This window comes from Hesperophylax consimilis, chromosome 12 (genome assembly GCF_061612785.1).
Source record: "Hesperophylax consimilis isolate HC1 chromosome 12, BYU_Hcon_1.0, whole genome shotgun sequence".
NCBI classification, from domain to species: domain Eukaryota; kingdom Metazoa; phylum Arthropoda; class Insecta; order Trichoptera; family Limnephilidae; genus Hesperophylax; species Hesperophylax consimilis.
This window is the reverse complement of record NC_142847.1, coordinates 2617068-3132016: the sequence shown is the minus strand read 5'-3', so window position 1 is coordinate 3132016 and position 514949 is coordinate 2617068. Positions and strand designations below refer to the sequence as shown.

At 34.1% G+C, this 514949-nt stretch overlaps 11 protein-coding genes across 15 annotated transcripts; 9 read left to right on the top strand and 2 right to left on the bottom strand.

Annotated features, from left to right (window-relative positions):
- Nucleotides 1–41420: 41420 nt before the first annotated feature.
- On the top strand, nucleotides 41421–322626 carry LOC149419013 (voltage-dependent T-type calcium channel subunit alpha-1G-like). Its single transcript, XM_089637919.1, has 8 exons — nucleotides 41421–41665; nucleotides 239902–240013; nucleotides 241389–241522; nucleotides 243230–243327; nucleotides 252364–252535; nucleotides 297429–297705; nucleotides 308262–308354; nucleotides 322390–322626. Exons 1-8 carry the CDS (start codon nucleotides 41421–41423, stop codon nucleotides 322624–322626), a joined length of 1368 nt encoding a protein of 455 aa, XP_089494045.1.
- Nucleotides 322627–332885: 10259 nt separating this feature from the next.
- On the top strand, nucleotides 332886–389880 carry LOC149419012 (uncharacterized). The gene is made up of 22 exons (XM_089637918.1): nucleotides 332886–332975; nucleotides 341414–341500; nucleotides 342911–343118; nucleotides 344046–344709; nucleotides 346204–346413; nucleotides 353253–353373; nucleotides 362969–363124; nucleotides 365891–366025; nucleotides 367103–367483; nucleotides 368038–368557; nucleotides 369094–369293; nucleotides 369372–369516; nucleotides 371146–371515; nucleotides 372545–372737; nucleotides 372897–373046; nucleotides 374668–374829; nucleotides 375340–375558; nucleotides 376502–376694; nucleotides 379111–379680; nucleotides 380300–380529; nucleotides 385200–385373; nucleotides 387385–389880. The coding sequence occupies exons 1-22, from the start codon at nucleotides 332886–332888 to the stop codon at nucleotides 388951–388953; spliced, it is 6747 nt and encodes a 2248-aa protein (XP_089494044.1). The 3' UTR covers nucleotides 388954–389880.
- A 2649-nt stretch (nucleotides 389881–392529) lies between these two features.
- LOC149419011 (luc7-like protein 3) lies at nucleotides 392530–408030 on the bottom strand. 2 transcript variants are annotated; one of them, XM_089638030.1, is made up of 8 exons: nucleotides 407801–408030; nucleotides 407461–407656; nucleotides 404716–404965; nucleotides 401266–401403; nucleotides 399265–399486; nucleotides 398642–398937; nucleotides 395836–395946; nucleotides 392543–393427 (listed from the first exon to the last, which is right to left on the bottom strand). In XM_089638030.1, exons 1-7 carry the CDS (start codon nucleotides 407903–407905, stop codon nucleotides 395876–395878), a joined length of 1278 nt encoding a protein of 425 aa, XP_089494156.1. In that variant the 5' UTR covers nucleotides 407906–408030; the 3' UTR covers nucleotides 392543–393427; nucleotides 395836–395875. The 2 variants fall into 2 exon arrangements, with proteins under 2 accessions (XP_089494155.1, XP_089494156.1); XM_089638029.1 differs by having other exon boundaries at nucleotides 392530–395946.
- A 5977-nt stretch (nucleotides 408031–414007) lies between these two features.
- LOC149419009 (phosphatidylethanolamine-binding protein homolog F40A3.3-like) lies at nucleotides 414008–430647 on the top strand. Of its 2 annotated transcripts, none has more exons than XM_089638032.1 (5): nucleotides 414008–414129; nucleotides 415436–415520; nucleotides 420438–420561; nucleotides 428367–428580; nucleotides 430395–430647. In XM_089638032.1, exons 2-5 carry the CDS (start codon nucleotides 415440–415442, stop codon nucleotides 430531–430533), a joined length of 558 nt encoding a protein of 185 aa, XP_089494158.1. In that variant the 5' UTR covers nucleotides 414008–414129; nucleotides 415436–415439; the 3' UTR covers nucleotides 430534–430647. The 2 variants fall into 2 exon arrangements, with proteins under 2 accessions (XP_089494158.1, XP_089494159.1); XM_089638033.1 differs by having other exon boundaries at nucleotides 414105–414129; nucleotides 415403–415520.
- On the bottom strand, nucleotides 423492–426865 carry LOC149419010 (uncharacterized). The gene is made up of 6 exons (XM_089638031.1): nucleotides 426819–426865; nucleotides 426131–426247; nucleotides 425887–426048; nucleotides 425400–425668; nucleotides 424771–424839; nucleotides 423492–423929 (listed from the first exon to the last, which is right to left on the bottom strand). The coding sequence occupies exons 1-6, from the start codon at nucleotides 426821–426823 to the stop codon at nucleotides 423799–423801; spliced, it is 753 nt and encodes a 250-aa protein (XP_089494157.1). The 5' UTR covers nucleotides 426824–426865; the 3' UTR covers nucleotides 423492–423798.
- A 12315-nt stretch (nucleotides 430648–442962) lies between the features above and the next one.
- LOC149419008 (protein D2-like) lies at nucleotides 442963–446396 on the top strand. The gene is made up of 4 exons (XM_089637917.1): nucleotides 442963–443061; nucleotides 443256–443379; nucleotides 443858–444071; nucleotides 446240–446396. Exons 1-4 carry the CDS (start codon nucleotides 442963–442965, stop codon nucleotides 446394–446396), a joined length of 594 nt encoding a protein of 197 aa, XP_089494043.1.
- Nucleotides 446397–451664: 5268 nt separating this feature from the next.
- On the top strand, nucleotides 451665–462687 carry LOC149419007 (protein D2-like). 2 transcript variants are annotated; one of them, XM_089638027.1, is made up of 5 exons: nucleotides 451665–451797; nucleotides 453836–453945; nucleotides 459783–459906; nucleotides 460683–460896; nucleotides 462491–462687. In XM_089638027.1, the coding sequence occupies exons 1-5, from the start codon at nucleotides 451761–451763 to the stop codon at nucleotides 462627–462629; spliced, it is 624 nt and encodes a 207-aa protein (XP_089494153.1). In that variant the 5' UTR covers nucleotides 451665–451760; the 3' UTR covers nucleotides 462630–462687. The 2 variants fall into 2 exon arrangements, with proteins under 2 accessions (XP_089494153.1, XP_089494154.1); XM_089638028.1 differs by lacking the exons at nucleotides 451665–451797; nucleotides 453836–453945 and adding an exon at nucleotides 455951–458941.
- Nucleotides 462688–471947: 9260 nt separating this feature from the next.
- On the top strand, nucleotides 471948–479009 carry LOC149419006 (protein D3-like). Of its 2 annotated transcripts, none has more exons than XM_089637646.1 (5): nucleotides 471948–471991; nucleotides 473388–473500; nucleotides 475940–476063; nucleotides 476805–477021; nucleotides 478808–479009. In XM_089637646.1, the coding sequence occupies exons 2-5, from the start codon at nucleotides 473417–473419 to the stop codon at nucleotides 478944–478946; spliced, it is 564 nt and encodes a 187-aa protein (XP_089493772.1). In that variant the 5' UTR covers nucleotides 471948–471991; nucleotides 473388–473416; the 3' UTR covers nucleotides 478947–479009. The 2 variants fall into 2 exon arrangements, with proteins under 2 accessions (XP_089493772.1, XP_089493771.1); XM_089637645.1 differs by lacking the exon at nucleotides 471948–471991 and adding an exon at nucleotides 472333–472426.
- Nucleotides 479010–480062: 1053 nt separating this feature from the next.
- LOC149419005 (protein D2-like) lies at nucleotides 480063–489346 on the top strand. The gene is made up of 5 exons (XM_089637644.1): nucleotides 480063–480163; nucleotides 481093–481166; nucleotides 486106–486229; nucleotides 486323–486527; nucleotides 488869–489346. Exons 1-5 carry the CDS (start codon nucleotides 480130–480132, stop codon nucleotides 488987–488989), a joined length of 558 nt encoding a protein of 185 aa, XP_089493770.1. The 5' UTR covers nucleotides 480063–480129; the 3' UTR covers nucleotides 488990–489346.
- Nucleotides 489347–493456: 4110 nt separating this feature from the next.
- LOC149419004 (protein D3-like) lies at nucleotides 493457–499834 on the top strand. Its single transcript, XM_089637643.1, has 5 exons — nucleotides 493457–493510; nucleotides 494982–495091; nucleotides 496125–496248; nucleotides 496882–497098; nucleotides 499703–499834. The coding sequence occupies exons 1-5, from the start codon at nucleotides 493474–493476 to the stop codon at nucleotides 499812–499814; spliced, it is 600 nt and encodes a 199-aa protein (XP_089493769.1). The 5' UTR covers nucleotides 493457–493473; the 3' UTR covers nucleotides 499815–499834.
- Nucleotides 499835–504175: 4341 nt separating this feature from the next.
- LOC149419003 (protein D2-like) lies at nucleotides 504176–509585 on the top strand. Its single transcript, XM_089637642.1, has 5 exons — nucleotides 504176–504308; nucleotides 504877–504980; nucleotides 505368–505491; nucleotides 506470–506686; nucleotides 509468–509585. Exons 1-5 carry the CDS (start codon nucleotides 504272–504274, stop codon nucleotides 509577–509579), a joined length of 594 nt encoding a protein of 197 aa, XP_089493768.1. The 5' UTR covers nucleotides 504176–504271; the 3' UTR covers nucleotides 509580–509585.
- The last annotated feature ends 5364 nt before the right edge of the window (nucleotides 509586–514949 follow it).

The window sequence follows — 514949 nt, the reverse complement described above, 5'->3', positions numbered from 1 at the left end:
TTTGTCTTGACGAAGAACATGATAAGTTTAGCAAAACGAATGAACTAAATACACAGCTTTTAGATTTATTCATCTCTAAATAATTCTGAAAGATGCTCAAACCTAAAAGTGCTCGTTTTTCCTTATCAATATTTGTCTTTTAGATAAAATAAAACCAATTGTTCAAAGATATGTTCGACAAAAGAGAGACTTATATAATTTGCTTGTGAAGTTAGTAAAATTCAGGAACGTCGTGTACCACAAGTGTGTTAAAACGATAAACCTCTGAAATTCAGAAGAAAACAGTTTAAAATCATCAAAACCGAAATTCACGTTGAAACATCTTTCACAGAAAACGTGTTTGTATAAGTTTCACCTTCAAGCAAGGCTTGTTTGAACCAAAGCAATTCTGCAGCGGAACGGAAAATGAAGGAAAACATTGTTTTGAAAAGAGATTTCTTACATTAACAACAATTTCATTCGTATTAGTATGTACTCAACTAGCCACGTTGATATATGATTTTAACTGACCGAATTTACCATTTTGCATTTCGTTCCGTATCCGTTTCAAGTTGGTGGCCATTTTATTCGTACAGCAAAGATTTTTTTACGAAAGTGTAAAATCGTCGTGTTTATTTGAACTTTTGTATTTTTTCAATATTATGGTAGGTACCTACCTTCCAGAACAATGTAAGAGATAGTGACGTTTCTTTGGACAGATTGTATAATTCCTCATTTGAAATTTAAAAAATGATACCTACATTAAATCTGTTTGGTTTATAATTAAACAGATATATGTTTGTACTTACTTACAAAACTTGATTGAAAACTTGACAATGATTTCAGAGGAAATTTTGGTTTTCAATTTATAATGAATTTTTCTATGTTTGTGCCTTATGGACTTTAAAACTACTTGACTTATTTCACTGAAAATTGTTATAAAGTGTGTTTTTATTAGTGCTAGGAGTGTTCGGATAGTGTTTTTATTAGTGCTAGGAGTGTTCGGATAGTGTTTTTATTAGTGCTAGGAGTGTTCGGATAGTGTTTTGAGTGGTCGAAGAAGTTGGTGATGCCAGAGAAAGACTTGCATCATCTCAGCACTGGAATGAGATACGGAGTCAAATTAGAGTCAACTTTATGTCAATTTTTAACAGCAACAATGTTGGTTTTATGACAATGCATGAAACAAAAGGTTGATGAAATCGGAGATGCCTAATGAAGACATCGCACGATCAAGAGAAACAAATATTAAAAAAGTAATCCTTTTTAATTTTTTACAACAATATTTATTTCCACCTCAAAAATGTACACTGATTTCATGTTATATGCTAGAATTCAAACCTCAAAACTTTACTCTAAACCATTCATAATCCCGAGCAACACAGGGTACACATCAGCTCAAAGATATAAGACATCAGCTAGTGATTTCTAAATAAGAGAAAATTAGATAATTAATTCTTTGGACGCTAGGTTTACTATTCATAGAACTACTAGTTTTAAATATGTTCATTACAGTAATGTGAAAAACGCTACAAAGACTTAGAAGCTTTGGTTTATTGATTTAGATCGTAAAATTCGATTAACCTTGCAAAAATAGCTTTAGATCGCTGATAAAGAAGAATTTCTTATTGAAGACTTAAATAGCATCCTTCAATAATAACCCTCATTGGTGCTTTGCGTGATTCTTGTCGTGTTTTTTTATCATATCTATTTTATGCATATATAATTTTTTTATTGCGGCGAAGCGTAAATTGCGTGGTTCTATTTCTGTTTTCATATATATTGTAGATTGCTAGCTTGTTTTCTTGCTATCAAAACCCGTAGGGAACGAGTGAAACTTTTCAACAAATCTTTTTATGATTGCTTCAAAAATGTTGAATAAGAAACAAACTTTTTCTTGACTCAAAGTTTTGGTGAATTCCAGAATTCGACGCAAAACGGTTCACGTTCCACGTAAGAGTTAATGCTATTCTAATATCTCTGGGTGATGAAATATATTATTTGCGTGAAATGTACATGATCTTTCACTGAGGATGTTTTTATGCTTTAACAGTCGATATTCATAAAGTAAACAACCCAGTTCTTCAATTCTGTATTGGAATAACACTGCTAAAGTCATGATTTATTTCGGGCTCTGTATGAAACACAGACGCCCTACACTCACGCCTTCTAAAAAGAGTTTTTTTACATTTTTATTACTGAAGATTGCACGATTAAAATAAAAACTGTCAAAAGCAAGCCATGGCTTTTAACCCTTGAAAGGTAGGCTGCGTAAAATTGACAACTGGGCGAGCGAAATATAGCTCTCTCTTTATCTCTAAATATTAAGAATCGTTCTCCGTGCGTTCATGACATCCCGGTAGTACCTCATGCTTTCCGAAGACGAAGGTACTCGTTATTGCGGGAAGTCACACCATTTTGAAAAACCATGTGAGTCAAAATTACGAAAGATTATCTTTAATGTGACTTGTGAAAAAATGTGGGGACCGCCGCTCCGGGAACCATTTTATTGGATAACCAACACCTCTTCCATCGGTCACCCCAAGTGGTTCGTTACATTTGGTGCCTTAGCTGGGGCGTCCGGGTTCATGGAGTGAGGTTTGTCTAGATCTTGGCGGTGAATGTGTCTGCCCAGCGACCGCATGGCGGGCCGGATCGGGAATCGGGAGAGACAGGTTGAGGAAGGCTTGTAAACTTGATCGCCTTTCACCGCAGCGAGAGGGATACATTCATACGTCCTTCACTCCTGGACACGCTGATCCCCAGTTTCCTACCCTTTTCCTTCCCAGAATATCCTCTCTTTACTTTCATTTAAAAAGACCCTTCACACAGCTTCACCAAAGATGACAAGAAATTATTTTCTTCAAGGCCTCCTGCGTATTTTTATTTTTTTACAATACTAAAAGACGTCTCTTACTCCCGTGAAGACATTCTATAAGAGATTTTACCTGAAAATCTTACTTAATTTACACATTGCCCACCAAAATCAGAAGAAAGGCAAGTGCATCGTAAAATAATTGCAAAATCTTAAATGTAGACAGTATATCATTGACTAATTTCCAAACTGTTAGTGAAAGATTTAAAAAAAAAGTTTGGTTTGTATATATGATATATTTTATTTATTATCTATTATTAAGTTTAAATGAAGTTAAAATGACCGATTAACATTAAAATTATTTAATATGTGAAGCTTTTAATGATTATTTGATTTTTTGATAAGTTTAGAAATTTCGTTATATTTTAAAAATAATTAATAACAGAAAAACAAAATAATTTTAATCACATATGGTTTTGTATTTAGTATTTATTTATTAAGTTAAACAAATAATGTTTTTTTCATTTAATTATAAGTACAACTAGACTTGTTTTACATTATTATAGTTAATGCATCAATTTTAATCGAGATGTGTATTCGAAAAATGATTATCTTTCTAGGGATAAGCAATTATCACAATTTCCTAGAACATATATGGAAAAAACTTACTGATAAAAAATATTGATAATTTATTAAGAATCTCTTCAAGTTATTGGTAATCCGGTTAAAACGGGATTGCATACCCTTGACGAATGAATTGATAGGTTAACTGATAAACTCTGATGAACTCATATTCATAAAAATCCTAATATTTTCGCATTTTGTCATTTTATATTATTAAGACAAACGCAGATGCATGGACACGTATTTTTGATATTATTCCGATTTTACTCAAAGTTTATCACGAAGCGGCCGGCAATCCCGTGTTTAACCCGATTACCAATTATTTGAAGATATTTTCAATAAATCAGTTGTACACGTTTTTCTCCGCCTAAACTTCATTTTTTATACTCTAAATATATGCTTTCCCTATTTCCAACCAATTTTAAAATTTATCTGTAATAATATTTAAACTTTTTTCTGTAAAAACATGAGATCTCTCTTCGACTCGTTATCATACAAAAATTGTTTGCCATTGGGACCTGATTTTGTTGTAAAAATATATATTTTTTTGATTAATCAAGTTTGTATGCCTTCTTCAGTATTACTCACTGAATATGCTTTGTTTTCAACCAAAACTGTTTACAAACCATAACTGAAGCAGTGTTTTGTTGAGAGTTATATATATGTACTTACAATGTTATAATTAATACGTTAGTGTGCAAACATTCTATTGAAAGTAAGTTATGTAAACAATAAGCAAGTGTTGTACAGTTAACTTCCGGTTTTGTGTAAACTAAAACTGTAATAATTCTTAATAATGTAAACCAGAAGAATGGTGAAGCGCGATGATAAACCACATGTGATTTTGTTTAATTTACTAAATTCTAGATGCGAGTTTAAAAAAAAGGTTTCCAGATATATTTTTTGTGTGCTTTGTGAAACCATTGTAACTGTTACTAGAATATATTGCAATCACTGCACACAGGAGACCCTAAGGAAAAAATCTTTCAGACCCAATGTCATCTTTGGGGATGCTGTGTGGAGGGTATTTTTAGGGAAAAGAAGGAGAGGAAGTTATGGGAAGGAAAAAGGTATGAGAGGTGGGTAGGAATCTGGGGGTCAATATGTCCAGGAGTGACGTACGTATGAATCCATTCCTCCCACTGCGGTGCAAGGCGATGAGTCGAGAGAGTCCGGCTGAAGAAATAAAAAGATCTCCCTCAACCAGTCACTCCCGATCTGGCCAGCCACGTAGTAGATGGGCAAACGCATCTGCCACCAAGACTTAGACAAACCTCATCCCATGAACAATGCTACCCCTGCTAAGTCACCAAACGTAGTGAACCACTCGGGGTGACCTGTGGCAGGGGTGTTGGTTATCCAATAAATGGTTTCCGGGACGGTGGTACCCATACTCGCCTGCCAAATTGCATATTTCACAGAAACTTTTCAACTTGGACGAAGGACTTGCTTTTTCCTTGTGTGTGATGGACAGCAGTACAAAAACCTCTGTGTTTAAAATTAAAACGCTATTTAATTAAAAGCGTAGGGAATTTACAAATAACGTACAATTAACAAAAAACCTACATTCATTAAATTCGTTAAACTAATGTTTTTAACTGAACCCGAATCACCGATCCACGAGTCTGGTTTTGTCGTAATTTCAACTGTATTTTATGAATGTTTTTAATTTCCTTCTATACATACTTAAATTATAATATAAACATCCTTTGAAACCGAAAGCATCACTCCTCGCTCGAGCTCAGTTATATGCCCGGCTCCCTTACGACCTTTCAAATAAAACATTTTTATTTCATAAATACTGAAAGTGGATTTCTAAGCACCACTTGTCGTTTTCGTTTAATTAAAAACGGCCCGGAAATTGAATAAATAAACATTGAGTCCATAATATATTGTCTTCATAACATCCCAATTGATGATATATTTTTTAGAAGATATCTACTTTTTAGCAGTTTGATCGCTAACCGCTGAAGTAAGTGCGCGTCTTTTGAGAAAAATTGTATTTTTTGTTTGGGTATTTTGCTCCTTTACCTAACGTTTCAGAGAACCTCGCAGTTGCCCATCATCGGGACAGTGTAGTGATATATGTAGTGGAGTAGCAAATATCGTATGTGAATCAGTTTATGGTTTTATTGTGGACTGTAATCAATATTTGATACAACCAATGTGATAACAGTTAACAGTTTGAATTGAAAGGATTCTGATTTACCCTTGGTATTTTGGAACGATATATTGACCTTGAGGGACACTGCTGGTTATAATTGCACAAGCTTCCGTAATAGACTCGAATTACACGCACTAAAGGAACTTGTTCACTGCACCGTTATTTTAAACAGACTGGTTTAGTATAATAAATTGTTGCAATGTCCCTCTTGTAGGTACCACACTGTCAGACAAGGACATGTATTTGGGTAAAAGGTAATTAAGTGGAATAATGCAGGAATATATGTTAAATTGAGATGAAAATAGCTGCGTCAACATGTAGATTGCGGTAAATTGTGTAGTATTTGGTACTTATTTGCTTAGAAGTGTTGCCCGAGTGCATCCTCTATCTGATATTGTTAGTAAAATGTTTGACTTTATCAAGTTAAAAATAATCCGAATGTTGCAATTGTTGAAAAGCAGTTACAGAGTAACCTAACTGTGCTACCCAGACTTTCCATTATCCGATGAACATCATATGCTTGTCGTGTTTTCATTTAATGCTGTCGCTTATATAGTGCCGCGTGGGTATTGTAAAGCCAGAAATGTTCCAGCAGTCTTAGGTAGACTGGTGCGCCTTCATTACTATTCTACCAGGTTTAAGGTGCAATGTGCGCTGCACATGCTGGAGATCTGGATCGTTCTCGGTTGCGCAACGAATTATTTTGGCATGGTGGGTCCGGCGGGCGCGGTGTGCCAGAAGGGACAGTGAAAGGGAAATTGTCTAGGATGGGAGTGTACGAAATATATATTTTTTTACTAATAATGGACTCATTATTGTTAAGGGATTTATTTATTATAAGGCTTAGATATAAGAAGTCTTAGAAACAAATAAATCCCTTAGTAAAAATTACTATATAATTAATATATAAATTATATAAACAAAAGATATTATCTTATAGTCCTGTCTTAGGCATGTTCCCTTTAATCATCCCTTGCTTCCCCTCCTTCACTAATCCCAGTCACAGCTCTTCCCCATTTTAACACTATATAATTACGTTCACCCATTATTTCGTCATGTTAGTATATTTTGCCCCGAGGAAAGAACGGTTGTTCCGAAACCGGTCGGCGTATTTAAAAACAAATGTTGTTCAACAAAGCAACATTGTTTTATGAATTCGTTTTTCTTTAGCGAAACCTTAAAATAAAATAGAATAGTTCTTTTCATTGATTTAACAATCAACTTTTATAGAAAAAGCCTAAATGTTTGAAGGTTAAGTTAAATTTATTCGTTTAATACAATATTTTACGAAAGAAATATCTCATCAAAATAATGAAGCAGTAAGAAATCAGAGTTATAAAGAAAATTAAAAACTTGAACGAAGCTTCTGTAATGGAAAAGCATTCTATTGGTTTCCTTTGTGGAAGGTTTTTTCTTCACTTCAGCATAAAACCTATTTCTGTGTTCCACATTGCCAATTTCCCATTAAGTGGCAACCTATTTTGAGCTATAAAAAAGCAATATCTTATTGACTCTCAACAAAAACAGAATCGTTGGAACCGAATCAATGGAATACTCAATATTTGCTACACAATATAAAGTCGGGTTATTTTTATTGACCATGTTTTTTATTATGGGGACTTGATCCTTTATAAGGGTTAAAGATAACGAGTATTTTCACTTAACTACCATACGTTGGCAAAGGGGTGTCGTGAAATTGTAATGGGGGCTTAAATCTCCATATGCATAACTTCCTTATCTTAATAATGCCAGGCAAGAAAATTGTAACAATATGTAAGTATACTCACGGGCATCAGTACTTCACTTACAAAAGTCTTAAATCTGAAGCTGTATTTTTCTTAAAATATTTTTCACAACTAGAATTTAATTTTTATTTTGAGTTTATAACTGGCATGAACATTTGCAATTAGGGAGACGGGTATGGGCGTCTCTGCCCCGGGAACCGCTTATTGGATAACCAACACCATGCCATAGGTCACCCCAAGTGGTTTGCTACGTTTGGTGTCTTAGCAGGAGTACTGGGGTTCAGGGGAGGAGGTTTGTCCAAATCTTGTCAGCATATGCGTGGCTGACCGAGACTGGTTGAGGGAGACCTTTTGGCTTCTTCAGTCGGGCTCTCTCGATAAATCGCCTTGCTCCTTGCACCGCAGTGGGAGGGACAGATTCATACGTCCGTCACTCCTGGACAAATTGACCCCCAGCCTCCCCAACCCTCATACCCTTTTTTACAGAACTTCCTCTACATCCTTTCCCTAAAAAGACCTTCCACACAGCATCCCAAAAAATGACTTTTTCCCTGAGAGATTTTTTTTCACAGTGTCTCCTGTAAAAAAAAATGCCCAAAATTTACGTAGGTACCTGAATTTTTACTAATTAATTATATTTAATTAAAGAATAAACAACTAGCTAACAAAGTAACTAACGAACTAGACCGGTAAAGAGTAAAATACAAAGTGCCTACATAACATAACCCCCCAAACCAATACTAAATTAATGCAGACGCATAGCAGTTTCATTGGTCCTTGTACATTTAACCTTCTACCAGTACAAACTCAAATGATAAATAAAAAGATAGAATATATTAAAGAGGTAAAATTATGGCTGATTGACGCAGATATTGAAACGCTTTTACTATAAATTTATTTATCCTTTCTACAACTCACTTGCTGAAACTTTATAAATTATTGTACATAATGTTTTTCTCTTTACTTTTTATAATAACTATAAACAAAAAAAAACTTTTTCTACTAATGTATATTATACTTTAGGTACTTGAAATATAGTAATCGTTTTATATTACCCACACTCAGGCAGTCAGTGCCTTAGTGGGTTTTCATTTCTTTTGTAAACTATTTGGTATTATATATTATGTTATTTTATACTATCTATTAATATGTATAATATGTGTAAAGAAATGAAAATAAATAAAGTAAAAAAAAAAAAAAAAAAAAAAAAAACATCGTGTTATTGGTCCCTATGCTAATGATCACACAATCGAATCGAACCACTTTTTAAAGTATTTAATTGGGTCAATAAATATGTCTTATTCATTGTTCGAGCTACATACGTCCAAATGAATAGACGAGCCAATCGGGGAAAGGGGAACAAACCAAGTTGCGCAAAGCGCGGGAGGCGGCATGCTCGCACTTTCGGTGATTTGTCAATAACTGAATCTGACAGTATAAATGCAAATCGTATTTTTATCGAAATTGAACTAATTCTAAACCTCTCTCCTTTGGAAGTCCGTCGGGAAAGAAATAACCTCATTTGCTTCTTTAAAATTATAAATGGTATTATTGATTCACCTACTCTACTGCAACTCATTCCCTTCAATATCCCCTCGCATTTTTGTTACAGATTTTTGCTTAGGATTCGCTAATATTGTCTTCAATAATTAAATAAAAAATAATTACTCAATTAAATAATAAATTGAAGAAATATAATTAGTAAAATGTTAATATTTACTAGTAAAAAATGTATTTTTTCCATAGAAATGTATGAATGCAAGACTAAAAAAAATACATTTTTATGGCTAAGATTATCTGTGACAGTTTTTCTCGATTAACTTTTTTTCTTTTTTATAAAATTGTTTACAAAATAAATAAAAACCACCTTTGCGCTTGAAATTGAGCGTTTCTAGGCTCCGTTCGCCAATAGATTTTAGTGCCTCTTACTTATATTCGTAACGATATAAGGCATAACAGAATATACACATTTTTGGCTTGTAGCTTCCTCTTCAATCAACGTGTTTACTATTATTAAACTACCAATGAAGTATTTAAATTCTCTAAATAGCTGTTTTTATTTCAAATCCAACCTCGATTGCGATCTCACTAAAATGCCAGGTGTCGGGAGACTAGAATAGTCAAAGAGGTTTTAATAATGTTATGAACCAATTTAAACTGCCGTTACAGGAAGGGCGTCCACAATCTGTGTTATTTGTCAAACACAATTACGGCATAATTAGATTGCGAAGGTAATCTCAGTTATGCGGTGGAATTTTACTAATTGAATTAAATGTATGGAGCCTTGAGACAGGCACCTTGTTGCTTCACAATCTGCACGAGATGAAAGAGACCTATTGTTTCAGAGAATTTGAACAATTCATCATATTTCACGGTTAATTTTCAAGTTCTATTAAAGATCTGTTATTATATCATTATGGGCCAGTTGCGTCACAGAACTGAAATAATAACAGAACTTTCACAGAGCTTAAAAATCAACTTTTAAATTTGATGAATTGTTCAAAATCTGTATAATAACCAGTACTTAACAAATAATTATAAGCAATAATTAGTCGCCTGAAACATCAATACAAATTGAAAATATCTCCCGAGTAAAAATAAATGCCGCCAACGGGAATTGAAACGTGCCTTCTGATGTCCGGTCAGGTGCTATGAAACCACTGAGCTATGTCGGCTTATTTCCAACCCGCCAAATGATTCAATATGAACTAGCACCTCAATCAACAATTACTGTTTACCTGTAAACAACCAACTTTATTACTACTTTACTAATTATTTGTTATCTTTTATGCTATGCAAAAAACTTTCTTCTTTTAAACATTAGTTTATCATTAAAAATAACAGTACTCAATGTTTTGGCATGAGATACATTTATTTTTTCTTATTATTTCTGTAATGTGTAATAAATATATTATATTCACTTCTTTTTATAATCGCAAATACACTTTGTGGCGTCGTTTTAATTATCAGAAAATAAAACGCCGTAGACATCATGATTAAATCAAAATATAATATCTATACAAAAAAATAACTGATGTAAATCATTGCCAAATACTACATTCAAATATTAATAAGTTTAAAGATTGGTGCGTACAAAATAATCTGTTTTTAAATGTAGACAAATGCAAAAACCTGACCTTCGGCAGAAATAAAAATCCTGTTTTATTTGAATATTCCATTAACAATACAGCTTTAGAAAGAGTCACTGAAATGAGAGATCTCGGAATTATTTTGGATGAAAAACTTAGTTTCGTCAATCATATCCGCCAAATTGTAAACAAAGGCATGAAAATACTAGGCTTCGTATTAAGAACAACTAAAAAATTTAACTCCATACAAGCCATTAAACTGTTATACATATCTCTAGTTAGAAGCATAATTGAATACAACTCAGTAGTTTGGTCTCCCTCTTACAAAATTCACAATAATAACATTGAGCGAATACAAAAAAAAATTCTATGTTTTATAAATTTTAAATTAAATATCCCACTAGAAGACTTAAAATATCATTTTTTATTAAATACTTTAAAATACACACATTGGAAGACAGGCGTAAAATAAACGACTTTACTTTTTTATTCAAGATTCTAAACTCTAAATTCGACTGTTGCGAACTTCTGCAACTCATAAACTTACGAATACCTACAATAACAACACGACAAAATACACTATTCCAATGCATCACACATAAGCGCAATTACATTGCGAACTCCCCAATACAACGGTTTCACACTATGGGAAACCAATACTTAGGTGATGTCGATATATTTAATATTAACTTTGCGAATTTTGTGGATTACGTACGTAAGACTTAATTAAAGACTATTCCTAAATGGAAGTTATATTTTTGTAAGGCATTCAAATCGCTGTATTTTTTCATTTATGTTCTTTTATTTTTAATATTTCTTTCTCATGTTTCAAAACTGTAATTAAAATTGTATCACCTACATGTAAAAGCTCTCTGGGCGTTAAATAAATGAATAAATAAATAAATAAAAATAATCGACGTTTTCTGAAACCAATAGTTTCTTTATTAGGATAATAGAGTATATATATTTATCATGACTAAGAAACCATTCCATGGATCTTGGATAGTGGGATATATCAGGACTTTATCCTTGCCGGGACTTTGCTCTACCACTGAGCTAATTCAACAAGCCCCTCCGGCCATACTTAAATGTATCTTTCTTCGACAACGAGCTATCAAACTTATCTCAATTTTCTTAACGCAATATTTTTTATTGACTTCTATCTTTATGTATGATTGAAAGATTCTACCTAAGCTAAATTCAAAGAGAAAGCTAACGAGCAAAGTCCCAGCAAGACTGAGGACCTGGGTTTAACTCCTATACGCAATCCAATCTTTTGTGAATTTTCTGTTTTACGTCTTTCATTTGAGAGTCGTCAATATTGTCTTCAAATATTAAACATCACAGTCTGATGTATTACCCATTAAGTTCTTCCAAAATTAAAAATAAATATAATTTCCTGTTTAAGGGATGGGGGTAGTTTTTCGAAAACTCTTGTAGACAGTGATCTTTCTCCCGTTTAGACTCGGAATAATACTGTAGATTTGTATAAAAATTAAGCCACGCAGCAGCCATAGATACTCTTCTTTATTTACAATAGTTAAATTACTATTTAAATTACTAACCTTTCCTCTGATCAGAACGACTGTCTGCCAATTCAATTAATTTGCCCAATCTTTTTAGGGTAGCGATGTCCGGAATGGAGTTTAAGGCAAGTTTTTGAATATATCTGGGAAGCATATTGCACTGGAGAATTTCCAAAATTTCCTCATCAGGCAATTTCTTGTTTAATCTTTTATTTAAGATGAGAACATTAGTGATAAAGGTACCAAGTGAATCATTTGGCGCTTGCATAGTTGACCTCAACTGTGCAAGTAGTGTACGGTCGTAATCGAGAATTTCATATTCTTCCTTGAGGCCTACCACAAGGTCATCCCAGGATTCGAAAAGAGAGCGATTGACCCTCAGCCAATCAAGGTCAATACCATCAAAAAGTTCAAACGCGCCTAAAAAAAGATTGTGCTTACTTACAGAGCGAGACAGGGCGAGTTCTTCAACACGTTCAAGAAACTTCCTAATACAAGTAGTGCCATCGTACTTGATATTCCATAAATGCAGTGGAACCAACGGAGATGTGGGAACAATGATGTCTGAGACCTTGACGGAAGACATGGCGGATTCTTTTACTTGACTCCTTGTATCAAGCATTGTGACTAGATGTACCTAAAGGATTAATTGGAAAAAGAAAACAACAAGGCAACATTAATCACGTCCGAAGACGGCAATAGTAAAAAGTAAAATTCCCAAAAGAGGAAAAATGGATGCAAAAATTATTTGTACCTACACATCTAATGGAAAAAAGTTCAGAAATGGACACAAACCAATACTATAAATCAGATGTGAGAATCTGGAACAACATTACAACAATATTAAAAAAATAAAATATACGGGAAACCCACCAGTCCCGCAGAGTATTCACGGCCAAAAGTATCTTAAAAATAATTATAGTAATTATCTTAAAATAAATATTAAGAAAGCAATTTTTAGAATAGAAACACGGCCGGAACGTTGCAAAACAGAAAAAACCCACACGAGCCGACATAAAATAAAACCTTTATCAAGCCAGTTAAAAATGTCACCCACCAAAAATTACTGCCAACCCTCAATGTCAACGAGATCGAAAAATTATATTAAACACCAACCGGGACTAGACACGTTGGTGCGCCAATTATAACGGTTATGACTACGTAAGCCACGTTGCCGTCATTTATAACGGGATATTAAGGTTGCAAGGCACTTTGTCGCCTTTGTAACTAGTTATGTGGTAACATAGTGTAGAAATAAAAGAAGGAAGGAAATGATTCCAAGATACAATATTTATTTCTACAACATTAGATAACATAAGAACTCTTTAAATCAATAGTAAATATCTCAGGGGTGTGCATCATCCGAAGGATTGAATGCACGGTTGGAAAATTTAAAATTACATTGAGAGATTGACAATAAGATTGGTGACATTAGAATTCAACTGACATGATAAACGTGAAAGGGCGCCAAAGCAGTTCCATCCGGCAAAGCTAAAATTTTAATGTGTAGAGCGTTGGATGACCAAGGTAAAAATAGCTAATCTGCGTCGTCATCGTAGCTCGTAATAATATGTCGGCTCATGAGGTGGCTCGTGTCTTAACTGCGTCACAACGCTCCGGTACCGCAGCCTGTTGAATACTGACGCCTGGAAGTGGCCGTCCTGACCGCCCGCCCGTCTCTCGTTCTCCCGATGTTGCCCTCCTTAAAACAGCCGTAAATCAGTGATGGGAACTGATTGTTGCTATGACTCTGTAGCGGACTAGATATAACTGCTACAATTTAACCAAAATTTATCTTGAAAATTAGTCAAAATTTTACAATGCTAGAGAAAAATAAGTAACTTTTTCAAACAAAATATATTACTAATTTATTGCACACGTTTGCATAAATAATTACGTTATTTGAATATTTGTGGTTTTGTTACTTGTTATATGTATTTACTACAATAATTAAATACAAATATTTTGACTTATAAATAGGGGAACAATATATACATAAGAGTATTATTGAAAGAAATGAGCAATATCCTTATAAGAATTTACAAATTATTTTTGAAAAAATTTAGAGGGTAAAACAAATATATAAATAGATAAACAATGTTAAAAAGAAATTTAAAAAATATATATTTATACGAAGTATGTCTTAGTTGTTTACTTTGAACTTTGTAGGAAAACAGTCTTCATTTTTCTACTAAAAGTAGTGCGTGTATCAAAAAATAAGTCAGAATCCTTGAGGTTTTGATTCTGATTAAGTGATTCGCAAATTCTTCTGATTGGATCCCTGACACCAGCATTTGTACTCGTCCTGCTAATGTGAAATAAGTCGTTAAGCCTTGTTACTCTGGGTGGTACTTTGAGGTTTATTAATATCAGTAAGTTGGGACAGTCAATAACGTTGTTACAGATTTTATACAGAGTCATGAGATCAAGGTATGTTCGCCGGTTAGATAGAGTGGAGACGTTATGCTTGGTGATTTAGCAATGGTGCCTGGGTTCGTCGGGTGAGATGTTTACAGGATGCGCCTGCCCCCGAGCTGTGTGGCGAGTCAGATTGTGAGAGGCTAGTTTGGGGAGACCATTTGACCTCTCCAACTAGTCTCTCTAGAGGGATATATTCATATATCCGTCATCCATGGACACACTGATTACTGGATCCCTACCCAACCCTCATATATTTTAACTTCCCAGAACTTTCTTTAAAAAGAACATTTCCTTTAAAAAGACCTTCCACACAGCATCTCCAAAGATGACATAGACCTTGGGGGAAATTATTTACCTCGGCGCCTCCTGAGAAGGCTCAATGTAAAAAGGAAGAAAATCTATGTAGAAGATTGATAAAAATTGTAATATTTATTATTATTGGTACAACACTGTCGATTGAAATATAGATAGCAAGAAAATAAATAAAACTGATAATTTTTTATTGTATAGAGTGACATCAATATATCAACCAAGTTTATATATTTTTAAGACGGGGTTGCGCAAGAACATCTAAAAATATAATTTGTGAGCTTTGACGCCTTGGAAAGTTGAGAAACTACGTCGAATAAAATGTACGTGTAATCTCTAGAAGCTGTTACTTCAAGAATACTGTATGTGTCTGTGTGTGTACGCATTAACTTCTTCTGAGATTAGATTTTATGGTAAGTTAAGATAAACAAAAAATGAATCTAAATTATTTTCTTAACACAAATTAACTTTATCTCTCAATTTAAATAGACAGATATTAGATATTTAACCAAAATTTATCTTGAAAATAAGTCAAAATTTTACGATGCTAGAGAAAAATAAGTAACTTTTTCAAACAAAATATATTACTAATTTATTGCACCCGTTTGCATAAATAATAACGTTATTTGAAAATTTGTAGTTTTGTTACTTGTTATGTGTATTTACTACAATAATTAAAGTACGTCATATTTCTGAATCTTGAAAGAAGAAAAGCTAAGCAATGTTAACGAAATAAAATTAACACCAACTAAATAGATAGAGGATGGAATGCCCTGCACTTTTAAATCAATGAAGGGTCCCTTTTAGAACTAAGTTTTAAACTAAACTGAGTTTTACTATAATAAGTTAATTAAATAATATTATTTTGTTTGAACCACTATATTGAAGTGAAACTTCTTTACGCGCGTCATGCATTTTCGAGGACCGGAGTAAAACCGACTCATGACCGTCACGAAAAACAGTGATCATTTGGTGGTGGGGGTACGGGACCCCCACCAACGCTCACCGTTCACTGTCGCTCTCTCACCGTAGTCGCTTACTGAGGTGAGGGAGCCACTGACGAACGTTCTCTCTCTCTCTTCTCTCTTTTCCTCTCTCTCTAGCCAACGACGCCACGCCAGGCATCAGCTGCTTGCTTCGTGTACTGCGCGGTGAGTGTAATACGAGTGAAATACGTAATTGATTGTGGTTTATTCGATTTGGAACAGAGTTTTAGTGTCAAAAATGAGTAGTGATGAGATAGAAGTGAGAAAAACATTCGTGGCACAAGAATAATGAAATTAAAAGAGAGAGAGAAGAATACTTAAAGTTTCACTTCCGTCGTGCGTAGGCTCGCCACACACTGTATTTTTTTTTATCGATCACCGCCGATCGGTTTCGGAACAACCGTTACTTCCTCAGAGTAATATATACACTAACATAAAATAATGTGTGAACATATAATATTAAGTGTTGAAGTGGGGGTGGAGGTGTGACAGGAGATTAGTTAAGATTGGTTATATCCTATATATACATTCTCTCCGCCCACTCGTACCTAACCCCTAGTCACGCCTCCACCCCACTTAAAAACCTAATAATATTTATTCGCCAGTTATTTTGTAATGTTATGTTAGTGTATATTTTGTCCTGGGAAAGACCGGTTGTTTTTAAACCGGTCGGCTTTGATACGAAAAAATAAAGTGTTTCAAAAGAAGTAATATTGTTAAATTTCTTTATAATTTTTAACTGCACAGTTATAGTTACATTGAAAAGTGTTGAAAATAATAATTTGACATAAAAAATGTACAGTTCATTATGTGATAACAAATACATTAATAGCTCAGGACGAAAAAAGAACGTTATATTTCATCAGTCTTGAATTTGTTTCAGATATTCTCAATCATAAATGCAATATGCATTGTCTTAGAGTAAATATGTTTTTGGCAAACTCATTAATTCTGCATTACCTCTACTTGTCTTTTTTTTACTATCGGCTACTGTCTCGTAGAGGTAGATGGTAGACAGAAAAATCTTTAATGCATTGCCGAACAGATATTTCGCAAATATTTTTATATTAAGATAAATGCGTTTTGTTATTAGTCAGCAGAGAAAAATATGAAAAGTATCATCCGGGAACACATGGCCGACCTTGCCTAGGAAAATGGCCGACAAATGTTTACAGAAACAGTTTGTTTGGAATCTTCCGAGATTATTGGCTCGCTCCGATTTAATTATCTTAACCATTATAGATTCGGGGAGTCCATCAAAATATTTCAGCTCGCTCGGGCTCAATAAGAACGATATTTGCGAGAAAGAGATGAAAGGATTTAAAAAAAAAACTTAATAACGGTTGAAATTTCAGTTTAAAACTCCTTCGAACAAACATAATATTGTTCAATATTTAATTATTTTCGTAGAATCTTTTCAACCTCTGAACATATCCTAATATCCACAATATAATATCTTCCTGGAAACGGGCAGTCACAATGCGTGATTTTTCCTCAATCTATGTCAGGATTATTTTAATAAAAAAATTATCTGTAATGTAACGGTATGTTGTATAATTATAGTCTTGGAATGAAATACACTTTAGATCAGGAGTATTTAATAAGGGCTTTGGTTCGTCCATGATTACTAGTACTTTATTATCGTAGGATAATTACAATTAATCTCTAGCAGGACACACGTCCGTTATATCAGAGGCTCTGAGTTATTTTGACGTGGGAAGCAGCATAAAGTGAACTTCCTAACTATGAATTGGCTAGATTCGGCTGCACTCGGAACCATTCGGGTACAAACGACATGCTATCTCTGTCAGATGGTGCAAGTACCGCCATCTAAGAAAAACCTTTAAAAGTAAATTAAATGTAGTATTGACTCAAATCTACACACTCTACTGACATCTGCTGTGCGGTATCAAAACTACAACACTACATTATCGCTCGATTTAAAAGTATTAGGCAAAAAAGTCTAGCAATTATAGTTGACCTAACTTCACAAACTTATGACTGTATGTATTGGTGCCAAAATTATACACTCCATGTAGTGATGTCGTTGCCAAACGTAACTGAGAAAAACCTTTTATTCTTACTAACATAATTTTATTAAAAAAAGGACAGCAAGTTACATAATCATCATCGAATATTTATATTCGAATCGTTTTTACAGAAGTTATTCGAAAAAGTTTACAGTATATTATTCTTTTCATATTGAAAACTCTTTATTTCATCTTCAAGGGAATACTCTTTTCTGAAAACTAATAATATTTGAAACATTCTGTGTGCCAGTAAAGCACTTGTACTACAGTGTTTGTATATTTATTGGTAAAACAAAATTCTTTAATTGAAATTAATATTTTTTTACGTTAGCTTCACATAGGAGGCCCTAAGAAAAAAAAATCCTCGAGGCCTATGGCATCTTTGGGGATGCTGAGTGGTGGGTCTTTATATGGAAAGGAAGGAGAAAAATTTCTGAGAAGGAAAAAGTTATGGGGGTTGGGTTAGGTTAGGTTAGGTTGACTGAAAACTCTTTTAAATGATATGAACTTGATTAAATTGTAAGACGGAAGGATTTTCACTGATTTGGTATTTCCATATTAAATTATAAATGATGCATTTGATAGCCCAGAATCGCTTGCGTTGATAAACTTTCGGATTCCACTACATAATACTATAAGTTGGGATTTATTTCAGTTCAGAAATTCTGGGACTAACTACCATATGTATACTTCTCAGTTCAGAATACTTATGGAAGGAAATAATTATACCGAGACAACTTCAATTTATCACTAAAGAAGTATAACATATTGTAACTGAAGCATTTTAGTTATGTATAGTAAATACTGTATATTTTTATTTATTATAAGTAAAAAAGTTATAATTTAAAAAAAAAGTAAATAAATCTGCTAAAAAAACAATGACTTTAAGATAATAGACCTTTTTCAATTTATCAATAAACAAATACAAAATGTTGTTACCGCGGCAGTTCAGTTGTATAACTATGTATGAATATTAAATATATATGATAACCATGTATACTTATTAACTATGTATGAGTATTAACTATATATAATAACCATGTATACTTATTAACTATGCATGAGTATTAACTATATATAATAACCACGTATACTTATCAACTATGTGTTAGTATTAACTATATATAATTACTATGCGAAACGTATAATTAATATTCATCTGTAAAAGTTCCTAATAAGGGCGTTAAAAAATAAATTCTCAGGTGAAAATAAAAACTTAGTATTCACCACTATTTAGTGAAAAAGGTAATCGATATGGTATAGTGCGTGCTCATGTTTGTAGATGTGATACCGCGTTGCCAACTCCAACAAACAAACTTGATTTTCGATTACACATCTGCCCTGATGATGGACACTGTAATGCTGTCCGAAACGTTGGATAAAGAAGGAGGTAGTTAACACCCCAAAAAAAAAAAAAAAAAAATTACTTTAGCCGTGCAAATCTTAAATCATATCAGACAGGTTCCTGTTTGAAATAATTTCAACGCCGTTAGATTTAGGGGGTATTTCACTATGTCAGGCTAAATATCTGACTAACTATCCGTTGGCTGGCTTTAAAGATCAGAATAACTTCGTTATTCAACGGTGACCGTTTCACCATTGTTTCGAGCTTCCGGATAGATAACACTCGAAATAGTCTGGCAACATCGCAAAATGTTTGCAGTTACTCCATCTACTGCCACGGCTGTCATGCGTCACAGTCCGCACACCGCGAAGTGTGAATTTTTTTGGTTATGTTATGTTGATTATCAGGTCATTTTAGATAGATTCGTGTCGAATTAATACATTGTTTCTTATTTTGAACACAATCAAATAATTCAGGATGGATCATACAAGCATTCAAATTCATTCAACAAAATTCGACTCACTTCTCAGCTGTCAAACTCGGAATGTTTTGACGCCATCTTTGATTCGAGGAATAGCGCCTAACGTGAAGTTCGAGCACTGATTAGTCAAATCGAACTTTAACCCGAGCGTTAGCGTTATTCAGATATAGTGAAAACGAAAAAATGACTAATCCGCGGATTCGTGCTGAGTCAGAACATAATCAGAGATAGTGAAATACCCCCTTAATAATCAACGGTGTTAAAAAAATAAGGTTTAAAAATGCGAAACGTAATTTGATAAATAGCGCGCAAATAGTTGACATTATTTGTTAAGCGTAATACGGTTTTATTTACCCCTAGACAGCAACCAACTAATTTCAAATCATTTCAGGAATTAAAGGTTATAGAAGTAATAAAGTTCAATCAACGGGATCTTAACTCTTTTTGTGGGGGGTAGTCACCCAACCTCGGTAGTGTGCAGTCGTGTTTACTTCCAGTGCTCTGTGTTTGAAGGCTGACTGACGGCAGCGCGGCGTACAAATAAGATTTATTTATTGTTACATTTTCGTATTCATTATTTTTGTTTCTATTATTAGTTTGCGACGCAGTTGCGTGTATTATTTCTACCATTTATTATTTCTTAAATAGTATTTATTGTTTCATTTTTTTTTAATTTGTTGAAATGGAGGAGGATGAAAATCGACCTCCTGACCCTGAGTCCATTTCTAAGATTGCAGACGTCTACGATTCTGATGATTCCCAAACTTCTGTAACCATTCCTTCCCGAAAACGACGACCTCCGCTTTGTCTTAATGTACCTCCTAAAATTAAATCTCTTTCACAAACAAACGAATCTCCAATCTCTCATGGAAGTTATAATGATACCATTCCTACAGAAGCAAAAGCCATTGAGCTTATGTATTCTATTTCATCTTCAGCTCCATTTATTGTTAATGTCCAAAGGACTGAACAGGGGAAAATAATTCATCCCCTGGATTTCGGTAAATTTATTTTTAGCTCAAAACTCAATAACCTCGGTTTTATAAATGGATCAATAAAACCGGAAGGTCGATACAAACTATCCATAGAATTTAAATCCGCCACATTAGCTAATGATTTTGTTAAAAAAATAGGTTCTCTTTCAAATAATAAATTTAAATCTTTCATACCTACTTTCAATTTAACCAGAATGGGCAGAGTAAGAGGTATCCCAACCGATCTATCAGAAACAGAAATAGTAGACGCTCTTAATGACTCTCAATTAACTCCAAAAGTTTTAAAAGCACGTCGTTTGAATTTCAAGGATACTTCCACCGGCACCACTATATGGAAACCTTCCCAATCCGTTGTTATCACTTTTGAAGGTCAAACATTACCATCCCGTGTATTTATTTATTATAACGCTCTTCCCGTTGAAGTATACAGATTCCCGACGATCCAATGTTTCAACTGTTGCCGTTTTGGCCATTCAAAACCTATTTGTCGTTCCCCTCCTCGTTGTTTCCATTGCGGAGAGGATCATCTCTTTGAACAGTGTCAAAATACAACGAATAACCCTATTTGTATTAATTGTAAGGGCAACCATACTGCTGTTAGTGTGGCCTGTCCAGAGTTATCTAGACAGAGAAATATCAAACAGTCAATGGCTGCACACAACATTTCCTACTTTCAGGCTTCTAAATTATTCTCTCCTACGAAAAAATCTTTTGCAGAGATAACGTCTAACGCTTCTATCTTTCATTTTTCTTCCCCTAAATCTCCTCTATCATCTTCCCACAAAGAAACAATTTTCAAACCGATAAAATCTAATCCAAAATTTATTCCTTCTTTCGATAAAAAACTACATAATGATCTTTTACTTAACCCGAATGGGAATAATAAATCCCAGGCTCCCAATGGGACTGCCTTAAAAAACTGTTCCACTTCCGATATCTTACCTAAAGTCATGATTGAAAATTCTTCTTTTATTCAAACTTTAATTACCCTATTAATTACGATCCTTTCAAATAACAATAAAGTACCGTCCAACGCTGCCGATTATATGAAATCTTTACTCTCTAGCCTTCCCGATGTATCCGCAACTGAGCAAAATACTTCAATGGAATAGTAGAAGTCTATTCGCCAACAAAATTGATCTTGTACAGTTACTTGATGAACATAATATTTCAGTTGCTGCCATCTCCGAAACGTGGTTAAAACCCTCATACCAATTTAAGATTCCTGGATATCATTGTCTAAGACATGATAGACTGGATGGCAAAGGTGGCACTGCTCTTATTATACATAATTCTATCCCTTTTAAACAAATTATTTTCAACACTCTCCCCAATAATTTTCAGATAGTAGCAGCTGTTGTATCTGATATTACATTACTATCAATATATATCCCTCCCTCTACAATTTTTGTTGAAAACGAATGGTCAACATTTATATCCCAGATTCGTCCCCCGTATATGATACTTGGGGACTTCAATGCTCATTCTCCTTCTTGGGGCAGTGAGTTAACAAACCGTTCTGGCCATAATCTATTAGAATTTATGGATACCTATAATTTATGTATTCTAAATGATGGATCTCCAACTCGTTTCACTGCCCCTCAACATCGGAAAAGTGCAGTCGATTTATCTCTTTGCTCATCTTCGGTGATTCCCATATGTTCTTGGAACATTCTTAAAGATCCACTTTCCAGTGACCATTTTCCTATAATAATTACCTTCCACCATCTATCTTCCACACATTCCTTTTCGATAAACAATAGTTTTAAATTTAAAACGAAAGACGCGAATTGGAGAAATTTTTCTTCAGAATTAGACTCCATTGTTCAAGCATCTAAGTCTTCCCTTGTCAACACTAGTTTACAATGTGAATTATTTCCTAACATGATAATAAAAGCTGCAGAAAAAACACTTAAAAAACGTAATGTAAACATTAAGATAAAACATTCCACCCCATGGTGGGATGACGAATGCACTAGTGTCGTCAAATCCAGAAGAGAAGCAATTTCCACTTTCCGTAAATGTATGTCTTTCGAAAATTACCTTTCTGTGAAACGCGCCCAGGCAGAAGCGAAACGCGTTTTGAAAAACAAAAAGCGGTCTGGATGGCGAAAATTCTGTGAACGCTTGTCTCCTGAATCTCCCCAGTCATCCGTATGGTCCAATTTAAAAAAATTCGGTTCGTCATATACTCCCCAGCGTTCCAAACATATTCCAGAAGAAATTATTATAGGTTTTGCTGATAAGATAGCTCCTCCGTCAGTTGCCAGATGTGAGGAAATGCCTTCCTTTATTTCTTATCCATCTCACTCTAGCTGGCTGGACTCTCCTTTCTCAGTAAGTGAATTAAATCGAGTAATCAATTCCCTTCCAGACTCTTCTCCTGGCCCTGATGGAATCTTATATAGTTTCATTAAAGCATTCTCAGACATGTCGGTTGAATATTTTTTTATCCCTAATTAATTACATGTTCGAAACGGGATTTATTCCTGAAGTCTGGAAAGTTCAAAAAATTCTTCCGATTTTAAAACCTGGCAAAAATCCATCTGAAATCTCATCCTATCGTCCTATTGCTCTTTCGTCGTGTTTAATGAAAGTAGCAGAACACTTGATAAATAACAGATTGGAATGGTTTGTTGAAAATAACAGAATTATCTCTCCTAATCAATATGGCTTCCGGAAAAAGAAATCAACCATAGATAATTTAAGTGTATTAACAACAGACATCCGTATATCTCAGTCCCTTAATTCTTGCACTCTGGCCACATTTCTTGATCTTTCGTCAGCTTACGACGATGTATTAATTAACATTTTGAAAGAAAAATTAATTAAAATAAAAATTCCCTTAAAACTAGTTCAATTTATTATTAATTTACTAACAGACAGATCCATTATTATCCACTTTTCCTCAAAAACAATAAATCGCAAACTATGGAAGGGGTTACCTCAGGGGTCCGTAATCAGTCCATTATTATTTAATATATATATAAGTGATTTAGACAATGTAATTCCTTCATCTATCAAGCGACTTTATTTTGCTGATGATTTCCTTATATATTTATCACACAAAAATCTATCGCGCGCTGCGAAGGAATTGAATTTGGCTTTACATAATATTAAAGTTTGGTTGTTGACAAATGGGATGAATTTAGCTACGTCTAAAACCAAAGTAGTGGCTTTTACGCGCAAAAGAAAAATACCCCCCTTTTCTGTCTGCTTTGATAATGTCCCTCTTCAAATCGTTAAGCAAATTAAATTTCTTGGACTACTTTTGGATCATAAACTTTCCTGGCTCCCGCATATTGAGAACATTTCGGCTAAGTGTGAAAAGGGGCTAAATATTATGCGAGCTGTTTCCAGACTGTGGTGGGGATCTCATCCTACTACTCTTAAATTGATGTATGGTGCTCTAGTGCGAAGCCATTTGGATTATGGAACATTTCTTTTCGATCCTCTTCCTAAATATTTGGACAAAAAACTTGAAAGAATTCAGTCGAAAGCGCTCAGAATAATTATTGGAGCGATGAAATCTTCTCCAATTAATTCTCTCCAGGTAGAATGTGTTGATCCCCCCTTAATTCTGAGGAGACAATTCCTGGCTGATAAATATATTTTTAAATCTTTTTCTGTATCGCGTCACCCTTTAGAACAAAGCCTTGATTATTTGTTCAATAACTTAAATAACGAAAAAAGATCGACAGATAAAAATCGACTTCCTCTCCTTCTAAAAAGTTTTCTTTCATTCAAATCTCTGTCCTCTTCCCTCCAAAATCTACAAAAAGATCCTATCCTTCCTATTTTCACTATCCCATTTGATTCTATCAATTATATCCCCAATGTTATAACTTCAGACTTCCGAACTGATATTTTAAGCTCATCTAATCAAAATGTTGAGGAAAAATTTAAAAACATTACATGTTCTAAGTTTCCAGAATTTTCACTCATTTACACAGATGGTTCTAAGTCTGATAACAAAGATTGTGGAGCTGCGGTACACATTCCCGAATTCGATTTAGATTTGTCTTATAAATTGCCTAAAGAAATTTCTATATTTACTGCAGAATGCTTCGCAATTGAACAAGCTTTGAGCCAAATCCAGCTTTTCAATATTCGACGAGCCTTACTGTGCACTGACTCACTAAGCGCAGTGTTGAAAATTTCCTCAAATATCCATAAACCAGAAGACTATATTATTTATAATATCAGAAACACCCTTAAATCTTTAAATGAATTAAATTTCGAGACAATATTGGTTTGGGTCCCTGGCCATTTGGGAATTGAGGGTAACGAGAAAGCCGATTCTCTAGCTAAACTTGGAACAATTTCTGGCTCTAATCCTTTAGATTTTAGAATTCCTATCTCTGACGTCATCCCAATTCTTAAATCCAATATGATTCGCTCCTGGGATGAAAATTGGTCTAATACGAAAACCCAAACTGGTGCTTTTTATGCTGGAATACAAAATCATATACCAAGTAAACCTTGGTTCCACGGCAAGAAAAAATCCAAAAGATTTATTTCCTGTATCTCGAGAATGAGAATTGGTCATTGCTCCATTGCATCCCATTTGTTTAAAATCCGGGTCCTAGATAGTCCACTCTGCCAGTGCGGCATGGAAAATGAGACTCTTGATCATGTTTTCTTTAATTGTAAAAATCATTCATCTTTCAAAGGCATTTATCGTTTACTTATAAAAATCACCCACCAATCTCCCCTTAGTATTCCTTATTTACTTTCTCTTAACAATTCTCGCATTTTCTCAGTTCTATACAAGTTCATAGACTTGAATGACTTCAATATTTGAGATTTCCTATTCCCGTATAGATTTCCCATAAAATTATAACCATCTCCCCTAACTTTAACGGCACATAGCACTCTTTTTAGGGTGAATTGCCTAATACAAAAAAAAAAAAAAAAACTCTTTTTGTGTTTGTTTCATACTTAAGTATTTAAAAGGTCGTACTTTTACGCGGAAAAACCTAAAAACATTTTCCTTTCTTAAAATGATTAGTTTCATCATTAAATGACTAGTTAGCCGTAATTACAACGATCAAGATGGTAATATACAGACCTTCGTAAATTTACGATTATTTTTAATCACGTTGAATTCTGTTTGATTTATTTGTCTCGTCGTTATTTTATCTGGTATGCGGGTACTGTTCTCTAAAGAAAGATTTTAATAGGCGCAATTCAAGGTTTATTGTATCGATCCAAAATTATGACATCACTCGTCCAAAAGAAGATTTAATCATATGTAAGAAAATATGTTTCGTCTACTGAACTGCTAAACAGATTTCCAATGATTTTTTTAACGTTCTTTGCAAAAACGTTCATTTATTTATCCACCATTATTATTTCGAGCATTAGCTAACTAGTTCGTATTTTCTCTAATAAGTATATGGCTAAAGGAACATCAAAATCCCTCAGCCAATCTAGACAAAATCTCTCTTGGTTTTGGTCTAGGATCTCGGATGTCATCATGTGAACCCCATCGGTTCCGTCGAGGAATATACCTATGTGTCATCTATTTTTGTCGTATATTTCTCTACTACTTGTCATTTATTCATTTTAGTTATCTTCAAGTCACCACCTTTTATCATATTGTCACAATTGATTCTTCTTATATTGACGGAGGACTAGAATTTAGGGGAAGGGTTCTAGGCAGTCCTACAGGCTGCGCCAAAGTGGTTAACACTTATTTTCCTATGATTCGTTATACACTTCGATGATCTAGCGATTTCTATATCACTTCGGTTCGTTCTGAGATTAAAACTAAAAAACTAACTAACTGACCATCACGCCGTTTCCCCGCAGGGGTAGGCAGAGAGGACAGACTGCCAAACAACTCGGTCTTGGCACACACTCCTTGCCTCATTCACATTTATACATCGTCTCATATATAACAATAATCGGCGATTTCAACATAGATGTTTCAAACGAAAATAGTAACAGAATAAAAACTGAATTTATCAATTATATGACGGAAATGAATTTCATATTGTGTATAAATAAATATACTAGAGAAATTACGGGTCAACGTCCATCTTGTATCGACCACATATGGAGTAACACTAAAGATACCGACAAATTACACACGATAATATTAAAAAATAATATTACTGATCATCACACTTGCATCTATATACAAAAACTTAATATTAATAATTATATTGATTCAAAATGCAATACTTTTACAAAAAATTCACTAAACCATCATAAATTAAGCCTAAAAATAAAAACAGAAACATGGCGTTCCGTATTAGAATCAACATGTGCTGAAACATGCGCAAATATTTTTGATAATATACTATGCAATTATATTACAGCATCAACAGATATTAAAACCATAAAAATTAAATCAAAATTCAAAAAAATAAAACCATGGATTTCACATGGCTTAATCGTGTCTATTAGAAAAAAAGAAGAGTTATATCGCTTGACAAAGAAATTTCCCTTAGATAAAAAAATATACACAGATTATAAAAAATTTAGGAACAAATTAACCTGTTTACTAAAAACAACTAAAGAAAACTTTTACAAAAATGAAATTGATGTGGCTAAACAAAATGTAAAACATATATGGAAAACAATAAATGAAATACATAGTAGAAAAAACAAAAAAACTCAAATTAAAAAAATTAATATCGGAAAAAATTCTATTAATGCCCTAATGGAACCGACAAAATGTGCTAATGCCTTCAATAAATATTTCGCTAACGTCGGACAAAATTTAGCTACACGGATTGATGAAAATTATAAAATAGATAATTTCGAAAAGGACTGTCACAAACAAAATAATCTGTCAGTTTTCAAACCGGTAACAACAGATGACATAAAAAATATTATAAGTGAATTAAAAGGTGCATCTGCACCAGGGTTTGATGGAGTCACAGTAGAAATGTTGAAAAATTATAATGAATTATTAATTCCAATTACACACATTATAAATATTAGTTTAAATAGTGGAATATTCCCCTCCGTTTATAAAAAATCTATTGTAACACCCGTTTTTAAATCTGGCAGCCCTGAAGAAATATCAAACTATCGACCCATATCTGTTGTCTCAAACATTGCAAAAATTTTCGAAAAGATCGTAAAAAAGCAACTTTTATACTATATTGAAAATAATAAAATAATTAGTCCTAGCCAATTTGGATTTAGAGAGAAACTAGGCACTCATGATGCCATTGCAGAACTAACTTCAACTATATACCGTGCATTAGATAAAAAAAATAAATGCCTTGGCATTTTCATTGATTTACGTAAGGCTTTTGATAGTATCTCCCATACAAAACTAATTAATAAATTAAATGATATCGGGATTATTGGTAAGGTAAGGTATTGGCTGCAAAGCTATCTAACTCAAAGAAACCAAAAAGTAAAACTTAATAACTCACTTAGCGTAGATGAAACTTTAGAATTTGGAATTCCCCAAGGGACTGTTATTGGACCAATTTTATTTATAATTTACGTTAACCATATGTTTAAATTATCACTTAATGGTAAACTTATATCCTTTGCTGACGACACTGCAATAATTATCGAAAAAAAGACATGGAACGAAATTACCAATGCAGCGAATCAGGATATGAAGGTTATAAAAAATTGGTTCGATGGCAATTTATTATCACTTAACACAGAAAAAACATATTGTATTCCTTTCACTCTACAAGAAGATGTGCCAAATAACCTAATTAACATAACAATTCATTCTAAAAACTGTGTAAATGACGGTACATGTAATACGGACTGCGCGAAACTAAATCATAAATCCAATATAAAATATCTTGGTATCTTAATAGATAAAAATGTTAAATGGAAAGACCATATTAATCTCACTGTTGAAAGAATAAGAAAACTTATCTATATTTTCTATAATATACGAAATATTTTAAATAAGAAAACTATCAAAATTGTCTATTATGCATTAATTCAGTCCTTATTGCAGTACGGGATTATTGGGTGGGGAGGGGCTTTTAAGGCTTCTTTACAGCCCATAATTACAATTCAAAGAATAATTATAAAAATCATCCTTAGAAAACCATATGACTCCCCTACTTTAGAGATATTTCAGGAATTTAATGTACCATCTATAACAGAATTGTATAAGAGAATCGCCTTATATCAAATTTATAAAGAATATTTTATTTATAAAATTCACCCCTCAGATAGCATAAGCAATAGATTCAAAACAAATGGCTTAATAGCCATTCCTATGCTTAGAACGACCACGGCTCAGCACCACTATTCGTATTTAGGTGTGAGATGGTACAATATATTATTGTCCAAAAATAAAATTAGTGTAACCGAAACTGTGAATTATGAACAATTCAAAAAGTTAATTAAGTCCCTAAAATTGGATAATGATATATTGTACCCCTAATTTTCTTACACTTACTCAATCTGTAAAAAATATATATTAATTTGATTGTCTTTAAAAAAAACTACTTTTCTAAATTTTTCTTGATATATTGTACCCTTAATTTCCTCACGCTTCTTTTTACTTAATCTGTAAAAAGATGAATTATTTTAATTATCTTTAAAAAAACAATTTTCTAATTTGTGTACCTATGTTAATATTATGTTTGTATTTATTTCAAAAGTTTTTGATTATTGTTAAATCATTAGAACTAAATGTAAAGACTCCTCCCATAAACACGAGCTCCTGGAGCTCAACTTATGGAGAAATAGAATAATAATGAACAAATTATTTATAAGTCTGCATATTGTTATCATTTATAATGTTAAATAATAAAAAAATAAAAAAATAAAAAAAAAATATACTCTTCTATTGTTCTGACTCTTGACATGGCCCGACTCAAGTATCTGATTCACTTGGTCGTGCCATGTCTTCCTCGGGCGTCCCCGACTTCTGCTTCAATTCACATTTGCATCGTATATTCTCATTACACTCTTTTCTTCGCTCATTCGCTCTACATGCCCAGAACAATCTAAATGTCCCTTTCTTGATCTTACTCATTACGCTTATATCAGCCTTGCACTCTTTACGGATCTCCACATTCCTCACACGATCATGCATGGTTTTACCACACATACGCCTCAGGGATTTCATGTCAACAGCATTCAATCTACTTTCATACTTTCTTTGCCAGTTCCATGCCTCACTTCCATACATCAGGGTAGGTACCAGCACTCCATTGTGGGCTGCTAACTTCGCTTCTTTGGACAATTTTTTGTTTGCGCCAACTGCGTTCAGTCCTCCATTAATGGAGTTACCTGCATTTACTCTTCTTTTAATATCTTTGTCAGCCTTTCCGTAAACATGCTTCCTAAATATACAAACTCATCCACCTGCTCCAAGTATTCTTCATTCACAGCTATATTGCACACTGTTTTCGTACTCTCTCTTTCAAACACCATTACTTTAGACTTACTTACATTCATCATTAATTCATTCTTCATGCATACTTCGTTCATCCTAGACACGAGAGACTGCAGATCATCCATACTATTAGAAATCAGCACCGCATCATCAGCATACAACAGGCAACATACTTTCAGATTACTTAAATTCGCGCCCAATCCCACCTCTTTCAAATCTTGCATACAATTATCCATGTATAGATTTAATAACCACGGTGACATTACGCAGCCTTGTTTAACACCTTTTGTAATATCAAACCACCCCGTAAAACCACCCCGTAAAACCACCGTTAACCCTAACACATGCAACGCTTCCCTCATACAGAGACGCAATTGCCTGAGTCAGATTCGTATTCACTCCATACTTGGACAACACCTTCCATAGATTTTTTCTGTCGACTCGGTCGTATGATTTTTGTAGATCTACAAAGGCTCAGAAAAGTTTCTGGTTATTATCAAACGTATTTAAAATGAACATCTAATAGGAGCCACGTCCGTTCTATGTTACTATAAGTTATTATGAACCGGGAAAAAAGCTCACTGAAGCTGCTCGCCTGTAGATCGGCTAACATCGGCTATCTTCGTAATCATTCTGGTATTAGACACTAACGTCTGACAATTGACAAACTATGAATCCTACCGAAATCTGAGAGACATTGAAACTACATATATGTTTATAAACACAACACTTAAGAGATGGACATTTCTTATGTTCGCCCACTGGCACTTGAGATTCTACTCATCTTACGAAGTGAGGTTAAGCCGTAGGAGTCTCTCTCCTTCCGGATTTTCAGGATATCAAACAGCTTACGGGGTGATAAATGGAACCATTATGTAAATGTATTACGCTATTTTGCAGCACCTTCTTGTATTTCCCCAGTGTTTCCATATCTCGCCTGATGTTTGGAAGGATTATACTTGTAAGTGAGAAGTCCCCGTGCTGGTCTGGGTTGAGATATCAAGATAAACACGAATCATGAAAGTGATAACGCTTCTATAACTAACTGATGTAATGTGTACAGTGATCAGAAGTTCAAACATCCTCATTTTTTCTGAACGTATGTTACCCTTACAAAAAAGGCTTGTAACTTATAATAGCACCTCTCTTTTGTATACCTCTATAAAATATAATAGTTCTTCAACACTTTAAATGATTCTAAATAAAATATAACTAATGAATTGCATTCGGATTGTGAACGGCAGTTTATCAAATTGATCAAGGGATCGCGTTTTTGGCTGTCTATTCGTATTTGGCTGCCATCTTTGCAGTTAAATAAGATCTTTTAATTAAGTTACTAACTAACTAACCATCACGACGCTTCTCCGAATGGGGTAGGCAGAGAGGACGGACCGCCAAACAACTTGAACTTGGCACACACGCCTTGCGTCGTTCACATGCGCTCTTCTATTATTCTGACCTTTGACTTGGTCCCACTCAAGTATCTGATTCACTTGATCAAGCCATGTCTTCCTCGGGCATCCCCAACTTCTTCTACCATTCACATTTGCGTCATATATTCTCTTTACACTCCTTTCTTCATTCATTTGGTCTTCAGTCTACATGCCCTAACTATCTGGGTGTCCCTTTTTTAGTCTTACTCATTACAGCTTCCACAATCCTTGCATTTTTTGTGTATCTCCACATTTCTCACACGATTGTACATGGTTTTATCACACATACGGCTCGGGAATCTCATTTCTACAGCATTCAGTCTACTTTCATTCTTCCTCTGCCAATGTCAGGCCGCACTGCTATACATCAGGGAAATAAACACTGTTCTAACAAATATTGTGTAAAAATGGACGGAGAAAAATGATCCTGTTAAAAAGGTGTCAATGATGCCAATAAATATCATCACGGAATGCGACAATATCAATATATGTATGAACAAGTGTTCCACCATCCTCATAAAACATTTGCTTTTAACTTGCCTTCATTCCAGTTTTTAACAGGAAACGAATAATTAAACCAATTTTTTAAATAAATTAACAGTATTTTATATCAGTAAGTTTTCTCCGCGTGATTTTTGACATTTTTGTCAGTCTTTTATATACGGACGGTATTGGCTGGCTTACACATGACCCATGTTATTTTGCTAACCCATGTATTTTTACCTTCATCACAGAATGGATATTATAAAATAACAAGGCAATATTGTTGATGGAATAAACAAAACCACGAATCTACACAGTTCTACGAAAGAATGGTTTGTAAGTTCTCCCAAACATAGGTACTTACTTTAACCGTTCAGGCTAATTTGTTCGCTTTTGGAAACAGATCTGTCACTGTCATGGTGAGAAATATGATCTTAACGGTGTTAGAAAGAGAAAACATCACGCTTTATATTCATATCTAAAACTAAACCAAAAATAATTAAAATTTACACTTCTATGAAACCAAAGGTTCCGAACGCATTTTGAGAAAAAATTATGAAACTTCGTGAAATTTATAATAAATATTTTCATTTGAAACGAAAAAATAAAGCTTAAAAAAGTGACAGTAAAGTTTATAATATCTACATTTGTCTAAAAAATGTATGCTTTTTCGCTGTCAATAATTTTAGTTCAATGTTTAGACAAAAAAAGAGTGTGGGCCACTTTTAAAACTCTTTTAAAGTAGCTATAAGAAAATATGTATTTCAAAAATTATGTGTAAGTTCTCTCAAACATAGGTACTTACTTTAACCGCTCAGGCTAATTTGTTCGCTTTTGGAAACAGCTCTGTCACTAATAAAATTTGAAATCGCCAGAAGGGTTAATGCATCCAGCCGTTCATATGTGAAACAAGAACGCGCAGGCACTTAGCGCGATTAGTTTTCTCAGAAAGCTGGCACAAGACGTTTGTACCTGTACAAGTGTACCGAGTTCACGTTTACATAGGAACTTTTACATTTTCTCGAGTAATTCTGCTGCTTACTCAAGTGTTTGAGAAATTTACCAGGAACAGGTATTTTGGTAATGTTACTCAGGCATTTGAGGAATTGCGGTTTCCCCTGGCATCTTGTAATAATGTCGATATTGCGAGGTTAATTTAATTATATTCTATGACAAAGTGAAATTTGTAAGTTAATTAGTTGGTTAATATATTGTTATGTGAAAATCACGATGAAATTAATTTTATTACAGATGTTGTTTGATTCGAAATTCTTAAACGAGTAACAAGGGAAAAAGTTATTTCCCACGATGTTAATTCTCGTCATTCTAGGATTTATTTGACGGCAAAGTGAACTGCAGTTTGTATCTGTATATGATGGCAAGTGTAATGTTTACTGTTTTGTTTGAAGGCATATTGGTAAATTAATATAAGGACTCCGATTATGTACGAAATGAAATATGGAATGATGCATTTAATCAGAATTCCATATAAAATAAAATATTACATTTTAGTAATAACTTATTTTGAAGGTTATACCCTTAATGTAATGTAATTAATTATTATTATTATCATCTTCTTCAATGATATATTACATATAAAATAATTTAATAAAATTGATCGATTTAAGTGTAAATGTTTGTAATAAACGTGATTCAGAGATTGTATAATAAACATTGCATTATAAGAGGTACTAAGCGTGTTCTGAACCTTTTCCAGAACAATTTTTCCATTCGAGTTTTACTTTAAGTATATTCCGCCTTACTAATAAACGTGTTTTAAATTTTACACAACTTTACCTTACCCACATTTACTCACATTTACCTTACATTAATGGTTGTTCATCAGTTATTTACAGTTTAAAGCACATTTTTTAGTAAGGTGCATTATATTTTATATTAATTTACCAGCATACCTACAAAAAAACACTAAACGTTCCACTAACCATCATGCCATTTCTCCACTGGGGTAGGCAGAGAGAATTGGCCACCACAGAACTCCTCGGCGCACACTTCTTCCTTCAGATATACTGCATCTCGTGTGGTCTTAATTTTGGTCGAATCTTTACACCTATTCGTAGGACTAGCAACCTAGCACGGTCGATTGTTGAAACCAAATAAACATCGCCAATTAGCGATATTTGCGAGCACGGTCAGAAAATGATTCCGACTGTCGGTAGACAAATGCTACCGCTTTTAGCGCGACATCCAGAGCCAGATAAACTATGGTTAGCTGTCAATATGTACAAATTTTTGAATAACGTCGTTAGATATGCAAAATAACTGGCTAAATAATAAACGGAGGTGAATTAACGAAGCTCTTAGAATTGAAAGAAATCATAAACGCAATCCGAAGATTTAATTAATTCTTCTACGACGCGATAAATTGATTCCGTACCATCTTGAAGAAATGAAGGTTGTTCAAGAATAAGTAGTCATAACTAAAGACCGTACTAACTACGTAACTTTCTTTTTGGTGTCAATGCCATTGTATATTAAAGTTAGTTTTTCAGTTCGAAATTGATTCTTTAGTATTTGTAATTTTTACTAAGCCGTTTGACATTTAGGAATGTCAATTCATAAACGGGTCCGCCTGTTTTGCCATCGTACAACAATTTCGTATTTATTTCGTATCAATATCGGTTCGTCTATCTACAGCGCAACCGTGCAAGGGATATCGATATAAAATCGTCAGTAGTTGAACATATCGATCCGATACTATTATGGTATTAATTTGATTGTTTAAGCAATTGATCTTACAAAGTCCCGAACTCGTCCTCAATTATAAAAACTCTGCTATTAAATCTCTCCCAAAAACATAAATAATACGAACAAACTTTTGTTTGTTCCATTTTATATCTTATCTCACTCCAACGGAAGGTAAACTAATTTCTAATTACATTTTTGCTGACAAACTCTTCTCCAACTCCGAGCAACATAATATTGTTTCTGTTTAACTTTGACCTTTCGCCATCAAACAAACAGTGGAAAGTTCCCCAGACATCGCCACAATTCGAACTTCCACAGAACCTGCCCAGAACAGAATGAGAAAATGGATGGTAACTTGACAGTGAGAGAATTAAGGTTAAGACAGGAGGAGAAAGTAAAGTTTATAAATGAAATTATTCAGAAGTTTTTTACGTTAGCGCAAAGACGCATTTTCAAGAAATCTATTTTTACCTTGACAACTAAATCACGTGTCAAATTGTACTTATTTTATTGTTATGTGAAACCGCAATAAAGTCCTAACAGCTCCCAACCGTTTGGAGCCAGCGAGACTATGGCATCTCCAATTGGAATATGTGACGAGGCTGAAGGTTTAAATGATTGGAAAAAATGGGGAAGAGTAAGGAGGCGAAGTACCTAGCTATCCAGATCTGGTCACCAAGCATGGCCAAAGCCATTTCAAAATATAAATACTATATTTAATAAACGAACTATTTCATAAATATTAATAATTTTAAAAATACCCACATTGTGTATCCAGTAAAATGTTAAGTTGTTTGCCACTCGTTTTCTGCTGAAAATTCTTGAAAAATGTTGAGTTGAAATTGTATTTTATATCAATATCTTGCCCATATTCGTTTCCTAGACCAAGTAGTCCAAACATTGTGGAGTGGGAATAACAATTCGTTGAAGCATTTATTGAGTGAAATGTGGAAGTTGAGTTGTTATGTAATTTGGTAATTTTTAAAAAATCATTACACGGTATTGTGTCACATAAAAAAACTAATCCGATCGCACTGTTAACACAAAAAAATTCTACAATTATTTTATAAGCTATAATTATTAGCCTGAAACACTCATCCACATTGATAAATCTCCTGATAAAAGATACATGACGCCAACGGGACATGAACCCGTATCCTTTCGATTTCCGGTCGACAGCTCTGACCACTGAGCTATGGCGGCTTATCTCTTATCCGCAAAATAATTCAATATATACTAGTGTTTCATTCAACAATTACTGATTATTACATTTTTTCACCTGAAAACAACCAACTTTATTTTATATGAGAAAGGCATTGTAAGTGCTAACTCTCTCACTAGATGGCGTCGAGACAAATTGTCTACATTTTTTGGTGAAAAATACTAGAACTTGTCAAATATTTATTATTATTTTTTTGGTAAACTAATGTTTAAGACAAGATTTTTTATGCATAGCACAAAGGGTAACAATTATTTTATAAACAATAATTATTAGCCTGAAACACTCATCCACATTGAAAAATCTCTTGATAAAAGTTACATGACGCAAAGGGACGAAAAAACGGAAAAAAAATCTGAACGTATTCTTGCAGATTGAGCCTGACATTTAAATGTTTGCAAAAATTTCAGAAAACTCAAATTTGGAAAAGTCAGATGCAAATTATGTTTTAGTGATGAATTAATTCTGTCTACCATCAATTTAATAAACTGTCTGCTTTCCCAAAGCCGAAGCATGATTGGTAAGTGCAAGTTAATGCATTGCTCATAAATAATTTATTACGTTATTTAATACTTCAGCGATTTTACTTCACCATTCCGTACATAGTACGGTACGTAGAAAGATATTTTTGCAATGAAAATTCCCGTCTGGTCTCGAGTTGTTCGTTAACCATTTCTGAGTACCTAAGGCGCACTGCAGAATTTTCCTGGTAAAATTTAATAATTAAGTGCCCCTACTTTGGTTTGTTTTTTATTGAGAAAATTGAGGAGAACTCAAGTTACCGGATAAACCTAATAAAGAAGAAATATGTTTTATTATACTGCCGAGACTGTAGCACGGTTTGCATATTGTAGTTTAATAATGCCATCAAGTTAATTTGTCTCATCTGCCCACTTTTAAACATTTCCGATGGTTTTCACTAATCTCAATTCGACAGTTTTCAAGTCTTTTTTGTTATTTGTTTTTGGGGTGTTATGCCGTGTTGCGCTAACTCCTTCTTTAGCCAACGTTTCGGACAGCATTGTAGTGTCCATCATCAGGGCAGATGTGTTATTTTGAATTCAAATCAAAATTCATCAAATAACACATCTGCCCTGATGATGGACACTGCAATGCTGTCCGAAACGTTGGCTAAAGAAGGAGTTAGCGCAACACGGCATAACACTCCAAAAACAAATAACAAAAATACTTTTGGCCGTGAAAATCTTAAATCATAGTTTTCAAGTCATTGCACTTTTATTTGTATTTGACTACCCTTCGCCAAAAAGGAAAACATAAGATAATCATTAATTTTTGATTTTTACCTGTCATTCTACATTCTTACCATTTGACCAGCAAAGCCTTTTTATTTTTATATTATTTTTCTTTCCAACGTCTCTGTTTTATCAAGTCACTTTGTTGTTATGACTGTAACTTCTTTAAAGGCGACTTAGTATTTTATACCTACTTTGTATTTCACTTACGCAACAAATATTACACCTGAACCCTTGACACTGGAATACATGCAATGCTCTCTCATCGTATCATTATAGTGGGATCCTGATTTTTGTTCGCTATCTACCACCAGTACTTATATTGCTACTTCCAACACTTATTGGATACGCCTATGTGTTTCGGAAAATTTGATTTAAAATTATTACTCCGCAAGGTTAATTGTTATTTATTTTATGTACGATATTTATAGGGAGTTTTGATTCTCTCAACTCATACGTATTGAATCTCTTCCAATTTACAATAATTGTTCTATAAAACTAAACCAATATGAACCATTCTATGCATAAACAGAAATGAAAATATTGGATCTGTTTAAGCCCATTTACCTATAAAATAACCATTAATTTATGAGATATTACAAGTTTCCATTTTTTTTTAATTTTCACATTTTTTAAAAGCCCGATATTTTTCAATACCCAAATGCCAGTAAGATTGACTGTAAATAGCTGGCTTCCTTATGAGGGAACTTTGGCTTAGAATTTAAAAATGAAATACAGAGATTCCGAAAGTCAGAGACAACTGAATGATTGCGCCAGTTGCTTCCCTACTTATTGGACAAAAGATGTACAGTACACGCGTTGATAGGCTTAATTATTCTTACATAAAATTGAAATATATTTTTTTCAGAACATGAAGTACAAGAAGTACAAAGGTCCGAATGGGTGAAGAATAGGGCGACATAAATGTGAAACAAAAACAAAGTTAGAGAACACGCAGTAGAGCCACGGTAGCAAGGACGGGCATCGGTAATCAGAACGGCCGCAGAAAATGTTCGCGAGTCATGCTGGTTCTTAAATCGGTCAATCATAGGTTTTGTCACATTTTATGTCTTGTCGGGACATCGGAACAGAAGGCTCGATAACGGTGACAGTCCTGGTGTATCGGGACGGATCGTAACCCCGTACATGACGCGTGTACGGTGGTAAGAATCTTATTAAATACGAGCCATCTTAGAAATATGTGAGAACAGATGAAAAGCAATTATTTAAATTATAACATTTTAAGTAAAATTAAAAAGCCTTTGGTTTCCGATATACTTGGTTACCCAAACCCAACCCAATATTCAACAAAACGTATACAAATGTGTTGAAACTAGACCTGCCCGAATTTCCCTAGCATTATTGATGTATCAGGAGTCCAAAACGCGGGCACAGGTAAATACTAGGTATTGCTGGCCCTGTTCTCTGTTTAGCATCGGATCGCAATAGCTGCTACGAATGTTTAGAGGGGAATATCAGAATTTTATGAGCATGTGTACTATTTTTGACCGCGCGGAACGAACCAGAGTAAACAGAATATTAATGCTATACAAATGGTTGGGATGAATTTTAATGGACATTTTACTGGCACCGCATTTTTATGGTTTCGCCATTTATTTGATGCCATCCAATCGATTTGGCTCGTGCAGGATGAAGTTATCAGCTATGGTTTGGATGCCTGGCTTCCAAAACTGAAAGTACAACTGGGAAGTGGTGGAACTTTAAAAGACGTTTAAATAATTAAAATTGTGGTTTCTTCTCATCGTATGTTATTATGGCACTTATAAGTATCACCTTGGTGAAGAACACAATTTTGAATCGACATTTAAAGTGTTATTAGCCTTGTTTAGTAACCAGATATTTTGTTCCCAACCTACCTCTTTTCTATATCCACATCTTTTAGCCCCACTACATATTACAAATCAATCGTGTAATTCTAAGAGTATGAGGAGTATTATCTGTTTGGTCGAAAACCAACTAGCTAGTAGGATGCTGACTCTGAGGAGTTTTAAGCTTTAAAGTTTTTTTTTTATATAAGCCTTATATAAGAATTATAATATTAGAACTTAAGAACCTTTATGGAGAAAAATGAGTATTGCTAATTTATTCAGAATATCTTTAAATTATTGGTAATCATCTTAAAAATGGGAGTGTAGGCCTTAGCGAATGAATTATCAGGTTTTCTGATAAACTTTTAGTAAATTACGAATACGTTATCACGATATCAGAACACATGTTCAAGAAAATCCGAATATTTTCGCATTTCGTCACGATATTTCATAAAGGAAAATGTACGTGTTTCAATTTCGGAATACGTGCATTTGCTATTATACATATTACATTCACAGAAAAGTGAAAAATATTTTATGTACTGTTTCAACACATCAAGTTTTAGAGCGCGTAATTAATAAAAAATAAAATAACAAATTGCTGAATTCGCCCTCCATACTTAGAGGGATTTTCAGCACTCTATTATCCGCAAATTATGTACAGTACTTTTTCTTCAGTTGTCCATAGTAAAAAACATACCCACACCAGAAAATTCTATATATAATATGATGGATTTGAATTAATGTGAACCAAAATTGTTATATAAGTTTTGTGAAAGTTACATGATGATGAGATTTTTTTTCTCGTATAATTGTGACAGATTTTCTATGATGAATTATTATTCATTTTAAAATTCAACTTCCAAGCACAAAACTTCTGCATTCTTTTTCTTCAACATTAATATTGTTTAGTACCTATTTACGTCTCTCAAAATATAAAAAAAAACTTTACGTATTGCTTTCTTGATTGATTAGAAATAGCAATACAATTTTCAGATTAATAAAATATGGTAGCATTCCTTTTCGATGTATTCCGTCTTTGATGGATTACAAATATCGATTAGAATCGACATTTGGCAATATTTTCTTTCAATTTCTTCATTTTGTATTGGTCCAATAAATCATTCAACAAATTCACCAGCATGAAGGAACCAGGCTTTAGTTAAGCCTACAATTTGAAAATAAATAAAATATTGGTTGAGGGAGCTAAAGATTGGCTGAGAGAGATTTTTACCTCTGCAGCAGGACTCTCTCGACCCATCGCAGACCCATCGCTGACCCTTGCAATGCAGTGGAAGGGATGAATCAAAACGTTCGTCACTCATAGACACAATGACCCCCAGATGCCTATCCATCCCTAACACTTTTTTCCTTTTCAAATCTTCCCCTTCTTTTCTTTTTTTCCTTAAAAAACCCTCCACACAGCATATCCAAAGATGAAATAGGTCCCGAGGAAAAATATTTTCCGCAGGCTGTCGTGTGTGGTGCTACTGTCAAAAAAGACCTTGCGTAATTATAATTATTCCGATTTGATATCTAATAACGTTCACGCGAACTCTGGCAGAGTAAAAAGATACTATCCAACATGAATAATATCTTGACAATATTAACCGGTTACCAAACACGCAAACAAATTTACAGAAAGACAAAATGCACAGCACTCGAGTTAAAACAGGACTTCGCTTTGCTCAGCAAATAAATTTTCTTGTATGTGTGCATGTTGTTTTGGTTCGCATACACGGAGAAAACTTACTGATATGAAATATTGCTAAATTATTAAGAATCTCTTTAAATTATCCGTAATCCGGTTAAAAACAGGATTGCAGGCCCTTAACGAATGGATCGATTGGTTTCCTAATTAACTTTTCGTAAAATACGAACGTATTATCACGATGTCGGAACACGTGTTCATAAAAATCCTAATATTTCCGCATTTCGTCATTATATATTATCATGGCAAGTACAGGAGCATGAATACGTGTTCCAATTTATTAAGAATTTTCTAATATTTTATCTAAAAGAAAGCGGCCTGCAGTCCCGTTCTTATAATTTGAAGATATTTAAAAAAAAATAGTAATACTCATTTTTCTTCATGTTCAATCTCATAATTACGACGAACGTCCAGACAAAAGACAATTTGTTTTGTCTTAAAAAAAGTCTGACCTTTTCAGCATTGAGTGGTCGGATTTAAAAAAAAGATGTTACTAATATTAATTTATTCATTAAAATTTACTTTCAATGTTCGACCGTATTTTTGAAACTTACAATAATAATGATAAATGGATAACTTGTATGATATACTTACTTTATTTTCTTTCTCTTTCCAGAAATGCTGACTTTCAACAGAAAAATCGAAATCGATGGCACAAGAAAATTAAGGAAGTGTAATTAAAGCGGTGTTACTAACGTTTATTCTTAAATCTATTTATATATTCAACGTAGGATATTAATGAAACTGCGCAATGTTGAATGTGGCAAGTTAAAAATAATGTTTAAATAAAGTGTTAATATCATTTTTTTTTAAATTTCGTCTATAATTTATGGTATGGATGAAAATCTAAAAATGAAATTCTGACCCTGCGAAAAAAGTGTTGAACAAATCGCGATGTTCAACGTTCAACTCTGTGTCTGAGTGCGATTCAACAATGTCGTACTACGGGTACAGGGAACGGGCGGGGAGGGGTTCGGTCCACGGTTCGACCTCTGGTTCCGGATCTCGTTCCGGGGTTGGAACCGACTCAGATGGCCAGGATACGGAGACAGGGAGCTCTGGAACCAGTTCATCATCAGGTCCGGTGCTGCCCTTCCCGGGGTTTACGGAGGTGGCGCTGAAATACTTGACTCAGGACACGAAGCCGAGGAACTGGTGCTTGAAGCTGATCACCAATCCATATCCTTTTTAAATACTCATCAATCTAATGATAAATCATACCTATTAAACTCAACCAAGCATTTGCAGGTTTTTCAGCTTTCTTGCAACACTGGGTAAGTGCTGACAACTTAATTAATTACTGATTATTTGACTTTATTTTCTATGTCCATGGTAACACTGAAATTAACAGCAAATATTTTCTGAAATTTATTTAGTACTTTATTTACACTGCTTCTTACAAGAGCTGAAATAGTACAAATATTGTTGTGCATTGTTGTTAAGTGTGTGGTAAGCGTACAAGTAAATTACTAAATATAGTCACGTCACTACGAGAAAAGGAGCTTAAATTCTAGTAAAAACCATTTGTGAAAATAATTTTTCATGCCTTTCATGAAACTTTTTTTTAACATTCACTCCCCTACATTATTTAAACTCTCAATTAGAGACGCTATTGCATACTAATCTCGAAGAAACGTTGTCCACTATTAGAACGTGAAAATCAGTGAGGTTAGACCGGATTTGTAGTTTTCGGTCGTTCTGCTTTAAATCGTTGGAGTCCACATCAGACTAATTGGACAAACAAAAGTGGAACCTACTTATCGCTGCATGTCTCATCTAAACATAATACATAAATGTATGAACCAGATAATGTAAATATTAAGTTGCTAAAATGAAACAATTCAATTTATTTGTATGAATTGAATATGTATTTTGAGTCCATGTAAGTTATCTTGTTAATTTGCTTGTACTCAAAGTTCTTGAATCGACTGACAGTACTGCCACAAAAAAAACCTTAAGTAATTTTCTCGCTTTTTATATCTTTATAAGACACTTCATTGCTATTCAAACCATGCAGGTAATGTGATTTATGTCTCACCGTATTCCGCACGTAGTTTTATCGTTTCAACCTCAAATCCTTAATGTCAAATTCGGAGAGTTCTTATTTAATACACTGAAAACCCTTGAAGTCGATATTTTGAAAAAAAATCATGACCAAATAGGAAAATAATTTATTTAAAAATCTGACCTTTACGAAAACTGTGATTCCATGAAATAATATTAAAAATATATTTTGTAGATTTACCTAGTAATATGCAAGTTGATAAAATCAATCGATCGCAACCATTACTTGAATCAAATTTAGAAATTTCCCAAAAAAAGTTCAAGTATTTGTATAAGTTAAGACAGAGATCTTAGGTACCGGTGTGTAAGAAGTTATGAAGTTGTTTTTTATGATAGTGTAAGAAATGATTGTCGAAGGACCTTGGATGATTGAGCAATGACCACTGCACATAAGACAATATTTGTTGTACGGATAAAGGAAGGACTCACCATTAGGAAAGGGCACTTGTTTCTTCCCGTCTTTTCTCCTCACAACAATTTTTATCACTTAACACGGAGCGGCTTGCACGATATCGGATGATAATTATAATGTCTTAGAGGTAAGGGAGATGAAATCTCGCGGATGCGGTTTTATTGTGAGCGGTTCGGGTTATTGCAACATACTGATCGATTCCCAAAGGGCACATAAAATTAGCAGGAATGAAGAGATGAGAAGGAAGAAGGTAGGACAAAGGACAATAATACTATCTCAGTACAGTGGTCGCAGGTATGTGTGTACGTGTGTATGAGATGTATGTATAAATTAATGTCTATTGCGCATTGGCGCAACCAGTTGAGATCGTTAACATTTTTTATTTTTCTGTTTATTGTTCTGTTTCACGTTTTGTTTAGACTAATTATTGTTATCTTCTTCTTCAATAATACAGGGTGTCCGGAAACTTGAGCTTTCGTTATCGAGTAAATCGAGTTTGAAGTTGATTTTTTTTTTTTTTTTTTTTAATCAAATTCTTATAAATTATTACTGAAGATCAAAGTACCCAACTAATTAAAACTATTTGAAAGTAAAACAAATGAAGAAACTCGGATTTGAAGCATTATTTTGAAATCACCCTTCATTTAACCCGGTGTAATCATAAAATATTTCTGCTCTGCAGGGTTAAAACATCTGTTATTCAACCCTAAACACCAGAAAAAACTTTAACCCTAAAATAGCCGAAAAATATTTTTTTTTGGTTTTTTTTTTTTTTGAAAATGCTCAAATCAAAATTTTTTATGTTTTTTTGGGTTTCCCATGTGGTGTAGATTCTCCAGTTTCCCGCTTGTACTACGAGTTTCCGGACACCGTGTATATTACATTGACTGATGTAACCTTCAAAAGCTATTAAAAGAAAAATTATTCCAATAAAATTAAATATTCATTTAGACTTTTAGAAAACTCAATAGGTGTCCAATATAAATAAAAATTATATTTGTTTATCTGAGACACTACCTACAAACAAATTCTTTAAAATTCTTAATAATTCAAAAAGATAGCAAACCAAAAATATGGGAAAATTAGCTGAATAATATTGTTAATTCTGAATTTGAAATATGAGATCGATAAAAATGAAATAAAATAGTTTGGTCTCAATGTTTGAGTATTTAGAGGCGTTTTTCCGGTAACACAGAGATCCTGGAGTCGATTCTAAGTCCATTACCTTTTCATTTTTCTGTGTCTTGGTCTGTTTCACGTTTCGCTTAGATTTATTATGGTTATCTTATATTTTAATGATATTTTGTATAAGTGCTTTCCATAAACGTGTACAGAATAAGGGGCTGTATAGTATTTTATGTAAAAATAGAATAAGGAAAACTGCAAAAAATACATATTTTTCGTTCGATGTTTAGTGTACAAATAAGATGATTTTTCTAATTTTCTTTTTACAATTTAAGACGAATAAACAATCCATCATAAATGATCTGTAATTTAAGTATTTTTATCCTCTATCTCACATAAAGCAAAAAGGATTTTCGTGTTTTCAAAGTTTTCTCTCGTATTACTATTAAATATGTGTATAATTCATGTACATCCAAATGAGGCATTTATTATATAATATATAATTTTTTAACATTAACTCCGCACAGTACACCAGAGGAAAATAATTTTCCTCGACGCCTATGTCATCCTTGGGGATGATGAGTAGAATGTCTTTTAAGGGATATTTTTGGAGTTAAAAGGTACGAAGGGAGGGTCTGAATAAATCCGAGAGTCGGTGTGTCTAGGGGTGACGAATGTATGAATCCATTTCTCCGACTGCAATGGAAGGTGATGCCGATGTTCGAGATAGTCCGGCTGGAGAGGTCAAAGGGTCTCCCTAAACCGGCCTCTCCCGCTCCGACTCTCCGACGCATCGACCAAAACATAAGCAGACCTTATCCCACGAACGTGGCAACCCCTGCTAAGACACCAAACGTAACGAATCTTCCTTGGTTCCCGTGACAGCGTTACATATACCACCTCTCAAATTAATGTAATTGGAAAAAGATCCGTCTATGCTCGCTGAAATTCTAATAATTAATATTATGTAGGTACATTATTTATCAAGGGGAACTAAAAACAAAAACTGTTACAAATAAATTTCATTATTACAGAAATCCACAATGAATTATTAATGGTTTCAAAACCAAAATCAATTTACAAAATACGCTGTAATTGTAGGTTGTATAGGATTTATTTGACATCCTTCGTAACCTACCTTGTTGATATTTTTGTGAATCGTGAATATAAAAATTAATCATTTGATAATAAATATATAGAACGGATAGCTTGAGAACACAAAAGTGGATCTGAAAAAATAGTTATTTTTGTTGCAGTGGTAGACAAAAAGGACCAAGCGCCAAAAAACTCGGTATTGGCACACACTCCTTGCTACATTCATATTCATACATCGTCTCATACATACTCTTCTATTATTCTGACTCTCCACATGGCCCAACTCAATTATCTGGTGTTGCGTGTAAATTAAGATAAAAGGTTTTTCTAGTTTCATGGTCTTTTAGTCGAGTAATTATAAAAAAGTTGGCTCAATATGGCTAGTAAAAAATAGCAAAACGTATTTTAATAATCAGGAAAGGAAACGGTGAGAAATCTAAAAATGGATTATTTTTCCTTCCCCTCCCTTCAAATAATGTAAGTCAATAGGTTTTTCCTTCCATTCCTTTCAAAGAATGTTATTTAATATATTTTCCTTCCACTCCCTTCAAAGAATGTAAGTCAATATATTTTTCCTTCCAACCCCTTCAAAGAATGAAAGTCAATTGATTTTTCCTTCCACTCCCTTCAAATAATGCTATTCAAAATATTTTTCCTTCCACTCCCTTCAAAGAATGTAAGTCAATATATTTTTCCTTCCAACCCCTTCAAAGAATGTAAGCCAATATATTTTTCCTTCCACTCTCTTCAAAGAATGTAAGTCAATATATTATTCCTTCCACTCCCTTCAAAGAATGTAAGTCAATATATTTATGCAAACGCACACGTAAAAGGTATTTCCCGCAAATAAATGTCCGATTTAGTTTGCGTGAAATTTTTTTACGATTTTCATCACCCTTGACTACCTTTTATCATAAATTCAGTGAAACTTTACTGTTTGCAGCCTGCGGCATACGAACATGTTTACCCTATTTTCACTTTATTTTGTAACATCTAGTAATTTATAATAAAAGCTGTACTTTAACGTTATATTACATTATTGATTATTGTTTAAAAAAATGTTAGTCGTACGTTATTCCTGTTGCTATCTTCATGATAAAAAAATATTAACAAATTTATTAACAAATCTCTTCAAATTAGTTGTATTCCCGTTAAAAAAAAAATTCCCGGCTTCCTAAAAAAAAGTAAAATACCAATGTTTTGTCACGATGTCAAAACACGTGTTCTTAAAAGTCCTTACATTTTTGCATTGCGTCTCGATATTCATATCAACGCAGGTGGATGACCTAGTGTTCCGATATTTTTAAGAATTTACCTACACTCTATCAGGAACCGGCTTGCAGTCCCGTTTTAACGGGAAGACTTATGAATTGAAGAGATTTTTAATAAATCAACATTACTCACATTTCTCCGTGTAATAATAACCTTTTTTCATCCCTGTCTAATTCGTTTTAATTATAAATAATTTTGATGGTTAGTTTCGATTCGATACCAAAAATAGCAATGTATTTCTATCATTATCTAGCAAACGACCCACGAGAACGCATAACACTTCTCCTTCAAAGGTCCCTTAACCCTCCAGCCTCCCCATGACCTCTCTTAAAGGGCCCTACACCCACTCGACCAACAATAACGTTGTAAAGAGTTGAGTATCCTCGTTGACTACCCTCAGGCGCCGGGGTTGCACGGGACCGGCCTTGTTGACCCGCTACCAATGTGACAAATGAGACCACTTGGCGACTACGGAGAATGAAACGTGTAATGTAATGTATACCGAAACAGCGGAGCAGATTAATCCCTTTTGAAGGTTGTTATGATGCATAAGGGTGATTTTATGTTGTGAGGAAAAGCGCATCACACTGAAAAATGAGTATCGCCGATTTATTAAAAATCTCTTTAAATTATCAAACGGGACTACAGGCCGCTGCGTGATAAACTTTCTTAGTAAAATTCGTTGCACTCGTAATAATATCGGAACCTGCGTTTGTCTTAATAATATATAATGACCGCGAAAAAAACGTATTCCGACATCGGGACAATACTTGGTATTTTGCAAAAAGTTTGTCAGGAAACTTATCAATTCATTCGTTGAAGGCCTGCAATCCCCTTTTAACCGGAATACGAATAATTTGAAGAGATTCTTGATAAATAAGCATTTTTTTATCAAGTTTTCTACGCGTAATACAGAAGTTTTAATGTGAAATTCGATGGATTTGATGTTTTTTTTATAATTATTAACTATTTATGTTTGGTTTTTAATGAAAAATAAGTTAGGCTTATACGAACTGATTATTGTACCTTTTTGAAATGATCGAGTTCACTTGTTTCCTGGGTTAAATATGAATAATATATTTTTATTATGTTTACGGAGAAACAATTGGATTTGATGACAGTGACAAAAATATAGATTTTGGTTAAAATAACGCCACCAAGTTAATTTTAGAGTATTGTTGAAGAAGATTCACCACCAGTTTATTGTTTGTACTACGAGTTTCCGAACATTTTAAAATATTCAAAATATTGTTTTTAAACATTTGCTAAAACTGCTTATCAGAAGGTTATATACAGTAACTGTTGGAAAACTTAGACCGAGATATGACTTACTTTAGAAAACTCCTTTAATAAATAAGAAAACTAGAAGTGCCTTCAGTATAAATTTGAATGGAAACAAATGTGCCACTTTTGGTTCACCTTTTGGTTCAAAGCCATTTTGTACGTGGTGTGTCTGGCTTACACTTGCCTGTATCGCCATCCCATTTGAATTTTGTAATTATGGTGAAATACAGTTTAATATGGAAAAAGGCCTAAACTGGGCTGGATTGTTCTTTATTCTATGTTTAAAAGGTTCATCCGTATTTGTTTGTTATAATTTAAAATGTTCCAGAATGAACTAGAATGTTCTATAATGTATTTGAATATTCTAGAATGTTCCGAAATATCTTTCGCCGAGTCGAAGGACAATGAATCAGCTGCCTTTGTTTCGGGAGGTATTCATACTCGTATTATGTGACTGATTGAAATGAATGGCTAAGTTTATTTTGTGACGAAAATAATTGTGTGAGAGCAGTTAATTGTTTTTAATAGGTAACTACTTAGCAGGTAGGCACTTAATAATAATTTTTATTTTTGGAATGACTTAATGAGTAAAACCTATAATCGCAATATTTAATCGTTAAAGACAGCATTAACGACTCTCAAACGACACATTTTAAGCAGAAAATGATTCAGTTGCATCTAGGAATTAAATCCAGGATCTCTTCCCTGCCGGGGAAATGCTCTTACCACAAAGCTAATTCGACCATATCAACTTATCAACTTACGTCATTTTGAACTTTTTCATACTTCGACTGAAAGTTATCGACATTATCTTCATATTTACTTAAGATTGCAAGACTCTATCCTAACTAAGTGAAATCTTGATAAAGTCTTGGATAAATTTATTTTCAACCCTGAACCCTCTTATCATTAAATATAACACTACCTATTTAATAATGCACCAAATAAGTAGTTTTTACTAAAAAGGTACTTACTGAGAAGTTACGAATACTAAATGGATATTTAATACAGAGGCTAAATAGAAATACGGTAATTAAATTACACACACATATATATATACATGGTCGGAAACATCTTAAATATTAAATAAAAAATCAAAAGTTAGTGTATATATATTTTTTTTATATAAAAAAGGTGATTGTCAAAAATATGGGAAAAAAATTGTTGCAAGATTGCAATGATTAATTCTGGATTTGAAATATGAGATCGACAAGTTTGACGTTTGATAATTAGGTCTCAATGGTCGAGTGGTTGAGATGCTATCCCAGTAAGACAAGAGATCCTGGGTTCGATTCCTAGTTGTGACCATTATATTTTAATTTTCTGTGTCTTGTTCTGTTTCATGTTTCGTTTAGATTTGTTAGTATTATTTTCTTCTTCAAAGTATGATTTTCGTTTACCTCGTTAATTTTCAAGAGAGCAATAAAAATTGCAATTACGTGGTATTAATTTATTAAAATTCACTCCATTTTACTGTAAATTCTTAAAGCCATTCAGGAGATTAGTCCGCCAGCTCTCTCTGTAAGCTTCACCGCCTCAATTTAAATTGGTAAAGTTATCCCCATTAACCACTTAAATTTATAAATAAAAACATCATTCTTGTGACTTGTAATATTCTAGATTAAATTTAGTGACGATAAATAATTTAGGACGTGTTGTTTCGGAGAATTTGAACAATTCATCAAATTTCATCATTTACGGGTTCTCTGAAAGTCCTATTGAAGTTCTGTTATTATATCATTTAGTTAGGTTAGTTGCTTGACAAAACTGAAATAATAACAGAACTTGAAAAAATCTTTGAAAGTTTTTGAAATTTGAAGAATTGTTCAAATTCTCTGAAACAACCCGTCCTTTCAGTTGGATATGATTTTAAATTTTCTCGGCCAAAATTATGATCATGATTAATTTTTGGGATATAATGCCGTCGTTGGGATTCCTTTTTCTTTAGTCAGCGTTTTGCCTTCATCACATCTGCCTTGATGATGGACACTGTAATGCTGTCCGAAACGTAACTAAAGAAGGATGAAGCACAACGCGGCATAATACCCCAAAAATAATCACGATGATAAGAGTGGTTTTAGGATATGTCTATTAAGTATGTTATTTAGTAAATTTTGTAAAATAGGAAAGCAGCTCATTTATATTGGTGCCATCCTATTGCTAACATTACAAATTCTTGCGAGGAATCTATTTTAATAATAAAGTTGCTAAAATTGACATTACTTCTTCTTCAGGTCAATATCACTCTGGATTTATCCATACTATCGTAAAAGGATCTTGTTGTTTGGTTAGTCTTACGTCTTTAAACCAAATCTTCTTTCCTCTGTCTGTTCGAGCAGTTCAAACGTCCGGTTCCCACCCTGGCATCACAGGTTCGGTTTACTGCCTAGATAAGTCCTTCATCATTAATGACTCAAGCAACATTTCATGATTATTATAATGGTAGTATAATGTAATAAAATATTGGTATGTTATTCGTAACTAACAAAATTAAAATAAATACCGGAAAGTCCAATTATGTCCTGTGCGTGCGAACCGTATTTAAATTTCGCTAATAAACAATAAACAGTGTTAATCTCATGTGACCTACCAGGTAAGTATGGTACTGTATATTATCTCCATATTTAGTTAGTAATAACACAAATCATTGTAGAAATGTATTATATATTTGTACATCGCCCTTGAAGTGACTTTGCAAAAAAAACGGCGGTATAAAAATCATCCAAATAATATTATTTATTTTTAAGGAATATTTGTTTTCGAAAAAACCTAATAAAAATACGAGAACCTCAGGAATATTTTAAATAAACACGGATAGTGCGAGTGTCAGTAAATAATATCGTTTATAGTGTCAGTAAATACTATCGTTTATAGCGCGAGTGTCGGTAAATAATATCGAAAACCCTATTTAAATAAATGTACTTGATAAATTACAAAGGAAACCATTATAAATGTCCGGACATTGACGTTAATGATGCTTTCCTTCGCCCTAATTTCCCTTGAAAGCAACTTGCAGCAAACAAAACTCTTCGCGGGAGATTTAATATTAATTTATAAAGAGGAGAGAGTACATATTTCTTCCTTCCGTATCTACGAACGCCCGAGGGAAGGAATGTGTTTTACCTCGGGGGAAAACCATTATAGTTTCCAAGTAGAGCGACAATTTAAGTCGAGAAAAGCTCTCAAATGAGAGCATCTCAAAGTCTAAGCGCTTCTGTTTTGGAACAAATAGTGAAATAGCGCTTAAGTGCATCCAAATAACTTTATCAAACTTTCAATACAATGTTTCAATGAAATTGAGGCTAGTAATTAAAGTAAATCTTCTTAGATATATATATGTAGCTGATTTAACAATGACATTGACCGTACCAAACTTCTGGCACTAATTATGTTTAACATACTTTTGAGACCTGCGTGACACACAGTCCTATTCAACACGCTTTAACTACAAAAAAAATGCAGCATACAATTCTCCAATTAACCTTGGTCTTTATACCTTCAATAATATTGGTTTTATCTTCTAACGTCGTTTTTTTGCGGATTCACTGCTCTTATTTAAAAGGAGCATCATTTCAATGATATAAACTGTTCAATGCGTATACACACACATACACACCCTCATATATGTAAACTATACACGTCACCCTGTAATTACTAGATCCACACAACATGTACGACATTACCAACTACGAAATATTTAATATCTGTAAATTGTTTCATCATTGTAACCAGTTACAGATATTTAATACAGAATTTTCCAATAAGAGATTAGTTTGTGTTAGTTTGAATAGCCCGCTATTTCGGTAGATGTTACTTTTGAAGCTGTCATTTTTTGACATTTGGCAAGTAAAAACTACGCCATTAATAAAAATGGAACAATACACGCTTCAACAACGCATTGAAATTATTAAAATTCACTTGAGTGAATCATATGCAAATCATCTTGAGTGATGAGGCCCATTTCCACCTCGGTGACTTCGTCAACAAGCAAAATTGTCGCATCTGGGGCTCGGACAACCCAAGAGTTATTATTGAAAAGCCTCTCTATTATCAACGTGTGACTGTTTTGTGCGGTTTATGGTCCGGCGGAGTCGTTGGACCTTACTTTTTCGAAAATGAGGCTGGAGCAACAGTTACGGTGAATGGATTGCGGTATCGAGAGCTAATTAATGATTTTTTATGGCCGGAATTGGATGGTATTGATTTGGACAATGATTACTTTCAACAAAACGGCGCTACGTGCTACACAAGCAACGAAACCATTGATCATTTACAATCGAATATCAAAATAACACCTCTTATTGGAAAACCCTATATTTCGTTGTTGGTAATGTCGTACAAAATATTTAATATCTAATATAATATTTAATAATTAGAAGCTTTGCTGTGTAAAAAACTTAAGAAAATTCAAGAGGATTTGTGGGTTTAAAATTTTAACTTATCCATTGGGCAAGTTTGCCTGAATATTTTTCATACATATTAAGTTGAGCCAAATAGTTATTTAAGAAAATGACCCTTAACGTAACAAATTGAGACAACCTTGAATTGAAAATTTTGAATTAAAAAATGTATTCGTAAATGACATATTTTCGCGTAAATGTCAAGTCTCTCTGACGAAGAAATGTTAATAACAAGTAATCAAAAACATTTAATGGACAAACTGAGATCAAGTAAACGATGTTGAGAGTTCCAAGAATTTAATAATATTCATTAAAAATAAAATACAAATTTATAAAGTTACGGTCGTTAATTCAAAATTTCAACTAGACGTCTTCAATCCAGTCTTCAAGTCTTGAAACCATGTTTTTGTGAAATGGAAGGTGCTTTCAGCTATCCTGTGATTTTTCATTAACCTTAACTAGATGCCTACGTTCGTTTAAGCCTTGTTAGGTAAGTAGGAACTTAATTTTTAAAAATATCATTATTTTATAATACACATTAAGACGCAAAAAAGACTTCCAACACTGCAATCTTTCTATTTTAGGGGTTTTATGAAATAAAGTAGAAAATAATTTAAAAAAAAACTTCTTAATTTGTTTTGTAAGAACCTAATTATCATAGTTCAAACAAATTCATGAAGGATTTTCATTTTTATTATATTAAAAAGCAAGTTCAATTGTCAGTTATAAATTGTACATCGATAGCATAGCACGTATTCAAAACAAATTTATAAAATATCTTACTTCCAAATTCAATAATAATTTTAAATGTACATTTAAATCTTTGCAGCAAAGGCGAATAGTAGCTGACTTAACATTTATTCACAGAATTTTAAACAATTACATCGATTCTACCGAAGTTCTGTTTCTAATTAATTTTAACATACCTGATGTATACGACATACAGCGCAATTCCGCCATTTAATTAAAAAATAAATGCAGCATCTAATTTCCCAATTAACAGTGCTCTTCACACTTTTTTTTTGTTATTTGTTTTTGGGGTGTTATGCCGTGTTGCGCTAACTCCTTCTTTAGCCAACGTTTCGGACAGCATTGCAGTGTCCATCATCAGGGCAGATGTGTTATTTGAGGTTGTTTTTTTTTTTTTTTCATTTTCTAGATTCTTATATTCCATGAAGTGGTGAATCATTTAAATTTACTGAATTTAAAGTTAATGTTCTTTATACAAATAGAACGGCGTCATATGCGCCTCACAATTTTTACCTCATATGGGTTTATTCAAATATTACCTGGCTTTTATAGACTTAGAGGCCTTGTATTTTCTCGGTAGGGAAAAAATTTGTTACCTAAAAACCCTACTAAAATTGCATGTATCATCATCCAGCATCAGCACCAGCGGCGACCTACAGCGGCCATATACTACATACGTGTCTGTTTGTGTTGTGTTGGGAATGGGGAGGAAATTTTGGCTGCGCCCTTTTGTTGGAGTCCTTCCGCATTTGCCGTTGGGAGTAAGGAAAATCGCAGAAAACCTTACCCAGGAAGGAGCGGCCGAACGTCAACTTGAAACGTTTGCGGCCTTCAGTAACATCGGTATATGATGTCCTGCATTTTTGAGATGTGTGTGTGTGTGTCTGTTTTTATGTTAATATATACTTATGGGAAGATAGAAAATAAACATACATATACATACAAATTATAAAATATTATATAAATATATAAATAGATATATAAACATTATATATTTGGGAAGAAGGTCGGGAGTTTAGGAAATACCTACTGCTCGCTATTCGTCCGCGTCTAGTTCTGGTATGTGCCATATGTGGTCATGGTCCATGAGGATGTGTTTTGGTAGTCTATGTGTGTATCTGAATGTCAAGTCGCTCGGAGCATTGTATTGTCCTATGTCTCGTATTAGTTGATTTTTACTAAGTGTGAGTGATTTGTAAAAGCGTTCAGTCAGTCTGTGTGTGAATTCGTATAGAGTTGGAATTTGTTCTCGTTCGTGTAATCTCTTCAAGTTTGTTCTGAGTCTCGTGTTGTATGTGATTTTAATGCAGAGATTTTGAAGTGTCTGTAGATTCTTGTGGTCTGAGTGTGAGATGCTGCTCCATACGGGAATCGCATACGAGAGTACTGGACGAATGAGCGAGTAGTAGACGAGGAGTTTGGTTTTGGGAAGTAGCGGACTCCGTCTATTGAAAATTGGCTTCATCATGCCGATCGCTTGTCGCGTGCGCGTGTGCATCTTCGCTTGGTGAGATTTCCAGTTGAGGCGGGAGTCCATGGTCAGGCCCAGATATGTCACTTCATCTTTCCATTCTATGCTGTGTCCTTCCATTTCGATGTTAAAGTCAGGTGTTCTGTTTACACGTTTTCTCGTGAACATGATGGCTTCAGTTTTCGCCTCATTCAGTTTCAGGCGCCATTTTTTGTAGTATTCTACGAGCGCGTCGAGCGCCCTCTGTAGGTAAATAGCGGCCATATTCGCTTTCAGCGAGGAAACGTATAGTTTGACGTCATCTGCGTAGATAGACAGATTGCATCTCTCGTCTCGGGGGATGTCGAAGGTAAACAGAATGAAGAGAAATGGTCCAAGTAAACTTCCTTGCGGCACGCCTTTTGGAATCTCACGCATTGAGGATAGCACGTTCCTTATGAACACTCTGAACGATCTATTCTTTAGGTATTCCTGTATCAGTCTCGTCAGGTATATGGGCGTGTTAGTGCGGTGCAGTTTATGCACGAGCCCGTCTATCCATACGGTGTCGAATGCCTTCTCTAGGTCGATGAGCGCAGCGGCGGTGAAGCGATGTTCGTTAAATTTTCTTGCGATGTATTCCGCTACTCTGGTGAGTTGATGGGTCGTGGAGTGCCTCTTTCTGAAGCCGAACTGCTCGTCTGGCAACGTTTTGTTGTCGTCGTGGTGTGGTACAAGCCTGTTGAGTATAATTTGTTCAAATACCTTGCTCAGCGTAGATAATAGGCTAATCGGCCGGTAACTTGTCGGCTGCGTTCTATCTTTATTCGGCTTTGCGAAAGGCAGCACGGTCGCCGATTTCCAAATCTGGGGGAAATGCCCGGTCATGAGGCAGGCATTGAACAATTTTGTTGTGTAGATGATGGCTTTTTGAGGGAGATGTTTGAGTAAAATGTTGTGAATTTGATCGCTTCCCGGCGCCTTGTTTGTTCTCAATCGCCTGATTGTGACAGCAATCTCGCTTGGCGTAGCAAAGTGAATATCTTCAGCGTTTGTCTGCTCCGCTTCCCTCAAGTCTCGTAGAGAGTCTGCTACGATCCGGTCCGTAGCCGGGTCGGAAAGGCCGTCTGTAGCGGCGTAGGCTCTCTCGAATCCGTCGGCGAGTGTTTCAGCTTTTTCTTGTAGCGAAAGCGCCGTCCCGGGGCCGTTCAATTTCTGTAGCGGGGGGATTGTGAAGTCTTTATGTCGCAGCGCGCTTGCCATTTTCCATAGGGAATTATCCTTCGGCGTGAGTGATGCGACTTTTTTGTCCCAAAGTTCGCGCTTGAGTTCTGCGATTTCGGTCTTGATTTCCCTCTGCAGGCAGTTATACGCTGTCTTGAAATATTCGTCGCGTGTGCGGTGAAACATGCGTCGCAGGCGATTTTTCTCCTTGATGAGCGATAGAACGTACTCGGGAAGCTTGATCGTGTATGGGTGTATTTCTTTGAGAGGAATGTGTGTATCTTGTGCTGTTTGAAGAATCTCTGTGAGAGTGCTTGTAGCTGCGTCGATTTCTTGTGGCGTGCGCAGAGTTCCCGAAGTGAGATGAATTCGTTCGTTGACTTCTTTTTTGAATCCTTCCCAGTTCGCATCCTTGTAATTGCGCTGTTTTCTGGGGGTCCTTGAAGTTGTGCCGCCTATAGTAAAGCTCACGGGCAGGTGGTCCGAAGACAGTTCGTCTAATGTGCGCAGTGGAGATATTGTCTTAACATTTTTCTCGAGTACTATATCCAATGTACTCGGATATCTAGATAGTCGCGAGTAGTACGTAGGTCTGTCGGGCGCCATTATCGAATAGGTATTTGTCTGCATGTGTGTAAAGAGCGTATTTCCGTTCGCATTACCTCTGTAGTTATTCCAGTAGTTGTGTTTGGCGTTCAAATCGCCTCCCATCACAACAATTGGTCCCAGATTGAGCAATTTATTGAGATCTTCTCTCACTAGGTTACTATGGGTGCAGTATACGGAGATGATGGTATGCGCTCTACCCTCTATGGTGACTTCGATAATCGTGGCTTCAGCGTGCTTCAACTTCGGAGTAGGTATTCTTGTGGACGTCATAGATTGTCGAACGAATATTGCGGTTCCTCCGCCTGATCTTCCTTGTCGATCGTCACGATAAATCTCGAAACCTTGCACTCTCAGCGGTACGCTTGGATTCAAATGAGATTCTGATAGGAGAATAATGTCGGTGTGTAATTCGTTTGCCAAAGCGAGCAGTTCGTCTGTCTTGTTGCGCACGCTAAATGCGTTCCATACGAGGACTTTCACCGTCTCGGTATTAGGCATCGAGGGTGTCTAGGAGCTCAATCAGGATGACGAGCTTGTCTGCTCTTGTTGCGCAGCGGGCGAGCTGTGATCGCATCCTCAGGAGGCCTTGGAGCAGGGCCATCAGGTCCAGGTTGTCATCTGAAGAGGTGGGCGCGCGCACGGGCTCCTGCTGTGGGCGTGGCTGTGGGGGCGGCGCGGTCTCGCGCTGCTCTTGGGCGGGGGCGGTGCCTCCGGCTACGTTGGCCCATGTGCGTCCATCCGTCCTTGGCTGAGGAGGTGGCCTGCTCGGGTTCTGTTCTGCCGGCGGGCGTTGGGCCCTTCTGGCAGGTCGCTGCTGTATTGAGGCGACGTACGCTACCCGCTTGGGGCAGCCTCGGTAATTGGCGGGATGCGGGCCTGAGCAGTTGCAGCATGCGGCGGGCTCATCTCTCGTCTTCTTGGGGCATTCTGCCGAAGCATGCTCCAGTAAGCATTTTACGCACCTTGCTGTGTGCGAGCAGTTTCGGGACCCATGCCCGAAGTCTTGACATCTGTAGCACTGAGTGCCGTGCTGAAGGTGGTTGCTCCTGTGCTTCTGGAGTCGAATTCGGCAGTGGCACAGGTATTTGACGGCCGCGCGCAGCTGTCCCATGTTGACTTCCTTATTGAAGTGCGCTAAGTATATGGGATATTCTATTGAGGCGGTCATCTTGACCACCTTCACTGCTGGTAATCCCTGCGATTCCAGGTCTGCCTTGATATCTTCCACTTCTACGAGCGGCAGGCCCTTGATGACGGCCTTTTTCATCTTTTCTGCTTCGGCCGTGAATGTATGGAAGCCGCGAGCCTCCGCTCGCAGCCCGTTGGTAAGGGCGCGGTGGTCCTCCATCGTGCGCACGAAAATGTTAGCCGTGCCGCCCCTGTTGTATCTGAAAGTGAAGGGCTTACCAGCTCCCAGATGTCCTTGCACCGCAGCTGTGATCTGCGCGTGCGTCATGTTCCCCAGGGTCATCACAACCGGGGGAACGCGGTCTCTCCTGCCGGTACCTGCGGGAGAGAAATTATTATTAGTATTGGCACGCTTTATACGCGGCGCGCCGGCGCCTTCGCTTACCTCGGGCAACTCATCAAATCGGTTGCCACACTGGAGCGGTTGTGGTCCCCGTGGGGACATGGGCCTCTTCACGGGGTTGGACGGCCTCGTCCAGCCTCCATCCTGGGGGGCAGCCGTCTCCATCGGCTGCTGCGGTCTCGGGGGCGCCACGTAGGCCGACGCTGGGCCTATCGGGGGGCGCGTGGGGGCAGGACTGGGTCCTGCTGCCCAGGAGGGGCCTGCTACGGGCTCCGTCATCTCGGTGGCGTCGGGCGTCGTGGGAGCCGTGGTGGTGGATGGTCTCCGGGTCCTTGGGTCCTCGGGGCGGGGCTGTAGTGCGGGGACCGTATAGCGCACGGTCCCGGTCTTCTTACGCAGCGCGATTTGATGAGCGCCGGGCGGTACCACGACCGGGGAGTCCTCGTGGTCTTCAGGTAGCATCCTCGTCGGGAACATCTTGACATGCGGAAGTCTGTGTCTCCTCTTAAAAAGAGAGCACGTCTCGGGTGCTTGCGGGCGGTTTGTAGGGGCCAGCGTGGATTTTTATGTTGAGTAATACTTTGCGTGAAAAGTGTTGCCTTGAGAAAGGCAGTTGGGGGGCGCGAGCGCCTGCTCAGTGGGCCGGCGGGATTCCTCCGGCCGGCAAAAGTAGCGGGGCCTGGCTGAGAACACAAGCCAGACAAAAACGCTTGTGTGGTTGTGTCACAAACCACAAAAACGATCTCTCAATCTCTCTCTATCATCTCAATCCTCCATCTATCTCTCTCTCTCTATCTATTTGAGGTTGTGTAAAAATGTGAGCTTATGTATGAGGTTGTGATACCGTGTTGCCAGCTCCAACCCTCTGAGCTAACATTAACGAATTATTTTTTTATTTATTTAAAGTGGTTTTCTTCGTTTAGCTCTGGTGTAGCCGTCAATTACCGGATACCAAGAACTATTGAGCTTAGCTCCATCGTCTCTATTAATGTTTACGGGATTTTTATGTATTTCAATGGCCTCCGTAATCAGCCGTGCTCTGTAAGTTTTGGGTCTCCCCAGGATTTCAGGAACAAATCCAAAGTAATGCCCGGTGTCAATCAAATGCTCGGCAATTGCCGATTTGTCAGGGTGGCCGAGTTTACAGGCTCTGAAGTGTTCTGAAATCCTTTTGGAGATAGTCCGCTCTGTCTGGCCTACATAGACCTTGTCACATCCGGAACAGCTGAGTTTATATACTCCATCTGTTTCCAGAGGAAACTTAGTCTTTGCAGACCTCAGTAAGTCCTGTATCTTTGTTGTTGTTCCGAAGACAGTCTTGATATTATCTTTTCTCAATAGCCTGGCAATTCTGTCTGTCACATTGTGCACATAAGGCAGGAAGGCACAGCCTTTCGACTCTTGTTCAATTCTGTCTTCGTTTGGTGCAGATTTGGCTCTTATGATTTGCCTTGTCTGACTTGCTGGGTAGCCGTTACGCTCCAGTGCATCGGTCAGCTTCGTAAGTTCCGCTCCGATTTTATGTTCTTCACATATTCTGGTCGCTCGGGTCACCAATGTATGGATAAGTCCTCTCTTATGCGCTGGGTGGTGGTGCGAATCAGCGTGTAAGTACCGTTGTTTTAAGAAACGTTGGCTAAAGAAGGAGTTAGCGCAACACGGCATAACACCCCAAAAACAAATAACAAAAATACTTTTGGCCATGAAAATCTCAAATCATATTTGTGCTCTTCACACATTCAAAAATATTTGTATAAACTACTTACATCGACATTTTTTCGGATTCACTGCCTAAATTTAAAAGTAGCATCATGTCAATAATATAAACTGTTCAATGCGCATACATATAAACACAAACTCACACATAAACAAACACACACACCTTCATATACCTACGAGGTTATACTACACACGTCACCTGGTAATTACTGAAAATACATACAACATACAAGACATTAGAAGAATACGTATCATACGTACTTTACATGAAATATTTAATATCTGTAAAATATTCCTTCACTGTAACCAATGCACTGTTTTTTTTTATAGTCTATCTACATACGAGTAAATAAAAATGTAAATTTTCGTTTGTTCAAAATCTTAAATCTCTGAAAGTTCTTCAGCGATTGCTTTGAAATTTCGACACAACGTTACATTTGAAAAAGCGTTTTTATATACCTATATTATATAAATGTCATCGGTGACAGGTAAAAACATGTTTTTTTATATATAAAAAAACAGCGTTATATGTTGGACGTAAAAGCAACACGCTCTGTTGTTTCTCTATCTGCACAGAAAGACTGAGCCACAGGAAGGCGTGGCGGGGTAAAGCTAGTATCAAATAAATAAAATAAAAATCGAAATCACGGACTACTTTATGCCTCTAACCTGAAATATGCATTTCTTTTCCAAATAAAATATTATTATTATTTGAACGTTTGCCAATAACCGGTTCTCATACTCACTGTATTTCTTTTAATTATTTTGAAATTCTGACATATGTTTCCAGTAAAAAAAAAGATTTCTCAATAACTACATATTACAAAATATTCTTAAAATAAAATAATAATAATTCTATCTCGATGCCAAAATATGTTCATGTGATACCGCACAAGATTTCCAGCAGCCTGGAGCTAGTGGGATTTTAGCATCCCCATTTGGGAAACGTTGTAAAAGAGTGAAATGAGAAGAGTAAAGTTTTGAAGTACCTATTTATAAGTTACTCCGTACTTCAGTATGATAATAAATAGAATCTGAAGTAAAATTGAGAAAGCCTTAAGTATTAAAGAAAGCCACCGATTAAAGAACAGATTGTCTTGAACTTATCCCATTTTGCACCGCGGGTGTTTAATATTTTTATAATTTAATTAGATCTGATGCCTTTGAAAATCTAATGCCTCTTTTGAAAAATAATGGCCACCGGGATTATTTAGACTCTCGGCTCTGACACCTCTGAGTAATTATGATTTCCTGGGATATAGAAGACAAATAATGCAAACATCACAATGTTAAACAGAGAAGTAAATAAATGGCTTTAACCGTGTTAACTAGGAAACCTTTCTTAACCTAACCTTCCTCTTAAAATCTCCTTCCCCTCTCCTGTCAATTCAACCTGAAAACATAAACCATTTGGGGGTGTCACAGTTTGAATGAGAGTTGTTGCTTTTATGCTGTATTCACATAAAATAAAAATTTTAATACATATCCATGTGGTACACAAATTAATAAACACTTGTCTCTCTCCATGTGGTACATAAATTCTAAAAAACGTCTCTTTAAAAACATTACGAATTTGTAAAAAGGTTGAACCGTATTAGTATAGTTGGTATCCTCGCTTGAATGAATTCTAAATCTAGCTTAAAATCACGATAAAAGTAGTTGAAAGTATGTTTATAATCCTCAATATTTCCTGGGCATGACAAATATCTACAGTATGTAGTATATATATATATATAAACTCAGTATGTTTCCATTTCTTTCCTAAGAATGTATGAACAATAGTTTATGCGAACTATGCGGACATCATTGCAAACACACAGATATGTTTATAAGATTATTTCATTTATAAAGAATAAATGTCCTTACCAAACAAATGTGCCTCAAGAGTCTGGTTCATCAGATGCACTGATTAGAAAAATCCTAGAAATCTAATTTAAACCGATTTGAAAGAAAACCGACTTCAATCACATAAGGTCACTCGCCTTCTGGATCCATCCAAGTGGTTTGATCACAATTTAACAAAGGTAAAGGAGATCGATTTTTTATTTTAATAGACTCCATAAGACTATCAAATATCTAAAGCTAACGGCACCATGTCACCTATTATGGTATGATGTGGGGCTGAATGGAGTGAGGAATGCAAGCAGATGGGGAAAGGGACATATTATGTAAAATATTCGGCTATTCAATTTAATTGGATTATTTTATTTTATTTTATTAAAATTGTTCATTGTAAGGCCTTTTTAAATAGCCTGCATTAATAAAACAATTAAAAAGCAAAATTATACACTTATATAAAGCAGAAGTATAAAATAAAACATAAAAGTAGGTTCCTGCATACCAAACTAGCAGCAACAAAGCTAGCTATTAAAAAGCAGGTTCATTGATGCTAAATGTCAACAACACTCGTATATTCGAATTAATTCTGTTCAACAATTAGATTGCCCTCATAACCGATTATCCTGCAAGCTAGAAGATAAAACAATATATTCTAAATGGTGATGAAGATATAACTAACGTGAATGTTGAAATGAATAATCTACAATTTAGTGTCTACATGATAGCCATGTTTTCAAATCATTCACAAATCAATCTGAAGAAATGTGTAGCAATGTGCATATACACATGCTTCTGACTTTTAGATGAGTCATTCTGAGTATACCAGAACAGAAAGTCCGGAGGATAGAGCCACTACTACCTCTTGTAGAGAAATCTCAGAAATTTCTTTTGAACTTTCTCGAACATGAGGGTAAGTGGTTAGCAAATATGACTGAAGCCAGCTCAAGCGACGTTTGGATGAGTATTCACCACTTATCTTAATGTTATATATTATATCTCCATAACACACTTCTATCGGTGTATATCTTCAACGACTGATATGTGTTAAGCCAATCATCGCCCGGTGCCACATCTCTAGTATATTTAATTGTGTTCCATTCTCTCCACTCTAATTCTAACGTATCTGCTCCTCTGGGGATAATCTTTACTGTGGTACATAAGCCTTTCACATCGAGTAATTGAAATGTTTCAGTTTGGTAAATAGCCCTAATGAAATCGCGCCATTGTTCAAACGGCCTTCCCCTTTTCATTTGGTATTTCAATTACTAATAATACTAACAGATCCAATTGTTTCCGATAATTATTACCAAGCCGTGGTTTTAGTTCCTATCGCTCTTTTGTGGAATGTTTCCCGAAAATTTGTCCTTTGGGGGTGACAAATTTACTAAATTCAAATATTTTCATTTCAGGAACAAACAGTAATAAAATAAATATAACGGTGACCTTTAAAATGATAATTCGACAGAAATCGGTGTTTTTTTACAATAGTGGATAAAATGTTGAAAATAAAAAACAAAATAATATTACTAAATCTAAACGAAGATGAAGCAGAAAAAAGCACGCAATAAAAACGTAATAACTGGGGATCGAAACCAGGACTTCTGTCTTTCCGGATAACACTTTATCACTGAATTATTGATATCTGTCTGTCATATTTCAATTTAAAAATTACTAAATTATTTTCATTTGTTTATCTTTTGAAAAAGATGGGAGCCAAAAAGTTAAATATTTGAGGATACTTTTTTGATAAATTTTCATTTCAAATTGCAAATGGGTAAACAAAGGTAGATACTTTAGTTCCAGATTACAATCAGACACACAACATAATCCAATTGGGGATGATGATGAGTTGGGAGGCTTGTACGCTTTATTCAGATAAAAAAAAGTTTAATTAAAAAATGGAAAAAAGATTTACATATATAATCTTGTTAATTTATTTTTGTTATTTGTTTTTGGGGTATTATGCCGTGTTGCGCTAACTCCTTCTTTAGCCAACGTTTCGGACAGCATTGCAGTGTCCATCATCAGGGCAGATGTCTTATTTGAGGTTGTGTTAAAATGTGAGCTTAAGTATGAGGTTGTGATACCGTGTTGCCAGCTCCAACCCTCTGAGCTAACATTAACGTATCATTTTTTTATTTGTGGTTTTCTTCGTTTAGCTCTGGTGTATCCGTCAATTACCGGATACCAAGAACTATTAAGCTTAGCTCCATCGTCTCTATTAATGTTTACGGGATTTTTATGAATTTCAATGGCCTCCGTAATCAGCCGTGCTCTATAAGTTTTCGGTCTCCCCAGGATTTCAGGAACAAATCCAAAGTAATGCCCGGTGTCAATCAAATGCTCGGCAATTGCCGATTTGTCAGGGTGGCCGAGTTTACAAGCTCTGAAGTGTTCCGAAATTCTTTTGGAGATAGTCCGCTCTGTCTGGCCTACATAGACCTTGTCACATCCGGAACAGCTGAGTTTATACACTCCATCTGTTTCCAGAGGAAACTTAGTCTTTGCAGACCTCAGTAAGTCCTGTATCTTTGTTGTTGTTCCGAAGACAGCAACAACAACAAAGATACAGGACTTACTGAGGTCTGCAAAGACTAAGTTTCCTCTGGAAACAGATGGAGTGTATAAACTCAGCTGTTCCGGATGTGACAAGGTCTATGTAGGCCAGACAGAGCGGACTATCTCCAAAAGAATTTCGGAACACTTCAGAGCTTGTAAACTCGGCCACCCTGACAAATCGGCAATTGCCGAGCATTTGATTGACACCGGGCATTACTTTGGATTTGTTCCTGAAATCCTGGGGAGACCGAAAACTTATAGAGCACGGCTGATTACGGAGGCCATTGAAATTCATAAAAATCCCGTAAACATTAATAGAGACGATGGAGCTAAGCTTAATAGTTCTTGGTATCCGGTAATTGACGGATACACCAGAGCTAAACGAAGAAAACCACAAATAAAAAAATGATACGTTAATGTTAGCTCAGAGGGTTGGAGCTGGCAACACGGTATCACAACCTCATACTTAAGCTCACATTTTAACACAACCTCAAATAAGACATCTGCCCTGATGATGGACACTGCAATGCTGTCCGAAACGTTGGCTAAAGAAGGAGTTAGCGCAACACGGCATAATACCCCAAAAACAAATAACAAAAATACTTTTGGCCGTGAAAATCTTAAATCATACTTGTTAATTTATAATGCAAAATCATTAGATAGTGTGACAGCCGAAAGGTGAATTTAGTTTGAAGCTTTTCTTAAGATTTTCGTAACATTTAAAGGAAAATGATTCATTCTCTCAGAAAACTTGAGAAATCTGGAAATTTACAAGCTCGCACTTGCACGGACAAACGCAAGAAGTAATTAATCAATTCCCCTCCACATTCCTCGTTCCTATTTGCGTCCCATACATTATTAAATAGTACCTTAGAAAAGATGGCTGACCGTATGGTGTGGTTTGCTCAGCTACAGTGTGACCCGTTACCACTAATATAAATATGTTATGTCCCCAATTTAAGTATATTTAAAAACAAAAACAAAAAATATTTATTAAAAATAAAAATTATTATTTAACATATTTTACATAAAACAATATGAGTAAATAAATGTTTCTAGGTGTTAATTATTATTACCACACGAATAGAGAATAACTCGTGTTTAGTGAGAGAAATGTTTTACACATTTTCATGTCATTCAAACTTATATCAATTAAAATCAATAATTTTCTAAGGACGGATAGTTTCACTAATTTTGAACGTTTCATCATATTTCAAAATTAAAATTCAAGTTTTGTGAATGTTTTATCCTAGTTTTGTAATTATTTAATCGTAGGCCGTTTGCATCATAGTACTTAAATAATAACAGAACTTGAATTGAACTTTCACAAAATTTGTATATCAACTTTGAAATTTAATTAATTGTTCAAATTTTGTGACATTAGCGTTATTGAACTGGTTTGATTTCAATACGTAGGTACTTTTAGTTATTTACTACGCAACACTCTGTATGTCGAAAAACGAACATATTATTATAATACTCTTCGAATCTACATGTAGTTGAAGGTAGAAAGTTTTCCCGTCGGAATAGAACTTTCCCGAGGTGAGGTCTGAAAAAGTTGGAAGTAAGTAATGAATATCGACATACTTGTTAAACATAACTTTGCGGTCTCCGACATCGTCAGCTTTTTCAATTTGAATAATAAACACTCAACTTTCAGGATAAAATATTAAGTTTTTTCATATATTTGCGTGGACTTATTTCATAGGAAAATATTTTCTTTCGATTGAGGTGATCAGGACCAGTAGGTCTTATGATACCATTTTTGTCTTAGTATTATTATTGATGGTAGAATGATTTAATCATAGTTCATACCACACGAATCATGATTACAACAACCTAAGAAATTGATTTTTCTGATGGAATGTGTTGTTCGCTAGTATTGAATTTTTAGTGACAAAGATTCTTACAATTCTGATTATTTAATATATTATTAACTGATTGTTGTATAATCAAACATACTAATTTCAATTGTGCGGTTGTTAGACCTACGTTAAATCTGTTTTAATGAACTCAAATTTGATTTGAAATTAAAGTTTCAAAATTGTGCTTATTTGAAGAATTCAGAGAAGCGATACAATACCTGAAGAATATAATATTTTTAACAGAAAATTGTTTTCAATGCTAAACGGAAAACAATGAGTAATGCTAATATATTAAAAATCTCTTCAAATTATTATCCGGTTAAAAACGGGATTGCAGACCGTTTCCTGATAAACTTTTATTAAGTTCATAATATATTGGATTGCGTGTTCAAGCATCTGCATTTGCCTTGATAATACATAATTATTAAATTCGAAAATATAAGATTTTTGTGAAATCTTGATAATATATTTGCCTGTCAATCCCGTTTTTAACCGGATTACGAATAATTTGAAAAGATTCTTAATATATAAGCAACAATTTTTCTTAATGCATTACCAAAATTAGAGCTGTTTTCTCAAGAATTTAGAATATCCTCTGGTATTTCACAGGTCGGCGATAGTTGTTTAGTAATATAAATAGACGTGATCAACTAATTACCCTTTTTTAAATACTACAAAAAATTTAAAATAGAAATGAACAGTGTTGTTACAACAGTAACTGTACACATCTGTTAAAAATGTAAAAGTTTTTGGTAACTGAAAAAGTTGTCATTATGATATTGAAGAAATGTTGATAAATTCTTTACAAACTTTTATGAAACATCAGAAATTTTGAAAATATATCTGATGGCTTTTCCAAAAAACGAATGACATTAAGCTACAGCAAAGACAATGCAAAAACAACAATACACATGACGAAGTACAGATAGGTACTAGCCATTTTTATTTCCCTCTTTGCTTACAATATACGAATGCTTGACATTGACACAACGCAAGCAAGCCGAAAAATGTTAAAATGGAAACATTACAACAAGTTGATATTCAGAAGTATTCATAATCATCATGCCAATTAATTACTAGGAATCATGCTTTTTTTATTTTTGTTTCATAGAGGCGAACATCCGCTGATCAAAACACACCTATAAATATTTTTGTTATTTGTTTTTGGGGTATTATGCCGTGTTGCGCTAACTCCTTCTTTAGCCTAAAGAAGGAGTTAGCGCAACACGGCATAATACCCCAAAAACAAATAACAAAAATACTTTTGGCCGTGAAAATCTTAAATCACCTATAAATAATTCAACTGCTCTCTGAAGCTGCGTCTACCTGAGATAAGGTGTGAATATAAACAGTTTTATCTCTTGATACAAGTTAACGCCTAAAGCTTCTGTTATTTTGGGAGAAATGTCAGGATACAGGTTCCGCGGAAATATATCTTCGCATTTCAGTTTATTCTAGAAAAAATCGCTGTTTTTGAACGTATTTTAAAATGAAATACTGTTATTAAAAGAATCTGAAAGACTCTTTCACATTGTAATACCTTTAATTGACTTATTTAATTAAATATATTAAAATTTATCTACAACAATGATAAATTTTGTTTTTATCGTGTACCTTAAACTTAACACGAAACTAAAAAACACATTTAATTAGATAAATCTCAATAGATAAAAATCAGCCTGCGTATGTTTGCGCTTACACAACTCGAAAAGCAGTTCACCGATATCGCTGAAAATTTCATTGTTTGTTCTTATTAATGCCAGAAATGCTTAGAGTAGATTTCGGGGATGTCCGAGGAATACTTAACAGAATATGTATATATTTATAAGACTTAGAAATATTCTTAGACTAGAAAACCTAAAAAGAGTGTACTATGCGATTGTTCAATCTATATTACAATATGGTATTATTGGTTGGGGAGGAACATATAATAAAATTTTGAACCCACTTAAAGTAGTTCAAAGATTGGTAATCAAAGTAATTTTGAAAAAACCGTCAAAATTTTCTACCGAAATTCTTTTTACAATTTTCAAAGTACCTACAGTAGACAAAATGTATCAAAAATATTCAATACTTCAAATTTACAAAGAAATACAGTCAAATACTCATAACTTGCAATTCAATACATCAGCAAGATACCAGAAAACTATTAAAATCCCAAAATTTAACACTAAGCTGATTCAAAATACCTATCTTTATCTAGGCATAATTTATTTTAATAACCTTCCATTAAATTTAAAAAATATCGAAAACATTCAGAATTTCACCTTAAATTAAAAAATTACCTTAAACTATTATAAGTCCAAAATACGTTCACTACTTACATCTAGAAGTAATATTGTTTAAATCTTATGTTGTTTCTAAATAATTTATTTACTTTAATACTAACATGTACATAATTGAACTAGAATTCCCTCACCAAACACAAGAGCATTGTCTCTTTATGGTGAGGAAAGGCTATAATTTCTATTGTTTTATATCTCGTTAATATCCTGTATTTATCTATGTAAAAAAATATTTTTTCTAATATTAAAAATAAATAAATAAAAAAAATAAATAAAAAAATGTTTGCACTGGAATGAGATACGGAGTCGAATTAAATCGATGGAATGTGTTTTTTTCACAGTAACATTGTGGTGTATATAGAAGAAGTAGAAGAGTAGGAAGAAGTCGATGACGCCCGAGAAAGGATTTAGCAATAACGAAGAATTGCGGGGTTTACTAGTAATATATAAATACTCATAGATCAATAACACATAACAATACTCCGATGGTAATTATTAAAGGAACTAGCACAACCCGTGAAAAATCACGAAATCTGACTTTTCTGGAATATTATAAATTTATTGTATCTTCAATTTTTTCGTTTAACATAAAAAGTGTTCTATTTTCCTTATAATTAGTGTAACTCGCTCACCAAGCACATGAACCAGTTTCTTCTTTGGTGAGATTGCGATTATGAATATATTTTGTACCGATAAATTAATCAATTACATCCATTAATTATATCAGCCTCATGTTGAAAAAGACTTATCTTGAATATTGAACTCACGGAGGTTTGACTAAATATGTCCATCTCAGAAAAAATGTGGTTTAATAGCGTAGTCATTTTCCTCAAAGGCATGATCATGTAGGTTGTTCCTGCCTCTTGGAAAAATAAAAAACCTTTGCTGCCTAACTCTGGTGAAGTTTTTAAAAACATGGACAATACAAAAATACATTCCAGAACATCAAAAATACAAATTTGTCCATTGAGCAACTTATGTGTGTTGGTTTCACCAATTGGTCTCCTAACGTCTAGCGATCTAGTCCTAGCATACCATCGAGAAAGTCAGATCAATATGACAGCTTCTTTTGCCTCTCCTACTAGTTACTTATTATCGTAATTAAGTAGAAACGAATCGTTTTCTCAATAATTTGTGCGATTTAAGAATGAAGAGAAATAATACGCATTTTTGTTTTTAAATGTGTCAGAAAATATTATATTTCAATACCTGCTGCAGTGCAAAAACTTGAAGCGTTTTTTTATACGAGTGTCGGGGATTGTGGTAAATATGCAAGTTCGGATGGTATTGCTGAAATATTACGCACGGAAACAGAAATAATCCGCAAACATTTTATTTGAAACGTCGAAAAAAACATGCTCATGGAAGGCAATGCAGTTATTTTTGTGCAACCAGTTGAAATTTTATATTGGAAGCATATTTTAAAATATAATGAGTTTGCCGATAGCCCAGTGGGTAGGACACTTGATTAGCAATCTGAAAAACGAGCTCAAAGCTAATAAATAATATAATTTTTAATTACCCGTGGTCTAGGCGAAAGGCTCCACACTACACCTCCCGGTGGTCTCGGGTTCAAATCCCGGCGAGGGCGTGTAAATTTTATTTGATTGATTTGTGTTATTTCATAATTTAATCATATAAGGCTGGCCGCATATATACGTTTTTCGTATACGATTTCCGAATTCGTTTTCCGTATTCGGACATCCGAATGCACGGAATCAATAGAAAATACATTAACTGTCGCACACGTTCGTTTTAGTTCCGAACGGAACAAATTCCTTACGCACGTTCCGAATGCGAGCCGGCGCGTTCGGAGAAACCGAATGGAAAAAACCTAATGACGTCATGTGGAACGCAGCTATTGCATACAGTTTGTTTGTGCCGACGCAAACGTACGGAAATTTCCGTTCGTAATTCAGTGTTGCCAACGGATCTTGACCTAATATCGCGCCGATTCTCGCTCTGAGTAGCCTGAATGGCGATATATCGCCCTTGTTGGCAACACTGGTACTGACGTTTATACATTCCGAATGAAGAAAAACGAACGTTTGCGCTAGTCTCACGGAATTCCGAATACGGAGAACGAATTCGGAAATCGAATACGGAAAACGTATGTATGCGGCCAGCCTAAAAGAATATGATGTATATTTGCGGAACGTTCCAAAGCGGAAAATACTCTCAGTGTCACCCTGGTGTAAGACAACCATTATTAGAAATTTAATGTAATAAGAAATTTAGTGTAAAATTCTAGAATTTTCTTCAGCTGGGAAAAATTGAGTGGAACTGCACTCGTACCAGCCACATAGGTTTTAAAGGCATTTAGAGCAGCGCAGCTACTTTATTAACCACATCTTTTGTCACTTCTCATGATTTTTTTATGTGAACACCACACAATTCTCCTAACTGCTTCCAAATGTCCAGAGCCAGTGGGACTATTACATCCCCGAGTGGTATATATTGTAGAGCTGAATAGAAGGTGATGGGAAGAGCATGGTTGGGAATTACCTGACTATTCAGATCTGATCACAAAACACGGCTAGATCGATTTCAAGCAACGCAACGACTCTGAGTGGTGATCACCATGGTGATACATAAATAATGTATACTAAATGCCACCTTTAATAAAAACTTTTCAGCCATTAAAACATACTAAAAATTTTAACCCGATTATTCTGTCGTTTGATATGATAATCCGCTCTCAAAACTTTATATTTTATTGGCTACCGCGGAATATCATATTCACTACAAAGTTATTTCATATTTCGAACACACTTCAATTAGTCTAAATTACAAATGCTTCCAATTTCGAAACATGGACCGAATTCCTGTTCGCAAAATCACATATTTCATACATTGGAATTTGGAACGCCACGTGAAATTATTTCAGACACTCCGGAATATGAAATTTGGAATGGCGTTCATTAAAGATTATTGTTATTACGGCCATTCAAAATGTGATATTTTCGATTTGATTATGAATTTTCGTGGTCTGCCAAGTAAATGCGATACGTTATAAATTTTTTGACCATATATTGTGGGTCAATGATGGTTGTGGGATTTATCTCAAATGTTTTTAAATGGATTTTAATAAATAATTCATTTATTTGAATTGCCAACTCAAACATCGAGGATAAAATCTGTTTGTATGAAGAAGAAAAAATCACAAAATGTTAAGTTATTCTCACTGTATTTTCTCTCTGGAATTTATAGGTAAACGCAACTTTTTTGCTGATTTTTCCATCACGAGCGACGGAGCTTTGACATTTATTTATTTATTCATGTTGCAGAAGTAGGCAGAAGTCCTCGCTTTCGGAGTATAAAAAAGTGCATGGGATCTTCAACGAGTACACTTTTTAGGGTAGTATAACATCTCTTTTAATATAAGTGGATTAAGTGTAGTTGCAGATTTTAATTTAAAAAAAAGTTTCCCTCAAGTTATTTTTCGGCGTGCTTCTAATGGGTTGAAATCTAGCATTCCTGTTAAGAACAAGAATGGATAGTAAGTATATTCTCTTATGTGTAGATAAAGCATAAAGTCTTTTGTACTTTTACTTTTTTTAAGAAATGGTTTTGTTCAGAAAGTGCTCGAGTAATCAAGCTATATTTTAGGATACTGCGAACAAGGGCTTCATATGTTGTTCTTTCTTAAATATACATATAATCGTAAAAGGGTAAGACAAGATACCTGTAGTTATTTTTATAAGACAAAAGCCAGAAAGTAGTTCATCTATAGATTTGCATTGACAGAAATGCCCCACAAATTTCATGTTGCCAGAGATCATCGTTTTTGGTGCTGAGACCAAAATCTTGATGAAATTCATGCAAGCTAAAAGGTCTTTCAAAGGTGTTTCTTGAATTCAATAGATTCACGGTAAAATTGTGGTAAATATTATTTTTCAATTTATATATTTATTTTCTACCACGCACATAAATTTCATCACGAAAACAGCGATATGTTCTGGAATTATTAACAAAAATATGACTCGAGGTCAGAGCATTAAAGCTATATTTACCCGACGTTAATTCGACTAAAGAATCTATGCCTGTCTGAACCACTAACAACAGTTTAATCCCATGTTCTGTGAAATGGAGCGGAAAACTGATAGTACAGTATCTATTGATCGTGAATTATGATCAATCAGTCAAACGCCATATGGGCAAAATTGGCTTGAACGACTTGCAGCTTTTGATGTGGCTTGATTTACTAAACATGTAGAGTTATATCTCTATTGTAATCGGAATTTAAAACACACGATGATTTAAATGATTTCGTAACGACACGCGACGTGTAAACACAGCTTTATTTATACCTGTATAGAACGGCATTAGAATGGGATTTTTCTTTTTATGTTTACATTATTTATTGATAGCCACATCTGTTAAGTTATTTGTGTGAATCATTAAGTTAAAGAATGTGCATTTTGTGAACAATTCACTCAAGAATTAAAACTATTTTTGCTTCTGTAAATAGATTGTTTGTTGATTCAAGTTAAAATGTGGGTTCTTTTCTTTATTCAGATAGAAACTATTGATTTTATCGAAAAAGTGAAGTTTGTAAATAACTGGCTAAATATATAGAAGGGAGTCTTAAAATTTTTTAAATAATATGTCTTAAAATTGTGCACAGTTACCTATTAATGACACACCTAGTAATTAATTAACACCCATAATTTATTTGGCATTTTCACGAGCATTTAGTTCCTTAGAACAGGCTATCTGCCTAGCTAGGATTTAATATTGACAAGACATAATAACGCTTGAAAACATTTAATTAAAATAAAATAAAACGCATTGTGCACGATATTGAAAAGTTGTTGCCGTTGATTGGGAAATTAGAAAGATTAATATATAACTACTGCTGCATATATGACGGCCGGCGTGGTCTAGTGGTATACGCTTTTGACTACAGATCCGAAGGTCGCGGGTTCGAACCCGGCGTGCGCAAATAAATTTTATTTGATTAATTTGTGTTATTTCACAATTAATTAATTTAAAATAATATATAGTATATTTGCGGCACGTTCCAGAGTGGAAGATACTCTCAGTATCGTCCTGGTGTAAGACCACCATTCAGAATTGAAACGTTGCTTGAAATGGCTTTAGCCGTGTTTGGTGACCAGATCTGAATAGCCAGGTACTTCCCCACCTTCCTCTTCCCCATCTCCCTCCCCTCCCCAATACCCTCAGCCTCACAACATACCCCAATTGGGGATGCCATAGTCTCACTGGCTCCAGACGGGAGCAGTTGGGACTCTTGTGCGGTATTACTGTAAAAAAAAAAAAAAAAAATATGGCCTCAAATTCATCAGGTCTGTACAAAACTTATGATATTGCATGCATCATGTATTTCATCAATAATTATAATATAACTAATGTATGTTTTTGTGCAATCTGTCATGGCTTTAAGGGGGTGACAGATTACGCCATAAGTTCAGAGCTTTACATCAGAGCTTTAAAAGATGATCTGCTATAAATGTAAGCGTGCCGACGATCCCTTCTCTTGCCGTAGAACAATTTACGGGGCGCCGTAATTACGCGGCTGTCATCTGTCAAAGTGACACATTACATACAAAGAAATGATATTCGACCGCAGTTTCCCAATTGATCTGAGCCACCTCTCCGAAGTAAGATTATATCGTAGTGTATCACCCCAACATATAATAGGTTTATGCTACGCCCAAATTATGCGCGCCTAATATAGTATGTGTCGAAGCTTTTAGTCAGGAGAAGCTAATTTGAAGGTACCTAACAGTCCCTTCGTTCATCGCTACAGTTTTTCAGTTCATATTGTATGCCTTGTACTGTGTTAATAATAATCCATTATAGATCTGCATTGATTAAGTGGGAATCTTAAGACAAGCCAAAGAATTAAAAGAATGGAAGAATCAATAATGAATGAAAGAAGAATTTAAAAAAATAATCGAATAAAGGTTTTAAAAATCACATAAGGACATACAGATAGAAATGTGTTGTGGGCATGTCCGTGTGCCTGAAGTAAGCTGAACTTTTACTGAAATCGTTTACTCACTTTTAAATATAGAAATTCTTTCTTGATCAGAAAACAATTAAGTTTAATTCGTGAGTTATTCGGTGTAAACTTAACCCAATTGTCTTGTCAAGTAATGATTACAGCCCACAATAAAAGCAAAAAATGATTCTCGTAAAATTTGAGTAGTATAAGCTTTGTAATACGTGTAATATAAATTTATATAACATTTAACAAACATATTATATAAATATATATCACATTTAAAGAACATGTAATATAATTATTGTTTATTTTTTCACTGCAATGTACTTTTTACATGTCAAAATAAATGTATCGACCATATTAATTATTACTTATTAATTAACTAAAATAATGTACCGTACACTCTTTTTCTAACCACAAGCGAACTCTTCAACGGAAGAGTTGTATTCAAATCTCACAATATGCACAAACACAATGCAAATACTATTTAATATATACTTAAGTATTTTTTTAATAAATCTTACTTATGTAATAAGTCTTTGTCTATACTGGCTAACATGAACATTTCTAAACTTTTCTAGAAAATGGCAACTTGAAGTACAAAACTGTAGCAAACACCGTCAGGCATCAATATTTTCAGCACTCGAGAAACTTTATCTCTATTTCTTGAACTAGGAACGCTTTATGCCTTGAGGAACACATTTTAAAAAGTTTTGCAGTAGCGATGAAATATATCTCCCCTTTGTTCATAGTGTTAATGTAAGAGAATTTCGTACGAGCACTTAAAAATGATTGCATTTACTCTGTAGATTTTTTAAAATTAAAACCACACAAAACTCCCAGTGCTCCCAACCGTCTGGAACCAGTGAAACTAGGGCATCCTAAATTGGGGTATATTGAGAGGCTGAAGGTATTGGGGAGGAAGAGTATATGGGTATGAAGAATGTTGGGTAGTACTCGGCTATACAAATCTTGTCACCATACACGGCAAAAGCATTTCAAGCAACGTTCAAATATCACCAGGTTCTGAATATCACCAGGTTCTGAATATCACCAGGTTCAGAATATCACCAGGATATATCAAAATTACCAGGGCGATATTGAGAGCATCTTCCACGTATGAATAGAGTGCCACATATGGCTCGATATTTATTATTGTTACTAATGCGTAGAGTTCCACGTAGACCGAGGAGGACAGTCAATTAAGTAGAATATGATTTACTGCCGTTATAATTTTTTTATTAACAGAAGATAGCAAATAATACGTATTGATAGAAGTAATTAAGAACATCAGTAAGTGTACAGCAGATAGAAGGTTAATATTAAGAAAATTGCAAAGTATAAATTCTAACCGTCCAATGACGGTGTACAAAAGTATATAATTTCAAATGATCTGCATAAAGTTAGGTATATAGTATATGTTCCAAACTGTTAATTGATACCTCCTTAATTGAGAATAATTCGTGTTTAGGGAGGGGTATACTATACCATTATTTTCTGCGCTAAAGCTAGTTCTATAAATTGATTTATTAAGATTTTATATTTATTAAGATAAAGAAATGTCCAATCAAATTTAAACCTTTTGAAAAAATATTTGGAAACTAAATCAAATGGCCATAAAGTAATATAATTATAAAAATGTCTTTTTATATTAAAAAAATCATCTATATGACAGAAAACGTTATTTCTATATCAACAAAAACTCTTAAAGCTCCTTTGACATGACTAGGTAATTGGTAATGATCTTTTTAACTTACGAATCTAATGCCTGAATTACACCTAAGTACTCGGCCGAGTAGCGGGCGAGTGGTTCAGGTGAGACATTGAATAGAAGGCCCAATTACTCGGTCAATTCTATTCCCCGGAAAAATTCTATTCACTGATTATCCTGTATTTTTTCATTATTTTCAGAGAAATCCTTTGTTCCAAATATGTTGACTTTTATTTTGCTTGGTCATGTGACCATAATGGCCCTTCCCGATGTTTTCCGAATTCCTGATATCTAAAATCCGAACCATTGAACTCAAATTATTTACATCTATCTGGTAAAGCCACCCTAAAAACTATGTTTTTTTGTTATTTCATCTTCGTGAGTTTATTCTTTATTCCTCGTAAATTTGAGGAAAAACTGGCTTCGGTAAGCAGAATCGTAACTCTTCAATCTACTCCAAGTGTCTTATCTTCATTTCTGAATGAGTCACTCTTTTGTCAAGATGTTTCAATGTAGCAAATTTTAAAAAAAAAACGCCTTTTGAGGAATTTATTGTACTGTAAGTAACGATTGAAGGATTTTAGAGGACAATATTTAAATGTTTTATGCTGGATATTCTTGTCGTCGAGGACTATGAATAATACATCAAGGTGCGGATGAATTCTTTCAGCTGTCTGTTGATGAGAAAAGATTTGACGGATTTGCTAGGAATATTATTTTAAGAGCTCGTATGTCTAAAGAAACAACAAAAGATCCGAAATATATTATTTTCTCTGTAAACTTCCTTAAAATTGTCAATGATAAACAAGTGCTTAGTTTTTTCCCGCGTACACGGAGAAAAATGAGTACCTACTTGTAATTTATTAAAAATCTATTCAAATTATTGGTAATCCGGTCAAAAACAGGAATGAAGGCCGTTTCCCTATAAATTATTAGTAAATTCCCTAACATATCGGAACACGTGTAAGTACATCCATACTTACCTGTGCAATGACGAAATGCGGAAATATTACGATTTTTATGAACACGTGTTCCGACATCGTTCTAATCTAATGCGTTTGTATCTTACTATAAGTTTATTAGAAAACCAATCAATTTTTTTGTTAAGGGCCTGCCATCTCATTTTTAACCGGATTACGAAAAATTTCTTAACAAATTGGGAAAACTCATTTTTTCACGTGTAAAAAAAAACTGCTTGAGATTTTTCATGTTATTAAAAAGGCACTTAAATAATTTGTAAAGCACCATTTTCGTTAAACATGTATCACCTCAAATTTTAGGTAACTATTGATAGAAATTATTTTAAATAATACAGTCTCAATCATTTTCGTAGAAGACAACTCGTCGCCTTACTTCTTAATTGTGCAAACTACCAATTAGCAAATTGTTCAATCTGGGTTTTAAAACTAAAAATAAAGTACCAAAAACGATAATTCGACACTTTAAAAAGAAATAATTACACTAATGTGACCTTTTTAAATTACCTTTAAGAAAATGGCTTCATCTTAAATACCTGTTTTAATTTTTCATTTGAAATGAAGAATACCTCCTCCTGTAAATTTTTCTAATTGGTCGTTTGGACAAATAAGAACTAGGGTGACAATATGTAAATTGTTCTAATTGGTCGTTTGGACAAATAAGAACTAGGGTCCCTGTATATGTCATTAGTAAAATTATAATAGTATTCACTACTGTCTGTTGAATTGGCTATGTGAATTTGTGATTAGCATATTGTATCAGATACCGTATAACACGGATACTAAATTTAATTGCTAGTTCAAAAGTAAAAGAAATTTTATCAAATTAAATTATTTTTGGAATCGTGCCAAATGCGATAAAATTACACCATACAACTCCGTGACTTTGATATTGCCATGTCTACAGGAACAATAATATTTTTTACAGCTTCCTTTATCTGACAGGCTGGAAACATGACTTGTTTGTCTTATTATCCGTCGGAATTTACCTCGGAGTTCCGAGAGCGTAGAAAGAAAGATTTATCTCAAACATTTGGACCTTTGCCAATAACAAAGTATACAAACCAAATACAGATGTGTAATCTTAGGATCGCTCCATTTCGGGGTATCTGGCACGTTCCATCGATAAAGGTTTTATCGATAAGGTCGGTAACATTTCATCAATGTAATAACAATGTATGTAATACATTTTGAAATTTCTAGATGGTGGTAGTAATCCTACGATGACTGAAATGAAATGATATTTTCTAAGGAATGGTTCTACCGTAATAACGCTACTGCACATCTTCAATGCTCCCTGAAAGCTTTAAATCTTATGGATTCGAATTGATCTTATGAAGATGATCTCTGTACAAAATGAAACCTAATTTAATTATTGTGAGTACACCCTTTTAAACCTAACGTAATGTAAGCCATGCTAGCCTCTCTCAAAAAAGTTGTTACCACAGACCACGACCGCCCAACATTAAACTATTAGCCTACTCTAGTTATATAGAAACTGAGACATCTAAAGAAAGTTTCATCTCATTTGAACCAAAACTTTTGTTTGTTTCACCATTTGACGTTTTGCGCAAATAATGGTTGTTCAAAGAAAACCCTTGTCAAATTCGAAATGTATACAAACAATTTAACTAATGTACCCCGAATAATTCGCATACAAAAAGATATTTTCAGATGTACGACTATCAAGAGTTGTTCCTTTCTACCGACCCGTTTTGCTTCAACAGCAATCATTAAATAACTCGAGAGGGTATGTTACATGGTTACATATGACGTTTGTGAGCAACTTATCACAGTCGAAAATAACACTTTGCTACATGACGGTGGAATTTTATGCAACTTACTAATGTTGAAATTACTATTATGTTACATGACATTCGCATTTTTGTGCAATCTTACCGGCTGCGCCACTGTTAAAAGACTGTTATATGGTTATTTATATGTTGTGTGGTATGATGACAACTAATACATTTTTGTTGAAAATATAATTAGGAAATGGTCCGGCGATGCTTTTTTTAATCTATGGATATCTGAAAGAATTGTGTAATACAAATCAAAATAAGTTCATGATTTAATAACATCCTTATAACAGCACTGTTAGCAATATCTACCAAAATGTAATTATGCAAGTTAATAATTGTGATAAATTTAATTCATTGCCGAATTCTGGCAACGAAGATTGTGATTGAACTGATGTTGACGCCAAACACGTCACATGGTAAATAAACGAAAATACTTTAATTTCTAGAAAGATCATAAATATCACTGCATTAATTTTAGCGATGACACACGCTAATAAAATAATTGAAACATTCCAATCCCAATCATTCATTTTCTAACATTGTAGTTTAATAATATAATTTAAAAAAATGCTATAAGTGTATACGTCGGTCACATAAAATAATTTATGTTTATGGAATACTTCTTATTTGCTATCTCCCGCAAGGACACAGTAAGGATTGGTGGCATACAAGTACAAGTGATAGTCTTGAATTCAAATCGCAGTTGGTGTCTACTACAATAGTAACCTTTTCGTGAAAGGGGGTTCTTTCATTGCTCGGTCTTATTTTGTGGTAGCACTTAATACTAATAGGCAATTTGACCCTATCCGAAATGGCAATTGATACTTTACAAAATGTATAGAAATTCGCACAACGATGGAGGTTTGTCGTCTTTCACGGAATCCCTGGAATCGTCACCGAAAGTCCACATTTTGAATGTAACCAACGAGATACTCGTTGGACAGGATAAGAGCAGTTATCAGTTGATTTTGGCATACTTTATGAAGGGATTTATGATAATTGTGCATTTCATGTGTAAATTGGAGTATATTTATGGATTTATAAAGGGCAAGGGAAAGAGGCAGACGGGAAAGTGCCTGGCTATTCAGACCTGTTCACCATTTCATGGCCAATTTCAAGCCATTTCAGGCAACGTTTCAATTCTGAATGGTTGTCTTGCACAAGGATGATACTGAGAGTATCTTCCACTCTGGAACGTGCCGCAAATACCCTTTATATTATTTTCAATTAGTAATTTGTAAAGTAAGACAAATTAATTTAAAAAATATTTACTTGCGCAAGCCGGAATTTGAACCCGCGACCTCCAGCTTGCTAGTCTAGAGCCTTACCCCTCGACCACGGAGATCTAAAACGCGATATTTTGATTTAAAAAATACGGCCCCTATCAGGTTTACATGATCTAATAGAAATGGCTTTACAGCTGTGGATCTTTGGCTAGATTTTGATTGCTCTTATTTATCCATTACTTCAAACTAATTACGACAAATTCATGAAATGTGTTAACATGACTTAATTTTTCAAATAGAATAGGGATAGTCTTTTCTTGTCTCTAGTCGGGAAAGGTTTTTTAAAAATAAATCAACACAGCTAATATCAGCCTTCCTAGGTATGATAACTGAAAGATTTCTGCGGTCAGCGCAGCGCGGTTTTAAAAATGCATATTAAAACGATCTTAACTTTCGGTGTAACAAATTAATAAAGCTTACCATTGTTCAAAATTTACCAAAAAAAACTTTCCGAAATTTAAAGAATTTCGATAATATTTTCTTCACATTTCAATAACCAAGCACAGGGCCGTTTGAAGGACTTGCCCGGAGCAGCAGGTGTTACCTCCCGCCGTAACACAAACCTTTTAACGATATCCTTTACATCTGCGGCAAAGTTTAGGATGTCGAGGACACATTAGGGCGTGCGTCGCACCTGCCCCCGCCCGGGCACCCGACCGCCCTCAAAGACCGTCCAACACTTTGCGTTAAAGACGAATTTTCATTGATGAAATCACAAAGTGATTTTCCAATTTTTTTTTGGAAAATATTGTACAGTGCTTCAGCTTTTCTTTGAAAGGAAAAGTGAATGTTTTGGGCCCACCACTTATCATAAATAAATACATATAAATATGAATTTTTAAGCAGAACACGAATCACTATTACGCTTATCTCAAATTCTGTCTGTTCGGTCAGAGTTATACTGTCTTTAAAGTGATCTTAATCTGACATTCCAATTTATATTATTTCAATATAACTTTCAAGGCGGTATACTATTCGGAACGGATAGACATTTGACCTTAGTTGTAATAGTTAATATGTTTTACATAAAAAATACACTTCCAGTGGAATATTAGCTTTAAGTAGAGACACCCAGTCATAGCTTTAACAATATTTTCGCGAATTAAAGATAAATGGTGTATTTAGCGATAATAAAAAAGATTTGTTAATCGCTATAATCTTGTATTGACATCGTAGAACGACATTACACACTCTACTATAGAAACATGTGCCATGTTGAGTTTCAATCAATAATACAATAAACATGTTTCTAGTGATTTTGCTAATTTATTTTTTCCCTTCTTGCCGACTCCCATTCCTCGACGTTATCCTATTTAGCTATAAACGCTATGAAAACGCAAATTTAAACCTATAAAAATCAATTTTTTCAATAATTAATGTTACATTTCTTAAAAATTAAAGCTATGAATGGGTGTCTCTAGCTATATGTATTGATATAATAGTATCGAGTTCCCTAAATTTTCACCCATTTCTCTATAGTAGATAGTAAATTAATCTTGAATAAGAGCCTACAACACATTTCCAAAGATGATTTAATTTTTTTATGGAAATGAAAATCTGCGTACTAAAGTGACAAAAACACTCAAACCTGACCCTCTGAAATATTGAAATTTACTCACTTGTTTTCTATCGGTATTTTATTAGCTAATGAAACAACATCGAACACTTTACTTAATTTTCATCATGAGCTATGGAACTTTTAAGTATCATTTAAACTATCTAACCTTAAGCTTAACCCCAGAGGCATGATATTAAGTCAGCTTTTTTCGTTTGGACTTTCTAGGTCAATACAATTATTTTTAGATTGTTACTTCATTTTCACCATGAGCTAAGGAGCTTAAAATTTTCTGTTACACTGTCAAAAATAAACAAATACCTTATAGTTTTCTTCCATTTTTCTAATTGTTTATAAAAAGACTGAATTTGAAAAATTAGTTGCTATTAGTTTACGTATTAAGGAAAATATTTGTAAGCCTACCAGAATGGTAAACAGTTAATTAATATCTTCGTTAAGAATCGAATCGTTGGTTGCGAAAAATTATATTAGTCGTGTTTGGTGACCAGATCTGAATAAAAAGGTATAATGAACACCAAACTTCCTCGTCATCATCTTCTTAGTTTGTGATGCACCCTATAATATGGCATTGATGGTGATGGAACTGACTGAGGAAGAGTAATGTGTGTACAAATGAAATCCCTGAGGTATATGTGTAGCAAAACCATATATAATTGTAAGATATCTAGAAAGAAGAGTAAGTGTAATGATTAAGATTAAGGAGATTAGAGAGGAATCTGAGAGAGGGGATTGTAACCGTTTGAAAATGAGGAAGAATTGTTGCGCGTTCACATTTGATCTATTCTAAGGCCGATTCTGTATAGAATAGAACGAAAGTTGAAGTCGATTCAACATTGGGATTCTATTTCTATCGGGCGCTCTATGGCATAAAAGTCCTGTTCACACTGATCTATTTTATAAAGGTCATAGAATAGATTAGGTGGGAACGCGCCACTAGTTAGGGTGGAATGTGGGAATTTTTGTATAATTTAATTTCCTCAGGGTCCTTGACATCTTTGAGGATGCTGTGTGGAGGGTATTTTAGGTAAAGAAATAGAAAAAGTACTGGGAAGGAATCTGGGGGTGTGGATGTGTGCAGGAGTAACGGACTTATGAATCCATCCCGCTGCAGTGAAAAGTGATGTGTCGAGAGAGAGTTCGGATGGAGAGCTCAAAAGGTCTTCCTCAAACATCCGATCTGACCCACCATGCATTAGGTGGGAATAGGCATCTGCCGCCCAGACCTAGACAAACCTCGCTCAATGTTTCCGGGCACCCCTGCTAAGTCACCAAATGTAGCGAACCATTTGTTTGGGGTGACTGACGGCATAATAATTGGTTACCGGACGGCGGTACCCATACCCGCCTCCTAAATTGAGAAAGAAACAACTTTTATTCAAAATATAAACATCTTTCACCTCGTTTCCACCTTGATTCACACATTGTTGGAATAATGCAATTTCCTCAACACTGTGCCACGTAGCATTTCACAGAAGGGCGAACTGCCTCGTCTGATTCCCTTTGTATATTATTATAATAGAATAATGGATGTCACACCAATAAATGTTACCAACACATCGGAATACGAAGATTTATTGTTAGGGAGGATATATCGGTTTATTTATCACAACAATATTATCACTAGTAAAATATCAGAAACGACTTTTTATTCTTCCTAAAACTCGATGATTTGGTAAGACGCTCAATGGTAGGTAAGCACTTAAGTTATATACATAAAATAAAGAATAACATTAAAAGTGCCCAAGCGCCTAACATAGTAGATCTTCATCCAATTTGAATTTCGTAAACACAGTTTTGTATTGGACATTAAGCTACGATTAGGCAAATATTTGGATCACAAAACACACACACACAAGGTTTCCCTTTTCTTGTGTTATTTTTTATTACATGGTTATATAATATGACAGAGTTTAGGATGCAGGTGAGCTTTAGTTTGATGTTACGTCTATTTTGATCACTGCCTGTATCCTGTACCAAAAGTCCTATCCTGTACCATCTACCTTTTATTTTCACTAAAAAAATCATTATCGGGGTGTCACGGGACGTGAGTACCTGACTTAATCAGTGATTCTTGACATAATATAGAGTAACTCATTAATAATAATAATCATAATAATACTACTTGGATGACTTGTATAGTGCCGTTTTTGTGCAAAAACACCTCAAGGGCGCTGTACAAACTTATAATACATTTCTACAGTGATCTATGTTATTACTTAACTATTTATGGAGAAAATATACAGTACAATACTTACCTGGTAAGTCACTTGAGATTAACACTTAATTAAGATTTTCTAATTGTTTATTGGCGAAATTTAGATGCAAGATTTAGGACTCAATTGAAAAATTGAATATAACTGGACTTTCTCTTAGAAATGGTATATTTAATTTAGGGTACGACAGCTTAAAAAGGTAAGTTTTTAATTTAAAATTAAACAGTAACTTTGTAAACATCACTTATGGGTAAATACTTAATGCCGACCGGGTTTCGCTACAACCGTAGCCTCATCAGGGCAGTATAATACTAAAAATCTAAATATTAAATTTACATGTGTAGATATCACGGTAGGTGGACAGTCTGAGCTACAGTGGAAGAGGTAGGGATAAGTGGGAGATTGGGAGGCGAGTGTTCTTTGTCAATAGGGAACAATCTGAGTATAGGGCTTTTATTTAGGTTTATTTGGTTGTTGATGACTTTGCTATTGACGTTTATGGCTTTCCTTAACTCTAACGCTTCTAAGTTATCCAACCTAAGACCTATTCCGTTTTTATGTAATAGGCTGACGCCAGTATTTTTGTCGAACGTATGGTTGGTTGCTATGAGGTGATTTGCAAATTCGGAAATTCTTAAGTTTTTAGTTTAGACCTGAATTTTGTTTGACTTGTTATGGATCTTAGTTCCGGAAGGAGTTTATTTCAAGCCTTCGGCCCAGATACTCCGAAAGCGCGATCACCAAACTTAGTATTTGGCTTGCGCTTAGGTTTTATCAGTCATTATTACAGATCAGGTTATTTGGCATAAAGTGTAATTGAGAGGAACTATCACAAAACTACTCTATACATGGAGAAAAAATAGTTTTTTTACATTACCTCATTCAAGAAGCCCTTAGGAAAATAATTTCCCTTAGGGCCTATGTCATCGTTTGGGATGCTTTGAGGAGTTTTTTTAAGGAAAGGAGGGACAGTTTTGGGAAGGTAAAAGTTATGAGGGTTGTAACGGATATATGAGCGTATCCCTCCCACTGCAGTGCAAGGGTATGGGGCGATAGACTAGTAGAGAGGTCACGAGGTCTTCCTAAACCAGTCTCTACCGATCTGGCACGTCACGCAGCTAGTGGACTGGCGCATCCTGAACACATCTCACCTGATGAACCCGGGCACCCCTACTTAATCACCTAACATAGTTAACCACTTGGGGTGACCTATGGCAGAGTTGTTAGTTATTTATTTATTATTCATTAACGCTCTATCGTGCTTTTACAGAGGAAATTGACAATTTATGTATGTAAGTGTAACATAATACATGGAAAATAGCATAACTATATCCAAAAAAATCAAATGCTAATACTAAAATCAAATCCAAATAATAACACCTAATATTTTATCCAATAAATGGTTCCCAGGGCAGCGGTACCCAAACCCGCCTACTAAATTGAAATTTTTTAATTTATTCAAAACCTCTTCAAATTATTGATGATCTGGTTAAAAACGGGATTGCAGGCCGTTTCCCTATAAACTTTTAGTAAATTCGTAATAATATCGGAACCTGTGTTCATGCACCTGCGTTTGTCTTGATAATATATAATGACGAAATTTGAAATTTTTAGAATTTTTATGAACACGTGTTCCGACATGAGTATTTTACTAAAAGTTTACCATGAAACCCCAATTCCGTATCCGAGGGGATTCTTAGTAATTTTTTTAAGTAATTTTTCTCCGTGTATAATTTTACCGTTATTATGAATTATTTTTTAACTTTGTATTGACCATTTTTGATTCCATGTATATAAATTGAAGTTTTTTATAAAATAAATTCTGAGATGCCAAACTTAAGTTAATGGAAGGGAGATATTAAATTCTAACTTTGATATAAAAAAGAAGAGTCTAAAGTTTTAGGAGTTTGTTCAGTCAATAAGATTAAGAAAATACATTATCTTTCAGTAATTCAATAAGAACTTTCTTAACTTTGAAATTTTTCTACGAATTCTATGTGTTAAGAAGGGTGTTTATTTAAATTATTCAAGTCCGAGAGGATCTGAGGGGACAAATAATTTCGCCACAAAACTCTCCGTGAATTCTGGACCAAAAAGGAAATATACATAAATTTCTGCCAAAAATATCGCTATCTACCTACAGAAATATAGAACTCAATTCAACTTTGATCCTTGCATCAAAGGATCTACTTTGAATAGAAAAATTCAAAAATATCCGATTGATATGAAGTAGTTATGGATTGGTAATTGGGATTATCATCGAAGTATATAGAAAATAGAAGTGTAAAAGTTTCTACAATTATGTTTTGGACTTGCTATGCATTGTGATATTTATTTAGTTACCTTTATATAAATTATTTTCACTCACAATTTTTTTTTTTAAATTTCCTTTGTTATTTATTTGTACAATTAAATTACCAATTTAATAAAAATGGTGTTTGTTTAAATGATGTTACGGAATAAGAAGAGAAACTTATAATAACTGAGCTATTTAAAAAAATAACAGCCCAACCATTTGGAACCAGTGAGACTCTGGGTTCCCTAATTGGAGTATGTTGTGAGGCGGAAGGTAATGGAGAGGGGAAGGAGATGGGGAAAAGGAATGTGCGTTCCAATTCTGAATGGTGGTATTACATCAAAGCGATACTGAGAGTAAACTCCACTCTGGAACGTACCGCAAATATACTATATATTATTTGAAATGGGTAAATTGGGAAATAACACACCACATTCTTCGAATGAAATTTGCTTGCGCACGTCAGAATTTGAATCCGTGTATTCGGATTGCAAGTCGAGAGCCTTACCTCGTGACCATGGAGGACGTCAGAATGTGTTAGCAAGGTGAGCTAGAAAGTGACAAACATTATTTTTTGACCCTCATTATTATTAAAATTCGTGTGTAGTAACCGAAAACTAAAGTTGAACCATATTACAATGGAATTTAGTATTTAGATTTTTTTATATTTTGTGTGTGCCTATCATTAATTTCAGGAGTTCAGTCGTAGACAGGACCATGAAAAATAAGAACAGTGACCAAACAGAACAATTTTGAATAGAGACACCCCTAAAAATTTAACCTTACGTAGTTAAACCAGATGGTTTTTTTTATCACTTTTCAAAAGAGTTCTTATTTTTCCGGTTACCATCGTGTACAGAGGTACAGAGACAATAAAATATATTTATACGATTTCAATTCTAATTGTATCAACCTTCTTTTTCAAAATCGACAAAAACAAAGATATTTAAATAATGTTTTTTTAAAGCCAGTAACTTGTATATAACCGATAGCGACAGTTCTAGGATAATAATTTTTCTTCTCCACAAATATAATACAAATTATTTATGAGCACTAACCAACATCTCTTAGTATTATTAAAGTTAATTGCTATTGAAAACGACTTGTTTTATAGTTTACACCCAGGAGAAATATGTTTACACATTACAAAGTCGGTAAATCGCATCGTTTAAATTTTTTCACTTTTAAGTTCGAGTATAAAATATACCCACTTCAGGAATTTGATACGACAATAAATCAACATCTCTAGCAATTAATAAAATTAGTATTTAGGCATTTTGTTGTGCACATCTTTTAATGTTATATTTTTTTCAATTAGCACAAGTGTCTTAAAGAAAAAAAAACAATCACTTAGCTAAAATGATATATTTCACAGATATCAAAAAAGGAACAAGGGGAAATAAAATTTATCATCTTGAGATTTAACGACTTGTGGATGACGAATTGTATAAAGGATTCAAAATATGCCCTTTTGCTTTGATAGCATAAATGTTTCAAATTTTATAGACTAATGATAAAAAATACTTATGGTTTTAGGGTGTTCCTAATCTCTGAAAGACATTATCTTAAGGCCAATTTTAAAGAGTATTTCAATATCAGGTGGTCCACGAAAAATCATAGCAAAATAAATTTTATTGACTGAGCTTAGCAAAGTTCTGTTTTAACTCAATCGTTTGGCATTTTCTTTGTATTTTTACTTGTTTGTGTGTACTGTTTCCGGTTCAAGATGGTGACTGTGTTGGATACTACTTTTTATCCCGCCAGAAGATTAAGGTTCTGTCCCGCGGTAGGTTCCTAACTACGGTTTCCATATTTAAAAAAAGCTAAAGATCTGGAGGCATTGGGATCTACTCCAAGACTTACAGGGGTTTGATGTTAACAAAGCTAGCCTGATGCCTGATATCAGTCCTGGTTTTGCAGAGATGCGCTACATAAATAGCTCCAATTTTAGTTTTTTTAACAAAGTTTTGCTTATTAAAAAGTTTTACTCTGTACCGTTTCGTTGGAAAAAAGCGATCATATTTCAAAGAAGGGTGACTGCTCTAACCCGGCCAAATACCGTCCCATAGCGATTACATCTGTTACATCAAAGGTGATGGAATGTGTAGATCAACGCAAACCGCTCACATACCTCGAAAAGAACAAAGGTGAACCGCTCGTGCGGTGATCTTCTCGCGTATGTGACGCATGTTTGGGGGCGGTGTCCGAAACGTTATCAGCACACTGCATTCTTACTGACTTCCCGAATTCTTGTGTGTGTGTGGATTATCTACTTTTTAAGGGAGAGGTCAATTCAGAAGATTGCTGATGGTTTCACCTCTTCCTCCATTCAATAAATGCTAGCACAGGGATCGTTTCTGTCTCCGACTTCGTTTTTGTTGCACATCAATGACCTTTTGTCGTGTGCATTAATTCACAGTAGTTCCGCGGATGACTGTATAGTCCATGATAGCTTTTTGTTTGACTGGCCACCGAATTTTACGCAAACTCCAACAACTCGTAAGGCTTTGAAGCAGAGAATGGACGGTTACCTCGACGGTTACCTTGGGGTAAGAATAACCTTTAGTGTTTCGTAATAACCTTTGTTAAAATTTTGTGTTTCAAATACCCAATCATACTTGATTACGTCTAAACGGGATCAAAATAACAATATAGCCTCCTTCAATGGAAACAATCTTCACAACATGCCATCTATTGATATGCTTGCTAGGGCCTGCACATACTTTAAAAGTACAAAACTTTTGAATTTTGGCAGCCACAAAACAAAAAAGCCTACCTTACGACCACAAAATCAGTCAATATGTCAACATTTAAAATACGGTTATTTTTGGTAGAGTCGAGATAGCAAAAATAAACACTTTTTATTTTTTGTATTTATTTGTGTTTTAAAGGTACATACGATTACTCATTTATGGTACACACTGAATGGTGTTCCTTGAAAAGGTTTTCCACAAATTATTCACATTTCGATTTTCAAACATCCCTTGCCTTTAAAACCTTTATGCTTTTTTACCAACCCACACTTGGCACTGGCAATAAAATGTTGGGTCCCTTTAAGGCATCTATATAAAATGTACTAGCTAAAAGATGCAACACTTCCATAATCATTTTAAATAAATCATTAGACAAGAGTGACTCGAAGTTTTTTATTATTAACAGTATACATAATAAAAAAATGTTTTACATACAAACATTATCTCCACACAGGAAGCTTATACTATTATTTAGGGAAGTGTCGATAGTAATAAAAAAATGGAATTATTTAACTTAGGTTTTGAAATTAACATTGGCTTTGTGTCGGTAAACACTCTTCCGTAAAAAAATCTTGGGCACAGGTTTAGGTGTCTCCCGGCTAAACACCGGTGGCAAATATATTAAAAAAATAAGGGGAAGGTGGCGGGCGAGCACGCGGGCTTTCGGTGTGGCTTTGATTATCACATTAATCTAGTTTTATTCCGATATTGATGAAATTTTGCAAACTTGACCTTCAATAATAATAATCAAAAATATAATTTGGAAATAAAATCCCAAAAAACACAGCAGCTCCTTTTCCCACCCTTCAAAGCAGAAATTTGATACTTGGATTTGTGCACACTTCACGTTCAAAGTAAGAGAAACATTATTGTACGAACACAAAGGACGCGGGTTTCTGCTTTCTGATTAGTCGGCGCGTAGGTGGCCGACTTGCGCAGAAGCGCCAACGAGAATGTTTGTATGTAAACGTATGAAACCGCACATAGTGAAGGCAGATTCAGATTTGTGTACGCCCGTGTCGGCGCCAATAAGCTTTACCGGATTGAATTCTTAATTTCTACTCGCCGGTGACGCTGGTTAGTGGTGCTTATTTTATTGAGCAGGAAGATAGTGTCAATATGAGCGACCTGTAAATTGCCGCTGTTCTCAACACATTGCTAGTCTGGGATAAAAGAAACACTCTACACACTGTACATAAGTTTTATTTCTTAATTTCAAGAAAGTATTCTCCATAAGTAAAAAAATCTTCGTCTGACGAGCTCGACATTTTTTTTAAACTGACAGCTGCTGTCAGGCTACCGCACAGGTGGCGCAGATTTTACCCGCGTTGTTTGTGTCCACAAGTCGGCGCCAACTGCCGCCGACGAACTTAGGCAATGAGCACCGATAATCTGAAAGCCGAAACACGCGTCCTTTGTGTTCGTACACTTACTGTTTACATCTGATTTCAAAATACTCTGCGTGAAGCCCGAACAACGTCGAGGTTTTCAGTTGGTAGGTAATATTCTTTGAAAAACTTTTAAGATAGTGACAGATTACGCTATAAGTTCAAAGCGTTTTATTTAACTCTATTTTGCTTGCCATAATCTATATCTCTCCTGCCTTTGGCAGGTCAGAGGGTCAGAAATTAATATCTATCAATTAATTCGCCGTTATTACGCGGCTGTCATCTGTCAAAGTGACAGATTCCACGATATGCCACGCCCAAATTACACGCCTTAATTAAAACAACGATAATACTGGCACAAAATTGGCAGTTTAAATTTCCAAGATCCAAAAAATCTTTTTTCTATTACTGGCGAGTGTGATAAAACCACCTTACAAAAAATAACAAAGTAAACCTCTTGTTTTTTGTTACACACTGTAGTTTGTACAAACCATAATATTTAATAGTTATATTGGATCTTCCAACTTCACCCCGTTGTTTTCTTTGTCAAAGGTTCTAGTATAGTACACCTTGTAACTGAACCGGAACATTTAGAGGAAATCAATAACAAAAAGGACACACATTTTACCTGAGTTTACCTACATTTTTCACTAAGGGGTCTATTATGGGTCGGGTTATGTTGTGGACCGTTGAATTTTCAGGAAAAGATTTTTTATGGCAAAGAAAATTATTTTTGAGGTAATGTTTTTTTTAACAGATTGTGAAAAATACTGTTAGACATAATTGGAATATAAAAAAAACAACACATAATATTAAGCGTAAGGCTCCACTTGTGGTTAGACATCTAGTACTATTTTATGGGATGTTTTAGACTTTTGTTTTCAAAAAAACCTCTTTGAACTGGTTAAATTTTTTTTTGTTATTTGTTTTTGGGGTGTTATGCCGTGTTTCGCTAACTCCTTCTTTAGCCAACGTTTCGGACAGCATTGCAGTGTCCATCATCAGTGTCCAACCTCATACATAAGCTCACATTTCACCACGACCTCAAATAACACATCTGCCCTGATGATGGACACTGCAATGCTGTCCAAAACGTTGGCTAAAAAAGGAGTTAGCGAAACACGGCATAACACCCCAAAAACAAATAACAAAAATACTTTTGGCCGTGAAAATCTTAAATCATATTTGGTTAAAATTTGTTTAATTGTAATTTGTAACATAAATGTGTTCCCTAAAATTGAATAAATAATAAAATTATCTGCTATGTAAAATGGAAAAGAGGTTGAATACAAAGGTTTAAATAAGGTCTTTACCGTTAGAAAGACAAAAATGTAGTAAAGAAAAGCTCTAAAATTATATGATGACGTTCCAAATAAAATTTATAATACCCCAGAAAACAAGTTTATAAATAAATATGGCAGAGTAAACATAAAGATCAGAAAACCAACAAACACGAAGATGAGTAAATCAACTGTCATAGTCAACAAACATCAATAAGAGAAAATCAACAATCATAGTCAATAAACATGAAAATGAGGAAATCAACAAAAATGAAGAAGAGGAAATCAACAAAATTGAAGAAGAGGAAATCAACAATCATTGTGAACAAATATGAAGATGAGCAAATCGACAATCATAGTCAACAAACATAAAGATGAGGAAATCAACAAACATAGTCAACGAACATAAATATGAAGAAACCAACATAAATGAAGATGATGAAATTATGATGTTACTCCAACATAACTACCTACAGTCCGCCTCGGAACAGAAATCCCTAGCGAGGAGGACTGTAAACAAACTAATAAATTTTGTGTTTAGAATGTAATTAATAAAAAATAAAAATGATATAAAAAGAATTCCTCCACACAGCTCCCCCAAAAGATGACATTGACCTATTATCTTGAGTTGACCTATTATTGACCTCCTATGTGGAGTTGATATTATAATCTATTAGAATGGAGTCACTATTGTATTTTTAACCTCTACTGTGCTTTGATTCGATTCAATTACGATTCATTCCTACTAAAATAATTTCATTTCAATAAGAAATACATTCCGCCTTGTTTTTACTTATTTTGTTCAATTATTTCATTCTTGATTTTAAACCAATTCGATATAAAAAAAATATTATTTCTACCTCGTTTTCCCACTGTTGGCTCTCAATTAATACTGGACTACCCAATATTCCTTTGTTCTCAAACCTTACCTTTGTGTTGTTTCCACTGTTTGCTTTGGCGTTTAGCAAAGGAAGTGCAGTAATTAAATTTAATTCCACTGCATTACGGAGCGGGCAGCCTCACGGAACGCCACTGCCCTGGGTTATTCGATAATAATCGTAAACTAAGACCGTACTGAGATATTTCTAAGAAGTTGGAATTTTAGTGAGTTTTAGTATGGTTTGGAGTTAAAAAACACATTGTATTATATGAATCTATAGTAAATATATTAAAAGAGGTTCTAAAAACGTTCACCGCCATCAATTATTCACCGCAAACAATTAAAAAAATAATCTGTCTGAAGGATTGTTAGCATTAAATTAAAAGTAACAATCTTTAAATCTTTCTTCAAAATTTTTTGTGAAAAACATGGAATCCGATAACATTTTACAAAAAACACATCATCAAAATATTACATTAATAATATCAGTCAAGAATCTTGGACCTAACCTAACCTATCTTACCTTGTAGAACTGTTAAGTATTTAATCCATTTCCTTTTGACCCCTCCAGCGTTTGAGGGTCATATATGATCGACCATCCATATTTTATAAAAGTATTTTTATCTTTTTTTCCATCATGCAAAAATGCATAATTTTTTGAAGTTATAAAGAAAAATAACAATTCTTTCCAGTTTGCCTCAAATATACTGGAATCCATCAATAAAATCCTAAAAATAGCCAAAATGAATAATTCACATTTCACGCCGCTATCGTAACAATCGGTTTAACTTTAAAAATTATATTTTTTATTATATGAACAAGATAAAAGTGAAGGTACAGTTTTCTTACAAATTTCCTAAACAAAACGAATGTATTTTTGAAATATCGAGTTCTCTATGATTGGAGTAAAAAATTAAATACATATGTAGTTACCGTTTTTGAAAAAAATTATCACGTTTGAAATTAAAATGTTATTATTTAGAAACAGTCATGTTTATTTTAAATGCATAAACCTAAAAGATAATTTTATCAAATTTCTAAAACAGGGTTTGTTTTTACGGAAAATTAGAAAATAAGGTGTTTATAGCGTAGGTATTTGAAATACACAGAAAACATTGCAAACTGAACAAATGTGATAAATGTACTGAAGGGTTAATAAATTTCACTGAGTTATTTCAGTAAAATAACACACTCCGCCCCATGCAACTTATATAAAGTCTTACAAAAAAATTAACGGACTTTTTAAATTCTAACTTTTAGTCGTGGTGTATTTTTTTACGGAGCATACACGAAAAAAATACTGATATTGAGTATTGCTAATTTATTAAGAAATTATTTTCGTAAATATATAATTGATATGTTTCTTAATAAACTTTTAGTAAAATACGAATGTATTATCACGATGTTGGAACACGTGATCAAAAAATTCTAATATTTTCGCATTTCGTCATTGTATTTTATCAAGGCAATTCCGATATATAAGGAATCAAATAAAAAAAATTTAGGAAACGGCCTGCAATCCCGTTTTTAACCGGATTACCAATAATTTGATGTGATGACAATATAAGCGATTCCCAACCGAAATCATATGAATGTATTAATAAGTTAGCACTACTCAATTTTCTCTGTGTAAGAATCTAATGATTTCCTAAAAACACACAGCAGTAGTGAACATTTCAGTATTTTATAATATCTTTCTTACCAAATATTAAAAAAAATTCAGCGTAAATAAAAAAATAAAAAAAATCGTTAATCTGTAATCTCGATAAAAAAAAATCTAAATTTTTTATGTAAAGAAAAATTGATGGAATCTGGTACGTAATTCACCAAAAGACTTCTTGGATATTATCCACGTTCAAACTCCGAGATTTATGCCTTTTAAAGAGAGGCAACATCATTTTTGTATAGACTTTCTCTGCTTCTCCCCTCTACTTTATGGTAGCTTTGTCGGTTTTAGATTCAATCGTCTGGAAACAGGCAAGGTAAGGGCGAAGGGGGTGGAATGGGCGAAAAGGGGTCGGAAGAAGGGGGTGGGAACGGTGATCGTGTTTTTCTTCCATTACACCCAAAACCCCTACAATCCCTGGAAACGAATTTGTAACGCAAAACTCCTTCAAAATGTAATAACATTAAAAGCATGGTAATTTGTTAGAAGAGAAAATATTATTTTTATAATTTAGTTAACTTTTTTTTAAAACAAAAGCTGGCCTTGTTATGATGAAAGAAAATCATTGAGTCATTTTTAAACGATTTTGAGGATTTTAAACACAACCGTGTAAGTTTATAAGGGTTATTTTTCAATTATTTCTAAAACCTACCGAGAAATTAATAAAAAAATGCCTAATGTACCCATATTAAAGTAATAAATTATATATTTCATCATGTGATGGCAGAATAAACAGTTTTTTTCCTGCTTATAGATAATGTCACTTTAATTTTTCTTGTTTATTTCATACAAACATTATTTCTTATTTTTTAAAAGAATTCCCCTCTTTTACTTATTTAAGAAAATTTATCAAATCTAAGTAGTCTAATCAAAAGGTATATTATAGTGTTAAAATGACTTGACAATATCCTTGGTCGAGGGCCACGATTCTGGAGTTCTCGTGTTCAAATCCGGGCGTGTCCAAGAATATTTTATTTTAATAATTTGTTATGAAAATAATGTGTGGTATACTTGTGACACGTTCCAGAGTAGAAGCTACTCTCAGTATAGCACTGTTGAAAAACCACCATTCAAATTTGAAATGTTGCTAGAAATAGCTTTATCCGTGATTGGTGAACAGATCTGAATAACCAGGCACTTCCTTTATCTTACTCATCTGCTTCTCCTCCCAACTACTTTAATCCTTAAAATATTATATATACACACCAATAGTTAAGGGTTCAATAGTCTCTCTGGCTCCAGACTGTTGGGTGCTTTTGGGACTCTTGTGCGGTATTTACCACATGAAAAAACAACTTTAGTTGAGGTGTTTCAAACTCCAAACACAAGTGGTGACCATCATATCGATGATCAGCAAAATTTTAATTTTTTTTAAATTTGTAATGTCCCTGTTAAACACTGACTCTTGGTCCGTTTCAGCTTTTGATCGAAATTAGCTGTCAAGCATAACGGTTATGTTATTATACTTTTTTCATCCAAATAACTTTTACCAAAAGTATTATAGTGCATAAAACCGTTCAAGTTCTACACCATACAATATAAAAACTCCAGTCGATATGTCTATAATAACTGTAAGAAATTATTGAAAGCAATAATTATTCACCTGAAATAACCATACAAATTTTCTCTTTGACCAATCAGAAGGCTCGGGTTCAATTCCCGTCGGCTGCATTTATTCTTTTTGTATGGGTAATTCAAGTGAAAAAATAATTGCTCATAGTAATTTGTTATCCTTTGTGATATACATATAAAAACTTGTCTCATAAACATTAGTTTATCATTAAAAAAATGTTTAAAAATTATCATGGATGAGTACGAATTAACACTCGCAGGTCACAGGTGTTTAGGAAGGATATAAAGGAGCGTAGATTCTAGCTTTTTAAACCCCAGAGTAATGCTTTACCCACATTTAACCTTCAAAATAATGACCATAGTGGGGAATTTCAACAGTATTTTGAGAAGATCGAATTTCAGATTTATAAATAGAATACCAATTATTTTCATTCTACAGATCTTTAAAACAGTGCGTTCTTATTTTCACTTTCTGCCACCGCGTTTTTGCTTTAAATTGCTTTTATATAATCTGGTGAGAGAATTTACGCAATGAAAATTAAAATGGCAATTTTATTTTATTGATTTTATTCCCAGCTGTGCTTTTGCATAGATTAACAAAACAGAATATACCTAATGAGCTACAGAAAATAACGTAAAAAAATTGAAGCATGCATGGAGAAAAATAAAAATATTAAGAATCTCTTCAAATTATCAAATGTTAAATTCGTTCGTTAAGGCCTACAAACCCACTTTTAATCGAATTACCAATAATTTGAAGAGATTCTTTATAAATTAGCAATACTCTTTTTCTCCATGTGGAGTAATGTAAACTAAATATGAAAAAGTATTTTTAAAACATGTAACAGTAATGTAAAATAAAAGCGAAACTAAAACAATACTATAAGACAAATCATTACAGCTACATTACCAACTTTACAAATAATATTTAGATAACATTCGATTACTTACCGATTTCTTGAGAACATCTCGAAGTCTAGACCTTCGAAACCTAACTGGCTATGTTTTGTAATATTATATAATACACCCCTAATTAAATAAATAAGTTAATTAAATTATTTTCTCAACTTCACCGATAATTCATCGAAATTGATGAATATAATTGACTTTTCTAAAGTTGTCATTAATACCGTGAAATTTCGTACTAATTGGGGATAATGATTTTTTAGGTATTGGTGGTAATAAGTTCCCGTAAGGTGAACTGTATTTTGAGTGATCATTTGTCTGCTGTAGAGTAGTTCTACGTCTTTGGAAGGCGGCAAATGATATTCGGAATCCAGACACGACTTTTTATGAGCAATAATTATTAGCATACAAATTGAAAAAATCTCCCGAGATAAAATAAATGCCGCCGACGAAAATTGAACCAAAAGCCTTCCGATTTCCGGTCAGCTGCTTTACCAATTAAGCTACGTCGGTTTAATCAAAACTCGCCAAATATTTCAATAAACCTTAACTTTATTCTTGTAGCAAAGGCTTTGTTAGTGCTGAATCTCCCACTAGATCTGCCGGGTATCTAAAAACACTGAGTTTTATTTACAACGGCAAAGATGGGATCGAGACGTATTATATCTTAATTTATTGGTGAAATATTTTTGGCTCGTCAAATATTATTATTATTAAAGACATTTTTTCTTGGAAGATTTTTTTCAATGTGCTTGGGTTTAGCATTCTAATAATTGTTGCATTTAATATTATGTTGTTATCTATTGTACTATGCATACGAACCTTGTTTTATAAACATCAGATACACATAATTTAATTATACCCTTAGTAAAATGTTGTTATGTATTAAAACTCCAGCCATCATAATATTATATTTCATCACCATATCAAAATCACTTAAAAGCCTATTTTAATAATTTTTCATCCTGAAATTCACTGACTTACTTTAAGCTAAAACTTTTTTCTAAACGTTCAAATATATTATATTCCACTCTATTCGAGCTTCATTGTACAGATGTTACAAACGAGAAACCGTTGAAATGCTTTTCGATTTCGAAAATCGGCTCAATTTTTTAGGCTAAAGAATAAATGTTGGCAAAACGTGTATATTTTTATGTGAATAAAAGTGGTTTACAGATTCCTTCCAGTTACGTGAAAGGAAATCTAATCATCGGATTTGTTAAAAGATTTTATAAACGAACTCAATTCATATGTTTATAAAGCTACAAATGAATTCATTTTTCAAACACTACGCATTTTATTCATTAAAAATTATGATTTATTTTCTCTACCAAAATGTCTATTTTTGACATAATGTCTATTGTCTATTGTTGACATTTGTAAAAACCACTATTTAATCAAAAAGGTTCGACATGTTTCTAAACCAATGGATTCTTAATCGAGATACAAGTGTAATGAAAGTTAACAAATTTAAGAGTAGTCAAACAAGTATAGATAGCAATATTACAAGAAGAATAATTATAAAAAAAAAAACAATCTTATAAAATATTGCATTAATGTATACACAAATTCTTTTATTCATTTAAATTAATCACCACTCATTGTAATATTTTTGTCCATAGGTACTTTTTGGTCAATACTTATTTGTCTATTCTTATATTTATTAATTTTCATAACACGTTTATCCTTACGAAAAAAACATTGGTTTTGAAAAACGTTGATTCTTTTTGATTAAATAGTGCTTTATCGGAAGTCCTTTATTTTATTTTAATCAAAAATACAGCACAAATTAAATTTGCAATTATGAACACAGAATTATTTTCGATTTTATTTGCCGGTTTAAAATGTATCTCTTTTTGTAATGTTGCGTATTTGAAACATATAATTTTGGTACCGAAATACCAATGTAAAATTGTACCTGAGTATTGTAAGTTCCTCCCGTCTTACAATGAGTTTTGAAACTCATCGGGATTGCTCCAGAAGAAAAAAAAAGTTGAATCTCCCTAAATTCCTATATTTTATTTTGTTCCATGCTCCTGGCAGGACAGTTAGAAGACAGTACCAGCGATATTATTGTAACAATTCTTCTTTAACGTCGCAATAGTATACGCCAATGGGATATATCCGAAATTTGGGAAACATATAAATTTTAGACATATTTAGTTCAATAAAATTGCATTATAATTTGACTTTGATACGTTTTTTGGCTTCAAATAGAGCTGATTAATAACATGAAATTATTTAACTCTGGACTAGCAAAATAAAGAAAATTTATAAAAAGTCTGATAAAAATCAAAGTCTAAAAAAAAAAGTCAAAAAAATGAATCTTTCCTTTTTTTCGTTAATGTATAAGAACATATTATATAATATATATGTATATACATAAACGTCTTTTTTTTTAATTAGTTACTTTTTTAAATAATTAGGTACATTTTTGTATGGCACATGAAAAAAAAAAACAGATCATTGAAGTCCTCCTCACTAGGAGATCCTTTGCTGAGGGGGACTATATATTTCAGTATACGTTTTCAGCGACGAAGATGGTATATATATTTTTTTTTGTATTAGGCAATTCACCCTAAAGGATGATGTTTTTAATATATTAGCTAGTTCTTCTTCCGATATTTCGCTAAGCCAAGATTTGATGTCCTTAATGTAGTTATTTTTCGTTTTCCTTTGTTTGATGTTGAGAGGTTATTTAACGTGTAAAAATAAACATATATAATATTATAGACATGTTGAACTCCTTTATGCAAATTCTACTATAATGTAACAAAAAAGAAGCATGAAAAGTATTTATTGCATCTACAATATTTATTATACGTATTTATTTATATTATATTTCCACATTCTGTACAATTTCGTGTTGTATTATATCTGTAAAAGCCCTACGGGCGTTCAATCTCTGAATAGTATAAAACAAAATCACTATCCGCGTATGTCTGTGCGCTTAGTTTTTCTAAACTATGCAACGGAGTTTGATAGGGTTTTCACTATCATTTGGAAATTTTCTTACGGAAGGTTTATATATATATAAAAGATGGATATTATTTTTTTTGAAAGTACAGAAAAGTCGAGCAACTCCAGGTAAATCACTTTGTTTAGTTAAGAAAATTGCTACAGCTAAGTTAAAAACTCATAAAGCTGTTTACATTCTTACAGGAGAAAGCACAACATAATTTAATTAAACCTGTACAGTTTTTGAGAATAAATATTCCACAACAAAGTCATGGGACCTTTACAATTTCCCAAACCGAGTTAAATAAAAATTCACACAACAATCGGGAGCTTTGGTGTGAGATCTGCGTCTGTTGCTTTTGGTCCAAAGTTTGGAGGTTCTGCTGCGCGGTCATTATTTAAACAGAAGGACACAAAGACACGGCTAACATCTCTCTTCAAGGCGAGAAAGCCTTTCATAGAATTTTCACAGGCCTACAGCGAGGAGACAAGTGTGCCAGAAGAAGGGTCTTCCCTTTCTAAGACTCTTGAAAAAATCTCTTTGGTACTTTTGGGAAGTTTGCGTTAAATCTTATTTTGAACGTTTTTGGCATGTTTCTCAATCTTGGGACCGTGAATCCTTGATATATATCTTTATTATAACTTTTATCTATTACACATTAAGTGAACTGTAAACCAATTAAAAAACGATAGTTAGGAACTCATTCAATTGGTTCTGAATATCACGGGAATAAGTGGAAAGAAGGAAACAGCCTACCTGAACTCCCATGAATCCGGGCAATACGGGCTCTCGATGCACTTGCACTGGGTGAATTTTCCTCCACAACGAGACGAACGAGAAACGAGTAAATTCTGGTATTTGCATGTGAACGACGACGACGAAATTAAAGTGGCACCTTCTTGTTGTACGACACGAATTCGACTGGTATTTGCGACAATTAGTGCAACATAAAATGTTCATAATGTCCAATGTGGGTAGGGCTGTTTTTTGGGAAGGAGATGGATAGTAGGAAAAATGGTAGGTAATGCAAAAAAACTGATTCAATACTAAACATTTGCTATAAGGAAAACAATTTCCCTCGGGGCCTATGTCATCTTTGGATATGCTATGTGGTGAGTCTTTTTAAGGAAATGAAGGATGGGACGTTCTGGCGGGGATAGGATATGAGGTGTCAGTATGCCCAGGAGGGATGTATGAATGCATCACTCTTACTGCGATACAAGGCGATGTGACGAGAGAGTCCGAATGAAGACGTAAGAAAGTGTCTTCCTCAACCGGCCCGCAGTTGGTTAGCAGATGCATCCGCCGTCAAGGACCTGGACCCGGGCACTCTTGCCATACACCAAACGTAGCGAACCACTTAGGGCAACCTATGGTGGAGATGTTGGTTATCCAAGAAATGGTCCCAGTTGCGACCGTTTCCTATTTTTTCTGCTTCTTTATGTCTTTCTTATTTTCATTGCGTGTTTTTGATATGGTCTCCTTTAATTATTAATAAAATCTGATTTCTGAGACATGAACGAAAAATTAATTAAAATTTTGAAAACAATATTAGTGATTTTTAAACGAAAATCTGAAACAGAAAAATCAGAAAAGGAAACGGTCACATCTGGGACTCTTTTTCTTTTCTTTTTCCTTTTCTGATTTTTCTGTTTCAGATTTTCGTTTAAAAATCACTAATATTGTCTTCAATATTTAAATATTACAATTTGAGGTTTTACTCAATAAAGTTATTCCGAAAAATAAAAAAGAAAAATAAATTATCGTTTGGATTTACTTTGTTGGTCTGGGCAACCTTTAACCTGAAGATAAGCTAAGATCTCAAACCAATTACGTTTAGATGCCATGAGCTTCCTCTAGTCGCTCCCGATAATGCAAACAAAATATTATAATTTCCTTTTTTTTCCTAAATCGGTAAATAAAGGACGTATTCAGCACTCATTACACATTAAATTAATAACGATTCAGTTATTACTTAAATAATTCAACATTACATTTTTAACAAAATCTCCACAGATGTAACTTCCTCAAACTTCTGGCAACACTTCCAGGTTACCTTTTTACAAAATTTCGTGGAAATACATTAATTTTCCTATTTCTGTCTTCCGGTTTTTTTTCGCAAGTTACAACTTCCCAACTTATTTTAGCAAGCGATTTCTTAGGTTATTTGGAATGTTATCTGGGCAAGATGCCCACGATACTTGATAAACCTACTCGATTCTGTTCAAAGGAGGGCTGTCCATCTGATTGACAATCCATTGCTATCTCTAATGCACAGACGAAATATGGACATGCTGAGTCAGTGCCACAGGTATTTTAATGGAGCCTGCTCTAAAGAGCTAACAATATTGATCCCTGGTGCACCGGTGCAACTCGACTCGAAATACAAATCAGGTGACAGGTCGTGCTGGGAGAATTAATGGTTACTCGACTGAGTGGCCAGTATCGACATGTTGAATATATTTTATATGTTTTAAAAATAACAAAAAAAGTCACCGGAGACATAAAAATGAATTGCACATCTTACTACAAATAATATCAGGAAACACTGGTTAAAGTAAGTCACGTACGTCTATTAAAATCTTTTATAATGAATACCTAAACACCAAATTTAAAAGAGCATCCTTTGAATATTTTTTTAGTTAATTAGAAATCTTTTCAGTTTGAGAAGCACCGTCAATCTTACACGAGATGAGTTTTGCGCAAGATCGGCAAAGTAGTGTCGTGACAATTTGAAGAATTCTGACTAACATTGGTGAGAGTAATTAATAAGGTTACAGGTACAAACAGGTACTTCAGTTCAATCCGAACACCACTCAGAAACCTGGAGATATTTTTCCGCTGAGGGGTTACTTCAGGACCGGCTTGAGCTTTTATAATAATCAAAACGTTGTCATCGCCTTTACAGTGGACGCTTCTAATTTTCTTTGTTAACTTGCAAGTAGATGACTTGAAAATAGTGAGGAAAAGGTTGTGCTCCTTTTAAATAAATAAGACAGCGAGAAATTAAAAAAATCGTAATCATTTTCATTTAATTTTTTTCCAGACCAACTGCTTCTCTGTTTACCGGAGCCAGCAAGGCTAAGGTATCCCCAATCGGGGTATGTTGTGAGGCTGAAGCGTATATTGAAAGGAACGAGATGGGGAAGAGGAAGGTGTGGAATTACCTAACTATTCAGATTTTGCCACCAAATACGTCTATAGCCGCAACATTTCAATTCTAAATGGTGGTCTTTGACCAGAGCAATACTGAGAGCATCTACCACTCCTTTTATATGAATTTTAACCATTTTTAAAAAATTTACTTTCGCTCGCTGGGATCGAAACCCGCGAGATCCGGATTCATAGCCGAGAACCAAACCCCTCAAAAACAGAGGCTGTCATATATTTAACGTGCACAGATAAAACAAAAAGAAATCTGCACGTATAGTTAAAGATTTTACTGAAGGTTTTTTTTTCTTGCTATCTTCTCTTATCGGAGGTTGACTTTTATTGGGGTATTTGGTTATCGTACCAGTAACTTAGATTTCGATCTCCCCTTTATACGACTTCCACCAATCTTCTCCAGGATTTTTAATCACAGTTGTAATATCAGATAATAACTTTAATATATTTATACTAGTAGTTCTGTCAACAGTAGACTTTGTGTAACGTTGATTACTCCGACATGACTGCTTGCAACAATTGGAACGCTTACGCGCTCTGGCGGAATAAAAAGGTACCATGTAACACGGCTACCATCTTGACGGGATTGACACGGAATACACAAATACTATTTTAGACAGTCGAAATTTAAACAGGACTTCACAACGCCCAGTTAACAATAATTAAAGATCTGTTATTGTTGTGTTTGATAGTGTCCAACGAGCAGTGATGATTAATTAAGAAGGCTGTTTTAGTATCTAATACATTAAAAATAAATAAATAATTATGTTTAAGGTCTGATAATCATGTATTGTTTCATAGTGCCTTCACACAAAGGAAGTATTGAATTCCGTAAGTCTAAACATAAAAATTAATATCGTTGATGATTTAGATATTTTTGGAAGGTATATTTTGAGTATCTCAAGTAATGTGATCCATTGTGGAAAAGATTTGATTTTCTCGAAGCACTCATAGCAACAAAACACATATTTTAGATGAAATTTGCATTTAATTCAACTGAGACAAATATCAATTTATTATTATTCAAGATTACTACGCAAAAGCGTCATATGAAAACAGGAAGAGAATCGGGGAGAAAATCATATGAATAGATAGTGAAAAAACGATGATATTTTATTTCGATTCGATCATATTTTCCGTCAATGTTTCCAGGAAATATTTTTCGCCTCGGTGGCTTTAGTGTCAATGTAAGATTGTTAAACTGTCAAGGAAACAGCGCGAATTACGAGACTTTGGGTTCAAATATTTTTATTCTAGATGTAGTGAAATTTTTTTTTTCAATAATTGCAAATTTGTTTATTTAAATGTTTATTTAAACTCTTTGTTTATGGTTCAAATAATCCATGATTTTAATTACCATGGTCACTAATAGATAGTTACTACCAGAGATTCAAAACTCTTTGTCATTCTAATACGAATCATAACTATTAACCAACATAATTTTGTTTTTGTTTTTTTTTTTTAACATAAATAGATAGTTCGATACCCTACAACTCATCCATAGCAATACCAACCACGAGAAGATTCATTATGAAATTTTATCAGCACTTATTTTTCAACTTCATAATATTATTTGAAGTACTCATCCACTTATCGCCATTCATTTTAAAATAAAGCCAATTCAATATCAAATTTTCTGAATAATTGTCTTTTACAGAATTGCTGACAGTATTTAAAACCAACTCCAAAAACTTCACATTTTAAAAAGACATAAAAACAGATCAAAAAATCCTCAGTTCACAATTATAAATAATGTCCTCTTCAGTTACTACACAATTCTATTTGAATTTTTCTTCTGTCAAATTATTGACAATATTAATATATCAACAAGTACCAATAAACATTAAATGTTTTATTTTTTTCCTTTTTTGTAACAGATAGAGAAAATGACAGCATCACTGGGATCGCTAAAAATTTAGTTTACAAATTATAATTTAATAGTAAGATGAATATGAAGTAATTATTATTCTATTAATTTAGTGTTTTTTTCTTAAAGAAACTATAATATATTATGTAGTGCTATTTTGTGAAGTTGTGTGGTTCCGGTTTCAGTCAGTGTATTTAGTGTCAGTATTTTTCTGATCTCCCTTAGTTTTGTATCCAGATTTAAATCTTATAATTTTCTTGTGATTTTTGATTAAGAGTGGGATTTTATTGTAGAGTTTACAACCAGAAGAAGTTTTTTTGAACAAAATTGTTAGCTACGCTAAATATTTTCACGACCCTAAGATCTAGTGTCTCTAATATACGTGTTATTTAAATTTTATTTTATGTTGTATTTAAGACTGAAAAGGATTATTGTTTTGGAATAGAGTTATTTAATTCATATGAAGGTTTTTCAAGATTTCGTCAGTTCTAGTACTTACAGGAACTTTCGGTATTATTTTCAATATGGATTTTTGTGTTTAAATTAGTGGATGTAGAATGCTGTCATTTTCACTGCCCCATCTGATAATACTGTATTCTAACGGTGGCAATAAGTTATTAATTTTCCAGCCAAAACAGTCATCCCAAAAAGTATATAGATGTTCTCTGTAGTTCCTCCGTCAGCAATGTGAAGTGGATTGCCAAATATCCCGCATTGTGATGAATACAGTGGTGGTAAGTTCCTCCCCTATTGTGATTCAGAGCAGCTCTCCGTGAAAGCCTCGCTCCCCCTCTCCCTCGCGGTGACAATGGGCCGCTTGAGTACTTCGAAAGAAATCATGACCGAGATGCGATTCAGTATATTTTTTATTTGATCTGATTATTCTTTTGTCTTTTTTTTTGTTTTTTCGTCATATTGTGGTGATAGTTTTCGATACCAACCGTTAGGTATGATTTAAGATTTTCACGGCCAAAAGTGTTATAGTGATTTGTTTTAGGGGTATTATTCCGTATTGAGCTACCTCCTTTTTTTTTTTTATGTGACACCTCACAAGAGTGTCCCTGCCTGTGCAGTGTACAGACAGGGGAACTATGTCACCACCCGGTTGGGCGGCGTTGTGAGTCGGAATAAGGTAGGGGCTGTAGGAAGGGATTTGTTAATGCGGGCCTTGAATAGGCTCGGATTATAGGAGGGAGGAAAAAAAGATGCCGGTAGCTCGTTCCACATACGAGCCGACTTACACAAAAACGAGTCGTAAAAACGGCCCGTTCTCATGAAGCCAACGTCAACCGTGAACGGGTGTTCAGTTTGTGTGTGTCGAGTTTCGCGCACGTGCACCGGTGCATCAGGAATCAATGCTGCTAGCTCCTTGGAGCAGGCTCCATTGAAATACCTGTAGAATAGACACAGCATGCCTACATTGCGTCTATGCATTAGAGAAGGCAATCGGTCTGTTAACAACGGATTGTCAGTCAGACGGATCGCTCTCCTTTGCACAGATTCAAGCAGGTTTATCAAGTATTTTGGGGCACCAGCCCAAAGGTGGCTCCCAAATTCAATAGTTGGGCGGACTTGAGACTTGTACAGGGTCAGCAGCTGGTCACTGTTGAAGAATCTCCTAGCCCTGTACAAGATGCCCAACTTTTTGGAGGCCTGATTTACTCGGGCTTCTATGGATCCCCGATACTTGAGCTGGTCTGATATAGTAATCCAAGCATTTCAATGGAGTCTTTATTGGGGAGAGTGCTCCCATCAAATTGCACCAGACAGTCAAGTCTTTATCAACATTAAAAATTACACATCTGCCCTGATGATGGACACTGCAATGCTGTCCGAAACGTTGGCTAAAGAAGGAGGTAGCGCAACACGGCATAATACCCCCAAAAAAATCACTATAAAATTCTGTGATTTATTTCTGTGTTGATTTAGGAATTTTAGATAGTCAGTAAATAAAGTTCTTTTTTCAACCACATTAATTCGTCCCCCTGTCTTTATGCATTAACGCCTTAAAAGTTATGTAGTAGAGTAGTCCAAAGCATCCCAGGCTTTGTGAGTTCAACCTCTGCAAGCTAAGTTCTCCACCACTACGAAAGCGATAATTTAAGTATTTGTTAATGATGGTAGTATAAAGAATAAAAATAAAATGTTCAGGTTTATCGCAACGGGGAATGTGTAGAAAATATAATTTTAAAACTAAGTAATTTTATTTGCCTTTTTCAGGATTCAAGTTTAGTTCAGATTTATTGATAATATTTTCTTAACCAATTATTAAATAAAACATTGATGTGTCTATTTATATAAATTCAATTCATTAAACCAACTGCTTAATATTGCTTAGACTACTTCTATAATTTAGTTATATTAGCTTGTCGTCCCACGGGTCGGTAAGCACTCGACATAACCGAATGCTGCAAACCCTGCGCAGAAAATTAAGATCATTATAGTATTGTAACGGTCTGCAGCGCAGTTCATCGTTGAACTTTTCTGCGCAGGGTCTCGCAGCATTCGGCTTATGGATTGAATCACTGATACAATATTAAATTTGTATACCTTTCTTGAAATAATTGCATTTTTATACCGATAAAACTATTTATTCATATGCATATTGCGTATGTACGGCGCTAACAAATAATTATACAATATTTTAAAGCATAATTTGCAAAAAGTGTATATTCATAAAGTAATTAAATTAACGCCATCTGTGAATGCGTAGATTATAACGAACGTAACGTCTAACCTTAACCCTACACTACTATTCATGTTGAGACGTACAAAGAAACTACTCATACGTCCGCGAGGCGCATCATATTGACTAATGATTTTATTAAAAAAACTATAAATATGATTGATATGTTTTGACTGTTTCTATAAGTTTCTATATTACTAAAAAAGAACACAATTTTACATTATATTTATATATTTTTTTATTATAAAATCTTTAATCTCAAATGAAACCTAAATAATTTATCAGTCCTCTCTTTAAAAAAGAACCATATACACGGTGTCCGGAAACTCGTAGTACAAGCGGGAAACTGGAGAATCTACACCACATGGGGAACCCAAAAAAACATAAAGTTTTTTGATTTGAGCATTTTCAAAAAAAAAAAAAAACCAAAAAAAAATATTTTTCGGCTATTTTAGGGTTAAAGTTTTTTCTGGTGTTTAGGGTTGAATAACAGATGTTTTAACCCTGCAGAGCAGAAATATTTTATGATTACACCGGGTTAAATGAAGGGTGATTTCAAAATAATGCTTCAAATCCGAGTTTCTTCATTTGTTTTACTTTCAAATAGTTTTAATTAGTTGGGTACTTTGATCTTCAGTAATAATTTATAAGAATTTGATTAAAAAAAAAAATTTAAAAAAATCAACTTCAAACTCGATTTACTCGATAACGGAAGCTCAAATAAATAAAAAAATATACTACAAAATCGACTCCAAATGTGATGTAGATTCACCAGTTTCCCGCTTGTACTACGAGTTTCCGGACACCCTGTATATACTATACATAGTATACACTTAAAAAAACTACTACCAAACTATAAAAAATTGTCAATTATGAAGTAATTAACTAAAAAAAGTAATAAAAAAATATTTTAATGCATTTGGTAATAAAAGCCCAAAACTTACATACAAAATCATAGGTCTTTGGAGCGCCAAGGGTAGTAATTTAAAAAAAACTAGCAAACTTACCGTAACGCAACAACTGTCCTGCGACATGTGCTGCCGATGACTGAGATGTCCTTGAACGTCAAAGGATAAAAAGAGAGAGCTATATAATTTTTAAAAAAGCGGGCGTCTCTGAGACGTAGAGTAGTAATCGAGGGTTAAACATGATTTTGGAACGAGTAGCTCCTGTAGGTTTATGAAATTGAATGGTGTTGAAACTCGGGTGTAGCCGGGTCAAAAATCAAATATGTTATATCATGCACGTAGAATATCTTATTTTTTTGCTTTGACTGTTCGTTTTACATAATATTCACAAACATTTTTGTAATATTAACGTATTACCATTTTCTTAAATTATTCCGTGGTATTTCAAAATATTTATGACTTTGAAATGAATGTGTTGGAATAGGTCCAAGATTCGGCGAACCATAATGTTCTCTGGGGTTTAATCATTTACTTTTTTCCTATACGTTTTAAACTGCCATGAACCTAAATGTTGAAAATATTGGTTACCAGCCGGTTTAACGTCACTTTAGGATTAATTCTCAGTACTGTTAAAATTATTCCATTCGCATTTCCATCAATTTTATGAGTCATCATCGCTATAAATTTCGAATTTTTTGCTGAAAACACCGTTGTGTTAGAAGGAGTAATTATATAATATATTTTAGGAGGAGATGAGATCTATTCTGTACATTTTGATGATAACCCGATGACAGATACCGCCAGTTCTTGCTTTTATAATTTTTTTCACTATGTTTCGTTTCCTATCTTTTCGGTCCTACATTTTTGATATTTCATGAATTTTGATGTTTGAATTGCCCGTCGACCTAAAAAGCCCTGAACCAAACGTTAGTGCAATTTTGGTATGAATGGTATTGAAGCCAAATCTAGGGTGAGAGAAAAGAGCCTGGCAGTCATCTTGTATGACAAACTTTTGAAATATTTTGTTCGTAAAGTGGTGCATAATGATCTATTATTTAAATTTAATTTGTGAGTTGTTGATGCAGGTAGCAGTGTAACGATTTATGGTTTTTTAAGTAGTTGGTGAGACAAGGAATAGGATATGTCATTATCATAGATCTTCCCCCTTACCCCGCGGCTTCTAATTGTGTTTGAATAGCTCCGTCCAGGGTTTTTAGGTTCATGGTATTACATTATAACAATAAAAACAGTTACAAAGGTGACGAAAACATGCTTTATTTATTGCTCATAGGCATCATACTGTGTGTCAAATTATATATGACTAAAGTAAACAAATTACATTATCATAATACTTATTTTGTGAAAAGAAAAGAGAAAAATTAGAATCACCTCATAAATTTGATTTAATTTGGAACGGTGGAAGTCACTGATTAGGAATCTCTTTAGTCTAGTTAATATGTATTTTATTTTCGACAAAATATGTCCTTTATTAAATAAGAACTACAAAAGTGTTTAACGAACCATCATCACAAAATGTTACCACAATTTGATAAGAGATAAAATTCAAATTCGATAAGAAGCTAGAAAAACAGGCATATTCAAAAGGATATGAACTGAATGATAACTGAACTTGATGACAATTCAATACATCTTTAATGCGTTATCAAAAGCTGTGAAACTAAATAATCTAGTTTTTGTTACATCACTTTTCTTGACTTTCTATTAATTTTGAGAGGCGTGTTGAGATGTCATTTTAATGAGTTATCCGGTCACTGTAATATTCATTGCAGCAGAAGGCCAAAAGTAGTAACTTGAATGACCGCTGATTGAAGCAAGTCGCCCTACTGGCACGTTTACCCATGTCCGTACTTCCTATGTGATTACTTCCTACTTTCCCGAGGCGCCATTAGCTCTTCCTGGATACGGGCCAGGTACGAGGCGCCACTGGCCTGGACTTTGAATTTTAAGTATGGAAGAATACTAAATTAGCAAAATTGCAACTTTACTTGAAAACTCCATGAATATTTAACTATTCTACGTATTTTTTTGGGTTTAAAATTAAAAACACAAGGGGCGGATACGGATAGTGCATAATTGCATACGTGCATATTATGCAAATGCAACTTTTGGCATATTTTCTCCTTGGTGCATTTAAAAAAAAAATAAGAATCAAATATTTATATAAATCCAATGCAAGCTTCTTTGAATTAAATTGGTGGCGAAAGTATACATTTAAAATTGCAATCTCTTTTTCAATAAAAATCTCTTTGCTAACATATTTTACAATGTTCGGATATGTTCCGTTCGGATAAATCATCACAATGAAACATGGAAAGTGATGAAACAAAAACCTAACCTAACCTATTTATGGATATTTTTCGACTTTATTCTTGGATATTTTAAAAGTGTTGTGCATATTGTCAAGTTTATTCAACAACATTTTCAAAGTGTTTTGCATAATATCAACTTTTTTTAGCACATTATTTCATCGGTAATCTATACAAATAATTTACGACGTTGCTAATTTATGACAGGGCTTTATTATGATCTCAATGCTTTCTGTCGCCGACTTTCAGAAATAACGCAAACACGTTGCAAATTTACTTTTAGACATGTGGGGGAGAAAGCTATGCATTCCTAACCAAAAATAATCGTCGTATCATAAAATTGATTCTTCGAAATATATTAGCGGACGGGCGGGTTGGATGTATGTTTACAATTTACATAGTTTTATTCCGAGATTGATGAAATTGTGCACACTTGACCTTCAAAACAAGAAGAAAGTCGCTGACTACATTTTTATTTTGAAAAACTCTGCGTAAAGCTCGGGCACCGAGCGGGACTTCAGCCAGTCTGAAATTCAAAAAAAAACCTTGCAATTTTTTTTTTTCACAACTAATTTTTTTTTTACCTATGTAACTCCGACAAATAAAAAAGGTCGTGGAACTCAAAACCGAGGACTTTTATATATCCAGCTATAAAATTATAAAGGAAATCTGGAAAAGTGATCAGTTAATGGGTTATTATAAAACTTGATTGATTACGAATTAATGAACCCTCTCCTGATCAGCCCTCCCCTCCTTCGGGAATACGTAATCGCATAATAAATTCGCGTTGTAATCATTTGATTAAATTTTGGCAAAAGGTTGAAATAACTAAGTCTACAAAATGGTGACGGAGGCGTTCATAACTTCTAGTGATTTAGATTAATTTATGGGAATAAGCTCAGTAATAATCATTAATTATTCTCTCAGTATTAAGTCCACCATAAGGAAACTAAATGTTACTTAAAACGGCTTCGGCTGCTGTTAGGTATTTTCCAATCATCCTTTATAATTTTTATATGCATCTAGTTTTAGAAATTTGTTTCTTTTCGCATGCGAAATGATGACAACTATGTCTCAATGGACCATAAATCCATTGATCAACGCCGAGATATTAGAGACCTAGCAATGCCTATGATTTCTGCGATAGGTCATTCCAAGTGGTTCGTTACGTTTGTTTATTTAGCAGGGGTTCTCGGGTTTATCGGTTGGGGTGTGTCCAAGATGCGCCCGCCCACCAGCTGCGTGGCGTCTGATCAGGAGAGGCTGGTTTTGGGAGACCCTTCGCTTTCTTCAAATGTTCTGTCGATCCATCGCATTGCGTCGCAGCAGAAGGGAAACGTTCGTATATCCTCACAACCTCCTCAAAACGCTGCCCAACCCAGTGGCGATATAGCTCCCCTGCCTGTACTCGGTACAGTCTGGGGCGCTGTTGTGAGGTGTCACATAAAAAAATATACGTCACTCCTGAACACACTGATTCGTAGATTTCTACCCAACTCTCATTCCTTTTGACTTAAGTAAGCAAAGTATCCTTAAAAAGATCTTAGGCAAAGCATCCCAGTAGACGACATAGGCCCCAGGGAAATTACTTTCCTCAGAGCCTTCTGTGCTGGGTTAATGTACTAAAAAATGCTTTGCAATAAGATAATTCATAATTTTAGATGTTCATTTAGAAATACTCGATCGCTCGATAAATTTAGTATTCCTAAGTACAATACTGATTATCTTGGAAATGGATGTATACGAAGAAGCTGTTGCACCTTAAATTATGCACAGACATCCCACTTTAATCTCATTTAATTCAGTAAATTCATAACATTCGATCGAATATGTTTTTAAACTTTTTCAACAGATGCTAATTTGAAATATGAAATAGAATATCTTTTTTAGAAACAAAAACTCTCGAACAGTGTGAACTGGCGTCATGAAATGTGCACAGCTCTTCTAGAAAAGCTTAGCCATGAAAATTAAAACATAAAAAATAGTAAAATACGTCACAAAACTAAGATTTTCCAACAGTTCAGTACGAAATCGAAAAAAGTGTTTGTGCAAAGCCGGGTAATCATAAGATAACTTTATTTTTTATAAGGGCACCACAAAGACATGGTTCGAATCTTATCTCAATAATATAATAATAATCTTGATTCTGTTTTCCTCATTTTAATTGTTGTGTAAAATAATTATTAACCCTCCGAACGTTATATTCACCGGCCGAGGAAACAGCCGGCGAGACTTGCCAATTGATTTGAAAACATACCTTCTTCCAATAGGAGTCGCACAGAGAATAATAATAAAAATATGTACATTGAACATGCAACAATTCAAATCTTAAAAGAAAAAGACGAGTACCAATATTTAACCGAACAACGTACTCCACTTAAATATATTTTTCTTAAATTTAAATTAAATTTTATTTAAAATTAATTACTTCGTTTGCACAAAATTGTTATGCCAAGCAAGCAAGAACTTTTTTCAATCGATTACCGGAAGACATTAGATATATTAATGACAAAATCCAAACTTTGAACAATGTGAAAAAATATTTTAAAGACATGAATTGCTATTGAAAACAACCGAAATCTCATTCATTTCCCATAAATGACAATTTCTTCTCCAAAAAATACAAAATATAATATCTTTATTACTATTTATTTTATTTTAGATACGTTTTAGCTACCTATCCATATCACATTTAACAAACATGTAATACAATTGTTTTTTCTACTTTCGTACTGCAATGTACTTAATACCTCTCAAAATACTTGTAGGTACCTATCACATTATTAATTATTTATATATAATTACAATAATTTACTGTACACTCCTCTTACAACCACAAGCTAACGATTCCATGGAAAAGGAGTATTCAAATCTCACAATATGTGCAAACACATGTTACTTCTATTTGTTATGAACTTACCTTATTTCTTTTAAATCAATTGTTTTGTATTAAAGAAATAAGGATTGGAGTTCTTTTGGTTTCTGGAAGATTCTGTGGTTATTTCACATTGTTTTGTTCACAGTGTAAATCCTACAATCTCTCCACAGTGAGACACTTAAACAAATTCATTTATTTCCGATTCGTGACCCGCGAACATTATTTTACAGTTTTTTCTTCGCGTCAATCGCAATAAGATTTGCATATCAAACGGAAATCAGACAGAAAAATAGCAAACAAAATATCAAACGCAAGCACATTATAATAATTTATTATAACGAAGATTCTGCGCTTTTGGGGAAAAACACATTTGTCGCCGAAATTCAAATTATTCAATCTTTTTCCTTTTTTTACACCGCAATTGTTAAGTTTATTGAGAACCCAAAACTATGCTTCGGCATAGAGAAGATGGCGCCTGTATATATCATTGAATAAGAAGATAATTCTAATAGATAAATCTAAACAAAACATGAAACCGAACGATTGGTTAGAGGCGTTGTCCCGGTTAATGGGTAGAATAGTTGAATTTTTTTTATTTTTCTAAGTATAATCTTCTTCTTCGATGGTTTATTACATTGATGGGTACATATAAATATAAACTTCAAAGTTATTCCAATAAAAAAAACTGTATATGTATTTAAATATACATTAACTCCATTTACATAGGAATCACACTCTATCTATGACAACTGGGAGGAAACACAGAGGCCGACAAATAGTTCGATGAACGAGCAAACAATGAAATCAAGAACGAGTGGTAGAAAATACCCGTTTTCATGTGACGAACCGTGTACAATTGTTGGGCGTGCGTTTGGCGTGTTTCCCGACTAGTCACCTGTGCCAAACAAGAATACCAAACAAGAGTCCTAACTGTTCACAACCGTCTAGAGCCAGTGAGACTACGGCATCCCCGATTATTATGATGGTATGTTGTGAGGTTGAAGGTTGTGTGGAGAGCAAGGAGATATGGAGGAGGAAGGTGGGGAAACACATGGCTATTCACACCTTTTCACCAAACACGGCTAAAGCCAGTTAAAGCAACATTTCAATTCTGGATGGTGGCAATACTTAAAGTGCATAATAATATATTGTATATTATTTTTATGGAATAAATTATGAAGTAACACAATTAACCAAATATATATTTTTTTTTAATTTTTTAATTATTTAAAACCCGTGACCTCCGGCTTGCTAGTCGAGAGCCTTACCTCTCGACCACGGAGACCGTCAATTGATCAACGACGCTAGTTCTATGGGGCATCTTCCATTGAAATACCGGTAGAACAAGAACAGCTTTCCCACCTGACGCCTATGCTCCAAATATTGATTTTTTTTAATGACAGGGGCATCCATCAAGCGTACTGATTTAACATTTAAATTGATTTATTTTATTTTTTCTATAGATTTGCCCACATCAAGATGTCATGGTGAGTTTTCTGCGTTACATAGTTTCACGCAGGTTTATATTCGCGCAAAGGGCGCTAGCCAGTGTCGTTGTCTTTAATACGAATATGACCTCTATAGTATATGTACGCATTTTTGTTTGCTTTAGGAAGCTATAAGTATGGTAACGTTGACAGTATTTATCTAAAAGAAAAAAACAATGTTAAACACTGATTGGAATAGTATCACAATAAAAAATATATTTAAGTGCGTGGTTGCGGAGTGAGAGGTTAGCATGCGAATGAATTACTTTAAATTGTATTATTTGTTTTGCTGTTTCGACAGAACTGTTATTAAGATAACTGTACCGAGATATCGATAGCGTAGAGTTAAAATATTGTATTTCCAATTTTGGTGGTGTACCAAAAATAACCTCTATTTATATGGGTTCAAATATTGCAACTCCAACACCTACCGTCCCAAAGATATAAACAAATTAAAATTTATAGTAAATCCTCAATAGCACAAATATTGTATCTCCTAAACTAATAACACATTTCAAAAAACCTAATGTTTCCAGGTTTAAAAAATGTTAGACTCAATTTTCTCTATATAATGTTTTACGGATATAAAATGTTTCCACTCTAAGCAATCGATATGATAGAACAATATAGTATTCTAGTTATCAGTAAATTATACAAAACCTATTTTTTTTTCTAAAGTGTGAAAAATATCAAAGAAGTATGGGCGTTGGATGTGTGTAAGGGCGCTAAGATAGGCAAGCAATGTATTAAGCGGTAACAAAACGGTGCCTCAGCAACTCGACTGCCTTCTCAAATAGTATAACTAACCATCAAAGCAGGCCTTCAAAAACTCCCCACCTCGCCAGAGGGTGGCGAGTTTTAGCTTGCCCGACAAATGCAAATACTAGCAACCGGTATTTCCACATACGAGCAAATACGTGTAAATATATCTCGTTGTTTACGGCGGGTTTTAGCACTACAACCTCGGTGAACTTTTACTCTATTTAACGGCGGTAGTCGCTTGCTGTTTTGGTAACCGTCCAAACTTTGGAACTTACTGCGAGAGACTCGGAGCATAGTACCATGCTGTTTATTTAGTTTCACCTAGAAAACGTCAACAGATTATTGAAATCACGAAAGCAAACCGTTTAAACTATATATGGTGAATTAATAGAAGTCTGGGTTTGGATTTAAGAGGAAGCTACAAGCCAAAAATGTGTATATTCTTGGTATACCTTATATTGTAGGTAATAGGCATTAAAATCGCTTGACAAACGGAGTCTAGAAACGTTCGATTTCAAGCACAAAACTGGTGTTTATTTATTTAGTAAATAATTTTATAAGAAAGCAAAAAAGTTAATCAAGTGAAACTATCACAGATAATCTTAGCTATAATACTGTATTTTTTAAAGTTGTTTCCTTTACGCGTTCATAAATTTCTCTTGAAAAAAAATATTTTTTAGTAGTTTACATTTATATTTTTATTTGTATTCTACTCAAGCGAAACGATAGGAAAACTTTCAATTTATCTAAAGCATATTTTTTGGTATTCATAATGTGCACCAATTCGTTATAAAGATTAATCAAAATAGTGATTTAGCATTAAGCTTCGCCTTAATGTATTTTGGAATAGCCTTATTGTGAAAATACATATCTTGCAAGCGGCCGCAATGTAAAAATAAAATGAACATGTTGATAAAATATGCACTGATAATTAATTTCAAGTTGAAACCCTAAATTTATCTAGCTTTTTTGATAAAAAGTTTTTCTTTATTATTTTTTACTGAAACCTTACAATAATTCTACACTCATATTTTCATAATTTATTTATTTATTCATTTTCGGGAAATCGACAGTTTACATTTAATCAGTTTGTACATAAGTATTATATGGTAAAATAAAACCAATTTTAGATTTCCTCCTTGTGACTTTAACTGAGACAGCATAATATGGAATAAGTTATTTAAATTAATTATACAAAACAAAGATTATTTTAAAACAAAAATTTACAAAACAATACATTTATAGACATGGAGAGAGGTTGTAGGTATTAATCAAATCATAAAAAAGATATAAACAATAGAGACATAAACATTATTCACAAACCATCAGAGAAATATTCTTTTATGGACCTCTTGTATTCGGTAAGTTCGGAACTGAAAATATCAACGTTGGATAATACGCTATTTTAATTATTGCATAGTCTGTTCAGGCAAGAATTCTGCTTAAAGTTCGTTTTGCTTTGATCAACCCTGAACAGTACACAAGAGCGTGTTGAACGCTCAGGTACATTGAATGGGATTTTGTTTAGCAATTCTGGGCATTGAATATTATTGTTAACTACTTTATACAGAAATAGTGCATCCTTATGATGCCTCCGTACACTCATTCAATCAATTTTAAAGTATGAAGCTGCCTCTGCATAATTATTAAATCTTATAAATGACTTGTAACAAAGATATTTTAGGAATTTGTTTTGAATTGATGAAATTAAATAAAAATTAAATTAAATGACTTCACGTGAGTTAAAAACTAAATCAATAATTTTTTATAGCGTATTTAACATATTAATTAAAAATATTATCACCTCACTTACTCAAGGGCTAAATAACTTACTTAACCTAACCTAACCTAACCTTCAGCATATGACTTCGAACTTATCAATTAATCAGTGGCTTTGTGCAACTGACAGGATTTTATTTTCAGATTAACTCCACACAGGAGGCCCAAAAAAATTCCCCGTGTCACCTCAAGATAATGACATAAAGTTTAAAATGTTTATTAGCTTTAACTTGGATCATCGTCAAAACTAATATTAAGCAGGAATTTAATTAATTCAAAACATCATCACAACGTTTTGTTATCTACAACATGTATGTGATCTGATATTATTTTAATTATCTTAAATCTCTCACAATGTTACATTTTGCCCCTGGCCTGAATTGAACGAAAAGCTTTCTCAGAATCACGATTAAAATTTTAGCTGAAGTCATTGTTTCCTCGTATAAACATTAACACAGGCTAATAGCTTTCGAGTGAATATTCCAATCAATATTCTTTATGGACTTTGCGAACCATATCGCAAAGTTAAACACATTAACGAAATGTTCAGTAATATTTCAAACAATTAAAAGGAAATTTTTTATATCCGTTCTGTTCAAGAACAAATTTTTATTATCTCAAATGATTTTTATCCGTAAATTCTGTTTTTTTTTCTAAAATGTATTCGATCGATTTATTTCTACTTCGTCCTAGAACAAAAACATGGTGAGAATTAACATTTCAATACTTTGTTTTTTTTTTGTATTAACATATTTAGAAGTACTGTGTCTTTTTGTGGAAAGGAAGAAGTGAACCAGGGTCTTGAAAAGACCCATTGTAGGAGGGAGGAGACGCAGAGGCCATTATAATTTTTTTTTATATTAACTCCACACAGGAGGCCCTGAAGAAAATAATTTCCCTTAGGGCCTATGTCATCTTTGGGGATGCTGTGTGGAGGGTCTTTTTGTGGAGAGGAAGGAGTGAACATGGGTCTTGAAGAGTCCCATGTTGTAGGAGGGAGGAAACACAGAGGCCAGCAGTTCGTTCCACAGCCGAGCTGTTGAACTTAAGAACGAATCGTAGAAGCGACCCGTTCTCATGTGACAAATGTCAACTGTGTACAAATGTCGACACTGTGTACATTAATAAAAAATACTAATTTCCGAGGTGGGCCTATCTGCAATTTTAACTCAGATTTATTTTGAATTTAAGTGTCATTTTCAAAATTCGAACAAATTATGTTCAGACTAGCAATAAGGTACCTAAATAATATTTTATACCTATAAAATAATATTTTTTATCAAAAAAATTATAATTATTGAAATGTTTATTTTGTTTAAATTTATTACGGTTAATGTTGACAAGTAAAGTCAGATTTCTTAGTTCTTCGAGGGCCTGTACTTTTTAGATAACGTAATTATCAGTTTTACAATTATGATATCTCGTGATTTTTCACGGATTCATAGGAAAAATGAAAACATGGCAGAGGTTAAAACGCAAATGCTTGAATCGGGTTATTAATAACCAAAAAGAAGTAAAATTGATGCAAGGGATGTACGCTAATACAGAAATGTATTGTTTTCTATCCCCTTCAGATAAAGAGAGAACATAACACGGAAATGCGAGGAAATTGCGTGTTTGTGGGGTTAGCTAGACCTTATTTTGAATTCTGTTCATGAAAATATAAATAAATAAACCACGCAATTTATATTCATTTATAAGAAAAAATATATTCAATTATCTCAAAAATCTTCCTCACGCAACAGCGGACTATAAAAACAATCGTGCAAAACCTTTATAAGTTAGTAACCGTAAAAATAGATACCTTTATTATACCATAAACCCACCCCCAGTAAACCTTCAATCGTGGAAGGGTGTGTTTTATTGCGAACCTTTTATTTGCCACCATTTATTGGAATATAAAACCACAGCGTTTATCTCAGCTTGTGCTTGGAAACTATTTATTTTATTAGATATTTAATACAAAAATAATTATGAAAATAATCAAAGTTAAAATCATGACTTTATTCAATTTATTTTTCTAAATTTTGTATTTTTGAAACGTTGATATAAATACTGTCAGCCTTACTAAAAACGTGGTGAAAATTTTATTCATTTGATAAACTACCGTGTATGTGAAAACTTTATATAGAAACTGACGTAAAATAGTCCATGGAAAGGTGTACATTGCTTATCCAGTAAAAGAGGGTTGTTTATCTCTTATTAAATTATCTAAAAAATTGAAATAATTATTTCTCATCGAATTTCGGAATATTCCCTAGAATGAGACGCCCGAGGAAGACACGGTACGACCAAGTGAATCAGCTACTTGAGTCGGGCCATGTGAAGAGTCAGAATAATATAAGAGTACGTATGTATGAGACGGTATATGAATGTGAATGAGACAAGGAGTGTGTACCAAGACTGAGTTCTTTTGCGGTCCGTCCTCTCTGCCTACCGCTGCGGGGAAACGGCGTGATGGTTAGTTAGTTCTTTAGTTAATGTTATATATATTTCTTCATCTTGAAGATGTTGTAAAATCAAATAACGTTTTAGAAAATAGTTAAAATTACCTTTCAGATTCTTTATTTGAAATGTACAGTAGGTTTGCAAAAAAAAAACATTTCGAATAAAAAAATATGAAAAAAATATAATTTATTTTCCACGAACGTCGGAAAATTGAAGAAAATGTAAAATTTTGAAAACATGTTACTTTTATTTGAGGAATCTGCAAAAAAATCATTGACTTAATTTTTTTATCTCGTTTATGCAATAAAAATATTATAAAAATTACCAGATTATTAATTACTAAATTACAAACAAAAAAAGACACATTGTCAGCGCAATATGAACGTTGATTTCTATGAATTGTATTTTCCTACACATGCATATAAAATTTATGTTATTTAAAAAACATCAGTTTCATGGAACTGAAAATAATTTGTTCGAAATAACCTCACTTTCTCAAGATGTCAATTTCAAGTGTTAGTCTGCTGAAATGCAACGTTGCCAGCTCTTCCGGAGCCCATTAAGACATTTTTAGTACCAAATCGAAACTGAGCTTTTCCAGTCTTTATTAAATGTGTAACAAAAACACTGTTAAACGGTTTTTAATTATTTTTGATCAGTAAGACTGATTGTATTTAAAAAATCATCAAGTCAGTTCACTGGACGGGTCGACAGAGGCTAGAATGTCAAAGAGTACATAGAGTAAAATGATCCTGTTAAAAATTTGATGCCAATTTCCTGATAAAATATAAGTCAAATAAAAAATAACGACCAAACATTTATAGTTTGTGGTTTTACTCTCAAAAAATATATCTATTTAAGGGGACGGTTGATTTTTGCATTCTTTCTAAAATACAGTAATTTTTCCTAGTGGCATAACAGCAATGGTATAGCAGTTCTGCATCTCGGAATAATAGCGTTTCCGCTCTCGTAAATTCATCACAAACATAAAATAAATTTTCAGGAATTCTAACGTACTTGTTCAACAGGTTATACCTATGCCATTATTGGGAAAGCAGTTTTTCACCTGTAAGGCTATTTATAACCAGAAGTCCAGGAAGAAAGGTTGACGGATATAACTAAGGGTGTAACCCCATGACTCTGTAATATAGATATTTAAAAGACTTCTCTACAATTCATAGTGTGCGAAATTCCCCTGCGAGTCTCCTTTGAGGATACTGCGAACTAGGGTGAAGTTCCAAATACTTGAAATCTTTTAGCACACCTCTCAATATTCAAAAAGACTGCTGCTTAATGTTTCTGTGTCAAAGTCGTACATTTTCTATATGGTATTATTATACATTATTTCATTTGAAGATTTAAACAAATTTTAGTTTGCTGAAGCGTTATAAAAAATAAACACGTTGTAAAGCTTGGAATTTCAAACACTTAACTATAGCCCACATGCTCGCTTGTACCATGAACATTTATTTGTTTCCTGGCGCAATTTTGTTTAATCTTTTCGAATCCTTTTCCTGACGTTCTTTAGTGAATCATGCGTCATTATTTTTGTTCAAAAAGATCCTCATTTAGAGAGAAATGCAAAGACCACTCTGAGAATCTAATTATTCGTGTACAAAGGATGTTGGGTAGGAGTAGCGGGGAGAGATGGAACAAGGGTGGGGAGGGGAAGAAAGATCAAGGTAAGCAGGCTGTATGTCAGGCAGTACTCTGTATCCCGACTGAGGCTGCGCATAGTGGCAACAGGGTAGCTACCCTCCTAAATGGGTAATGAGTATTCCACGTCATTTTGAGAAGGTATTTAGTATCCATTATCTTCAATTAACTTTACCCTTTGTATATGTATTTCAGAACATTATTTAAATGGCTTGTCTGCTGACCTTCTCTGGAAAGAAATTACTTGGTATTAATACTGGATCAACCTACATCTTTCAAACAAGAGCATACATAAAAATGAAAATCATATTTTTTCATAATTAAAATACGACTATAAGCCGTATTAAACCTATGAAATAGATAAAGACTTGATTCATGGCGTGTTTTTTTTATTAACGAAATTCATAAACTAATCTATCATACAACACTGAGAAATATTAAGACTGCTAATTTATTAAGAATTGGTCACACCGATTAAAAAAGAGATTGCAGGCCTTACGAAGTAATTAACAGGTTTCCTGATAAACTTTTAGTAAATATCGAATAAATTATCACGATGTCCGGTGATCCGAATATTTTTTGCATTCCTGCGAGAATTCTTTGTATTGTCACGATATCAAGGCAAATATATAAAATAATCTTAAATTATTTAAGTAATACCTCGTATATTGACAACAATTTAAACTTCATGATAGAACTGTCGAAAAAAGAAAAATCAGTATAACGATATTTCAATGGCGTTAACATTAAAATAGTATAATTTGCTACCAAACATTTCTAATTCTTTGTTGCCTTAGAAACCAAAAATGCTAAAATATTATTCACAAACCTATAAGGTTATGAGCCATATGTTTTTTCTATTAAATTTTCGATAAATATTGAGATTGAATGACAGTTAATATTTTCATTGTTTATAAAAAATCCGCAAAACGAACAGTATAAAACTTTTAAAAGCTGTCGCAATGTCATCGAATATTCATCCCCATTTTTCACGTTGAGGTGGAATATAGGACAGACGAAAAGTTCCCCCGACTTGGCGTCAGTTTACGAATGAAGTTGTCCGAGATGTGTGGGAGAGGATGCTGCGTGGACCGCACGTGTACACACCACGAACTCCCGGCACGTGGGCACGTGTGAACGGGGAATAATATGCCGCGTTCGCTCGCATCTTTGTTAACGACCCGGAAAACTACATATCACGGAGGTGTCGGCACTGCCGAGATAGTTCACGTTTACGCAAAGTTTTTAGAAAAAAATATAATATTTGTGGTTAAGTTAGTTGAAGTCCTCGGCCTTGGCCGGACTTTACGCAGTGTTTTTTTAAATTATATACAGACGGTCATTATTTTACGATATTTTTTAACGTAAAGTTGTAAATTTAATCAAAAAGTTTCAAAATTCTGTTCTAAGTTGTGGAAAAAGGGATACGGTTGATTTTTAGAAATCTCATATAGGCAGTAATATCGCTTTTGTTTTGAAGATCAAGTGTGCAAAATTTCATCAACGTTTATCAAAATTCGTATAAAATAGTAGGTAATGGACAGGGGTGTATTTTCGAAGTCTTATACATACAGTGTTCACTTTTGTTTTGAATGTTAAGAGTGAAAAATTTCATCAGCCTCGGATAAAACTTTAGATATAATAATCAATTACACACAGAAGGCTTTGCAGGAAAGCCAACCTGCCACAGTCACTCTTCTTTATATACATGGATTAACGAACTAGTTTATTCAATTGCAACCATTTCTGCGGAAAATGTAAATGTTATTTGATGTTATATTTTGACATGTGGCGAAGATACGCAGAGTCAAAGATATTCAAAAAGTCAAAGATATTCAAAAGTCAATTTATTCGTTTCCTCTATTGTAATACTACACACGAGTAAATCTCTGGAAATATTTTTTTAAGATGTTCAATATTTTTTTAAGGGAACTTTTATTTGTCACTGAGACATTTGTTTCTGAAAGACCCGAGGGAAGAATTGAATGGAGAGTGTATTATTTAATAGAATTGTTTTCTTAGGGCCCGTCCGGTCCACTTGCTTTTATTGGGATGGGCCTAACGAAATAACAATTTACTAGAATTTATTTATGTGAATACCGCACAAGTGTACGATGTATAGAGCCAGTGTGACTACAGTGAGTGGAAGAAGCTGTGAAAAAGGAAGGTGAAGAATTACCTGGCTATTCAGATCTGGTAACCAAACATGGCTAATGCCATTTCAAATCAGGTTTCAATTTTCAATGGTGGTGAAAAACTATTGAATATTGTTTTAAATTGAATTAATCAGAAATACTACAGTCACACTAATGTTTTATGTTTCACATTTTTTATAGAGATTAAATACCGCGTAAGAGTTTCTACTGCTCTGAGCCACTGGATGTATGGAATTCCTCAAATTCATCATTGGGGTATTTTGTGTGGCGAGGGAGGAGGGGGAGTGGAAGAGAAGGATTGGAAATCCTACCTGGATATTCATATCTAGTCACCAAACACAGTTAAAGCCATTTCAATGGTGGTCTTTAACCAGGTGGTACTAAGATAATGTATTCTGTACCCTATATCCTTCTGAGTAATTTGTTTCTTCACAAATGATCTTTGTTGTCTCCTGTTCCTAGCCATTCGCCTATAATCCTCAAGTTTCCCCTATTTTCTTTCTTCCACTCCGTCAGTTCACCTCTTCGTCAATCTGCCTCTGGGTTGCTCGCTTCTACTGGGACACCCAACTGGCTATCAGACGGGCGATTAGAGTTTTACTAAGGAAAGGGAATTGTCCTTAACTTTAAAATTAATGACTTTATTGCCAACATTCAAAAGAATCGGAATTATTTCAGTTATCGAAAAAGTTGTTAATTTTAAGGTTTAGAACAATTCTGCTGTCATTCAAGAGAATTGGGATGGTAGTTAACATAAAAATAATAATTTTACGGCTAAAGATAATTCCTTATCTATAAGAAGAACTGGAATATCCCCCATTTATTGCGGTCTTTAAGACCAAAACAATCTTGCGGCGGTTTCATGATAAATTAGATTTTCGAGTTCGTGGTTCATTCTACACGACCCATCTTGGAAGCATTGTTCTAAAGTTCCAAGATTGCTTATTTGGATTCTTTGTTTTATCTTTTAATGTACATATAGTACAGTAAACTTTGCTATTTCTTTGCATTTTGTAGGTAAATATCACGACAACTGTTAAACCTTCAGTTACGTAGATATAGCACTTTTTAGCACAATAATTAAACTCAATTAATTTCGTTTTAAACAATTTAGTAAAAATCGTTTAATGTTTTTAAATGAATTTTTTGTTATTATTACTTAAAAATACGGTATATACAGTTTACGGAAAATATGCAAATGATGGAACATGTAAGATAGTTATGACGTCATGAAAAAATATTAATATTCTCTTTCGGTGTTTCATAAATTCAGGAGAATGGATCATATTCTCTTTACGCAGAAAAGGATATCATTTTGGAACCCCAGAATATTTAATTGATAAAGGGAAGGAGATAAAGGCCACCCTGGGGCACGTCGGGAGGGTGGCATTTGACATAGAATTCAAGAATAATGATGCGAATCTAAAAATATCTTCGCGGTGGTTTTTATTAAAGTCATTATTTTTGAGACACGAATATTCTTTAAAAAGTACCTACTCCTTGATGTAAGAATTCATCTTCAAGTATTTCGCATTTTATACGTACATATTTATTTTAAATAAAACATTCCCGGGTAACGAAATCCCGAAAATTTCTGTAAGTAAGCGAAAAATGTTGCTTGTGTCTTACACTGTGTGAGTAATTTAGGAACAAGGAATTGAACTGACGACGCCAAGATGCGATGCCAACTTAGCCACTTACCATCATACTAGAGTATAACTCTACGTTAAGGTCCACCATTTACAATATTCATTCCGATAACATTGAAAAGATTCAACATAAGTTCCTGAAGTATATAAACTATAAATTGCATATTCCTGTAGAAAACATTGATTATAACTACTTACTAGATAAATTGTCCCTATTAAAACTTTCTGAAAGAAGAATAAACACAGATTTAATAGTATTACATAAAATACTTCATTTCAAAATTGACTGTCCTGAGTTACTCCAATTAATCAGCATCCACATACCCAAAAGATCTCGCCGAAATTTACTATCCTTTTATTTTTACAACACCAGGACACTGTCTTATCAAAATTCCCCGATTCCAAGACTTCACAGTCTCGGAAATAAATATTCGGATCTGGGAGATATATTTAATCTTAAAAATAATCAATATAAATATTGTTTATTTCAATTCTTTTATATATCGAGACATAAATAGACATCTTTAATTTCCGCAATATATATATATATTTTTTTTTTTTTGAATATCTATTTATGTGAGACTTCTTAACATTTTTACTAATGTATCTTATTTTATTATATGCTTTTGTTGTAACATTTAATATTTTTTTTCTTTTTTCGTTGTATTATGTTTCCTTTATTGTTTTAATTTTGTAGAATTTATAATAACTGTGATACTCAACTAATAAACTTTGTAGTGTGTAAAAGCCCATTAGGGCGTGTAATAAATAAATAAATAAATTACATACTAATATAATATTGTAATTTTAAAACAGATGAGACAAAAATGATATCACACCATGTGAGTCGGAAGCCTCGATAATATACATCACACCAATTAGGTTTTATTTATTTCTGAAGTGGAATAAAACAAAAATTTTAGTGCAACATATTTTTAAAACATTTGTTTACATTAGGACGAAATATTTATCTTTGAAGTAGTAAATTGTTGTAAATCTGTTTCATGACTTGATAAAACCCTGGTGGCATAAAATAATGCACAACTTTCTGTTCAGAATTATTATAGCAACCAAATAACTTCAGTTCCTGAAGTAATTTCCATTGTTATCTATTTAGCTCTAAACAATATTTAACTCTCTATCACAAGCCTTACCGTTGTTCCACATTTTTCTATTCGTATCTCAATCATTAACGCCAGTCTATCACAGAAAGGGTTTTTTATTTACAGTTTACTTAATATTTTCTAAAGAACCCCGTAAAATAAAATTTACACAATAAACCTCATATACGAACAGTATCTGTCAAAATGTACGTTAAAGTCCATAGATGCAGACTACGTTGAAGCGATATGCTCCACTTGATCAATACAGTCAATCTGTTCACTTGTTGAATACGCTACATTGCCCGGGACTACTTCCAACCCTAACCAATTTGTAAAAAGCCTCAAAATATACCAATCCATTTACCCTTTTCATGAGAAATGAATACACCCTTTTCCTCGTAACGTATTTATTTTAATCACCACAATATTTAGATTCTTGAATAGCGCAGATCAAATTTACAAGCGCGACTATATTAAGAAAATAAGTAAAATGGTTGAATGGGTAAAAATACCCAATTATTAACTTTTGTTATTTTTTCGCTTAGGGTTTAAGTTGAAACCTTTTGGCGTGTTGTTGGGATAGGAGGAATTGATGTAATGGTTTTTTAGGGTGCTTTAATACTTAAAGTAAGGTAGAGTCCGTACGTGAGCTTGCACAGTGGGAATAAGGCCTCGATCCATGTAATGTTTATCCTCTTTAAAAGGGATATCTTGTTAAAACTCCATTTGTATTCGGAACCATGTAACCAGAAACAGTACGAACCATTGTATATTACTTCAACCATAGATACCATAATAATTGAAGATAATGTTAGTAATTTTTGGATTGAAATATGTGATCGATTTTTATGACCGAATTTAATGTAGTCTCAGAAGCTCAATTGGAAGAGTGTTGGTCCCGGCAAGATTACTAGATGATATTTGTATGAGTTCTGGATGCAAATGCTATATTTTAATTTTCCGTGTCATGATATTTCCATATTTTTGTTAATAGTTGTTAAAATCATATGGATGTGAGGCGCTGACACTGACGGTAAAGATGGCTAAAATGCTGGATACTTTTGAAAGAAAGGTGCTGAGAAGAATATGTGGACCCGTGAAAGAGGGCGAACAGTGGCGTAACCGGCACAATATAGAATTGTACGATATATATAAGGCCCCTAGCATCTCTGCACACATGAGACTCCTCAGGCTGAGATGGGCTGGGCATGTACAGAGAATGCCGGATACACGCGTCCCAAAAAGAATTCTGACTGGTCACCCAGGTGGAAAGAGAAAAGTGGGAAGACCCAGACTGAGGTGGGAAGATGAGGTAAGAGGGGATGCAGCATAGCTTCTCCAGGTGACAAACTGGAAGTCAGCCGCTGAGGGCAGGAGGAGTTGGAGGCGACTGTTGCAGGAGGCCAAAGCTCGATATGGGATGTAGCTCCATCGAAGAAGAAGAAGAAGAAGTTGTTAAAATCATTTTCATGATTTATTTCTTTCTTTTTTAAAAACAAGACAAGACATGGAAATGTTGCTTAAGATACTTCCTGAAGAAGAGCCAGGTACTTCCTCACCTTCTCCTTCTCATCCCGACTACCTTCAGCCTCACAACATACACCAATTGGGGAGCCATAGTCTCACTGGTTGCAGACGGTAGGGAGTAGCTGGAACTCTTGTGCGGTATTTAATGCAACGTTCGATTCTGAATGGTGGTCTTACATCAAGGCGATACTAAGAGTATATTTCACTCTGAGGCGTACTGCATATATATACACTATATATAGTTTTTAATTAAATCAATTGTGAAATAACACAAAATTATTTCAATGAAATTTACTTGCGCACGCCGTGATTTGAATCCGTGACTTGCCTTACTTCTCGAGTGTCAAAATAATCCGTCTAATTACAAATATGATTGACTTGTAGATGAGGCAGTGGTAGGTGCCTAAAATTGTTTCTAAAATCTAAAGGATATCAAAATCTTACCTTGCCTCATGATGCCTCTTGTCTGAGCGATTCTATTATAAAATAATAAAACCTCCCTCACACAGGCAGGATCAATGGCTTGTTGGTTCTAGAGCCTGCGAGATAACACGATCTATGCTGACACAGCCTTAGAGATTCATCCAGAACATGCAGACGTACGTTCTCTGAAATTGAAGGCTCTCAAAAGCTCTACATTTTGCTTTCAAATACGTTTTATTTTCTATCAAATCAATTTTTGATAAAATGTGTGCAGTGATAGGGATGTGCACGGATTGTGTAGAGTTATATTTACAACTTTTGACTGTATATTGGTGGACTTGTACGTTGAATGAAATAGAGAAATGAAAGTAGAATTTTAAAAGACTCAAATTATTAGCAAGAACGTGTTGCGAAGACCTCAGTGGTCGAGTGTGACCAGCAACTTTCGACTGACAAGCTGAAAGTCGCGGGTTCAAATCCCGACGTTTTCCAGTCATTTTTTTTTGATTAATTTGTGTTATTTTACGATTTACTCTAAAAAAATAATATGTAGTATACTTGCGGCACGTTCCAAACTCATACTCTCAATATCGCTCTGGTGTAAGGCTACCATTCAGAATTGAAACGTTGCTTGAAATGGCTTTAGCCGTGTTTGGTGACCAGATCTGAATAGACTGGTACCCCTCCACCTTCCTCTTCCCCATCTTCTTATCCTCCACACTACCTTCGGCTTCGCAACATTCCTCAAATCGGGCATTCCATAGTCTCACTGGCTCCAGACGGTTGGAAACAGTTGGGAAAAATCATAATAATAATGGTATATTATTCAGCCCGAAAGAAACTGAGTACAGACAAACTGCATAAAGTGTTATATACACTGTGAATGTGCAGAAATTAATTTTTATTAATTTTATATTGAAAGATAACCTGGAATCGTAAGATGATAATTTTTTCTTAAGATAATGAAAATTAACGGATGCATTTTCCCTCATTCTGTAAGGGTTTCATAAGAAAGATCAGAAATTTAAAAAAATATACACATTTTGCACAACATCATTATAAATTGAGTGAGAGCCATTCATATTATAGCCCTAATGGCCACAGAAAACTGATATAAATACCATCGAGCTTAATACTGTAAAAATTCCATGTTACAATACAGCAATATGCATTTCAAAAATATACAACCTTAATATTTTCATGTCTGCCTGTAAATAGTTCATATGACTACGATTAAACGCATTTGATGAGATCTTTTGTTGGAAACTCGTTTTAGAGGAAAATGACGCCAGTGCTTTTCCAGTTATTGCAGCATTAATTTATTATTTATTATTATTATTACACGCCCTAATGGGCTTTTACACTCTACAAAGTTTAATAGTAGAGTATCACAGTTATTATAGATTCTACAAAATTAAAACAATAAAGGAAACATAATACAACGAAAAAAGAAAAAATATTAAATGTTACAACAAAAGCATATAATAAAATAAGATACATTAATAATATAATATAATACATTATAATTGATACATTAATGAAAAATACACAAAACCGCAGTCATTTAAAATGAACAAGCTTTCATTTGCAGTAATAATAAGGTAACCTGAATCTATATTTAATAAATTCATGACGTAGTTTGCAAATTGGTGTAGGTTTAATTCCAGGTAGAAAACATAATTCTGGCTTTCCGACCTTGATCTGGAATTTGAATTCCCACCACCTGACCCGGGATAGGGGAGATGGGTGGATGGGGGATATGGAGGGCTTGCATTATAAATTACCCCGCCGTTTGCCCGAAATGGGGTGCATTTCAACCCCCCTCCGTTAGGCCCGCCTAAAAGCTCAACAAGCCACGGATAACCCTGAACTTACTGAATAAGTAAGTTTTTTTGTAAATTATCTTCCTCTTTGTTTTTTTCTTCATTATCCTTTTTACGATTAACGACCTATCTGTCGAAATGGTAAAATCCTTGTGTCTAGGGTTCACGATATATGAACATGGAGCATTGAAAACAAAAATGTACACCTCGTCATAAATGCAATTTGTGCTGTTTTTTTGCGGTTCGGAGTATGTGTGTAGATTGATTTGGAGTATGTATCAGGATACATCTGGGTGTTCCATCTTTCATGTTTTTTTCTTCTCCTCCGCCACTTCTTTCCGTCATGACGCCATAGTCCCACTGACTCTGGGCAATTCAGATGCTTTCAAATAATTAATATTCTTATATTGGTCGTTTTCAATGGTTATGAGCTACGTAAATATCAATTATGCAATGTGACGTTAAAATTTTGCATCGTTTCTACCGCCCTCTATCGCCCCCTACCGCCCCCTACCGCCAACTGCGATTCTCAAATCGTGACGCAATCTCCCTCTGAGGCTTTAAAACCACTTTGAGAATTACTGGTAAAATATAATATTACGTACATTGTTTATATTATCATATCTGTACGCATGTTAACATCCCTTTAATTTATGCCTGCTTTACTAGGTAAACCAAGCCCTGGGCGAAGGGTAAAACCCTTATTTTTATCTTGGCACAAGCACCCTGTTTTTGTAGGCTCGATTTTCTTCGTCTGAGAGGGAAAATAAACACAAACATGCCCCGACAATTGACTAATTTGTTAAAATAATGTCTGTGTATCTCTTTCTGTTATTAAAATCTTTCCTTAAAGGCGTAAATTGAACGATTCTATTTAAAATCATTAGTTGTAGTAATCATTAGCTTAAATTCATTTACCTAAAGAGGTATTTCCACGGATATAATTATTTTTCAGAGTTTTAAATTCGGAAAAGTACAAAAAGCATGACAGTTGTCCTGCCGCTGAAAATTCTAATGTAACTTCGCTTTTTAATACACGTTATTTAAAAGAAAGAGGAAGAGGTTACAGCTATTCTATCAACAGTATTATTTTTAAAACAGATTTAAAAACATTGCAAGTATTTCTATTTAATTATCGAATGTTAATGTTGATTCAATAATTTATTTATTTATTTATTGACGCCCTATTGGGCTTTTAATACATAAAAATTACAAATTTCAATTTTAGCAACAGTATAAAACAAACAATAGAAAATCGAAATAAAAATATAATGATTTCTCATACATTATTTACATTTAAAAAGTGGTGGACTAATTTGGCTTTAAATGTATTGAAGTTTAAATTAAATATGTCAGCGACATCACTTAGTTCATTGCCCAACCTATGTATTCTTTCTGACACAGAATTCGTAGCGAAGTTATTGTTGTAGAATAAAATATTCCGTCCAGTATATTTTGGAGGTATATGTAAAGATAGCAAGTTTATAGTGTCAGGGCAGTCTAACCTTGAATGAACAATTTTATATAATAAAAGAAGATCAAATATTTTTCGCTTTTCAGATAATTTCGATAAGTTAAGTTTACTGCGTAAATTGACATAATTGATTTCAATAATAGGAATACCAATTTTGAAATTAACAAAACGTAAAAATTTATTTTGAATTTTTTCAATTTGAATTTTATTTCAATTTGAAATTTATTTTGAATTTTTTCAATTTAAACAATGAAAGTTGAAATGAGGACACCAAATGGTTGCATTGTATTCAACCTGACTTCTAACCAGAGACGTGTATAGTAATTTTATAGTTTTTATGTTATTGAAGTCTTTAGCGATTCTGAGAATAAATCCAAGCATTTGTAATCCCTTACTGATAATGCTATTAATGTGATTCAAGAAGCGTAATTTGGAGTCAAAGATAACTCCAAGGTCATTAAATTCAAAAACTCTTTTTAGATTGGCATTGTTAATTGAGTAGTCGAATAATAAAGGGGTTTTAGATCTATGGAAACTGATCGTTTGGCATTTGTTGATATTAAGATGTAATTTGTTTACGATGCACCATTCATAAAGTTTATTTAAGTTAATTTGTAGAGTTAAACCAACAGAAGAATCACCGATCGATTTAAACATTTTTAGACCGTCGGCGAATAGAAGAAAGTGAATATTATCGAAAATTAGTGAAATGTCATTAATAAATAGTAGGAAAAGAATTGGTCCTAGGTGGGAACCTTGGGGGACCCCACTTAAGGCAAAAAAAGTGTAAGAAGTTGTGGAGGTAATTTTTACAGATAATTTTCTGTATGATAAGTAACTTCTAAGCCATTCGAGAAAGTTGCCGCTTATTCCCAAGTGTTCTAATTTTTCCATTAAAATGCGATGAGAAACAGTATCAAAGGCTTTGCTATAGTCAGTATAAATTGTATCAACTTGAAGACCCTTGGACAGTGCATTAGAAATAAAAATTTTGTAAAGCAATAAGTTAGATGACGTAGATCTGTCTGGCATAAAACCATGTTGAAATGTTGATATAATTGGTTTAATTTGATGCATGATTTTACTTAAAATAATCTTTTCTAAAACTTTAGGTAGTGATGACATAATACATATGGGTCTATAATTTTCAATTTGACATTTATCTCCTTTTTTAAAAATAGGTGTTATGAAGCTACTTTTCCAAATTTCAGGAAAAAAACCTGTAGATAAGGATAAATTGAAAATTATAGTAATAGGAAGAGCTAGAACATGAATACAGTTTTTAGGTAATATTGAGGGAATCATATCTGGCCCCGAATTCGACCTGGTATCCAGCTGTTTGATAAAAGTCACAACATCATCTACTACCACATGGATGTTATGCAAGTTGAGTGAGCTTTCGGTAAATTGGGGTTTATCAGATAATATGTTGTCATTGTCTTCAACATATACACTCTTGAAGAAATCTGAAAATAAATTAACAATATCGTTTTTGTCATGACCCACTTTTTTCCCATAAAACATTGTACCGGGAAAGTTAAAGTTATTTTTCCGAAAGGAGTTAGCGTAATTTCAAAATTTATGAATATTTTTTAAAATAGAATTTTCAACATTGTTGGTGTATTTCTTGAAACATACTTTCGATTTCCTAGTACAATCTTTACGCAGAATAGAGAATGCGATATAATTATCTAACGTTCTATTTATTTTATAACGTTTGTGGGCAATTTTTTTTATCGTACGTTTGATTAATTAGTTCAGAATCGAACCATTTAGGGAATTTAGAAGTGTAATATTTTTGTAGGGGTACAAATCTATCGATTGCTTGATAAATTACATTGTAAAGGTATTCTAAGGCCTCATTTAAACATGAGCTTTTACAAGCGAGATCATAAGCCCAATTATAAGTAGATAAAAATTCTATAATCTTTGGGTAATCTGTTTTTTCAAAATTACGCTTGACAATCGTGGGATTAATTACCTTAACATAAGTATTGAGGTAATTGATTATTAGAGGGGGGTGGTATTTATCGAATGGAAGAATCATTTCATCAGAGGCATACACATTAACGCTAGAAGAATTTGTAAAGACAAGATCGAGAAGATGAGAATTGATGTTGTACACATGGTTTTTCTGATGCAGATTTAAAAAGTTCGACATTTCTATAATTTTATGGGAGCCATGATTGATGTTGTCCGGACTCGAGGACGCGATGTTCTCAATGTCCCATACGATATTTGGGAGGTTGTAGTCACCCATCAGAATAAATGTAGCATCAGGAAATTTTCTTCGCATAGTTTCAACTTCAAGGTGGTGCTCCTTATATGTTTACAGGCCGGAGGATGGTGGTATATATGTGCAACCGATTATAAGTTTTTCATTTTTTAAGGAAACCATTACAAACACTTGTTCAAGATGTTTGTGAAGGCATTTCAGTTTCTTCGAATTCAGTTTGGTTGATACTGACAATAGTACGCCGACACCTCTTGTTTTATTGCTGGAACTTTGACATCTGTCGTTTCTGTAAATTAAATGATCTAAAAACCCCAGTTCTTGATCGTTTATGCCAGCATTTAGCCATGTTTCAGTAAGAGCATAAATTTCGTAATTCATCGTTGGTAATGTACATTTTATTTCTTGAAGTTTCGTTCTCAGTCCTCTTACATTTTGATAATATATTATTAGTTTGTGGGTCAGTTTTTTGGATTTAATTTTAAAATTGTTGGGTGATTATTAATGTACTTGATTGTAATGTCTTGCTCACCCGATGATTGCCTATTTTTTAGTTCGATTCGTAAATTATTTAGATAGTTCCTTTAAGCAACTGATTGATCAGGGTACATGCGGATGTTATTCTTCAGCGAGTGTTTTTTGCTGAGTAGGATTTTTGGCCATTTAGACTCAGAGAACTCGACTTTTACACCCCTCGGTTTATTAGTATCCCTTTTCCTGATTCTGTAAACTTTCAGGTCAAGAGAATTGGTAGAGTTGTCCAGGTCGAAAATGATTTTTTTTATGCTGGTAGTGTCGTCTTTCATAATATCAGTCTGGGTTATTGCTTTGCTTTCGGGGAAGTTACATATTATAATATTTTTTTACCTTAAATTTTGATCATTCATCTCAGCAATAATATCGCAGATGTTATTTGTTTGCAAATTAGTAGTGGTAACAGCAGGAGGAATATTTTTGTACACTGATAATTCGCCTTCTAGGGTAGCCATTCTTGCAGCCATTTGGCCTATGGACCCTAGGATATTATTAGTTTTGGGCATTATTTTGGCAATATGCTCCTTGGTAAATTTGTTATTAGGATCCATCATAATATGTGTTAGTGCATTGATGGCATCTTGTGCAAGGGATATGTATGTCTACGCATCCATGATAAGTTCTGATTCAGGTTAGTAAAAATTAAAAATTAATAGTAGGTTGAACTCCCCTGATTACTGTCTGGAATCAAGTTCACTTACAGGTAGTAATGAGTAGGTATCAGTACCTACTACGGTCACAAGGCGTGCGGAAATGCAGGTCACCTGCCTTTGGTGTAACAATAATATTAAATATTGAATTTAAGTAAAGTTATTATTATTTGTTATTAAAACTTCGGGCTTTTATTTTATTGTTGAGGACACAAAGAAATGAACAGATTCACAACTTTTACACTGGAACACAATGGCACAGGAATAGTGTGTTTTAAATATTTTGTGGACAGAAATAATTTGTGACTGGTTTAGTTTACTGTTGTTGAGTGAGTGATCTGTTGTCAATTGAGTGAGTGATGAGTGTACTGTTGTCAATTGAGTTCACCAATATTGCAATATTAGCTATCTTTTGCGTTTTTTTTCCAAATAGTAGAGATGATTTTTTTGAAGAAACTGTTTTATGTGTAAAAGAGCGTTGGTTTGATGAATGAAGGTCTTAAATTGTGTTGATACTTTTATTGACGAAACTGTTTGATGTTAAAAGGAGCGTTTATTTAATGACTGAAGATGTTAAATAGTAGAGCTGATTTATTGACGAAACTGTTTGATGTGAAAAAGAGCATTTGTTTGATGGCTGAAGGTGTTAAATTGTGTTGATAATTTTATATTACTTTCCGCATTGTACCTAAAGAAACTATTTTTCTTTCTTGTACAATGTTTTAAATATGCTTGTCAGGTATACCTACTAACCTATTGCACTGTTTTTGAGTATATTGTGTAAACTATGTAAATCAGAGGTTCCCAAAGTGTTCTATACAGACCCCCAGGGGTCGATATCGGCTTGCTGGGGGTCTATGTCAGCGAGAAAAAAAATTGGGGGTCCACGAGATTCAAATGGGGGTACATACGAGCGGACCTACATTTACCTCAAGTCAACATTTAGGAGTTCCGTAAATGACACAATAGACCTTACACAAGTATAATAGACTGAGAAATTACTTATTTTATATTTGTATTCTTATTCATAGTAAAGTTATTTATTGAGGTATATAAATAGAGTCTACATTCTTTTTCTCGTCAGAATTAATATTTTCAATCAAAACATTGCACATTGGAAGCTGCGAATTTTCCTAGTTCCCCAATTTGTTTTTGAACAACGTCCAAGGTAATAATGACGTTCAACATTTTAATGCACTTTACACAGACTTCAAAACTAAGTTTGAGGACATTTTGACTGTGGAAATGGAATTTTGAAGAATCGTATATCATGTGACAAGAAGAACTGACCGGAATAAGCACTACACAGAACTTAAGGGGCAGTTCTGTAGGGCCAGCTACAGAAAGAAATTCCCGTTGCTTATCCTGCTTCATTTTCATTTGGTGTAATACCTCACAAGGGCGCCCCTGTCTGCACAATGTAAAGACAGAGGAAATATACCGCCACCCGGTTGTTGGACAGGCAAGGGAAGGGAATCTTTTTACAAAAAAAATAAATGATTATCTCATGTTAATAGTTTTAGAAAAATTCAAAATTCGGCAGGCAGGGGGTCTACGGAAAAAAAAAATTGGCAAGTGGTCTACGGGGCAAAAAAGTTTGGGAACCTCTGATGTAAATGGATCTGTAGAAGTCTTAAATAGGCGTTAATAATTTTTTTTAAACATTTCACATCGTGAAATATTTTCAAGACCTTGTTCAGATCGATAAAGCAATTTTCGGCAAATATTGGTACTGTAGCGAGTATGCTTCAACCTTCCCTAATCAATTAATTAATATTCCTAAATTAATAATTAACATTTTGAAAGGGGGAGTTTAAACTCTCACAATGTTTTAACAACAAAATGGATTATATCCTCCAAGGCGTCATGTTTTCAAAGGATTATGTTTTTCTTATTAAATATTTGACAGCCTCCATAGCGTTGTGGTATTATGGGCATTAGATTTTGCGACAGAGATAGAAGGTACGATTGGAAATATGTTAATTAGGTTTTGTTAATTAATATGTGGCGGTTGTCAAGTCTAGGTGATGTTTTTTGCAGTGTAATGTACCAAACACATCTGTTTCTGCTAACGTAAAGATTAGTAATAAAATATTGTTTCTTTCATAATTGGATTGAAATAATGAAATAGAATAATGATCCTCCGTAATATTAGAATATCTACGTTTTGTACGGAAAATCTACGGATCAGAGGGGGACATCTAGGTGTACGAGACAGTCTAGGGCCCCAAGCGTCGTCCTGTGGACTTTATCATCAATCCCTGTGGGGAGTGAGTACAGCGGGCATTCGTTTGTCACATGTTTGGTGGTCTGCACCGCAACGCATTCTCACATCGGTGACTCTTTAAGTATCCACCTGTGCATCATGTTGACACAGCGGCTGTGGTAGCACCTTATCATATTTATGGATGACCAGATTTAAATGGGAACCCAGGGTATCTCTCAGTGGAGTTGTGTACAAGATGGGCATTTTTCACGTCACCCGATTGCCAGGAGTGAGAGGTAATCGGAGTAGCCCTTTGTCTTTCACCCAGAAATGTTTGTATTAATACTTGTGCTGATATTACATACACAATTTATGATTGATATAAAGTTTTAACATTACAAATTTCTAAGCTCTTTCAAATTCCTGATACCACATACTTTGTTCATCACCAATCGATCTAAATTTGAATTTAAAAAAAAACTTGTTTACGTCAATGAAGGGTTGGCAGCACTGCATTGGCTTTACAGCCGCAATATTGGAATATCAAAATACCTGATGCCTGTTTCTAACTAATGCTCTTTTTACCAAAATAGTTCCCGGCATTAAGCTCGATAGGGAAGTTTTCTGCTTACAGCTCGCAACCGTGCAAACAGATTGTTCTCGATGAATTTTCTCTCCTTCTTTTGCGATTTTTTTACAATGAGGAACACAAATTTAACGGGACTTTTATACAAATTGGGAAAAATTAAAATGAATTCAATTCAATTTGATTAATGAATTTTGTCATAAATGGCAAACTTTAATTTATTCATGAACACTTTCATAGATGGCGCTAATTCAATTATTTTAAGGACGGGTTGTTTTGCGGATTTTGAACAATTTGTCCAAATTCAATGCTATATTCTAGTTCTGTGAAAGTTTTATTTAAGCTCTGTTATTATTTGATCATGGGCCGGTTGATTATCAGGAAGCCTGTTAATTCATTCATTAAAAGCCCGAAATCCCGTTTTTAACCAATAATTTGTAGGTTTTCACATAAGTAACTACTTACGAATCTTATAATTTCAGATGAAATTTTTATTTTATTTAGATATTAAATAAGTGAATATTAGAAACAGACGTTTTTGGGCGCGAGATCAAGTCGGGCTTTATAAAACGATTCTTAAGTCCATATATTTATAAATTGTGTTACCCAGTGAAAGTATCACCTGAACGTGTGCAATAATAATAATAATTTTTGTATGATTTATATAGCGCCGTTTTTGCAAAATCAACTCAAAGGCGCTAATATTTAGTAATGGTTAAGAAAACAAAATGTGTTGACTGGAGGTACATTAAAAAAAAGTACGCGGATGAGTTTGTTGATTTATTGTGGACTGAAATCAATATTCGACAAAACTATTGTGTAGCTGTGGTTAACAGTTAGAATTAGGAAAGGATTCTGAATTCCCTTGGTCTTTTCGATCGATATTTTGGTCTTGAGAGATGATGCTGGTCAAACGCACTAAAGAAACATGTTCACTGCACTGGTTTTCTTAACAGACTGTGTAATGTTTTCCCGTCTCCCCTCAGGTTCTTAACGAATTTATATTTCGTTAGGTTTGATCTTTGCAACTTCTCGCGGTTTATCAACCCTTCAATCTTAACGAATTAATATGTCACGTTGTGTCAATTTTTTGTTTCGACAGGGATTAATTCATTGAAGGATCCTTTTAATTGGTTGTGGTAACTTTGGTTCTTTTTAGATGAGGCGTGTTACATTCTGTATGGTTTGAAAATAAGACAATGACCGACTACCCTGATTTTAACTACCTTTTCCTACCTTGTTTGCTCGCCCAAACGTTTCCGGTTGCTGCAGTTGATAATGTGCTAATATAATGAGACAATTAATTACAAATTAAGTACATGAAATTCACTATAGACAATTCAATTCAAGATGCACAAGATTCTAAGTTAATGATTTGTCTATGGATTGTTAGTTTTGTGAGTTATTTCTATGAGTAGGTATTTTCGGGAATAGCTAGAGACAAAACATGTGTTGCTTTCGATTGGTCTCCGTCCAAATCCCATCCATCAACGTGACCAGCTCGAGAGCAGCCAAGTTGATGGTCCAATCCCAACACCTCCAGAAATGAATTGAATATCGCTCAGCGACAGATGAAATAATGACATGTTTTGCCTCCTGCCGGAGGGTGATGAAGGTGGAATGTGGGTCCTTGGTGGTAACTGTTGATGTTGATGTTGATGATGAATGATGAAGATTCATCTTATACCGTTAGGTACAAAGGGCTGCTCCGGTCCGGTGGCATGATAGCCTGGTGTCAGGAACCATTTGGGTCACGTGGGTAGCGCGAGGTTTAGGTCGCGTCAACCTCCCCCAAATCGATGATGAGTTGAGCTTCGCCAGCATGCCGAAAATTAGGAGTCCACTCTACTAACCTCAAACATAAACATATACTGAAGTGGTTTGCATCAGCAACGTCAGGAGTTCGGGAGTCCCGTGAACACCCCTCTGGTTTACGCTCGTAAAAATAATGATGAATTCAGCTTCAGCTTGTTCGACTTCGCCTCTGCAGTCACGCTACTCCAAATAGCTCCTGGCTCCAGTCTATACAGCTTCTCGTTCCAGTAGAGGTAATGACACATATTTATCATATGTACAATACAGAACATACTTCAAGTCTTTCGTCCACACTCAAAATAGTCATGTCAATATTTAATTTGGATGAGGGCGTCCATCCGACATAACGAATGTTTCCTAGACGGGAGATTTTACCCCACTTCAAAGTCATGGTCATTCGCTCTATCGTTGGTTACCCTCCGTTCGCTTCAAATATCAAAGAATGGTAGAAATTGATATCCTCGACTTCCGGCGCTAAGGATCAGGGATACTGGAATCATCAGGTCGTGAATCTGAAATCATCCGATCTCCGTCAGCTCAAACGGTTTCAGTCGGAGTCAATTTCCAACCTAATTCTGGATGACTTCTCCTCCTATAGTGGGGTAAGTACTTATTGAATTTGACAGGAAGGACGTCAGAAAGCGCCGAAACAACTTCATATTCGTCACGATCCCTTCGTTCTGTCAGCGAGAAAATCCTCCTCACACGCCAGCCAAGAATAGCATAGCCCTTATCCGCTTTGTTCCTTCGTCTACCAGCTAACTCAAGTAGGAAAGCCCATTAGCAATTTTCGTTCCCTTCGATCTGAACTCAGTGAAAGCGTCCTCTCACCAGCTGAAAATACTCGAAACAGGGGTCTATTCCGGGTGACTATCTAAGGCTGGTCCGCCAACACCTTCGACAGAAACCGGTGCTTTTACGGGAATAACTCAACCACACCAATAGCAGGGGAAAAAGCCGGCGCTGCTATACTAAAATAGACGTTATCTCGGTATCCAGGGTTATCGACTTTGCTAACACAAAAGTCCCTATTAGGCAAGCCAAATTACAAATTTCGTTCCCTTCGCTTTTGTCGCTTTGGTAAGATAGGACAGCCTACGGAAAATTCGTACACTCCGTCCCCGCCAAACTTATGAAAAATGAAAATCTCACTTCATAGAATAGGAATGCCAGACAGATGAATTCTCCCGGCGGCTAGCTGTAACCCGCTGCGTTATCCCGATTCAAAATTAATGAAAAGAATGATGTTTGAATAAGTTATATTTAATTAAATATATTTTATGAATTCCGTATAACCTAATCGTTAAATATTATTACTGGAGAATTATTAAATCATTTTAAGTTGCAGAAAAAAATTGTCTAGCTCATAAACAATGTCTATTGTTGGATGATCTAAAGCGGTTTCAGGGTAACCGTTCTTCGTCCCTTTTTTAATGGCCAGGTCTCGTAATTTATGGCCTCCTTCGCTAACGGGTACCTATAGTGCTCAAGTTAAATACCCTTACTTCAAAATACAATTGGATTATTTGGTTTACATTAAGGAAATAAGTGTTAATAATTAGATTATAATAGACTTACCAATACATCTTAGTGTCAACAATCCAAATAATTATAAAAAAACAAACACAGTCACATGCAGAAAAAACTCATGCTGTTAGAAAACCGCACCTTCTACACTAAATGATTTTAGCCGTGTTCGCGTCCCGTCGATTAATTCTTGTTGACGCGCTTCCTAGTTTTTACTAACTCGACTATCTTAAAACGCTGACCGATCCTGATTATTCCTGACCGTCTCCCAGACCTTGAAACTCTGACCCCCTTGACTTTATTTCCCGCCTCCCAACGTTTTCAAAACCTGACTCTCTTGAACCGCTTTTTCACCCTCGACTATCGACTTTCTTCTTTCGTTCTTCAACGCTAACTGTCTTGAACCGCTTTTTCTAACCACGACTATCGACTTCCTCCTTCCGATCTTCAACGCTAACTGTCTCGACCGTCTCCCCGCACTTTCAAATCCAGACTCCCAAAAACTGACTACCCGCCCGCGCTCCTTAACCACGACTATCGACTTCCTCCTTCCGATCTTCAACGCTGACTGTCCCGACCGTCTCCCCGCGCTTTCAAATCCAGACTCCCCTTCCCATGTGGCGACCTCTCTCCGTATGCGATATCTAATTTATCTCTTTTGGATTCTCGAAATTTCGTGTACTCAAAACAGAAACGCACTAAAAACCCTCATCAATTATGAGCCCTTAAAACCCGTCACATTAATTTAAATCGTTTGAAAACCAATAAATTGTTACTCCTCGAGTAAAATATCCAATTCTTTGCAAAAGAATGAAACACGACCCCCCTAGATCCAGTTTCCAGCCCAAATTCGCTCTCCACTGAATAAAATCTAAGAATTCAAACCACATCCCGGAGGTCTCTGACGATACAGTGTATGTTCCCATTTTTTTTTCTCTACCCTAATAAATCTAAACACTTGTTTCTAAAACAGCTTTAAGGCCAACATCTGGAAGTCTCCATCTCGTGAGATCAACTGAAAAATTCCTTTCCCACCATAATAAATCAATACTTAAAAAAAAATGTCCCAGGGCAAGTTCATCACAACTGGTAATACATATAATAATACAATTGTCAATAATGTAAGTGCTTCAAACTCTCAGATAGGGACATGTGATTGGGTAACAAGTAATTGCGTGGAGGAATGCAGGAACATGTGTTAAAGGGAGATGAATATACTGTGGAAGTTTCATGTTGCAGGAGTCGTGGTTCGCCAGGATACTTACTCGGTGCTGCGGGGTCATTGATTCTGAGTAATGAAAGAAACTTCCACGTTTAATAATTTATTAATCAGAAGGTTACGAATAACATTTTAGAGCGAAAGTGATTTGAATGGATAACAACGTGTTGGTTATACGACGCTCAAGAACAGAATGGCGCTTCGGTCGCCGGCGTGTCCGCTGGGACCCTCGGTGACTCGAGCGGCCGGTGTTGTCATTTTATAACGGGTGACCATCTTCTGAATAATTAGCAATATATTGGGGTGCTTTACTAGATCACGACAATACTTACGTCAATAGTTTATACTCTTGAAGGTTAGGTAGTAAAGCTAGAGTAATATAAACTTCATAGTCATAGCAAAAATGTACGTTTATCAAATAGAAAATTTAACCGATCTGTGAAGTTAAAATATGAATTTTCCGATGAATACCAAAATTCGTATGATTTTTTCTATTTTTTTATCCTAAACCTAAACAGTTTCCTTCTGTCTTGATCCTTGACTAAGCAAAGATACCCTTTTATCCTTTCAATTTTACATAATCCACGAATGAATTTACCCCGCAAAATATTTCTGGCACAAAGTTGCGCCTTTGCAATTGACGTCATAGATCGGTTCGATATAAATGTATTGTACTCACTTAAGTTCTACCGTATACTTTCTTGTTAGTATGTAGTTAGTTCCATGAAATTTAATCTCAAATATCCACAAAACTATATGTATATATCGGATTCTGTAAATATAATTCTTTGTGAATAGAAGTGATAAACACACAATTAATAAATTACGCATGAAAAGAAAATTTGGGATTGAATTACTTTAAAAAAATTAGTTTATCACCCAGCTTAGTCTGAAGTTTTGAAATATATTTATTTATTAATGTGAAACTGCACTGAAGTCCCAACTGTTCCTTGCCGTCTGGAGACAGTGAGACCATGACATCCCCAATCGGAATATTTTGTGAGACTGAATGTAGTGGAGAGGGGATAGAGATAGATAAGAGGAAGGTGGGGAAGTATATGGCTGTTCAGATCTGGTTACCAAACACGGCAAAAGTAATTTCAAGCAAAGATTCAATTCTGAATAGTGTTTTTACACCAGGGCGATACTGAGATATCCTGTACCTAACGTGCCGCAAATATACTAAATATTATTTTTTATGTGAATTGTAAAATAACCCAAATTAATCAAATAAATTTGACTTGAGCACGCCGGGATTTGAACCCGCAACTTTCAGCTTTCCAGATGAGGTTCTTACCCCTCGACCACGGAGGCAGTTGGTTTGTACCACTAGTTTCACCGTGTATATTCATTTCTTGGAAAAGATGGTTTTGCTTCAGAGGAGGTAAATTACAGTTATACTTGAAAGAAAAACCTATTTATTTTCTCTAAGTAACTCTCTTGTGCTTACGTTCAGTCAGGTGCTCAAAGACATTTCTTAAGAGCATTCCCCGAGACATGTAAATGAGACTTTGGTAGACAAAATAAGATGTTTCATCTGATTTAAATTCTGTTTACATGTATGGTACCAATTTTATACACGTATATTAAATTTTAATTAAACAATGTGTCTTTACAATGAGAAATTCCAAAAGCGGTTTTACGGTTCGCACATATTTATTATTTCGAAGAGTGAACTAGTCAAATTCGAGCTTTGAAGAGTGAACTAGTCAAAGTCGAACTTTGAAAATTGAACTAGTCAAAGTCAAGCATTGAAGATTGAACTAGTCAAAGTTGAGCTTTGAAGAGTGAACTAGTCAAATTCGAGCTTTGAAGAGTGAACTAGTCAAAGTCAAGCTTTGAAGATTGAACTAGTGAAAGTTGAGCTTTGAAGAGTGAACTAGTCAAATTCGAGCTTTGAAAACTGAACTAGTCAAAGCCAAGCTTTGAAGATTGAACTAGTTAAAGTTGAGCTTTGAAGTGTGTACTAGTCAAAGTTGAGCTTTGAAGAGTGACTAGTCAAAGTCTAACTTTGAAGAGTGAACTGGTCCTTTAAGTTTTTAATATTCCCTATAGGTAAGTTGAAATTGCATCTTTTGGGACCAACCGTCTTGAAAATCGATTGGTTGTTTGTTATAATATGTATTTTGCATGTATCCATTTGAAAACAAAGCACTTTGAACCATACTATATGAACGGCTCGTAATTGTAATTAATATAATCATACTCGTTGTTTATCTGGTTCGCAAGTCTCAGAAGCCTTTGTGCAAAATTTGCAATTCCTGCTTATATAATTACAACTTTTTCTATGGAAAAAACGCTGGAGCTAATCTTCTCCCTCAAAGCGTAATCTCCTCGAGATTTTTCTTTTTAAAATATGGCTCTCCAGAATATAGAGGTTTCCCGCATAAAAATATAAACAAAATCATTTATTACCCACAAATATATTTTTTTCAATTATTTAGTGTTAATTTATATTTGAAGCTCCAGGCTCAAAGCTCAAAGCTCCAAGATCCTTGCTCAAAGCTCAAAGATCCAATCTTAAAGCTCTAAGCTCAAAACATCAACTTCAAAGCTTTAAGCTCCAAGCTCAAAACTCCAAACCTTGTTACATCGGCTTGCTATTCTTTTTAAATCCGAATAATAAATGCACATAAAAAGTTTCTTCAGTAAACTTTCTTACTAAGCTGAATGGATTTTTCATTCAATTTACAATAATGCTACAATTCTATTACCCTAAATTAGGTTCACAAATTTATTTATTTGGAAAATCTGAGCACTTAAGGTGCAATCCATTTATTTTATTTCAATTGTAACGATGTTATTTCTCCGTGAAACGGCGTTCCCTCATTGTGTAACGTATAACGGCGCACTCCGTTACCTTTCATTCTAGTGTAACGACAATTGCTAGCTACTGTTAAGCGCAATCCTCACCGTTTAACGGCAATCGTAACATGTCTTTCGACATAACATTATCTTGTATCGACAATACGACTACATGATGTAACGTTTTCTTATGACGTATGACAACGGTCCTTAGCTTAGTTCCGGATATCGAACGAACAAACTGAGTTACTATTATATTGACTACTGATAGGTCCTAGGCAATTCTGCATCGCAAAGCGAACATAGAAAATTTAAATTATTTTTTTTTACTTTTAAGGGTGTTTTAATGGGGTCGTAAATGATTAGAAAATAATAAATATGTTTATATATATATAAAACATCATGATATAAAATTAAATTTAAATTATTTTTTTTTTACTTTTAAGGGTGTTTTAATGGGGTCGTAAATGATTAGAAAATAATAAAACATCATGATATACCTTAAAAATATTCTAAATAATTTTTTTTACCATTTACTAACTATTTTTATTCAGTCTTTGTTTAAATTAAGCTATTAATTAAAATATTATTGGAATAATTTATTTTTAATGCCTTTTAAAGGAGGAATGTAATGTCACTGAAAAAGAAGATAATATTAATAAATCTAACCGAAACATGAAACAGAACAAGACAAATAATAAAAAGGTAATGGTCTTAACTGCGAATCGAATCCAGGATCATTTGCGACTTGAAATCAGGACCCTTTCCTTACCCGGGCGCTACTCCACATATTGAGCTAAGGAGACCCTATCTCACTCGATCATATTTAACTGTATCATATTTCGAATAAGAACTACCAAAATTAGATTAATTTTCCCACCGCATATTTTTATTGACTGCTACCTTTTTATATCTGATCGCAAGATTCTACTCAAACCAAATGCAATCTAGATAGTGTCTTGGAAAAGCATATCTAATTTTTAATTTAATGTGCGACATCTATTGACAACGAACAGCTTTACAACGAAACTGAAATTAATATTTCCTCAGTCACGAAAGAACTTAAAGGAAGGTAACTTTGTAAAGGAAATTCAGATTTTTTTCAGAAAAAACAGAATCACTTTTAGCGTTCCATTAAGATTTAGTTGTACAAGGAAGCAGCATATATAAATAGACTGAGGAAAATTATATGACAAAATGGGGTTCATATTTCATCGTTTGCCGTTTACAGCAGGTGGCGCCTCGCGCCTTCATATTTCTTAACGTTGATAGTTAAACAGTGACGTAGATATAGTGAATTTTGTAGCTATGGGGAAAAGGAAAGGCTTGATGTACAGCAAAAGATACTGTATTATGCATACTTATAATAAATATATACATAAATAAGGAATCCATAGACTCTTATAGTAGTCAATTATACAATTAAGGTTAATCAATTCATGAATATTTTCGATATTTATTATTGTCTCGTCTTAAGCACACACTGAGTGTAAGTATACTCATACAGGAGCATTTGGACAGATAGTTTGAATCATTTATGGATTCTTCATTGTATTGCCTGTGATCGCACATTGCATGCGAAATAATTTTGGTGGTGGACTGTGATCAATGTTTTCTTAACCTTACAAATTGACACAACTACTTGGGAAGCTGGTTAACATTTAGTTAGAATTTGCAACTGACTTAATCGTGGTCTTTCGAAACACGTCTTGTGGGAGCACATGTTAACTTTTATGGTTCTTTGAGTAAACTCAATATTAAACACACTCTGAGGGTCACCTAACGTGTACACTGTGCAGTTGGCTTAATAGCAGTGACAAGATATCGATAAAATCTTGCGATATTCATTCAGCTAGATAATCCAAACTCTCAGATAGGGACATGTAATTAGGTAATTGAATGCAGGGAGAGGTATAACAGGTATGTTAGTGGGAGAGGCATACATAGTTGAGTCAACATGGCCCAAATCCACGAAGTTTTTTTTTCTGAGGTAGAAAATACACGTCCCGGCTTTAAAAATTACGTTTTTAGTACGAGTGCAATTTCATCGATTGTTACAGACTGCTTCTGCAGTCTGAAAATTGCCCTAAAGATAGCCAATCTAGATAGAAAAATGCATGCCGAGTTTGTTCCACTAGACTTGGCTAATAGAAAACATTTTACCGATATACTCGTACCATATAGTTTTCTCAGTCCAGAGCCAGTTGGACTATTGAAACTCGAATTTGTTGTGCGACTTCAGCATCTGTTTCAAAGAAAGCCGTTTCTAGCAAATAGAAATCGTTTCTAAATTATTGTATTTTACCATCTCAGTGAAATCGATAACTTAACAATATACTGGATCGAAAGGCGTTAATAGTTTTTATACAGATTTCCCGAGCACGGTTGCACTGTTGATATCCAGACCGATGTTGATAACACAATAAATTAGAATTCGATTTACGCTGGCAACACTGGCCATTCTCTCTTTGAATTGACATTCCTAAATGTCAGACGGATACGTAAAAGTTAAAAATACTTTTAAATTGACAATTTCGTGTTGAAATATTAACTTAAATATATAGAGGCAGTCAGTTCACATGTACTTTTTGACACTAAAAAGGAGTCAATTAGTTCATGAGGTCATTAATCTAAAACTAACAACTTTAGTTTCTCGATGCTGGAATGAAACAATTGGTCGTGTCTTAGATGAAATAATTAAATGTATGGATCGTGTATAAGATTTCTTTCAATTCAAAGAGCTTGGTTAGTTCACTTCCATTCATTAATAAGCCAGTTATTTTACATAATAAACGACATTATAAAAAAAAATGTGCAAATTAACAGCTTATCCGTCACTCTGAGGGCCGCGCTAAAAGTGGCGACTTTTCTCTACCAGCTGTTGGAATCATATTCTGGCCGTGCTCGCAAATTTCGCTATCTGACCATAGATGACGGATTTTTTCAATATCGTATTGTCATAAGGCTTTATAGACCATCCGTACTAGACCTCTTGGAGGGTACTAAGAGTATCATCACCCTAAATTATATTTGTAAATAAATCCCGTAAATTTTGAGGCAAAAAGATTTATTCTTAACCCACAATGTTATCTCCATTCGGATTTATGTTTCTTTAAAGCTTCAAATGAAAACAACGGCGAGATCATTCATTTTGTTTAGAGAAAGATTTAAAAAATCATACCGACAAGCCCCATAAAAGAATACCTAACAACTGGGAAAAAAACTAGCCAAGCCAGGTACAAGGCCAGTGCTTTTACTGGGGAAATTACCTTACGGATTAAACATAAATGTTTATTTACTCCATTGTGAGTTTCAGGTTAAATTTTATGAAGTAAGCTCATAAAAGCTGTGACGTAACGGTTGCATTTTTATTTGGCGAGCTTTCAGCTATCATTAATAAAACATTTAATCACCACTGTTCAATAAATGCTGCAGGGTTGCTCTATTAAAATATTAATTAACATTGCCTCGGGAAAAACGAGTAGTCGTCGATAAACCATTTTAACGGTATGAATAATGTATGACTACTATGTTTGACTAAGGTACCAAAGAAGTAATTGATATTTTTTTCACAAAATGAAACATGTGGTAAAGTGATGAACAAAGAGAGGGGCGTAAGTAGAATGTATGACGTGAAAGTGAATGGTGAAAGAAGTCGAGGACGCCAATAAACTTTTTAAATTCTTTACAATAATATTATTACCACCTTACTACTAACCATTCACAATCCCGAGTAACGCCGAGTACACTCTCTCGCTAGTAGCTAATAAAATAGAAATGTTATTGCCCACACTATACTCATAGAATTAAGAATAACACAATAAGTGCCTTGTAATTGTGTTTCGTGATCCAAACATCATCCGTCGTGATCCTATAATAACATTTCCAAAAATAAGTAACCGATCAAGATCACGTGGCAACTTAGAAATCCCTAAATTTAAAATGAGCGCTTCTCAACACCATTATACTTATCAAGTTATAAAATTTTTTAATGCACTCCTATATAAAATCAAATCTGAAAAAAATTATAAAGCCTTTAAATTACAAATAAAACAACTTCTTGATCAACCAAATAATAATTATAAGTTTTAATTTGATTTTTTACGTATCTTTTGATTACAGGTACATATTAGTAGTAATTGATCAAATTCAAATTTTAATAGTAGGTACATACTTGGTATAAAATTAACTATTTAATTTCATAAAATTAATTAACAAAAAAAAATCTTCTTTTACCATATCCTCTTGAAATATTGTATCAGCATTCGAACAACCAACAGATTATTGGCGCAATTTATTATGTACCTTCGCTTGCAATACTATCAGCTCCGTTTACTCCAAATGAACAAAATAACTCCATGTACTTATACCACCTACTTATTAATCGAAATGTAATAATATTATTTTTATTTAACTTTTATTCTTAAATTAATGTTAAATGTAAATAAATACATTCTTAAATTTATTTACATTTACTGTGTATCTAATTTAGTAACTGCTATTGTATTCTATTTCCATTATCTATACTTTTGTTATCATGCTTTATACATTTTGTTTATTTCTTACTTTTTAAATAAAAACTTTCTTTCCTTTTCTTTACCTAATATAATATATTGTAATGGCACTACTCCCCAAATCAAACACGAGAAACGTTTTTCTCCATTGAATTGGGTAGTTACGTTAAAAAGAAAACATTCTTATTGTAATTAGTTTTTTTAGTATAACATATTTATGTTTTTATATAAAATAAATAAATTATTAAATAAAAAAATACAAGCCCGATTTGGGCCTATATTTCAATACAAAACTGTAAGTCACGATGATTACGAAATTCAAATGGGATGGTGATATACAATTTCAGGCAAGTGTGAGAGAGATACACCGCGTGCTGTATGGTCTAAAACCAAAAGGCACTATGTCAGTGGCAGATTTAAATTTGTATGGAAAGCATTTCTAGTTTTCTTCTGTATTCTATATCTTTACCTAAATTGTGCCTAGAGCAGCGGCATGAGAAACAACGATTTTGATCTGTATGCCTACATATTAAATCTAACTTGAAATTGCTTTACCTTATTTCCTGTCCTATTTGTAAAGCTGTTCTGGACAAATATTTGGCAACTAGCAAAGTGCTGGCCCTATTTGCCGAAAGGACGTCCCGCATTTGGCACAGCGGTCGCTAACGGGTTAAGTTGGAGTGCGTAAAGCCGCAGTGTTACAATCACACGTTTTGCGTTTTGTGGATACACAGTATGAATATTGATAGTTCACGTGTTGCAGAAGTTAATATTAAAAGATAATATTTGGGTTAGCGGTGATACCGAGAAACTGAATTTGAATTTTGCGGATTATTAAATTTGGGGCTTACCATTCTCTACGGTGCCCGCACTAAGGAACTAACAGTGAAAAAGAGGTGATCAATAACTAGTGTTTAAAAGGTGTCATGGTATGTTTTTAAGGACTCTAAAAATTTTTGTCGAAGGACCTTGAATGTTAGTGTAATTACCACTACCCATAAGACAATAATATGTATTATGGGTAAGGAAGGACTCACCATTAAGAAAAGGGCACTCGTTTTCTTCCTGTCTATCCTCCTCAGGTATCACAGCGGTGGCACTGAACACAAAGCGGTTTTGCACGAGAAAAGCGCCGGTTATTGTATGTAGGCAAAGCAGTTCATGGATATATTTCAGCTAGCGATTTAAGCTATGATAAGATCTCGTGGGAGCGGTTTATAGACGAGCGCTTCGGGTTATTGTAACAGACTGTTTGCCCAATTTGCAGCGAAAGAGTGCGGGAATAGAGAGGAAAGTAGGACAAGGAACAACAATATTATCTCAGTACAGTGGTCGCATGTATGTACAAATGTGTGCATGAGATGTGTGTAAATTAATGTATAAGGCATAATGGCGTAACCAATAAACCTTTGTTAACCCCTCAGGATAATTTGTTCGCTTTTGAGACAACTCATATGGTCTCAAAGAAATCGTTGAATCTCCCTTACTGCCATGATGAGAAATATAATCTAAACGGTGTTAGGAAGAGTAAAAACTACGCTTTATATTCAAATCTAAAAGTAAACCACATCAAAATAAAAATAACCACCTTTATGAAACAAAACGTTCCGTCGAACTTGTTAAAAAATTATGAAACTTCGTTTTATATTAATTATTTTTATATGAAATGATAAAAAAAGTGAGATAATAACATTCGTAATACAATTTTTTTTAAATGCTTGTGTTTAAAAATATTTTGCTTCCAGTTATTTTAGTTGCAAACAACGTAAAGAAAATCATTTTATTTTTTGGCATTAAAGTTGGCATTAAAATTTGAATACTCAATTGTTAATTTCTAATAATAAAATTTGAAAGCTTTTTTAATTACCTTACCGATTCTGTTTTTAGTTTTCGGAAACGTTCAGAAATATTCTATTTATGTGGATTTTTTCACCAAACGAAAATACTCCTTGTGACAGAATATGCCAGCGGCCTGAGTCGTTAAGGTCGCTCAGCTATCAATCGGCTAGATCAAATTCGATACGCAAGATTTACTCTCTTTTCACTTTGAGTAGGGTATTGCCAAGAAAAGCACTGCACTATAAATTAATTTTAAAAAAACATCCGTTTATAGTAGTTCAAGAACGGGTTGTTTATTCAACTTGTTCTAATATTTTTTTTTAAATACTGCATAAAAAAGGCACGCACAGAACGAACCCGCGTCTCTTGGGTACTGCTTCGAAGAACTTCCCCTCCTTCCACGGAGTTCTTTGCTGAATGTTCAGATGTAAAGTAAATTTACTTGCCATCCTGTATCATAGTACAAATGAAAGCAATTTTCTAAATAGAACCTGTCTTGTATGAGAGAGACAGCAAGGTTGTAAAGTATCTCTTCGATTACCTATCATCCGAGATATTGAATATTATTCTGCTTTACTATATTAGTGTATAAGATTTTAAATTTAAATAGCCAATAAGTTTGTACAAAAGGTGACATTACAATTTTCTATATTTTATTATTAACTATGAAAAATCGGATCCGTGATCAGTTCCATTTATGAAATATTCAAATTTATTTAAATATATTATATTTATTAACTTACTAACACCCTTTTTAGGGGCTTTTGCATTGTGAATATTAAACATAATATAGTATTACAGTACATATTGATTATTCATAACATATTCGTAACAATCCTTTGTATTTGTCAAGTGATAAATTAAAGTTATCCCGTTACTCGGTATAATTACTTCTCTCCATATGTATTCTGGGCAATTAGGAATACATGTGGTAGTTAGTCCCAGATTTTACATTTACTGTACACTGGAGGCCCTGAGGAAAATAATTTCCCTTAGGGCCTATGTCATCTCTGGGATACTGTGTGGAGGGTCTTTTTGAGGAGACAAAAGAGTTAACATGTATCTTGAAGAGACCCATGTTGTAGGAGGGTGGAAACACAGAGGCCGGCTAATCGTTTCACAGCCTAGCTGTTGAACTGAAAAACGAGCCATATAAGCGACCCGTTCTCATGTGACAAATGTCATGTACAAATGTTGGGCGCTTGTTTGGTGTGTTTCCCGATTTTGCACCGGTATCGAAGGGATCAATGACGCTAGTTCCTTGGAGCATCTTCCATTGTAATACCGGTAGAACAAGGACAGCATACATACCTGACTATTACATACCTGTTAAGATAGGGAAAGTTATCAAACGAACCAATAGAAATAAACCGAAATTAGTATTTTTGATTCTTTAGGAAAACTCATACTTTTCGGACGAACAAAATTATAGGTTTCAACTCAAGATATTAATTTCCATTTTATATATTAATTACTTTTCTATTACAAGTAATATTACTAAATTTCATATTATTTATGAGGAAATTTTATCATTCGATTACATACGGCAAACAACACGATCCATCACCCACTTTTAACTTTATCGACAGACAGACAGCTGCGCTTGTAGGTGAGTCGGTTGTTATTTCATTTGTAGGTATTGGAAAGCGATTGGTTCAATATTTGCCTGGTCTTTCGTTTATTTGTTCCCGGCATAGAGTGTTAATCGAAAATTCCTTTACGGGGATATTTCGGTACATTGGATGGAAGAGCCCAATGCCCGGGGATATTCTGCCAATGTTAAATAAGCCTCCGAATTCCGCTTATCATCGGGAATTTGTTAGTTCAAAAGCTTTTTTAACAAAGCTAGCCTTCGTATAAAGCTTTTATCTTTAAACTAAAAAAAAAAATATTTTTTGAACATTTTCTATACACATTAATAAAAATTGCGTAGATACCTATGTTATGATAATACTAGAGCAGACCCGTGAAAAATCACGGGGTAGTCGCAGTTCTCAACAAATTAGTTCCAATTTTGAAAATGCCTAATAAAATGGTTTTCTGATAAAAAAATCGTATTGGCACTTTATTACAAGTAGTTTTAAATTTTTAAAATTACATTTATATTCGAAGCAAATCCGAGTTTTAAAGTTCATTCAACCAGATTTACAGATAGACACACAACCGAAATTAGTATTTATCGTGATATTTTTTAGATGACGTTACATTTTAAACTTAAAAACTGTGAAATAATTTTGTACTTCCTGTTTTTTTTAAGTGAACAAAACTGTTTTTTAAGTGAAAAAAATTGACGGTGACATTTCCATCACGATCTATGAAGCTTTGAAACATCCATTTATATGTGTGATTGTAAGATAAGTCGCACATTTCTTGCTTATTAGTTTGGCAGTTTTAGGAAGCTGAAGGAAGTGAGGAGGAGAAGAGGTGAGATTAAGTTTAGGAACTACCATACCTGGTTAATAAACACTGCTAAAGCCATTGCAAACATGTTTTAGTTTGCTGTATCGTGATATCTCAGCAGGGATATTCCAAGGGTATCCAAAGCATTTTTAGGAGCTTTTACATTAAAAATTATAGAGTAAGTACATATTTATTATACATCACTAAACTGCCTCTGTAATTTTGAATTTCTTAAGTAATAAATTAGAGATTACCACTGACACGCTATAATCATTTCCCTTCATAAGTATTCAGGGCAATACATATAGTAGTTAGTACCAGAATTTCTGCACTGAAATAAATCCCGATGCGTAGAAACGCAAGCAATTCTGGACTATCAAAAGCATCATTTAGAATTTTATATAAAATACTTAGGACGGGTTGTTTCGGAGAATTTGAACAATTCATCAAATTTCAACGTTCATTTTCAAGCTCTGTGAAAGATTTTTTCAAGTTCTGTTTTATTTCAGTTTTGTCAAGCAACTAGCCTACAATGATATAAAAACAGAACTTGAATAGGACTTCCACAGAACCCGAAAACGAACGTTGAAATTTGATGAATTGTTCAAATTCTCCGACACAACCCGTCCTTAGTCAGTGAAAATCCTTGTCCGACAATTTAAGCATATTCATTTAATTTAAGAGAAGTTGTAGTTCAACAATATTGGTGGAATTCCTTTTTTAAAACTTAGGAAACGTAAGAAATAATATTTTTAATTCTTCTGCAATACGTGTATACTTAAAACATCACGAGGTTCTGTCAGATTAACTGTGACTGTATACATTAAAACAAATACATTAAATACGCACTTATATATTTCAAAAATAACCACTCTCATTGACTTGGCACTAACGAAAAATCGATTTAGTTTGACCTCGCTGCGCCACCTCGTTGGTCAATAAAACGTATTATTTCTAGTACCCAAACTAATTTGTTTTTCATCGGTATCCATTAAACAGTAAATAAAGAATTCTGCAAATATTATTTCCATCGATTGATTAAAAAACACAAAGTAATTTCATGTTTGTATTTATGAATCTGACATGTTGTCATGTATGTTTGATTACAAATAGTTTGTTTAGATTTGATAACTAAACATGGCTAAAGCCATTTCAATTAATTTTGCGATTCTGAATGATACTTACCTTTCAAGAGAAAAAACAGCTACACGAAATACATTTTTATTTGCCAACGCCGGCATTTGAACCCGAAACTTGATAGATGTGCAAATGAGCTAACACTCTGCCACTAAAATGACTTAAAACACGAAATAAATTAGTAAAGTCTCCAGTAATTAGTCTCTGGCACAATGTCCGTTATTTCTCCACCTTGTTTATTATCTGATAGCGTTACATTTATATTGTCCCTTACTAAACTTCACACTTGACAGATTATTGATTTTCTCACATTATTTTTTTTTTCTTGTTGTCTTTTCTTGAACCATAAAAAATAATTGGTTATTCTGACAACAAACAGATACCCACGTTACTTAATTCAAATATAATTTAATAATAACGGTTATTTATCTGTTTGTACAGATTGGCATCAATGAAAAATAATTTATTATATTTCATTAATACGTCATTTTAAAATGACAATACAAATTTTGAATGCTACGAGTAACATATTTTTTTTGTTAAATGGTTCACCTTACGTTTTTTTGTTAAAACACAACTAAAATTACAGAGAACGGAAGAAAATACAATCAATACTAGACAAATGTATTATAAACATCACCTTTGCCTCACTTTTTTTCGTTCATATAATTTCATAACTTTTTCTCGCCGTTTTTTAAATTGCCGTCGGAACCTTTAGTTACATAGAAGTGTGCAACTTAATTATTTTGTCGTTAATTTCTTGATTTGAATATAAAGCATGATGTTTTCTAACACCGTTTAGATCATATTTATCAATATGACAATAAGGGAGATCAGACGAGTTGTTCCCAAAAAAGACTAAATTGAGCTACGCGTAATAGCTGTTTCTTTCCAAAACCGATCAAATTAGACCGAGGGGTTAAGAATAATATTTAAAATAATATGAATATTTTGTATTTTTGCTTTTAATTTCATTACAAAAAATTTATGACTTTTCTACCTTCTTCAATGTCACAAACTAAGTTTTTAAAACACCCGTAATTTCCGGCAGATAAAAACAATTGAATGTCGATTTTGATAATGGGTTGAGGTGTTACAATATACAAGTTACGAGAGCAAGTTTTCTGTATTTGGCTCAACTTACTTCAGGATCATTAATTTCGCATCTCTGGAATCAGCAATACGCTTCAGTCGGTCCATGTTTTTCGATCTCCCTCTGGAAGTTCTGATATATTTTCAGTGTTAACGATACGTATTATCTGGCAAAAAATATTTTTAGATCAATGTCTGATGGTCGTAGGTTCTAAAATACAGAAAATAGTATGTATACCTAGACACTATACAATGAAGTATAGAAAGTTGTTCCTTACGTCTGGTAAAATTTATTAAATCGGAAAATTTTCTTAACCTCTAATGCCTCTGTATTGTTGGAGGATTTTCGATTTACAATAAAATCCAAATTAATAGACTAATTCTGGACATAACAAAAAACTAAATAAAATGTTTTTGAAAGGTGATCAAATAAGTTTTAAAATTTTATTATTTAAATGAAAACATAATTTTTAAAATATTAAAGTTTTAAAAAACCTTACGTTTTTTCGTCTAAACACTGGACTGAAACGATGAAACGAAAAAACACAAATTTTATTTGACTAATGTTTTATCAACATTATAGTCTACTCATTATTTTTGTCGTTTCATACAGCAATAATATTTTTTTATGAAATTGCAGTCGGAACCTTTGCTTTTATAGAGGTGTGCATTTTAAATCTTCTGTGGTTATATTCTAGATTCGAATATAACCCATGGTGTTTTCTCTTTCTAAAACCGTTTAGATCATATGCCTAACCATGACACTGAGGGAGACATAAAGATTTCTATGAGACAATAATAACTGTTCCTGAAAGCGAAATATTAGAAGGGTAAGACTCTAAAGTTCATTGGTTTGTCTCAATCTGAAGACGTTGTTAAAATGCCTTATTTAATCTGACGATGTATTTAAAGTCGGTGTATATTTAATTTGTATAATATATTTCGCATTTCTTTGGAATTTCAGTGACTTTTAGCAACAAAAATCAAAATTTCATTATTTACTTTACATCATAATTGACTATTCGGAGCGAGCTCTTGTTTTAACTCTAACGTTTTGCATTTTGTCTGTCTGTAAATTTTTTTATACGTTCTGTTACCGTTTCAATTTGGTGGCCGCTTAAATGATTCAGTAAATATTATTTTGATAAACTTATCTACTTCCTCCTCACGTTTAATACACGCTTTATAAATATTATAAATTGCACTCGTTTTCAACTTAATTACTTACAAGCAACAATTATTTATGTGGCGAAGATGGTGAAACATTTATTAAAATTACAAGGTTAGGAAATACGCATAAGTTATTAAAATAGTTTACTAAAACCCCCGACTTAAATAGTTATCTCCATTAGATATTTATGTTTCAAGTTGTTTTTTTAAAGAGCTTTTGCGTGAAGTGGAATTCAACAACTTTACCATTATTTTATCAAATGTCAATTGGCCCTGAAGAATGTTTAAAAAAATAATACTTGTTGCAGAGAGAGTGGCGGTTCTTTGAACAAATTGTATAATTCCATCTTTCTTCTTCCTAGCACTATCCCAACTCATTGCCTAGGTAGGCTGTTGGGGTCGGCTCTTCTCGTTCTCAGGTTATAGCTTCTTCGGTTCTGAGTGTCGCTTTCATCTAGGCCGTTTCTTTGTAGGATTTTGGAGCATTGGGTCATCCAGGAGTTCTTTGGTCTACCTCTGGATGACTGTCTTTGAAGCTCTATAGACATTGCCTGCTTCACAGTGTGGTCTGGTGGTCTCCGTCTTATGTGCCCATACCATCTTAACTGTCGTTCCTCTAGCTTACTGTTTATGTCAGTGACACCCAGGCTACCACGAATGCGTGAGCTTTTAATTTTATCTTTTAATGATACTCCTGCCGTCCATCTAAGCATTCGCATTTCTGCTGATTCGAGTTGCCTAGAGTAGGAGTTGTACATAGTCCAGCATTCGGAGCCATACATTATCGCGGGTCTAACAATAGTCTGGTATGTCTTTCCTTTCTTATCTTTTCAAACCCAGAACGACTGGCTTTCCTCCGCTTCATTTTGCTTGCCCCTGGAGTCCTGCAAGCTGACCCTAACATAATGTCAGTCTCTGGATCACCGAGGAGAGATAGATAAATTGTATAATTCCATATTTGAAATTAAAAAGAAAAAGTTACATAATGCAAATATTGTTATGGTTCGTTATTAAGTAATGAGGTATTTAAGTACCTACTTACGAATCTTATGTTTTCAGCATAAATTTTGGTATTATTTAGTCAATACTAGCTGACATGTACCCGATGTTGCTCGGAGTTATGAAAGTTTTGAGATTTTGAATTCCAGAGTACCTACCTGAAAACTGGGGGCATTTTTAAGATGCAAATAATATTTCTATGACAATTGAAAAAATTTACTTTTTAAAGTATTTTTTGACTTGATATTTTTTGACACTTGATCGTGCTATTTCTGCCTTGGGCGTTTTTGACTTATTTTACCTATGACTTTCACGTCGTACATTCTCCTTACACCACTTACTTTCTTCATCACATACGCTACATTTTCCAACTCTTAATTATTTGATTCAATGGAACGTGCCATGTCTTCCTCGGGTGTCTCCTATTTTGTCTATCATTCACTATACACTATGTGTATATGTATACTCACAATGTACACTATAGTCACTAATGAAAAACAACATTAGGTCGACTCGTATTCGACTCCATAACTAATTCTAGTGCAGTGATAATTTTTATAAGCCTTCCTCTGGCGTCTAAGACTTTACCATTCACTATTATATACTACATTTTAACTATAAAAAAAACATTACATCGACTTTTATTCAACTCTGCATATCATTCCAGTGCAGAAATAATGCGTTAAGTCTTCCTCGGGCGTCCCCGATTTCTTCTACCATCCAAACCACTCTATAAATAATCCTTACACTAATACGAACAAACATTGAAATTTTCAGTGAAATTGGTCCAGTAGTCACAAATAAAAAAGATATTTTTTTACGTATATTTTAATTGGAGAACATTCGAAACACAAATATTCTATACATTTATTGAAATTAGAGAAAATTTGAAACATAAATTTGTACATTTATTGAAATTAGAAAACATTCGAAACATACATATATTGAAATTAGGGAACATTCAAAACACAAATATTTTATACATATATTGAAATTAGAGAACATTCGAAACATAAATTTTTATACATATATTGAAATTAGAAAACATTCGAAACATAAATTTTTATACATATATTGAAATTAGAGAACATTTGAAACAAACATTTTTATACATATATTAAAATTAGAGAACATTCGAAACATTATTTTTTGGACGCGAGGTCTACTGTTCACAGAAATACTATAAAGTATAATGTAAAATAAATATAATATTTAGTCTCCGGCACGTTTCGTATAAAACTAAAGCAATTTGGATATAAAGAGCGATACCAAAATAATGTAAATCCTGAAAAAGTTTGATATTTTTTCCATATTTGTTTTAGCCTAAAGCGTCCCTAGTTCCATCATCAATTCTACACAAATCCGACTCGTGTGACATTTATGTATTCACAAAAGCTTTCTTCCTTCGAAAATAAGTAATGGAGGTACTGATTTTAAAAGTTCCGTATACAGAAATTCAGATTAACAATATCCGCATTTTAAATGTGCTATTATTGTTAATAATATTAATGTTCTGTTTTTTTTATTTATATTACAAATTTTGATTGTTTTATTTTGCGATTATTTTTACTAATGTTTGCGGTTGAAATTTAACACTTTTTACGGAATATTTTATTTTTGTTTTGGTACGTTTTTATTAATTTATTTGCTTTTACAAAAGGAACAGTAACCATGAAGTAAACTATGCTAAATTACTAAATTAATTATTGTGCCAACCTTAATTATTAGTATTATTAAGGTATGTTATTACAGCCTTCTTGTAACTATATTCCGCGCAGTTCTACATGTACTATTTCTGAGAAAGTATTGCCAACTACACGCAATCTAGGTTCAAGCGAATATCTAAACGAGGCATTCCTGATAATGTTGTGCAATTATAAAGAATTTTTGATCGAGTAGTTCTAATGGTGTATGTTGAAGCTGATTAGGCTCAGTAAATCAGGGCTGTCTATAATTTCAGTAACAATTTTAAATATATATTGACCAAAAAAATTGTTAAAAATTAAATGGGTTTTAATAATAATCGGTAATTATTTGATTTCTGACTAATTGTTAGCTCAGTTTTCATAAAAATGTATTAGGCCAAAATTTTGTTTAGAATCTATAAAGGATTATTATTTTGAAATAACATTCAAATTGTATCATCCAATGTAAATTTTCTTTGAAATAAATACAAAAAAAATAAAGAAAAATTTTTAAATGCGTGCCTGAAAATGTGGCATTTGTTCAGTATTGACTAGAAAAACAAAAGGATCTTCAAATAAAAAAATACAAATAAGTACCCAGCTTAATATAAACAACTAGGTCGCTACTACCCGTTATAACATTATTTTTGCGATGGGATATACACTTTTCCGTGAGCGATTTCTAGTTTTTAGTTTCTCCAGTTTCTTTCTAGGGGTAGGCAGAGAGGATGGACCGCCAAACTCTGTCTTAGTACACACTCCTTGCCTCAATCATATTACTACATCGTCCCATACAAACACTTCTGTTATTACTTGACATGGCTCCACTCATGTATCTGGTTCACTTGATCGTGCCATGTCTTTCTCGGGCGTCCCCGACTTATTCTACCATTCACATTTGCGTCATACATTCTCCTTATATTCATTTAGTCGTTCATTCGCTCTGCATACCGAAACCATCTGAGCCCATTCTTATACTAAGGAATAATAATTTTCATAAAAAGATATTCTCATAGAAAAAAATAATAATTTTCATAGAAAGGAATTCTCATAGAAAGAAATAATAATTTTTATAGAAAGAAATTCTCAAAGAAAGAAATAATAATAATTCCTAAATATGTACTATAATAATTCAGCTATTTTTGCGGATCCTTCCGCTTTTCGAAGGAAGTCTTTGTAGTATCTCCTTTGTGCGCGGGTGAGCTATTTGCTAGACTTTTCGCAGAAATTGTTGAAATGCGGGGCATGAAGTTAGGTGACTGAATGGACCGAGAAAAACCTGACAAATGTGAAAGGAATTCAATATTTCCGCACCTGAGGAGAATTTAAGAGTGAAATTCTCCGCCTTCCAAACTTAACCTGTCCCCACAAAGGTTGGGGACTGAATGCTAGCTAATAATCTGCATTGTGTTCGCCATTATATGTCAGGTAACAATGTCCAATTATCTTCATTCTTGAAGACCAAGTGGAGGTTAATTATTCTGTTGAATGGTGTTATTTTGGCGAGAAGCAAACGAAAAACTTTTATTTTGTTTTGGTTCGAGTGTATATCAGATTTTGAAGAACTTTACGTTGTTTTGAAACACTTTTAATGTTTGACACTGGAAAAATTGGCACTGTTCACAATACAATATAAGTTGTTGAGGAATTGATATTAGAAAATTATAGTTTTTGATTGCATATTTAAAATGAGACCGAAAAGGATCGCAAATCTCAACAAATTTTTAAAAAGTCTTAAATTTTTAATAGTCTATTTTTCCTTCGATGCTAATAAAGAAAAGGGTTTTTTTCACATTGAAACTAGAGGGTGAAAAGATTATGCATTAATTGATAAAATTGTTGAAAATTTTTATTTCTGACGAAAACTGTTTATTGTGGATCATCTTTAAATGATATGAGAACTCGTATAAGAAATTAAATTTATTATAAATAAACTTAACAAACTTGGGATGTAATAGTATGTTGTCCCTTCAATTCACTCCAAAGGAATTAACATACACCGCAGCATATTCCTTAGGCAAGCAAACCCAAGAATCCTTTGAATTCGGGCTGAGTATTTTCGATACATCAGCAGTAATCTCGGCCACACTGCGGGACTTTGAGTGATATATCACCACAATCCACCTTATACGAACACATGCTTGTGACATTTACAACTGAAACTATTGACATTTTCACTTTGATGACTATTGGATATGCGTAAAAACATCTGTTTTGTCGCAAATTTGTAAAGTAATTTTACTTACAATAGCTCGTGCTTTGCTTATGAGATGTTTTATGAATGTGAATTAAACAAGGGATACGTTTTATGACAGAGTTATGTGGCATTCTAACCTCACCCCTGCGGAGAGGTGTTGGTTAGTTGGTTAAAATAAATATCAGAAATCATAACAAATACAAAAGAAGCTCTCCAAAATAAACGTTCAAAGTTAACAATGCGTGACCTGTGAACAGTAAGGTTCTATCTGGTATGAAATTGAGATATTGAGGTTCAAATTTTGAATCGTGAATAAAGTGCTAAAACAAATTTGTTGAAAAGTAAATATGCAGAACGAATTGAAATGGAATCTTCTTTATGTTTAAACATTCTAAGCAAAAAATAAGTGGCTAGCCAAACGACTAAGCAAAAACAGAACCTTGTTGCTCTAAAAATCAGCAAAACTCAGATTATTTATCTGATTATTTTAACTAGTTTTTTGGCTACATTATTGAAAAATTACTTTTTTTTTACTTTTTTTGAAACGATCTTAGGCTGGCCGCATACATACGTTTTTCGTATTCGATTTCCGAATTCGTTTTCCGTATTCGGACATCCGAATGCACGGAATCAGTAGAAAATACATTAACTGCCGCACACGTTCGTTTTAGTTCCGAACGGAACAAATTCCTTACGCACGTTCCGAATGCGAGCCGGCGCGTTCGGAGAAACCGAATGGAAAAAACCTAATGACGTCATGTGGAACGCAGCTATTGCATACAGTTTGTTTGTGCCGACGCAAACGTACGGAAATTTTCGTTCGTAATTCAGTGTTGCCAACGGATCTTGACCTAATATCGCCGTTTCTCATACATAAGGTAGCGTAAAGTAGCCGAATTTGCTGTTAGGTGGGACATGTTTAAAATTGATGTTTTTACGTGAAAATAAAAATTTTGTGGGGGGGGGTGGCTAGAGAATTTCAAAAAAATAAAATTTGTCCCCAGAAAATAAAAAAAAATTCATGGGGAGGGTGGCTAGAGAATTTCAAGAAAATATAAAAAAATTTGTCCCCAGAAAAATAAATTTCATGGGGGGGGGGGTGGCTAGAGAATTTCGGGACGTGTTTAAAATTGATGTTTTTGAAGTAGCTTAATTAAGTAGCGCCTTTTAGATTTTTTCGGCGCCGATTCTCGCTCTGAGTAGCCTAAATGGCGATATATCGCCCTTGTTGGCAACACTGGTACTGACGTTTATACATTCCGAATGAAGAAAAACGAACGTTTGCGCTAGTCTCACGGAATTCCGAATACGGAAAACGAATTCGGAAATCGAATACGGAAAACATATGTTTGCGGCCAGCCTTAAACCTAAATATAATTCAACTATAACACGTTTCGCCATACACTTTTTTCATAAATATCATTTTTATTTTCTCAGTTTCACACAATTGGCAGGTGGAACCTTGTTGTCCCAAGCAAACAATGCAATTGGAATCATGTTAATCCAAAAATGTTTTGTCTACGGCAGAACAATTGCCTTTAAAATTTCCAAATGGAATCTTTAAGTTCGAAAAATGAAAATAAAGTTTTTTGTTAATTGGCACTTAATTGCAATTAAATTGCAAATGAATCCTTGTTGTTCTGAAAAAAAAAATTAAATGTATGTAGACATATTTTAGTTAGAACAAATTTCGTACAAAAAAGTCAACTTCAGCCAAAATGTCAGCTAGTTGTCTCAAGGGAACAAACTACTGAATTTTGCACATAATTTTTTTTTTTAATTTTTAGATTCTTTTACATTTATTTTATTTAAAGGAAGTAATGGAGATGTTAGTTAGATATCTGAATTTCTTACGATAAGGTGGAGCACCCTGTATCTTTTCTAATATAGCTGACAGCATCGAGCTACTAATATCTTAATCCCATCTCCCATTTTGTAATGTAACTTGTAACGCAACTCTATCAATTCTAAAGCCTCTCAGCTCTCGGTATGTGCGATAGAAATGTGAAATTCAAATTGGATAATACTCCTATAATAATATCCTATCCACGCTGTCATGGTAACGGCACGTACTCCAATGGCGTTAATCGAACTTTCATCTTATTGTATATGGAGTAAGGCCCATCTTCCACGGGGATTGGCAAGAATCCGATACTCAATGATTCAAGTATCTTGGCGACTGCCGTCATACCAATTTAATACCATTACCGAACACAGGCACCCGTTGCTAACATTTCATCACCTTGGTTAGATGGGGTTTTTACTTCACTTTACCTGGTGTTGAGAGATGAGGTGTTTGCGTAGACGATTTTTTTTTAAATATATTTACCAATCTCTGATCTTAAGGTTTTGTGTAAAAGTATTTTAGTTTGACATACTTTAAAAGAATATATTTAAATAGGACTTATACTTACTATTTTAGAACATGCAGATAGAACCTTGTACAAACAACTAGAATATAATAATTAATATAATAGTTCTTACTACATTTCCCTTATGCCATTCCAATACAGGCTACGTCCTATTTAAACATTTTGCTTTAAAATGTGTTAAATTATAACACTTTACATAAGATTAAACCTTACAATCAAGTGTAGATTTCCAAAGTTCTGGTTGATGACTTTAGACATAGCAAATTTCCCTATCTTTTCAATCATGTGACAAGTAACTTTGCTATTATTAGTTAGAAATTTGACCAATCTAGGTGAAGATTTTGTAAACTTGACGGAGATGCCAGTCTCCAGCGACCAGCCGGGTGAGATTGTTCTCAATTGCGTCATTGAGACTAAAAACATTGTTCACTTGTGTCAGACAATTTGTAACGATGGGTGCGCTTTAGTTTAATGCTAGGAACAAAACAGTCGACAAATAATAATGACATTCAAACTGTTTGGTTGTATGTGAGGTTATGAATGTATTGTAGTGTTGACAATTCTAGAATTCAACAATTCTTGCTGCGACGCTGGTCTGGGGATTTCAGTAGCGACGTGTACGGACTGTGCGCGATAAATTGTTCGCGACGTGAGTTCACAATCTCTCCGATACTCAAATAGAAATATAGGAATCATATAGGAACAGATACAAGGTAACAACTTAGACATACATTTTTGAAATGGGTGACCACCGTGGAGTTTCGCTGCCAGTGGAAATATTACAGGCAAAACTTTTCAGTATTTTCGCCCGAAAAGTTGAAATGGAGGTTATTAAAGTTTAGAGAAAGATTTGGAGGAATCTGTCTCACCGCAATTTCAACTGTTATTAACGATCATTTTTTCCCTAATACTGCTACTGCCTATAGCTGGAATCGAGCCCGCAACGTCCCGTACAAGGTCAAATGCAACGATCGTTTCACCACGAATACTTTTTTATTGAATGTTTATTCTATTGTGCTATTATACTCTAATGAATGACTGAGTAGTACCTACGTAGTTCGTTGTAACGTCCGGCATTTATTTCTTCAGTAGAGAGCTATTATTGTTTCAACTGAGAGACGTTTTTTAAGAAGAATTCAATTTGTCATCTTTCGCAGCTTTCCTGAAGCGTAGCAGCCACTATAATTTGTATTTCCAGATTTAAAGGAAGAAGGATGACTTCCGCTCTCTACCTAGGGTTGTCAGATGGACTCGGGAGAAAAGTTGGCCTGACTCTAGTGGGTATAATCAGTTGGGATGGAACGAAGGGGGTTCGGAACAGGTAAAAAAATATTGTAATTCTAAGATGCGGTTTAGTTAAACTTTAAAAAATATTGTTACTATCGTCTATAAAGTTATATTTTTTTGTATTTTTTGAGCTAGTTCACACTTCTAAAATATCTTCGAGAGTGATATATTTTAAAAAAAAAAAAAACATTTCTACTTATTTTATTTTTACCGTGACCGGTTTCAGCTTATTATAGCCATATTCAGACTAGTACACAAGTATACCTTGTTTACAATTATTTACACGGAGAAAACTTACTGATATAAATTTTTGCTAATTTAAATAATTTTTTAATTATTGAAGACAATATTAGCAATTTCAAAACAAAAATCTGAAACAGAAAAATCAGAAAAGTATACGGTCACATCCAGGACTCGAATACAGGACCCTTGCCTTGCCGGGGCACTGCTCTACCAGCTTGTTGTAGAGCAAGTCAATTTGAAGACAATTTATTTTGGGTAGTGAATTATTAAACGAATGATTTTTTTTAATAACTTAATGAGTTTAACCTCAAATTGTAATATATAATTATTGAAGACAATATCAGCGATTCTCATATCTAAGACTTGAACCCAGAACCCTCAACTTGCCGGAGCGCCCCCGCATGGCAAGGTTTAAGAATCGCGGATTATTTTTATTAGGTCATATTATATTTTATAGGTCACTCGTAGATGAAGCTTGTATATCCTTATAAATTTGTGTTGAGTAGGCTAGAAATTAAGAAAATACAACACGTTTAAATCAGTTCACTTTTATTTTTCATTTTTCACAACAGTGACAAAACATCAAGACGTCAGATTTGTGTTAATCTGCACGGAGAAAAATTAGTAATTCTTATTTATTAAGAGTCTCTTCAAATTATTAATAATCCGATTAAAAACGGGATTGCAGGCCGTTTACTTATAAAAGTTTAAAAATAAATTCCTGATACACATGTATATGCATTCCGCTTGATAATATTTAATGACGAAATGCGAAAATATTATGATTTTTATTAATACGTGTTCTAACATCGCTATAATATATTCGTATTTTACTAAAATTTTATCAGGAAACGTATTAATTTGTTCGTTTATGGCCTTCAATCCCGGTTTTAACTTTATTTACAATAATACAAAAGGATAAAATAAATTAGCAATACTCTTTTTAATTATTGAAGACATTATTAGCGATTACAAACGAAAATCTGAAAAAGAAAAATCAGAAAAGAATACGGAAAGGATTCCCTCACGGCAAGGAAAGGATCCTGGGTTGAAGTCCTAGATGTGACCGTATCCTTTTCTTATTTTTCTGTTTCAGATTTTCGTTTAGGACTCGCTAATAATGTCTTCAGTAATTAAATATTACAATATGAGGTTTTACTCACTAAGTTATTCCAAAAAAATTAATACTCTTTTTCTCCGTGGAATCCTGACACGCTCACCATAGAAACTGACATATTACATATGTTCTTATATTATATTTAAATAAACGGAAAAAAATACGTTTTTAATTTTGAATATGTTTATTTTGTATGTGAAAATACGCATATAAGATAAGGGGCTTGATGAAACATTTATCGTGAAGGGTTTATTTTAGATAAGCATTTCCAGAGATAAAAAAATGTAATTATGAAAAACGTGTTTATCACAGCGCGTTTTCCGTTTATTATAGCAACAAGGCTTTGTGTACAACGCTCTGCCGAGCTGCCTTCAGAATTAGTTCCTCGTGGTCATTAAAGCCTTTTTCATACCCCTAAAACTAATTAATTGCTCCCATATCTACCTCAAAGCAGGTACATGTAGGTCTGCCAACGAGAAAGCGGTGTGTATAAATAGCACAAAACTAACATCACACCGTTTACCTGTATGCAGCTATAGCAGGTAAAATAAAAAGTCACACAGTACCTTAGTGATAAACTAATATTTATTTCAGACATTCATGTTATTCTTTCAGTATTGGTTATGAGATAAATAAAAGTCCGAAGTTAATTTTTTTTATTTAATTATTAAACACAATAGCAGCGGTTCTCAAACGAAAATCTGGAACAGAAAAATCAGAAAAAAAAATGCGTTCGCATTTGGGACTTGATCCCAGTACCTTCAGCTTATCGGGGCCTTGCTCTACTAAGTGAGCTAATACGACCCTTTTTCCTTCCGTGATGTTTATTTTTTATACTTCAAATAAGAACTACCAACATTATCTTTATTTTATTAATGCATATTTGAATTGACTGCTATATTTAAGATGGATCTCGAATTTGTTTTTTCAAGCCCCAGATCAAAAATTTTCAAAACGTTGAAAAAAATTTAAATACTCGAACCGATTTTCTTTTAATTCTCTGTGTGATGTAGATTCACCAGTTTTCCGCTTGTACAACGAGTTTCCTTACGCTTTATGTAAAGTATTGTGTATAAGCAATTATGTATTTTAAATTTTGTTTTAAAATTCATAGTGCCAAAGGTTTATTCTACGGAATTTTCAACTGCGGAATTCATAATTATTAATTAAATCATATAAAATTAGAAAACGTTATGATAATGACACAAAAAAGCATGTTGTTCCAACTTTTTTCATCAATTTTCGATAACAAGTCATTTTCAAACTATTTTAATTGCCAATTTATTTCAATATTGAATTTAGGAAAAATGTAAAACATTCGGATTTTTAAATTTAACAACGACAACCGAAAGAAAAATGCTATTTGTCTTTCGATGTGACCTTAAATATGAAACTTTTCCAATTTGTTTAAATAATATGAAATTAATATACGGTCGGCAACAAAGTTTTTAATTATGGATTTACAATGGAAAGTTCTTTCAAAATAAACGAAATTAAACTGATTTTTTTTAAGATCATCGCATTTTAACATTGAATTTAGTTTCACAGTAAGCAGAAACGGTAGATAATATAATGTAACTTTTGAATTTGAACCATTGGTAAAATTTTGTAACCCGTGAAATATAATCGAAATAATTACAGGCGGGAGTGAGAGGGTTCGATAAAAAATTGTATTTTTATGCCTTTCTCGAAAGAATTGAGTTCTTGTTTGGACAAAACCATATACTCATATTCATGCTGCTTATAAACGGGAGCAAAAAGATTTGCATAAAGTGTAATTAAATTAATGCCATCTATAAACGCGTAGATTATAACGTGCGTTACGTTTACCACTAAGCCAACTTTTCGGATAGCCTTACAATATTCGGATAGTCCATTCTAGAACAGATGTGACATGTGATATCCGTATATACGTCTGAAGATGTACATTGTAATACTGTCCGAAACGTTGGTTGTAAGAGGAAGCGCAGCGCGGCATAATACCCCCAAAACAAATCACGATAGTACTTTTGGCCGTAGAAATCTCAAATCTTATCCATTTTTTAAAAAGCACTGCGATTGTAAAAATATACCGAAGTTTTTTTTATATGAACTCTGGGTCCTGAGGAAAATAATTTCCCTCATGGGCCGTCATCTTCGGGGATGCTGTGTGGAGGGTCTTTTTAAGGAAAGCAAGGAGAGGAAGTTCTGGTATTACAAGAAAAGTGTAATTCTACGGTGAACCCTGATTTTCACAAAAATAATATATGTTTCTATTTTTACTATTTTTTGTATTATTTTGCTTTTGATGTTCTATTACAATGATCCCTTCCAATATATTATATTACTTATTGCTTTTATTTGATTTTTCGATGAATATTTTAATTATTTGTAGTAATCCTACTAAGTGGCATTGTATTGAAGACTCAAAGAGCCTTACCATTAACCTAGCGAAACATACCAACCAAATTACGTGGGTTATATACTTACAAATGATGTCAATTCAAGCGTGTATTCAAACATTTCCCATTTACCACAAATCTACCAGATTACAAGTCCATCTCTCAAATCTCGAATAAAGTGGTTGAGATGAAGCCTAATAAACTAGAGTGTATCATTACTAAAAATGAACTTTAAATGTAGTGGGTACCACGCTGGGAGTACATCGGGAGCCGAGAAGCGATTTATAATTCTTAGTCACCCGTGAAAAGCACTCAATGAAGGCTTCTCTTGAAGGCTGTGTCTTTGAAGAGGAAAGACTCCTTTGCCGACGCTGCCTTTGCCGCACCGCACGTCACACTGATGCGATATGTGATGAATTACCAGAGAAAGGGGCTGGTTTTTCAAACGATTCTCCGCCCGGTATTATATTTTTCATCAGTACGTTTTCTTTTTAAGACCCCACAATCCTAATTTCTACCGATGTATTAATATAGCACACTTGACCAATTTAAGTTTTTGAGCTCTTAAAAAAATAAATGTTATACTTGAAAATATAATCTCTATTCCGATGACGAGTTGAAACGTATTTATAAGAAATTCCTTCGGTAGAAAAGAAAGCTAAGCATACTGCGAAATTAATAATAAATTAGTTCTGTTATTTAACTTGTTGTGAAAAAAATCAGTGATTCTTTAAGTAAGAGATTTTTGCTCAATTTTATAATTCTTATTTTATGAAATATTTTCACACGTTCGTTTATTCCAATTAATGATAATAGTTTAATGTGAAACATTTTTTGGCGCGCCTAGAGGGGTAAAACTGACTCTTGCGTAGCAAGCGTGGCAAGACGGGACGACGCTCTTGCACGGAACGACGTTTATTTCGGCTAGCATTGTGACTCGTAGATTCTTTCCGTCCAGCCGCCAAAATTTTGTGCAGTATATTTTTGCTTCTATTTTCACTAAAATTGACAATGGATCCTTTCTCAGTGGTGATGAATTTTTAATTTGTAATATATTTTAATAATAAAAAAATAATTGTATTATAAAAAATATGAAGACTTGTTTACTTTCATTTTCACTTCCTTCAATTATTTAGATTTTTCACATCAGTCAGGCGTCCGGGATTTTTTGTTCGTTTGTTTGTTCAATTATTTTTTTTTTTTTTGTAAGAAACAAACAGCTTTTATATAATATGCAGTGATAGATATAAATATACAAGTTAATTGTAGTCAAGCCACAGAAGTTTCTTATGTTAAAGTGCATTAGAAATGAAGTTTTAGTTTCTTAAAATTAATTTGGTGTTAAAGGAAGGGGAGAGGAAGAGGAAAATAGGAAGAGGATAGGAGATGCTGCCGATACATTCCACACTCTCATATTAATAATCGATCGTACGCATTACTTCATATCGATATTTCTTTAGGTTATTACCAAAAATGTCAATGCTGTAAATTTTTTTATTATATTGTGCACATATGCGAGGAATTGGGGAATTTTTTCGAATGTTTGTTCTACACAAGGGTAGATAAAATAAATCAGATTGTCGGGTTGATCTAGACGGAATATGAAAATTTATAATATTGGTAAGTTCTGGTGAGTCCAGACCATTATTTAGGATTTTAAATAATAGGATTTGATCAAAAATTAGACGTCGTGTTTGGAGGGAGTTAAAATTATGAAATTTAATGGATTCGGTATAATTTGAGAAGTGTAAGTTTAGTTTATAATTTATCCCTTTATCTTACGTATTTATATATTATCTCATTTCAAACCATCCTCGGTAATCTTCCTCTTCTTTTTAAATGCTTATAACGGTGCTTTGGGTGGTTTTCATTATTATTTAAAGTTTAACTGTCCGGAGTGAGTGGAATTTCAGTATCATTTGGGGAATGTTGCGAGACTGAAGGAAATAAGAAAGAGATACTAATAGCTAAAGCTATTTAATGCCACTTTTTGATTCGGCATTGTGGTCTCTTACGAGGTCAATACTGAAAATACCTTCAACTACTGAAATAAAACATGACATTATCATGAATGATTATATATTTTAGTTGTCATTTAAAACTATTGAAGAAACCGTAAATTTGAAAAAAATACCGAATTTTAAACAAAGTATTTTGCCAATGTCCAGGATGGAAATATTTGAGAATTTAAAGAGATTGGTTTTTTGCGATGACGTATGGCGGGTTTCATTTCTTTTCCTCGTTAGCTTTGTTCCCCAAACTGGTCGATGTGGAAATGCCACAAAAATTACAGAAGGTATTTGAAATGTTTTTTAAGTTTACAAAAATAATAAAAATACCACTTTTTAACAATAATCTGGAAAACATTGGCGGCTCGTGACTTTTGAGTTTTTTGAGTGATAATATTACAAAAATGGCATTAATGATGTTGTTGTAGCTGAAAAGAATTTTGTTTTTTGAAAATTCGTTTTTTTCTATGAAGAATTTCAGGAAATCCGTGCGGCCCGCCACTGATTATGCCCCCTCATAATCAGTGGCGGCTCGTGACTTTTAGGGGTACTAGAGTTCTAATATTACAAAAATGCCATTATTGATGTTGTTGTAGCTGAAAAAGTTTTTTTTTTTCGAAAATTCGATTTTTTGTATGAAGTTTTTAGAAAAACGGGCGGCGCACGGCCAAACTGAAATTTCCTGAAATTCTTCATACAAAAAATCAAATTTTCAAAAAAAAAACTAAAAAATCGTTTTCAGCTACAACATCAATAATGCCATTTTTTGTTATATTAGCATTCTAGTATACCCAAAAGTAATTTTTCTTCTCAATAATTTATCAAAGACACCAACACAACGGTACGAAATAGTGCATTTTTTTAAACTTACGACAACATTAATATCACTATCTTTAAAAACCTAGCTACCGACACCTTACAGATGTCTAAGAAAAAGCTTAATTAAGCGTTCAACTAAGCGAAGACTATAACTAAACTTGTGTCTTCTTATGATACCAACTCTAAGTAAGCGACGAAGACATACGACGAGTCTCCTCAAAGAGACTGGATTCTGTGCTTAACTTATCTCAAACTTCTCTGTACAAGAAGTGTAGGTAATTGTTGTCCGGGTTGCCGCACATTAATTAATTTTAGCTGGTCGGTAAAACATTCATAGGTACATTTGGAACAAATTTATATTAAACTAATCCATGAAAAAATCAATATTTTCTATTTTTATATTCTTTCAAAAAATAAAAAATATTCTTTTTAAGACGGTGCACCACGTCGTGTTTGGAATCGGACCGCTAACAATAACACTCCTTACGACGATAACGATAAGGTTTAAATTCCCGTTCAATACCAGCCGCCTGTTTTTATTTATGTAAGAAAAAACATCGTCATGTGTTTTATTTTATTTTGCAAAAATATTTAAATGTTTTGCGATTATTTTATAAAGAACTTAATTTTTCTTATTGTGCAATAAAACCCTTACCTAAAATGAGTTCGTAAGTAGAGAATTTTGAACTTTAAAGCAGTCTTTATAGGCTTGTTTTTTTTTTCAAATTTTAAAATCTTAATTATTTCAAAACGATCAAATTTTCAAACCAAAACACACGATTTCGCATTACCGCGTAGCCTTAAATACAATTATTTCTTAAGTAGTCCTTGAATCAAACAAATATAATATACTCCATCGTAAATAGCTCATTCGAAAACTTCTATTATTCTTCACAATATTATGCAGATTCAGTAGATTCGATCCAAATAATCAGCATATTTTCATTGAATCTTTCTTTGGCAATAAAAATAAATTTGAATATATCGGGGTTTGGAGATTTCCATTGTTAATTCAATACTCTTCCGCGCGTAATTTTATCGTTGTTCAAACGCGCTTGACACACTTTTTATTGATTCACTGTCCATTTAATGTATTTATTTTACTACCGATTTTAATGGGTCTTCGAGTTTGATGTCATTTTGCCGTCAGATTCAGTCCATCACACGTCGTCACCGGGAACAGCGTAGCGCATCACGTGATACGCACTCTGTCCCATTATAGCAGCACCGTAAAGACGAGATAGAGCGCGTATCAAGAAATCCGTTGCGACGTATACCAATGTGATCAATGGCGACGCGTTCTCTAAAAAAATTGGTTGTTTTTAATTTAAAAATGATATATTTTACTCCAAATGATATTTTTTCTCCAAAAATACTCAGAAATCGGAAGTTAAAATTTTTCGGGTACGTGGTGATCCCGTTTGGTGTAAAGCTTCAATTGGTGCAATCGATGCAAAAAACTTATTAAAAATCGTATATAAAGTTCTGGGCTACTGTCTGACGATAGTTTTGGTCACCAAAGGAAGAACCCAGTTTATATATGAATTATGTACGTACGTAGTTTTGATATTCCTTTCGAATATAATGATGTAGAAATAGACAAACATCAACTTTTATAACACATTATTTTCAGAATCAAAGTGTTGAGTTTTTTGTTTGATTTTTTGTTTGAAGTTTCGATCCAACATTAGGTGGAATACTTACCCAATTACCTGTCCTTGTCTGACTGGTCTGACAGTGTGGAGTACCCACATTTAGTTACATTACAACAATTTTTTAAATAACCATTTTTTTTTAAATCCGGTACGATAAACATGTCCCTTCAGCTCGTTTAATTCGAATCAATTACGGAAGTTTGTGAAGTAATGACCATGCAGTGACCCTCAAGTCCATAATATTGATTGAAAAGTCCAAGGGTGAGTCTAAATTCTTTTCATCACAAACTGTTAACGACAGCTACCCCAATAGTTGTGTCAAATATTGATAACAGTCCACAATAAAACCACAAACCTATTCACATACAATATTGCGACTGCAAAGGGTTAGATAAGAAGTGAATTCGGTTAAAAAGCTTTAGAGAAAAAAATAATACCTGATCAAAGTATTTTAAGCCACTGATTTCAATAAAAGAGAAAAATTATCTTCGTTAGGTTCAGTTAATCGAATCGAGAGTAATTTACTTGAAACTTTGCTTCGTTAAAAATGGCTAATGAGCAGATCCACTCCCGACATTTGTTTACCGATGGCGTAGATAGAGGATTTTGGGGCCAAATAAAATGTCGAATGTTCCACGACTGCCTTGAACAATGCTGGCAATAGAAAGCATCTAGCTGATCAGTGATTACAGTAAACAGACCTTATGCCACCAGATTAGTGATGGAAAACTTGTGTAAATCGGAACATTCGAAACCTTAAAATTTGTTTCGAATAAATAATAAGGTGATCTCCATAGTAGACCTGCTTGATTCTTCGTAATAAATATATGTTATGTCATTGAATCGAATATAATTTCGGTTCAACATAAATGATTTGCTTAAAATATCTTATTCAAGCTGTGTTTAGTTACCAGGACTGCAAGCTATTAATTAATTCACTTACTTTTAGAGCTGTGTCAATCGATCTTTTTACACGACCCGGGTTATTCTTTTTACAAGACCCACTGGCATCATCAGAACGGGTTTTACGGGTCCGTCGCCTGCCGCCATACCAGGATATACACAACCCGAAATTCGACACCCGAAACTCGGTTACCCGTCACCCTGCTACTTTCACTTTCATTTGACGTAGGTAGGTAGTAGGTCCTGTAACTGTTATACCATGCAACAGACGTAAAACTATTCAGACAGGACGTCTCAAGTGACTAAATTCTCATTCTCGGAACACAGAAATAGAGTTGGTTAATCTGAGACTGGAATGAATTGTCATTGCGGTTTCAGTTTTTAGTTACCAGAGTTACTTGCACGTGTATTTTTATGATTATTTTAGATAGATGTAAAGGGGTTCCAGAGGGTGTATAAAATAAATATTGTTTGCAATATTTGCGTAATTTTTATTTTATTTTACGATTTCATCATTTTTATTATTAATAAGCATGATATTTTATGATGTTTACATTTATATTTTGATTTCAGTGTTTGCAAGTAGGTGAAACATCATAAATAAAACATAATTAGAAGAATAAAAATAAACGAATAAGTCGAAGATTACACAGGAAAAAATATAATAAAAGCCAGAAGAGAAGACGGTCTATAAAATACATTTTCTGTGGTCGCTCGCCTCGCTATACTGGCTGCCAACCACGGGTCGTGAGAGCAGGTCACGAGACCCGCCTGCTGACAATCTGTTTGTTCATTCATAAATCTATCTATGATCGCTCGCCTAGCCACACGGGCACCCAGCACCCGTCACCCGGGCCGCGAGATTACATTACGAGAGCGGATCGCGAGACCCGGCTGCTGACGAAAAAATACCCCACTCGCTCTTGGGTGGCTAGTGAGCGGGTTGTAATGAGTGGGTCATTCACGATTGACCCATGACTACTTGCTTTGGGAAGTAGCTCTCTTATGAGTTTACGTATTACAATATTTGCGTACAAGCCTTTTGAAAGAATACATAATAAATTCTAATGCTCTCTAAATTTTAAAATGGGTATTCAAGCAATTTGGTTGAACTACAACACTCTTCTTTTAAATGTTATAAACATGCATAAATTGTCAAACAGAATGATTTCACCGACTTGGTATCTCTACATAAAATTTTCAAAGATGCATTTGATATTTTAGAATTACCTGCATTGGTAAGTTTGTCGAAACGTATTTCAGTGCAGAAATTCTGGAACAAACTACCATATGTGTTCCTAAAATACTAAAGGTGTGAAATAATCATGCCGATTCAGTGAACATCTTAAATTTATCATAAAACAAATATTAAACACTGTTATTTGAGCAGTTCAGTAAAGTATAATCCTTTAAAATTTTTACTATTTCAATACCTAGGACCCAAAAGGGCGTTAATAAATAAATAAAATACATAATTATAATTTTATATAAACAAATTGCAAACATCTCAAAATTCTTGCGTATATTTTAATTCGATTGTGTGGTTAAGCTTTGGACCTTCCTGGGATTGAAACATGTTAAAAATTTGATTTTTTTTAAATTCATTTGTTTCGAATACCATTTATCCCATCACTAGACCTGACCCATCCGCTACCGCTATTTCCCTACCGGGGCATACATTGTCTGCCAGCGGGGGATTACTGGGTGTTGCATGCCTACGTAACAGGGTGAGGAGAAGAAAATAAAATAAAAATATATTTAAATGAATCGTCCTCTATTCTGCAATTTTGGTGAAATGTTTTTTTAATAAACAGGTACTTTAATTATTCATTTACGTTAATAGCTGAAATAAACTACAATTTAAATGCGCTTTAATACTATAGAATCAGATAAACAACCCAAGTTCGTGCAGAGATTCTAAATAATCTATATATCACTAATAGAAAATATAAGTGAATAAAGGGTAATATTATATGTCGTGGCTTCACTACTCACTACAGGCAAAACTTTTCGAGATAACAAGAAAAAGACCTAATATATTATTTTAATAACAATTTGTATGTTTATCTAATAGCAACAATGTTCTTCGAGCAGCTTGAATGTGGGCACCTGCACATGATGATGATCAAATTGACAATTAGCAAAATTTCGAAATAAACTCTGCTCGTTTTAGTGTTTGATTAAATGTCGATCAAACGGACAAATAGTCTAGAAGGAGCATTCAAACGTCAATTATTAAAATGTCATGATTCTGAGGATGACACTTCGTTTTAATGCAACGTTTTAGTTTCTTTTTTCAAATTGGCCCACAAAAATATACATAACGAGTGAGAGAGGTTGAAAAATCTCAATTTAAGTCTTACTGAAAATCTGTCGTTCTGTAGCTTCAAAAGACCATCATTCTTAACCAAGAGTTTCGAATGTGTATCTACTTCCTTGTTTGCTGAGATGAAAGACTTGGAAAATAAAACAAACAAACATTCTTCGCTCAGCCCTGGCTTATCGCCGTTCGTAACGGGAACGCTTGCAAATGTGTATACAAACGCTGGAATGTTTACCGCCATACATTTCCCTTCCGGTGGGTTGGATTCGTGTTTATTAACTGTCGATACGAAGTGGCATGTTTGCCAAAGGTACATATATATCTTCAACGAATGTCATTTACATCGTGATTTGTCTATTGGCACCTCGATCACGAGGATTTTTCCTTTATAAAAACATTTAATACGACACAAATAAAGGCGGAATCTCATAAAATAACGACGTAGGTGAAGAAGCCGCATACAAAAAATATCGACTCGCGGTCCTGGTGTATTGGATAAAAATAAAGTGGGAATCATAACGACATAAGTGAAGAAGTCGTGAAAAAAAAATTGGCGGGCCGCCCGGTGTATTGGACGGACCTACAGTCGAATTTGCCCTAGCAGGCCTAGAAAATTGATCTTTTAGCGGGGTTTACTTTAATTCTGACAAAGTATTACGAAATTCTCAGATATTGTGTATCTTACTATGTATATACTTATTCATAAATGTACATGACGAAAATCAAGCTAGATTGCGTTAATTTTAGTTAGCGGTAGCTCAGTTTATTTAATGATAGTGGCCGTTAAGTTTTTTTTATTGTCTGCGTAAGGCTTTTCAAGATCGGTTTATTTATAAAGCGCGCTAAATATATGCGAGTTATAAAGGTACTTGAAATTGAAGGCAGAAAGTCATTAATTTTCTCTCATCTCAAAGTTTGAGACTTTAGTATCGCCGCTTATTCCCTTCTGCTTTGTGGTACAGAAATGATATATTTGACAGTCATAAACCATAAGTTGTTGGGAAGTAATTTACTTCCAACTTTTCTCAGCAATCTAAAAACGTGTCCCCTGTGTGCTACGATATATATATATATATATTTTAAATAACCTCACACAGTAGGCCATGAGGAAAATAATTTCTCTCAGGAACTATGTCATCTTTGGGGATGTTGTGAGAAGGATCTTTTTAAGGAAAAGAAGGTGAGGAAGTTTTGGGAAGGAAAATATATGAGGGGTGGGTAGGAATCTCAGCGTCAGTGTGTCCAGGAGCGGCGGACATATGACTCCATCCCTTCCGCTGCGTTACAAGGTAATGGGTAGAGAGAGACCAACTGGAGAAGTCAAAGGGTCTACCTAAACCAGCCCGATATGCAGCTGGTTGGCAGGCGCATCCGCTGCCAAGACCTGAACACACCTCACTCGATAAAACCGGGTACCCCTGCTAAGTCATCAACTTGCGAACAACTTGGAGTGACCTATGGCAGAGGTGTTGGTTATCCTATACATAGTTCCCGGGCGGCGGTATCCTTAACCGTCACCCAAATTGAATATTTTTTGTTGACTCGACCTACTTTATACAGTATACCAAATAGGTTCCACACAATTAGAACACTGATCTCATCTTCTTCCTCTTGTCCTTTTCGGGTCGAAGAGCCATTGCATCGAGAAGGCGCTGTCCAAGCGTTTTTGTCCTACGTTACTTCCGCGGCCTCCCATATTATTATTTAAAAAAATATTAAATATAATATATACAGATTTATATATATCTTTATATTATAATATCTATTAAAATACATAGTTCTTTGGTTAATGTCGGTAAATTACCGCTTTATTAATGAACGGAGATTAACCAATGAAGCTCTTAGAATTGAGAGATAAGCGATCAATTGAATATATTCCAACTTGGAGAAACGAAAGTAGTTCTGGCTAAATACCTAATTAATTAAATAACTCCTGTTGTAGTTATATTATGTACATTATATGACCTGCACCTACAATATAACTAAAAGAGATTAATGTACATATACATTACTTGATAGATTGTTCCGTATATATAATATATATTATACGTCTGCTTCGCAAAGCCTCTGGAGTTTTTTCTTGTTTTTGTATGGAATCTCACTCATTATTGGATGAAATTCGGTGTTTTTCTTCAAAACAACGTGTTAAAACTGTGTTAAAAAATCTCTAAAAACGTATGTTTTCTCGGTTTAATTGCGTGAGTCATTAATAACTCATATAAACATTCCAAAGCTTGTAAAGAATAAACATCTGTTTTTTGTATCCCATTAAAGAGAAAGTTCCAGTTCTACTCAGTATGATAACATATTTTTCAATTACACAGAAGCTAATTGCCTCTCCGTTTTTAAGTACTTAACTAAGTTACATATTTTCTTCTTCAGTTGGTTCATTCATCTTACTTATGTATTTTTAGCATTCAAACCAAAAAACCATTAATAAAACTACAGTATAAAATTTTTACAGAAAAACCGTAAAGTAGTACCTTTATATCTCATGTTCAATAACATTTATTTATTTTATTAATACATGATTTAGAGAGTACACGTGGTTTTTGTAATATTTCACCCATCATGCTAGGGATGACCCTGTGTTAAGGCGGGTGAATTTTACAGTTTGCTAACATAGAATCTTTACATTACTATAATATAAAATAGAGAAATAAGAAAAATGATGTATAGCTAGTTTGGGTTGCAAGAAGAGGATGGAGAAGTTAAAGAATTATAAGAAGATGAAAAATTTGAGAAATTATTAGTAAATAGATCACACTAATTAATTATGTACATACTATACCGCTAAGTTAGGGAATAAGGATATATTATGTTTTGTCTGAAAGGTGATTAAATTGATAGAGTGTAAAATAAATGGGCATTGTAGTTGTAATGTATTCCGTGTGTATATATAGACAAATCATGATGTAAATGACATTTCGTAATTTGTTTTTTAAAGGAATTGGGTTGACTCACGGTGTTTAGGTTTTCAGGGATAAGGTTTAAGATTTTAAGAGTTAGAAATAAAAATTGTCTTTGAACTGACGTGGTATGTAGTGAAGGTACTTTGTATTGACCGTTGGTTATTGTTTTGGTGGTGTAGTTGTGTTGTAAGAGAGTTTTGTTTTTATATTTTAACAGGAAATGTAGTAGCGAAAATTTTAGGTGGAGTTGTCGTATGTTTAAGACCTCATACTCTATGAGGAGTCGAATGGAGGGGTATCTTGTCTGTCGGTCGCTTGTTAATGACACGTATTACCATTTTTATGGGCTTACAATCTACCATCGAAGAGGTTCGATGGTAGATTGTACACAGCCACCCCAGATTATAATGCCATAAGCTAGTAGGGATTGGCAGAGAGCGTAGTATACAATTTTAAGAATTGAGGTGGTAAGGATATTTATTAGATTTTGAAAAATATAAGAGAGCGCTTGCGGATGCGTGGGGTTAGACTGGCCAAGTGCTGATCCCAGCGAAGATGTTGATCAATGATCACCCCTAGGTATTTTATGTGGGTGACTTGTTGCAGAATTGGGCATTTAGAGTACATTTTAAATACATCAACTTGTATTACTCTAGATTTGTTATTAATTTTACATGTGAGTGTACACAGGTAATAATTATTATTTACATCGAAAAAATCAAACTTACTCTTATAGGTTAATTAATTTTTATTTTTATCACTTTGAATTGGATGTCAGAGGGTCTAACACGATCTCACGGTTCCCAAATAAGAATCCAATCGAGTTTTAAATCTGTTTATATTATTCAGCAACTTTCGTATCTCCAAGCTCGAACGTATTCAAATGATCGCGTATCTTTCAATTCTAGGAGATTCGTTAGTTTCCCTGTGTTTATTAATATGTCAGTAAATTTGAATAACTTACGACATCATTCAAAATGTTGAGTATATTGATAGTTAACCGAAGCTTATCTGACACAATAAAAGCGGTGAATTTTGTCTACCGACTTTCGGAATCATATATATGCTGACCGTGCTCGCAAATATCGCCAACTGAAGAATTTACTCAATACCGTATTAATATAGGATTTTTATCGATCGACCATGCTAGATACCCTGGACTATATAAATCTTTTTTATATGCTAGGTTTTACATATACAGTGAAAAATGAATCCATCTAAATATTAGTATTAATCACTTTTCCAACCCCCAGTTTTAGGGAAAACTAGTTTTGGTATGTCTAAATAAAATTATAGGATATAAGGTTCTCTTTAGATATTTAAATATAACCTCTATTTAGAGATCTGATATTGGAGCACGCCAAAAAACCCCTAATAAGGTCAACATCCCCAGCTTAATGAATACTGCGGTATAGTTTTTAGATGATTGGGCTCCAGTGAGTTATCCGTTTGAGTGCCAAAAAATTCATACATTTGCTTGTAAAATGCCACCAAAAAAACATTATTTTTGATGAAACTATATATTTTTTTAAAACCCCATAAATTCTTTGAATTTTCAAGGATTTCGATAAATCAAAATATGATATTGGTTTAGAATCACGCGGAGGAGGATCCCAAAGTCCAAGCGTTTCGAAAAAATGAGAATTTTCGGTAGAAAAATTGGTGCCGGGAGGTACATTTGAAAATGAGTAATTTCCGGTGTTACTCTCCATTTCTTGGTCACGATCCGAAGAATTACTGGAAATTCGCATCCTGCGGTTGGGAAACACAGGTATGACATCACTGACATCACTCTCATCAGAGCTACTCTTACTCGAACTTGAATTAGAGGAGTGGAAATCGTCGCTCCCGCTGTCAGACATTTCAGAGGACGCCCTCGACGTTATATTTATTCAATTAATTAAAATAAAAAAATAATAAATGAATCTGAAATTTAAACGGTTTACTACGATCTTACAACTATTAAGATAATATTTACCAACGCCGCAGCACCACACCCGACGTACGCGCGAATCAGAACACGACTGACGGACTGACGCAATCGACGGAAATCGACGATCGGCAATCTTCGTGTGGATGACCGCCGTATATAGATAGTATGTAGGTACTACGGGGAGCTCTCAATTAAAATGTATCGATTATTGGATATATTATGACTTTCAAGAGAAGAGTTTTAAGTTCTTGCCTATCAGTCTTAGTTTACGCTGTTAGTTGACCGAGTGTAGTCCTATTTTAAATTCGACTATTAGTATTTTGAATTTCATAATTCTGTAAATTTGTTTGTTACGCTCCGGTTCCGGTTAAATATGGTTACCGCTTTAGTGGTTGAGTAAAAAATCTTTTTTTTCTAATGCGATCGTATGTCAAATCGCCGTGTTTATATATTAAGTAGGTTGGTTTTTTAGTACCTGCTTACAAATTTTATGATTTCGGAGAAGATTTTGGTTGTGATTTGCTAAATAAGAGAAAATTTGAAAAATGCTTTTTTGGACGCAAAGTTTACTGTTCACAGAACTGCTTTTTTACATTAACTTTACACAGGAAGCCCTGGGGAACATAATTTCCCTTAGGCCTTATGTCGTCTTTGGAGTTGTGCGAAGGGTCTTTTTGATGAGCCAAGTTGTAGGAGGGAGGAAATACAGAGGCCGAAAAGAAGCAGGCCGAGAAGCGACCCATTCTCACAACATTTGTTAGGTTTCTCGACTATGCACCGGTGCCGAATGGATCAATGACGCTAGTTCCTTAAAGCATCTTCCATTGTAATACCGGCATACCTACTGTGCTCGAAGGATTGCAATCCGTTTGTTAATAGAGAACCCATCAAACGGACCGCCCGTTTCTGCACACAATGCTATTTTATTCCCAACTGACTCCGAAAGCCGTACACCACAATAATTTGATGTATTCGATGTATCATACTCTAAAGGTAACGATCAAGAAGGGTACAGAAATAGGTATCAACTCCAAAGAATATTCTTTTCAAGTTGAAGAACTCATTTTTCCAATAAAATAAACTTTTTGTCAATACTCTTTCAAACAAAAAAACACAGAAAAATATCATGGCTGAAACTCGAGCATTTATAAACTCGCTGAAAGAGCTTATGATAATTTTATTATTAGTTACACGATGTTAGAAATATATTCTACCGAAAATATAGTCCAATTTTATCGTTCCTTGTTTAGAAAGGGGGTTTAAGAGGAAACGCTGCGTGGCCTTTTTCATGCAAAACTTACATTTAGATTTGAGGCCAAAATACTTAACCAAACGCAGCTTGTTGTATAATATAATATGTACTGAAAATGTGTTTCAAATCAGTGAAAATAATCATGTTTGCACATAAATTATTACACAGTGTAGATACAACGCTTAAAAAATACAAATTATATAGGTATAATATTGTTAATTTTAATGTAGATTCTCCTATAAGTGTACTATGTATTATAAGTTTACTACTTGTCAACACATAACCTAACATAACTTCCTCTCTTTATGTTGTAAATCTTAATTAATTCCTCCAACATGTTATCAGGTACCTGGTTTACATTGTTCAATACTACTAACGTATCTCATACACTGTAAATCCTTATATATTAAATGCTAACAGGTTATTTTTTCTACATTGTCACAACTACAAACAAAACCACAAAAAAATCTCCATTTCTACTAAATCCCTAACTTATCTCCTATACTGTAAATCCTAATGCAATATACTCGTATGTTGCCATGTTAATCTTTACAAAGCAACTACTACTGTAAAAAAATATATATATATTTTTCTTCATTACAAAACTTAGTTGCAAAGAAAAAATTTTTTGTTATGTAATTGTGTACATTTCTTAAGGAATAATATGAACTACATCTCTAAATTTTCTGTCCTGGAACAGGAAACTTTCCTAGTTGGACAGGCAAAACTTTCTAATTGTAATTTGTACTTTCTTTTGTATCTATTTTTAAATAAATAAACAGATAAAAGAATTCGATTTTTTTTAGATTCTAGAGGCAACTTTGGCGATTAAATTTTTTTGTAATTATTGAGAAAATAATCTTGCCCAACTTAGTGTGTTAAAACGGTAAAAACCCGCTTTTAGGGTCAAAATTTTAAATTTATGTTCAACGAATTTGTGTATAAACCTATCATTTAGATTCTAGTTAAATTAAGCCCATGAAAATACTTTTTTATCAATTTTTATTTTATAATTAATTTTATTTACAAAGAATTATTTTGCCTTAGTTGCCCTTTAGAATCGTGAACAATCGACACTTTAATGAACAGGTTTTTTTAAATTAGAAACAAAAATAAATAAAATAGTACATTTTACTAGATATTTGCCAAAACTTTTCATCAAAACAACTTTTTTTCAGTTTGGTTAAACTTTTTGTCCACAAATCCAAATTTAAGTTTTGTCTGAAAAAGGTCGAACAGTCGTAGCCGTCTCTCTTAAGATAGCGTGAGCTTTTACGGTAATACTCGTAGACTACCCCGAAGGTTTCACGTAGACAGTAGCCACCCCGCACTTAAAGCCAGCCTTGTCACTGCTGTATAAATACTCGATAATATTTGTATAAAATGGCAGTCTATGAAATGACCAAACAACTTTTGTGTCAAATTTCTTGCGTGAAAGTGAATTACGCTGTTCAAACTGAAATCTCTATCGTTTTCTAAGGTTAGTTTTAACGTTGTTTGGTACAAGAGTTCCAACCTATACATAGTATATTATTACAATATCCAAAAATTATTTTAATGCTAGATAGTATAGATTGTATGTTAGTTGGATTTATAAAAATTAAAATTATTATTGTTATAATACTAGTTATAATACTTGTCATAATTATGTTTGTATTTAATTTGAAGATTGAATTAATTATATCGAATTATGTTTGTAGCTAATTTAATGATTCAATTGTGATAATTTGTATGTTGAATTGCATTAGAAGTTTTTTAATAAGACTTTGAATACTGTTTACACATCACCTTTTAAACATTATTATTCTGTATATAGTTACTCCTCCCATAAACACGAGCTCATGGAGTAGTATAATAATTTGGAAAAAAATCTTTATTTTGCATACTGTTATAATGTCAAACCTTATAATAAATAAATTAAAATAAACCCCACGGGAAGATTGATTTTCTAATCCTGCAATGGCAAAATCTGCCGTAGGTCCACCCATTATTTTTACACGACTTATTTCGTTAAGATTCCCACTTTATTTTACAAATTATTTGCTAGGGTAAATTCAACTGTAGGTCTGTTCAATACACCAGGGCTGCGCGTCGCTTATTTTTGTGCACGGCTTCTTCATTTACGTCGTTAATATTTCGAATTCATTTTAGGGTATTGTCTCGTCTTAATTTAACTTCGCTTTAGATATTTTTACGCTTTATTTCAAGAAACATTTCTGTTCTGAATGGTGATACTGAGAGTACAGAGGAATAAGTTTTAATTGTGCTTGTTTAGTTCTTTAGTTCTTACAAAATTATTTGCCCACACAGGGATTGTACTCAGGAAATTGCAGATCCTTGGAGATCATTGAGTTATTTTGTGACACTTTTCAAGAGTTCCACTTGCATTAATATAGTTGAATTACGGCTCTCCCATTACGGATCAGTGAGACTACCTAATTTGGGAAAGAGGTATTAAATAAATGCGCCACTTTTTTAAGGAATTTTCTTTCTTCAATTTGTCTTACTAAAGCGCTGGAATTTTACATTACACGAACCGGATGAATGAATCAATTCTGCCAACCGGAATAACGTTTTAGCATGCCTTGTTTTAAGCAAAAATACACGTACGTTGAATTAATGTAATTAAGGCAGTAAATAAATAAATTCGTTTAAATTGAAACCAGTGAAGCCTCAGGCAGTTAGTACATCCCCATTTTGTGTATTTCAAATCTCCTCTAAATCATCCCTTAAATTGTCTGTGAACAGAAGCATGCTATTCTGGACCCGGGCCTGCGGTGCCTTATCCTTCCAGGGTGGGATTAGATCTGATGAACAGGAGACAGATGTTACTGGGTTCTAATGTTTAAAATAGGAACTATTGATATTAGAACTGTGGAAATTTCAGTAAAATAGTAAAAGACTTACAAAAATTGACCTAAAGTAGTCGCATTTTAAATTTGATGACTCAAACACAAAATATGCAATATTTCATAATTTTAATCGATCAATGGAATGGAATGGTCTTTTATCTAATCTTGTAAACTAACGGTCGGATAAAATAGTTTACTGATCTAATAATTATCCTAGAGCATAATTATTTTGGTTTTATTGAGCTTTATTTTCCAATGTAAATGTGTTACTTATTTTTTTTTAACTTTGCTACCGGTTTCGACAAAACTATGTCATTAACTAGCAATCTTAAAACTAACTTATCAATTGGAAAAAACAAACTCAATAAAACAAAAATGTCTAGAAATTGTTACATAGTTAATGGCCAAGAAGTACAAAAGAGCATAATCTTAGTAACTCATAAATAAAAGTACGAAATGCATTAAGATTATGAAATGTAATAAGGTGGCAATAACTCAATTGGAAGTGACGTCAGTCCCAGTAAGACTAGAGGTATGGGCTTGAGTCTCAGTAAGACTAGAGGTATGGGGTTGAGTTTCAGTAAAACTAGAGGTTGTGGGCTTGAGTCCCAGTAAGACTAGAGGTATGGGCTTGAGTCCCAGTAAGACTAGAAGTATGGGCTTGAGTTCCAGTAAGACTAGAGGTATGGGCTTGAGTCCCAGTAAGACTAGAGGTATGGGCTTGAGTCCCAGTAATACTAGAGGTTGTTGGCTTGAGTTTCAGTAAAACTAGAGGTTGTGGGCTTGAGTCCCAGTAAGACTAGAGGTATGGGCTTGAGTCCCAGTAATACTAGAGGTTGTTGGCTTGAGTTTCAGTAAAACTAGAGGTTGTGGGCTTGAGTCCCAGTAAGACTAGAGGTATGGGGTTGAGTTTCAGTAAAACTAGAGGATGTGGGCTTGAGTCCCAGTAAGACTAGAGGTATGGGCTTGAGTTTCAGTAAAACTAGAGGTTGTGGGCTTGAGTCCCAGTAAGACTAGAGGTATGGGCTTGAGTCCCAGTAAGACTAGAAGTATGGGCTTGAGTTCCAGTAAGACTAGAGGTATGGGCTTGAGTCCCAGTAAGACTAGAGGTATGGGCTTGAGTCCCAGTAATACTAGAGGTTGTTGGCTTGAGTTTCAGTAAAACTAGAGGTTGTGGGCTTGAGTCCCAGTAAGACTAGAGGTATGGGCTTGAGTCCCAGTAATACTAGAGGTTGTTGGCTTGAGTTTCAGTAAAACTAGAGGTTGTGGGCTTGAGTCCCAGTAAGACTAGAGGTATGGGCTTGAGTCCCAGTAAGACTAGAGGTTGTTGGCTTGAGTTTCAGTAAAACAAGAGGTTGTGGGCTTGAGTCCCAGTAAGACTAGAGGTATGGGCTTGAGTCCCAGTAAGACTAGAAGTATGGGCTTGAGTTCCAGTAAGACTAGAGGTATGGGCTTGAGTTCCAGTAAGACTAGAGGTATGGGCTTGAGTCCCAGTAAGACTAGAGGTATGGGCTTGAGTCCCAGTAATACTAGAGGTTGTTGGCTTGAGTTTCAGTAAAACTAGAGGATGTGGGCTTGAGTCCCAGTAAGACTATAGGTTGTGGGCTTGAGTCCCAGTAAGACTATAGGTTGTGGGCTTGAGTCCCAGTAAGACTAGAGGTATGGGCTTGAGTTCCAGTAAGACTAGAGGTATGGGCTTGAGTCCCAGTAAGACTAGAGGTATGGGCTTGAGTCCCAGTAATACAAGAGGTTGTTGGCTTGAGTTTCAGTAAAACTAGAGGATGTGGGCTTGAGTCCCAGTAAGACTAGAGGTATGGGCTTGAGTCCCAGTAAGACTAGAAGTATGGGCTTGAGTTCCAGTAAGACTAGAGGTATGGGCTTGAGTCCCAGTAAGACTAGAGGTATGGGCTTGAGTCCCAGTAATACTAGAGGTTGTTGGCTTGAGTTTCAGTAAAACTAGAGGATGTGGGCTTGAGTCCCAGTAAGACTATAGGTTGTGGGCTTGAGTCCCAGTAAGACTATAGGTTGTGGGCTTGAGTCCCAGTAAGACTAGAGGTATGGGCTTGAGTCCCAGTAATACTAGAGGTTGTTGGTTTGAGTTTCAGTAAAACTAGAGGATGTGGGCTTGAGTCCCAGTAAGACTATAGGTTGTGGGCTTGAGTCCCAGTAAGACTATAGGTTGTGGGCTTGAGTCCCAGTAAGACTAGAAGTATGGGCTTGAGTTCCAGTAAGACTAGAGGTATGGGCTTGAGTCCCAGTAAGACTAGAGGTATGGGCTTGAGTCCCAGTAATACTAGAGGTTGTTGGCTTGAGTTTCAGTAAAACTAGAGGATGTGGGCTTGAGTCCCAGTAAGACTATAGGTTGTGGGCTTGAGTCCCAGTAAGACTATAGGTTGTGGGCTTGAGTCCCAGTAAGACTATAGGTTGTGGGCTTGAGTCCCAGTAAGACTAGAGGTATGGGCTTGAGTTCCAGTAAGACTAGAGGTTGTGGGCTTGAGTCCCAGTTGCGACAGTCTTATCATTGTTTCAAGTTTTCACCGAGACTTGTTGATATAATCTTCTTCAATGTTTTAATATTGAAATGAGGTTTATAAGCTCATATAAGTTATCCCTAATAAGTTGAATATTCAATGAGATTTATCCAATAAATTGAATAGTAAATTCTAAGTCTCTTGAAAGCGCTGACTGAAAACATCACGATTCAAGTTCCAATTTCTGATACTATGAAGAATCCAAGTAACAGATCCTTTTCAATATCTTCCACCGCTGCTCATGTACTGTAACAACTGTAAAGCCTTTGATGAGCGCGCGCTCCGAATTCAATGTCAACGGCTTTTGATTACATCGGGGTACATCAGCTATAGGGTACTTTCTAAAGGACCAGGGTAGTGGGCAGTTGGCAAAGGGTAGGGGGTAAGAGGAAGTGAGTTAATGCTTTAAAGGTCACCAAGAATAAGTATTAAAACAGCTATATTTACACGTAGACCCTTCTAACTGTTGATTTTGATAGATTCCAGATGAGATAATTCGCCGTTGAAATATTGTCACCTCGTTTTTGAACTAATGCAAAGGCTTGTTGATATTTAATCCACATGGATAAAACTTACTTTTATGAAATATTGTTAATTTATTGAAAATCTATTCAAATTATTTTTTTTCTTATTAAAAACAGGAGTACAGGCCTTCAACGAATGAATTCACAGAGGTTTTTACAAAATCAGTCAAAAACGAATGTTTTATTAGCACGATATTTATTAGGAAAAGAACACATGTTGAACAATTTTCTAAATGACCAATATTTTATCAAGAAAGTAGTCAATCAGTTTTTAACCAGATCATTTTTCTTCGTGCACACACATAACATATATAATGTTATATGTAATCATATTATTTCAGGTCCTTATATGTATTCATTTAAAAGTTTTCCTCAATCAACAAATTTGGCCAATATTTCTGTGTTAAAGGAAGACCCTATATTTTTGTTTCCCTATATTATAAACATTTATTCGTTTCACGGATCACAACAATATAAGCTGCCAGTAGTAAAAATAAGAACATAAAATTCAATTTTTCTACCAAGGAAGATTAAACGGGTATAAGCAATACAAAAAAATATAACCTCAACTTAAGCAAGTACCAACATACATAAAAATCAAAAATTATCTCATAAAAAATATGCATAATAAGAGGATTGCAACCATTTCCTTATAATGTATGTTATATAATGCAATTGTAGTTGTTTCGAATTGTGTACAAAGTGAATTGTAAAGCCGTCTGTTATCTGTAGTGGTTTTTTTTCAAAGGATGTTTTTGTTTTAGGTATTTTTAGTTGATTTGCTTGCCTTGTTTTAGTATTGCGAGTTTTATGTGAGATGTTAAATATTATTGTAGAAGAAAATTAGAACATATTTTGAATATAATTTTTGTTTTGTCAGCACTTGGTATTTTTTTAAATATGATTGAAATGGGAGTTAGTATTGTTGTATTGGTACTTATTATTGCACTCTTTTTAAGATTGTTTTTTAGATTTATGCAGAGTGTCATTATATACTTTACATAAAACTCGTTTTAAATCTGTCTATAAATTTTTTGTCTGTTCAGTTTCCTTTTTGAAGTATTGCTGTAGTACTTGAAGTTACATAACAATATTATTTATTTGTAATATATTTTTAAATAATAATATCTCTTAAAGAACTTATGCATAAAATACAAAAAATGTTGTCATAAATTTAATTAATATTATTTTGTGATATTAAGACAAAACATAAAGACTCTCAAATAAATTAAAACGAGTTAAAGCTATTTGTGAAATTCAGCACGTTTTATTTTCTTACATAAATATAAATCGGCACAAATTTAAAGCTAACAAATCGCAATTCAATAAAAATAAAGGGAGAAGAACAACAATAAAGAGAACATTCAACACGTTGTTTCGCTTTAAGGAACCGCCGCAGAACCCCTTTACGTTTATAAGTTGCAGGAAATACTACGTTATTCCGGAAGTCAAACAGCGGGCGTAACAAAAGGGATTTAACTACCGTGACAAAAGGAACCTTTATTTTAGTATAAATTATTATTTTTATGGGTTGCAGTATACGATTATTTATGTAAGAATTTTTTTTTTAACCCTTATTTTAACTTTTCTTGAAACCGCACAAGAGTGCCAACTGCTCCCAACCGTGTGGGGGCAGTCAGAATATGGTATCCCCAATTCTGGTATGTTGTGAGGCTGAAGGTTGTGGAGATGGGAAGAAGATGGGAAGAGGAAGGTGGGGAAGTACCTGAATATTCAGATCTAGTCACCAAACACGGCTAAAGCCATTTCAAGCAACGTTTCAATTCTGAACGGTGGTCTAACACCAGCGCGATACTGAAAGTACCTTCCACCTTGGAAAGGGCGGCAAATATTTTTAATATTTTTTTAATTAGTAGATTGTGATGTAATACAAATTAATCAAAAAAAAATTACTTGCACACGCCGGGATTCGAATCCGTGACCTTTGGCTTACTAGTCGAGAACCTTACCGCTCGACTAGGGAGGCCGTGACCATAATACAATAATTTTAATTCAAAAACACCTAATTTAAAAATTATTACTTTTATAAACATTTTTTTTATACGTTTGAGTTTCATCATTTGTTCGCAAAGATTTAAATAACTTGTTTGGTTAGTTGTTTTCAGTTCATAAATTATCTCGGTACAACAGAAAATTCGTATCTGATTTTCCTGTTCAATTCTACAGCGGAAATTTAAACCCGATTTTCCTGATGACTTTTCGAGGTAAAATAGAATTTAACGTATGTGTACACACATAATGTTCTTAATAACTAATGTTGTAGACTTTTCATTCAGATAACTTTAAATTAGAATCATTCAAGGATCACAGGAGCCTATCGACAAAAACATAGTTTTTAGACAAACGCAAATAAAGATCGGAATTCTCATATTCCCAACGGTAAATCTTAATCGGCTATATGTATGAGACAGAGCTTCGTGTCACTAATAAATATGATTATGGCATTACTGAAACTAAACGTAACTCAAAACACCGGTTTTTGTGGTTAGACCTCTGCGATCCTAAGCCCCCGAATTGGCCTTTGACCTGTAGGATACGGGACCTTACCAATTCGGCATTGAGGTCATACTAATTCAACTTTATTGTACAATATTTTATATTATACCATTAACTTATCATCGATATTGTTTTATACAGGACATATTATAGTGCACATTTTACACAAATAAAAAAAACTGGTTGCAACGTACGTGTGAAGATATATAATTTGGTGAGCGATTTATACAAGAAATAAATATTATCTATGAAAATCATTTTTGGCAGCCTTTATGGAAAACATTATTTAAAATATAAACTAGTAGTTCTGTAAACAGTAGACCTCGCGTCCATAATCTATCTTTCTAAAGTTCTCTTATTTAATAAATGAAATTCAAAATTTCCTCTGAAATCACCTACTTATTTATAAACCACATAGTTTATGTTATTATTTTAAATTTTATATAAGGAATTATACAATATTTTTCTAAAGGTACGTTACTATAGTGGCAACTCTTTTTTCAAGGTTTCATGTAGGTACCATAATACCATTCAGGTAGGTACCATAATATTTAAAAATGCTAATTTTAAAATATAATCTTTTGTGAAACAGAGTCAAAACAGTGGCGACTCGTGACTTTTGGGTTTACTAGAGTGTTAATAATGCTAAATGTCGAATTTTTCAAACTTAGCACACTATTACACTCAAAAATCACGAGCCGACACTGAGTCAAAGTTAGCCATCTGGCAAAAGTAAGGCTTGCTTGAATAATAAAGTAGATGCAGCAGATTATCGAAAACGTAAATTTAACCCACAAACAAATTTACAGACAGATGAAAATTCAAACGGTCGAGTTAAAGAAGGACTTTGCTACGCTCAGTCAACAAGTTATCATGTGGGTACATAGAGATTAACCCTTTGAGGATTTTTATCTTTCAATTTGAATAGTTCAGAAAAAAAATGTTTACAGAGCGGAGAGATATATTATAAAGTATACTTTACGTAAAAGAGAATAAATGATAAAACATCCCTTTTACAACCCTTTATATTTTCTTTTCTTTGTATTCCTGCATTCCTCCGGGAAAATTATTATCGTATGAATTGAATGTATTCTTAATGTGTAAGGAAGCATTGATACTCGTAGCTTTCAAAATATATATTTTTTCATTTTTGTATTTATTTGAACACCCAAAGGGCTTTTACGTAAAACGTACTACATATTTTTTATTGCAATAAAAATGATTAAAAGATAATTCATGTCTCTCTTTGCATACTTCATAGTCTTTCTTTGGATACTTCATAATTCATGTCTTTCTTTGCATACTTCAAAGTTCATGTCTCTCTCAGCATACTTCATAGTTTATGTCTCTTTTTGCTAACTTCCTGGTTCATGTTTTTTTTTGCATACTTCATAGTTCATGTCTCTCTTTTCAAACTTCATAATTCATATCTTTCTTTGCATAGTTCATAGTTCATGTCTCTCTATGCATACTTCATAGTTTATGTCTTTCTTTATATTATGTGTCATTTGAGTGAGTTCTCTATATTTTTGTATTTTATGTAGATATTAAGTATCTTTTTACAGTGTAGAATTTCAAAAAAAAATATGCTTATTGTTTATAATAAATGAGTTTTTAAAAAAATGAGAACGGCTTTAAGCAACCGGTATAAATAAATGATCCATTATTTGAATAGGAAGCAGAACGAAATGTTAAATTATTGTCATTAATTCGTACATTAAATAACAGCAATAAATAAAACAAACCCTTTGGTCTGTTTACTTTGCGATTAGCTTTTTTCTGAAAGTTACAAAATTTCCCCCTTTCAAACAATAAGTCATGAATCTTGGTGTATATTTTGGGCAAATAAGTCAGTGTTTGCTCCGAATCTAAGCTCTTGTTCAATGTTAACTTATGAATTATTTCCGTGCTTTTCCGCAACGCTGGAAACTGACTTATTTATAAGATAAACACCGGTGGCGAATCAACGCGCATTCTTGAAACAATTAGTACACCGGTGCTAACAGAACTTTATATCTGTAAACATTCAGGATTGTTAACAATCAAAATAGATATTATTAATGGGAAAAATGGCGGTCAAAAGTGAAAACCATATCAACAAATGTTGATTGTATAAATTGGTCTTTTTTTGTTCTGTCGACTGTAGATGGGACAACGGTGTCCTCCATACTAAAATCTATGAAAGCTATTTTATCCCTTATGTACAAAAGAACTGCATGAATAATAAGTACTTGCGGTAAGTACTGCTTCAAAATTACATTTTTTATGTATACAGCTTCTCTGATGGCTTTGGAATAAATTATTTACGATTTTTTGGCTTGTCTTTTTTTCTCAGTGTCAACAAAGTTGACCTATTTTTTGTTGCTTTACATGCCGACCTTTAGGACCATGTTTAAATTTTTACATATTTTTTTAATGTAGATATTTAAACACATTATACTAGCGCTTTCCCCTAACTAATAAACTCCCCCCCCCCCCTCCCACGCCCCAAGTTACTTCCTGCGTCAACATCGCACGCACTTAGATAAGGCAGGAACTGTAAACTGGAAATCTCACGTGTGGATGTACCGGCGCCGTACGAGCAACTTTATCATAATAATTACACCTCTGAGCATAAAATCGGGTAACTTTAACACATTAAAGATTTCATGATTTACTCCTTGTTTCCTTGATGTGCTCAGGAAGGAGGCATTAGTTGAGAATGCTGGCAGATGTCACCGCATTACCGCTGAAACTCTCAACAAACTATTGGAGAATTAAAACAATTCACCCCTGCGCTGAGTGATTTTCTCAAATAATGTTTAGAAAAATATACATAAATTTACCATATTATTTCATTAATACAAAATATAATTACTACTTAGTGCGGTTTAAAGCCAACGAATCCACCCAGATTTGTCAATCTATCTCATATTTTTAGGTTCTATAAATTTGGCACATTATGGCAAGTGATTGCTCAAAACCTATTTGCAAAACTTGGCATAATTTGCCGAAAATCGCTTGAGTGAATAACAAAAACATATATCTTATTCTTACATTTACTCTTTTTTTAAACGAATAAAACTTGTGTACACAAAGTATTTAATTTTCATATAATATTAATTGTAACTAGCGAACTAACTAAGCGCCCTTGAGATAATTTTTCACGAAAACGACGCTATATAAATTAGCCAAATATCATTATTATTAATAACCTGCTAAAATGATTTAAATTGTTTAATTCTAATTCGTTTAAATTGTAAAATAAATAAAAATAAAAATAAATATAAAAAATAAAAAACAAAATAAATTAAAAATGATTTATTGTTTTTTTTACCGAGTAGTATACAGTATTGGGTTTAACACTATGTATGAAAAGTCCGAAATATATCGATCAATTCAGAAAAAACAAATTAATTATTTTATCAGGGAATAGAGAAAATTCGCAAAACATATGTAATATAATTTTACTAAATCTAAATTTACACTGTATTAAAAACAGATTTAGGTATTAAAATCCGTAATACAATTTCCACCAGCGGGTAGCATAAAATTTCTCATCACCCGTACCAAAAGTTTACAAGGCTGTTCTGAAATCCGGTCATATACTAGAAACAGGGCGTAGATTCGCCATGCACTGATACGGAACTTTAAATGATTTCCTCCTGCAGAATGAAACAAACTAATTAAAAGCAGGAAGTTGCGAGGAAATTGGCCCCCCTCTTCAACTTCTGTGCTCCGTGGAAATTGACTCCAGAATCGATCAGTTTTTCCATTTTTTCGCAAATTGGACTGATTAATGCGCTGAAATTGCATTACGTCGGGATATTAGAGCATAAAAGTAATTTTTGATGTATTTATCTACACTGAAAAAACAAACAACAAACTTGCTGACATAATATACGTTGATACTTAAAAGTCGTTCGTTAAAGGTTAATCGTTAATTTATTGTTTATTGTGGTATTTTAAGTAGGTACATAGTTATCTATGTCCTAATACAATCCTTATATACATATAATTATGGTAACACATTTAAAATGAATCAATCACATATTTTCTTAATTTAATTTTAAATGTTTTTATGTTTTCTTCTGATTTTATTTCTTCTGGTAGCTCTCCAAATATCTTCAACGCTCCGTACATCAATAACTTTTGACTCTGTGTTTTTTTCCTGAAGGGGAGTCTCAATTCATTTCTTTTCCTTGTCTCATGTGTGTTTTTGTTCTGCAGTTTATCAATTTTTCTTAGGAATTCACTAGACGTATGGCCATTGATTATCTTGTAGATTAAAAATATGGTATTAAAGTAAATAATTTGTTTAAATGACAAGATATTTAACTCCTTCAACATGTTCTTAATTTTTGTGTTTCTATTTTTCTTCAATATGATTCTCATTGCTCTATTTTGTAGAATTGTCATTTGTTTAATTAAACCCTCGTTGGATAAGAATAGAATGCTGCTACAGTAATTTATGTGTGGTACAATAATTTGAGAAGTTAGACAGCCTACATTTGATATTACTATGTGTGGCTGTCTGCAATGATCACATTTTTGGTAAATTTTAGTTTTTTAGAGGGTCTAACTAATTGGTTATGTCTATCTAGCTATCAGTTGAAACTAATAATAGGTGCATAAATGAATATAAATAACATGAAAACTTATAGTGATTTGTTTTTGGGGTATAATGCCGTGTTGCGCTACCTCCTTCTTTAGCCAATATTTCGGACAGCATTGCAGTGTCCATCATCAGGGCAGACGTGTTGATCATAACAGGCATAATACCCCAAAAACAAATCACTATAATACTTTTGGCCGTGAAAATCTCAAATCATCCAATATGAGAACTGATTGATAAGTTTTCCATTCATTAAGGGAAACTGTACACACCACTATTTAAACTACGTATTGCCTTGTAATACTATAATTTATCCTCTCTTACTATTTATATTTCATTTATAAGATTTGTGGCAAAAGAACGGTTTATATTTATTTTCAAAATAGGCCAGTAAAAGCGTGATTACAATAACCAGTATCTACTGTAATTGTGACTCTAACCGATCGGAATCTCGACAAGAAGTCAGTGATACTGTGATCAACCCTATAACTTAATAACTTAACTGGGGGTGATTTATCGAATCTTAAGTTTATTGAGACAGACAAGACGTAATGTAATTGGATTGGTTTCGTTCGAGATGGTTGGTAATGTGATTACAGTTAAATTAAATCAATCGAAAAATGATTCTCAAATTTCTGATTTGGAGAGTTTTCACAGATATTTTGGTTAACACTGTCTTCCAATGAACGTAAATTGTTTTTTACTGTTTTTTTTACGTTTTTGGTACCTACGTACATTTTTTTAATACAGCTTTACCGGATCTTGTCTTATTTGTTTATGCTCAAGAATACTTAAAGGTTTATGGTCGTCCTAAGGAAAAATTTCCTTACTTCAAGCACACTCACAATACTTGTTCTCTTTAAATTATATGGCGTTAAATTGTAACATTGGAAAATTATTAAGAAATAAAGTCAAACGTAATTTTTTTTAAACCTTGACTTGAATTAATCCACTTTACACCAATTTGACATTTTTCTTTATTAATTAAGTAAGTACTTAACTTTTAAATAATATTACGAGTGGATACTTAACGAATTAGTTAAATTTACATGATGTCTAGCAATCAGAATATAAATAAGGTCTGAAATAAAACACTCAGTTTGATTGAAATGTTAAACTGTTAATACGAGTACAGTTAATGAGTTTTCAGCGTTGATATCTAAGGTATATATAAACCAATAGAGCATAAGAGGTGACTTCAATAAAGTGATTGGTTTCTACTAACAGTGGGTAAAATAGATGTATCCATTTAAATAGATTGAATTTTGATTAAAAAAAATTACCTATTGGATACCGATACCTATTGGTTCGATTTTTAGTAATTTGGGAATCAATTAATAAAACTTCTGTAGGTAGGTACATATTTATTTATCCATTTACGGATGTATTAATGGATCCATTTAAATAGATTGAATTTGATTCGGAAAAAAAATCATGCAAGTTCGACTTTTTTATTGGATGTTATCTTCATGTATGTTAAAATGTGCGGTGAGAAAATGAAGACAATGTTGGTAGTTCTTATTGAAAGTATGATGCATGATATGAGTAAAACCTCAAATAGTAATATTTAATTATTCAATAAATATTTAAATTAAAAAATTTTCTCCGTAAACTGTAGATTGATTTGCAGCTCTGAAAAATTCACACATTATCTATGCGAAATTTGCGTCCCAAGTAACGTGGTTATTTCCAACAGATGTAGATTTTTTGACCCGTATTTACTCGAAGTTTAACAGCTTGGGCACCTCTGCCGTCAATATTGCTGACAGACCATTAATTGGCAGACCGCACGGAGAAGTGGGGATAATCTACAGACAAAATTTAAGGTTCATCACAATCCCGATTGAGAACTGTCATTTGGCGTCTTTAGCATCTTTACAATGTATATGCCGACTTGCACAACAGATAATTTCGAAGAGTATTCCTATTGTCTTGTTTCTTTACAAGATTGAAGAAAAAGATTATATCAACACAAATAATCATCGAAGACTTTAATGCACATCCAAATTCGTTATTCGGCTTAGAGTTTAATATTTTTGTCAAGATAATGAATATATTTGTGCTGGCACCGTGACACCATCAAAAGTGATGCACATCACACAACCAGGTGGTTAGACCATTGTATAGCCACAAAAAATATCTTCAAGCCAATTCTAGATATGAAAATATACTACGATTTTGACTGGACAGATCATCGGCCTCTTCAGGTGACCTTACAGATGGAAGGAATGCCAATAACTAAAGTTTATGCAACAGGGACAAACGACCCAGCTAAGTGGAATTCTAAAAATGTACGTGACATCGAAACATGCAAGAAATGTATATATTGATAATCCCAATCACAGACTGCTGGGGTAGGCTGCTACATCGGAGGACGCTGTGATAATAATATAAGTTACGCAGATGCCATGGTGTTTATGACGCCTACGATAAGGGGGCAACGCATACTATTAAATAATTGTGAAGAGTTTGCACTTGAAACCAACATGTTGAACAACCCAAACAAAACAGTACTGTTTTCAGATAAGGTCAGGGTCCGAAAAGCATTCCACCAGTTTTCCTGAACGGCGAGCTTATAAAAGTGGTAACAAAGTATCTAACCACATCTTCAATAAGTTGACGGACGACGATGACATCGACCAGCAAATACGAGCGCTCAGGATAAAGTCGAATCTGCTCAGGAGAAGGTTTCAGTTTTGCATCTCACGTATAAAATTAATGCTATTCCTAACATTACGTCCTTTTATACGTTCCAGCTCTGGGCCAATTTTAAAAACAGCAGCATGGTAAGGCTACGCGTGCAGTATAACAACGTCTATCGCATGATGTTTGACCTTCCCATACACTGCAGTGCTTCCAACATGCTCACGGAAATGCGAGTAGCGCATGTTGCAGCCCTCATAAAAGCACGAGAAGCAGGTTTAAGGGAGAGGACGAACATTTTTATTGGCTGCTACTATAAAATATGTACATTGGTATGATCGCAATATTCAACTCAAACTAAATGCAATCTAGACAATGTCTTGGAGAAGTATTTCCTATTTTTATTTTTAATGTGCGACATCTATTAGTTTTTCTGCAAGTCTAGGATGAATGTTTATTTTTGGAATAACTTAATGAGTAAAACCTCTAATAAAAACCCGTAATATTTAATTATTGAAAATAATATTAAAGATTCTTAAAAGAATTTTTTTTTTATCTTGATTACTGTTTCTTTTTTGACTGCCGCGCCATCACAGGTTAGAAATTATAGAAAAAAAGAAAAATTTTCAAAGAAAAGTAAACCAAAATATCTTAAATTTGTCGCCGTTGTTGGACCATGAAAGCGTTTTACACAAGTCAGGTTGGTATTAATTTATTTGTCACGAAAAGGGGCGCCATTTCGATGCAAATTTGATGAAAGTACAGACCTCAACCTCTGCTCGAATGTTTTGCACAACTCCGCTAAAGAACTTGTTATTACAAATGCTGTGAAATGCCCCTTGTTAATGCTATGTTAATGATTCGTGTTTTGTTTGTTTGTTGTTTCGCGTCTTTGGTAAAAGTTTTTATGCTTTTCTTGGAGCTTCTGTGAAATTTTAATGTGATGCGTAAAATTTCAAACACCTTGAACATTCTTGAAAGGCAATGAAAAGCTGCTTTACATAATAGAGTTAACATAAATAAGAGCTTTATTTTTATAGGAAGGCATTTTTTTAATCACTGAAAATGATATGAAATTTCATAGGAAAAATAACAACATTTTAAAGATGTTTTCAATATTACGCAGCGCGTTGACAAATTTCAAAAAATAACTTTATAAAAATAAAGCAAAAATAAAATTTCATTATTTAATAGTTGTTTTTCGGATCTTGTATTCTATGGAAAATAGCCAACCAATGTTCAAACTTGTGATGTTTTTTTATTAATATAAATATAGAGATATTAAAAGTGAGATCAGCGGACGATAATCAAGAGAATATACTCTTATACAGGAAAATACAATATGGGAGTATTACGGAATACAATGTACTTTATATTAAATACATGTAAGATAGGAAAAAGTCTTTAATTTATGAAATAATATTATTTATTGTATATTTCTTTAACAGTGATATATATATTTTTTTAAATTAAAAAACCATATCGGTCTAACCGGGTCGGTGTAAATCACTCGAATGGGCGGATAAATATTTTTATATCTTACTAGAGCAATCCCGATGAGTAGCAAAATTCATTTTAGGACGGAAGTAACTAACGATACAAAGGTGGGTGTTAATAGCTACAATTTTATATTGGTATTTTTATATCAAAATTATATTTTTCACGTACAAAACAGTACAAAAATAGAATAAGGGATTAAGTAGAAAAAACAAACAAAAAACAAACTTGTGTTTATTCATAAGCATGAAGCCAAGGTAGGAATTTCCAAAAAAGTGCTTATCCATTAATACATTGGGAAAATAGATTACGCTGGTTTAAAAGAGATAGAGAAGTAGAGAAAAAGAAACACGACAAGAAAATTACGTATTTTCGTTTTTGAGTGTACTTAAAAAATATAATTTTAAAGCATAAGTGTGATTTTTTTTACATGCTAGCTGTTTTTATAAATATCTGGAAGTGTTGAAGTGTGTAGGCAATATAGTTCGGAGATTTTATTCCATATTTTGTAGTGTGTGTTAGAGGAATGCGGATTTTATTGTTGTTACAAGTATTGTAGTTGTGGATGTCTTGATTGTAAAGTGGTTTGTTGTTAATATGGGTTGATTATTTTGAAATTTGTAAGACGCTGCTCAGGATTTCGTGTTTGGGAAGGATTGTGATTGGAAGGATACTGGAAACAAAATAGATGGCCTTGCCATGTGTATACCATGGAACATTTCTGAGAGCTCGGTTTTGGACCACGTGCAGATCAGCTATCAGTTTATTTGAGGCAAAGCCCCAGCAGCAGAGATGGGATAGGTGTGAATGTACCATGGCATAATAAATCAAAGTTATTAGATGAAAAGATAGTAAAACTTGAAGCCTATATGTTTCACCAGTTATTGGGGGTAATTTTCTGAGTCGCGTAATTTATGTGGAGATCTCACCATAGCTGGGATTCGACAATCAGGACCAAATATTCTGAGCTCGTTTTCAGTTGTCGTTATTGTTGTAGACAGTTGTCACCAATTTTGATATCGAAATTGAAATTATTTCTTGTAGCTGAAAAGTGTGTAATACGTTTTTTTACGTTTACGGGTCAGTTTGTTTATTCGCAACCAGCTTGTGCGATGGAAAACATCACCATTCATTTCCGTTTCAAGCTCCGCTAGATTTGGTTTGTGATAAAATAAATGCGTCGTCCTCATAAAAGTATAGAGTTCCTTTAATATTCCACTTTATTATGTCATTAACATAGATTGGGAACAGCAACGGTCCAAGAATCGATCCCTGGGGCACATATTTTTTTTAACCTAAGTTACTCGTGACTTCACCCAGTTCTACTGCCGATAAGCGATTCGATAGATAAGATCTAAAAAGTTCCAGGGGAGTACCAACAATATGTTTAACTTTAACCAAATGTTTCAGTTTTTCGCTCAATACGTTATGATCCACTGTGTCAAAAGCTTTCCTTGGATCAATTAATATTGCCGCCGTAAAATCATCACGATCAATATGTGTCTGTAGATTCGATATGAAATCGAAATCTGCACGTTTAGTGTAAGACTGTCTTCTGAAACTGTATTGTTTTGAAGTGAAAATATTGTTGTGTTCGAGATATTTCAATAGTCTTTCTTTAAAGATACATTAAAAACTTCAGAGATTGGACGATAATTTTGATCATTTTTAGATTTAGCGAGTGTAATTTTCGCAAATTTTGGTTTGTCTCGAAAGATACCTTTTAAAAAAGATTTATTAAGAATATATGTCCATCCACCAGTTTATGTTTCCAATTTTTGAAAAGGAGAGAGGTTACACAATCGTAACTAGCTTCCCTTTTTAGACTTAAGGTTAGATATGACCCGTACGATTTCCGTTCTATTTGTCCTGATCATGTTAAAAGATTATTTTGCTCGAGGTTCCGTGTAGATCGTAATTACATCAGTTTCAGACATTTTTATGACAAATTCTAAGTTTTCCCAAACTGATAGAAACAAATGTTAAATACGGTTGCAATCTCCTTTACATATAAAAACATATGATTGTATATACTTCTATGTAATTTTAATGAAAAAAAGCTTCTAGCAATAAATGCGTTAGGTTTTTAAGGCTCTCTTGCATCAAAATAATATTTTGGAGTATTGTTAATTTTTTTTTTTAAATAGGAATTCACTGAATGATCGGGAGTTTATAATAAATTTTTCAATTTGGTAGGCGGGAATGGGTACCGCCGCCCTGGGAACCATTTATTGGATGACCAACACCTCTGCCACAGGTCACCCCAAGTGGTTCGCTACGTTTGGTGACTTAGCAGGGGTGCCCGGGTTCATGGGTTAAGGTTTGCCCAGGTCTTGGTGGCGGGTGCGTCGGCCCACCTTCTGCGTGGCGGGCTGGTTGGGAGATGCTGGTTGAGGGAGACCCTTTACAACCGGTTACCGCTGTCCGGGCCGCTCGATAGTACAGGGGCCCGACCCTCAGGCTCACGACTAAGGGTGGGCTGCCCCATCAGCGAGTGAAAAAACCCCGCCACTGCTGTTGTGCCGGTTCGTGACCGGAGGGGACCCAGCAGCAGCGTTTGGGGCGCATTGGATGCCCTCTCCAGCCGGACTCTCCCAGCCTATCGCCTAGCACCGTAGTGGGTGGGCTGGAACCAAACGCTCATCACTCCTGGACAGCCTGAACCCCATATTCCTACCCACCCCTCATACCTTTCCATTCCAGACCTTCCTTTCACTTCATACCCTTAAAAACAAAAAAAAACAAAAAAAACAAAAAAATTAAAATCATGAATATACATAAAAACAAACTTAACATCTTTACAGCGGCGAGTAGCAGGCGTCCCCGGTGCGGGCCAAAACTGTTGGTAAATTTTGCCAACATTCGCGGCCTGCACACAAATTTAAATTCCGTCCATCACCATCTTTTGTCCCAACCTTCTTTTCCTATCCGAAACTCAGATAGCCGAGCCGCCAGACTCCTCCTATCTGGGCTGCCCGGGCTTTACCCTCGCAAGCAAATTCCGACTGAAAGGAGGAGTCTGCCTCTATAGTCGAGCTGACGTCAACTGTGTGCGACTATTGAGTCTGGAAAACTCCAGATTCGACGTAATGTGGGTGCGCGTCAATCTTGCCAGTACGGCAAAATTCTACGCATGTCTATACCGCTCACCGAACCATAGCGAATCAGACACTTCCGAGCTCTTCAAACATTTGAGCGATACTATTGATGATCTCTTGCCCCGCTACCCTTCGGCCGAGTTTGTTGTTCTGGGGGACTTCAACGTTCATAATGAACCATGGTTGAAGTTCTCAGGCCCAACGGACTCGGCTGGCCGACAGGCGGAATCCTTTGCCATTTGGTTCAGGAGCCTACAAGGGTTCCTGATGTCCAGACTCACCGCTCCAATCTGTTAGACCTATTCTTAACTACTGTGCCACACGGTTATAAGATTGACGTCACAGCGCCTCTGGGATCATCTGACCACTGCCTAGTGACGACATCAATCCCCGTTAGCCTCAGACCAACCAATGAGAGGCTGAGGAGAAAAGTGTGGCACTATAGGTCAGCAGATTGGTTCGGTATGCGGGCCCATTTCAATGCTTTTCCGTGGTCAGCTGTTTGTTTTCGGACTTCGGACCCTTCAAGATGTGCCCAGGAGATTGGTGAAGTCATCAATTCGGCGATGGATGGCTTCATACAATCGACTACTAAAGAAACTGGTGTGGGCTCAAAGCCGTGGTTCAGTCGACAATGCTCCGAAGCAGTTCGACGAAAAAACGCGGCTTACCGAGCCTACAACACATCTCGAACGCCCGAAAGCAGATCAGCATACAACAAATCGGCAAAGGAATGCAAGAGAATCATCAATAGGTCAAAATTCGAACACGACCTGCAGATCAGCAAAAAGCTGGCTGCCTGCCCGCATGGCAGCAGAGCATTCTGGTCGCTTGCGGGCTCAATAGGTCGAAATTTTTGCAAACCCAGTTTGCCACCTCTTACCAGACCTGACGGCTCACTAGCAAACACCGCCACCGAAAAGGCAAACCTTTTAGGGAAAATGTTTGCGGAAAACTCGACCCTCGACGACGGGGGTGCTGTTCCGCCGTCGGTTCCTCACTGCGGCTTCTATATGAAAAAGCTGAGGATCCGGCATCGGGATGTACTCCACGTCATACGGGGGCTCGATGTTAACAAAGCTAGTGGACCTGATGGAATACCTGCCCTGGTATTGCAGAGGTGTGCTGCAGAAATAGTTCCAGTTTTGACAAAGCTCTTCAAAATGTCCCTGAAGTGTGGCACTGTGCCCTCTAGTTGGAAAAAAGCGGTAATTCACCCTATTCCCAAGAAAGGTGACCGCTCCAACCCGGCCAACTACCGCCCCATAGCGATCACATCAGTTCTGTCCAAAGTGATGGAACGTGTGATCAACGACAAACTACTCACATACCTCGAGAAGAACAAAATTATCAACGACCGTCAATACGGATTCCGGCGGAACCGCTCGTGCGGTGATCTTCTCGCGTATGTGACGCATGTTTGGGGGCGGTGCCTGGAACGTCACGGTGAGACCCAAACGGTCGCACTAGACATATCCAAGGCCTTTGACCGGGTCTGGCACCGAGGACTTGTCAACAAATTGCATTCTTACGGACTTCCCGCATCCCTGTGTACGTGGATTGCTGACTTTTTAAGGGATAGGTCGATTCAGGCGGTTGCTGACGGTTTCACCTCTTCCTCGCACTCCATAAATGCTGGCGTCCCACAGGGATCGGTTCTGTCTCCAACTTTGTTTTTGTTGCACATCAATGACCTTTTGACATGTTCACCGATTCATTGTTACGCGGATGACAGTACAGTTCATGATAGCTTTTTGTTTGACAAGCCCCCAAAGGGCACACAAACTCCAACGGCTCGGAGGGCTTTGAAGCAGAGAATGGACGGTTATCTCGAGAGTATTTCCTCCTGGGGTAAAAATAATCTCGTCGAATTTAATGTTTCAAAGAACCAATCCTGTCTGATTACGTCTAAAAGGGATCCAAATGATAATCTAGTCTCCTTCAACGGAAGCAATCTTCCGAACAGGCCTTCCATTGATATGCTTGGTGTAACTATAAGTGATCAGCTCAGGTACGGGGGCTCCATCGAAGCTAGAGTAAAGTTGGCCTCTCAGAAGCTGGGCGTACTGTACAGGGCCCGCAGATACTTTAATAGTACACAACTGCTCACCCTGTACAAATCGCAAGTGCGCCCTACTGTCGAATTTGGCAGCCATCTCTGGTCTGGAGCCCCAAAATACCTGAAAAAAACCCTTGACTCTGTGCAGAAACGGGCGGTCCGTTTGATAGATTCCCCAATCTTAACAAACGGACTGCAATCTTTAGAGCACAGGCGTCAGGTAGGTATGCTGTCCTTGTTCTATCGGTATTACAATGGAAGATGCTCTGAAGAACTAGCGTCATTGATCCCTTCGGCACCGGTGCGTAGTCGAGATACACGCCAAACGCGCGCCCAACATTTGTACACAGTTGACACTTGTCACATGAGAACGGGTCGCTTCTACGATTCGTTCTTAAGTTCAACAGCTCGGCTGTGGAACGAACTGCCGGCCTCTGTGTTTCCTCCCTCCTACAACAAGGGACTCTTCAAGACCCATGTTCACTCCTTCCTCTCCACAAAAAGACCCTCCACACAGCATCCCCAAAGATGACATAGGCCCTGAGGGAAATTATTTTCTTCAGGGCCTCCTGTGTGGAGTAAATATAAAAAAAAAATAAATAAAAAATAATAATTCGGTCCGTCAAATATTACGAATCACTTTATTAACGTGAGATAATTACAATGAATATCTAGCAGGACATACGTCCGTTCTATACGAGAGTTTTTCTGGCGAGGGTAGAAGATCGTATTGAGCTGCCAGCCTGGAGATCGGCTAGTAAGCTCTGTACTCGTAATCTTTCGGGTACAGCCGACAAGTTGTCTCTGTCGTGTTGTGCTACTACTACCACCGATGGAATTATGTTAAAACTACATAAATTAAATAATCTAGCGACATCTTTTGGGCGGTATTAAAACTACAACAATTATCAACACTACAGTTATGACTTAAGAATTTAAGACATTGCAAAATTTATTTTAATTCAGTTGCAATTTTCTTTGATTTCCAGACTGCACACGACAGAAGAAGTTAGAAGTTTTAATAGCTCTTTCAAAACTAGCTTGCAGCGTACACTGTAGATGGCAATTTGTGAAATTTATAGTTACCATCCACTCCGTTAAAATTTTCATTATGTGCTTATTTCTAAGATTTTAACTAACATAGATAAGTGAAAATTTTGGCAAAAGGCCAAAGGTATTGGAACACAGACTTGGCGAGAAAAGAGAAAGTGGAAATAAATCCTAAACAAAAACTGTAATAAAAATAATATGTACATTGTTTCATTTGATTGTTTTTAATTCTTGGCACTGTTCCATCACTTTTATCATTTATCCTTACCCTGTTCTGAAGAAAGAAAATTTCACACTAGAGCAAGAAATCAATTTATTTCCAGCCTACGTCCCTTTTTTCTTGTGCACATTCTGAGAATGCCACTATAAAATGTATAAAATAAATCACATTATATGAATATATATATTATGTCTTAAATACTTTGTAGATTTTCCGTTAACACTTTATATTTCTTCACCACTTTAGTTCGTGTGTTCTTAAAATAAGTTAATACAGATATTATTATAAATATTATGATTTTGCTATTTCACATTACAAAATCTATAACGGATTTGCCGATAAATGATTTATCTTGGGTTTCATTACTTACATTTTAAAACAATATTCAAAAGCATTTCTTGTTTATTAAAACTTCGACTAAAAAAACGCCTTTTCTTGAAAATTACTTCTTTTATTTCATATTTCATCATATTAAAACAGTTGGCTAGTAAAGATTATTTTATAATAATTCCTCATAAAAAAATGACAAATTTACCTCGAAAATCGATATATTTAATGGCCAATACCTATTATTACACATTTAGAAATATAGATATTAATTGAATGTTACCAAGATTACAATAATAATATCTGTGGATACCTGCCTGTCAACTCTAATTGGGTTTAAACCGTTTAATTAAGGTTTTACGGTTTAGTAATAGATTTATCTCAGAAATCGAGGTAATTATGGCTGCTGGTAGTAATCAAATAATTCGAACTTTAGCTGTAAAATACCACATAGCAACGAAGATAAGATATTTCGTATTATTGTGACAAAATTATCGTACATTATTTATGTCAACCCCCGCCCTCTCCCTCAAAAGTCATTTATATAAACCACTGTTTAAGGAATAATTGTACGAGTCTGAAGATGGCTATGATAAGCTGAAACCGGTCACGCAAAAAAATATTAATGGTTAGAAAAAAGTTTAAAATTCTTTCAATTTATCATAATAATTGAACTCCACCACAAATAAACAAACATAAATAAATAAAAGCTAAAAAATATAAACGGTTATTCTTTTAAATAACTGATTTAGGTTAAATTGATTTCACCTTAGATTGTAAAAATAATGTTTTTTTTCTAATGTAAATAAATGTTTATTCACTTTACGGAATTAATTCGTAATCCGAGTATAAAACATGACTGATTTATATGGTCTACAAAATTAAATTTATTGAGAAAAAACGGAGTAAATTTCAAACCAATTATGATTAATTTATTCTCTTTGTACTGACGTAATGTTTATAGGGTGAGAAATTTACAACCGAGCTTATACCGAAATAGACTATTTATTGTTTTTTCTTAGCGTGCCGTTATAAACTACGAAAATCTCGAATGATTATAATTCCATTCTCTCCCAGATTTTCGTTAATATGCAAACAAGCGAAATAGGAAAGCGAATAGAGGGCGAAAGATGGTGGAAAAGAAAATGAAGAAACCCGTTCAATTATGGAAATCAAATTCGCAAGGCTCCTGGAACGTGTTTATGTAACTGAATTAAATATGTCGCAAATTGTTTTTTCTTCTTCGTGTGATTTTTCGCTGTTGAAAGAATTGCAAAAAACTCAAGCCTCTAAATATATATATTTTTTTAAATAGTGCTAAAGAAACACTTTTAAAACTTTCGTTCGTTGCCAATGGGATAATATTATAATTTTAACGGTTTTGTAATCATGCTTCTAACTTTGAAAAATGTATATTTCAATTCTTCTATATGAAAATGAAGCTGTGAAAATTAGCCTTTAAATTCCTGACAGAAAAAAATCGGTAAAATTGCATTACGTTGGGATAACGAATCAGGTTTTTTGCTTGAATCAAATTTATTCCTATCATAGTCAAGATTACGGACTTTTTTGGTTCTTCAACCATTATTTTTTTTAAATGAACCCCACTCAGGAGGCCATGAGGAAAATAATTTCTCTCAGGGCCTATTTCATCTGGATACTGTGTGGAGGGGGTTTTTTAAGGAAAGGAAGGAGACGAAGACAAAGTTCTTGGAAGGTAAAAGGTGTGTGGGTTGGGTAGGAATGTAGGGATCAATGTCTCCAGAAGTGACAGATATATGAATATATTCTCCCACTGCGGCGCAAGGGGATGGTTGTAAAAGCAGTTGGAGAGGTCAAAAAGTCTCTCCAGACCAGTCTCTCCCGATCTGGCACCTCACGCAGCTGGTGGGCAGACGCATTTTGTATGTATATTCATCGAAATTCCCCATTACAGAAATACTGCGCTAATATAGTTCCGTTCCAAATCAATTAGTTCTAATTTATTGCGTGAGTCCTGTATTTCAAAGTCTCATTAAAAAATATGATTCGATATTGACAATTTATTTTTATTTTATTTTCATTTTACATAGAGTCCAAATTATTTATTATTTTAATGTTTTATTCAAAGTTTTATTAGAACTACAAAAAATAGGTTTAACTAATACTTATTGTTCATACGATTTTAATAAGTAAATGTCACCATAAATCCACTTGTGATTTTTTACTAGAATTTTTTTATTTCTTAAGTTTTTTTCAAATGGTAAAGAAAGTTTGAGTATTGATACATATCGGCCTAGTAAAGCCTTTGTGTAGAAAGGTTTTTTCTTGAATAAAAACGTAAAAAATGTGTGAATTTATCACATATAAAAAAGCTATAAAGCTGCGAGGACCTCTTAGCCACACAACGGCCGGCATAGTCCAGTGGTAACGCATTGGACTTCCATTCCGAAGGTCGCGGGTTCGAACCCGGCGTGCGCAAATAAATTTTATTTGATTAATTTGTGTTATTTCACAATTGATTAATAAAAATAATATATAGTATATTTGCGGCACGTTCCAGAGTGGAAGATACTACCAGTATCGCCCTGGTGTAAGACCACCATTCAGAATTGAAACGTTGCTCCAAATGGCTTTAGCCGTGTTTAGTGACTAGATCTGAATAGCCAGGTACTTCCCCACCTTCCTCTTTCCCTTCCCCACTTACCTTCAGCCTCACAACACCCCCAAATTGGAGATGCCATAGTCTCACTGGCTCCAGACGGGAGCAGTTGGGACTCTTGTGAGGTATTCACAATAAAAAAAAATAAAAAAAACAATGTAATTCAACCAACGAATTATAAGAGACTCTCATTGTCATTTACAACTATTATGCATTCAAAGGGCCTCTGCCGATGTGTCCCATTCCGAACTATGTAGTCTGAGGTCTAGGACCTAGGACCTAGGGCCTGGGGCCTTTAGAGTCAAGAAGTACTAGAGTCCAATCGGTTCTCCATTACCAGTCCTTTGCCTTACCTTCAACCCTCATCACGAAGGGAACATAAATAATATACTGAGAAGGGTTTAGCTTGACCCACATGGAAATTTGCTGAGCAAGTAGTAATTTTGTACTGAAACACTCGATTTGGCTTTTTAAAAAGAATATTAATATTGTTTTTGTGTTTTTAAATTCATCTATTTGTTTTCATGAACGAATGCAAATCTTGGAAGTAGAAAATAACCCATTCCTGACATTCAATCGAACTGAAACTATCAACCACGTTAATAATGCATTCTATCAACTGTTGGTAGCAATTAGGGAATGCAATCTCGCAAGAAAATGTCAATCCAGGTATTTGCGGGACTGAACAATCTTAGTCCCGCTGGATCCAGGTATTTGCGGGATCCAGCAGAGTGGACTTAGATATCTAATCAATCGTATAATAAAGACCTCGATCTACCAACCTTGTTTTTAGAGTTTTAAATCTATACCTATAATAAAACAAGTTCTTTGGGACATTTTAAATTATTTATTAATAGATATACCTTTAGTTTGACATAGGTAAAGTTTAAGTTATAAATTGGCAAATAATAAGATAAGACATAAATTTACATAACATACCCGCCTCGGAACAGACTTTGTCTAGTGAGGTGGGTAAAAGAAATCTATGTACACAAATGAAAATAAAATAAACGCCCGGATTGCCGGCACTGAAACTGAAACTGAACTGATACTTAAATTTAAATAATAACGTTCACACTATAAACAATATTCTTGTACAATGAGCATCATAAGTTTAATTAAACATTATTTTGGAAATAGCTTCGTAAAAAAGTTAAAGTATTAATTGTGTCATCTGATAAACGGCTTCTGATATTGGACACCAGGTAGCCAGTGGCTGAAAAAGCTCCTTCAGTTTCCACGCTGGTTGGTACAATAGTCATTATCGCATTGTAAGTGAATTGAAGGTATGTGCTTTTTAATCCATCGGACTCGAAGTAATTCAGAGTAAGTGAGGGTAAATCTGTAGTTGCTCTCTTTCAGCTTTAAAAGATCTTGAATAACCATCATTTTTAGTGTCTTGCCGTAATTCATAACCATTAATTTGATTGAATTAGACGATGTTGGTTAGTTAAAACCCCCGGCTTTAAAAAGATCTCGCAAATCCGACGAGGTACAGAAAACTCGGAATGGTAAACCATCTTTAGACACCATTCGTGATATCCTCTTTTCGACGGTATTGTTTTCGCTTGAAAAATGGTCAGTGATTTTATTTGTTGATGGTTGAGGTTCACAATGAGCCGATGTGGAAGAACTGGACGTCGATGCAGTTGTAGAAGCTTGTCTGTAATCCCGCCAGTCCAGCGGGATCCCGCAAAATTTTCGACCGAGATTAGTCCCGCAAAATGTCTGCGGGATCTCGGTATTTCGGGATCCCGGTATACCGGGATTGCATTCCCTAGTAGCAATCAAGCACACACATGCGGTATATATGCATTACTCTCAAATTTGATGACATTGCAACAATTAATATACGCAATACCTGTTAGTCTTATTCAATCAGGATTCCGGAATATCCATTCCAGGGTAAGAAGGTTCAATCTCAATAAAACCAAAAAAAAAGTTCTAGTTTTTAAAAGACATTTCAAAATAAATGTATTATATTAAAAAACTTTTACGGTTTTTTTTTTTTTAATGTTATTACTAACTATAACATGTTAAATTAAGGATACTCAGTTTATTTCGTATAATCTGTTAAATCTGGTGAATGACAAGTAGACTTTAATAAATGTTTACGACCAATTACTTACGAACAAGTGCACATTACTGTCAAATTATTAAGAATCTTACATTATAAATTTATTCACATACAATATTTTCATTTACTTACTTAACTAATAGTGCGATTTTAGCTCAATCTCGTATGCTATCAGGTAGTTAATAACATTTATTATTATATCAAGCACGTTTAAGCATACGAGTGAATTATTAGACTTATGTCACTTCATTCTAAAAGACTTATTGATCGATCTAAGTAAACAATTAATTACACGGGCTTATTGAATTTCCGAATCTATTATTAAGATGTTATTTTCAAACAAGCATCGAAGTAATTCTCATAGATCTCAATTATTTTTTCCAAAGTTCTTACTTAATAAATGAATTGGAAGAAAATTTATATTTTTATTTATTTTCTAGCTGACGTGTACCCGGCGTTGCTGGGGGTTATCCTTAGGAGACAGACATTTACCATCGCGGACTTTTCTGTAGGCCTTTTTAAGTATACATTTATGTAGAATGTTATTTTGATTTATCTCTGAAGGTATAGCCAGCGTTAGTAATGTATAATGCTAAAATGTGGACTCTAGAAATCAATATGTAAAAATAAATAACACTCTCAGTGAACCGAACACAACTGACTTTGGAATACCACAAGGCACCATTTTGGGCCCTCTTCTATTCATATTATATGTTAATAATATCTTTAAATTACCATTAACAGGAAAACTCATTTTATTTGCAGATGATACTGCAATTATATTTCAAGCAAATTCATTGAATGAACTTGAAATAATTGCCAACAATGATATCAATACGTTAAAAGAATGGTTTGATAAAAACTTGTTAAGATTAAATATTGAAAAAACATGTTATATAATTTAGTATAAACAAAAAAACCCTTATACTACCTCAAATATTAAAATACAGTAAAAAAATTAACATTAAAAAAATTTACTTGCCAAAATAATGAATGTTTATGCATAACAAATAAAAAAATAAATTAAATATTTTGGTTTAATAATAGATAGTACCCTTAAGTGGAAAACTCACCTAAACAATATCATAAATAGACTAAGAAAACTCATTTACATATTTATTGGTCTAATAAATATACCTACTTACTTAAAAATTCTTTAAAATATTTACTGCGTTCTAGCCCATTCAATAATACAGTATGGTATCGTTGCATGAGGGGAGCTTACAAATCATCACTTTTACCGCTGGAAATCACTCAAAGGCTGTTAATAAAAAAAACCATCAGACTACCCAACCTCACAACTTTTCCAAGACTTTCAAGTCCCACCACTAAAAAATACATATACAAAAAATACGCTGCTTCAAATCCACAAAACCATTAATCACACCATGCCATGGTTCGTGTTGAGAGCAATAGGCAAAATACAATGGGTCGCTTATGCACTCCATTAATGCACGCCAGTTTTGCACAACACTATTACACGTCCACTGGAGTGGTGTGGTTTAATCAACTAACGACAGAAATAAGGTTAGGACAGGACTATAATAAATTCAAAAATAAAATAAGTATTTATGAAGAATTGATTTTTGCGACATCCCGATGTTAGATTGGTAGTTACATACATCAGACTCAATCAAACAGATAAACAGATAAAACGCCGGAAACACTGATTGACGTGCAGACACTCATTCCGACAAGAGGTGTTTATTTTGGTATCGTTAACTGACTTTGAAAAATCACGCGAGAAAGACATGTTTCCACTACACTGTTAAATGTATCCACGTGGAAAATTTGCAGCATTAGACAGAACTCGAATCTCTCGGCTATTATGAACATTTTTTTTCTGGTAAAATATTAAAAAGTTATGATTTCATATCGTAGGCGATAATTTCATACAGATGGGCCGCAGGTGTTTAATGACTCTGTATGATCGCAGTGTGCAAAATTGCAAAGGACTTTTTTTTTAATTCTTTAGCGCATATTCAAAATTTGCAGTGAAAGTTAATTTTTAATCCAATACTACTTGTATGTTTATTTTATTTTATTTACTTTTTCAATATGACGCAAGGAGTGTGTGCCAATACCGAGATGTTTGGCGGTCCGTCCACTTTGCCTACCCCTGCGGGAAAGTGCATTTTTTTGTATCATTGATTGTCAAATTTAGTAAAAAAAATAATTACAGTATGTCAAGGAAAATTATATTAAATGATATTACCAATTTAGTTCCCTCCACCATATCAGTTTTTTTTTTATTTGCCTAGAACTAAAGCCAACTAAACTAAAGCCTAAACGTTTGAAACTAAGCTGGGTTTGCTTGGAAGTGATATAATTATAATTTTAATTATACATTCGGATCCATACGGTTACATAGCAAATTACATCGAATTTCAAAGGAAATTGACACTTCATCCAAATGGAATATGTCAGTTTCTGTTGAATTTTGCCAAGTATTAAAACCGTTAGACGTTTTAATTTTGAGTAAGGCCTGTGTTGAAATTTCTGAGAAAATAGCAGGATGTTTGACTACCGTAACACCGTAACATGTGCCTAGTGTGGTAGTCGAAAAGCATGTAAAAATGTTAAACAAAAATTAAAAATTACAAAAAAAAAAAAAAAATTGCGCAGACCCGTGAAAAAATCAAGTACTTAAAAATAAAAACATTTTAAAAGTACATTTTTTTATTAAATTGCCACGGCTGAAATCGAAACCCAACTCTCTTTGAAAGTAACTATGCAAACTATTTTAAGAACGGCGGCATAAATTCGTTACAATAATGTACTAAAATATAAGAATAATAGCGTAGTAATAATGAAAAATCTCATGATATTGTAATTCTAATTATAATTTTCAAACGCCATAATACAAGGTGCTAAGTGACGTACTTGACTTATCACTGATTTACACCATACCGATCCCCATATCGGGACCCAGATGAAAAAAAACGCTTACAGTATCATTATTTTTATGTTACTATTTCATGTAGATAGTTGCCATTAGAAAAGAAATACCATTTTGAGACGGTACTAAATCGTCAAAAATGGCAACACCTTGAACATAACCATAACAATCATGAAATCATCTGTCATTGTCGTTTGCGAGCTTTGCCAAATGCTTTTTCATTACCCAATCGATGTTTTATTCTACCCGTTCGTCTTTTAACCTTTGTCATAATGATTTGAACATGTACCTATCTATGCCTTGGTAAAATTGCCCACGTGATCATCGTAACTTGATCGATACGATATTCGTATAATATATGAGGTGGAACTACCAAAACACAGCAGCGCAGATGCCAAAACAACAGTTCTCACAACCCTGTCTCCATAAATAAACCAATCACTCTGTTTCTATTCATTAATTAAAAAAAGTGTGTTACAATATCTTGATATTAATATATTCTTTATTTTACGGGTTAACTCTACGCATGTAATGTTCTCGTGTATTACTAGTATTTGCTCAAAACAAAATGTCAAATCATCAAACATACACGCAAAATCAGGTATTGTACTGACAGTAATACACATTCACAATCAACAGACGTCAAATAATGTCCGCCATCTTAAAATGTACGACAATCGGTAATACCAACACACGTCTCTCTCGGTACCAACTATCAAAATAGAACACGTCCTTTTTTTTCATCCCGATTAGATAAACTGGATGAAAAAAGGTGTCATGTAAAACGGCCATTACTTTAACCAGTAATTCCTGACATTTTATGGAGTAAAAAATGTAAACGAAATTTGGGTCTCCGGTGACATTATTGATTTTTTTTTTCAACAAAATACTTCAGTGGGAATTTAACAACTAGGTGGATGTAAGGGGTTAGGCGGTTACCTTGCTGAGTGACCAGTGACGTTGTGTAAAACAATTTTTTTAATGGTTTTGGAAAAACAAAATGATCAATCCCTTAACACCCTAGGTAGGTACTTACCTACTTTATCGCTCGTATGAATAATTATTCTTCGTATAACTGATTCCAATTTTGAAAATGACACTTGAGTTCAAAAGCAAATTTCAGTGCTCTTTGAATCAGTTCACGATGAGTTCAAGTATAGAAGGCCCTGAAGTTATACTTCAATAAACATTCCAGGTATGAAGCCTTCATCTCCCAAAGAATATTTGAAATGCAAACTATTCCATTGAAGGGAAAGTCTCTTCAAAGAAATGTCTCTGTTTTGCATGTGATTGTCTCCCTTACACGTTAATATTTAAGTCTGTTTGGAACCGACAGTTTTCATTTTCTTGTCGTATGTAAACTGTCTCAATAGAAAGCCGTTTAGGAATGAATGCAAAACTGTCAACTACTATTTAACTGATTTTATATTGATATTTATTCTCGAATTACTGGATTTCAAAACGGTATATAAAATATTAATAACACAACCAGATGTATTTTATTAATTTTAGAGCATATATTTATACCAATTATTAATTATTTTTGTAATATGAGTATGATCCATAAATGCATTATTTTTATCTAAGATATGTAAGTATTTTTTTTTTTGAAGTATTTTTTATTTTAACATGCTTCATGGGGGGCGAAAACAAAGTTTCTATTCGAGAAAATGTTATACATCTTTAAAAATAATACATATTTTGATTTATTTTTACATTTTCCTCACCACACCCAAACTGTAAAATTATTATATTTTTAAATAAAATACTTTGTTTAGTAACCACTTTTTTATTAATTTTCACATCTACCGGTTTCGCTTCAGTTAAGCTTCATCAGGATGTTAATTAGAAACTTCATCCTGATGAAGCTTGACTCAAACGAAACCGGTAGATGTGAAAATTAATAAAATAATTAAGTGGTTATTAAACAAAGTATTTCATTTAAATATAGAATGTCTAATCACAAAGTAATTACTTCCTACGAAAAAATGTAAAATTATTGTCTGAAATGAAAGCCTTCTTTTGTAGTAGACTCCGTAAACTGAAGTTAAAGTTAGTTTTGAGCCATTTAGTGATGTTTTATTTTTTTTTTAAATACTTTTTTTATTAAATAACACTTTATTTTCGCACAAATCATATAAGATAAGTGTAACGATGTATGTCCTGTTCTACGGATAATAAATAAAGTTTTATTTTGATAAAGTATTCTTTCACGCAAAAAACAAGACCATCAATTTGGTTTAATTTTTTATATATAGTTACGGAGAGATTGACATAAAATATTTATATAAAATTATTGGACAGCAATGACTTTCCCACCATTCAAGTAAGACTGGCATGAAAGGTAAAACTACCCTTTCTACCGGAAAAGTGTTAATAATCTACCTTTCTATGATTAAAGTAAGACAACCCATTCAAAGTTCAAAGTCAATTTATTAGGGTTATTAAATATACAGTTCTTATATTAATTGGATTCAAACTAAAATTATACTTATCCTTATTATAATTTAGTTAGATTGGATCCTTCTAAGAAAAGGTATAACTTCTGTCGATTTCTTGCCTTTGTTGAACGGAGTTGAACTCTAGCCGAATTATGTCATCGATTGTATAAGCTGATGTTATCATGTATGACAACCTACTTATTGATTTCATAAAATATTGAAGGCTTAGAAGGTGGTTACAAACACTCTTCAAAACTTCCTTTAGTAAAAATAATTACTAGGAACATTGGAATAATACTTACTGGATAGTAATAAAACATGAATCCTTAATACATGAAATGAAAACTTAATACATAACTCTGTTCTCTGCTTGAAATCAATCTGCAAACTTTGGATTTGATATTATTCCCTCTAAGGGGAAATGTGATTTTATATTTTCAAGTGTCACACATAACCATGAGAGTTCAAACCCAAGGAGCAAAGATATTATGACAATACTCTCGAGACGGTCTCGAGGTACGCCTTTGTCTGAAATTTACGCTCGTTCTTATGTATGGTGAATTGAAGATGCTATATAGATAGGAAATAGAATTTCTGTAACGGAAATATGACAATGTTTTGAGTTTATTTGAATTGTACGACTAAATATTATAAATTTATAGACGTGAAAAAATAGTTTATTCAAATAAAACAGTGAATTGGTACAATTAATATTTTTGACGGAAACTTATGCTTAGGGCATTAGTGTTGGTATGAGGGATTTTTATTAATTCTTGGTATCAATGGTTGATACGATTATTACATTTTTTTCTTCCTAGATAGTTGCTCAAAATAATAAAGTCACACTAAATTACTCTCAATTCTTCAATTAGAACATTGTTCGTTTATCGGCACTTGTTGTTTCTTCCTTTGACCTTATTCTAGTACTTTGTGTGACTCGTTTTTCCCCTAAACATATATAGTTTATGAGTTCTACGTCTTTTTTTACTATGCGGCTGAAGAAACTCAGTTATTTCCGCACTAAAAACACTTTCGGTCAAAATATCGGGAGTTATTTCTCGGGTTTCGAAATTTGCATCCGTCATTATTCGTTTATGACTCTCAACAGCATGGTTAACGCATAGTGGTCGACAACTAGATGAATCGAGTTCGAATCTACCCGGTTAAATGAAATACACATACCAAAATGCTAGATTACCAACATTTCCTGTGTCACTTCAAGTGGTTTGCTAAGTTTAATCACTTAGCGAAGGTGCCCTGGTTCATGGGGGTGAGATTTGTCTAAGTCTTGGCGAAGTGCTGGATCGGGGAAAACTGGTTGAGGAAGAGCCTTTTGTTCTATCCAACAGGACAATATCGATCTATCCCACTGTACTGCAGTGGGAGAAATGGATTCATACGCATGGACACACTGACCCTCCAGATTAAAAACCAACCCTCATACCTGTTTCCTTCCCATAACATCCTCTTCTTTATTTTCTTAACTCACCAACCCAAAGATGACGTAGGCCATGGGGGAAATTCCCTCCCACTTGCGTTTCTGTATGGAGCCAAAATATATTTTTTTAAATACCTCTAGTCTTTTTTCGTACTAAACGGAAAATAGTTGTTTTCAGATAGACTACATTTGCATTGAAATTTATTCTCAGGGTGCACATTTTGTATTGTAATGTTTCACAGAAGTTACATTTATAAAACGAAATAGTGGTACGGTGTAATTTGCGGAGACTCCTGACACAAATTGAATGTCATCTTACAAATTGCACTTTTGAGAAACGGGAAGCTCCTACGAAATCCACAGTATTAAATGCTCACGTTAAACATAATAACGTGTCCTAAAAATGATTTATATTCCTTGTGATGACATCAAGAGTCTTCGTTATTTATGAAAGTAGTTTATCACAGAGTATTATTGTATGGTATATTATTAAATATACAAGCTGACTGGAACTTTGCGAAATATTTTATTGTAACCAGGCACCGTCGCAGCAAATATCAAATTATAAACATCGGTGCGTGACATCGTATTCTCATCTCATTGTCGCACTTAAAGCGAAGCTTAGTGCCAAATCAACATTATGAATACCGAAAAAAAATACTCTTGAGATAAATTGAAGGTTTTCCTATCGCTTCGCTTGAGTAGAATACAAATAAAAAATAAATTACTCAATAAAAAATATAAATGCCAACTACAAAAAAAAAAAAATCACTAGAAATGTATGAACGCATAAAGGAAACAACTTTAAAAAAATAAAGTATTATAGCCAAGATTATGTGTGACAGTTTAACTTTATTAACTTTTTTGCTTTCTTATAAAATTATGTAGAAAATAAATAAAAAACAGTTTTTTGCTTTAAATCGAACGTTTCTAAAGTCCGTTTGTCAAGCGATTTAAATGCCTATTACCTACGATATAAGTTACACCAAGAATATACACATTTTTGGCTGGTAGCTTCCTCTTAAGAATTGTTTCATACGTAATCATGCAAGCCAAATTAATATATAAAAAACACTACTAACTTACTAAAATATCCAGCCCCCCCACATCATAATCCGCAGCTAAACGGATGATTATTTCAGTATTTAATCGAATATAATATTTTTCCTCTTAAATTTCAACAGTGGTTAAGATTATTGACGCCACATTCAAATTAGCGTTTTTAATAGTAATCGTAGGTTATAATTCAGAAAGAATAACAGATAACAATTTTTCGTTCAAGGAAATGTAGGAACTATTCATAATCTAATTTTAGACACTGGCAACATTTTTTCAATCGCCACACTGGGACGCATGCGCATTCCAGCGAGACAGCCAGTGCGTTTTGAAAGTCCTCGTCGGATTCTGTTTCGAGTGGCTTGAAGGGTGACACGTAATTCCTACATAATAATCTCCAGCATTTTCTGAAATCTTCTGATTTGTAAATTTGAGTATTGAATAATGTTAATCTCTAAAATAATAAAAACGCTTATTTAGCAGTAAGCAGTTAACGACTAACTGTATTGCGATAGAAATATAAATATAATGCTTTTCGATAAATTATTTTCAAAACCTACTTGAGCTTTCGAGACGTTTAACTTAAAGACAGATCATTAAAGTATCTTATTTAATAATACGACCTCAAACAAAATCATAAATTGATAGTTACTTCCGTGACGTTTATCAAATACAATAAACGTTTAATTCATTGAATGCCTAAATAATAAATAATGCCAAGTCTTTCCAAAAATTCCCATTCAATGATAATTATTTATTCCTTTGTTTGTAAAATACTAACCATATTTATTTTAACCATTATATTTATAAGTCGAGTGTTTAGTATTCCGAAGTTTGAAGCTATTATACTGAATATAATGGGACAGTAGCATTATTTCGGAATGGGGTAGTCTGATGATGACAGATTTTAAATTCGGTTTATTTTTTCATATTAAATTTTAAGAATCTTGGTCCCATGAAATACACACGGGTAAAGAGTAAGTACAAATGTCGGGCACTACATATTGTCATTAAAACCTCGTGGGATAAAGACTGGGAATATAAGGGCTGTTTCAAGCAATCCAACTACTACTGAAACTGCTGGTATCGACTGCCTGTATCAGCCCGTGTTTTTCATGCTTAAAACAGACACTATGTTTGAATAATTAGAGAACATGGGAAATTAAAAAAAATACTGTTATTTTAGAAACTGCGATCCAGTATGGAATTCTATTGTTATGATTTATTAAAACTTTTATTCGCTCTTTTATTTATACTGTAACCCGAAGACTGTAACCCGAATTAGTCTATTAGGACCATCTTCAGATTGATAAAAAATGCTGATAAACTTGATACCCCCAAAATTGAAATTTATCTGCAAACAACGATTTTGATAAATTAAAAATATCTTACCCTACAATGTATAAAATCGGGATATAAAACTGACCAATATACCCCGAAAATGGTTCAAATACCATATTTTAAAACAATTTTTTAAACTTACACACTTTTATTTAAGATTATACGTAAGAAACCATCAACGTACAACTTTTTCTAAATTCAATGTTTTATTTATTAATGCACCATTTAGTTGAAACTTGTGTGCTGAAACAACAATAAAGCATTGAATACTTCGAAACTTTTTTTCTCAACTGTGGAACTATATTGTGTCTCCATTATCTTCACAGGGCTTGGAGTTTTACAAATCTTACACCCCGCACTTGATTTTTTTTCCATAATGGACATTGTTAAAGCAACGTATTTTTCTGAATACAGACGATCTGAATTTTTCGAAACTGGTTTTTCAAATTTTAATTTTAAGGCGATGCACTACGTAGTAATGCAAAATCATGTGTTTTTGGTTTGAAAATTTGGTCGCCTAGATGGGTTTCAGATGCTTTAAATAAATACCGCGAGTATAATACATCTTGGCCTTTGAAATAATCGAGTATTTTTTACATAAGTCTTTTTATAAGCCCAGAAAAAAAATTTTACAAGGCCTTTGAAAATTGCTTTAAAGTTCGAAACTTCCTACTTCGAACCCATTTTCGGTTATGGTTTTATTTTATAATGTGGAAAATTAAGTGATTTATAAAATGATCGGAAAACATTTAAATATTTATGCCAGAACATCTACAAAATAAAATAAAAGGCAATTGTCGGCCATGTTTTTTTCTTGCCTTAATCAAAACAGCTGGATGGTGTTAAGCGGGAATTTAAGCCTTATCGCCATCTACGAGTGTTTTTGATGGCGGCTTGATTCAAAATATTACACGACGTAGTGCATTGCCTTACTTAATTAAGTGGTGTGCGCAAAGATATATTCAAAATAATAACATTATTGTTAAATTTAGTAAATTCCGATTCCGAAAAAATGTTCTATGCAGTCATACCTTTTGTCTCATCAAATGTCAGTCTAGATTAAGATGAAAAATCCTCCCATTAAAAGATGCAAATGGGCATAATTACAATGTATTCAGCTCGTACAGAAATGCATCTGCATTTTCTTATTTCTTCCATTCGCCTAGCCGCCCTTGACATATTCCCCCCCCCCTCCCCTGTCTCCATGCCACACCACCCCTCATCACCTTCAAGTACACCGAGACGAGAGAACGTAGTCTCATTGGTCTACATTGATATTTGAATCACGGACCACGTGACCTGAATTGGAGCACAGGGACGTTCGTGACAAAAATTCAAAATGGTTTTAAAAAATACGTTTTGTTCGGTGCGATTTTTTGGTGATGTTTTTTGATATCCATTGCATTGCTTTCCAAAGGAGGTCTATTTTAAAAATAGAACAATGGATTATTTTCAACGTATATTTGATGCGACATGTTCCGTGACAGGATTTTTCCGCGCAGGGATTTTTCACTATTTTATTTTATTCGTTTATTTAGTAACGCCCTTTTTAGGGGCTTTTACATATGAATAGTAAAAATTATTAATCTGCCTCAGTAACATTTTTTTGTATTTGTTAAGCGGTAAATTAAAGATGTCCATACACACGGTAAAATTATTTCCCACCTTCTGGACAGTGAAGAATACATATGGTAGTTATTCCCTGAATTTTTGCACGGAATTAAATCCCGACTAGTATTACGTATCCAAAAGCTTAACAATTCAAGCAATTCCGAACTATCGAATGCATAATTTAGAATTTAATGTAGAAATACCGGGCAAGTCGGTGAAATCTTTCTGTCAAACAAATTAAACAAATTCATTTAATTTAAGAGAGTGTTGTAGTTCAACAAAATTGCTGAAATACCCATTTTAAATATTATAAAACGTTAGAATATATTTTCTATTCTTTTAATAATAGCTTGTACATGAATATTGTAAATTGTTTCCCAGACGGGAGAATTGTATTCAAGTTGACTTCTAGAAAACACAAAATATAACAGTTTAATACTTTTTTTTTTAAATTAGGCCATGTCATGTTCTTCTTCTTCTTATTTTATGATCTTCTATATAAACTAATAAGTATGTTCAACTTTGAAATCATTTCACACCCGTTTGCATTTCTTAAATTTTAACAAACGATGCTAGCAAAAATGGTTACATAAAACGATTCCCAAAAGGTTTTATCATTGCTGAAAATATGGCTTATGTTTCCTTTGCAAAAATTATTGTATTCAGCAATATTTCTGAGACTTGGATCATTTATCATTTACAATACAACAAATAATATCCTCGGACAACGGAACGCTACCAGGAGTACATGAGATGGAAGAAGATAAAGTAATTTTATGCAGACACAATGAGTGCGCTTCGTACGCCGCTGGGCTTTTGTTCGCATTACGCTATACAGATTACATGGAAATATTAAAAAGAATGCCAGAAATTGTTTGGGTAGGATGAAGGGGACACATAAATATTTAATAAAACAGGTGTTTTAGTAACTTGCAAAGCAAATTGAGACATTTAGAGGAAAAGGTGTATTGTTACTATGCTAAGATAATCGCTCCCAAAGCGCTTAACCCCTTCAATACCAGAGTTCTTGAAGTTCAGAGAACATGAAGAAAAAATTAACAGCTCTTGATTTTGTGAACCAAATCGCCTCTTATTGTGCGTGTCGCCTGTGAAAGGTATTCCTCATGGTGTCTATTTTTTCTGCTAGATTGCAATCGTAAATGTAATGACAGATCCCGTTTCGGTTATTTTGCTTGAACTGGGATCCATTATTATTTTTATGTTATCTTTGTATTTATGCATGTTACACTGCAAATTAATATTTTTAATAAAAAAAAAATAATTAATAACCCTTTGAGGGTTATCCTTTGAGACTAAAAAATAATACAAAAATTAGAAAAAATCGAAACTTGAAATGGAAAAAATTTATCCATCAAAAATTGCAAAAAGCATTAACAAAAGTGCGGCACTGAAAGTGTTAAATCTTCGGTTACGCAATAATCTGATTGTATTCAATTTGATAACCAGTACCTCTGCCACAGGTCACCCCAAGTGGTTCGCTACGTTTGGTGAATTAGCAGGAGTGCCCGGGGTCATTGGGTGAGGTGTGTTCAGGATGCGCCTGCCCACGAGCTGCGTGGCGTGCCAGATCGGGAGAGGTTTGGGGAGACCCTTTGACCTGTCCAACTGGTCTCTCGACCCATCACCTTGCGCCGCAGTGGGAGGGATTTGTTCATATGTCCGTCACTCTTGGATACACTGATCCTTAGATTCCTACCCAACCCTCATACCTCTTACATTCCCAGAACTTCTCTTTCCTTTCTTTCTTTCTTTAAAAAAACACCTTCACACAGCACCCAAAAAATGTCAATAGCCCTGAGGGAAATTATTTTCCTCCCAGGGAAGAACAAAAATACTCGAACGAAAGTTCAGGCATACATTTTCTAAATATTTTTAAGTCACATAGTTATATGCGTAATAGGGTATTGTATGGAGCAATGACATTTACATTTAGCTATCAAAAAAAATTACATTACATGGTTTTTTTTTTTGCTCCAGATTTTATAATTGATAATATTAGTAGGTTCAACATAGTACCATAAAAAACAAAAACCGTACAACTCATATTACTCAATATTACAAAAACATTTTAGTAACAAATATATTGACTCTCTTTTAAACAGAAATGTCTAAAAGCTTTCTCAATCACCAGATATATAATTTTATATTTGCAAATTTGGTGTTATAGACAACAAATCATGTTTCTCTGGCAATATTCCAGCAAGTAGCAATTTCTAAAGAGAAATTCCTTATTTTAAAAACGGCAAACGTTGCTATAAATGTCTGTCAAATATACAGAATTTTTTATACCAATTTGATTTATTTTAGCAAATACAGAAATTTTTCATTACGCTGATAACGCCTTTTTCATTCATCTTCGCCAATTTATTGTCTAATCATTATTTACATTGGTTTTATACTTACGAAATATGCCTGATGGACGTTTAGTATGCACAAAAATGTGCTAGTTTAGATATATATTTATTAGTAATACAGGGTTTTCCAATAAGAGGTGTTATTTTGATATTCAATCGTAAAAGATCAATGGTTTAGTTGTTTGTGTGGCACGTAGCACCGTTTTGTTGAAAGTGAACGTTGTCCAGATCAATACCATTCAATTTCGGCCATAAAAAATCATTAATCATCTCTCGATAGCGCAATCCATTCACCGTAACTGTTGTTCTAGCCTCATTTTCGAAAAAGTAAGGTCCACTGACTTCGCCGGACCTTAAACCGCACCAAACAGTCACACGTTGAAGATAGAGAGGCTTTTCAACAATAACTCTTGGGTTTTCCGAGCCCCATTTGCGATAATTTTGCTTGTTGACGAAGCCACCGAGGTGGAAATGGGCCTCATCACTCAAGATGATTTGCATTTGATTCACTCAAGTGAATTTTAATAATTTAAATGCGTTGTTGAATCGTGTATTGTTCCATTTTTATTAATGGCGTAGTTTTTATTTGTCAAATGTCAAAAAAATGACAGCTTATTAAGTAACATCTACCGAAATAGCGGGCTATTCAAAATTACACCTCTTATTGGAAAACCTGTATATATTTTGATGAAACAAATCCAAGCATTTTTATTCTATTAAGGCGACATTAGACCGTAATAACAAGGGTTTGCTCAACACTTATATTTTAATTATTTCTGATAAACATATTACCAAAATTTTAAATGTTTCTTCAGCGATCCCTATGGATGTAAGTTATTTATATTGAAGATTAATAAAAACTAACCTTAACATAAAAATATTTTATGTAAAAATGATTTGTAATTTTTATGAAAGGTATTTCTAATTATTTACTCTAAAATTGGCAGTAAACACCACATTTTATTTTTCTATAAATATTCTAGATAAATTAGTAACTTCCAGAGGTATTCTCCTAGAAACATTTGAGATTTCAGTAATGCGTTCATCAGAAATAATTAAAATAAACCCCACGGAAAGATTTCAATTTTCTAGACTTGTTAGAGCAAAGTCGACAGTTAGAATTTACGCCGGGCCGTGCGCCGAATATTGTTTTTATCACTATTTCGTTTCGATTCTCACTTCATTTTTGAGATTTGATTGGGCAAATTCAACCGTAGGTCTCTCAACATACCAGGGACGCGCGTCGCATATTTTTGTGCTTCACTTACGTCGTTAAGATTCTGGCTTTGTTTTAGAGTATTGACTCGTCGTAATTTAAAATATATTAATTAATAATTTTTATTTTTTTTATGACCTGTTTCAAATAAATTATAAGCTTTGTCGGGGCTTTTATATTAACTTTTTTTTGTTTAAGCTATTTTCTTACTTAGGACGGGTTGTTTCACGGAATTTGACTATTCATCATATTTCAAAGATGATTTTCAAGTTCTGCCATTATATCATTATTGGCCAGAGGGTTTAAAAAACTGAAATAATAACATATTATGAATAGAACCTACACTAAACTTGTTAATTGACTTTGAAATTTTAGGAATTGTTCAAATTCTGTGAAACACCCGTCCTTAGTATTTCAAGTTATTTTTAAAGTTTTCAAATTGTGCATTACTCTGAATTTTATAACTATTCCAATGCAACTATTTTTTTAATCAAAACTATGCATTTTCTACGTTGTCGTTTTCTCACCAATAAAACTTTTTAATGTCCATCAATCATAAGGGGGAGTCTTTATTGACCCAAATTTAACTGGAAATAAACATTACAAAAATTATTCCCCTTTACGCGCGGTCGGAATAGTATAAAACCTGACTTATTACTACGGAGTGTGGTGTAGGTATGGATAAAGCGGTCTTAAACAGAAATTAAGAGTAAGTACGAGTTTCACAGAATTTGAATAAATCATACAAATATTCATCAAATTTCAGAGATAAAATTCAAGTACTGTGAAAGACTTATTTAAGATCTGTTAGTATCTGAGTACTATGAATAAATCGATCCATGATGAGATAATAACAGAACTTGAATATAACTTTGAGAGAACTTTAATTTTAACTTTGAAGTTTGATGAATTGTTCAATTTCTATGAAACGATTCGTCCTGAGAGATTAAGGTTGGGCCGGTTTAAGAATATCGAAACTAAACCGGCGCGAAAGAATAAACCAAACTTTTATACAAGGCTTTACAAAATCATCAGCCATTGTAAATCACTCTTAAAAGTAAGTTTGGATCCCTGCTTCAAAGGTTAATTGAAAGTCAGTGTTCAGAAAGCACGGTTTGCACCTGATGTAAACGACGCACGGTGAGCAGTAAGAACCCCTCTAGGTTTAAAAGGCGTGTAAACTGGATTTCTTTTCAGACAAGAAGGTCTGCTCAATAGCTTAGACTAATCCGATAGTATTTTCCAATCAATTTATTCCGTATTCAGAAAGACTTTCTTATTCGGAATTCGGAAGTGAAAAAAAAATCCGACTAGAATTGAGAATTTAACCTCGTTTTACAAAGCTTTTTTGAAGGATTGGCGTGTTCATTTGTATAAACAGATTGATTAACCTTTTTGTGTACACATTTTTTACGTTTTTAATTTTGTTCACAATATTTCAACGAAAGTTACGATTTCAATAAAAACAGTGTTTTTAATGTACATATTTTGCACGGTAGATAATATCAAACATTATTTCATTTATTCAGTTTGGGTAGACCATGGAATAAATACATCTACCCGTAAAAAACAATTTTTTGTTTACAATATATCTATTTTTAATAACGGATGAATTTAAAAATATATAATTTTTGTTTTTGGTTTGACTGAAGGTTGAACCTACCTCCCCAGGGACTTGCTCTTAAGTGCTGTGAACTTTTAAAATATCTTTTAAAAGTTTAATAAACAAAATGTTATGACTGAGGATTGAACCACCCTCCCCAGGGATTGGAGTCAACCACGTTAACAACTGAGGCAATTCCCGATTGGGTTAAGAGCGACATTTTTAATAATCAAGCGATACACAGCGTTTTTTCTTGATCTGCCAAATTTCAGCTCGATCGAATGTCAAAAATGTAAGTTAATTTCAGCTCGATCGAATGTCAGAAAGTGAGTTAACTTCAGCTCGATCGAATGTCAGAAAGTGAGTTGATTTCAGCTCGATCGAATGTCAGAAAGTGAGTTAATTTCAGCTCGATCGAATGTCAGAAAGTGAGTTAATTTCCACTTTCCAATTTCCAAGATTTGCATTCATTCATTTACAAAAACAAAATCGAAATTCAACTAGATGTAAAAATAACACTGGATGTTTCTTTCACGCTAATTTGAATGGAAACAAATGTTCCACATCCCTGTAGCGCAGCGCTCTGTCTCACTTATACTCGCCAGACATCGTAGATCTCCATCCCATTTGAACACAGTTTTGTATTGGAAATGTAATCCTCGATTACATTTCCTGAGTGAGTTAACTTCAGCTCAATCGAATGTCAGAAAGTGAACTAATTTTAGCTCGATCGAATGTCAGAAAGTGAGTTAATTTCAGCTCGATCAAATGTCAGAAAGTGAGTTAATTTCAGCTCGATCAAATGTCAAAAAGTGAGTTAATTTCAGCACGATCGAATGTCAGAAAGGGAACTAATTTCAGCTCGATCGAATGTCAGAAAGTGAGCTAATTTCAGCTCGATCGAATGTCAGAAAGTGTGCTAATTTCAGCTCGATCGAATGTCAGAAAGTGAGCTAATTTCCACTTTCCAATTTCCAAGATTTGCATTCATTCATTCACAAAAACAAAATCGAAATTCAACTAGATGTAAAAATAACACTGGATGTTTCTTTCACGCTAATTTGAATGGAAACAAATGTTCCACATCCCTGTAGCGCAGCGCTCTGTCTCACTTATACTCGCCAGACATCGTAGATCTCCATCCCATTTGAACACAGTTTTGTATTGGAAATGTAATCCTCGATTACATTTCCTGAGTGAGTTAACTTCAGCTCAATCGAATGTCAGAAAGTGAACTAATTTTAGCTCGATCGAATGTCAGAAAGTGAGTTAATTTCAGCTCGATCAAATGTCAGAAAGTGAGTTAATTTCAGCTCGATCAAATGTCAAAAAGTGAGTTAATTTCAGCACGATCGAATGTCAGAAAGGGAACTAATTTCAGCTCGATCGAATGTCAGAAAGTGAGCTAATTTCAGCTCGATCGAATGTCAGAAAGTGTGCTAATTTCAGCTCGATCGAATGTCAGAAAGTGAGCTAATTTCCACTTTCCAATTTCCAAGATTTGCATTCATTCATTCACAAAAACAAAATCGAAATTCAACTAGATGTAAAAATAACACTGGATGTTTCTTTCACGCTAATTTGAATGGAAACAAATGTTCCACATCCCTGTAGCGCAGCGCTCTGTCTCACTTATACTCGCCAGACATCGTAGATCTCCATCCCATTTGAACACAGTTTTGTATTGGAAATGTAATCCTCGATTAGGCAAATATTTGGATCACGAAACACGCCCGCAAGGCACTTTTGTGATATTCTTTATTTAATGGGGTAGACAAATAAAGCAGTGTCAAGAGAGTATAATACGAGAAAATGAGAACTCGGGGACTCCCAGGAAGAAGTGAAACAATCGAATCATTTCAAGAGTCAAAATAATAGAAAGTATTATACAACGTACGAATGTGGATGAAGCAATGAGCTTGCTAAGTTTGTTATTTTCAATTCTCTTTGTCCATCTTGCAGAGAAATAGCATTATTTTAAACTATTAAGTTACTACCGTGACTGATTTGTCCAGTGTCCATCAACAGAACAGATGGTGAATATTAAAAATTGTAGTGAAAAGTTTGTTTATTTGTGTGGAGTATTTAAGTACTGCCTGCCTTAATCCTCTTAATTTGGTTTACAACGTTCAGTTTGCGTTATGTTCATAATAAACACTACTAGTAGAAAAAGTTACGCAAGTATTTGTTTGTATTTAAAAGTGTCGCAATTACGCAAGTATCAATAGGTTTATCTTTTGCCTAGAATTTCTCCGTAACTCACACTTAAAAATCACATTTTTTAACGTTGACACATCACCTTTGTAACTTTTATCTGGTTTGATCTCCAATAATGATGCAAGGTTCTCATTTTCCGAAGTCTCTTCCTTTATGACAGAAATAGAGCCTTTGTATCGCGAGATGAACGTCAGCCTAAGTATCGCTGTAGGTTTATTGCTGCTTGCGGCCTTCGAAAAATTGATTTTTAAATATTCTCATCAATTTGTGGGCAAACTTTTATTACGTATTCAATTCCTTGGAAGCTTTGTATTTTAAAATAGGAATACAATTAGAAGCCTTTTAAAGACGGTTTTTGGATCTAAATAACTAAATTGCTGATTGATAAAAAGGAGTCGCTCAATGAAACAAAAACGAAAGGACCTAATTGTAAATCATTTGGTTTATAAAAACTATTTATTCTCCTCATTTTCAACACTGTGACATACATTTACATTTTTGAGCGCTCAGCGGAGAGTCTTTCTGGACACGACTGATGGGTGATTCTTCGGACGACACGGAAAGGAGTCATCTAGTCTATTTGATTCTAATTTTATTATAATTTGTGATGTCAATCATTTGACTCACATGGCACCCGAAAATTGTATATCTAGTTTAGTACTTCTAGTTTTATAATGTCACATGTAAAGAAATAAATGCTTTGCGATTGGACCAACTTACAAGCGATTCTATAGGAACCTCGTATACGACCTGAGATATATTCATTCCTTAAATTATAGAGTCTTGGGTTTTGAAGTGTATTTCTATTAATTTTTATAATACACGTGTATCTTCACTTGCAAATAAATGCTAAATTGACATCATCTTTTATTTCATCCCCACAAATGTGTAATAAAATATGATGAATGAGTTTAAATGTTACAATATTGGGAAGTTTACATACAAAATTAATAAATATTTTTTCGATCTATTAAATCAATTTTCCTAGATTGAAATCACGTTTTTATGTACTATTTAGTAACGTTTTTACATAAATTAATACTAAAATATTGTAATTAGATTTTTGTCTAAAATTTCCTAAACAAATATTTGTGGGTACTGCTAAATGCTTAGTTATGTATTGTTTTATATTTTCAACCTTCATAAATAAACCAAATAGCATTGTCCTTAGAACCTTTACTCTGTTACAGAATGGCAGCAAAGGGCCGTTTTTCAAGTCTTATAAATCATGCGAATTCTATGAAATATTCTCGAAACAACTCAAGTGACGAAAATGTTCACAACGCTGTTATGATTAGCAAACAATACTTCCTAAGGCCAAAATTTATCAACTGAACTATGTTATGAACTAGATATGTGAAATGTGCTGGAAATGCGATAAGATTATGCTTCTGAAAAGTCAGTAATTAAAATACAATACTATTAAAATTCCGGTAATCAGATCTCAACAAAATGACCATGATATTTATAGTATTCCTATTAAATAATCGATGACAACTAGGAAAACTTTTGTGAAAAACCGTCGGACATTTTAAGAATTGTTTTGAGCCAGCAACTCTTTCATCATTAATTGGAGTATGTAGTGAGCCTAAAGTAGCGATAACCTATTTTCAATGTGTTGTGATATCATTTTGTAAAATGTAAAAATGTTAAGTTTTCTTGAACATACATTGTAACGTATTGGAACATTAAACCACAGCCATCGTTACAATAATATCGATACTACTGTTATGATGCAGATGCGTAAAGTGCTTAATTGATGTACTGGTAATCAGGTACTTATTTATTTTTCTTTTCCGTGGAATTGTTTATGGTTTTTTGGTGCGACCAAAACTTCCGCGGAAGCAGAAAAAAGCCGGTTCACTCTCGCTAGGAAGTGGCAAGACGGGCCGCTTCGTGGAGACAGTCGCAATCGTTTTATAATGGCGGAAGTCTGAAAACCAAGTTGGTGTTTTATTTTATTCAATGTGGAACCACGGTTGCGATTGGCGAGACTCGCGGTCCATTTGAGACATGTTGAACGCGAGTTCGATTTAAAAGTGTTGAAACTTGATCGCCGCCATGCGGTGCGAAATATATAACGTGTGTTATCAAGTCAATCATAGACTCGGATGCCTAGAAACGTAGACAACCTGTTTTTGCCAACGTAGCCGGATGGCTCAGAACCTTATTTTTATTCTCCACAAGCATCATATCATCACCCCACCTAAGTAGACAAATGTCCATTGGGCCGGACCTCGTCCGCAGGCTGTTCCTGCATCGTTCCTCAACGACTTCTACTCCTACGAATGTCCTTTCAGCCGGACATCGACCGCAGGCTGTTCCTGCATCGTTCCTCAACGACTTCTACTCCTACGAATGTTCTTTGGGCCGGACATCGACCGCAGGCTGTTCCTGCATCGTTCCTCAACGACTTCTACTCCTACGAATGTCCTTTCAGCCGGACATTGACCGCAGGCTGTTCCTGCATCGTTCCTCAACGACTTCTACTCCTACGAATGTTCTTTGGGCTGGACATCGACCGCAGGCTGTTCCTGCATCGTTCCTCGACGACTTCTACTCCTACGAATGTTCTTTGGGCCGGACATCGACCGCAGGCTGTTCCTGCATCGTTCCTCGACGACTTCTACTCCTACGAATGTTCTTTGGGCCGGACATCGACCGCAGGCTGTTCCTGCATCGTTCCTCAACGACTTCTACTCCTACGAATGTTCTTTGGGCCGGACATCGACCGCAGGCTGTTCCTGCATCGTTCCTCAACGACTTCTACTCCTACAAATGTCCTTTCAGCCGGACATCGACCGCAGGCTGTTCCTGCATCGTTCCTCAACGACTTCTACTCCTACGAATGTTCTTTGGGCCGGACATCGACCGCAGGCTGTTCCTGCATCGTTCCTCGATGACTTCTACTCCTACGAATGTTCTTTGGGCCGGACATCGACCGCAGGCTGTTCCTGCATCGTTCTTCAACGACCTCTACTTCTATGCATGTCCCTTGGGCCGGATATACCCGATATGCCCGTTCAGCATCACAGTAGTATAGTTAGCTCCTAGATCGGTCACAATGGGGGGTGAGTCTTGAACTGTTGACAATTTTGTAATAAGTGTGTAAAATGTAATTTGTACCCAGTCAATCGAATACTTTTTTGTTTGGCTACTAAATTCATTTTACAGTTTGATTACTTTACTATAGAACCTAGCCTACCATCTTATCACAGGGATTGCAATTTAACAGTGCTCATGAGCCCTCGAAATAGAAATCATGCTTTTACCTTCAGAGGGTGGCATTCAGGAAGCGCCCATGAACATAATTCCACGTCTTATTGGAATTTTGGCGCATGTAATGTAATTACGTATTGCAATACGTAATAAAGTTCACGGGACCTTTCCAGTTGATGCTGCCTTCGGCTGAGAACGCCACAAATACATATCAGGCCTTGTCGCCGTAATACTACAGCTGTCGGCATTGATGAAAACAGAACGTTATACATGACTTTGATCTTCAACGAGCGGTATCAAAACGTCCCTTAAACGTCCAACGAGCCGTATCAAAGATCACAAGGCCGGGACACTCATTCAAAGCAGCCTACTAATTTGCATGGGATTTTACAAAAAAAATCGTTTTAAATTGTTTTTCAATTTACTTTTATTTGATAAAATAAAAAATGTTTTAGTTAATTTAAAAAAATAAATACAAATACATTTTTGGAGATTCCCACACAAGTTAGGAGGCTGATTTAATTCAGTGTCCCGGCCTTATAATCTAAGAGGTTTTAACGGTATCAAGGAAGGTCGGCGAGTGGGTTCTCTGAGAGTTGGCGGAATGGCTACCTAACGGAAAATGCGAACGAGACTATTAGCTGTTATAGTTCACAATTTTCACTTGATTTATGTTTTGCTTTAATCCTTTAACTTTTGCTATTATGTTTAAAAATGACACGCTGCCCCTTAAAATGTTTTATGTTTATAGATATATTAATTTACCTTCTGAAATGATTATAGTAGTAATCACGCCTGTAAATTTAAAGTTATTTTAATCTGATGAAAACTCTTCGAATTACATCCACACTCTGAAATATTTATATATAACAAAATTTAGAGTAATAATCTAGATTTAAGATCGTTGAATCTTTAAATACTGTTAGCTTCATTATTTTCAAATAAATCTTATCATTATTGTAGAACACAGATCAAAGTTACATTTTGGCGCCCAACGTGGGGCAAGTATGTATCGATGGTATTGTAACGATCACCGGTTTTGATGTTCCAACATATAACAAAACCATATAACTTTTTTGAATTTGGTGGACATTCTTAAATTGTATGTTGATAAATAAATGTTGTATGTAATAATTTATTACTTCTCAATCTCGGAATGTTGGTTTAAGCGCAAGGGATAGTGGAAAAAAATAATGATTTACATGAAGCAATTGACTGTAAACAACATTGTTTATTTTTCTCAAATGTAAGAAGTATGCTAGTACTTAACATTAAAGCATTTCAAAGATTGCAATTATTTTTTCTTTTAGAGCAGTTCAATCATCTTTTATCGAGAAATCTGTCATTGTCCGTTCAAGTGAATTACTTATTGAAGGAGACAAGATAATTTCATTGGATTCTTTAAAATTGCTTACAGCAGTTATAAATAATTGTAAGAATTACCATATTTTCAGTTTTATTTGTTTCATAACTTATTCCCTAAATATATCACATGAAATAATTTCAAACATTCGAATGCGTAATGAATTCTCGGAAACCTGTCTGGAATTTATGAGGAGACCATAATTATTCGTATCCCGAGACATGTAGGGAAATGCTTGAAGGAACGCGAGTTCTGCGTGTCCCTTTGGTAATGAAAATTAAATCACTTACACATGTAAACACAGAATAATACATCAGCTAGTTTCTAGGAAATACACGGTTATTAAATTATCAATTCTCCGGGGGCGTAAAAGACATAAATATTTCTTGCGTATTTAGTATAATTTTCAGTATGTCTTGGATGATATGGAGAATTTAAAGCTCGCTTTGATATTGTTAATATGAAATTTCGCAGGCGTTATATTATTATTCGCATGGACGAAATAATTCTGTAGACACATGAATCTACGCTTTGTTAATTGTTAATTAATGCGTTCAAAGGGTTTTAAGGTCTCATTATTATATTTTATCAGATCGACACTATTTGACTAATTAACTAACCTATTGCTATTTCTCCCCAGACGTGGGCAGAGAATGTCTAAGTAGAACCATCCAATGTATAATGGACCACACTTGCTTCCATACATTCAATACATCTTGGAGTCACAATATTGTATCCAAATAATTTTTGCAGTTTTAATGTGTGGTTAACAGTTAGAATTGGAAAAGGATTCTGGCTTAATCTTTGTCTTTGAGATTGACATTATGGCTTTGAGAGGCAATGCCGGTTATCATTGCACAAGCTTCCGTAAATTATTTGAATTAAACGCACCGATGGGATATGTTCTCTGCGCCGGTTTTTATAAGAGAATGGTAATTTATAAATAAATTGTTGCAATGCCACTAAATGTTGGTACTGCGCACTATCAGACAAGGGCAGGTAATTGAGTAGAGGAATGCAGAAACACGTGTTAAAGGGAAAGGCATACAACTCTTGCCAAGATCCAATTCTATTGTTTGTTTTACTTGTGCGATCCACGTCTTCTTACATCTAATTAGGATTCACATACTCTCCTAATACTTTTTTCTTTTTTTACTTTTTTCCTATTACATTTCCAATTGAAATGTATGGCGAGCGATATGCCGAAATACGCCAAGCCAATTAACTTTTGATCTTTTATAGCTACGTCTGTCGGCAGCATTAGTTTCTTTTTGGTTTTATGTCCATATTACAGCACCTCTGACAACAAATTCTCCGTGGTTTCGCTTACGAGTTTGAACGGTTGTACAAAGAGTTTAAACAGAGTTGGGTTGTTAAGTTCATCTCCATATTTGTGACGTACGCGCTATGTGGGGTCATTTTTAAAATGGATTTAATATAGACAGGGCCAATCTAGTATAATACATCAATGCGTGGAATAGATAAAAAATATTGAAAAAAATCTGCATTTAAAAAAAAAAATTAATTGGGAGGTTTCTCCAATTTATATAATTTATTTTGTGTATTTGTATTCAGAACTAAGCAAACTTATACTTATATAAATTGGAGAAACCTATATATATATTGGTTTTAGTAATGTCTCAAAATAATCTATTCCGTATTGAACAACATTCATTAAGAGCGTTTTTGATAAATTTAATAACTAAAATAAATAGAAACTTAACCATTAACAAAATAAAATGTTCTCTGAAGCGGCAAGAACTATCTAACGGTGAGGGCTGATCTCAAAGGGCTTTTTTTAAATGATCTCATTGTCATCATGCAGAAGCAAAAAAGGTGGTTTTATTTTTAAAGAATTTGACAATGTTAATCGAAAATAAAAGAAATAACACTAATATTGTCTCCTAGATAATAGAAATAAATCCGAGAATTTTGCTTCCTAATTAATACTCTGAGAACCTGCCAAGTTGTTGGGATGAAATACACTTATGAAATATTCGTATGAGAGTAATTTAACCTTGTGGAAGGTTCTATTTTACAGGCATAATGCCACATCACGTCACACTTCAAGACGTTGTCTCGTGGGGTTCAAATTTTGTTCACAAATCCCTGACAATCGGTTTAACGAATTTCACTTTTGACACTTTTATCAAGGCTAGTCAATTTTTTAAACAAGCATAATTATTTATATATTCCCAGAAATGTTTAAATAATAATTATTAAATACATTATTTCATCAACCCGGAATAATAAGCTAATTAGGCAACTATTTATTTATATGAAAATGTAACACTTTGTACAGACCACTTTTAATTAATAATAATCTACATGTTTCAAAGCCAATGGCTTCTTTGACAGGATAGAGAAAATTTAATTTAATTAATTGAAACATTTAGATTATTATTAATTAAAAGTGGTGTATACAAAGTGTTTCATTTTCATATGATTAAATGACGCCACAAAGTAATTTTGCATCTATTAAAGAACTATTTATTTATTTGTGGTTTTTGTTTTTTAATCCAAAAGCCTTTAGAAAGTCACTTTTAAATAACAAACCAGCTGACTTGAACCCGGCGTTGCTGGGGGTTATCCTTAGGACTTAGCACAGACATAGGAATTAATAGACGAGAAGATAATGGCGAGGGGTAAAATCAACTGTTGAAGAACGAAGGGCGTAAGGCTGACTGTGATTCGTCAATAAATCAATCTGACAGTAAATAGGCATCTCGCATTATAATATCACCATTTACTTCTTAAAAGTAAAATCTGCTTTTGAATGAATAGACATTTTTACATGGGAGCGCAAATTACTCGCCACGTTATGAACAAATTTGCGAAGTCCAAATTCGGCAAAAAAATTCGGTTCTATTTTCAGAGTCGAATATTTCGTTTAAGTATTTTGTTAAGACACTTTTATAAATGTTCATAATTTACTTCCCAGCAACCAACCAGCTTTGTGTTTCGCGTCCAGACGTTTCTCGATGTGATAGTAACAACTGATTCATATTATACGATGTGAATATGGTTAAAATAAAGTAAAATAATGCTTATATATGGAATGTAATACGACAATTGGGTTTATTCTCTTTTTCACATCTATTTTTACAAGTTTTCATAGCACAAGTCAACATTTTGCCGTGTTATTTCGTAAAATGAACCGATGATGCCTCGACCATAGTTCGCACAAGAATGATGACGTCACGATTTCAAATTTCACTTGAGGCCATACGCGAGCTCAGCCGGCTCCAATGGAACCGGTATGGGGAGTGGGGATAATACGCTTTTAATCACTTAGGGCAGGTCTACTAATATTCATATGTCTATGGGACTTAGACATATATATCGTGAACTTTTCTGTAGGCCTTTTTAAGATATACATTTTCCGACATAATATTTATGTTCAAAATCGTAAATGGTAGTATAGACAGCCCTAATTTACTTAAACCTAATGAATTTCATGTATTGCGCGAGCTACTCGTTCCAAAATAATGTTTAAATGTATCAATACCAGGGTTGAGTATTGAAAATACTCACTTATACCTAAATTACATGAAGTTAGTAATAGATAAGCAGATGTAGCGGATTTATTTAACTGCAAGAAGGCTACAATATCATATATTTTCAATAAATATTAATTAAACCTAGAAAGTCTACTTAGAAGTTTTGCGTGTACCTGCATCTCTTACTTTAATATCATTATAGAGTTTCTGATCATTTTATACTTCCTGATGTCATTGTATTTGATTTGTTGTTTATGGTATATTTATACCGTTGTTATTAAATAAATAAATAAATATACGATTCCGTAATACATTATTTTGATATATCGCATATGGTTTAGCCATCGTTAGCAATGTAGTACCAGAAATATATATTTTTACGACTTGATTGTAAAACATCGACTTTTCTCCACTTTTTGTAAATGTTATATACATGTATCATATATGTAAACCGTCTGGAAGAAATTCTCTAAATGGTAATGAAAATATTATCAAAATCCGTTCGGCAGTTTAGAAGAACTAAGCACACAAACAGGCAGACGCGGATAGTGACTTTATTTTACACTATTTAGAGATAATATTTTACGCGAAAGGCAATGGTATAAGAATGAAGGGCTCCCGAGGTAAAAATGACACGATCGGTTCCTTGAATTGGATTGTGTCTCAATTGTAGAAGAGTATATTATATTGAAGACGATGTATGAATATGGATGAATCTGGAAGCGTGTGCCAAGAGAAATGAATGAGGTGGTCAACCCACTATGTATACGCCTGCAGGTAAAAGGTATGCTAGTAGGGTAATTAAATAACTCATTTACGTATTTACATGTTGGATTCACAACCAACGCCATTCAGAGTAATCTATCTATATAAATAAAAATGTAAATGTTCGTTTGTTCAAAATCTTAAATCTCGTAAGTTTTCTTCGCCGATTGCAATGAAATTTTGACATAGCGTTGCATTCAAATACATGTGTGTTTTTATATATATTATATAGATTTCACATGTGGCAGGTAAAAATACACTTAAAAAAAAAACAGCGCCATCTGTTGGACAAACATGCTTTAAAAAAAAAAAAACAGCGTTATCTGTTGGACGTAAAAACAGCACGACCCAATGTTTCTCTATCTGCACAGATAGGATGAGCCACAGCAACTTGTTGCAGGGTACAGCTATGTATATTTTAAGACCAATCCCCATGGATATAAGTTATTTATATTTAAGATCAATAAAAACATTACCTTACCATTAAAATATATTATATAACACGGTTTGAAAAATAAGCACAATATTTAATTTTTCCAGACGATGAATTAAGAAATATTTAAGATTTTAGCAATACGTAATAATTAAAATAAACCCCACGGAAAGATAATTTTTCTAGGCTTGCTACGGCAAATTCGAACGTAAGTCTGTCCATTACGCCGGCCGTGCGCTAAATATTGTTTTTACACGACTTCATACCTTATGTTTTTAAGATTCCTACTTTATTGTAAGGAGTTGCTAGGGAAAATTCAACCGTAGGTCTGTCCAATACACAGGGCCGTGCGTCGCATATTTGTGTGCATGGCTTCGTCACTTACGTCGTTAAGATTTTGACTTTCATTGTAATGGTTTAATAACTTTTTTGTAAAACAAAAGTTAAAGAAGGCAGTTCATTTCAGAATGGTGCATCAACAGTGTAAATGAGTTATCTTGAGTGGTGGATCGAAATCTTAATGGTTTCTCACCATTAGGATGATGATAGATCACGTAATCAAAATTATTGTCAAGTCCAAAAATGTGTTTTTAAATAAATGTATATTTTTATATGTAAATGTTATATCGAGTACAATCCTTAACTGCACAAATATACGTGGTTCGAGCGCGTCTCCATGCTTGTGATCCTGCTGAACTGCGTTACCCTGGGAATGTACCAGCCTTGTGTAGATGACCAGTGCGTCACAAACCGCTGCAAGATACTGCAGGTAATTATACTTAAATCATTCTAAACTACGAGTATATTATCTTGTTGAAAAAAAGACTTGACTTTCCAAACTTTGTTTTAAACGTCTATTCCTCACGTATTTCCTTTTACCTCATATAACATTTAAAAGCAGGGAAACTCAGGGCTTATGTCATCTTTGGGGATGCTGTGTGGGTTACTGATAAAAAATATTGCTAATTTATTAAGAACCTCTTTAATTATTCTTAAACCCATTAATAAAGAAATTTCTGGCCCTTAACGAATGAATTGAAAGGTTTACTGATATTTTTTTAGTAAAATACAAATGTTTTCTTACGATGTCGGAACACGTGCTCATAAAAATCCTAGCGTTTTCGCATTCCGTCATCATTCATTATCAAGAGAAACGCAGGTGCGTGAACATGTATTCCGATATTATTACAATTTATAAATTCAATTCATGTTTCCTGATCAATCAATTCTAAAGCCTTCAATCCCGTTTTTAACCGGATTACCAATAATTTGAGGAGATCCATAATACTTATTTTTCTTCGTGTGTGGCTTTTGGTGTTGACTACTTGCAGTAGTACATGTTTTCCAGTCCAAGAGACATGTTAATCATAAATTACAATGTTGCAAAAGTCTGTTCTGGCAAGTTTGTAATTTATTTATTTATTTTATTTATTTATTTATTTATCAAAAGAAAGTACATATTACATATTGGATGCTTTGCCTGTCCAACTAGGAAAGTTTCCCGTTCTAGGACAGACAAATTGACATGTTTAGTTCATATTATTACTGAAATGTACATAATTACATAACAAAAACCAAAAAAAAAAAAGTTTCATTTTTCTCTGAAACTAAGTTGTGTAATAAAGAAAATGTATATAATAAATATAAGTACACATACATTGTTTTGTGAGAAGTAGATAAAATTAATCTGGTAGCATATATTATAATCGGATTTACCGAATTAACCTGGTAACATAAAATATTAAAATTTACAGAGTATGAGGTAAGCGTTGTAACTAGAATGTGTAATAAATTATGTGCATGATTGTTTTCACTGAATTAAAACATGAATTCAGAACAAATTATATTATACGGCAATACGAATATATACCGCGCTCATTTCTTGAACTACTGCTAAAATGTAAAAACAATAACTATATATATAGATAGAAATATAAACTATGAAACATAAACTATGAATATAAATACATAGTACCTGATTTAGTGCTACTTTGGTGAAATTGGTGCATTACTTCGTACGCCATATTGTGTTATGTATTTATTATAAATCATTACCGTAGTAGGTACCAAGTTTCACACAGAGTTAGTGTGCGACGTACAAATGTGATACGCTTTACAGTAATGCAATGTATGTTTGTTTTTAGATGTTCGACGACATCATCTTCGCGTTCTTCTCCCTGGAGATGACCATCAAGATGGTGGCGATGGGAGTGTACGGAAAGTCCACCTACCTGGCCGACTCCTGGAACCGACTGGACTTCTTCATAGTTTTGGCCGGGTAAAAAACTTTTGTCTATTACTTCTTCGGTAGTTTCTCCCCTCCTCTTCAAACTCATTTTCGTGAACTGATTTTCTAAGGGTTTGATTTGTTTGCTACCAGTCCAATAGATAGACGAAGGTATTTTTATTTTATTTTTAAGTTAACGAATTAATTTTCGGTAGCAATTTAAAATGTACCATTTACTCGGTCTAATAATATAACCTTTCATTTACAAACTAGAACTTATCAGCAATGCAATATCAACAACAAAATCAGAACTGAATGATTTAGATAATACAAGAAGGCTATAATAACATACCTCAATGATAGTAATTAATGCTGGCGTAGAATAATTTAAATAGAAAAATTTACTTCATGATTACTGTTCCACAAAATCATTATGTATATCACACATTCGTAATAATAAATAAATAATATTGGTAATTCTTAAATTGAAGTACGAGATGGATAAAAATGACTGAAAATATTTAGGTCTCAATAGCCCTCAGTGGTCAGAGATTTTCCGATCAATAAAGCCCTGTCAATACGATATTGACGAAATACGTCATTTATGATCAGTTATGAGCATGGTCAGAAAATGATTCCGAGAGTCGGTTAACAAAAACTGTCAATGTACACGACTTTTTGGATAATGTCGTTCGTTATGCAAAAAAACTGGCTTATTTATGAATGGGAGTGAACTAATAAAGCTCTTAGAACTGAAAAAAACGTGTACACGATCCACAGACTTAATTATTTCACGTAAGACGCAATCAATTGATTCCGTTCCATCTCTGAGAAACAACAGTTCTTAGTTATGTCTAATGACCTCATAACTAATAAATCCCCTTTTATTGTCAAAAAGTATTTACAAGTAAATATTTCAATTCAACATTGTCAATTTATTAGTATTTTTACTTATACGTAGCCGTACGACGTTAAGGATCATCAAATCACAGAGAGATGTGCCAATATTCCCAGCGTATATCGAATTCTGATTTTTAGGCTTTATACACAACTGTCTAGATAACAGTGGGGCTGTCGTGTTCGGGAAATCGGTATTTTTTTATATTTTTTTTATATATTAACTCCACACAGGAGGCCCTGAAGAAAATAATTTCCCTCAGGGCCTATGTCATCTTTGGGGATGCTGTGTGGAGGGTCTTTTTGTGGAGAGAAAGGAGTGAACATGGGTCTTGAAGAGTCCCATGTTGTAGGAGGGAGGAAACACAGAGGCCGGCAGTTCGTTCCACAGCCGAGCTGTTGAACTCAAGAACGAATCGTAGAAGCGACCCGTTCTCATGTGACAAATGTCAACCGTGTACAAATGTTGGGCGCGCGTTTGGCGTGTATCCCGACTACGCACCGGTGCGGAAGGGATCAATGACGCTAGTTCCTCAGAGCATCTTCCATTGTAATACCGATAGAATAAGGACAGCATACCTACCCGACGCCTGTGCTCTAAAGATTGCAGTCCGTTTGTTAAGACGTTTGTTAAGGGAATCTATCAAACGGACCGCCCGTTTTTGCACAGAGTCAGGGGTTTTTTTCAGGTATTTAGGGGCTCCGGTATAAAATCATTTGATTATTCGGTATTGTAAAGTTATTGATTTCACAGTGGTAGATTCTCTGGGTTCACTTTCGAGTTGCGACCGTAACCTTTGATTTTTCTGTGTTATTGTGTTTCGAGTTTGTTTATAATAATGTGTTTATTTGTCCCTATAGCGCCCTGGAGTACTGTTTGCACGTGGAGAACATGAACTTGTCAGCCATCAGAACAATCCGGGTGCTCAGGCCTCTGCGTGCGATCAACAGGATACCGAGTAAGTTACTTGTTACTATGTCATGTCTTGTGTCATCTACTTCACTGCCACCACTAACACTTCAAACCACATCTAATCCATTTACTCGGCAGAAGAATTTCTCTGCAATTCATTGTACAAAATGATTAAAATATTGGCCAATGAGTAAAAAAGATGATAACTTTTATTTTATTTTTAATCTGCTCTTTTTGTGATTTAACCATGAAAAATTGGAACTATTTACTGAACATCAGTTTACCTATTCAGTGGAAAAAAAACTATTTTCTTTTGTATGTTACTTAAAGTGCCTACGTATGGGAATCTTCGCAAATAAATCAAATAAAAAAGTAACTAATAAATAAATAAAATATTTGTTTAAGTAAGCTTTTCATAAAATTCTCAATCAAGCGAAAACTTCAGCATTTGATAAAACTAGCTCGTTAGAAATTATTTCCTCATAAAGGTTCCCATCTGGTTTTTAATCAAAATTTCAAACGACATATATTACATACCGTACAAGATATGCCATAGTCTCACTGCTTCCAAGCGTCTGGAGCCAGTGAGATTATGGCATCCCCAATCGGGGTGAGGTGGTGAGACTGTGAGACTTGTGAGGCTGAAGGTAGCAGGGAAGGGAAGGATATGGGGAAGAGGAAGGTGGAGGGTATCTGATTATTCAGATCTGGTCACCAAACACGTCTAAAGCCATCCCATGGAACTTTTCAATTCTGAATAGACTAGTTATACACCAGGGCGATACTGAGAGTATCTTCGAATCAAGTATACCAAATATTATTTTGGATGAATAAATTGTGAAATAACACAATTTAATCAAATAAAATTCACTTGCGCACGCCGTTATTTGAACCCGCGACCTTCGTATTGCTAGTCGAGAGCCTTACCCCTTGAATACGAAGGCCGTCGGTAAAGCAACATTTTGTATAAAGCGTTTAACTAAAGCAATAGCGTATGTACATTATCCACAGATACTTTCATAGTACAAAACTAACCCAGTACAAATCGTGATTGCGCCCCACGGTGTTATTTGGCAGCCACCTTTGGTTTGGAGCCCCAAAATACCTTATAAAACCATCGAATCTGGAGCACAGGCATCGGGTGGGAATGCTGTCTTCGATTTACCGGTATTTAAATGGAAGATGCTCTAAGGACAACAAATGCTCGCCCAACATTTCTAGAAAGTTGATATTTGTCACATGAGAACGGGTCGTTTCTACTACTCGTATATAGGTTACTTTTATTCACACAGTTTTTTGCTCGTGGCTCTTTTTTCGTTCAAACATATGCGTCGTCGTAGCCGATGTTATTATAAATATTATCTCATTTAGTTATTTTAAGAATGCAGAATTTTATCAATAATATTTGTAAGTTCACAAATAACTGTTATGAAATACTAAAGGAAATGATGATAAATTAAACAAAACTAGCTGAAGCCAATTTTCAACGTGATCAGAAAAAATGGCTTTTCTTTTTAATACTCAAGTCATTTTCTACAAAAGCAGTTTCAAAATTAAAAGTTTGAAAATCCGAAACCCGCAAAGAACAGTTTACTTGCCTGGGAATCTTTTTGAAGTTGGGACGAGGAACTTGTTGAACCCGAGGTCTTAGTCCCAAAGAGAGACACCAACTTTTTAAACGATGGAAGTACTTAAGCTCTAAGAAACACAGCACTTTATGAGAGATATCGACCTTTTCTGGCGCTGGGAGAATGGACAAACGTTTTTTTGGCAGGCCAAAGAAAGGGTAAACTTTGGGATAAATAGGTAGTTGTGTTGAATCTGTCAGTACAGAGCGAGATAGATAGTTGAAGCTATAAATACGAACGTAGTTGGTAGATCTCTCTCTCTCTCACGCACATCACACCTAGTTAAGTTGTATCCGTACGGTTGTAGGTATTCGGTTTAATAAACGCAATAATCTTACCCGGAGTATTATTGAAATTCACGTTTAACTAGGGTACTAGGTGGGAACTAGGGTACTAGGTACCAGGTACTAGGTGTCTTTGAAAGGATTGTTTCTCAAAATTTGAACAATTTATCAAATTTCAAAGCAAAATCCAAGTTCTGTTATTATTTTATCATGGGTTGGCTGTTTGACTGTACTTGGACATTAACAAAACTTGAAAAGTACCTTCACAGAACTAAAATTTCACCTTTGTTCAAATCTTGTGAATCAACCCGTTCTAAGTATTTATTGATTTAAAACCGATCAATTCGGAACAATCACTCCTTTTCCAATGTTTCAATTAACTTAATCCAAACATCGTGATGTAACGCTAACCCTAGTGAGGATGACTTTGAATATTATACTACTAGCGCAGACCAGTGAAAAATCACGGGATATTACGATTGTATGACTTGTGAAGCTGAAAGTAGTTAAATAATATATATTCCTCTAGAGCATTGCCTTTAAAAAGAAGAAATTTACCGAATGTTGAATAAATTCCAAGTTAGCTTGAAAAATACATCTATCCATAAGACATGTTATGTTCATATTATATTATTATTATTCGAACAAAAAATGTTGCACTTTTTACGAAAAGTATGGCCATTCTAAGAAAATGATTGTACAAATAAAAAAATAGCTTTACGAATGGTCCAATAAAGAATTCCGCGTTCATCTAAGCATCTCTCAAACATCAGAACAAAATAAATGCACATTTCAATGCATAAATAATTATTAATTAATAAAATTATGAAGATACCTACTATATCGCTTGTCGGATATGATTTAATACTGTTCAGTCTGGAATGTCCATTTTTTTAAATTAAAAGTTGTTCTTGAATAATTATATGCATTCCACAGGTATACGTACGAATATTGCACATAATGCATTCACCGACAACCAATTAACTGAGTTTAGTTATAATAGTCATTAATAAAAATAAATAAACAAAACTAATGATTTTAATAATAAAGAGGCTGCCATGACACTCTCAAAGGGCTGGCTTTTGAATAATTATAATTAATGTAATAAATATTTCTGTAAGAGCACACAGTTATGCGATCTAACCTAATATATCAATGAATAAATGAATAAATAATAAATAATTGCTGATTTTTACTTATTATCAACAAAAAATGCATAATTTAGAGCGTATAAAGTAAAAATTATCTAAAAATTGTATTTTCTTAATGGCGATTTAGAGTCCGATACAAGTGGTAGAAGTGAGTTTAAGTGTTTTAAATTGTTTCTAGCATGTTTATGGACCATATCTCAATAACCAGGTACTTCCCAACCTTCCTCTTCCCCATCTACTTCCTCTCCCCACTTATTTTAGCCTCGCAATATACCCCAATCGTAGATGCCATAGCCCCGCTGTCTTCAGTTGGTTACGAGTTGTTTGGACTCTTGTACGGTATACACAAAAATAAGAACAAACTTCCTTATTTATTAAATTATTTAATAACCTGGATTAAGTCAAAATCATCCCGAAAAACTAAATATTTGTCTGTTAAAACTTTAAAAATTATTGAAAAAATTATTAGCTGACGATTGAACCTTCCTTCCCATGCATCGGAGCAACCGCGCTATCGACTTTTTCAAATGCCAATCGCGTAGACCCGAAATTTATTTCGTAAATTGCTGTAATATCGACTAATTTCAGAAAAATGCTTAGATGTCCGTGTGTGTGGACGTTAATGACACCAAAAGATGGTTGATTTAATGCATTATTACTGACAACGAGCCTATCTGCCGAGTTTCAGCTCGATAGAATGTCGGGAAGTGGGTTAAATTTCGTTTCCAAGACTCGCATTCATTCATAATCAAAAATATAATTCAAATTCAAGTACGTGTGTTTAGTATTGAAACAGTTTTGGATACCTACCATTTTTCCCATCATATACTATCATACCTACTATCCATTTCCTTCCTTAAAAACAGCCTTATCCACACTTGGAAAGAAGAAGATGATTTGTTGCTTTGTAAATTGTCACAAGTACAACATTCGTATTCGTGTCGTGTAGCAAAGAAGGTGTAATCGTCGTGTCATCGTCGCATATTCACATGCTTTGTACTCTGTTTGCATATATCAAATTCATATTCAAGATTATCTCGTTTTGGAGGAAATCGGAACAGTGAAAGTTCGTCTACAGCCCTACTGCTGGGATTCATGGGAATTCAAGGTAGGCTCTTTCCATCATTCCACATTTCCCGTGATTTTTCAAACCCAATTGAATGAGATTTACACTGTCTTATTTCTTGTGGATTTGATTTACAGTTCATAGAACACGTTACAACGTGTATTTAACAAACAAAAGGATTTATAAACATTAACAGTATCTATCAACGCAAACCTAACAGTAATTATTTGTAACGTCAAATTTAGACCTAGAAATCTTTATTCAGGCCTACCTCCGTATAAGAGTATTTGCTTAGTCGTTAAATCAACCACTCGCTACTCACCCCTCCTTCTCTCGCAAGTCTAGTAACAATGTGCCCCTCCAATTAAACGTTTATTCTGGTGATTAGGGGATGATCCTTCAAGGTGGGATGCTTCAAATAAGCGGATTTATCAGCGCTAAAACAAACCACTTACTGAGGTGTACAGTGTACATTATTAATTAGGCCTCAATATTAGTTTACGTCGGCGAAGTTTGATACGTTGTTTAACTTAATGCTTGGAAGTTAGGAACTGCAGGTGAGTTCAATCTAAACAGATTTTAGAGTTGATATTTTTAATAAATGACTATAAATTACTTAATTTTAACCCTTTCAGCCTTCTCTTCCTTTATTTTTTCCGCTCGGTTGAAATCCTTATTCCCGCCAAAAAAACGATAAATATTTATTTTTTGAATAACTTTATTGAGTAAAACCTCAAATTTTAATATTAAAATAAATTTTATTATTTACCCAGGACCCTTGCAAGGGTCCAGGGTTCTATTTTAACGCATAAAGATGTGTTCTATAATAATAACAACAGTTCAATTCACTGTTCACAGTCATTTGCCAGAATATCGTAAATGAATTTCAATGTTCATTCAAATTAACACTGGTAGTGACGGACATGTTTTCGACTAGTATGGCAAATTTTTAAAGATTATTACTATCCTAGATTATTTATTTATTTCTGAATTAGTTTTATTTAAAATGTTATTTGTTTCAAACCTCGGAGATTATCACTACTCTGTAAATGTGCATTTTGACATTATGGAGGTTATGGACGTCGGGTATTTAATACTTACCTGTGTTACAAACAACGTCACCATCCAAGTATATTTTGACTCCAATAAACACGATTATATTTCGGAAGGATAATTTTATTTTAACAGATTAAAAAGATCACAATTTTACATTAAACTAGAAAGGCTTTAATGTGGAGAATGACAAACGTATAACAGGACTCGTCAGAACGGCTATTGAACTCGGAATGATCTATGGTTATCTTTAAGCCGTTCAGGTCTCTGCGTTTAGGGATTACACATCTAAAAATTAACTTATAAGGTTGATAAGTGATTCTCCACAACATGAAACCGTTATTTGTATTATGTTTATTTTACCTTGCTATTTATAAAATACCCTCTGTCGTCCAAAGTTAAGTCAAATTAACTTAGAATAATTTCAAAAAAAAATTACTATATACCAAAAATTTACAAATAATTTTTTGAGGTTATTATCAAGTATTACATATTTTATATATGTGGAAACAATAATGCGGGTGTTAAAGGGTTAAGACCCCGCATTCTGAATTTTGACGGACATATAACGTACGTCCCTTAAATATTTCAATCATTAATAATGTCATATTGTGAATATATAGTGTCATATTATCGGAGAAACTAGTTTGTTTCGTAAAACTAAACAATAAAAAATCAACGTTTATATTGTGCCGAATTGAATCCATTATGCCTGATATTTTGGTTATCGTCTGGAAATTATTATTATAATTTTTAATAACGATTAATTGTACAAACCAGATAAAAAGTGAAGTGACAATTTTCTTGAGAATTCCTCATATAAAAGAAATGGTCATTTTGAATTTAAAATCTGTGAAATTTTTTGACTTCCTAAGTTATATTTTGGTAAATTTTTTCAACTTTTATTTGTGTTTCAAATTAAAATACTGTGATTTTTTAGCAATAAAGTATATTTGAAAGGCAAATAGTAGAGTTGATTTTATCTAGTTTCTAAAATATTTTTTTTATTTTTACGACATCTTCAAAATTAAGAAAAATGTTGATCATTTAAAATACCTTAGAAAAATTCCGAAATTATTATTATTTCAAGTTAATACAACAGATAAGCAATGTATATACTGTCCGTGATCTATTTCATGTCAGTTTCTATATTAGTAAGGTTTTCTTGTACACGGTCGTTTATTAATTGAATAAAATTTTAACCGCGTTTTTTAGTATGGCTGTTTGAGATTTTAATCTGTTAAAAAATTATAGATAAAAAATTATATTAAGATAATCTCTATTCAAAGATTAGTTGAAATGTAAATATATAAAATTCTCCTCGATAGAAAATAATCTCAATGTTTGCTCCTAAAATTAAAAAAACAAATTTTTTTTCTGTTATTTACCATGTCAATAGGTATGAAAGAGTTTCTTTAAATGCTGCTTAACCTGAGTTAAGTTATTAGCTTACAATAGCGTGTCGAAAGATTTTTGCTCCATTTTAAATAAGTCAAGTTTAAAAACATATTTTCGCATCTATTAATTATAAACGTTTTTAATATTACCGAGCTCCCTCTATCATTCGTATATACTTTATATTTTTACAAACCATGTTAAGAAATCTTCTTCTTCTGTTTAAATATGTACAATGAAGCTTTGAACACTACTTTTTATGAAATTATCATCTATTTATGTGACTACCGCACAAGAGTTGCAGCTGCTCTCAACCGTCTGTTAGACTATAGCATCCCCAATTGGGGTATGTTGTGAGACTAAAGATAATGGGGAGAGGAAATAGTAGAGGTAAAGAGTAAAGTGGAGGTGTACTGGCTATTCAGATCTGGTCACCAAACACGGCTAGAGCTATTTCAAGCTAAGTTTCAATTCTGAATGGTGGTCTTACACATGGGCTATACTGAGAATACTCTGGGAGTATACTATATATTGTTTTAAATTTGTGAAATAACACAAATTCATGAAATGAATGTTACTTACACACCGAGATTCGAACCCGCAACCTTTGGATTGATAGTTGAGAGCCTTACCCCTCGACCACGGAGGCAGTCATAACTAACAGCTTCTTCGTCAGGATACAAAGTATCTCGTATCAACGTATCTAATCTAATATTCATATTCCAACAAGATCAACACGGCAATCCCATTTGTTTCATTTACCTACATATAGAACTAACTTTAGAAAAAAATCACCAATTCCACGTATATGTGCCAAATATAATACTAAATTTCAAAACATATACATTTTTAGCAATACACTTCACAAATATCGATTAGAAGTAACACGTACGATCGAAAATTAATACAAAAGTATGGATTGTATCCAGAGTATCTCCTATCCTCATCCTAGATTCCTATTCCTCCCCTCCTCACCTACAATATATTTTTTTATGCATTAAAACTCCATCTCCAATCAATTTTAATATAGGAGACTTTTTTGGCTTGACTATAATTAACATGAATATATTCATATTTATTATTTTATGTATAAGCTGTTTGTCTCTACAAAAAAAAAAAATTAAGAAAAACTACTCTGTAAATGTGCATTGACATGAAACCGTTATTTGTATTAGTATCTATTGTTATTAGTATCTTATTATTGTTATAAGTATCTAATCTTGTTAATTGTTGATTGTAAATTGTGTATTGTAAATTACCATCTGCGTGAATTGTAGAATTAGTAATTGTAGAATTTGATCTAATTTAAATTGTTTTATTTGTTTTCACATTTCACACCCAAACATTGCTGCGCATTCTGACATCTTTAAAGGTTCTTTCGGTAAATAAATGCTCAAAGCGTCACATCAAATCCAAAGGGTGTAATGACAGAACGAAAATGTGATTAAGCTTTTCAGTACAAACCCCCTTTTGTACAATTTAATCGGATTTTATTATAATTTAATAGTCCTCAAAGCTACCGAGAACAAATATTTCATTTTAAAGCTTTCAGTTCTCTCGATTTCGGTCGTAAACTAAACGTTTAGAGAGATCGTAAATAATTCGTTTGTCTGAAGTGCTTTGCCATGAAGAGGCGAAGAATGTGCATGATATGCATCCATTGATTGCGTTGCTTTAATGTCAACTTTATAGCACTTTAATGCGACTTTGTTCAAAGACTTATTAAATTAAAAGCGTTAGCTTAGTTGGTAGCTAACTGCAAAGAGATTCCCCCTTGATTACGGGTTTGTATGAAGAAAATTGCTCGCTTTTAATAATTATTTTACAATATCAGCAACTTGCCTCACGTATTTAAAAATACAAGTTAATTAACTTAATAACAACACTGTAAGGCACTGCAAGGCACGCTGGAATATCAAAGTGTAAAAATTTTTCTAATGAGCTTGCTATTGTTAGCTAGTAACTATTATTTTACATTTGTAAATAACTTAATGAGTGTAAACCTGAAATTGTAATATTTAATCATTTAAGACAATATTAGCGATTTTCGAAATATAATATAGGAAAAATGAGAAAAAGATTATTATTTGAAATAAACATATATTTTTTTTAAATATTCAATATATAAATCGCTCACCTTACGTTTTTTCGTCAGAACGCTCAACCAAAATTACAGTTAAAGAAAAAAAAACAAATTTTCTTACAAATAAACATTACTGTCACATCAACTTTTTAAAATAATGAATTAAAAAATTCATTAATTTTTTTCATTCCTGCGGTCAGAACCTTTGGTTTCAAAGAGGTATAAATTTGAATTCTTTTGTGGTCGAGTTCTAGATTTAAATATATAATTTTTTTTGCAACATCTTTTAGATTATGTTTCTCAGAGTAATGGTGAAACAACGATTTCGAGACCATGCGAGCTGTACGCAAAAGTGAACAAATTAGCTGGAGGGGTTAAACTAGAAATATAATGATAAATTGATTTCTTGTTTTTTTTTTCAGGTATGCGCATCCTTGTAATGCTCCTATTAGACACCCTGCCAATGTTAGGAAACGTCTTGCTGCTCTGTTTCTTCGTGTTCTTCATCTTCGGCATAGTCGGGGTCCAACTCTGGGAGGGCATTCTGCGGCAGCGCTGCGAACTGGAGCTACCACCTAACGTGTATCGGCCCAAGTAAGTACTGAACGAACAGATTATATTAAATAACTGCCATTTAATGATTGAGCTTCTTTCGAGAAAATTAATAAGTGCTTCCAATAAAAAAAAGAGCAGAATTGAGGAGCGTTTTCACAAAGAGAAAAATCTACAAAAAAAAATTATAAATTTTAAGTCAATAAACATTCGGTTGAATATTTTATGATAATCATATAATCAATAATAAAAAACTTAATTCATTTGTGAAAACCCATCTTTATTTAAAAAGAAGCGTAAAATGCGAATTTTTACAAAACAGATCAAATATGGGACATCCCAGTGAGGATATCATTATATCTATTTCTTACGAAAAAAATACGATATTTATATATATATTTAAAAAAATCACAAAGCGAAATATCAATACATTTTAGTTCTACAATAAAATTATTGTTTTTAATAAAAACCAAAATTTCCGTTTGCTTTTTCTCTCAAATTTCCTACCTCATTCCACTATAAAAAATATTTTAAAAGTTCTTAAATAATAAATAAAAATAATACACATTCCGTTGATAAGTAAATATTTTAAAAAAATGTATAATTAATACCTACGCCAACATTTTGATAAGAATCGAAAATGTAGTACCTGGGGCCTGCATTGAAATAAAATAATAATGGTTCTTTTATATTAAATACCTACCTAGTTAATTCACATTTACATAGATGTCACGATTTATAATTTTCCATTAGACATAAATCGAGTTAATATATGTATTATTAGAAATCTGAATTAACCGTTACGTAGACACCTATACATTCATAGGAAATAAGAATAAAAATTTAAAAATACGTTTTTGGGTGGATATATCCCTTTTTGAAAACACTCCTCAATTATTGTTGCGTTTTTCTTTTAAAACTGTTAACAAATATACGAAACCAAAACATGTTTGTAATAATATATATGTATAAGAATTTTATTTGTATTTTTTTGAACAGGAAAAGGAGTAGGTTTAATTAATATTTTGCCAGTTATAAATGTGAATATTAAATCATTTTCTCTAGTAATCCTTTTCAGATTGTTTTACTTAGTTTCCGTCGTAGTAATGTAAAGCATTATTATTAATTAACATTAAAAATGCATCTTTTTGTAACATTAATAATTCATAGCATTGAGAGGTTTTCGCTTATAAGTAGAGCGTTGATATTTTAGCCCTCTTGCTGTAATCTAAAGTGTTTTCAGAATATATTTACACGAAAAAATTGCCATGTTCTGCATCAATTCATTCCAATTTTATTACTTATTTATTTTCGTAGTTATTTTTTTATTGATAGTAGTTTAATTTTAATAACAGATTCAAGAAAGATCAGCAGAAAAAAACAAATACAATTCAATATAAACTGTCTCCAATAATGCATTAGTAACAAAAGAGAACAAAAAATATAAATTCCTACGAGAACGCTTCCATAATCCATAAAAAATTGGTCATTTAATCAAATATTTTGAAAAATGCAAGCTTTTTTCAAAATCGTTAACAAAAGTTTTCCATTCATCGATGTAATTATCATCTTCTCAGAATCGATTATAGAATTATTAAACTTTTAAAGTGATCGTCAAACTGGATAATGATGCTAAAATTTCTCTTTGATTGACGCGTCCAATTTTTTAATTTTTTATTACAAGATAGCTTTGAAATTCGGAACTTTAATATACAACAGTTAAAATTATTATTTTGTGACTACGAACAAAAACAATGTCACGGTTTTGTTTTCAAGATGTATTCAATGAATACAAAATCAGTCACAAAAACGTTGGTTTTGCCCGGTTTGCGTTCTCGTAGGGAAACTGTACTGTCCTACAAAAAAATTACACGAAAACCCATCAAAAAACCACGAAATCATCCATCGCCTCAAAGATCTGAGCCTCCGCCACATTGTTTTATGTCTTGGCTGTTCCCAGTTTTATGTTTGTATGTTGCAGAGACCTGTGGGAATGGTACAGAGTTCGTGTTCGAGTCAATTCGTAAGCTTCCCCTATCACACGTTTACCTCCATATATGTCAAACCTCTTCGTATCTATCTGTGTCAGGTATGAGACCCGGCGGCACAGCCTTAGGGTGAAATACGCACTTCTTCTCCTCTTTTCCAGTTTTCTCTGTTGGCCCTTACTCTACTTTACTTTCCTTTAGTGCCCCTAAAGCACACGCGTCCCTGCGTGTTGCTTATATGTCTCTTACTTGTGCTGTTATACGCAAATCATCTGTCAAAGTTTCATCGTTAGGCTGATTAAAATTTTCTTTAAAATATTTTCATGATTTGCTGTCTCAACAAAAGACTTCTAGATTCCCAAATACAACATACAATTAACCAATATTTTTGTCATAAATGTTGACAGCTCATATAAATCTTTAAATATAAGTAAAAACAAAATTTCTTTGAATAAGTGCGTATTTTTCGTGAGTTGTGTCTCTAGGATCGTGCCAGTATTTCCCAATGTTTTGTCTCTTTCTCATAGTTGAGTGTTGAAGTTTTCCAAATATGCCAGCTTCCAGTAAAACTGTTTCCAAGAAAATTTGATACCGCTTTTTAGAAACATTTAAAGGAAACATTTGTTTTTGACGATGTGCATAAAATTAATATAACAGTTCGTACAAATTTTCAAAACAGTTTTCATGAAACTGACGACGTGTGTGAGAGGGATCTTATCGTTTTTAGAATGATGTCAAGTTTGGTTGATATTTTTGGTTTTCCGTTTTTGGGAGTTGCGGTTAGAACTCATAATTGTTTTTAAAACCTCTAACGCTTGCTTTTTCTACTAATCATTTCATATTTGTGTTTCTAACACATATCCGAATAATTCTAATTAACTTTTAGAGATATAAATGTAGTTTCAATATTATTTTGACCATTAAATTGTGAAGTGTGCTGATTTTCTCATTGGTGTCTAACTGGAGAATTAATCAATTGATTTTCAGCGTTTGTACAACGTTTACTTGCTTGCATACTAGGAAAATATTAAGTTTTATTTTCAGAACTTTGACATCATTTCAATGTTTATTATTTTTTGTTTGAATGGATCGATGACTCTTTTATTAACCAACACAATATGAAGCTTGCACAAGATCTTTTTGTAAGTGGATTAATTTATTACAAAATTTTGCCACCGTTCAAAATTTGTAGAGCGATAATACAAATTGGACTATTGCAAACTTTACTGTTCGGTTCTTCTTGTGTAGAATTGTCTACTTCATTGGGTGTTTCTTCTTTAGGAGTTATCTTTCCGGTCAATGTAAGTAGTGTTCTCAGGGTATAATCAATTATTGCAGTTGGATAAATGTGAAAAAGACTGACTGATACAAAACAGCCTCAACTAAACAAGACACAGCCGATTAGTGACAAAATTAAAAGTTTTCGAATTTGTGAATATGCGCGCTTTTAATTACAAGTATATAAATGGTAAAAAAATAGATGGATTAGAATGATATAACTAGAAATTACTTTTTTTTTTTTATAGTGAATACCTCACAAGAGTCCCAACTGCTCCCGTCTGGAGCCAGTGAGACTATGGCATCCCCAATTGGGGGATGTTGTGAGGCTGAAGGTAAGTGGGGAAGGGAAAGAGGAAGGTGGGGAAGTACCTGGCTATTCAGATCTAGTCACTAAACACGGCTAAAGCCATTTGGAGCAACGTTTCAATTCTGAATGGTGGTCTTACACCAGGGCGATACTGGTAGTATCTTCCACTCTGGAACGTGCCAGAGTGGAAGATAGTGTAAAAATAATCAAATCTGCTCTGGTGATAAAGTCTGCAAGGCTGTTCAAAACTCAACTTCAGAATGAGAGTTGTGAGTAAAGCAGCACGACATATGGGAGTATTTAAAGATTTTTTTATGGGTTTCTTAAAAAAAGCTTCTTTAATTTCCATCCTTCTCAAAATAATGGTTTACAGAGGAAAAAACTTGTTCTCCCAGCTATAGTGGTAATTAAACTTCATTCTCAAAATTCAAAAATTGACGGCTTTCCTGTGAAATGTATGTATGATTGATGGAGGCTTAATTGTAATTTCATTCATAGCCCGCTTCAATTCAAATATGACATTTCTATTAAAATTATTATTATGCGTTGATCTGTGTGAATAAAAATGTTAGCAATCGTTTGTTCAAAATCTTAAAATGTAAATCAAAGACACAACGTTGAATTCGAATACGCATGTGTTTTATATATATAAAACACATGCGTATTCGAATTCAACGTTGTCTTTGATTTACATTTTAATATATATTATATATATATTATATAGATGTCACCTATGACAGTGAGTGCCATCTGTTGGTCGTAAAAGCAACACGCACTACTGTACTCTATCTGCACAGACAGACTAAGCCACAGCAACGTATGGTGGGGTACAGCTAGTATTATAAAAACAAATAAAATCTACAGGTTTTGTCTTGTTATTTTTGTTTTTCCGGCTATTTTGTCTCAGGCCGTTTTGTCTGTGTTGTTTTTTTTCTTTTATTTCTGTTGAACGCTGAACGACGAGGATGATTCTCCGAGCAATGTGGCCCTATCTACCACTTTCTACTGTTGTCTACTGCTGTCTGAAACTGTCTACCTGTTTATTATTTCAGTAGAAGTTTAGCTTGTTTCATTTATTATTTTCACTCCTTCATTCATCTGATCAGACATCTTTACACTATCCTCTACAACTGACAATTACTGACACACCACTACTTAAATAAACGTATGTTTTAAATAAATAAATAGTACATTGTTAGCATGTAGGATTAGAAAAATAGATATTTTCTTAGTTTAACACTGTGATAAATTGATCTATTTAGAATTTAGTTCTCGATTCTAGAATATTAACTTGTGAGTAATGTGTATTATCTAAACTATGTTTTAATAAATTTAGGATTTACGTTAATTTAGATGCTGCTGATTTAATAATGTTTTTCTGAACTGTTCTAAATATTATGCAAAGTGCCCACATATGTCATAAATAAATATTTGTTGTAGTAGACTTTTCATAAAATTCTCAATCAAGCAAATACGAGAATTTTTGTGCGCTTTAATTTCAGCATATAATAATATTTTCATGAAATTCTTTAATAATTTTTTATTATTCCTTCGGAAACGTTCCTACCTACTTACAAATAGAAATGAAAAATGACTTGTAAATACCGTACAAGAGTCCCAACCGTCTAGAGCCAGTGAGGCTACGGCATTCTCCAATTGAGGTATGTTGCGTGGCTGAAGGTTGTGGGGAGGAAAGGATGTGGCGAAGTACCTGAATATCCAGGCCTGGTCACCAAAAAATACCAGGGCTGTACTGAGAGTTATATATTGTTCAGGTTTAAGATTTCCGAAAGTATGTTTATGAAATAAAAGTATTTAGTGCGACTCGAAAAAACAGAAACTTTTTTCAAAAATATTGTTGTATGAATTAATTCATAAAAATATTGTTGTATGAATTAATTCATAAAAATACTATTGTATGAATTAATGCAAGCAAAATGAGTGTCGTCAGCTACTTATTTGGTTATATCGGACTTCAATATTATCTTTAATGATTGCCTGATTGATCATTAAAGATAATCAGGCAATCATTAAAGATAATATTGAAGTCCGATTGATCATTAAAGATAATCAGGCAATCATTAAATATAATATTGAAGTCCGATTGATCATTAAAGATAATCAGGCAATCATTAAAGATAATATTGAAGTCCGATTGATCATTAAAGATAATCAGGCAATCATTAAATATAATATTGAAGTCCGATTGATCATTAAAGATAATCAGGCAATCATTAAAGATAATATTGAAGTCCGATTGATCATTAAAGATAATGATAGCCTGATTGATTGTCTGATAATAACAAATAATGTTCTCACAGACAGTGAACGACTTATATACCTAATCTCGTAACTCTTATTCAACTAAACAATTCATAAATGGACTCTTCACCAAACAGATGTATAATAATTTTTTAATTATTTCTGTTTGGTGCTGACACGGCAGCCATTGACAATTGAAATATACCAGAAGATTTCATAAACTTTCATTATTTGCAATTACTATTAAAAATTAAAAATTATTGTTGAAAATAATATATGGTATATTTGCGGCACATTCCAGAGTGGAAGATACTCTCAGTATTGCCGTGGTGTAAGACTATCATTCAGAATTGAAACGTTGCTTGAAATAACCATTAGAGAACCTTACCCCTCGACCACAAATGGGAAGAAATTATAATTATAAAGGTGTGTTTACACGAACGCTTTGTAAACCACACAAAAATAAGAAATTTATCATAACTTTTTTATTTGAAATTAAAGTCGATTTTTCCAAACCTTCCCAGCATTCATAGTCCTATTTGAGTGTCGACATAGTGTCGGTAATTTTGGCAACTTTAATCCTCATCATTATCAACTAGTTAGCTTTTCTACCTGCTTTGTGTGTGATTACGAGTGACCATTTTTATCACAAATTCTATGATAAAAATCTATGTTAACATGTACGTCGAACATGAATAGGAACTCAAAACTCAATTTGTCACACATAAATGAACATGTACAAAATAATGAATTCATGCATTCAATTTAAACTGACGTTCTTGATTCTTCAATAAAAATTCTGCATCAAATCAAACAATCAAACCGATTAACACGTAGATTTAATTGGGTATATTCAAATTTAGAATACCTCTGAATAATCACCAGTTATTATAATTGTGAAGCTGGAGGTATTTATAAAAAATAAAATAAATTGCTTAAGGATATTGTCATTCAAAAGAAGAAATATACCTGTCTAATGTAAGTAAGCTTGAAAAATTACGACAACTATCCAATGAGATTATAAAAATACAAGACACGTTATATTTACTGTCTGACTCTCACCCAATGCATAGTGAGTTCAACTCCTCGGCTGGATAAGTCCTTTTGAACAAGGATCACATAATGTGATGGTAGTAGGAGATTTTTAAATGTTGTCAGGTTATTCGTATCCTGGGAATGTTTGTCTATCTTTTAAAAATAATTTTAAAAAGATGTAGCACCGCTTATGGAAAAATAATATTTAGATGTGTCCACTGGACCTAGTTGAAACCATGTGGGTTGTCTCAGTAACGTACCATCACTCTATTAAATTAAGCATCTGTCAAGCATTAACAAAAGAAATAGACATTTTGAATAGATAATAAATTATTATTCATTGAAGACAATATTAGCAATCCTTAAACGATACGGTCGCATCTAGGAATTGACCCCAGGGCATTAACCTTGCCGGGGCTCTGCTTTACCACTGAGCTAATACGACCATTTTAGCAGTATCATATTTCGACTAAAAACCACCAACATTATCGTAATTTTCTAAAAGCATATTTTTATTGGCTGCTATCTTTATGTATGATCGCAAAATTCTTCCTGAACTATACAATCTGGATATATATACGCATTTTTGTTTTAATTTGCATTAAATCGCTAATATTGCCTTAAAATTAGGGATGCGGTTTTGGGTACCGCCGCCCTGGATCCATTTATTAGATAACCAACAGCACTCACACATTTCATTTAGCAGGGGTGTCCGGGTTCATTGGGGAGGTTATCGGGAAAGGCTGGTTTGGGGAGACCCTTTGACCTCTCTAACCGTATCTCGACCCATCTTCCTGCGCCGCAGGGCGAGGTATAAATTTATACATCATTTCTGGACATTCTGATTCTTACCCACCTCTCATACCTTTTTTCATTCCCAGAATTTCCTCTCCTTAAAAATACCCTCCTCGCAGCATCCTCAAAGATGACGTAAGCCCTGAGGGAAATTGTTTTTCTCAGGACCCCCTGTTTGGGGTTAGTGTAAAAAAATGATTAAATATTACAATTTGTGGTTTTACTCATAAAGTTATTCCAAAAATATAATAAAAAATTATTACTTTGATACCTGCTTTATCGCTTCTCTAATATGATAATTCTCCAATAAGTAGTTACCAATTATTAAAATTAAAAATTTACGCATTACGCATAATATCATTACATCACTCACAACCGAGATCAGTATGTTTAATATTTTTGGAGTGCTCCGTGTGTAGCCCACCGTAGACGTAAGCCATCTCCTCTGGGTGTAACAAGTATTACGTACGTGGGTACCTACCTAAAAAGAGTATAGTTCTCTTTTTCTCGGGAGATAAAAGCTACTCGGGAGTTTCGTGAAGCGTGTTACTTTCTCCGTAGTACTGCATACCGCACAGTGGGTGCCCCGTAGCATAACAAACTGGCTGATTGTCGAGTGCTTCTAGTCGCTGTTGCATTCAGATAAAAGTGCACGCTACCTTGGAGGGCGTGTTCGGCTAACTTTGATTTATTCTTGTGGGTGCAGATGCACTCAATCGGTGAAGAAATTAAGCATTTTTGATGTTGTTTTTTGAAAAGAATTCATTTTTAATCGATTCGAATTCGTGTTTTTGTTACTCTCCATAAATTTTACGATAATGGAGGTATTTTTATGATAAAGAATAATTTTTCTATAATTATAAGCAATAATTAGGCGGCATTTATTTTTACTCGAAAGATATTTTTATTTTTTATTGATATTCCAAGCGACTAATTATTTGTTATCCTTTATGCTATGCATAAAACTTTGTCTTATAAACATTAGTTTATCATTAAAAAAATAATAATATTTGACAAGTCAAAAATATTTCACCATAAATGAAGATATTATATCACTCGACGCCATCTAGTGAGAAATTTAGCACTAACAAAGCCTTTCCTACAAAAATTAATTTGGTTGTTTAATGAAGGCACGAGTTCAATTCCCGTTGGCGGTATTTATTTTTACTCGGGAGATATTTTCAATTTGTATTGATATTTCAGGCGACTAATTATTGCTTATAATTATTTGTTATCTTTTGTGATATGCATAAAACCTTGTCTTATAAAGATTAGTTTATCATTCCTAAATATCAAGCCTAAATATTATTTTCAACCCGCCAAGTGGTTCAGTGTGTACTGGTGCTTCAATCAACGATTACCAACGACTTATCTTTGCTTTTAATAATTTATTATTCTTTAGGCTGCCTTTACACTTGGAAGTTTTTTCCTGTAAGTTGCTCACGTAAGCGACTTACGACAAATTTACCAATGTAAACGACACCATAAGTCACTTACCGTAATTTTTACCAAGTTACGGAAGTTTTTTTTACGTAAGTTTTTGACAGGTCTAATCGCTCACGCGGGAATTTACGGCTCTCTCACAGCTTATCAAAACATATTGATAAGTTGAGACGCTTACAGTAAGTTTTGACGTCACTGTCTGGATGGTAAAACAGAAATCTGCAACACTGACAGGTCTTTCTGCCGTTGTTCCTCGGGACTTGTTTATTTGTCGCCATGAACAGCTTTATGAAATAATACACTGCAATAATCTATGGAGACTAACATAACATTATTTATCATTAACACAATGTCATGTTTAAAAAATGCCTGTGTAAATGTGTGATAATGATTCTAGTATTCGACTTCACGAACTGATGGATCAGCTATCAAACTTCACAACAAATTAATATCTCGAATGAATGCATACAAAAATGCAATACAAGAATACGTAGAAAACATTACGTGACGCCAAAAATCGAAGAGTCACCATTAATTTTTCTAACTAACTAACTAACCATCACGCCGTTTCCCCGCAGGGGTAGGCTGAGAGGACGGACAGCCAAACAACTCGGTCTTGGCACACACTTATTGCCTCATTCACATTCATACATCGTCTAATACATACTCTTCTATTATTATGACTGTTGACATGGCCCGATTCAAGTATCTGATTCACTTGGTCGTGCCTTGTCTTCCTCGGGCGTCCCCGACTTCTGCTACCATTCACATTTGCATCGTATATTCTCCTTACACTCCTTTCTTTGCTCATTCGCTCTACATGCCCAAACCATCTAAGCGTCCCTTTCTTGATCTTACTCATTACGCTTACATCAGCCTTGTACTCTTTGCGGATCTCCGCATTTCTCACACGATCGTACATGGTGTTACACACATACGCCTCAGGAATCTCATTAATTTTTCAGCTGGTGAAATAGCATTCCGAAAACGAGTATCATTCTTTTTAATTAGCGGTCTAACCATTTACATATATTATGTATTGGAAGTCAGTTGCTCTAATTTGGATAAAATTAAGTAATTTTCGTTGATCCTCAATTCTTAATTCTGCCGTTAAACGAACGAAATCCCCATCAGTACTTTTTGTTTGAAGCCAACTCCTAATCCAACACACTCTGCGGACCCTTACGTTTTTGTTTGACAAAATTGTGCATATTATCGCAGCGGCAATCCGTTGTGTGCGGAAATGGGTACTTGTGGGTACTATATGGGGATCCATGATCTAACCGTAAATAAACAAATCCCTTATCAGATATTACTAACTGACAGCTGTCAAAGTCGGCGGCAACGCGTTGTTGTCAGGAAGCCATCTTACCTAAAATAGAATTATTGGTGTAGCGGTCTCTGTGAGAAGTTCGTAAGTTAAACTTCCAAACAACTTCCGTGAGCATTATTTACGATAAGTTGGATGCATATGTAATCGCTCCTGTGAGTAACTTATCAAAAATTTACGAAAGTCGTAAATTTTACTTACAAGTGTAAACCTAGCCTTACGCTATACATAAAACCTCAAGAAAGTAAGTTAACTAACTCATTTGACCGGTCAGTGGTTGAGTGGGCATAGCGCTTGGGTCTCACCCGAGCGTCGCGTGTTCGATTCTTCGGCTGGCTAAGTCCTCCATCACAACACAAGCAACATTTTCGGCTTTCTGTGGTGGTAGTAGGAGATTTTCAAACATTGTTGGGTTATCCGTGACCCGGGAATGTTTGTCTTTCTTTTAAAAAAAAAAAAAAAAAAAAAAAACTCGTTGGTAGAACATTTTTTAATTGAAAAACATATATGTATATTTAAATATATTTTTTTATCAGTTGCAATTACAAAGTATAAAGTGTAATATAAGTATAAATTCAAATTTTTTCACAGTCCTCCTCACAAGGGTTTCTTGTTCCGAGGCGGCCTGTAGTTTTTAAACTTTTGTATTTAGTTTCTAGTTATCTTTACATCGTCTTCATAATATTTGTAAGTTGAATAGAATTTATAATTATTATTGGGTGTAACCAGCTAAATGTTTTTTTTCTCTTCATCATTGTCAATTTTACATAATATCTTTTTTTTAAATGACTACAGAAATTTACCACTATTCAGAACAGGATTGTTTGTAATGGTTTCAGTCATGGTTTTTCTAATCCAGGATGACAACCATAATGAATTGTTATTATCTGTACCTCAGAAGTCAAAGGTCGGTTGTCCAGTTTTTTTTTGTGAAAATGGGTTATGTATGAGACCTTTTTAGTTTTTTCATTATCTACACAGAGGTATAAATATGGTTGACAATGTGAAACTAAATTAGGTCAACATAAAAGGTCTGGTATCCCCACAATGTTTAAAGGAAAAAAATACTATTTCCTATCTCCTGAAAAATTTCAAAAATGCGGCAACCGACCTTTGACTTATGAGGTACAGATATCAAAGTCCCTCTAGCAACGGGAAGTTGATCTACCATAGTATTAAAACAAAAATATCCATAAAGTTATACTTATATTGAATATAAACGAAGTGTGACGGATTTATATGGCAACGTGGTAACAAATTTAAATCTTATGTTACCACGTAAGATAAAATAATATAATAAAACAACATTCCAGGCAAACATGTTTGTTCCTCCGCTAGATGTCACCCGCGTCGCGTCAGCTCGCTTCCGCTCGGCCGGATATCGCGGGCCGTTTCCGTCCCTTTCCCTTCCCGAACAGCCTCCAGCAAGTAAAAGGGAAACCCCGGCCAAGGCTTCGAATCTTCCATATTACAGTATCTACGGTTTTCAATTCCCATTGCTGATTCTACCTTTGTGCTGGATTGAACAATGGCTGGATTTATCGCTATATTGCTACTCGTAATGTCCGCCTGATTTACTTTTGGACACCGTTATTGTTCGACTGGACATGGATTAATTTATTTAAGCAATCTTTATTTTTTTATGTGAAGCAAATTGATGACGAACGAGCGATTTCATCGAATTTCAACGTCTAATATCAAACGAAGAAATCAGATCATATTTTTTACGTGAAACTGTGGTCGCAATTTTGTATGCAAATCCGTTTTTAGAGGACTATAATCAATATTTTTTACTTTTAAAAATTGACACAACTACTTGGGATAGCTGGTTGACAGTTAGATAGAATGGGGAAAGAATTGTCATTCCCCTGGTCTTTTAAAATCTCACCGTGGGTGATAATGACTGCACAAAGTTTCCGTAATAGATTCGATATTATAACGCTCTGGGGGTCACTTAACGTGTACACTGCACAGGTTTTTTTAACAGACTGATGAGGTATCAATAAATTGTGGCAATCGTCACTGATGTAGGTATTCCAAACTGTCAGAGTGGGACATGTAATTTCGTAACAGATTGGATTGGGGATCGTCAGGAACCAGTGAGACTTTGGCATCCCCAATTGGGGTATATTGTGAGGCTGAAGCTAATGGGGAAGGGAAGGAGACGGAGAAGCTGAAGGTGGTGGAGTACATGGCTTTTCAGATCTAGTCACCAACCACAGCTAAAGCCATTTCAAGCAACGTTTCAATTCTGAATGGTGGTCTTACACTGAAAATATCTTCCTATCTGGAAATTGCCACAAGTATAAAATACATTTTTTTTTAATCCAACAAAATCTACTTGCGCACGCCGGGATTTGAACCCCCGACCTTCGGCTTGCTAGATTTACCCCTGTACTTCAGTATAGACCTCTTTGGGAATTACTGAAATAAAGTAATGAGAAACCAATCCATTTAATAGCTATAAGATTAATATTTCCTTGGTCTCAACGTTTAAACATGTATCCTAACTTTTAATATTGGCCTGAGAACGCAAGGTGTAATATGCAATATAAATTCGTGTGACTGTTGACTTCCAATAAGCATAATTCGTCGTCTGAATTTTATCACAGGACAATCTAAAAAGTGGTATATTTATTATGCCGTTCAAAAAGTTTTCACTGCAACTACGAATACTCACACAAAAAAGTTTTTAAAATACATACAACCGGTGTGGGTTTCACTTGTAAGTTTCTGTTCCGTTTCAAGATGGTGGCTGTTTTAATGATTCATTTTCAAAATTGAAATCTTCGTGTTTAGTTTGACTTTCTAATTAGCATTTTTTTCAATATTATAGTAAGTTGTATTACTCTTTATTTGAAATTATATATAAATATATATTATTCGTAGTTTATAATTAAGTAAGTAGGTGTTTACGTACCAGCTTACAAACCTTAAGATTTCATAGGAATTCTTGGTTTTGATTCATTAAGAGTAAATTAGAGAATTTAAAAATTGGCTTGTATTACAACAAATGTTAATTGGCTCAAAAAATATGTCAGAAATTTTACGAAAATTTGCAAATATTTTGAATTCAGAAGTTCTGTGTATTTTTGATTTGTTCTTCTGCCCCGCAATTTTACTGTAATCCTGGAAATAAATAGAATAGAAATAAAAGATTTCCTGCTTATCATTATAATAAAATCAAGGAATAATCAACTGGCAGAATATAAAGTTACAAAAAGTGATTGATCAATCACAAGCTGTCAGAACAAACTCTGATTCAACCTCTCCCTCTATATCCACACATTAACTGTCAGATCAGATTTCATTTCTCATCACACATAGACGTTATAATACATCACGGCACATTACCTCGGAAACGAAGAACAAATAATGAAGAAATTACTAATATATCTACTGAAATTTTGAAAAAAAAATGCTGCCAGCATTATCACACTGTTTGACGAAATCGATTAAAAATTATAAAAATTTAAATCAACCATTTTAAAAAATTGTGATCTTCCAGCTTAGGGTTAGTTGTTTCAAAGAATTTGAACAATTCATTAAATTTCAAAGTTAATTTTCAAGTTCTGTAAAGTTTCTATTCAGGTTGTGTTACTAGACCATTAATGTTTCACATTATTTTTTAACGATAAACTAATGTTTATTTGACACGGTTTTTAATGCATAGCACAAAGGATAACAAATTATTATAAGCAATAATTAGTCGCTTGAAATATCCATACAAATTGAAAATATTCCCGAGGTCCTGTCATGTACTCTGAGACCACTGAGTTTGATTTATTTATGTCTCGACGCCATCTAGTGGGAAATTTAGCACTTACAAAGCCTTTCCTACAAAATAAAGTTGGTTGTTTACAGGTGAAAATATAATAAGCAGTAATTGTTGATTGAAGTACTAGTACATATTTAATTATTTATACTAAGTGTGTTGGAAATAATCCGACGTAGCTCTTCAGAAGGTGCGGGTTCAATTCCCGTCGGCGGCATTTATTTTTACTCGGGAGATATTTTCAATTTATATGGATATTTCAAGCCACAAATTATTGCTTATAATAAGTTGTTATTATTGTTTCACATAGCTGAAATGAACTTAAATAGAATTTTAACACAAGTTGAAGTCTGATAAATTGTTCAAATTCTGTGAAACAACTGGGCCTTGGAGTCAGAAATGTGACAATTTCACTGTAAAGAGATTGGAAAAAATAAGGAGGCGTTAAAAGAAATGTCTATCATTACCTGTCTATTCGGTCTCGGTTACAAAACACGGCTAAAACCATTTCGTACACATTTTTAACTCATTTGGGTGAAAAGCAAATAACATATAAGGCTAATTTCCGGTTAGTAGCTAAGTGTACAAATGCGTTAAGTTCCCACCTAGGCGTCGCGTGTCGTTGATTGATTTTTTCTAGTAACTTTGTTCTACATCATTGTACAAGTAATATTTTCCGCGTATAATGAATGATAACAGTGGAAATGGTTTAAATATTGTGAATTGATTTTTAAAAAATTACTGTTTCTCAAACTAATGATCATGTTATGTGAAGACGATTATAAAAAAAATGTTCTCTTTTTGTAATGTGCTCTCTATACATAGTAGGGTAGATTACCAACTAACGCTAGATGAATTCTGCAACACAGAATACAAAAAACATGTAAACTATAACTATCTACTAGGCATAGAGAAGCACAAATGTTTATTATTAAAATATCGCAAAATGTATACGGAGATAGAACAAGAATACATAAAATTCCGGAATTATTTAACGCATTACTTAAAGACCTTAAAAAATGAGACATCTTATTCAAAAATCAAAACGAAAATTAGATCGTTCTACCTCCGTGAAACATAAAAACAAATAATATTGAGGATAAATACCTAGATCTGTGAAAACCAAATAATATCAAAAACAAAATACCTAGAACTGTTAACCATTGTTAAAAATAAAACAATTACTATCGTACATTATGATCATAAGCATTATAATAATTAGTAAGTATTTTTATATTAGATATATACTATTAAGTAAATATTATGTATTACGCATCAAGATATCAAGTTGAGATTTAAATATATTATTATATACAAATAAATAGGAAAAGCGAGAGATTTCTTACAATCAAACTGATTGATCAGTTTTGTAGGATTTAAGTATGATATAAAAAAAATTTAAAAAAAAATTTAAAAAAAATTAATTTTTATAGTTAATTGACAAAAAAACAAAACTGTTTTCAATTAAATAGAGTAGGTACCTATTTCAGTCCGCACTCGATGCAAATGCCAAATCTTTTAAAGCGACAACCCGTTCGTTTTCCACCCGGAGAGTCCCTCGACTATTCGCTCCACGTAAAAAATATCTAATTAGTATAATTAACGCGACCCACCAACTTTCTGTCCATTCCAACCAGTTTACGAGCGAAATCTTTTCCAACGATGTTGAAATCTCCCGCAGATGTCCTCCCTCGCTAATTCCAACAAATTAATAACATTCATTTGCGAGTTTACAAGATTTATAAATTTTACTGTTTCCTAACAGCGTATAAATAGTCGAGATTTCGTTCATTCTAGGGGCTGTAATTTGATAATGAGTTACAAAAAAGTTTTGTTTTTAATTCATTTATGGTGTAAACGGTTAGGAGAAAAATATTTTTCAGCTAACAAGAGAATAACATTCAATCTGGTGGCACAGGAAATCGTTAATGGTTTTCAATATCGGATCCATAGGCGTAGCCACCGATGATTTTATACAAATTTCCCGAGCACGGTCGCGCTGTTGATGGTCAGACCGATATTGATAATTGATAAATCGAGATACGCTGGCAACACTGCAATCATTTTCTATATTCTATTGATACACCTAAACTTCAGACGGCTACGTAAAATTTAAAAATACTAATAATTTGACAACGTCAAATTGAAATATTAACATTTAAGGGTTTTCCAATAAGAGGTGTTCTTTTGAATAGCCCGCTATTTCAGTAGATGTTACTTTTGAAGCTGTCATTTTTTGACATTTGACAAGTAAAAACTACGCCATTAATAAAAATGGAACGATACACGCTTCAACAACGCATTGAAATTATTAAAATTCACTATAAAAATGGTGAAAATTTGGCAGAGACGGTTCGTAAAACTCGAATATTTTTGGGTCGTCGTGAAGCACCTTGTCAGACCGCAATACAGAAATTGGTGGAAAAATTCGAGCTGTTGGGACAACTTAGTGATGTGAAGAATAAAACCCGTGCACGTCGCTCAAGAACAGCCGAGAATATTGCTGCTGTAGCCGAAATTGTTGAAGAAAACCCAGGTTTGTCCATTCCTCGTCGTTCTTTGGAATTAAACATTCCACAAACGTCATTACACCTTATTTTGCATGAAGATTTGTGATATAAAGTTTATAAAGTTCAGTTAACACAAGAACGCAAGGCGGCCGATCATCAACAACGTCGTGTCTTTGCTGATTGGGTCCTTGAAATGCGTGAAAATGATCCGGAATTCCATCGAAAAATCCTCTCTATCCTCAGCGTGTAACTGTTTGATGCCGTTCATGGTCCGGCGTAGTCATTGGACCTTACTTTTTCGACATTTTTCTTTGAATATTCAAATAACACCTCTTATTGGAAAACCCTGTATATTGACAGTCCGCTTATACTTTTGGACACTAAAAATCAATTAGTTCATGAGGTCTTTAGTCATAACATAAATAATATATTTTGTTGCTTCAGGCTGGAACGGAATCAATTGATCGCGTTTTAGATGAATTAATTAATTCTATGGGTCGTGTGTAAATTTTTTTTTTTAATTCTTAGAGCTTAGTTAGTTCACCTCCGTTCATTAATAAGGCAGTTATTTTGCATAACTAACGACATTATCCAAAAAGTTGTGCATATTAACAGCTTATCCGACACCTTTGAGGCTGCGCCAAATGATGCGGCTTTTGTCTACCGACTGTCGGAATCATATTCTGACTTATGACGGTGCTCGCAAATATCGCTAACTGACCGTAGATGACGGATTTCGTCAAAATCGTATTGACATATGGCTTTATCGATCGTCCGTGCTAGACCTCCTGGTTATACTTTTTCTCATAAGTTTAAGCATTAAGAATGAGAAAGAAACAGGGTGAAGAATAAACACAGGTGTGTTTCTTTTGTGTTATTTGATACGTTATCACTTTCTCCATACGTTATCGGTACATTAATTTTGAGTTGGAAAGTTGCTGGTTTATTTCTCGCAGCTACGTAAAAATATTTTTTTACTTCCTCCATGTTAGATCGGTTAAGAAGTTATTTTTTTATATATTTACTCCACACAGGAGGCCTTGAAGAAAATAATTTCCCTCAGGGCCTATGTCATCTTTGGGGGTACTGTGTGGAGGGTCTTTTTGAGGTGAGGAAGGAGTGAACATGGGTCTTGAAGAGTCCCATGTTGTAGGAGGGAGGAAACACAGAGGCCGGCAGTTCGTTCCACAGCCGAGCTGTTGAACTTAAGAACGAATCGTAGAAGCGACCCGTTCTCATGTGACAAGTGTCAACTGTGTACAAATGTTGGACGTGCGTTTGGCGTGTATCCCGACTACGCACCGGTGCCGAAGGGATCAATGACGCTAGTTCCTCAGACCATCTTCCATTGTAATACCGATAGAACAAGGACAGCATACCTACTTGACGCCTGTGCTCTAAAGATTGCAGTCCGTCTGTTAAGATTGGGGAATCTATCAAACGGACCGCCCGTTTTTGCACAGAGTCTAGGGTTTTTTTCAGGTATTTAGGGGCTCCGGACCAGAGATGGCTGCCAAATTCGACAGTAGGGCGCACTTGCGATTTGTACAGGGTCAGCAGTTGTGTATTATTAAATTATCTGTGGGCCCTGTACAGTATGCCCAGCTTCTGAGAGGCCAACTTTACTCTGGCTTCGGTGGAGCCCCCGTACCTGAGCTGGTCACTTACAATTATACCAAGCATATCAATGGAAGGCCTGTTCGGAAGATTGCTTCCGTTGAAGGAGACTAGATTATCATTTGGATCCCTTTTAGACGTAATCAGACAGGATTGGGTCTTTGAAACATTAAATTCGACGTGATTATTTTTACCCCAGGAAGAAATACTCTCGAGATAACCGTCCATTCTCTGCTTCAAAGCCCTCCGAGCCGTTCGAGTTTGTGTGCCCTTTGGGGGCTTGTCAAACAAAAAACTATCATGAACTGTACTGTCATCCGCGTAACAATGAATCGGTGCACATGTCAAAAGGTCATTGATGTGCAACAAAAAGTCGGAGACAGAACCGATCCCTGTGGGACGCCAGCATTTATGGAGTGCGAGGAAGAGGTGAAACCGTCAGCAACCGCCTGAATCGACCTATCCCCTAAAAAGTCAGCAATCCACGTACACAGGGATGCGGGAAGTCCGTAAGAATGCAATTTGTTGACAAGTCCTCGGTGCCAGACCCGGTCAAAGGCCTTGGATATGTCTAGTGCGACCGTTTGGGTCTCACCGTGACGTTCCAGGCACCGCCCCCAAACATGCGTCACATACGCGAGAAGATCACCGCACGAGCGGTTCCGCCGGAATCCGTATTGACGGTCGTTGATAATTTTGTTCTTCTCGAGGTATGTGAGTAGTTTGTCGTTGATCACACGTTCCATCACTTTGGACAGAACTGATGTGATCGCTATGGGGCGGTAGTTGGCCGGGTTGGAGCGGTCACCTTTCTTGGGAATAGGGTGAATGACCGCTTTTTTCCAACCAGAGGGCACAGTGCCACACTTCAGGGACATTTTGAAGAGCTTTGTCAAAACTGGAACTATTTCCGCAGCACACCTCTGCAATACCAGGGCAGGTATTCCATCAGGTCCACTAGCTTTATTAACATCGAGCCCCCGTATGACGTGGAGTACATCCCGATGCCGGATCCTCAGCTTTTTCATATAGAAGCCGCAGTGAGGAACCGACGGCGGAACAGCACCTCCGTCGTCAAGGGTCGAGTTTTCCGCAAACCTTTTCCCTAATAGGTTAGCCTTTTCAGTGGCGGTGTTTGCTAGTGAGCCGTCAGGTCTGGTAAGAGGTGGCAAACTGGGTTTGCAAATTTTTCTGCTGACCTAAAGTGCCACACTTTTCTCCTCAGCCTCTCATTGGTTGGTCTGTTGGCTTAAAACTATCATCGCTCTATTTATTAATCAAAATAGCGAAAGAGAAATCTATTGACAATTAGTTGAATTATTAGAGAGAAATCTTGATATCATAGTTTCAAGACTTCTTTACCTTAAGGCGATTTAACCAGCGGACGAGAATTCAAATTTCGTTAAAAGACGATCTCGCGATCGGACGTTTTTTTAGACCGAGACAGAAATACCGAATTCATTCCGCTGCGAGCCGTACACTCGCGCGGCAGTGAAAACTACAGCATGGTTCCGATGAAATAACAATTATTGTTGTTTAATTCTTGGTTGTAGCTTTCTTCCTTATAAGTAGTTACATACATATTTGTAAATTATACTTCGGAGTGCATAAACATAAATAAATACAAATGCAGTTTGTTGACATGGTAGATATAAAATATGTAGGTATATAAATATACATTTAAAAATCAATTCAAATATTTGTTTAATTTGTTTTTTTTTTTATATTTTACACGAGTTTTCCAAAGGTGAGTAAAAATCTTTTGTTTTACTTATTTATTCGTTTGTCCGAAAGGTATTACCGGTAAGTTTTATTTCTAATACTTATCTTCAAAGTATTACTTGATTTGATATGTATGACATTGAAAAGAGGGTTTATTCCTTACAACTGAAGTAGTTTATATATTAAAACTAGGTTTTATTTCCAACTATTTTCTACGGTACCTACCTACATATGTAGTTATGCGATTGCATAATATTGTATCGCTTTCATGTATTTGTTTTCATGATTAACGGAGCGACCTGACTCTAATTTTCGAAATGTTATTAAATTCACGAGTAAAAATCATAGGTTTGTATGTCAAAAATAACCTTGTTTTTTTTCCTAAAACAAGAAGCTCAATTCACAATATGACATTATGAAACTGACAAAAAGTAACACAAAAAACATTAAATATGTTGAATTATACCAATGGAATAGTGAATTGGACAATAAAATAGAAATTATGAACAAAAAAATGATTTGAATCGCACATCACGAATCGAAATTCATTTGGTTCGTGTCACTTTTTGACTACCAATCACAAACAGTTTCACGTACTTTGGCATAAGTTTTAACATTTATACATGAAAAAACGATAACAGACATAAACTCCTGTCCATAGTTGATTCTTTTCCCTGGAAATTAAACAACACAAAATTATCGCCAAATGTTATAAAAAATATGTGCTTATTCTGACTGATTCTTTCGAACGACCCTGTAGCATATAAGTACGAACAATGTACACGGATAATTAAATATCACTAACCTTTGTTTTTTCTGAAAATATATCTCCTACGTACGTTTTTGATGTCGTAATTTGTGCTATCTAATAAAACTTTTTTTCGAGGGTATTTTCCTCCTCATTTTTAAGCGAGGAATTTCTTTAAAATGTTATCAAGTAGACTGGCGTGGAATAGACGTCCGCTCGCCGCCCTGTCGCAGCGGGGAATGATAAAATTTCGGCTTGCGCCGGGGCAAGTCACAAACAACAAACGCGAATCGAAATTAATTACTATTATATACTTTAAGAATATATTTTTTGGTCATAAATTATTTCTAATGTTTCAATTATGTCTTGGTAAATTATTTTTCTAAAAAAATCTGAACTATACCAATTTGTAAGACCATAAATAAATAGTCCAATTGAGGGATTTTCGTCACAAAACGCGTGCTCGGATTTATTTATTAGTAATTTTATTTGAAATAAAAACAAAATTCTTATACATACATATGATAGATAATTTATTGATTGTTTATACATTATTATTCAATGATTTGAAATATTTGTTGTATAATACAACTTCACCTTTGAAAATGCAACAAATCTGCGCATCGTCCAACGGTAACACTTTATTATGATATGAAAATAATATTATTTTTCAAAATTTTACATCTTACTTTACAAGATAAAATAACGATCTTTCGAAATCAATTTGTGTTTTTTTCTAGAAAAGTGTCCATACGTCTAAAAGTGGCCTCAAAAATGCCAAATTTCAGGTCAAGTCTACCTATTTCGCCTTAATCAATAGTTTTTTTTTTACATTTTTTCCACATAACTAATGGGCCTTAACAAAAATAATTCCTCTCAGGGCCTATGTCATCTTTGAGGATGCTATGTTGAGGGTCTTTTTAGGGAAAAAATGGATGGGATGTTCTGGGAAAGATATAGGTTTGAGGAGTGGGTAAGAATCTGGGGGTTAGAGAGTACAGGAGTGACGGACGTAAACGTACATCGTTCCCACTGCAGTGCAAGGCGATGTTCCAGTGAGTCCTGTTGGAGAGGTCAAAAGGTCTCCCTCAACTAGTCTCTCCCGATCTAGCCTTCAATGCAGTTGGTGGACAGACACATCCGCCGTCAAAACTCGGATAAACCTTATCCCATGAACCCGGGCACCTTATATCTGCCTTACTTTGCAGATTTAAGTGTTCGGAACTCTTTGTTAAAAAGTAAAAGGTTCTACTTATAATTGTGTTTATTTACGTTACAAATAATAGGTCTGGATTTAGCTACACTGTTCAATACCCGAGGGTTGGTAATTCTCTGGTTCGAGAAGCCGTTTCCTGTTAATCTCATCTCACAAGTAATTGCTACACTCTAGCAACCTCTGTCGGACTCTGGAGTAAGCTTTATGACTAGCGCCATCTATCGCTTAAATACTCAACTTAATATCATACATCACAAACGTACCGAACCACTTGGTGACCAATGTAAGAGGTTTTGGTTACCCAATAAATGATTCCCGAGGCGGCGGTACCCATACCCGCCTCCCAAATTAGTACAGATCTTATAAAATTAAAACCGATTTTTTCACAGAATTTGAACGATTCATCAAATTTCAATGTTAAAATTCAAATTATTATTAAGTTATTGTTCGTCATGTTGCTTCACAGTACACGGAGAAAAATAAGTAATGCTGATTTATTAAAATATTTGGTTAAAAACGGGATTGCAGGCCATTTCCAAATAAACGTTTAGTACATTCATAATATATCGGATGACGTGTTCATTCACCTGCATTTGTCCTGATAATATACAATGACAAAATACGAAAATATTATATTTTTATGAACACGTGTTCCGACACCGTAATAACACATTCGTGTTTATTAGGAAACCTGCCAATTCATTCGTAGCAGGCCTGCAAAGCTTTTTAACAGGATGACGAATAATTTGAAGACGTTCTTAGTAAATTAGCAATATTCTATATAAGTAAGTTTTCTCCGTGCACTTGGATAATAACAGAACTTGGATATTTGCTTTGAGATTTGATGAATTGCAAATTCTGTGATACAACGCGTCTTAAATACATTTTATGCTTTAATTTACCGAAATTGAAGGCCACACATTGTATTAATATTCAAGCGCGTTAGCAATTTAAGGATTTCAGAGTAGATAGAAAAGTGGGTTATGATTGCTCGTACTATTTTAAGAATTTACCGGGAAAGTGTGTCTACGGTTATTTGCATGCTTTAATTGTCAAACACTATCGTTGAAGGGTGGTTATTTTATGTTGTAAAATACCCTTATCTCTTTGAAGTTGAAGTTTCAGATTATAATTAAGTGCAGTGTAAATGTTCTAACCACATTAGAGGTAAATCCGAAAACAGTTAAGCGCTATTAGATCGAATACATACGTGTTTTAAGATTGCAACAAAGTCATAAATGTTGTCCCGGGGTCATAAAAGGCTGGATATAAAAATTCTAATCCCTTGAAATTATCATTTCTCTCTAGGCCATACATAATCACATAGGTACTACTATGCAACAGGGGTGTGCCGTAATATTTTCTCATTTTCTTGGACTGTCAAAAAACTTTTTTTGACGTTCTTTTAAACTTTTTCATTTTGATTTCGTGTTTGAAAAAAGTGGTTCCAGAATAAAAGAGCTTAAAACTTTTTTCAACTCAATCTGAAAAATTCTCACGTCACAAACATGTCACATGACGTAAAAATTTTAATATAATATATTGATAATGCTAATAAATCTAATCGAAACGTGAAATAGAACAAGACCCACTAAACATAATAAATCTTTATATATTAGTGAATTATTTTTACATCAAAATATTTTTATTTTAATGATAAACTAATTACACAAATGAAAGAATATCTTTGTTTTACACCACTTTATTACATTTATATACGTCGACCGGTTTCGGTTGAACTCAACCTTCATCAGGACAGTATATAAATGTAATAAAGTGGTTTAAAACAAAGATATTCTTTCATTTGTGTAATAATGTCAAGCCACGAAGTGTTTGCTTCCTTCGATAAGATAAACTAATTATTATAAGACAAGTCTTTTAAGCGTAGAGCATTAGAGCAGCTGCATTCCATTCATATATGTATACGTTCAAACAGTAATCCTCCCTCCCTCACACATCACTCCCACAGCCTCACATACGTGATTTTCGTAATCTCGATCCAATTTCAGTAAACACTGAAAGCTGTTTGAATAAATTATCTCATTGATTGGCTCGTTTCCTTTAATCCCGCTCGGAGCGGGAGAGCAAAAAGCAATCTGACCAAATATGAACAGAAATAATTAAAATATTGCCCTGATTTGATGAGCTTCGTGATTGAGTGGTAACAGGCCTACTACAGACTTCAAAGGAAGTCATTATTTCAATCCTTATCTAAGCGTTTCGCACTTAGATTACAATCTCAATCAGCAATCCTTGCCCAGCTGTTCGAACCCTTGCTACATTTTACAGTGCCATCAAATTGAACACCAACGCAGTTATTTATTTTATATTATAGAAAAAAAAGTAAAATGGTTACAGTTTTACATGTACGAGGGTTCTCCAAAAATGAAAACAAGGAAAGTTTTATTCGTACATGGCATTGTTCATACATGTCTTTGCTATTTTTCTACGTAATCCCGGCAAGTTCAACGCACTTCTTGAGCCGAAGAACGAGAACCTTGATCCCTTTGTTATAAACATCTCCCGCCGCGGTCCGCAACCAGATTGTCACATCTTCCTGGACTTCCTCGACGGTCGTGAAACATTTTCCGGCCAAATGTTGCTTTAGGTGAAGGGAGAGATGAAAATCACTGGACGCCAGATCAGGGCTATAAGCCGGATGGCTAAGGACATCCCACTTAAAAAATATCAGGAGCGAGGTGGTTACAGCTGATTTATGGGGTGCGGGCATTGTCATGCAACAAACAAACGCCCTTCTTCAACCTCCGTCTTCCCTGTTTTATAGCGTTATTCTAAGTTTTTTAACTTGCATAATAACGATTATCGTTGTTTGGGCTTCCTTTTGGAAAAAAGTTGACGAGAAGAACTCCTTTTCGATCCCAAAACACGTTTGCCATGACCTTCTTGTCAGAGATTGCCTGACGAAATTTTCGGACGTGAGGTGAACTGGGGTGGCGCTATGTCATTGATTGCCTTTTGGACTCAGGAATGTGATGGTAAGCCCATGTTTCTTCACTTATAACGATTAAGTACAAAAATCATCTCCTTCCCTTTCAAAAGCAGGGAGTAAGTAAGGTAGAGTAATTTCCACACGATTTTCCTTGTGAACGTCTGTCAAAATTTTCGGCGCCCAACGCGCAAACCTTCCTAAACACCGATTCGTCCATTTAAATAGTTTGAATCGAGGATTTGATGACTTCTGGAATCGATATTGCGAGGTCCTGGACTGTCAGACGGTGGTCTTTAAGAATTATAGCCTGAATTGTCTCCCGCAATGCGTCATCAATTGAAGACCTCCTTTCCCTATCTTCCTTGTCACGCACATAAGTTCTACCGCAAGAAAACTCACCACACCACTTCCTAGCATTACGCTGGTTAATCGCATCGCCATAAATGGCCGTCAGACGACGATTAATTTCAACGGGGCGGACCATCTCCGCGTTAAGTAAGCGAATAACAGAGCGCCCTACACATTTGTCGGAAGACGGCAGCGGAGTGTTCATCTCTAGAAGCAACCATAGCCCCAGACTTGATAACTACCGAACCGAGTGAAGAGTGAAGTACACGCTACAAGCTAGTGTTGAAAACTAGTGAAATATTTCATTTGTACCCTCATATCATATATTTCAAGATGGGTACCTATGATTCTCAGGGTTCCTTGTAATGTCTTATAAGTAGTATGTATATTTATTAATCACCGAATGACATGTATAGGTGTGTGTGTATATATATGTATGCGGATTGAACCGTTTATATCATTTACATGATGGTTCTTTGGAAAAAAATGTTTGTTTAGATTTTTTGCCATTTATCTCTTCAAATAAATATATTTCAGTAGTTTGATCAGCATGACGGTTACCAAAGTTTAAACAAACGCTGACGGGCCGAGAATTGGTAAATATTCTGTTATTTGAAGTGGTACATATAAAAATAAATCAAAAATGGCGTCGATAGTTGTGTTTTTTGACATTGCCAAAAATGCGACTGCGGTGTTCAACTGGGTTGTACTGGGTAATGACTACCTACATATATGCTTTTACGATGTTAATGAAATGGCAAAATTGGATGATACGTATTCTCATTTTGGAAGCTGTTCCAACGCCGGCTGTCACATAATGACAAGTTTAGCATGCCGGGAGCGTCACTTGATGCGAGTCTTTGAACGTGTAGCAATTAAGTACTCAATAAACGTCTTACAAAGTAAATCGTCTTTCTTTCGCAAATAAACCGCAACTTTATAAAACATAAGGGAATCTGAAAGATTAGCTTTGACCGCATACACATTATTAATAATAGTAGTCGATTAAGACACTAAATGCGGTATAAGAACGATAGGAAATGCCATTTTCGCTTGTAATAATTGAATGGCTAAAGGATATCTGAAACCTTCGCATGGTATGCGTATATTATGTTATTACTATTAAAGAACCACATTATACCAACTAAATGCCGAGCGATATTGTAACAAATCTGAAGGTTTTGCTTGGTGGACCCATATCGTAAACGAAATCGTAACACACGGTTGCTTTTCCCTCGTTAATATTTCTACTGTTTCTTTAATCACCAGGAAAATGCTTACAAAATCCCAAAAGGTCATTTGGCCAATCATCCGTACTGTTGTCATAAAAATTTTTTTTAATATCATTTTCTCAATTTTATTAGTTTTGTCTTTTTTTTAAGATAAACCTTCCGCTTATGCAAAGGGAATCATTCCAGAATTGTTACTTTCAAGACGTTAAATGGTACATTCTATCAATATAGTAGATTATGGTAGATGTGATCAAGTCAGTGCCATCGAGCAAGAATAATTTTTCAAACGCCGGCGATTGTTGTTGATACTCGTTGTTACTGCTGATTTGTGTATTTTTTACGGCAAACACGTCAAATAAACCGAGTGGTTAGGCTATTTTAAACAGTGAAGTTTTCTTAGGGACAGCTTTGATATCGCAATTTGGCGGTCGCCACCCAGCCCTGTACACTAGTCGGCATTGGTTTTCAACCTCGCCCAGAGGCGAGCCGGAGCGCTCAGATTTGCTGGTTATTTAAGCACTTTCCTAGATCGATAATTGTACAAATCGCCATGCAGATACAAAACAAATATAATTTAACAATATTCTCACACTCAAGATTTCCTATTCTATATAAATATATATAGGTATATTTAGAGTTAATGTTTAATTTAGTTATAATATTTTTTTCTTTTTTCTTCTTTCGTATGGTGGAGGGGGGTTAGAGGGGAACATCTAGGTCAGTGAGTCAGTCTATAAGGCCTGAGGCGTTGCCCTGTGGACCTCATCAATCCCGCCGGGGAATGAATGCAGCGGGCATTATTTGGCCTCATGTTTGATGGTCTGCACTGTACCGCATTCACACATCAGAAATACACTGCACCGTATTCACATATTTGTCCCGAATCGGGATTTACGATATTTTTGTTCAGCAAATCTTCAACGCTTAATTAATTATCAATCGTTCCCGTTTATTGTTGACTGTGGCCTTAGCGAACAATCTGCCCCTACAGCCTACAACCTCCACTCCCGATCCTTAATAAGCGTGTACCACTTATTCCGGAGCGGTGAGCTGATCCCCTCTATTACCGTCCAACCAGACGAACGCGACTCTGCATAATTCCAAGTATTTAGTTCCCGTGATGAACATTTACATAGCAAATTCAGCACAACCAGCGTTTAGTTCCGACCATGAGCCCAAACGAGGGGTGTGCGGTCTGCAGTACTATCGGAATTCGGAATCCCGTGAACACGACTCGTTGGGTTTAGAAGATGGCAAACACGCTTTCTATAGAATAGTTTTGTTATATTTTATTGTAAATCTTTACTTCAACGATGTTTATTTATGATAAATATTTATAAATAAGAACACTTTTCAGTTTCTTACAAGTATAATCAAAATTAACACTTGTATTTCAATGCGATATAATAGGATGTTGTGGTATGGAACAAGGTAGTAACTACGCGAGCTGTTGAATCTAAGGAAATCAGGAGGTCTAGCACGGAGAATCGATGAAGCCAATACGATATTGACTTAATATGTCATCTGTCGTCAGTTAGTCATATTTGCGAGCACTTTCAGTCTTGGATAAGCTATCAATAAGCAAGACTTTTTGAATAGTGTCATTTGTTATGCAAAATAACTGGAGAAGCAGTAGACTAAAACTTAGTTAACTTAATATTTTAAATATTGAAGACAATATTAGTGATTTCTAAACGAAAATCTGAAACAGAAAAATCAGAAAAGGAAATGGTCACATCTGGGACTCGAACCCAGGACCCTTGTCTTTCCGGTAGCTCAGTTGGTAGAGCTCTGTCCCGGAAAGACAAGGGTCCTGGGTTCGAGTCTCAGATGTGACCATTTCCTTTTCTGATTTTTCTGTTTCAGATTTTCGTTTAGAAATCACTAATATTGTCTTCAATATTTAAATATTACAATTTGAGGTTTTACTCAATAAAGTTATTCCGAAAAATAAATAAAAAAATAATACTTTAAATTTTAAAAAAGTGATATTATAGACCTCTCTGGGAATTCTCACATAGATTTGGCTCTGCAAGTAAAGTGACAATGAAATTCAGTCATCTGTGCATTTACTCAGCTGGATTCATCTGAATTATATTGTTTGACAAGAGAGAGCACCACTAGTCCTGATTGTCATCTTCTGATTTTAATTATTTTGTCACAAGAAAAGTGACAGTACTTTTAGAATTAAAATGTGTTAATTGAATATTGTTCTAAATTCTACTCTTTTGAGAGCTGGTCGTGACAGATCATTATTTCATGGTGCGAATGCAAGTGTTTTTGTGCTGATTGCCGTCCGCTACCGAATTTGGAGATTAAGGAATCGCTGCCAAACTCAACGCGAGTGATATATTCGGTGAGTTCTCTGTTTTTTGTATTTGGTGGCTGGATGATAATTAGTTACGTTTCCTGCAGAGTGAATTTTCTAACCAACCCATTTTTTCATAGGGAATTAATTATTCCCTAATAGTCTGTGTGGCTTACATCACCATTATTTTCATCACCAATAACTGACTTATTAACGAATGGGGGTGATCCATAGACTTAATTAATTCATCTAAGACGCGATCAACTGATTCCGTTCCAATTTCGAGAAACAAAAGTTGTTAGTTATGACTGATGACCTAATGAACTAATTAACAACATTTTATTGTCAAAAGTACATGCGAACTGCCAATGTATTAAAGTTTAGATTTCAATTGGACATTGTGAATTTACTAGTATTTTTAACTTTTACTAAGTCGTCTGACGTTTAGGAATATAAATGAACAGAGAGATGCGCCATTGTTGCCAGTGTATATCGATTCGAGCTCGTTTATTACAGTGCTGATTGTAGGTTCAAGAATTTTGTTTGTGATTGGTGAAAAGTCTCCAATAGAATTTTCCACAACCTGATCAACCTACAATAAATTGTATAAACTTCAACACGTTAATTCTATTAAATTTAATGTTCATTCTAGACTAAAAAAAGTCAAATCAAGTCCTAAATAAATACAATTGGATAAGTTTATCCAAGACACCATGTGTCGTAAAAATATTCTGGCAGAATGTTGCAAAAACACCAAAACGATGGTACCTAAAAATTATTTAATATATTGGAATTCAAAAAAGCAGTATGAGATTTATCAAAATGACGGTATGTAATTAGATGGAAACAGTCCATTTGGTAGAGACTCCAGACAAGGTAAGACAAGAGGATTTGAGTTCTAGTCTCATTTGTGACCGTTACGTTGAAATAATCTCCATAATTACTTCTCTAATTTACATACAAAAATAAGTAACGTCACTTGATACACAATTTAGGGTTATTCTATGAATAATTATACTATATTTTGGTAGAAAACTTTACATTTGTGGTTTACAAATTGATGTTTTGTTTTCAATAATAATACTTTTTCGTACTTATCTTCATTTAAATCCCTCCTATAATATATTGAACCAATATTTTGGAAACCTCTTAGCCTATCCGCTATGATCTACATTGACCTTGTACAATAAAATACAAATTTTTAAAATCGTCGAGTTTCTGAACAGTATTTAAATTAGTAGTAATCAACAACCAAGCCAGGTTTCGTAGGGTGGGAGGGGTTTTATAAAAAGTTTCCATGACATTATCCCAACAACTAAAAAAAACCGCCAGCTACAGCGTTACTCGTACTATTTAATCTAGACATAGCATTTGCATGGCAACTCCGGCACGGCAGCACACCGCGTTGCCATTAAGTAAATTGCACTCCGCTCTGAACACAGAAAAGAAATAAGTCTAGATTAAGTGTGCTTATGTTTTATTACTACAAAATGTGCGGGTTAATTGGGAGTACCTAATAGGGTGCCCTGAGGTATTCCTTTTTTTCAGTTAGTTTTAACTCTATGTCATGAAAAAAGTGGTTGGGGTTGTATGAAACACTTTTTATGGCGTTGAATTGTGATCATCAGACTTCACCATGTTTTTTACACGAGTTATCTATTTCCCTCGGCAATTATTATTTTTTCCTTGATTTGAACATATTCCGTTCAATGGTGTAAAGGTGTTTCTCTTGATCTTCATCTCTCTAACTCTCCAAGTAAAACATTCTTTTAAGTAAACACCTACAAGAGTTCCACTATCTGAAGGTAGTTAAACATTGACACATCTATTTGAGAATTTTATGAGGTGATATAAAAATTGAAAGGTAATTAGGCGTGATATAGTAAGTTAGTAGGTCATGTAATTATTAACATCGAAGAAGAAAATAATATTTATAAATCTTAACAAAACGTGAAACAGAAAAAAACACAGATAATAAAAAAGGTAACGGTTGCAAATGATGGTCGAACCTAAGAACTCTTACTTACCGAGACAACACTCTAACCACTGAACTACCGAGACGGTCAAAAAATCGAAAATTTACAAAGAAAATATTATCTACAATTAATGCTAATATTTTTTATTCAAGAAAAGGATGTCGTGAAGAAAATGAGGTGAATCGAAAGCATTCAGCTGGTGAACAGTTTTCTATATTTTAATTGTTCTAATTTCATTCAATTTATGGCATAATGTCATTATTTACAAATATTCTTTTTCGGTTCAGATGCAAAAGAAAACAAAATAAATGTTTCCTCTCATATGCTTTTATTTCTACGATGACTTTTGTATCCCCAGTTAAATCTCTGGCACATTTCTACGTCATCGCAATAACACAAGGGCTCTGAGGTCTCGTTTGGAGTAAAAAATTGTATTCTTTTATTTATTTTGTTTAGAATAATAAAAAAAAACACACATGTCGCTTGTTGAGCCGAGGAATACATATTGCTATTTACATCACGTTCACTGAAGAAAGGCTTGAGTTATTCCAATGTTTTAGCGGAAATGTTTCTTTCAAATTGTTGACAGCTACTTTTTTGTGATGTCTAATGAGATTTTGATTAAAATGTTTTTTCCAAGGATTTCTTAACAGTGAATTTTCACCACTCAAAATATTAATTAAATACAATCAAACCACGAGATACAAAACATAATTAGTCTTCACTTGGGATTTTGAAATCATTGAATCCTCCACTAAATTTTAAATCCTTAGAAGCGTTATCCACAATAAGTTTTTCAATACAAATACCGCTCAAGAGTCCCAACTCCCAACTGCTTCCGGCTAACCGGAGACATTGAGATTATGGCATCCCCAAATGGGGTATGTCGTTAGGGCTGAAAGGCATGGAGACTATGGAGAGGGTAAGTAGTATAAGATGACGGGTGATCAGGTCACCAAACATGGCTAAAACCATTTCAGGCAACGTTTTATTTCTGAATTGTGATCTTTCACCAGAGTGATACTGGGATTATCTGCCAATGAAAGAAAACTAATGTATCATTGAAGAAGAAGGTAATACCAATAAATTTAAATGAAACATGAAACAGAACAAGACACAGAAAATAAAAAAGATAACGGTCCCAAGTGGAAATCGAAACCAGGATCTCTGTATTACCGGGACAATGTCTTCATCCACTCGACCATTGGGACCCGATTATTATTATACGTCATTTAAAATTCAGAATTATATTATCTTGCAAGTATTTTTTTTCCATATTCTTGGCATTCTTTTTGAATGATCACAAAGTTCTAAAGAATTAGTTTGTATTCTAGATAGTGTCTTGGATAAACATATCCGATTTTTATTTATACAGGTATATTTTTTTTCTAAACGTCTAATTGAATATTCCATTTTTATTTTTTATAACTCTTCTTTAACTTTTGAAGGTTTTAATCATAAATGTAATATATTATTTAAGAAGAAGTTAATTCTAACAAAGAATATAATACTAACACCTTGGGGTGATTTTTCACAAAAATGGCGGTATACACATCATCCAAATATTATTATTAGTAAATGTAAAAGAAACATGAAACAGAACAAGGAAAAACGATTCCTAGAGACTGTTATCTTTTATTTTCTGTGTCTTGTTCTGTTTCATGCTTCGTTTAGATTTTTTTTTGTTTTTAGGCATTTCACCCTGAAAACAGTGCTTTGTGCCGGTAACAGTTAAAGTGGATAAAAAAATTCGGTTAATCTATTGGGAGAATAATAAAACAAATTAAATATTGGACTCATTTAGATCACTAAAACAAATTAAATGTTGAATTCATTCAGGTTAATAAACTTACATAAAGCTGTATGAACACGAGAATTGTAAAGAGATAAAGGGTATGAAATGTTAAGGGGGGATTGGTGTGTGATTTTAATTAGCCGGCGGTATATGTTCTTGAAAGATGAATGGTTTTTACCAAAGATATTAGAAGAACGAGATATGCTATGTTGGCCGCCGGACCGTAGCCGGAGTACTACCTAATTAGGGTACTTTGAACGGTATCGGGACGTGTACGCACAGAAATCTGTTCTATGTATTAGTGCGGATACCTTAGCGCAAGCGAAGGTGTGCAATAGTATTGGTGAACAAAACCGGCGACACTAGGCAAAACAATTCCACTCAGTACGAAATGCGCATAGCACATCTCGTTCTTCTAATAATAATTTTTAAATAATTTTTTTTTTTTTTTTCTAATTTTTATTAACGATATTACAGAAAACATTCTGCATTCCAGGTCACTTCTTTTTGCTGATGACCTAAAACTATTCTTGGAAATTAAAACTTTAGAAGACTGCATTCGACTCCAATCGGACATTAATAGAATTGTTGACTGGAGTAAACGGAATCGGATCGAATTCAATATTTCTAAATGTTTCATTCTTTCTTTCACAAGGGCACGTCATACTTGGTTTTACCGGTATACCATGAATGCCCGAAGTTTAAAACGTGTCTCCACTATGAAAGATCTTGGCATCATGTTTGATAGTAGGCTGACATTTCGTGCTCATATCGAAATGACGTGTAGTGCTTCACTGAAAATGCTGGGCTTCGTCCTACGCACTGCGATGAATTTTAGAGACACCCGGGTTCTCCAAGTGCTATACATTGCGTTGGTTAGGAGTAGGCTTGAGAGTGGGTCGGTGGTTTGGAGCCCACATCAGGTGAAGTATTCCCTCATGTTGGAGAGAGTGCAGAAGAAATTTCTGAGATTCCTCTACCTGAGGGAGTATGGCTACTACCCGTGGCTCTATCCTACTGACTTTCTCTTGGGCATGCTCGGTATGAACCTTCTACGGGTCAGAAGAGATGTGCATATTGTATCACACTTCTTCAAACTGATTCGTGGATGGTTAGTAAATCCGAATATCATGGAGAGTATTAGTCTCTATGTTCCTGATGGTTATCTCCGTCACCGACAGCATAGACTGTTTTATCTCCCGGCCTGCAGGACTAACTTGCCAATGGTCATGCCGGTGGGGAGAGCAGTCTTGCTGTTGAACAGAATTAATTCGGATATCGACATATTTAGCATCGGTGAAGCTGCCTTTAAAAGGCAAGCTCTATTTATGCTGGTATAGTTTATACACCGCTAACTATTATGTAATACCATTTTACAAATATACTTAAAAACGAAATAAAATGTAATTTTGTAATGTTTTTAAAGGAATAAACAAATTGAATTGAATTGAAAAATTGAATTGAATTGAATATCTTTGGTTTTTACAGTTAAAGAAAACGTGGTCGAGGGTTTCCTCTTCCACACCGCACTGGCAGACCGGATCATCCAAAACTCTAATTCTAGCCAAGTGAGATGCAATTGAACAGTGACCAATTCTCATTCTCGAAATACATGAAATGAATCGTTTTGAAAGTTTTTACCGTGAAACCATGGCTTAGCAGGGATATTGTTTTGAATTCCAGCATAGAAAGATCCAGTTCTTATTTTGGAGACTGCCCAATTTTCTTCCCAGGCACGAGTCATGTTGGATTTAATAATCGGGAAGACATCGGAGATAGGAATTCTAAAATTTAGTGGGATAGTTCCGGAATCTGAACCAGATTTGGCGAGAGAATCGGCCATCTCATTACCCTCGATACCCAAATGGGCAGGGACCCAGGCAAATATCGTCTCAAACCCAGATTCACTTAGAGAATTGAGAAGATTTTTTATTTTACATTTAGTATTGTCTTCCGGATAACATAGAATATTTGACATAATTTTAGTTAGAGCACTTAGCGAATCAGTACATAGTAAGGCTCGATGAATGTTGAGAACCTGGATTTGATTTAGCGCTTGTTCAATTGCAAAGCATTCAGCTGTAAATATGGAAACTTATTTCGGTAATTTATAAGTGAGATTGATGTTGAATTCCGGACTATATATCGATGCTCCACAACTTTTATTTTCAAATTTGGAACCATCTGTGTAAAGGATGGAAAATCCAGGGAATTTTGAAGCCACAATGCTTTTAAAACAGTCATCCAAATTTTGAAATTTATTTGGGGAAGATAAAATATTCTTCCGAAAGTCTGATGTTATTGTGTTCCCATAAAAGTGATTGCCTTAAATGGAATAATGTATATAGGGAGATTGGGAACTCCTTGAAGATATGGGAGGGAAGATGACAGAGAATTATAGAAAACTTTTAATTAGGAGAGGAAAACATTTTTTTCTCTCAATCTTTTGTTAGAATTCAAATTAACACTTAACCGATTAAGACTTTGTTTAATAGGATGATGTGATAACGATAAACCCTTGAAAATATATTTATTAGCAAGGAATTGCCTTCTGAAATATAATGGAGGCTCCCCACATTCCACCTGAAGCGCATTAATTGGAGAAGACTTCATAGCTCCAATAATCATTCTGAGGGCTTTTGATTGAATTCTTTCCATTTTCTTATCTAAATATTAAGGGAGGGGGTCAAAAAGGAATGTGCCATAATCCAAGTGGCTCCGAACTAGGGAATTATACATTAATTTAAGAGTGGTAGGATGAGATCCCCACCATACTCTGGAAACTGCTCGCATCATATTAAGTCCCTTTTCACACTTTGTAGAAATTATCTGAATGTGTGGAAGCCAGGATAATTTATGGTTCAAAAGAAGATCAAGGAATTTGATTTGAGTAGCGGTTTGTAGAGGCACATTATCAAAAGAGATTGAGAAGTGGGAAATTTTTCTTTTACGCGTGAAAGCCACGACCCTTGTTTTAGATGCCGCCAGATTCATCCCATTTATTGACAACCAGCTTTTAATATATTGTAAAGCCAAATTCATTTCCTTAGCTGCAAGAATAATATTTTTATGTAGCAAATATATAAGGATATCCGCAAAGTGAAGTCGCTTGATAGAAAAAGGAATTACTGAGTCTAGGTCGCTTATATAAATATTAAACAACAGAGGACTGATAACAGAACCCTGGGGTAAACCTCTCCATAGTTTGCGCCTTAAGCATTTAGAGGAAGACTCAATAACAATGGACCTATCTGTGAGCAAATTAATAATAAATTGGACTAATTTCGGGGGGATTTGTTTTTTAATTAGCTTTTCTTTCAAAACATTCAGTAAAACATCATCGTAAGCTGATGAAAGGTCAAGGAATGTGGCCAATGTATAAGAATTTAGGGATTGAGAAACTCGGATATCAGTTGTGAACAAACTTAAATTATCCATTGTAGATTTCTTTTTTCCGAAAACCATACTGATTTGGTGAGATAATATCTTGACTTTAGATTTGTTAGTAGTATCTTCTTCTTCAATGACATATTACATTGATGGGTTCAATCTTCAAAAGTTTAATAAAAGTTGTTCCTGACCTTCAAATATTTCCTTTCGGCCCTAAATGCCAATGATTTTTTTACCCGTGCAGGTAAAGAAAAGTTTTGCCTAGATTTTGCTTATTTTGAAAAAGAAGCTTGACCAGTACTACTTTTATCTCCAGAAATCATCAGTTCCAATCTAAGTAGGTCCTTTAATGTGTATAAAATTTGCGATAAATTCCACCTTGCAATAAACCTTTTATATCTAATAAAATCTATTGCTTTACGATTTAGGTCACGATACTAGCGGATTGCCGTTTTATTGTCATGTTTTTTTTTATATTCACCTAAAACCAAAAAGCACTTTTTATGAAACACTAGCTGACGTGTACCCGGTGTTGCTCGGGGATTTAGGATTAGTTTGGGGTAAAGTTTTAGGGTTATGTTTGTTTTAAACGAGCTTTGAAGACGGCGCGGCGTTTTCTTAATCAGACGTGCACCGGTGTAAAAAGGGACAGTGGCGTAAGTTCTTTGGAGCAACATCCCCTAAAATACCGGTAGAACAAACATCGGATGTTCTAAAGATTACCATCCGTTGTTTGAAGGGCTCAAATCTATCAAACGATTTATTTATGTATTATAAGACGGTTACACATCTAATTGAACTCTTTAATTTATACAGGTACATAAGAACACCAGCCTAGAAGTTGCTACCAAAATCAACAGTGTGACCCACTAATTCAATACCACGTTTCTCATAAAAACGTGATTGCAAGAAAGTATTTACATCAAGCTAAAGTTTTTTAGTAACATTTCAAATGTCCTTTGATAAATTATCGAAGAATTCCGTGAAAGATTTTTTCCGGAAACTAGTGAATAAAGTGCCGCCGGCGAATGTCTTCCGGTGGCGCTGACATCTCCTGTGGGCCGCTTCCGGACCACAAAAACCTTCCCGGTTTCACACCTTGTGACACTTGTGCGACAAAACTTATAAACTCAATCAATCTCTTGATTCCTTGAATGCACTCACAAAGATGGATTGATTTTTCTAGCAAGTTTCCATGAAATTTTTCAATAGAATTTCCTTTAAAACCAACGATATTAAAGTAAATTATTCAAAGAGTGTGAAGTTAACCCTTTATTGTGTTTGACTTTTACCCGTCGATGAATTTTTAAAATTTGATTCAAAGAGAAGAGTAATTCACGTAGGTCGAGCGATAGGACTCACGAATTCTATTTAATTAATTTGGGTTATTTCACAATTTTTTAATTAAAAATAATATGTAATACACTTGCGGCACGTTTCAAAGTGAAAGACACTCTCAGTATCACCCTGGGGTTCTTACCCCAATCTTAATTCTGAATTCTGAACGGTGGTCTTCTTAGATTGAAACGTTGCTTGAAATGGCTTTAACCATGTTTGGTAACCAGATTTGATTAGTCAGGTACTTCGCCACCTTCCTCTCCCCTATCTCCTTTCTCTCTCCTCATCACCTTATCATTTGAATTATCACCGAGATCTGAATTTCCTGCTTCATTTAAATTCGGACCTCTTCAACACCCGCAGAAACAAAATCCTTCCAACATCCCCTTCCTTAACTGTATCACGACGTTGTCCAACCTGGTGACGATACATTTCCCCTAAATGTATAGTTACAAATTCTCTGTAGCTTAAAATGGAAATGCACAAAAATGACTTTTGCAATTGCATTAAGAATCTCTTCAAATTATTGATAATTCCGGTTAAAAACGAGATTGCAGCCCGAACAAAAAATTAACAGGTGTCCTGATAAACTTTTAGTAAATTACGAATATATTACCATGATGTGATAATTTATCGTGAGGACAAAAATTGTTTTCTCTCCTAGCGTTTAGTAACTTTACCTATTTAAAGGTACCTACTTAAAACTCAAGATAAAAATTTCTTAACCTAGAAAAATACAGTCATAATATTTTCACAAGAAGGTAGGAGTATTGAGTTTTTCTAGAGTGGAAACGTATTCATATTCTTTCATTTCACGAGTTTGACGCCATTTTTACATAAATAATATTATATGAAAGCGGATCTTATATATAAGAATATTTAAACAAGAAACAATAACACTCCTTCAAACATTTTTCGGAACGAATTTAAATAAAATAAAAATAAGGGTGGAGACGATAAATAATTAAACTAACCACCACGTCGTTTCTCCAAAGTGGTCGGCAGAGAGGACGGACAGCCAAATAACTCGGTCTTAGCACACACTCCTTGCCTCATTCACATGCATACATCGTTTCGTACATAGTCTTCTAATATTCTGATTCTTGACATGGCCCGAGTTAAGTATCTGATTCACTTAATCGTGCCATGTCTTCCTCAGGGGTCTCCAGCTTCTTATATCGAGCGTCCCTTTCTCAGTCTTACTCAAAGTCAATACGCTTACATCAGCCTTGCATTCTTTGCAGAACTCAACATTTTTTAAACGATCATAAATGCTTTTACCACATTTACGTCTCAGGGATCTCATTTCTACAGCATTCAATCTATAATGCTACGTATAAACAGGACAAAATTTCCGCGAGCGGAGCCACGAATTATGAGAAAGGAACGAAGCACCCGCAAACAGCGGGAAACGTCGCTTGCTTTTGCTTTGTTCCTTTCCCTTAAATCGTGACTCGGCTCGCGGAAATTGTATCCTGTTTATACGTATCTTTACGCCCTAGTAAATAACGCTTTGTTTAAAATGGAAAAAGAGCATTCCCTTGAAAAACTCTATTTTTCAAGATTATCAATGGCAGAAATTTTAACAAAAGAAGTACACATTTCAAATATTGTATTTTTTTTCCATACCTAAAAAGTACCTACTGAAGGAATTTTTGCAAAAGAAATCAGGTAAAAAAATTTAAGTAGAAAATTCAACGATTATCGCGTCATCACAATCAGTTTCAATTGTGAAAATGTACTTAAATTCAAAGCAAGTCCGAGAGTTCATTTAGAGTTCATTGAGTTACAGACAGCCAACCGAAATTAGTATGTTTGATTGTTTACATGAAAAGCAAATAAAATAAAAGCTTATATATTTGCGGCACGCTCAATAGTGGTAGATACTCTCAGTAGTGAAATACTATCGAAGTGGCTTTAGCCGTGTTTGAGCCAAGTATTTCCCAATTTCTCTCTCTCTCTCTCTCTCTCTCTCTCTCTCTCTCTCTCTCTCTTCTCCATATCCTTCACTTCCTTTCTCCATAAAGTATTCAAATAAAGATATACATAATATCTACAGCGAGCGGTTTACATTGCTCTAGAGTTAATGGTATAATCCCTTAATCTCTCAGACTTACCTATTTTACAATTTATTTATATTTTTTAAAATACTTTGCTAGACTCCAATTTAAGAAGTCGTTAAGTAAGCTTCGTAAGTTATGGATGGCAATCTCAATTATGGATACGAGAATAAATTGTTTGTGAAAACGCACCAAAAACAAACAAACAGTGAGTTCTGGCGTCGAGAAATTTTGTTCAGTTTTTTATGTCAGGAATTGCATTGCTGCAATATTTTTGAGTTCGTATCGTCATTTCCATCATGAGCTTTGGGGCTTTAAAACTGTATAAGAAAAGGAACCAAATAAAATAGTAGCTCAACACGCTTGCGTTGACCTGTTGAAGTGCCGTCCAGAAATCTGTGCAATTTTCATGACACCAGAGGAGTCGAAAAGTTTTTACTGCGACGAATAAAGAGATTTTCTGCTGAATAGTACAGTTTTATTGAGTATAAAAATGGTTGATTGTTCCCAAAGAATAAAAAATTATAATCATTGAAATAAACATTCTTCTACTGATTTCTATTCTTTGGATTTTTTCTTTGAAGTAAGTAAGCAAAATAGAATAAATATATTACCTGCGAGATATTTTACATAAAACGTACTAAAAATACAATTTTCACAGACTCCGAGAAGAAATTCCTCTCCGCCCGCGCTTCAAATACGAAAAGAGGCAATTTATGCATATTATTGGGAAATGCATTTTCGATTCAATTTTGTGTGAACCAATTTACCCGTTACGGAAGTTTGCCTCCACTCCCCCTGGGAATACCGGATCGATGTAAGCTCTGGAGATTGTGAGTCAATACGTCTTTCAACAATTCAGACTCTACTCGGTGATCGAAAAAATTTCAAGAGTAGTCCTTTGTGGGGGAAGCAGACGAGTTCTGAGAATTTTTTATGCTCGATTTTCTGGTAATGTAAGCTTGTGAGCAAAGCGTGTGTAATGTACATTGTGTTGAAGAGGTTGCTAGACTGATTTTATTTAAAAATCTATACCATCAGCCGTTTTTCTTTAATTTGAAAGAACACACGGCAGCTGCTAGGAGTTATTGGGGCTATGATTTTCCTAAATGTGGTAAAGAATTTTGTGAGACTAAAGAAAAAAGTTAGAAAGTACCTGGAGAGAAGATAGTTAGATAGTACCTGACTAATCAGATTTAGTCACTTAAGATTAACTAGAGTCATTTTTAGCAAAATTTCTTTTTTGTGTTCTAATCAGTGGCCAGCTCTCCGCTACCTACCGAATAAAAAAATATATACGGACGGCATATATAAGCGGACGCACAGCCTTGAACGAGCAGAGATCCTAAGCCCGTCGTAGGCTCAAGGCCGGATACTGGTAGCGCGATGTGTCGTCTCTTCCAGCGAGGTCTTAAAGAAGTTCTAGGCTCAATACCTGATAACTGTTAGCGAGGTGTATTGTCCCTTTCAGTAAGGTTGATGAGTGCCTAGAGGAATTCTTTATCTTTATCTTATAGAGAGAGATAGCGCACTGTATCGCCTGTTCCGTGAAGTTTTTAATATTTGATATAACTGTTAGATACTATTACTCAGTTACTTCAACCATTGTTATAAATTGGCGCCCAACGTGAGGCTACGATAAAAAAATTTTATGCATTATTTTTAAAATACAGATAATATTTTAGTAAAAATTAAAATTTCTTCATAAATTAAAGTCACTTAAAGATTTAATTTTAAATAGGTAAGCATTTCTAAATAAAATAAAATAATTACTCTAATCAGAAATCTAGATACCTACCAACACTTAACGGAAAACATAGTTTTGGTAATGATAAATAGAACAGTATCATATCTAGGGATGGTCCGATGATCTGTAGGGAACCCGCTTATGTAAGTTACGCTGGTGTAAACTGTGCACCCTAAAGTTAATGTTTGAAATACATTTTTTTAAATAAAAAATTTCGACTATGTTCTAAATATCACTTAAGAAATCAATAACATTTCAGAAGATCGTGTGAATTTCAAAATCCCTGTACATTTTTTCTTGTGCTTCTCTCCAACTAAAATAGAACAGAATATCATTATTTACGTCATATTTATTGGAGAAAACACAGATACAGACTGCAGACAGCAGATAAATAAATACAAAACCTCCCCAGATATTTTTTTACGTGGATTAAAAAAATTATAATACTAAGAAAATTTGCTTGTACGGAAAAAAGAGAGAAAGTACACGGAGAGAAATGAGTGTTGCTAAGTTACTAAGAATCTCTTTAAAAATCATTCGTAATCCGGTTAAAAACTAGATTGCAGGCCCTTAACGAATGAATTGATAGGTTTCCTGATAAACTTTTAGTGAAATACGAATGTATATCACGATGTCGGAACACGTGCTCGTAAAAATCCTAATATTTTTACATTTCGTCACTATATATTATATATTATCAAGGAAAATGCGGGTTCGTAAACACATGTTCCGATATATAAGGAATTTACAAAAATTTTATCTGGAAATGGCTTGCTATCCTATTTTTAACCGGACTACCAATAATTTGAAGATTTCCTTAATCAGTTAGCAATACCAATTTTTCTCCGTGTGCACAATTGTTTTTTGATATTTGAAAAAATATTAAAATTAACAGACCAAAACGCCCTGTCATTATTCTGCCTATTCAGATATGGTCACCAAACACGGCCAAAACTATTTCAAGCAACGTTTCAATTGTAAAATATTTATTTAAGTTAATTTTAGTTTATCAATTTGTATTATGTTACAATTTACTCATGAAAAAAAATAGTATATTTGCGGCACATTCCAGGCTGGATGATACTCTCAATATCGCCAAGGTGTAAGACCACCATTCTGAATAGAATCGTTTCTTGAAATAGCTTTGGCCAAGTCTGGTGACCAGAACTAAATGGTCAGGTACTTCCACCACCTTCCTCTACCCCATCTCCTTCGCCACCGACTACCTTAAGCCTTACGACATACCCCAATCGGGGTATGTCGTAATATGCCATAGTCTCACTGGCTCCAGACGGTTGGGAAAAGTTGGGACTCTTTTGAAAAAAACTAATAATGATAAAAATAGTAATTATTCGACATCTCATAGTGACTAATACTAATAAATGTTTACAAATACTTTTTGTAAAATAGAGGGAAAAATTTTATTCTACGTATTTCTCATGCGTACATTTTATTGCCAACCTACTAAATTGTTGATTTATTTTATTCAGGTTATGTCCGAGAATACAAAAGAAACTCAAAATTATTATCATTTGAAAAACATGACTTGAAAATTAAAAAAGAATTACGTTACGCTAAAAAGAACGTAAGATTTTTTCTTTTTACGAGATAGAATACCAAAAAAACATTAATCCTTTACAGGCTGATGAAAACGACCAACTCTCTTAAAAGATTTATTTATTAACTGTTTTAAATATTCCAGTTTTCTGGAAATGTTACAATCTTGTTAAACTGGAGCGCTGTATTCCAATGTAATTATTGCATTAAATTGAAAGCATACATTTAGATTATATATTTAAAAAAAAGTTTTGAAATAGTTGTCCTTCGTTAGCTACAATAATTACATTTGGTTCCTACCATAGAATAAAGAAGAAAACTAAGGACGGGTTGTTTCGGAGTATTTGAACAATTCATCAAATTTCAACGTTCATTTCTGGGATCTGTGAAAGTCCAATTCAAGTTCTGTTATTATATCATTATAGGCTAATTGCTTGACAAAACTGAAATGAAAACAGAACTTGAAAAAATCTTTCACAGAACTTGAAAATGAACGTTGAAATTTGATGAATTGTTCAAATACTCCGAAACAACCCGTCCTAAGGACTGGTTGATTCGCAGAATTTGAACAATTCGTCAAATTTAAGTTGATTTACAAGTTCTGTGAAGGTTCTATTCAAGTTCTAACACTATTTCAGTTTTGTGGAACAGCTGGCCAATAATACAACTTGAAGAACCCTACAGAGAACTTAATAATATATATTTATATAATTTTATGACTTGTTAAAATTCTAAAATTCTTAAATTTCTAAAAGTTATCGTAAAAGTACTTACCTTTACAAATCAGATTAGAATAAAATAACCTACAATGATCGCATTTTGGTTCTAGACCATATAGAACGCGGTCTGTCTCTCTTACACTTGCCTAAAATTGTATATCGCCATCCTATTTGAATTTCGTTATCATGGTGAAACACAGTGGAATGAAAATATAGGCTTGGGCTTATATGTAGTTGGGTCACGAAACACGCCCCAATGTACTTCTTGTATTATTCTTTATTCTATGGTTCCTACTACGTTATTCTACGACACAACCCGACTACATACATATTATATCATTTGCGTAACGAGCGCTTAAAAAGACATTGTATTTCAATTAAAACACTGGTTTGTAAAATTCCTCCACAAAAAGGTGAATTCTTAATGCCTGACAACGAGATAAAAAAAGTTTTTACTAATTTATATACTACCTGGTGAATGTCTAGTGAATAGATTAAATGAAAACCATCTTGAAGATTCCTCGACTAATAAACAGTTCATAATTTAATTAAACTGCAGTTTTAAGTATGTTTTTCTTTCAGCATAATAAGTTATTATATTTTCGATAAGACTGCAAACTCTCGCTCTCTTTGTAGAAAGGTTTTGTTTAATAAAGTAATTTGTGCAAGTTTGCATGCTACAGTAAGGTAAAACTAGTTTCATGCTTTCTTTTCAGACAGTTTCGGTTTCTTTGCAACTTGCAAGTTATCAACTACAAAAGCTTCTTGAAACCAAGCGCGTAGTTGTGTATGTGTTATTTAAGTCTGTGCTTTTAATTAGCGTAAACAATATGTTGCGTTAACTTATAGAAGATATTCTGATTTTTAATTAACTAAACTTTACTTCAGAAAATGTATAATATGACAATTGAAAATTTTAATTGTTTGAGGTTGTTGTAATCCACACAAACAAACTACCTATTTTTGTCTTCAGCGATTGAATTTTCTCTAATGATGGATACTTTGAAGGGTCAAAAGATCATATTCTAGCCTTGGTTAGTTTCATGATGATTTTTGAGGCTACCATATTATAGCGAGGCCGCAAACAAATAATGAAACTGACTGCATTCCTTCAAGTCAGGAGCAGATTTTTGATGCAATAGCGTATCTAACGGGACGTGTTGGAACTCTTCAAATCAATATACAATCTTCCTAACCTATTCCGTTCATCTGCACTCTCCACTAAGGTGTCGCAAACCTGTCAAAATGGTTTAAACCCTACGTAAAAGCCACATCTTGTACATTTTGTATTCTTGTTTTTAATATATTTTTACAAAGCGGGGCCCATCACAATCGAAGCCAAGCCATGTCATTGACAGCATGCAAAATTAGGACTTTAACTGCAAGATGAACAATTCTGCAAAAAACACTAATTTCAAGTATATCTCTAAAAACGATTGCTACCATTTCATTGCTAATTTCCTAACATTCGAGTCCATTTTTCCAGCGTGTCCCGCTACTACGAATTCAGCAAGGATCAGGACTACATCTGCACCACTGCCGAGGACTCTGGGATGCACCTGTGCGGCGACTTCCCCCCCTACCGCTACGGGTCGCTTCCCTGCAACGGGACTCCAGATCCGTTCAGCTTCAACGCGCCCACTGCTACTTCCTGCGTCAACTGGAATCAGTACTACACCAACTGCACGCAGCGAGGACCGAATCCATTTCAAGGCACCATATCGTTTGACAATATTGGGCTGGCGTGGGTGGCTATCTTCCTGGTAAGAACCTCTTAAATAGTTTTCTTTACGCGCAACTGGGCAATTACACTTAGAAAATGCTATGAACTATTTGTAAATCTAGAAACTACTCGAGCTTCAAGCTAGTTTGATAATCGCTAGAATTCAAAAATCTTGTAACTGATATAAAACAAGGAACCATTAAAAATATTTGCATAAGTGTGTATTTCTTCAGATTTATTTTTTATTTTTTATTATTGATACATTATTTTACAGTATTTCATATTTTAATTCAGTAATGTTGGCCTCACTGGGTTGTTTACCCGTGCTAAGGCCCCCATTTTATAATATAAGAATTTATACATTTAAACAAAAAACAACATTAAAATAAAGATAAATTTAAACTAAAAATAAAGATAAGAAATTAAAATCTAATTATCACACTAAAAGAAAAATATTAAAAGAGAATGGAAATCGGCATTTATAATGATTTATGTGTTTGTGCGTGTTGCGTGTTTTATATATATTTTTTTGTGTTGCGTGAATATGTTTTATTCTTTTTTGTTATAGAATTTTGGAAATATTGTCTTTTTTGTTCTTTAATCCATTTTTTTTTATTTTGTGTTTGAATTTATTTTTATTTTCCTCAATTTTTGTTTCAAGTAAAGACTGTTGAATGCTTTAATAGCGTGGTATTTATGGTATCTTTGTCCAAAGGTAGTGTTTACCGTCGGAGTTTTTATGTTTTTTTTTATACGCTTTATTAGTGATATTTTGTGTTTGTTGGGGTTACAAATGAATATGGAGTAATGATAGTAGATATAATGGAGTAATCGTGCATTTCAAATTTTCACGGCCAAAAGTAATAGTGATTTATTTTTGGAGTATTATGCCGTGTTATGTTATGGCTGCGAAAACCTTAAATCACATCTCCATCAACAAGTAAAAAACAGTCCTAATGACCTTTTCCTAATCTATTATATTCTAATCTATTCTACAAAACTATTCAAACATCTGCTCTAATCTTACTAAAACGGTTAAACCAAATTTCTACAGAGCTAAAATAGACTAATCCCATAATAACCCAAAACTTATCTGGCAAATATTTAAAAAAAAATCGCCTACACTAACCAAAAAAAAAACAAATAAATTGGAAGTAATCGACACTGATAACGGAATACTCTTGCTCAAAAAAAATATACATCAACTATGAAACTACACAAAAATTTTTTTTGCAAACATAACCATACCTCAAAACTTTAACCCAGACATTAAAAAACACTCAAATTCTCAAAGGAAAAAATTTGCACTAAAACCAACCACTAAACACTAATTGTATCTAAATTCATACCAACATCTTCTTCTAGTGGTAGCAGTGGTAGTGATGAAATCACAAAGAAAACAATAAAATACTCACAAGTCGAACTTATTGAACCGATATTCTTCCTAATAAACCAATATATTATAATAATAAATAATAATAACATAACATTTATATAGCGCAGTTTTGTGTTGTTTCACTACAAGTGCGCTTAACTATAATAAACTTAAAATAAAATTTCCTATTGTGTTCCTTTAAAAAAAAAATAATTACATAATATGAAATAAAGAATAAACGGTTTACACAAAAGCAGAGAATAAAATTTAACAATAACAGTGCTATTTTAGTAGAGGATAACAATAAAAGACAGTGACAGTGCACGAAAAATAAGAACTTTAAAATTAAAATATTATATAAAACAGGAAAACATTAAAATATTATATAATAGGTGGACATTAAACATAAAAGTACAATAAGGAGGAAACCGAAACCAAACAATTACCGGAAAACTTCAAAACCTGGCTTTTTATAGTATATTAAAAAAGAAGCTTAGATTCATGAGAATATAAATGATTTTAAATTATTAAATATGATTTTTTGAATAATTTTGTTTTTAAAACCCGTTTAAATTCAGCCAAATTTTGTATATTGGTAAGGGCTGGGGGAAGTTTATTCCAAATGAGTGGGCCAGCTACACGAAAAGAGCGATCATAGTAAACAGCTCGATTTGACCGAGAAAGTTCGATTAAACGATTGGTAACATCTAGATCTGCTGACCTCAGAGTAAGCTGTCTATCGCTTAGGTTTTGTCGGACACATAATTCCGATATATAGGCTGGCGCCATTCCCTGCAATGCTTTGAAGGTCATTAGGCAGATCTTGAACTCTATTCTTTCAGGGCATCGAAGCCAATGAAGACGATCCCTTAGAAGCGGGGTTATACGACAATGCTTAGATTCACCAAAAATCATTCTCGCCGCAGCATTGAAAACGGACTGGATTCTGTTGAATTGTTTTTTAGGTAGGCCAGCATATGCACTATTACAATAGTCCATACGTGAGACAACGAACGAATTAATGAGTGATTTTGCTCCATCAAAGGGAAGGCATCTCCTAATTGATTTTATCTGCCTTAGATGGAAAAAGCCAGCACTTACAGTTTTTGAAATTTGCGATTCAAGAGAAAGACAATTGTCTAAAGTGAAACCTAGAAATTTTATTTCCGTAGAAGGGATTATATTTGTATTCTGAATACGGATTGGACTGGAGTCGATGAGGGCTTGTCTTCCAGGAGAAGCTATCCAAATAAATTCCGTCTTTGTAGGATTAAGTTTGAGTTTATTAACAGACATCCAACTTGAAACCGTGTCAATGAAACTAACCACCTCGTTTTTAAGGACGTCTTTTTCATCCGGGGAGCAAAACTTGAAAATCAAACGATCATCCGCGTAGCCTTGTGATTCAAAGCCAGCTGAGTGAATGAGTCGTTCGAGACGATTAGTATATAGAATGAAGAGAATGGGACCCAGTACAGAACCCTGGGGAACTCCAAATTCGATGGGAGTTTCAGGTGATGTATATTTATTGAAAGTTACTGAAGCTACTCGTCCAGACAGGTACGATGACATCCATTGGAGTACATCACCTCGAACGCCAAATTCGGTTTCAAGCACATTTAATAAAATACTATGATCTACAGTGTCAAATGCCGCACTCATATCAAGAACAGATACCAAACCCAACTTACCTGCTTCCATCCCGATGATCAAATCTGAAATTACCCGCAAAAGGACAGTTTCCGTTGAATGAAACTGTCGATAAGCAGATTGATTTTTGGCAAATAGACCGGCCGAGTTCAAGTACCCCACCAATTGTTTGGCAACGATTTTCTCAAGCAGTTTTGACAGAAATGGTAGGTTAGATATTGGCCTGTAATTATCCGTATTGTCTGTATCAAGATTTTGTTTTTTTAGAATCGGAGTTATAATTGATTTTTTGAGTGTTCCCGGTACAAGCGAATTTACTAGTGACTTCTGGATAATTGCGGTAATTATAGGCGTTATATCCGGAAGACATTTCTTTAAGAGCCAGGTAGGTATGGGGTCTTGTGTGCATTGTTTATTAGGACAAGACATCACAGCACGCGTGACATCTTCTTCCGTTACAGCTGCGAAAGTAGTGAAGTCACCAGAGAGCGGACTTGGTGCTGCGACAGGAGGCGATCCTACTACACTGAGGGCCCGAATGTTTTCAACCTTATTTCTGAAGTGTGTTGCGAGGCTGTTTGCTTCAAGGGAGGAATCAACCTTGATGTTGCTCTCTCCAGACAGAGTCTTTATGTTTTGCCAGAGCTTTCGAGGGTCCTTTTCTGACTCAATTTGGTCACACCAAAAGTTTGATTTTTTCTTCGTCACTTCTTCCTTATACACTCTTTGCTTTGCAATCCAAAGCTGCCGATTGCTGAGAGTTGGGTTCCGTCTGTAAGCCCTCTCCAATTTACGCATTTCCCTTTTCCTTTGAAGACATTCTGCATCGAACCATTTACTGCAATTTCTAATGCGGCAGATCTTTTCTGTGAAAGGAGCATTTTTATCAATTAATGCCAGTAGCGTAGAATTATAGAGAGTAACTAACTCTTCTACCTGCATTTCGCAATACTTTTCCTTATCACAGAGAAGCGAGGTTTTTAATTCGATGCAAAATGTCTCGAAGTCGAATTCTCTCCAATTTCTGGAGATAATAGATTTAAACTCCAGTTTTGGAGGATCGAAGGCAAACACGGATGTGACGAGACGATGATCCGATAGTCCAATGTCCGTAACATCTACGATTTTCGGAGGAAAACCGACCCGGGAAATTATTGCGTCAAGTGTGCCTCCTGCATCATGAGTAGGTGAGTTAACCCACTGGTCGCAGCCGAAGTCACGCAGAATTTTATTAAATTTTTTAGTCATGGGATTGGCTTTCTTTTCCAAGTGAATATTTATATCTCCCAGAATAACAACGTCGCAATTGTAATTGGAGGTACACTCCAGGAGAGATCTAAATTCATTGAAAAAAATTGCAGTCGGTGGGCATGACCCGGGACGATAGATGGAAATTATCACGAGGGATGCACCATTAGCTGAAGCCTTGCAGCCGACAAACTCAAAAGTGGTATACACCTGACGTATTCCTATACTGTCTAAGCGAATACCATTTTGCGCTACAATTGCAACCCCCCCGTGATTTGTAAAATTAACGTTGCTTGTGTCCGTTTTGATCGGTCTTGCAGCTTCATACACCGAGAAACCGCTTGACCGAAGTGTTTTGATGGAGTATGAGTCTGCATTCTCATGCCAAGTCTCCGATAGCGCCAAAATATGAATATCTTTGCCCCTTATCAGATCCACAATATCTTCGTGTTTATTAGCAATGGATCTCGCATTCCAAGCCGCAACATTCAGAGACTTAGGTGGACGCAAATTTCTGGTTTGAGCTAACCGCAGATTTTTCACTAATTATGGAAAGCAGAATTCCTTTACAATTCAAAATAGGGACTATCACACAAATTTTCAATAAGGTAATCATAAAGATATCAATAATTATAGACCAATTATAATTCTAAACACTTTATCTAAAATCATAGAAACTGGAATCAACAATCAAAAATCTACTCATCAATTACCTAGAATCAAACGATACGGTACTAAGACAACGCGCTTAATCTTACTGAACTAGGTCCATTGGACATACTTTAGCAGCCCATTCATATATATATTCTTTGAATCCTTTTCATAAGAGGTGCTGCATTTTTTTGTGGGATTAGTATCCTATTCGAATTTAATGTTTCAAAGATCCAATCATGTCTGTTTACGTTCACAAAAGATCTAAATGACAATCTTGTACATTCTTTAAGGAACCTTATTTTCCTTCCCCGACATTTACCACCCGCAATAATTTTAGGAAAATAATATCTGCTTCCCAACTTCCCACCAAGAATCCATCTATCATCATTAAGCAAATTTACTGGCGTATGAGATACGTCTGCCATATGAAGGTACTATGTAGCCACAATTCTCGAGGCATTAGATGGAAATATACTATACAAGTATAGAAATTCTGTCTCTGATCTCACACACGTAGGTACTTAAGGGGAACACCTGCGCGTTTTTTTGTGAGTTAATTATAATTATTAAAAAAAACTGTCTTTCCCAACCTACTAGTAAAATACAATTAAATATATATATTAAAAAATAAAACATCGTAAAAAGGGCGTAATTTGTGTCGGAATTTAAAATTTATGTACGACAAATTTGTGTTTGGAAAATCGGTCGTACGAAAATTAAATTTAAACCCAAAAAAATATATTTTTTTTATAATTCAATTTTTTTCATTTTATATTTTATTATGTTTGACTATTCAAAATGGGTTCTTCTTTAATGTATCAGCCGGTGTATACCAGAACATCCTTCGGACAAAGGAGTTTTTCATATAAAGCTCCGTTGCTATATAATATGCTTGGAGAAAATATAAAAACTATAGGTACGTTAAATTCATTCAAGAAAATGGTCAAAATCTCCGTACTAGCTGAGAATGATGATTTTGGATCACCCATGTTGTCGCTTATATCATAATTCCTTGTGGAAGCTCTGTTTCGATACAATCCTTATTTACTTACTGCGCATGTACTTTCCTTCTAAAATAATTTTTGGTTATTTATTATTATGTTACTTATTATTATTATTATCTACTTAATTATCGTATTAATATTTACTTTAATTATTGTCTAGCTAAATTATTTACTTACTTACTTTTTATTATAATATTATCTACTTACCTATCGGTTATTATTTACCTTTTTTTATTTAGTTATTTTTATTTTTTCTTATAATCTATTATTCATACTATCCATGTTGTAATTGTTAGTATGGTTACCCTATGCTTATGTCTGATAAGCCAGCACAGGTACCTTGTACTTTAGTTAACAGAAGAATATTATTGTTGCCAACTTACTTAATAATGCTTCTTTTGTTGACTTTTTTGTTTTTATTTTTTTCATACATTTGTTACTAAAATTTTGTTTTTTTTTGTCTACCGGTCTCGAAACGTCCGTGTCATAAACTTTTCTTTTTTGGTTTAAATTTAATTTAATGTTGTTATTATTTTAAATTTACATATATGTATTTTTTAAATGATATTATTGTAAAGCTGCACATCTTGATACAGGAATGCCCTAGTGAGATGTGCAGAGTATGTTTTTTATGTAAAAACTGTTTTTTGAATGAAATAAAATAAATAAATAAATTCAAACATAATAAAATATAAAAAGATAATTTTTAGTAACTATTATTAAGTCTCAAATAACTTCCAAGGTTAAGTGTTTTGGCCTCAAATCCAAATTTAAGTTTTGTATGAAAAGGTTGCGCTACCGTTCCTCTTAATTTCTCACTTATACTTTGTTAACATGTGTTACACACGTATAACTTTCACACTACTATTATTTGAAGTTGCGCACATTGTGAATTCCTAGAGCTGTCTCAATTTCAATTCGAAACAATGAATCATGGTTAGCGTCAGGAATATTCGAACGTGTCTGAAGACACTGTAGAAATGTGTAAGACTATTTGTATTGCAATGTACGTATAATTGGATTTTTGGCTGGGTTAATTTTGTTTTTAACTCCACACAGGAGATCTTTAGGGATGATGTATAGAAGGTTTTTTAGGGAAAGGGAGAAGTTGACATTTTGTCACATGAGAACGGGTCGTTTCTTAATAATAGTTTCTCAATTTGGGTATCTATAAGACCTATGTTCACTCCTTCCTCTCTTCAAAAAGATCTTCCATACCGCATCGCCAAGATGAAATAGGCCTTGAGGAAAACTATTATTACAAGAGCGAGTCGTAAATGCTCATTTTCTAATGTAAAATTTTTACGTGTACAAAATTAGGTTACGCGTTTGACACGTCTCTCGGATGTGCAGTTCTTGAGACGACCTATAATTTAAACGAATGTTTAACTTATTTTGAGCAATTTATTCCTGATTTACTGACTGTGAGACCCAATGGATCATATTTGCTACAGAAATCAGATATGACAGGCGGTCAAAAAACCATATTTGATACAGCAGCGTCCACCAGGTTAAAAGTTCTGGTGACCTAGTAATCCCTATGAAAAATTATTATAATGCTTCATATTGAGTACATTGTAATGCGTTGGGGTGCTATTCCCGTCTCATTCGCTTCACGGCTTGCTCGCTGACTGCACTGAGCGCGGGAAAATAGGGGATGGTTTTGCAAGGGGATAAAGCGTGTTAAAAAACCTACACATCATTTTTGCTATAGGTATGTTTGTGGCAATAGAAAATATTTCTTAACTAAACATGAAACAGAACAAGACAAAGAAAATAAAAAATAAGGTAACGGTCGCAACTACGGATCGACCCCAGGATCTGTCTCACCGGTACAGCGCTCTAATCGCTAAGCTATTGACACCCAGTTGAACTGAATGGATAATCATGATTTAATGGCTTAATGGTTGGGGCGATGTCCCGGTAAGATAGGGAACCTTGGTTCGATAAAAAGTTGCGACCACAGGCAACCTTTTGATTTATGGTGTCTTCGACAATAATGACGTAAAATAATTAGGTCCCTTTGGCCGAGTGGTTTGAGACAGAGATCCTGGGTTCGATTTCCAGTTGAGGGCGTTACCTTTTTATTATTCTACGTCTTGTTCTGTTGTGAAAACATGAAAAATTTTCGTTTAGTTTTATTAGTATTATCTTGTTCAGCAAAAAAATAATATTGAAAATTCAAAAGTAAAATGAAGATTTTTTTGTTTTTTGAAACACTGAAGGTCTTCAAGACGAGTGCTACGAGAAAATTGCAATTTTTTGCATAAAATTGAAACTTTTCCGCGAGCTTCGAAGCATTGACGTATTTTCAATAAATTGCAATAACTAATTGGCATACTACAATTACAATAGTATCACTAAATTGCAATATCTCTATTACAATAGTATCCCTACAAAAATTCACCCAATTTAACTGTTTTATGAAAAAAAAAATTAAAATCGTAGATTCTGTAAAACTTTCTCTTTTAAACCTTAATATTATTATAATAATAATAATAATTTTATTCCAGAATGTGGGGAGGTTAGTGGAACCCCACACGTCCTATATAGATGTACATTTTTTTTGTATAATAGATATAATAAATTAACAAATAAGGACCACTATGCAGGGTGTGATCTTGAGTATTATGGTGTAGTCTTGAGTATTATGGTTTCTAAAACATTCCCAATGATATTTTAATGCATTAGCATTAATTAATCAAACGGTCTGAATTATCTTAGTAACAATGGTGATGATAAGTTGGCGTGATAATGCGAGTTATTACCTTCAATCATTTAAAGAGAGAGATGAATTTAAATGATTGTTCTTGAACACGGTGATAGAAAATTATAAGAGGCCATTCTGTACTCAAGACACACAAATAAGCCATTATTATTAATTACCTCATAAATCTAAAACAGTTCATTTTCTTCCAAACTTTGCGTGGCCCCAAACAATTTGTTTTTTTAAACAGGCATCTTATTTAGTTACAAAGGCACAAAAGCAACAAAATGGAAACGCTGGGAAAATATAAATTTTAAGGGTAAACGTAACGTACGTTATAATCTACGTCTTAATAGATGGCGTTAATTTGGTTAGTTTATTTAAATACACTTTATGCAAAAAAAAATTCCATTATTTCTTACTTTCACCCTTCAAGGATGTTCTTGGCCATCATTTAAAATTACGGAGAAATGAAAGGTGAATTTAGATATCAATTTTATTTAAATAGGCAAATTTCAAAATTTTAATGAAAATTGGAGTCCAGTTCAGACTTAGAAGAGATGAGATGTTGAATGGAGGAGGCAATTTTAGATAAGGCTTGATAGAAGAGATTTTTTTTTTTTTTTAAGTGAATACCTCACAAGAGTCCCAACTGCTCCCGTCTGGAGCTAGTGAGACTATGGCATCCCCAATTGGGGGATGTTGTGAGGCTGAAGGTAAGTGGGGAAGGGAAAGAGGAAGGTGGGGAAGTACCTGGCTATTCAGATCTAGTCACGAAACACGGCTAAAGCCATTTGGAGCAACTTTTCAATTCTGAATGGTGGTCTTACACCAGGGCGATACTGGTAGTATCTTCCACTCTGGAACGTGCCGCAAATATACTATATATTATTTTAATTAATTAATTGTGAAATAACACAAATTAATCAAATAAAATTTATTTGCGCACGCCGGGTTCGAACCCGCGACCTTCGGAATGGCAGTCCAATGCGTTACCACTGGACTATGCCGGCCGTCAGATGATATTTGTTTAGAGATGGACAGCCAAAAAATATGTGATCTAAAGTTCTCACTTCTAGACCACAGAATGTACAATCTGGGGAGTCAACGACGTGAATTTTAAAAAGGTGGGAAGGAACCGAACAGTGTCCGATCCTCATTCGAATGATTTAAGAAATTTCTTTTTTAGAAAAATGGGGGAATTGCTGAAACCACGGTTTTGATGGGATTGTCCTTTATATTGGAGGCATAGCAGGCTCCCTTGGATTGACTAGCAATGTACCAATACTCCGACCAAACATTGCGGGATCTATCTTTGATGATGGAAAAAATGTCAGATAGGGGAATGTGGTTTACGAGGGTAACAACAGGGTTGGACGCTCCTTGTTTTGCCAAGGCATCCGCAATATCATTACCCATGATACCAACATGTCCAGGAATCCAAATCAAAAATGCTTTAAAATATTAAGATGAATAATTTTTTTGAAACCGTAAATACGCAATATGAATATAAATAAAGAGTTTTGTTCGTATAAAAAACTGAATTCTTTCATGTTTCTGACAAATTATTTGATTTCAAGTGGAATGGTGATATAAGATTTCAGGCAGAGAAAGGGAGATAGAGTGCACAATTTTGATTTGGCTGTCTCGATCTTACAGTCAAAAGTCGCTGTCATTTGATAATATTGGTTTTCTTTCAAATAGATTTGAAACGCACTTCTATTTATTTATTTGTCATTCGTTTGAGACAATTTCATATAAAATCATGAAAAAATAGACTAGACTAGATGGGTTGTTTCATACAATTTGAACAATTCATAAAATTTCAGAGCTATAATTCAAGTTTGGTTATTATTTTAACATTAGCCGGTTATATCAGAGTACTTACTTACTCCTAAGAGTGTAGTGCAAATAGTATTATTTTTTTTATGATTTATCATATGTTTATTTTTCGGCAGGTAATATCACTGGAAGGGTGGACAGACATCATGTACTACGTACAGGACGCTCACAGCTTTTGGGATTGGATCTACTTCGTCCTTCTTATTGTGGTAAGTTGCTTTCAAAATTGTTCAATAATAATAGGGCAATTAGAATTCTAAATAAGCTGTGAAAATCCTTATACGCGCCTGAAAACTTCAGCCGTGGTCGTCGCCACGACTTTTTTAAGATACCACACTCAAGTTGCTCTAGCACAACACATCATGAGACGAAAATCACATATTTTTTACTTTAATTAGCGAGAATGTGAAAAAAGATAGGACGAAATACATATACCATAATAATTGTTGAAGAACAACAAATACACGAAGATATTCACACGAATTCTAGTTTTGAAATTCCATCCACAACCTTTTGAGTTTGAATCCGACACTCCATTGGAACATTGCAACAAATTGCTTGATAAAAGCTTCCTAGAGTGTCAGGATTCTAGAATGTAGGACCCGCTTGGTATGCTGACACGTCCCTCCGAAAGTGTTATTTACATAGTAATTCTCAAGTAGCAGCACTCATCTGTAATGTGATGTCCTCGCCTCACCTGGGAGTCTCTAGCGTGTATGGGAATATCACACTAAGCTAGAAAGTAGCATTTTTCATCTGGATTTTCTTTGAGATGCCTTGGTTATCTGGGTAACTCAGGATTAAAAACTGCTTTGATTTTTAGAAGCTTCCTCTGAAAAGTTTACTACATACAACGTAGATATACTAGGCAATTATATAAACTACATATAACGTAGATATACTAGGCAATCATATAAACTACATACAACGTAGATATACTAGGCAATTATATAAACTACATACAACGTAGATATACTAGGCAATCATATAAACTACATACAACGTAGATATACTAGGCAATTATATAAACTACATACAACGTAGATATACTAGGCAATCATATAAACTACATACAACGTAGATATACTAGGTAATCAAATAAACTATGTACATACAGCGTAGATATACTTGGTAATCGTATAAACTACACACAACGTAGATTTACTAGGCAATCATATAAACTACATACAGCGTAGATATACTAGGTAATCAAATAAACTATGTACATACATCGTAGATATACTTGGTAATCATATAAACTACACACAACGTAGATATACTAGGCAATCATATAAACTACATAAAACGTAGATATACTAGGTAATCAAATAAACTATGTACATACAGCGTAGATATACTTGGTAATCGTATAAACTACACACAACGTAGGTTTACTAGGCAATCATATAAACTTCATACAGCGTAGATATACTGGGTAATCAAATAAACTATGTACATACAGCGTAGATATACTTGGTAATCGTATAAACTACACACAACGTAGATATAATAGGCAATCATATAAACTACATACAACGTAGATATACTAGGTAATCACATAAACTATGTACATACAGCGTAGATATACTTGGTAATCGTATAAACTACACACAACGTAGATTTACTAGGCAATCATATAAACTACATACAACGTAGATATACTAGGCAATTATATAAACTACATACAATTTAGATATACTAGGCAATCATATAAACTACATACAACGTAGATATACTAGGTAATCACATAAACTATGTACATACAGCGTAGATATACTTGGTAATCGTATAAACTACACACAACGTAGATTTAATAGGCAATCATATAAACTACATACAACGTAGATATACTAGGCAATTATATAAACTACATACAACGTAGATATACTAGGCAATCATATAAACTACATACAACGTAGATATACTTGGTAATCATATAAACTACACACAACATAGATATACTAGGCAATCATATAAACTACATACAACGTAGATATACTAGGTAATCAAATAAACTATGTACATACAGCGTAGATATACTTGGTAATCGTATAAACTACACACAACGTAGATTTACTAGGCAATCATATAAACTACATACAGCGTAGATATACTAGGTAATCAAATAAACTATGTACATACAGCGTAGATATACTTGGTAATCGTATAAACTACACACAACGTAGATTTACTAGGCAATCATATAAACTACATACAGCGTAGATATACTAGGTAATCAAATAAACTATGTACATACAGCGTAGATATACTTGGTAATCGTATAAACTACACACAACGTAGATATACTAGGCAATCATATAAACTACATACAATGCAGATATACTAGGTAATCATATAAACTACATACAACGTAGATATACTAGGTAATCAAATAAACTACATACAGCGTAGATATACTAGGTAATCAAATAAACTACATACAGCGTAGATATACTTGGTAATCGTATAAGCTACATACAAAGTAGGCATACTATGCAATTATATAAACTACGTACAATGCAGATATACTAGGTAATCATATTAACTACATACAAAATAGATAAATAATAAAAACTAAAATACAACTTAGATATACGGGGTAATCATATAAACTACATACAACATAGACATACTAGGTAATCATATAAACTAGATACGAGATCTGAATAGCGAGGTACTTCCCCACTTTTTTCCTACCCATTACCTTCCCCTCCCCACTAACTTTAGCCTCACAACATACCCCAATTGGAGATGCAAGTCTCACTGGCTCCAGATGGTTGGGAGCAGTTGGGACTTTTGTGCGGTATTCACACAAAAATTAATAAATAATACTTTTTTTAACCTTTAATTTGAACAGAAATATTTTTTGGCTACTTCATAAAAATGGGCATATGGTTGATAAAATTTCAAATTCTTATTAAAAGAGATACCTGTGTTAGTGATTTTGAGATTATATTTTTTAGTTTAAATTTTATTGGTTTCATTTGAATTCCAACTATTCCATCTATAAGCAAATGCTTCTAATGTAAGAATAGTATAAATCAGAAGATGCAAAATAATTATTTGTAAAACCTGAATTGTATGTACAAAAGTTTTATTCAATAATAAACGACCTACTTACAAAAAACGTAAAAATAAATTTAAATGTTATATTTTCAATCTGATAAATCTGGTGAGAATTATTGAACAAACATAGCTGGTTAATTCGAACAATTTAGAACACGTGTTACATAGTTCTTTAATCAAAGATAGTCCTTCTTTTTGGATACATTCATGGGCGTACTAATAATTATTGTATATTTAAATTAAATTTCATTTATTGGAATAACTTCTGAAAGTTGTATACACCAATTTAATATTTAATCATTTCAAGAAAAAGATAATATCGATAAATCTTAACATGAAACAGGAAAAGCACAGGTAAAAAAGGTAACGATCACAACTGTGGATCAAACCCGGAATCTCATTTTTCCCGGAACAACGCTTTTAACTTTCACATCACTATTTGCAAGTGTGTCACATCTCTACTGTAGCTTAGTTTAGGTTGGATCAAACCCGGAATCTCAGTTTTCCCGGGACGACGCTTTTAACTGTCACATCACTATTTTCAAGTATGTCACATCTCTACTGTAGGTTAGGTTAGGTTGGATCAAACCCGGAATCTCAATTTTCCCGGGACGACGCTTTTAACTGTCACATCACTATTTTCAAGTATGTCACATCTCTACTGTAGGTTAGGTTAGGTTGGATCAAACCCGGAATCTCAATTTTCCCGGGACGACGCTTTTAACTGTCACATCACTATTTTCAATTATGTCACATCTCTACTGTAGGTTAGGTTAGGTTGGATCAAACCCGGAATCTCAATTTTCTCGTGACGACGCTTTTAACTGTCACATCACTATTTTCAAGTATTTCACATCTCTACTGTAGGTAGTAAGTAGCTAAGAGATGATTATTGTTTGTGATCTCTCTAAAAAAGTATAATGTCGTCTGGATTAATAAAGTCTTACCAAAGCAGTTATCAGTGTTCCCATGAATCATCCTAATAAATAATACTAAAAGAAACATAAGCCTCTGAACTGGGAACTGTTTATTTTCGGGTGCTTAGATTAATCTCATATTATAAATCTCCGTCTAAGATTTAGCAATATCATCCTCAAAATAAATAAAAATTATTGTTTTAACTCTACACAGGAGGCTTTGAAGAAAACAACTTGCCACAGGACCTATATCATCTATGGGGATTCTGTATTGAGGGTATTTTTGAGGAGAGGAAAGAGTGAACATGGGTCTATAAGAGATTCATGTTTGTAGGAGGGAGTAAGCAAATCGTTCCACAGTCGAGCTGTTGAACGCGAGAACGAGTCGTAGAAGTGACCCGTTCTCATGTGACAAATGTCAACAATGGCGCACTCTGTCCTACAATATGGAATCGTGGCTTGGGGGGGTGCATATAAATCATCCCTACTCCCACTGGAAACTATCCAAAAAATACTAATAAAAATCATCTTTAAAAAGCCATATTACTACCCAACTATAAATGTTTTTCAAGATTTCCCGGTTCCCGCACTTACAAAAATTTATGACAAAATTGCACTCCTACAAATACATAAAGATTTCTTTAGTAAAAATAATTTACCACAATTGAATATTAGCAAAAGAATAATATCTGTTGGAGGACTAACCGTGCCACTAGCACGAACCACAACAGCACAGCATCACTATATATTCAAGGGTGTAAAATTATTTAATAAATTACCCCTTGATATACGATCGGAAGAAAACTTTGAAAAATATAAAAAAAAAATTAAATTAAAATACTCTTTGTTACGGTGAAATGTAATGTAGGTACATTCCAATGTTTACAAAAACGGTAGAGCGGAGATCTCATCTCAAGATTGTGGGATTAATTTCCTGTCAAGTAAGTTGGGTGATCATAAATAATAAGAGTGAATTCTCAATGGAAAATATATTGAAACCATCAAAAGTTACAACAAAGGAGTACAGATAATAACTATATAACCATAGGAATAAAAATAGGCACATACCAGATGGACTCCTGAATCAAACTAAACTAACTTTACGTGGTCGAGAAACGAAAGACTAACAACGGATGGCGAACGAAAACTTGTTTTCGGTAGCGGGGAACGGACCCGGGATGAATGCCAGGACATCCTTCTCTTAGTGGAAGCGGGAGGACGCATCTCCTTCAATGGACGCCTGCAGGGACATCAGGTCTGCAGCACGTGGTAGTCAACCAGACTCTTCTTACGGAGCCAGGACAGCAATCCGTTCTCTTAGGGGAAGCGGGAGGACGCAACTCCTTCAATGGACGCCTGCAGGGACATCAGGTCTGCAGCACGTGGTAGTCAACCAGACTCTTCTACGGAGCCAGGACAGCAATCCGTTCTCTCGCGACACGGGGATACTCCGCCAAGAACTACTAGCCACAGCTAAGACCAAACCATTGGCGGTTTCAAGTCCGAAACACGAGTACTACGACATGACCACCGGCCAACTTTCAATAAAAGCGGGATTCCATAATCACCACTGAAAATAATAACTAACACGAACTTTACGTGAAAGGATAAACACCCCGCGCCTTTTTTTAAAGAAAATAATAACTTCTATTCACATGATTAACTCAGATTGAAACCCCTTTAAAGGCGAGTGACTGGATCCACCGACCCACCGGCCGAGCAGGCCGGGGAGGAAGTGACCATAAGCAAAACTGTTCTTCCTTCCTTCAAAATATTGCCAAAGTTCGAAAAAAACACCATAGACAAAATAACCCCAATTAAGCAAGAACTACACTTGTCACAAAATATTTATGTGACATCTTGTACCACCTCATAACTTTACTTATTGTTTAGAAATATGTTTTTGCCTTTTAAATTCTTTGAATCATTTATTAACTAACCAAATTTTTTATTACTTTTATTGTTATTTTTTGTTTTATTACTAATATTTTTTGTTTAATTTAAACAAATGTTAAAATATTTTTGTTGTCCTCTCCTAAACACAAGCAGCTGCTTTATTAGGAGAGTGATTGAAATATTTGTGTTTATATTGTTATAAAATTGTAAATCTTGTTTATATGTTTCAATAAAATAAAAAATAAAAATAAAAATAAAAAATGTACATATGTTGGGCGCGCGTTTGGCGTGTTTTGCGATTATGCACCAGTGCCGAAAGGATCAATGACGCTAGTTCCTCGGAGCGATTACCACTGTAATACCGGTAGAACATGACAGCATTCATATCTGACGTCTATGCTTTAACTTACAATTTAAAAAAAAACATTTTTCTGAAAACTCTTTAGACAAGCATGAATGTAATCTTTCTAAAAATCATTTTAAATTAAACTTCTTGCCATAGTTTGAAGTTTTCGGAGTGAGACGAACAAAGTTTTGGGTAAGACCCGAGACCGGCGGTAAATTAGGTTACTGAAAATGTTTCCAAGTTATGCTTTGGTCGAATTAAGGGAATCAAGTGATGCTTAACACACCGTGGCATACGAAATTAAAAAAATAAATCTTTTGTTCTACCAAAGTAAGCACCTGGTTTATGCCAGTGGATATACCTCATTTTCAGTAGATGAAACTACACTATAATAATTATTTCACATAGCTCGCAATTCATATTTTTTTGTTTTAAATGAAAAACTTGAGAATAGAGCAGACTATTTTTTTAACAGAACAGTATGTTGTCAAATTTTAGGTAAATTCAGTATTGCGAGTTGTGATTAAATGACGTTTCCCTTAGTTACTATTATAATAAATTATAATCAAGATTATATTTATCACTAAAAGATTTATGTTAAGTTTTATTAATTTGGAACAAATTTTATTTTATAACTCTTAAAGGTTAAAATTTAATATATCTGTAGCGGTAGCTACTAGAATATTCGAGAACGTCCATACGACATAGAACATACTAGTGAAACATCGTACGTACGGCGCATCTACCTACTCGCGATTTACTGGTTTGTTCTCGAACGCATTTGCACCTATATAAAGCGGCTACTTCAAGGTACTTCAGTTAGTCAGTAATAAGCAACTACAGAGTCCAAAGATATTAGAAGATAATATCTTTGACAGAGTCTTACAAGTGAATATCCTGTACGAGCGCCGCGGCCGCCCGAATTCAGGCGAGCGCGGCCGCTTTGGACAACCCCCGCGCCGCCCCCCGCTCTTATCACACCGTGCCGCCATGGGCCGCGGACCTACTACGCCCGGCGTCGCCCGTCGCCTGAGCGGCTACGGATATTAATTGACTCTGCGGGATTACAACAGCGCCTTGGCCTTGTAATATCACCCCTGGCCTGCGCCCCCCACGGGCCTATGCCCTGCGACATCTTCGCCGGCATACATCTCTATCTACTTTCGGCTCTCTCACTTCACACTAGAACGTCAACCCCAGTCACGAACACCATCAACAAGTCCGGTCTCTACCAACGCGGTGTCGAGCCACCGACTTCATCGCCTCGACAACTCCACCACCATCATCTCCGTTTACATCTGGTATCGATCTTCGGGAATTCACCGTTGACTACATCCACCAACTGCATGAGCATCGGTCCGGAGTCATCTCTCGCTACTACACTGACTCAATAAACATTTTAACCTCACAACCTCTTGCATTTGTCTCCTTACTACATCCCTAAATAGCATTGAAGAAGACATCAACATGTAATTCGTGGTTAAAGTTTTTAATAAGACAGAGATCTTAGGTTCGATTCTCTGTTGAGACCGTTACCTTTTTATTTTTCTGCGTCTCGTTTTTTTCATGTTTCGTTTAGATTTATTAATATTCTTCTTCTTCAATGATTTGTGTTCAATTTTTACACCCTTAAACCGAATTTAAACCTTTCACCGATACTTATTTTTTCAACGATAATCTTACTTTTGAGATGACCGTTTTACCGTTACGTATTTTTTTAAGCTCACACTTACGGAAAACGTATTTTGCTGATTTATTACCACGAATCTGGGTCGGTTGACAAAAATTACCATTTGGCAAAAGCCATGAAATGTAAAATATACATGTTATCATTTTTCGTACACTTAGTCAAAGCTCCACACAAAGACACTTGTTGATACAGTGAAATATTCGAGTTACTAATTTTGACAATCACATATTTTTTTGCCATTTTTTAATCAACTTATTATTTTAACTTAACTTCAGTTCAGTTCAGTTCAGTTTCAGTGCCGGCAACCCGGGCGTTTATTTAAGGTTGGTTCTGTACAGATGTTTTTTTTTCATTACCCTCCTCACAAGACAAAGTCTGTTCTGAGGCTGGTAATTAACAATTTATACATAAACCAAATGTTTAGTAAAAAATAGTAAAATAAAAATAATAAGAAAAATAGTAGTAAAAAAATGAGTAATATAAAAATATAAAAATAAGTATAGTACTATTTGTGTTGAAAAATTATGTATAAAAATATGAAATGAGTATTTCGTATTATAATTAATTGTAAAATTTTGTTAGAATTTGTGTGCAGTATGGTTTGTACGTTTGTTTGTTTTTATGGTTTTTACTTAATTAACTTAGATATTTATTTTGTCTGGAGCCAATGAAACTATGGTGTCCCCAACTGGGGAGAGGTTGAAGGTAGTGGGGTGGGGATGGGCATTTCAGGCAAAGTTTTAATTCTGGATGGTGGTCTTACACCAGAGCGGTATTGAGAGTATCTTCCACTCTGGAACGTGCTGCAAGCAAACTACATGTTATTTTAAATAAATAAATATTGAAATAACACATCAAATGTAATTTAATTGCGTGACCTTCGGATTCCCTTGAAAACCTTACCCCTCAAACACTGACGCCGTGCTTTTAAAGCTATAAAATATACAAAAAACACACTCTTCCCTGTAAAAGCCAAATGTTAGCTTTTACGATAACTAACCTCGGTTATCTGTTAATAATTTGCTCTAAACAATTTATCCATCAATATTAACTATGACTTACTCCTATAAACAGAGTCAAAACTGTATACAAAACACTTATCTTTTCAGGAGAAAAATAAAATATATAAGTATAAATTCCATCCCCCAAGGGCTTAATATCACTTTTTTGATAATAAAATTCTCAACGTAAAATACTTTCCGTGGCAATCTGATACGTCACTTGGGTAGTTTGTTGGCTACGTAATAGATACAGCGAAACGCAGATACGTTCTACGTTGATACTTCAATAGCCGTAAATAAAATCAACGGTTTTCAGGGGACACATCACGCCATTTTTCACGGTATCTAAATCGGTACGAGCTGGATATAAAGTGGTAGACACGTTGTTTTATGGGACAACTAGCACAATAAAGTCAATACTCCTCTGGGGGTAACTTGGGGTTAAGAGATAAACCACTTGAAGGGATTTGCGAACTTACTTAAGGTTAATATGGGAATAAAGTTGAGTTGGTATAAAAAAATATTTTCAGCCAATCGATTACAAAGTTTCTTTCTTGTTATTTATTTTCATCGCCTTTTATCGTAGACGTTTTAAAGGAGATTTAAAAAAATATCCATTAGGGAGGTAAGTTTCTAGACTCAAGGGTTTTAGGCTCAAAACATAGGGCAACTCAAAGAAGGTTTTCCACATATTTTCAAAATAAAACTTTCATTATATTTAAGTTCTTACGTTTCATTATATTTAAATTTATAGGTTGGGCGAAATTATTTTTTTAATCTCCAATTCAAATTTAATTTCTATTTGGAAAATGCCGCGCAGCAGTTCCTATTAATTTAAAATCGTTTCATCCCTTGAAATATCTTTAGCTGTGTATAAATTATGTTTTCTTTCAACCTTTCTCTTGTTCACTCCTTTGTTTAAGAGTTTCCTGTACCTATTAGATTAATAATACTTACAGCTCTGTACAAGTGAACACTGTAATCTACATAACGGTGACTGAATCCAAGCTTATTTCCGCTGTAACTGTGCACGTCGAAGCTATTACGCAAGTCATCTAAAATGGATTAAAACTAATGACACGTATTCAAATTTTAACCTTTGAGGTAATTTCCATTAGATGCATTAAATGCATTAAACTTATGATGATTACGATTCAGCTTCAACCGAAGAGCAGTCTGTAATAACCTCTTAGATTATGGAAGCATGATCTAATCAATCACCAATAATAAAACCTGCAGAATTATCTATTTCCGCGAAAGTAATGTGTATTTTAGAAAATAGAATACCTGATAACAACTGAATTTTAAAAATGTTTCTTGAGTGATTTTAGGTGTTGAATACTGTAATAACATCTGTTCAATACTGCAATGTCTTTAATTTACTAGTAATATTCAGATTCCGTTCGCAAATTGTTTTATGGGAGACTTCGATAATTTATGGACGGTTCGTCTAGATTATAAGGATATTTATTTACGACTAAAAAATAAAAAGTTTCTAACGTCCCTTCTAGCTGAGTATATTAGTAATTTTGGCGGAACAATTTTAACACTGCGCTGTGCTGCATACAATCGGATAGGTTCGGGAATCTTCTTCGGAACCGTTCGGAACCTGGCGTGCGCGCGCATTACTTTCCGTACAACTAATGCCATCTGTGATTAATTTTCAAAACTAACTTTACCCTATTACCGACACGACGAGTATCTAATGTTTATTAAATGTGAAAAAAAACAGTAATGTTTGGAAGCAGTTTTTATCAATATTGTAGTGATGCTGAGATATGAATATTATACGTATGTACTTCTCATTTCCTATTAATTCCACACCATTGCATGCATTTCATTCCATCTAAAATATTGAATAGATTATTTTTAAAGTGATATCCTCAATTTAAGAATAGTTGTTCCGTCACTAATTTGAGCATATTCGTCAACCTATAAATGTCTGAATGCGATTCATAAGGATATCGATTAGTAGAATTGCTGGTGCAAACGGTGCATATGTGGAATGTCTGCCAACTCGTGGTTGCAACTCTTGGTATGCTTATGATCGCATAAAATTTAAATCCCCTATAAAGATACTCCATAGCAGATATAGGCAACATGCGGCCCGCGAGCCCATTTCATACGACTTTTTTTTAAATTAGCGGTTAAAAATATTAGACGGATTATTTTCCGTTTTGTAAAAACTTTTTTATAACGAGAGGTAAGCTTTCAAATAATGTTTCTGAAAATATGTAAATAACAGAAAAGAGTTTTGATATTTGTTAAAATATCAATATTTTGGATTTGCGGGAGTTACGATAAAATATTTTACTTTTTCAAATCTAAATTACAAAATATGAAAGAGCCTATTTTGAATCAAAATTAAAAGTTGTTTTTGTGTTCTTTAATATAGGGTTTTCCAATAAGAGGTGTTATTTTATTATGTATTTAAATTAAAAAAATATTTATTTTATATACATAAACACACACTTGCCACAAACTACACATCACTTCTAATCACTTATCACTTTCTTATCACTTCTTTTATTTTATTATGTATATAAATTAAAAATGACAGCTTCAAAAGTAACATCTACCGAAATAGCGGACTATTCAAAATAACACCTCTTATTGGAAAACCCTATATTTAAGAATGACATTATCGACCGGATTTCTTTGTTTAACCCTGGAGACAGAAAAAATTCTGGCTTTATGTAACTATTTTACTTAAAATTGCGGTTTTAGAATATATAAATAGATTTCCGACACCACCGACTCCAAAGTTTCCTACCTACGTCAAGCTGTATGTACCCTACCCCCTGTGGCCCACTAATAAATTGAAATCGATAAATTGATTCTCCGGTTAAAAGGGTTGCTCGTAAGTACTCTATGGAATTATCCGCTTGTTTAATGTTTGACCCGGAGGAAAGTTAGCTTTAACTGTGGATCTTTTGAACAATTGCATAGCTTAACCAATAGCTCTAATATCTCTATAAATTGATCGTAGTTATCACTGGCTTGAATACGGTTTAAATAAAAATTCGATCGGTAACTTTATCTTTGTGTTTGTGAATACCGCACAAGAGTCCCAACCGCTTCCAGCTGTCCTGAGCAAACGGGGAAATGGCACCCTCAATTGGGACATTCTGTGAGTCTAAAGGGAGTGGGGAGGGGAAGATGTGTGTAAAGTAAACTATACCTCTGGTACCAAATCATTGATTAAAAAGGTTAAAAAAAATTAAATAATACAAAATAAAGAATCTATTGGAGATTTAAGCTATAAATCGCCTAAAATGATATGCAGCTTTGTTACCAGATGTGAATACATTTCTCTATCGATTAAGCTTAATTAATAGTGTCAAATCATCTATAAGTTATAAGAGAATGGCTTAAAATCTCTGACATATAAAAATTTCTGTATTTTATTTACATCAGAAGAAAAAAAAATTCCTCAAATTTTTTTCGGAATAACATAATGAATTAAATCCCAAACTGTAATATTTAATTATTGAAGATGATTTAAGAAGATTTTCAAACAAAAATTTGAAGAAGAAAAATATGAAAAAAATACGGTCGGATTTGGTACTTGAACCAAGGACTTTCGCCTTGCCGGGGCGCTGTTCTACCAACTGAGCTAATGGGACCCTATTTCCTTCGGTCATATTTAACTACCAATATTATCTTCATTTTATCTAAACGCATAATTTATTGGCTGCTATCTTTATATAATAATGTTCTTATATGTATTAGCGATTATATAATACTGTTGTTTGACATAATACTGTTTCGCTCCTGTGAACCACTGTAAACATAAATCATGTATATTGTAAAAGCCTTTTACGGCGTCTAAATAAATAAATAAATATAATAATATTAGCGAGTGCATAAAAACGTTTTCCCGGTAAGACAGAGATCATGGGTTTGATTCCCAGTCGAGACCGTTATCTTGTCTTTATTTTCTGTGTCTTATTCTATTTTATGTTTTTTAATTTAAATTAATAATATGAATATACTACATGGATATTTTTTATAAATAAAACTTATAACCATATTTTTATTATAATATAATTTTGAATAATCACACCTCAAATCTAGTAATTAAACACAACCCAATTCTATCCAACAAGCTTTTTTTACTAATGACAAATTATTAAATAAATAACAAGGTCAGGAAGGATATTCCAAACAAACCAAGGGTGATCATAGGCTCAACATAGGCTACTCGCTTTAGATTGTATTTATTTTTTATTGACACATATCACTTTTTAAATCCTGATTCCGAGTATTTAAAGGTCTGTACCTCAGAAGTCAAAGGTCGGTTGTCCAGTTTTTTGTGAAAATTAGTTATGTATGAGACGTTTTAGTTTTTTCAGTATCTACACAGATGTATAAAGAAGGTTGTCCTACGACAATGAGAAACTAAGTCAGGTCAACATAAAATGTCTGGTATCCCTACGATGCTCAAAGGAAAAATTTTACTATTTCTTCTCTCCTGAACAATTTAAAAAATGTGACAACATACCATTGACTTCTGAGGTACAGAGTTATACAGACACGAACTGTATATTGTTATAAAGGAACCCTTTTTAGAAGGTCTAAGGAACCCTTTGTAATCAAAAGTGGAAGAAAGATTTTCTAAAAAGAAATTAATATTCATCATCGTACAAAGTACATACCTTGCATTGGGATCGGTAATGAAGTAACTTTACACAATTGGTAGAAATCTGTATCTTTTTAAACTTGTAATTGATTTGAAATCTTGGCGCTTAGTGATTAACAGCTAATCCCTTGTATCTGAAAATATTATAATTAATTTCAACGAGGGAGTCTTTAAATTTATCTTTAACTTGTTTATAACTTGTATGTAACTTAACCAACACAAAAGACGGTCACAAAATCAAATATACTTATCGACATGTACTTACACGACTAAATTTGGAATAAACTCCTTACAATACATTGCACAGAAGCAATACAACGCATTACCTAGTAATCTAAAACTTCCGGCAACAAACAAAAAAACATTGGCAAAAGTTCTTAAAAGCTATTTCCTCGGCAGTTTTATTAATGACTGACACAGTCTTTCTTTGGAACTCCAAAATAACTTCTGCGTTTATTTATTTTAATGTATTTATGTTGTCTTGTGTTTAATCTAATGTTTTCTTTCCCGAAATGAGTTTTGTAAACTCACTGAGAATATTACATTATAAATTTGTTTTCATTTTGTAATGTATTCTCTTGTTATAAATAAATGAAATATATAGGAAAGACTTTTTTGTCAATTTTCATAGACATCGTGTAAATTGAGAGATTCTTTAATAACGTATGTATATTTTACTCATTCAGATCGGCTCCTTCTTCATGATAAACCTCTGCCTAGTCGTGATAGCCACGCAGTTCTCGGAGACGAAGAAGCGCGAGATGGAACGCATGCGGCAGGAACGTGCCCGCTTCACCTCCACTTCCACGCTGGCCTCTTCCACTAACAACAGCGAGCCGGCCACCTGCTATGCGGAGATTGTCAAGTACATCGGACACCTGTGGCGGAGGTTTAACCGGAGGATGGCCAAGAAGTACAGGTAGGCTCCTTCTTCATTATAAACCTCTGCCTGGTCGTGATAGCCATTCAGTTCTCGGAGACGAAGAAGCACGAGATGTAAAATGCGACAGGAGCGGGCCCTACGTTAGCCTCTTCCACTAACAACAGCGATCCGGCCATCTGCCATGCGGAGATTGTCAAATAAAGCAGACCAGAGGATTGCCAAGAAGCACGCATCGATGGCCTAGCGCACACATGTATTAAATGCAAATTTGAAAATTCTATTTATAAGAATACTCCAGGTTAATTATAAGATATAAAGCAAATTAATTAATACGAATATCCGCATTTTACCCATTCGAGATTAAACAAGTAATGTGAATTTCCCAAGAAACATCTATTTACAAAGTAATTAATCTTGCTAAATTAGCCTTAGAGAGGACTTAGGACAAAATCAAGCTCATTGAAGTAAAAATGTATTAATATAAATGGCCTTATACATGGTGTTATTGCTGATCTATCTATGAGAATCTATGATCAATTTATATATTTAAAGTTGAAGCCGATTCAAACCATTTTAGGTTTCTATTCCATAGAAAAGCCTATTTTCACCGATATATTTCACAGATTCTACGAATTGGATCATAGAATCCAACCTGTCTAATTCACTAACCCACGTCAATAATTTTATTAGAATTTGGTCCTAGATACGGGGAGTTAAGGGAGGTACCTGACAAACTTAACCCGTGAGTTCATTTGGAGTAAAAAGTGTACATGGCATTTTTGATGCGGTGACATTTTTGTCGTTATTTCAAAATACAAAAAAAAAACAACAAAAATCTTTCACAAGTCGTCACAACTCCCAACCCCGAACCTGACTGTGCAATGTCTACTAAGGTTTTTATGTTTTTGGATGATAAACAGTCACCTGTTAAATCGGGTATGTCCCTTAATACCCTGTATACTAGAACTAAATCCTAATAAAATGACTTAATAAGATTTAAACAATAAATTTAAAATTCAGTTTAATTGTTATAATTTAATTTTCGATTGCGTTCTGTCTACCGCATTAAATGTTGAATAATTTACTTGTTAGACTTACCAAATTAATTTTAATTTAGTAGCTCATCAAAATGTAGGGCTTTATTGGTAATACTTTAGATAAGAGGAGATATAGTAAAATCATAATTAATTTAGTATGACCCACCGTCTTAAGATAATATTATGAAAATGAGCCTTGCCGACTTGTGAATTTCCGACCTGTTGAACTCAGCTTAAAAAAACTGTAAAACTCAGTTAAAAATTACAGTATTTTTAAAAAAAAATAATGTTTCATCCTTAAAGTATAAAAATAAAAATACTTGAATTATTAATAATTTAAAAAATTACATGAAGGGCACTTCGTCTGGCAAGAAATAACGTCAAATTGTAATTGAGTTCCTTAAAAAATATATCAGTTTTGCACAGCGGGTACTTTTCGGGGCAAAACGAAATTTGGTATTTATAGACGTCAAGTGCTATGAACGGTTGATATTTGTGGAGTAAAATATCAAAAATTCAAGAAAATCGTATTTCGATTTGATGTGAACAGAAATAGTGATTTTATTATAAAAAGCGGTTGAATAAAGGCAAATTTGTGTATTCAGCAAAAATCTAAAAAAATCGCTCGTCTGAAGCAGCAAGAACTCCCAAATGACGAGTTTTCATATAGTGGCATTATTTCAATCATGAGCTATGGATCTTTAAAACTTTATTTTATTAACATGGTAAAAACCTCACATAGTACTTTTTAGCTTCACACAGGAGGCCCTGAGAAAAATAATTCCCCTCATGGCCATGTCATCTTTAGGGATGCTGTGTGGGGGGTATTTTAGGAAAGGAAATATATTAAGTTCTAGGAAGGTAAAGGGTACGAGGGGTGGATAGAAATCTGGGGGTCAGTGTATCAGGAGTGAGGGATGTATGAACCCACTGCGGTGCAACTCGATGTTCCGAGACAGTCCTTTTGGAGAAGTCAAAAGGTCCCTCAACCAGTCTCTCCCTATCCGGCCTACCCCGCAGTAGGTGGGGAGGCGCAAGACCTGGATAAACCTCACCCCGTGAACCCGGGCACCCCTGCTGTCACCAAACGTAGCGAACCACTTAGGGTGACCTATAGCCGATTATTTCTTTATAATGATAAACTTATTTTTATGCTTATTAATTAACTTATTTTAAGACAGGGTTTTTTATGCATAGCACAAAGGCTAACAAATTATGATTAATTATTGCTTAAAATATTTTTTTATCATTTGTGCTATACATAAAAAACCTTGTCTCATATTAGTTTATCATAATAAACAAAATAATAAAATTTGACAAGTCAAAATATTTCACAAACAAATGTAGATATAATATGTCTCGACGCCATCTAGTGGGAAATTTAGCACTAACAAAGCCTTCCCAACAAAAATAAAGTTTGGTTTTTTGCAGGTGAAAAAATATAATAAGAAGTAATTGTAGATTGAAATACTAGTACATATTAATTTATTTGGCGTGTTGGGAATAAGCCGACGTAGCTCAGTGGTTCAGAGCACCTGACCGGACATCAGAAGGCGTCGGCGGCATTTATTTTTACTCGGAAGATATTTTCAATTTGTATGGATATTTCACGCGACTAATTATTCGTTATAATAATTTGTTATAGCAGAGGTCTTGGTTAACTAATAAATGGTTCCCGGAGCGATGGTACCCATACCCGAATCCCAGATTAACTTGTTAAATAATAAGGGAACAAGTTTAGATTTAGAAAGTTAGTTAAGATGTTAGTTTTTTTTTTTTCAGTTAATGGGTTCAAAAATAGTGAACAAATCTTCTATAATCTCTCAATATTTGAAATTAGTGGCATAATCCATAAGAAACAAGAAAAGTTCATAAGATGTATTTTTAGGATTTTTAAGTAAATAATATTGAGCGAGATTCTTTGTCTTGGGATATTGGGGTGATGTTGAGGGGGGGAGAACCCCCCTTCCTTTGTGTGACATAATCCCCCCACACCAGCTGGAGGATCCAGAGGCTTAAAACATCAACTTCTCATTTTCGCACAAGTGTTTTGCTTCAGGGACGTCTCGTCACTTTCGAGCTCGACAAATTATAGGTCGATCAATCAAGCCTCAATCAATTGTAATAAAAATAAACTGCCTTATTAAGGAAGAGCTCTGAAAAATTGGAACCACTTTTATTTAATAACTTTTGGAGGTTATATCCATCAATGTAATAAATCAATGAAAATTAAGATAATACACCCACTCGAGCGATTGGTGTCATATATACAGGGTCTCCGAATAATATGATAATTGTGTATACAGGTGTACATAATAGTAGAAGTCAAAAATGTTTATGACTTTTTTGATATTCCAATGTTTTAGGGTAATTTTTAGGTTAAAAAGTTGAATCGTTTGTATGGAAAAATACAACTTCTCTAGAAAAATATTTTTTTATGGGAAAATAAACATTTATTTCGAAATTTTCTTTTTATTTTTTTATTTCTACCATCATGTAGAATCACCTCCCGAAGTTAACGCACTTTACCCCGGACACCTGTATATACATTTATCACATTATTTAATTAATATCATTCCTCAAAATATTAATATAACATATGAAACATATGAATGCTTATTGCGGCTTAAATAATTAATCCACGTTTATCTTGGCATAATATTTCAAAAACCGCTCAAGTGGATACCAATAAATCTAAAAGAATCATGATACATAACAAGACACAGAAAATATAAGAAAACGGTCTCAGTTAAGAATCGAACCCAGAATCTTTGTTTTACCGGGACAATGCCTTTAACCACTCTACCATTGGGACCTAATTATTGTACGAAATTTTTTTCGATGTCATATTATAAATTCAGAATTAACGATATTATCTTACTACTAATTCATCTCAAATTACAAATTATTACAAATTTCTATAGAATTGGTTTATGTCCTATTTTTATTTATATATAATACCTATTGACTTTAATAATAATACCTATCTAATTTAACTATAAACAACTTTTCTTTTAACTTTAGAATTTTATAATTTTATACATATAAAATTATTAAAATGACGAGTAATAATTAGGTCCCAATAGTCGAGAGGTTAAAGACATTATCCCGGTAAGACAGAGATCCTGGACTCGATTCCCAGTTGAAACCATTATTTTTTTTTTTTCTGTTTCTTTTTCTGTTTCATTTTTCGTTTAGATTATTTACTATTATCTTTTCTTCAATAACAAAAATATTGTTTGAAATTTTGAATCTCTCAGTCAATCAAAGAGAATAGTCAATTTATCGTCAGCGAATTATTGTTAAAGTATTTGAGTTAAGTTGCCCATTAAAATCTAGCTATAAACGTACATGTTTTTGCTGAAAATATAATATTATTTTCTATTACTTTCACTATGAGTATTGTGACGGTAAAGTTTGTGGACTAACACAAATAGAGCTTTAAGAATACTAGTAAAAGTTTTATTTTTTTTGTATCTCCGGAAATAAAAGTCTAGAGTCTACACGCCACGTGATGCCACGCTGAAAGTCAGTAGGGTTTACGTTTTCGAAACATAAATTAAATGAATTTATCAATTACAATTTCAGAGCATATAATTACAATATCGTTTAATACATTTATGTGATTAAATATCATTTGGGATTACCGGATCAAGCTCAGCGCAGAATACCTTTAATGCTAATGGTAGATTGTTCAATCAGTTCAGAAGAAGCACAACGCCGTCAAAATAGAAATTAAAGTGTTATTTCAATTCAGCAACAAATTTTTCTTTTTTACTTATTTTGAAGGATATATCCAACAATGTAATATATCATTGAAGGAAAGTGATTAAGACGCCTGTCCCTGTAAGATAAAAGATCCTGAGTTCGATTCCTAGTTGAGACCGTTTGTGATCTTTTTGTATTTTTGTGTCTTGTTATGGTTCACGTTTTGTTAGATTTATTAGTATTATCTTCTTCTTCAATGTTATTTATTGTTTTTGTGTTTAATTCGTAGAACTCCATTTAATTTTTTTTTTAATTATATAAAATCAAATTTAATAATATAATTATGAATACTTGCAGAACTTAATAATTATATTAATAAATTTGATTTTAATTAAATTAAAAAAAAAATTCTTCAATGTTGTTTAAATGTTTACAGCATTGATGAGCAAATCTCTATGTAAGTATGACTCATTTATTGCTATTATCAGATTATAAACAATACATCCTAGGCTTTTCGTAAATTAAAATGAAGGTAGGTAGGTACTGAAAATGAAAATGCACGGATAAAAATGAGTATGGTTGATTAATTAAAATCTTGTTAAAAACGTGATGGCAATCCATTTCCTGGTAAAATGTGAGTCCATTCAGAATACATCGGAACACGTATTTATGCAGATATGCTTTTCCTGATTTTAGTGACGATATCCGAATAATTTAGTATTTTCATGAACACGTGTTCCATTGTCCCTATAATAAATTGGCGTTTTACTTAAACCTTATTAGGAAATTTGCCATTCATTTTCTTAATAAATTAGCAATATTTTTTAAAAGTTAGTTTTCTCCGTGTGTACATTACATCATTTTTCTAATAGCAGATTATCATCAGGTTGTATGCTTCTATTGTACAATGCTGTCAAATATAATCATATTATACTTTTTGTTAACCTTATGATAAAATATTTATATGTATGTACACAGTTTTATTGATAGCAAGCAGAGTGCAAGAACTTTTTAAAATGCTTAGGTTTTTGAAGCATAATGCTGACTAGTAGAAGCATTTTTTTAAAAATGTAGTACCTATTTCGTAGAGCCTTTAAACAAATTTATTGCAATTTCAAAAAAGGTACAACATCATAAGTGATTATCACTAAATTAACAATTATTATTACCTCATTCCATTTAGCATTTTTCCCGAGTGGCACTGGTCATCCCCCGTAACCTCTCCCCCCTTTACCCCTCTCCCTTTACCACCTCCCCCCCCCCCATTCCTACCCTCCCTATTCCAGCTAACAATGAAGGTCCTTCAATAAACGCCCTAAGCCGAGATAGATCCTGCCTCAACGAGCCCTGAAGTCTCGCGGCAGTGGGACAAACAAATAGCGAATGAGGCTCCTAAAGAGGACAAAAGTGAAAGAATAAGGACGGATTATAAACATTAATTACTAGTCCTGTCATCTTGTTTTTCTAAGACTCCATCGACTTCATTTTTCACCTACCTCTTCACCGTGTAATATATCTATAACAATATAAGGATTGCTAGGGGTGCCTAGGTCAAATGTTGGTCAATTCAGTTAGGCATTAGAAAGTATTGTAAAATATCCCCTATTTGAGTCTTCGTCACCCGCTTTAAATGAAGAGAAATGAAATCTATGTACCGGTCGGTAGCTGAGTTGACATCGCGTTTGGATCCCACCCAGGCGTAGTGTATTCAATTCCTTGGCTGGCTAAGTCCTCCATCGCAACACAGATAACATTTTCCGCTTACTGAGGTGGTAGTAGGAGATTTTCAAATATTGTCAGGTTATTCGTAACCCGGGAATGTTTGTCTTTCTTTAAAAAAAAAATAATATTTCAACCAATTTTTGAACAATTTGCCCATTTGACGTTATGTAATTCTAGATTAAACCCCATATTATAATCTTAATTTCTCGTATTTTTAATCATTTAAAGTCCGGAATTAAATATATTATTTTCTTATTTGATTTATTTTATAATTCATCATTTCAATAAAAAAAGCAAAAAATATGCCTGCACAACAGAAAAGGTTTGTACAAATTATGTCTCATGTAACTACATTTCAAGTATTTTTCCCAAACTTTTTATTTGTAGAATAGTGTGAAAAAAAAACATAAATGCACCTCGTCTTATTTTATAACCGCTAAAAATATATTTAAAAACTTCATAGATCATGCTGGAAATGACGTTACGAGATTAAAATAGTTGCCTTCTAAAAGCTCTACATATTTTTGAGTCAGAAATCAGCTTATTGCTGCTGTGCTTTGCTTCAGACAATACCTGTTTGGTCTATATATATCGTAAATTATTTATTCCGACATAGTTTTACTTTAATGGTTGTTTAGGTACATTTTTGTATATTATGTGACTGAGAGTGGGATTTTAAACGTCGATAAGGCATGATTTTTATGTGTATACCGAACAAGAGTCGCAACTGCTCCCGACTGAATAATTATATTATTGTTTTTATCTAAACACTTAAATAATGCGTACCTACCAAGAAGGATAAAATCAGATAATATTGCCGCAGTAGTTTCCCAAATAAGCTATCTATCGAATATTTACGAAAACAATAGACTTAATTTCCGAGACTATCCGATAACATACCATTAAATTGGATTCCGGCCAAAAATTGGGCAAACTTGCCGATATCGGATATCGATGGTAATGAAATATGACATAGGTAAATGGTCCTAACCGGAAGGTTCTTGAGATTTTTATAGGTTAACATGAAGGGGAGATTTTCTATCTAGTGAAAGAGTTGATGTGTTGATATTAATTTATATATTACATATTTTTAAGTGATAAAAACGGAGTAAGATGATGGTATTGTCTTTCTTGTATTTTTCTAAAAACTTTTTCATGTTATTTTATCAAGAACAGGCATATTTTTTTTTAATTTTACTGGAATAACTTCTGTCAATACCTTTTAAAGTAATTCCCACAAATTTTAATTTTAATGAGTTGGAATATTGAATTTTATTGGGAGAAAGTCTTTGACAGCATTTTCAAATATTTTTTTTTAATTTTGATTAATATGCTAGTTTGTATGCTTTAATCACAATTTTGAATGCTCAAGCAAATAACATTGTCAAATTTTGTACATTCATTCCAGAGTGATAGAACTTTTTAAAGTGGAGATACCGTAGTCCTGCTTGCTCGGGTTGTTTGAGACTCTTGTACGGTATTAATTTAAAAGTAAATATTACAAATTAGATTAATCTTTTTCAATGTTCGTTTCTTGGAAAATTTAAGAAAACAATTACAACTCTTGTACCAAAAATGTACACAGGCTTATTACGTAAGTCATGTCAATACTTTTGACACGCGTCTGACTTTTCGAACTCATATCGATTCGGTGTGCAACTCTGCAATGCGAATGCTGGGTTTTGTTATATGTAATTCGAAATCTTTTACGAATAAGGCAGTCATAAAAATGCTTTATTTTACTCTGGTTCGCAGCATTCTTGAGAGTGGATCGATAATATGGGGACCCGAAGATGCCCTTTACTCAAATGATGTAGAAAAGGTGCAAAAAAAGTTTATGCGATACCTCTACATGCGAGAGTTCGGATATTACCCTTTATTGTATCCCTCTGATTTTCTTGCCGGAATGCTGGGGATAGAACGTCTAGACGTTAGGAGAAATATTGCAATGGTGTTAGTGGCGCACAAGCTGCTAAATGGGCACATTTGCAATCCAGATATTCTGGAACGAATTTTTTTTTTATGTCCCTGATAATTTCATCAGAGCTAGACAGCACAGATTATTTATTTTTCCAAGGGGCAGGACCAACCTACCAATGATCATGCCTTTGGGGAGAATAACTACTTTGTTAAATCACCTTTCTTCTGTGATTGACATTTTCAATTTGAACCAAAGAGAATTTAAGACGGCAATCAGCATACTATTTAACAAATCTGGTTAATCAGATAGTATTGATGTACTTACCCATGCAAATAAATGTATGTACTTACTTATTATAAACTGTAATTTATAAACTGTTATTTGTGAAATGTAAATGGTTTATACTTTTTTTCACAATAAATCAAATAAAAAAAAATAAAAAATAAAAAATATACTCTACTTCCCATTTGTAACAGATCACAATAAATTGTAATATGAAAATGTTTGTAAAATTAATAAATACGGACAGAGATAATAAAAACATGCTTCTGTAAAGAAAGACAGAAAATTTATAATGCTCTAAGGTTTTTTTTGATTATTCAAATGTGTTTTTAAAAATTCACCTTGTAAACAACATCAACAAGAAAAATAACTGAATAAATCTGGCGTAATTAAAGAAATTAAAACCATTGTTTTTCGAGGTCAACTGTGCCGCATGGAGTTGCCTGGAGTCCTTTAATAATGTAATGTGGAGGCACGTGTACACTTTAATATTTAAAGCCAAGGTTAGGGATCTGCCTTGTTTACTTTTACGCACAGGTGAAAATGTCGCATATCTGAAGGGTAAAAATGATGAAAAAAACATGTTTTTGGATTCTGAAAAGAACTTTTAAAAATGTGTGTTTAATATCAGCACATTTTTATTTCAGTTTTTCTTTGATAACCTCCTTATCAAAGAGATAAGCTTCTTGACATAGACCACTGGGCGGGACATTTTTTGCTGGTGCGTTCGCGGGTGTGTTCGCGGGTGTGTTCGCGGGTGTGATTGTACAATTTGATGAAATTTTGTCAGGTTGTTTCTTAATGTTATTCGTAATCATAATTAAAATTTGACTCTGTATATAGTGTTAATATACTGCCGTGATAAGTAAAAGCACATCCTTGAGAGTTGAAACGGAGAAACTGTGTTTTTACTTATCACAGCAGTACAACAAACACTAATTTATTTTAAAAAAACACAATAAATTTGTATTACACCGATATTTATTAATATTTTTACTTGAAATCAAGTTTCGATTTGACTCGAGTATTATCATACGTTATTTATACGATTATAAAAAAATATTCATTACTAGGGCATAAAACAATGTACCTGAATGTTATTTATTTATAGCGTCACACAACAAATATTTTCATAAACATCTGTAAATCCTTATTCATAGCATTACATATGTATAATCAAGGTACATAATCATTTCCACATTTCAACAACCGTTTTACTATAATATCATGTTTACATTTAATTACACATCATAAAATTATTATACTTTTAAATAATTATATTATTACATAGAGTTTAATCAATCTTAGATTTTTAAAAGCTTTTTAAATAGTTACTTTACCTTATTTCTGCTTTTCTTAAGGCTTTCTCTCAATTACAATATATATCAAAGTATTAAAAAGTGTTTTGTACATTATTCAAAGCGATTGTTATTCAAGTTCTTTCTACATATCAATCTACCGTTCATTTTATTTATTTTTTTTTATATTTTTTCTCACTTCTCATCTCGCTCATTTCTCATCTTACTTTCTGCTGTTGTTTTGCTGTTTTCGTTGCTGTTTCTTCTGTTCTGCTCACTGTGCTCTTCTGCCCTGGTTCTAAACAGGCTGTACAAATACAGGCGCGAGCAGATGCGAGAGGCGCGCGGGCTGGGCGGGGAGACTCTCGCGCTGGGCGGCCGCCCAAGACAACATCACCCCTGCTGCCCTCGAATGAAGATGGTAAGGATCAATATACTATGTCTGCTATTGTTTGCTTTAAAATCTATCCATTATGTGTAGGTATTTGATGTTGCAATGTGGTGACCACTGACACATTGAGCATTGCTAATTTATTAAGAATCTCTTCACATTATTCGTAATACGGTTAAAGACGGGATTGCTGGAATTATTAAGGCAAATGCAGGTGTATAACACGTGTTCCGATATATAAAAATTCCTACGTTTTTTTCATTTTTACGCCTCTATGGAATATATCCATATTTATATCCATCGAGATTTATTCTAGGTATGACTAACTACCATTCTCTAGAAACTCGTAGATGTTTTGCGTTGCTAAAATATTTCTTTCAATTAATCAATGGCTTCGTCTCTAACGGTGAGATTCTGGCGCAAATCAATTTATTTGTCCCAGAGTCTCACTCTCGGGCACGTCACCATAACATATTATATTGCCGATTGAGTCGTACAAATCTCTTCCCAAATTCGCCCGTGGGAAGAGCGATACGCTATTTAAATATATTAGATAAAAATTTCGACATATTCTTCGGAAAATTCAATGAGTTTGTAAGGTTTTTGGGGCTACATTCTCACTGTGAAAATTGTACTTTTACAATTAGTTAGATAAAATATCTGTAATGTTGTAAATTTTTGTGTACACAAATAAAATAAATAAAAATAAGGTTTTTTGTAAAAAATAGCAGGAAACGGCATGCAATCTTGTTTCTAACCGGATTACCAATAATTTGAAGTGATTCTTAATATAATATCAATCCTCTCTTTTTTCGGAGTGTTTTATATATAAATTTGGTGTATAGAATGCGTAAACCACTTCTTGATAATATAAAGCAAAGTCAAGTAGAGTTTTACTATCTACTTAGAATAGTGGCACATTAACGATGATTTCAGTTGCGTTAAATAAGTACTAAATAACGATAAATACTATTTATATCAATTCAATGAGTTGCGTTGGTTTAAGTAGTTATTAAGGCGAGACAATACCCTTAAAAAACCCAGAATCTTAACGGCGTAAGTGTGGCAGCCGTGCATAAAATATGCGACGCGTGGCCCTGGTGTATTGGACATACCTGCGGCTGAATTTGCCGTGGAAATCTTAACGATATAAGTGATGAAGTCATATAAAAATAATATTCGGCGCGCGGTCCGGTATAATGGACGGACCTACGGTCGACTTTGCCCGAGCAGGCCTATAAAATCGATCTTTCCGTAGAGATTATTTTATTTTATTTTTAATGACTTTCTAGAAAAATAAAATCTGGTGATTACCGCTAATTTTATAGTTGAAAAACTTTTTATAACATTTTTCAAACCGTTTTACTTAAGATATTTGAATGGTAAGGTCCTGTTTTTATTATTTTTTAATATAAATAACTTACATCCGAAGGGATCCCTCTAGAAACATTTCATATTTTCGTTATACGTTCATTATAAATAATTAAAATGTGAGCCTCGAGCAAACCCACGTTATTAGAGTTTTATGTCGCCGTTGTTTTCGTGGTTAATTCGTAGAACTCCATTTATTTTTTTTATAAAAAATTTATTTAAATAATTTAATAATATTATTATCAAATTCTATCATTATTTTAGTTTTCTTATTATTTTAAATAAGCAGTCAAGTCATTATTAAACAATTAAGAAAATATTTCCATTTAATGTGGGGAAAACAGAGTACCTACCCAATGAATAGAGAATTTATTTTCACGATTACTTTCTCAGTAAATCGGTTTAACCGTTAATAAATCATTTTAGAAATCATAAAAATTTTAATCCAGCGGGGGTAGATAGAATCACATAAAGAAATACTAGCAGAACTTAATAATAACATTATTAAATTTAATTTACATTATTGTTTTATAATAAACACATAAATAGACGCTTAGCAAAAGTTGCACTCAGCCCCTTTGTTTAGAATGTAGTTTTAACTTTACGATCGTAAAGCGACCGTTAATCTTTATTCAACTTAAACCAAAACTGTCATGATATTTTCTGAATTTAATAGAACAAAAACAAACATTTTCTCCTACCAAGCGATTTGCGGAAGTCGATGATCTTTTGGAAGCACTCAACTATAAGTTGTCCTTAATCCTACTTCAACCAGAGTTCAAAAGTTACTTCTATTTAATTAGCACTCTACCTGTGTTTTGGCAAGACAACGACCTCAGAAATATACTTAAATGTATATGAACTGAAGTCAAATATTGTTGGGTATCGATTAGCTGTCGATCATAGAAGCCTTTTTAGAATAAGTCATCAATACCACGCACAGTTACATAACCGTGTATGTGAAATCCTTACTAATAAAAACTGACATTTAACGGTCATAAAATAGTCTATGGAAAGATGTACATTGCTTATCCAGCAAGATAGGGTAGTTCATCTGTTGTATCAAAAAATATGAAATAATAATTTATTTTCGAATTTCGGAATTTTTCCTATGTATTTTAAATGTGTTATATTTCTTCTTTTAGAAACTAGATAAAATTACGTTTTAGATTTTTGTATTTTAAATATACTTTGACATTTATGACCAAGAATATTTTAATTGCAAAAAAGACAAAAGTTGAAAAAAAAACTCTGACGCGTTGTTTCACAGAATTTGAACAATTCATCAAATTTCCAACATGATTTTGAAGTTCTTTAACGATTCTATTCGAGTACTGTTATTATTTTACTTTTCTAACATAACTTGCCAATAATGATATAATAACAGAACTTGAAAATATTCTTTGAAAATATTTCAAATTCTATGAAACAACCCGTCCTAAACTTCGAAAAATTTAAGTGAATACGAAATTTTGAAATTACATTATTTTTATCTAGGGAATCTGCAAGGAGAAGAAGATTTAACTTTTTATCTCGTATATACAATTAAAAATTATAATAGTAATTCCCAGAGAATAACAAAAAATGACATTTTGGATTCATCGTTTGCGCAATATAAACGTTGATTTCTTTGTTTTATATTTACCTAAACATTCATAAGGCATTTATGTTACTAAAAAATATCACTTTCGTGGATTTTTTGTTAAATGTACGCAGTAACAGCCAATTAAAAAATAATATGAGAAAAAAATACTTTTAAAAAGATGAAAATCTCATGTGTCAGTCTGCGAAAATGCGACGTTGCTTTCGCGACAGAATTCTTTCTCAGCCACTTTTTTTATTAGTAATAATACGAAACATTAAATGCATAATATTTATTTGATGTGGAACTAAAACACCTTTTAACGGTTGGGAAGTTTTTTATTGGTAAGGCTGTAAATATATTAAAATAAGACCTTTAATGGGCTGTGGCATATAGGTCTTTCTCCAGTATGTGTCGATTCTGGTAGCAGAACTGAGGCGGGCTTCCATGATGAGAATATTTCAGAAACTATTTATCTTTTCCCACATTCCTACCACCCTGGATCTCAAGGGTTACAACAACGGAAACTCGCCCCGTCGTGAATGTACTGGAAGCGCTGCAGTATCTGGGGAGGCCAAACATTAGGCGGTAGGCGTATATTGGACGCGAAGTCTTTCTGTACTGCTCTTTTTGTAGTTTTCCCAAAGTTTGCACATATACAATGTTGGTAGGTACAATGTCGTTAGATAACATCATATTTAAAACTACTACCAACACACAGTAACAACCTTTAAATATTTCATAAAATGTTCATTGTGAAAATACTATACAATTAACCCAATATATTTTTCAATAATTTGCGAAGTTTTCGCAGAATCGACCATGGAGTAATAATAACCGTAATATGTTAAGAAAAGATTTTAAAGTTTAAATGAATGAAATGCCATTATTAACTACCAAATTTGAAAATAGTGTCATATTTGGAAATATCCTCATTACGTGCAGTTCGATTTACGGTTATCAAAATTCTTAATTAATTCCGCATTGAAATAATATCCATCAAATTCTTCCATTCTTGTTTTGTTTGCATCTTTTAGACATGATTTTGGGTTTCAGTGTTTAACAATCGGAGTTTGCATTACATTTCCAACAGCTGTTATCAAATATTTACTGAGACCTGTCGAGTGTTTGCTATAGAAGATTACAATTGCTCAATTCAATTATTTCACTTGAGCTTGTTGGGGCCATGGGACTAGATACTTGAATACTCGTTCGAACTTAATGCAAATTAATACAAAATAACAGACGGAATATAGTTATACCAAACATAAATACTTATTTTCAGTGAACAGAATATCCGTAGAAGTGAAATCTATACCAGTTTGAAAGAAAGCGGATTTCGCCAATTAAACAAGATCGTTCGACTCCTGACTCATAAATTTCACCAGAAGTAAGATAAAATAGCTTATAACAAGATTTGTAAGTTTACGGCTTCAAAAGTAAAGACTTTATCCATCAGTAACAAAATAATAATAATCAGTAAATATTTATACTTAAAAAATATAACTATACTCGCGGGAAATATACGGTGCGTTATCTCCGATTATATTTGAAAGATAAAGCATTTCTCTTGGTACTATTCAACCTTACTGAAAGGGTCGATAGATATCTATATCAGTATCGGGTATTCAGCGTGGTATTTCTCTAAGACCTCGCTGGAAAGGACGATACATCGCTCTACCAGTATCAGGTCTTGAGCCTACGACCGGTTCAGGATCTCTGCTTGGTTCAAGGCCGTGCACTCGCTTATATAGGCCACCCGTGATACATCATTTGATAAGTAGTGAAAAGGTGAGCCACTATTGGTAAACTGTGACCAATGTGAGATAAGGATGTCATATTAGGAGCGAGAAAGTATTCGGTTTCTCACAGTTTCGTCTTGTTACAAGCTTCATATATGGATAACGTATGTGTGGTACTTACTTCGTGTATGGTAATTTTAACATACTATTTTTTGTACTACCCAAAATATTTGGATGAAAAAAAGTTGAGAAGTAAGAAAAAACTTCTTTCGAGCATAAGGATACGATCATAGCACACTTCTATCAATTTATCATTTCAGTGTTACATTCCAAGAAATTTACTCCAAAAAATGAAATTTCTAGTCCCTAATGTAATCTTGGAACAAAAAAATCACTTTTTATTTGAACTACTTTTCTTTGTAACTTTTAAAGGTCATACCCATAAATTTAATATATCATTGAGGAAGAAGATAATACTAATAAATCTAAACAAAACACGCAACAGAACAAAACACAGAAAAATAAAAAAAGATAACGATCTCAACTGAGAATCGAACCCAGGATCTCTGTCTTACCGGAACGAAATCTTTAACCACTCGTACCTAATTATTATACGTTATTTTTCTCGATCTTATTACAAAAAAATTAATATGTTTTTCCGAGACCCTATCTAGGTTACAAACAAATTCTTTACAACTTTGTCATCATTAAAAAAATATAGCCAAAAATATGAGAAAAATTAATTGGAAGATTAATTTTGAATTAGAAATATGGTCCCAATCGTCAAGTGGTCAAAGAGGTTGTCCCGGTAAGCCAGATATTCTGGGTTCAATTCTCAGTTGCAATTGAACATTATCTTTCTATTTTTCTGTATCCTTTTCTCTTTCATGTTTCGTTTGTATTTATTAGTATTATGTTCTTCTTCAAAGAAAGTATCACAAAAGCAATTCAAATTATCATATTCCAAGCAAATTCAATTAAAGTAAGCTCTCGTATTCCTGGCTTATTAGATGTTTGCCTTCATTTGAATATGTCGTTGTCGGCGAAATTTTAACGAAATTTAATATTCCCATCTAATATCAGCTCTTTCGGGTAGGACCGCGGCGTCACCCGGAAAAAGAACGGTGGAAATGTATAAATTTTAACATGTTCTTTATGCAATTTGTCGCTTTAAACGAGTCCCAAATTATAAAAAAATTGCTGCATACTATTTTTAACCCTACATTAGAAACCTTATTTTATATGCGCTTACTACAAACCTTCGTCAATTCGGCTACGCGTTCAAACTCTCAACTGTTTCCAACCTTCTGGAACCGATGGGACTATGGCATAGAATAACACTAGAAGTGCCTTCCATTTAAATTTAGACCAATAGCCCAGCGTTCTGTCTCACTCATCCACTATAGATCTCCATCCCATTTGAATTTTGTGAACACAGTTTTTGAATTAGGCAAATTAGGCAAATTGTGGATGATCAAGAAACACGCACGCTACACTCGTCTTGCGTTATTGTTTAAACTATGAATTATAGTACACCTAATAAGGGTATGTTGTGTGGCTAAAGGGGTGGAGAGGGGAAGGATATGAAGATGGAGGTAGGAAAGAGGAAGGTTATGAAGTAACTGGCTATTCAGTTCCAGTCATCTAATAAACGTGTCGATTCTGAATGGTGGTCTTTCATCAGAGCGACACTGGGAGTATCTCCCACCCAGCAACGTTACGAGAATGTTCTTTATATCAAACCATTTGCATAAAAACCACTTATTTCATTTTTTATAAACAAATTATTTGCCTCTGTCGAGTTTCCAGCCCGCGACCTATGGATTCGTATTCCTAGTGGATGTCGAATGATGTTTTAAAAAGTTTTACAAGTATTTGACATTAATACCGTTTTAAAATATTGAAAAATTATCTATATTAAAATTGTTGTTCGTGTATTGATGGTTTAGAGTTAAAGTATTATATTTCCATGAAACATATTCCTCAGAAAACTGAGTTAAAAGGTTTGCATTCCTGGAAACATATTTCAGTATTTATGTATCTTATGTAAATACAATATTTTTCCATGGACATTCATTTAGCATAAAGATAAATATATAATTGTTAAAGAGATACAATATTCGAGCTCATAAACACATTGCTTGGAGGATTTACAATATATTTTATTTTGTTTATATCTTTGGGACAGTAGGTTTAGGAGATGCAATATTTGAACCTTCAAGAAATATAAGCCATCTTTAGTACATTCAGTACATTCACTCATTTCCACTAAAATTGGAGATATTATATTTTAACACTAAGCATTATATTATATACCTTCTGACAAACTACAAAAGTGGTTAAGCAAGAATTAAATGTTACCTAATTAATATAAATAAATCATTAAAACTGCGATAATATTATTCATGTTTCAGCGTAGTCGATTCGACGAAGGTTTGTAATCTGGGGTAAAAAGCACTAAAAATACATAACATATTTTCGTTTCTGACTCCTGTTCTGTTTTTCGAGAGTTTTGTTTTACCTCGAACTCGTTTCCTTCACGGCTACATTAACAATATGAAAATGGAAAGGTGGCCGAAATATTAATGACATTCCCAAAAGGTTTTCCTGGTTCCGCCAAAAGGCTTTTTGTGGAATCCTTTCTTAGTATTAAACCACTCATTCATGGCGCTTTTGATGCAAATACATTAACGTTCTTATTTCAAATGAGCAATTATGGTGTGACGAAATTTTGAATGGGGGTGAAGAAGAATATTTTATCTTAAAAAATTGAGGCCTTATAATTTAATACAGGGTTTTCCAATAAGAGGTGTTATTTTGAATAGCACGCTATTTCAGTAGATGTTACTTTTAAAGCTGTCATTTTTTGTCATTTGACTAGTAGAAACTACGCCATTAATAAAAATGGAACGATACACGCTTCAACAACGCATTGAAATTCACTTGAGTGAATCAAATGCAAATCATCTTGAGTGATGAGGCCCATTTCCACCTCGGTGGCTTCGTCAACAAGCAAAATTGCCGCATCTGGGGCTCAGAAAACCCAAGAGTTATTGTTAAAAAGCCTCTCTATCCTCAACGTGTGACTGTTTATGGTCCGGCGGAGTCATTGGACCTTACTTTTTAGAAAATGAGGCTGGAGCAACAGTTACGGTGAATGGATTGCGCTATCGAGAGATGATTAATGATTTTTTTATGGCCGAAATTGGATGGTATTGATCTGGACACACACAAGCAACGAAACCATTGATCTTTTACGATTGAATATCAAAATAACACCCCTTATTGGAAAACCCTGTATTTGGAAATCAATTTTAATTGCATTCATTTGGTATATCATTTATTATTGATATATTGATATATTGATATATTGATATGCAAATCAAAGCTACGCGTAACTTAGGCTTAGTTCTTTCGCAGATCTCTCGTCTATCATTTGTATTTATATATTTCACTTTCAAACTATCTTTAGTAATCTTCTTTTTGAACGCAGATTACGGAGCCTTAAATTCTTGATGGCCGACGGTAAATTTTCGCCGCGCGTCATCTGATTACATTTTCGTGATAACTTACTTGTTTTTTGCTAAATTATGTTTTTCAAAATTTTGCCATCTTACTACCTAATGTGTATTTATATTTATGGAAATAATAAGAAATCTGCCATATGTAGTTTCCCCAGAATAGCTAGATGATTTTTTAACAGTATCCTTAAGGATACGTTGGCGTTCAAGAGGTTAAGTGGATATCGCAAATAAAACTTGGTGTTATTTCAGCTGTGTCAGCCGGAGAACGAGTGTCCTGAGGAGGCCCCGAGCCCCCGTCCCCTGCTCCGAGCAGCCTCCATCTGCGTTCCAGATGATGTAAGAAGGCACTATTTACTTTCATTTTTTACGTTGAATTGATGATATCATTGTATAATTACACTTCTTTGAAGTAGAACGTGTGAACAAAAATGAAAAAAAAAAAACAAAAACAAACAGCAAACCTAACATAACTTCCTAATGATACCTACATTGAAACAATTTAAAACTTTTTTCCATTTTTTTTAAATTTTTTACCGTTTCCAGTTTCAGTTTATTATAATAGTCATCTCCAGACTGATACGCAACTTAAACTATGGTTTACTAACTTTTTTAGTTAGGCAGGTTATTTTTAATGATTTTATTGTAGGTATGTAGAACTTTAACATCTCTGTCTTTGTCAAATGAGTGTTTATTGTCTAGTAGGTGTGACGCAACATTCGACAAGTCACCTTTATCATTTACCTAATTTGTGATGTGTTGTCTTTTGCGGGTTTTGAACCCCCTCCCAGTTTCGGGGTTATGTATACAAACCATAGTTTAAGGAATAATTGTTCCACTCCGAAAATGGCTATAATAAGCTGAAACCGGTCACGGTCAAAAAAGAAAATATGTTGAAATTTTTTTTTATTTTTTAATTATATCATTATACTGGAACTCCACAATGATTTGGCAGTATCAAAAATTGGAATATTAACTTCCTAACCTTACACAACATATCAGGTTGGGCGTATTACTTCGTAGTAGGTATTTTGATGCAAAATTTCATATCTTGTCTCTAAGATAAGAGCTTGGGATAGCTCTTTTTAAACGATATCTAAATTCTATGGCATTTTCTTATTTTCCTCTTAAAAGAAGAGTAAAGGGAGATAAGGGAGGGTAAGAACAGCTCTCAAATCGTCATGTACCTACTTGTAAATGAATATTCATCGCTTACAAATCTTAAATTGTTAATTTCTTCAACTTTATAAAATTCTCTCAAAGCGAGCTATGTATTTGTCATTTGAACTCTCCATTTAAACAAGGAATAATTGGGATATTACCTCGGTCAATATTTAAAATAAACATACTTATTTCAGTTGTCGGTGCATTAGTGCGTGTAATTGTATTCCTGCGTATTGCATAAAACATCATTTTAAATTGGAAATTTTCCCGATTGGCCAGGCTTTTGTATCACGAAACACGTCAAGATAGCATTTTTTATGTTCTTCTTTATTCAAAGTAGGTACCAAAATTACTTTATTAAATAATTTTGAAAAAAAATTGTCATGTTTTTTCTTTTGTTCAAATGTTTAACAGATGCGGATATACTACGTAATTTTTAAGTTTACTGACATTCGAAAGATAAATTTATTCTTTTGAAGGCTGAAGAATATATTATTCTTTTTATAAAAGTTTTCAGTTTCATTAAAAATATTAAATAAATAGATACATTAAATTAACTTTTTTTTAAAACTGTTGAACTTCCAGAACACATCCGGCCTGGCCCTGTTGTCCCCTCCATCCCTGGGCAGGAGACGCTCCTCAGTGATGTTCAGCGACGTGGTGGTGCTACACGGTGCGGAGTGCGGCGGTAGTGGGCCCTCGGGCACGGGCTCGCCGAACCTCTCGCCGCCGCCCGCGGGAGGGGCGCGTGAAGGGGCTAATGTGTGCAGCAGCGAGAAGATGACCCAGACTGGTTAGTGGGTTACTGAAATTTTCATTTTGAGCTTGAATATTTAACTTCTTACTATTTATTTAGGATAAAACACAGATACAGACAGTCATATTAATATATTAGGATTTCTCACGGATTAACACTTTTGAACTTTGAACCTCAAACACTGATCTTTGAACTTTAAATTTGAACTTTGAACTTTGCGCTTTGAACTTTGTTCTTTGAACTTTAAACTTATAATAGAATCAGGTCTTGTCCAAGAATCCGAATAACAGAAGAGTACGTATGAACGTGAATAAGGCAAAGAGTATAAATCAAGACTGAGTTGTTTGGCGGTCCGTCCTCTCTGCCCATCTCTGCGGGAAGCGGCGAGATATTTAACTTTAAACTATGAAGTTGAATTTTTTTTATTTTTGAACTTTGATCCGCGAACTTGTAAATATAAATTATGAAATAAAACTAAAGTGTCAGCTACACTACTCGCTTAGACGCTTCGACGAAGTCCTCGACGAAGTTAGCCGAAGTTCGAAGTGCGTGCCCACACACTCGTGCAACTTCGCGAGTAACGCTTCGAGTCCTTTGACTCGGGCGCATTTACCGACAACAATCGGAAGTCGGGCGAAGCGAAGCGAAGTTGCCCGAAGCGAAGTGAAGTTCGTGCCCACACTATCGTATTCGGTCAACTTCGATCAACTTCGCGAGTAGTGTAGCTGGGCTTTAAGCCTTAAAATCCGTTTTTACATAGGTAGTCGATAAACTCTAATATTACAGAACAGTGCATTCCTGTTCACTTAGTATGACTGTTGGTCAAATAATTCTGTTACCCGCCTTGAGTATTAACCTCGGCCTGTCTGACTCAAGTAAAAATAAGAAAACATATTTTAAAAATGCCCTGTAAACTTTTTCTATCCAAGTAACCTGTTATGACCATGCGTGATATATTTTTAGGGGATGGAAATATCTGGCAGACAAATCCAAATCAACAAGCTGCCAACACTGATCTTGGCTTGACAGATGCAGCCATGACATGTCAAGAACTACTAGCACTTTCAGGAGCATTGTCAGCCGCTCTACCAACGGGCCAGGTGGCTTTGGACTCTTTCTTCGACTCTTTAACTAAAGGCATCACCAAGAGAAATACTTCCACTCTCACTGGACCCAACTCAATACCAAACGAAACACAAAGAATGTCCCCACCAAACCAAATGCTCCTAGATGAAGATTTCTCCTGCTGCGGGGACATGCAACAATTTGAAATAGGTTTTGTCCAAAAGAAAGAAAAGAAAAAGCGATCTAGACTAATGAGGATCATTATCAGAACGTACAGATTCTTTGGAGGAATTTTGGGTGGAACAAGAAGATCGGTTAAGAGATTGGTAGAACACAAATACTTCCAGCAAGGTATCTTGCTAGCAATCCTGATCAACACTCTGTCCATGGGAATCGAATACCACAATCAACCAGAAGGACTGACGGTGATTGTTGAAATCAGCAACGTAGCTTTTTCGGCAATATTTGCAGTGGAGATGCTGCTGAAAGTAATAGCGGAAGGACCGTTTGGATATGTTTCTAATGGGTTCAACGTGTTTGATGGAGTCATCGTTGTATTGAGGTAAGATTCAAATTATCCCGTTCTATTTTCTGGGGACGAAAATTCGTTTGTATTTTGACTGTCACAACTTTCAAACTAGTGATGTTTCGTTCATGAACGAGTGAGCCGTATTTATACGACTCCCGGTAAACCATACCACGGCTCAATGAACGGTTACTCTTTTTTATTATTTATTCTTATAAACGGCGTCTGACAGTCCAACATCTGGACTTGAACATATGTTCCTACATTACACCTGCCAACTACCTAATATCTTATTTTTCTCGTGGTACGAGCGACGTACCGGTACCAAGAGTCGTACGATCATCCAAAAGCTTATGCTGGGAGCTGGGAGCCGTAGCGGAGAAGCCTAATGGGAGAGCCGCACCATGGGAGCCGTATCGGCGAGTTGTATTGGGCGAGCACAGTGTTCTCATTGCTGATACGATCTGAGCTCACGGTTCCCGTTCAATTGAGTCGACTCTTTGAGCAGTACGAAAATATTGAACTGATACCGTGGCTTCCGCTTTTAGAATGAGTCATTACCCATCGCTAGTTCAAACGGTGGAAGAGGCATTTGTCAAAAGAAATCTAAAAAGAAAAAATTTGAGGTCTTCGCAAAGCTCTAAACGTTAGTCATAAAACATATTTTAGTTCAGCCACTCAGAGTTACATTGTAAAATATCTTCCCGTTAAACGTTGTGTCCGGAAACTCATAGTGCAATCAGGAAACCGATGAATCTACATCACATTTGGAGTCGATTTCGTTAGTATTATTTTCTTCTTCAATGATATATTATTAATTTATTCCGGTTTACGTCGATTCCTTACTGGTCCAGGAAGAAGCGGGGTAAGGCTAACAAACTAAAGACTGAAAATTTATTCTTAAAATTTTGTATCGTCTCGGAAGGAAATAAATTGTTTCTGAGGTAAAAAAAACAATGAAACAGTCACGGTAAAAATAGACGGACTTTTATTTATAGTTTTTCTACATAAACATAAAATTAAAACACAAATCAAATAACATGAAGACCTTCGGACTTTAAACAAGGGATAATTCCTAAAGTGTTTGTTAAAAATACTTAACATAATTAACTCAGGGTGAGAACCCTGAGAACTTATCATAAATTATCGGTTATTCTTGTGTACTTTGTGACCCATTCCTTTCTTCGAGATGCGTGCGGAATACAAAAACATGTTTGCATACAATTTTCAACAGATGTGTGGCCACACACCCGCATACCTTAGAGGGGGCAATGGTTAGACCTACAAAAGGTTAACTTAATGAATCCTGTATCGGTCTCAAATTGATAATGACTTAACTTACACTATAACACGTACTTGGGTATACATACTATTAGTGAATCCTATAGTATAATATACCTTTTATGAATAAAAATTTCCTGACAACACTTCTTCATCTCCAAATTCCTGTAGTGATAAAATATAAATTGTCCGACTTTACAGGTAGGTACTAAACTTTTTAATTATATTTCTTAACAATTCCATCACTAGTGCTTTTGAGCTGACCCAGACCTTTATGGGGGATAGAGAGCAACAAGGAAGCTCAGGTCTGTCGGTCCTCAGGACATTCCGGCTGCTGAGGATACTAAAGCTTGTCCGCTTCATGCCCAACTTGAGGCGGCAACTGTTTGTAATGCTGCGGACCATGGACAATGTTGCCATCTTCTTCTCGCTGCTGGTTCTCTTCATATTCATCTTCAGGTTCGTTTCAATTTCAACATTGTTTTTCTTACAATTTTTATGTTAAAATGAGCTGGTTTTCTATGAATTCAAACTCAAAATGCGAGAGATGGAAACATTTTGAAAGGTTTAGGTTAGGTTTAACGACTAAAGCAAATGTAATAAACCCAAATCAACTGAACCTAACTAAGCTTTTCTAAATAGTAAAATAGAATATTACCCTAACAACGTTGTCGTAAGCCATAGAAAAAAAACCTTTAGGTACGCTGTTTTAAAAATTGTTTTTTGTTTTTATGGAAAACCAACTCATTTTTACCAAGTATGCTCATTGTAAAACTATTTTATCAAAATAAAATAAATTATTTACTAGTTTTAATTATGATTAGACATTTAAAAAAATCTAGCTAAGTAATAATGTTTTCTTTGGACTTATTATAAAAAACTTTTCCCTGTTTATATTTAGCATCGACAGTAAAAAAACAGCGTTTTTTTTACTAAACCAAATTATTACATCCAGTTACAGGTAAATCATTTTAAAAGGACCCCCACTTGTCTAGTGGTGAACTGGATGGATTAAAAAAAACCCAATGACTTAAAAATGATAAAAAAAACAACCCATAAAAAACTTTTTTTTACTACATCAGATCTATTTTGAAATGACTTTTTTATCTGGTTTTGCTGAGGATTGAATCTTCCTGCCCATGAATTGGAGTTGACAATTCTACCAATCGAGCCAAATCCCGATTGGATAAGACCGAAATTTATCGCGTATATTAACTGCTGTAGTGTCATCGAATTTCAGAGTAATGCGTATGTGTCCGCGTGATTGTGCATGATTGATAGAATGCATTGTCATCGACAAAAAGACTGTCTACCGAATTTTAACTCCATCGGATTTCGGGTAGTGGGTTAATTTACACTTCCAATATTTGCCTTCACTCACAAAAACAAAGTTAAAATTCAAATAGATCTTTTTTTTTAAATAACGATTAGTTTGAAAGCAAATTCATTTTTTTTTAATAAAGCATAAAGTACAAAGGGTATAGATTATCGGAACATCTTATTTTTAGGTGCAGTTTACCCTATAAACAATAAATCAAAAAAACATGTTTATTCAAATTTGCATTGTGCACATTTTAAAGTGTAAATATGTCAATTTTACATCTTTGTTAAAATGTACGCGTTAGGGTCTCATCACACAGGTCGGTAAAGTATCGACAAAAACCGAGGGCGGTATACCGAGAGCAACCGATCCAATATATCTCTATCGGGGCCTGCAGTGCAAGCGGTCGGGGGGCGAGAGGAAGTGATATGACGTATTTCCCGGATACAACTAGTGGGTAATCTCAGTGGGCGCTCGATATTTATCGCGACACCACCGACTCCACATAACGAACTTATAATTACCATTTTTACCAATAACATTTATTTTAGTTTAAAATGATTTTAAAATATTTCAAAGACTTTGTAATGTAGGCACATTAATAATATCACACATAAAATTACAATCTCGTCCTCACTTGGTGACTAACTTGATTCACAATCGTTTGTTATTGTTTATATGTTTACGCGCCTTTTTCAATCTCTTATCAAATTACAATGAATATATTAATTTACCCATTACAATAGTACACTTATACCCGTACCCGTGAGTCTGGTGATGATCAGCGTAAAGGCGGTAAATCTGCAATGTCGACAGTTTTATAAGATAAAAGCTACATAGCTTATGTTCCGTATGCAGAGATCATGCAACATACACCGCGCAACATACACCGCGCAACATACACCGCGCAACATTTCTCCCGCCTGTAGAGGGTTTTTTGACGATACTTTACCGACCTGTAGGACGAGACACTCATTGTGTCCCGTGAAGTCACACGCTTTCCGGCCGGTCGCAAAGTCAACGATTTGATGGCTTATATCTCCGGTGCTCTGCAACATTTTGTTCTGCTTCTAAAATTCAAAAAGGTCTTTCCTCAGCAAGCTCAAATTAAAATAATACATTTGTAAAAAAAGACATTCGTTGTAGAAGACGACCTCATTATTAAATTGTTAATAAATTGAAGAATAATTGATAAACGGCGTGAACAAATTAATGCAAATGTGTCCCCTTTGAAATGATTTACCTATATATATTATGTCAACCTCTTAATTTTATCTGTATCGTTTCAACATAATTATATCGTTAAAGATACAAATTTAAAAATAAAAATCAACCCCTAGATAACTGATAATCGTTAATGATAATGCATAAAACAACTGAAATTCACTGTTGGAATAACATTTTTATTCCCGCTCAAAGTAGGTTGCATAATTTGACAATATTGTACCTGTGTTTTCCATCTACGCCAATGTTTATCTGTGCACAAATGGTAATGTTCGGCGCCAAAATGTAAGTAGGGCAACGTGCATTTTAGCCCCGCGACAAATTACCCGGTTCACGAGTAAGGCGACGAATGCCAAAATATCAATCATCGCTAACGAGAACCATAACAGTCGAACCGTTCTAATTATAACTAACCTACCTACGATAATTAAGTTAAACAGCGCAGCGGTTAATGGCTGTCGGGTTTAGTCTTCCGTTATTGATAGGACCTCAATTTATAATCCATGGATTTTGCAATAAATAGATGAATGACTATGAATTTTAAAAGTGTCCTGAAATTTAATATTATATGTTTTTTTATGAATATTGATTGTATTGAAAAATTATTTTTAAAGTAATCGAATTAAATAGTCTACTAAACTACTAATAAACAACTAAACGCTCTTTTTTTATGACGAATTCGCTTCCGTTATTGACAGGAACTCAATTTATAATCCATGAATTTTCCAATAAATAGATGGATGACTATGATTATTTTTTAAAGTCTTTTATCTTTTTAGTGATGGTCGTATTGTAAAATCAATTTCGAAATAATGAAATGAAGGTAAAACGCTCTATTTTTTATGACGAATTCGTCTATTAACGACTCAAAAAATAAATCAGTGTGAGCTATTTTAACGGGTTGACTTTTTTTAACATGGTTAATTTTTTTTAATTATCACGTCGTTATTTATATTCAAAGATATTTTATAAATAAGTAAATATATTTTTTAAGTGAACTCAAGGAGTAAGTAAGTTGGTAAAAAGTTAAAAATAAGTACTGCTTTTAAAACATAAAATTGTAATATTCAATCATAGAGAACGATATTACCGACTCACGAAAAATGTGAAAAATAAAAGATTCAGTCGCATCTGGGTATTGAACTCGGGACCTTTGACTTGCTGAGGAAATGTTCTGACCACTGAGCTAATTCGACCAGATCTACCTATGTCTTTTTTTAACTGTATCATATTTTGACTGAGAGCTACCAACATTACCTGCATATTCTTAGGGCTGTTTTTGACTTCCTTTTTAAATAATATTTTGTAGAATGTTGTCTTCAATTAATATTAAAAATATTTTTTAAATTAAAAAAAATGCTACTTTAATCCATTGCGATTAATTTTCCTCAGATGTGTGATCCATTGTAATTATTAGATTAAAATTTACATGCTTTAATCAAGAAATGTTGACATTACGCTATACAAAAGGTAGATTCGCATTCGAAAACAAAAAGTTAAATCAAATTACTTAAGAGCACTGCTAATCTTCATTAGTTTACTGAAAAAACATTACGTCGGAAGGTTTTCTCTTGGCTTTTTACATTCCGAGAAATCAGTCTTAATTTGCTCCCTCAGAGAACGGTCCCAAAACTCTCACAAGTTTAATTAAAGAACCTACTAACTAAAGGTAAAAAGCGCCTTTATGCTTTCAATTTCAGCTAAACGACAAGTACGTATTACTGGATCATTTTCAAACAGAATATTGTTCACTTTATCTTTGTTCTTTTAGGATATTATTTGAACTCTCCCCTTTGAATTGATTTCTTTGAAATTAGATTACTTTTAACTTTCCTTTGTCTATGAATTTCAAATCAATATTTGATTAACTCTAATCGAAGCGTGTAAAACAATTGATTATTCAAATATAATATTATTCTTTTTTTGAATTACTTATTAGTAAAACCTCAAATTGCAACGTACAATCATCAATGAAGACAATATTAGCAACTCTCAAAGGAAAATTTGAAACTTAAAAATCATAAACATAAAGACAGCAGCCTCTATAAATATATAAGCGAAATATGCAAGGCTGAGGTCCTCGTGGCTTGAAACTTTTAATTAAGTATTACAATTTGAGGTTTCACTTATTAAGTTTTTTTTTTAAATATATATTTATAAAATATTAATCCTAGACTTGTAGAAAAGTCAATAGATATCCAACAATAAAATAAAAATTGATATATTTATCCAAGACATTATCGAGATTGCATTTAGTTCGGGAAGAATCTTGAAATCATAAACATAAGATAGCAGCCAACGAAAATATGCGTTAAGAAAATGAAGATGATGTTGGTAGTTTTAAGACGAAGTATGATTCAGTTAAATATGACCGGGTCAGATTAGTTCAGTGATAGAGCAAAGCCCCGGAAAAGCTGAGGTCCTGGGTTTAATTTTTAGATGCGATCAACTCTTTTTCTGATTTTTCTATTTAAAATTTTCGCTTGAGAATTGCTAATACTGTATTCGATGATTAAATATTTTTTTTGTTAATTTTGTAAAAAATTTAATTCTTACATATGTTAGTTATGCGGAAATGTTAAAGTAACAGCTTTTATGCCTTTCTGATGATTCTTAAATTGTGGTTAAGCCACTTACAGGCGTTCTAAGAAGGTAATTATTTATTATTATATCACATAAATTAGGATTTTTAAAAGTTGTTATTAATAATTATAATATAATATTTCACTCAGTGCAGTGGAAATATAATAATTATATTACAATTAAAGAGCTTAGTTTTTTTATAACTGGAGTTTCCCAATAGAAAATAAAATACTAACTTTAAATCACTTAACTATAAAAAAAACTTATAGACCAGCCGTAAATAAATAACGTAAATAGGAAATTTTACTTGAATGTAAAAGTTATGTATTATTTTTGTGTACCTCCATATTCGCTTGAATCCACGGTATCTGTATGCAAAATGCAGCAATCAGACTATAAAATAAATTAAGCAACACATTCAAAATTAACGAACCAAACTTTCTCGGTTCAGGTAAGATTGTGTTCATTGCAGACAAGATTTTTGTTCGATACCAAGATCCGTTAAAACCATTGCACAACTTCGTTCATCCATAAAGACGGTAATGTTTGTCTATGGTTAATGGTGCATAGATAATGAGGGAAGAAAATAAACTTGATGACTTGCTTTTAAAAACAGCGATTTCCCGCCTTTTAATGGCAGTTGTCATTACATCGTGAAATATCAGAGAATGATTATTTCGTGAAAATCTAGTTAAATAAGTCTCGTTGAAACCTTTATATTTCCAAGTCATTGAAAACACATTTGAAGACACTTTTTAATTGAAAACCAGGGATTTATTTACTTTAAAGCACTTTCCTGAATTTATTATTACGCGTCGTGACTAAATCTTGTTACAAAATAAGAAATCTTTTTCTTTAGCAGAAATTTAATGATGGAAAAACAGAACTATTTACGTTAGCCTACAGGTAAAAACAATAAACGCATAGATCTTCCTACAAAAGTAAATTACATCGCCTGACAACCTCTGAAATTTAAAACCTTTTAACGGAACGTTTAGTTTTCTTTCCTCGAACTGAATAGTACCTTCTTGCTTCTGAATTATTTTGCGAATCTTTTTTTGGCAACTCTAAATTATTGAACGTTTCCCAGAACATTATTTATGTATTTATTTTTCCCCTTTTAAGTCTATAATCCTTAGAAAAAGCACAAAGTTAAGTTTATCTTGCTGTATCATATTTTATAAAACGTTTTTTAAAGGGTGATTAAATAATAATAATATTTTTAATCTCGTTTCCATACTGAATCTTACAAAATGTTTTACTTTTGCTGCTGGTTTCACGACAAAGCTTTTTGCGATTTTAAAACCACATATTTTGAGTTCTAGAATGTTTTTCCAGTTCCTTCCTATTTATGAAATATTGTATCAAAGAGATGATTGAACATACTTAGAACTAAATATCAACAGTTTTTCATCTGGTAAATGGTCATACTTGGTTATAACAAGCAAATGAAAAAAATTAAGCAAACTCCCTTTATTCAATCTTATGTATGTTACATAAAAAAATAATTAAACATTTATTTTACTAGATAATAAGCAGGGGATGCAATCCTACATAAACTTTAATATGTATCTCTCATTTGTACACACAATTGTGTGGGTCGCTTTTCCATAAACATGCTCAAGGTAGAATATTTATTTAATTTTTCTCAATTTAGTATAAACACTATAAAAAGAGAAAAATAAGAAAAAAATCTTATTTTCAGGACCTTAACGATATTACGAATGTTTCCATTGATCCACTGCTCATCAAATGTTTGGTTAATTCATGAAGCATGCTTGTTTAAACTATGAGCAATAATGAAAACAAATAAATTAAACCAATTAATCCTTTGGCTCGTTAAAGTAGTGATTTTGTTATAAGCGTGCTCGTTATAACCAACTTTGAATTTACCAAATGCTATTTGATATATTTTGACAAATTTTGAAAATTGCTCTCCACCTGATACGATATTTTGATGAGCCCAGATTTGATTCCCGAACCAAACGTGTTAACCGCAGTATGATCCGATTGAGCCAACTAACAAGTCCCATGTCTCATGTATCATGTCCGTGTTTGTGTGATTTGTGAGAGTCCCACGCCCCGTGCCCGAGTGCCCGGGGCGCCGTGTCCGTGTATAGTATTGTGCCCACATGTTTTAATACTGTTGGATGGTCTGCCCTGCTTGTAGCATCCTCGGAATGAACCTCTTCGGGTGCAAGTTCTGCGATCGGTCACGTGACAGTGAGGATGTCGAGTGTGACCGCAAAAACTTTGATTCGCTCTTGTGGGCTATTGTGACAGTCTTTCAGGTATTCCTTTCACATGTTTATGAGAGCTTTGACAAGACTAACTGGCCTGGGGCCGACATGCGCTGAAAACATCAACACACATCAGAAACATTATAATATAGTCATTAACGTAGGTCCATGGTGAATACCGACTTGCAAGGTAACACTTGCTTGTAACACGCTTGTAATGCTCACTTCATAATCACGACAACTTTGATAATCTGACAGGCCTGGGGCCGATATGCCCTCTAAATACCAACACATATCAAAACATTTTAATTTAGTCATTAACATAGGTCCTCGGTAAATACTGACACTCGCAAGGAAACACTTGCTTGTAACATGCTTGAAATACTCACATGATGTTGATGGGAGTTTTGAAAGAACTAACATGCAATATTGACACCAACACATCGCAGATATTGTAGTAACTCTACTGAAACAATGTAATGATCAATATCAAGATTCGCCTAACGCTTTTTTGTTACAAGTTGCTACAAGTTTGCTCCGTTCACAAGTTCAAGAAAGCTCTGACAAAAGAATTTGTTTGGAACTAACATGCGCAATAAACACCAAAATCAACACACAGCAGAAAAAACAAAACACACTGTGTAGTCATTAACTTGTAAATTTTTGACGCTGACTTTAATCTGATTTATGACAACAAAACTAGTCTGGAGCTAATATGCAATATAAATACCAACACATATCAGCAACATCCCTCTGTAGTCACTAATTGATATAGGTCTACAATATTAATTGCTAACAAATATTAAGCTTGTAATGCTCACATAATTTTCATGAGAGCTTTTTACAAGACTAAGAAGCCTTGGCTGACAAGCATAAAAATCATCTTGAAGCCGAAACTTTCCACACTAGTCATAACATAGGTCCATAGTAACGCCAACACATGTAAGATACCCCTAAAGCTTTTAATGTGTAAAACGCTTGCAACGCTCACATAATATTCATGAGAGCTTTGACAAGACTAACTTGCAACATAAACACCAACACACAGTAGAAACATAAACGATAGTCATTGACGTAATCAGTCCACAATAAATGTTAAACTTGCTCGCCACACGCTTTGCTGAGATGCGATATACAAACAAATACATAGCAGAAACATCTCATTCTAGTCACAAACATAGGTCCACGATGAATGCCGACACATGCAAGATACGTCTAACGCTTCTAACATGCAGATATGTAGATTGAAGTTAACCGAGTTTAACCCTATGTTCTCCTGGATCGAGCAGTCCGGCTGGAACATGAGCAAAGTAGTCACACTCACATTGTATTCATTGTACCTCGAGAGGCTGATCTCTCACTAACCATCACAGAGATTCAATACTAAACAGTAATATGACTAACGGGTCGGAACACCTGCACGAGTCTCCCACAAAACTATTCCACTCCGAGGTAGGTGTGTTGTAAGCCTTTGGATAATAGCATAATGTAAGGTACAGTAAAAGTATTATTGAAAAATAGAGTCAAATTATCGAGTATTTTTACTTTTGTCTAATGAATGCTTTCTTCTTATGCATGATGATTCTTTTGATTCCTATTTATTACTTAATACTTTTTTTTCTAACTTATATTCGTTTCCTTTTGTATATTATATGCCCCGCTTTGATGCATTTTCATGTAGGTACGATTCATTTGTAAAAAAAAATCATTTCAACATTTTTGGAGCTATCCACGCACTTATTGATAATGCTATATCTAGATCGTCCATACTTGTTTCACATGTACTTAGCTCAGGCGATGAGCTTTCCATCGGTTCATGCCCAAATTAAGGTAGACAAAATTATAAGGGGATCTGCATATTTTACAGCCATCGGCTGGTTCCAGAAATACAACAATTAAGGTACTCTAACAAAATGGCATGACACTTTCTGCCACAATCCTTTATCGAGAAAGAAGTACTTTGCTAATTAAATTTTTATATCTAAATACGAAAAACTATTTTTGAAATAATTTTCCAAATTCAATCCAATATCTCATTAAGAAATAATTTTCATTGAATTTGTTTCACATCCCTCACGCAAATAAAACAAGAAACCGAGTATTGGATTAAAATACTCGCAATATATTATTTTTTTCACATTCAGCGCCCTTGAGGCGATTTTTCACGAAAACGGCGCTATATAAATTAGCCAAATATTATCCTTCACGCAAATAAAACAGGAAACCGAGTATTGGATTAAAATACTTGCAATATTTTATAATTTGGTTCACATCCTTCACGCAAATAAAACAGGAAACCGAGTATTGAATTAAAATACTCACAGTATTTTTGCTAAGCATCATTTATCTATAAGATTGAAAGAACGGTTCTTGTACTTTCCCATACCATGAACTTCCCATGCCTTACACTAGCCATCACCGCCGTTAAACTATTTCTAAACACTATCAGCATTTCCATGAAATACTTTATACATTAATCCAGTACTTCTTTACATTCAAACATTTCTTAGAAAGAATTACTACAAAAAGCAAAAACTATCTCTATGCTTCATATCTGTCCTATAATTTGTCTATTTTCCATTTGCTCTAATACCCTTGCTCTATTTTAAAAGCTGAACGTACCTATTGAGTATAATTTAAACCAATTTTAAACTTTATTCCACTTCCCAAAAACCTTTCAAAAAAGAAGAAACCTGCAAGAAACATAACATTAAATACTCAATATCCTTTAATTAAACGAAATATTTCAATTAAATGTTGAATTGGGTATCTAAATCAACATATATAAACAAAGTTATCATCAAACTATTTTAATTGTTACATTGACTGTCATTATACGAACAAATCAATAATTCACAAGCCAAATCAGCACACTTATTATGTAAACGGACGTTACACCTCATTGATCAATGTATCAGGACCTCCGGTTGACCATTCAATATCCTACCCTACCCCCTATTTGTCATCCAAGTGTCAATATACCCAATTGTTTAAACCAGTTCGTGCTACGAGCTACGGCGGCGTAGAGCACCCAGCTAATTGAGTTTCGTAGCGGGCGCTACGGTTTGGCAGTTCGCTACTGCAAGGCTCAATTGTTTCATCTGTTCTAGCTAACTGGGTAGTTCGAATCTATGATAATTTAACCAATAACTTCACATTTCTGATTGTATGAAAACCTTCGAAATATTTAACCAATTTTGTTAGTTGAGTTGGAGCAGTGACGACTCGTGACTTTTGGGTGCACGAGAGTGCTAATATTCAAAAATGGCATTATTGATGTTGTGAAAACTTTTTATTTTGTACGAAAATTTCAAAAAATTGATGCAGCGCACCGCAAAACTGAAAATCTTCATACAAAAACCGAATTTTCGAAAAAACAACATCATTAATGTCGAATTTTTCAAGCTTGGCACTTTGTCCCGCTCAAAAGTCATCAGCCGTCACTGAGTTTGGGTGAAAACTTTCGATTGAATTGTTATCAAATTGACTGTTTTTAACTGAATTTAATTAAATTATCGAAGGTTTTAACGGCTTATTTAGCTTTACCGCGTATTGAACAAATGGCCCTTTAATATCAATACGGATGGAGGTTTAATTATGTATAAAATAATTATTTTACTGTAATATTAACTTTTAAGAAAACCTCGGAAAAAATAATTAAATTATAATATTTTACAAAAAACATTAGTTCATCGGATTCCTCTTCGTGTATCTAAAAAATAAGGTTAAAATTTATCATAGGATTTAATCCATAATGAACTCATTAATTTTCCTCAAGTAGTTGTATCACGTCATCCTTATTATATCACGTATATAACTTTCAATAAATAATTACAATCCACCCATCACGAATTGCAAAATAGTCATATCATTCACAATAACAATTTATCAACTTTTATCAGGTACCTGTGTAATTTAATGATATAAAAAGAAACAATATCTACCAGAAACAAAATATCGTTATAAATTAAAAAATATATATTTTTATAATAGCAATACTCATACTTATTTTTTTAGTTAATTAATAACAGAAAATAATGACATGTGCCTGGTAGCCCCTCATTCCTTAATACAAATGCAAATCGAATGAGTACGAACCTGTCATTCTAGATTCGTAGCACCCCTCACAGGTCACCTTATAGCAAATATAGAAAATATCAATCTAATATGTTTATTATATGTAGGAAATATTGTGTCAATCAATCGTTACCCAAACACAGGCACAGCTTTAAAACATCGACATTCTCACAGAATTAAATATCACACACGTAATAATTATTGCATTACGAATTTGGTGACGAACTTTGAGTTCTATCACGGAATTACAAATAATGATTTCACCACGAATTTGGTGACAAACTTTGAGTTCTATCACGGAATTACAAATTATTACATCACGAATTTGGTGACGAACTTTGAGTTCTATCACGGAATTACAAATTATAACATCACTAATTTGGTGACGAACTTAGAGTTCTATCATGGAATTACAAATTATTACATCACGAATTTGGTGACGAACTTTGAGTTCTATCACGGAATTACAAATTATTGTTATTTTATAATATAAATGGTTGAATGTATATTTTGCTCAAAGGTAGCTGACAAATTAGATACACTAATAAATCATTTGTATTCACAGTATAGAAACATTGCTTGGTTGATCGATAGATTTGAAGCAATGGCCGCATTCACGAATGAAACTGAACGACCGCAATGTTGGTGACACCAATTAAGAGCGCTAAATTTTTAATAAAGCACAAACCACATTTTCTAAAGATTAAACTTGGCTAAGCATCAAAAACAGAACAATTCAAAATGGCGTGCGTTCGCTTAATTTTTGCGGGTCGGCCGCAATAACAGTGGATTCAAAATCATCAGTTAATTTGGTCTATTGGCAATGATCGAATGCTCAGTCAAAATAATATTAGTGTAGGCAATTAAATGGAGTGATTACACTTCAAGATATGGAGTTTAAGCGTACATGGAGATAAATGAGTATTTCTAATTTACGAAGATTCTCTTAAAATTATTGGTAATCCGGTTACAAACTGTCCTAATAAACTTTTAGTAATTTGCGAATATATATTATCACAGTGTTGGAACACGTGTTTATAAAAATCCGAATATTTATTAAGATGTTGGAATATGTTTTCATCGTGAAAACATATTCTTAATTTACAAAAAGTTTATCAGGAAACCTTTAAATTCATTCGTTAAGGCCTGCAATCCCGTATTTCAAAGGATTACCAATAGGATTACAAATAATTTAAAGAGATTTTTTATAAATTAAAAATACTCATTTTTATCCGTGTATACTTTTTTTCTTACATGACTTGGCTTTCGCTCAGTTTTTATTGGTGGAAGCGGTTTTAAAAGTGCAAAGTAAACAAAGTATCAAGCATTGTAAGCATATTTTAGACCTGAGCGCAAAGCATACATTTAACAAAAGATTTAAATTCTTCAATAAAACTTCCGTGACAGCATGGTCGAGTGAACCAACAAAGATAATTTAACAATTTTTCCAAAAAAAACGTTTACACATTATTATAATTCGAGGCTTTGCATTCTCATTAATACAAAAGATTAACAATATAGCATTAGAGCCAACATGTATTCATTTAATTTTCCACCCCACCACCCACTTCCGGCGGCAGCATCCTCGGCATGTACCTGTTTGGGGGTAAGTTTTGCAAGTTTGTGGACGATAGCGGAAACGAGAGGGAGTGTACCTGCCCGGAAATAGTGGCTGCACACCCGCGCTGTGAGTGCGACAGGAAACACTTCAACAACATTCTGTGGGCAACCGTCACCGTGTTTCAGGTATGCCTTAACTCTACACGTCAGCTTGTGTCATTTTTAGGCAGCCCAATCACTGTACTTTGATAGCAGGTTGTTTTAAAAAATACTGATGACACGAGTGGCCCATTAAACATGGAAGTTCACTGAATTTTCAGAGAGGTAAACGATTTACGTGCGTTTCGTAATTTAATCATAACTTTAAAGCGAAGATCTTTTTTAAATATTGAAGACAATATTAGAGATTTTTAAACGAAAATCTGAAACAGAAAAATCAGAAAAGGAAACGGTCACGGGTTCGAGTCCCAGATGTGACCGTTTCCTTTTCTGATTTTTCTGTTTCAGATTTTCGTTTAAAAATCTCTAATATTGTCTTCAATATTTAAATATTATAATTTGAGGTTTTACTCAATAAAAGTTATTCCGAAAAATAAAGATCTTTTTTGTTTACTAAAGCAGCAAAAACACTCGATCTGAGAGCTATAGTGTCATTAAAATAGATAATAAAAAAATGTCTGAAATCTTTAAGTCACTGCAACTAACTTCAGTTCACAACTTCGCGTATCGCTTTGGAATATTAAGTTGAACCACCACGTGTTAATAATAATAATAATGTTTAGAATGAAGCTAGCAGTCCACAATCGAGTGCTGGTACCTACCCTGATGTACGGAAGTGAGGCATGGAACTGGCAGAGAAAGGAAAAAGTAGACTGAATGCTCTATAAATGAGATCCCTGAGGCGTATGTGTGGTAAAACCTTGTGTGAGAAATGTGGAGATCCGCAAAGAGTGCAAGGCTGATGTAAGTTTAATGAGTAAGATCAAGAAAGGGACGCTTAGATAGTTTGGGCATGTAGGGCGAATGAGCGAAGAAAGGAGTGTAAGGAGAATAGACGATACAAATGTGAATGGTAGCAGAGATCGGGGACGCCCGAGGAAGACATGGCACGACCAAGTGAATCAGATACTTGAGTCGGGCCATGTCAAGAGTCAGAATAATAGAAGAGTATGTATGAATGTGAATGAGGCAAGTAGTGTGTGCCAAGACCGAGTTGTTTCGCGGTCCGTCGTGATGGTTAGTTAGTTAGTTATGTTTGTTTATTTCAGCTAAACAGAGCAGTGAGTACAATACTTATCTGCCATATAAATTAATTACATGGTATAAAACTAAATTCACAATAAATTAAATTCTCCGTGTATGTTGTAGCTATATTTAGGGGCGACGGCCTGGACAAGAGTGTTGTCCGATATCCGATAGCGCAACTCATTCTGGCTACTCTGTGGCGCATCAAAGATTATAAAATACGCTTGACGAAGTCGGATAGGAACCACTTATAATCTTTAAACCCTTAGCATTACTTGTTCAAGAAATTTAACTCGATCTATTTAACCACCTCATTATTTATTGATTTATTGATAGTACTTAGTAGCAGTTACCGCTGGCTTCGTCTGAGATAATAATGGCGAAAGAATTTATTTTTCTTATCGAGTAATATGGCAATTTAAAAAAAAATTGTTGCGTTGTAGTACCTACATCCAGAAAGTGGCGCGGTAGTTAACCGATCAATAAATAGTTTTTCCTGCTTTAAAACAAATAGTTTTTCTGCTTTATTGTTATGATTTGTCAGCGATTCAAATTTCGTCCCAAAGGTTATGAATGGGTCGCTTTATCAATTGTTTTTTAAATCAACGAATTCCTAGAATGCTTTTCCAAAATGCACAGTATTTTAAGTAAAATGAAAATCCTTGCATTTTGCATTCGAATGTTTAGCTGTGTTCTTATTATTTACTGGTTTTTACCGCACTTTTCATTTTTTGTTAAAACAAATAAAGATCAAATCTGTAGATAAGTATATGGATTAGTTTGATTGAAGTAAAGAATACAGATTTAAATTGATTTTGTTGATTGAATCCTGATTGTTTACTAAATTGATCAGACATTATATTAACGTTAGTAAATAAGTGTATGTTTTTTCCTTAAATTCTGACACGTTCTTAACTATGTTTAAGCTCATTTAAAGTTACGTATAATTCTTTATCATACAAATACACCATCATTTAAATTTAAACCACTATGAACAGTAGTATCAAAAAGTATGGACGGTATATTTGACAAATGTAATTACTTATTTATTTAATTATTTGACATTATTTAATTCACACTTTATTTACTAGAATAAGCATGGTTTGATAAATGAGTAATATTTTGAAAGCGTTGGAAATAACTGAGATTCTAACAAAATCATTTAACATACAATATATTTTTTTAATTTTCCTGTTACCAGTTTTCGCTTTGACTTCATTAGTGTGACATATTAATTACTCCCAGAATAAACCTCAGTTTAATGAAGACAGGTTGTCATCAATAAAATAGTTATTAAATAGTGGTGTTAAGGAAAATTACGGGAATTTACTCATTCCACGCAGAGAAAAATGAGTATTAAAATAAAATAATGACAAAGTACAAAAATATTATTATTCATAATATATTCGTATTTTTTTAAAGTTTTACAAGAAACCTATTCATTTATTCGTTAAGGCCAGCAATTCATCCAGTCTTTGGCCAGATTATGAATAATTTGAAGAGATTCTTAATAAATTAGCAATACTCATTTCTCTCGGTGTAATTGTTTGCTCTCTATGAAAATATTGAAATAGTTCTTCGAATTATTCAAGTTGAGCATCGGATAACATTTTGCTAAAGAAAATAACCAGTACCTTTTGAAGTTAATTTACGTCTGGCTACCCTCAATAACTAATCGAATAAATGATTCATAATAACACATGAACAGAATAAAACTAAGAACATTGAGGGTTCGTGGTAAATTGCTGTGCCATGCTATGAATGTTTAAACTTACTCTTAACCCGAAACATTACTCTTTTAACAATAAGATAACTACTAGTGTTTGTTTTACTTTATTATTTATGTAAAATAATACTTTACTCGGTACCTATCACTCTTCCTGCTCACGACAATACTGCACTAACTAACAATCAATGCTTTACTCGTTAAAATATAATAAATTTAATAATTTATAATTACAAACATTTACACTGTTAATACTATTCACCTTAAATCTTTTTGATGTACACTTTTCTCCACATATCTACCTACATTATTTACTATATTTACATATTGTCTTGTTACCACGTGTTTATACAATAATTGTGTATTTATAATGTGTTCAAATAAAATTCTTAGGGACAGTTGGTTCACCGAACCTGAATAATTCATCAATTTTCGAAGCTAATTTTCAAATTCTGTGAAAGTTCAATTTTAGTTCTGTTATTATTTCAACTCTGTGAAACAACTCGCCCATAACGGAATAATAGAATAATAACAGATCATAATGGAACTTTCGCAGAACTTGAAAATTATCTTTGAAAATTGATGAATTCTTCAAATTTTATGAAACAATTGGTCCTGAGTTTATAAGATAATTTAAAATATCATTATAAATTTATTTGATATTTTTAAATATAATTCTTAACTTATTTAAAATTTTCTGATATAATTCTAAGCTTATTCAAAATTTTCAAATATCATTCTAAACTTATTTAAAATTTCCAGATATAATTTTAACCTTATTCAAAATTTTCAAATATCATTCTAAACTTATTTAAAATTTTCAAGTATAATTCTAAACTTATTCAAATATCATTCTAAGCTTATAATATTTAAAAATTTGTTACGGTGTTCAAAGCAGTAAACGTTTTATTTAGAATCTTAGATCAAAATGTTTACAATAAATACCAATGTGAAGATTGTTAGTAACTATAGATAACACAGTTAAATTATTTCTTCAACCAATCAGTTCGTCATCTAAATTATGTGTAATGTTTTCAGATTTTAACGCAGGAAGACTGGAACATAGTGTTATTTAATGGCATGGAAAAGACTAGTCACTGGGCAGCACTTTATTTTGTGGCACTTATGACCTTTGGAAACTATGTGCTTTTCAATTTGCTAGTCGCCATTTTGGTCGAAGGATTCAGCTCAGAGGTACAGTATCAGAAATATAACTAGTAAATTGGTGATAGTTTTTTTTCCTTTTTGAGCTTCAAAGTTTGTAATATTACGACAATATTTTTGAAAATCGATGAAAAACTTCCTTATGCCCGCGAGAATAACATGAAAACCTTTATTTGCTGAATATCATGTATAATGTTTTAACTCAACTATATCGTATTTCGTCTTTTTGTAAATTTGTTTCTGTGCTCCGTTTCCCTTACGAGATAGTGTCCGTTTTAATGGATGATAAAGATTATTTTTTCGAAATAGTCGTGTTTATTTAAACTTTCTTATCAGCATTTTTTTCAATATTATGACACCTACCTGCATGAAGAAAGTTTAAAAAAAAATTGTTATTGAGATAGTGACGTTTCTTTGGAAAAACTGTATAGTTCATTATTTGAATTAACAAAAAAATATATATTGTTTATTTTATTTATTTTGTAGGTAGGTATTTAAGTGCCTACTTTTTAAATTATATGATTTCAGAGAAAATCATGGTTTTGATTTATCAAATAAGAGAAAAATAAAATATAATACTAAATACATAACTGCTAATTTATAAGAACAAAATAATATACAGACAGGCCAGACTTAATATCTAATTGGAAATAAATTGTATGTTCCTTTACTCCTACGTACGTACGTTCCTTTACTCTGTACGTAGCTATATTATTTATATGCTATTTTAAAAAGAAAGTATCTCTAATTATTACAACATAATTCTTTTTATATTTTGAAGTCGGAATACGTGTTCATAAAATTCATTATATTTTCGCATTTCGTCATCATATATTGATATGGTAAACGCAGTTGCAAGAACACATATTCCGATATATTCGGAAAGTACTAATATTTTATTAGGAAACGGCCTACTGTCCCGTTTATAATAGGATTTTAATAAATCAGCAATACTATTTTTTCCGTGGTCCGCAATAATAATTGTTAACAGCCATGTTAATTTATCAAAATTTTTGTGAATTTATTTTATTTTAAAGACAAGGACACACTGGGTCCACGTATGCAACGTGTGCATTACTACGTTCCCAGGCCGACGTGCAAATTGTAATCGCTATAAATAATTGTAATGTTAAATGGGTTATACATTATAAATCACTTCGTAACGTCCTACTAAATCTGCTTTCTGTTGATCTCCCATTTTAACAAAACGCGCAATAAATATCAGTAAACGGCAAACGCAAAAACAAACGTACCTTAAGAGGAAGCTACAAGCCAAAAATGTGTATATTCTTGGTAAACCTTATATTGTAGGCAATAAGCATTAAAATCGCTTGGCAAACAGAGTCTAGAAACGATCGATTTCAAGCACAAAACTGGTTTTTCTTTATTTTGTAAATAATTTTATAAGAAAGAAAGAAAAGTTAATCAAATAAAACTGTCACAAGATAATCTCAGCTATAATACTGTTTTTTTAAGTTGTTTCCTTTACGCGTTCATGCATTTCTATTGCAAAACTTTATTTTTTAGTAGTTTACATTTATATTTTTTATTGAGTAATTTATTATTTTATTTGTATTCTACTCAAGCAAAACGATAGCAAAAGCTTCCATTTATCTAAAGCATATTTTTTGATATTCCTAATGTGCACCAATTCGTTATAAAGATTAATCAAAATAGTGATTTAACACTAAGCTTAGCCTTAAACATCAAATCAACTCGTTGGAGGTCGTCCACCACCACCATCTATAGACAGCGCAGATTGGCGTTGCGTGTGGAGCGTAGGATTGCGTTGTGTAAGTGTGTAAAAAGCATCAATTTTAATATTAAATATATGGATTGTAAGTTGCCCAGATGTCTTGATGCGTTGCGTACATTACGTACGTGGGCCCAGTGTGTCTTACAGTCTGTCTATACAGCAATGTGAATGTATACTTTGTTTGAAGATTCGCGTACTTAAAAAAAATGATAAACAGTCAAAAAAGATGTTCATATAAAAATAACTTAACAAATAAAACCGTGTCCACCTCAGTGGATTTCATAACTAAATAATAATAATAAAATTTATACATGGTTAATGGTTATATTTTATGCCATGTTCCGTAGAGCTGTAAAATCTGTTAAATATTTTTATCTCGGCTGTAAATTTGTAGACAGTAAAAATGGGTACTTTTATGTATTTTGTCTCCAGCTGTGAGACAGTTTCCGTATGCTTCCAGTGGCAATACCACAGTGAGTTTCCAGGGATTTCCGGAAACCCCCCGTTCTAAAATGAACATTGTCTGGAAATCTGTTGTTTATGACTTACTAAAAAGACCACATCCCCAAAGATCTTTCGTTTGCTAGCAATGTCATTTGCCCTGATGATGAACACTGTAATGCTATCCGAAACGTTGGCTAAAAAAGGAGGTATTGCAACACGGCATAGTATCTCAAAAATAAATCACTAAAATTAGAGAATTTTAGAATCACCATAATCTTGAATGACGACGTTTTCATTATAATTTAAATTAAATAATATGTGTATCTTTATTATAGTGGTTCATCTTATTTACAAAAATAGTTATATATTTATATATTTTCTGTAAATTATAAAACATTGTCTTTTTAATTAGCATTAAAAAAATAGTAAAAATAAAAATAAAATTAAACATAATTTATTCGACATTGCTCTAAATTGGTCTAGAATAGACTGGACTGGAATAGTAACATCTAGAGATCTAGAGAAAGCATTAAATAACATAATAAGTTTTTAATATAAAATTGATTGAAAGATTGATTAATTTATTTCCTTTGCAGAGAAACGAGCGGCGGGAGCGTGAAGCCAGGGAGATCGCTAAATCCAAACTCTCAGCGGAATGTTTCTCAGACAATAACGATCTGCCTTACGATGAGTCTCGCTCTATATCTGAGTCCAGTGAGAGCTTCACACAGGTAATATTATCATTAAGAATTGTCATTTCAAAGATTTTTAGGACGGTTTCAATTTCCTTTAACCCCGTGAACCAGATTTAATTGATGTGATTTTAAAATAATCATTACTACCACAAAATTTAAATAGGTATTCACGATGTCTGGAAATTCTTAGTCCAACCGGGAAAACGATGAAACTACATCACGTAGAGAACACAAATAAAACCTCTCTTTTTTCAACCCGAGCATTTCAATTTTTTTAGAGTAAAAAAACTGGGTCTACGTTTCAACTCATTTTAAGAGGTGTATATTCTTGGTATACCTTATGTTCTAGATAATAGTGGAAATCCATTTGTGGAAAGTGTTTGAAAGAAGTGGTGTTTGCACACCGTTTGACACCGTCCACAGTTTACTGTTACTTCACGTCGGAAATTCTTTATTCGTGTGTATAAAATATTGTTTATTAACTTATCAACTATCGACGTTAAAAAAAATACCTACATTCATTTTCTAACTGATAATATTATGTGCTTTGAATGTGTTAGTTACTATGTAACGGGTAACTTTAATAAGGAAAGGGTTTTTATTTTTATTTTATTTAATAAATAGTTAATACATATCAACAAACAAGTCCTGCTAAGCCAATTGAATTGGCTTGTCAACAGGTGCTTAAAGTTTAGTTACATATACATTTTTATAAGTTATAATTTACATCTTATATCTACAGAATCAACAATTTTTTCATACAATTTTTCATACATATAAGTTAAGGTTAAGGTTAAACGCGACGTACGTTATAATCTACGCGTTCATGGATAGCGAAAATTTAATTACTTTATTAAAATACACTCTGTGCAAGTTAGGCTTTCAAATATTAAGACGAACTATGTGTTTGCGCCCGTACATACGCAAAATGAATATGAATAAATAGTTTTGTCCGTATAAAAACTCAACGATTTCAAGATAATTTTAGTTAATAATAATATTTTATTCATTTTATCCAAGGAGATATGGATATTTGACTTGTGTTCTATTTGGTAGGTAACAACTTTTATCTTATTAGGTTTTTGTAATCACTCCAAACAATATAAATTTCAGCACGAGATAAAGAACCAGTGGCGCTCCGCCGACGATGTACGCAAGGTCAAGGATTCGAACGGGCACCGCGAGAAACACGAGAAGCACGAGAAACACGAGAAGCACGAGAAGCACGACAAGCAGCACGGCAGGGCACGCCGGCACCGCTGTCGGACGTCACGACGCGCACGCCCCGACGACCCCAAGTGCAACATCCAGAAGGAGTCTCTGATGCTGCAGCAGGGAGCGCAACTTCCAACTATTACCACCACGGCAGCCACTCCACAGGACTCGCCCAACACCACGCTAGAGCCCGGGGCTTCCTTCAAGGAGTTTAATTATAATTACAGCCTGTCGCATTCGTCGCTTTTGGATAGTTTGGATTCTATCGATAGGAGCTCTGTGAGTATGACAATGTTTTAATTAATAATTTTCACTGTTCGATTCATAACATTATTCAGAGAACACCATTAAAAATCTAAAAGTTGCAATCATATTAACTTCCCTTTCCTACTCTTTCATCCACACAACATACTCAAATGTTAAAAATATATGATTTGATATTACGCAATGAATTCATCTGGGTATTTTGTATCAATATCCATTACTGTCTACTAAGAAATCCCGAAACTTTCCATATTTTTTCCAAAGAAGCAACTTCCCCTTCACCTTATCTCTTGTGCGAATGTGTCGACTATATAACATCCACTATTTAATGGCAAGATATTAGACACATTTAGGGATAGCCCCCAGAACTTTACTAAATTTCTCGAATCTCTTGTTTTCACTTTACCCTGACTTTATTGTTTCTAGTTTTTGTTGTTGTTGTGTGTAATATACTTATTGTTTTATTCATAAATATTGTTGTACACAAGTATTGGACAGTTGATATTTATGTTAACCTTGTCTGTTGTGTACATTATAATTAAAATATAATAACATGTTGTTTTCCACAGAGTAACAGCATTCCGGGTCTCCTAAAACCACCCAACAGTTTTACCCTGACGCTGCACTCAGCAAGCCGAGCCAAAAACTCCCACAAATCCGACAAGGACAAGCAGCAACCCTCTGGAGAAATACTGAGAACGCCAAATGGACAAGAAAGACTTCCAATCCCAAAGCCAATTCTCTCCGGATCAATCGAGAAACTGGACCATTTAAGCTCCAATTACTCGCAAACTCAATACGAGAAGAACATCCAACTAACAAAAAGTTCCCTGGCAAAGGATATCCGGATTCCATCGCATAACACCATCATCACCACGTCGGATAAGTCCAGTCTTTTGAACGAGAAGAAACAGCTGAGTAACTCAGAGGAAAACCAACTGATGAATGCCAGCAAGTGTAAGATCCAAAGGGGATACAGTTGGAAGTTAACGAGGCCAAGTTTAAGGAGGAAGAACTCCAATACGAAGCATAGAAGCGGCTCTGATTCTGACGCTATTATTATTCTGAACAATGGAAGAGATCATTCAAGTAAGTCAAATTAAAAAAAGTTTTATTAATTTCTGTTCATTTTGACAGCTGCGAAGTCATTTTTGTAAGTTAACGTAATTATTTGCAATTACATTTATGTAATCGATTGACCATATTTCATGTCTCACTTATTACGTAATTTTATTGTGTTAAATATACTTACAAAAATGTTTTTCTGAATTCCCAATTAGGCGTGCCCCATCATATCCATGTAATCATTTACTAGCACAGACTCGTGAAAAATCACAGGCAGACTGTCCTGTTCTTGAAATTCTTGGAAAATCAATTCAAATTGTGAAAATTACATTTTTATTAAAATATTATATTATTGGTACTTACTTCATCGCTTGTCTGAATTCTTCACACAATCAGTTAAGTTTTTTAAATGACACTTAAATTCAAAGCAAATTCGAGTTCATTAGTATTTTTTATTAGATTTTTTTACTTCATCTTGAATATAACTGGAGAACACCAGACCAACCTTTTTAACCCCTATGCCATCAATGTTTTGCATTATTTTCTTGTTCTTGTTCTAGGTTCTGGAGTAAATTTTCAACACGGTCTGCGTAAAAACGATGCCCTGCTTCAATCTACAAACCGAATTCAAAATGATACACAAGGAGATACTCCCAACAATAAGTCGACCAGGGGTTTATCGCCACAAAACAGTTTCAAAGGAATGTCACCACAAAATTCCATCAGGAGTAGAGCATCCACTTACAGTGCTGTGCCACAGGTCAGAACTGCCAAAATTGATACAGTCAATTCTATGGATGAGAAAACCTGTAATTTAATTGAATATTTTTTTTTTCAGGTGGCCTGGTCAGGTGGATTGACAAACCCTCCATCTCAAAAATCCAATATTCCAGCTAAGCTACATTTTCCAAATCAGCACCATGAAAATATGTCTCAAAGGCTGTCGCGCCACAGACTTTCACTTACCCCAGATTTACTTACAGGTAAAATATAAATTATGCTCTAAAAACTACTAAGAAATCTAAAGAAACTACCTTGTCAAACTTTTAAAAAGTTTCAGAATCTCAGATCTTATCAATCTTTCGCTACTGCTAATGTCTTTCTCGAGCGTCTCCGACTTCTTCCACCATTCACTACTCCGTATCTCATTCCGATACAGAGATATTGCATTAAGTATTCCTCGAGCGTTCCCGACGTCTTCTACGATTCATACCACTCTCTAAACACTCCTGGCATTAATAAGAACAAACTTTGAAATTTTCAGCGATATCGGTCAACTGCTTTTCGTGTTTTGCGAGCACAAACATAATATGCAGGCTGAATTGTTATATGGGTTTTCCAATAAGAGGTGTTATTTTGAATAGCCCGCTATTTCGGTAGATGTTACTTTTGAAGCTGTCATTTTTTGACATTTGCTTGACAAGTAGAAACTACGCCATTAATAAAAATGGAACGATACACACTTCAACAATGCATTGAAATTATTAAAATTCACTTGAGTGAATCAAATGCAAATCATCTTGATTGATGAGGCCCATTTCCACCTCGGTGGATTCGTCAACAAGCAAAATTGTCGCATCTGGGGCTCGGAAAACCGGGAAAACCCGAGAGTTATTGTTGAAAAGCCTTTTTATCCTCAACGTGTGACTGTTTGGTGCGGTTTATGGTCCGGCGGAGTCATTGGACCTTATTTTTAGAAAATGAGGCTGGAGCAACAGTTACGGTGAATGTATTGCGCTATCGAGAGATGATTAATGATTTTTTATTGCCGGAATTGGATGGTATTGATCTGGACAACGTTTACTTTCAACAAGACGGCGCTACGTACCACATAAGCAACGAAACCATTGATCTTTTAGGATTTAATATCAAAATAACACCTCTTATTGGAAAACCCTGTATTAAGATTAGGTCACGTTTGAGAAGACCTTCATATCACAGACAGTAAGCTACTAGAATATATATAGATTGGTGCTAAGGGTTTAAAACCCAGCTCAAACATATAAAAATTATTCTAATAAGTTAAATCTCGTAAACATTCCTTTCCTCTGCAACTTTTCAACCTCAAAACATTAGTACGAGAAGCCATAGTTCTACTAGATCAGAGAAAATAGTACTGAAAAATTACAAAATTTGACTTAAGGTCAAATGCGACATTCGTTATAATCTGTGTTCATAGATGGCGTTAAATTAAATATTTTATTAAAATATGATTTTTGCAATTTATGCTTTACAATATTAAGACAAATTAGTACATATGGAGTATAAATATAAATAAATAATTTTGTCCCTATTAAAACTCAATTCTTTCGAGAAAGGCATACAAATACAATATTGAATTGAATCGTCGATACAATATTGTTTTTTCTTTAAGGAATTGAATTTTTTTATGGACAAAACTATTTATTCATATTCATATTGCGTATGTACGCGTGCTAACAAATAAATTGTCTTAATGTTTTAAAACATATCTTGCAAAAAGCGTATGTTATGTTTAACCTTAAAATGACAATTTTTCCCGTCTCTTCAGTCTAAGGGACTAATTATGTTTAAATTGTATTAGAGATTTGTAAATGGATTCTTTTTATAATTTAGAAATTGTTTAATTTCAGGCTGTCATCCTGCAACCATCGAAAACAACAATGAAAAACAAAACAGCGAAATGAAGATACAAACCTTACAAAATCAGCAGCAACTAAACACCATGTCCCCGCCTAAATCATCCAACATCATCATCTCGAACCTGGGGCAGCCGGACAAAACCGACAATGGAAGTTCGAACCCTCTCCCAAACATCAAGAACCTCAGAGATGATTTGAACTCTTCGGCCAATAACAACAACGGGAATATGAACATAACAGAATTCAACTCACACCGATCCAGCAACTCTAAGCTCAAGGATCTTTTCAGGTTTCTTGAGCCAAAGGGGTGCGTGAAAGAGAGGGATGAGTTTGCGCTGTATATGTTTTCAAATAATAATAGGTAAAAATTGTACAATCTCTATCTAATTTATTTAGTGTTAGTTGGTTGTTAGTTTGACAGCCTCCACGGTCGAGGGGTGAGGCTCTCGGCTAACAAACCAGAGGTCGTGGATTAAATACCCGGCGTACGCAAGCAAAATTTATTTGTATTTCACAATTTACTCATTTAAAATAATATATAGTATATTTGCGGCACGTTCCGGAGTGGAAGATGCTCTCAGTATTGCCCTGGTGTAATACCACCATTCATAATTAAAAAGGATTTGGACGTGATTGGTGACCAGATCTGAATAGCCAGGTACTTAACCACCTTCCTCTTCCCATCTCCTTCCCCTCCCCAAAACCTTCAGCCTCACAATATACCCCAATAGGGGATGCCATAGTCTCACTGGTTCCGGAAGGTTAGGAGCATTTGGGACACTTGTGCAGTTTCACACTAAAAAAAAAGGCATACACACTCATTTCTAGGTCAAATTGAGCCATTTAATATGACGCTCTTTTCATGTGATAGGTGAGCTCTGGCATTATGAAACTATGAAATTGGCACAGATTTTTATGTCTGAAATATTTTCCGCTCATAGTGTCATTTTTGTCACAAGCTATGCAACTTTTAAATATCAAGTTAACTATCCAGAAAAGGCACAATATTTTTCTTTTCTATTTTTTTAGATTTTCATTGCATTATGCTGTGCTGTGCTTCTTCCTTCTTTAGCCAAAGTTTCAGACAACGTTACAGTGTACCATATATGTGTATAAAGTGTTTAAGCTCGGGCTAGTATTAGTAGTAAATGGTATTTAATATGCGAGATCTTTCATGTTTATCAATCTATTATATTAAAAAGTACTGCTGACTAAAAATCTTATGTAGTCGATTAATGACAGTGGATATTTTTTTGGTTATTATGTCAATTTCTACAGTCTGCTAAAAAAAATAAAGATATGTGAATTCAAATACGTTGTAATATTAATGGCAATTGTTAGGGTCAGCGCTCAATTAAATTTGAACTTAAAACTTAATAATTTCTTTCAGATTTCGCCGCCTTTGTGTATGGATTGTGGAGAGGAAATGGTTCGACAATGTCATCCTCCTCTTCATCGCTCTGAACTGCATAACCCTGGCCATGGAGCGACCCAACATTCCCCCCACCAGCACCGAGAGAGCCTTCCTGGCAACGGCAAACTACGTCTTCACGGGCGTGTTTGCGCTGGAGATGTTTGTAAAGGTACAGACCGTTTTATGAAAAAACTGGGCATTAACCTCTTTTGATGCTTGACGGTCATACTATATATTGTACTAAATTTTAAAGGGAACAATTAATTTTTGTGATATTGTGCCATTTTACGCTTTCTTTAGCCAATGTTCCAGACTGTCTTTTTTACAGGTGGTTGCTTCCGGGATGTTCTACGGTCCAGATGCGTACTTCACGTCTGGTTGGAACATCATGGATGGTTCTCTTGTCATTATATCCATTATAGATCTGCTAATGTCTCTTTTGTCTGAATCTAGTCCAAGGATCTTTGGAATACTCAGGGTGAGTAAAAATATATCTTCTTATAAATATGTATTCCATTCGCCAACTAATAAAACAGACATTTAGTTATATGGTTTTTGTCATCAGAAGTTTATTACAAAAAACAATTCAGCGAACAATGGAACTTTTCTTTTTTCCCAAAATTTTTTTTTACTGTGTCATAATTAACACAGAAACTGCTGAATTAATTCTGCAGTATTATTTATTAATAATTATTTCCGACTAAATAATCTTTGACGTACTGAATTTTTTAGTTAGTGAACTGCCTTATTGACTCACAAGCTCTATTAGAAAAAGATTGCATTTCGTTGCCCGGAACGCAATACTAGATCGAATACCTTATTTTACATTCAACAATTCAAATCAAAATATGCCCAAAACTCTTTACTCGGATAATACCTATCTCCTTATTCAGGGCCTTTGAGGTTTTCACTAGCGCAAGGCACCATTTGGAGACCACTTAGGGCCGGCCCTGACAATACATACCTACACCATTCACTTTAGTAAGTTCGTTTTTACACATATATCAAATTCAAAATTTAAAAAAAAATTACTGCACAAAAATACAGAGTACAAAGGGTATAGCTTATAGGTTAAATCCGATTTGTTCCAGCTAACCCAACAAATACACATTATATTACAAAACCCAACAATAATATGTTAACAAAATATATGTATAAAAAAAATTTAAAAAAAACAGAGGTATTTAATTTATTTAAGGTATTCATTTAAAGTGTAGTGACATTTGTTTAAAAGAAATGTTTTAAGTGATGATTTAAATTTGAGTACGTCGGTTATTTGTTTGATGTTACATGGAAGGTTGTTATATACTTTAATGGCCATGTAGTGTGGTCCTTTTTGAAATATAGTTTTGTTTGCTTTTGGGATTGATAAGTTTTCTGTGAACCTTGTAGCGTGTTTATGTGTTGATTATCTGTATTGAGTGTTGTGTATCTACTTACTATAAAACGATATAACACGTACAAAAGACATCACATGCGATCAGCAGCTTACGGGTTAACTATAATTGATTCAGAGACGATTTACTTAGCTCCTGAAGTAGCCCGGTCTTAGCTACAGTAGTAGCCCGGTCCCTTTAATAATACTAACAAGCGCTGTCATTGAGCATTTGACGATATCTCCTGGTTCCACAACTTCTAAAGATCTGCAATATCTTACCATCAACATGTTAAAAGCATGAAATAATTACCTGCCTCATAGTATTGACCAACTGGGTGTAAAATACCCAATACGTAACTAGTACACAATACCAGAAGCTCTTGGGGATTGCACAAAAGATACTGTAACCTGTTGAAGGCCGGAGCATTAAACAGAAAAATAGTAGTCGAACCTAAAGTTTTATTAGCCCAAACGATGCTGATATTGTTTTTCATATATTTTTCGAAGCATTAAGGTCAAAATTATTCTAAAAAGGATACTATTAGAATGCTCGCGTGTTCTCCAAAGACCCATCGGCGTTCCACTGGTTAAAAGGCATACTTTTTAAACTTAAAACAAATATCTGTACTCTCAAGTGTATTTTTTGCCCAGCATACTAGTGATACGACTTATTCCCGTGGAGTGGAAAATTGGTGTTATGGAAGGTGTTTTGCTTTTGCAGGTGTTCAGATTGCTGAGATCATTGAGGCCGCTAAGGGTCATCAACCGTGCCCCCGGCTTGAAGCTGGTTGTGCAAACCCTGCTCTCTTCTCTGAGGCCTATCGGTAACATAGTCCTCATCTGCTGTACATTCTTCATCATATTTGGCATCCTCGGCGTACAGGTAAATTTAATTCTTCATAAATCTTAAATAGCAGAAAATATCATTTGCGAAGCAGCAGAATCTCTCCAACAGTCTGTTTTGGTGTCATCTAATTTCCAAGTTTATTTTTTACACTGTTTAGTTAGACACTTTCACAAATGTGTTATAAGTTACCCACCTTACTCATTTTTATCGTCGCTACGCCAGAGGGTTCGTTTAAAAACGAAAACTCAAATCCTGCATAAAAAACGAAGTATTTGTATGCCTTTCTTAAAAGAACTTTATATGGACAAAACTATTTCTTCATATTCATATACCATACATACACGCGCAAACTTAATATTCATTTATAGTTTTATCTTAATAAAATTAAATTACCGCCATCTATGAACGAACAGATAATGAATAATTTTTATTTGACCCTTAAGTGAGAGATTAAATAATCCAATACTTTTGATTCTCTTTCTTTCTCCTTCTTACCAGATAAAAAAAAACTTGTTTTTTTATGCAGTAATATTATATTTTTTACAGTTATTCAAGGGAGCATTCTTCTATTGCGAAGGAGAGAACATAAAGGGTGTTCGAAACAGGACAGAGTGCATTGCCATCGAAGGCAACGTCTGGATCAACCGAAAATATAACTTTGACGACCTCGGGAAGGCTCTGATGTCATTGTTCGTGCTGAGCTCGAGGGATGGATGGGTTAACATTATGTACACGGGACTTGATGCAGTTGGAGTTGACCAGCAGGTAAACTAAACGTACTAAGAATACATACTCTCTTTTAACGTTATGTTATCAAAAGTCCTCAAGAAGTCATTTGGATAGTACTCTTGTGGATATATGTATGCTCTTATTACTCGCACTGGGATATAAATTACTATCTCGGAAAGTAATGATTAAAGAAGACGAGAGACAAAACAGACAAACCCATTTATACTCCGGCTTAACCATGCTATCTCATTCTTGCACAAATGTCTCTGTCGTGCATTTAGACAGTGAGGAAATGTACTTTCACAAATGTCAGAGAGGTAGGTAGTAGGAAGAAAGAAAGACTGTTAGACGGACAGGTAGGTAGTAGGAAGAAAGAAAGACTGTTAAAAATAAAGTTAGTACATCTGGTTCAGATCGTGACACTAGAAACGTTTAATCTAAAGGTTTTCTTTAATAAATATTGATTTTAAAAACAATCTTAAATTTCAAATTCCTAAATTCTTTGAATATGGGTAAACACAACTGGCTGCTAAAATAGGTGTCGAAGGGAACCAGGATACCCCTACAAACGTTGACCCAAGGCCGACTAGAGTACAGGCCTGGGCGTGCGACGGATTTTGACAGTTTGCAAATGGCGGCATTTGTTGTTGATGCTCGTTGCTACTGCTCCTTTGTGTGTTGTTTAACTGCAAGCATATTAAATAAACAGAGTGATTAAACCATTTTACTTAGCGACAGCAATGATATTAATTTAGCTGTCTGTGCTCTAGTCAGCCTTGAGATTGATCAGTGTGTGAAATCAAAATTGTCCTCCGAATGAAAACGCTGTTTGTCATTTTGGCGGCAAATCAAAATTTATTTTAAATCATTATCGAAAATATATTAGTCAACATAAAAGTAAAATAAAATGCCGTGTTATGATAATTTTTTTTACAGATATAATTTTTCTTGTATCAATCATTTGTTTTCTTTCTTCCAGCCCGTTGTGAACTACTCAGAGTGGCGCCTGCTGTACTTCATAGCCTTCATCCTGCTGGTAGGGTTCTTCGTGCTGAACATGTTCGTGGGGGTGGTGGTGGAGAACTTCCACCGGTGTCGTGAGGAGCAGGAAAAGGAGGAACGCGTGCGAAGGGCCGCCAAGAGAGCCTTGCAGATGGAGAAGAAGCGGAGAAGTGAGTTCCAATCATATTATGTACATCATTTATATGTAAGCCATTCCACAGAAAAAACTCTGGTACCATGATAAAACGGAGCATTGAAGAAAAGTGAAAAAAAATAACAAAGTAACAACATTTAAATGAACCTAACCATCCCTATTATTTTATAACATTCTGTTTTAACGATTTAAGGTGTTGCTTGAAATGGCTTTAGCTCTTTTTAGTCAGATAGCGACTTACTTTCCAACCTTCCCGTTCCACTTATTCTTCCCCTTCCCCACTTCATTCAGCTTCATATTCTCAAAAATGACTCAAAAAAATTATACAGATTCGATTTCTAACTTACTATCTCATTTTGGAGATTATAAGATACAACATAAAACATACTAATTTTGGCTGTCGGTGCATGGGTGCATGTGTGATGATTTGAAATTGTATTCCCGCATAATGCGTAAAATTATTCAAGTTCAACGAACTTTTCATATTCAAAATTGGAACAGAAAAGTATAAATCATATCAGACAAGTCATAAAGTGGGTACCAAAATTATTTTATTAATAACTGTTTGTTTGAAATGTATATCTCTTTTGTTTAAAATTTGACAGATCTAAATCTGAATCACTAATGATTTTTTAAATTTACCAACGGTATTCATCCGAATGGTAATATTCATATATATCAACAAATGCTGATTCTGAATATATAAGTTTTATTGATTTATATTAGAATTAAGAAATCGTCATTTAAAAATGATTAAAACCACAAGAGACTTAAACACCCTGGGATTATTCGACGAGCTCTGTCAAAACTTACACCGCTACCTCGCGGGTTTGTCGGCCAAATTTGGGCACACACTTTTGTGCCAAGTTGCGCAGCGTAGACTCACACACGGTTCACCACTGCATAATACAAATTATTTCAAAAGAATTTATGTTTTTTTGGAAAAAAAAAAGTATTTCAATTGGGATTTGTTGTGAAATGCTAAAAAATAAATAGAAGAGAAACTCAGGACAGTTTTTACACAACATCGCAAGTCCACAAATGTGAGACTAAGTACAGTATTATGGTCTGGGGCAAGCAAGTGGTAATACTTACCATAACTTACCATACATTCATGTTCACAGAACTTCAACATGGCTACATCACCTCACAAAAATTGTTCATGCGATAACCTTATAATATCAAACGAAATTAAGTACTTGGGGGTCATTATAGACAATCAACTGCGATGGGAGGCCCATATAAATTCTACAACAAAAAGGCTTCGCAAATTATGCTACATTTTCTACTCTCTCAGATCTATCCTTAACCTACAAACACTAAGATGTGTATACTTTGCACTTTTTCAATCAATTACTACATATGGTATAGTGGGATGGGGAGGTTGTGCAAAAACGATTCTTCATCCCATGGTTTTAATTCAAAAACTGTTACTAAGGATAATATTCAAATGTAAGCCAACAAACCCATCAGAACCACTTTTTAGAAAACTCAGAATATTAGATATTCGACAATTATATGTTAAGACCATTCTCATATACATACGGAAAAATGACTTGGTGAATAAAACACAACAAAAAATTAACACCCGTTACTCGTCACACCTAAAATGTAAAATTCCCCAAACGAAAACAGCTTTCGCCCAGCGGCAGTTTTCTTATATTGCTCCCAAAATATTCAACTCGCTGAGTATTGATATCAGAAAATCAAAAACTCACAATTTGTATGTCATAAGTGTTCAAAATTGGTTATTTATAAAGGGAAGGAACTTTTTCAAGGAATGCCTGCCATCATTAAATTAAGCTCATTTTCTTTATTAGTCATTTTTGTTTTTCATTCAATTCTGTAAAGAAAAAAGTTTAATAATTAATTAATTAATCTTTATTTTCATTATTTCAACAAGTTCATTTTCATAATTTCTACTTTATTTTCATTATTTTAACAAGTAAAGTAACCTATTTATTTGCTGATTGTGTTCATTTTATCTCATTAATATCAACAGTTTAAAATACGGTTGATGTACACTTGAGCAACCTACTGAACTGGGAACCAGTAAAAATGTCACCTATTATACACATACATTGCATGTAAGAAAAAAAATACTTAGATTAACAAGTTATCAAATATTACATTTATATAATTATATAAACCTATGTATATAAATTTCGACTACCATAATACGGGCGTGTGTCTAGTGTGGTAGTCGAAAAGCATGTAAAAACTGTACACATTAATATTTCATGAATAAAGAAAAAAAAAATAAAAAAAAATAAATAAAAAATAAATACCACTATAAAAAAAATGTACGCCATCGATTATGGAACATATTCTCTTTGAATTTCATTTTAGCAAACTCTGAAATTTGATTAATTATTATTGAAAATTAACTTATTCCAATCTAATTAAAAAATAACATTATTTCTTTCTTACAGAAATGCACGAACCTCCTTACTACTCCAACTACTCAAACGGCCGCCTGTTTGTCCACAACGTAGTCACGTCAAAATACTTTGACCTCGCCATCGCAGGAGTCATTGGTCTCAACGTCGTTTCCATGGCCATAGAATACTACCGAATGCCACCCGCTTTAAAATACACGCTTAAGATATTCAACTATTTTTTCACAGCCGTGTTTATACTTGAAGCCATCATGAAATTGGTTGCTTTAGGATTCAAGATATACCTCAAAGACAAGTGGAATCAACTGGATGTGATGATTGTGATACTGTCTATCGTAGGGATTGTCCTCGAAGAGTTGGAGAGCAATATAATCCCAATAAACCCGACGATCATGAGGGTAATGAGAGTGTTGAGGATCGCCAGGGTTTTGAAACTGCTGAAGATGGCTAAGGGGATCAGAGCGCTGTTGGACACGGTTATGCAAGCGCTGCCGCAAGTAGGGAACTTGGGATTGCTCTTCTTCCTGCTTTTCTTCATCTTTGCGGCGCTGGGAGTGGAGTTGTTCGGAAGGCTGGAGTGCTCAGAAGAAGTCCCGTGTCAAGGTAAGGACTGTTTAAATATTGCACACATTGTCGGTGTGCAAGAAATGAATTATTGATGAATTCAAATACCTTCAATTTCAAAAAACGTCCCAGTATTAATAGTGCTTTGCATCAAATTTGAAGGTGAAGTTTTAACCAAAAAAAATATTTACATTGATTTTTTTTCTTTGCTCTCCGTGCCATTTTTTGGTAATTAGTAAGTTTACTAACGAAATAATAATTATGGTTGGTTATCTTGCATGCAATTATAAATATGTAAATTTATAAATCTAGTAGCGGTTATTTGGACATTTAATGTGGCATTTAATCCCAATACATTGACCATTGACTAAAGCCAGCAGCCTAGCCATTTTTTGGCGAAAACTTAGTTAGTTTTTGAAATATCAATTAATTCGCTGTTTTTCCTATACCTACCTTGATTAAAAGCTCTATGTACGCTACTGGGTATAAGTAGCACGTGACCTAGGTTTTCAACTTTTTCTAGTTCACCTTTTTTATATTAGTGTTCAAGTTCACTCAGCATCACGATCTTCGTTATTATCACTTGTTCAGCTTCTTCCATTTATCATTTGCTACCAATCCATTCATTGGTATAACTCCCAAATTTACTCCATTCCAGGACTTGGTGAGCATGCTCACTTCCACAACTTCGGCATGGCGTTCCTCACGCTGTTCCGCGTGGCCACGGGCGACAACTGGAATGGCATCATGAAGGACACTCTGCGTGAGGATTGTGACCCCTTGGTGGACTGCGTCAAGAACTGCTGTATCTCTACCATCATTGCGCCTATCTTCTTTGTGATATTCGTGCTGATGGCGCAGTTTGTGCTGGTCAATGTAGTGGTGGCGGTAAGCAGATTTTTAAGTATTCGGTTGAGGTTTTCAGATGTTTTAAAAATTCAAATATTACTCTTTCATAAAATGGCTAACCAGCGCCATTTTGTTTAAATTTGAAAGGTCCCCGTTAAACGCTGATTCTAGGATATGAAACACGTCAGACGCATATTTGACACCTTAGGGTGGTAAATTCCGCAATCAACATAACTTCAAAGCTACGGAGTTTGCTGAAAGTTCATTAATAAGGCGCACAGTGGATGGCTATGAAATATAATTCTGCAATGTACACATGTCCGGAGTAGTGAGGATTGCATACATGGATTACGCCATTGGCACATTTGGCGCCTGTGTAAAATAGATTCCGCAATCTGTTCAACTTAAAAGCTAAACAGATTAAAGAAATTCGCTCAGTAAGGCACATATTAGATGCCTGTTTGTTTGATTCTACCAATATACATAGCTTCAGAGGTGTGATGATTGCATGAGTAAGATACACCAGGCGTTTATTTATAATATTTTATCTCTTCAAGCCCTTGTGCTTCTGGTAGGAGATCAAGTGGGAGAGTGTTAAAGGAACATGTGTAATTTGAGGTTATTATAAATTTATAAATTTTCTTGAACCGGTTTCCCCGAAAAGTGATACATACGCACGTTACAATTCGAACAATTTATGCGCCCTTGAGGTGATTTCTTTCAAAAACGGCGTTATACTAATCATCCAAATATTATTACAAAAGGCAAAAAAAATATACAGTGGTGCCTCACACAACGAACGCCTCGCACAGCGAATGCTGCACACAACGAACTTCCTTTTCGTTCATTTCACGATTCATACAACAACGAAGTCGCCCGATCTTCTACGATCACTGCCGATTAATTGCATCCTCCCGCGCAGGCAGTCGTTAGACTCGTTAGTCACTGCGTAGTACGCTTAACTTACGCACGTATCGCAGCAATCGTTCTTCATTACGAATTAAATCGCACACGTATCACGGCAGTCGTCCTTTTAAGATAAACTCAACATTTTTTTTATATGATGGGTTCTAAAAAAAGCAGGAAGGTGATTTCTCTTGAAATGAAACAGGAAATAATTAGAAGGAGTGAATGTGGGGTAAAACAGTGTGACCTCGTCAAAGAGTTTGGCCTCAACAAGACCACCATTTTCACCATTTTGAAAAACAAGGATGCAATAAAATCAGCCAAAGTAGCCAAAGGAGTATCAAAACTATTTAATGAAAATCATAGATCTTCAGTCCACGAGGAAATGGAGAGGCTATTAGCGATTTGGATTAAGGACAGGCAGGTGAAAGGTGACGTAACAACCCAGGATATTATCTGTTACAAGGCCAAGATAATTTATGAAGATCTAAAGAAAAACATCCCTGGAAGTAGCAGCAATCAAGATAATAAAGAAGATTTCAAAGCCAGCAGGGGGTGGTTTTTTAGATTTAAGAAAAGGTATGGAATCCACAGCGTTAATATGCATGGTGAGGCTGGCAGTGCTGATAAAAAAGAAGCAGAAAAGTTCTCTATTAATTTTCAAAAATTTATTATGGATGAAGGATACTGCCCACAACAAGTGTTCAATGCCGATGAAACGGGTCTTTTCTGGAAAAGAATGCCGAGCAGAACATTCATTACAAAAGAAGAGAAGAAATTGCCAGGACACAAAGCCATGAAGGACAGACTTACCCTTATGATTTCGTCTAATGCCAGCGGAGACCTCAAGATCAAACCTCTATTGGTTTATCACTCTGAAAATCCAAGAATTTTTAAGAAAAATAACGTTATTAAGTCCAAATTGCCCGTCCATTGGAAGTCCAATCAAAAAGCCTGGGTGACCCAAGTTATCTTCAACGAATGGATTCTGGAAACCTTTGCTCCTGCCGTGAAGAAATTCTTGTTGGAAAAAGAACTGCCGCTCAAAGCCCTTCTGATACTTGACAATGCTCCTTCTCACCCAAAAGACCTAGAAGAAATATTGCAGGAAAATTATCCTTTTATCAAGGTGCAGTATTTGCCACCAAACACCACATCCATTCTCCAGCCAATGGATCAGCAAGTTATTGCGAACTTTAAAAAACTCTACACTAGAGCCCTCTTTAATAAGGTGTTTGAAGAATGCGAGTTTGGTGGAGACAATATGACTATCCGAATGTTTTGGAAGGAGAAATTTGATATCCTTTTGGCAATACGACTTATACAGAAGGCCTGGGAAGAAGTGTCACAAAGGACCCTCATTTCTGCTTGGAAGATGCTTGTGCCTTCGTGGATTCAGGAAGAAGCAGTAGTTGATGACATAGAAGTGGTGAAGGACATCATCACAGTGGGCCCAAAGGTTGGAATTAGAGGTAGAGGAAGAGGATGTAGAGGAGCTTATTGAGGAACACAAAGAAGAGCTGACAACTGAAGAGCTCCAAACACTTCTGGCCCAACAACAGGACAATGCTCAAAGGGAAGCGTCATCTGATAACGAGGAGCAACAATCAAACAATCAACCAATTCCAACTGCTGACATCAAGAACATCCTGGTCAAATGGAAAGCAGTTCAGGAGTTTACCAATGCCCACTATCCGGATTCCGCTGAAGCAAACAGGATCAACGACCTGTACTCCGATACTCTTGTCCGTTATTTCCGGCAGATGTTGAAGAAAAGAGAGAAACAAACGACTTTGGACAGGTTTTTCACTGCACCATCGGCGGAAAATGGATGAAGATGTGCAAGATTCGATTATTTCTTAAAATTAAAAAATGTGTGTTTTTTTCATTATGTTTTTAGATGTATCTAAATAAAAATAATAACAAAAAATTTATCTTTTTTTTATGTCATCTTACCATATTTTATGCTACAGAACGAATTATTTTTTTTAACATGTATTGTTATGGGAAAACGCGTTTCACATAACGAACTTTTCGCATAACGAACTTGCTCCTGGAACGAATTAAGTTCGTTGTGTGAGGCACCACTGTAGTTCACAAAATCACACAAAACATAGCGGTTTTCGGATCCACCGATTGGACAAAAACATAACAGTTCTAGTGTGAAGTGATTTATTTTGATAGACTAAACAAATGTCGACCAGTAATATCCTGAGACAACCCTCAGCATGAAGATAAGAATTTTTCATTTTTTCATAGCACTATTTTGTCAACGAAATTAATATTTATTGCTTTCAGATTTTGTTTATTTACGAGTAGGAAAAAGCTCAATCAAACTCTTATTGACACCTACAATTTTACTTTCTTAACGTACCTGCTTCATGGTAAAATGCGTAAAGGGTACGCAGAGATTAATGTTTTGTACACTATCGTTTTCATTAAGAGCATACTCGTACCTGTTAGAATCGGTCTTCTTCATCCTTTGTTAGTAAATAACTATATTTTATTTGAATATTCAAGAAGAAGCAAGAAAAACAAGAAGAGGCAAGAAATGGCAAGAATAACCAAGACGAAAAAAGAAGAGGCAAGGGGAAGTAAAAAGAGACAAGTAAAAGCAAGATAAGGTAAAAAGAATAAAATAGAAAATAAAGAATAGGATAGAAGAGCCAAGAAGAAGCAAGAATAGGTAAGAGACCGGAAAAGCCAAGACGAGGCAAGCAGAGGCAAAAGGATGTAAGAATAGGCAAGATGAAGCTAAAAGAAGCAAAAACAGATAAAAGAGCCAAGAAGATGCCAGAAGCGGCAAAAAGAGACTAAAAGAGCCAAGAAGAGGCAAAAAGTGGCAAAAAAAGGATAGAAGAGCCAAGACGGGGCAAGGAGAAGTAAGAAGATGCAAGTAGAAGCAAGATGAGGAAAAAGAAGCAACAAAATGATGGAAGAGGCAAGACGAAACCAGAAAACGCAAGAAGAAACAATAAGAAGCACGAAGAGGTAAGAATAAAACAGAAAACACAAGAAGAAAGAGTAAAAAGCATGAAGAGGTGAGAAGCACGAAGAGGTAAGAATAAAACACAAGAAGAAAGAGTAAAAAGCATGAAGAGGCGAATGAGAAATAAGAGACTAGAGAAGGAAAGAATGGTTAAAAAGTCATGACGAGGCAAGAAGAAGAAACAAGGAGAGGCAAGAAAAGCTAAGAATAGCCAAGACGAAGCAATAATGGGCAAGAGAAAAGAAGAAGAAGGAAAATGGCAAGAAAATATGCGACAATCAAAGCAAGAAACAATAAATAAAAAAAGCGGCAAGCGAGAAACAAAAAACAATGCTTAATCTTTCATGGCCAAAAGTACTATAGTGATTTATTTTGGTGTATTATGCCGTGTGGCGCTACCTCCATCTTTAGCCAATGTTTCGGACAGCATTACAGTGTCCATCTTCAGGGCAGAAGTGTAAACAAAAATTGAGGTGAAGTGTGCGCTTATGAATGTAATAATCTCAACATCACCTAGGTCACATGGTTGAATTAGCTCCATTGGTCAGAGCACTTCCCCGACAAGGAAGAGGTCCTGGGTTAATTTCCTAGATGCGACTGAATCTTTTTCTGTCTTTCCGTTTCACATCTTTCGTTTGAGAGTCCTTAATATGGTATTCAATGATTAACTAAATTGAGAGGAAATCAAGTCATGATTTACTTGGTTTAGGTGAGTTTTTTTGTTCACTTTTCATAACATCGATGTTCTATTTTGTCGAAGACCTCTTGACATCAGATGCCTTTTACAAAAATATGTATTTAAATAAACTTTCAGGTTCTAATGAAACACCTAGAAGAATCCCACAAGCAGATGGAGGACGAGATGGACATGGAGGTCGAGCTGGAGAGAGAGATGGAGAAGGAGCAGGAAGACCAGGAGGATCAGGCCCTGTGCATGGCCCTGGAACTGGAGTCGGCGCCCAGTAGGCCCATCAGGCCACTCAAGAAGGTATCTAATAATATCAACGAAAAACCTAAAAGAATCCCACAAGCAGATGGAGGACGAGACGGACACGGAGGTCAAGCTGGAGAGAGAGATGGAGAAAGAGCAGGAGGACCAGGCCTTGTGCGTGGGTCTGGAACTGGAGTAGGCGCCCAGCAGGCCCATCAGGCCCATCAGGCCACTCAAAAAGGTATTTAATAATATTAACAAAAAACCTACAAGAATCCCACAAGCAGATGGAGGAAGAGATGGACATGGAGGTGGAGCTGGAGGGAGGGATGGAGAAGAAACAGGAGGAACAGGCCCCGTGCATGGCCCTGAAACTGAAGTCGGCGCTCAGCAGGCCCATCAGGCCCTTCAAGAAGGTATCATCAATACTAAATATACTTTTACAGGATACACTAGCTTTGGGAGGTGATTCTACATAATGGTAGAAGTAAAAAAGATAACTTTTCAATTTCCACTGTTTTTTCCCTTATAAAAATATTTTTCCATGTTTACCTGAAAACTACCTCAAAACATTGGAATTTCAAAATTTTATGTGCAAATTTTATTTGTACTTTCATGTAGAATCACTTCCTGAAGTTAGTGCATTTTACCCCCGGACACCTTGTATAATATTATTATAAAAGTGTGGATTCAAAATATAGATCAAATTCGTTGCTTGGTGCACCAGTGTTTTACTATTATAATTCAATTTAAAAAATCTTCAACACTCATTGAATGTTGAAAAAAATATTCACTGCATGTGTGTGCCCTTCATTGGATATTAGAATCATTGGTTGTACAATAGTATGGTCAGCACCAAAGATATTAGAAGAACGAGATATGCTATGTTGGCCGCCGGACCGTAGCCGGAGTACTACCTAATTAGGGTACTTTGAACGGTATCGGGACATGTACGCACAGAAATCTGTTCTATGTATTAGTGCGGATACCTTAGCGCAAGCGAAGGTGTGCAGTAGTATTGGTGAACAAAACCGGCGACACTGGGCAAAACAATTCCACTCAGTACGAACTGCGCATAGCACATCTCGTTCTTCTAATATCTTTGGTCAGCACTAACTTGAATAAAACTTTGTTATTATTGTATAATGATGGTAACTTTTACACCATTGAGAAGCTGGATGCAATAACAACTTACAATGAAAATTGTAATTTTGAGTTAAATGCATTCAAAGATTCTTTAAATACATAGTATTTACTTGTAACTTGTAAGCCTTGTAAGTAATATTTACATAGCAGATAGAGGAAGGATTGGAGATACCAAAAAGGCGATAGGAGCAAAAACAGGTTGTATGCGTGTTGTTATTGCGCACCCAGCTTCTCGATTGTGACAAGCTTATTTCAATATGAAACAACAATATGGTACTGTGATGGTAAAGGCTTAAACACATTACGTTATACGCATCAACGCTTATTTGGGAGTAGCCTATGCAGATTATATGTTGAGGTGTGACACTACGCTATAATCTTCCTCAGGAGAGGGAGTCAGATCAATTGGGGAACCGCCGTGGAAAATCATTTCTTTGTTATAAGAGAGGTCAGATCAATTTGTGAACAGCTGCGGAAAATCATTTCTTTGTTTATAAGATCTGTCACCTTGACAGATGACAGCTGCGCAATCATTGATCTGACCCCCTCTCCTGACGTAAGGGGTAGTATCATTTTTAAATATTGTCTGGCTAGCAGATCACAGCGTATCGTCGTCGCATCGCCCACACTTATAGCACATCATCTGTCAGGTATGACAGGTCTGTATGTGATTGTATGGAGAGCGATATGGTGTTATATAAAAGTCTTTGATGCGTATAGCGTAATGTGTCTCCCCGATAATAGTATCAGCACACGTATACACGTTTCAGCCGTTAACACATACAGCCTACTTTTGTAAATTTGTAAATCAAATGCTGAATTGCCATCACAGTACCAAATCGCAAAACATTATAGATCTCAAGCTTTTTGGACATGAAACACCGCACCATCACCAATTACAACTGCATGTTATGTACAACAGGTTCACTCACTGCCCGCTGATTTTGTGTACTCTGCACCGAGCGGTCGCAACTCTATCCAACTGTACGGCGGCAGCCCGCTGGCACCCCGGGCTGCCCTGCGCCGTTTGCAATACCTCAGTACACGCCGCCAAACACTTCACGCACCCCGACTGTCAGCTGTCATGGCGGCACGCTCGCTCGATCATTCCAGGGGCTTCCTCTTGCGGGAAGCCTCCACCGAGTCGTACAATCCTCGGCGCCGCCTCTCACGCGAACCATCCACCGAATCATACCAAATTCGCCGCATTCTCACCAGAGAATCTTCCACAGAATCATACACGGCTAGACGACATCACCTTACAAGAGAGTCTTCCACTGACAGCTACCAGAATAGACGACTACGAAAGCGAATGGATTCAATAACGTCCGACCACGACAAGTCTGCTTCAGCAACTAACGTGCTCTACGAAGAAGAACCGTGCTTCATCGACGAAGACGACGAAACTGCCGGAGAAAGGACGGCCGTCATCCTCGAATCTAAAGAAGATGTGCTTCCGAAATCCCAAGTGCTCCATGTCAGAAAGGACTCGGAAGAAGGAGAACTTCCGTTGAAGCGCGACGGGTCTCTCTACAAGAAGAAATACAAGAAAAGTTTAACTTGTGAGGAAACATGTTTGTTGAAGCCGAGTCAACACTCCCTCGAAAATGAAAAGCAAAAACAATCAACCCCATCCAGTTTCTTAAATGTTCCGAAAAGCACCCGTCCAGCGCACAAAATGTACGGCAGTACTAAGCATCTTTTTAAACAGGCTGCTGTCGATAATGACGGCCTAGAAGAGTCCAGTTTACTTCTGCCGCCGAGTTGTGAAATAAAAATAGAGAAATCCCTCCCATTCTTAAGGGTTGAAATCCCAACAGAATACAAACCATCTTCAAGCAAACAGCAGTACCCCTCAGTTAGCTCATCCGATGCAAATAAACCTACATCCTCTTCTGTACAAATAGAAATACTCTCACAATCTCCAACAGATAAACATCTAGCCCATTCAATTCTTAATCTGAATGAGATGTCAACTGCCAAACAAACTTCGCCTCCAAATATTATTACTGAGAGTGATTTTATTGTACCTCAATTGACCGAAGAAGAGAGCATAAGAAAGGTCATAGCTGAACGGAGAAAAATAGATCTCATGAAACCTGACTACAGCTCATATATACCAGCTCCTTCAGCGTCTCATGGGACCACACAGGTCCTCATAGAGAGTTGTCAATCACCTACAGACGGACAGTCAAACCTTGCCGCAACCCAGCCGAGATTGAAGAACGACCGACATTTGAGTGCCGACCGGATGTCGGCAACAAATTTCAGCACCAGCGGAGAGTCGGGGGAGTTCCTTCTAGGTCAGAGGAGTTCAGAGTCTTACGAGGAGACCAGTGATGAGCAAGGACTAACTATCAATAGTGCATCCACAGCTGTGGTCGACAAAACCAATAGCATTAATGATGCTGACGATTTAGACTGTTTAATAGTTGTTTCTAGTGAAGATAAAGATGGCAACGAGATTGAAAATGTAGCTAGAGACTGTTAATTCCCCGGTGGCTGGCCACAGATGTTGGGATATATTCCTAGTCTTATTTTAGATACTAAAAAAAAAAAAAACAAACAATTTATATATTTTTAATAGGACCTTTAAATTTAATAGGAAAAACAAATTATAAATTGTTTACAAATCTGTGCCATAAGCGGAAGGCATAAAAGATTATAAATATTGTAGAAAAGTCTAGCTGTTTAGTGAAATGTTAACAGGAATGGTCCGACAACGTCATAAAATAAATCCGTTGCTTTTGAAAGCAAGCAGTGAAGAGCTGGGGTGGCCTACTTCAGATTAAACATATTTATTCTATGTAAGAAATGGTACTATCGAGGAACAGAGAACGGTCCAAACATTAATATTGATATTCTGTGTTGGGAAGATGCAATCTTCAACTTACAAAATCTTCTAATGTATTATACTAAAGTATTGTGTATGACACGATAACCTGTGATGATTTGTAAAACAATTAAACGTGACATTTTAAATGAAGGTGCTTAAAGCCAATACTTGTGAAAACTGTTTTATTTGTTCTATGTTCATGAATGTTCAAAATGTATTATGTACGGTTAAAACTTTGGCATTTTAAATACAAAAACACTGGCTTTGTTTTTAAAACAATTAAATCCATAACATCAGCTAAGTAATTTTCGTAAAAAAATCCTTTGTGAAAATTTCTTTGATTTCACCTGAACCATGTAAGGTTCAATAATTTGTAAAGAAAATTCTTACTCTTTTTGAGCAACAAATATTTTTCTAAAAGTAGAGTCAGTAGGGTCAAACAGATTTCGATAGTTTGCCAAAATCAGAGTAAAAAAAATAGAGGTTGGACGATAGGAACTAAAATTAGCTTAAATAATGAGTGTATCGATGTCATGCAAAAGCAATATTTTTAATAAAATTTGGAATTAAGCAATCGACAACCTCAAACAAAAAAATTAGATTTTGGTTCAAAATATGCCATCTATTGTGAAGGATCATTTGTTTTAGATTTACAAAATCATGGAAAAATTATCTTAAAGTAAAACTTTCATATTTTAAAGTAAAAATTATCCTTTGACTAACGTAATTCAGATATTCAGAGCAATAAATTAATCAAATGCATATTCATTCTCCCTAACGTGGCGCCTGGTAAATTTTTGAATTAAAAATGTCTGCCTTAGAGATGAGTATAAAAATTACTTAAAAAACCTAAAAAAATCATTTTGTTAGTACTTTTAACTAGAAGTCAATTATTAAATTAAACAAACTGTTGTTTTCATAAATGGCTATGAATGCTGGATTCCCTTTCAACCACTACTGATCTTTCGGACACCACTAAGTGTGCAAAATAGTAAAAATAATAGTTTAAAAGGAAAACAAAGACCTCAACAAAAACCAACAGTGGAATTGTAGTAAGATTTTAAATAAAAAGGTTATTGTAAAACAATGTTGGATTTGTTAAAGTAATGTTTAAAGAACAAAGAATTTACTATACTAATTACTGTTGAATAGATGTATGTATTGATACAGATGTTATTCAATTGGTATTAAACAATGTTTAGGTAGTGTTGACGTATTAAGAACTACAATATGTATTAAACTTTTAAAACATTTGAGCTTCGTTGGTGTAAGTAGGCCTATTAAATGATTCAGTTCTACTCTTGATGTGTAGACTTTACTAAGGTTATTGACAAATTCATGCCGTTATGGTATATTATAAAACTGCTACATAATGTATCCAGTTTCTGTTACATATTTTTGTGAATTATTACAGAAGTAGGAGACAACTGAACTCTTACGTAACGCTATGTATTTATTCATTATTATGTATTACTTTTACCAACCTTGTTTCTTAATCACATGCTTGTAAAACATGTGTTAAATTTATTTAACTTGTCTTCAATTGTACAATCCCCTCCTGTCAACATTGTGTAATGATTAATAATATTTGAGTTATTATTTCACTAATAAAAGCCTACCCAGATTACTTGAAATAAATTCAATGGAATATTCATGGGTAAGAAACCTTTATTCGACAATCTATTTATAAAAGCCTTTTCAATTTATTTTTTTATCATAAGGTCACAGCAGAAAATTTCCTTTACCTATTATTGTAAAATCTATATATTTCTATAAAAATATATTCATTCACTAGCCAACTTTACGCAACATATTTTTTTTAGATCTCCTGGGAATATTAAAATTTGTTAAAAATTTCTATGATACATATATGGACACATACCAAACTATGTAAGGAGGAAAAAGGGTAGATATTATTGAAAATTATGAGACTTCTTATGGAATGAGATTGAGAGATTGAATGATTTGCTACAGATTCGAAGGTGGCTGCTCTTTTATCTTGATTTATCTTTATTTAAACCTGTAGTTTTTCAATGTGAAATTATAACCCAACAACTCTTTTAGTTACATAAAAAACTTCCTGTATAAATGCCCAGACATCTAAGATGTCCGCCGATCTTGTATACCTTGAAACAAGATGTCTGCTGATCTTGTATACCTTGAAACAAGATGTCTGCTGATCTTGTATACCATGAAACAAGATGTCCGCCGATACAGGTCCTGTTAGTGTGGGGGTCTTTAAATGGGAAGCTTTTGGTTAGATTCACTGAATTCAGAAAATATGTAAGTCTCTTCTATTAAACTGTGATATTCATGCTATTATTATATGAAATCTAAGATAAATTATCTTTGAATATGTTTTTATTGTCTCCAGTGCCATGGTAGAGTGGATGTTAATACATACATAATGTACAAATATAAGTACCTATTGTTAACGAAATGAATGCTGATCAATACTTATTTTCCAATTGAACGAGTGATGAATTAATTATGGAAGTCTGTTGACTGGTGACACAGATTATTTTTCCATAAAATTAGAAAAAAATTCAGATTCCAGTAAGGCTTAAATTGAGCGCTTTGAGATATGAATTAAAAACAAACCAGAGAAAATATTCCCGAAAACAAATTATTTGACTGTGTTATTTATAGTTTTTGATTAATTCTGTGTGACCTGATGTATGTGTTAGCTGCAGTCGTAGATATGACAGCAAGTAAAATATCAAATCTATAAATTGAACAAGTTACAAAAGCAAGTTCTGGTTTGTTCGGAATTCCGCCCTCGAAGTGACTCACTGTAGAAAATGTTGAATACATATGTTGGCGTCCCCACGGCAGCGATTGTATTGATTGGATGAATTGGTTGGATTGTGGAAGAGTGGAGATATATGGCGTAAAGTAAGCTGCTAAAATAATAAGACTTGTATATTTTACTGTAACAATGTCAATAACTAGCTGTAAATTTCAAATATATATCTTGTAAAATGTTCCCAACCTGTGCCTTCCCTTCGTAACTCTTTATAACGTGTATATTCTGTCTGTGGGTGTAATCCTCTTGGGAATAACAGCCCACTTATTCAACCTTCATTTCCTCGGTGGATTTGTGTAAGTCCTAAGTCTTAAAGCCAGTATAGACAATGTCTACTTATCCATAATGTTAAGTTGTTAAGTGTTAGATTGGTTGATGATTACAATAAAACAATAGATTAAATATTTAAGCATATTTATTTAATTTTATTTCTTACAATTATTTTTGAACTACAGTAAAATTAAAACAATTATTCTTATAGGAAAACAAATAGGGTATGTATTTATTAAAAGAAGAGCTTTGGACAAATAATATAAGTAGTGAGTATTTATTGGAAAAGTTGATTGATTTTATGTAACAAGTTTCTAGAGACAAGTGGGTATATATTATATTATCACATGCTTACAAAACACATTGAGAGCTACGATAGATTATAACAATTAAAGTGAAATCGATGGTTTTATTTAAGGCCATTTCTTACATAACAAATCAGTGGATAAGAAATAATATAAATACCTTTAAATGGAGATTTTGCTTAACACATAATTTATCCATCCATTAGTGCTTCAAACACAGAACAGGCTTTGTAGAAATCCAAATTAGACACTTATGAAATACATTATGTAGCAGTAGTAAGCATAGCTCCAAAAACAGAATTGGTACAGTGTGGTACACGTGTGTAGGGACTATTCCATTCTTGGAGGCTGGGGGCACCGTGCATACGTGCCGTTACATTATATCTACTATTGCAATATCATTTAAGCTGTTGGTAGTAGACAACCAACCGACAGACAGTGTGAATCTAGCAATGTAACCATTTCACCTAAATGCAAAAGTCACTTAAAATTACACATGTATCAATTTCATTTTTGTAAGATGTCACCTCGAATGGTTCAGTTGGGCGCTGAGGGCTTTCGGGATCTGATGGGGGCGGCCAGGACAGTAGAGTGCTTGAGCTGATGATGGATATACCTCTTAAACTGCTGCAGCAAGGGGTCTGGCGGCCAGCGTACGGGGGGGACAACCAGTGGTCAGTGGTCAGATGTTAGCCAGTCAATCTGATTCAGGGTGCTAATCAAGCATGGCTCACCTGGGATTTGTCAACTGCAAAGGTCCATGAAACAACAGCATCATACATATTGTCCAAAGCAACATAAATTACACCCCTCCTCAACTCTAACTCGGCCAGAAGCCAGAAGAAGCCTAGCAGTCACATACAAACACCCACTTATTCATTTGTGTTCATAAAATAATAAGGATTGCAACTTTCATATGCGGATACGACAATATTTATAAAAACTTTGCTCGTTAAGAGATTGTACAAATCTGAAATGCAAAAGTATCTTGGCAGATTCAAGCTGCAATCAGTCTCCACAGTGTTGAATTGTTTTATCAAATAAATACCTCGGATCATGTCAAAAGAGAGACGGGATGTAGCGCAGCGGGAGGAATGGACCAAGCCAAGTGTAGTGTTCGGCAAACCAACCGTTTGTGTACAACAGGAGCAGATGGTATGAGCGAGCTTAAAATGGAGGCTTACTTATACCTTCGAGACCATCAAAAGCATGTTCAATTAATCATTGTGTTATCAACATTTTCAGTTTCACTAATTTCTTATCCGTTAAAGCTCAAAATGTCTACTGATCTGCAAACTCTAATTTTAATTATTCACTCAGGAATCGGGTATTTCCCACAAGGATTACTGTTTTTTCAGTGCACAACTTATGATATGTACATATTGAAACATAAAACAAGCCAAAGACCAACCAAATGGATGTTTCCATATTCTAAAATATCGTACTATATATTTATAGAATATGACATTTCAGATTAGTTTGTTGGTTTCCACAAAACTCCAAATGCTTGTACACATTATATATATTTTAATAAAAAGACGTCTTTGAAAAATTAAAAAATCATTATATATAATTTATTTTAAAAAAAACATGTCAATCATTCATTTGTTATTGTCGGATTGCTGCAAAAAGTCAGCAACAATGAAACCAACAGAGTTACCGGCATTTTTTTTATGTGACACCTCATAAGAGCACCCCTGTCGTACAGTGTAAAGGCAAGGGAGCTATGTCGCCACCCGATTAGGCAGCATTGTGAGGTGGATTAAGGTAGGGGCTGTAGGAAGGGATTTATTAATGCGGCTCTTGAATAGGTCCGGTGCCGGTAGCTCTTTCCACATACGAGCCGTCTGACACAAAAACGAATCGAAGAAGCGGCCCATTCTCATGAAGCCAACATCAACTGTGAACGGCATTTAAATGCATTTTAGTGAGATTTAAACAAAACAATTCATAAGTTTTTGCAGTGTGTTACGCATTGAGTGACTCCGTGAGACTAAAATATGTTGTGAAACATCAATTAGTTGGTGACTTTTTGCAATAAGCATACAATATAGTATAGTTTGAGGTAAATTTAAGTTTTTAGTATGAACATAAACAAGAGTCAGCAACGTTTATATAAAGACTAAATGGCTTCTCAATGGTTCCAACGATCACATCTTTCAACTGCTCATCTTTGGCTTTATTTAATAAGCGACACATTAAACATTAGATAATAGACAGCATCGCCTATCTAGGTTCTCCCAAAGAAAGATAAATACCTCGCGCCGTGTGCAGATGCCAACGGAGGAATAACAGATCAATGGAACGGTTCCGAGGACTAAGTTACGTGACCTCTCCGATACGGCTAAACATGGAGCATACTTCATCACTGGAAAACATCCCACCATAGTCCAAATTTCACTATTATTGTAGTTAATAGTTTGTGTTAAATAGTGCATTTGAAAGTAGTTGTTAATCAATTAGTTAAAAGAAGGCTTTCAGTTCAATAATAAGCAGAATCTTAAATTTACAACAGGAAATGTGTAAAAAATTATAATTCAAATTTTCAGTCTCATTAGAAGGATTGAACATGAAATACAAAAATACCTCATGTTTTAGGCATTTTTGTGAATATTGAGTTTGAGTTAATAATAACACGGATCCTGGAAGGATGGAAGACATAAAACAATTATTGGTGGTAAGACGCTCGCTGACCAGTCTGCGTAAATTTTTTGCTAAAACGTCTTTAGTAATTATTTCACTAACCTGATAACTCATAATCCTAAGGGAAAAACATGTTAAAAACAAAATCGACACAGTTACTCGTCATTATAAAGTCAAGTAAGTTGGATGGAAAACTAATAGGAACGTTAAAATTTACACAACAATTAATTTGTAAATATTTTGAAAGAGTAAAAAAATTCGTTATCACCCCTCAAACTTTTTGGTACAGTATTTAAATCAAACTTTTATAGCTCAATAATTAATGATGATTATTTTAATAAATTGACCCCAAAATATAAATTTTTTAAAGCACAAAAATTGTTGGGTTTTTTTAATCAATATCACATTGGGTGAGTACGTACTGGAATATTGCAAGGGCTGATGTGCCTCTAGCCACGCGTGTGGAGCTACAGGACGGCCGGGAGGATTGGGGGAAGGGGAAGAGAGGCTTACCTGTGCGGAGTGTTAAATTGTGTGATACCTCAGTGGGTCCTTAGCGGCCGCGTGAACGGCTGCGGCGACGGCGGCTATCGCGGTCGCGGGAGCGGTCACGACTTCCTAGGCCTGGAAAAGAAGGAATATTAAAACACAAGTACATACACATATCATTATTTTATTATTTAATTTTCTTATGTTAAATTTTTATTTTACATCAAGCCTTTTTTTATGTGAATACCACACATGAGTCATGAGCCCTGGAGCCAGTGAGACTATGGCATCCCCATTTTGGGGAACATTGTGAGACTGAAGGTAGTGGGAAGGGGAAGAGTAAGGTGGGGAGTACCTGGCTATTCAGATCTGATCACCAAACACGTCCAAAGCCATTTCAATAAACGTTTCAATTCTAAATCATGGTCTTACACCAGGTAGTCTTACCCCATGAGAGTATCTTCCACTCTGGAACTTGCCGCAAGTACATATACTATATATTATTTTAAATGAATAAATTGTGAAATAACACAAATTAATCAAATAAAATTTACTTGCGCACGCCGGGATTTGAGCCCGCAACCTTTGGCTTTTAAAAACATTATAAGAACACAATATACATAAATCATTATATTAGCTATCGTATTATTATACAGGGTGTCCCCCTGGACAAGTACGCTAACTTCGAGAAGTGATTCTACATGAAGTAAAAAAGATAAATAACTTTTTACGAAATTTTTTTCCCATAAAAAAATATTTTTCCATAAAAGAATATTTATTTTCCCATACCTTCAAATTTTGGAATTTCGAAAAAAAAGTTATTTATCTTTTTTCCTCATACTATCGTGAAGAATTACGCCTGAAGTTAGCCCACTTTACCCCCGGACACCCTTTATAAAAAGTTTTTAGAGCATAAAGAAATGAAAAACTGATAAAGTAAATATGAAACGATATCAGTATTACATAAAATAAAATATAAACTTAAACAATAGTAAATTACCTACGCTACTATATTTGGAGGATTCGGTAAAGAGCTGGTATAGATTACGCTTAATTCTACAAACGGAGTAACTAAATATAAATATACAGGGTGTATCGGCACGTACCCGACAAACTTTAACCAGCTATTCCTTAGCATATTTGGAGTAAAAAATCTTATGTGCACTTTGCTGTCCGGTAACGTTTTTTTTTAATAAAAAATTTACCATTCATATTTTCACCACATGTCTGTCACCACTGTTTTATCCTTTGTCAAAGTTTGAAAACCCATCTGGCAATATTTTATTCGAATTCCGTTGAATAATGCACGTGTGTACCTATATTGGTGCACTTTTACAATCACAACGAAATGGCACGGCACCATTCGTCTCATTTTTAACTATTATTATTTAGTGTGTGCAAAAGAGCGAAGACGCTTTTCGACATACTTGCTTATAACAGCTGTTGAACACGAAAAACAATGCCAATGACAGTGATGTAGTGTGGAAATTTTTAATTTTTTTGTTTTAAATTGAAAAAAAAATGCTACCGGACAGCAAAGTGCCCATAACATTTTTTACTCCAAATGTGCCAAGGAATAGCTGGTTAAAGTTTGTCGGGTTAGTGCCGATACACCCTGTATAATAATAAAGATGAAACATGTCAGAAATCAAAAAATTAAATGTGAAACACTGATTTCAATAACACTTTGTCATCCTTATGAATCAAGTTTTTCTCACTTTCTCCTCTTCGCCGATGTTCTAAAATTATTTCCACTAATAGAAATATTAAGAATTGCCTGCTTTTTCAAGCTGACGTTGATATTTCTGAATGGAGTCAATAATGTGTAGTCCTGACTTTCGCCAGATCATTTAGTTTAAAGTTTATTAAGTTTAAACTATAAAGGAACTCGGGATCATGTATGAAAGAAAGCTGACATTTCATGTTCACAGCTATAGCGAGTTCACGGCTATAATGAACAAATACAAAACGATATTTTACTGTAGCAGATTTTATGACAATTTTACATTGTGCCCGATGATAATAGCAATGGTTCACATAGCCAACAATCTTACACGGGTAGTGCCATAAAAATATGTATCCGTTCTTGAATAAATATTTTTTCAAACCCAACGACCCATTTATGTATTCAGAAATTGTGTTCACAAAATTATTTGCTCGGTACCAACCTCATTATAACAGTAAACAATTATATGAAGATAAGACTGAACTAAAATATCATTTTGTAATTGCTCATTATAGCCGTGAACTCACTATAGCCGTGATCGTTATAACTAAGTTTTTACTTCTTTCGACTGTGGTTCATATATTAGAAGGGGTGTGCCAGTCGGTTTTAAAAATGCTAGGGTTCATTCTCCAAACCGTCAAGAGTTTTTCGGGATACCCACACTCTAGAGAATTGTACTCTTTTCCTTGGTCCACAGTAGGCTGGAGAGTGGTTCGGCTATCTGGAATCCTCATGAGGTGGGGTATTGTTAAAAAGGGTTCAAAAAAATTTCCGAGATTTCTCTAAATAAGGGATCATGACCACTATCCGTGGCCTTACCCGACAAACTTTCTTCTGGGCATGCTAGGACTTCACTCTCTGCAACTCAGATAAGAGGAGTGTGACTACTGCAAGACTATATCGAGAATATCAAGAACTATACTATACGAGAATACCATCTCCGTTGACCCTCAAAAAAATGAACAGAACATGTTTTGCATCCAATCCTAGGAAACACTTCCTTGCAGAGTGGTGGAAGCATGGAATAAACTTGGACAAAATGTTATCGATGCGTCATGAATGAGATAAAAATTATATATTTTTGGAAACAATTTTCTTTTTTACCTCTATCTTCTCTTCCCCTGGACCTGCCGTCTTCACCTCTAGGTCTTCCTTCCTCGCCCCTGGGTCTTCCCTCGTCACCCCTGAGTCTTCCCTCCTCGCCTCTGAGCCTTCCCTCCTCGCCCCTGGGTCTCCCCTCCTCACCCCTGGGTCTTCCCTCCTCCCCCCGGGGCCTTCCCTCCTCCCTGGGTGGCTTTAGTTCATCGCTCTTGGGTTTTCCCTCATCCCCTCTGGATTTCCCTCGCCTATCGTGGTCATTGTGGCGGCTGCCTCGTTTTTCATCTCTGCCAGCACCGGACCTAAGGAAAATTTAAATTTCATAATAAAGCATAATTAAACAATTTGTAAATACTTGCGTACAACACATCGCCAAGAATTTGTTAATTTGTCACAGTACAAGTCTATTCTTTCTCTTGTCTCTTGGCAGCCCAAAGTAAAAAATAACAGAAAATAAAATCCTTGGAGTGCTAAACCCATCTAAGACATGCTTCGATTCCGCCAGTCTCCTGATGTATGCCTCCAGTTCCTTAGGTTCTGTTGCTCTCCACATCGTTCAATCGTCTAAGTTAGGCTTTCAAACACTCCTTAATCCTGCAGAAGATGTGAAAGTTGAACTTTTTAATTACCTCCGACCCCGGCTAACCCTGTCCCGGTCTCTATCGCCCCTGTCCTTGTCGCTCCTCTGTGACCTTCCCCTGTCCTTCTCCGATCCGGCCCCGAGCCCGCTTCCCAGCCCTCCGCCACGGCGATCGCGGTCATAGTCCTCCTTGCGCCGGCGCTCTTTTTCATCACGCTGCTTTTCACGTTCCTTATTGATTTCATCATAGGCCTCCTTCAATCGAGAGTATCTAAATACAAAAAATATTTCATTAGACCGAGGGTCGATCTTAACAAGAATGTTATAAGAATTTTTGCAGTTGCTTTTTTTTAGTTCTACAAAATTTCGACCACTGAACTCAAAAAGTAAAGTACACAGACTAAAAAATAGCGGCATTTATAAACTCCAGTGAGGCAAATGCAGCGCTGTATATGTCGAACAAACTGGCCGGTCCTTTAATACTAGATCCAAAGAACACATGCAATTATTAAAAAATAAAATACAGTCACACTTTGCTAAATTTCTCCTACATAAGAATCACTCACTGAATGATAATAATAAGCCAACTTGGTTACATAAACAAAATAAAGGCTGTAAACTCAATCTCTTAGAGCATTTGGAAATTTTTCATAAAAATTCTAACAATCCTAAAGCTAGTCTGTTAACCACTCAGAACATTAGAACGTCAAAAGACGTAAATATGATAATAGCGGTCAAGACATTAGAACGTCTTTTCACGTAAACGCGCGAGATTTTACAAAAATTGATTTATTTCCATCACTAGTATACGGATTCCCATGATTTAAAAAACAGAGTATCGATAATGAATAACGTTACGCGTCTGTATTCAAGAATTAATAATAATTAATAATTAATAATTAATTAATAATAATTAATAATTAATTATTCAGTTAATATCTATGGAACGTAGAGGTGCATTATCTAAGCCGATTGAAACTGTCAAGATGTTCGTTAATAATTTATTGCGTTTCTAAATAATTTATTAAAAATATTTTAGTTTGGACGGTTAATATTTTGAGTTGACTAAAAGTTTTTAAATATATTTCTTCAATATATAAAGTGTTATTTCTTTATGCTACTCAGAAAAAAGTACATTTTTCAAGGCTTTGAAATAATGGTAAGCGATTTTTACATATTTTTGACGTTTTCATAAAATGTATATTTAGAAACGCAAATATTTACGTATAACAACACAATGCGATAGTGGATTTCATAATCTTTCCAAAACATTTTTTAGAATGAGGCTACGTTTCCCAAAACGTGAGTTATGAAGCTTTTAGTAAAACTCGTAAATAACACAAAAATTATCACGTTCTGACAGTTCTCAAAGGGACACATAATAAATAAAATTCTATGTCTGAGAGGTTAAATGAACAAAAAAATATAATTCGCTCGCCACTCCTGGATATGTTTAAGACGAGTTCAATTATTATAGGAGGCAACAAAATAAAAGTTAACATAGTAATAATGCAGGGAAGAGAAACCCCCGTGTCACCTAAATTATTCATTCGGAAACGCCTTACTTTAACAATAGGTCACCGCTGACCGTTCTAATATCATCCGTGTTGGAATTTTTAGCAATGCGATTGTAACCTTTATACTTTGACAACCGTCCAGACTTCTACCATCATGTAGAGTCAATCTCCCAAAGATTGAGCACTTTACCACCGGACACCATGTATTGATATAAATTTATTTTTTTACAGTCTCCCAAATGAGAGATTTATTTTAGATAAAGTTAACTGTTCTGGGGGAAGGTCTTACAATATAAATATGAAATATATATGAATTAAAATATATATTCTCTGGTAAACACAAAACAATTGCAAAAAAATAAATTGTAGTTAGTATTCCAATATTTGAGCAAAACTCATCAAGGCAATTACAGCGCAGTTTTGCATATTTTCAGCCGGAACTCGAGTGTGTTCCGAGGATTTTCTGCTCCGACTTTCAACAGGTTAAGCAGCTTATAAAGACAATGTAAAAAAAGATCAAATAGTGAACTAACCCGACATGCTGTTTGCCCATGAGATGGTCATCGATCCTCTGCTGAGCGTCTCCCACAATGAGGAAAGCACCGCATACGGCGCACACTTCCATTTGCTTTTCCTGGGCTTGGGCCAACTCTACTGTGGCTGACCAGTGGCTGGAAACAAACAAACAAACAATACACACCTTATATTAAAGAAAAACTTATTAAATCTTTGTAGACTTGAGAAAATCTGGTGAGACCATCAATCAGAATGAAAGGGGTTGCTTGAACAGCTTTGACTATGGTTATTGATCAGATATGAATAAACAGGTAATTCTCTCTCCTTCTTCACAATATTTCATAAATAGCTGACGTGAACCCGGCGTTGCTTGGAGTTATCCTTAGGAGATAGACATACATATACCATTGTGGACTTTTATGTAGGTTTTTTTAAGATATACAATTACGTGGTACATTATTTTGATGTATCTCAAAAGGTTTAGCCAAAAATATGTTTTTACGACTTGATTATAAAACATTGACTTTTCTCTACTTTCTATAAATACAATATGCATGTATTATATATGTATCAAAATCCCTATCAAAATCCGTTCAGTAGTTTAGAAGAACTAACCGCACAAACAGACAGATGAGGATAGCGACTTGATTTTATAATATTTAGAGATAAGCAGGTCTAGTAATGATGACAAAAGACTGAATTTTATTAAAAATGGGCTTTGAAGCCGAGTCTTTCACCAGTATCCGGGTAAAGGGCTGAAAGAAGTCAAGAAGGGTAAGGGGCTAGGAAATTTGTGAAATACCCGGCAAGTCACTAAACATTTCTTAAGTTATTTATTTATTTATAAAAGCGGAGATGGTAAATGGATAGTTCACGAGAGCACTTAGGCCATGGGCACATTGTGCTATCTCCCATTACACCTCCTTCCTTTGAGTTTTTTCCCGTAGCTCCTGTAAGGTTTTTCCCATAGGAAGTCTCCCTTTGTTTGGGTTCCCTAAAGGCCCCACGAGGGAAGAATCCATCTAGGTGGTCTCAACCCTCTCCTAACCCTACACTCCCCCTTGGTTCCCCGAAGGCCTCAAGAGGAAAAAGCCATTGGGACTATAACAGGGTGGCCACAAAAAACGGATTTCAAAATTCCCTGATAATTCCAGGTTTTCCAGGGCAGTTTCTATATTTTTCCCTGATATGTTTTATTTGGTGTAAGGACATATCGTTCAAAATTTTATTTTTGAAACACGATTTTCATCTACGCCAGAAAATTAGAACAGATACATAAATAAAGGGAATTCCGTCATCTAAAGCATTTATTATTTCCTTGCACCACAATGATCTATTCAAAACAAAATACACTTATTACAAATTTATGATATTTCGCCTGAAGACAATTTGTGTACAAATGAAAAGACCAGACAAAAATAGACAAATAAACAAAAGTAAGTACAGTAGAACCCCGATAATTCGAAAAAACGCGTAATTCGAAATTTTCGCCAAAAAAAATTCCGCAGAAAAATTTTTTCATACAAAAATTTTTTTAATTCATAATTCGTTAATTCGTAATTCGAAATTTATTTTTGTCCGCGCACGTTAATTTGTTCGTGAAATTCGAAAAAAATTGATTTTTGCGAAAATAAATCATAATACATATTTCGTAAATCTGAATCTAAAAGTCAGCCGTGGCGGTAAAACGCCGAAAAATGTATTTTTACGTGGTTATACATCGTCCTAATTAGTATTATTATTTTGTAAATCTGAATCGATTTACACTGGAATGTTGGATTTTTTCAAATTTATTTCGAATATCCGAGTTTGAAGGGCCGAGAAAATACGTTTTACGCGGATATATGTCGTAGTTTTACGAGTTTACACCAAATATCTGTATTTAAAGGGTCGGCCGCGACGAAACTCGGCCGCGAAATTTCGATTTACGCGTAAATGTGTCGTATATTTACGAATTTATTTCGAATATTTTAATTTAAATGGCCCGCTGCGACGGAAATCGGCCGCGAAATCTCGATTTACGCGTAAATATATCGTATTTTTACGAATTTATTTCGAATATCTGAATTTTAAAGGGCCCGCCGCGACGGAAATCGGACGCGAAATTTCAATTTACGCGGAAATATATCGTATTTTTACTAACTTTACTTCGAATATCCGAGTTAAAAAATACGGCGCAACGGAAATCGGCCGAAAAATTTCGATTCACGCCGAAATATGACATATTTTTACGAATTTACTTCAAATATCTGAACTTAAAAGGCCGGCCGCGACGAAAAACTGCCGATAAAATTCGATTTACGTGGAAATATTTCATATTTTTACGAATTTACATCAAATATCTTAATTTAAAGGGTCGGCCGCGACGGAAATCGGCCGCGCATTCTCGATTTACACGGAAATATATCGTATTTTTGCGATTTTTTTTTAAATCTGAATTTTAAGAGCCGGCCGCGACGGAATACGGCCGCGAATTCTCGTTTGACGCGGAAATATATCGTATTTTTACGAATTTAAATTCAGATATTTGAAATAATGGGCTGGCTGCGACGGAAAATTACCGCGAAATCTCGATTTACGTATTTTTAATATATCGTATTTTTACGAATATCTCAATTTAAAGGGTAGGCCGCGACCGAAATCGGCAGCGAAATCTCGATTTACGCGTAAATATATAGCATTTTTACGAATTTATTGCGAATATCTGAATTTAAGGGCCCGCCGCTACGGTAATCGGCCGCGAAAATAAAGAAATAATTGGTATTAATACGAATTTACAACTAAAATACCACCCGGATTTGAAGAGGCGGCCGAGAAAATCGATTTTCGGCGTATTTTTTTTTTCATAAAAATTCGAATTACGTGGGAATTCGTTAATTCGAAATTTGATTTTTGATGTCCCATGGATTTCGAATTAACGAGGTTCTACTGTATTGACACTTTGTAAAAATGTTGATAATGATGATATTTAAATTTTATTACGACCGTACTGGGTGTCCGACCCTTTTGACACTTTGTTGTAACTTTGCTAGCTTTTTCTTTACAGATTTCGCACCTACATAGTATAGGGGAAAAACCAAGGCGGGTGGTTAACGACATGATTGTGTTGCAAGGGCTATTTACGAAAATAATAATAAAAAAATACCTACTTATCTAGTTTGTCTTTGTCGGCATATCTTTTGTTACACACGCCGCAAGTAAAAGTAATAAAACACAACTTTGGGACTTCACAAATCGTAAATAACGAATTTCGTTTTATTTTTGGAATTCCCTGATATTTTAAGAATATTTTAAAATTCCCTGACATTTCCCTGATAATTCCCGGTTCGGTAAAATTCCCTGATAATTCCCGGTTTTCCAGGTCTGTGGCCACCCTGTATAATAATAATAATAATAAGGCGTAAAGTAATAAAGATATTCAGTTATTCAATTTAATATTATCATAAGGTCCATGAGAGTATCCCTACCTATTGTCGTACTGCTTCTGCAGCTGCTCGCGCTCCTCCTTGAGCTGGTCACAGAGCTTCATGAGGCCCTGCGCCTGTTCCACGTCTCCCTTGATGCCGGCCTGCTCCGCTTCGGCTTCCAGCGCACCCACCCGTTCCATCAGTGCCTGCATCTGCTGTTGGTTCCGCTCCGTCTGGGCCGCCGTCAGGGCCGGCATCTCCAACTTGGTGTTCATCAGTTCCAGGCGCTGCTTGCCTTTCTGAATTTTGCCTGAAAGTTATATTTAAATTAACAAACTATCGAAATAACACTGTTTTTGTACAAACCCATTCACATTACGCACCAAATATTGTTTTAAAATCTTAACCACAGATAGCAGTACATGGACTAGAATGACAGACGGTAGTATGCACGCACTCCTTTTCAGTGCAACGATCAAGTCAATTTGAAAGTGATGGTTTCTGCGGACAGCGCTTGGAATATTTGTTATAATTTGAACATTTTCTGTAGAGTTGCCGAATAGTGCTAATTGGCTGAAAAATGTATTTCAGCCACAGACATAAGAATATATAGACTAGAAATTAAAGGTGAGGGGTAAAATCAACTGTTGAACAACGAAGGGGGTAAACACTGTGATTCGTCAATAAATCAATCTGACAGTATATAGGCATCTCGCATTTTAATATCACCATTTAGTTCTTAAAAGTAAAATCTGCTTTTGAATGAATAGACATTTTTACATGGGAGCGCAAATTACTCGCCACGTTATGAACAAATTTGCTAAGTCCAAATTCGGCAAAAAAAATTTCTTCTATTTTCAGAGTCGAATATTTTGTTTACATATTTAGTTAAGACACTTTTATAAGTGTTCATAATTTACTTCCCAGTAACAACGATGCGCACACTTGAGAATCGCTACATTCGACCAGATGTATCTCGATGTAATAGTATATGTTTCTACAACTGATTCATATTATACGATGTGAATAAGCTTAAAATGATGCTTACATATGGAATGTAATACGACAATTGGGTTTATTCTCTTTTTCACATCTATTTTTACAAGTTTTCATATCACAAGCCACTATTTTGCCGTGTTATTTCATAAAATGCCTCGACCATAGCTCGACGCTAGTTCGAACAAGAATGATGACGTCACATTCTCAAGATTCACGGGAAGCCATACGCGAGCCCAGCCGGCTCCAATGGAACCGGTATGGGGAGTGGGGAATAATACGCTTTTAATCACTTAGGGCAGGTCTACTAATATTCATATGTCTATGATTTCAGCTTTGTCCAATCACTTATGAAAATGATCCTGATAAACTCGGCAGTGAAACTGACACTAAATAAACCGATTTTATGGAAACACAAAGATAACAAATGGCAAATTAATATTGATTTGTGAAAAAATGGCAGTATGTTTTTTTTATTTTATTTTTATTGTACTCAAAAGTTATGAATAAATTGATTAAAATACATAAAACGTGTTTATTAATTTGAAATACGTTATTACTTATTACATATAAATTTATTTGACTTTTAATGTGTATACGCTCATTACAGCAATGAAATGTTTAACAGCCAATATCTGAGAAAACACTTTTTCTGCACAAGGGCTCAATTGTAACAGAGAAACAAACTTGCACCACACGATGATGGAGTGTTAGAAGATCGTTTTACATGAACCATGCAAGTTAGAAAAGCTATAAATAACAAGAATTATAGAGAATTTATTCAATGGTGGGAGATAACTGACCGTCAGAGGCTCCTAAATTATTATAAGCAACAATCATTGTTCTGAAACACTTGGCGGGAATTGAACCCGCAGCCTTCTGGTTGCCGGTCAGCTGCTCTCCAATTTTTTTCAATTTCAAGGGTGTTAATAATTTGCTATCCTTTGTGCTATGCATAAAAACCTTGGCATATAAATTTGTTTATCATTAAGATTATTTGTTTATCATTTATCAAACCTGCAGGGGGAAGGAGTGTAGAGAAGTCTAAACATAGGTGACTGGACTTGATTGAGAGGGCTAAAACCATATCTTAGGGAGGGAAATGTAGTGCTGATTATTTGTGAAATTGATATAAGAAAATATCAATATGTATTTTGACCGGTCAGTGGTTGAGTGGGCATAGCGCTTGGGTCTCACCCGAGCGTCGCGTGTTCGATTCCTCAGCTGGCTAAGTCCTCCATCACAACACAAGCAACATTTTCGGCTTTCTGTGGTGGTAGTAGGAGATTTTCAAACATTGTTGGGTTATTCGTGGCCCGGGAATGTTTGTCTTTCTTTTTAAAAAAAAAAAAAAAAAAAATTTCAAAAAACTATTTTGTAAGGTTATAAATTTTTTAATGTTTAGAAAACTGCTTACATTGTAGGTATTATCCAGTCATTAGAGAGAAAATTTTAAAGAAAAAACATACTGAATGTTCATATCATGTTTTTAGAGATGGTTTCCAAATTATAAAACAATTAGTCACGATTCTGCAATATTCTTGTAAGCCTTTATAATTTGTCAGTGTTCACAAATTATAGTAATAAAAGTAATTCCCATTTTCAAGCCAATTATGTTATTGACAGAATTCTAACCAAAAATACACATGTCACATTTCGGTTTGGATGCAGAATATAGTACCTATTTGTTAATTAGAACAATACGACTTCGGTCGCGTAGAAATTTGATTTGACAACAAAAAGGTGCAAGGTTCAAAATTATCATTTTGTGAAAGGTTTTAAAATTATCATTTTAAAAGGTTTACTCACGTTCAACATCACTTATCATGTTCTGACAAAATCTTAAAAATTCTTCTTGGTAGAATGTCTTCTTGTATCCTGGTTCAGCGCGTTCAAATAGGTCTTTTACTTCATCGTCATGGATACGGGGACAACTCCCCAAGTCCGCTCTTGTGTTCACAAACAAATCGTGGGGGCAAAATTTTACCATGTAATATTTACAGTACTGAAATAAAAACATAAAAACGAATCAGTACCGATGATAAAAATCTTACCAAAATCACTAAAAATTTATCAAGGATGTTTACAACCGCCTTTTACAAATGTGAAAATGCTGTAAAAATCATTGTTCGTCGTATTCGTAACTCACCTGAGGATCTTCCCAATTTAGCTTTTGTGTTTTTTCATTTGGATTTATGTTTCTGTTCCTCCCCATCAACTCGTCTAGCAATTGCGCCGCAGCCAGCACAGCCATTTTTGTGAAATTATTGAACGAAAATATGCTTAATTTGTAGTTATGTGAAGTGGTAGGCGCGAAAATAAGCGCATAATTATTATTTCTTAAACTTCTTCACGGAAAATATATCGCCGATCAAACCACAGACGAAATAATTGTGAAGTGAGCATAGAAAATAATTAAAGAATAGACAAAGATTTTGTCCAAAAATAATACATCATAGACACATAGACCATGGTTTTTTTTTATGGCTTTACAGATTTGAGGTCAGTCCATGGTTCGTAGAAAAATTATATACTATATACCTACATAACAAATATGGTGGCTTGGCTCTTCGAGGGGGTTGAGCGGCGTTTCAACAGTGGGTAGAAGTATGCAATGGTGATGTATTCAAAATATGTAGTGGTATGTAGACACCTACATAAGTGCGTGGAAAGATTAACCAAAAATTATATTTAAGAGTTTACGGGTATCCATTGATGCTCAGGGTTATAAATGGCTTGGAGTAATGTTTTGAGATTATGAATTCTGGTGTATCTGAAATCTGAGTGTAGTTTTACGGTGGAAATAATCTTATTGTTATTAATTATTTGTTTCACTTGATCACTCCATTTCTTCCTTCGGTATCCCCGACTTCTTCAATCAATCACGTCAACGTCATATATTCTCCTTACACCCCTTTCTTCGTTCATCACATACGCCTAATTTTACTATACATAAGTATTTTTTACTTGATCGCGCCATGTTCAAAGTCAATAGGTTTTGAAATAATTCCTCCGCCGGTTTTTGTGTCTAGTTAATTTAAATATTTAGAAGTGATTAGTATTTATCACATTTTGTAAAAAATATTATTTTACATTTTTATTTTTTTTTATATATTCAATAATATTGTTATTGGGTTTATAAAAACAGTTTATTTTTAAATAAGTTCTGCTGTGAAATTATTATTACGCGTGACAGCTGTTTCGCCTTCTGAAGGCATTATCAAACTATGGGTTGTGAGACCCACAGTTTGATAATGCCTTCAGAAGGCGAAACAGCTGTCACGCGTAATAATAATTACACAGCAGAACTTGTTTAAAAATAAACTGTTTTTATAAACCCAATAACAATATCATTTAATATATAAAAAATAAAAATTAAAATGGAGTTCTACAAATTAAACTTAATAACAATAAATAAAAAAATTATTTTATATCCTGGTTGGTTTTGAAATAAGTGCTCTCTCTCTAGAATACAAACCTTAAAATAAGATTATTTAATTTAGAAGTCATTGCACTTTCACACTCGTAAATGACACGTCTTGATAACACTCGGACACTGTTCGTATTCGAACAAACAACGAACTTAACGAACTATCCAAATGGGTGTTCGATTTGATGAAATTAATATTTCCCTCGAAATCGAAGGGACACGGGTTCGCGTCCCGTTGGCGTCATGTATCTTTTATCAGGAGATTTTTCAATGTGGATAAGTGTTTCAGGCGAATAATTATTGCTTGTAAAATAATTGTTACCCTTTGTGCTATGCATAAAAAATCTTGTCATATTGTCACATTAGTTTACCAAAAAAATAATAATTAATGTTTCGAATGGGAATATCGAAAGTCCCGAATTCAGGAGTATAGTCCATGAACTTCGGTATCACAATGTTTCTTTATTTAATTATTATTTTTTTCAATGAACAATTATCAAGTCACTTTAATTAGGTGCTTACACTAACTAACTACTGTAAACGTAGAAAAATGTAATTTATTACAATTATGGGAAATTTTCTTCTCGCTCATCTCATGGACCGATTTTTTTTTAAGTTTGTCAGATATTAAAATTTATTTTAAAATGGAGTTCTATAAATTAAACTTGATAATAATAAAAAGAAAAACAAGTTTTGATGTTCTTATTTGCATGTTGCATCGATCAATCAATGGTTTTTTTTTCTAAAACCATTGATGTACTTTATTTTTATATTCAAAGGATTTTTTTTTGGTACCGTTGTTTTCTTATTTAAATTCACAATGAAAGTGTTGAAATAATTTGGACACAAAAGTATTGTGGGGAATTAGTCGATTCGAAAATATTGTAGGGAATCCAGTACTGAGCAATCGAGAATACCTCATACAAATTCAGTCTGAGATCTAGGGAAATCGAAAGAAATAAAATTTTTGGTCACCTACTGTCAACTCCTTTAGAGATAGATTTAGCTTTTTTTCACCTAAATCTACCGATTTTTCTTTTGTCGGTATGGCATCACTGGAGTGGTATATTTATGCTAGAGGTGGGTCCTATGAGTACTTTTCGTTACTGGGTACAATGAGTACAGGTACAAAAAAATACCTGGTAAAAAATACCGGTGACAAAATACTCAAAAGTATTTTTTTCCCGTCGCTAAATATCAGATCAAATACCAGTCACAAATACTACCCATCAAGAAAATAATTACTAAAATTACTCAACAAAAATACTCATCAAAAATACCCATCGAAAATACCTATCCAAAAAAATACCTACTGAAAATACCCATAAAAAATACCTACTAAAAATACCCATCAAAAATACCTACTGAAAATACCCATCAAAAATACCCATCGAAAATACCTACTGAAAATACCCATCAAAAATACCGGTAAAATTTCGATCGCGCTGGCCTCGCTTATTATGAATATTTTTTAGATAAAACCTTTAGATTCACCTTAATTACTGTACGACACAACTTTTAACCTTCGGGGCGGTGGAAAATATTGCAATAAAAATTTCAATTACGTAAAATTAAAATTAGCTTTCGTTTTGTGAAACGAGGCCGTCCATTTTCAAACTTTATTGTCAAATGTCATTTTGTTTTGTTGGTATTTCTGTTACTATAGGACGAAACGAACGGCTAGAAGTAGCTAGAGACAATCGCGCGGTCGTTTTTTTTAATGTTAAAAAATTCCGTCATATTAGTATTTACCTAATATCCATGCATTGTGTGCGTTGTGATTGAAATTTATTAGCTGGATTTTATTTTTTTACGTTCAAATTTTATTTAAGTTAACTATTTCTGCGATGTTGAGCGGCTACTTGAAAACTGGGATGTTTTTCTTGCCCTGACGCGAGCAGGCGGTATTAAGGGGACACTTTCTTTTGAATCACAAACCATGTTACACAAACCTAGCGTAGCCGCTAAACTACTTGAAAACTGGGATGTTTTTCTTGCCTTGACGCGAGAAGGCGCTATAAAGGGGGCACTTTCTTTTGTATCACAAACCATGTTACACAAACCTAGCGTAGCCGCTAAACTACTTGAAAACTGGGATGTTTTTCTTGCCTTGACGCGAGCAGACGCTATAAAGGGGGCACTTTCTTTTGTATCACAAACCATGTTACACAAACCTAGCGTAGCCGCTAAACTACTTGAAAACTGGGATGTTTTTCTTGCCTTGACGCGAGCAGACGCTATAAAGGGGGCACTTTCTTTTGTATCACAAACCATGTTACACAAACCTAGCGTAGCCGCTAAACTACTTGAAAACTGGGATGTTTTTCTTGCCTTGACGCGAGCAGGCGCTATAAAGGGAGCACTTTCTTTTGTATTACAAACTTAGCGTAGCCGCTCAACATCGCAGAAATAGTTAACTTAAATAAAATTTGAACGTAAAAAAATAAAATCCAGCTAATAAATTTCAATCACAACGCACACAATGCATGGATATTAGGTAAATACTAATGTAGCGCCCTTCGTGGCAGCAGGACGCGTCCTAACGCTTCCTCCAACCGCTTTGTGTTTTTTTTAGTATTTTCAAGGGAAATGAGGCAACATCCCTTTGAAATTATTTTTAAAATCAATCCATCAACATTTGAACTTAAATAAAAATAAACTTAATAATTATTAGAACTTTATAATATGTGATTTGAGTGCAGTGTTTTAAAGTGAATATTCTGAAATTTGCTCAAAAATATTGGTTTTTCGAAACGAACGGCGACCGGTAAATGCACTCCAGATGTTTCAACAAAATTCTCGGAAACTGGGCAAGCTTGGACACTGGCAAGTTTTTTACTAAGCCCAGGGTAATAATTTATTACCCAACCGTCGCTTTATTACGGACAGAATGCACCACTTCAACAATTACCAGGAACAGGATTACATGGAGATAAATGATGGACTTGCCAAACGTCACAGCGGTGCTGCCAGGGTCTCTTATCTATGTGAGGTGTCAGCGCTTTATTAGCAGCAGATACATACCTGGACGCTGTTGTTGGACGCGGTGGACTCTCTTACTGCAGCAGCTGGTCCAGTTCCTTCACCACTTAGGATTCTTGCTGCAGAGTCTCCATCTTCTATCTTCGTAGAACGTCAGAGCGGTGCTGCCAAGGTCTGGTATCTGTGAGAGGATAGTGTGTCAGCGCTTTATTAGCAGCAGACACATACCTGGACGGATGACGAACCTCGTGCTGGCACTGTTGGTGGACGCGGTGGACTCTTTCGCTGCAGCAGCTGGACCAGTTTCTTCACCACCTGGGATTCTTGCTGCAGAGTCTCCATCTTCTATCTTCGTGTCACCTGTTCCTTTACTTCATTTTACTTAACTTAACTTCACTCTATTTTTGTAATATTTATATTTTCTGTAATACCTGCATCAACTGTAAAGCGCCCCTGAGGTGATATCTCACAAAAGCGGCGCTATACAAATTATCCAATAATAAAATAAATATAAATGACGGAATTTTTTAACATTAAAAAAAACGACCGCGCGATTGTCTCTAGCTACTTCTAGCCGTTCGTTTCGTCCTATAGTAACAGAAATACCAACAAAACAAAATGACATTTGACAATAAACAAATAAAGTTTGAAAATGGACGGTCTCGTTTCACAAAACGAAAGCTAATTTTAATTTTACGTAATTGAAATTTTTATTGCAATATTTTCCACGGCCCCGAATGCAAAAAGTTGTGTCGTACAGTAATTAAGGTGAATCTAAAGGTTTTATCTAAAAAATATTCATAATAAGCGAGGCCAGCGCGATCGAAATTTTACCCAAGTACAAAGTATCGCATGGAAATACCCGGTACTTTTACTGGGTACGATAAATACTCCTCACCTCTAATTTATGCATCACTGCATCCAGGGGCATTTAACTAAGCTTTGGCCATGAAACTCATTTGAAACCGCCACGCCCACCTCAAAATTCTTATAGAAAACGAATAATATGGCTAAAAGCTCAGATCTCATTGGTGAGAACAGAAGGATTGGTTTGATCTCTCGCTCTCTACCATAATGACTCGTGTAACAGAAAGAGATGACGGAATTATGCCGTTTGACAGTTTTCAAATCATTCAAACAAAATGACAGTGGTTTATTTATACACGCGGGTTGTCATTTGCTGCCGAAATACTATCATTTCCGTCGAAAATATTGCGTGTTAAAGTTGTTCGTGATAAAAATACAATATAAGCCAGTATAGTGTTAGCGAGTTATAAACATATTATATTCAACCTACCTACGTAAGTTCAAGTTTAAAGTGAATTAACAGTTTTAGGTTATTCGTTCGGTTTTTTGAACAATGCTTGATACTTGACATATGTCTTCCTCCACAACGTATAAATGTTATTTATTATATCGGTAAACTTATTCATGTTATTGATTAGTGTTATCCTGTATTATCTTATTGTTTTGGTGAAATTAAAGATTTTTAAACATATGTAACCATGAGTTCATGAGGCTGAAAAATGTCGGAATTTTTCGTCGTACTGTCGGACAATCATGTTTTGGAAATTTTCTTCAGTGTTTTTGCAAATTTCTTGTCATTTTGGGTGTCTTCTTCTCAGATTAACAAGTTTCATCTTAAGGAAATGCACTGTAAAAGTTTATTTTCTTAGTCAGATGAACCTTGCCCTTGGAAAACATTTCGACATTTTTCTGCTTCAAGGACATTTTTATTTTTATAATAGTTTTTTTGGGCTAGTGAGTGAATAGAGTAGGCTGAGAGCAATTATGTTGTCTATGGTCGTATCTTTTTTTAAATGGCCTTGAGTTTCCTCTACCTTGTCTACTGCTCTGCTCTGCACGGTAGGTACTGCTTGTATATCTGTGGTTAAGTACTGTATAATTCTGTTGGATACAAAAAGCCGGAAGATATCGATCTAGAGAGTGGTATATTTATGACTGCATCACTGATTGACTGATTGTAGTGATTGTACATTTGGAATTTTGCATTTAGCCGGTTTTGCATTCATATTGTTAATATTTTTCATTCGCGTCAAATTATTGTAAGTAACTACAATTTGCAATGTTTATGTGGAATTAATTAATCTGATTTCTTTGTCGATTATTTGTTTTGGTAAACTTGTCGAGTTCCGATGCATGCAAAGTCTCTAAAAAATAACACTTGATTTCAACTTAAATATCTAATGGAGACAACTATTGAAGTCGGGGTTTAAGTATAATGCACAAAATAGGTTTTTAGGGTTTAGGGGGTTTAGTTTGGGTCATTTTAATAATTTATGCGTATTTCCTAACCTCCAAACTTAACTTTGAGAAAAAAATGGAAATTTTTATGCATCTTTTACCATCTCCCACCACATAATTAGTTATTTCTTGTAGAAATTAAGTTAAAACCAAGTGCTATTTATATATTGCGTACTAAGCGTGCAGCGGTATTCGACAATTTTAATATTTGGTTTCAACGATTATTCAATTCAGCATACATACATTGTCCTTTCGTTTATTATCATATAACCATAGCCCTTGCTTATGAATGTGATAATATAATGTATATGTATGTATTGTGCACCGAAATTGATGCAACCATTGTCCTGTCGCCCACAGCAATATTAATTTTCATGTTTTGTTTAAAAATGAAACTACCTATTTTAGACAAGTTATCACACTTTCTCTCTTTCAGGCATCCCTTTCAAAGTTTGTTAATTATTTTCTTGCTATTTTATTTAGTTTTTGTTATTTACCGTTACTTTAGCCAAGACTGAAAAATATCCATTCTATATAAAAATATGAATGGCGATTTGGGTCCGTTAATATTCAAACAAGGAACATATCTCGAGGAATGAAATTGACAGATATAAAAACTGTTAGAACTCCACAGACGGGAGACTTTAGTTACAGAGACAGTTTTGGGCACAAAAATCCATTATGTTATATGGAGGAGCACACACTGACTGTTCCGAATGAAACATTTACTCATCCTACCCATATTTCCTTCAAGTACTTACTACCCATACATATGTGATATTTTAGTGTTTTTCTATTTGTGTTAAGAAATAGCAAATATCTCGGGTGCACTATAATTTGAAGACGGCGACTGTGACATTATATTTGCCCCAACTAAAACCTCTCGTCTGCGGGTGCCCTTAGAGGCAAAGTTATACATACAGCCTACGTTGAAAACACGCTGTGAGGACGTGGTGTGGATTGTACAGGCGAACTGCTGATTTAATTTTATTTCTGACCATGTTAAGTTATTGTTTTACTTACATTTATTTGTTTTTTAACCATTTCTGTTGTTGTAATTAATTTTTATTCCAGTGTACTAATAATGAGATTTGGTCTGATCGCCAGAGCGATGTCGACTGTAGCCAAGAGTTTCACTTCTCACCATGTGGTTCCCGATGTAGTAGCTGTTGCCCCTCAAGCCCTCGTTAAGGTATTTCATTATTTACTATTGGCATACATAGTATAATAATATTTGAGGGCATTACAATTTTTTTAATAATGTAGCAAGTAATAATATCTATAAAAGCAAGTGCACGTCCTTGAACCAAGCAGAGATCATGAGCCGGTAGTAGGCTCGAGACTTTATACTTATGGTTAGATCTGTCGCCCCTTCCAGCGAAGTCTTAGAAAAGTTCTAGGCTGAATACCTGATACTGATAGCGAGATGTAACGTCCCTATCAATAAGGTTAAAGAGTACCTAGAAGATTTTGTGTTATCTGAATATAGTCGGAGATAACACGTCGAGTATACCGAACCTTCCCTGCGAGTATACTGTCTTACGTATAAATGATTATTGTTTATTACTACTGAATAAAAGTCTTTGATTTCGAACCTGGGTATAAATTAATAATAACCAGCAAATCTTGTTATAATAACTAATATCTGGGGTATAACATGTCAGAGATAGCTAAGCAACCTAAATTTACTAACTAGAAAAGTTTTATATGGACCATTTCCACCTTATCGAAAACATGTTTCTCATCAGTTACAAATATAATTCACTTAGCGTAGCAAAGTCCTGTTTTAACTCAAGTGCTTTGCACTCCATTTGTCTGTAAATTTCAACTCTGTCAAGATAGCAGTCGTGTTGGATAGTACCCTTTTACTAAGCCAGAGTTTGCATGAGTTGCATGAGCTGTAAAAACATAATAATCAATATTATGCGAGGTCTATTGTTCACAGAACTACTAGTATTATAATAAGTTTGAATGGAAAATAACAATGTTCATAAGGTAATATCAACTCAAAGCATTTTTACAGAAAACGTAGTCCTCAACTTGTGATACAATTATACACCTGATATCTTAACTATAAAGTAGCAAAACCTCCCTACAACCATTAATTACTTTCAAAAAAATATTTAATAAAATAATTATAAATAAACCATGACTTAGTTTTTTTTAGAGAATTTAATGTTAATTTCAGTTACAAATTTATACAAACAAAATTACATTCTCCAAATTTACAAATGTATTTCATAAAAAAATCCACCCATCAGATTTGGTTAGTGATAGATTCAAAATAAAGGAATTAATATCTGTACCCGAGAAGCATACGCATGCAACTCCAAAACACAAAATGTTCAGGAAAGCCGAAAACTTATGTGTTTTTAGCAAATCTGTGATTATTTCTACAAATATTTTAATTAATAATTGAAAAAAAATAAATTAATTTCAATTATCAATCAAAATAAATGCCAATTTAACAAGAGATTTGCTAAAATATTTGTCGATTTAACGAGAGATTTGCTAAAATATTTGTTGATTTAACAAGAGATTTGCTAAAATATTTGTTGATTTAACGAGATATTTGCTAAAAACACGTTTTGGAATTGCATCCATATGCTTCTTGGGTACAGATATGCATCCTAATGTTGAGAACCACTACGGCTCAACACCATTATCATTTTCTACGCATAAAATGGTACAATAAATAATTACTTAATAACAAGCATAAACTAAAATAACAAATTAAGTACGAGCTATTTAAATGCAGATAAAGTCTTTGAATTTAGATTGTGAATAAATCTTCGTGAAATTACATCCCACTGATCGTTTGCTTAGAGTAGAGAAGACATATCCTCTTTATTCACTTTCATAATGCAATTTGTTGATGAATTGTTGCTTGTATGCCTTTATATTTTATTTACAATAACTTATCATTGAATTATCTACACGCCTTTTGTTTCATTTATGTGTGATAACATTATTATTACATTGTATTGTTTTATTACGCACTTGGATTTAAACCGTAATGGCACTGCTGCCAATCTTAAAAAAAAATCTGGTATCTCAAAATTTGCACAGCTTTTATGTTTGGAATTTATAAAATAACTATTTTCAGCTCATCTCCATCACAACCGATGGAGCCTTAAAATATTAATTTTACTGCCTGAAATATAACTAGAAGCCATATGTTTTTTTAAAAATAATTTTCAACAGTTCAGATAAAAGATTATTAAAAAGAGTTGAAAAAGTGTAAAAAACTTAAACCGAATTTGCTTAGCAACTGTTGGTAAAGTATAATATCGACGGTCCCGAAGAACAATCTGCTATGTTTAGTTTCTGCATTTTTACTGTTTTTGATAATATATTTCTCTGAAATAAAACAATATTTTTTGTTTAAAACCACGAATTTTTATTAATTTTAAGACCAACCGGTTTCGCTTCACTCGAGCATCTTCAGGGTACAAAATTAAACTAATCAATAATACAAAATGTGTCTTTATATATACATACAGAGGGAGAGAGAAAGTAAAACCAAAATGAAACAACAATATATTAAAAGAAAACGATTAGTGTATATAAATATTATGATAATAGAGAATAGGCAATAATAATTGTAAGGTAATTAAGGGATACTGGGAATTTTACAGTTTACAGGGATATTCCCAGTATTGGGCTTTTTGACAAATCTAATTGATTATTCAGAATTAAATTTTTGGTTTTAATGGCTTTCTTTATTTCTAGTGCTTCTAGGTTATTCAATTTGTTACTATGGTCTTTTCTATGGAGAATCAGTTACGTTAAACGGCTAGATCATTACCCTGCTTAAGATGTTCTTTAATCCTAATGTTGACATTGCGCGTTGTCTTCCCGATATAAAACGCTGGACAATTATTACAATTTAATTTATAAATTCCTGCGTGACTAAGTGTGTCATCTTTATCTTTAGAATTGACTAAAAATTTACCTAAATTGTTGTTGGTATAAAACGCCGGTTTGACTTCAGAAGGAAGGTTAACTATACTGCAGGAAGAAAAATTATTAATGAATAGAATACGGCGCCATTGGAAAGGAAGATTATTATTATTAATATTATGTGGACTCGCGAATAACAAGTTTTTAACTGCTAATTGTTTTAGTTTTTTACTTAAAATTCTATCAATAAAATCTGGATCGTATCCATTATTAGACGCTATTTTTTTAATTATTGATAATTCGTTAGAGAAATTAATATTAGTTAATGGAATCGTGACCAAGCGATGGACCATTGAGTGAAATGCTGAGTGTTTGTGTGAAAAAGGATGATTGGATGTATTATGTATGACAATATCGGTGTAGGTAGGTTTCCGAAAGATGTTAAAATCGATTTTATTATTTATGAGAGATAAGGATAGGTCTAGGAAGTTTAAGGATGAATTAATGCCTATCTCTAATGTAAATTTAATATGTTTACGATAAGAATTTATAAGGTTGAGGAAGGAATTTAGTTGACGTTCCGTGTCTGTCCAGAAGATGCTCGAGTGAAGCGAAACCGGTCGGTCTTAAAATTAATAAAAATTCGTGGTTTTAAACAAAAAATATTGTTTTATTTCATTAAAATGTTAAACCACAAAGTGATTGCTTTCTACGAAAATATATATTTCTCTAATTAAATAAATAGGAATTAAATACATTTCTTGATCTCAAAAACAGTAAAAATGCAGAAATGAACTTTAACTCATACCACTCCTTTGTCGAGTGTGGCTCGACATTATATTTCTTACACCAACTCCTATGTCGAGTCATACTCGACATTATAGTAACGCAATTTCGAAAAATAATTTAAATTATCAAATGTATTTTTTTTTCTTTTAAACACTTTATATCTCATTCTGAATATTCCGAATACGCAAAATACATATATCTCGTCAAGTTTCGCCTTTTAGATAATTTTTAAAATCGTATTATTTTTAACCTTGTAAATGCACTGCGCAGTTATTTGGTTGCGACGCATTAAGTAGGTAGGTACTTGCCTGTCTACCTGCGTAACAATAGGAAGCGCTGAGGGATTTCTCCCAACACATAACAAAGGATTATTATACCTATTCACTTGTTATCACATAATATTTTGTTCTGTTTGTGTATTTACATTTGTTTTTACTGTTTTTAGTAGCAAATATTTCGTGGCCGAGAAAGCACATGTGTCGTTCGGTCTTGAAAATAATACTCAGTAATTAGGTGAAAATATAGTTTTACATTTCTTTTTGTAAAGAAAGAGTAATAAAAATTACATATTTAAAAAAATTTTGTTTAACTTTTTATTGAGGCCACTTTTTATCCCTTTTTTGTAAATTAATTAAGGAGTTGGTAGTAGGTAATTAAAAAAAAAATTAGGAGTGCAAAAGGGTTAAACAGATTTACTGCAAAACTACAAATTTGAAAATCCTACATTGTTCTTTGGAACCGTCGATATTATGTAGCAACAGCTTTAGTTTAAAATATCAACAATTTATATTGATTTACATTGTTTTGACCTTAAAATCCTCAGGACGGGTTGTTCCACAGAATTTGAACAAATCATCAAAAAGTTGATTTCCAAGTTCTGTGAAGGTTCTATTCAAGTTTAAAGTTATGTTCACAAATAAGAACATTCCGAGTAGACATTAAATATAAAAAAGGACCTGTAATAAGGAGGAAACTGAAACCAAACAATTACTGGAAGCTTGAGAATATGGCATATTTACACTGAAAAGAAGTTAAGATTTGTAGAATTTTAAAAATGATTTTGTTTTCAAAGCCAAATTCTGGATATTAGTAAGAGCTGAGGGAAGTTTATTCCAATTGAGCTGGCCAGTTACATGAAAAGAGCGATCATATTAAACGGCTCGATTTGACCTAGAAATGAATGTGTGTATGCCTATGAATATGTTTCCTGTGTTATATCTATTTATCCGTGTATTTTATGTCTTGGTATTATATAAGTTATAATGTTATTCTTCTATCTTTATTTTCTATATTGTTGTTTCTCGCTATATTTGTGCTTTAGCATTACAATGATTACTGTGAAATTGATCTGCTGACAAACTGCTTTGGCTGTTTTGCTGGTGTTTGTAATGAACAAAACAAATTGTTTCCATTTTAGGTGAAATTCCCCAGTGGCGTGGAGGTATCAGAAGGCAATGAACTGACTCCCACATTGGTTAAAGATGTTCCTACAGTTGAATGGGATGCGGAAGCTGGCTCCTTCTATACTCTCTGCATGACCGGTAAAAGTTATTCATTATTTTAATTGTTTTTTTGTTTAATATAAAAAGAAAGACAAACATTACAGATAACCAAAACTAATAAGCTTAACACAATCGTGTCACCGCCCCACCATAACACACTCCAAAAACATAAAATATCTCGGCGTTGAAATTGAAGAAAATCTTCGATGGGACCAAAGATATTAGAAGAACGAGATATGCTATGTTGGGCGCCGGACCGTAGCCGGAGTACTACCTAATTAGGGTACTTTGAACGGTATCGGGACGTGTACGCACAGAAATCTGTTCTATGTATTAGTGCGGATACCTTAGCGTAAGCGAAGGTGTGCAGTAGTATTGGTGAAGAAAACCGGCGACACTCGGCAAAACAATTCCACTCAGTACGAACTGCGCATAGCACATCTCGTTCTTCTAATATCTTTGGATGGGACACTCACATAAATAGCATTACAAAGAAACTTACAAAGCTCATGTACTACTTTAGAAACTAATGCAATATAATAAATAAAAATGATCTATATAAAGTCTACTATGCTCTTTGCCAATCACGCTTAAAATATGGGATTATTGGATGGGGATCTGCCTCAAACCTTCACATGAAGCAGCTCGTTAAAACACAAAAAGTAATAATAAAAATAATCCTAAAAGTACCCATAAGGACTCCATCAAAAGAAATTTTTTAAAAATTTAACTTGTTCGGCATTATAAAACTGTACTGAAAAAATGAACTACTCAATTTTAAAGAAAAATATGAGTACCTTGCTGAACAACACACCTACACTACAAGGACGAAATCCTCAAATCTACTAAACATTCCAAAATTAAATACATCTTTCGGCCAGAAAAACCACTATTTCCATGCTATAAAATTATATAATGCCCTTCCTATTGAAATTAAAAACACCATGGATAAGCCACAATAGAAAAGTTTAAAAAAGACATAAAATTATGGCTAACTAAACATGAAGATGAGGAAATCATTAAATTTATGAAGTAACCCCAACGCAACCTACAGACAACAAACATAAATACTTTTTGCTTAATTTATTTTATATTTTGTGGGAACCAACAAATTAGAAGATGAGGAAATCATGATCAACACACATACAACAAACTACAGTCCGCCTCGGAACAGGAATACCTAGTGAGAAGGACTGAGAATAAACTACATCACTTTATATCTTTATGTAACTTAATATTGTATCTTTTTTACTTTACTTTATACATATTGCCGTTAAAAAAAAAAAAAAAAAAAACCTGACTATTTTAGAAAATGTCGTACTACCACCACAATAAGCCGAAAATGTCGCTTGTGTTGTGATGGAGGACTTAACCAGCCGAGTAATTGAACACACTACGCCTGGGTGGGACCCAAACGCGATGTCAACTCAGCCACCGACCGGTCAAAGGGTTACACCCGGTCCATAGGCCACTGACCGGTTATAGTTCACAAACGTCAATATGTTGACTTATAACTATTTTGAGGGAACATAAGCATATTTGGTGTAAATGTAGGTGTCTTTTTTCTGTCTGATTATATTATTTTCAATAAACTAAAAAAAAATTCTTTATACAAGTCACACCGTGTAGCGCTTATCCACTCGAACGATCGCGCGTCAAAAAACTTTTTTCTCCGATTGCTCGCGGTTTTTTGGCGACGAATTTGAATATTTTCCGCCAACATTAAAAAAATCAAACCTCCGAATTTTAATACGGAGACATAAAACTGATTGTAGTGCTATACAGCCAATGAATTCACCTATATTTTTATAATTATTCTATATTTTTAGAATTGATAGATAAATTATTAAAAAATCTTAAACTTTATGAATGCGCGAAATTAGCGTTTTTGTGATTTGAAATTGCCGCCAGTGGCAGTTTTAAATATCTTTATAGAATATTTTCTACGTTTTTATGTTCTCTATGGCCTGTTTGATAACCACAGATGCAAGAATATAATGGGAAAATAATTTTTTGTACGTTATGCTCTCTTCAAAAGTTTGGTTAGAAAATAATTTTTTAAAATTTGAGTGCGTGACGTGTCAAAATTGAAATCACTGTATTATACTATATAATAAATTTACCACAAAAACTGGTATTACGTTAGGAAGATACATTAACTGTCTACAATTATTAATAAGCATAGTCGCCGTGTTGGCTTTATTTTATTCATTTGATGAATTATACAGAGAGCCTATTTCACGATGTCAAAATCATGGTGCTACTTTTTAAATAATTGTAAATTAGAACTGGAGATTTGTAACCATGTTTTTATATAACGTGCAAAACGAGGAAATAAGGCTTAAAATGAGATATACATCATAGATATAAACATTGCCAATATTTCAGGGGGATACTTTGAAAGTTGATGAAATTCACCAATATTTGACGAAAAATCACTACTGACAGCTACCTTAAGGTCAATCTACATAGGGTATATCGGAATATGTAAAATGATGATAAATTTGTATATATATATCAAACCTTTGTATGACCGTAGAATGGCAAATAAAATCATAGTGATAATTTTATATCTAAACGCAAAGGTATCGAAAAAAAATGGATGAGGGGAAAATAATTGATGGAACCAATAATTGATTTATTTATTAAGCCCTAATATCCTTTTAAATCAATATTACAGTTGTATGGTTACAATGAAAGAGCAGTATTTTGATTTAAACATTGTTTACACACTTTGTCATAATAAAAATGTATTCAGTTTATTGGTTTATTCATAATTTAAGAAAATCAATACATAATAATATCATTGTGCCTCGCTATAGAGTGAGATTCTGAGTATCGCTCTGGTGAGGGACCACCATTCAGAATTGAACATTGCTTGAATTGGCTTAGTTATGTTTAGTGACTAGATCTGGAAAAGACTAATACCTTGATACATTAAAATTGCCAAGAATACATACATTTCCTCTTTATTCGTGGGAGCCCATTTATTGGTACGCGCATGACGCTTAAATTGTTTTTTCGCAATCCATTGATCTGCATACCTGTTGGTCTCTCTCGCGATCAGTTCAACGAAATCTGCATCAAAGATTTTAAGAAAGGCATCCACAGGTTTGCCCATTTCGTCGGTATTGAAAGTTGGTCCCGGCGTGCCTGTGAAAGTCTCCCTTATCCCAGTAAAACGTAAGATATCATTAGACCAATCGAAAGAGTAACCTTCAGGCGGCAGAATCAAACGCATTGCCTCACTATCTACCTGGTCTTGTCTACTAAAGTCTATGGCCATAGCGGAGTTAGGTGAAACGTTGATAATATTATGATAAGGTATTGGTGGCATGTATCCTCATCGCTCTCTTCGTGGTCGACGTCACTCGCTTCGTCATCCTCGTCGCTCGATCTGTCCATTTCTGAAACAACAGAAAACCCAAATTAATTTAATGTGTCTATATTACGATAACCCACTGCCTCTGGTACGGCTTATGACTCGCAATACGATGGTCGCGGGATCAAATCAAATAAATTATATTTGAATAATTAGTGTTATTTTCACACAAAATTCATTTAAAATAATATATATTATATTTGCGGCACGTTCCAGAGTGGAAGATACCCATAGTATCGCCCTGGTGTAAGACCCCATTCAGAATTGAAACGTTGCTTGAAATGGCTTTTGACGGCCGGCATAGTCCAGTGGTAACGCATTGGACTGCCATTCCGAAGGTCGCCGGTTCGAACCCGGCATGCGCAAATAAATTTTATTTGATTGATTTGTGTTATTTCACAATTAATTAATTAAAATAATAATTAAAATAATATATAGTATATTTGCGGCACGTTCCAGAGTGGAAGATACTACCAGTATCGCCCTGGTGTAAGACCACCATTCAGAATTGAAACGTTGCTCCAAATGGCTTTAGCCGTGTTTAGTGACTAGATCTGAATAGCCAGGTACTTCCCCATCTTCCTCTTTCCCTTCCCCACTTACCTTCAGCCTCACAACATCCCCCAATTGGGGATGCCATAGTCTCACTGGCTCCAGCTGAGGCTCTTGTGAGGTATTCATATAAAAAAAAATATAAAAAGTTAATCAAATACTTGAGGCGGGCAATGTCAGGAGTCAGAATAGCACAGTCAGGTAGGTATGGAATGAAGAAAAGAGTGTGTGTGCCAAGATCGAGTTGCATGGTGGTTCATCCTCTCTGCCTACCGAAATGGCGTGAAGGTAAGTTAGTTAGTTTTATAACTCACGGTTTCCAAGTACAGACTCTTCTAGTACAGCTGCCTCGTCCACGTTACTTTTTCTGCCCATGTCTGACTCTGAAATAAAAGAAAACACAAATTTACAGTAGAATTTGGATATAATGACTTTGCATTTAACGGTCTACTGTTTTAAGTGACGATAATGTAAACTCTAGTAAGGTTTCATAGCTTTTAGTAGGAAAACGTATCCGTTTAAAGTGACCAACTACGTAAAGCGACCTATTTTAATGATAATTTGTCCGGTTACAAAACCCACCTACCAATACAGCCTCGCAACACAATGAGTCCCGTGAAGCGAAAGTGTTTTTTCAATTTAAGAAAAAAATGCTGTATTACACCGTTTAGAAGCCGGTGAATCAAATGTAATCCTCGCAAAGAAGTTCGGCATGTCTTATTTCTCACTCTGCAATACCCGTTACAGAAAAAAGATGTGTAATGATGCATCCACGACATAACAACAATACATTTTGTATGTTTGTTATGTGGAATTTTTAAGTACTATGCTTATTTCCTGCCAATATACCAACAGTGAAACTGTGCTAGGGATATCAATATAAAATATAGATAATTGATTTTATATTGAGCCCCTGGTATGACATTTCAAAAAATAAACTCACCGTTCCCAAACGCCGACAATTCTTCGTAGAATGGTACGTCCACCCACAGCTCGCTGTGATAGCCGGCTTCCGGAGAGAAGAGTTCCCCACTCCGCGATGTCCCAGGTAACGGCTCGGGAGATGCTGCACGGATAGGCATAATTGGTGCATTGGGAGCCGTTGATTGGGTCTGTGCGGGAGTGGACATCCACGGTGGTGGTACGGGTCGTGGCAACGGTGAAGGCGTCCCTTGTGAAAAGGGACACGTTGTTCTCTCCGGAGATGGAATTCTGAAAACATTTACATAAATCATAGAAAATTGTTCTCATTCACGTGTGAAACAGTAAGTACAGTATGTAAATAAACAATAAAATAAGAACTCTGTAAAATATGCACTGAATGTGCCAAATGCACAGAGCGCTGAACTTACCAACTCTCACTGTAAGAGTGGAACGCTGTCAGGAAAAAACAATAATATTGTACCAAGCATCTAAATACGATTACTTACTTTTGTTTAGTTTTTCTTGGAGGTGCGGTAGGGAGCAAAATGCGCGCCGCCTGCTTCTTGAATTTTCGGCTTTCCAGCTCTAGCCGGATGGAAGCAGGCAGGGCCCTAACAGCCTTTAGGGCCTTGACGCGATCTTCTCGCACCAGTAGCAAAGCAGGGTCGCTGTTTAAATAAATACAAATATATGATGAGTTCAACGGCCACAGCAAAGTACTTTCATAAAAAAACATTAAAAAATACTAACACTCCAGACGAGGCTGCAATTGCAGCTCTGCGTTGACGTCCACGTGCAGGTAGTCCGGCACCAGCTCGTACCCCACGTCTCCCTTTTCCTCTGCCTCCTCTTGCAGTCAGCACCGCTCTATAAATTTTAAATTGAAAACACTTAATGTAAGTACTTAAATGTTTAAATTTTGTTAAATATTGCACTAATATAAAATTTGAAAATAATTATTGGGTTGTGGAGTGATCCCTTTCCCTGGACGACAGCTGTTTCTGCACAAATTTGGTAAAAGTAAACAAATTAATTAATTATACAACTAAATTACTAAATTTTTATTGTGTGACGAAGGCTTTACACCATTTTACATGTGAAAAAGAGTCAACTTTTTGACATATGACTTAAAATAATTGGTTAGCAAATATCTGTATTAATAATGAACCAATTCAAATAAAACTTATATATATCTCTTTGTTTTGAATCACTGTGATGGAATATCTATATTTCAAATGCGCGAGTGCAGTATTTAAGACATTATTGTAAATCAAAAACAGATGACGTCTTCAGTTGACGTAATCTTACACAAAAACTTCAACCAAAACAATATAATACAAACAAACGAATTAAAAACGCATTTCAAAGATAGATAAGTCAATCATGATTACACAGATATATAATTATGCGTTAAAAACCCAATAAATTAATTACTTACGGCATTTTAGGAAGAGTCCAAAATTTCGTGAATGTTGAAAATTTATAATTTTGTTTTTGACAGGACGCCATAAAAAAACCGCGAAAACTCGTTAAATAACACTTCAAAGACAACGGATAAGTTCATAGACAAAGAGAATATATTATCAGCTATTCGATAAAACAAGTAGCTGGCCATGGAAACGTTTTAAATAATTACAATAAATATTTGACGAATGGTAGAAAAATCGGTCCATTTTTGGACCGATATCAATCGCAGAAAAATAAAAGTGGTCGATTTTTCGACCGAAATCGTTCCAGTGGTTATAAATAATACTATGAATATGGCACGTTGGACACCAAATGTAGCAATTAAAAGAATGGCATAACAAAAATCACGTTGTTCGCCAAATGTAACAGTTTAAATTTATGAATCTAAAGTGTACGGAATAAGGTCGTTAATCTTAAATAAAATATCCAAGAAAATAAAAATAGTGTAATTTATTGTACAACGTTATAATTATTCTAGCATGAGACTAAAAATTAAATAATTACAGATAATCTTAGAGCGTGATAAACCTCTATGAAAAATTAGTGGGTTGGTATTTTTTTGTATATTAAAAGGAAACCAGTCATGGTGATTGTCAAGTTAAATAGCAGGTAATCATGCATGATGTTAATATTGCAAATCATTATGATAACATTAAATTGGCGCCAGTTTCATATGATAGTATGAAACAAATTTTTAATTATAGTAAACCAATTTTAAAAGGGAAATATCAAAGAATCAGTGCATGATGTAAACCTCACATATTCGCGTCGATCGCCAACCGCGCGGAGCCCCTTCCTCTGTACGTCTCACTGCAAACACCGCCACCAGAATTCTGATCCTAATCTGTGTCATTCTGCCCAGTCAATCTCGGAATAGCTGTTGATCCGTGTTGCCAGTCATAAGGCACCATCTCGTCCTCCAAATATTAAAAATAACAGGGTATTTAATTTACATCCGTTACAAGCGGAACAGGTAATTTACGCTCTGTCTCGTCCACTACCGTGCTGCTGGAATGAGGCAGAGTACATGTCAAAGATGTGATGGTAAGATGATTTGTTGTTTTTAATTGAAAAAAAATTTCATCAGATACCAAAATAACATCTACGTTTTTAACTCTATATGTATATGCTTAGGAATCGCTGGTTAAAATCGTTTGGGTAAGTGCTGATACACCCTGTATTTATTTGAATGTTTGACAGCTGTTATGCCCTCCGATTGCATTGTCAAACAGTTTCACTTAGTTACAGTTTAGGTTGGCTGATCAAAATTTCCACTAAATAGGAAGGTCACACCTTTGTAGAAATATCTTCAACAATGTGTTGTTTTGTATAAACTCTTTTAGTCAATAAAGTATATAAGCTCTGACAATGCAATTTTTCTACTCAGTCAATTGTATTGATCACGGCTCATTTTATTTCATTATCGTGCCCTTGAGCTACTCCGTAATCAATTGCATTTAACAATTCAAGGTACATACCTATCTAAAATTCTTATTTAAACTATTTACTGTGTTCGTAGATCCCGATGCGCCTAGTCGCAAGGCTCCCACGTACCGTGAATGGCACCACTGGCTGGTGGGGAACATCCCCGGCAGCGCGGTGTCCAGTGGCGATACCCTATCAGAGTACATCGGTAGTGGCCCGCCACCGGACACGGGCCTTCATCGCTACGTGTACCTCGTCTACAAGCAGCCAGCCAAGATTAATTTCACCGAGGATAAGCTCACCAATAAGTATGCTATATTTTTACTCATATATACATCATATATGTATCTATTTCTCACCTTCATCAACTTGGAAACTAATTCACCTCAAATACCGACGTATTTAAATAAATATACAGAAAAGCGGGACATGGTTAATTGGCACATTTTATTTTAAAAACACTTAAGACGGGTTGTTGCACAGAATTTGAACAATTCAGTCCTATTCAAGTTCGGTTATTATCCAAGTATTGTGAAACAACCTGCCCGTGTTGAAATAATAACAGAACTCGAATTATAACTTCAAATTGTTAAGATTTTGAGAAAAAATACACCCTTGGTGTCAGATGACAGACAATACTAAGAATGGCTAAGCTGCTGGAAAATCTAATAACTGCTCAATTTATGCATAAGAGCTAATTAAAGAATATATTAAATACTAATTATTAGAGGCACCAACAGATGCCACTGATTACTGCATTTGGCGGTGGCGTTATATTTGTACCCAAGACACAGATTTTTTCGCCGCTAACATAAACTAATCGTTCCTTGTCTACACTACAATGTACATACAACATACATAGAATACACTTCAATGTGACACACACATCATATGTATTCGTCATTTTACACACTTAGTTTCTTGCGTTGCGCATGGCGCTGTGATTCATATTGGTAGGTACCTACTTAGTACGTAGTTTTGAAAGTGTAGATTGATTTCTTGCAATCATTTTTCACACTTTTATGTGAGTATGATAGGTAAGGCAGTACTTATGAGCCTATGTGGAATGTACACTTCTGTGTAAAAGCCCATCAGGGCATTGATAATCTATATAAATAAAAATCTTTGTTTGTTCAAAATCTTAAATCTCCGAAAGTTCTTGCTTTGAAATTTTGTATAACTGTGTTTTTATATTCCACGTACATGCACTTAAAAGCAACACATGCTATTGTTTCTCTATCTACACAGACAGACTGACCATAGCAACGCGTGGCGGTGTACAGCTAGTTGATAAATAAATACTTCTTTGGGTCGGGTACCCATCGCACCGATGCAGCGCCTCCTGGCGTCCCTGTCCTGCGCTACTTCAGTGGCCTCTGTCTGTTGCAGGCCTAGTCTCTCCTCGCATAACATCTGTTTGTAGTTGTTTCTCCAAACATATATCGGGGACAGCCCACTGAACCCTTCTTCCCTCTGGAATACCTAACCTAACCCATTATTCGATAGAGTTCTGTTTTATCCGGTTACTGTATTTATTCATCCATAGAAATCTTATACACACGGTGTTTGGAAACTCTTACAAGCTGGAACCTGGTGAATATACATCACCCAAAAAACTTTCGACCGAGCATTTCGATATATTTAAAAAAAACTTTTTTCCATTTTTTTTGGCAACTAAGGAGTAAAAAAATAATCTGGAATTGTGTCTACGTTTAGACTCATTTTAAGACAACTGGATAGATAATATCTTAAAAAATAGATACGGAATAATTTTAGTGTAAAATGAAGATGATATATGTGATGTAAAAAATAACTTAGATACCATATAAAACTCTCATTTGGGGGATGTCTGTTACCCCCCTCCGGTGTGGGAAGGTTAAGGCCTTCCACACAGGTGTTCAAATTTATGTTAAAGTTTTACGCTGTCATTGTATAAACTATAGTTGTCCATTTTTCAAATAACAATAAGCAGGCGTAAGTAAGATGTAAGGCCATTTCTCAGAAACTTTTTGCAAGGATATCGTCTGTCAGAAGTGTATAATATGTACATGTACACCAATACACTCAATCCTAAGTATTTGTTTTTCTGATCAAATCTAATTGTGCGATTGTATTTTTTCAGGAGCGGCGATGGACGGGGTAAATTCTCAATTGCCAAGTTTGCAGAGAAGTACAAGCTGGGTAACCCTGTGGCCGGAAATTTGTACCAGGCATCCTATGATGACTATGTGCCAATTCTCTATAAGCAATTGGGTGAATAAGTCTTATCAATTTTTAATATCTGCAATATATTTTTGTTACTTTCACATACATACCGATCTTTATGTAGTTTTTACAAAACATGTTTCAATAATAAAGTATACATAATATGTATATTACATTCATATTTTCATTGACTTCTCATAATTTTTCCTTGATTCCAAATCCTTTTCATCCCAAACAAACATAGTTATAAATTCTTATATGTTGTCTAAGGATTGAATCCTATTTTTATTTCCCCTATGACATTTTTTTTTTCAATTTAACCATAGACATCCAAATTTATAGACTTGCCCTAACATAAAACCAGGAGAGTTCGAGAATGTTTTGAAAAAACTACGACATCAGTCCTTTATTCACCGCCGAAAAGCGCACATTGAAATAACCAGACCCTGTGCAGAATAGTAAAGTTCGTTTGTAAGGCAATGGTTTGCATCACAGTCAGATTTTAGACATCCAAAAACAAATTTGTCAGGAACCCAAAATAATCTCTATTTTAAAGGATTTAAGATTTTTAATGAATTACCGACAGATTTATTTATTTGTTAAGACAAATACACAGTACAATAAGATACAGTTAACAATATTTTTTGCTATTGCATAGTTTTGGTACCTATTACTAGAGATGGCAAAATTTAGCATTAATTTTCAGATTTTTTAGAATTAACAATTGGAAATTTAGGGTTTTATAGCATTTTGAGGCATAATTTAGCGTTTTGTAGCAAAATAGAAAAAAATGTATTTCGTGAATGTTTTTAGCGCATATTTTAAGTATTTTTGGTAAAATATATGTTTAATCTTCATTTGCAAGTACATATTTCCATGTGAAAGATTATAAATAATTATTTTTAATATTAAATTAATAAGGAAGGAAACTCTAAGTACGGGTCGAACACAAACACAACAAATGCAGATTGCGATTAACATCAATAGGCGTAATTTATTTCGCACAAATTGTGTAATGTCAAAAAGCTATTTTAGCCTACAGTGTAAAAATATTAAATATTTACACATAAAATAGTAACAAAATTATAAAAAATCGTAGGAAAGGCTTCCAAAAATTAAATAAAGTAGGCATAATACTTTTCCCTGCACATTCACATGAAACTACCTTCCTTATGCATTTTTCTCAATTATTCTTTAGTTGTACAGGACTAAATATTACTGTATCAGCTTCTCCAATTTGTATGGTTCTTTGACGTACGAAATACGCTATATTCTCGGAAAGCGTTTAAATTCAGCGTACAGTATAAATTAAAAATATTAAATATTTACACATAAAATAGTAACAAAATTGTAAAAAGAGGTAGGACAGGCTTCCAAAAATGAAATAAAGTAGGCATATTTGAAATACAGGTAAATACAAAAAACAATGGAAAAGGCACTTTACTGATTGAATGATAGCATTGCGCACGTTTCAATAGTGGGCTCCTTCATTCTCGTACGCCTGTCAGTCAATACCCGGTATTTTCGGGAAATTCGCGCCTATTTCGCTAAATAGAATAATTTAGCTGAAATACGGCCAAAATCACGTTTTTCGCGTTAATTCGCGAAATAGAAATCACTGGAAACACTTTCAAATGCCTTGAAACGCAAAGAAAACTTATAAATGCCCTATTTTCGAACCATAAATATTTTTTCGCGTTTTTAGTTAAAACGAAATTTTGCCATCTCTACCTATTACGTATGTCCATAAAATATCATTATGTAATTTCGCCTGAGATTGTTCTGAAAACTAATGATTTTAAGTTAAAACTAATGATTTCAAGTTAAAGATTTAAGTTTCAATTTATGTATGAGTAGGTAATAGTTATAAAAGGAAGAAAGTGTATGTAGAGAAAAAAATAAATTGAAATCAAGAATTATAATATGCTCACGAATTGTAATTGACTGTTAGAAGTTTTGAAAAATGAAGTGAAAGTGTTTTTGAAATATGTCACTCCTAATAAATTTAATAAGTTAGTTTTGTATGTTAGAATGTTAAAATGAATGTTATTTCAGATGTTAAAGAAGCTAAAAGCCTTGCTGCTTTTCGTGGGTTATGCCTAAATACTATAAAGAATAAGTTTTAGATGTATTGTAAAGTGTCCTTAATGTCATATAAATAAGTTTTTAAAAAGTTTATACTAGATATAAAGATGTATTTTTTTAAAACTAAATAAACAGACAAAAAAAAAAAAAACAGTACATTGTGGAACTTTTCTGTGCAGGGACTGAATGTTCGTTTTTAACCAAAGTGTCTACAAATCGGGTTACGTAGCGATGCTTTTGTAAAAGTGTCTAACTAAATATTCGATTTTGGAATTAAGTCCGAACTTTTGTTTACCCAATTTGGGAGTTGTAGTAACGCAGAGAGCAATTTGCCCGCCATTGTTAAAAGTACTAGTAATTTACAAGCAGATTTTATTTTCGAGGACTAAATAGTCGTATAACAATGCGAGTTGCCTGTATACTGTCAGTTTCATTTATTGACAAATCACAGAAAGGGACACGGTCATGCCGCCTCCCCGCTCTGCGCACTTGGTTTGTTCCCCTTTCCGATGGGCTTGTCTATCAATTTGGATATCTATGAATTTAACGTTCATAAATAAATTCAATTTATACACAGCTTTATTGAGTCAAGTGTTTTTATACACAACTTTATTGAATCAAGTGTTATTGTGTTTCTCCTGAAGAAGGCAAATTTTTAAAAATTAATCCGTGTGACCAAAATAACTATAAAGCTTTTAACTGCAGTCAAAATATGTACAAAATGATTAATATTATGTATTGCCATTATTCAATAAATAAATGTGGAGATCCGCAAAGAGTGCAGTGTAATGAGTGAGATCAAGAAAGGGATGCTTAGATGGTTTGGGCATGTAGAGCGAATTAGCGAAGAAAAAAGTGTGAGGAGGATATATGATGCAAATGCAAATGGTAGCAGAAGTCGGGGACGACCAAGGAAGACATGGCACGATCATGTGAATCAGTTACTCGAGTCGAGCCATGTCAAGATTCAGAATAATAGAAGAGTATGTATGAGACGATGTATGAATGTGAATGAGGCAAGAAGTGTGTGCCAAGACCGAGTTGTTTGGCGGTCCGTCCTCTGCCTACCCCTGCGGGAAACGGCGTGGTGGTTAGTTAGTAACATTGTGGTATACAGTAGTGAATGGTGGAAGAAGTCAGAGACGCCCGAGAAAGACATTAGCAATGGTGAACCATTGCGGGGCCCACTAGTATATTTATAAAAATATTATATTATCTACCATATTTATGTTGTTTCCCCAAAATACCTAGCTAGTTATATTCAGAGAAACGAATTTTATATATGCGATGCGCGATCCTTAGGGATACAAAAACAAAAAAAGTTGTGGCATTTTTACTTCATCAATAAATTTAGGACAAGTTTGCACAAAAATTAATTAAGTTGTTGTAGTCAGTTACAGTCAAAATAACTTTGCATGGGATGGGTTTGATTCTGATGAGTTGTGCACTTTGGTTTTCTCTCATACATTTTAATGGGTTTTATGTGAAATTATATTCCTTATTCTATGTTAACACATTTCTGGTGGGTATTTTTTGCACTGGCTCTACGCTGTCTCTGGACGAAAATTAAGGTCCTTTGAGAAAAAAAGAGCTTTGCTTACTTTTGGTGACAAGGGGGAAGAGGGGGTAAATAATTGTAATAAATCTGCTTACGTAATACTTGAACGGACCCTAAGTAAATATAGCTGGGACCTTTACAAAGAGATTGGTATATAATATTCATAATATAAATATAAATAAATATAAATATAAATATATTTTTTAGGGGCAGTGCAAATAAAAACATACTAAATCCACTTATTAAATCTCAAAAAGCCATAATGAAAATTATACTGAAAGTTCCTGTAAGAACTAGCACTAACGAAATCTTCACCAATCTTAACATCATGTCTATTAAACAACTATATTCTAAAACTATACTCATTTACATTCATAAACACAAAACACAAGAAATAACAACAAACACGTACAATAGAAACACTAGATCTCATGATCAAAAACTTATCCAACAAATAATTACAAATACAACTTTTGGGCAAAAAAGCTTCTTATATCACAGTATTAAACTCTACAACAAAATACCACTCACACTTAAAAACCTCAACACATTTAAATCTGAAATAAAAAGCTGGATACTTAACATAGGAAGATCTGAAATAGAAAATTTACTGAAATCAAACACAGACTAAAACAGAATCAACTGAACTATACCAAAAAACAGTACCTTACTTATTTTAAAATTACTTAAAAAATATATATATACTACATTATACTTTGTTGTAATATTAATTTCTTATAATTAAATTATAATATGTAAATGACATCCTCAGCACGGGAGATCCCAGTGAGGATATCATTATATCTATGTGTTAATAAGAAAAGAAGACAATAAATCATTATTATTATTATTATTATTATTATATTAAAACATTGAATAATTCCGTCTTTTCTGCCATTGAAATGAGGCCGGCGCAAAAGGTAGAACTACCTTTTTAACTCTTCCAGCGTTGTGAGTTTGAAGGAAGAAAAATTTCCTTTAGAATTAACAGTGATTATTGGCAGATGTATAGGCAAGAATGGATTTAATTTTTTACCGAAAAAACTTTGAGAAGAAATTCGGGGTAATCTATCTCCTTTGCAATAGGAACTTCGGAAATAAGTCTTCATTGAGTTCCAGAGACTTGGTAGGTTGGTTCGCTCAGAGTCAATTTTTTCATTCCAATACTCTGAAATTTTGGAATTTATTTTACTCATATACAGTTTTTGTGCAAGGATCCACTTGTCTCTTGAAGTTACTGCAGAGTTTTATGATGTTAAACAATACTATAGTTAGTTGGGATACAGGTATCGCGAGTTCGGGCCATCTTTCAACCATCAAAATGAACCACTGTATACAGTTATACTGATATACGATTTATTTGGCAACAAGGTGACCGGTCAGTGGTTGAGTGGGCATAGCGCTTGGGTCTCACCCGAGCGTCGCGTGTTCGATTCCTCGGCTGGCTAAGTCCTCCATCACAACACAAGCAACATTTTCGGCTTTCTGTGGTGGTATTAGGAGATTTTCAAACATTGTTGGGTTATTCGTAACCTGGGAATGTTTGTCTTTCTTTTTTTAATAAATTTAAAAAAAAAAAAAAAAAAGGTTATGCATATTATTACAAAATTATTAACTATTAGAAGGAACAATTGTACGCAAGAAGTTACTGGCTCTGTTTCATTACGATTGTTAGAGGTACCATATATTTAAAAGCGCTTACTGATGTGGGACATTTGTGTTGCTTTTCTCGTCGCAGCGTGGTTCAACCCTTCAGAGTTTAGAGTACAACTGCATTTGGCCTTGCCGCTATGTGTGGGTAATAATAACCACACAGCGGATGGCGGCTCGTCCACGGCTCTCTGCGCTGAAGTGAGGAGTTTATTTCCAACTCAAGTGCAGTCTCGCTGTGTGTTCCCGCTTCCCTTCCTGTTTCGTCTCCCCCCTCTTATTTCCCCCTCATCTGTAGTTTACCATTCCTTTTATGGGCATGATTTTTTCCGGCGCTAAGTATCAATCGACCGAACGGGTAGAACTACCTTTCCCAGCAGAAGTGTGTTAGTAAATTAGAGAAATCGAAAAAAAAAAAAAATTAGCTAACCCACATATGACCTCATAAAAACATATTACAGCGGCTATTAACTCTGTCTTTGATGGTTTAGAAAGGTAATAAAATACCCATGTATGTAATTCTGAGATTTTTACAAAAAGATTTCTATATATTTAATAATATTAATGTATAAAAAAAATATGAATACTACATATGAATATATTTAATATATTCGATTATTCAAAACTTTATGAATTTTTCCTCCTTCCTGTAATCCTTTCCTACAGCCCCTATCTTAACCTGCCTCACAATGCTGCACAACCGGGCGGCGACATAGCTCCCCTTCCTTTACACTGTACAGAAAGGGGCGCTCTCGTGAGGTGTCATATAAATAAATCCAAAAATTTGTTTGAATCGTCAACATTGACAATGATTTATAACTTCAACTTGAACACAGAATGCTAAATCAAAATAACACTGCTTTGCTGAATTAACCTTAAATTTTTTAGAATTATATTTTCATGATGTAATCCACGTTTTACGTCTAATCTACTTTTTGGAACATTTTTTTTTTCATCAATATTGATCAAAATACAAATTAGAAAGCGCAAAACACCGCCACCAAATATTGTACATATTATTAATATTATAGGGTTTTTGCTACAGGTATAGTAGTTCCAGAGAGAGGTTGTATGTCATTGACGATCGTCCTCTTCCTTCTCAAATGTCGTGTACAAAATTGAAAAAGACAGAACATACTAGAACGATGACTTTATATACAACCTCTCACTGAGACCACTATACTTTTTTTTTCCACCAAGGAATATGTGTTGAGTAGGTACTACATCAAATGCTTTATTTCACATGTACTCGTCATGGATTAAAAGCTCCTAGTTTGAGTAGCCCTGACTTATTGGATGTAGTTAACTGAATGCCATAATCATCCAAGAAAATGTATGCCCATGTATCAATAAATAAATAAAAAATCTGTATTTTATTTATAGCTCAAGGAAAAAGAGCGTCTAAAGCCAAAGAAGTCAGAAAACAAAGAAATTGATTTTGAAAAAATGTAATACTTGACGTTTTGAAAATTCATATTTTAATTCCCGTGTATTTGAAATACTCTTGTCAGTTGCATGTCATTAATAAATAATTATACCAATTTTGTCTTCGAATTTTAATTACGCAGGTATGTACTAGATTTTTATTTATTACAATGTAAACATTTACCAATGACTGTGATGTAAAGGCATGTTTTTTTTACAAATAACCACTTATAAACATGTAAATCATGCAAACAAAGCATCAATTGAAGACCCCAAGGCAAGAAGTTGTTAACTTACATTGAAGGCATTCTGAGATATTTAGACTTTTGCGTTTTGACTTATAATTTTTTATTTGAATGTCATATACAATGTGCTGATCCTTCATGGTGTAGTAAACAAACCAAATTTACATTACATTTAGTAATATTAAGTAGTTTTGCAGTCTAAAAGTTAAAATAAACATGTTTTCTACAAAAATATGTAGTTAACATGTTCATGCCATCTTCAGGGATAGGTGAGGAAGATACAGAATTGAAAGGCAAGAACATGTTAAATTCTTGTTGTTTTATTTAATCAAACAAATTAAACTTTTTTTTGATATAAAGTACCTAACTAAATAATAATTATTATTGAAAAGAAAAGGTAGCAGAGCATGTGTCAATTTTTTAAAATTTTTGCATGTGAGACTTTTAAAAAATCCACGATAAAACTCATCCAGGTATGGTTACAATTTTTGGATAACATTCCATTTGGCCGCATCGATTTCTTTGTTATCTCTCACTTTTGATGACAGCATTGGCGGGGAAGATAATGTTTCAAACTTTTTTTTTTAAGATCCTTCTTCTTTCTCTTCTAAACTTCTTTCCAAGGCTCTTCTTCGGAGAGTGATTTTCGATATTTATAAATCCCGAATTCCTCCACTCTTATCCAGCGAATTCCTATTTGAAAGTTAACCTTTTTTCCGATAGTGTTTTTTGTATTGTGTATAAAGTTCAGATGCCTTTTTCTTATCATGTTTTTGCATTTCAAATGCAGCTTTATACATATTTACATGAACTTGGTCAGATTTTTTGCTATCGCAAGTCCCACAAGTGTCTGTCTTAGGCACACCAAACGACAAGTTGAAATCCTCTGTAAAGATCCTAGTGTAACGATTCAACGAAACAGGGGCATACTCTTTTTCTCCACAAAACATATTATAGAGCTCATACAGTTTTGGGATTGACAAATCGGATGCGAGGTACAATTTATGGGGATTTTTGTTCCTGGAATAATGTGAAGCTTCTGCAGGGAACATATTGATGTGTTCTCTTACTTCTTTAAGCTGGTTATCTGGTGTTTTGTTAGGCCTCGTGCAGTGGCGACCTCTGTGACTTACTGCTGGTGATAAAACTCCTGCAGCTACTTTTCTCCTCGAAATATCTAATCTGCCTCTACCTATTTGGCAAATGGATTGTAAGGCTGGTTTGCAAACTTGTTCATTAATTCCTTGTATTGAAACAGAGTAAGTAATATTGCAGGATCGTTTGGCCGAAGTGATCCTGGTTATATTTTTAATATTCATCGATCTCAATAACAAAGTTGATTGGGCTTCTGAATGTAGTGAATAAAACTCTAGAAAGAGTTTTTGCCTAACTTCGGCATTAAATCTTGAATTAAATTTCAATCTGCAGTTGCTAACACAAAGATTTTCTTCCAGTTTTGGTGTTTTAGCAGGTTTAAGGCTTTTTTTATAATTAACATAAGAATCACCTCTCATCCTAGCGTCCCGCGCTATTTCTCTTGCTCGCCCTAGCTTGGGCCTCTTCCTACTCTTTTTAGTGCCTGAAAATAATACACACATTCATATCAGTTAGCGAACAGTCAAAAATGATTTTTTTTTAAGTTAATCTGAAATTATATACCTAGGTACAGCAATACAAATTACCTTCTTAATGACTGTTTTCTATATCAGAAACGTTTAAATTGTTTTCAATTTCGCTTTCAGCGTCCTCAGTATATTGTCCTACACTGCTTTCCACAGCAAGAGCTGCATCTGAAAATAATAATTTAATCTTCATTACATTCAAATCAGTAAAATAAAATTCAATTCAAGTTATAAAGCCTTATCCTCACCAGTTTGATTTAAAGTATTGAGTATCTCATCTTGTTGTACGTATTCCAAAATTATATCTCCTGTACCAGTGGTAGTAGCGATATACTCTAGACTCCTCTGATTATCTTCTGAAAATACAAAGTACAATAAAATAATCATTTTTAGTTCAATGTTCAAAAGAATTTAGTGTCACAATAAAGTATTTTTAAGTTTACCTTCCATTAACATGACATCATGTTGAGGTATTCCTAATAATATCCCAAACTCAACACCAGTCAAAGAGTCTTGAACACTTTCTGAAACGAAATATTGTAAAGCATTAATGAAGGAATTCAAAACATAAGAAAACATAAAAGAATATTCAGAGTCACAGAGTAAAACTTTTTTTTTTGCATTTACCATCCATTAAAATTACATTATTTTGAGGTATTTCTAAATGCTTCTCAGGTTGTACTAAATTAGTGGACTCTTGAACACTTCCTGAAACAAATTAATAAGCATTACAATAAAAAATTGTTGACTTTTAGACAGAAAAACACCAAAACAAAAATGATCCACCCATTTTCAAACTACTTTAAGGATAAATTAAGATGAGCGATAATGTTTTATACAGCTTACCTGATTCCCTGATCAATTTTTGACACATCTTCACCATTTTTTCACCTCTGGAACTCATTTTCGATGATTTTTAAATAAAAAACGTGCACTGCAAAACTTTTTAAAACCACCAAGGTAAACGTCAAAGTGAGTGAATAACATGTTAACCATAAAAATCTAAGCCAATGTAGATGGGAAGAAGTTGTTAATTACAGAATTACGGCAAGAACTTGCTAACTTAGTAGTTAACAAGTTCTTGCCCTTATTTTATCAACTTAATGTCACAGAAACACGTAGTTAACATGTTCATCACATTGATTTAAGCATGTTCTTGCCGTTTTTAAGCTCTGGCATGGTGTTCATTGGAAAGAGCGTATGCGAATTAGTTTAGAGAGCATTCTAACTCATTTTTTACGAAAATGTAAGTTAACAACTTCTTGCCTTGGGGTCTTCAATTATTGTTGTGCATCAAAGCGGAAAGGCAATCATGATAACTGTTCAATTAAAAATCTGCAGTGTCATTCTCAGTATATTAGGTTCTTATAGACCAAGGGCTTACTTTGGGTGACACTACTTAAAAAATAAAATTGAATGAAAAAGGTTTAAGCACAAGATGGCTACAAGATTTAAGATCTTATGGGATCTTTTGCTATCCAGGCATCTGCTCTAATCACTGAGCTATCATGTAAACTGTCAGACTGTCTTCCGCTTTTCTCTGCAATGAATATATGTGAATCAATGTATTATCTTTATTATTAAATTTAAAAAAAAAAACTGTTGTAAGAACTGGTCAGGTCTGAAGGTTGACACGATAGCTCAGTGGTAAAGCAGATGCCCAGGTAGCAGACGTTTCGAGTTGAAATCCTAGTTGTGACAAGGGGCCCATTGCACAAGGAGATATTTACAAGCTACTTGACTGCGATGCACCATAAGTCCCCTACTGATATACAGGGTGCGGCAAAATAGACAGTGCAGTTTTGAAGGGCTATTAAAACACTCTGGCGCAACTTACAGAAATGGAGTTTATTTTATTTTATTCAGTACATCATGCCTGAAGATGACACCAGAAAGTTGATGGCCCCCAGCAGCAATACATTGATGAAGGCGATTTCTGCCGCATTGTGGCACATCTCGATGGGTATAACGGCGATTTCCTCCCGAATTCGATCCTTGAGTTCTTCTTCACCTTGAGGTGTGAGGCCGATGTTTAAAAACATTTTCCTTCAGGTAGCTCCACAGGAAGAAGTTGCAAATTGCAGCCAGAAGGCCCACTGTGTGGTGACGAAAGAATGACCATTTTCAAGAAACGTGCAGACGGCGAAGCCCCGGTGTTGTCTGGACCAAACCATGGAAACTACTGAAAACAGCACGACCCTCCCGACACAATGAGACCCCTCCCAGGTTCCTACCCCCACTACACGAGATTTACTGGCTGTTCAAAACTGCACTGTCTGTTTTGCTGCACCCTGTACTACTCTTTAATGCTTGTTTCCAAACATGGCGCAACTCGAATAATAATTATACTGTACTATTTCCCCAAAGTTTGTACATTGGTTTTTTGTCATTTTGATATTGGAAAATTATAGGCAAATTTATTCATTTGTTTTATTTAGTCAGTCAAATACAAATACAAATACGAAACCTGTATATTATGTATTACAAATGACAGCAAAATGGCATCTATATTTGTTACTCCAGATATGCTCAGGAATCGTTGGTTAAAATCCTTCGATAATACACCGACCCACCTTCTATAAAATAGATATTTTTCCATCTCCAGAACAAATTTTACATTTAAATCATGCTCGGACGCCATTCCGTCAAATGAGTACAATAGATGCGTTTGCGACTCTTGTAGTGTACGCCCGCACTGTCAGTAGAGTTCGCACGACTCTAGCTCGTAGTCGACACGTCACGTTGTGTACAAACTATGGCAAAATATTACAGCGGAAACCCCTGAGTGACGAATATGCTGTGCATACAAAACTCGATTTGCTTGTGAATATTCCCATGTGTGATAGGCCTTATTCTCATAGTTTTTTTTAATGCTTATGATTTTTTGATGATTGATAGTTTTTCAATATTTTTAATTCACAACATTTACAGTAATTGACATGAATTACATATTTAATCATTTTTATGCTGCGTCTACCAGGGTTGTATGACATTCTGAGATGTATAAAAGCCCATTCCGGTTAGGATTGTCTTTGAAGGTAGTTGAATGAATTATTAGCATTCCAGCAAGATGGGGCGTTTAATCTACAGTGCTGTGTTTTTCACAGGTTTGTTTCTACATTTCAATTAAATTAATTTTGTTAATTAAATTAATGCATGTTAGTGCGATCATCTACAGACAAGTTCCCACTAAAAAACTCAACACATAAATACGCTACAAGGCTCACAGAAAACTTACTAATACCAAAAGCGAACAAAACAATATTCCAAAAAGGACCATACTACATGGCCATTAAAGTATATAACAACCTTCCACATAACATTAAACAAATACAAGATACACACAAATTCAAATCGTTACTAAACACTTTCCTTGTTAATAAATGTCACTACACATACACATTGAGTGAATACCTCACGTAAATGAAACGCCTATTTTTATTGGTATATATATTTGTATTTTTTTATTTTTTCATTGGTATATTGTTATTTTATCTGAATGAACATTGTAATTATTATAATTAAACAAATAATATTATATAAACATTGTAATTAAATAAATGTGGTTAGCTGAAAGAAATGGGGTCTACCCATAAGCTACACCTTTTGTAATTTTTATTTTACAATAAATAATTTTTGATTTGATTTGATTTAAGTAAAATGTATGTACCTTGACCTTGAGTTTAACCCCTGGAATGCAGCTAACTGCTATTGCAGTTCCAAGTCAAATATATTTACCTTGCACTATGAAGTATTTAGTGCTATTGAATTCCAAATAAAATTAAAATTATTTTACATATTTGGAATGTTTTTTTAAAGTATTAGCTGTTTTCTAAGGGATAATGCAATATTGTTCTTTAAATATTTATATGATTTTAAATTATCGTAGGATGTATGGCAATGAGTATTGCTATCACCCCAGAGGATGTAGCTAAGATTTTTCAAAAACATGAAGTTGTGCCTGATATGGTACCTATCGCGCCGGAAAAACTTGCCAAGGTAAAATTTTTTAAATATTCAGTAAAGAGGGATTATTGTTTTTATACATTACATTACTTTTATCATAATATTATTCTCTCAATAGTTATATGTTTCGTTAATTATTGTAGGTGACTACCTAATTGTAATGATTATTATATAATTTTGAAATAAAGTAAACAAACATTCACATTAAATATTATTTTCCATTGAAGATCATGTTTCCGAGTAACATTGAGGTTGCGGAAGGCAATGAGCTGACTCCTACCATGGTTATGGAAGTTCCTACTGTAGATTGGGATGTAGAAGATGGCGCTTTGTACACCCTCTGCATGAGTGGTAAGATAAATTCATATTGTATTTCTAATTGACATGCAAAAAAATATTGACTCTTAGGTACTTGATGGGCATTTTTTGGTTTTAATCTGGTTATGATATAAGATGAGTTACTTATTAGTGACTCAAAGCCAAAACACTGTGTCAACGCTCAATGGCTTGTCAACCACAATATATGGACTGTTAATTACAAACAATTGATGAAGCATATTCAATCAGGTTTTTAAAGGGTGTAAAAGGTAAAGGGACTGAAGTGTTACCTTTGTGTACTGATTGTCTCTTGTGAAATTCTAGCTGCTTGTATCATTTCCAGTTCTTAGGTGTAAACCTCATATAGCGACAATTTACTTACACCTATCATGGGTGATGCATGATTCAACCAGATTGATTAGAGTTCATAAGAATTGACGAGAGCAAAATTAACGATCCAAGTTTGTAGGCATCGAGATTTCTTAATTAATTCTTTTATTGAATTTTACAGACCCCGATTCGCCGTCTCGCGATAATCCAATATTCCGAGAGTGGCAACACTGGCTGGTTGTTAACATCCCGGGTAAGGACATTGCCAGTGGCGACACCCTGTCGGAGTATATCGGTAGCGGGCCTCCTAAAGACACTGGGCTGCATCGCCAAGTGTTCCTTGTCTACAAACAGCCCGCCAAGATTGAATTCACAGAGGAAAAGCGTACCAATAGGTGAGAAATAAACTTTCTTTATCTTATAAATAGTGGATTTTTGATAGCGTTGAGAATTTTCCAGTCTTTTGTCATTACTTCCACGGTTCCATGACAAAATAGAACAGTATCAAAACAGAACAATGAAGAAAAGTGAAAAATAATGAACAAAAAAGTGGGTGTGTCAAGCCTACGCAAGACAGAAGTGAAACTTCTAGTATTCCTCTCTCTCTATTTTCATTTCATCATCTCTATTTTCTCTCTTAGGTTAGTTTGAAAATTAGAGGTTAAATAATTCAACGACGAAGCATGGATTTGCTTTTTCTAATATTTTCTTATAGATGAATGACGTTCGATTAATGTATAGTTCCAAAAATTTTCAATTTATTCACAAGTATACAATATTACATAAATAACAATATTACAATTAAAAATTACAAAGAAATTACAATGACAATGATGTGTTCATCACCTCTATCTCGTCACTACTCATTTTTAACACTGAAATTCTGTACCAAACCGTATGAACCACAATCAATTACGTATTTCACTCGTATTACACTCACGACGCAGTATACTAACCAAGCAGCTGATGCTTGGCGTGGCGCAGTTCGCTGGTGTCTGAGAGAGAGGAAAGAAGAGAAGAGAGAGAACGTTCGTGAGCGGCTCCCCCACCTCAACAAGCGCATATGGTGAGAGAGGGACAGTGAACGGTGAGCGGTGGTGGGGGTACCCGCATTTTCGTGTCGATCCTGACTCGGTTTTACTCCGTCCCCGAAAATCCATTACGCGCCTAAAGAAGTTTCACTTCAAAAAAACTCAACCTAACCTAACTTAGATATATTAAAGTAACCTAACCTAGTTCTGTTTTTTCTGGTTACCGACCTCTACCAAGTACAACAAATTACCTCAAAAGTCTAGTTTCATCTCTGGTGTCTCTGTGGTTAGAGTCCACACTTCTACTCTTAATAATTAAGAATAGCTAGAAAATGTATCATCTGATTATTCACAAACACAGTTACAGATCGATACCTTTGAAGGCCACCTTTTTTAAAAACTGTTAACCCTTGGTGTGCCAAGAAATCCAATGCAGATTATCGATGTTTGTGTGTTTGTATGCAATGTGCCAACGAATCCACCATGAATTCTCTAGTAGTTCACCGCACTTTCCCCGGTTTTATTGTATTTTGTAACACGATGCCTACTAAAATATTTCTTATTCGCCTTGCAAATGTCAGAATATTATTCTAGCTGAGCCCGCGAGCCTATTCGTATGGCCAACTTGGCTATATAAAATATTTAAAAAAATAATATCCAATCGTGTCTGTTCTGTTTTCTAAAATGTTCAGTGAAAAACTTTAGCCTTTCTTGAATGTTTTTAATTAGCATCTCAAAATAATAAGCTTCTTTTTTTTACGTATTCTTTAAAAGTCAGAATTTCGTGGTTTGACCTGAATTGTAGAAAATTTTTCATCTTATGTTTGGTGCATTTTAAAGGTTTCCATTTCATAAAATTCTAAAAATTTTCTTGACCAAATTTTGTTTAACTTTTCATACCTGCAAAAATTAAACAAAAACCACTTTGTAACATGTCTGAGAAAAAAAAACTATTCTATGATTTTAAATAGTTATTCTTGGGAAACTTATCATGGTAGATTATCTACTATTTTTATAAATATATAAACACATTATCTTGTAAGAAGGTACAATTTTCTAACACATTCATTCATCAACACAAGTAAGTTATTAGGAAAATGGTGTCAACCGGTGTACGGATGGCGATTGGCATTTTACCCCTGGCATCCTAAGGAGGATGGATTCTAGGTTGAGGGAGGATGGCATTCCAAGGGTTAATAGAACCTTTCGTCGTGGTTTCTACTCTGGTTTTGATTTCTTATCTATTTAAAATACAATCATTTTTTACACATTCATCAATCACAATCATTAAATATCTCAAAACTGACTTTAACTTGAGTTCACGGAGTTGCTACAAAGTAGGCTTTATCTTCATTTTGACAGTGCTTTTATAGTTGGGGTGGGGTGACTAGTATGTAAAAAAATTTTTTTTTCGAAGATATAGCGGTTTAAAGAAAAATCAATTTTTTCGAATGGGACCCTATTTTCGCCCGCTTGAAATGTGTTAAGTGTATTGCACTTAATTATCTCCACTTAATTATTTTTCTTTTCAGGAGTGGAGTTGGTAGAGGTAATTTCTTAATTGCCAAGTTTGCAGAGAAATACAACCTTGGTAACCCTGTGGCAGGAAACTTCTTCCAAGCTGCTTATGATGACTATGTGCCACTCTTACATAAAAAGTTGGACATTGAAAGTTTGTTTCCTTATTAAAATAAATAAAATATAATAACATGAATGTGATGATTTAAAAAATAAAAATTGTGTGGTAGAATAGTACGGTACACAACTGCTAACCCTGTAGAATAGGTTAAATTTGGCGGCCACCTCTGGTCTGGAGCCCCAAATACCTGAAAAACCCTTTACTCTTGACTTTGATAGATTATCTTAACAAGCGTATTGAAATATTTAGAGTACAGGTGTCTGGTGGAAGTGCTGTCCTTATTTTACCTTTATTTCTATGGACGATGCTCAGAACTAGCGTCATCGATCTCTTTAGCACTGTTTTTCTTCCCTCCTATAACATGGGTCTCTTTAACCCATTACCTCCATGACGATGTCTATAGGCATCAAAAAAATAGATGAAAAGTATAATTTTTTTTCACTGTAAATAAAGCTAAATCCCATAGATTGGTATGATAGCTTCCAATAATTAACATAAATTAATAAATTTTATTAATAATTCTATTTTTAATTATTTTTTTACTACAGCCCTAAAAATAGACCAATTTAAAAAAAAAAAAAAAAAAATTTGAACGAAAAAAAAAAAAAGTGTGAATAACATATTGTTATCAAAAGATTAAATGGTCGGCAACACTATTTCAACATAGTATTATACGCATAAGTTGACCGCTAGATGTGACTGAAATCAGGTGATGCCTGCGCGCAACCTTTGGAGGTTAGCTGTGACAGTGTTTACATAAGTTTTTGCTTAGCTTGCCTTCAAATAATACGGTTTTGTAGTGATTTTTAGGATTAAGAAGATGAGTCATGCCATGATGAGCATGAACCAGATGAATTCACTAATGACCTTGACTGGAATCAGCCTTCGACATCGTTTGGTGCGAGTCGTAATACCTTGCAAATATTTATTTCAAATGGACCACCAGCCAAAAAATCAAAACTACAGTACAAAAAGAAGTCTCACTGTAAACAAAAGTGGTCTAAAGCATTGAAAAGAAACACCAACCATATCTGTTGTGTTCCTGAATCGCTGAATGTCGTGCATAATGCTATCCAATTGTTTTCATTATACTTTGACGACGAAGTGCTTCAGTTAATTCTTACGATCAAATACGCTCGATTTAAAAACAATACCGAATTCCAGTTAGATATATACGAATTGAAGCGTTTTCTTGGTTTTCTTATGTTGATCGGCTACAATACATTACCATCTACCACAAATTATTATTCGTCTGACCCAACATGGGTGTAAGCATCATCAAAAAAGGAATCAAATGTCCACGTTTCGAGCTTATAAAGCGCTATATATATTTTTGCGATAACAACAATCTAGATAAAACTGAAAGAATGGCTAAGGTATAGTAGCCATAACATAAACTTTTTTATATTTATTATTCTTCGACTAACGTTAATCGTTCCATCTTTCAATGTAGATTCGTCCGTTGTTCAACATGCTGAACGTAACAAATCTTCAATTTGGTATTTTTGCACACAAACTTTCCATCAACGAGCAAATGGTGCCATATTTCGGTTGACATTTTTGCAAGATGTACATTAAGAATAAGCCAATCAAATTTGGCTACAAGATTTGGTGTCTTGCTTCCTATGAAGGCTACCTAATCCAAGCGATGCCGTATTCCGAAGCATCTGATACATCTGACCCCTAATTAGGTTAGGGATCGTCCGTCGTACTGTCCATGATGGAATATATAGAGTTCCCCGCACGCCATGAGCTATTTATGGACAATTTCTTCACATCTCACCGTTTGATGTGTATCCTGAAGGATAAGAGAATGTGCGCTACTGGCATAAGTAAGCCAGTTCGCTTCCCTAACCTTGAAGCTTGAAGGCAAGTTTTTCAGGCAACATTTTCTTTTATATTTCCCTTGCGCATAGCGTTCATTTACCTAGCCAAAGTGTAACTCTCACCGCTCTTATACGCTGGTAGACGTAGATAACCAAATCCTCGTATGCCGTTGGCAGGACAACCGTGAAGTAACAGTGGCCTCGAACTATGATCTAATGGAGCCTGTAAGTCAAGTGCAGCGTTGGTAAAAATTGAAGAAAGAAAAAAAATTCAAAGTTTTGAAGGATGCATTAAAAAAAAATCGATTGCCCGTCGCCAATACGAAATTATAATTTGGGAACGGGTGGAGTAGACCTCCATGATAATGGTATACAAAATTATCGGGTCAACGTTTGGTCAAAGAAGTGGTACTGGCCTTTATTTGTATCTTGCCTCAGCAGAGCTCTTATAAATGGATGGAAGTTGCAATGCTCCAGGAGGAAGTACGAGCATGATATGGGAAACTAGATGACTAGGCGACAGAGAAAACTTTCCCAGAAGGCAATCCGTGTAGAGGTTACCCGTACGCTTTTATTGTCTTTTCCAAATCAGGTCAATGCCGAATTCGGAGAATCTCGCTTGAAGGAAGAAGACCATGGCGTAGAAGATGGGAATCGTGTGCCTCGAATGCAAGAATTTCATTTGCCATATCGTGGCGAATCTCGTATTAGTTGTGTTCTGTGCAAAAAAAATCCAACGGTTTATCGGTGCCCGGCCTGCAACCGCGCCCTTTATTTTGACTGCTTCGAACGGTATCACTTAGAGAATAATTTGCTTAGATTTGGTTAGTTTTCATCATTCTACAATGTTTTTTTTGTTATTTTGCATATTTTCCATTAATATTTTTTTCATTGAATTATAAACAAAGGAAATTATTTATTTTATATTATCAATATAAATCATACAGTTGAATGCATTTTTCCCATAGTTGACATAAATTTTGCTGAGGGGGGTTACCTCCAAGTGTTGCGTTTAGGCATCAATTTTCGAGACGCTCCGGTGAGAGGGTGGGCTGGCGGAAAATTCTAAAACTGATTGTGGGCTCTCCATGAAGTCTATACTATCGGGTTATAATGATGATTCAAGTTTATAAAAATAATAAAAAAATCATTGAGGTGCTGGGTTAAGACCCAGGTTTACTACTTCCTTTCCACGAAAAGACCCTCCACACAGCATCTACGAAAATTACATAATTTTCTCAAGGTATACTGTGTGGAGTTAATATAAAGAAATATTTATGTATATTTTTAACAATACTGAACAATAATATTATTTCTCACAATATCTACTTACATTTTAAAAATCAAAGTCACATAACTGACTCAGTTCAAATCATAATAGAGCATCTCGCATTTTTTAAACATGTTTTTATTTGAGACTGCAAGGCTGAGCGACAAGGTACTTAATGCAAAAACCCGTTTTGTAAGGTCAATGATTGGTTCAAGTAACTTGTTATAAAAAAACTGCTTGTTATGACAAACATGTTTGGTACTGTGTTCTAGCACATAGGACTAATAACTAGGTACTTACGCAACAAAACATACACCAATATTTGTACCTTCTCAATTTTAAAACAATATGTAATCTAACTATCCCAACTATGTATATGTAATATTATAAATGCAAAAGTTTGTTTGTTTGTCCTTCTTTCATGTCGTGACGGAGCTACAGATCGACGTGATTTTTTGCATGGTGATAGTTGGAGGACTGGGAAGTGACATAGGCAGCTTATCATCATAGAAAAAATTTCATTCCCATGGGAAAAGTATGTTTTTAAATTCTGGAAAAAAAAGAAAGACAAACATTCCTGGTTACGAATAATATTTATACTCTGTGTTGAGGTTATACTCTCTTGTCAAAAATCAAGACTCTCGACTAGCAATGCGGAGGTCGCGGGTTCAAATCCCGGGGTGCAAGTAAATTTTTTTAGATTAATTTGTGTTATTTCACAATTTAGTAATTTAAAATAATATGCAGCAAATTTGCGGCACGTTGCAGAGTGGAAAATACTCTCAGTATCGCCCCGGTGTATGACCAACAATCAGAAACGTTGCTTGAAATGGATTTAGCCGTGTTAGATGACCAGATCTTAATAGTGAGGTACATTTTTACCTTCCTCTTCCCTATCTCCTTCCCCTCCCCACTACCTTCAGCCTCACAACATACCCCAATTGGGGATGCCATAGTCTCACTGGCTCCAGACTGTTAGGAGCAGCTGCGAATATTGTGCAGTATTCACATTAAAAAAAACCTAGCAAAGAGATGAATTGAACCCACATCCCCTTGGGTGGAAATCCAACGCATTTGTCAACCCAGCCCTTAACCAGTCAACCGTCTTATCGAACAGGATTTCATAATTCATGTCACACGGTAAAAACGGAGTTAAAACTGTCCTAACTTTTGCTAGGCAATAAACCGACCTTTATACAAATGTATATGTAGGTGCCTATTATTTAAGGTGGTAATAAAACAATAATAAGAACAATTTGGTGTTCTTTATTGCCAATCACCATCCTGTTTATGTACATAGCAGCTAATGACATTGTGAAACAACTGTGTACTTAACTATAATTTCACAGTTATACATCCACCTTAATAAAACAACTAACCACTGTGCAGTTAGGCCAGGGATGAAAAAGCTATGGAGAATGTGTTAAGTACATTGGTCATTTATTTATTTATAATAATTTAGAATTGGCTGTGTGTAATGATGTCCCATTTTATGCTGTCAAGTTGAGGGAAGTAGGTGGGGGTGGAGATGGGGAAGTGGAAGGTTAAAAAATGTTTTGGTACTCAGATTTATAATAAATTTTCGATGGGAACGCTGCACTGCTGAAATATACTCTCAGTCGATACTGAGAGTATCTTTCCATCCATTTGGTGGTCCTTGTATTTGGTGACCAGATCTGAATATGCAGGTACTTCCCCACCTTCCTCTTCCCCATATCCTCCCCCTCCCCACTACCTTCAGCCTCACAAATTACTCCAATTGGGGATTCCATAGTCTCACTGGCTCCATACGGATTGGAGCAATTGGGACTCTTGTGTGGTATTTACATAACAAAAAAAGTTACTGAAAGAAAGAATTTCGAAAATTTTTGATCAATTTCACTCGAAGTAAGATAAATTTTACCTTACTTCGGGGACAGCAAAACATTTCTATCGGCTCGTCTCTTCAGTGGTGTTTGCAGTTGTGTTTTAGAATCAGTATAGTACATATATATAAAATTAATGTTTTTATTCTTTTCTGCAATTTATGCATCTTGCATTATAAATTATTTTGTCTTCCTGTTGTGCATATCTAGACGTTTTTTGCTTTAAAAAAAAATTCAACATGTAATAGCCCAGCTGGTGGTAATAAAAAAATGATGTATTTAAAAATATTTTCATAGTTGTGCTGCATCCTCCAGAGATTTATAACAATCTGAGATTTAACCACATGGACAGCCAAGTATAAGTGGTGTGTTTATTCAACATAGCCCAGTCTGGTTGGAATTGTCATTGAAGAAGGTACTGGTTGAATACACTGTTAGCATTCTCTCAGCAAGATGCGCCATTTGATATACAATGCTGTATTCTTCACAGGTTTGTTTCCACATTATTTTAAACAAATATATGCAATGACTAACATTAAATTTAAATAATATTATGTATAACATAAAATATATTATTCTTAACTATTTTCTTTAGAAACACACTGAACTTTACAGTCAAAGGGCGGAAATAAAGATCAAACTGCTTTTTAAATCCATATATTTTTTGAATCTACCAGATTTATACTAGCAATGATAAATTTAACCCATCATGCCTCTGGCATATAAGAAGACTGTTATATTTCTTAAAGACGCTGTCAGAAAGTCAGAGAATTGTGTGTATTTCCGCTTTGCAATAAAATCCAAATAAATCTAATATTTCTGAATATATCCGAAAACCAACAACTGTTTTTGAAAGGTGATGAAATACGCTTGGAAATTGTATTATTAGAAATTAATATATAATTTTTAAAATATTAAAATTTAGAAATCAAACATAAAAAGTTAAAAAAATGAATCAACTTATTTTTTTTGTCTAAACACTGAACTAAAATTACTCATAATGAAAAAAAATAGCATATTTAACAAGACGGATGTATTATAAACATTACTGCCACCTCACTTATGTGTCGGTTCATATAAAAAAATTTAATAATTTTTTCTCAAATTGTGTACGGAACCTTTGATTTAATAGAGGTATAAATTTTAATTATTCTGTAGTTAACTTCTGGAATTGAATATAAAGCGTGGTGTTTTCTTTTTCTAACACTGTTTAGATAATATTTCTCACCATCACAGTGAGGGAGATACAATGATTTCTATGAGATCATGAGTTGTTCCCAAAAGCAAACAAATTGATGTGCCAAACCAACTGCCTGTGCAAATTCAAAAATAGTAGTATCAATTTTCTTAGTACAAAATTACTACTATTAAATATTAATTATGTTTTTATTTGATGCTTTTTATTTAAATATCTTGAGCGATGTTTTGGATAAGTGTTTGAATCACACCTAACGCCTTAACCCCTGAATCGAGCCAACTACTATTGTCGTTCAAGACAATTATTCCTTACTTGGCGTGCTGACAGACACAATAGCTTTACCGGCTGGTTTTCTTCGGCCGGTGCTGATTTGTATGGCAATATAAATACGCCAGGTGGCAAACACAGATCGGCACCGGCCCGATACTGTCTTGGAAATATTCAAAACGGAAGCATAGCTAGCATAGGGCCGGGCTGGCGGCGGGCTTTCAATAATCAACTGTCGCGCGCTGATAAAATATCAATTAATTTGATAACAGTTGCTTAAAAATATACAATTATAATTTTTAAGAATCGACAGGTAACAAAAGAATTAATATTCCGTTCAATGCAGTGAGAATTTAATTTGATTGGAGGGAACATACTGGTGGATGTAGGTTTTTGTTTACTTCTGTTAGAAATAACAATCAATATTCCATTATACTTGTTCGATTTTGGGTGTGAATGCATAACTGACTCATATTGTACAAGTTGTTTGTGCGGAAACATGATATCACAGCATGATTTGAGGTGATTTTTCATGAAAACGGTGCTATATTAATTAGCCTAATATTTTTATTATTATGGCAACCGCCCCACAGACGGTTCATGTATCACTTAGAAATTTATTTCTTATTACAAAGCCTGTACATTTGCCGCACCCTGTTGCACTGTGGGCATAGAATAAAGAATTACATAATCCAAATATGAGCCTAATTTGGGCCCATATTTACATACAAAACTGTGTTTCAACAAGAAATTCAAATGGGATGGCAATATACGATTTTAGACAAGTGTAAGAGAGACAGACCGCTTGTAAAATGTTCTTGAACCAAATGGTACTAAGTCATTGTGACATTTGTTTCCATTCAAATTTGTTTGGTCGGGACTTCTAGTTTTCTTCTTTATTCTACGACCGTGTGAAAATTCCAAATTAAAAAATATTTTCTTTAATTTGAAATTCATCATTTTACATTGGGGTTTTGAGATGTTTTTTTTAAGTAATGGTTGTTTTGTTAAAGATAATACAATATTTTCCTGTAAATCTTTATATGCTTTTGAATTTTCGCAGGATGTATTGCAATGAGTATTGCCATCACGCCGGAGACTGTGTCTAAAAGTTTTCAAAATCATGAAGTTGTACCCGATGTGGTACCTGTCGCGCCGGAAAAAATCGCCAAGGTAAAAAATTAAAATACTTTGAAAAGGGGGATTGTTATTTTAATGTAGGTATCATTATATAATTGTATGTATCATTGTTGATTTGGAGGTTTTATTTTATAAATTACCACATTGGGTATTTATATTGTACATTTAATTGACTTTACTGCATGTGACGTCAATGATAACCGGTCATAAAGGTACATTATTATGTATTACTATTATGCTTTTGTTTTCGAGTAAATTGAGTCCAAACTTGAAATTTTTTCAATCAAGTTTGAAAAAATCGGAAGCTAGGACATTAATATCAGCTGTTTAATGTCTTTTAAAAAGCTTTGATACGTAGACTCGGCTACAAAAGTTTTTTCAACCCTAAGAAAAAAGGAAAAAAAATTGAAAAGCCTAGATCAAAAAAAAGGTTTAAAAATAAAATTGAAATGCTTAGATCACAAGTTATCTTGGGTTCTCTGTGATATAGATTCACCAGTTTGCCGCTTGTACTACGAGTTTCTGGACATTGTGTATGAGAGTGGTTTATTTATGTTGTGTATATTCAGGGGCGTACAACTCCCGTCTGACCTTGTAACCCTGATGGGAGGAGTTATTCCCAACCCAAATTCTTATAGACAAAGCTGTCGTGGCTGAAAGCTCAGATCTCATTGGCTCAGAGCAAAAATTGTAGTTTGATCTCTCGCTCTCTACCATAGCGACTTGTGTAACAGAAAGAGAAGCTAAGCATGTGTTATGCTGCGATAAAAATTAACGGTAATTTCCAAGACGCCATTTCGGAAGTTGAAGTCAGTTGAAGTGTTTTAGCGTAAATATTTTGAATTTTGAAAATCGTCTAACCCATCTAAAAATAATGTTGCGTGCTAGAATTCTTCAAGGTGATTAATTAATGCCGTGTTGTGTTAAAGGTTGCTCAGACGGATTCGATAATCCAGTGCTAGCAAGAAGCAGCAAGAAATACGTTTGTTTGTGTGTGTCATTTCGCAATTGAAAGCAAAAATACGGTACTTTTGGGATTAAAAAAGAATGCTTGGCAACGCTTAATCTTCCAGTCATCATATAATATCCTGTCTATCTCCACCAACTGAAAGAAGGACCCGAACCCGTTGTCAAATACAGGTACTAACCTCTCGTTCTTTGATACAATGTTCCTAATTCCTGAATGTACTTCATTGGCTAATAATTTAATTAATTTTCCTTTTTAGACCTATCCGTATTCCGACGCGATACTATACCACGTATTAGGATGCTAAAACTGCTAAAAAAAGCCACGATTACATCAAACAAGGTCATTTAAACCTCTCCAGAATTGCATCATGTAAGTATTCAGATTTAACCAGCATTTTCCATGATGTTTGCTGACGACAAAGCTGTGGAAATTATATGAAACCCTTGCAGGAGAATTTGAATAACTTCTAGTGCTGTGGCAATAATAATTAACACTTAAATTTGTTGAATATGTATTTTGTGTATATATTCTTGTATTTTTGTGCAAGGTCAAATTAAATCCTATTAAGTTGTTGCAGTAAGACAGAAATCCTGGGTTCGATTCCTAGTTGAGACCGTTACTTTTTATTTTTCTGTGTCTTGTTCTGTTTCATGTTTTGTTTAGATATATTAGTATTATCTTCTACTTCAATGATAAATCAATGCTCAATACTTCGGTTGTACTGACCCTGTTTTGTATTACTATCCATTGTCTTTTTGAAAATAAAAAATATTTTTATGTGTGCATAGCTGTGGGTTTTTTTTATTTTCCTTTAACTGCATTCCAATATTTTTATTTTTAAAATATAATTTTTTTGAGCTAGCGAATGAAGGATGTTAGCTGGGTGCAGTCATATTGTCTATGTTTGCACTTTTTTAAATGGCCTTGAGATTTATTTATGGTCCACAATATATTTACCTGTCTGGACCATACGACCGTTTTATCTGTGGTTAAGGGGGTGACAAAATGGCGCCATACAAAAAGCCCGAAGATATCGATCTAGAGAGTGGTTTATTTATGTGTATATTATTAACCTGTCCGGTGGTATGACCGTACAGGTACGGTGAGAAAAAAAATCCTCGTAAGGAGTATGACCGTACCCGTACGGTTGCGCCTAAAATTAATTAACTATTGAATTTCTTCCGGAAAACCGATAGTTACTGCTATCTAGGGACAATTTGTCATAACTTGCAAAAGTTTTTATCGATTTAGGTACATTACCAACGGAGTTATTCACAATTAAAATATTCCGTGACGTCACCGTCTGGCAGTTGGTGGTAAACAACATTTTTTTTGCGAGCGACGTCTTTTATGAAGTGAAATTTGTGGTTTTTGTTTGTTTTTACACTGAATAACCTAATCATCTTGCATTAAAAATTACCTCACGTGTTTGGATGTGAATATTTATTACATATATTGTACCGACAGTGTTTGTTTTCAGTTTGAATACAGTTTTTGACACTGAGTTTCTACACACACATGTAACAAAAAAAAGATAAGCCGTTGTTTCTTTTATGTACACACATACTTTTGCGCAGCTCAATGAGAGATTGCGCGTAATAATTAGGCAATTTTATCGTGTTAAATTTCAAAGATTGTTTGTTAGTTGAACTGGGAATATGAGTACCTATTATATTTTTATGGCGTCTTATAAATTCATTGGCCCTTTACTTTTATGAGATAATCCCGAGGATGTTATGACAATAATCATTTCCTGAATGAGAGATAACACAAAAATTGTTTAGCAATTGGATGTATTCCCGGTACTCGTTACTTGTGAAGATAGAGTGGCGCTAATATACACGTGCTTTAGTTATGATATACAGAGTTACAAAACAGACGTGTTTTTAGTGGAATTTATTTAATTGATATTTTCTTTTACCCTTCAAAAATTTCTTCAGATACTAACGAAAGGGATGAGGATATATTTTTGTGCTAATCGCGAAAAACATCCGCTATAGGCTAGAGTCTATTGTTTGAAACGCCCGACTACAAAGTGTTATTATCATTGACATTTTATTATTTTAGGTTATTCATAATTTGGACAGTGTTTTACTGTGATTTGACTTTGTGATTCGTATTGATAACTAGTTCAATTTATATATTTTACTTTTATAAAAAAATGGTTAACCCTTTGAATGAACAAGACATTGCTGACATTTTAATCGAAAGTGAAGATGAAGATGTTTACGAGGATCTTTATGATTTGCCAATACATTCAGATAGCTCATCCGACGAATCTGATGGGGATGAAACTTTCCCTAGTTGTTCAACATCCAAAAAGAGAAAAGTTGATCATCGTAAATGGGATCAGGGTAAGTTTACGCCCATTATTCATGAATTCGATTCAACTAACTCAGGTATAAGAGCAAATATTCCCGTTAGTGAAAATTCATTGGAAATAGACTTTTTTGAGTTATTCTTCACACTTGATATAGTAAAAATAATTGTCAGCGAAACAAATAAATACGCTGCAAAAATTTCTTTAGACATTTCTCTGAAGTCTAAAATGATGAAGTGGAAAGACACCACGGAGGCTGAAATATATACATTTTTAGTCACGATTATGCTTATGGGACTTGTGGGAAAAAACTCGCTGAAGAAATACTGGACAAATAATCCAATAATTGAAACACCTTTTTTCAAAGTATTATTTCCGCAAGATAGATTTTTTCTTTTGCGCCGAGCTCTTCATTTTTCTGATAACGATACTGCGACAACCGATAAATTATATAAAATAAGAAATCTTCTGGAACCATTGAAGACCATTTTCAAATCAACTTTTTACCCATATCAAAATCTGTGCATAGATGAGAGTCTCTTGTTGTGGAAGGGAAGACTTTCATTCAAAATTTATATTCCCTCAAAACGACATAGATTTGGGATTAAATTGTTTGTACACTGTGATGCACTCACCGGATATGTTTTGGATGTAATTGTGTACACTGGCTCTGAATCAGACATACAAATGAATCCCGACATTGGTATATCAGGATCAGTCGTTACCACTATGCTTGCAGATTATTTGGAAAAAGGTCACAGAATGTTTGTAGATAATTGGTATACAAGTCCAGCCCTGTTCGATTTCTTGCATAAACATAAAACTAATGCATGTGGAACGGCTAGAGCAAACCGAAAAGATATGCCCAAATTTGGTAAGGAGAAAATGAAAAAAGGGGAAATGAAGTCTTTGAATTCGAACAATCTCATGGCGCTGAAATGGCACGATAAAAGGGATGTCCTTATGCTTAGTAACATACATACAGATGCAATGATTGTTACTGATAAAATTGACTTCTCCACGGGAGAAAATAAAATAAAACCAGAGGTAGTTTTAGATTATACCAAGAATATGGGAGCTGTTGACAAAGTGGACCGCATATTGGGCTTCGCAAGCAGTTCCAGGAAGTCTCTAAAATGGTATAAGAAAATTTTCTTCAGATTGATAGACATTGGAACACTAAATGCTTTCTTTTTGCATCGTTTGAAAACGCAAAAGGTTTTATCATTTAGCGAATTCCGGGAAAACTTAGTGTCTCAAATGATCGAAAAATATCACACGCCAAGGCCGGCATCATCTGGAGGAAGGAGAGTAGTTGATCAACCAACTCGCCTTTTAGGAAAACATTTTCTCCGTCCTGTACCAGAAACTGCAGCCCAAGGAAAGCGAACTCAACGACAATGCCATGTGTGTAGACATACAGCAGTTCGAGCTCAAAAAAGAAGTGACACGAAATATATGTGCACCGACTGCAATCTTGCATTTTGCGTATATCCATGTTTCGAAGACTACCATACGAAAAAGCAGTATTAGTTAGTGAAGACAATTTTATTCCTAAGATAGTGTACATAATAATTAGAATAGTGTTATTTTTATCGTAATTATTGACTGCATATACATTGTATACCTATGTTAAATTTTTATAATGAAAATACAATAGTATAAGTGTAAATAATAATACGTATATGTTAGTGTGTATAAAAAGTCGTTCTTCCCCCCTTGGCTTCATTAAAATTGTGGTAAGTGAATCTGATTTTTATTAAGTAAAAACAAAAATCTGCTCCGATTTCGATGGTTGGCGATTTCTGCAAAATTGTTTTTATTTTTTCCTTCTAAATAGCTTAGTATTTGTTTTTTCGTGCTAGTTTCTAAGGATTTTATTTTTATTTTTTTATACTCTACGAGGTGGCATTTATTTTTTTCTATATTTTGATTGTTGAAAAAACTCCCTCCAGCGGGACCGTTTTCTTTCCAGAAACTCACCACCGGACAGGTTAAATACCATACAAGCTTACATTATAGCAAAATATACAGGAAATTGCATTAAAGAAAAACCATTACCATTTAAACATAGTGACTCACATAACAAAAGAACGTAGGTACCTACTTCTCTAAAATAATTTTTTGTACAATGAAGGTTATTAGTGTGTAGCAATAATATTATATTACGAGTATTTGTTTATTGTTTTCGTTTTGATATCAATTGTGTTCGTATCAAACAGTGAAATGGCTCCAATAAGTGGGTTTGTAAAAACTAATTAAAAAATAAATGCAAAATCATTCCATTGTTCATTCACGGTGTTTCCACAAGTTGATGTATTATTTATATTTAAAGGTACAAAAATATAATTTGTGATTGAGAACTCATTAATATTTTAAATTTTGTTCAGATTTAGAACATAATATTATTGTGTTTGAAAAAATAATTCATCAATTTGAAAATTTCGCAGTTCTTTTTTTAAAGTAGATGCCTACCAACTATGTTATTTGAAATAAATTCTTATTTTTCATTGTTATTATTTCGACCGGAATCTCATGTTTCTGGTTACAACGTTTAACAAATATTATTTTCCATTGAAGGTCACATATCCGAATGCCGTTGAGGTAGTGGAAGGCAATGAGCTGACCCCTACCAAAGTTAAAGAAGCCCCCACAGTAGATTGGGATGTAGAGGAAGGCGCCTTATACACCCTTTGTATGACTGGTAAGTCAAATTCATTTATAGTGTAAGTATTTATTTGACGGGCAAATCCCAACAAAATTTTGACTTTGAAGCCAAAAGCTGCCATAATCAGAAATAGTACCTCTGTTGCCATGTTCATCTATACATGTTGGAGATGTTTTAAAGAGAAGTAGGTACCTATATTACCTATACTGACATCAATGCTTGGTCAGAAGTTCAGTGGCTTTTATAATAGTAGTTCTTTGAACAGTATTTAATAAATGTTAACCAAAATTTCCTCTGAAATCATAAGATTTATAAGTTACCTGCTTAATTATAAACCGCATTATTACATTTTATGTGAATTTTTTTTAACTTTAAATAGGGAATTATTGAATTTGTTCAAAGGAACGTCACAATCAAACTTTCTCAGGCTGGTATAATATTGATTATTCCGATTTCGGAGAATCCACGCTTGTGCCAACTGTGGCAGGACAAAAAGGCACTATCCAGCATGTCTACTATCTTGAAACGGAAGTGGAGCATGCAAACAAATTTACAGACAAACAAAATGCCAAACGGTCGAGTTAAAACTGGACGCTCAGTCAATAGAAATAATTATATTAAATGGACAAATTCCAACAAACATTTTATATACACACCAAACGCATGACTTTCATTGATTCAGCCACTTCATGCTGTTTGGTCGTTTGGCTCGGCGATACTTAATACCCGATCTCTCTCTATTTCTATTATCTATGGTACCTACATACAATTTAGTTGGCTTTTTTCAAGTTCGATTTTTTTTTATTTAACAGACCCCGATGCGCCGAGTCGTCAGAATCCAAAATTCCGAGAGTGGCACCACTGGCTGGTCGGCAACATCCCCGGGAAGGACATTGCCAGTGGTGACACCCTGTCGGAGTACATTGGCAGCGGGCCTCCCAAAGACACGGGCCTCCATCGCTACGTCTTCCTCGTCTACAAACAGCCCGCCAAGATCGAATTCACCGAGGGAAAGCTGACCAATAAGTAAGATATACATATTTTAATGATTATCGATTGGGTTCTGTGGAAGTGTGGTAAATTTTTTTTTATAAGGTCCCTGGAATTTTGGTATACATTTTCCCTACTTCTTTGAACAATTTTGCCATGGTATTGCGTTAATTACTAGGTCTGTTCAGATATTTTTCAACATGTACCCGATATGTATAGCCAAATTCATAGTTTCTTTTATGTTAATTTTGTTAAAGTTAATAATAATAATAGAGTACAGTGAAATCTCGATCGATCGTTCCTCTAATGATTGTTTTCCCGCATTTATCGTTTATTTGTGATACGCTGTGAGGCATATGTGTGGTAAAACCATGTATGATCGAGTAAGAAATGTGGAGATCCACAAAGAGTGCAAGGCTGATGTAAGCGTAATGAGTAAGATCAAGAAAGGGACGCTTAGATAGTTTGGGCATGTAGAGCGAATGAGCGAAGAAAGGAGCATAACGAGAATATACGATGCAAATTTGAATGGTGGCAGAAGTCGGGGACGCCCGAGGAAGACATGAATCAGAGACTTGAGTCGGGCCATGTCAAGAGTCTAAGAGAATAATAGATTTCAGAGTATGTATAAGACGATGTATGAAGTTGAATGAGGCAAGGAGTGTGTGCCAATACCGAGTTGTTTGGTGGTCCGTCCTCTCTGCCTACCCCTGCCTGCGGGGAAACGGCGTGATGCTTAGTAAGTTAGTTAGTTGTTGTTTATTTCTTCCAGGCCCGAATTTACATCATTTTTTCCTTTTTTATATATAGGCGACGGTTGACGTAAGGTTCCCGTGAGCACTTAGGCCATAGGTCCATTGTGTTATCTCCCATTTTACCTCAATCCTCTAACAGAAATCCGTTCCCTTTTATAAAGTTCATCAGGGTTCAACTTGTCATTAGTAAAATATTTGAAATTTCGGATTCAACTTAAAATCACACATATTTCGAATAAAATATATTTTTTAATAATCACAATTAGTTGTGTGTGAAATAAGTAACGTTTTTTTTTTAAATTTGAACATTTAAGCATAAATATATAGCTTTTGTCATTTCCCGCAACCATTTTTTTCCTGTATTTATCATTTTTTTCAACAGGTCCCTTCAAAACGATAGGTTGAGGTTTCACTGTGTTTGCAAAAGTGTTGAGAAAATGTAGCAATTGATTATTATCATTATTATTGTTTATTAATTATACATCTTCTCCATTATTATTCATAAACAAAGTTGGAAGTAGATATTTTTTTTTTTTTTTTTTTTTTTATAAAAAGAAAGACAAACATTCCCGGGTTACGAATAACCCAACAATGTTTGAAAATCTCCTACTACCACCACAGAAAGCCGAAAATGTTGCTTGTGTTGTGATGGAGGACTTAGCCAGCCGAGGAATCGAACACGCGACGCTCGGGTGAGACCCAAACGCTATGCCCACTCAACCACTGACCGGTTTATGCTTGATAACTCTTAAATAATATTCTATTTTTTCTATGAACCCATTTCAAAAAGCCTGATGGTATTATTTTAAAAAACGGTCCCTGCCGGAAAACACATTATAATCACATTGTCCTTAACTATTTATTTATCTTTTCAGGAGTGGAGCTGGAAGGGGAAAATTTTCAATTGCCAAATTTGCAGAGAAATACAACCTTGGTAACCCTGTAGCAGGAAACTTCTTCCAGGCGGCTTATGATGACTACGTGCCACTCCTCTATAAGAGGTTGGGCGCATAAACATAATGATTAGTACAAAAAATTTAAGTAGAAAGATTTTTTACAATAAACAAAATTAAGGATAGTTAAAACTGTTTTATTTCTTAATGAGCGCAATAATAAATATCATCGATATTTTTTTCTTTAGATTCTTCAAATAACAGCCACACACTTGTGATTAAATTAAGTAGTACGCACTATTTGTATTCTGCAAGCTAATAAAAATCACCTCAAGAACGCTTTTCATAGATTCTCCATCTCTAAATAGTATGAAACAAAGTCGCTATCCGCATCTGTCTGTTTGTACGCTTAGTTCTTCTAACTTCTAAACTACACAATGGATTTCGATTTGATATTGTTTTCACTATCATTTAGAGAATTTCTTCCGGAAGGTTTGAATATATATAATACGGTGACCGGATAAATCATCACAATAATAATAATAATAATAACCTAGCATTTATATAGCGCAGTTTTGTGTTGTTTCACTTCAAGTGCGCTTAACTATAATAAACTTAAAAATAAAATTTCCTATTGTGTTCCTTTAAAAAAATTAATAACATGATATGAAATAAAGAATAAACGGTTTACACAAAAGCAGAGAATAAAATTTAACAATAACAGTGCTGTTTTAGTAGAGGACAACAATAAAAGACAATAACAGTTCACGAAAAATAAGAACTTTAAAATTAAAATATTATATAAAACAGGAAAACATTGAAATATTATATAATAGGTGGACATTAAACATAAAAGTACAATATGGAGGAAACCGAAACCAAACAATTACCGGAAACTTCAAAACCTGGCTTATTATAGTACGAGTATATTGAAAAGAAGCTTAGATTCATGAGAATATAAATGATTTTTATATTATTAAATATGATTTTTTGAATAATTTTGTTTTTAAAACCCGTTTAAATTCAGCCAAATTTTGTATATTGGTAAGGGCTGGGGGAAGTTTATTCCAAATGAGTGGGCCAGCTACACGAAAAGAGCGATCATAGTAAACAGCTCGATTTGACCGAGAAAGTTCGATTAAACGATTGGTAACATCTAGATCTGCTGACCTCAGAGTAAGCTGTCTATCGCTTAGGTTTTGTCGGACAATGATAATTCATCACATTTTTAAAAAGTTATATAAAGTCATGGAAAGTGATTAAATAAAAACTTTTTTAACTGGGTTAAGTAGGTTAGGTTAGGTTAAAAAAAAATTTTTTTTAATGACTTTATATCACTTTTTAAATGTGTGTTGAATAATCACTGTGTTGAGTTATCATGGAACCGTTGTTGTTAGAGGATTGAGGTAAAATGGGAGATAACACAATGGGCCTATGGCCTAAGTGCTTACGGGAACTATGTGTAAACCGTCTCCGCTTTAAAAAAAAAATCTATATATTTCTAGAAAGTAGAGGAAAGTCAATGTTTTGTAATTAAGTCATAAAAAAAACTGCGGCTAAACCTTATGAGATAAATTAAAATAATGTACTACGGAATTGTATATTGCCTACAGAGGAGTCTGTGATGGTATGTATATGTTTATCTCCCAAAAATAACCCCCAGCAACACTGGGTACACATCAGCTAGTTATAATATAATTTGTTAGTTTTATATGATGATTTTTATTTATTTTTAAAACATATTTACTTGCCAATAATTTTTTATAAAATTATCATGTTTCGTTTTGGTAACTGTGAAGTGTATTTACAAAAAAAAAATCATAAATAAATTAGCAAAATCTGTCTAATAAAAGGTAGGCCTAGAGCGATGAGACCTAAGTATGGGAAATCAGAGTGGTTATCTTAATACCAAAATAGCTTTCCCTTACCAGTGAATATTATTATCACAAAGTATTTGAGATTAATAAAATAACACCACCTTCATGATGACCCAACAATTTTTGTAAGATAAAAATATCAGCCATTTGGCAAATTTTGTTTAGTATAATTCACGAGGTAAGTGGCTGGTGTAAATGTAGTTGTACTTAAGGCGATGCACTACATCGTGTAGTATTTTAAATTGAGCCGCTATCAATAACAACCCTTACGTAGATGGCGATAAGGTTTAAATTCCCGCTTAACACCATCCGCCTGTTTTGATTTATGCAAGAAAAAAACATAGCCAAAAAGTGCCTTTTATTTTATTTTGTGGATGTTCAGGCATAAATATTTAATTTTTTTCCGATCATTTTATAAATAACTTAATTTACCACATTATACAATAAAATCATAACCGAAAATGGGTTCGTAAGTAGGAGATTTTAACTTTAAAGCAGTTTTCATAGGCCTATACATTGTTTTTTTTCTGGGCTTATAAAAAAACTTATATAAAAAATACTCGATTACATATTTCAAAGGCCAAGATGTATTCTACTCGCATTTATTCTACTCGCAACATTTCTAGGCGACCAAATTTTCAAACCAAAAACACATGATTTTGCATTACTACGTATGGCATCGCCTTAATATTGGTGGGTAAATTACTATATTAAGTTAAATCGGTTAGTTAACCATTAAAAGGTATTTAGTGAGCCATTTGACTGTTTGTTGAGTATGCTTGATTTGCACACCATGGTGTCTATGCACCAATCTATTAATTCTTCTTCTTCTTTGGTATGGTGGGGGGTCAGAGGGAAACATCTAGGTCAGTGAGCTAGACTGGGGCCTCATGCGTCGCTCTGTAGACCTCATCAATCCCACAATGGCATTCTTTAACCACATGCTTCGCATTCACACATTGCCGACTCTTTATGGCCCACCTGTGCATCATATGGGCGCAGCGACTTTGAGAGGAGCGTATCCTATTGAGAATACAGGCTGTCTCAGTGGGGTCATGCACAAGATGGGCATTTCTCACATCAACCGATTGCCAAACAAGTCACTCAAAAAAATCTATTTATTAATTACTTAGATGGAACGGCTTAGCAAAACTTAAATTTGAATTTTAGGCAAAAATACCCAACCAAATTGGATAATAATTTTTTTAATTAACACATATCTGGTATATATATATGTGCTATTTTATTATATTTGTATTTTAAATTATAAAATATAGGCCATTAAAGATGTTTCATGTTTTTTAGATTCAACTTTGGAATTTTATGCGAGCTAATAGCAATTAATTAAAAAATTATCTTGCCCAATCTACTATGTCAATGTAGGGTGTCCGGGGGTAAAGCGATCTAACTTTGGGGCGTGATTCTACATGATAGTATGTTTGGGGGCGGTGACTGGAACGTTACGGTGAAACCCAAACGGTTGCACTAGACATTTCCAAGGCCTTTGACAGGTTCGGCACCTAGAACTTATTAACAAACTGCCTTCTTACAGACTTACTGCATCCTTGTGTATGTGGATTGCCAACTTTTTGATGGAAAAGTCGATTTAGACGATTGCTGATGGTTTCACCTCTTCCTTTCACTCAGGGATCAGTTCTGTGTCCGACCTTTGTTTTTGTTGTACATCAATGACCTTTTGTCATGTGACTTTCGGATGACAATACAGTCCCCCAAAGGATACACAAACTCCAACAGCTTGGTGGGCTTTGAATTAGAGAATGGACGGTTACTTTGAGAGGGTTTCCTCCTGGGGTAAGAATAACCTAGTCGAATTTAATTTTTCAAAGACCCAATCATGTCTGATTATGTATAAAAGCGATCTAAATGACAATCTAGTCTCTTTTGACAGAAGAAATCTTCCCAACATGCCATTCCATTGATATACTTGGTGTAACTGTAAGTGACCAGCTCAGGCACGGAGGCTCCATCGAAGCCAGAGTCAAGTTAGCCTCCCAGAAGCTGGGTGTACTGTACAGGGCCCGCAGATACTTCAATAGTACACAACTGCTGACCTTGTACAAATCGCAAGTGCGCCCCACTGTTGCATTTGGCAGCCACCTCTGGTCTGGAGCCCGAAAATACCTGAAAAAAAACCCTTGACTCTTTGCAGAAACGGGCGGTCTGTTTGATAGATTTCCTTATCTTAACAAGCCGATTGCAATCTTTAGAGCACAGGCATCAGGTAGGTATGCTGTTCTTGTTCTACCGGTATTACAATGAAAGGTTCTCCGAGAACTTGGGGCGTCATTGATCCCTTCGGCACCGGTACTTAACTGGGAAACACGCTAAACACGTGCCCTACATATGTACACAGTTGACATTTGTCACATGAGAAGGGGTCATTTCTACGACTCGTTCTTGAGATCGACAGCTCGGCTGTGGAAGGATTTGCTGGCCTCTGTGTTTCCTCCCTACTACAACATGGGTCTTTTCAAGAACCATGTTCACTCCTTTCTCTCCTCAAAAAGACCCTCCAAACAGCATCCCCATAGGCGACATAGGCCCTGAGGGAAATTATTAGTTAATATAAAAAATATATATTTATTTCAATAAAACAACGAAATTAAAATTTCCGACCCTGACTCAATCTTGCCGAGAAGTTCTATACTGGCTGGTTGGCAACATCTCCGTAACAGATATATTAGCGGAATATGTTGGAAACGGGATCCCACCAGGCAGTGGTCTTCACTGTAACGTGTTCCTCGGGAACAAACAGGAATTGGAAGGAGATTTCTCGCAGTCAAAAATAAGCAACACGTGAGATGGTTTAACTTCTTTCTTTCTTATTAGGGTTGATAAATGAATTTATTTTTGCTGCAGCACGCATGAAGAAAGACCACATTTTTCAATATCGAAGTTTGCCGAGAAATTTTCACTAGGAGACACAAAAGCGGGAAACTTTTATCAGGCTCAGTATGATGATTTTTTTATTTTTTCTTACTTTTATTTTTTTTTATTTAACGGCAATATAAAGTAAAGTAATAAAGATACAATATTAAGTAAAATAAAAATACAAAGTGATGTAGTTTGTTCTCAGTCTTCCTCACTAGGTATTCCTGTTCCGAGGCGGACTGTAGTTTGTTGTATTTGTGTTGATCATGATTTCCTCATATTCTAATTTGTTGGTTCCCACAAAATATAAAATAAATTAAGCAAAAATAATTTATGTTTGTTGTTTGTAGGTTGCGTTGGGGTTACTTCATAAATTTAATGATTTCCTCATCTTCATGTTTAGTTAGCCATAATTTTATGTCTTTTATGACGTACAATTACGTTCCTACTTTACACAAGTAAACAGGATTTCAAGCCGAAGGTCGCGGGCTTAAATCCCGGTGTTCACAAGTAAATTTTATTTGTTTAATTTGTGTTATTCCACAACTTATTGATTTAAAATAATATATACATTATATTTGCGGCACTTTCCAGAGTTGAAATCACTCTCACTTTCGCCCTGGTCTTAGACCACCATTTAGAATTGAAACGTTGCTTGATATGACTTTAGCCGTGTTTGGTAAGCACATCTGAATAGCCAGGTACTCCCCTATCTTTTTCACCATCTACTTCCTCTCCTCACAAACCTCAAAGCCTCACAACATTCCCCAATTGGGGATGCCATAGTCTCACTGGCTCCAGACTATTAGGAGCAGTTGGGACCATATGGGACTGTACGCTATTCATATGAAAAATAAGATGAATGAAATAAAAATGAATTAAATGTGTAATGTTTCCGTTAAAAAATTAATATGTTAGGGTAAGTACTTATTTAGGAAATTTACCACATTATTTAAGTTTGTTCCTCTATGTATGAGTAACGTTTACCAGGACTAAACAACCAAAAAGATGATGTTGCTGAGTTGACAGTTGTATTATTGGAGGGAAAACACAAGTTCGGAGGGAAAACAGCAGGTTACATCTAATATAAGCGACATTAGAATATAATCAACGGGTTATTTTTGTGTAGTTACTTATTTACACAATTTTGCATTAAAATGTTTTAATTTATTTACATATTAATGGTTGTCAAACCATTTGGAAGGACTGTCTGTCTGTCAAATGGTGCTTATGAATCTTATGATATATTTCATTAAACCCCAAAACTCAAAGTCTATGACGTAGATTTGTATTATGTAAATGGATAATATCTAAAAATATGATGGGTTTCCATTATTTGCATTACTCACAAATATTATTTTGTAAGTGTGCTAAATATTATGGACAACGTAATATAGAAATTTGAATTCTTCAAAAGGTCACATTTGAAGCAAGCACCTTCAAGGTTGTATGCTCCCCACCCCTGATTTAGAGTAATAACCTTGGAGGAAATATATATGTACAGTAATAATATTGCAATGAAACAAACATTATCTGCGAAAACCAGTTAAGTGCACTAAACTGCTTTTACTGGAGCCTTTAGCAACACTCGAAATTTATATTGATTTAGGTACCTACTTAATTAGAATTTGTGTATAAAGAGATTTAGAAGTTTTCCTGATAGGTATGGCATAAAGAGTTATTATGTACAAGCAACAAATTACCATTGAGTATATGAATATTTACATACTAAAATAGCAACGAAAGTCACTTTTGCTAATCAGAACATCAACGATATTAGAAACAATTTAATAATATTTTAATGTAATATCAGTTAAGGAGGTAATCATTATAGTTTAGTTTGAATCTTACAACAGGGCGATACTAAGAGTATCTTCCACTCTGGAAAGTGCCGCTAATGTACCGTATACTACTTTTCATTGAATAAAGTGTGAAATAACACAAATTAATTACATGAAATTTGCTTGCGCATGCCGGGATCTTAATCCGCTACCTCTTTGTATTGCTAGTTGAGAGCCTTACCTCTCGACCATTGAGGCTGTTTAATGTTTTTATTTTGAAAAACATTTTACTTTTTATACATCTGTTTATTAGAAAAATTAAAATTATATGCGGGAAAACCTTATACATACATAACTTTCTATGTGGGTTCTTTTATATATTTTAACTTCTTATGAGTGAAAACTTCTTAGGCGGGAACTTTATATGAGGGTTTTACTGTATTTTATTTCCGATAATGTATAGACCACAAGGTTACTTATTTTCAAAACAAAATATAATTCTAAGTACTATGATTTACGTTTTATCAAGTTATCACTTTAATGGGCTGGATTAATAAACATTAACATCATTTTCTTTTACTGTACAAACAAAGCTATTTTTGATTTATTACGGCTAGCTTTAACTGCTTTTTTCAATCATGGAGAAATTTTCGATGATAGTTGTTTTATCTTAATTTATAAGTATTTTGCAGAATGAAGCTAAGCGATAAAATGAAAAAAAAAATTATTGTAGACATTTACAATCAACAGAATAAAATTGTCACAGACAAAATTATCACGAAGATCTGACAATAAAAGGTTGTATTTTTAAACCAATTAATGTCCATAGAAAAAATCCATATTAGGTAAAAACAGTGCTTTGTCTTCTCTAAAGTGTCCCAAATATGTACACTTTTTGTTAAATTTGACTTTTGTCTTTGTTTATGAGTTAATGAAAAACTTGGAAGTGGAAATTAACTCACTTCCCGATATTTGATCAAGCTCAAACTCGGCAGATAATCTCACTGTCGATGACAATGCATTCTATAAACTTTTGGTGGCAATCACGTGCACACAAGCGGACATGTATGCATTTTTCTGAAATCTGAAGACATTACAGAAGTTAATATACAAAATAAATGTCGGTCCTACCCGATCGGCATTTAGCGAAGTTGGTAGAGTTTTTGACTGCATTTCCGGGTACAAAGATTCAATCCTCAGTCAAACCAATTTTTTAAACTCTAAAGACATTAAACTCTGTAAGACATTTTAAAATACATATATTATAGTGAAAAAATCTTTTTACAGGTTGATTTATTTTATTAAACATCAATCTCTCATCTACCTCGTATGATTGTATTACCGAAACCAGCGTCTTTTTTATGTGTTAAATATGTATATAAAAATGAATGATTCTTCATTTGTCCTCTATAGAATCAAAACTACTTAACCGATTTAGCCGAAAATTTCTTAAAAAGTTTGATCTTATTAGTGTCAAGAGTGTTTACAAAGTAGTTTGATTGGCAGAAGAAGTCGGGACGTCCGAGGAAGACTTAACACATAATCTCTGCACTGGAATGAGATAAGGAGTGGAAAAATAGTCGGTATATTGTGTTTTTTTTTAATAGTAATAATGTGGTATACAGTAGTGAATGAGGAATACGTGGCACAATCAAGTGAAACAAAAACTTATAAAAAGTAAACTTTTTCAACTCTGGAATAATTTTATTTCCACCTTAAAAGTAGACCCAATTTTCGGGTACATTAGAATTAACAACCTCAAACTTTACTACAAACCATTAATAACCGAGAACAACGCCAGGTATACGTCAGCTAGTATTTTTTTTTTTTTTTTATATTTACTCCACACAGGAGGCCCTGAAGAAAATAATTTCCCTCAGGGCCTATGTCATCTTTGGAGATGCTGTGTGGAGGGTCTTTTTTCGGAGAGGAAGGAGTGAACATGGGTCTTGAAGAGTCCCATGTTGTAGGAGGGAGGAAACACAGAGGCCGACAGTTCGTTCCACAGCCGAGCTGTTGAACTTAAGAACGAATCGTAGAATCGACCCGTTCTCATGTGACAAGTGTCAACTGTGTACAAATGTTGGGCGCGCGTTTGGCGTGTATCCCGACTACGCACCGGTGCCGAAGGGATCAATGACACTAGTTCCTCAGAGCATCTTACATTGTAATACCGATAGAACAAGGACAGCATACCTACCTGACGCCTGTGCTCTAAAGATTGCAGTCCATTTGTTAAGATTGGGGAATCTATCAAACGGACCGCCCGTTTCTGCATAGAGTCAAGGGTTTTTTTCAGGTATTTTGGGGCTCCAGACCAGAGATGGCTGCCAAATTCGACAGTAGGGCGCACTTGCGATTTGTACAGGGTGAGCAGTTGTGTACTATTAAAGTATCTGCGGGCCCTGTACAATACGCCCAGCTTCTGAGAGGCCAACTTTACTCTGGCTTCGATGGAGCCCCTGTACCTGAGCTGGTCACTTATAGTTACACCAAGCATATCAATGGAAGGCCTGTTCGGAAAATTGCTTCCGTTGAAGGAGACTAGATTATCATTTGGATCCCTTTTAGACGTAATCAGACAGGATTGGGTCTTTGAAACATAAAGTATGTTATACATATAGTTGTATAAAACGAAATAGCATTTTGTAAGGCTGTAAATGAATTGAAAACTTTCTACAAAGCTGCAAATAGTTTTTGGAGCATAACTTAATTCTGCTGAACCATGATTAGTTGTGATAATTTTATTTTTTATAGATTACCCATACGTGTTTATTTTTACTTCATTTTCCAAGTGCATGTAATTTTTATCACAAAGCACTTGAGATTAAAAACACATACTCTACGACCTGCGTATATAATTATATACATTTAATTAGATAAATATATAATGTCTGGCATTATTCTTCAATTCGCTTAGAATTGTTCTCAAGGTAAGTCAATTTTTGCTTTTTTTAAAGTAACTGTTTTTTTGTTATGAATTTTAAAGATTTATTAAAAGTCAATAAACAAAATTGCGGCTGCAATATATTTTAAAAGTTATAAACAATAAGAATTAAAAGAATGCACAAGAGACTGCCTTATTTATGGGTATATTTATAAATCTTTTTTATAGTTTTCATAATACTTGTTAAATTATGTGAGGAGTTTGCAAACTATGGTAAGTGGTAAGTAAATAAATTAATATATTCGTAGATCATAATGCATTCATAGGTCAATTACTCTGAAAGATTACTTGCAAAACAGGTTTTCTTCTGGCCTTTTGCAAGTGAAAACCTAACAGTGATTTTAGTATTGTGTAGGATTTTGTTGAAAGCAGATGACTTTTAAAATGGAGATCTTACATTTTAAGATGCTGTTATTCACAGGTTTGACATTATTATTGTTAATTTATGTATTTTTGATCATAACCATATATATAACCATTGTAATAGCTTTTTTTAATTTAATTATTACAACAAAAAAAAACAAAGGGCTTTATTTGGAAAACTCGACAGTTTCAAATCCCGTTTCAAAATATTTCCTGTTAAAAACAGAAAAAAAAAAACCAAAAAATTAAAATGGAATTTGTGATAATTTTTACCAAAATCAGTAAGTAGGTACATTAACAAAAGAAATATATATTTTTATTTGTATTCTCTCATCATTAATTTATTTAAGATGTTTTTTTTTGAATCCACATACTTTTTGTTTCCACAATATCTTCAGTAGCGACGCCCCCGACTGCGCAGACAAGTTTTTGTATCCTTAAACAATGAATGTTTTCTCAAATATTCTCTCATTTTCAAATAATAATTGAATATAAAAGTTACGCTAATCTAACAACTGGGTTACACAATTCTTATCACATAATTGATTTTTAGTTACCGTGCCAAATGATGTTGTGTTTTCACCTTGACATGTTAAAAACATTATTGTTATTAAAACCTATTCACCTCAAACAGCAATATAATTTTTTTTTTAACTTTATTTATTTTCATTTCTTTACATATATTATACATAATAATAGACAGTAAATAAAAAACATAATATATATTACCAAAATTGTATACACAAGAAATGAAAACCCACTAAGGCACTGCCTGAGTGTGGGTAATATAAAACCATTACTATATTTCAAGTACCTAAGTATAATATATATAAGTAGAAAAAGTTTTTTTTTGTTAATAGTTATTATAAAAGTAAAGAGAAAACATTATGTATGATAGTTTATAAAGTTTCAGCAAGTGAGTTGTAGAAAGGATCAATAAATTTATATAAAAAGCGTTTCAATATCTGCGTCATTGTTATGACTATTTACCATTGCTAAAAATTTTCATATTTTTGCAGTGCTGAGTTTAGCCGTTCTTCCAGAAGCCATGTCTTCCTCCATTGTCAAGAGTTTTGAAGAGAACCAGATAGTTCCAGATGTGATTCCTGTTGCCCCCAAAAATGCGCTACAGGTAAAACAGATTAATTCAGTCGTGTGTATTTTTATTATTGTACATTATTATTATATGGATAAACAATGTTTTCTAGTGTATGTGTTCTACTTAGAAACCAAATACTGCAAGTCATATTTTAATATATACCAATTTTTGGTTATAAATATACTTGGTATCTGGTGTAAATCTGATGTAAATTCACTAATTTCCCGCTTGTACTACGAGTTTCAGATACCCGTGTATGTAGAGTAGGGATAAACATTATCCAGGTGTTAAGGGACGTACTGGACTTACTTTAACCAGTGATTCCTGACATTATTTGGAATAAAATTTTAGTGCAATTTTCAAAAACAATTTTAATAAAAATTCTTCACATGTCAACACTGGTCACTAAATTGAGTAACCACCTAACCCCTAATATCTAACCTAGCTGTCCAATTCCTACTGATTTTCTATGTTTCCCCATACACACAAGCCCTGCTTATTTATGGGGGTACATCAAATACTTATATTATGTAATAAATAACTGTACTAAATTCAATATTGTGTAATGTAATTTGTATCTTTTTTTACTAATAAAAAAATATAAAAAAAATTTTTGTAGCAAAACAAAAAAAAAACATCAAAAAAGTCACCGGAAACCAAAATTTTATTTACATTTTTTACTCCAAATAATGTCATGAATCACAAGTTAAATTAAATCAAGTATGTCCCTTAACACCCTGTTTATACAAACATACATGATAATATATCGTTCATATAGAGAGAAAATTGTTTTTTTTAATTTTAAATATGGAAATTAAATATGAACTTGTTGGAAGGTTTTTTTTAAACATTGCAACATTTATTATTCAAATATTAAAAAACTTGTATAAAGCAGTCCAATTTGAAAAAATATCAAATTTATAAACTTGACATTAACATGATGGCATTTTGCTCTCACAATTTCAGAGACAATCACAAATTTATCTTTTGAATGAACACCGTTAGTAAACTAGAAAAATTGAAACAAAAGAATTACACATTTCATATACAGAATAAGGAAGTTGAGTGAAAAATATTTTGACTTATAAAAAATATGTTCATGTAGATCAAAAAATATCGATTCTAAATATATAAATATATTTCTATATTATTATTCTTAGAATTAGTTAAACGTTCTTGAAAAAGCATTCAATAGCAATAGACTGTATACGCTCCACGATTGGTCGAAAGAATTCTGACGTCACATGTGTCGTGACTTGTACGTACAACGGATCACCTATGGTGCATCTCTTTCTATTACATGAGAGATGGTCGGTTTAGATGAGAGAGGTGTATAGGCCAAATGTTTATTTGGGTTTGTCAAATATATGTACGTATTTGTTGTTATTATTATATGAAAAGGATTTCTAAAGATACATATTCGTATAGTGCTATATAATAATAAGTTGTTTATTGCATAACTTAGAAGTTTTTATTATTATACATGTCACATAACATGTGATACACTTCAGGCCGCCGGCCGCCCAGAAAAGTCTCACAGTGAACTGAGCTGTAAACCGTTATTTTACTTTTGGTCTTTACTTTTCTGCGCGGTGGTCCTGAATTCGCGCGCTGCACGTCAACAAATAGCGATGGCAATACCGTACAAGTACCGTACCGGGCGGGAAAAGCAAATATTCTAACTTAAAATATTAATTTAACTATGAAATCTTAATCAATTTTCTTTTTTTTTTTAAAACATCAATTCTAATAGACGGTTAACATTGGTAAAAAAATTACTGGAATTCCTTGTTGAAGAATTAAAATTTTTGCCATACAAAATGCTTAAGCGACGTGGTTTTCACAGTTCGAATGACGTCACACCCACACCCCGCCTCTTACCGCTCGGATTCCGCTCGTTTTGGCGGGCTTAATACAATTTAAACTTTGAGAATTAATTTAATTATGAAAACAAACTTTAAAAAAAAAAAAAATACCAGTATTTAAGTTTGAATGCGAACATTGAAAAAAAAAATAAAAAAAATGGAATTAATTAATAAAAATAAAAATTGTTCTGGTAAGTGCCTACTTTATGTATTGTCTGAATTGTTCCCACAATCAGTTTCAATTTTGTAAATGTCACTTAAATTCAAAGAACCGAAGTTACGAAAATCGCTGAAATCGCCCTTGAGGTGATTTCAGCGCCCTTGAGGTGATTTCTCACGAAAACGGCGCTATATAAATTAGCCAAATATTATTACAGGCAAAATCGCAACCGAAGTTAATAATTTTAATTATTATTAATAAGTTTCCTTGTACTATCCAAATATTGGAAAACATTAAAAGAATTTAAAATAAAGTTTTATTGGTCATGTCTGAGTACATTATTCTCATTTTCTTTTTTTACTGGGAGAAAACAAAGAAGACACGAAAATAGCGGGTATATAATCAACTTAATAGGTACGAATCACCTTTTATTTTGTAATGATTTAGATTATCTACCCCAGTGGCATTGAGGTGAATCTAGGAAAGGAGCTGACTCCAACCAATGTAAAGGATACTCCTTCCGTTGAGTGGGAGACTGAAGAAGGCTCGTACTACACCCTTATCATGACTGGTAGGCTGATGAACAAATACAAATTATTTTAGATTATATTCCTTTTTATTATATTTAACTTTACATGAGAGTCCCTCTGTCCGACTCAGTGGAACTATGGCACTCCCAATAGGGAAATGTTGTTGGATTTGAATTGATGAATTTGATTGAACAAAAATGGGAATGGAAAGGAAATTGGTTAAAAGTAACTGTGTAGATGAAAGCAATTAATAAAAATGAATTGAAAAGATAAATAAAAATATAATAAATATGTATTTTTTTTAGAAACACATATTTATCATTTATTTAAATTATTTTATAAATACATACCTAATATGGTGATTAAAGAGAAATTTCATTATATTCTGAATGATGTTCTTCCAGTAGCAGAAACAATTTATCTAATGTGTGTATCTTTCACTCGTATGAGTATCTTTCACTTTTATAAGTATCTTTCACTCGTGTGAATATCATTCACTCATGTGAGTGTCTTTCACTCATATAAGTATCTTTCACTCGTGTAAGTATCTTTCACTCGTGTGAGTATCTTTCACTTGTGTAAGTATCTTTCACTCGTGTGAGTATCTTTCACTCGTGTGAGTATCTTTCACTCGTATGAGAATCTTTCACTTGTGTGATTATCTTTCTCTCGTGTAAGTATTTTTCACTCATGTGAGTATCTTTCACTCGTGTGAGTATCTTTCACTCATGCAGGAATTTTTCACTTGTGTAAGTATCTTCTTCGATTTTCATAATTTTCAGACCCCGATGCACCCAGTCGTGCCAACCCAACCCGCCGTGAGTTCCTTCACTGGATGGTGGTTAACATTCCTGGAAGCGATGTTGACAATGGAGTCACTCTGGTGGAATACGTTGGAAGCGGACCCCCGGAAGGGACTGGACTTCATCGCTACACTTTCTTGGTGTTCAAGCAGGGCCTGGGAAAGATTGAGTTCACAGAACCAAAAGTCAGCAAAACGTAAGACGATTTTAATATTTCATTCCTTCGCTTATTAGTCTTATTACAATTCTTCAGATATTCTTGGATTTTCCAGAACAAAATGGTTTTAGTGAAAATTTTGCAGAAAACGGTTGAAAATAGTTTTTAAGTTATTTTGTGTATAAGGAGATTCATTTTATAAAGAAATATATGAAAGTAAACTCCTACCGGAAAAAAACTAATCTCCTTCAAAGAGTAGTCATTATCTTAATGCCAACCAAAAACTTTCCATTTCGAAAAATGGCACAAACAGTAATATCACACATTATGCCAGTTAGATGGATCATACAAAAACGAATTTACGCTAAGGAATTTTGTATGACAAAATCAGACATAATTGTTAATCTCAAACAGTAATGATTATGATCTTAATTAGGAAGAGTTTGATAATTTATATATAATTTAACACAATATCATGATTGAAAGTAAGTGAATGACGTTGAACATGACATCCGAGATTAATAAAACAAACAAATCAACCCACACACCAAAATAAAATGTCTTTGTTTATAAATATATAAAAAATATTTTATGACTACCGCAGATCTGCAATTTTTCACTATTATAATTCTGATATTTAAATGACAATAATAATTTTCGGTAAAAAATATCATATTACATGTAGGTATTTTTATTTTATCTGTCTGAATTTTTCATACAATCAGTTCCAATTTTGAAAATGATACTTATATTCAAAGCAAATCCGAGTTCCTGGGTCTGATGATCCCAGACGCATAACTAATATTAGTTTGTTTTATAACAAATTTTTCGATGCACACCATAAATAAATGCAGAAAATGTTAACTAAATAAGAATAATTTTTAAAGTGTCATTTTAGCAAAACAAATCGTTTTTATAAGATAATATTATCTATTTTATAACCTTTCAAATATAACTAAGAATTTATCGCTAAAATGTAGACCCATAAAATAAATAATCAACTTTAAAACTTGTACGAGTTATCAAGTATGATGCCGTATCCTGAATATGTACCTATGTTAATGTATGTTACTGGATTTTTGGACAAAAGGTTAATTTTACCACTTTAGACATGGTTTATTTTGAAAAGCCATGTAGAATTTACTATTTAACAATAACCTTTGTAGCCATTATATTTGTTCTATGACCCATATCGGTAGCAACACAACAGAACAGGAATGTTCTTGTTGTAAAATTACAATGTGCTATGCCAACAGGACCATAAATTGCCACTTTGTTAAAGGTTCTATTTAGAACACAGAAGGTTGAATTATTCTATTAGCAGCATAAGATGGCAGTTCAATTCATACCCACATTCAGTAATAACACTGAACGAGCTCAGAGAACAAGCCTACAATGGAATTTATTAATACTTCCGGTCTATTATTACTTAAACAACTTGTTTACACTAACCCTTCATTGGCAGAAGTGTAATTTTGGCCATTTATATTTATTTCTTAAATTATTATTAATTAAAGAAACTTAATATTAAAGACTGAATTCACAAAAATAATAACTGCATATTTTTGTGTAAACTTGCAGCATGAAAATATAAAATATCAAGACAAGTCTTTACAATGCATCTAAGAACATCCAACGTGAATGGGGCTTAACTGTGGGCAGTGTTAACCAATATGTATATGTATTTATAAGTTTCTTGGTGTTAACCCAGAGAATGAAATGGGCAGTTTTTTCCACTTTGTTTGTGTTATGAGTATAAAACTTTATCAAATTATTAATGTATCAGTCAATATTCTCGAGATACTTACTGATTTTTTTTTTACAGGACCAGGGAAGGAAGGCCAGAGTTCCGAACTGCTAAGTTCGCTGAGAAATATTCACTGGGTAACCCCGTAGCTGGAAACTTCTACCAGGCTCAGTATGACGATTATGTTCCAACTGTACACAAGCAATTGGGATTGTAATAAAATGATTTTAAAATTTTTTGCTTTAACTTGTGAAGATCTTTAATAAAATTCCAATTCATTTATGTAAAAAAAATTGTTTTATTTATATTATTATGTAGAAAACTTTGGGTAGGTACTTTTTTAGACATTTCCCATTTTATTGAAGACAATATTAGCGATTCCTAAACGAAAATTTTAATCGGATTGCTAATATTGTCTTCAATAATTAAATATTACAATTTGAGGTTTTACTCAATAAGTTATTAAAAAAAAATAAAAAATAAAATCATATTGTTTGGTTAGAGAGAGGTCTTTATTGATGGGGTCTGATGAAGAGATTGTTCGATGAGATTATTATTACGAATTTAATGCAATAAGCATAGTTTGAGGGTAAAAGGAGATAAAGAGAACACGACAAGGTATGGAATTTCTCCAAATTACATAATAAAAGATTATTTATATTAAAAATAATTATAAAATAACCGAGATGAAAATAATATCCTTAGATATAATACTTAATAGAGGAAGGTACTAGATACCTACCTATAAGAAAGATAAAACTACTACTTGTACATTTAAAAAAATATGTATATTTGAAACCGCACAAGAGCCCCAATGACTCAAAATCGTCTGAAGCCAGTGAGACTATGGCATCCCCAATTGAGGTGTGTTGTGAGGCTGAAGGTAATGGGCAGGGGGAGGAGGTAGGGAAGTACCTGGCTATTCAGATCTGGTCATCTGGTCGTCATTTCAAGCAATGTTTCAATTGATGATCTTACACCAGGGCGATACTAAGAATATATCTTCCACTCTGGAACGTGCCGCAAATATACTATATATTATTTTAGATGAGTAAATTACATTGTTTGTATCATTACAGCATTATTGTGATAAGTCATGTTCATTTTTTGTTTTATTTATGCCATTGCAGTGGGAATTTTTATTATGAAATTTTTTTTAAATTATTTATTTATCTAGATTACAATTATTTTAACAATGGATGTTGCTACGCCCATCTCCCTCGGTGGGATTCCCACATCGAGACTTATTTTCGAGAAAATTTTCGATTTTGGCAACTAAAGGGTTTGCAAATGACAGAATTGCTCATAAAACTATCATGCAGAATTTTATACCGGCATTCGTAATCTGCATCTCGCTGAGAATAGTTTACAAGTTACATAATAATTATAGGTGATTCATCATGAGGAAATATATCTCAATACTGTTGTGCACAGGTATGTAACAATACACATCTTTTAATAGTAAGTAAGCAGTATTTAGTCAATTATATCATTAAAACAGAGTTTCATATCATTTTGCTAGCATTTATACTAAAATCTCGGAAATCTATTATTTTTTTTTCATTTGTTATCAATGTTTTTCCACGATTTTTGACTACTAGACTTGGCACATGCCCGTATTTTGAGAGTGGAATAATATGCTATGGAAACAGTTTTATAATTTGAAATCTTGATAAATAAAACCCATTGAACAGTAAAAATATGTATTAATAATCAGGTACAGACGAGATGGGTCCTTCTATCGGTTCTTACTCTTACGTCAAGACTCTACTTCTGTTTTTAAAATGAAGCTACTATTAAATGATTTTATAAGCCCCCCGACTGTCCCTACACGGCACAACATACATTTATACATACCAAAAACGTTAAGAACGGGTTTTTTCGGAGAATTTGAACAATTCATCAAATTTCAACATTCATTTTCAAGTTCTGTGAAAGATTTTTTCAAGTTCTGTTTTATTTCAGTTTTGTCAAGCAACTAGCCTATAATGATATAATAACAGAACTTGAATAAGACATTCACAGAACTTGCAAATGAACGTTGAAATTAGATGAATTGTTCAAATTCTCCGAAACAACCCGTCCTAAGTGTTCTCATTCAAGTACACTCTTTTGTGTAACTCCATTATTTTGAAAAATAATCTCAAGAGCGATGTGTTAGGCGTTAGGTATTATCAGCGCCTTGGCAGTTCCGGGCCCGGAACGGACTGCTCCAATTGCGCCCTCTAGGGCCGGCCTTGAGTTTGGAACACCTGCCTGCATTTACCTCTTACCCACAGTACTCTTACGATACAGCACACAATCGCAAGCAAGCATTTTCTTTAAAATTATATCTTTTTCTTATTTTTTGTTTTTTTTTGTAGTGCTAAGTTTTAGCCTGTTGCCGGAGCTAACTGCCGGTAATGTTTCTCCAATTATAAAAAGGGCCACTCTCAAGGTAAGAAATTTCTTATAATATTAGATAATAATGACAATAATAAATTTGCATATAGAATTTACCCTGTTTTCGGTAGGTAAACCGGTCCCAGCGAGAGCTCGAACGGATGTCATCGACATTTGTCCTCTTCCTTCTTACTCGTTTTGTTTGTAAACGAAAAAGACTGAAGATACTAGAACGATCACGTCACGTATCATCTCTCGCTGGGACTAATATACCTGCTTAATACATTTTTAATACTGAACTAATACTGAACTTAATACTGAACTCATAGAATCACAGTAGGAGTGACATTGAGAAGAAATGTATCAAGCTGTATTTGTTTTGCGCAAAGTTTAATTTTTCCTAGTATCATACATACATAGGATCCATCACATTAATATTTAGCTTCAGAATTACAGTAGGAGCAGTATACATCATGATATACCTAGTGTAATTGTTAATGGATATGGGGTTTTGATGCAATTATGAGTAAATTATACACTACATCTAAAAATATTTGCACAGGAAATAATACGACTCTCATTGTGCTTTTGGAGGCCATCTTGTAATTTAGAAATCATCACACAAAATAGAATCGCAATAAAATAATTTTTTTAATGACTAACACTATTTATGAATGAATTACAATGTAATAAATTATTAAATTGGAGTAATTATTTGAAAGCACAAATCATTTATTTGATTTAATTGTGTAATAACATCGACATAACAATCAATAATCGTCGTGGGAATAACCCAAACTCATGTTATGTATTATTATTTATTGAATAAACAAATTAAAATGTATGAACAGGAGAAACCACCAATGATGTGCAGTTTTTTCATAACCTATAATTTAGAATAACCTGACAATAACTGTAAACAACCTACTTCCTACCATGATTTATTATAAGCGGAAAAATTGTTTGTGCAATTATAGAGGTCTTAACTAGCAGAGGATTTAACTAACAAACCCTAATTAAGAAAACACTTAGAAATATTATAGATGCCATAGTTAAAATATTAGAGAATTCTTGCTTTAAGAGCGTTGTTTTCGCGGATGAAATTTCGACTCCCGCAAAAATAATTATTGTCCTGTGTCCCTCTCTAACGGAGCGTGCAGCGGGGAACGGAGAGAGAGTACCTGGTTTTTAGTACGGCTGACGTTGCAAGCGATCAAAAAAAGTTAGATAATATGAGATTAAATAAAAAAGAAATTAAGTTCAATGCTTGAATATTTGCACGAAGTCGGTGAAATGTCCCTTTCGTTTAGTTCATTCCATTAGCAGACACAGACATACAAGGGCTTCCGACCTATTCTTTAATAGTATTGGTATATGCGCATGTACACGTTAGGCACTGACAATATCACGTATTGAAGGCCAGTAAAAGAGAAATGCTTTTTTTCTTTTGTGCGTGAATATATTTGCATCAAAACGGGGAATCACCCTTTTGTTTAGTTCATTTAAATTAGCAGATACGTGTATTATTGTAGGAGATACGGAAATTGTACACGTGCATTGTACATGTGGCCACAGACGAAATTATAATAATAGTAATAATAGGTGTATAAGTTTATAAATTAGATAAGTACATAGAATTAACAGCAGTAAATAATATATGAACAGTAAGTAATATAATTGTAGAGAATAGAAATATACACTTACTTAAAATTTGTGTAAGTGCACCGGTAAAGGCCTTACCGTTACTGTTGACATAATCTTTTATTTTTTAATTTTTACATTACCTTTGAAATTTTTTTGTGAATCACATTTTTTTTTTTATTTTATCTGGAAGAAAGTTATAAAGTCGTGTCGCTGTGTATATAATTCCGAACACGCACTGACTTTATCACTGGGATTTTGGTCGAGATTATTTTTAAGTGTTGTGTAAGAAGAATATTATGTGAACAACAAAATTAAGTAATACAACTATAAATAAAAATAACCATAAAAATAGCAGCACAATAACAGCAAGAATAATAGCAACAAGCATATTTTATTAAAAATGTTCAATGAATCGGTATAATTATTTCCGTCCATTCTAGGCAGTGAGGAATACATTTATGGTAGTTAGTCCCAGATTTTTTATACTGAAAAAAATCCTATTTTATAATCTACACAATACATGTGCACAAGGTGAAAAATAAAAAAAAGTCGGACAGGTATTAGTTGTATATTAAGAACAGACTCCAATATTTAATTTAAAATTTAATTTAATAAAATTTGTCAGTCAACCACAAAATTTTCCAAATTTTCTAACTAAAGGCATTACTTATATGTTATATAATGTCGGGTGATACGTCTGACATTTTCTGCGACGATATTTCGGGTTCAATCACATCGGCACTAAAAGAAAAAAAATCAGGCATCAAACCGTGAAAACAAAAGACCGCATATTATACTGTCAAGGTATGATCAATATGTGTAGTGATTATACTTACAAATTCGACAAAATAGTACAAGCAATTATAGGCAAAAATGGATGACGGTTTTTATTCTTAAATTTAATCACTTTTAATTAAAGATCGTCGGTGTAATATTGAATTGTACCAATGTGTAAAAACACTGTCATCAAAACTAAAAGCTGAACGGCAATAAAATGAAACTCTCACTACTAACCAAAAGATGGTATCTTGATGTTATTGTGTACATTCTCGAGAGTTTGTTCTTGTGAAAATAAAATTATTTGCTTACCGTTTGCTCAAAATCCCACAATTCACATCGATGTTAGCATCGAAAAAATCCTCGTTGGCAAATTTAGCCTGACAATCTTTAACATCATTTACGGAACTGAAAACAACAAAAAAACATTACATTTTTACCGTAAAAAATAAATACTTATAATAAATATTGATTTAAATATTGCATTTAATTTTCACCTGTTCCGAGTTCTTTCTGTCTTTTTGACATTGCACTTCCTCTTTTTCCGGTGCATACTGGGTGGCTTACCACGTATCCACTTTCGTCCTAAAACACAAATAACATTTTATAAAAATCAATAACGTAAGTACCCTAATTCGTAACCTAATTATCATTGTTAAAAATGCTCAAATAATGATTACTTACCCATGTTGAATGAAATAAATTATTTGGGGATGCTTCGGTTAAAAACTGTGGAGTTTAAAAATAATATTATTCGTAAACAAAGTAACAAATTCGTCAATTATATGTCCGCGCGGGCTGACTGCGAATGTCACATATACATACACTAGCAATAATAATAAAAAATGAAGGACGATTGACGTAGGTATGTATGCATGTATTTGTTAGGCAGGCGATCTCTCTGGGGCCCCTGCCCCCCAGCCCGTGCTTCACCTACTCTAGCCAGCCCGACTCAAGAAAGTGCGAATGAGACAATAACAAAAAAGCTAGTTAAATATACGTTGAATTTGTGGCCACCAAATTCGGCTTTTGAAGCAAATAAAACTTTTTTCAGTGAAGATTCAAATTTTATTGTATAGTTCATTATATGCCTGAGACGGGATATGTGAGATTTTTTCAAAAAATATCTTCCATTTGGTCACAAAAAATTGCCAAAGATGCCTCGTAAAATCATGTAAAATCGTCATCTTCTGGGGCCTATATTCTATAATTTAAGGCAAAAATCGAAAATCTGATCCATATGCGTACTTTATATATACCATGTCTTTTAACTAAAAAAAAAAAAAAAACAGTTTACTCTAGTATTTTAGCCGTAAATCCAAATTAAAATTTTGTATGAAACAGGCACCGCAGCCGTTCCTCTTAATAAAAAAAAAGTTTAAGGCCTATAAATAATGATTTGAAGTGCAAAATTTTCTACTTACGAGAACCCCTATTAGAATAACAAAAACTATTGAATCTGTACAAAAAAGATTGTTATCATTTAAACTTGGACTAAGTGCCATACTGCAGTCTTACAAGGAACTACTCCAATACTTTAACTTTACGACCCTGGATAAAAGAAGACAATTTGCTGACTTAATATGTCTACACAAAATTATTCATGACTTGTAACAACTCATTGTGTGAGCAATATTCTTATTAAAGTTCCTAATAGACGTAATCTAAGGAGTCAGAATATATTCCATCTAGAATTATTTAAGAACAATATTGCATACTTCAATCTATTGTCTCGAATGTGTCGTCTGTACAATTCTATTGAGTTAAACTACATACATAATTATATATGCAAATAATCTCGCTTATTTTAAAAAGCAAATTAGCAATAGATTGGGAATGTTTGTTTATTTTCTCTATTTGTTTTCTGTTTTTTTTTTTGTTTCTTTTGTTTTTTGGATCATTGATCTGTATGTTTTGTTTTTGATATCTCTTTTTTTGTCTTTGCTCACGTTTTGCTATTTATATTTGTTTGTTAATACATAGTGTATAATGACACTTAAACTGTGCATGATGTAAACATTTTTGAGTGGACTGTTGACATATACGTTTTTTGCAGCGCTTATCTAATGATTTTTTTTCATGTTAAAATAGTCTGTAAATGTTTTTTAAACAATAAATAATTTTTTTTGTATAATGTGGTAGGAGTATATAGATTATGGTCGGAATACACTTTAATATTGTGCCTGAACTTCACAAATTAAAATAAAATGTGCATTTTGGCTATGTCTTTTTGCATAAATCAAAACATAAGGTGCTGCATAAGGAGAGTGTGATTTTGCCAGATTCTGAATGTTGCATGTATGTGCGAGATGGATCACCCTTAATCTCCAAAGAGGATTTAATTTGATCTTTGCAGTTAGTGCCCTGCGTTAGCTCTTGGGGATTTTGATGACCATCAAAAATAATTTCAATTTCTGCAATTTGCAATACAACTGCCAGTTAAATAATGTTCTACTGTCGTCAGAGGTGTAGGACGATTCTGTATTAATGATGAAGATGTCACAGATATTTGTTTTGGATTCGTTATATATTCTCATACAATTTTATTGACAATCTTTATTATGTGTTTTCAGGTAAAATACCCGAACGGTGTAGAAGTTACCGGGGGAAATGAACTGACCCCGGGTAACGTGACTGCCCTCCCCTCTGTTGACTGGGTGCCCGAACCAGATACCTTATACACTCTAACTCTGACCGGTAATATTTCATTGCTTTGTACTGTTTTATTGACCTGTTACAGAGTAATTTCCAAATTTACTAATCTTTTCAAATTTAAATTCTTTTACCCAGATCCCGATGCACTGCCAAACACCCAATACCAGTTTGTGCACTGGTTCGTTGGGAACATTCCTGGTAATACTGTTACCAAGGGCCAGATTATTGCCACTTACCTCGGGAGCAGCCCGCCAGCAGGCACCGGCCTCCACCGTTACATCTTCAGTCTCTACCGACAGCCGGGCTCCATTGATTACAACGAGGAAAAGACACGCTACACGTAATCTATGATTTATTAACTTTCTATGTGAAAACAAAGTATAATAGCAGTGAACATAGGGGGATACCTTTGATTATATAAATGTCTAGATAGAGTGTCGCACTGTTATTCCAACAGAAAGAACAGGCCAGATTTGAAATACTTGTGTGCGTGTCACGCACACAAGTATACGCAACCTATATCGTTGACGTAAGCGCTTAACGTCACTGTAGGCGTATTGAGTGATACCAGCTCCCTAGTATTTCCCAAAAAAGTTGGGAAAAAATATGTTTCGATTTTGCGGGACCTATAATTCGTTTAATTTTGAATTCATTTAAGTAAGATAGTTTTCTACATAAATATAATGAAATAAATGAAAAGAAAATCATTGTTAAAAGAGATTTTTTTTTATTTTATTATTTTTAACAAATAAACAAGAAATACGGAAAATAAGAAAGATACATTCCTAGACGCTGCCAAATGGCCGGCAGGTATCGCTGTGTCTAAATTTAAATTTTTATCATCATCAATTAAAGAAGGTGGCCCAAAACCAGGTAAATCTATACCTACCTAAAAATATATAGGATCATTAGGTATTCTGTAAAATATGCATGAATAAAATTAAAAGTTTACTTGATACTTCACCAAACAAACCTGTCACATTTTTTTGTAATTTTAATAGATAAACACATTTAGAATTCATAACTTTTTTAAATATAGTGTCAATCCGAAGAATTTACAAACACTTAAACACAAAGACAAACTTTCACAATTATAATATTATTATATACAGGGTGTCCGGAAACTCGTAGTACAAGCGGGAAACTGGTGAATCTACATCACATTTGGAGTCGATTTTGTAGTATATTTTTTTTTTATTTGAGCTTTCGTTATCGAGTAAATCGAGTTTGAAGTTGATTTTTTTTTTTTTAATTTTTTTTTTTTTAATCAAATTCTTATAAATTATTACTGAAGATCAAAGTACCCAACTAATTAAAACTATTTGAAAGTAAAACAAATGAAGAAACTCGGATTTGAAGCATTATTTTGAAATCACCCTTCATTTAACCCGGTGTAATCATAAAATATTTCTGCTCTGCAGGGTTAAAACATCTGTTATTCAACTCTAAACACCAGAAAAAACTTTAACCCTAAAATAGCCGAAAAATATATTTTTTTGGTTTTTTTTTGGTTTTTTTTTTGAAAATGCTCAAATCAAAAAACTTTATGTTTTTTTGGGTTCCCCATGTGGTGTAGATTCTCCAGTTTCCCGCTTGTACTACGAGTTTCCGGACACCGTGTATAGTGTACTTTGGGTAATTATTAAAACCTATTTTAAAATTAACAACGCACTCATGGGAATTATTTTTATTTACTAGATTCTTATATTTCTTAAAGAGATGAATCATTTAAATTTACTGAATTTAAAGTTAATGTTCTTTATAAATAGAACGGCGTCATTTATGCCATGCAATTTTTACCTTATGTGGGTATTTTAATTTGAAGAACAGGCAACCCTGTAAACAATGCGTCAAAATATGGCGTTGTCAAGACTAAATTACACTATTAAAACTGAATTGTTTCTTTAACTAAATGGTTATTATATGGCTTTGAAAAGGTAATTTACCTATGATAGGTAATATTTTTAGTTATTTTCAATCGTCCTTTGTAATTTCTGCACACTGTTATAGCGCAAATCGTCATTTTCAAATGTCATACAACACGTGTTTACCGCACAGCGATAGTTTCACAACTGAGCGGACTGAACGAGCTTATCAGCCAACAGTTGGCCGATATTTTTTTTGGCGTTTCGTCGCTCGAACGCTCAATCTAGACATTTATATAATCAAAGGGGGACACTGACAAGACTGGCAAGAATTTAACAAATTCTCTTTCAATTGATTAAGATCATTTCTGTTAAAACAAAATGGTACACTGACACTTCTCCCTTTGTGACATTTTGTGAAAGAGTATTCTGAAAACATTTGAAACATATAAGATTGGTTTTACATTGTTGTGACAGTCACATTTGACATTGTCACAAATCATCATTTCGTATGCCTATTATAATGTATGACATTTGAACAGTTTCAGTTAATTGCCGATTCTCAGCCCATCGGCAATTAGTAAAACTTCTATACGATTATGTGTGACGGATTAATCAATGGATAATAAAACAACCTAGCTTTAAAATTTACAAACCGCTGACAAGCTGCTAATAGCCAATTAACATTCAAATGTTAAAAAAACCTTTTTAAAGATTAAAAAAAAAAATGTGGCATCAGTATCACTAAAATAGTATTAAGTTGTTTTTTTGTAAAACTGGAACTAGATCATAAGATTAATTGAGGTTTTTTTTCAGGGTTGTTGAAGGTAGAAGGCAGTTCCCGCTGAGTTTTGCATCCAAATACAACCTGGCTTTGGCAGCTGGAAACTATTTTGAGGCTCAATTTGATGGCAGCATTCATTTCCCCCCCACTTAACAATTCAACATATTATACCTTGATCTTTTCCATCCTAGAACTTAGCTTGGTTTGGAGGGATAAATACAATATAAATACATATATGTACATAAAGTTAATATTATATTCTGTGATATTCAATATTGTTCTTCCATTTCTATTATATCAACTTGTTTTTCCTTGGGCGACAATGAATTACTACAATTTTCCAGTTTAGCGTCCTGCCCATTTGATAATAAATAAAAAATATTTGTCACAATTAAGTTATAATATGTTTCGTAAACCAAACGATTGATTTGTAACATAAATTAGGTACATTTATTATTTACTTAGCGATTCTGTTAATAAAAATCAATAATACACCATCTTCTAACTATGCATTACATTGTTTTTATTTTTAAAACAGGCATTTTGAAAATTAATTAATCTGTACTTTTATTAAGTTTTGCTAATTTTCTAATAGCCTTGCTTGTTGCTTGATAGCTGTTTCGGCCTCATAAGAGAAAAAGTTTATTCCACCACAAAAAAACATTTTTGGCTATAAAAATTTATTCTGGAAAATCGCTAATATTTGCTGAATGGCAGTAGCCCCATCTTCATTGAAAGTGTTCAAATTGCAAGGTGTTCTCTATGCTCTATATAAAAGACTGCTAAACACAAAATAAAGCGACTTTTTTTTTTTTTTTTTTTTTTTATATTTACTCCACACAGGAGGCCCTGAAGAAAATAATTTCCCTCGGGGCCTTTGTCATCTTTGGGGATGCTGTGTGGAGGGTCTTTTTTTGGAGAGGAAGGAGTGAACATGGGTCTTGAAGAGTCCCATGTTGTAGGAGGGAGGAAACACAGAGGCCGGCGGTTCGTTCCACAGCCGAGCTGTTGAACTTAAGAACGAATCGTAGAAGCGACCCGTTCTCATGTGACAAGTGTCAACTGTGTACAAATGTTGGGCGCGCGTTTGGCGTGTATCCCGACTACGCACCGGTGCCGAAGGGATCAATGATGCTAGTTCCTCAGAGCATCTTCCATTGTAATACCGATAGAACAAGGACAGCATACCTACCTGACGCCTGTGCTCTAAAGATTGCAGTCCGTTTGTTAAGATTGGGGAATCTATCAAACGGACCGTCCGTTTCTGCACAGAGTCAAGGGTTTTTTTCAGGTATTTTGGGGCTCCAGACCAGAGATGGCTGCCAAATTCGACAGTAGGGCGCACTTGCGATTTGTACAGGGTGAGCAGTTGTGTACTATTAAAGTATCTGCGGGCCCTGTACAGTACGCCCAGCTTCTGAGAGGCCAACTTTACTCTGGCTTCGATGGAGCCCCCGTACCTGAGCTGGTCACTTATAGTTACACCAAGCATATCAATGGAAGGCCTGTTCGGAAGATTGCTTCCGTTGAAGGAGACTAGATTATCATTTGGATCCCTTTTAGACGTAATCAGACAGGATTGGGTCTTTGAAACATTAAATTCGACGAGATTATTTTTACCCCAGGAGGAAATACTCTCGAGATAACCGTCCATTCTCTGCTTCAAAGCCCTCCGAGCCGTTGGAGTTTGTGTGCCCTTTGGGGGCTTGTCAAACAAAAAGCTATCATGAACTGTACTGTCATCCGCGTAACAATGAATCGGTGCACATGTCAAAAGGTCATTGATGTGCAACAAAAACAAAGTCGGAGACAGAACCGATCCCTGTGGGACGCCAGCATTTATGGAGTACGAGTAAGAGGTGAAACCGTCAGCAACCGCCTGAATCGACCTATCCCTTAAAAAGTCAGCAATCCACGTACACAGGGATGCGGGAAGTCCGTAAGAATGCAATTTGTTGACAAGTCCTCGGTGCCAGACCCGGTCAAAGGCCTTGGATATGTCTAGTGCGACCGTTTGGGTCTCACCGTGACGTTCCAGGCACCGCCCCCAAACATGCGTCACATACGCGAGAAGATCACCGCACGAGCGGTTCCGCCGGAATCCGTATTGACGGTCGTTGATAATTTTGTTCTTCTCGAGGTATGTGAGCAGTTTGTCGTTGATCACACGTTCCATCACTTTGGACAGAACTGATGTGATCGCTATGGGGCGGTAGTTGGCCGGGTTGGAGCGGTCACCTTTCTTGGGAATAGGGTGAATTACCGCTTTTTTCCAACCAGAGGGCACAGTGCCACACTTCAGGGACTGAAGTGAAGATACTATTATGTAAAATAAATATTAAACTGTCACTAAATAACTAATAGTTCTGTGATCGGTAGACCCCTCGTCCAAAAAGGTGTATTCTAATTTTCTCTTATTTAATAAATTAAAACCGAAATTTCCTCTCAAGTCATTAAGATTCGTAAGTAGGTACTTAAGGCGATGCCATACGTAGTAATGCAAAATCATGTGTTTTTGGTTTGAAAATTGGGTCGCCTAGAAATGTTTCAGATGCTTTAATTAAATACTGCGAGTAGAATACATCTTAGAAATAATCGAGTATTTTTTAGATAAATCTTTTTATAAGCGCAGAAAAAGATAATGTATAAGGCCTATGAAAACTGCTTTAAAGTTCAAAATCTCCTACTTACGAACCCATTTTCGGTTATGATTTTATTGTATAATGTGGAAAAATAAGTTATAAAATTAAATATTTATGCCTAAACATCCACAAAATAAAATAAATGGCACTTTTTGGCCATGTTTTTTTCTTGCATAAATCAAAACAGGCGGATGGTGTTGAGCGGGAATTTAAACCTTATCGCCATCTACGTAAGGGTTGTTATTGATAGCGGCTCAATTTAAAATATTACACGACGTAGTAAGAATAAACTTTTTTATTTCAAAAAAGGAATTATACAAATTATATCATATCTACATATCTCAATGATTATTCTTTTTTTCAAGCTGGTAGGTAGCAGAGGTAGGTACCTACCATAATATTGAAAACTGTCAAAATTACCCATCTAGTCAAAGTAAAGTTTGCTTGAATAATGGTAGATGTAGCAGATTTTCGAAATTGGAAACAGAATTTTAAAAAAAATGGTTGAGTTAAAACAGGACTTCGCTACACTCAATCAATAAAAACCTCATCAGTGCGGCTTTCAACGCATTCCATTCCATTCTAGGGTCCAGGTAGCCGAAATGAGATTTTTAAGACGAGTGGCAGGGGTTACAAAATGGGGTCAAATAAGAAGCTTGACTATCCGAGATGGGCCGAACATCAAACCCACACCACTCTTCATAAAGAAGTCGCAATTGAGGTGGCTTGGTCATGTACAAAGTCTAAGAATGCCAGTAGATCAAATTCTGCTTAATATTCTGGGTGCTATTCCAGAGGGAAGATGTCCATTTGGCCATCCCAGACAAAGGAAAGACTGAAGGCCTCAGCACGGGCAAGCCACCCAGTGAGGCCAACATTACTGGAAAACTTTGAAATGTAAAAAATATTGTACCAAATAAAATAGTTGGGAGAAACAACTCCAGAAGTTGTGCGAGGAGAGGCTGCTAAAGTAGGGCAGGACAGGAACACCTGGAGGCGCTCAGTCGATGCTATGAGTCTACGGCTCGAATAGGACAAGGAATGAAAGAGGAAGAAGATGTATGTATGTTCGAATATGTAACAACAGACTGTTTTTATAGTGATTTATTTTTGGGGTATTATGCCGTGTTGCGCTACTTCCTTCTTTAGCCAACGTTTCGGAGAGCATTACATTTTAATGAACTGTCAAAGACAAAGGTAACTGAAATCGTGTTTTATTTTATATACATATATATATCAACAGGGCCGGCCCTGAGCCAAAGCTGGCGCGAGTAAATTTTTTTACACCCCTTATCAAAACCAGTAGACGCCTAGGTAGGTGATCCCTATAATCAATAATATTCAGATGATTTATATTTCTGTGTAGTGCCGTTTTTGTGAAAAATAATCTCAAGGGCAATATGTGTTGTACCGTTAGGTGTTCGGTATTACCCTCGCCTTGACAATGCGGCGCCCGGAGCGGACTGCTCCAATTGCGCCCGGATAGGGCCGGCCCTGAATATCAATTTAACCAATGACTATAATAGGGTTCATGTTTTTAGAAATGAATCAGAAAACAAGTGTAATATTGTAAATCCATCAAACATTTTTTGTGTAAGGAATATAAAAAGAAATAACGAACATAACACAATAGGAAATTTTCAAGTGTGATGTTAAATTATTGTAACATTTTCATGTCCTCCCTAGAGAAATTTACTCATAAAAATGTTTTTTAATTAATTAAAAATAATTTTACTCATGAGTATTTTTTTATTACTTATTATTGTAAGTGCATGTACTTTTACATATCACAGAGTGCATATAGAGTATAGTTAAGTGCGTCGCTCTGTACTCCATAAATAATTATTGATAATCCATGTACATAATTATTAATCATCTAGAGATATAATTAATTATCTTTTGTTACATAATAAGCCATTGGCTTAAAAGGGAGAATCAAGTGGCGATTTTAGTAGTGTTTATAGTTTTGGTGAGAGTAGACTACCTACTTTTAAAATGGAGATTATAAATTATAAGGTGCTGTTAATCACAGGTTTGTTATTATTGAATGAATTTAATTTGTAACCCAGTAGATAACTTGGTTCAATAGTGTTTTATTTAATTTATTTATAATGACTATTCAAAATGAATTGATTTTAATTAAAAATATACAGTTTTTTAAATAATGGTTAGAAACAGAAAATAATTTGAAACACCATTAGTTTAGAATCATTTTGCCAGTAAATATAATACATACATTTGAAACACAACTTACTGATAGGATAGATAGGGTGTGATCCATATTCGTTTCTGAGGTTAAAGAATGTTTCAATGAGAGGAAATAAAACTAATACTCAATCATATTTAGAAGTATTTTTTATTAACATTGAAAGAAGGCTTTGAATTTTAAATTATCTAATGTGAAGGATAAATCTGATGCATTTCGACGAGTTTGTTTATCAGGCTTGAATTCACTTAAAAACAGTTCAGTAACTTGGAGCCGATTTCTCTTTTTAGTTAGCATTGTTGCTACAGCACTAAATACACATTCACACAAATACGACGATGGGAATGCCATCAGAAATCGTTGAACAACCGACCATAAGCCAGGGAACAGTTGAGAGATTCGCTTCTGCACCCAAAATTCTTGGTACCATTCTTGAAATTAATTTTGAATTCTTCGTTTGTTGTCAGTTCTACAAGATAGAATTTGTCTGCCGTCGCCCCTCTAGATTTCTTTAACGCCCCCTAATTTTCTTTGAGCCTTCTTCTACCCCCCTGAAAGCCTCCAGCGCCGACAAGGCGGCGTTAACGTCCACTGTCTAAGATCTATCCGCACCGCACCGCAGGATCATCCCAGGGGCGTCGTGAGGCAATCTTTATAGCGAGAATATCGTTCCATCAGCACTGCAGCGTTAAGGGTTTTATTACCGTTTGCGACATCATACTTGTGTGAAAAAGGTTTCTCTGCAGTTGCAGTAATTAAGAATAAGTACAGATCAAAAATAAATTTAGAGGGAGAGACGAGAGTGGCGATTTTGAAACTTCAACCTCGTTTTGATAAACTATGCTCAGAAAAGCAAGCACATCCTTCCCATTAATACCAAAGAAAAAAATTGCTTTTTATCTCTTTTGTTTGCTTGTTTTTTGTTTTTATGTTGTGTTCTTTATTTTCTAATAAAAAATTTAGATACTATTTGGAGTTTTTCTGACAAATTGTTATTAGGTAACGTACCCATACTACGTGACCCGTTCAGGGGGGGGGGGGGGGGTTCAAAATACTAGATTTTTAGTCACTGTACTTTAAATTTGTACTTTCACATAAAATGTATTTTTTTGCTTCTTGCATAAAATGTTATATTTAAATGCATATTTATTCTATAATAATATGTTGTTTTGTTGACCTTTAAATAAAATATTTTCTCTGGACCTCTTATGCATTTTCAATTGACTTTTAATTTTTTTTAAATGAAAATATGATATTAAACAAACACCTGTTTTTAGAATATATTTTTTTTATATAGTTCTGAGTTTAGCCATTCTTCCGGAAGCCATATCCTCCATTGCCGATAGTTTTGAAGAGTTCGAGGTAGTTCCAGATGTGATTCCTGTCGCCCCCGAAGAGGCACTAAAGGTAAAACTTAACTTTTTTGTAAACTTTCAGAAATATGGCAGATAGGGAGTGAGTGGTATATCCATGGATAATTGCACTCACCATTCTGTCCTGCTGATACAAATAACATTTATTACTATGCATACAAAATTATATCCCAAAGTATTCTACATCTCTGTAGTACATCTCTGAACTATGCTTCCCGGAAAACACTGGTCTGAGGCAGTCAACGCTTAGATCAGCAACATCAGCAGCTGTAGGCAGACTGATAGAACCTAAGCGCAAGCCAAATACTAAGTTTGGTGATCGCGCTTTCGGAGTATCTGGGCCGAAGGCTTGGAATAAACTCCCTCCGGAACTAAGATCCATAACAAGTCCAACAGAATTCAGGCCTAAACTAAAAACTTACCTTTTTAAGCTGTCGTACCCTTAAATTAAATATACCAATCCTAAGAGAAAGTCCAGTTATATTCAATTTTTCAATTAATTCCTAAATCCTGTATCTAAATTTCGCCAATAAACAATTAGATAGTGTTAATTAAGTGTTAATCTCAAGTGACCTACCAGGTAAGTATTGTACTGTATATTTTCTCCATAAATAGTTAAGTAATAACATAGATCACTGTAGAAATGTATTATAAGTTTGTACAGCGCCCTTGAGGTGTTTTTGCACAAAAACGGCGCTATACAAGTTTAGTCATCCAAGTATTATTATTATTCCTCAATTCTTTTTTCATACAACTGTCAAATCATATTTTACGGATAGTTCCACAATGTGTCTTCCTTTTTCCCATCAGGGCGGGAGATTGTCACCATGGGGGAATTGGAGTCTCATCATCCTCTTCACATTTCCTGCATCTATTGGTATTTTCCACTTCCAACAACTGCATGTGTCTCCTGAGATGGCAGTGTTCCGTTAGTAATCCTACCAATTCCCTCAGTGAGTTTCTGTCCATATTGAGTAGTTGCCTGAGGGCAGGGCGATAGCTTCAAATATTAAGATATTAAGTAGAAGATAGATAATTATCATTATTTTTTTATTTTTGTTATTTAGGTTGTCTATTCTGGTGGCATAGTGGTCAATGAGGGTGAAGAACTGACCCCAACCAATGTGAGGAACACCCCCACAGTGGATTGGGTGGCAGAGCAAGACTCCTACTACACCCTCTCGATGTTAGGTAGGTTCTACGTTAACTAAGTTCGAGAAGACAATTCTGCAAAAAAAAAAAAGGCAAATGTGAGGTTAGGTTCGACTACGTCTCAGCTGTATTCCGGAACTGGGGCTGATTGGGCTGAAATTTTGGATCCTACAAGTTTGACCCTTTGCCCTTAAGATGATTTTTTCCTTAACACAGGAATATTAAAAATCATCCAACTATTATAATTGACATTCTGAGGATGATTATGCAAAAAAAAGGAAAAATAATTATGAAAACTTAAAAAATACAGTGTACAATGCGAATGAATTTAACAATGCTGATAAAACACAAAACATAAGTGAATATTTAGTATTCAAACAAATCATAAATGAATACATTATACAGGGTGTTAAGGGATGTACTTGACTTACTTTATCCAGTGATTCCTGACATTATTTGGAGTAAGAAATGTAAATGAAATTTTAGTCTCGGTGAAATTTTTAATGTTTTTTTTAACAAAAAACATAGAAAATCAGTAGGAATCAGAGAGCTAGGGTCGATATGAGAGGTTGGGCGGTTACTCGGCCGAGTGACCAGTAACAACATGAAATGAAAGACATATCCACTCAGCAGTTTAAACTGCTCGGTTACCTGTTTCAATCATTTTTTCAGATCCTGATGCGCCAAGCCGTGCCAACCCAACTAACCGTGAGATTTTGCACTGGCTAGTCGGCAACGTTCCTGGAAACGATGTTGACAGCGGAGATCTGCTAGCCGGATATATTGGAAGTGCGCCCCCTGAAGCAAGCGGACTCCATCGCTACGTGATCCTCCTGTACAAACAGGATCAGGGCAAACTTGAGTTCACAGAGCCAATCATAAGCAATACGTAAGAATAGTGAATACTTCATACTTTATTTTTAATAATAAACTAATGTTTAAAAGCATAATAAAAACCAGGTCCTCAACAAATAAAACACTGAACATTCCGATAACACACACCACACACGGACAAAGACACTTTCAATACTACGCAACCAAACTTTTTAACAGTATGCCCATTACTTTGAAACAATAATTGACTACAAACACATCTACAAACTTTCTCAAAAAACATATCGTAGCCTGGATAAAAAATCAAGATATTCACTTTATTCAAAAGATTATAATTCCAAACAAAACATAACCAAAATTAAATATTATACACGTTCTTCAAGAATTATCCAAAAATACATACACTCACATATAAAAGTGTGTTTTCATGTTTCAATATATGTCTGTGAAAAAAAAAAAATAATAATAACTTTCTACCACAACACATAAATACCTGTCACCCTTAATCACAAACACGTTAACACCTCAGCACAGTTTCTCCTAGTGAGGTGTTCACGTAACATACAATATCACCCACACACAGTTTTACCCATATCAACCTATGCTCTTTATTTTTTATACCTTTTTTCTGTACTTTTTTCTCTGTACTGCAATATAAACCACTGTAATCATTTGTAAAACGTGTATTCAAGAATAGACATAAATAAATAAAATAAATAAAGCAAAGTTTTTTATGCAAAGGATAACACATTATTTTTAAGAAATAATTATTAGCCTGAAACACCCATAAAAATCTTCCGTGATAAAATACATGCCGCTGACGGGAATTGAACCCGCAGGTTGATTGATTGTTGATTATTGATTCATCTGATTGCCGGTCAGGTGCTCTAATAATTGTGCTCCTTTATACTTTCATATACACACGGATAAGAGACATGTTAAAGGAGCTGAATATTTTGACGGTGAAGCAAACTGTGTATTTGAATGTACTTATTTTTATACATAAAATTAACTTAGGGATGATGTCTAAGGAACTGAAAAGAAAAATAAATTACAATAACGAGATACACGGACACGGGACGAGAAATTCTAAGCAAATTAGATTGCCAACAAGAAAAAAAACAAGCACCCAAAAATCTCTGATGTACCAGGCCGTTAAACTCTATAACAAAATCCCGAAGGAAATTGCTGTGATAGAAAATATTAATAAGTTCAAGTTTAATAAGTTTGAATTAAGAAAATATGTCTATCTCAATTATTAATGTTTCTTTTCTTGTGACTTTATTGAAATATTTAAAGAAAGATTATGTTTGCCAAACAATGTACATGTTTATATGTTTATAAAACTATTAGCACACACGAAGATGTGAGCTAACTTAAGATTAATAAATAAATAAATAAAATAAATTAGGGATGGGCCATTACCATTCAACCAATATTAATAATTATTCAGTACAAATTTCTGCAGCAGAAAGCACTTTAGTGAAAAAAAAACTATTGTACGATAACTCTTTCAGATTCCTGTCTCTTAACAAGCGATGCTGTAGCATATTAGTAGAACTAAATATTTTATTTAATATGCTTTTATGAAAAATAATATGGTGTTCTACAAACTAACCATTGTCATGATATTAAATTTTTTAATTAAATACAAGTAATTTTGTATTATGTTTATTAAATTAAGAATAATGGTAGAACCTGCAGACAACCTGTCATATGGTAGCTTTGCATGACCACTCATTTGTTGTTGTTAAAATTATTGTAGTAGATAAGTAATAAAGAACCTTGGAAAGGCTCTTTATAAAGTATCTGAAAAGTAATTTCATTTCTGAAGGGAAATTTTAAGACTGATGGAAAGATTCTAACTAAAATCTTTCTACTCTGGAAAATAGCAAAAATCTGTAGAAAAGTCATGACACACGACACACCTCCAAAAAATGTTTAAGAAGTTACAAAATTTCTATAAAACTAAGATATATATGACTTTATTAACTTCGTTGAGTTTGATGAATCTTTCAAAAGTGATTATTCATGTAAACAAATAAATAATTAATCACAGTAAAGATAATCTAAATTGATATGAATTGAATAATTATTTATGACCCAATATCAAGATTGAAATAAAATTAGTTTATGTTTATGACGTGCATATATGTGCAATAATTATAATCTATTTAAATAATCAGAAAATTAAAATCCATAATCGATACTATCAATAATCATGCTGTACCTAATAATAATAAACTATGACTAATTTATATTGCACCATTTTTGTGAACATCTCTATTATTCATGAATTAAATATGTAGTCTCTTTGCACGCACTTAGCCATACAAAAACAGTATGATGAAAATATCATTGGGCTAAAAAAAACTCCTTATGTGAATGAGGCACTGTGTATCATGTGTTAAGTTATGAAAATAAATTTTAGGCTTTTGTTAAAATAAAACTTCGCCGAGGTAATGTTGAATCAGTCAATATACTTTAAGTTATGAGTTCAATCCTCTGCTGGCTAAGTCCTCATCATTGCACAAGCAACACTTTCCGCTTTTATGAGAGTAGTAAGAATCGAAATATGTTTTTAATTACATACATATTCATAAACTAAAAAATGTTTCCATTCTTTCAAATAAAATATTAAATGCATGTTTTTTTACAGAACTGGTGAAGGAAGGGCTCAATTTCGAATTGCCAAGTTTGCTGAGAAGTACTCCTTGGGGAACCCCATCGCTGGAAACTTTTTCCAGGCCCAGAATGAAAATAATTTTTAAAATAAAAAAAAATATCTATGCTTCTTTTTCTTTTTGTAAAGTTCTAATAAAATTCAATCGATATAATGTGATCTTTGCTTAACTACGTTTTTTTTTTTTAATTGGTAGTACATTTTTTTCTAAGGATTATCTGTGCTGTGGTATGGCCAGAAATTTAAGCAGATTACGGGCCTAACAGCCTTAGGCCATTCTTCTACAGGAATAAGCAAGTATCCGATACTCATGTCGCACACAGTCATACACATCACTATTTAATTAATGAGACTCGCATGACCACCTATTGTTGAATTCTCGATATGTCAAAACCACAATGCTTTATAACCTCACTCACAACCAAACAGTTGCTGTACCTGTGATCCTTTGGTGACTGCTTTGTTTCTAGCATTGATATAAAGTTAGAAATATTGAACGTCTACACCTTTCCATTCTTCAATTTAGAAAATAGTAAAAAATTTATCAAAAAAATATGTTGCAGTGATTTATTATTGTGATGTTCTGCAGACTAAATTGAATGAGTAATTTATAACAAACATTAATTATATAGCGAATCTGTTTATACCGACTTTTATATATTTTTTTATATGCGAATACCGCACAAGAGTCCCATCTGCTCCCAACCATTTGGATCCAGTGAGACTATGTCATCCCCAATTGAGGTATGTTGTGTGACTGACAGTAGTTCGGAGGGAAAGGAGATGTGGAGGAGAAAGGAAGGTGGAGGCGTACCTGGATATTGAGATCTGGTCACCAAACACGGCTAAAGCCAATTCAAGCAATGTTTCAATTCTGAATGGTGGTCTTACACCAGGACGATACTGGGACTAACTTTCACTCGATATTTACATAAATACATCATCTCCTTAGTACATATGACAGTGCGGTTATTTTAATATATTTAGAAATTGTATTTCTTAGTTTAAGTAATGTAGGTATACATCTAGCTTTATGTATACAAAGAGGACATTAAAATATTGAAAATACATAAAAATACACAACAAACTAAAATACGGGTATTATTATTGATAAGATATATTTAAAATAAATGCCACTCTATAATTACACGAGATTACTTATTGAAAAGTAGATTTGTTGATAATTTTCATAGAAAAAAAAAAGATAATTTAAATTAAGTGGCTGATTATTCTGTTTCACAAATTGCATATAATGATTATTTATGTATTGAGAAAAAGAAATTAAAACTAAGATAAAGATATATAAACACAAATGATATTCGTTGAGTCTTAGTTAGGCTGTGTAATACAAATACTCTGCTATATACAAATAATCTATTCTAATCCTTCAGGTTGTTGGCTTTTGGGAAAATGCGTGTGTTTTTATATTATCAGTAATTTTAGTTACAAAAATAAGTAAAATAAGGCATAAATTTTTTTTTTATGTTCGTATGCAATATTTTAATATGTTGAAAATTATATATTTAAATATATTTTATCACCTTTCAAAAGCAGTTTTTAGTTTGCAGATATGTTAAAAAAATATTGCATATATTTTATTTTCTTGTAAAATTTAACATTTTATATCGAGTGTACATCTATTCTAAAATTACTATAAAAATATTCTATTACCTACATACTAATATTTGGACTTGAGACATAACCCACGAAAAACTGCAAGACTTTTGGCTTCCTTAATGTAACGGACGTTGTTGGCCACATTTTTTCATTTTTTCAAAAATATGTTTTCATTTATAAAATGTGCCAACTCCACGCCACTGGCAAATTCCTCACTCCCCGCCACTGCTCATTTGTATCCCGTTTCGGCCAAAATTGCCCGAAAACTCTGACCCCGAAAAGCATCGATACCGTATTGCGCACGTACCCCGGCCGAGCGGTACGATGTTCAGTTTTTTTTGTATACAAATTTTACTAACTAAATTATTTATTTTTATTTTTTTATAGTGAATACCTCACAAGAGTCCCAACTGCTCCCGTCTGGAGCCAGTGAGACTATGGCATCCCCAATTGGGGGATGTTGTGAGGCTGAAGGTAAGTGGGGAAGGGAAAGAGGAAGGTGGGGAAGTACCTGGCTATTCAGATCTAGTCACTAAACACGGCTAAAGCCATTTGGAGCAACGTTTCAATTCTGAATGGTGGTCTTACACCAGGGCGATACTGGTAGTATCTTCCACTCTGGAACGTGCCGCAAATATACTATATATTATTTTAATTAATTAATTGTGAAATAACACAAATCAATCAAATAAAATTTACTAACTAAATTATAATTTACAAAATGTAAAGGAGCATTCCCATCGGTTGAAGACACGGTTTGGACCCGACGCACAAATCTACAGTTTTGTGCGGACTCCTGTCCAGTACACTTAACATTGCATTATTGCAAAGCAGAAATACTGCGATCTTATGTCAAAATATGGCAGAGGCCTGAGAAGTTATATTCTCAACATGGGGCTCGCAATCTGCCAATAAAATAAGTCACATATTCATATACATATAAAACTTTTATTAAATAATGAATTTCAAGTCGTAATCAAGTGTTATATATACCTACTTATTAATACACTACTAGAAATGTGTTAATTAATTAGTTAATGCGACATCTGTTGGTTGTGAACATAAAAGGTTTTCAAGGATGGACATTTGAAAAAAAAACTTAAGTGAATTATTTTCAAGTGATAGTAGACAATTTCTGTAGTTTTTAAAGCTACCATAGACGAGAAGCTTATTTTTTAACAAAGTAAGTGGCAATGTTTTTAAGGCATCCGTTACTGAGCTTCCGTATTCACATTGTCATACAAATCAAAACCTATCTAAATATTTGTTAGATACCAAGTATAACGAATCATACCTAGTTCTGAGTGATGAGAAACTGGCATGATGATTTTATTCATACTTTCTAAGGCATCCAGTATTATTTTCAAATGGCGGTATTCTATCTAATCCTGAACTTGTTATTTGTGTAGGCATAAGGTGAACAGCCGTTTAAGCATCTGCAAAGTGACACGGTAGGGTGGCAAAGTTATGATAGCTTTATTAGCTACTGAAGAGAAATCGTCTCTAAGATCTATCCAAAAGCTATTCAGTGGCACACATTCACGTCTTTATCCTTATCAGAACCTCTACCGAATATGTCAGCAAGATAAGCTAATCTAGTAAACCATTTGCAACAGCTCTATATGACTCACGAAAGTGTAAATGGTTTTCTTGTTCTTATCAGATAATAATATTTATGTTTAGTCTGTTTATTTATTTCAAAAAGTGTTGTGATCCTAGGAAATTATCGCGTAACCCTGGCGACCACTCTGCAGAACCCACCTGGAAAACTGCTGATTTACAATAAAGTTTGAACAACCATAATATGAATTGGATAAATACAGAGCAAGTAGAGGCGTTCTGAGATTTGAGGTTTTTTATTGCTATGCTAGTTGTTTTCATTTAACTGTCAATATACATAGATAACTGAAATCGAATTGTGTTATTTATATATCGATTTAACCAAACACTATAACAGGGTTCATGTTTTTGGAAATAAATGAAAAAAAAAGGTTTAATATTGCTTTACAATTTAGTTGGAAAGTGGGCAAGCTAACGCCATCAACTTAACCACCAGTTTTAAAATTAAAAATGTCAAAATTAAGGCTGACCAAGTGCTAATAGATATTTTTAAAAAATGTGAGGAATTGAATAAAAATAAATAATGAAACAGAAAGTTTTAATGTGATGATGGTACAGTTACAAGGTAAAAACAATTTAGTATTAAAAAAATACACATTACATATATCATTTTCATATCCCCAGTAGAAAAAATTACTCACACAAACATTTTTTTTAATTAATTAAAATACATAAATGTAAGAGGCTCATAATTTTTAAAAATTTTACTTTATAAGTCAAGTGCAATCACAAAGTAGGTACCTATTTTACTTCATAAGGCAAGTGCATTCACAAAGTAGGTACCTATTTTACTTCATAAGGCAAGTGCATTCACAAAGTAGGTACCTATTTTACTTCATAAGGCAAGTGCATTCACAAAGTAGGTACCTATTTTACTTCATAAGGCAAGTGCATTCACAAAGTAGGTACCTATTTTACTTCATAAGGCAAGTGCATTCACAAAGTAGGTACCTATTTGAGATTAAAAATACATAGCTTGAAAAACTTAAGTTTGTAGGCGGCCAAAAGGGGGCCTAACTAATAAGAATTTTTTTTTTTTTAAATCAACCTTTTTTCTAAATCTAAAATATTTTGTGACGATGCCCTAGACTGCAAAGTTGAGTGTGTCACTGTGTACTCTACAACCTGCATTTATAATTTATAATCCATCTACATAATTAATCATATAGATTATAATATATCTGCGTTGTCTGCCAATGATTAAATATTAATTTGTTACATAATAAGTCATTGGCTAAAAAGGGAGAGACAAACAGTAATTTTAGTAGTGTTTATAGTTTTGGTGAAAGCAGACTACCTACTTTAAAAATGGAAATTTTATATTTTAAGGTGCTGTTAATCACAGGTTTGTTAAAAAACTCAGTTTATAAACAACTTCAATAGTTTTTATTTATTATTATATTCAAAATGAAAGATTTTGAATTGGAAAAAAGGTTTTTATATAATATACAGTTTGTGAAATAATGGCGTTTCAAATTAGTTGCTGTTTCTAATAGGTAGTTTAAAATCAATTGGCGAGCAAATATAATATTAAGTAAGACAATATAAAAAAAATATTGTGAACACATAAAAAAATTCTATATATAAAATTCTAAATATTAGAAATACTTGATTTTAATTTGTACTTTCACTTAAAAAATGATTTTTTCAGTCCTTGCATAAAATGTTATATTTAACGTGCATATTTCATATTTATATTGATATTTTGTTGTACTTTATATAACATATCAGTAACATATTCTTACAGTTTTATGTTTGTAGTAATCCATAATGGGCCTCCTAGATGCATTTTCAATTGATTTATGAAATATTTTTTGTAACTGAGAATATGAAAAGGATTTTATTTTGAATAATTAAATAATAATAAATAAATTAAACAAAAACCTGTTTTTAGCATATATTTTTTTTTATAGTTCTGAGTTTATCTAGAGAAGCCACGTCATCCATTGCCGATAGTTTTGAAGAGTTTGAGATAGTTCCAGATGTGATTCCTGTCGCCCCCGAAGAGGCACTAAAGGTAAAACTGATTATGTATTTCAGTCTTTGTAAAATTTCAGAAATATGGCAGATAGGCTATTGACATCCACTGATCTCTTCTGCTAATTTTTCTGACTTTATGTCCGGGTTAAATCTTCCCCATAGGAAAAACTAAACCCTTCCACACACTTTTCCACAAATAATCATCTAGCAAATCAACATTATGCAAGTGCATTATATAAGCAAAATAAATACAAAACAATACAATACATTTATTATTATGCATACAAAATTGTTTCCCAGAGAATTCCTCAATTCTTTTTATGATAACTGTCAAATCGTAGGGCGTGATGCTTGGAAGACAGAAGAAGCAATACACAACGACAGCAAATTATCAAAAAATATTGATTTTTTGTTACATATTTAGGTTGTCTATCCCGGTGACTTAGTGGTCAACGAGGGAGAGGAATTGACTCCAACCAATGTGAGGAACACCCCCTCAGTGGAGTGGGTGGCCGAGCAGGACTCCTATTACACCCTCTCCCTGTCAGGTAGGTTCTGAACAAATAATAAATTTGGATTATCAAATACAGTAATACCTCCTCGTAAGATTGTCACATAAGAATGAAAGACCTTATAATGTAAAATTAATGATGTGAATCACTCAATGATCTCATCTCTCAATGTTGGGAGCTATTGGTACTATGGCATTGAGGCACTCCCAATTAAGGGGTTTCTCTCTTTCCAAAGCTGGCTAGATGATGTTTAACTTTTTTTATTTAATGACATATATATTATTAAACATAACAAATAATATGTGAATACACACAATATTATATTATAACACGATTACATAATATGTGTTGTGATGTATTATTTATATTGAATAATCTGACATCAATTTAATAAGTACCTATGAAATATATGTTGTTTCTCAATGGAAACAAAAGGTATATCGTCTCGGTCCTAGTCAACAACTGAGCCCTTTTGCAGAAAAACAGAGTTATTTAAATAACGCTGTTTTTGTGCAGATCCATCAAATCACGCGCCACACGTCAAACTTCAAAAATCGTTTCAAAATCTCAACCACAGATGATAGTACAAGGCTTATTTTGACGGCTGGTAGCACACGTTCAGCACAAGTGGCACAAGTTGACCATTACTTAACCGAAATTGACGGTTTATGCAATCCGCGCTTGGCATATTTGTCATTATTTTGGTAATAAAGTTTTATTTCGGCATTTGATAATTTTTGTAACATGTATGAAATTTTTAATTTTATGGATATCTTTGTTATCTTTTACGTGTATAATACTCAAAACTTTGAAAGAATTGATTAAAATACATAAAGCATGTTGTATATTAATTGAAATACCTTATTGCATATTTTATAAGACTTTCAATGTGTACAATCAAATTAAATGTTGAACAGCCCATATTCAGAACTCACTTTTTCAAATAATGCTTTTTTTTCCGTATAAGGGCTCAATTTAAACAACTCGGTTATCTTTTTAAATAATTTTATTCAGATCCTGATGCGCCCAGCCGTGCCAACCCAACCAGCCGCGAGTATCTGCACTGGCTGGTCGGCAACATCCTCGGAAACAATGTTGACAGCGGAGTCCCACTAGCCGGATATATTGGAAGTGCGCCCCCCCTTGCAAGCGGACTCCATCGATACGTGTTCCTTCTGTACAAACAGAATCAGGGCAAACTTGAGTTCACAGAGCCAATCATAAGCAATACGTAAGAATATTACTACATACTTTCATTAGCATTAATTCGATACTAGCGATTTTTCAGAACAAATTTTTACAGCAGAAAAGATTTCAGTGGAAAAAACTTTTGTATGATAACTCTTTCGTAGGCCAAAATGATCTGGTGTGCCAGTTGGCTACAACAAGCGATGTTAAACAATTTAAAATAAATTTAATAATTAAATAATTAGAACATTAATATTTAATTTCATTTCATTGGCGTGAAATTAAATTAAACTAATTTAAAAAATATATTATTTTGTATTATGTTTATTGAATTACAACACCCGCAGCTTTGCGTGACTACTTTTTTATTATTATTGTTAAAATGATGTAATATGTATCTAAGTTTTATAATAAATAAGTAAAACTTTGGAAAGGAAAGTATCTGAATAAGTAATCTCCTTCCTGAAGGGGTAGATTTAAAGATCGGTAAAAAAATAATAGCACAGACCCAGACTTTATTAAAAACTAGCTGATATACACTCGGTGTGCTGGTGGTTATCCTTAGGATATAGACATATACTGTCATGGAATTTTCTGTAGGCCTTTTTAAGATATACAATCCCGTAGTACATTTTTGATGTATCTCATAAGGTTTAGCCACTGTTAGCAATGAAAGCGCCCAAAAAAATTTTTTTTCAACCTTATTTCAAAACATCAACTTTTCTATACTTTCTATAAATATAAGATGTATGTATTATATATATAAACCTCCCGAAAGAAATTCTCTAATTATATTAAAAACTCTACAAAAATCCGTTGCGTAGCTTAGAAGAACTAAACGCACAAACAAACAGACGCAGATAGCGACTTAATTTTACACTATCAAAAGAAGTTACAAAATTCAGAAAACATTCAAAGTTATATTTCTATTTTTGATACTGAAAATACGTAGTAGAATTCTCTTATAATAATATATTGAAACAGTTTTAAACTTATTTTATTTTTACCTGTGAAACACCACATAGCAACGAAGATGGTAAAATCCATATAATTGTAATATAAGCATTGTATACCACCTCCTGTGAACCCCCACCCCCTCCCCCAAATGTTGTGTATGTACACCATAGTTTGTGGAATAATTGGTCAGTCAGTCAAAAGTAAAATAAGTTGAAAAAAAATTATTATAAGCAATAATTTGTCACCTGAAATATCCATACAAATTGAAAATATCTCCCCAGTAAAAATAAATGCCGCCAACGGGAATTGAACCCGCACCTTCTGATGTCCGGTCAGGTGCTCTGGACCACTGAGCTACGTCTGCTTATTTCCAACACGCCAAATAATTCAATATGTACTAGTACTTTAATCAACAATTACTGCTTATTATATTTTTTCACCTGTAAACAAAAAATTGAAAAAGTTTAAAATTGTTTCAACGTATCATCAGAAGGTGCGGGTTCAATGCCCACTATGTATCCATTCCAATTAGATTCCTTCTCTCCTAATCAATCTCCAGAATTTATTTCTATATTTACACATATTACTTGAAATAATAATAAGTAGACTGCCTCCATAGCAATTATGGTCTACGGAATTGCATTTCAGTATCAGGGTGGTGGGTTTAAAAAAGATAAGTTTTTTTCAAAATTCCAACATTTTATTTGCCATAGAAGAATATTTATTTTCCCATACAAACAGTTCAACTTTTTTACCTAAAAACTACCTTAAAATGTTGGAATTACATGTAGAATCACCTCCCGAAATTAGTGCACTTTACTCGCGGACACCCTATATAGACTAATAATTTCCTTAAATTTGATCTATTTAATGGTCATTATTAGAGATTTTTTTCAAAATGACGTAATGAATAATACTGATAAATAATGAATCAATCATAGTAAAAGAGAATCTAAATTAGCATGATTTGAATAATTAATGACACAATATCACGATTGAAATAAAATTTAATTATGTGGACCAAAATAATGAAGTTTAATATTAAATATAGATAATTATAATCTATTTAAATAATCAGAATATTTATTATAATCCTTAATTGAAACATATTATAAGCAAGCAGTTCCTGTTCTCGTAGATATTAAAACTAATAATAATAAACTATGAATAATTTATATTGCACAATTTTTTGTATGGATGTAGGATCTTTGCACACACATAGCCGTATAAAACCAGAAAGGTGAAAATATCATTGGGCTAAAAAAAACTCCCCATGTGAATGAGGCACTGTGCATCATGTGTTAAGTTATAAAATGAAATGTTAGGCTTTTGATAAAAAACGCTTCGCCGAGGTAGTATTGAATTAGTGAGTGGTCCAAAGCATCAGGTTCGCCCCTCGACATTACAGGTTCAATCCTCCGCTGGCTAAGTCCTCATCATTACACAAGCAACATTTTTCACATTTAATGTTGAGAGCAGGGAAAATCTATATAAATAAAAGTGAAAATGTTTGTATGTTCAAAATCTTAAATCTCTGAAAGAACTTCACCGATTGCTTTGAAATTTTGACACAACTTTGCATTCGAATATGCGTGTGTTTTTATATAGATGTCACCTGTGACAGATAAAAACATGCTTTAAAAAAAAAAAACAACGCCATCTGTGTTTTGCCAAAAAAAGCTTTTTTTAAATAGCGCAATCTGTTGGACGTAAAAGCAACACGCGCTACTGTTGCTCTATCTGCTCAGTAGACTGAACCACAGCAATGTGTTGCGGGGTACAGCTAGTATTATATAAATTACATATTCTTAACTTGAGAATGTTTTCATTAATTAAAATAAAATATTAAATAAGTGTTTTTTTGCAGAACTGGTGAAGGAAGAGCTCAGTTCCGAATTGCCAATTTTGCTGAGAAGTACTTCTTGGGGAACCCCATCGCTGGAAACTTTTTCCAGGCCCAGAATGAAAACAATGTTTAAAATATAATATATATGCTAATTTTTATTTTTATAAAGTTCTAATAAAAAGCAATCAGTATATGTAATGTGATATTTGCCTAACTATTTTTTTAAAATGGTAAATACTTTTTGTGTAATGCTCCGTACGCACACTCGTTCTTACTCGACGGTTTTACTTGATATCGAGTAAGTATTACCGTGTGGACGGCTAAACTCTTGGCTCGATGGCTCGCTTCGAGTCAGCTCGAAGTGATTAGGAATTCCCGATATCTTTCGTTCTTACTCACTTTGAGCCGAGCTCTATAGTGTGTACGTTGCGTCGAGTAAGTTAGTAGTTAGGTCCGCAACGTTACAGATAATCTATCGTGAGGTGAAATTGATTGCCTCATTTGGTTGTCATTTTTTCTAATTAACGGTAACCATTTGCAAAATGCGGTGCACTAATCTTCTGGCATTCTTAAATAATTTTGAAAATACAGGTTATAAGCATTATGTAGCTGTAATTTGTGCATCATTTCAACTACTTTAAAACCTACTAACCTTCACCCAGAATCTTTTCTTTATTTTTTATTTAAGTTTATTGGGGAAACAAACAGTTGTGCATATTTTATATAAATAATTACATTTTGTATGTTTGCATGAACCAGTAAAGTTTCCACATAAAATGTATATTTTCTTGCGCTGTAAACTCATTTTATGAGCGAACAATGCGACACTCGCTAAACACAGCCACTGATGTTTCTGCGTTTACCGCCGAGTAAAACCATATGTGTGGACATCGCATCGAGCCTTTGTTCTTACTCGTTCGAGTAAAAACGAATGTGCGTACTAAGCTTAAGGTTTATCTGCCCAGTGGTATGGCCAGATATTAAAGCAGCTTATGGGTCTAACAGCCATAGGCCCTTCTTCTATAGGGATAACCAAGTATGCGATACTCATGTTGCGCACAGCCATACATATCGCTATTCAATTATTGAGACCCGCATTACCACCTATTTTTGAATTTCCGAAACGTCGAAACCACAATGCTTTTATAACCTCACTCACAACCAAACAGTTGCTGAAGCTGTCATCCTTTGTTGGCTGTTTTGTTTCTAGCACTGATATAAAGTTAGAAAATGTCTGACACAAGTGATGCTGTGCTCAACGATGTGAGTGGAAATAACCTCGGCCGGCTGGTCGTAGGAGAGTGACGTCACCGACGAGTCTATAAAATGTCGGCAACATTTGCCTGTGCAGATATATGACGGTATTCGTCAAGATACTTGAATCATTGTGTATTCGATACTTTATTATACCCGTGGAAGGGCCTTATCTGTTTTCGGTTTTTCTGGTGTGCCACTGAACGTCTACGCCTTTCCATTCTTCGAGCTATGCCCATTTTCATTTGGTTACACAAAATAATAAAAAATTTATCATAAAAAAATATTTATTGCAGCAATATATTTTTGAGATGTTCCGTAGATTAACATGAATGAGTGATTTGTAACTTACATTATTCATAACAAATATTATTTATATCTCGATTCTGTTTATGCCAACATCAATATTTACATAAATACATCATCTCCTTAGTACAAATTACAATGTGGTTATTTTAATATATTTTGAAATTGTATTTCTTAGTTTGGTAATTTATACATCTAGCTTTATATATACAAAAAGGGCATTAATATATCATATATACATAAATATATAAACACAAAAAACAAAATAATACACGTATATATTAAGATATATTTAAAATAAATGCCACGCTATAATTACATTTACAAATATGAGATTAGTGCTAAGTAACTTTCAGTATCGAAATCTTATTAAGAAAAAAAGATTTTAAATTTCTTATTTCTAGATGCAAAATAATGGAAAAGGCCACATTGATTTATAATCAAATAAATAATGACATTCTAATTATTGAAATGTAAATTTGTTGATAAATCCCATATGATAATTCAAATACACTGATTTTTTATTATGTAGAGATAAAAAGAAAGTTAACCCAACGAAAACATGGCACAGTTTTAACTCTAATATATAAACACAAATGATAGTAACCGAGACTTACTTAGGCTGTGTAATAAAAATACTGTATTATATACAAAAAATCTTTATTGATTTGATTCTCTAAATCATTGTTTCTCAAACCTGAGGCTCGCAATCTATCAAAAAATAAGTCACGTAAATGAAAAAACCTTTTATTAAATAGTGAATTTCAAGTTGTAATCAAATGTTGCATACACCTACTTCCTGATACATATACGTAATTTATATAAATGTATATATAAAGGTGTGTTAATTAATTGATTAATGCGATGATTGAGTTTGTTTTTCGTTAAAAGGTTTTCTATACGTGGATCGACATTTGAAATGCATATTATATAAGTTAATTATTTTAAGTGATAACAGAAAATTTCTGTGTTTAGTTTTTAAAGCTACCGTAAGCAAGAAGCTCTTTTGAACAAGTGAGAAGTGGCAAATGGGATGAATGTTTTCAAAGCACTCGTTACTAAGCTTTCGTATTCTGATCGTCATGCAAACCAAAACTGTAAATCTTAAGACTAAAATTCAAGTTGTAGCGTTTTGTCAGCCGATATTTCAATTAATTCATTGTGAGTATCATTCTTTTCACGGTATGAATGTAAAACTTTGATGAACGTTAAAATATGTAGTTAGGGAGTCGCAAGGTGTTTTTTGGCTTTTAAGGAGGTTGTGACACTAAAAAGGTTGAGAAACAGTGTTTTAAATAATAATATTAGAAGAAAAACTTTATATGCATTTTTACATATTTTTCTACATTATTAGTGTTATTTAATATAAAATTAAAAACAACCTGCATTAGAAAATCGCACAAGAAAAATAGGATTACACATTATAAACTTCACATGGAAATAAAATTCCCGGACACCATTTAGCAGCAATTTTGTATGAATAAGAAATTTGTTTGCAGTTAATAAAGATATTGACTTTGATAACTCAATGGTTAGAGTAGTTCAAGGGCTTAAAGTCAAACAACATTATCTAAAAAGAAACATACAAACAATTCTAGACCTTAAAAGTCAAATAATTTTATTTACAAAAAAACATACCAATAATAATTCGAGAGCTAAAATTCAAAAAGACATAGGGGGCATTTCACTATCTCTGATTATGTTCTGACTAAGCACTAATCCGCGGATTAGTCATTTTTTCGTTTTCACTATATCTGAATAACGCTAACGCTCGGGTTAAAGTTCGATTTGACTAATCAGTGCTCGAACCTCACGTTAGGCGCTATTCCTCGAATCAAAGATGGCGTCAAAACATTGCGAGTTTGACAGCGGAGAAGTGAGTCGAATTTTGTTGCGAATTATTATGGATACCGAGGTTTTTGATTTACAGAAGAAGGTGAAAGGGCGGCGATGCGAAGGCCGCGAGTTTTAAGAGCTCGAATGAATTTGAATGCTTGTATGATCCATCCTGAATTATTTGATTGTGTTCAAAATAAGAAACAATGTATTAATTCAACACGAATCTATCTAAAATGACCTGATAATCAACATAACATAACCAAAAAAAATGCACACTTTGCGGTGTGCGGACTATGGCGGGAAACTGGATGACGGCGTTGACCACAGATCAATTGGCGTTGACGCTAGCATTCCATAGACATTGCGGCAAAACATGACAGGCGTTGCAGTAGATGGGGTAACTGCAAACATTTTGCGATGTTGCCAGACTATTTCGAGTGTTATCTATCCGGAAGCTCGGCAACAATGGTGAAACGGTCGCCGTTGAATAACGAAGTTATTCTGATCTTTAAAGCCAGCCAACGGCTAGCTAGTCAGATATTTAGCCCGACATAGTGAAATACCCCCATAATGGCATATTTTTTATAGATAACATTGTTTGATTTTGATGTTTTGAGTTAAGCTTGGTTTCGGTAACGTTATAATCATATTTATTAGTGACACAAAACTCTATCTCGTACATACAGTCGTTCAAGAGATACAGTTGGGCATATAAGAATTCCTATATTTATTTGCGGTTATCTCCAAACTATGTTTTTGTAGATAGGCCCCTGTGTTCCTAAACCCCCGAATTATTGGTATGTTTTTATGTAGATAATTTTGTTTGACTTTAAGCCCACGAATTTGCCCAGTAAGGAACGTACAGGAGTAAAAATCCAGATGGATTAAGATTTTATAATACATTTTATTTTTGATAATACAGTAGAACCCCGTTAATTCGAACCCCGATAATTCGAAAAAACGCGTAATTCGAAATTTTCGCAAAAAAAATTTCCGCTGAAAAATTTTTTCATACAAAATTTTTTTTAATTCGAAATTCGTTAATTCGTAATTCGAAATTTATTTTTGTCCGCGCACGAAAATTTGTTCGTGTAATTCGAAAAAATTTGATTTTTGCGAAAATAAATCATAATATTTCGTAAATCTGAATCTAAAAGTCAGCCGTGGCGGTAAAACGCCGAAAAATGTATTTTTACGTGGTTATACATCGTCCTAATTAGTATTATTATTTTGTATATCTGAATCGATTTACACTGGAATGTCATATTTTTTCAAATTTATTTCGAATATCCGAGTTTAAAGGGCCGAGAAAATACATTTTACGCGGATATATGTAGTAGTTTTACGAGTTTACGCCAAATATCTGCATTTAAAGGGTCGGCCGCGACGAAACTCGGCCGCGTAATTTCGATTTACGCGTAAATATATCGTATTTTTACTAACTTTACTTCGAATATCCGCGTTGAAAAAATACGGCGCGACAGAAATCGGCCGAAAATTTTCGATCCATGCCGAAATATGACATATTTTTACGAATTTACTTCAAATATCTGAACTTAAAAGGTCGACCGCGACGAAAAACTGCCGACAAAATTCGTTTTACGCGGAAATATATCGTATTTTTACGAATTCAAATTCAGATATTTGAAATAAAGGGCCGGCCGCGACAGAAAATTACCGCGAAATCTCGATTTACGCGGAAATATATCGTATTTTTACGAATATCTCAATTTAAAGGGTAGGCCGCGACCAAAATCGGCAGCGAAATCTCGATTTACGCGTAAATATATAGCATTTTTATGAATTTATTTCGAATATCTGAATTTGAAGAGCCGGCCGCGACGGAATACGGCCGCGAATCCTCGTTTTACGCGGAAATATATCGTATTTTTACGAATTCAAATTTAGATATTTGAAATAAAGGGCCGGCCGCGACAGAAAATTACCGCGAAATCTCGATTTACGCGGAAATATATCGTATTTTTACGAATATCTCGATTTAAAGGGTAGGCCGCGACCGAAATCGGCAGCGAAATCTCGATTTACGCGTAAATATATAGCATTTTTACGAATTTATTGCGAATATCTGAATTTACAGGGCGGG

Coding starts and splice junctions, on each gene's coding strand:
- LOC149419010 (XM_089638031.1), bottom strand. Junction 425,669..425,886: donor CCAAGAAAAACTAAACAAAA/GTAAGTAATCGT, acceptor AAATGTTTTCAG/AATTCCATCTCCGGAGAGAA. Junction 424,840..425,399: donor ATTGTCGGCGTTTGGGAACG/GTGAGTTTATTT, acceptor CTTTTATTTCAG/AGTCAGACATGGGCAGAAAA.
- LOC149419006 (XM_089637645.1), top strand. CDS start 472,378: ATGACTTTTAAAATGGAGATCTTACATTTTAAGATGCTGTTATTCACA. Junction 473,501..475,939: donor CCCCCAAAAATGCGCTACAG/GTAAAACAGATT, acceptor GTAATGATTTAG/ATTATCTACCCCAGTGGCAT. Junction 477,022..478,807: donor GAACCAAAAGTCAGCAAAAC/GTAAGACGATTT, acceptor TTTTTTTTACAG/GACCAGGGAAGGAAGGCCAG.
- LOC149419012 (XM_089637918.1), top strand. CDS start 332,886: ATGCGAGAGGCGCGCGGGCTGGGCGGGGAGACTCTCGCGCTGGGCGGC. Junction 341,501..342,910: donor CCATCTGCGTTCCAGATGAT/GTAAGAAGGCAC, acceptor TTGAACTTCCAG/AACACATCCGGCCTGGCCCT. Junction 363,125..365,890: donor TCGAAGGATTCAGCTCAGAG/GTACAGTATCAG, acceptor TTTCCTTTGCAG/AGAAACGAGCGGCGGGAGCG.
- LOC149419013 (XM_089637919.1), top strand. CDS start 41,421: ATGTCGTACTACGGGTACAGGGAACGGGCGGGGAGGGGTTCGGTCCAC. Junction 240,014..241,388: donor ACCGCTGCAAGATACTGCAG/GTAATTATACTT, acceptor GTTTGTTTTTAG/ATGTTCGACGACATCATCTT. Junction 241,523..243,229: donor TTCTTCATAGTTTTGGCCGG/GTAAAAAACTTT, acceptor TTGTCCCTATAG/CGCCCTGGAGTACTGTTTGC.
- LOC149419008 (XM_089637917.1), top strand. CDS start 442,963: ATGAGTATTGCTATCACCCCAGAGGATGTAGCTAAGATTTTTCAAAAA. Junction 443,380..443,857: donor GTACACCCTCTGCATGAGTG/GTAAGATAAATT, acceptor TGAATTTTACAG/ACCCCGATTCGCCGTCTCGC. Junction 444,072..446,239: donor GAGGAAAAGCGTACCAATAG/GTGAGAAATAAA, acceptor TTTTCTTTTCAG/GAGTGGAGTTGGTAGAGGTA.
- LOC149419007 (XM_089638027.1), top strand. CDS start 451,761: ATGCGCCATTTGATATACAATGCTGTATTCTTCACAG. Junction 453,946..459,782: donor CGCCGGAAAAAATCGCCAAG/GTAAAAAATTAA, acceptor TTTCCATTGAAG/GTCACATATCCGAATGCCGT. Junction 459,907..460,682: donor ATACACCCTTTGTATGACTG/GTAAGTCAAATT, acceptor TTTATTTAACAG/ACCCCGATGCGCCGAGTCGT.
- LOC149419004 (XM_089637643.1), top strand. CDS start 493,474: ATGGAGATTATAAATTATAAGGTGCTGTTAATCACAG. Junction 493,511..494,981: donor TAAGGTGCTGTTAATCACAG/GTTTGTTATTAT, acceptor TTTTTTATATAG/TTCTGAGTTTAGCCATTCTT. Junction 497,099..499,702: donor GAGCCAATCATAAGCAATAC/GTAAGAATAGTG, acceptor GTTTTTTTACAG/AACTGGTGAAGGAAGGGCTC.
- LOC149419009 (XM_089638033.1), top strand. CDS start 415,413: ATGAGATTTGGTCTGATCGCCAGAGCGATGTCGACTGTAGCCAAGAGT. Junction 420,562..428,366: donor CTATACTCTCTGCATGACCG/GTAAAAGTTATT, acceptor CTGTGTTCGTAG/ATCCCGATGCGCCTAGTCGC. Junction 428,581..430,394: donor GAGGATAAGCTCACCAATAA/GTATGCTATATT, acceptor GTATTTTTTCAG/GAGCGGCGATGGACGGGGTA.
- LOC149419003 (XM_089637642.1), top strand. CDS start 504,272: ATGGAAATTTTATATTTTAAGGTGCTGTTAATCACAG. Junction 504,309..504,876: donor TAAGGTGCTGTTAATCACAG/GTTTGTTAAAAA, acceptor TTTTTTTTATAG/TTCTGAGTTTATCTAGAGAA. Junction 506,687..509,467: donor GAGCCAATCATAAGCAATAC/GTAAGAATATTA, acceptor GTTTTTTTGCAG/AACTGGTGAAGGAAGAGCTC.
- LOC149419011 (XM_089638029.1), bottom strand. CDS start 407,905: ATGGCTGTGCTGGCTGCGGCGCAATTGCTAGACGAGTTGATGGGGAGG. Junction 407,657..407,800: donor TAAATTGGGAAGATCCTCAG/GTGAGTTACGAA, acceptor TTTTTATTTCAG/TACTGTAAATATTACATGGT. Junction 395,947..398,641: donor CAGGGGAAGAGAAGATAGAG/GTAAAAAAGAAA, acceptor CTTCTTTTCCAG/GCCTAGGAAGTCGTGACCGC.
- LOC149419005 (XM_089637644.1), top strand. CDS start 480,130: ATGAGGAAATATATCTCAATACTGTTGTGCACAG. Junction 481,167..486,105: donor TAAAAAGGGCCACTCTCAAG/GTAAGAAATTTC, acceptor ATGTGTTTTCAG/GTAAAATACCCGAACGGTGT. Junction 486,230..486,322: donor ATACACTCTAACTCTGACCG/GTAATATTTCAT, acceptor TCTTTTACCCAG/ATCCCGATGCACTGCCAAAC.